The sequence below is a fragment of the Lithobates pipiens genome, unplaced genomic scaffold, assembly GCF_037356315.1.
Source record: "Lithobates pipiens isolate NorthernLeopardFrog02 unplaced genomic scaffold, aLitPip1_a1.2 Scaffold_13, whole genome shotgun sequence".
Classification (NCBI taxonomy): domain Eukaryota; kingdom Metazoa; phylum Chordata; class Amphibia; order Anura; family Ranidae; genus Lithobates; species Lithobates pipiens.
The window spans coordinates 82024903-82601618 of NW_027507718.1; the positions used below are offsets into that span (position 1 = coordinate 82024903).

Consider the following 576716-nt stretch of genomic DNA (forward strand, 5'->3'; position numbering starts at 1 on the left):
ACCAGGCTGTGCAAAAGTCCTACACACGTGGTATCGCCATACTCGGCAGGAGTAGCAGAATGTGTTTTGGGGTGTAATTTTTTCTATTTGTTAGAAATATCTTATAAATTGACAACTTTGTGTAAAAAAAATGTGTTTTAATTTTTTTCCACATTTTCCAAAAACTTCTGGAAAAAAATGAACTGTTCAAAAGACTCATTATGCCTCACAGATTATACGTTGGGGTGTTTGCTTTCCAAAATGGGGTAATTTTATGGGAAATTCCATTGTCCTGGTACTCCAGGGCCTTCAAAAGTGTAATAGGTGGTTGAGTAATGAGATGCGTCATTTTTGCTCGTAGAACGCCTGAAGGTACTACTTCCATGTTGGTGCTCTATATGTGACCAGGCTATGTAAAAGTCTCACACATGTGGAATCGCCATACTCGGGAAGAGTAGCATAATGTAATTTGGGGTGTAATTTGTTTTATGCATATGCTGTGTGTGAGAAATAACCTGATAATATGACAATTTTGTAAAAAAAAATAATAAAAAAATCTTCATTTTGCAAAGAATTGTGGGAAACAATGACAACTTAAAAAAACTCACCATGCTACTTACTTAATACCTTGGAATGTCTACTTTCTAAAAAGCGGTCATTTGGGGGGGATTTGCACTTTCCTGACTTGTTAGTGTCTCAAGAAATTAGATACACCTTATGTACTGAAGGCCTGATCAGATGTAATCAATTTTCAGTGACTGGCACCATGGTTTGTAGACTCTATAACTTTCACAAAGACCAAATAGTATACACTAATGTGGGTTATTTTTACCAAAGATATGTAGCACTATAAATTTTGGCCAACATTTATGAAGAAAAATTACTAATTAGCAAAAATGTATGACAGAAACAAAGAAAAAGCAATTTTTTTCACAAAATTTACATTTTATTTATAGCACAAAAAATAAAAAACCCACTAGTGATTAAATACCACTAAAAGAAAGCTCTATTTGTGTGGAAAAAAGGACTCAACTTTCATATGGGTACAGTGTTGCATGACTGAGTAACTGTCATTCAAACTGTGAGAGTGCTGAAAGCTGAAAATTGGTCTGGTCAGGAAGGGGGTGTAAGTGCACTGTATTGAGGTGGTTAAACAGGGGCTGAAAAATTGGGCCTTAGGCACTGGTGCCACAACACTGCAACACCTCACAGAAACTCTAGTTGGAGCGCAGGAATGAGCTCTGCTGCAAAGTATTGCATCAAAAATTGTAATTACACGCCCCTGTTAAATAGGGGCTGAAAAATTGGCACTGGTGCTGGTGCCACGACACTGCAACCACTCACAAATATTGTAGTTGAGCACAGCAACGAACCCTCCTGCAAAATATTGCATAAAAAATTGTAATTACACGCCCCTGTTAGTAGAAGTTAGTAGAAGTTTGGTGAGAGACGATTCGCGCTTTTCAGATTTGTGCTTCAGTTCGTTACTGCTCTTCAGTTTTTACTTGTCGGTGCATATCTGCTCATCAGTGCATGTAGTCAGTAAGCATTTGTTGCTCATTGTGGACTATATCTTGGTATAGTACGCTTTGATCCTCATTGCTTATTGTCTGCTTGTATCTGATTTTCAGGTCGTTCTTTCGCCATTGCTGTTTATCGGTGCTTTCTGTTGTCCGTTCTGACCAGCCGACCGTTTTAAGCCATGTTTCGTGTACGTACTCGTCGTTGAATTTGTGCTGTGCAGGTTCTTGCTGTTGTGTTTTTAGCTTTGACACAAGTCCGGTCCATGAACAGGGTGAGGAGGAGTTTGTGGACCAAGAATTGATTGCGCCAGCGTGACCAGTTCTCTCACATGCCTTTGCTTCGTGAGATCCGGGAGAATAGTCCTGATGATTTCAGGAATTATCTCCGGATGACGGACCCCGTTTTTCACCGTCTGCTGGCTTTGCTGTCCCCTTATATCAGCAGGCAGGATACCTGCATGCGGCAAGCCATCACTCTGGAGCAGAGGCTCATCGCCACGTTGCGTTACTTGGCGACAGGGAGAAGCCTTCAGGACCTCAAGTTCTCCACAGGCATCTCCCCCCAGGCTCTGGGGATCATTATTCCAGAGACCTGTTCTGCCATCATTCAGGTCCTGCAGAAGGACTATATGAAGTTTTGTCCTTTAACATCACATTCTATGTATTTAATGATTGTTAATGTATTGGATTTCTTTCCTCATTCTCTAATTACCATAATTGCAATATGCTCTAATTGATATGCTGTGCCCCTTTGTCCTCATGCATGCTGGAAGCTTTTCAAGTTCCTTTTTTGTCCTTCATGCATATTTGCCTTCACTAACTTCCCCAGCATGCTCTTCTGAACCAAAGAGGGGGACAAGACCCCCGAAGTCGGAAGAATAGGGCGGCGGAGAAGAAGAAAGCCGGGCTCCTCCGCCAGCAAAAGAGCTAGCAGAAGATAGCGGAGGAGTCCGGCGAGAAGACCCACGAAGACGGAAGAAGACCCCAGGAGCTGTGCAATAAACTATTTTAACCCTTGTGTGTTGTGTTTTTTTTTTTTACTTTTTTTCACAGGTGAATGGGTAGGGGTACATTGTACCCCATACTCATTCACATAGGGTGGGGGGCTGGGATCCGGGGGCTCCCTTTTTAAAGGGGGCTCACAGATTTCGATAAGCCCCCCGCTCGCAGACCCCGACAACCAACGGCCAGGGTTGTTGGGAAGAGGCCCTTGTCCTCATCAATATGGGGACAAGGTGCTTTGGGGTGGGGGGGGGCGCATGGCCCCCCTTCCCCAAGACACCCCCCATGTTGAGGGCACGCGGCCTGGTACGACTCAGGAGGGGGGGGGGGCGCTCGCTCGTTCCCACCCCCTTTCCTGGCCAGCCGGGTAGCGTGCTCGGATAAGGGTCTGATATGGAACTAGGGGGGACCCCCATGCTGTTTTTCGGCATAGGGATTCCCCTTTAAGTCCATACCTGGAGACACACTCAAAATGAGCGGACTTTCCTCCGCGTGTGTGGGCGAGTCCGTTCATTTCAAAAGTACGGCGGATAGTCTGGCGGACTTAGTACTCCGTATTAGTCCACCGCAAAAGTACCGTGTGTGGGCAGGTAGCTCGTTCGGAAAGTCCGGCGGAAAGTCCGCCAGACTAAGTCCGCCAGATAGTCTGCTACGTGTGTACATGGCATTTGAAGAGTTTGCACTGTCATTTTTTTAGTCTGCAAGTGTTTTTAAAATGCAGGATATGCAAAAGAAGTGTTTACATCAGGAGCTGGGATTTGTAAGGTGCCAGTAACCCAAATTCATAAGTTTTATTGTTAAAAATATATATACAGTATCTCACAAAAGTGAGTACACTCCTCATATTTTTGTAAATATTTTATTATATCTTTTCATGTGACAACACTAAAGAAATTACACGTTGCTACAATGTAAATTAGTATGTGTACAGCTTGTATAACAGTGTACATTTGCTGTCCCCTCAAAATAACTCAACACACAGCCATTAATGTCTAAACTGCTGGCAACAAAAGTGAGTACACCCCTAAGTGAAAATGTCCAAATTGGGTTATTTTGAGGGGGCAGCAAATTTACACTGTTATACAAGCTGTACACTCACTACTTTACATCATAGCAAAGTGTAATTTCTTCAGTGTTGTCACATGAAAAGATATAATAAAATATTTACAAAAATATGAGGGGTGTTTCGCCAATGGTTTAGGCTTTCTCAGGTGATATTTATTATCACACCTAAATAAATGAATTACAGTGTAGACATCAGTGTATAAGAATCTACATTGATTTAAATATCCATGACTTTATAATATAGGCATATTAACATATTCACTTTATGAATTGGCAACAGATTCATACGTCACAGTAGTATTTGTGAAGGATTGGTGGGGGGAATTTTACCAGTATGCAATGCTAGCACATGTAGCTATCCAAAATAGTTTGTAGTGACAATAGGGTCCAAGAATCCAGGTGCAAGTTTTAGCAAGGAAGGGAAGTACACGATTAAATGTAGGGTAAGGTACTTATGTGCTGGCTGCAGGGGGCAAATCAGGTCACTGACCACAAAGAATTATATATATATATATATATATATATATATATATATATATATATATATATATATATATATATATATAACATTTGTGTTATTCCCTGTTATTAAAAATAAATAAACCAATCAAAAAGGAAATCAGAAATAGAGAATATGAGAGGGGGAATTGATTTATTAGTAGTGATAAGAAACAATAGCTTAAAGTGATTGTAAAGCTTTGTGCTTTATTTATTTTAAAATAACAAACATATCATACTTACCTCCACTGTGCAGCTCGTTTTGCACAGAGTGGCCCCAATAATCCTCTTCTGGGGTCCCTCCGCGGCTCTTGTGGCTCTCCTCCTTGCATCAGATAACCCCCTAGGAGAATCGCTCTCTTGGGGGGTTACCTTGCGGGCGCGCTCCCAAGTCCAGTATTTGCGTCCATTGAAATGAATGCTGAATTGGCCCCGCCACCCTGGCACCTGCGTCATTGGATTTGATTGACAGCAGCGGGAGCCAATGGCTACGCTGCCATCGATCCATCCAATCAAGAGCCGGGATCCCGTGCAGAGAGGGAGAGCGTGTCTCCGCCGAGGGGATGAAGGGGCTCAGTTAAGTAAAATGGGGGGGTTGGGGGGCTGGTCACTGCCAGAAGTTTTTTCACCTTAATGCATAGGATGCATTAAGGGGAAAAAACACAAGGGTTTACAATCCCTTTGAATCCATCAAAAGCTGAGTATATACAGAGGAGTAGGATAGAGCAGATAAGAGGGTATCAACATTGACCAATGGATATCTGCAGTCGGCACACACAGACATGCATTTTAATTCAAGTGTATGAATTTGGGTTACGCGCACCTTAAAAATCCCAGCTCCTGATGTGAACACTTCTTTTGTGTATCCTGTTTCAAATTGATTGGATGCAGTGCCTATGAGTTTTCCTCTGACCACTTTTTCCTGTGTTTGTAAAATGCAATTACATATCTGTGTTTTGTATTTCCTTTTGTGTATATTTTAGACTATGGGGGTTATTTACGAAAGGCAAATCCACTTTGCACTACAAGGTGCACTCACTGTAGATCTGAGGGGGACATGCAAGGAAAAAAAAACCCAGCATTTTAGCTTGCACAGGATTGGATAATAAAATCAGCAGAGCTTCCCCTCATTTTAGATCTACTCCCTCAGATTTACAGCAAATGCATTTCCAAGTGCACTTTCAGTGCAATTTCAAATGCACTTTGCACTTGCACTTTGCACTTGTAGTTTGCACTTGTAGTGCAAAGTGGATTTTCCTTTCTTAAATAACCCCTTATGTGTTATTTGGTTTACTTTTCTTGTTGATTTTTGTCCAAAGGGTAATTTTAGAATATTGTTTTTTCTGAAAGGTATATATCTAGATATCTAGGTTAGATTTGCATGCACTGATTTATTAGATATGTAGCGGATGGCATTTTGGACAAAATGTCATACGCATGTAAATTTAGTTTTTGCCTCAGAACAATAGGGGTTCTGAGGGTTAATTACATAGGTTGGCCTTAGCATCAGTCTGGCCAGGCTGTGTTTGGAAGTTCTGCCTAGTCATGTGAACAGTGAGGTGCACATGACAGGCCAGAACCAGGCCTGGTTGGATGTTTAGGTATCAGCCTTCTCGGAACCAATCAGTGGGAGTGCCGGGGCCTGCTGAGGAGTCTGGGAAGGGGTACTTAAGATGTGTGGGTCACGTGTTTAAAGGGAGGAGTTTGTGAGGCCCGTGTGGTCTGTTCTGGTTCCAGGACCAGGGTAGCCCCGTGAGGGGTCCCTGTCATGGGGTGTTCGACATCCTGCAACATGTTCCTGTTAGAGGCCCCTAATAGACCTGCCTGGTCTGGGGTAGGGATCCGTCTGTTCCTGAGTCTCGGAACCTGCTGGTCCGAAGCGCAGTAACTGAGGGAGGATTCAAGGTATCCAGGTGTGCTCTCGGTTTGGAGAGGCACCACAGCCATGGAAGTGACCGAGGGAGGACTCTTCGGAGGAGGGCCGGCAAGTGGCATCCTGAGAAGTGCCTGGTTACTAAGTTGGGAAGGACATTGACGAATCCACGCTTTTCCAGTACCACTGAGGAGACAGAGAACATTCCAGGTACTGAGGAAAAAGGTTCCTGTTCACCCTTAGTTACAACTTGTACAACTTGTACACGTTCGTAGGATTGTTTCAAGTTTTGAGTCAACTCGCTGACTGCCATGATCTCTGGCTAGAGATCTGTTCAGCCTTGAAGTACCCAGTGGAATTAGAGACTTTGCTAGACTTGCAGTTCAAGGTGCCTGAGTTCTTCATCCGTGCCCTCTGTTCCCATGAGAGACTGTGTTATTAGATGTTACTACTGCAAAATAAAACCTTTTAAAAAGGACTTTATTCGTGTCAGTGTTCAAGTCGTTGAGTATCAACCCTGGGAACCCCTAGACGTGGAAGAGCAGGCCAAGAGAAGGTAACTGGTAAGCCCAATAAGTCAAGACTGCCCTGCAAGGGTTATGGCCGCTACAGATACCTAGAACTTTCCCATGCATTTGATCAATATACGTTTTTAAAGGGTTGGCCTTGTCAGACAATTTTGCTTTTTTTGGCATTTAGGTTATTTAGACTGTTGACAACTATGTTTGCTTAGGACCCAGGCCCACTACTATTGGACATTTTAACAAAATACTGTACTTGTAGATTAAATACCTTACATTTGAAATGATTTTAGCTTTCAGTTCAACCGTAGACTAGTGGAGTGGATCAAATTGTGACAATTAGCATGTGTCAATAAAATAAATGGATATAATTTGCTTGTCTTTTGATCTAACATTCCATTTACCCCGTCTCTATAAGATGAATTACCAGGACACTCGTCATAAAAAATAACGCTGTAACACATGTCCATAAACACTGCAAAGTCATCACTTGCTTTCCCTAATGTGAAACCTTGACTCTTTTATGGCTTGTTTGCACAGACTTCATCTTGTCTATAAGCATTGTGTACACAATAATTCCTGAAACATTTGTAAAGCTTTGGACAAGCCGCAAGCAATTTTGTATAAATCGTATAAATCTTTTAAATTAAACTTCAGGTCCAGTTAAAGAAGGATAAACATAAATCTAAACGTGACTGTTGCCTGTCACTTTATACAAGCTGATAACAGGCTTCAGCAGCCTTTAATCAAGTGTCAAGCACTGCTGTAGCTTAGTGAAGCATGCTAGCATTTGAGATTTTGAAAGTGACAGTCAGCAATCTCATTTAGTTCTGGGTCCTCAAACTAGATTTGTCTTTAAATCTAAATTAGTCTATATTTCTTAAAGCACCCTTGCCCAAAGTTTTGAGAATGGTTATTCCAAGGCTACTTTACACACTGCTCTCATATAGCTTTAGTCTTGTAGAGATAGATATACACATTTCATAAAATTATTGCTTTTTACATCAATATTGTGAAGGATATCTAAACCCAGAATCCAGTGATCCACTATTACTTCGTCCTTTGAGGGACACAGAACTTCAGGAATTATTAAAAAGTTTACTGTATTTGGGTTATACTGCCAGCTACATAATGTTGGGTCACAGGCCAACAAAAATATTAAAGCCAGCCCCCGTATAACTCAGTCCCTAATTGTACGTTTTTGTTTTTTTCAGCTTTGTTGAACAAATTTAAACTATAATTTTGCTAGAAATATTGTTATTAATATAATTTTTTTCTCTGCTGAGTTCATTTCAAATTTGCTGTTTGCAATACATATTTGTTCATTGGTGACTTTAGTCACAGCAGGTCTCCGAATAGTGTATCCTCAGGTACTGTATTGGAGGCCATACCCAGACTCTGCTGGACTGAAATATTGCAGGGATACCCTAAAATTTGACCTTCAGGCACTGGGCTCTGCATTATGGTGCTTTCCAGAACTTTATGTACAGTGTTGGTTAGTTGCAGAGTGCTATCTGAATCCAGAGTTGTAGCATACGCTCTGGTGTGACTCTGTCTCTGAAGACTCACTTCTGTGAGTAAGCCCAGTGAGACTGAAGCACTTGAAGCTATCTCACTGTGGTACACTTGCCCACTTTTAAACATTTCTACCATGGCTACTAGTTTCACCACGGTAAGGATTAAGGCTGGGGGACCCACGTGCTTCTATCAACAGCTAGGTGGAGTGTTACACATGCTCCATGCTCGTTCTCCACCGTTTACCTGTTTACCTGAGGGGAAGCACCATCCCACTGCTACTCCTGCTCCTGCTTTTTACATTTCAATATTTTCTTAATTAAAAAAAAAATCAGATGCTGCTCCTGCTTTTTTAGCACCATATGAATCATCTATCTTTTTATCTTGTTCCACTGCTTGCCTACATTGTCTAGGCAGCCTTTAGCTGCCTGTGACCCTCATCTGCAATTGGGTTTGTGAGTATGCAAAGTCTTGCCTCATTTTGGGCCTAGTTGTTTTACATTAGTGTACCAGAGACCCCTGTTATTATCTCAGATTCAGGGTCCTCACAGTCCACCTCTGGAGAGGCTATTTTTGAGCATGTACTACCCTGAATTCAGAGGATCAATTTGCTGGTCTAGGCTTAAAGTCTTTTAAGTTCCCACAGCTACAAAACCTTCCCACGTCATCTAGTTTGTGGTCTATTTCTCAATGAGAACTGGAAACAACCTGTAGGATCCTGGTCCTTTCTTGAGAATGAAATGGAGCTTTTTCCCTTTAAAAAGGGAATGGAATCTATTACTAGTTGGTCTCTGCTCACAACTGACACTAAAGTGATCCACCTTAACAAAAATACTGTTAGAAACACAGAAGAGTAATGCCAGAAAAAAAAAAACAAGTGGTTCATTAAGTCTGCCCATTTTTTTAAACTATAGATCTATGTTTGTCCCAAGTATGTTTGAATCAATTTCCTGTTTACTGAGCTACAATAAGCTACAATATAATACATGTTTGCTTTTGGGTCTAATACTGCCTTAAGTTCCTGAAGTCTCTTCTGATGCAATATATTGTAGCACTACCTCTGTAGGAGTTGCTGGTTAGGATGGGTCCTCTGTTCTTTTCCTTGACCTTCTCAGGAACCTCAAACCCTCTGACACACCAGGTTTAGTGTAAAAACATAAAATATCACAGAAATTCACTGAAAGTAATACTTAGTACCTAATAGTGGTGCTATAGCAAAAAAAAAAACAGCCATCAAACCAGTAGTAAAGGCAAACTTAATATATTATCACCCAATATGGTTGGTGACTAGGCAAGCATAAAGTGGATTAACAATGGTAATAATACGATCTTTCATACAAAGTGATTAAAGGATAAGTTTACCTTTTATCAAAAAATAATAAATGCACATTTTTTTCCTGTTATAAATGAATGAATGAATAACTTGTAAAGCGCTACAATGCGAACTGAATCGCCTCAAAATATAAAAATGTGCATTTACTATTTTTTATTTTGGGAGCCTTTAAAGCATTGCACCAGCAATCAGCAGATCACTGATGTCATGCAGGTCTCCTGCAGACCTGTAAGTGTATCTGTGTGCTTGCTCCTTGTACCTATATTTGTTGCAAATGACAGATATACAGTCAGTACTATATCAGTGATTTAGGCCCCGCTCAGATCATATATGCATAAAAACTGATGAAAAAAATGCACGGATTTGACTTGCATTGAATATTTTGTTTCACACCATGTGCATATGTCTAATATAGGTCTCCGCGATGTGTTTATTCAGACATAGAACCATGGCCAGGCCCCGCCCCTTTATCTTATAATTGGCTGACTGACCTTGATTAACAGCAGTAGGAGGCAATGGCACTCACACTGCTGTCTTAGCCAATGAGGAAGGGAGTCCTGGGTGACCGAGACATTCCTACAACATCACTGGATCCAGAGGGGGCTCAAGTAAGTATGGGGGCGGTTGAGGGGTGCTGCTGCACACAGAAGGCTTTTTATCTTAATGTATAGAGTGCATTAAGATAAAAAAAAAAAAAACTTCTGCCTTTACAATCACTTCAACTGCTAAAGGACAAGTGATATGCTTTCTTGCTCACATTTTTTTTTTCAGCAGAGACCCTAGAGAATAGAGTGGCAATCGTTACAATTTAAATGTAAAAAAGACAGCGCTGTTCACACAGGTGTATGTTAAACTAGTCGACTGAAAATTAAAGACATACAACTAAACATAATTCCTATAGTCTCTCCAATACTTCTTAATGTGAATCATATACTAGTGATAATTATATCTAAGCGGTGGAGGATATATCACTTGGTTCTCTTATTATGAAGAAATGTATTATCACATGTGGAAGATTTATTTAAATTTTGATTCTAATTGATACTAATTGACACTATATATATATTTTTGGGACATTTTATGAATCTTTTGTTTCTTTGTTTCATGTTTTGGTATATACTATATATATATATATATATATATATATATATATATATATATATATATATATATATATATATACACATACACACACACAGATTTTATTAGATGTGTATGTGGGTCTAATCACCCACTCTTTTATCACATGTTGATGTGGTCACACATCATACTTTATTCATTTTTTCTTTGTCACGTTTGTTAGAAATAATTATTATCTAGTATATTATTCACATTAGGAAGTATTGGAGAGAGATTATAGGAATTATATATGACTTTAAAGTAACTGTAATGCCCTGTACACACGAGCGGATTTTCCATCAGAAAAAACTTGGATGATTTTTCAGACGGAATTCCACTTAAGCTTGGCTTGCATACACACGGTCACACAAAAGTTCGACCGTCAAGAACGCGGTGACGTACAACACTACGTCAAGCCGAGAAAATGAAGTTCAATGGTTCCAAGCATGTGTCCAATTGTTTTCGAGAATGCGTAGGAATTTTGCACGTTGGAATTTGTACAGACGATCGGAATTTCCAATCTGAACTTTTTCCGACCAAAAAATTGAGAACCTGCTCTCAATCTTTTGCTGGCAGGAATTCAGCCAGCAAAAGTCCAATGGAGCATACACACGGTCGCATTTTCCGACCAAAAGCTCTCATCGGTCTTTTGCTAGCCGAATTTCCGATCGTGTGTACGGGGCATGAGGGTTTTAAAAAAAATAAAATAAACATATCATACTTACCTCCACTGTGCAGCTCATTTTGAAAAAATGTGGCCCCGAGCATCCTCTTCTGGGGTCCCACAGGCAGCTCACACGGCTCTTCCCCACAGCATTTGGCATCCATAGCCGCCAAATGTATGACTTGGCCCTGTCCCCCAGCGCCATAGTCATTGGATTTGATTGACAGCAGCTGGAGCCAATGGCTGTGCTGCTATCAATCTATCCAATCAAGAGCCAAGAACCCTAGGCAGAGAGACAGCGTGAACCTGCCGGGTGAAGTTCCAGGACTCAGGTAAGTAAAACATGGGGGGCTGGGGGGCCGGTCACTGCCAGTTGTTTTTCACCTTAATGCATAAGATGCATTATGGTGAAAAAACACAAAGGTTTACAACCCTTTTCATTTTGAGTTGACTAGTTTAACATACACCTGTGCACAGCTCTATTTTTTTTTTTAGGTGAGATTCCTCAATCAGATAGCAGCAGGACAGGATTATTAAATTGCTAATACTTTGGTGACATCTTACCCTATATTTTTCACCGATCGTTACAATTTGTTATGTCACCCGGTATTTGCGCAGCAATTTTTCAAACGCAATTTTTAGGGAAAAATACACTTTAATTAATTTTTTAAAAAACTTGATATTTACCCCAATTTTTTTGTATAATGTGAAAGATGATTTTATGACAAGTAAATAAATACTTAACATGTCACACTTTAAAATTACGCACACTCTTCAAATGGCGGCAAACTTCGGTACTTAAAAATCTCCATAGGCTAAGCTTAAAATTTTTTCACACATTATCAGTTTAGAGTTAGAGGTGGTCTTGTGCTAGAATTATTGCTAGAGAGAGTTGAGCTGGATGGACTTGTGTCTTTTTTCAACCTGACTAACTACGTATCGTGTGAAAAAATGTAAAGCTTAGCCTATGGAGATTTTTAAGTACTGAAGTTTGCCGCCATTCGAAGAGTGTGTCTAATGTTTGCGGCGATACCACAAATGTTTGCTTTTGCGTGTGAGCACAAGGGGATGTGGATGATTTAAATTGTTTTAACTTATTTTTTTATTTTTTTTTATTCTTGAACTGTCTCTTTCTTTTTTTATTTTTTTTATTACTTTTATTCTTGTTACAAGACATGTAAACATCCCTTGCAAAAGGAATAAGGCATGACAAATCCTCTTTATGGAGGCATCTTGGGTCAATACGACTCCAGGTATCTCCTCTACCCTAGAAAGCATAAGCTATAAAAACAAACACTGATCTCCACTTTACAGGAAAAAAAAACTGTCAGTGATACATCTGCTGTTTTGGGTAGGGATTAGGATACCTGGCTGATTTTTATTCTTGTCTCTGCTCCTGTTAGGGTGATCTACCTCTCTATTCATTCTTTTAACTGTTTTTACTAAAAGTGAAAGAAAATCCCAAATTTAGCATTGTTCCTAGAACAGGAATAGAAGGGAAATCTTCCAACACTAGATCTGGTGACCCTGGTGATAATAAGCAATTCCTTTACTTGATAGAGGTTATAGCCATGCCTTATTCTCTCCAAATGAAATAAGAAATGTTTTGTATTTAGTTCTGCTGTACTGTAAGTACTTTAGGATTTACACATTCTATTCTGCTCTCCCAGTGGAGAACTTGTCTCTATCTCTCTTGGCCCTCTGGCTGGGGTGAAACCAGACTCTTGTTCTTAATCACAATGGTTGAAAGTTTGAATACAAGAGTACCCAAAGATTTAACATTCCAAAAAGTGAAACCGGAAGTGTCCTGCAAGCAACAGGTGATGCATTATATCACTATTAAGAAGGATTTTTGAAAAGCTGTTAAAGAACCACAGAAATACAATAAAAAAAAATACAGTAGATGTCAAATAACTCTGATCTCTTTTAATGCGTTAGAACGTAGAAAGGGTATGTTTGCAGATGTAGTGTATTTGGAATTATTTTTGGGAAAATGCATTACAGATGCCTAGGATTTTATTCACTAAAGGTCAATGATTTCTTAATCTTTTTTGAACAATTTTTTTATTCTCATGCAAAAAAATTTGCATTACTGCACACTAATATACGTTTAATATACCTAAAAATCTTTACATGTTAAAGTAAGTTAGACATGGCCCAATAAAGCTTAGGGATATTTAAGGTATTAATTTGTGTTTTTTTATTAAACATGGAAAAACTGCAAGTACAATGTTTCTCCGTACAGCCTCATGGTCCCTTCCTAAAATATGTTGTATGTTTTCATATTTTCATATTATGTCCTGCTGCCTGGACACATCTCTCTGATCAACCTATAAGATATCCAAACTGTTCTGTAAGGGGTTGTTATGTATGATCTTTACCCCTTGTTCTGTAAAGATAAAAACCTAGAATTGCAAAGAAAGACTTCAGCTATAGTTATTATATATTTAATTAAAATTGAGCCAATATTATAGGTTACAAAACTGAAACAAAACTAGTCCTATAATAGGCAGAGCGTGGTGTGATTCTTCTAACAACATCTTATAAATATGCTACATGGTATTAAATATTTATTTTATGTACTTATATAGTGCAGTCAATTTATGCAGAACTTTAAATATACATTGTACATTCATTCACATCAGTCCTGCCCTCAAGGAGCTTAGAAACTAAGGTCCCTAACACACATTCATACATACTAGGGTCAATTTTTTAGACAGGATCTGATTAACCTACCAGCGTGTCTTTGAAGTGTGGGAGGAAACCAGAGTACCCAGAGAAAACCCACGCAGGCACAGAAAGAACATGCAAACGCTAGACAGATGGTGTTGTGGTCAGGATTCAAACCAATGACCCTTTTTGCCGCTAGATGAAAGTGCTAACCACTACACCACTGTGCTGCATAGTAATAACGTGGTAATAAAGGAAATTGTGGAATGTCTAGACAAATTCTACCCTCACCTTGCACAAGGATTTATTGTCTATTGTCAGCATTGCAATGGGGGTTATTTACTAAAGACAAATCCACTTTGCATTACAAGTGCACTGAAAGTGCACTTGAAAGTGCATTGCAAGTGCAATCGCCGTAGCTCTGAGGGGAAGATCTGAAATGAGGGGAAGTTCTGCTGATTTTATCATCTAATCATGTGAAAGCTAAAATGCAGTTTCTTTACAGTATTTTCCTTGCATGTCCCCCTCAGATCTACAGCGACTGCACTTCCAAGTGGATTTGCCTTTAGTAAATGACCCCCAAAGTTCCTAAGCATTTACGTTTGCAAATATGTCATTTAAAGTGAACTTGTACTTTATCCATATTGGAAAATAGATTTAATTTACTGTACAGCGTATGCAAAGTCTATAATTGCCTTTGCTCACACACTACCCTAATTTGTTGCATGCTCACCCATGAAATAGCCAGTACTTTTGAGTATGATTACATAATTAGCAGTAGAGACTCAGCTTAAAAGAAAAAATCACTACTCTAGTGGGTAATGCCTAGGCAAGGCTGAGGCTACATATATATATACAGATATATGTTTTTTCCAGCTGGGAGCAGTGTTTTTTTTAATCAGAGAAGACCAATCTAGTCATCATGTGCAACATGCAATATATTTACAAAAAAAATGCAATATTAAAACTGCACATAAGGTAGAGTTTATTGCAGACAATACCACATGTTTTTTTTTTCATTTTCATCCTTCAAAGTGGCACGAAATATTAACTATGAGACTTTGGTTAAACAAATCTCTGCCTCAATACATTTCTTCGGTGCCTTTCTGTCCCAGGAAGTGTTATTTTTATATTTGTTGCTCCGCCAAAACAGGGTCTGCTCTGTTCAGAGGGCTTATTTCTAGAGGTCCTATGTCCTGGGGGGGATCCAGGAGGCCTTCCTCCAGTTTGACAAAGAAGAATAAGATACCCATTTTGATGTTTTTTTAGCACACCCTGAAGTCCACATCTCCAGCCCCAGCTTGGCAATTTAAAATTTTTTAACTGTAATTACTGAAGACTCTTCACTACAATTTCTCTGTCTTCTTTGTAGCTGCAATTATTTCCAATTATTCTATTTTCTATCCAGTTGCATCAGCAGGCAAGGGGAGTTGTTGCATCCTGGCAGATGAGTGGGCTCTGTGAGACAGGCAGCAGTGTGACTTTAGGTCTGGTGAGTTTATAGTCCAAAAGGCTTTGAAGGCATTTTAGTGCCCAAAACCTCCAAAAATAAGCAGTCTTGTGGCCTCACCATTCCACTAGGTTCTGGACTTGTAAGGCTGTAGGTGAGAAGGCATGCAAAAGCATGTACATGAAATCAAATGGATATGTGTAACTGCAGTGCTCTAGGCAGGTCCGGAAAACTCTGGACTGAGCTGATTATGGAAGCACTGACAAACTTCTGGGTCAGACCATGCCTTTAATGTATGTGCTTGGCTTGTTATTACATAAATGTGACACTAGATGGGAAATCTAAATGGTCAATTATTCAGTTATAAATGGACATCTTTTATTTTCTTATATACCGTAATTGAAATGACCAGATCTGTCCCGTTGCTGCCATGGATTCTTCCTGTTGCATTCTCTGCTAAGAAAAAAATGCTAATCGGTGAGGTCCTCTTGTAATGGCAGACTTAGGTGCAGCAAGTCCAGCCACTGGAACCCATGAGAGATAAAGGGAGCTATAATCATTTTGGATAGGCTGACCTTTTAATCCTTAACAATCAAGTAATAGTCAACAGTATGTTATAGTGTCACGTTTTCTACAGAAGTAATAGTGAGAAAGAAACATTTAAGACCCCCTATGTGATGAGCCTTCTCAACAATACTAATATGGAACATAACAAACATAACCCACCAAATAATGCACTTCTGTTGTTCAGCCAGAACAAGTCCAAAAGCTTATACACTGTCTTAAATATTTTCTTCTTGACAGTACCTTTAATTTAGTTTTTAGCTGCTATGAAGAATGTCATCCAGTACTGTGCTAGTCTCTGAGCCATTGCGATTTCCTGCAGATTTGTATCAGATCAGCACAGATCAGATACACCAGCCTGTTCATCCATAATAGGACTCGCGTAGAGTTTATACTAATTTAAAAGAGAGAACGATAACACCATTCAGAATGAAGTTGACAGTGCTTCAGTGGATAGTACTCCTGGTATCAGATCATAGGCTTCTCTTTCAACTTCCTTAAAAATTCCAGAGGTGTCTGGGCTGATATTCTTTGTCGATGTTCCAGTCTTACCCTCAAGCCAGTAAGTTGTCATGTCTCCTTTGCCCTATGGAAAACAGAAGTAAATTAAATAAATTCAAAGTAACTGTACATTTAATGAACCTGCTGTTATAGAGTTCAGAGGTCCATGCACATCCAATTATAGGACCATATATTGGAATGAATGAACTCTAGATGGACTTTTTAGGCTCCACAATATGCACAATATTAAAATACTGTATAGTCATTTATTGATACAAAGTTGCTAGCAACATACGCTAGACAAACTACCACATAAGAACATACCCACCAATACTTATAGGCCATAATGTCACTCAACCTATAAACATAGGATCATGTATATCACTTAGAGGCCTGGTGTGGGTTGATGTCACAGGTAAAAGAGCTTGAAGGCTCTTTGAGCATTGATGTTCTTATGTGGTAGTTTGTGGTAGTTTGTCTAGCGTATGTTGCTAGCAACTTTAATTGCACTGTTGTCTGTTGGTTTTTTAACTTTGTATCAATTAATGACTATATTTTAATATTTTTTATATTGTGTTGCCTAAAAATTCCATCTAGAGTTTACTCATTCCACTATATTTCCAATTAGGGATGTGGCACTGTTGACCACTAGAGATGAGCCCGATGTTCGAGTCGAACGTACGTTCGACCCGAACATCGGATGTTCGCCTGTTCGCCGAACAGCAAACATTATGCGTGGTTCACTGCAAATTCAAAAGCCGTGGAACACCGTTAAAGTCTATGGGACATTAACATGAAAAATCAAAAGTGCTTATTACAAAGGCTTATATGCAATTTATTGCCATAAAAAGTGTTTGGGGACCTGGATCCTGTCCCAGGGGAGCACTGATTTTAATAATGCTTAAAGTTAAACAATAAAAATGAAATATTCCTTTAAATATCGTGCCTGGGGGGGGGGTGTCTATAGTATGCCTGTAAAGTGGCGCAGTTTTCCCGTGTTTAGAACAGTACCATTTCTAAAGGAAAAAATGTATTTAAAACTAATCATGGCTCTAACTAATAATGAATTGTCGTGTCTTGGCAATATAGATAAAACTCACTGAAAAAAACGGCATGGGTCTGGTATGAATATTAAGGGGAAGCCCAAGCCAAAAATTGAAAAAAATTGCGTGGGGGTCCCCCCAAAATCCATATCAGGCTATTCAGGTCTGGTCTATTTAGGGGAACCCTGCACCAAATAAAAAAAATGGCATAGAGGTCCCCACCAAAATCCATACCAGACCCTTTAGGTCTAGTATGGATTTTAAGGGGAACCCTATGCCAAAATGTAAAAAATAAATGGTCCGCCCCAAAATCCATACACGACTCTTATCCGAGAGTGCCCCCCCTCCTGAACCGTCCCAGGCAACATGCCCTCAACATAGGGAGGGTGCTTTGGAGTAGCCCCCCAAAGCAACCCGGAAGGCCGCAGGAAAAGAGAGGGGGTCGAGAGAGTGGCCCCCCTCCTGAACCGTACCAGGCAACATGCCCTTTAATAAGGGGACCCCCAGATCCCGCCCCCCATGTGAATTGGTCACGGGGTACATTGTACCCCTACCATTTCACAAAAAAGTAATTAATAGTAAAAAAAGACAGGAGACACTTTGGGACAAGTCCTTTATTAAAAAATAAAAATATAAAAATGTCCCACGATTGAAATCCATCTCACACACTGCAGACGAGCCGAAAAAAGAAAAAAAAAGCCACAACAGCTCCCCCTCCATGGAAGGCTCCCATTGAGTGACGCTTCTTCTCGGTAACAGCTGTTATATAGGTGAGGGTGGGGCCACACGTGATTTAAATGGGTGACCCTGCTTCCCACCACATAACGTCAGAGGAAGGCGGGGTCACCGTTTACGTCACTGAGTGGCCCAGCCTTCAGTTATATAACAGGATCAGAGGTGGGGGGTACAGAGATATGCTGGGGGTTGGTGGTGCACAGACAGCGGAGACCAGTCAGGTACAGGGGAATCTCTGGAGGGGGGCTGTCTGGCTCTGGGGACCCTGATGTAAGTGGCGGATCTCTGGGGACCCTGATATAAGTGTGCGATCTGCACTCAGATATGTAATGAATATATATATATATATATATATATATATATATATATATATATATATATATATATATATATATATATACACACACACACACATGTATATTAAATACATGTGTATGCCCACCTAAGTGTATGACTTTCTTTACTTCACTGCTATGGGTTCTAGCCCAAGATCTTTTGTAGACCCAGCAACGCCCCTGGTGGGGGCCCTTCATGGTTTCTTGCACTGGGGCCCTGAAGATTCTAGATAAGCCTCTCCACAGGCACGATATTTAAAGGAATATTTCATTTTTATTGTTTCACTTTAAGCTTAAAATCACTGCTCCCGAAAAAACTGCCGTTTTTAAATCTTTTTTTGCATTGATACATGTCCTCTGGGGCAGGACCCGGGTCCCCAAACACTTTTTATGACAATAACTTACATATAAACCTTTAAAATTATCACTCTTTTTCGTGTCCCATAGACTTTAACGATGTTCACATGTTCGTCCAAATTTTTTGCCTGTTTGCATGTTCTGGTGGCGATGCTTCTTTTTCTAATTCAATTAGAGGACCAGTTTAGATTCACTTATATAATTATTTCCCATGACTGATCAATGTGCTTTCAGCAATACAAAAAATGTGGTTCTCCGATCATGACACCTGCCAATGCATGCTACCATCTTACATTAATTTATATTGTTTGCTGTTTTGTTTTAGCTAAAGAAAACCTATACTGATATACATAAGGGAGAGATAAAACGTTTACGTACAATTAGAAAACAAAATAAAACAGAAGAAATGGGAAGAAGGGCATGTCATGAAAGTTAATGTGGTTATAAATGTTAGGAAAAAAAAAATTCAACCTTACTTATACATTTTATAATCTTTCTGTGCCTTTTTTTTTTAAATAGATTTTTTTTTTCCTTTCCTTTTGGAAAAACTATCCGTTGATCCTGGCAGTCACTCGGAATTCTTTCTTCTTGGTGGTAACACTTTGCAGACTCATTGAGCTTCTGCAGTGTTGGCATCACAACTACCCCTCTTTCTACAGTAATTAGGCCCTAATCCTCTTAGCCGCCCACTTCTGCACAGACCAGGTTGAAGGTGGGCTAAGTTGCAAGAAGCCACATTTTTGGTGACATTCCTTTTGCTTTTTCACACACTGTCCCATTTGGACAATATCTATACTTAAATAATATCTGATAGATAAATATCTGCAAATGTACTACTTTTATTTCCTGCTTCTAAGTGAGAGAGTTGCAGCATTCTCCCATAATTTCGGTGTCTGAAAGAGGACACAAGGCAATATCCTTCCACACTGATAAGTGGCAAAAGAGCTGAAGAGAATTCTTGGTGTCTGAATCCCATTTTGCCACATAAACATCTAAAGCTGGAATTGCACAGTATTCATATTACTGAGCTGTACAATATGCACATGTGTATGTCCATTCATTTGCTTTCAGTAGTATGCACCCAACCTACATCAACCACCATCAATCACATGTTGTGGTAAGTTTGGGCTTTAGAGTCACTACCTACCAATTGGGTGGGTTATTGTTTAGGAGGGGAGGAGTGGTCCTATGCTGGGTGGCGAGCTGCATGTGAAGTCAGTCATTTGATAGGCCCAGAACAAAGGAGGAAATGTCCTGCTGTGACATCTGCAGGGCTTGTCATATTCTGCAACTTAGCCCAGCCCACCTATCAGAGTGTAGGGTGTGGAGGAGCATGAGTAAGATCACTTGATCACACTACAGAGCCTACTGTAATGATGCAATCTATGGACAATTGTTTTAGTAGTCTTACACAATGCTTATATTCATGAAGTGGTTAAATTGAGTTTACATACATTTTATTTAGGGTTAATGAGGGAATATTAGGGATTAATAAGGATGTTAAATAGAAAAAAACGTTTAAAAAAAATAATAACAAGGCCACATTCCCACCTGTGTTTTGTCCCAACAGCATGTACTGAAAATGTGAGAACCCTAGCTGGAGGCCCCGGTGATTAGCTGTTGGGCACAGCCCCATTGAAAGCATTAGGCGGCTGCTGGCTGATGCAGCTAACTGCTTGTATGTAATTGGAGGCTGCTGGCTGATGCAGCTAACTGCTTGTATGTAATCGCTATGTGGTGCTTACCTTCGAGTGAATGGCCCTGGATGCAAACTGCATTGAATTTTAGTATATACATACAGGGAAGATAATTTGCTTATCTTACTACTTGCTTCATTAGATTGTGTGGTGGAGAAATGGGGACTGATGCCGCGTACACACGATTGAAAAAAGTTCTGATGGTTTTCCTGACGGAATTCAGCTCAAGCTGTCTTGCCTACACATGGTCACTTCAAATTCCGATTGATGTACAACACGTACGACGTGACTAGAAAAAGGAAGTTCAATAGCCAGTAGCCAATAGCTTCTGTCTCATAGTTGAATCTGAGCATGTGTGATTTTTGGCATGTCGGAATTGCATACACACGATCGGAATTACCGATAGAAAGTTTTTCCATCGGGAAAATTGAAAACATGCTATCAATTTTTGCCTGGCGGAAATTCGGACAGCTAAATTCCGATGGAGCATACACACGGTCACATTTTCCGCTGAAAAGCTCTCATCTGTCTTTTTCTGGCCGGAATTCCGATCGTGTGTACGCGACATGACAAGATTCGGTGCCTCCCCTCTCTTTTCCAGTACAGCAGCAGCCTCAGACAAGGTTCCCACCATGTGGTTGGTACAACTTTGCTAAAAACAAATGAAAAAAGGTAAGGAGTTCTGATTTCACTGGTGGCAATGTATGTTTTAAATCAGTGAAATAGTTTTGAAGATAGAGTTTCAGCATGGCAAACAATGATGGCAGTAACCAGGGACTTTTTGAGGAACATATAGATATGAGAGCACTGCATATATAAGAAACATACATTGTATTGGAACATTCAATAAAAACCAAACACAAGCTAAATGCTAAAATATTGAGTACAGAAGGGTTCATTTATTGTATGGATCCAGTACACTCCACACCACATGTGAATTTGACATGTTTCAATAGATAGATTTTCAGGAGTACAATCAGCACTTCAGGAGTGAACAATCAGCATGTTGAAACCCATAATACTCATTATGATAAAACCATGTATTCACTGGAATTATGAAATGTGTGTTGTCTATTTCCCATGCAGGGGGAGGAGGTTCTCATACGGTCAGATATATGCAAAGGGTACAGGAAGCCCTCAGTGGTCATCCATAATCCAATTAAATTGACAGAAAATAAAGTACATCATCATCCATGTTTCAAGCTGAGCCAAGAGGGCTTTGGACTTGTCCATGTCCTATAATCCAACCATTTTTGATGTCTGGGGGGTGGTCAGCCAAAAAATTAGCAGACATAAAATAGGTAGGGACCCATTTCCAGAATATTTTAGGATTAAAGTATCAACATCTGGCATTTTCAAAAGAAGGTCGTGATGCCTGTGCATTTTTTTTAGGATTGTTGTATAAACAGTAAAAATGTAAATGTTATGGCATCTGTGATTAAAACCTTACAGCCTACCTTAAAAGATCATAATATTTAGAAATAAACACATTTAAAAAAAAAATACCTTAATAGATAATGTCCCACGGCACACCAGAATATAACCTCCAATTTGTTTCAGTAGATCATATGCACTAGAGCTGCACTGAATTTTGAGAGCTGAGAAAAACAAAAAGGAATAAGTCTACTGAGAGAGGTTTTATATATACACACTCATTCACCATATTGTGTCATATATGCATATCTCAACAAGACCATCTACCTAAGGGAGTCCTGACCTGTCTGGCTTGGCAATTCTGGGAATACTGCACTCCCTAGAATTGAAGCAGTTTTGTCATTATCGAGGACCAGTTTGGTTCAAAACATACAGTAGTGTAAGCATTTTCACAGTAAAGTCTACTAAAGGCTAGACACTGCCATATGTAGAGCTAATCTAATGGAATGAAAGCACCAATAGCCACAGGCTAAGGATTTTGGGCAGTGACTTATCAGCATTTCTGTACATATACAATAATAGCATTTATCCACATACATCTTTATAGCTCCAACTGTAAACATACAGTTGATGAGAAAGCACAACTACATTATCCCTAAATTATATACTGGGATAAAACCATACAGTGTTAGATTTCTCCTATTTAAACTTAAAGAGTAACTCTACTTTTGTTGATAGAAAAAACATTCCCCTCTGGGTGATCTACCTGTATTTCCCTGAAAATAAGACCGGATCTTATATTCATTTTGGCTAAAAATAACACACTATGGCTTATTTTCAGGGGATGTCTTATTTATTTACGGTATGCACAAAAAAATTCCTCCCCTTGCTCTGAGCACTGCAGAGGGAGGGGTTGCTGACATCAGCTGGGAGGAGAAGACAAGAGCTCCAGTGAGTCATGTGTGTGCCCACGGAGCTGTAAATAAGGTATTTTCCACAATAAAATTACATAAGGAGACACACTACACATTATATAATCTTTTTACAGAATGGATTACATGATTTACATGGACTTTAACTAGGGCTAATTTTCGGAGTAGAGCACATATTGCAGCCACCCCAGAAACCCACGCTAGGTCTTATTTTTGGGGTAGGGCTTATTTTTGGGGAAACAGGGTATGGACATTAAAGGGATTTTAACAACCTTTGTTGCTGATTCCTACCTTTTGTTATTCTGAAGAAATCACTGTTTGTTCCTCTGTGCCAATTTAGTCTAATGGAAGTGCTTTCATAATTATATATTAGCTGTGCACCTGCAGGGCTATAATGAGGAAAGCTGCTGGGCCTGCATCCCTTTAGCTGTGATGTCCTATTGAAAGTATCTCACCAAAAATTACATTTTTGTTGCAGGGGATGCCTGAAATCGGACTTGTATCTTAGAGCAGACTTCTGAGAAAATCAGTGAGCCAATCACACAAGCTGGAAATTACATATCTGGGGGGGGGGGGGGGGGGGGGATATTCTGGAAGAGGGGCTGGGCCTAGAACTGGAGTGACAGGCAGCTTGTGTGGGAGCCTTGACCAATCCCCAATTGGTATTGGGAGGGGGCTGGCCTCCTATAAAAGCTGAGGTAACACGGGAGAGAGCTGTCGGCGGAGTGAAGTAAGGAATGGAATACTAGGCAGCAGCAGGAGGGCACCCCCATTCGGGGGGGGGGGGTGTACCGATCACAGAAGGAGGCTCAGGGAGAGCTGTGAGGGACTTTGCCTCTACACAGTCATTGGCAATGTCTTTATCACCACACGGTCGGTTGTAAGGAACTCCTGTAGCAGAGGGACAGGTAAAGCTGTCGGAACATATGGTCTGGTCAAGTTCCTCATCAAGGACTCAGGGCAGTGGAAGGTCAGTGAGTGTTACCACAGTGGAGGGCTGGATGTGCCAGGAAGTCTGTGAGGGAACTTTGCTTCTACACGGTCATTAGCAAAGTCTTCGTTCTTCACACAGTGAATGATGAGGAGTCCTGGATCAGAGACTGTGGGGATCTGTGTCAAATCAATGTAGCCTGAGGGCAAAGGATTTGCAAGTTAGGCTGGCTGGGAACAGTAGTCCACCATCCAAAGAATTGCTTTTAACCTACTGTGCCTCCGGGGAGAGGTACTGCAGGCCTGAGACCTAATAGCGGCGAACAACCAGAGCCTGTTTAGGGGCTTATTCAGAGTGAGTGCTTATTACTCAAATGAAGAAGATGTGACATTAATTTACCTCAGTAATCATACGTTTGTTCAGGAGGAGAGGAAGCTCTAAGACCATCACTTTTACATGGTCAAAGGTGATGTCTTCACCCTTCACACAGTGATGGATGGGGAATTCTTATAAGGAATACTCTGCGGAGGTTAAGCAGAGAAGGAGCAACAGTCTACATGGAGATGCAGGAGGAGATTCATACTCAGATTAAATGCACATCCAATCTTCTAGCTCTAACTGTGCTGTTGTGCTTAAATCTTAAAATATAATGGCAAATATATATATTCTCTGGGCATCCCATATCCCTTTTCCCATCCAAGTTGTACCCACTAATAAAACAACAAAAACAAAACCAGCAAAAGACTGTTCATTGTCTCTGCAAGTGATGTATGAAGTCTGGCAGCTGGGTGAATTGGTGAATTGTCTTTTACTAGGGGCAACTACATCACTACAAAAGATTCCTCCATTCACCCTAAGCAGCGTGGAAGAAGGAATCTGCATTGCTTGATTTTATCAGATGAACTGTCACTAAATTGAATCCGATGTCGTTACTGTTCTTAAATTCAGATAGCCACAGGTCCCGCAGCTGTCTGAATAACCAAAAAGTGACTGCATATGATTGGATATAGTCACTGTTCCTCTGATAATTTTTCACCTGGCTCAGGTCGATTTTAAATAGATTTTTGTCAATTCAAGTGGTGCTGACTTTTTTTCGTCCTTTTTTCATACAAATAGAGCTTTCTTTTGGTGGTATTTGATCACCTTTTGGTTTTTTATTTTTTGCGATATAAATGAAAAAAGACCGGAAATTTTGAAAAAAAAACAAATTTTTCTTAAATTCTGTGATAAAATTTAGCAAATTAGTAATTTTTCTTCATAAATTTTGGCCACAATTTATACTGCTATATATCTTTGGTAAAAATAACCCAAATTTGTGAAATTATTTGGTCTGTGTGAAAGTTTTAGGGTCTACAATCTATGGTGCAAATCATAAAAAAATGATCACATCTGATGTACTGGTGGCCTATCTCATTTCTTGAGACCCTCGCAAGCCATAAAAGTACAAATTACCCCCAAATAACCCCTTTTTGGAAAGTAGACATTTCAAGGTATTTAGTAAGAGGCATGGTGAGTTATTTAAAGTAATTTTTTCCCACAATTTTTTGCTAAATTAAGATTTTTATTTTTTCACAAAATTGTCAGTGTAATAGCTTATTTCTCTCACATGACATACTGCAAATGACACCCCAAAATACATTCTGCTACTCCTCCTGAGTATAGCAATACCACGTGTGGGACTTTTTCAATGCCTGGCCACATACAGAGGCCCAATATGCAGGGAGCATAAATAACACATCTCACCAGGACAATGGAAACATCCACAAAATAACCCCATTTTGGAAAGCTAACGCCCCAACAAATAATCTATGAGGCATAATGAGTCTTTTGAACGGTTCATTTTTTTCCAGAAGTTTTTGGAAAATGTGGGAAAAAAATGAAAACACTTTTTTTTACTCAAAGTTTAAGACATTTCCAACACATAGAATTTAGCAAAAATGACACCCCAAAATACATTCTGCTTCTCCTCCTGAGTATTATGATACCACATGTGTCGGACTTTTTTCACTGCCTGGACACATAGAGAGGCCCAACATGCAGGGAGCACCATCAGGTGTTCTAGGAGCATAAATTACACATCTCATTTCTCAACCACCTATTACACTTTTGAGGGCCCTGGAGCACCAGCACAATGGAAACACCCACAAAACACCCACAAAATGACCCCATTTTGGAAAGCTAACACCCCAACGTTGTCCGTTTATAAGATATCTCCAACACATAGCATTTAAATAGCAAAAATTACACCCCAAAATACATTCTGCTATTCCTAAATATGGCGATACAATATGTATGAGACTTCTACACAGCCTGACCACATACAGAGATCCAACATGCAAGGAACACCGTCAGATGTTCCAGGGGACACATAGCATACACATACCAAAAATGACACCCCAAAATACATTATACTGTGCACAGATGGACACTGATCACTGATGGCACATGTGGGCACAGGTTGGCATGGGTGGGCACAGATCCCAAATAGGCACTGAACTGATGGGGCACTGTATGGGCACTGTAATTTATGATGTTTTAACTCACTGAAGGCACAGATCGCTGTCAGATCCTCTCTCTCCTCACACGCGGTCTCTGTGTGAGGAGGGAGAGCTGGCAATGAGAGCTGATCATGCAGATCGCGTAGTAAATGGCCGCTGTGATTGGCCATTTACAGCGATCTGGGAGCCATCATTTGGCTATGGCCCGGATGTCAAGTGGTAAAAGAAGTACAAAAGCAAACAGTTTACCAATCATTAGATTTAGTGGCTGCATTTGTTTTATTTATTTATGTTTTATTTATTTTTTGCATTCTTTTTTTCACATTGTGATCCTGCCAGTAACTTACTCACTCTATTAGAGTGCCTACACTCTGGATGAAGGCGCAATGGATGAAGGAGCAGCAACTTTGGAACAGCAGCATTGTCAGTCTGTCAGACAAATTGAGACAAACTGCTGCTAATGCTTTTTAAAGTGGAACTCTTCCACCCTCCCCATCATACTTGGAATATTTTTGGCAGATGCCTCCCCCCACCTGCAACCTTCTGGGACAAGTCACAGGTCCCAGGAGGCTGCGGAATCATTCACAAGGTGCAGCGTGGCTCACACATGTGCTGTGAGAAGCTGGGTATGAAGCTGCAAGGAGCCACAGTCGGCTTCCCACAGTTAACATGCTGGCACCGGGGACCCAAAGAATGGTGAAAAACTGGTCAGGGTGAGGACAGTGATTGATCCCTGGACAGCTAAGTGTTTGTTTATTAAACGTTAACACATAAAAGAAGGTCAGGCGCCAATGGAAGTGTGTACTCTCTTAGAAAAAGGTTAAGGACAAACCAACTGCCCATAGCTGTGGGAGATCACCCTTGGGCGGGGAGAGAAATAGACAACACAAAAAATCTCCTGAAAATGGTTGGGGTATGGACTTTTTCCACAGTGTCAAAATGATAAACCACCTTTATTAAATTTGGCATTTATTTGCCAATATGCTATTTTCCCTTTTTTATTTTATATATTTTTTTTTATCTTTAATTGTTGTCCTGATTGTCAGTATCCAGGTAGGATAGTAGGGGGCTATGTAGCGTTTTTATCTTTTGGATGTGCACCACATTGGTTCATATTAATAAATTTTTGATTTTTTTATTACATTTTAATCTTTATTTAAGGTAATGAAGGGTTAGTAGTAGGATGGAGATGTCACAGACAATTGTGATGCTAGATTTGCATAATTAGGTCTCTGCCTCTTGTTTTGCCCCCTTCTCCCTTTAAATAGTCCATTATTATCATTGTCACGTGACTTGACAAGGCTCTCACGAGTGAAACGGGTTGTCATGGTGATGAAGGCCTGGTGTGCTCCCCCATCTCCTCCATCTCCTCCACTCTGTGCGGCTTCAGTGCTGGCAAGTGACGTCATTCAGAGGCGCTCACTCCAATGACTGGTTCCTGTTCCAGCCTCTTGCTGTCATTTCCCTCTGGTGCTGGCCGCCAACGTCATGTAGTCTTGCCAGCCTTGACAGCCATGTCCCCATTCAACCTCATTACAGCTTTTCTGGTACCCCTGCATAGATGCCAAGGAGGGACCTGGCATCGTCAGCTGAGGGCCACCTTCCCAAGCATCCAGTGTGGGATACAAAGCATTTCATATGGTGGGATTGACTGTCACATCTCCTGTCTAGCAAGTAGGCTGACACAGCCAATGGTATTATTTTTTAATACATGGAGCTGGTTCCTTTACATGATGTTGATGGAACTTACCAGGGCTAATTTTTATGAACTTATGGCTGTTGATTTTTTATAAGACCCTGCAGATCAAATAAGCTTTAATATCATAAATCACAATGACACATCATTATCTTCACTAATAGACATTGTGTTTTTTATCTTTTTATTGGTTTATAATTTTTGACACGGTGGACCCATACCCATAACCCAAGCGCTTTCAGGAGAATTTGTGTGTTTTTTACTAAAAGTTAGTAGCTACAGTTTTTGTAGCTGCTTACTTTTCATTTCTGGAAAACTGGCTGAAGCTGCTCTTTAAGCAGTTACAGCAACAGTTTTTTCGCCTTTTGGGATAAATGTGTAGCGCTACCCCCGGAAGAGCTGCTTAAGTATGTTTGGTTCCATACTCTGCCTCTCAACCCTAAGAACAGTCACAGCCCTTCTTATGTGCAATGACCAATGAGAAACACACACGTTATGATAAAAGACAGAAATTGTCTTTACTGCAATATTTCTTTGGAAAAGAATAACAAGCAGTAACAGTATATACCTGTATTTAAGTAATCCAATTGTAGAGCTATAACTAAGATTAAGAGCAATATAGCTCAATACCATATTCAGACTGCTGGGATTAAAAAACTGAGAATAATCCCAAGAGAAGAAGCAAACACTCTAATCAAAAAATCAAAATATGGCAATCTGTACCAGATTGGTTACCTTTACTCAGGTCAGCTCTATTAATCCAGGCAGAAGGAGAACAGAAGAATGACCCTCTTTGTGTTAGGCCTCTCTCTTCTGTGCCCTGACACCACAGGCCCAACTTTAACCACTTAAGCCCTCAGACTCAGCCCCAGAAGAATTTACCCCCTTCCTGATCAGAGCACATTTTGTGATTTGGCACTGCGTCGCTTTAACTGACAATTGCGTGGTCATGCGCTGTGGCTCCCAAACAAAATTAACATCATTTTTTTCCCACAAATAGAGCTTTCTTTTAGTGGTATTTGATCACCTCTGCAGTTTTTATTTTTTGTACTATAAACAAAAAAATAGCGTCACTTTTGAAAAAAACGCATTATTTTTAACTTTTTGCTATAATAAAGATTCCCAAAAATATATATAAAAAAATGTACAAAAATATATTTAAAAAATTTACAAAATAGGGGATAGTTTTATGGCATTTTTATTGATAATTTTTTTTACTAGTAATGGCGGTGATCAACCATTTTTATCATGACTGCGACATTATGGTGGACACATCGGACAATTTTGACACATTTTTGGGACCACTGGCATTAATACAAAGATTAATGCTAAACATTGCATTGATTACTGTAAAAATGTCACTGACAGTGAAGGAGTTAACCACTAGGTGGTACTGTAGGGGTTAAGTGTGTCCTAGGGAGTGATTCTAACTGTGGGGAGGAGGAACTGTGTGTGACAAATCACAGATCGCCGCTCCCGAATACAGGGAGCAGTGATCAGTGACAGTGTCATTAGGCAGAATGGGGAAATGCTTGTTAACATTAGCATCTCCCCATTCTTCCTCACTGTGAAATGATCAAGGGTATGCCCGCGGACATTGAGTCCATGGGACCCACGGTCGCGGAGCTCCCGGCGGGTGCCTCTTGAAAGGGCAACGTACAGGTACATTAATCTGCCTGTACGTGCCCTTCTGCCGCAGTAAATCTGCGTGAGGCGGTCAGGAAGCGGTTATACACTTTATTCAAATCAACATGTAATGGCTTAACTTCCTAGATAAACTGTCCCGCACACACCCACTGCATATCCAGAGCCCTGAATATGTGTGTGCGGGTCTGTATGGCACTAGTAGTTTCAGTCCTTTTGAAGAAAAGACATTGTGTCTTCAGCTAGCCACTTTCGTTGGTGCACTTAAACTTCTGAATAGCAAGGTGAAACAAAACAACTGGCCCGGATTATCAAGCGAGGAAGGTAGGATCTTTCTCAGCAAGGCAAAAGGACAATGGTGTCTTTATACCGTGTCCCTGGGAATGGATGACCTTATCCTTTAGCCTTGTGGCACTACATGTGTCAGCAAGATGACTAACAGCAATGATGTCTGTATACAGTGTCCATTTAACTTCTTCTGTGGTGCAGTGTTTCCGGTTCCTGCAAATGGGCAAAAGCTCCCTCACCCAATCCTGTGGTTAAAGCCCAAATGAACATCCTGGAACAAGCAGGCTCTCCTGGCAACCCGACTGGTCACCTCACACTGGCCCTCACACTGGACTGTTGGTGCAGGTGCACCTGGATGTGCACCTGGAATCACAGGAAGCAAGATGGAGTCTTTAGTTTCTCTTCTCCATGCTGCCAAATGCTGGCAAATGTTTTACATAAATAAATAAAAACTGATCATTGTAAGCACCCCTGTCAGTTTTAAAAGGTTCATCTTAACCCTTTAACTGCTACATCTGGAGGACATCTTGTTCCAGACTTCCTGGCAGGATCACCAGGTGAAAATAAAGGAAAGAAAGCTTAAAAAAGAAAGCCAATGCAGCCATCATATCTAAGAATTGGTAAGCTGCACTATAATGATGGACTCGGTGTGTTTGGATCGTACTCGACAGGAAGCTGTCACTGCACACCGCCAATTATAGGCAGCGTGTGTATGTGTAGCTGCGAGCCAGGAAATGCCTCACTGCCTATGATTGGCAGTGTGCAGTAACGTATTTTTGGCGAGTACAAGCCGAACACGCCAGAACCCATCCCTACTGCAATATAATACTTGCTTTTGGGTTTATTACCACTGCGGGGTAAGTAAAAGGAGGAATATATAGAGGGGGCTTTCTTTCTAATACAGTGATCAGTTAGAGGTGTAGGAAGAGGGGGTTGTTGGGGGGGGGGCTTTAAGTTTTGACACAAGCATAACTATATATTTTAGTTTTTGCCCATACATGCACATTAAAATCAGAAAAAAATGTACCCAGCTTTGTAAGAATTTAACTCATGTTTAGCATGTGATAAGGGTTGTGGTATTTCGGAGACTATACTCATGTGGTAGGTGCATTTTCAATGAGTTGCGCCATTCTGAACTGTATTTTAGGGCATGACAGCCCTTTCATTGAACAAACGGAAAGTTCCCATACATATCAGTTGCCCACGCACTGGTTTTTCCACACCAATTTGAACAAACAAAAATACAGAGTCACCTGGCTTCCTTATTGGCAGAATCACTATTCTTCTTACCAGTCCCTCTGACTGTGTTGTCCAGCTCTGCTGGTTCACTTAGCTGCAGCATCCTGCAGCATGGCCAATCCTGGCTGGATAGGAGTTCCTCTGACACCCCAATAGGAGCCCACCTGACTCCTGAAATGAGACCCCCTGTCCCCTGGCTGCTGGCTGGGGTACATCTGACACCTAGATGAAACCTCCTGGCTCCTGTCTGGGGCTTCCTCTGACCCCTGGTTGAGACCTCCTCTCTCTTAGCTCCAAGCTGGGCACCTGTGACCCCTGTATGAGACATTCTGTGTCCCAAATTGGGAGTTGCCGGAAAACTAGGAGCCCTGAGCCATCCCCAGGCTTATATGCATGCTATTGTCATAAAAAAAGTGTTTGGGGACCTGGATCCTGCCCCAGCGGACATGTATCAATGAAAAAAAAAGTTTTAAAAATTTAAGTTTTTTTTGGGAGCAGTGATTTTAATAATCCTTAAAGTGAAACAATAAAAGTGAAATATTCCTTTACATTTCGTACCTGGAGGTGTCTATAGTATGCAAAGTGGCACATTTTTCCCGTGTTTACAACAGTGCCTGACATTTCTAAAGGAAAAAAAGTAATTTAAAACCACTCTGATAATGAATTGTCAGGTCTCGGCAATACAGATAAAAGTCATTGAAAAAACCGGCATGGGGGTCCCCCCAAAAATCCATACCAGGCCTGTTGGGTGTGGTATGAATATTAAGGGGAACCTCAAACCAATTTTTTTTAAACAATTGCGTGGGGGTCCCCCCTCAAAATCCATACCTGATCCCCCTCTTATGTGATTGGATACCTAGAATTGACGCCCTGTGAATGAGGAATATGCAAATTAAGCTGCCCCTTGAAGGTTAACAAGTAAAAAAAAAAGTTGAAAAAAATATATGAGGTGACGCTAAGCATATACAAGTGAATATACAGTATATATCATGAAAAAACATATATTGCTGAACATATAGCAAGCTAAAAAGTTCATTAGTGATAGTGTTACCAACACCAAAAAAATGCTTTTAAATTAAGCTTCTAGTTCTTCCACCACAGGTGCTCAATGGAAAGGTGGCAACTGAATGCAACAAGTGTTTGACCACTTTTAAGGTAGGTCAAATTCCATATTTCGAATAGCAAATTGATTCCCACTGCCAACACCACTCCGCTCCAATGGACCCTCCGGATGAAGCTAGGGCATAAAAATGGACTCCACGGGAGATGAGAGAGAAAGTCTCATAGTGTAGTATATTTAATTAAATATAAAAGCAATGACAAAGTAGTAAGTTGCACTCACATGCAAAAGTGTCTGCCTGGCACTAGGTAAGACAGTATGTGCGGATCTGGCTGGTTCCTAACGCAGTAGCGTGCATTTCGCGTCACGCTCGTAGGGGTAAAGCCTGGTGTGGGGTGACAAATCAGGATCAGGAAGTGACGAATCCTCTGCTTTGACGTGCGTTTTTCCGTAAATGGCGTCTTCAGGAAGTCATCCAGAAGAGTCCATTGGAGGGGAGTGGTGTTGGCAGTGGGAATCAATTTGTTATCGCAAATGCACAATTTGACCTACCTTAACCACTTCAGCCCCAGACGATTTGGCTGCTCAATGACCAGGTAATTTTTTGCGATTCGGCACTGTGTCGCTTTAACTGACAATTGCGCTGTTGTGTGATACTGTACCCAAACAAAAACAATGTCTCTTTTTTTCCCACAAATAGAGCTTTCTTTTAATGGTATTTGATCATCTCTGCGGCACAACAATATATGTGTGTTTTTTTGCAGTGATATATGTTCATGATTTTGGTTCATGATATATTCTGTATATTCACTTGTATATGCTTAGCGCCACCTTTTATATATTTTTTCCAACATTGTACCCCTACCCATTCACAAAAAAAGTGTGAAAAAGTAAAAACTCCAACAGACAGTTTTTGACAATTTCTTTATTAACCTCCCTGGCGGTATGATTATTTCAGATTTTTTTGATCCTGAAAGCGGCATAATTATTTTGCATGGAAATTTGGCGTTTTATGTTGTAGGCCTGTAATTCTTAGGAATAACTCACTTAAATCTGTTCAAATCAGAGTCTAGTAGACATCCCAGGTATGATAAAGTTTGAAAAACGAAATCATAACTTATACTATAATAAATAACTATAAATAATTATAACAAATAATAATATAATAATAATAAAAACTATTCAATCATGTACTCAAATCAAAAACACAGAAATTTGCTCAGTTGCAGAATTGTCGCTGTCATTACTTTCAATGTTTGATGCCGGATTTCCCCACAAATCACTATCGCTCAATTCTGCAAGTGATTCCAATTTATTATCACTGTTTTCTAGCTGGTCTAAAACCATTTTTGATGTAAAGGGATGGTTTTGGTTGCTATGGACAATTTCCAGTTTCCAGGCAGAAAGAACAGTATATATAATATAAGACTGCATGCAGGGCACTGGAAAGACCACTAGGGACAAAAGGAATGTGAAATAAATTGATACAGTAATGTAATCTGTAAGATTACAGTGTACTGTATATGTATTGTGTGTTTTACTTTTTGAATTTGGCACCGTTCTCCGTCCCTGTTTGCGCAACGCTCGCAGGAAAGGAGCTCGGCTCCATGATGGATTGAACGGAGGATGGCTCGCACACAGTGAGGCGAGACATAGCAGGATCCTGGGGACAACCTCTTCCTGGATCCTGCAATGCAATCCCAAGTGTGGCTCGGGGTTACTGCTTTTGGTACTGAAAACCCACCCCGAGCCACACTCCGGAATACTGCCAGGGGGGTTAAAAAGGCATTAATGATTGAAGATGGATGGACACTTCTTCTTTTTTTCTTTAAAAAAAAGGAATTAAGGAATAAAGGAACTGTCAATAACTCTCTGTTGTGATTTTTAAGTTTTGGCACTTTTTATGGTGAATGTACCCGATACCCATTCATATGGGGCGCGGAATCTAGGGGTCCCCTTGTTAAAGGGGGGTTCCAGATTCTGATAAGCCCCTGCCTGCTGACCCCAACAACCAATGAACAGGGATGTTGGGAAGAGGCTCTTGTCCCCATCAACATGTTGAGGGCAAGCGGCCTGGTATGGTTCAGGAGGGGGGATGCTCGCTCGCTCCCCCTCTTTCGTGGCCTGTTAGGCTGCTTGCTCGACATAAGGGTCTGGTACAGATTTTGGGGGGGACCCTGTGCTAATTGTTTGAGTTCCTCTTAAAATCCATGCCAGACCTGAAGGAGCTGGTATCTATTTTGAGGGGACCCCACATTAGTTTCTTTCTTAATTCTTTCATAGAGTTCCCTTTAACCACTTGAATACACTGTATTATATACTCTGCTCTGCACTATATACCCTGCACTGTATTATATACACTACACTGACTGCGCAATATATTCTCCACTGTATTATATAGACTACACTGACTGCACAATATACTCTGCAATGTATTATATATACTAAACTGATTGCACTATATACTCTCCACTGTAATATATATCACTAAAGCGAGTACACTCCTCACATTTTTGTAAATAATTTATTATATGTAAAGTAGTGAGTGTACAGCTTGTATAACAGCGTAAATTTGCTATCCCCTCAAAATAACTCAACACACAGCCATTAATGTTTAAACCGCTGGCAACAAAAATGAGTACACCCCTAAGTGAAAATGTCCAAATTGAGCCCAATTAGCCATTTTCCCTCCCCCGTGTCACATGACTGGTTAGTGTTACCAGGTCTCAGGTGTGAATGGGAATCAGGTGTTTTAAATTTGGTGTTATCGCTCTCACTCTCTCATATTGGTCACTGGAAGTTCAACATGGCACCTCATTGCAAAGAACTCTCTGAGAATCTGAAAAAAAGAACTGTTGCTCTACATAAAGATGCATTAACAATTGAAGCCTCCACGGCTACCTCCTTCCCCGATTTCAAGCTCCCTGCAGTGGCTAACAGCAGAGGTGACCAAAATAAATATTCTTATATATATATATATATATTTTCTATATATATATATATTTTATATGTATGTATATTCTTCTATATATGTATATATATATATTTTATATATCTAGTGGTGACTTTTTATTTTTTTATTTTCTCTTATTTATATTTATATATATTATGGATATATCTGTTATAGTGTTAGCTTCCTCTAGTACCATCGTAATTGTATGTTTACTTTTGGGATGTTCCATAATGTGCTATCCTATTTTCTATATATATATAATTTATTTATTTTTTTTCATATAATTTTCATGTTTATTTTTATTTTTATTTATTTTTATTTTTATATTATGATTTTTATTTTGATTATTACTTTCATCTAAACCTTTATTTTCATTTTTATATTTATTTTTATTTTTATTCTTATTTTTATTTTTATTTTTTTATTTTTCATTATTATTTTAATCTTATGTAGAATTAATTCATTACTCTGTTATGGTCTATACACAGATATATACTGAAAGATAAAGATTCACTTTTAATAGTGACCATTACTATAGTAGTTTTAGAATATCTGTAATTACGAGTTTGTTTTAGTTTCCATGTTGCCCTTCCTGTTTGGTAGATGGGCTTGTCCCCTCCCCCAGATCTTAAGCTCCCTGTGATTGGCACTAGCGGGGAGGGTGGGGAGGGTGTCAGCGTATTTACATTGTAAACACACACTAGGGCGTCACCTGAAGAAGGAGGCCACGCCTCCGAAACATGTTGTCACGGAAACAGTCTGCTAGAGCCAGCGTTAGAGCCAGCACACACGCCAAAAGATCCGCCCCCCGCCGCGAGTGACGTCATCCACAGCCGGCAGGTCCGTGCGTGTGAGGCGTGGAGAGAGGGATAGCGTACCTGCAGCAAGCAGGCGAAGTGAGTGTCTGGTCACCTCTGCTGTTAGCCGCTGCAGGGAGCTTGAAATCGGGGAAGGAGGTAGCCGTGGAGGCTTCAATTGTTAATGCAACAACCAAATCGGCGGTTTGTGAGTGAAATACTTGGCTTTTTTATTCTTATACTAAGTCTAATAAACGTTAATGCACTAGGGCTGGTGTGCGCTCTTTCTCGCTCTTGTACTTTTTAGGATTGTCTGCCACCCAGTGGACCCCAGTAAGAGCAGCAACGCCCGGAGTGGATGTAACAAACATATATATTGTTTAGAAGTATTCTGGAGGAACTGGATAGGATGGGACAGCGCCGTGCTTGATATATTTACATTTTTGTATCTACATAAAGATGGCCTAGGCTATAAGAAGACCCTGCCAAGACCCTGAAACTGAGCTGCAGCAAGGTGGCCAAGACCATAGAGCGGTTTAACAGAACAGATTCCATTTAGAACAGTCCTCGCCATGGTCGACCAAAGTAGTTGAGTGCACGTACTCAGCGTCATATCCAGAGATTGTCTTTGGGAAATAGAGGAATGAGTGCTGCCAGCATTGCTGCAGAGGTTGAAGGGGTGGGGGTTAGCCTGTCAGTGCTCAGCAAGCTGCAGCAAATTGGTCTGCATGGCTGTCGTCCCAGAAGGAAGCCTCTTCTAAAGATTGTGCACAAGAAAGCCTGTAAACAGTTTGCTGAAGACAAGCAGCCTAAGGACATGGATTACTGGAATCATGTCCCGTGGTCTGATGAGACCAAGATAAACGTATTTGGTTCAGATGGTGTCAAGAGTGCAGCAACCAGGTGAGGAGTACAAAGACAAGTGTGTCTTGCCTACAGTCAAGCATGGTAGTGGGAGTGTCATGGTCTGGGGCTGCATGAGTTCTGCCGGCACTGGGGAGCTACAGTTTATTGAGGGAGCCATGAATGCCAACATGTACTGTGACATACTGAAGCAGAGCATGATCCGCTCCCTTCAGAGACTGGGTCGCAGGGCAGTATTCCAACATGATAACCCCAAACACACCTCCAAGACAACCACTGCCTTGCTAAAGAAGCTGAGGGTAAAGGTGATGGACTGGCCAAGCATGTCTCCAGACCTAAACCCTATTGAGCATCTTTGGGGTATTCTCAAACGGAATGTGGAGGAGCGCAAGGTCTCTAACATCCACCAGCTCTGTGATGTCATCATGGAGGAGTGGAAGAGGACTCCAGTGGCAACCTGTGAAGCTCTGGTGAACTCCCTGCCCAAGAGGGTTAAGGCAGTGCTGGAAAATAATGGTGGCCACACAAAATATTGACAATATTGACATATTGCCTCATTGGAGTTGTGCCTCCTCCTCACTTTCCTCCTATCTTCTCTCAGAGACCCAAGTACAGTAAGTGACCTCATCATCCCCTCCCTCCTCCTCACTGGAGAAAACATGGAAGTATGCTGCAGCTGGGGGAACATGACTGCTAGTTTCTTGTCCTTCTGGGGCACCCCCTCTCTCTAGGCTCACGTTACTCCCTTAACCTGGGAACCAACATCGAATCATTCAAATTGTTGCGCATCCTCCAGCAGCACCATGGTCGAATAACTCTGATGACTCTTTCGTGCATTATGGTGAGGCTACGGAAGGAGTAACTGTGGACAAGGATCTGGTGGAATAGTCTGCTTTGGCAGCTGCATTGGAAGGCAAACTAGTATGAGCATGGGTGACAGAGGATGAGGACGATGAAAAGGGCTTAGTCACCCACACCACCAACTCTTCTGTGGCTCAATAACATGGCAAGTAGCAGAAAAAAAAGGACAAGTATGCTCCGCTTGCAGAGGATGCACCATATCCGTGACCACCACTTTTCACTGTAGACACAGAGGCGGCTTGCCCTCTTTTAGTGGTCTGTGAGCATCTGCCTCTCCTTGGTGGCCTTCTGGACATGATGGGGATTTTTTTTCACACCGCACTACACTGTATTATATACTGTACACACCCTGCACTGTATTAAGTACTGTACACTGCCTGAAGTGTATTATATACTATACACCAACTGCATGCTATTATATACTGTACACACTGTATTATATACTGTGTACACCGCCTGCGCTGCTATATACTGTACACCGACTGCAGTGTATTATAAACTGTGCACTGCCTGCAATGTATTATATACTGTACACTGACTGCACTGTATTATATACTGCACACACTATATTATATACTCTGTACACTGCCTGCACTGTATTATATACTGTGTACACTGCCTGCACTGTATTATTTACTGTACACCGACTGCAATGTATTATATACTGTATGCCACCTGCATATCCTGTATCTTAGAACATATTTTTTTTAAATTCTACCCGTCTATGGTAAGGCATTAAATAATTGTGCATTTTCTTGAATTCTGACCTGCAGGCTTTCCTTGAGGACTACAGTTGTGCAAAAATAGTGAAGAATCCACAGAATGATGTAGTTGTTTCTAGAATGTGTTGGTGTGACTGGTGTTGGAGGCTCAGCTTTCAAAACAGACTGTCAACAGACACTTGTCACTTTTTTTCTCCACCAGTGATAACTTTGAAGTTATGTTTGGACAGATGGCATAAGAAATGTTGTCAGAGAAGAATAAAAGTACTTTATCTTTTCACCTTTGTTATACATAACAGTTTATGCTTACACAGAAATTCCAGCATTAAATCAAATAGTCGCATAAACATCACATTTGCATTTTGTAATATGCACCCATTCTGTTTCATAATTAATTACCATATATACTCGGTTACAAGGTGAGTTTTTCAGCACATTTTTTTTGCTGAAAACCCCCCTCTCGGCTTAGGCCGCGTACACACGGGCGGATTGTTTGTCCAACTTAGTCCGCTGAACAGTGTTTCAGCGGACAATCCGCTCGTGTGTGGGCTTCAGCGGACTTTTTCAGCGGACAATCTGACGAACAAAGTCTTACGGAATTTCCGTAAGACAGTCCGTTCAAACTTGGTTTTGTCCGTCCAAACTTGGTTTCAGCGGACAGTCCGCTCGTGTGTAGGCAAGTTGGACAGACTAAGTATGGCACATGCTCAGAAAGGGTTTACACGGCCGAAGGTTGCATTGCAGTGTATAGGACGTCGTTTTTCTAGTCCCGTCGTACGTGCTGTACACGTCATTACGCACGCTTTCAGCGGACTGTCTGCTCATCGTGTGTGGTCAAGTCCGTTCATTCAAATTTTGAACGGACTGTCTGTCGGATTGTCTGCCGAACTTAGTTGGGCAGACAATCCACCCGTGTGTACGCGGCCTTATACTCGAGTGATGGTGCCCATATGCAGCTGTACCTGTGATTATTAAAACAGCGGGTGTCTCCCACTGTGTCATGCAGTCTGTTCAGCGGCCGTCCATTGTAACAATGTCCCGTCTCCTACTGGTCCATGATAGACAGAACACTGATACAATGCTAGGAAACTGTATCAGTGTTCTGTCTATCACGGATGAGGAGGAGGCGGGGCATTGTTACAGTGAGAATATACATTTTAAAACAGATAATGAAAAAAGGTATGGGTTTATTTAACCACTTGCCGCCCGCCATATAGCAAAATGACGGTGGCAAAGTGGTTGTAATATCCTGACCGGACGTCATATAACGTGATCAGGATATTAAGCCGCTGCGTGCAACTATGATCTCGGTAAAGAGTCTCCGACGGAGACTCTTTACCACGCGATCAGCCGTGTCCAATCACGGCTGATCACAGTGTAAATAGGAAGAGCCGGTGATCGGCTTTTCCTCACTCGCGTCTGTCAGACGTGAGTAGAGGAGAGCCGATCGGCTGCTCCTCTGACAGGGGGGGGTCTGTGCTGATCGATTATCAGCACAGCCCCCCCAAGGATGCCCACACTGGACCACCAGGGACGCCACCAGACCACCAGGAAATGCCCAGCACCAGGTATGCTCCCTAGACCACCAGGGATGCCAGCCAGTGCCCATAATGAATGCCAATCAGTGCCCATAATGGATGCCAATCAGTGCCCACAATGGGCATCACTGATTGGCATGCATTATTGTTTGGCACTGATTGGCATCCATCCCTACAAAACTTAAAATTACAACGTCGCCTATCAGTGCCCATCCATGCCGCCTATCAGTGCCCATCCTAGCTGCCTATCAGTGCCCATCCTAGCCACCTATCAGTGCCCATCCATGCCCATCTGTGCCACCTATCCATGCCCATCTGTGCTGCCCATCCGTGCTGCCTATCCATGCCCATCTGTGCCGCCTATCCATGCCAATCCGTGCCGCCTATCCATGCCGCCCATCCATGCCAATCCATGCCACCTATCCATGACAATCCGTGCCACCTATGAGTGCCTATTTGTGCCACCTATCAGTGTCTATCTGTGTCGCATATCAGTGCCACCTATCAGTGCCGCCTATCAGTGCCACTTCATCGGTGCCACCTCATCGGTGCCCATCAGTGCCGCCTTATCAGTGCCCGTCACTGCAGCCCCGTCAGTGCCCATCAGTGAAGGAGAAAACTTACTTATTTACAAAGTTTTGTAACTGAAACAAAAAAAAACATGTTTTTTTTTCAAGATTTGGTCTTTTTTTTATTTGTTTAGCAGAAAATAAAAATCCCAGAGGCAATCAAATACCACCAAAAGAAAGCTCTATTTGTGGGAACAAAATGATAAAAATTTAGTTTGGGTACAGTGTAGCATGACCGCGCAATTGTCATTCAAAGTGCGACAGCGCTGAAAGCTCAAAATTGGTCTGGGCAGGAAGGTGTATAAGTGCCCTGTATTGAAGTGGTTAAAATAAACCTGTAATGACTTCTAAAAATATGGAGCTAGACAGTAGACTTTTAGGCCGGGTTCACACCGCTGCGATGCGGGAACGCCGCGAATCCGCGGCGTTTTCCCGCATCGCATTACTCCCGCCGGCAGTTCACACTGCCCTAAGCGGACGGCTGGGAGTGTCAATGTTATGTTAATGACACCCCCAGATCCGTCCGCATATCGCAGTGCGATCTGCTGACTCGCACAGGAATCGGATCGCATGGTGTGAACCCCCATGCGATCCGATTCTGTTGCGGACCAAAAAAAGGGTCCCGTGCGAGTTTGCTGCGGGAGCGATGCGAATTCAGCCATACTATCTGTATGGCTGAACTCGCATCGCTACGGAGATCGGATGTGATTTGCGGTGCGAATCACATCCGGATCTCCCCCCGCAGCAGTGTGAACCCAGCCTTAAGGTACTATGTTACACATTAACAGCATTCGCAACCTCCCCAGTGCACTGCTGGAGCCTCTAAAGATCTAGGCTTGGAATACCTGTGCATGTACTGTGATGACAGATTCCTTAGAACTGAGTATGAGATTTAAAGAGGGATTCCACCAAAAAAAAAAAAATTAAAAGCCAGCAGCTATAAATACTACAGCTGCTGACTTTTAATAAATGGACACTCACCTGTCCCGGGTTCCAGCGATGCCGGCAGCCGAGGCCGATTGATCGCTCGGCTCTCGGCTGCTGTCGCCACCATTCTAGGTGAGGGAATCAGGAAGTGAAGCGAATCGGCTTCACTTCCCGATTCCCTACTGCGCATGCGCGAGCCGCGCCGCGCAATAGGAAATCTCCGCGCTGTCACTGGGACCCGTGTGTGTTCCAGCAGACAGCGCGGCAGGGCAGGAAATGGCGTAGACTCCCACGGAGTCTATGCCCGGAAGTGGGTGAAAATACCTGTCTTTGACAGGTATCTCCACCCCCCTCCCCCCTGAAAGGTGTCAATTGTGACACCGGAGGGGGGAGGGATTCGATCAGCGGAGGTTCCACTTTAGGGTGGAATCCCGCTTTAAGTATACAAGGGCTTGTTTGGTGTAGAATGACTAGTAATTCTTCTTATTCTCTCTCCTGGATGGAATATGAAAAGATCTGGGCTTTGCCCTAGATTTTATATATGTTGCTTGTGTTAGGATATTTTGCAACCTTATATCCTTTATTAGCTGAACAGATGTAACATTTGCATCTGGGATAGATAGTTTTCCTGGACATAAGCTGTAGAAAAGAATAGATACACAGTGGTAGAGCACATGTTCTTAACAGTGGTGGCTGCAAGGGGGTCCTCTGGTATTTTGGCTGTGGGAGAGGAGAAGCTGGTCTGTGTATAACCAAAAAAGCAGTATATCAGAGCTCACTGTCCATGCAGCTCTACTTCTTCATAGCCAAACCCAGCCGCCAGCACACCTCTCAATGGGGCACCCGGGACATTGGCCCCAACACCCCTCCCCCCCAGATTTGGCCCTGGATACACCAATGCTGATGGACTTTTAACAGAGAACTTTTGTGGTCTGCGTTACTTCTTTAGCTTCTCTGGAGAGTATCTCAGACTAGAGTGACCTAGGTGAAATTTCAGCTTGATAGTAAAATTAATTCTACATCACTCTACTGGAGTTAGGTGTGCTATCTGAAACTCTCTCCCTTACCATGCCTTGCAAATGCAGTCTTGAGTTTGGCAATGATGGTTGGACGAATTTGGTAGTTTGAAAATTTATAACTGTATACGATAATTTAAACCAAGTCAATGACTGTGAATAATGTGCATCTTCACAAGCTAAGACATTAAGCTACATTTTCTGGTATCTCCAGAATGTCATATAACAAATTGATATTTTTTCTGGTGTGGTCTATTTTCGTGATGCACTTTTTTCTCTTTTTTTTTCACCACTTGTCCAAAGTCTTCAAATACACCAAGGCAACACATTATTGTTCTTGCCCTTGCTTTGTCCTTGCATTGGAGTACTGGCTGCTTTAATGAACTCCATGTATTCTCTATAGCACTTTAAATGTCCAAAATATTGGCATTGGTTGTTCCAGGTCAAGATTTACAGATTCTGTAGACTGCATTGACTGAAAACATTTTCTCATTTGAAAGTTTCTATTCACTTTTTTTTGTGTCTGCTGTTCTGGAAGGTCATTACCATCAGCTTTCCTGGGGTATATATCACAGCAGAATCATATTTCTGTATTTCCAGCAACATTCTCTGTAGTCTTCCAGGAGTCTCACCAAAGCGTCTTTACAGAAACATTTTCAGCGGTTTCTAGTCAGGGTGTCTTTACACTGGCTCCATAAATTAACTGATGGGGTTTTTTTGTTGTACATAAATTGCTAACAGTTCTATTTAAACCTGTGCCTAACTTTATTTTACACATTATAATGCCCTTGCAAAGGACATATTTTTAAGTTTTTTTATTAGACACTCTTTAAATCCATCTTTCTATGTATCAAGTTGTATTTCCAGTCTTTAAGAAAATAAAGCTCAGAAGAAGTCTGAGAGAAAGTGTTTCTCTCAGACTGGCTTCAGCTGACTCTGGGCTTTTTGCTGCTCTGGCTCCCAATGTCATGGGATGTTTTTTTTATTATGCAACATTCTCAAAGGTGCAGTTGAAGATGCTTCATGGAGAATATATTGCTCTAAGTCATTTGTCATGCCTAATGGGCCAATTAGTCACTTGTTTTCATGTGGAGAATGTTGTTCAAATCACTTTGATGTTGCTATCACCAGACTTCATACTCCTAAGCCCCTGTACACACGGTCAGAAATGCCGACGGAAAAGGTCAGATTGGACCATGTTGTCAGATAATCCGACTGTGTGTGGGCTATATTGGACTTTTTCCGTTGGAATGTCCGACCAACAAGTTTGAGAGCTGGATATAAAATTTTCCGACAACATGATCCGATCGGACTTTGTCCGATCGTTTGTAGAGAATTCTGATAGGACAATGTGCCATGCATGCTCAGATCAAATTATGAGACCAAAGCTATTGGCTACTAGCCTGAACGTAGTCCCATTGTAACGAGCTAATGTCATCATGTTCCAAACGATCAGATTTTCCGACAACTTTGTCCGACCGTGTGAATGCAACAGAGTTTCGGACAAAATCCGTCAGAAAAAATCAAACGGATTTTGTTGTCAGAATGTCCGACCGTGTGTACAAGGGCTAAAAGTTATGGTGTGCCCTATGTATTTCATTTATTTCACCACATAATGATCAGAATCATTGTGCTCCTGTTTGGTCAAGTTGGTTATGATCACATTATCTTCTATTATTTTAATGCCTGTAGGGTTTTCAAGTGCTTTTGATTTTTTTTTTATAACCATTTGCCTAAGATCTTTGTTTCCAAATACTAGAGGATTAAAGTATTAAACTTGTGTCATAGCCACAGAAACTGCTCCCCTTTAACTCACCAATGACCTACTAATGGCTAAAACCAACGGACACTATTCTGTACTACTTCCCCTGGACCTCTCTGCTGCCATTGATACAGTGGACCACCCCCTCCTCCTAAAAAAACTCCACTTCTTTGGTCTCTGTGAAGTTACTCTTCGCTCATTCTCATCCTACCTTTCCCACCACTCCTTTAGTGTCACTTACAACTTTACTTTCTCCTCTCCTCTTCCTTTCTCCGTTGGGGTCCCCCAAGGTTCTGTTCTTGGACCTCTCCTTTTCTCAATCTACACCTCCTCCCTGGGTCAGTTGATTACCTTCTATGGCTTTTTAATATCATCTCTATGCAGACGACACCAAAATCTACCTCTCCACCCCCAACTCTATCCATCTGTCTCCTCACGCATCGCCAACTTACTAACAGAAATATCAGCCTCAAACTCAACCTATCCAAAACTAAGATCCTGATATTTCCTCCCCCTTGTGCCACTTCCCCTGATTTTCCTGTCAAAATCAACGGCTCAACTTTCAACCTGTCCCCCCATGCCAAGGTCCTAGGTGTAATCCTGGATGGTCCCACATCTAATCACTGTCCAAAGCTTGCCACCTCAACCTCCGCAACATCTCCAAGATATGCCACTTCCTAACCAATGTCACCACAAAGCTTCTACTCCACTCCCTGGTCATCTCTCACCTCAACTATTGCAACTCCCTCCTCATTGGCTTACCTCTAAATAGGCTATCCCCCCTTCAGTCCATCATAAATGCTGTTGCCAGGCTCATCCACCTTACAAACTGCTCAGCGTCTACTACACCCCTCTGCAAGTCTCCATTGGCTGCCACTCAACCAACAAATCAAATTCAAGATACTAACAGTAGCTTACAAAGCCATCCACAACCTGGCCCCCAACTACATCTCTAACCTGGTCTCAAAATACCAACCAAATCGTCCTCTTAGCTCCTCCCAAGACCTCCTGCTCTCTAGCTCCCTTGTCATCTCATCCCATGTTCGCCTCAAAGACTTCTTCCGAGCCGCTCCCATTCTCTGGAATGCTCTACCTGAATCTGTCCAACTATCTCCTACTTTGGCTACTTTCAGACGATCCCTGAAAACTACTTTCTTCAGAGAAGCATATCTGACCCCCATCTAACAACTGTACATTTATTTTCTCCATCAGTTCATCCCCCACAGTTATTACCTCATGTATCTCTTAACCCTCCCTCTTAGATTGTAAGCTCTAATGAGCAGGGCTCTCTGATTCCTACTGTATTAAAGTGTATTGTATTTGCACTGTCTACCCTCAAGTTGTAAAGTGCTACATAAACTGTCGGCGCTATAAAAATCCTGTAAAATAATATTAAAGATGTGTTAAAATTATACAGACATGATGATGACTATTAGCCTAGATTGATAAGCCATTTGCCATCTTTTACTTCCCAGATGAATCTTCCCACAGCCATGTACAAATAGAATAAATATTTATTCACAGAATAGATATAGTAAATCCATGTACTGCAAAAATAGTAGCACAACTTTTCACCTTCACAATATAGAAACGCAGTCCGGATGCGTTGCAGATGCTTTTCTGCATGCACGTTTTTGATGTGTTCCAGTGCATTTTTGATGCATTTTTGGTGCGTTTTTGATGCATTCCAGTGCATTTTTTCCCCCCTCTTTTTTCTTAACCTTAAATAAGGACACATTTGTTCCAGTGCATTTAGGTGCATCCCAGTGCGTTTTTGATGCATTTTACAGCATTCCAGGACAGTTCAGTGCAGGAAAAATTCAGCATATTTTACTTTTTTTTCTGGAACTGGAACACAGTGGAACTGCAAGCACTGGTGTGAACTATGCCATTGAAAACCATATAATCTTCTTTCCATGCGTTTGTGACGCAGAAAAAAACGCACTGGACTGCATGTGGTGTGAACTGGCCCTAAATGTTAATACAGTCCTTACATTTGTTACATCTGTTTAGCATTATCAAATTTGCTTATTTTGTGCCTTCTGTTGCCTTCAAGACATGAATAAGCAAAGAATTTATATTTCTTGGCTTTGCCCTATTATGTTTTATTTTTTCAAGGTTTGCTTATTATTTTTTAACATGGTTTTGGTTAGAGTGTATACAATTATGGGGGGATCCCTCGCGCTATCACAGTGAACAATGAGTGAATATGTTTATAGTAAATAATAAATTGCTGCTAGACCTGAAAAGTGTATACAGTGCACTTAAAGAGTGATAAGTGAAACTTATTAACAGCTGTGTATATCTTAAAATTAATGTGTAAATATTGCTCTGTAAATATTGCTGTGCAAACAAATAACTATGTGCAGCTTCAATAAACAATGATGTACTAGTAATCCTGTATGGGTAAATATGCGTAAACGCAGTGCAATAACAAATCCTATATATAAGGTTAATAATTGCTATTCCCAATATATGAGTAATTAAATAATCAATTCCATATAATCAGATGAAAATAGCGATATAATAGTCTATTAGCTCTGAAATAAAGGTGCAAGAGTGCAAAAAGTGCTTATGTGCAACAAAGTATCAAACAGGTATATATAAATATACATAAACACAGTGTAATAGCAAATCCTATATATAAGGTAAATGATAGGCTATTCTCAATATATGAGTACTGAAATAATCAATTCCATACAATCAGATGATAATAGCGATATAATAGTCCATTAGCTCTGAAATAAAGGTACAAGAGTGCAAAAAGTATCAAACAAAAATATGTATATACGTAAACGCAGTGCAATAGCAAATCCTATATATAAGGTAAATATTGGGCTATTCTCAGTATATGAGTAATGAAATAATAAATTCCATATAATCAGATGATAATAGCAATATAATAGTCCATTAGATCTGAAAAATAATAATAAAGGTGCAAGAGTACAAAAAGTGCTTATGTGCAACAAAGTATCAAAATAAAGTCGGTGTAAAATAAAATGGGTGTTTTCCGATGTGCGATCTTCCTGTGCTCCACTTAGTGCTCTCTATATTCTTACCTCAATATGGGTAAAAAATGCCACAGAGATCACTGTAGTTTGGGGCCTCCCCTGGATCCAGCAACAAAGGATGATATCTCTCACGGCATTGCAGGCGCCTCTTTACGTCACTTCAGGTTTTCTCGTAGTCCGGTTACTTCCCTATGCATTGCGTCACAACACGTGACTTCATCAGCGTCTACAACGCAGTCGCTTTATATGATGGAACAGGAAATGCTCCGTCAACCATTTTGTTGGATAACTGTCTCCAACATGGACGCGGTCATTTTTGGTTGGTGAAAAAACAGAAATGATATTATATGGTGTTAGTATCGGCGGCCATATTGTTGATGGGTAAACAAATCAGATAGGGCATATCGATCTTTTAGTGATACAGCCGAAGATAAAAATATATAATTAAAAAGATATATGCGTGGGGTATATCTAATAAAGATACCTTATCCCCAGAATAAAGATAGATATATCTAAATATTTAACAATCCTACATTTTGTTTAAATTCATATGGGTGGATAATAATAAGTAAAAAATATATAGTTAAAAAAACGAAAAATGGTGTATAGAGGTGGTGAATATAAAAATGGTTTAAAAATTGCTTAAAAAACAATTAAGATCAAATTCCACATTGAGTCCATCTGGCACTAAAATATGTAAAGAATGTATCCATCTGGATTCCTTTTGACTAATTGATCTGATTTTATGGTACCCTCTCCATGGTTTCTTATATTTGTCTATGCCCCAGAATATTAATTGTGAGGCATCCTTATTATGTACCTCTGTAAAATGTCTACTTATGTCTACTTATATTATGTTTTGGAAAGCCTTTATATATGTTTTGAACATGTTCCCTCATTCTAACCATTAAGCCTTGTACACACGATCGGAGAATCCGTCGGAATGTGTCCTATCGGACCGTGTTGTCGGATAATCCGACTGTGTGTGGTATGCATCGGAATGTTTCAGTCGGAATATCCATCGGACCCAAATTTCCAACTTGTTGGAAATATTTCCCGACCAACTGGTTCGATCGGACATACTCATGTGTAGAGAATTTTGATCGGACCAAGTGCCACGCATGCTCAGATCAAATTCCTACATCAAAGCTATTGGCTACTAGCCTGAATGTAGTCCCATCGTAACGAAATTACGTCATCACGTTCTGAAAGATCGGATTTTTCGACAACTTAGTCCGACCGTGTGTATGCAACAGTTTCGGACAAGATCCAACGGACAAAATCCGACGGGCAAAATCCGACGGATTTGGTTGTCGAAATCTCCAACCGTGTGTACAGGGGCTTAGAGATCTTTTTGTTCTACCAACATACTGCAAATTGCAGCTACGTTGTATAACATACACCACCCCTTCCGTGTGGCAACTAATAAAATCTCAAATGGGATAATTCTGTCCAGTGTGAGTGGATGTAAATTTGTTTATTTTAAATAGCGTTTTTTTTCAAATGTTGACATGCAAAGGATTGTTTACAGGGATAAAATCCCTTCCCTGTGAAAAACGTATAACCGCTTCCTGGTGGAGGTTCCACAACATTTTTCACTATCATGTCTCTCAATGTCAGGGTTCTTTTATACACCACATTGGGTTTGTATGGTAAAATATGCTTCAAGTGTCTGTCGCTTTTCAGTATGTGCCAGTGTTTCTTTATTAATTTTTCCACTTCTTTGTGCTGTATATTAAAGTCTAAAACTATGGGCGGGGCATCTATATTTGATTTGGATTATAACCTTGTAGCATCTTTATTCTATCCATTGATTTTACAGTTTTAATTTGTTTATTATTAAAATCTTCTGGATAACCTTTACTTAAAAATCTATTTCCTAGGAAGGCTGCTTGAGAGTAATCTTCTTCATTCGTACAATTTCTTCTAATCCTGACCAATTGGCCTTTTCGGAATGTTCCATAGCCAAAGTTTAAAATGACAACTAGTCATTGATAGATAACTATTAGCGTCTATATTTGCATTTTTGTGATTATTTTATTTCTTTCCGGGGTGATATCCAAGTCCAGATAATTGATGTTCTTGTCACTAATATTCCAAACCAGTTTGATATTTTTATCATTATCATTAACTTGGCATAAGAAACTTTCCAATGTTTCTCTACTCCCGTTCCATACAATTATTAAATCATTTATGAACCTCTTGTAGAAGGTTAATTCTATTGGGGGATTGTCATAAATCAATCGCTCCTCCCACTGTGCCATAAATGCATTTGTTATGCTCGGAGAAAATTTTGCTTCCATTGCTATGCCTGTGATTTGTTTATAGAACGCTTGGGCATGCCAGAAAGTTATATTTTCAGCAAAATTCAACGCACTTCACAAAAAAATTCCTTTGTTTGCATATGAGGGTGGTGTATTCAATTAATAACCATTTTGTGGCATTACAGGCCTGGTGATGTTGTACAATAGTGTATAATGACTTAACATCGGCTGTGGCTATTAACGATCTGCCTTCAAGTACGGGGACTTCTTTTAAAAGTTGTAAAACGTGCTTGGTATCTTTAAGGTATTCCTTAGTTTGTTCTACGGCTGGTTGAATAAAGTTGTCCAGGTATTGTCCCATTCTTGAAGTGAAAGACTCGATCCCATTCACAATGGGCCTTCCTGTTGGATTTATTTTATCCTTATGTAGTTTCGGGACTGTGTATATCACAGGGATTCTGCACGATTCCAGAATTAGGAATTTGGATTATTTTTTACTCAAGATTTCCTTATTTGTTCCCAAATGGACTAAGTTTTCTAATTCTTTATTATACTGGGTTGTTGGATTGCCCAGCAACTTAACATATGTGGATTCATCCTGCAATTGTCGAATAATTTCTTTTTGATATTGTTCTTATGATTGAATTACCACTCCACCGCCTTTGTCTGCAAGGCCGTATTACTATATATTTTCTTTTTGTCAATGCTTGAATTCCTTTCTTGATATGTATTGGATCCGAGGTCTTTTTTGGTTTCAGTGTATCTAGATCTTGTAAAACAAATTTTTTAAAAACATCAATATGTTGGTTGTCACTAACCTGTGGATTATATACCGAATTATTGCGTAAAGTGCTATGTTCCACTTCATTTATTGTTCTGGATGTTTTTATACTTGATGTAAATGGATTACATAACATATATTTTTTGAAAAAAAAATATAGAAATTAAAAAAAATAAAAATAAAGAAACACTGGCACATGCGGAAAAGCAAAAAACAAAAAAACTGATAAATGCAGCGCTAAAAAATAATAATATACATAAAATGCAACGCCCCAATATGCACCAGAAATATATACCTGCTCCAATTCAATGTCATATGTCACATGTAATAAAAAAGCAATATATAGTGCTCTCCGTCTCAACGTATTTATTTATAAAAGTAATAAAATACAACTCACATGTATGGCACTATAAACCTAGTGCCTAGTTAAACAGTATGAAAAACCAATATAGCGGTGGCTGTGGGTAACGTCACCTCCGTTCCTCCGTATGCATTACGTCCTAATTGGACTTCATCAGCGGACTCCCATCATGCCTCTGCCTCTGGGTGTCATGCTTGTGGCTGTCAGAGTCTTGCTATGCCTCATTGGACTTGTAGTTCTGCAACAGCTGGAGGTCCGCTAATTGCATATGCCTGCTGTAAACAATGCTTTGCTGACATTTGAAAAAAACGCAAATTAAAAGAAATACATTTACATCCACTCACACTGGACAGAATTATCCCATTCGAGATTTTATTAGTTGCCACACGGAAAGGGGTGGTGTATGCTATACAATGTAGCTGCAATTTGCAGTATGTTGGTAGAACAAAAAGATCTCTAATGGTTAGAATGAGGGAACATGTTCTAAAAATATATAAAGGCTTCCCAAAACATAATATAAGTAGACATTTTACAGAGGTACATAATAAGGATCCCTCACAATTAATATTCTGGGGCATAGAAAATATAAGAAACCATGGAGAGGGTCCCATGAAATCAGACCAATTCGTCAAAAGGAATCCAGATGGATACATTGTTTACATACTTTAGTGGCAGATGGACTCAATGTGGAATTTGAGCTAATGGACTATTATATCGCTATTATCACCTGATTATATGGAATTGATTATTTCATTACTCATATATTGAGAATAGCAATTAATAACCTTATATATAGGATTTGTTATTGCACTGCGCTTACGCATATTTACCCATACAGGATTACTAGTACATCATTGTTTATTGAAGCTGCACATAGTTATTTGTTTACACAGCAATATTTACAGAGCAATATTTACATATTCATTTGGTTAGAGTGTGTCTCCACTTTGTTTTGACTTAGGTCGGCCATACATGATTCGAATTGTTAATGGGCGGGCTGAATGTACCAAGCTGATTGATCAATCAACTTGAGTAAACCAGCCTGCTGGATTTGCTTCCGATTATTACAAGCGGCTGCTATAGCCACTAGCTATGATCACTGTCTTCTCCCAGCGGGGATGGCTCCCCGCCCCTCTTGCTGAGAGAAGACAATTACTGATTCCCCTGTCAGCACTGTCTGTGTTGATGGGAAAATTGTGCGAGTTTCTTTCCTACAACTGGTGGTTGTAGGAAAGAAATGTGCACCGTGTATGGCCGGCCTTACGCTGAATTTCCACATGGTCCATGCTAACACTATATGTAAATGGCCAGTACTTTTTTTACTTTACTAAAATCTTTACAGATTTTACTGCTCATGCCATATGTTGTTTTCATATTCTTATACTAATATAGGATCTATGGAATATGAGGTTTGGTAAGCCAGGGCAGGATGAGACCCTGGTACTATTGTTAAATGTCACTCTGACACTTATTCACACCATATGCATTAGGCAGCCATGCCCAGCGAAGTCCCAATGCAATGACAAGGCAATTTGCCTTCAACTGTATAGGGGAGAACTGGTGCACTCTGAATCGGGTGCTACTGTGCATAGTAAGCAAACTTCTAACTTGTTAAATTAGGCCCCTTTGTCACTGAGGCAGTTTTCAGGCATTTTAGTGCTAAAAATAGCTCATGTAAAGCATCTGAAAACTGTCTCTCATGCCTCCCAAATGTGAAAGCTGAGTGCTTTCACACTGGGGAGGTGTGCTAGCGGGATGAGAAAAAAGCATCTTTGGGGCGGTGAAGGAGCGCTGTATACAGTGCTCATACACAGCCTCTGCTCATTGGAATGAATGGGCCTTTCTTCAGCTGCTAGCATGCGGTTATGCTGCGTACACACAACCGGACTTTTTGACAGCAAAGCTGCGACGGAACGAATCCGTTGGACAATTCTATTGTGTGTGGGCTCCATCGGACCTTTGCTGTCCAAAAATCTGACGGACTTTAGAAATAGAACATGTTTCAAAATTTTCCGCCGGAACTCCGCCGGACCCAGTTTATGGAGAAATCCTCTCGTCTGTATGCTAGTCCGACGGACGAAAACCGACACTAGGGCAGCTATTGGCTACTGGCTATGAACTTCCTTATTCTAGTCTGGTCGTACATCATCACGTTCAAATCCGTCCGAATTTGGTTTGATTGTGTGTGGCCAAGTCCGTTCATTCAGAAAGTCCGTCGGAACTCCGACGAAAGTCAGTCGGGAAGACCGCCGGACCTAGTCTGCCGGAAAGTCTGGTCGTGTGTACGTACCATTAAAAATGCCCGCTAGCGCCCGAAAAGCGCTAATAAAACAATGGTAAAGCGCCGCTAAAACTAGCAGCACTTTACTGCTAATGAACCTGCTGCCCCAGTGTGAAAGCAGCCTTAAAGATGAAGTAAAGCCTCTGAAAAAAAAAATATACCCTGCATGACAAAGGCATAATGAGCTAGTATGCATAGCATACTAGCTCATTATGAATTACTTACCTGAGGTCGAAGCCCCCGCATCAGCCCTCGTTCGCCTCCACCGACCCCGCTATCTATCCCGGAGCTGCGTTGACATCACTTCCGCGGATGCGCGCTGGTGCCGCCACTAACAGCATGATCGCCGTTAGAAACGGCATGATCAGTGCGCTTGCGCCCGATGTCTACGGCGCATGCACCGCAGACATCCGTACCACTATTTCTGCGAATATCTCCTAAAACTTTTAGGTTTGGGAGATATTTCTTGCACCTAAAGGCAAGCCTTAATCTAGGCTTACCTTTAGGTTAAAGTGGTTGTAAACCCTTTACAAGCTTCGACAATAAAACCTGGAAGCTGATTGTTTTCTATGCACCGTACAATGCTTTAGGACCACTTCTTTCACAGTGCATATCAGTGATTGTGGTAAAATATGCTCGCTGGTGTGAACAAGCCTTTGCACAGGGTACATTACTAAAAGAGAATAAAACACAAAAACATGCTGTTCAAACAATATTGTAGTAAATGCATACCGTTTCCCCTAAAATAAGACCTAGCGTGATTGTTGGTGTTGGCCGCAATATAAGCCCTACCACCCAAATAAGCCCTACTCTGTTTCCTCAAAAATAAGCCCTACCCTGAAAAGAAGACCTACAAGGACTTTAACTAGGGCTTATTTGGGGGTAGGGCTTTTATTGCAGCTATCACCGACAATCACACTAGGTCTTATTTTAGGGGAAACAGGGTACAATGTGACCCAGTACTGGTCTTAAAGTGGCAGCCCTATACAATACCAATATTTTACTGTAATGCAGGACAGGATTTGTAATTTTGTGATTCACTACAAACATAGTAACATTCATTGACATCCTATTCAGGCAAGAAGAAATAGGACTGATAAGAATGTTTACTGGAGTTGTTGCCAACGACAATCTTCCCCACTGAGAGTGTATGCCTGGATTCCTGGGTAACTTGCAGTAAGAGTATATGGCTTACCGTCTGACTATTGGCAACAATTAACCATTTAGAAAACTGAGTTGTAAAAGAAAAAAAAATACACAACATTAAACTGTCTATGATATTACAAAAGTTATCATTTTAAATAATCGGGTTGTTTTCATTTAAGACCAGAAGTAATGCCTACAGCAGGATAAGATATAAAATGCATGGCTTGTAGCCAAATTTACCTTCGCTTGTCGATTCCATCCTCGAAGCTGTGTTCACTGTGTCTCCAAACAAGCAGTACCGTGGCATTTTTGTCCCAACAACTCCAGCAACTACAGGTCCTGCAGGAAACATTTACATTACACTGGATAATTTGTTGTTTTGTAAAGGGACAAGAAAATAAAATAAAAGGTAGTAAAGGGATATATTTATCTCTGCCTCTGCCAAAACTTACCCCTTAAACAAGAACTCCTGTCAGGATAACACATCACCATTAAACTTACTAAAGAATAGGCTGCAGGTCATATAATGAGTTGATCGTAGACTTGAATATAAAAAGGATTCTTTCACAGGGATGATGAATAATTTCAAATAAAATGATAAAGGCACATTACATTTTCACCTCTAGGTATTGGTACCAAATTGTGAATTAGCTGAAATTCTTATTCAACCTCTCTTCTTATAACTTGAAGTTCCTCATTAGCACGATTACACAAATTTTGTTGGTAATACTGAATCTGTGCATATTAATTCGGCAGTGCTGAGTTTTCCCTATTTCACCTTACATAGAGTTGTGTGAGGCATTACCCACACAATTTATTCAGTTTAGCATGCAGCTGTTGGTCAGCTTACTAGCTTGCAATGTATCAGGGGTCAGGCTTGAAGACCAGTTGCTATAGCAGTGAGAAGCTCACACAGGAACCAGCGAGATATACACAGGCAGGTCATCCTGGCAGAAGACGTGAGCTCATCTGATGTGCGGAGTCTACAGTGCACTCGGAAAGTATTCATAGCACTTTTTCCACATTTTGTTATGTCACAGCCTTTTTCCAAAATGTATTGCATTCGTTATTTTCCCAAAAATTCTACAAACAATACCCCATAATGACAACTTGAAAGAAGTTTGTTTGAAATCTTTGCAAATTTATTAAAAATTCAAAACGAAAAAAAAAATCACATGTACATACAGTATCTCACAAAAGTGAGTACACCCCTCACTTTTGTGTACATATTTTATTATATCTTTTCATGTGACAACACTGACGAAATAACACTTTGCTAAAATGTAAAGCAGTGAGTCTACAGTTTGTATAACAGTGCAAATTTGCTGTCCCCTCAAAATAACTCAACACACAGCCATTAATGTCTAAACCGCTGGCAACAAAAGTGAGTACACCTCTAAGTGAAAATGTCCAAATTGGGCACAATTAGTCATTCTTCCTCCCCGGTGTCATGTGACTCATTACAGTTACAAGGTCTCAGGAGTAAATAGGGAGCAGATGTGTTAAATTTGGTGTTATCGCTCTTACTCTCTCATACTGGTCATTGGAAGTTCAACATTGCACCTCATGACAAAGAACTCTGAGGATCTGAAAAAAAGAATTGTTGCTCTACATAAAGATGGCCTAGCCTATAAGAAAATTGCAAAGACCCTGAAAATGAGCTGCAGCACGGTGGCCAAGACCATACAGTGCACATGCTCAGCGTCATATCCAAAGGTTGTCTTTGAGAAATAGATGTATTAGTGCTACCAGCATTGCTGCAGAGGTGAAGAGGTGGAGGGTCAGCCTGTCAGTGCTAAGACCATATGCCGCATACTGAATCAAATTGGTCTGCATGGCTGTTGTCCCAGAAGGAAGCCTCTTCTAAAGATGATGCAAAAGAAAGCCCGCAACCAGTTTGCTGAAGTCAAGCAGGCTAAAGACATGGATTACTGGAGCCATATCCTGTGATCTGATCAGACCAGGATAAACTTATTTGGTTCAGATGGTATCAAGCATGGCAGCAACCAGGTGAGGAGTACAAAGACATGTGTGTCTTGCCTACAGTCAAGCATGGTGGTGGGAATGACATGGTCTGGGGCTGCATGAGTGCTGCTGGAACTGGGGAGCTACAGTTCATTGAGGGAGCCATGAATGCCAACATGTACTGTGACATACTGAAGCAGAGCATGATCCCCGCCCTTCGGAAACTGGGCCACAGGGCAGTATTTCAACATAATAACGACCCCAAACACACCTCCAAGATGACCACTGCTTTAATAAAGAAGCTTAAGACCTAAACCCTATTGAGCATCTGTAGGGCATCCTCAAATGGAAGGTGGAGGAGTGCAAGGTCTCTAACATCCACCAGCTCTGTGATGTCATTATGGAGGAGAGAAAGAGGACTCCAGTGGCAAACTGTGAGGCTCTGGTGAACTCCTTGCCCAAGAGGGTTAAGGCAGTGCTGGAAAATAATGGTGGTTACACAAAATATTGACACTTTAAGTCCAATTTGGACATTTTCACTTAGGGGTGTACTCACTTTTGTTGCTAATGGTTTAGACATTAATGGCTGTGTGTTGAGTTATTTTGGGGAACATCAAATTTACACTGTTATACAAGCTGTACACTCATTACTTTACATTGTAGCAAAGTGTAATTTCTTCAGTGTTGTCACATGAAAAGGTATAATAAAATATTTACAAAGATGTGAGGGGTGTACTCACTTTTGTGAGATACTGTAAGTATTCACAGCCTTTGCTTAATACTTTGTTGAAGCACTTTTTGCACCAATTACAGCCTCAAGTCTTTTTTGAGTATGATGCTACAAGCTTGACACACCTATTTTTGGGCAGTTTCTCCTATTCTTCTTTGCAGAATCTCTCAAGCTTCATCAGGTTCATAATTTTTCTGATCTCTCCAGAGATTCACAGAGTTGTCTCATAGCCATTCCTTTGTTATCTTGGCGTGTGCTTGGGGTCGTTGTCCTTTTGAAAGATGAACCTTTGCCCCAGTCTGAGGTCCAGAGTGCTCTGGAGCAGGTTTTCATCAAGGATGTCTTTCCCTCAATCCTGACTGTACTCCCAGTTCCTGCCACTGAAAAACATCCCCACAGCATGATGCTGCCACCACCATGTTTCACTGTAGGGATGGTATTGGCCAGGTGATGAGAAGTGACTCATTTCCTCCAGACATGACACTTGCCATTCAAGCCAAAGAGTTCAATCTTTGCTTCATCAGAACAGAACATTTTTTGTCTCATGGTCTGGGAGTACTTCAGGTGCATTTTGGCAAACTTCAAGCGGACTGTCGTGTGCCTTTTACTAAAGAGTGGCTTCTGTCTGGCCACTCTACCATTCAGGCCTGATTGGTGGAGTGCTGCAGAGATGGTTGTTCTTCTGGAAGGTTCTTCTCTCTCCACAGAGAAACTCTGGAGCTCTATCAGAGTGACCATTGCGTTCTTACTTACCTCCCTGACTAAGGCCTTTCTCCCCATGATCGCTCAGATTGGCCAGGGCGGCCCTCTCTAGGAAGAGTCCTGGTGGATCCAAACTTCTTCCATTTATGGATGATGGAGAACATTTTCTGTCTTCCCCAGACCGGTTCCTCGATACAATCCTGTCTTGGAGGTCTGCAGACAATTCCTTTGACTTCATGGCTTAGTTTGTGCTCTGACATGCACTGTTAACTGTGGGACCTTATATAGACAGATTTGTGCCTTTCTAAATCATGTCCAATCCACCGAATTTACCACAGGTGGACTCCAGACAAGTTGTAGAAACATCTCAAGGATGACCAGTGGAAAGAGGCTGCACCTGAGCTCAGTTTTGAGTGTCATGGCAAATGTAATCCATTTTGGAATAAGGCTATAACATAACAAAATGTGGAAAAGGTGAAGTGCTGTAAGTACTATCCGGTGTTCACCAGAGCTCCTGGTGGTGGAGACTGATTTTTCTGCATGTTAACATCAGGTCATGATCCTCGGGATTGCCCCACCAGGAGGTCCAGTAGCCAGGGTCCAGAAGCGGATAAGCAGGTAGGGATCAAACAGAAGCATAGTCAGTAAATAAGCCAAAAGGTCAGTAATAGTTACATAGTAAGGTTGAATAAAGACACCAGTCCACCCTGAGTGAGGTGTCTACAATTGTCCCTATCCCGTTACATCAGTCCCTACCCTCAAGGAGCCCACAATCCAAGGTCCCCATTCATATACTAGGGCCAATTTTGGACAGAAGCCAATTAACTGCAATGTGAGTAGGAAACTCATGCAGGACACAGGGAGAACATGCAAACTCCAGGCAGGTAGTACCATGGTTGGGATATGAACCAGCAACACCTTTTTACTGCTAGGTGAGAGTGCTAACCACTACACCACTGTGTCACAATCAAGTAGTTACAGGTTGGGATCAGGCAGAAGCGTAGTCGAGGACCAAGCCAAGAGTCAATAACGAGTGGAAGCAAATATGGACAGCAGCAGGGAAGCCAGGAGTGGGATACTAGCTGGAGATAAGACAATAATATGGTAAACAGGAAGTGCAGAGACATGGCTGAAATCAGGAAGTTCATGGGAGGAGCAAAGAGTTCAAGGTTCAGCAACAAACAAGGCACGATTGTCCAATGGATCAGGCACCACAGGGTCCAGCATCTCAGGTAGCTCAGTGAGAAGAGTTACAGCCAGACACCCAAAGGTCCTGGGTTCAAATCCAGGCCTTAACACAACTGCTGTTGGAAGATTACTATTCCCTTCTCTCTTCACTTTTTGTAACATTTCTTTTGGACTATGAGGCCAAATCGCATGTTTCAGTGGCTAATACAGTTTAATTACACCAAACTTAGTCTTTAAGTTCAAATGTTCCAGCCCCAAAGATAACACCCTTAATATGCCTTTCATTTATTACAGAGGCACACTTTATAATTGTCCACACCACTAAGTGGAACTAAACCCTCCTATCTGTTACAGCTAAGGAAGATACCATCTCTGTAGTTGTTATGGTGCACATCAGTTATAATACCAACCATTTGAGAGCTTGATAGTTCAGTTGAGAGCTAATGCTAGTATCTTTAACAGTTATCATTCAACTGGTCTAGTTCTGTTTTAGGCTCAGGGCTTGAATTGTCTCTTATATTTAATGGAAAACATGTTAATGTTTACCCACCTCCTAAACATACATCTGTTAAGCTATTGGATTCTTAATTTTGGAAATAACATAGACAAGGAATGTAATGATAAAATACGACATGACAATAATTGACACTTCACCCTTTCTCTGTTTTTCTTATATACTTTGCTAAATAAAGGCCCAACAATATTAGTATCACTCCTTAGTGTCCCACTTTAATTGTTAATAGTAAGTGTCCATTCAGTATAGTAATCAATAAGTTTGGTGGAGTGGCATAACATACCAGAATGAATTCCAGCACGGATCCTAAGCTGAGTGGTTGGCTTATGAGGAATTCGAAATGTCTTGCATACAGCAACTAGATCTAGAGCCATGCTTGCAATTTCACTGGCGTGGTAAATACCATTCTCTTGAGGCACTCCAGAAACAACCATGTCTTAAAAGAAAACATATGAATTGTATATGTAAAACACAAAGATGGCATTCTAGAGAGAATAATAGTAGTATACAGTAAGCATAACTCTAATGTGCTCTCTAATGGCATAGCACAGCCTTTCTCAACATTTTCAACACAGGAACCCTTGACATAGTTCTCCGGTCTCAGGGAACCCCTGCTAAAAATTAGAAATCTACAACTCATGATACATGTGTGATGGTCATCTGGAAAAATGGTCCTTACACTTGTGGTCATTGGGAAGAATTACCTCCTTAGAGATGGCTAAAAAGATCAGTGGTGTTAGTGGGAACTGAGATGCAGAAATTGCCCAATGCTCAATTGGCTGGACAAGAGTGCTACAAGGAAATCAGATCTTACACACCTATTATATAGGAATATATGTGTTGTGCCTTCTTTTTTTTTTTCCTTTTTCAATAAATGATTTTTTTTAAGAGGCCTCATAAATATATGTTTCTTGACCATTTGGATTGTAAATTAAAATTGTTTGTAAGGACGGTGATGTTATAGAAAGCATGAATATAGTTTCTGTGGGTGATGTAGGCACATCCAACATTTTTTATACATGCAGTACAGTACCTTCTGAACTGTGGCACAGGTAAAAATAATTTTAAAATGGTTTTCGATGCAGCAACTACACAGAAAATGATCACATAGGATGGCTACAAAAACATTAGGGCATTCCAGCACTTACAGGCATCGCCTATCGTCTCCACTTTATAGACGTCATAGTTGTCAATAATGTCATCAAAGGTTGTGTAGAGTTTATTGAGGAAATCTACCACCTGGTACGGTGTACTGGTGCTGGACAAATGAGTGAACCCCACAATGTCACTAAGGAGGGAAACAAATGCAATAGATTTAGCAAATGCCTGCATACATTACATTTTGAATAGAGAAAAGATTCATAGTGTTTCACCTATGGGGGAAATGAGGAAAATATTCCTATCCAATATCAGTAGGTTGCTCTCAATTAAAGGTCAAATCTAGCTTTACCTTCAGTCTTGTGCAGTTGTGCAGGCTCCTCTCCTGTCTCAAAAAAAATGCTTAAACTGATCTTTCCCACACACTGTGAGCTTTTCACAGTGTGCATAGAGAGCTGCGGCAAGTCAGATTGGGCTTTATTTCCTGCCTAAAGATGTCTAAAATCATTCCTGTCCTTCTCCCCACCCTGATATCCCTGGCCCTCTCCTTTCATTCAAATCTTTCAATCACTGAGGTTCAGCATTACATTTGGTTGATACTTAGGGGAGTCTACATAGCAGAGTCTACATGCAAATACATTCTACCTAAGAATGCTTGCTCCTCCTGACTGACATCCACCCATTTTTGACTGCCAATTTTTTATTTGCATAACTCCTCCCAGGAGTCAGCCCATTGCTTGCATCAGGACTGAAGGCTCTTGAGAGGAGTACTTAGGCAGGGTGCTGGGATGTTTTCAGAAGCTATGTACAGCACCCTGCTAGCCCCTCCCACCAGTCATGATCTTCTTGCATTTCATAGGGAAGCACAAAGACCCAGTTTAATCACTGGGTCTAAAATAACACATGTAAGGAAAACAGAATGTCATTAGCATGTTGGTGAGGAGGGGGAAAGAAAAAACAGGATATGTAATATACTGTATTAGCAGATTAAATTTCAGCTTTAACATTGGTATATATGATTTTTATCATAGTTCTATTATTTTTATATGTTAAGTGTATATTTGTTTTCTTTATAGCAAATATATTCCCTCAAATAGTACATAATTAATTGAAGCACACAAAGTGTGATATCTCACAGAAACCAGTGTGCTATGTGCATGGCATACTAGCTCATTAGGAAATACTTACCTTGGAATGAAGCCCTCCAGTGGTGTGTTGTCACCGCCGAGAAGGCTCATGTCTGCCCTGGTCTTTCTTCCAGGTTCGTGGGCTCCATTGGTGTAAATGTCCGAAGTTGCGATGACGTCACTCCCGCACATGTGCGGGAGCACTCGGTTCCGGCACAAAGCTCTGAAGGTCTGGCACTGGTGACGTCACCGACTGCATTCAGGGTGAATATCTCCTAAATAGTGCATGTTTAGGAGATATTCATTTTACCTACAGGTAAGCCTTATTATAGGCTTACCTGTATGCAAAAATACCAAAGCAGGCTACCGCTTTAACACTATGTACTTGTAATTCTGAAGTGCACACCCTTAGCCGATGCCTTATGCCAGGATGAAACCTCCTTTGGCAATTTAGAGAATTCCCAAAATGTGTTGGATGTAAAGATATTTCACACTCACACCCATGTCTTTTGCTTAAATAATAGCTCTTTCACCTTATTTCACATAGAGGGTAGAATGAGGGCCGAAACGGAAAGAAAAGAAGAAAGTAGTGCAGGGCCGGGCATGACAGTGTGCAAGGAGAGACAACAAAGGGTTAACAAAATGGTGAAATTAGAAAATGTAACAGGAAGGGGTTGGAAGGGTTTGAGAAAGACTGAGGGGTGGAGCATTATTTAACCACTTAACAACCGCCCCATAGCCGAAAGACAGCTACAGGGCGGTTTCTTAACTCTGGGAGGCCGTCATATGACGTTCTCCCAGAATTCTGCTTTCGCGCGTCCCCTGGGGCGCGCACTCGAGAGCATCCGTGGCTCATCGCGGCTGTTTACCACGTGATCGCTCCGTCAAATGACGGAGTGATCACTTGCAAACAAACCGATCGGTACAGCGGAGGGGGAAGAGATCGGTGTCAGCAGTGCTGTGGGCTGCATCTGCAGTGCCCACATCGCTGCTCACCGAATTTAACCCCTCAATTCCCTGCCAATACTCTGCAATACCTGCCAATACTCTGCAATACCCAAATACCTGCCAATACTCTGCAAAACCCTGCCAATACTCTGCAATGCCAATACTCTGCAATACCCTACCAATACTCTGCAATACCAGCCAATACTCGGCAATACCCTACCAATACTCTGCAATACCAGCCAATACTCTGCAATACCAGCCAATACTCTGCAATACCCTACCAATACTCTGCAATACCCTGCCAATACTCTGCAATACTCTGCAATACCAGCCAATACTCTGCAATACCCTGCCAATACACTGCAATACCCTGCTAATACACTGCAATACCCTGCCAATACTCTGCAATACCCTACCAATACTCTGTAATACCAGCCAATACTCTGCAATACCCTACCAATACTCTGCAATACCAGCCAATACTCTGCAATACCCTACCAATACTCTGCAATACCCGCCTATACTCTGCAATACCCTGCCAATACTCTGCCATAAATTGCCATACCCAGCCATACTCTGAGATACCCAGCCATACTCGGCGATACCCTGCAATACCCAGCCATAGACGTCCCCCCCCCCCCCTCCCGCCGCCCTCCGGTGCTTCTACCGACTCGCCAATATGATCAAAGCCAGAATCTTCTTTTTTTATTTTTTTATTTCAGGCTTCCCAGCCTAGAGGTGAGATGTGGGGTCTTACTGACCCCATATCTCACTGTAAAGAGGACCTGTCATGCCATATTCCTATTACAAGGGATGTTTACATTCCTTGTAATAGGAATACAAGTGATCAAAACATTTATTTTTGGGGAAAAAAATATCAAACTAAAATAAATAAAGTAAAATGAACAATAAAAAAAAGATTTTTTTTAAAGCTCCCCTGTCCCCAAGTGCTCGCATGCAGAAGCGAACGCATATGTAAGTCCCGCCCACATATGAAAACGGTGTTCAAACCACACATGTGAGGTATCGCTGTGAACGTTAGAGCAAGAGCAATAATTCTAGCCCTAGACCTTCTCTGTAACTCAAAACATGTAACCAGTAAAAAAATTTAAAGTGTCGCCTATGCGTGCAATTTTGAATAGTGACATGTTAGGTATCTATTTACTTAGCATAACTTTATCTTTCATATTATGCAAAAATTGGGCTAACGTTACTGTTATTTTTTAAGCACGAAACTGTTTTTTTCCCCAAAAAAACGCATTCCAAAAATTGCTGCGCAAATACCGTGTGAGATAAAAAATTGTAACGACCACCATTGTGTTCTCTAGGGTCTTTGCTAAAAAAACATATATAATGTTTTGGGGTTCTATGTAATTTTCTAGCAAATAAATTATGATTTTTACATGTAGGAGAGAAATGTCAGAATTGTCCTGGGTGCTCCAGAACACCTGCTGGTGCTCCCTGCATGTTGGGCCTCTGTATGTGGCCACGCTGTGTAAAAGTCTCACATATGTGGTATTGCCATACTCGGGAGTAATAGCAGAATGTGTTTTGGGGTGTAATTTGTAGTATGCATATGCTGTGTGTGAGAAATAAACTGATAATATGAAAATTTTGTGGAAAAAAAAAAGTAAAAAAAATCTTGATTTTGCAAAGAATTGTGGGAAAAAATGACAACTTCAAAAAACTCATCATGCCTCTTACTAAATACCTTGGAATGTCTTCTTTCCAAAAAGGGGTCATTTGGGGGGTATTTGTACTTTTATAGCATGTTAGGGTCTCAAGAATTGAAATAGGCCGTCAGTACTTCAGGTGTGATCGATTTTCAGATATTGGCACCATAGCTTGTGGACGCTATAACTTTCACAAAGACCAAATAATATCCACCAATTTGTTTAAAATATTTTACCAAAGATATGTAGTAGTATAAATTTTGGCCAAAATGTATGAAGAAAAATTACTAATCTGCTAAATTTTATAACAGAAACGAAGAAAAATTCATTTTTTTACAGAATTTTCGGTCTGTTTTGTTTTATAGCACAAAAAATTAAAAACCCAGCGGTGATTAAATACCACCAAAAGAAAGCTCTATTTGTGTGAAAAAAAGGACAAAAATTTCATATGGGTACAGTGTTGCATGACTGAGTAATTGTCATTCAAAATGTGAGAGCACCGAAAGCTGAAAATTGGTCTGGTTATTAAGGGTGTTTAAGTGCCCAGTGCTCAAGTGGTTAAGGAGGAGGCGGGGACTTTCGGGCAGCAGAGGAAGGGACAGAGAGGAGGAAGCAGTTTCCCACCCTACCTCCCTGTGTTGTTGTCTTGTTCGTTTGTCTGTTTGTATTTCATTTCAGGTTCGGTTGAATCAGTTCGTCATAGCAGTGGAGTAACGGTGGTGCTTTTGGTCTTTGATGGTGTCAGAAACATACGAGTGGAAGTGTTGATGAATTTATCGGTAGTATGTGCCCCTCTGGTGTATTCCAGTAGAACGGTTAGCTGGAATACGGTAATGGTTGCACTGCGGGAAGGGGGTTGTCTCCAATCCGGTGGTACGGCTAGAGAGCTGTCATGGAAAAGGGTCCCACATTGTAGCGGCGGAAGAAGTGTGAAGTTCGGGGTGCCGTCAAAGACCAACAGACTGAGGGTGAAAAGTTGTTGTTACAGATGTTATGTTTTAAAGTTTTGAGTTATTGATATTTTGTTAATAAAGGGCTGCTATGGCCAGTTATACTCCAAATTCAGGTGTGGTCTCAGTAATTTAGAATGGTAAGAGGGTGCTGGTGGAGTATGAGTAGTTTGGCAGTCTAATGGCATCACTTATGCAATCACTGAGTTTTGTAGTTCCACAACATGGTGGCCTCATTTCAGCACCTCATTTGGGTAGCCACATCACGTACGTCAGCACGATTTGGTCAGGCCTGGCAGGGCTCGCGTAGCCTGGTGATTCCACTGTCTTTTTAGTTCTTTTTCTGACACATGTTCACCTTTCTTCTCCTGCCACTAAGTACATGTCACACTCTTTTCAGGTGGTTGTTCAGGTTTAGTTGTCAGCCACACCAGCTCCAATAGCCTCAGTCCTGGGAACTTCACTGGCATTACTCAGGCAGATTGCTGAGTCTTGTAGTCCCACAGCTTGGTGCCCAGGTTAACCATTTGGCTACCACTGTCATGGGCATTTAGCACCATGTCACATCTTACAGGCGGGTCGGGCCATGCATGATTTTCTGCCATTTTATTCAGTGCATACGTCATAAAGTTGTTTCAGGTGGATTCTACATTTTACATTCAGGAATGGCAAGGTGTGTTCTGTGTGTTTTTCAGTCAGGAGTCATAGCTAGTTGCATTATATACCAGGATCTGTCACATCTACAGATTCGTGCGGACTGAGGTTTCGTTTTAATGATTGTAATATTTGCAGTCTTCTTGCCTGTACATCATACGTCATATGTTTCTGCAGAGTATATAGTGCCTGGGCCCACATCATTAAAAAAAAAATATCCATTCCAGACCCATAGAGCCTAGTAATGGGCTGGGGGGGGGGGGGGCCCATGCCGTTTTTCTCAATGATTTTCATCTATATTGCCAGGACCCGACAATACATTACAGCTGTAAGCAGTGTTAAATTACTTATTTTCCTTTAGAAATGTAATTTTGCTGTGGTATTGTTCTAAACAGGGGGAAACTGCACCACTTTACAGGCATACTATAGACGCCACCTAGGCATGATATTTAAAGGAATATTTCATTTTTATTGTTTCACTTTAAGCATTCTTAAAATCACTGCTCCCAAAAAAAAATCAATTTTTAAAACTTCTTTTTGCATTGATACATGTCCCCTGGGACAGGACCTGGGTCCCCACACACTTTTTTATGGCAATAACTTGCATATAAGCCTTTAAAATGAGCACTTTTGATTTTTCACATTCGTGTCCCATAGACTTTAACGGTGTTCGTGTGTTCGAACAAACTTTTTGCAGATTTGCATGTTCTGCTCATCCCTATTAGAGAATTATTATCGATCATATGGGAGAAGTATGTTATTTGAGTTTGAATTGTCATGAGTTTTAAACCATTGCATAAAATATAATTACAAAACTAATAAGTGTGATATTTTAAATATATCCAATAACACCTGTTTCTGTTAAATATCATATGGAATGGTAGTAAGAAGGAAATAAGAAAAAGAAAGAAAATAAGGAGTAGGAAAGGTGAAGGGGAAAGAGGGCATGGGGTCAGGGCCGGTACATGGGGTGGGCGGAAGGGACAGATGCCCGGGGCAGAGCAATTTATTGTAGGAAGGGGGCGCAGTGCTGGCAGTGTGCTGTTAAACTTTCTGGGCAACAAGTGACTACCACCGACCGCCCCTACAACACTGCAGAGATGCACCTGCTTGTAAAGATGTCCTGAGTGCAGAGGCGTACTAACTGGGGGGTGGGCAGCCCCAGGTACCACACACTGGGGAGTGTCAGGCCGGCACCCCCTCCGCAATTGAAGCAGTGGCAGCACCGTGGGTTTAGGCACAATGACAGGCACAGAAATGCAAGCTATATTGTGATGCAAGAGGGGGTGCAGGGTGACACCGCTGACCTACCATCCCCTCCTCTCGCGACCGCGGTGCTGTCTGTCTGGGCAATCCCAGATGTCACACTTGCACAGCCGAACAGAGTGAAGCCGCCTTCCCCTCCTCTCTGTTTATGTGAAAACAGGGGGAGGGGATCTGCTGAGCATGCGCTACCGTGCTGATCTGAGGTACTGAATGGGGGGGTCTGGACACTGCACTGAACGGGGGCTACACTGAAGGGGGGTCTGCACTGAATGGGGGCTACACTGAAGGGGGGTCTGCACTGAACAGGGTCTGAACTGAACGGGGGCTACACTGAAGAGGGGTCTACACTGAACGGGTGGCTACACTGAAGGGGCGTCTGCACTGAATGGAGGGCTACATTGAAGGGACCATCTGCACTGAACAGGGGCTACACTGAAGGGGGGCGTTGGCACTGAACGGGGGGCTAGTGTGGGGGATCGCTAGACTCGAGGTTAGCAGGACTGGGGGAGATGGGGAGGGGGTCCAATGTAAGTTCACCTTACAGATTTTCTGTAAAGTGAACTTACAATTTAACCATTTGCCGACCCGCTGCAGTACATATACGTCGGCACTAAACAGGGGGGCTACACTGAATGGGGGTGTCTGCACTGAACAAGTGGCTACACTGAAGGGGGTCTGCACTGAACGGGCACTACACTGAATGGGGGCATCTGCACTGAATGGGGGGCTACACTGAAGGGGGTCTGCACTGAACGGGGGCTACACTGAAGGGGGTCTGCACTGAAGGGCGGGTCTGTGTAACATGCAGGGGTCCAGAGCTGCAGGGTGCTGTGTAATGTAAAGGAGCCCAGAGATGCAGGGTGCTGTGTAATGTAAAAGGGTCCAGAAATGCAGGATGATGTGTAATGTAAAGGGGCCCAGAGATGCAGGGTGATGTGTAATGTAAAGGGGCCCAGAGGTGCAGGGTGCTGTGTACTGTAAAGGGGTGCATAGAGCTGTGTAATGTAAAGGGGTCCAGAGGTGCAGGGTTCTGTGTAATGTAAAGAGGCTCAGAGGCGCAGGGGTCTGTGTAATGTAAAGAGGCCCAGAGGTGCAGGGGGCTGTGTAATGTAAAGGGGCCCAGAGATGCAGGGTGCTGTGTAATGTAAAGTGGTGAAGGGGGCTATGTAATGTAAAGAGGTCCAGAGGTGCAGGGGGCTGTGTAATGTAAAGGGGTCAGTGCGGGGGATCGCTGGACTCGAGGTTAGCAGGACTGGGGGAGATGGGGAGGGGGGTCCAATGTAAGTTCACCTTACAGATTTTCTGTAAAGTGAACTTACAATTTAACCATTTGCCGACCCGCTGCAGTACATATACTGAGACGGGGCTGCAGCTACAGTATTGTATTGTAGTTTTGTATTGTTTTAAGTGTTTTCTGGTTTTATAAGGACATTTCCACCTATGCCCTGGGCACCAGATGGTCTTGTCCCAGCACTGCCGCAGGCATAAGCTTTAGTATTGTCATTGTTATATGGAAAAGTGTCAATTACCATGTCAAGAGTACCTGATGTTCAAAGTTTGTAGGCAAACAACGTGTGATCCATGGTTTCCATAGAACTTCAAACCCCTTTAAAATTTTCTTTATCTAATGCCGCATACACACGACCGGACTTTCCGGTAGACTAGGTCCGACGGTCTACCTGACGGACTTTTGGCAAAGTTCCGACTGATTTTCCAAACAAACAGACTTGACCACACACGAACAGACTAAGTCCGGTGGAAAGTTTGTTCGTTTTGAACGTGATGACATAAGACGGGACTAAAAAAGGAAGTTCAATATCCAGTAGCCAATAGCTTCCCTTGCGTCGTATTTGGTCCGTCGGACCAGCATACAGACAAATGGTTTTCCCAATAGGAATTGAGTCCGTCGGACAGATTTTAAACATGTTCTATTTCTAGGTCCGTCTGATTTTTTTGATGAAAAATTATCGGGTTAGCCCACACACGATCGGATTGTCCGACGGACTGATTCTGTCGGATCTAGTCTGCCGGAAAGTCCGGTCGTGTGTACGCGGAATTAGGCTTCAATTTTTGCATGTAACAATGACCGATTCATTCTGTATTTGGTTTCTGCTATATTCAGTAAAGGTGTTTTCCATGATTTAGCTATCATCTGTTTCGCGGCAGTCATGAGTTGTATGAGTAGCTTGAATTGTTTACTAGTCATGAAATCAGGTTTTATATTTAAAAGGGCAATTTCTGGATATGGTGTTATTGTGCTTTCAAACATTTCTGAAGCAAGTAGAAAGACATTTTTCCCAAATTTTTGTATAACAGAACAATTCCACCATACGTGTATATATGTCCCTTGTTCAGAACAGCCATGAAAGCAGATGCCTGAATGATCAGGTGATAATTCTGCTATTGTAGCAGGAACCAAATACCAGCGTGAAAGTAACTTGTAAGCAGTTTCAGTATCTATTACATTAAGTGAAAAAGATTTGATATTAGACCAAATTGCAGACCATTCTGTTGATCAAGATATTTTTCCCATTTAACCACATAAGATGGTAATATAACATCTGATTTAACAAACAATAGGGAGTAGATTGTTGATAAAAGACTTATAGCATGAGGGTCTTTCATGCATATGTGTTCAAATTTAGAGAAATTGTCTATGGTTCCAGCAATGTTTAAGAAAGAAATACAAAAATTCTTAACTTGAAGGTAAAAAAAATATTTCTGATTGGGGGAGCCCAAACGATTTGCATAAGTCTGGAAAGGGACAAATTGTTGTAGTAATGATGTGATGTAAGCATGTTATACCTGAAGGGAATGTAGATTGTCTAGAGGTGGTTTAACCCTCAATGTCTGTTAAGGTGTGATTTTCAATCTCCACAGGCCTGTGAGATTAGCCCATTAAGACAATGACTCAAGACAACAAAGTCTCTCCGAGCAAATCTAATCTTTATTCTTTGGTGTGAATATATAAAGGGGGCTTTCAGAAAATACCGCCCTTTGAACGTGTCGTACCGATTATCCAATCATGTACAGTCTATGACAAAAGTGAAACTAGTGATTTCTCAAAAATCATGTCCTTCACAAGAAACTTAACAACTAAAGAAGTTAACAGTAACATGAAAAACGAAACTTGATTAGCAAGACTTGAGCATATCTAATCGTGAAGTGGATGTTAGAGAGACACAAATTGGAAACCGATTTCTTAAAGAATGAAAGTGGTTAAGCTGAATATCCCTTCAATACCTGCTTCATACCATGCCCGAAAAGATCTAGAATATATCCATGCTGGAGAAAAAGCTGTGTTTTTGGAGGAAAATTAGAAGTGGATTATGTTTAGCTTGCAGATCATGGGAAATTTTGAGTCTATCCCAAATAGATAAAGAATGTTTAGTGATTAGGTTCTTTAAAGTTTTACAATCTATGGGCCATAACCATAAAATATTGTGCTTGGAGAGAGGGTCACAATCTATTGCTTCGATTCACAGGGGAATCTCTACTTTGGAGTGATATTTTGTTAATTGTGCCAAATGAGCGGCTTTATCATATAATGAAAAGTTTGGAAATCCTAGGCCACCCAACATTTTGGGAAGGTATAAGGTTTCTTTAGGTATTGATGGTTTGAGTTTCCCCCCAAGTCAATTTTATTAATTTTTGTTGTATAATTATAAGGAAATAGGCAGGAATATGTATTGGAAGAACTCTAACTCTATTTCGGATGTATGGCCATTTTTATTATATTGATTTTCCCAACCCATGAAATTGGTATAAATTACCATTTTAAAAGCAAGTTTGTAGTTAATTTCAGTAAACTAGGATAATTGGTGGAAAATAAAAGTGATTGGCAGTGAGCTGGATACCTAAATAAAGGGGGCTATGTGTAGCCCATTTAGAGGGTAATGATTCTTGTACAACTAATGCTGTAGTATTTTAAATATTAACCGTAAGAACTGAAATGATCACATTTTTTTTATATATAATCACAAGGTTAGGAGCAGAAATTTGAGGTGCCCGCAAAGCTTCCCACAGAGTGAGTGGAGAAATGTTGGAGGTAGAGTTGTGTTCAATGTATACTTTCAGTGTAAGTTCAATATTAAGTTTATGTGTTGGATTTTTAAGCAAGTAATCTCTAAGAAGCCAGGTCAGATTGTGTGCTTTTGGGATAGTAGAGGCTATAACAATATATATTGCACTATGATCTGACCATGGGACTGGCAAAATTTTCGATGTTAGAATTTCAGGCACCATACCTATAGTTAAAAATATATGGTCTATTTGTGAGAATGAATGATGGGCATGTGAATAATGATTATATTGTCTTTTAGTTGGATTTAGTTCACTCCAGGAGTCTGCTAAATAAAATTTTGTATTAAGTTGTGAAAAAGAATGTCTGTTGGCATATTTGAATGAGATATAGGTGATTTGTCTAGAAAGGGAAAGAGAGTTTGATTAGAACCTCCAAATATAAGTAACGTACCTATTTTGTGTGATTTGATTACCTGCAAAAGGTGAGAAAGGAAAGAAGTAGGACTTTTATTAGGGGCATAATATGAAATGACTGTTATGGCAGTATCATGTAAATGTCCTGTTAAGCCGCGTACACACGGGCGGACTGTCTGGCCAACTTAGTCCGTCGAAACACATTTCAGCGGACAGTCCGCTCGTGTGTGGGCTTCAGCGGACTTTTTCAGCATGCAGTCTGGCGGACTAAGTATTTCGGAATTTCCGTAATATTGTCCGTCAGACTTTGGTTTCAGTGGACAATCCGCTCGTGAGTAGGCTAGTTCGACGGACTAAGTATGGCGCATGCTCAGAAAGGATTTACACGGCGAAAGGTTGCATTGCTGTGTATTGGACTTCCTATTTCTAGTCCCGTCGTACGTGCTGTACACGTCATCGCGCAAACTTTCGACGGACTGTTTTGCATCCGTGTGTGGTCAAGTCCGTTCATTCGAAAGTAGGACGGACTGTCCGTCGGATTGTCTGACGGACTAAGTTGGCCAGACAGTCCGCCCGTGTGTACGCGGCTTTAGAGTCAAATAACGTCTTTAATCTCTTTTAATAATGTAAATGGGTTATTGCAGTGGTTTGCAATAAGTACGCCTCACTGTTTGGTTAAAGCTGAGGCTGTATACACCTTACATTTTGCTGAAAAATGTAGGAGTGGATTGCAGTGTAAAGTGGGTTTCTTGAAGGCACAAGATATGTGCTTTTCTAGTGGCAAAGGAACAAAAGGATTTGGTGCGTTTTTGTGAGATGTTCAAGCCATGTACATAATATGTACATAATATGTTTATCGGAGCCATAGGGTTACGAATGCATAAGGTAGGTTTTCATGTATTCCAAAACATTGTGTGGATAGGTTTGCCCCTGGAGGGGGGGGGGGGGGGTGAGGTGAGGGAGTATAGAAAAGGACAGGGTAGAAGATCTATTAATAGAACACAAATTGTATTCATTTTGAATAGTAAATGAAACATATAATCTCATAACATATCCATTGGGTGGGGGGGGGGGGGCATAAAAAAACTCCCCCAAGGGTACATTGGCCACTGACAGTTGTTCATTATATCAATGAACAAGCCAAGAGTAGCAAAGAGGGAGTGCAAAGAACATCCCTGAAGGAACAGCAAAGCCTATTAGTAACAAGATTTCATAAGTATATATGGAACTAGAATTAGTTTGCCCAAGCAGGAACTGGGGGTTAAATAAAAGGAAAGAAACACAGCTACTGAAAAGTGATCCAAATTGACCATAAAGCCATTTATCATTGATCTGGAATTGACTTGTAGTTATAATATGTTATATTAAGAACTGTTACGATAACTAAAGTATCTCATTAAGGCGATTAATGACTAGAGAAAAGATAATAAAAATAATAGAACTGTTTAGCTGCCTTATTGATCTAGGGATAGATGAAAAATTAATCAAAAAGTATGGAGTTATAAAAATGGAAAAGACAATTCATTGTCATATTTACATAACCAAATGTGTCTAAATATGATAAAAATTAATTTGAGGACAAATGAAATAAACAATAAGAATTGGTGGACTTACCCAGTAAGTAGAAAGAGAAATATGAGTATATAGTATGGTCAGGTGAACAATATCGACCTCTTTTGTGTGAGCTCTGTTGCTCATTTCTCCTTGGCAACGTAGATGATTTATTTGAAGAAGATCATGTTGATCTTCATCATGTGGTTTCTTGATTTTGCATAGGGTTCAGCTGATACATGTCTTGTAGAGTAGTTTGGAAGTCGTTAGCAGAACGGCGTGTAAATTTGAAGCCTTGGAATGCGAAACGCACTTAGAACGGAAAACCCCATTGTTATGTAATTTGATTGCGTTCTAATACTTGTAGTAGGGGTTTTAAAGCCCTTCTTCTATTGATTGTAAGTTGGGACAAGTCTGCAAAAAGCTGGTAGTTATGTCCTTGGAAGTAAAGAGTTTCTTTATTTCTTGCTGAAAATCCACATGAATTACGGTCAAATCTGTCTTTGAAGGCTTATGGTGTCTGTCGAATGTATAAAGAAGATTCGACGGAGCTAGTATATAGCATACTTCGTGTGAACTTTAGAACCCTATTAAAGTCTATGGGACTCCAACGATCAAAATCTAAAGTGCTAATTTTAAATGCTAATTTGCAAGTTACTGTCCTAAAAAGTGTTTGGGGACTCGGGTCCTGCCCCAGGGGACATGTATCAATGCAAAAAAAAAAGTTTTAAAAACATCCGTTTTTTCGGGAGCAGTGATTTTAATAATGATTAAAGTGAAACAATAAAAGTGTAATATTCCTTTAAATTTCATAGGGGGGGGGGGGGTGTCTATAGTATGCCTGTGAAGGGGCGCATGTTTCTGGTGCTTAGAACTGTCCCTGCACAAAGTGTCATTTATGCAGGAAAAAAAAGTCCTTTAAAATCACTCGCAGCTATTATGAATTGTCGGCTCCGTAATACAGAGAACACTCATTGAAAGTCATTGATAAAAATAAATAAAAAAAAGTGTGGGGGTCCCCCAAATTCAATTACCAGGCTCTTCAGGTCTGGTATGGATATTAAGGGGAACCCCACGTCAAATAAAAAAAAATTTGACGTGGGGGTCCCCCTAAAAATCCATACGTCGTGATCAGGAGGGCCAATCTGGGTGACACAAGCACATCGGGATCGCGCCGCTGCGCGGGCACGCGCATGATCCCCCTCCTTCTGAAGGATGTTCCTTCACCCTCGGGCCTAAACAAAATGGGGCCGGCTCCTGGCTTTCCTAATCACTCAACACAGAAGTGGAAAACACCAAGAAGCAGCCCTCCTAAATGCCCACAATCTTCACCAGCTACACCATCCTCTGGGAGCCCAGAAAATGCGAGATTACGGATGGATGCCGCGGATGCAGATAATGAGGTGAGTTCTCTCTATGATTCTTCGGGGGAGCTGCCAGACTCCATAGATCTATTCCCCACTAATAACCAGCCTGTTTTAGACACTGTTGTAAAGGAGTTGCTAGTCTCCATGAGAAGCTCTCTCCATTCAGATATGATATCTTATGTAGACAAATTTAGCACATAATTATAGTCTGTTTCAGATAAAGTGTCACACATAGAGAATACGATGGGGGAATATGCAACCACAATCAATGACTTGGTAGATGCAAGTGAAAGTAAAGAGGATGACTTAGAGGTGATTAAAGCCAAAATGGCGGACATAGAGGACCGATCCAGAAGGAATAATCTGTAGATAAGGGGAATCCCAGAATCTGTCCAGCAGCAAGATCTGCGCAAATATGTCTCCCAGCTATTTAACACTGTATTGCCCAATATATCTGCCTTAGATTTCACAGTGGACAGAATACACTGTCTCCCTAAGCCCACTTATCTCTCTGACAAATACCTAGAGATGTCATACTGAGACTTCATTTTTACCATACTATGGAAAGGCTAATGGCAGCATCCCAACAGAGAGACCAGATCCCTCCACTATACTCTAACCTACAATTCTATGCCGACTTGTCTCGGTACAAAAGTACAGAAACCTGAATACTATCACAAAAGCCCTCGGGAATCACAAACTAAGTTACAAATGGGGATTCCCATTGAAGCTGATTGTTACCAAAGATAGCACAGCGCTGGGGTTTGGATTTGGTTGCTAAAGGCATGGCCTTGCTAAATGCATGGGGGATTGTTTCTGAACCTCAAACACATCCCCGTCAGAGTTGCAACTATACGAGCCCTGACCATGAATGGCACACAGTAAATCACAAGAACACCCGTTCTCATACCTAACCTGGGTAAGGGTAATGTTCAACCACAAAAATACCTGCTTCAGAGGATTTTCCTCTGATCCAAACAGTTTTTTTTGGTTCCTTTTTTTTCCTCCCTACTACATCTCTAAGTAGCTATGAGCCCCACCCAACTATCTTTTTTAGCTGTTTGGCTGTTAGCCACTGTTATATTATGTTATTGTTCAAGTAAACCTCACCTTTCTATTTTAACAGTCAGAAGCTATCTTCCATCTCTAAGGACAACTAGGAGCACCACCCAGATGACATTATGGAATTCAGAGCTTCATCAGATACGACCCCTCCTTCATATATGGGTCGTGACACCGCCAAAAGTAAGTGACTTATTTACAATATGCACCACCCAGCACTATCACACTCCTCACCTATGGCGGTAAATTTTCTTACTATCAAATCGAAAGGACTCAACCCTCTGGCCAAGTGAAGGTCTCTATGGAAGGAAGCCCTCCAACAAAAATGTGACATATTACGTGTCCAAGAGACACACTTTCATAACCTGTCACCTCCTAAGAGAACGCACCCTAAGTTCCCATTTATATACACTGCCAATGCAGAAGCAAAAAAGAAAGGAGTGATGGTAGCGTAAGAAACACAGTAGCCTTTCGGCTCCACAAGGTTATCACAGATCCACAGGGTCGCTTTATAATCCTGGTGTGTGACATTAATAACGCTACCTACACTGTGGCGAATATTTATGCCCCCAATACAAGACAGATGAGGTTCTTCCACAGGATTATGAAGAAAATTCATTCAATACAGAAGGGTATGTTGATGTTGTGCAGGGACTTCAACATCACTCCCAATCCATCCCTCGACTCCACCTCAAAACCAAAACGCTTTTCAACGTCACTAAAAGAACCTACGAATTGTATGACACCTGGAGATGCCTCAATGCTAACGAGAAAGACTATTCATTCTTCTCAAGCAGCCATAGGTCTTATAGCAGAATTGACTTATTCTTGGTAGACAAATGGTTGTTGTTTAAATGTAAATCTGCCAAAATCAATAATATCACTTGGTCCGACCATGCCTTGGTGAAGCTAGCAGCAGGGGACTGCACCCACCATTTATATGGAGATCCAACCCCCAACTTTTCCAGGATGCTCTGACCAAGTCTAAAATTGAACAACAGCTTAAGAAGTTTTTTGAAAATAATCAAGAATCGGTTACAGATCCATTTATTGTATGGAATGTTCATAAGGCATTTGTAAGAGGTATTCTGATACAACAAGGGGCGAGAATTAGGAGGAAGAGGCAGCAGCACACCATTGTGTTAATATAAAAAATTGACACTCTTGAAAAACAAAATATGTCTCATCCATCCCAACAACTGACAGAACAACTGACACAATTCCATAATGAACTTAGACTGCTCTTTCTGGATGACTTTGAAAAGGCCTCCAGGAGACTTAAACTGTCCTATTATACAAGTGGCAACAGAGCAGGGAAACTTTTGGCTAACCGGATTAGAGGCCATAGATACAAAACCCAAATCCCATACATAATACAACTCAATATACAAACAAAACAACAAGCAATAGCAGATACCTGCAGTCAATAGTATGGTTCACTTTATAATCTTAAGAATGACCCTACCATACCACAACCAACACCAACTATCATAGCAACATTCCTAGACAAAATTAAACTCCCCAAACTTACTCCTGAGCACCTCAATAACCTAAACTCCCCTATCACTGATTCGGAGGTATGACAGATCATACAATCTCTCCCAAATAACAAATCCCAGGGCCCATATGGCTTCACAGGGGAGTATTATAAATCCTTTCAAGATATTTTGACTCTACATCTGGTTGAGAGCTTTGGTTCTGCTGCTGCCTATTCCTCATTATCCCCAGAGATGCTTACAGCCATGATAGTGGCTCTTTCGAAACCGGGGGAAAGATCCAGACACTCCAAAAAATTTTAGGCCTATGTTGCTACTAAAAATGATCTAAAAATGTACGCAAAACTATTGGCTACCAGACTGGTGGACATCCTACTGTCTCTTATAGATGTGGATCAGTCTGGATTCACTAAGGGGCGGCTGACAGCTGATGATACCCAATGTCTAATAAAGGTGATCCATTTGGCCAATAAACACAAATCACCTTCTCTGCTCCTAGCATTGGATGCAGAGAAGGTGTTTGATGGGATACATTGGCAATTTTTAGTACAGGTGCTAACTCGATTTTGTTTTAGTGGCTCCATCTTTTTCAGCCATAATGGCACTCTACACCCACCTATCGGCCCAAGTTTACATCTCAGGGGCATTATCTACCCCATTTGATAAAAAACAGGGACACCACAGGGCTGCCTTCTCTCCCCACTGATTTTCAATTTGTTGATGTAGCCCCTGGCCTCCTACTTACGCTCACAACCACACATAACTGTATAAAAGTGGGCATAAGACACCACACCACAAGTCTATTCACTGATGACATAATACTGATGCTTACAAATGCAGACACTTCCTTGGCCTCAGTTCACCTAGCACTGAAAACCATGGTGTATCATACTATAAAATAAACAAGACTAAACCCTATATTTTAAACCAAGGCATCCCAGAAGAGACCAAACAAAATCTAGCGCAAACATTTCCATACATATGGAGAAAGGAGGGTATCAAATACTTGGGCATAACACTCCTAAAATCAAAGATCTTATATCAGCCAATTTCCCACCCTTCCTGAACTCATTAGGGGCCAAGTTGAACAAACTTGCTCAAACTGAACTATCATGGTTGGGCAGACTTGCAGCTTTTAAGATGCAGATATTGCCTCAATTATTATATCTCTTCAGGACTTTACCAATTCCATTACCAAATTCTTACTTTAATTCCCTACAACCAATACTGAATGAATACCTCTGGCAGGGGAAAAGGGCTAGATGCACATTTAGCTGGTTCATTAAACATAGGAAGGTGGGCCATGTGCACTTGCAAGACCATTATTTTGCAACAATACTAGCTCAACTCTAACACTGGATACTACCTAATTCCAAAGAATTATGGATGGAACTAGAGAAAGCTCAAATCCCAAAGGGGAACTTGCGTGGCTTTTTAATAACTGCTCCTTACAACACCTCTCTAGACAATAAACTAGCACCCCCTATTCTAGCATCATTAAGTGCATTGGTTCATCTCCTAAAATATCAACAATGGAGTAGTAAAGTAACAACTTTGAAACTCCCCAGTTTCTGCAATTACCCACATTATACCAGATATCAACCTTACTACATGGAAGGAAAAGGGAATTACTTACCTAGAAGATATCTTAGATGGCCTATCACTTAAGTTTAATACTTTACAAACTAGAATACAAGTTACCCCCCACAGAGCAATATAAACATACGCAGATAGCTCACCTATTAAAAAATAATTCTCAACTACTCACAGTACTCCCTACAAAAATAACCCAATACTATTAACAACTTCCAATCTTTCCCAAAGATATATCAATTATCTATTCATGCCTACAAGAGAAAGCTATCTGTATTAAGTCCCAATCAATGATAGCTTGGAAACAGGAAATAGGGATAGAGTACACAACTCAACAATGGGAAAAAACTTTACACCTCATGTATACTCCCACTAAAAGTACAAACCTCTGGGAAATGCAACAAAAGATAACACTTCGGTGGTACTTGACTCCCCACTGAATTTCAAAGATCTACCGCAATGCCTCCTCAAGATGTTAGAGGCTTTGTGGTTGCTCTGGTACATTAATTCATATTTTGTGATGCTGCTCAAAACTACACTTATTATGGTCCCAGGTTGAGAGACTTATATCTACTATCACAGATCTTAATCAATCATTATCTCTGGGTATGGAAATATTATCCCTTGAGTTGGACTCTATTATCCCTTTGCCCTATAGAACTGTAATATCCCATATATTATTGGCTACTCGTTTAACTATACTCAGGCACTGGAAGGAAACAACAGCTCCAAAAATTTCTGAAGTAATATATACAACCTACACCCACGGCACTTATGAGATTCTACATTTCTCAACCACAGGGAATTATGAAAAGGTGTCACAATATTGGGAACCTTGGTTCAAATGGCACTCAGAGGGAGCCGGTTTCCGATGTTCCAATAATAAGGGTTAGCTAACCTAGTAATATGTTAAATATTATGGGTTTCACTCTGACTGAGCTGTTTAGATTAAATTATGTTTGTTTCATGTTTGTTTTATGTTATATGTATGGTCATTATACTCCTAATGACAGTCACGCTGTTGGAACAATACTAGCAGGGAGCAAAATCCTAACATTAAGGATCATCCACACGAAAAAGAGAGATCGCATGTGACGGAATCAATAGCCAACTTCCTATATCAGGAAGAACGTTTACTATCCCTGTTGACATAAGGCTACATATCTAATATAACCAGAACTTGTCATGGATTCTATGTAACCGCAAAATACTTTAAAATGCATGTTCCTTTTTTTGTGTAAACCTTAAAATTCAATAATAACTATTGAAACTAAATTTAGAAATATATTAATAAATTAAAGGATAAATGCATTTCAATGCTTGGAAATGTTTAGCAATATTTCCAGCACATAATAACAGGCATCAACATTTTGGAGTCTATTTCTAAAAATCAAAAAAAAGGAAATGGGGAAAAAAGTAGGAATGTTTGCCATAGTAACCAGTAAGATTCCTTGTTTTATTTTCCGATGCAATAAAAAATTAGACCTAATTCATGACACCCATTTACAGAAACATTTAATACTGTACATACTAATTCAAGTAAAATCTTGGTTGACTTGTTCCTACCTAAAAAATACAGTTGCGCTGGTATAACTTTGAGCTTGTGTGTGTTTTCCTTGTCTCAAATCATCTGCAACCTGTTTTGGTAACATACCTTTGGATAAAAAATAGAAATCAACATTACAAAATGTTTAACAAGCTTATACTGTATATGCATCCATTTAATTTGTGGGGTTCTATTACCCCCATATTCTTATATATTTAGGTTTTTATATTTAAATTTTGCTTTTCGCCTGACAGGAGCACCACAAAAAACAGGATAAGTAAATCAAACTTCCTCGGGTTCAATCTGTATACAGGAGAGGTCTGGGCTCTGCAGTTTTGCAACCTAAGCCAACACTAGTAAGATATATTGGGCCGTTTACCCTGTGTGGACACACTTTACTATTCAGACCTCAGAGGGGAACCCGCACTCAACAGCTCATGGTGGCCATTACATAGCTACCGTCTCCCCATTCAGACCTGCAATCACAGCATCTGGCAAAATGAAGTCTTATGGCATCAACTTCCTAGGCTTAAATATGTAAAGTGACCAAATGCTGAGAACAAAGTAAGTGGATGTTGAAAGATGTAGAAAGGTGTGTCACAATAAACAATATCTTTTAGCCCTTGTACACACGGTCGGACATTCCGACAACAAAATCCGACGGATTTTGTCAGAAACTTGTGCTGCATACACAGGGTCGGACAAAGTTGTCAGAAAATCCGATCGTTCAGAACGTGGTGACGTTATTTCATTATGATGGGACTACGTTCAGGCTAGTAGCCAATAGTTTTGGTCTAGGAGTTTGATCTAAGCACTTTGTCCGATCTGAATTCTCTACAAACGATAGGACAAAGTCCCATCGGACCATGTTGTCGGAAAATTTTATAGCCCAGCTCTAAAACTTTGTCGGTCGGATATTCCGACAGAAACAGTCCGATGGAGCCCACACACGGTCAGATTATCCGACAACAAGGTCCAATCGGACATTTTGCATCGGAATGTCTGACCGTGTGTACAAGGGCTTAGAGATACCCTCCATTCACAATACCCATAAACCACAGTGGCATTGTGGCATATTTTGCATCATCCTTATTTTTTAGCACACAAACACCTGTTTTTATCAGGGCTACATGGTTTTGTTTGCCCACTAGGCCTAAGCTACTCCCAGCAATATTTTAAAATGTGATATATATATATATATATATATATATATATATATAGTTAGTATAATATACACACACATTTATTTTTTTGTCAAGTTGATATAAAATAATGCATATTAATATTGTCAGTCTTTTATCCAACCATTGGATGGAGCTTTAGTTTCTACATTATTATCAGGTCTACTGCTCAGTTGTGCTGCGAGTAGCCCATTGCTGGGATGAGTCATCAGAGTATTGACTCATTCCTTATCAGAGCTCTCAGTAGGAGGTTTCTACTAAAGAGATCTGCAAATAAAATAGCTCTGTTGTGCTGTCACTCAGCTAATTTAGTATAGTGCTCTTGAAATCCTTTGACATATATTAAATGTTTATTTGTAAATTGTAAGTTATACATAGAAAATAAAAAAAACACAAAAAAACAACAGTTTAAAAACATATCTTTAAAAAAAAAAAAATATGTAACTGTTTACATAGGTACTTTATTAGATCCACTGAGTGCTCTGGGAGGATATGAAGTCTCATTATAAAGGTATGCTGTGGTACTGTATGGTGTTTGCTCTACAATGTTATAATTAATTTATGTTACTTGCTCCAGTTTATATATATATATTTATATTTATATTGAATTGGACATTTTGTAGATAGGCAACTCCTATCCTCATACTGATTAGTGGTTCCAAATTAATAATAACTACTGCAGTAGGGAACAGACACAAAAGACACCATCTGGTCTGCTTCCATGTATGGCTACCTCAGAAAGATCCTGGAAGGCTGAAAACAGCCAATCAAATTAACTTGGCATGCTTGATTGGTTTACCTGCCAAAGTAAAAACAAACTTCTGGCCCTTCAAATGGAACCAAAAGTTCTCTATATCTCAACTATCTATAAAAATATATACTCTTTTTATAGCTCACAGGCTTTGCTAAATCATGGAGCTCTGCTTCTTGAGTTGGGGAAAAAGAATCCAATGACTCTGAATAGAAAGTATCCTTCTGGGTGATAAACTGCATACTCGGTATAAAACCAGGAATAACTCTACAAAAAATGAAATATCTGGGTCTTTAGGGAGTGTGTCCTGCACTGGGCTCAGAGCAGCTGATTCTTACACCATCAATTTAACACATGTGGTTTTTCTTTGTCTCCAGCCTCCTCCAATAGAGGAAATAAGGTGGCTGGATTTAAATGTACGTTTTCATTGTTAGATTTGTACATAAACAAACTCATATTTTGAACCTTTCATTAGACAAACATTTAGTTAGCTGTATATTTGCTGCGCAGAATATGGGACCATTAAAAATGTAATATTTGGCCAAAATAATGTCTGCAACTTTGTCTAATAGCACCTTTGCATAAAAGCTACAGCTCTGATATATGGTCATTACTGGGTCCAGCTTGCATAAATATATTACAATGGCTTGTTTTCTATCATGCTGTTTGTGTAAGAACTCCAGTTTCATGTTTCAAAAAGAAAACTTTTTCCTGGCAATATTATAATAAATGATAACAATACACTGCGGTCATGCAGAGATGTCCATCCAAAATATTCTTCTTCTTATACCCACTGCACTTACAAGGAAAAGGGGCACATCATTTCACAATCCACACATTCTGCTTTGGATTTCAAAAATAAAAATAAATAAAAACAAAAGCACCAACAATCTGGAAATGATGGACCAGAAAGCACTCGGCCACATCAAAAACTATAAAACAACTGGCTGCAGGTGGCATCTATCCTAACAGGGTGTGTTGACTTGAGGTGATAGGTCTGTTATATTTAAGTTTTATTTATTATGACTCTCACATCACGCACATCAAGTTATTATCAGACCTTTAGATTTCATTTTTGTACAAAAACTTCTTATGTATCCCATCCATCTTGGCTTTTTTAAATATTATGGCAGCTGTATTCCAATTAACAACCTCATCTTATTTTTTATTTTTTATCTCGATAAGGGCTTATTGTATAAATGTAAAATTACAAAATTGTTATCTTAATCTAAACTAATCCCATTCATTACAAATTTCCCCATTAACCTGGATTTCATTTCCAACCAAAGGTTGTCTAAACCAGTTTCAATATATTTATATTATTAATAAAAAAGTTAAACTCATATTACAAATTAATACTCAAATGATAATTTCAATATCACACACTAATATATATCCACAGATACATTTCCTTAAAGGGGGACATATTACTTAATTTCCTTTTTTTAAATGCACTGTTTACACTATCAAAGGATATTCAATTTGTTTAATACATTGTTAAATTTTACCTTCATTTTACCATGTTTGGAAAACAGATTCAAAAATAATTGTGATCACATTGTTTATCATTAGATTAATTAACCGGGCACATTTTATTATAAATGTTTTGTCTAAAAAACTGAATTTGGCATGGTGTCCTTCCAACTTATCACTGACCTCTCATCTCAGCCACATTCTTTCATGAGAGTGCAAAGGAGGGGGTCACATCTGCATACATGACACACAAGAGATAGAATTAAAGGCTCCGGCATTCACACACATACACGAATATCTCTCTAAACTCGTGTACATTTTTCCCATTTGTACACAACACATGCATATCATGCTCTCACCTTAACGCTTTTAATATTTCCTTGCTTAACTTCTGCTTTCCTTTTTTGTTCTGATATCCTTTGCATCCATTGCATCCAATGTATTGTAATTCCATACTTCACATACTGTACCTTCTATGATTCTATGATCAGATGGGCAGCCATAGTGCTCATCCCATCTTCCCTCTTTGACAACATATAAACTATTGTGTTTTAACTCTCATTACTCTGTTTTAATTTAACTAGTCATCCTTTTCTGTCTAGTATTAATTGCCACCCTTGATCCATCCTGCTAGATAGCTGCTTCTCTAGCTGTTTACTCTGCATGATTCTTAGTCCCTGTGGACTTTGGTGGTAACCCAGTTACTCATTGTGGATCCCTGTCCACTTTAACCGTTAATCTAGGGGCTCAGTATAGGCGGAACCCCACCTTCGGTTTATATATAGCACTCCTCTTGCGCTGGGCATTTTTGAGGGTCTCTTACTCTTCATTCCCTTACCTAATTTAATGCCCATAATGACTGGCCAGTCTTCTCTATGTGTGCCTATACCCTCTTGCCTCTAAGCTATTTTATTTAGCAGATGTACTACATATACCTGTGAACAGCACTATTCTTCCCTTTCTTATCTATAACACTCCGATGGACAGTAGACAGTGACAACATAACATATAACTACTAATCAATGCAGTTTGATTAAGGGGCGTAAAATTTTGTCCCGAAAATGCCTTACCGATTAAGGAAGTCTGATAACGTAAATGTAAGCAAAAGGCTTACATCAGCCAGCTGATTATCAGAAATTCCCAGATCGTCTCAAGCGCCTCGTTTCAGATACTCAGTGTCAACTGTAAATTCTCTCCTAGGTAAAGCTCACCACATGAGTTGGACATTTTGTATATAGGCAACTCCTATCCTCATATTGATTAGTGGTTCCAAATTAATAATAACTACTGCAGTAGGGAACAGACACAAAAGATACGCTCAGCATCTTTCCAAATAGCTGTTCTGCTTTATTATGACACAATTGAAGGTTTTTATACACATGATTATGTAGGTATCACATTAATATTACAATTGTACGTTCAAGGTAACAAGGGAGTGTTACATAGGCAGGCTAATTCTAATCAGGACTCGAAAGAATGCAAACATGTACTGAAAACATTATTAGTGCTGTATGCACAGTGAGGGCAATGTACAATAAATATAAAATAGAATACAATTATATGCAGAGCTTACAAATTTCCATTACAATATATATATATATATATATATATATATATATATATTTTTTTTTTTTTTTTTTTTTATTATTGTAATATCCTGGTGGCAGCAGGACATTTATGAACAATTTCTGTGAAAAAGAATTTCACCACTAAATAGTTTGTTCATTGCTTAAAGAAAATGTGTGATAGGACTATGGACAATCAAGTATTTGCATATTCTGAACAACCAGTGACCTCGGGCCTGGGGCTCAGGTACTGGAGGGATCCTCTACAACACACAGTGGAGTCCTGGATGCCACAGAGATGTAAGCTAAACACTGTACTTTGCTAAACAACCCAGGGGGCCAGGGTCCCTGCCTGTAAAGGGCTTTTGCTTCAAGATCTGACTGTTACCCTCTTTGTCAGATTAACTATCAGTGTGCCAGCTAGGATTTCTGTAAGCAAGTGTGCTGGAGGAAGCAGTGGAGTATATATATAGACTGTACATAGGAAAATTGTCCCTGAAGAGTTGTTCTAAGTCAACTGGGCATCCCATAATATTCCCTATCCAAGTTTTATCCCCTCACATAAAAATACAAAAACAAAGTACTGGACTGTTCACTGACTCAAGTCTGTCTGTGGAAATTCAGTGTCCCTGGCAGTGCAGGGTGGGGGGTCCCTATTCATCAGCGGCTTCTATGTGGGGTGTGCTACAGTAGTGTGATTCTCTATTCTTGACAATGCCTGACTATACCTAACATGCAAAATCCTAATGTTGGTATTTTTGCTTGTTCCCATTTCAACGCTCAGTCATTTCTATGTTCAATGTGCTTTGCTCAAAAAAAAAAAGAGCTTTTTTTTGTGCATAATCAGGTGTTTTTGGCCCCATAGACTTCAATGGAAGTACCTGTGGTGTAATGACTAAGCTCAGACAATAGCATGAGATGCATCTACCTGTTTTTTCCCTGCTCCATCTGTTAACCAACTGTCATTTTGGTCTTTTCATACAATTCAATTGGATTTTCAGAAGTGCAGCTGTCTGGAGCCTCTTCTTTCAAAGTACTTGTAATGGCGTGTACACATGGCCGGACTTTTCGACAGCAAAGGTCTGACGGAAGTAATCCATCGGACAATTCCACCGTGTGTGAGCTTCATTGGACCTTTGCTGTCAAAAAATCAGATGGACTTTAAATTTAGAACATGTTTTAAATCTTTCCGAAGGACTCAAGTCCGAAAGTCGAAAAATCAGTTCGTCTGTATACTAGTCCGATGGACGAAAACCAACGCTAGGGCAGCTATTGGCTACTGGTTATGAACTTCCTTATTCTAGTCCGATTGTACATCATCACAGTGGAATCCGTCGGACTTTGGTGTGATTGTGTGTGTCCAAGTCCGTTCGGAAAGTCCATCGGAACTCCACCGAAAGTCTGTCGGGAAGACCGTCGGACCTAGTCTGCCGGAAAGTCCGGTCGGGTGTACACGGCATTAGGATTCTCCTCCTGAAAAGCTCCTCTCCTCCTCTATATTCACCTTGAACAGCGAAGGAAACAAACACCTGAAGCTTAAAGAACGTGCAAAAAATGTTGCACGGAATACTTTAAGAACACCCAAAATGCTTAAAAAACACCAGGAATATGTTCTGCTCATGAGAGAATGACTAAGTCCTTCTTGCAGTAGCACACCTCTCCTTGCACCTCCCTCCCAGTAATGACTTTGCAACCTTCCAGTCCTCTTCTCTAAACACAGAGCAGGGGCACAGAATGAGTGGAGAACCGAGTGCTCAGACCTTACTTACATCACTGCATCTAAAGAAGTTGGTGAGACCTTGGTTAACAACTCATTTACAGCTTGTGAAGAATTTATAAATATTTTAAGGCCCATAGCGTGGACACAGACTCACTTTAACATCAAGCCAAATTGTGACATTATTGACCTATTATGGCCACATGGCCAAACCCATCACTATTGAAGAATTACCACATTCTCTGGTAAAATATTCACAGCAGAAGCTCCAATGGAACACTTGATAGCAGAAAAAAATGATAGAAGTGATAAACTCCCCTTACTTACTGTGTAATGTATATTTTTATGATGAGTAAACAAGGATGCTATACATTAATATTTTGTACAATATCTATGCATTTTCTATATGTGTCTTACTAACTCCAAGAAAATTTATGTTTTTTACCTCTACATTTTCATTATAGTTTACAAATAAAGTCTTACAAAACAAACAGCAGATGAATGCTATTAATCACTAATGAAGCCATAAAAACAACTGGGTAAGAAGAGAAGAAATACATTAACTTACTGTACAGTAATCTGTCTGTTTTTTGCTTTTCATGCATTAGATCTTGGGTACGTTCAGCAACTAACAGCTCCAGATGTTTACTATATTTTTCCATCTATGCGCAAAAAGAAATGAAAATGATTAATCATGTGTTAACATTAGCTAAATATGTTTCCAACTATACAGTATGGTAGAAATGTGTGAATCACAATACTGTCTAAAGAGAATAACTCTTTGCTTTTTCAATTGTAAAACAGTTCACATATATGTATTCCTACTGCATAGTTTAGTTGTTTGGTTCAAGTTCTGATATAAAGCTGCCCAGTTTGTAAATAAAACTTCCTGAAGATGATTGCCTATACACCGACATTAGAAATCCACCAGTGAAAGAAACTGTTTTGAAATACGGTGTTAGTGGGGAAAGTGAAAAGCCCTTTAAACGTAGACTTATTTATATGTGCATAATATCTCATTCATTATGGTGGCAAGAAAGCAATATCAGATTATGGCATTTAGCATTTGAAATGGAAACATAAAGCTTATTTAAGCAGTTCTAGTAAGCATAGAGGTCTAGAACCTGGCTATCGATCACTGTACACCTTGAACTAAGCAACATAACACAAACTAAGGAAGCAAATTAGACATATATTAAAACTGCACAGTAAGTAGTATTGCAGATATAAAGTGCATTAACAGAAAGACTTCAGCTCAGGTAAGCTTGTGATGAGAACACAACGTCGGCACAAATGTTTTATTCAGCATATAAGAAATTTGTTTTGCTATGTAAACAAATGGAATTTATATAATTATTTAGAATGATATGATGGTCAGACTTTCAAAATATGTAACCCATTAAATATCTAAAAGCTTTCATATAACTATAATGTTGAGGTCAGAGGCTTTTTGCTGTAGCCACTAGCTAAATCAAACTTCAGTGGGCATTAAAAAAAAAAAAAAAAAAAAGCAAGATGCGGGTACAGACCCCTTTAACTCCATTCCTATTCTTTCACCAGGGGGCAAAGACTTTGGCGCAGCTGAAGAGGGTGGTGTCAGTAGGGCAGGGATTGGTGGTAGTAGGGCAGTGAACAGTGCCAATACCTTTTAATTTTCCTTATTTTTTATTTATTTGTATTATTTTTTACAACTTTTATTATTTTTTACAATATTATTTTTTTGATCAAATTTCAGGGGTCTAAAAAGACCTCTGATGCCTCACTTTTAAGACTGAGAAAGGGACTGAGGACAGATAACCCAGTTTCTTCTGACTGATAGTTAGCTATGGTATATACATACTGTAGTTACATTGGTCTGAGCTGGAACAATGTAACTATGTATAATATAGCCTATGTCTGGAATTATTCTTTAAATTGACTATGGATGTACAGTGCTGCAGCCACCCCCACGGCTTGCTTTCTGGAACTTAAAGTAAGTAAGGACAAAGCCACTGCAGGACAGCTGTCAAGAAAATGGGACTGTTTTTCAGGCAGACCTTATTGGACCCTCCATTCACCCCTATAGACCGGCGTGTGTAAATTAACTTGTGTCCTTTTACATCTGTCTATCTACAAACCAAACCAGTCTGCTAAATAAAAAATGGAGGGGGACCTGTACCCATCCATCTATGCTGATGGGATTGGAGGGCAGTTAGGTGTAAACAGACAGCTGGTCTGCCCATAGAGTGGACACTCACAGAGACCTGAGTGGACACAGACCTGCCATGTGCCCACTCTGCTTCAATCGGTGGACAGATCTCCTAATGAGCAAAGCAGATTGCACCACATGTGGAAGGGGCCTGTCGAGACAGGTGGCAAGCAGCGGCGTGAGAGGCTGCTGTGGCGTTGGTGACTGCATCAGGGACCTGGAGCAATCTCCAGGGATTCAGGGCATGTTACTGCACATATCTATTATGTTTGTCATTAGGACATTAGGTTGCTATTGGAGATATCATCATTGGGATTTTGTTGGCAACCATATAAACACAGACACTGAATTTTAAATGTACAAATATAGATTGAATTATTCATTTTACGTCAGAAAATATTCAACACTTAAATCATTACATCCCAGCTAGCGGACAACTGGTCGTACCACTATCTGACAAGTATATTCCTGTATATGTAGACCCTCTGTTATCTTTTGTAAAGAATTACTGTTTTTAATAGATTTAAGTGGTGAATATTTTAAGATGTAATATGAATAAAGAAATTCAAATTTCTACTTTTTAAATGAAGTGTTTGTGTTTATATGGTTTCCGACAAAATCCCCAAAAAAGTGTAAATATTAAATGTTGATATTAGGGATGGTAGCAACCCACACTTACATTCAAAGGGATAGAATAACTTCTATCATAATGTGTATGAAGATGTGGAAAGTTTCTAAAATGATCATATGCTCTATGAATGCGCTTTAATGTTTATTTAATGTTAATGCAAAAGTCTGTGTTTGGATTTGTTATTATAGCTATTATAGACTATTAGGGATGAGCTTTCTGTTCGGGTCAAACATGAGTTAGACTCGAACATTGGCTGTTCACCCATTCGTCAAAAAACGAACATTATGGGCACTTTGCGCCAAATTAGAGAGGCGCGTAACGGCCCATAATACACTGCGAGAACGCAGTGCATTGCTATATGATGATTGGCCAAAGCATGTACCATGACCTACATGCTTTGGCCAATCCCAGCGCCCTCAGCTAAGAGAGCCATAATTGGCCAAAGGCAGGGCTCAGGGAGACTAAGTCCAGTTTAGCTATATCTGACTGTCTGACTGCAAGCCTTTCCTGGTGTACTTTTTTTAATATACTTCTGGCAGGCAGGTTGTTCAGTTAGCTGCAGTGTATTTAATATATATACAGACAGTCGTGTATATATCCACTGCATACAGTTTAGCTATATCTAATTGCAGGACATTCCTGGTGTACTGTACACCCATAGTGAAGTTGCTGCTACTTCCCATAGTGAAGTTGCTACTACTTTTCTGGTGGTGTACACAATACAGTACACCCATAGTTGTTGTTATTCTTTTGTTGGTGTACACAGTACCGTGCACCCCTAGTGCAGGTGCTACTACTTTTCTGGTGGTGTACACAGTACACAATATATACAGTACACCCATAGTTGTTATTACACTTCTGTTGGTGTACACAGTATTGTGCATCCGTAGTGTAGTTGCTAGTGCTACTACTTTTCTGGTGGTGTACACAATACAGTACACCCATTGTTGTTATTATACTTCTGTTTGTGTACACAGTACCATGCACCCATAGTGCAGTTGCTACTACTTTTTCTGGTGGTGTACACAGTACACAATACATACAGTGCCCCATAGTTGTTGTTAAACTTCTGTTGGTGTACACAGTACCTTGCACTACTACTTTTCTGGTGGTGTACACAGTACACAATACAGTGTAGTGTGGTTTTGCTAAACAAAATTTACAGCATGTCTGGAAGGTCACCAAGGAGAGGCCACTAAAAGAGGGTAAGCGGGCACTGTGTCTACAGTCGACAGTATTGGTTGTAGACACGGTGCATCCTCAGCACGTGGCTGTGGAGTACGGTTGTCCTTTTTTTTCTGCAGCTGGCCATGTTATTGAGCCACAACATGCTGAAGAGTTGGTGGAATTGATAACAAAGCCCTCCTCGTCCTCCTCATCCTCTGTCATCCAGGCTCAGAGTAGGTTGCCTGCCAATGCAGCTGCCAAAGTGGCCTATTCCATCAGCTCCATGTCAACAGTCACTCCTTCCTTAGGCACATCATCATGCACAGAGGAGTCCCCCAAACTATTTGACCACAGTGTCGGGTACATATTTCAGGAGGATGCGCAGCGATTTGAAGGCTCCGATGATGGTACCCAGGTTGAGGAAGGGAGTAACGTGAGCCTAGAGAGAAGGGATGCCCAAGAAGGTCAAGAAAATGGCAGTCATGTTCCCCGAGCTGCAGCATACTGTCAAGTTTGCTCCAGTGATGAGGAGGGAGGGGATGATAAGGTCATTGATGCTACTTGGGTGCCTGATAGAAGAGAGGTGGAGGAGGAGGAGGAAACTCATCTCCAACAAGGATGCCCTCCACGGGGCAGCATAAGGGCAGTCACCCTATTGCATCACACTGCAGAGCTGACTTCCCACATATTTTGAAAAGTTCTTTGGTGTGGGCCTTTTTTGACACGTGTGCAGCAGATCACAACATTGCTGTTTGCAACATATGTCTGAAGCGTATCAAGAGTGGCCAAAACAGCAGCCGCTTGGGCACCACATGCTTGACCAGACATATGACGACCTTCCATGCAGTCCGTTGGCAACAGCACTTAAAAGACCCACATAAAACAGCAAGGCGGACCTCTCCTTGCTCCTCATCAGCTGGAATCTCCAACCCCACTATACCTCCAGTCCTCTCAGAAACCTGCACTGAGAGGAATGAAGGTATATAAATAGGTGTCCCAAGTACTTGCGGCCAATATGCTAGCGGTACACCAACATCTGATTTTAGCAGGCAAATTTCCCTACCCCTGTTGCTAAACCATCAAAAGAAATTCGATCCCAGTCATCCACAGGCTCAGCGTCTGAATGCTAGCTTGGCCAAATTGCTAGCACTGCAACTGCTGCCTTTTAAGCTGGTAGACTCTGCCCCCTTTCGTGAATTTGCGGAATGTGCGGTACCTCAGTGGCAGGCTTCCAAATGCCATTTCTTTCCACGTTGAACAGGGTGGTCAGCAGTATATTACTGCTGATGGTCCAGCAGGCATAGACAGGGACATTACCTTTCTTTCACGGTGCACTGGTTAACTCTGCTGGCAGCTGGGAAAAATGCAGGAAAGGGTTCAGTATTGTTGGAGCTTGTTCCACCACCACACCTCCAAAATGCTAGTGGTGATTCTGCCACAGCTCTCTTCTCCGCCTCCTCCTCTTCTTCTTCCTCTATGGCCTCTTCCTCTACAGATTTCTCCTCTGAACCAGCGGTGCCCTGTAGGCGTTCAAGGGGCTATGCAAGTACTCAGGCAAAAAGATGCCATGTGGCACTTGAGTTGGTCTGCTTAGGGGACAGCAGTCACACTGGGGCAGAGATTCTGTCAGCTCTGCAGGGGCAGGCTCAGAGGTGGTGATGCCATGGCAGCTTCAGCCAGGAATAGTTGTATGCGACAATGGCACCAACCTCCTCTCCGCCCTCTGTCAGGGACACTTGACTCATGTTCCCTGTTTGGCTCACATCCTTAATTTGGTGGTGCAGCGGTTTTTGTGCAGGTACCCAGGCTTACAGGATCTCTTGAGGCAAGCCAGGAAAGTCTGTGGGCATTTCCGCCGCTCATTTAATGCCTGTGCTCGGCTGGCTGAGTTCCAAAAGGAGTTGAACCTGCCCAAGAACCGCCTTATGTGACATGCCCACCAGGTGGAACTCAACGTTGGCCATGCTGCAGCGGCTGCACACGCAGCAGAGGGCCATCAATGAGTACCTGTGCGACTACGGCACCAGGACAGGGTCAGGGGAGCTCGGTTTTTTCTCACCACGCCAGTGGGGCATGATCAGGGATGCATGCACTGTCCTGTCACTGTTTGAGGAGGCCACAAGGATGGTGAGCAGTGACAGTGCATGCATCAGTGACACTGTACCTCTTGTCCACCTCTTGGAGCCCTAGAACCGCCTCATTTGTGACATGCCCACCAGGTGGAACTCAATTTTGGCAATGCTGCAGTGGCTGCAAAAGCAGCAGAGGGCCATCAATGAGTACCTGTGTGAGTATGGCACCAGGACACGGTCAGGGCAGCTTGGCTATTTTTGCCACGCCAGTGGCTACTGATTAAGAATGCATGCACTGTCCTGTCACCATTTGAGGAGGCCATGAGGATGGTGAGCAGTGACAGTGCATGTGTCAGTGATACTCTCCTTCTTGTCTTCCTGTTGGAGCACAGGCTTTGTGGATTAATGGACAGGGCACTTGAGGCAAAACAGTGGGAGGAAGAGTAGGACTTCCTTACCTCTCAAGGCCCCCTTTATCCAGATACTAGTATTCCTGCAGGTCCGTCGATCACACAGGAAGAAGAAGAGGAGGAGGAGGATTGTGTCAGCATGGAGGTGGAGGATAACACTCAGCATCAGCAGCAATCTTCAAGGGTTTGTTTGCAGCCCCCAAAAACCCACAGAGTTGTACGTGGCTGGGAGGAGGTGGTTGAGGATCATGTGATCCTTAGTGACCCAGAGGACTCAGGATCAAATGCCTCTGAAAACTTACGCTGCATGGCCTCCCTGATCCTGCAAAGCCTGCGAAAAGACCCTAGGATTTGTGGTATCAAGGAGAGGGATCAATACTGGCTGACAACCCTTCTTGATTCACGTTACAAGGATAAGGTTGCAGAACTTATCCAGACATTGCAGTGGGAGCAGAGGATAAAACATCTTCAGGAGGCCTTGCAGAAAGGTTTGTGCAATGTGTTTCCAGAGCCTGGGAGGTTACAATTTCCTGGTGCTGAACAATGTGTTGCTGAGGCTTCGTTCAGTCACAGAAAGAGCGGTGGAAAAGGTGGCCGGCTGACCGATGCCTTCAGACAATTCTGCAGTCCTCAGTGCCCAGGTCTGATTGGTTCCAGCAACCATCACCAGCTTCTGAATTACATGGTGCAGGAATATCTAGGGGCAAGATCAGACTTAGAGACTTTTTCACCAGAACATCCACTGGGTTATTGGGTCTTGAGGATTGACCATTGGCCAGAGCTTGCTTAATATGCAATTACACAGTTGGTGAGGTTGAAAAAAGACACAAGTCCATGAAGTGCAACCTATGTGTGTGATTATATGTCAGTATTACATTGTATATCCCTGTATGTTGCGGTCGTTCAGGTGCTCATCTAATAGTTTCTTGAAACTATCAATGCCCCCCGCTGAGGCCACCGCCTGTGGAATGGAATTCCACATCTTTACAGTAAAGAACCCTTTATGTAGTTTAAGGTTAAACCTCTTTTCTTCTAATTTTAATGAGTGTCCACAAGTCTTGTTAAACTCCCTTCTGCGAAAAAGTTGTATCCCTATAGTATACCAGTATATTGAAATCATATCCCCTCTAAAGCATCTCGTCTCCAGAGAGAATACGTTCAGTGCTCGCAACCTTTCCTCATAACTAATATTCTCCAGACCCTTTATTAGCTTTGTTGGCCTTCTTTGTACTCGCTCCATTTCCAGTACATCCTTCCTGAGGACTGATGCCCAGAACTGGACAGCATACTGTAGAGCGGGAGAAGTATAGTTTTATCTCTGGAGTCAATCCCCTTTTTAATGCATGCCAATATTCTGTTTGCTTTGTTAGCAGCAGCTTGGCATCGCATTGCCATTACTGAGCCAATCATCTACTAGGACCCCCAGGTCCTTTTCCATCCTAGATTCCCCCAGAGGTCCTCCCTCCAGTGTATATATTCTATTCATATTTTTGCCACCAAATGCATTATTTTAAATTTTTCTACATTGAACCTCATTTGCCATGTAGTTGCCCACCCCATTAATTTGTTCAGATCTTTCTGCAAGGTTTCCACATCCTGTGGAGAAGTTATTGCCGTGCTTAGCTTAGTATCATCCGTAAATACAGAGATTGAACTTTTTACCCCATCCTCCAGGTCGTTTATGAACAAATTAAATAGAATTGGTCCCAGTACAGAACCCTGGGGGACCCCACTACCCAACCCTGACCATTCCGAGTACTCCCCATTTATCACCACCCTCTGAACTCGCCCTTGTAGCCAGTTTTCAATCCATGTAGTCACCCTATGGTCCATGCCAATGGACCTTATCTTGTACAGTAAACATTTATGGGGAACTGTCTCAAATGCTTTTGCAAAATCCAGCTACACCACGTCCATGGGCCTTCCTTTATCTAGATGGCAACTCACCTCCTCATAGAAAGTTAGTAGATTGGGTTGGCAAGAACGATTCTTCATTGCTGATTACTGCTAATGATACCATTCTCATTACTAAAATCTTGTATATAGTCCCTTATCATCTCCTCCAAGAGTTTACATACTATTGATGTTAGGCTAACTGGTCTGTAATTCCCAGGGATGTATTTTGGGCCCTTTTTAAATATTGGTGCTGCATTGGCTTTTCTCCAATCAGCTGGTACCATTCCAGTCAGTAGACTGTCAGTAAAAATTAGGAACAATGGTCTGTACCCTCGGGTGCAAGTCATTTGGTCCCGGTGATTTATTAATGTTAAGTTTCCCAAGCCTAATTTTAATTATGTCCTCTGTTAACCATGGAGGTGCGTCCTGTGATGTGCCATTAGGATAACTGCAGTTTTGGTTACTGAAGCCCCCCGATTCCCTCGTGAAGACTGAGGAGAAGAATAAATTCAATACCTTCACCATCTCCCCATGCTTTGTAACCAGATGTCCTTCCTCATTCTTTATGGGGCCAATATGGTCTGTCCTCCCTTTTTTTACAGTTTACATACTTAAAGAATTTCTTGGGATTTTTTTTTTGCTCTCCTCCGCTATGTGTCTTTCATGTTCTATCTTAGCCATCCTTATTGCACCCTTACATTTCTTGTTGCATTCTTTATAAAGTCTGAATGCTGATGATGATCCCTCAACCCTGTATTTTTTGAAGGCTTTCTCCTTTGCTTTTATATGCATTTTTACATTGGAGTTAAGCCATCAAGTACTTTTGTTCGCTATTTTAAATGTATTACCCAATGGGATGCATTGGCTAATGCCCTTATTAAATATGCTCTTAAAGCAAACCCATCTCTCCTCCGTGTCCTTTGTTCCTAATATTTTATCCCAATTTATGCCTTCTAGCAAGGTTCATAGTTTAGGAAAGTTGGCTCTTTTGATATTTAGTGTCTTTGTATGCCCTTTGTTTCCTATTTGTGTGATTTATACTGCTCGATGTACCGGTAGTATTCCTGAGAATACTACCTTGGAGGTCCTTTTCCTCAATTTAGCTCCTAAGTCCCAAAAATCGTTCTTTAGGACACTCCATCTGCCTCTGCCTCTTTTCTGTGGCCACACTAGATTCTTCAGCACTACATTGTGCTCCAGACAGAAGCCACTCACTCACTTCCTTCCATGCAAGCTTGTGCCTCCCCACTCTCTCTCTGGAAGGGAAAGATGCCCCGCCACTCTCCCCAGCAGCTGTGTCCTCCATGCAGAGATCTCACTGCAAGCACAGAGGTGAAGAGGGAGAAAGGGGAAAGAGGCTGTCGGCTGTAATAGCCTCTACATTTAAGTAAGGGAGACACACTCTGTTCCTGGGATGGAGCCCGACCCAAAAACATCCAGGGACAAACAGCAAACAAGGGGGCTGTTGACAGCTGAGCTTCCAGGGCTGAGCTGACAGTAGTGTCATTACTCCTGTCAATGGCAGTGCCCCTCCCAATGCAGCACCCAGGGCAGATGCCCCTCTGCCCCCTCTAGTTTCAGCCCTGACTCCACTTTTCACAACTCCCTGGTTTTCATGTCCAGGATGGAAGCGTCCCTGTGCTTCCATCCTTCAGCAACTCAAAGGGCTTCACCTAATGAGTCAGAGGTAGCTGGTCAAGTGATGTTCAGCTAGGTGGTCAGCTTTTCAATTTCAGAACTAGTTTGTGGGCCAAAGCCTAATAGGACTCAGCTTCTCCAAAAGACCCAGCTAATGTGGGGAGCCCCTGACCAATTGCTACCAGAGTACTCCAGCTCTAGTGGGATCACCTTTGTCCTTGGGCCTTGGATCCCTCCAGCTATTTACCTGTGTTACCAGCTACCCTGGACTTCACTGAAAGGTATGCTGTTTATAAGGATAATCACAAGTAGCTGTTTGGGTTCTGTACTGTTATACTGAAGTAGTGATTTTCTGATAGACACTCTCTTCAACATATGCTTGTTCTTTGCCATCTAAACTGTTTTAAACTGTTCTAACATTGCACCTGTGTAGGTACTTGCCAGTGATTTCAAGGCTTCACTGTCCTTGTAGGAACCCTTGCCCTCAGGAGTTGTTTTATGTGTTGCCAAGACCCTCACAGTAGTCTGGCAAGACATTGTGCTGGGTAGCATGCATAACACCAATACTTTTCCACTCCGACTGCTCCCTGGGATAGTAGTGACCCTAATCATGAATGCGACTGCTCCAAGGTGGGGAACATAGAGCTCCAAGAGTTTCTGCATTGCCGTTGCAAGGTAAAAGTTAATAGGACTCAATGGTTGGCAGGAATGAACCAAGAATGGGCAGGAGAGCAAAAACCAGTTCAACCTGTGTAGGTGCATGTGTGTCAGTGTCTATAATTATTTCCCATATCCCTGTATGTTGTGTTCTTTAAGATGCACATCCAAGAGTCTTTTAAAAATATCCATACTCCACGCTGACACCACCAATTGTGAAAGAGGGTTACACATCCTTATTGCCCTGACAGTGAAAAAACCCCTGCGCAGTAAAGGGGTAAACTGCTTCTCCTCCAATCTCATTGTGTGGCCCCATGTCCTCTGACACTCCTTGAGATTGAATAATTTTTTTCCTATGCTGGGATCACCATTGAGGTATTTGTAAATCGCTATCATCTCAAACATCGCTTCTCCAGCGAGAAAAAATGTAGTGATTGCAGGCGTCCAGTCCCCTTACTAATTTTGTTGAACGTCTTTGGACTCTCTCCAGTTCCAGCACATCCCTTCCAAAGACTGATGACCAGAACTAGATAGAGTACTCCAGATGTGGTCTAACCAGAGTTTTATATAGTGGCTGATTGTTAGCCCTTGTACACACGGTCGGAGATTCCGTCGGAATCTTTCCTATCTGACCGTTTTGTCAGATATTCCGTGGGTGGTCTGCATCGGACTGTTTCCGTCGGAATATCCGACGGACCAACTTTTCCAACTTGCCGGTAAAATTTTCCGACAAAATGCTCCGATCGGACATACTCCGATCATGTGTAGCCTACTCCGACGGACAAAGTGCCACGCATGCTCAGATCAAATTCCTAGACCAAAGCTATTGGCTACTAGCCTGAACGTAGTCCCGTCGTAACGAAATAACGTCATCACGTTATGTACAATCGGATTTTCTGACAACTTGGTCCGAACGTGTGTATGCAACATCACTTCCGCACCTCTTCCGAAATTAATCCGTCAGAATAACTCAGACGGATTTGGTTGTCTCCGACCATGTGTACAAGGGCTTATAGGAAAGGATTATTGTTTTATCTCTGGAGTATATCCCTTTTTTTATGAATGCTAATATTCTGCCGGCTTTGGTAGCTGCAGCGTGACATTGCATGCTATTACTTAATCTGTCATCTACTAGGACCCAAGATCTTTCTCCATCCTTGATTCCCCCAGCGGTTCTCCCCCTAGTGAGTAGTTTGCATTTATGTTTTTTGCCCCCAAGTGCATTACTTTACATTTTTCCACATTAAACCTCATTTGCCATGTAATTGCCCACTCCATTATTTTGTTCAGGTCTTTCTGTAAAATTTCTATATCCTGATGTGAAGTTATTGCTCTGCTTATTTTTCTGTCATCTGTAAAAACTGAGATTGAGCTATTTATCCCATTCCCATATCATTTATGAAAAAATTGAATAGAATTGGTCCCAAGACAGAACCAGTCTGAGTACATATTATTTATCACCACCCTTTGGACACGCCCCTGTAACCAGTTTTTTACCCAAGAACAAACCATATGGTCCATGCCTGCAGACCTCAGCTTGTAAATTAAGCGTTTATTGGGGACTGTATCAAATGCTTTTTGCAAAATACAGGTACACTAAATCCACAGGTCTTTCCCTGTATAGATGGCAGCTCACTTCCTCGTAGAATGTTAGCAGATCTGATAAGAATGACCTTTTGTAAACCCATGCTGATTACTACTAATGATATTTTTTTCTTCAGTAAACTTTTGGATATAGTCCCCTATCATCCCCTCCAATAATTTACCAACTATTGATGTTAGGCTGACTGGCCTGTAGTTTCCACAGATTTGTCTCTGCCCTTTTTTGAATATTGGTACCACATTGGCTTTTCTCCAATCAGCTGGTACAATTCCTTTCAGTATGCTGTCCACAAAGATTAGGAATAATGGTCTGGCTATAACCTGACTGAGTTCTCTGAGGACTCAGTCAGTCGGATGGGTGTAAGCCAACTAGTCCTGTTGATTTGTTTGTATTAAGTTTATTAAGCCTTTCCTTCACTCCGGCCTCTGTTAGCCACAGTGGTATGCCCTGTGATGTGTCACTAACATTGTTGTCATGGTCGATATACCCCTCCTTTTCCTGTGTAAAAACTGAGGAGAAGAAGGCATTTAGTATAGTTGCCTTCTCTGTGTCATCTGTAACCACCCTCCCATCCTTGTCTTTTATGTGGGCAATGACCTCTGATCTTGCGTTTTTACTGTTAATATATCTAAAAAACTTATTTGAATTTTGTTTTTACTCTCCTCCACTATGCATCTCTAGTAGTCTATTTTTGACCACCCTGATTGTGTTCTTACACTTCTTATTAGATTCCTTGTAGTTTTGGAATGCTGACGGTGAACCAGTCCCGTCCCAGCCCATCTGAGTACCCGAGTACCTGAGCACTTGTCCCAGCCCATCTGAGTACCAGAGTACCTGAGTACCTGACAGCCCATCTGAGTACCTGAGTACCTGTCAGTCCATCTGAATACCCGAGTACCTGTCAGCTCATCTGAGTACCCGAGTACCTGTCAGCCCATCTGAGTACTCGAGTACCTGTCACAGCCCATCTGAGTACCTGAGTACCTGTCACAGTCCATCTGAGTATCCGAGTACCTGAGCACCTGTCAGCCCATCTGAGTACCCGAGTACCTGTCCCAGCCCATCTGAGTACCCGAGTACCTGTCCCAGCCCACCTGAGTACCCGTCCCAGCCCATCTGAGTATCTGAGTACCTGTCCCAGCCCATCTGAGTACCCTGAGTACCTGTCCCAGCCCATCTGAGTACCCGAGTACCTGTCACAAACCATCTGAGTACCCGAGTACCTGAGTACCTGTCACAGCCCATCTGAGTACCTGAGTACCTGTCACAGTTCATCTGAGTACCCGAGTACCTGTCACAGTTCATCTGAGTACCCGAATGCCTGTCACCAGCCCATCGGAGTACCCAAGTACCTGTCACCAGCCCGTCAGGGTACCCAAGTACCTGTCACCAGCCCGTCAGAGTACCCGAGTACCTGTCACTAGCCTGTCAAAGTACCCGAGTACCTGTCACCAGCCTGTCAGAGTACCCGAGCACCTGTCACCAGCCCAGAGTACCCGAGTACCTGTCACCAGTCCATCTGAGTACCCAAATACCTGTCCCAGCCCATCTGAGTACCCGAGTACCTGAGCACCTGTCAGCCCATCTGAGTACCCGATTACCTGTCCCAGCCCATCTGAGTACCCGAGTACCTGTCCCAGCCCATCTGAGTATCTGCCCCAGCCCATCTGAGTACCCGAGTACCTGTCCCAGCCCATCTGAGTACCCGAGTATCTGTCCCAGCCCATCTGAGTACCCGAGTACCTGAGCACCTGTCCCAGCCCATCTGAGTACCCGAGTACCTGTCAGCCCATCTGAGTACCCGAGAACCTGTTAGCTCATCTGAGTACCCGAGTACTTGAGTACCTGTTAGCCCATCTGAGTACCTGAGTACCTGTCACAGCCCATCTGAGTACCTGAGTACCTGTCACAGTCCATCTGAGTATCCGAGTACCTGAGCACATGTCAGCCCATCTGAGTACCCGAGTACCTGTCCCAGCCCATCTGAGTACCCGAGTACCTGTCCCAGCCCATCTGAGTACCCGGGTACCTAAATACCTGTCCCAGCCACCCTGAGTACCTGTCCCAGCCCATCTGAGTACCTGAGTACCTGTCCCAGCCCATCTGAGTACCTGAGTACCTGTCACAGCCTATCTGAGTACCTAAGTACCTGTCACAGTCCATCTGAGTACCTGTCACAGTTCATCTGAGTACCCGAGTACCTGTCACAGTTCATCTGAGTACCTGAATGCCTGTCAATAGCCTGTCGGAGTACCCAAGTACCTTTCACCAGCACGTCGGAGTACCCGAGTACCTGTCACCAGCCCGTCGGAGTACCCGAGTACCTGTCACTAGCCCGTTGGAGTACCCGAGTACCTGTCACCAGCCCGTCGGAGTACCCGAGTACCTGTCATCAGCCCGGAGTACCCGAGTACCTGTCACCAGCCCGTTGAAGTACCCGATTACCTGTCCCAGCCCATCTGAGTACCCGAGTACCTGTCCCAGCCCATCTGAGTATCTGTCCCAGCCCATCTGAGTACCCGAGTACCTGTCCCAGCCCATCTGAGTACCCGAGTATCTGTCCCAGCCCATCTGAGTACCCGAGTACCTGAGCACCTGTCCCAGCCCATCTGAGTGCCCGAGTACCTGTCAGCCCATCTGAGTACCCGAGAACCTGTTAGCTCATCTGAGTACCCGAGTACTTGAGTACCTGTTAGCCCATCTGAGTACCTGAGTACCTGTCACAGCCCATCTGAGTACCTGAGTACCTGTCACAGTCCATCTGAGTATCCGAGTACCTGAGCACATGTCAGCCCATCTGAGTACCCGAGTACCTGTCCCAGCCCATCTGAGTACCCGAGTACCTGTCCCAGCCCATCTGAGTACCCGGGTACCTAAATACCTGTCCCAGCCACCCTGAGTACCTGTCCCAGCCCATCTGAGTACCTGAGTACCTGTCCCAGCCCATCTGAGTACCTGTCACAGCCCATCTGAGTACCTGAGTACCTGTCACAGCCCATCTGAGTACCTAAGTACCTGTCACAGTCCATCTGAGTACCTGTCACAGTCCATCTGTGTACCCGAGTACCTGAGTACCTGTCACAGCCCATCTGAGTACCTGAGTACCTGTCACAGTTCATCTGAGTACCCGAGTACCTGTCACAGTTCATCTGAGTACCTGAATGCCTGTCAATAGCCTGTCGGAGTACCCAAGTACCTTTCACCAGCACGTCGGAGTACCCGAGTACCTGTCACCAGCCCGTCGGAGTACCCGAGTACCTGTCACCAGCCCGTTGGAGTACCCGAGTACCTGTCACCAGCCCGTCGGAGTACCCGAGTACCTGTCATCAGCCCGGAGTACCCGAGTACCTATCACCAGCCCGTTGAAGTACCCGAGTACCTGTCACCAGCCCGTCGGAGTAACAGAGTACCTGTCACCAGCCGTCGGAGTAACAGAGTACCTGTCACCAGCCCGTCAGAGTACCCGAGTACCTATTTGCAGCCCATGCCTCATAGAATGCATATTGAGGTGTTTGCTTTCCAAAATGGGGTCATTTTGTGGGTGATTCTGTTGTCCTGGTGCTCCAGGACCTTCAAAAGTGTTATAGGTAGGAACGAAATGAGATGTGTAATTTATGCTCCTAGAACGTCTGAAGGTACCACTTCCATGTTGGACCTCTGTATATGGCCAGGCTGTGTAAAAGTCTCACACATGTGGTATCGCAATACTCAGGAGGAGCAGCAGAATGTGTTTTGGGGTGTCATTTTTGCTATATACATGCTATGTGTTAGAAATATCTTATAAATGGACAACTTTGTTTAAAAAGAAAAAAAGATTTTAATTTTCTTTCCACGTTTTCTGAAGACTTGTGTAAAAAAATGAACCGCTCAAAAGACTCATAATGCTTCATAGAATATACTTTGGGGTGTTTGTTTTCCAAAATGGGGTCATTTCGTGGGTAATTTCATTGTCCTGGTGCTCCAGGGCCTTCACAAATGTAATAGGTCGTTAGGAAATTAGAGGTGTCATTTATGCTCCTAGAACACCTGACGGCGCTCCCTGCATGTTGGGCCTTTGTATGTGGACACGCTGTGTAAAAAAGTCACACACATGTGGTATCGCCATACTCAGGATGAGTAGCAGAATGTATTTTGGGGTCTAATTTTTGCTATGTACATGCTTTGAGTTAGAAATATCTTATAAACTGACCACTTTGTGTAAAAAAAAAAAATATGTTTTCATTTTCTTTCCACGTTTTCCGAAGACTTGTGGAAAAAAATTAACTGTTCAAAAGACTCATTATGCCTCATAGAATATACGTTGGGGTGTTTGCTTTCCAAAATGGGGTCATTTTGTGGGTAATTCTACTGTCCTGGTGCTCCAGGGCCTTCACAAATGTAATAGGTCGTTAGGAAATTAGAGGTGTCATTTATGCTCCTAGAATCCCTTACGGTGCTCCCTGCATGTTGGACCTCTCTGTGTGGCCAGCCTGTGTAAAAGTCCCACACATGTGGTATTGTCATACTCGGGAAGAGTTGCAGAATGTATTTTGGGGTGTAATTGGAAGTATGCATATGCTGTGTATGAGAAATAACTTGTTATGACAATTTTGTAAAAAAACAAAACAAAAAAAAACATTCTTCTTTTTCCCAAGAATTGTTGGAAAAAATTACAACTTCAAAAACTCACCATGCTTCTTACTAAATACCTTGGACTGTCTACTTTTCAAAAAGGGGTCATTTGGGGGGTATTTTTACTTTCCTGACATTTCAGAGCCTCAAGAAATGAGAGTCAGTGCATCAGGTGTGATCAGATGTGATCAATTTTCAATGATTTGCACCATAGCTTGTAGACTCTATAACTTTCAAAGAGACTAAATAATACCCACTAATTTGGTTTATTTTTACCAAAGAGATGTAGCCATATAAATTTTGGCCCAAATTTATGAACAAAAATTACTTATTTGCAAAATTTTATCATAGAAACTAAAAAAAGTGTTTTTTTTTTTTCAAAATTTTTCATTTTTTCACTTATGCCGCAAAAAATAAAAAAATATATATAAAAAATATATATAATATAATATAATATATATAATATATATAATGAAAAATAAAAAACCCAGTGGTGATTAAATCCCACCAAAAGAAAGCTGTATTTGTATGAAAAAAATTATAAAAATGTTGTTTGGGTACAGTGTTGCATGACTGAGTAACTGGCATTCAGTGTAAGTGTAAGAGCGATGAAAGCTAAAAATTGGTCTGGTAAGGAAGCTGTATAAATGCCCTGTATTGAAGTGGTTAAAGGCCATTTTTTTTCTCTTTAATGAGGCTCTTTAAATTACAGTTTAGCCACCCAGGTTTAACCTTCGCTCTTCTATATTTATTGCCCATTGAAATGAACTGTGTGATACCTTTGTTTAATATGCTTTTTAAGCATTCCCATTTTTCTTCTGTGTCCAGTGTGTTTCTAAAATTTGGTCCCAATTGATGTCATGTAGTAATGACCGCAGTTCAGAAAAATTGGCTTGTTTGAAATTTCCTGTTCTTGTGCTACCTCTGTGCCTCCTTTTTCTATGATTTACGCTAAATGCAATCATCCTATGAGCACTAGGTCCCACCTTGTTCCATTTTGCCACATCTGAGATCATAATTGGATCTTTCGTGATTAATATATCTAGCAGGGCATTCTTTCTAGTTGGGGAATCCACCAACTGGGACATAACGTTGTCCTGTAAGACATTCATGAAATGACAGGCCTTTAATGAATGATTTGTCCCCTCTGTCCAGTCAATATCAGGATAATTGAAGTCCCCCCATTATGATGACATTTCCCTGTCTCACTGCTAGTGATGGACGAACTTCCGACGGGACGTTTCGCGAACGCGAAACGCGAACGGACACAAACGTTCGTGAAAACGACCGTTCGCCGCGGGCTCCATTGACTTCAATGGGAGGCGAATTTCGCAAACCTTTAGGTCGAATTTGCGGCCACGGGGTAATTATTAGGGGGTAGCACGTAGTCCCACCACCTGGACAATAGCATAATACATGTATGAGGTGAATTTGGGATCGATAACTACAAGCATTTTTTTTTTATTTGGGAAATTGTTCTGACAATTCAGGACTATGGAGCTAATGAAGGCAATGGAGGAGAGGGAAGGTCAGGGACCAGGGTAGGCAAACAAGAGGGTGCAGGAGATACAGAGCACTGACAGCAGCACCGTAATACAGAGCACTGACATCAGCACCGTGACATACAGCGCTGACAGCAGCTCCGTGACATACAGCGCTGACAGCAGCTCCGTGACATACAGCGCTGACAGCAGCTCCGTGACATACAGCGCTGACAGCAGCTCCGTGACATACAGCGCTGACAGCAGCTCCGTGACATACAGCGCTGACAGCAGCACCGTGACATACAGCGCTGACAGCAGCTCCGTGACATACAGCGCTGACAGCAGCTCCGTGACATACAGCGCTGACAGCAGCTCCGTGACATACAGCACTGACAGCAGCTCCGTGACATACAGCGCTGACAGCAGCTCCGTGACATACAGCGCTGACAGCAGCACCGTGACATACAGCGCTGACAGCAGCTCCGTGACATACAGCGCTGACAGCAGCTCCGTGACATACAGCGCTGACAGCAGCTCCGTGACATACAGCGCTGACAGCAGCTCCGTGACATACAGCGCTGACAGCAGCTCCGTGACATACAGCGCTGACAGCAGCTCCGTGACATACAGCGCTGACAGCAGCTCCGTGACATACAGCGCTGACAGCAGCTCCGTGACATACAGCGCTGACAGCAGCTCCGTGACATACAGCGCTGACAGCAGCTCCGTGACATACAGCGCTGACAGCAGCTCCGTGACATACAGCGCTGACAGCAGCTCCGTGACATACAGCGCTGACAGCAGCACCGTAAGCAGCCCCAGGAGGAAGTCAGCACAGCACAGGGATGGTGTGATCCCCTCATAATAAGAACCCCCAGGAGGAAGTCAGCACAGCACAGGGATGGTGGGAGCCCCTCATAATAAGAACACCCAGGAGGAAGTCAGCACAGCACAGGGATGGTGGGAACCCCTCATAATAAGCAGCCCCAGTAGAAATATGACACCGCTCAACCTCTTCAAAGAGGAGGGTAGGGGCATATAGTACGGTGTGCTTTTTTGGGTCAGGGAAGTGAGCCAAATGAATTAAGAAGGTCTGTGTGCTTGATTCCAAAAATTGTTTATAGACATATACATGGTCTACTGATCACATGTGTTGAATTCCTCCGAGATCCATGCCTCATTCATTTTTAGAAATGTGAGGTAGTTAACACTGTGGTGAGCTAGGCGAGTACGCTTATCGGTCACAATCCCCCCTGCTGCGCTGAACGTCCTTTCGGACAGGACACTGGATGAGGGGCAAGCCAACAGTTCGATTGCAAATTGGGCAAGCTCTGGCCAGAGGTCAAGCCTGCCCACCCAGTAGTCTAGGGGTTCATCACTCCTCAGAGCGTCCACATCGGCCGTTAACCCAATGTAGTCGGACACCTGACGGTCTAGGCGTTCCCTGATGCTGGATCCGGATGACACCTGTCGATGGGTCGGCTGAAAGAATGACCTCATATCCGAAGTCACCAACACATCTTCAAACCGGCCTCTTCTTGCAGGCGCTGTTGGATTGGTACCCGCAAATCCTTCTCTGGGAGTGGGAATTGCTCCTCTGCCAGCGCACGCAAAAGCAGAATGCAGCATTTCTCGAAGCAAGGCCTGGAAGTGCTGCATTCTGACAGCCCTCTGCGACGGCGGTAACATTTCCGCCATTTTGTGTTTGTACCGGGGGTCTAAGTACGTTGCCACCCAGTACTGGTCCTTGACCCTCATGCTTTTTATACGGGGGTCCCTATTAAAACACTGGAGCATGAAGGCCCCCATTTGCACTAAAGTGGAAGCGGTGTGGTGGCCTGGCTCCTGCTCATCATCCAGGATAATGTCGTCCTCTTCATTCTCCTCTCCCCATCCTCGCACAACAGGGATCCCAGAAAGGTTTAAAGCATGCTCTTCTTGCTCCTGCTCATCCGCCCCGGCACCATCCTCCTCTGACTCCTCATCAGACTCCTGTTGTTGACTTGTCTCAGATAGAGTAGCCCCCCCTGGGAATTCATCCAGCATTGCGACTTCCTCATCTTCCCGCTCCTGCTCCTCCACAGCCTGATCAATGACACGACGCAATGCACGCTCCAGAAAGAAGGCATAAGGTACCATGTCACTGATGGCGCCATGGCTGCGACTGACCAGTTTGGTGATCTCCTCAAATGGCCGCAGAAGTCTGCATGTGTCGCGCATGAGCAGCCACTGGCGCGGTGAAAAAAAACCCAGCTCCCCAGAACCGTTTCTTTCGCAGAGTTCATACAGGTAGACGTTAACTGCACGTTTCTGCTGGAGCAGCCTATCAAGCATATAGAAGGTTGAGTTCCATCGCGTCGGGCAATCGCAAATAAGACGTCTGACCGGCAGATGGTGTCGCCGCTGAATGTCAGCAAGGCGAGCCATGGCCGTGTAAGATCTTCTGAAATGGGCCGAGATTTTCCTTGCCTGCCGCAAGATGTCCTGGACCCCAGGGTATTTGACAAGGAATCGCTGCACGACCAAGTTTAAGACGTGTGCCATGCACGGCACGTGCGTGATTTTGCCCTGTTTCAATGCGCTAAGCAGATTGGCACCGTTGTCACACACCACTTTACCAACTGTCAAATTGAGCGGTGTTAGCCACTCATCTGCCTGTGAACGCAAAGCTGAAAGGAGTGCCGGGCCAGTGTGGCTCTTTGCTTCCAGGCACAACAGACGCAGCACGGCATGGCAACGTCTCACCTGGCATGTGGAATAGGTTCTGGGGAGCTTGGGCGGTGCAGTGGAAGAGACGCTAGCAGCGGAAAAGGAGGAGGCAGCTGAGGAGGAGAGGGAGGAGGATGGAGTAGGAGGAGGAGAAGAAGAGTCAGGCCTGCATGCAATCCGTGGCGGTAAAACCAAATCTACACGGGTGCCACGGGTTACATGCTTGACGGCCGTCAGAAGGTTCACCCAGTGGGCAGTAAAACTGATATACCTTCCCTGCCCGTGTTTGCTAGACCACGTGTCTGTGGTCAGATGTATCTTGGCACCGACACTGTGTGCCAGAGATACATTCACTTGCCGCTGAACATGGCCATATAGCTCTGGGATGCCCTTCTCTGAGAAATACTTCCTTCCTGGGACCTTCCATTGTGGTGTTCCAATGGCCACAAATTTGCGAAAGGCCTCCGAGTCCACCAGTTTATATGGCAGTAGTTGGCGGGCTATGAGTTCTGACAAGCCAGCCGCCAACCGTTGGGCAAGAGGGTTATCCGGCGTCATCATTTTTTTACGCTCAAACATTAGGCCCACGGAAGCCTGCCTTTTTGCAGAAAAATGTGAGCTTGGCGTGATGGAAGGTGGAGTGGAGGACAATTGTGAGGAGAGAGGAGAAGGAGAAGTAGAAGACGAGGCTGGACGGTGAGAGCCTGCAGTGTGGCTTTGTGTGTTCCGTTGCTCCCACTGGGCTCGGTGATGGCTGCTCATGTGCCTTCTTAAGGCGGTCGTCCCTAGGTGAGTATTGGGCTTACCGCGACTAACGCGTTGACTGCAAAGATTGCAGATGGCAACGCTATTGTCAGCAGCGGACACGTTAAAAAAAGCCCACACTGCGGAGCCATGTGCCGGTGTCCTGGGAGCGCCAGATGTGACCGTACATGGTCGATGACTCGCTCCTGATACATTTGCAGTCTGCTTTGTCCCTGCTGTGCAATGTAAGTCATTGCTGCTTCTCCTCCCTATCTGCTGGTCCATATCTCCCTCTGAACTCCCCTCCTCTTCCTCTCTTGTGGGCACCCACGTGACATCACTAGACACGTCATCATCAACGTCACCTTCCCCACCGCTATAAGTAGAGTAGGCAGCAACACCGGGGACCAACCTCCTCCTTGGGCTGATCTGGGTACTGGCGTCAGACTGCTGAGTAGCGCTTGTTGCTACCTCCTCTTCCTGATCCAATACCAAGAGTGGCTGCGCATCAGAAATGTCCTCTTGATATGGATCGGAAAATAATTCCAGTGACTCAAGCGGAAGGTATGTGGTGGTGGTGGTGGTGGTCGTGTTGTTGGTGGTAGTGTCTTTGGGGGTGCACATAGCAGAGAGTGAAGAAGAGGGTGCAGATCGAGAGGATGAGGAGGGTGCAGAAGAGTAAGGCTGAGCGAGCCACTCAACCAAGTCTGGTGCATCCTTTAAAGTAATTGAACGCACCTTCTGCAACTTCCCACTTTGGCTCAAGCCTGTTGCTCCTGCCCTACCCCTACCACCCCTGCGGAAGGGCCTGCCTCTTCCTCTGCATGTCATTTTTTAAATGACCCTGTGACAAAACTCTTAGTCCCTATACCGCTGAAGGACTGCTGCAGTATAGGTGAGCGGTCAGCAGTGGTGCACGTCAACCCTATCTATTGTGGACCTATAGCGGTCCTTACAGAACAGCAGACTGTACCGCACTCAAGCCTATGTACCGTAGCACCCTATACCAAGTTACCAGTCCTTATAAGAACTTTTGTGGACCAAGCAGGTTGTGTATTAGTGTTTAGCAGACTGTACGTCAGTCCCTATACCGCTGAAGGACTGCTGCAGTATAGGGCAGCGGTCAGCAGTGGTGCACGTCAACCCTATCTATTGTGGACCGATAGCGGTCCTTACAGAACAGCAGACTGTACCGCACTCAAGCCTATGTACCGTAGCACCCTATACCAAGTTACCAGTCCTTATAAGAACTTTTGTGGACCAAGCAGGTTGTGTATTAGTGTTTAGCAGACTGTACGTCAGTCCCTATACCGCTGAAGGACTGCTGCAGTATAGGGCAGCGGTCAGCAGTGGTGCACGTCAACCCTATCTATTGTGGACCGATAGCGGTCCTTACAGAACAGCAGACTGTACCGCACTCAAGCCTATGTACCGTAGCACCCTATACCAAGTTACCAGTCCTTATAAGAACTTTTGTGGACCAAGCAGGTTGTGTATTAGTGTTTAGCAGACTGTACGTCAGTCCCTATACCGCTGAAGGACTGCTGCAGTATAGGGCAGCGGTCAGCAGTGGTGCACGTCAACCCTATCTATTGTGGACCGATAGCGGTCCTTACAGAACAGCAGACTGTACCGCACTCAAGCCTATGTACCGTAGCACCCTATACCAAGTTACCAGTCCTTATAAGAACTTTTGTGGAACAAGCAGGTTGTGTGTTAGTGATTAGCAGACTGTACGTCAGTCCCTATACCGCTGAAGGACTGCTGCAGTATAGGGCAGCGGTCAGCAGTGGTGCACGTCAACCCTATCTATTGTGGACCGATAGCGGTCCTTACAGAACAGCAGACTGTACCGCACTCAAGCCTATGTACCGTAGCACCCTATACCAAGTTACCAGTCCTTATAAGAACTTTTGTGGAACAAGCAGGTTGTGTGTTAGTGATTAGCAGACTGTACGTCAGTCCCTATACCGCTGAAGGACTGCTGCAGTATAGGTGAGCGGTCAGCAGTGGTGCACGTCAACCCTATCTATTGTGGACCGATAGCGGTCCTTACAGAACAGCAGACTGTACCGCACTCAAGCCTATGTACCGTAGCACCCTATACCAAGTTACCAGTCCTTATAAGAACTTTTGTGGACCAAGCAGGTTGTGTATTAGTGTTTAGCAGACTGTACGTCAGTCCCTATACCGCTGAAGGACTGCTGCAGTATAGGGCAGCGGTCAGCAGTAGTGCACGGCAACCCTATGTATTGTGGACCGATAGCGGTCCTTACAGAACAGCAGACTGTAACGCACTCAGGCCTATGTACCGTAGCACCCTATACCAAGTTACCAGTCCTTATAAGAACTTTTGTGGACCAAGCAGGTTGTGTGTTAGTGATTAGCAGACTGTACGTCAGTCCCTATACCAATGAAGGACTGCTGCAGTATAGGGCAGCGGTCAGCAGTAGTGCACGGCAACCCTATGTATTGTGGACCGATAGCGGTCCTTACAGAACAGCAGACTGTAACGCACTCAGGCCTATGTACCGTAGCACCCTATACCAAGTTACCAGTCCTTATAAGAACTTTTGTGGAACAAGCAGGTTGTGTGTTAGTGATTAGCAGACTGTACGTCAGTCCCTATACCGCTGAAGGACTGCTGCAGTATAGGTGAGCGGTCAGCAGTGGTGCACGTCAACCCTATCTATTGTGGACCGATAGCGGTCCTTACAGAACAGCAGACTGTACCGCACTCAAGCCTATGTACCGTAGCACCCTATACCAAGTTACCAGTCCTTATAAGAACTTTTGTGGACCAAGCAGGTTGTGTATTAGTGTTTAGCAGACTGTACGTCAGTCCCTATACCGCTGAAGGACTGCTGCAGTATAGGGCAGCGGTCAGCAGTAGTGCACGGCAACCCTATGTATTGTGGACCGATAGCGGTCCTTACAGAACAGCAGACTGTAACGCACTCAGGCCTATGTACCGTAGCACCCTATACCAAGTTACCAGTCCTTATAAGAACTTTTGTGGACCAAGCAGGTTGTGTGTTAGTGATTAGCAGACTGTACGTCAGTCCCTATACCAATGAAGGACTGCTGCAGTATAGGGCAGCGGTCAGCAGTAGTGCACGGCAACCCTATGTATTGTGGACCGATAGCGGTCCTTACAGAACAGCAGACTGTACTGCACTCAGGCCTATGTACCGTAGCACCCTATACCAAGTTACCAGTCCTTATAAAAACTTTTGTGGACCAAGCAGGTTGTGTGTTAGTGTTTAGCAGACTGTGCGTCAGTCCCTATACCGCTGAAGGACTGCTGCAGTATAGGGCAGCGGTCAGCAGTAGTGCACGGCAACCCTATGTATTGTGGACCGATAGCGGTCCTTACAGAACAGCAGACTGTAACGCACTCAGGCCTATGTACCGTAGCACCCTATACCAAGTTACCAGTCCTTATAAGAACTTTTGTGGACCAAGCAGGTTGTGTGTTAGTGATTAGCAGACTGTACGTCAGTCCCTATACCAATGAAGGACTGCTGCAGTATAGGGCAGCGGTCAGCAGTAGTGCACGGCAACCCTATGTATTGTGGACCGATAGCGGTCCTTACAGAACAGCAGACTGTAACGCACTCAGGCCTATGTACCGTAGCACCCTATACCAAGTTACCAGTCCTTATAAGAACTTTTGTGGACCAAGCAGGTTGTGTGTTAGTGATTAGCAGACTGTACGTCAGTCCCTATACCAATGAAGGACTGCTGCAGTATAGGGCAGCGGTCAGCAGTAGTGCACGGCAACCCTATGTATTGTGGACCGATAGCGGTCCTTACAGAACAGCAGACTGTACTGCACTCAGGCCTATGTACCGTAGCACCCTATACCAAGTTACCAGTCCTTATAAAAACTTTTGTGGACCAAGCAGGTTGTGTGTTAGTGTTTAGCAGACTGTGCGTCAGTCCCTATACCGCTGAAGGACTGCTGCAGTATAGGGCAGCGGTCAGCAGTAGTGCACGGCAACCCTATGTATTGTGGACCGATAGCGGTCCTTACAGAACAGCAGACTGTAACGCACTCAGGCCTATGTACCGTAGCACCCTATACCAAGTTACCAGTCCTTATAAGAACTTTTGTGGACCAAGCAGGTTGTGTGTTAGTGATTAGCAGACTGTACGTCAGTCCCTATACCAATGAAGGACTGCTGCAGTATAGGGCAGCGGTCAGCAGTAGTGCACGGCAACCCTATGTATTGTGGACCGATAGCGGTCCTTACAGAACAGCAGACTGTACTGCACTCAGGCCTATGTACCGTAGCACCCTATACCAAGTTACCAGTCCTTATAAGAACTTTTGTGGACCAAGCAGGTTGTGTGTTAGTGATTAGCAGACTGTACGTCAGTCCCTATACCAATGAAGGACTGCTGCAGTATAGGGCAGCGGTCAGCAGTAGTGCACGGCAACCCTATGTATTGTGGACCGATAGCGGTCCTTACAGAACAGCAGACTGTACTGCACTCAGGCCTATGTACCGTAGCACCCTATACCAAGTTACCAGTCCTTATAAGAACTTTTGTGGACCAAGCAGGTTGTGTATTAGTGTTTAGCAGACTGTGCGTCAGTCCCTATACCGCTGAAGGACTGCTGCAGTATAGGGCAGCGGTCAGCAGTAGTGCACGGCAACCCTATGTATTGTGGACCGATAGCGGTCCTTACAGAACAGCAGACTGTACCGCACCCAAGCCTATGTACCGTAGCACCCTAGACAGACCAAGTTACCAGTCCTGATAAAGAGCTTTGTGGAACAAGTGAGTTGTGAATGATTAGCAGACTGCAGCAGAAGGGCAGCAGTCAAGTATAATATTCTTTCTATATTTGGAAGAAAGAATATTATACGTGTACAAGCCTATTACCGTACCACTGATACCAGTCCTGAAAAGAACCTTTGTGGAACTAATAGTAACAGCAAGTCTTTAAAATTATCCTCACTGCCTGACACACTGCTTCCTGCCTGTCCCTATACAAATTGGCAAAAAAGAGTAGGCTGGAACGATTAGCTGGAACAGCTCTTTTGTGGACCTGATAGTAACAGCTAATGATGATGATGATGATGATGATGAAGAAAGACTAATCTGGCTGAGCTGTCCCTAAAATAGCAGCATACAGCGCTCTGTCCCTTTATCTAAACTGACAAAAGAAACTCAGGCTGCTGACCTAACACCTATACCAGTCCTGAAAAGAACTTTTGTGTACCAAATAGCTAGCGTTTTCTCTGTCCCTACTCCACACAGGATCCTTTCCCTACAGTGACAGAAGAAAGAATGTAAAATGGCCACCGGATCGGGTGTATTTATAGGTTAGGGGGAATGTCCAAGTGTCCATGAGCTGTCATGTCTCAATTGGTTGTCCTGTAACACATGATAAACGTGTCACGAAAGGTTAAAGTTCTTGTATACATTAAACACGTAAGTCCGCCGGGGCGAACGACGGAAAAAGGCGTTCGAACCCGCGGACGGCGAAAGTCGGAAATTCGCCGCGAAACGACCGCCGGGCGAAACGTTCGTCCATCACTACTCACTGCCATTTCTAACTGTGATAGTAGGTCCAGCTCCTCCCTCTTCTTCATACCTATAACATACCCCTAGTATTAATTTCACATTTACTTCTTCTCTTTGAAGTTCTACCCACACTGATTCCACCTCCACCCTCATCCCATTCACAATGTCGCTCTTCTCTAACACCCTTGCATCAATTTTTTCATATAGACACACCCCACCCCCTCTTCTACCTTCCCTGTCCTTTCAATACAAGAAATACCCATGGATATTTGCCAGCCAATCGTGTGAGCTGTCTGAGCAAGTTATTTATTATTTATTTATTCCTACAAAGTCTAAGTCCTCCTCGGGTAATAGCAGCTCCAGTTCCCATATTTTGTTAGCTAGGCTCCTAGCATTTGTATATACGCCTCTGTGTTGTATGAGTGCATATTATTTCCTTCTTATGTTTCCTCTGGATTTGTTTTTGAATTGTCCACGCATTCACCCCAGGATTAGATGTTATGGCTGTATTTTCTCTGCTGTCTCCACTATTACCCTCTGTCCTTTGCTCACTGCCGGCTATTGCTTCCTCTGTCCCCTCCCCCCATACCTAGTTTAAAAGCCCCTCCAACTTCATGGTCATCTTTCTTCCCAATAGAGCTGCACTATCCCCATTAAAATGCAGCCGGTCCTTACTAAAGAGCCAGTAACCTACTGAGAAGTCAGCCAAGTTTTCCAGAAACCCAAACCCCTCTTTCCTATACCAGTTCCTCAGCCACTTGTTCAGTTCCCTAAGCTCCTGCTGCCTCTCTGGTGTGGCTCGAGGCACAGGTAGTATTTCTGAGAAAACTACCTTGGAGGTCCTTCTCCTCTATCTATTCCCTAAGTCCCTGAAATCATTTTTTAGGACACGCCATCTTCCTCTCACTTTGTCATTGATAACAACGTGTACCTCCCCAGCCCCGCCCAATAATCTGTCCACCCAAGACACAACATACCGTTCGGCGACCAGGATTTTTCTGACAGATTGTCCTCTCTGTCCTCCTAATGATTGAGTCCCCCCACTACCAGCACTTATCTAACCTTTCCTGTATCTCTGCCCCCCTCTGCACTTAGGAACTAAAAGCTACTCAGAAGCAGTAAGGCATCTAATGAAAAAGTGGTCAGAGGTGTTCTTACAGGAGAACTATGACTTGGGCTGTGGCAATGTGATTGAACACAAAATACTCACACAAGGGAATCCTTTCATATGGAAGATTTGCTGAAGCATACCTCTGCACCTCTACAAGGAGGTTAAAGAGGGATTCCACCTACAAAAAAAATATTAAAATCCAGCAGATATAAATACTACAGCTGCTGACTTTTAATAAATGGACACTCACCTGTCCCGGGTTCCAGCGATGCCGGCAGCCGAGGCTGCTGCCGCCACCATTCTAGGTGAGGGAATCAGGAAGTGAAGCGAATCAGCTTCACTTCCCGGTTCCCTACTGCGCATGCGCGAGTCGCGCAGCGCAATAGGAATTGTCCGCGCTGTCTCTGAGACCCGTGTGTGTCCCAGCAGACAGTGCGGCAGGACAGGAAATGGCGTAGACTCCCACGGGAGTCTATGCCCGGAAGTGGGTGTAAATACCTGTCTTTGACAGGTATCTCAACCCCCCTCCCCCTGAAAGGTGCCAATTGTGACACCGGAGGGGGGGAGGGTTCCGATCAGCGGAGGTTCCACTTTAGGGTGTAACCTCGCTTTAAGCTGATACTTGAACAGATGATGCAACAAGGGGAGATCAAAGAAAGTCAGAAGAGCAGGTCCCAAGTGGGGCTTCAATCGTCTTTATGAGGACGAACAGCACTCTTTGCTTTTGTGCGCACCATAGACAGCTAAATACTTTTACCATAAGGGATACCTATCCTCATCTATGGATTCCATGCTGCCCTAAAACAGACCAAATTGCTCGCCACACTTAATCTCGCTATGGGTATTGCCAGATAATTGTCACCAAGGTAGAAGCCATTTTCATTACTCCTAGGATGTTGCACTAGTTCAATGCTATGCAGCCAGATGTCACCTGATTGAGACGGTACTGTGAAGAGTCTATGTTTGTGCAACTTCCATAATCAGTTTTGTATTACTCTGCAGCGTATGCATTTTCTTTGCCATGTTGTACCTGTTTTGCATTATTTTTTCTAGATTTTCACCTGTTTAGTAAACTGAAAATGACAGTTACTCTTTGCCCCTGTACACACGGTCGGACATTCTGCCAACCAAATCCGTTGGATTTTTTCCGACGGATTGTGTCCGAAACTGTTGCATACACACGGTCGGACCAAGTTGTCGGAAAATCCGATTGTTCAGAACGTGATGACATTATTTCGTTACGACGGGACTACGTTCACGCTAGTAGCCAATAGCTTTGATGTAGGAATTTGATCTGAGCATGCGTGGCACTTTGTCCGATCAAAATTCTCTACACATGATCGGAGTATGTCCGTTCGGACCAGTTTGTCTGAAAATATTTCCAACAAGTTGGAAAATTGGGTCCGACGGAAGCAGTCCGATGCATACCACACACAGTCGGATTATCCGACAAAACGGTCCGATAGGACACATTCCGTCGGAATCTCCGATCGTGTGTACAAGGGCTAAGTCAGATCATTCCACCAACTTTCCCAAATTGGAAATTGTAATGTATTAGGATGAGCTGGGACAACGTGATGTTTGCAGAGGATTGCTGATTTTTCGAAGTATCAGTCCCTTCACTTCCTTGTTCTACAGACTCAGTCTGTCCTTTCAAGACTAGGCCCCCATGTGCATCCTCTTTTTCTGAAGCTAACAGCCAAGTGCATATTATCAATGTAACATCCACAGGGCATACTTTTTGACATTATTAAAATAACATCATTGCCAACCATATCGTCATTATAATATATTCTCACCCATTGGCTTATTTACATACTGAATAGGGGTCAATGAGTATAAGGGGTTCACATTTGTCTAAACTGCAGATTGTAAAGTGGAGTGCTAAATACAGAAATTTGGGGTTCATTTATCAAAGCTGGAGAGTGCAAAATCAGTCTTACTTCTGCAGAGAAACCGCTTCTAACCGCAGCTTGTTCAATTAAGATTTTGCAATAAAACCCGGAAGCTGATTGGTTTCTATGCAGAAGTGAGACTGATTATGCACTCTCCAGCTTTGAAACCCCCCCCCCCTGTCTGTTAAGGATCACAAAGCACCAGCTTACCAGTTCACCTAATGCTGGAGATCCATGGCGGAAAATCTGACTTGGAAAGCAGATGGCAGGTTCAAGTTCACCAAACTTGTAGAAAAGGGAACCTAAGCAGATTTGGTTATCACTAATGAAAACCGGTTTTTAATACTTGCTGTGCTCAAAATATAAACATCAACTTTTCATCCACACCACTGTAAGAGTAGGCTCCGTCATTAGTCATCTTTTATGACATCTTGGCAGTATAAGAACTGGAGCCTCCGGCTCCATGTCAGCCATACTGTAACTGTACAGGTACTGAATGGGCAGGTACCAAGCATGTAATTATTTCAATTTTCATTGACCTTGGTAGGATGAAAGGACAATTTACTATAACACTGTCTGCAAGGCAGTTTTATGTGATGATGGAAGTGCTTCTAGCAAGCACAATCACTCAGATCCTTTACACACATATTAATGCACAGCACCATTTATATTTGGCAGTTACATTTTGCCTTTAACTTCTCTACTCAAGTGTGAATACATCTAGCCACATAAATCTCCCCTAATAACTGACACCTTTCCTTCTGGTTTTTTTTCTTCTTTTTTTGTGCTTGTCTTTTCTGCTTTTAAGTTTTTAAAGTAGAACTATAGCAAAACTATATATTTTTTTTCATTATGGATAGAGTAAGGAACGGTTATAATCCCTGACGGTTTTTCTTTCTGTGTCTCTTTGGGGGGATTTCCCTTTACTTCCCGTTTCATAGGCAAATAGGGAGTGAAAGGCAATCCCCACAAATTAAGGGAATCTGTTGGGGTCCCCCAGGTCACCAGAACCAGAATACTCATTGGAAGATTTCGCCTTTTACTGTTCTGGGGAAACTCCAAAATTTGTAATTTTCTTTTACTTTCACCTTTAATGATAATGGTAAACAAGGCAAATAGGAAGGGTGATTCTCCCTAACAGGGGCAGGTGTTCTAATCTATCACCACTCTGTCCAAACACACATCCATTAAGGAAAGCCTAAGGCCGCGTACACAGGGGCGGATTGTCTGCCCAACTAAGTTCGTCAGACAATCCGACAGACAGTCCTTTCAACTTTTGAATGAACGGACTTGACCACACACGATGAGCAGACAGTCCGCCGAAAGCTTGCGCGATGACGTGTACAGCACGTACGACGGGACTAGAAATTCGACGTCCAATACACTGCAATGCAACCTTCGGCGTGTAAATCCTTTCTGAGCATGCGCCATACTTAGTCCGTCCAACTTGCCTACACACGAGCGGACTGTCCGCTGAAAACAAGTTTGGACGGACAAAATTACGGAAATTCCGAAAGACTTAGTCCGTCAGACTGTCCGCTGAAAAAGTCAGCTGAAGCCCACACACGAGCAGATTGTCAGCTGAAACACGGTTCAGCGGACTAAGTTGGGCAGACAATCCGCCCGTGTGTACGCGGCCTAAGGCTTACCATTGATGGATTGTTTCCTCAATGTACGCAATTGATGTGGATAGAGGAATCCTCCTCTGAGACATTGTATTCTGACAGCAGGAACTCTGAAGTGTCAGAATACACGGATCAGCGGCTGCAGCTTTTTGGCTGCAACTGCTGATTGAGAAAGATTTTCCAACAAGCCATTTAGTTAGCTGACTTCTGTCGAGCAGAAGTGGCCACACATGGATTGAAATTTGACTGGTCTTTGCTGAATCAGCTGAATTTCGATTAATCTATAGACCACCTAACACCCATTTTGGTACTACTGCGCACAATCACATGGGTGTAGTTGTGTGACGTTGAAATGTCAGGGGAGTGGCTGATGATCGCTGTGAGTAGAGGAGCTTGGGGCAGCTGTGCTGGGTGAATGGCGGAAAATCTTGTGCGTGTAGATGATCTGTAGTGTCTGGGATAAAGTTGGTGAATTGTCATCAGCCTCGTCATCATTATGTTTTCTACTTCTATGCCTTTCAGCCTTCATTGCTGCTAGTTATGACCACTCGGGGATACCGGCCTTAGGCAGGAGGTTTTGTTGCCATATCTGTTGATAACCCAAGGGATCCCTATGGCTTTCTACTAGCGAGATAAAACAGTGGATGATACACATAAGTCTGCTTTGATCTCCCGTATTAGGAGGTCTACGCTCTCTGGTAAGAACAAATCTATTCATGTGGTGGCAGTGAATCAGCACATGGTTTCAAGGTGGAGGGAGTTTGTTTTATTTTGGATACAAGATAGAGCTTATTTTTTTCCACTATTTAGTGACTCTTTATTTGTGTTATCTAATATACACTTGGACTTATTGTTTTGACTTCAGAGCAACACATTTTGTCTTAACTTGTTTGTTTGTGATCGCATCTCACATTAGTGGTGAAGCTTTAATTTGATAATTTAGCATTTTTATATCACCAGTACAGGTTTGCACAATCACATGACTCAGCAATACAGAGATGTACTTGTGTGAATTGGTATTTGATGTAAGTAACACAGACATAAAAATTACTAATGTAACCACTTGTCAACCGCTGCACGCTGATATACGTCTGCACAATGGCAGTGGTGTGCAAATGGGCGTACCTGTACGTCCCCTTTAAAAGCTGGGGCTAGCAGGTGCACTGCCAGAGGTGCGTGCCCGCCGTGTACAGCGTGACCGTGCCCGTGGGACCAGCAGATTTGAAGTCTGACGGTCTCCCGGCATTCGTGTCACGGAGGCGCAGAATGGAAAAATGCCTATATAAACAAGACATTTCCCCACTCTGCCTTGTGTAATGACAGATATCACTGCTCCTTGTCATTGGGAGCAGTGATCTCTATGATGTGAGTTGAAGCCCACCCCCCCCCCCACAGTTAGAATCACTCCCTAGGACACACTTAACCCCTTCTTCGCCCCCTAGTGGTTAACCCCTTCCCTGCCAGTGTAATTTACACAGTAGTCAGTGCATTTTATAGCACTGATCACTGTATACATGACAGTGGTCCCAAAATAGTGTAAAAAGTGTCCGATGTGTCTGCCATAATGTCGCAGTCCCCATAAAAATCGCAGATCGCTGCCATTAATAATAAAAAAAAAATCATATTAAAAATGCCATAAAACTATCCCCTATATTGTAGACGCTCCATCTTTTGCGCAAACCAATCAATAAACGCTTATTGCAATTTTTTTTACCAAAAATATGTAGAAGAATACATATCGGCCTAAATTGGGGAAAAAAAAAACTGTTTTTAAAATATATATTTGGGGGATATTTATTATAGAAAAAAGGAAAAATAGCTTTTTTCAAAATTGTCGCTTTTTTTGTTTATATCGCAAAAACAAACAAAAGCAGAGGTGATCAAATACCACAAAAGGAAAGCTCTATTTGTAGAAAAAAAGGACATTAATTTTGTTTGGGTGCAACGTTGCACGATCGCGTAATTGTCAATTAAAGTGATGCAGTGCTGAATCCCAAAAAGTGCTCTGGTCAGGAATATTCCTTTAAATATTCAAGTTGACGCACACTGGATAAGCTGACCATATTCACATATACAGTATATCTTTAAATTGTAAATAGGTTACTGATTTTCTTTTAAACAAATGGGGTATAGCAGGAGAGAGATTTTCCAGTATGAAGCTGACTTGCTTCTTGCTTTCAAGAAAAACTAACAAATGTAATGCAGTGGCATATTATATTGAGCAATAGCCTACACAGCAAAGTTACATAAATGCCAAATATCTCATTTTCTGTACAAATGTTTATACTTAGATACATAGCTCTGCATGTTATTAGGTGCTCATGAATATCTAATATACCACAGTTAAGATGACTTAAGCAATTCTGCTTAATATTTTCCTAATGTATATCTGTTAATTTAAGCCCTTATTCAATTATATTCCCTTAAAAGATTGAACACGGTATAAACATATTTTGTAAAAAATAATAAAAAATAGGTTGTTTCAGTAGTCAAAATATTGCTTCCTACTAATGAGCTTTATAGCCAAAAGTAAAGATATTTTTTCACTAATAACTGGAAGGGATCTACTGGTATTTAAAAAATGTTTTCACATAAGATTCACATAGCATTCATTCTGGATTTACATATTTTTTCTCGTTAAATGTGTTTATTAATTTTTAAATAAAGAATTGCATCAAAGCTAGCAACCATTGATTCATTTTGCAAGAGCAGCAATAAGGAGATCAATCAAAAAAATAAGTACCACCCAATATGAAAAGAAGGGTATAAATCAAAAAAGAGAAGAGGGTAGTAAAAAGGGGGGAAGGGAATGGAGGAAGGGTTTACAAGTGGTGAAGCAATCCCAAATGAATAGAAAGTATAGTCAAGGCAAATAGAGTAACTAAACAATGCTTAACCCAAGGAAACCAGAGTTTCTCAAATTGACAGATTCTATCTTTTTTGATTGCTTCTATTTTAGCATGAATAAGAGCTTTATTAGTTCTGTGTATGGTTTCAGTTAGAATTAAATATTGAGTTTTCCACGGCATAGTAATGGTTTGTTTTGTGGCTGTTAGGAGCAAAATTGATTCTGTGTGATCTCATCAAGTTTCAGGTTTAATAGGACTGTAGCAGGACTGGGCTGTATAGGTGTATCAAAGATTTTGGTGGCCAAAGACTGCCTTCCAGAATTTTTGGGCAATTGGGCAATCCCACCAAATATCCTGTGGAGAGATTTTACTCCTGGCCCACTTTGCACCCACCACGTGCACTGCGCTCGCTGTCTGAGTTGGTGAGTGTGTTTGGCTATAACCATCTATATGCATTAAATGTTTATTTACCCATATACTCTTATATATGGATAGTATGGTTCATTACTTTTCTATATACATTCCCTAGGAATTTATGGTCGCATCAGCTCTTGATGAGTGGAGAAACATCCAAGAAATGCGTCGAGCTTTGATTTGATGCCCCAGCTACATCTCATACGGAACCATGCTTATTTTATTATTATTTGATCTTTTCAATTATATATAATAAACTTCTCCCTACTTAGTGGATGCATATTTATCATGTGGGTACATTTGTCTATATCAGGCATGCTGTTATTGATACTATTACCTTGATACTATTATGCTATACTATTCAATCTATTTACTTTTAGAATCATGCGTTACTATATGTGTACTTTTTTACTACGCTTATGCTATGAGCACGTCCTTACATGCATATGAAATTAATATTTTTTATTGTCTGTATTTTTTACAATTAATAAACATTCCACGGTGAACCTTAAACATGGTCAAATTCACCTCCACTATCCAAGTGCTTCATTTAAAGTCCCAATCTCCCTATTGTACCTTTCAATATTCTAGCAACAACATTAGAAGAAGCAGACTTAGTGTCGGACCATATGCTCGACAATTCAGTAGCATTAAATGAGCGATTAAGGTCTAGTTCCCATTTGGAGACATATGAGAGGGGACCAGTGTTAGTACTAGCTAAAATTTGCTTATAGAGAAACAAAACAAGCCCTCTAGCATGAGGGTCAGAAATACATATGCGTACATATACGAGAGGGATAGTTGAGAGTTGGAATTGAGATAAGGTTGGAAATATTTGATTTGCAAATATCGGAACAGTTCCGATTGAGGAAGTCCAAATGTAGGAAAAGAATGTTTGGAGGAGGCAGATACCAAATTATATAAATGGGATAAATTAGCTGTATTCCATGCTTTGAAAGAATTAGGAGCGACCCAGGCACGGTAAAAAGCAGGATTTTTAGCAAAAGAAAGGAGCAGTAAATGAGGAGATTGAAGGCCAGGAGAAGTTTTGAATCCGTCCCAGATGGATAAAGAATGTTTTGTGATAGGATTGTGAATAAAAGTACGATCAGTTGGTCTTAACTAGGGATGAGCCGAACACCCCCCGGTTCGGTTTGCACCAGAACTTTCGAACGGACCCCAAATTCGTACGAACTTTAGAACCCCATTGAAGTCTATGGGACTCGAACATTCAAAATTAAAAGTGCTAATTTTAACGGCTAATATGCAAGATACTGTCCTAAAAAGGGTTTGAGGACCTGGCTCCTGCCCCAGGGGACATGGGTCAATGCCTAAAATGTTTTTAAAAATGGCTGTTTTGGCAAGAGCACTGATTTTAATGACGATTAAAGTGGAAAAAAAAGTGAAAAATTCCTTTAAATATGATGCCTGGGGGGTGTCTGTAGTATGCCTGTGAAGTGCCACGTGTTTCCCATGTTTAGAACAGTCCCTGCACAAAATGACATTAAACGTAAATAACTGCTTGTGGTTTTAATGTTATATCTGGTTCCTGCAATATGGTTGAAAATCATTGAGAAAAATGCCATGGGTAGCCCTTCCTGCCCATTACCAGCCCCTTTGGGTCTTGTACGCATATTAAGGGGAACCCCGTACACATATTAAAAAAAGGAAATGCGTGTGGCCCCCAGGCCCTATATACTCAGAACAGCAGTATACAGGCGGTGCAAACAAGACAGGGACTGTGTAGGTTTGTTGTGTTAAGTTGAATCTGTTTGTAATTTTCAACTGGTACATTTTTAAAGTGTAGCTAAAGTCAAAAAAATTATTTTTAAGCTTTTTGGAAAACATAGGGAAGGGTTATCACCCCTGTATAATTTGTTTTGTCGTCCATCTTTTTTCATCTCACTTGCTGTTGTCTCCTTCCGTTTGCAAGTAGGAGATGTTTGTAAGTTGGATGTTTGAAAGTAGGGGCCTGCCCTATATGCTCTGCAGAAATGGCGGAACAAGATGTTGGTTTTGCCACAACATTGTAAGCCCTCAAAGTGACTCTTTGTGGGCGCTGGAGCGCCCTGCTGTGAACGATTATATCAAGAATTGTAATTACATGCCATTGTTGAACAGTGGTAGAAAAATTGACCTTTGGTGGTTGTGGTGCTGGTGCCACAACACTATAAGTCCTCACATTTACTCTGGGTGGGCACAGGAACGGGCCCTCCTGTGAAATATTATATCAAGAATTGTAATTACATATCCCTGTTAAACAGGGACAGAAAAATTGGGCCTTAGGCACTGGTGCTGGTGCCACGACACTGCAACCTCTCCCATATACTCTAGTTTTATTGCAGGAATTAGCCCTGCTGCAAAGCATTGCATCAAAAATTGTACTTAAACGCCCCTGTTAAACAGGGGCAGAAAAATTGGGCCTTAGGCACTGGTGCTGGTGCCACCACACTGCAACCTCTCCCATATACTCTATTTTTATTGCAGGAATTAGCCCTGCTGCAAAGCATTGCATCAGAAATTGTAATTAAACGCCCCTGTTAAACAGGGGCAGAAAAATTGGGCCTTAGGCACTGGTGCTGGTGCCACCACACTGCAACCTCTCCCATATACTCTATTTTTATTGCAGGAATTAGCCCTGCTGCAAAGCATTGCATCAAAAATTGTAATTAAACGCCCCTGTTAAACAGGGGCAGAAAAATTGGGCTGATGGCATCACCCAGAACCAGAAATGTTCTTCCAACATATCAGCGGAGGAGGAAGAGGATAGACAATCAACATAACAGGACAGTCACTCAGCATCAGTCTTGAAGGGATGTGATATTTCAAAAAAATTATTCGGTTACATCAGCTTCAGGTGCTTGGTAGCTGTGGGTGATCCAAGACTGATTCATCTTGATGAAGGTCAGTCGATCAACTGATTCGGTGGACAGGCGCACCCTGTGATCGGTAACAAAGCCACCAGCAGCACTGAAGGTGCGTTCCGAGAGAACGCTGGATGCAGGACAGGCCAGTAGCTCAATTGCATACTGTGCAAGCTCTGGCCAGTGATCCATCCTCAAGACCCAGTAAGCCAGAGGATTTTCGGTGGGAAAGGTGTCCAAGTCTGACCTTGCCCCTAGGTATTCCTGCACCATGTAAATCAGACGCTGGCGATGGTTGCTGGAACCGATCATACCTTGGGGCTGCGGACTAAAAAATTGTCTGAAAGCATCAGTCAGACGGCCATCTTCTCCACCGCTCCTTCTGACCGATGCCTCAGCAACACGTTGTCCAGGACCAGGAGTTTGTAACCTCCCAGTCTCTGGGAACGCGTTGCACAGACCTTTCTGCAAGGCCTCCCGGAGATGTCTCATCCTCTGCTCCCTCTGCGATGACAAGATAAGGTCGGCAACCTTACCCTTGTACCGTGGATCAAGGAGAGTGGCCAGCCAGTAATGGTCCCTCTTCTTGATCCGAAGAATACGAGGATCCTTCCGCAGGCTTTGCAGGATCAGGGAGGCCATGCAGCGTAGATTAGCTGAGGCATTCAGTCCGGAGTCCTCTGGGTCACTAGGGGCCACATGATCCGCAGCTACCTCCTCCCAGCCACGTACAAGTCCACGTGTTTCTTGGGACTGTAAATCATCCCTACAAGACTGCTGCTGCTGATGCTGAGTGCCAGCCTCCACCTCCATGCTTACACAATCATCCTCCTCCTCCTCCTCATCCTCTTCCTGTGTGATGGGTGGCACAGCAGGAACACTGTCTGGATAAAGGGGGCCTTTAGAGGCAAGGAAGTCCTCCTCTTCCTGCCTCTGTTCTGCCTCAAGTGCCCTGTCCATTATTCCACGCAGCGTATGCTCCAAGAGGTGGACAAGAGGTACAGTGTCACTGATGCATGCACTGTCACTGCTCACCATCCTTGTGGCCTCCTCAAACGGTGACAGGACAGTGCATGCATCCCTGATCATGCCCCACTAGTGTGGTGAGAAAAAACCGAGCTCCCCTGACCCTGTCCTGGTGCCGTAGTCGCACAGGTACTCATTGATGGCCCTCTGCTGCGTGTGCAGCCGCTGCAGCATGGCCAACGTTGAGTTCCACCTGGTGGGCATATAATATAAGGCGGTTCTTGGGCAGGTTCAACTCCTTTTGGAGCTCAGCCAGCCGAGCACAGGCATTAAATGATCGGCGGAAATGCACACAGAATTTCCTGGCCTGCTTCAGGACATCCTGTAAGCCGGGGTACCTGCCCAAGAACCGCTGCACCACCAGGTTAAGGACGTGAGCTACACAGGGCACATGGGTCAGTGGTCCCTGTCGGAGGGCGGAGAGGAGGTTGGTGCCATTGTCACAAACCACCATTCCTGGCTTAAGCTGGCGTGGCGTCAACCACCTCTCGGCCTGCCCCTGCAGAGCTGACAAAACATCCGCCCCAGTGTGGCTCCTGTCCCCCAAACAAACCAGCGCAAGCGCGGCATGGCATAGTTTTGCCTGCGTACTTGCGTAGCCCCTGGAACGCCTACGGAGCACCGCTGGTTCTGAGGACAGAGCACTGGAAGAGGCTATGGAGGAAGAAGAAGAGGAGGGGGTGGAGGAGAGAGGTGTGTCACAACCAATAGTAGCATTTTGGAGGCGTGGTGGCGGAACAACCTCCAACACTACTGCACCTTGTCCTGCATCCTTCCCAGCTTCCAGAAGAGTGACCCAATGGGCCGTGAAAGACAGGTAAAGTCCCTGTCCATGCCTGCTGGACCATGAGTCAGCGGTAATATGCACCTTACCGCTGACCGCCCTGTCCAGCGAGGCAAGGACATTGCCTTCCACATGCCGGTAGAGAGCTGGAATCGCCTTCCGTGAGAAAAAGTGGCATTTGGGGACCTGCCACTGAGGAACCGCACATTGTACAAATTCACGGAAGGGGGCCGAGTCTACCAACTGAAAAGGCAGCAGTTGAAGTGCTAACAATTTAGCCAAGCTAGCATTCAACCGCTGGGCATGTGGATGGCTGGGAGTGAGCTTTTTTCGCCGGTCCAGCAGCTGGGGCAGGGACATTTGCCTGCAATAATCGGACGTGGGTGTACTGCTAGCAGAGTGCCCGGAAGCACTTGGCTGTGACACACTTAATTCTACACCTTCATTCCTCTCAGAGCAGGTTTCAGAGAGGACTGAAGGTCTAGTGGGGTTGGAGATGCCAGCTGATGAGGAGCAAGGAGAGGTCCGCTTTGTTCTTTGGTGTGGGTCTTTGAGGTACGCTTGCCAACGAGCTGCATGGCAGGTCAACATATGTCTGGTCAAGCATGTGGTGCCCAAGCGGCTGATGTTTTGGCCACGCGAGATACGCTTGAGACATATGTTGCAAATAGCAGCGGTGCGATCTGATGCACTCATCTCAAAAAAGGCCCACTCCAAAGAACTTTTAGAATAACGCGCAGAGGCAGCGCCCTGCACAGGCGGAGCTCTGCGGTGTGATTCAGTGGGTGTGCTGCCCCTAAGCTGGCCCCCGGAGGGCATCCTGCCTCGTTGGACATGTGCCTCCTCCTCCTCCTCTCTCCTACCAGGCACCCACGTGGAGTCAGTGCCCTCATCATCCCCTCCCTCTTCATCGCTGTAGCAAACCTGGCAATATGCTGCAGCTTTTGGAACATGACTGCCAGATTGCTGTCCTTCTTGAGCATCCCCTCTCTCTGCATTCATGCTACTGCCTTCCTCTAGCTGAGTGTCATCATCAGAGCCTACAAAACACTGGGCATCCTCCTGGAGCATGTACCCAACACTGTGCTCAAAGAGCTCAGGAGACTCCTCAGGAGGACGTGGTGGGTCTAGGGAAGGAGTCACTGATATTTGAGATGAGGGAAGACGATGCGTTGGCAGCTGCTTTGCTAGTACCCTGAGACTGGGTGAGAAAGGATGAGGAGGATGAAGAGGGCTTGGTCATCCACTCTACCAAGTCATTGGCATGTTGCGGTTCAACATGTCCAGCTTCCGAAAAGAAGGACAAGCGTGTCCCATGGCCACGTGCTGATGACAATGCACCGCGTCCACGACCAGCACTGTTGTCTCTAGACACAGAGCCTGCTTGCCCTCTTTTATCGGCTCGCACCTGTCTGCCTCTCCTTGCTGGCCTTCCAGACATGGTAATGGCCTGAAGGGAGTTGGGTAAAACAGCAGTTGGGTAGTGTATATTGTGCTGGAGGCACACAACACCCACTAACTCCTGCAGCTGCCTTTATTATAGAACACCAGAGATAAAGGGGTATACTGTAATGGAGTCACACAACACCCACTAAGCCCTGCAGATGGCTCTATTAGAGAACAGCAATAAAGGGTAGATACAGGTGTATATTGTGCTGGAGGCACACAACACCCACTAACTCCTGCAGATGCCTTTATTATAGAACACCAGAGATAAAGGGGTATATACAGATGTATACTGTGCTGTGCTGGAGGCACACACAACTTCCAATAACTCCTGCACATGGCAAGTGGGCTCAAATAGAGAAGAGCTATGTAGGTGGATATAGCGGTGTGTACTGGGTACAGAGCACGCAGACAGCACGCACAAGCTCCTAACACTACTGACTGCAAGCTCTATTATAAAAGATAGATCACTAAATATATAGGTGAGGTGAATATAGTGGTGTATACTGCGGTCAGGGCACGCAGACAACAACCACTACAGAAGAGCAAGATCGAAAATCGACCGATAACGATCGGTGTATACTGTGTTGAAGGTACACAGAACACCCACTAACTGCTTCAGACGCCAACACACTACACAAGGCCGCCGCGCTGGCGGCCTTATATAGTGTGGGGCGTGTACTACACAGCCTGAGCTATGATTGGCCACAGGCATCCTGCCTGTGGCCAATCATGGCTCTCCTCGCTGCTGGCGCTGTGATTGGCCAAGCATGCGGGGTCACAGTGCATGCTTGGCCAATCATGAGCCAGCAATGCACTGTGATGACGCAGTGCATTGTGGGCCGTGAGCGCCACACGAATTTGACGCGAACGGCCCATAACGTTCGGAATTCGCCGAACGGGCGAACAGCCGATGTTCGAGTCGAACGTATGTTCGACTCGAACACGAAGCTCATCCCTAGTCTTAACCATAACATGGTAAATACTGAAATATGGTCACAGTCAATAGACTCAATTGTTACGCATAAAGGAATTTCTTTGATTGCATGTTTTTTTCGTAAATTTGCAAGGTGTGCAGCATGACAGAAATCAGAAATATTTGGGAGACCTAAACCTCCGGAGCATTGTGGGAGACAGAGAGTGGATTTAGAGGTTCGAGTTTTCGTTTTACCCCAGATAAAGGAGATAATTCTGCGCTGTATGTAGTGGTGCATTGCTACTAGTAACTGACATCCACCATATCACCCTGCTGCCAGACCTCCATATATCGATTCTGAGACAATGAACAGTAATTTGCTTTGTTTGTTTTTTTTTGTTTATTCGGGGGATATAACATGGTTGGGGGAAAGGATATATGGGTTGCCCATAAATCGAATTACTTTGCCATCATATTTATAAATTAAAACTTTGTTTGAGCCTTGAAGAAATTATGCACATGTATAACATCTACAGTCTCTTCCCTGCATCCCCATGCAGATTATTGCTCCTCCTCTCCGTAACTCCTGCAGACTATTGCTCCCAGGAATCCTTCCCTCCTGCACAAATGTATTTTGTAGCACATTATGTTTCTTGACACATCCTCTTCTATATTAAGGATGAGCCGAACACCCCCCTGTTCGGTTCGCACCAGAACCTGCGAATAAACCTAAACTTCGTGTGAACTTTAGAACCCTATTAAAGTCTATGGGACTCGAACGTTCACAATCTAAAGTGCTAATTTTAAAGGCTAATATGCAAGTTACTGTCCTAAAAAGTGTTTGGGGACCTGGGTCCTGCCCCAGGGGACATGGATCAATGCAAAAAAAAGTTTTAAAAACGGTCATTTTTTCAGGAGCAATGATTTTAATAATGATTAAAGTGAAACAATAAAAGTGTAATATTCCTTTAAATTTTGTACCTGGGGGCTGTCTATAGTATGCCTGTGAAGGGGCGCATGTTTCCCGTGCTTAGAACTGTCCCTGCACAAAGTGTCATTTCGCAAGGAAAAAAAGTCTTTTAAAATCACTTGTGTTCTCTGTATTAGCCGACAATTCATTCATTGATAAAAAAATAAAAAATAAAAAAAATAAAAGCGTGGGGGTTCCCCTAAATTCAATTACTAGGCCCTTCAGGTCTGGTATGGATATTAAGGGGAACCCCGCATCAAATTAAAAAAAAAATTTGACTTGGGGGTCCCCCTAAAAATCCATACCAGACCCTTTATCTGAGCACGCAACCTGGCTACTACTTGGGCCGCATCAATTTGACACTGTTTCCCATAGTCTCTCCTCTGTTCCAGGACAGGACTTCATCCATGACCGTGTAAGGACATTTCTCTGCCCCGAGTCCATTATGGAGAACTTAACTGGACTGTATGTTTTCGACAGCTTCTCCTGCCCCTCTGCTCCAGGAACTCCTCATCAATGACCGTGTAAAGAAGAGGACTTCACCCATGACCGTGAAAGGGTGAAGTTCCCTCACAGTTCTCCCCAGCCGCCTCCCGCGATCAGTGATCCCCCCAGATGGGGTTGCCCTCCTGCTTGGTCAGGACTCCTCACATGAGCTGCATGCCACTCCAGTTCTAGGCCCTGCCCCTCTTCCAGAACATTCTTTCCTGGAAGCAGGGGAGGTACCCACGCACTGAAGCACAGGTGGTTACACCAACTGCTACACTAACCACTCCCTGCCCCCAGGTCAAAACAAACAGGCCTAGCCTGAACCATAGGCCTGCCTAAATTTACCTGTACTGACAGTTCCTTACCAAAAACAAATCATCACTCTAGCACTTACTTATGATAGAGGGTGCTACATATATAATCCGTAAAAAATTAGATGGAACTGAGATGGGCAAGACTTTAAAAAAATATAAAATATAGCCATCTTAATTACATTATTTTGTCTAACCAGGATAGAGGAATAGAGGACCATTGTGATAATAATTCAATAACCTGTTTTAGTAATGGAGGGAAGTTAGCTGATTATAAGTCAGTTATCTTAGGAGTGAGTTGTATTCCTAGGTATGGAATTCTATGAGGTGTCCAAGAGAAGGGAAGTGATTTTTTAGCAAGCTGAAGGTGTGAAGGAGTCAAGGAAATGCTGAGTGCAGTCAATTTTTGATAGTTAACTGTTAAGTCCAAAATGTGTGCAAAACGGTTTAGGACAGAGGGAAGATTAGGTGCTGTGATATGGGGAGATGTCATGAAGAGTAAGATGTCATCTGCAAAAAGACATTCTTTATAATGACATCCAGCTGATTCAATACATTTTATGTTTGGGTCAGATCTAATTAAAGGGGCCAAGGGTTCAATGAGGAGAGCAAATAGGAGGGGGGGGGGGGGGGTGAGGGGAGAGAAGACATCCCTAAAGGGTGCCTCTTCCAATAGACACATTTTCTGAAAACCAGCATATATGGTAAATTTATTCAGCTCGTCATATAAGGATGAAATCTACTTAAAAAAATGCAGTCGATTTTTGAAGAATATATTGTAAGTATGGCCATGAGACAGTGTCAAATGCTTTTCTTATATTGAGAAAAAAACATGCAGCAAGACCTCTGGATTTAGCGACATGGGAGAGTAAAGAAGCTCTACGAATATTATCACTTGCTTGGTGCAAGGGGATAAACCCAACTTGATCTCAATTAACACGATTGCCTATTACTTGATTCAAGAGCAAGTATTTTAGCTAAACGTTTAATGTCAATATTAAGAAGTGAAATAGGACGGTAATTTGTCCAAGATGTTGTATCAGATTTAGATTTGAGAAGCATGGAAATCATGGCCATTAAGGATTCTGAATGAAAAGAGTATCCCCTCAACAATGTATTGAATGCCTCAGTTAGGATAGGAGATAATATATCATACAATTTCTTGTAGTAGGAAGCAGAAAATCCATCTGAGCCAGGGTGTTTATTACATTTTAAAGCCTTAATAGCCAATGACTTCTGTTGCAGGGATGGGACACTCGAGTCATTCATGGTGGGTTTCTGAGAGTGTTAAAAGGTTAATTTGTGAAAAGAGGGAATCAGCAGCAGCATGGTCAAAATGATGGCTGGGCAAATATAATTTAGCAAAATTTGAGTGGAATGTGTGTAAAATTTTGACAGGGTTAGTTGTGCAGGAATCATGGTTTAGTCACACAGATGACGTATGTTTTTGCAGTGAACGTAGGGTTTGAGCTAATAGGGTATCTGTTTTTTTTTGCTTTGAGGTAATAAAGGTGTTGTGATTTAGGTATTAATTTATCTGCGGAGTCAGTGAGAAACAGGTCGAATTCTAAGCAGGCTCTATCAAGCTTAGCTTTAGTAGAAGGGGAGGGAGAATTTTGGAATGCATCGTGACACAGATTGAAGTCATTTTCAAATTTTTGGTGAAGGAGCTTACGCTCGCGTTTGAGAAACTATGCTTGCCGGATAAGAAGCGTAGCTCAAATTACAGGTTTATGGGCTTGCCAAAGAGTGAGAGGGGAAATATCTGCAGAAGTGTTATTAAGGATATAGTCATCGAGAGAATGTTTAATATCTAAACAATGGGATGGGGGAGTTAAAGTGTAATCATTAATGCACCAAGACGAATCCTGGGATCTTGGTATGGGGGAGGAGATAGTAGTACGAATTGCACTATGATCAGACCAAGTAAAGGGCGTAATAACCGATGATAGGATCTCTGGGGCCATGCCAACACTTGGGAAGATATGATCAAACCTAGAAAACAATTTATGTGGATGGAAGTAATATGTAAAACGTTTACAAGCTGGATTGAGCTCACGCCAAGAATCTAACATGTTATACTTAGGGATACGTTTCTGAAATTAAAGCATAGGGGAACAGGAACAGGGAGAAGAGGGAGATTTATCCCAGAAAGAAAAAGAACTTGGTTCAAGTCTCCACATAATATCACTGAACCTAACTTGTGTAATGGGAAATAAATGATAGAAAGTGAAAAGAACCTTGTGCTATGGAAATTATTGTAAATGGATTAAGTGATCATTTTGAATAGTGTTTGTAAGCAGCTCCCCTCAAAAGTGCAAAGTGCTAACTTGAACGGATTTGGAGTGTGTGGTAGTAGGGGGCTCTATAAATCTAATAACAATCTAGCTACAACAACATATTAAAGTGCATAGTGCTAATCAATTCATATAATATTCATGGCATATGGCATATGTGCTTAGAAAAAATAACAATAAAGTGAATATTTCATCAAAACAAAAGTCCAAAAGGATAATGGATGTTTATTAGAAGCATAATATGATACAATGGTTACAGCAACATCAGAAATGTGCCCAATAAGAATGAGGTAGCGGCCTTCAGGATCTTTAATTCCAAATGAAAGTACAAATTAGGTTGTACATTGAATAGCTATAAGAACACCTCATTGTTTAGTAGCTGCCAAGGCTGTATATAAGAGGAGCTGAAAAACTTAGGAGTAGATTGTTCAGTAAAGTGGGTCTCTTGTAGGCAAAGAATGTGGATTTTAGCTGTGGCAAATGAATGAAATGTTTTAATGCATTTTTGTTGTATATTAAGACCTTGGACATTTAGGGTCAAAATGTTTAAGGGGGGCATATTGGTAATATAAGAGGTTGCATAATAAAAACATTAAGTTCTGACAGTAGGATCGCAAACAGAACAGCGTACTGGGAGAACGACAATCGGTCCACCAGAGGCCAAACAGCTACCGTCAGAAGCCCACATAATAATGGGGATCAGAGGGTAGCAAACTGGAGGCACAAAAACACCACAAAACACCAATAAAAAGTAATACATAAATAGAAATGGTACCATTGTCCCATTGTACCTAAAAGTCCCATACTCATCAGTGTGTCATGAGAAAGCATATGAAGAGAGATGGAAGGGGTGGGGTAATGTACAAGTAACAAACAACATCACAGAAAACATATAAAAATAAAAATAATAGCTCGAGGCTATGTAAAGAAATATAGCGAACAACTCACTGCTGTCAGTAAAAACAATAATAAAAAAATAGACCAGCAGAAAAGTAAGGAGTTAAACAACAGAAAAAAGTGTGCATTGAATGAGTTCTAAACTGGTAAGAAAATAAATAAATAGTTTACCAAACATCTAGTTAGTTGGAAGTTAACCACTTCAGCCCCGGAATGATTTACCCCCTTAATGAGCAGGCCATTTTTTGCGATGCATTGCTGTGCTTAAACTGACACTTGCGCGGTCGTGTGACATGGTACCCAAACAACATTTATGTCCTTTTTTTTTACACAAATAGAGCTTTCTTTTGGTGGTATCTGATCACCTCTGCAAATTTTATTTTTTGTGCTATAAACAAAAAAAACTGTCAATTTTGAAAAAAATAAAAAAAATCTTACTTTTTGCTGTGATAAATATCCCCCAAAAAGTGTAGCAATGTGGACTACAATTGCAAAATACAGCATGTCTCCCGTAATTTCTATATATATTGTATTGTCCCTCTAGTGCCCAGTGTCACTATCTGACATCATATTTGTGAGTCAAAGCAAAGGGATTATGGGATTAGTAGTTCCTCTGAATGGACTACATATCCCAGGGATCTTTGCTTCCATCAGGAAGATTGCTGGGTAGAGCTATAAAAGAGACTGGAGGGCCGTCCCAAGGTCTCTTCATCCTGGGCCCTGTGTGTGACAGACCTCTTTGTACAGAGAGGGTAAGGTCGCTGCCTACCCCACGGTGTACAACATTCCAACCCAGCCGAGAAGGGCCTAGCACTGCATGCTGTTCATCAGACATCCAACCAGCACCAACTCGGCAGTCTGTCAACGCAGGCTTCGTGCTTCCCATCAGGTGATCTTCACAGCAAATCCGCTGCATGGACCTCTCTCTGGGAGACTCTGTCCAAAAGGCTTTAAATCGGCCTGGTCGTTGGTAAGAGGGCAATTGCCCACCTTTGCAAACCTTTCTTTGTTACTTCATTGGGACACTGTGTACAAACAGCTTTACCTTGGGAACTACTTTGGCGACACTTTACTGCACTTCTATTTGAACACTGTATAGACACCTTTAGCCTCAACCACTCCAAGAAATACTATTGCCTTGTTACTGCACCTTATTGGATACAGTTAATGAGCTCCGACTGTCGGTGAAGACCATCAAGCCTGCAACTAGGACATTGCTGTCATTACTGCTTAAAGGGACCTCATACCATTCTTGTTTTGCCTAATCTCTCATTAGGATTAAAGGTTAAATAGGCCAGCCTGGATTTCGCTTTAGAAGTATTGCCAGGATTAATGCTTAAGAGGTATTTCATTGTACATAAGTGTATATAATATTTTGTTATTGTCAAACTGCCTTAACTTGTATAATTTTAGAGGAATTCTTCTGCTGAGCTAGGACTGATATCCGAAGCCCAGTTGACCTATTACCTCCTCTGTGTAACAAGATCTTCTCTAAAGTAAACGTTAATGGAATATAAATGCATTCATTTGTTTGACTTATTACTTCAAGGTGGTGCAAAGATGTCTGAACCCAGAGTGTCAGGTGGGTTTGAATGCTTGCAGGGTAATGGTGATGCAACTGAGCAGGTGAATTCAAGCAGTCCTCAAGGGGGGTCGTGCTACAAAAGTAAAAAAACAAATTTCTCAGTTTAGGCCAATATGAATTCTTCTACATATTTTTGGTAAAAAAAAAAAAAAAAAATGCAATATGTGTATGTTGATTGGTTTGCACAAATGTTATAGCGTCGACAAAATATCGGACAGATTTATGACATTATTATTATTATTTTTTTTACTGGTAATGGCTGCGATTTTTAGCGGGACTACACCAGAACCAGCTGATTTTTGCAGGGAATGGATATCAATTTGTGTGTTGCTTTGGTTGGGAGGGCAATCTAGAAGCTGGATGTTTTGTAAAGACGATTGGAGTTCTTCAGCAGAACAGCAGACATATTTAGATCCTTGGAAAGTGACGCAAACCAAAAAAGGAAAGCTCCATTGATAGGTGATTTGATGTCGATGTAAAACTTGAAGAAGTGGTTTCAAAGCCCGGCGCTAAGTTATGGTGAGCAAAAAGTTGATAGGTATGTCCCTGGAAAATCAGTAAACCTTTTACTCTAGCTGCAGCTAGAAGTTGTTCCTTGGTACCGAAATAGTGAAATTTGGCAATAATATCGTGCGGTGGTTCATCAGCTTTATGAGGGCTCTATGAACCCTGTCCATCTCCATTCATTCGACTGGTATGGAAGGCTGTAGTTCTTGAAATAGGGATAGCATAGTGCCTTGCAAATCAGTGACAGATTCAGGTAGTCCACGTATACAGATATTGGAACGCTGAGCCCTATTTTCGTAATCTTCTATACAAGATTGAAGGACTAAGTTTTCCTTTTTTGAGGTTTTCAAATTCAACTGCATGAGTCTGGGTGTTATTTTAAAGTTCATCAACTTCAAGATTTGCAGTGCGTTGGCCTGCTTCTCTGATTTCCCTAGTCAGACTATCTGTAATATGATTTTGAGGTCTGTTTAAGGGCTTTGTGAAACATTTTTTCAAATTGTCTCAGAACAGAAGAATGAGCAGGGTCTTTAAAATATGTCATTTGTGAAGTTAGTATATCATATTCCCCCTGTGTTGCCACAGACAGAGCACTAAGTGGATTTCACTGAGAGTGAGGTAGACATGTGCGCCGTCAATAAATTTGTTTTGTTCCGTTCGGTTTTTGTATTAGCTGTTAATTTCATAATTTGTGTCTGAAATTCAATTTGGATTTGTACGAAATACGAATTTTCGTTAGGTCCATTAACTTTTCGTAACAATTAAGAATGTTCATTATGATGAATTAACCACTTAATAACCGCCCTATAGCCGAATGACGGCTTTAGGGCGGTTTCTTAACTGTGGGAGGCCGTCATATGACGTCCTCCCAGAATTCCGCTCTCGCGCGCCCCCTGGGGCGCGCACTCGAGAGCATCCGTGACCGCTGGGTCCACAGGACCCGGCGCATCACGGATCACGGTAAACGGCCGCTCGTCGCGGCCGTTTACCACGTGATCGCTCCGTCAAATGACGGAGTGATCACTTGTAAACAAACCGGTTCCTCCCTCCCCCTCTCTGTACCGATCGGAACAGCGGAGGGGGAGGAGATCGGTGTCAGCAGCGATGTGGGCTGCATCTGCAGTGCCCACATCGCTGCTCACCGAAAATTAACCCCTCAATTCCCTGCAAAAACTCTGCAATACCCTGCCATTACTCTGCATTACTCTGCAATACCCTGCATTACTCTGCATTACCCTGCATTACTCTGCATTACCCTGCATTACTCTGCATTACTCTGCATTACTCTGCATTACCCTGCATTACTCTGCATTACTCTGCAATACTCTGCAATAGTCTGCATTACACTGCAATACTCTGCAATACCCTGCCATTACTCTGCAATACCCTGCAACACTCTGCAATGCTCTGCAACACTCTGCAATGCTCTGCAACACTCTGCAATACCCTGCAACACTCTGCAATGCTCTGCAACACTCTGCAATGCTCTGCAACACCCACCAATACCCTGCAACACTCTGCAATGCTCTGCAACACCCGCCAATACCGTGCAACACTCTGCAATGCTCTGCAACACCCTCCAATATCCTGCAATGCTCTGCAACGCTCTGCAACACCCGCCAATACCCTGCAACACTCTGCAATGCTCTGCAACACTCTGCAATGCTCTGCAACACCCACCAATACCATGCAACACTCTGCAATGCTCTGCAACACCCTCCAATATCCTGCAATGCTCTGCAACGCTCTGCAACACCCGCCAATACCCTGCAACACTCTGCAATGCTCTGCAACACTCTGCAATGCTCTGCAACACCCGCCAATACCGTGCAACACTCTGCAATGCTCTGCAACACCCTCCAATATCCTGAAATGCTCTGCAACGCCATACTCTGAGATACCCAGCCATACTCTGATATACCCAGCCATACCCAGCCATAGTCGGTGATACCCTGCAATACCCAGCCATAGACACCCCCCCCCCCTCCCGCCGCCCTCCGGTGCTTCTACCGACTCGCCAATACTATCAAATCCAGAATCTTTTTTTTTTTTTTTTTTTTTCAGGCTTCCCAGCTTAGAGGTGAGATGCGGGGTCTTATTGACCCCACATCTCACTGTAAAGAGGACCTGTCATGCCATATTCCTATTACAAGGGATGTTTACATTCCTTGTAATAGGAATAAAAGTGATCAAAAAATTTATTTTTGGGGAAAAAAATGTCAAACTAAAATAAATAAAGTAAAATGAACAATAACATTTTTTATTTTTTTTTTAAAGCGCCCCTGTCCCCATGTGCTCGCATGCAGAAGCGAACGCATACGTAAGTCCCGCCCACATATGAAAACGGTGTTCAAACCACACATGTGAGGTATCGCTGCGTACGTTGGAGCGAGAGCAATAATTCTAGCCCTAGACCTCCTCTGTAACTCAAAACATATAACCAGTAAAAAAAAAATTAAATCGTCGCCTATGGGGATTTTTAAGTATTGACGTTTGGCGCCATTCCACGAGCCTGTGCAATTTTGAAGAGTGACATGTTAGGTATCGATTTACTCGGTGTAACTTCATCTTTCACATTATGCAAAAATTGGGCTAACTTTACTGTGGTTTTTTTTTTTTTTTAAGCACAAACAGTTTTTTTTCCAAAAAAAAGCATTCGAAAAATTGCTGCGCAAATACCGTGCGAGATAAAAAGTTGCAACGACCACCATTGTATTCTCCAGGGTGTTTGCTAAAAAAACATATATAATGTTTTGGGATTCGATGTAATTTTCTAGCAAATAAATGATGATTTTTACATGTAGGAGAGAAATGTCAGAATTGTCCTGGGTGCTCCAGAACGCCTGATGGCGCTCCATGCATGTTGGGCCTCTGTATGTGGCCGCACTGTGTAAAAGTCTCACACATGTGGTATCGCCGTACACGGGAGTAATAGCAGAATGTGTTTTGGGGTGTAATTTGTGGTATGCATATGCTGTGTGAGAAATAAACTGATAATATGACAATTTTGTGAAAAAAAAAAAAAAAGTAAAAAAAATCTTGATATTGCAAAGAATTTTGGGAAAAAATGACAACTTCAAAAAACTCATCATGCCTCTTACTAAATACCTTGGAATGTCTTCTTTCCAAAAAGGGGTCATTTGGGGGGTATTTGTACTTTTCTGGCATGTTAGGGTCTCAAGAATTGAAATAGGCCGTCAGTACTTCAGATGTGATCAATTTTCAGATATTGGCACCATAGCTTGTGGACTCTATAACTTTCACAAAGACCAAATAATATCCACCAATTTGTACTTATTTTTACCAAAGATATGTAGTGGTAAAAATTTTGGCCAAAATTTATGAAGAAAAAATTACTAATCTGCTAAATTTTATAACAGAAATGAAGAAAAATTAATTTTTTTACAGAATTTTCTGTATTTTTTCTTTTATAGCACAAAAAATAAAAAACCCAGCGGTGATTAAATACCACCAAAAGAAAGCTCCATTTGTGTGAAAAAAAGGACAAAAATTTCATATAGGTCCAGTGTTGCATTACTGAGTAATTGTCATTCAAAATGTGAGAGCACCGAAAGCTGAAAATTGGTCTGGTTATTAAGGGTGTTTAAGTGCCCAGTGGTCAAGTGGTTAAAAAAGCATAAAATACCTTTCTCAATATGGCAGTCATCGACTCATTATGCTCATTATGAGGGGCTCCCACCATTCCTGTGCTGTGCTGACTTCCTGGGTTTGTACCCCTGCTGTGCTCATTATGAGGGGCTTCCACCATGCCTGTGCTGTGCTAACATCCTCCTGGGGCTGTACCCCTGCTTTGCTCATTACGAGGGGCTCCCATCATCCCTGTGCTGTGTTTATTATGAGGTGCTACCACCATCCCTGTGCTGTGCTGACTTCCTCCTGGGGCTGTACCCCTGCTGTGCTCATTATGAGTTACCAGTCTCCCACTCCCATATTAAAAAAGGCAATTTTCCCAACCCTCACGCAGCAGCAGAAGAAAACCTCTGATTGGTCAACAAATCACCAGTGACGTTTTCGTTGTAACGGAATTTGGATATGAAATTCATCAACAAAATTTCCTATTTCATATACAATTCGGAAGCATAGAAATTCATATTTCAGATGTTTTTGAATGTACAAATTTTCAGAAATTCGTACGAATTTTTGGATTTGTACAAAATGAACCGCACATGTCTAGTGTGAGGTAACACGGGGAGGGGATGAAGCCAGTTCCATTCTGACTGAAACCTGAGACAGAGCTGCTTTGTTGTTTTTTGGCTTCATTTTCAGGCGAGAATTCCCAAGAACCATTACATTAATTGGCAGGGGTTATTAGCAGACGGAGCAACAATATTTACCAGGTGAAGCTGAGCTGGGACACGGTATACTACGGCAGAAACATCCCTTTAGGAGCAGGGCTCTAAGCTGGCATGTCTGCTCAGTCAGGCTCTGCCCATGCGCCCCCTGGATTTACATATTTTTCAACTGGATTTAAAAAAAGGTGAATCCTGGATGAAAGTTGGGTGACTCTCTTGTGAAAACATTTAGAAATAGACCCCCTGCAGGCTTTTAACTGCAATCCAAGGCTTTGGTAAAAAAATTTAGGCTGGGTTCACACTTGACAAATGCTCCGACATTGGGAGCTCATGTCACAAAATCAAAGTTTCCCTATAAGAGCTGTCTTAACTGGTCCGACACAAGTTGATCCAAGTTTGAAAATGCTCCCTGCACTACTTTGGTCCGATTTTGATCCTACTTTAGCCATTGATTATCACTGAAGTCGGATCAAAGTTGTATTGCGGTCTTAACTAATCCAACTTTGGCATGCGACTAGTGCTCTGATGATCTTGAAGGTGAACCCCATGCCAAAAAAAAAAAAAAAAGGCATGGGTTCCCCCTCCAGGTCCATACCAGGCCCTTCAGTCTGGTGTGGATGATAAGGGAAACCCCACGCCGAAACCCCACACTAGCCCCCCACCCTATGTGAATGAGTATCGGGTACATTGTTCCCCTGCTCATTCACCTAAAAAAAGGTGAAAAAATAAAACGCAGTACACAGGTTTTTAAAGTCATTTATTAAGGCAGCTCCAGCATCTCTTCTCATTTCTTCTCCTCTCTCCAGCTCATCTGCTTCCTCCACTGATGTCTTCTGCCTTTGCTGGTGGGACCTCTGGATGACATCACCCAGTGACTCGCCCCATGGCAATATAAGTAGTGGCACACCGGGCACCCAGCATTAGAGTGGGAAAAGAACAGACTGAAGAAGACCCAGCAAAAGAGCGAGAAGACAACGAAGACCCGGCAGAGGCAGAAGACAGCAGACAGAGGGAGAAGAACCGAAGAGGGCTAGAAGACATCAGCGGAGAGGGGAGAAGACCCAGAGAGAGGAGAAGAACCGGCAGAGGCAGAAGACATCAGTGGAGGAGGCAGAAGAGGTAGAAGAAATCGGAAGAGACACCGGGGCTTCCTTAATAAATTACTTTAAAAACCTGTGTACTGCGTTTTATTTTTGACACTTTTTTATGGGTAAATGTGTAGGGGTACAATGTACCCAATACTTATTCACATAGGGTGGGGGGCCAGGATCTGGGGGCCCCCTTGTGAAAGGGGGTTTCCAGATTCCGTAAGCCCCCCACCCTCAGACCCCGACAACCAAAGGCCAGGGTTGTCAGGAAGAGGCCCTTGTCCTCATCAACATTGGGACAAAGTGCTTTGGGGTGGGGGGAGAAGGGTGCCCTTAAAGCACCCCCCCTGTTGAGAGAATGCTGCCTGGTATGGTTCAGGAGGGGGAAGGGTCATCCAACCCCACCCCCTTTTCTGACCTGCCAGGCTGGGTGCTTGAATAAGTGTCTGGTATGGATTTTGGGGGGAATGCCCACGCCGTTTTTTCGGCGTGGGATTCCCCTTAAAATCCATACTAGGCCGAAGGGGGAACCCATGCTGTTTTTTTTCATTTGGCGCGGAGTTCCCTTTAAAGATTCATACCAGACATAAAGTGCCTGCATCGTGGGGATCAAAGTCAGACCCTCCGTTCATTGAAGTCGGACGGATGTCGGACTTCAAGACGCAGGGCAAAGTTGGATCCACAGTCATATGACTGTCGTGTCGTACCAGTGTGAACCTGGCCTTACTCTCACTTCCTATTTTTCTTTCCAATGAAGTCCTCAAGACATATTAGAAATTGTTAAATTGTTTAACTCTCCAGCATCTAACAAAAATGCAAATATTAGTGTATGGAAGACTAATTCTTTAACCACTTGCCAACCACACTATAGCCAAAAGACACCTACAGCGCGGTTGTCCAGTTCTGAGAGGGCGTCAATAGACATCCTCCCAAAACCCCACCCCCTGCGTGCCTCCTTTGGACACAGCTGATCACAGTTTGGGGTAAAGGGCAAATCACAGCTGATCACATGTACACAGACTTACCGGTTATCGGCAGTCCTTTCTTCCGAAACTGTGTCTGTGACAGGAAAGGAGAGCTGTTAACCAGCAAGCATGTCAGCACATCATTTAAACTGATAATCAGTGCCCTGATTATCAGTGCAGCCCCATTAGTGACAATCAGTGTTCATCAGTGCAGCATATCAGTGCAGCTTATCAGTGCCCATCAGTGTCACCTCATTAGTGTAGCCTCTTCAGTGCCCATCAGTGCTGCCTCATCAGTGCCCATCAGTGGCGCCTATCAGTGCTTCCTCATTAGGGATGAGCTCAGTGTTCGACTCGAATGCATGTTCGACTCAAACACGGGTCATTCGCCCGTTCGGCGAATTCAGAACTTTGTAGACCATTCGCACCATATTCGTGTAGTGCGAACAGCCCACAATGCACTACGCCATTGCAGTGCATTGCTGGCTCATGATTAGCCAAGCATGCACTGTGACCCCGCATGCTTGGTCAATCACAGTGCCGGCAGAGAGGAGAGCCATAATTGGCCACAGACAGGATGCCTGTGGTCAATTATAGCTCAGTGGAGTTTAGTACATGCCCCACACTATATAAGGCCGCCAGCGCGGCGGGCTTGTGTAGTGTGCTGCCGTGCAGGGAAAGAGCAAGATAGGCAGGGACAGTGTCTTTTTTCTTAGGAACCTAGCACTGTTACAGTGGGTGTTGTGTGCCTCCTGCACAGTATACACCTGAAGTTACCCCTTATTGCTGGTGTTGTTCTATTTCTGTAATACAGGCATCTGCAGCAGTTAAAGTGGGTGTTGTGTGCCTCCTGCACAGTATACACCTGAAGCTACCCCTTAATGCTGGTGTTGTTCTGTTTCTTTAAGACAGGCATCTGCAGCATTTACAGTGGGTGTTGTGTGCCTCCTACACAGTATACACCTGAAGCTACCCCTTTTTGCTGGTGTTGTTCTGCTTCCGTAATACAGGAATCTGCAGCATTTACAGTGGGTGTTGTGTGCCTCCTGCACAGTATACACCTGAAGCTACCCTTTATTACTGGTGTTCTGTTTCTGTAATACAGACATCTGCAGAAGTTATATAGTTACATAGTTACATACATAGTTACATAGTTAGTCAGGTTGAAAAAAAGACACAAGTCCATCCAGTTCAACCTTAAAAGTTAGAGTGGGTGTTGTGTGCCTCCTGCACAGTATACACCTGAAGCTACCCCTTATTGCTGGTGTTGTTCTGTTTCTGTAATACAGGAATCTGCAGCAGTTAAAGTGGATGTTGTGTGCTTCCTGCACAGTATACACCTGAAGCTACCCCTTATTGCTGGTGTTGTTCTGTTTCTGTAACACAGGCATCTGCAGCATTTACAGTGGGTGTTCTGTGCCTCCTGCACAGTATACACCTGAAGCTACCCTTTATTACTGGTGTTCTGTTTCTGTAATATAGACATCTGCAGAAATTAGAGTGGGTGTTGTGTGCCTCCTGCACAGTATACACCTGAAGCTACCCCTTATTGCTGGTGTTGTTCTGTTCCTGTAATACAGGAATCTGCGGCAGTTAAAGTGGGTGTTGTGTGCCTCCTGCACAGTATACACCTGAAGATACCCCTTATTGCTGGTGTTGTTCTGTTTCTGTAATACGGGCATCTGCAGCAGTTAAAGTGGGTGTTGTGTGCATCCTGCACAGTATACATCTGAAGATACCCCTTATTGCTGGTGTTGTTCTGTTTCTGTAATACAGGCATCTGCAGCAGTTAACATGGGTGTTGTGTGCCTCCTGCACAGTATACACCTGAAGCTACCCCTTATTGCTCATGTTGTTCAGTTTCTGTAACACAGGTAGGCAGCTGCAATGATTACAGTTGGTGTACTGTGTCATCTGCTCGGTGTGCACTTAAAGCTACCCCAATTGTGGGTTTTCCCATCTCTCTGCAAGCCATTACTAATGTCTGGAAGGCCAACAAGGAGAGGCAGACAGTCACGAGCCAATAAAAGAGGGCAAGCAGGCTCTGTGTCTAGAGACAACAGTGCTGGTCGTGGACGCGGTGCATCATCATCAGCACGTGGCCATGGAACACGCTTGTCTTTATTTTCTGCAGCTGGACGTGTTGAGCCGCATTATGCCAAAGACTTGGTAGAGTGGATGACCAAGCCCTCCTCATCCTCCTCATCCTCTCTCACCCAGGCTCAGGGTACTGGCAAAGCAGCTGCCAATGCGTCCTCTTCCCTCATCTCAATGTCATCAGTCACTCCTTCCCTAGACCCACCATGTCCCCCTGAGGAGTCCCCCGAACTGTTTGAGCACAGTGTTGGGTACATGCTCCAGGAGGATGCCCAGGGTTTTGAAGGCTCTGATAATGATATCCAGCTAGAGGAAGGTAGTAGCGTGAGTACAGAGAGAGGGGATGCTCAAGAAGGACAGCAATCTGGCAGTCATGTTCCACCAGCTGCAGCATACTGCCAGGTTTGCTCCAGTGATGAAGAGGGAGGGGATGATGAGGTCACTGACTCCACATGGGTGCCTGATAGGAAAGGGGTAGGAAGAGGCACATCTCCGATGAGGCAGGATGCCGTCCGGGGGCCAGCACACCGACTGAATCACACCGCAGAGCTCCGCCTATGCAGGGCACTGCCTCTGCGTGTTATGCCAAAAGTTCTTTGGTGTGGGCCTTTTTTGAGACGAGTGCATCAGATCACACCGCTGCTATTTGCAACATATGTCTCAAGCGTATCTCGTGTGGCCAAAACATCAGACGCTCGGGCACCACATGCTTGACCAGACATATGTTGACCTGCCATGCAACACGTTGGCCAGCGTACCTTAAATACCTACACCAAAGAACAAAGCGTACCTCTCCTTGTTCCTCATCAGCTGGGATCTCCAACCCCACTAGACCTTCAGTCCTCTCTGAAACCTGCACTGAGAGGAATGAATGTGTAGAATTAAGTGAGTCACAGCCAAGTACTTGCGGGCACTCTGCTAGCAGTACACCGACGTCCGATTGTAGCAGGCAAATTTCCCTGCACCAGCTGCTGGACCGTCGAAAGGAGTTCACTCCCAGCCATCCACATGCCCAGCGGTTGAATGCTAGCTTGGGTAAATTGCTAGCACTTCAACTGCTGCATTTTCAGTGGGTAGACTCGGCCCCCTTCCGTGAGTTTGTGCAATGTGCGGTTCTTCAGTGGCAGGTTCCCAAGGTGATTCCAGTTATCTACTGGCATGTGGAAGGCAATGTCCATGCTTTGCTGGACAAGGCAGTCAACGGTAAGGTGCATATTACCGCTGACTCATGGTCCAGCAGGCATGGACAGGGACGTTACCTATCTTTCAGGGCCCATTGGGTCACTCTTCTGGCAGTGGGGAAAGATGCAGGACAAGGTGCAGTAGTGTTGGAGGTTGTTCCGCCACCACGCCTCCAAAATGCTACTACTGGTTGTGACACGCCTCTCTCCTCCACCCTATCCTCTTCTGTTTCCTCCATGGCTTCTTCCAGTGCTTTGTCCTCGGAATCAGCGGTGCTCCGTAGGCGTACAAGGGGCTATGCAAGTACGTAGGCAAAAAGATGGCATGCCGTGCTTGCGCTGGTTTGTTTGGGGGACAGGAGCCACACTGTCCTGTCACCATTTGAGGAGGCCACAAGGATGGTGAGCAGTGACAGTGCATGCATCAGTGACACTGTACCTCTTGTCCTCCTGTTGGAGCATACACTGCGTGGAATAATGGACAGGGCACTTGAGGCAGAACAGAGGCAGGAAGAGGAGGACTTCCTTGCCTCTCAAGGCCCCCTTTATCCAGACAGTGTTCCTGCTGTCCTACCCATCACACAGGAAAAGTAAAAGGAGGAGGAGGAGGATTGTGCCAGCATGGAGGTGGAGCCTGACACTCAGCATCAGAATCAGCAGTCTTTTAGGGATGATTTACAGTCCCAAAAAACCCGTGGACTTGTACGTGGCAGGGAGGAGGTGGCTGCGTATCATGTCGTCCTTAGTGACCCAGAGGACTTAGGATCGAATGCCTCGGCTAACCTACACTGCATGGCCTCCCTGATCCTGCAAAGCCTGCGGAAGGATCCTCGTATTCTTCAGATCAAGGAGAGGGACCATTACTGGCTGGCCACTCTCCTTGATCCATGGTACAAGGGTAAGGTTACGGACCTTATCTTGCCGTCACACAGGGAGCAGAGGATGAGACGTCTCCGGGAGACCTTGCAGAAAGGTCTGTGCAACACGTTCCCAAAGACTGGGAGTTTACAAACTCCTGGTCCTGGACAACGTGTTGCTGAGGCTTCGGTCAGTCACAGAAAGAGCGGTGGAGAAGGTGGCCATCTGACCGATGCGTTCAGACAATTTTTTAGTCCGCAGCCCCAAGGGATGATCGGTTCCAGCAACCATCACCAGCGTCTTATTTACATGGTGCAGGAATACCTAGGGACAAGGTCAGACTTAGACACCTTCTCCACGAAAATCCTCTGGCTTACTGGGTCTTGAGGATGGATCACTGGCCAGAGCTTGCACAGTATGCGATTGAGCTACTGGCCTGTCCTGCATCCAGCATTCTTTCGGAACGCACATTCAGTGCTGCTGGAGGCTTTGTGATCAATCACAGGGTGCGCCTGTCCACTGACTCGGTTGATCGACTGACCTTCATAAAGATGAATCAGTCTTGGATCACCACCAGCTACCAAGCACCTGAAGCTGATGTAACCGAATAATTTTTTCTTAAATGTCACATCCCTTTTAAAACTATGCTGATGCTAAGTGACTGTCCTGTTATGTTGACTGACTATCCTCTTCCTCCTCAATGATCCTGCTGATAGCTTGGAAGAAAATTTTTGGTTCTGGGTGACGCCACCAGTGGCTAAGGCCCAATTTTTCAGCCCCTGTTTAGCAGGGGCATGTAATTACAATTTTTGATGCAATGTTTTGCAGCAGGGCTCATTCCTGCACTCCAACTAGAGTATCTGGGAGAGGTTGCAGTGTTGTGGCACCAGCACCTAAGGCCCAATTTTTCAGCCCCTGTTTAACAGGGGCGTGTAATTACAATTTTTGATGCAATGCTTTGCAGCAGGGCTCATTCCTGCACTCCAACTAGAGTATCTGGGAGAGGTTGCAGTGTCGTGGCACCAGCACCAGTGCCTAAGGCCCAATTTTTCAGCACCTGTTTAACAGGTGCATGTAATTACAATTCTTGATATAATATTTTACAGCAGGGCCTGTTCCTGCGCCCACCGAGAGTAACTGAGGACTTACAGTGTTGTGGCACCAGCACCACCACCACCACCACAACCACCAAAGGCCCAATTTTTCTACCACTTTTCAACAATGGCATGTAATTACAATTCTTGATATAATAGTTCACAGCAGGGCGCTCCAGCGTCCACCAATAGTCACTGTGAGGGCTTACAGTGTTAACTTGTGACAACACCACCACCTTAGGGCCAAATTTCTGCAGAGCATATAGGGCAGGCCCCTACTTTCAAACATCCAACTTACAAACGTCTCCTATTTGCAAATGGAAGGAGACAACAGCAAGTGAGATGAAAAAAGACGGACTGACAAAAAAATTATACAGGGGTGATAACCCTTCCCTATGTTTTCCAAAAAGCTTCAAAATTTATTTTTTGACTGGAGCTACACTTTAAAAATGTACCAGTTTTAAATTACAAACAGATGCTACTTAACACAACAAACCTACACAGTCCCTGTCTTGTTTGCACCTCCTGTATACTGCTGTTCTGAGTATATAGGGCCTGGGGGCCCCACGCCTTTCTTTTTTTTAATTTGGGTATGGGGTTCCCCTTAATATCCGTACAAGACCCAAAGGGGCTGGTAATGGGCAGGGGGGCTACCCACGCCATTTTTCTCAATGATTTTCATCCGTTTTGCCGGAACCAGACATTACATTAAAACCGCAAGCAGTTTTAAATGACTTTTTTCTGTTGAATGTCATTTTGTGTGGGGACTGTTCTAAACACGGGAAACAAGTGCCACTTCACAGGCATACTATAGACACCCCCCCGGCACAATGTTTAAAGGAACATTTCACTTTAATCGTCATTAAAATCAGTGCTCCCGAAAAAAACGGTAATTGTAAGAATTTTTTTTGCATTGATCCATGTTCCCTGGGGCAGGAGCCGGGTCCCCAAACCCTTTTTAGGACAATATCTTGCATATTATCCTTTAAAATTATCACTTTTGATTTCGAACGATCGAGTCCCATATACTTTAATGGGGTTCTAAAGTTCGTATGAATTTCCGGTCCGTTCGAAGGTTCTGGTGCGAACCGAACCCGGCGGGTGTTCGGCTCATCCCTACTCCTCATCAGTGCTGCCTCATTAGTGCCACCTCTTTAGTGCCAATCCATGTAGCCTATCAGTGCCCATCAGTGCAACCTCATCAGCGCATATCAATAAAGAAGAAAAATTACTTATTTGCAAAAAAATTTTTTTTTTTTTTTATCAAAAATTTCGGTCTGTTTTTGTTTAGCAAAAAATAAAAAACCCAGTGATGATTAAATACCACAAAAAAAAAGATCTATCGGTCTCAGAAAATTATAAAAAATGTGTTTGAGTATAGTGTTGCATGTCTGACTAATTGTCTTTCAAAGTGTGAGAGCACTAAAAGCTGAAAATTGGCCTGGGCAGGAAGAGGGCAAAAGTGCCCAGTAGGCAAGTGGTTAAATACTGACCTATTACAAGCATCATCAGCACAACAGGGGCATGAAATACTTGTGTTTCCCCTTCAAACCAACGGAACACATTTTCCAATATAAGAGGAAGCAATCAGTGTGGAGAAAATGAGCTACAAACATAGCAGGCAGCACTTGCATTAAATTTGGTAGACTGTACATATTCTAAAGGCTGCCAATGCAATAAAGCATTATCAATTGCCAATTAGCTAGCATACTGCAGTGGATATAATGTGTCTAGTAGTGGTATTTGAATGAATGAATGATTCGCCTCAGGCTAAAGTACTTTGGACTAAAGTATTTCTTTCAATTAATGAGTATGCCATTTTTCCTATAACCAGAGCATAGATGGAGACAGAGGTATATTAGTAGGCGTTTTTGGGCCTTAAAGTCAACCTTGGGACTGATATACGAAAGCTGTGCACCATCAGTAGAAGCGCACGGTGAGGCGCAACACACATTTTCATATTTACAAAATGGTGCACCAGGAACAGAGCGTGAATCTCCCATTTACTAAAGCGATCCTGGCGTACGGGAGAATGCACTATGAACATGGCGCACGGCATCTTCAATTCAATATTAACATAAGATGGGGGTGCCAATATTATGGGGTGATGTGGGATGATGTGAGGAAGTTTAGTAACAAAATGCCCAAGTAACAAATATGCCCAAAATAGAATGAGAAAGTAAATTTTTCAGAGAAAGCCCGCTGAACCCACAAGTACGTTTAGAACTGAGATCAATGTAAGCAGTGCGCTTGCGCAAGCAGTTCTTGCACTAGTTCAAATGTGTTTGTTCACTGAGCGGCCAAAATCTTAGTAAATGTTAAGCAGCCTACATACAATTGCGTGGGTTGAATGGGCGCACCTCTAAACTTGACTTCTTTTTTTTTACGCTTGTTCTCCTTTCATGTATTTTTTTTAAGGAGATTGTACCTTGTTAAAATGATGTAAAAAGACTCACTCCTCTAGCGCCTCCTAAAAGGGTATTTAACCTTCCCCCTCTAATGCATATGATTTCCTTGGGCTAGCTTTTGCTCTTAAAGGGGAACTCCACACTCCATTCTCCAATGCTCTTGTCTCCCCCCTCTAACCCCTATGATTTCCATGGGCTAACTTTTGCTTTTAAGGGGGAACTCCACAAGCCATTCTCCAATGCTCTTGTCTCCCCCCCCCTCTAATCCCTTGCATTTCCATGGGCTAACTTTTGCTTTTAAAGTGGAACTCCACACTCCACTCCATTCTCAAAAGGCTGTGAGCTGCCTTCACCAATCCAAACGACATCCTTTTTCAGAGCATACAACAGAGCCAGCTAGGAAAGGGGCAAGAAGAGCGATCGCCCAACCCCCTCCTGAACCATACAAGATGTTAGGACCTGGGCTTGAACCTGGGACCTCTGGTGTGTCTGGCAGTGGCTCTGCTTGCTGAGCCACCTGGAATGCTGGACAGCTCCTTGGACAGCTCCTTGGACAGCTCCTTTAGTGATCATGTCTTGAATCTTGTTTGCCTTGAACCTTGAACCCTTTGCTCCTCCCATGAACTTCCTATATAAGCCATGTCTCTGCACTTCCTCCTTGCCAGAATATTGTGCCATCTCCAGCCTGTATCTAGCTCCCGTCTTCTCTGCTGCCGCTTATATTTACTACTGCTTGTTATCGACCCTTGGCTTGTTCCACGACTACGCTTCTGCCTAATCCCAATCTGCAACGACTCGTTACTGACCTTTTTGGCTTGCTTACTGACCACGCTCTAGTTTGATCCTTAGTGCTTAGTGCTTAGACCCCGCACCTCAGGTGAACCCGTGCCATCAGCCAGGGTGACCTGTGTGAATACCTGCTCTGCTGCTATAGCTACTGGTCTCTGAGCCTGACCCCTGATCGTGACATAATATTCTGGCCAAAAACATGGAGGCCGCTATAGCAAATGCCGTGGCTCCGTTCAGGCAGCAAATTGCTGAGCTGCAGCAAGAAATCCGCTTGTTTAGAGGCACAGTACACCCAACCCCGGAACCGGTATTTCCAGAACCGTTTGTCTTGATGCCTGAGAAGTTTGATGGTAATCGTGCATCCTTCTTTTGTTTTAAGATGGATTGTGAGCTTTTGTTTTCCCTTAAGCCTAGAACCTATGCCACTGACTATATTAAGATTCGTGCTTCCATCAACCTGCTCACTGGACAATGCAAAACATGGGCTCATCAGCTTTTACAGGAAAGGAGTCCAGTCTTGGATAGCTGGGAGGCATTCATGTTTGCTCTGGACTCTTACATTCCTGTTTCTAAGAAAACCAGAGTTCCCAAGTCTGCTCTTTGCTCACGTGGCCTGCGGGCATCCAGGGACAGGAGTACCTGGTACAGATATGACTCCATGCCATCACAGTATGTTCCAAGCCATGAAGCTGAAGTCCTTACCCCACAAAGCCTAGACGCTCCTAATGTCACACGCACACCTTCACTGGGAGACGTGGAACCCATGGAGATCGGGGCCATCCGGCCCAAGCTATCTCAAGGTGAAAGAGAGCGGAGGAGAGACTGTGGTCTTTGTTTTTACTGTGGGGGGAGAGGGCATCTTATCTCTCTCTGTCCAATTCGCCCACCTCGGCCAAAGGTTCTCCAAGTGGGTACTTCTAGGATCCTTCCTGCTGTCCCTGAATCTCTGCCTGCTATCCAACTCGAAGTTCCAGTGTTGGTGTCCCCAGTCGAAGTTCCAGTGTTGGTGTCCCCAGTCGCAGTTCCAGTGTCGGTGTCCCCAGTCGCAGTTCCAGTGTCGGTGTCCCCAGTCGCAGTTCCAGTGTCGGTGTCCCCAGTCGCAGTTCCAGTGCCGGTGTCCCCAGTCGCAGTTCCAGTGCCGGTGTCCCCAGTCGCAGTTCCAGTGCCGGTGTCCCCAGTCGCAGTTCCAGTGCCGGTGTCCCCAGTCGCAGTTCCAGTGCCGGTGACCCCGCTTGAAGTTCCTGTGCCGGTGACCCCGCTTGAAGTTCCTGTGCCGGTGACCCCGCTTGAAGTTCCTGTGCCAGTGACCCCGCTTGAAGTTCCTGTGCCGGTGACCCCGCTACCTCCTGACTGTACCTATGCCTCAAATGGCACCATAGTCCGTAAGCAGGACCTGAAGACTTTCGAAAGAGCCTTGCGAGCGATGAAAGTATCAACAACTGGAACTTCTAAAACTAATAAAGCCCAAAGGAAATAGAATGTTAATGCACCTAGATTAACAAGAGAATTCCACCAGAGGTTCCCTCACAAACCGGGCCCAAAGACGTCCAGTGGACGTCTTGGGAGGAGGAGAGTACTGTTAGGACCTGGGCTTGAACCTGGGACCTCTGGTGTGTCTGGCAGTGGCTCTGCTTGCTGAGCCACCTGGAATGCTGGACAGCTCCTTGGACAGCTCCTTTAGTGATCATGTCTTGAATCTTGTTTGCCTTGAACCTTGAACCCTTTGCTCCTCCCATGAACTTCCTATATAAGCCATGTCTCTGCACTTCCTCCTTGCCAGAATATTGTGCCATCTCCAGCCTGTATCTAGCTCCCGTCTTCTCTGCTGCCGCTTATATTTACTACTGCTTGTTATCGACCCTTGGCTTGTTCCACGACTATGCTTCTGCCTAATCCCAATCTGCAACGACTCGTTACTGACCTTTTTGGCTTGCTTACTGACCACGCTCTAGTTTGATCCTTAGTGCTTAGTGCTTAGACCCCGCACCTCAGGTGAACCCGTGCCATCAGCCAGGGTGACCTGTGTGAATACCTGCTCTGCTGCTATAGCTACTGGTCTCTGAGCCTGACCCCTGATCGTGACACAAGACCACATGCACTCAACATAGCTGGCTGCCTTTGGAGCATGTTGTGCTTAGCCCAATACCAACCACAAAGCACCTTGTACCCACTAGTTTAAAGGGGCTTTCCACATTCTGTAAAAAGCCCCCTGTCTGCAGCCCCCCCAACCCCAGCCTAGGGTTGTGTGGAAGAGGCCATTGTCCCCCTGCAAATGGCAACAAGGTGGTTGACTTTTGGGGTGCCCGAGCCCCTCCTGTCCCCAAGCATCCCCCCCCCCCCTTTATGGACTGGCTTGCTGTGTGTGTTTGGCTAGGGGTTTGTTAGTGTGTGGGAGGGGCACAATATTTTTTTAGTTTGGAGTGGTATTTTTCATGTGGAGGTTCTCATTTTAAGCCTTAATAAAGCCAAATGGCCTTGTATGTATTATTGGGGGGGGGGGGGGGGTATTTTTTGTTTTGGGTAAAAATCTTGCAGATTTGTACATTTTCTCTAAAACAGTACATCTTTGAAGCAGAATTTTGGATACATGCTACAGATGCACCACTTTACAGGCAGAGTAAGCCCCCCCCCCCCCCAAGTTACTAGCTTTTAAGCAATTTTTCTTTTTTAATGGTACTTCTTATTTTTCGTTTTTGAGGTTGTCCAAATTGATGACATTGACCCATTTTAAGGCCAATAACTAGAATATAAGCCAGCCAAGTGGGGACTAGCAAAATTAACAAGTCAGTTCCCATAGACTGCAATGTTATTTATTGTATAACTTTTACCCATGTTAGGCTCTTTGTTTCCCCCCCTCTGGACCGGGGAATGTTTGTCCTATCTGTAATTTTGTAGCATGCTGGATGATGTGGACAGGTGGGTTGCTTATAATGTGCTAGCTGCATTTGGGTTGTTTTGGGCAAGCTCAGGGACTTTATTTTTTTTGCTGTGGCTTTTGGTGTGTGAAATGAATTTGGGTTGTTTTGGGCATTTTCAGGGACTTTGTTTTATTTGTGTGTGAACAGCTCTTGGATTTTTCTGGGCATGCTCAGAGAGTGTGTTTTTTGGGTTAGTAATTTTAGGACATCCTTAACAGGTGCACACACTTTGAAGTTGTGTCTCTACATTGGGTGAACTTGCATTTTTTGTGTTTCATGGACTGTGCATGTGTTTTCAATTGCCTCATTAGCACACAAATCTATCTTATATAAAGCTTACAGATAGCATTCTTTACCTTGCCCTGAAAAGAGGCAAGATTGCCCGAGTTTTCTTTGCTGAGCTCAATGGAGCAAAGGGGGATTCAGAACACCTTGCGGTTTCAGGTTATGCCTGGTCATTTGCATCAAGTGAGTTTGGCGTTCCTTATGCAGGGTTTGCTGGAGAAATCGGTTGGAGTGGAACGTGACACATCTATAGTATCCAGGACCATGCAGCACCAAGGTACTGTGATGTTTCTTTTGTGCATAGCAATTTTTACACAGGAGTTATTGAGAAGTAGGGATGAGCCGAACACCCCCGGTTCGGTTCGCACCAGAACTTTCGAACGGACCCCAAATTCGTACGAACGTTAGAACCCCATTGAAGTCTATGGGACTCCAACGTTCGAAATTAAAAGTGCTAATTTTAACGGCTAATATGCAAGTTACTGTCCTAAAAAGGGTTTGGGGACCTGGCTCCTGCCCCAGGGGACATGGGTCAATGCCTAAAATGTTTTTAAAAATGGCCGTTTTGGCGGGAGCACTGATTTTAATGACGATTAAAGTGAAAAAAAAAGTGCAATATTCCTTTATATATGGTGCCTGGGGGGTGTCTGTAGGATGCCTGTGAAGTGCCACGTGTTTCCCGTGTTTAGAACAGTCCCTGCACAAAATGACATTAAACGGAAATATCACCATTTAAAACTGCTTGCGGTTTTAATGTTATATCTGGTTCCTGCAATATGATTGAAAATCATTGAGAAAAATGGCATAGGTAGCCCTCCCTGCCCATTACCAGCCTATTTGGGTCTTGTACGCATATTAAGGGGAACCCTGTACCCATATTTAAAAAAAGGAAATGCGTGTGGCCCCCAGGCCCTATATACTCAGTGTAGGTTTGTTGTGTTAAGTTGAATCTGTTTGTAATTTTCAACTGGTACATTTTTAAAGTGTAGCTCCAGTCAAAAAAAACATTTTTAAGCTTTTTGGAAAACATAATTTGTTTTGTCGTCCATCTTTTTTCATCTCACTTGCTGTTGTCTCCTTCCATTTGCAAGTAGGAGATGTTTGTAAGTTGGATGTTTGAAAGTAGGGGCCTGCCCTATATGCTCTGCAGAAATGGCGGAACAAGGTGTTGGTTTTGCCACAACATTGTAAGCCCTCAAAGTGACTCTTGGTGGGCGCTGGAGCGCCCTGCTGTGAACGATTATATCAAGAATTGTAATTACATGCCATTGTTGAACAGTGGTAGAAAAATTGACCTTTGGTGGTTGTGGTGCTGGTGCCACAACACTATAAGTCCTCACCGTTACTCTGGGTGGGCACAGGAAGGGGCCCTCCTGTGAAATATTATATCAAGAATTGTAATTACATGTCCCTGTTAAACAGGGGCAGAAAAATTTGGCCTTAGGCACTGGTGCTGGTGCCACCACACTGCAACCTCTTCCATATACTCTAGTTTTATTGCAGGAATTAGCCCTGCTGCAAAGCATTGCATCAAAAATTTTAATTAAACTCCCCTGTTAAACAGGGGCAGAAAAATTGGGCCTTAGGCACTGGTGCTGGTGCCACCACACTGCAACCTCTGCCATATACTCTTGTTTGATTGCAGGAATTAGCCCTGCTGCAAAGCATTGCATCAAAAATTGTACTTAAACGCCCCTGTTAAACAGGGGCAGAAAAATTGGGCCTTAGGCACTGGTGCTGGTGCCACGACACTGCAACCTCTCCCATATACTCTTGTTTGATTGCAGGAATTAGCCCTGCTGCAAAGCATTGCATCAAAAATTGTAATTAAACGTCCCTGTTAAACAGGGGCAGAAAAATTTGGCCTTAGGCACTGGTGCTGGTGCCACCACACTGCAACCTCTCCCATATACTCTTGTTTGATTGCAGGAATTAGCCCTGCTGCAAAGCATTGCATCAAAAATTGTAATTAAACGCCCCTGTTAAACAGGGGCAGAAAAATTGGGCTTTAGGCACTGGTGCTGGTGCCACGACACTGCAACCTGCAACGTACAACACGTACAACGTGACTAGAAAAAGGAAGTTCAATAGCCAGTAGCCAACAGCTTCTGTCTCGTAGTTGAATCTGAGCAAGCGTGATTTTTGGCATGTCGGAATTGCATACACACGATCGGAATAACCGATAGAAAGTTATTACATTGGGAAAATTGAGAACCTGCTATAAATTTTTGGCTGGCGGAAATTCGGACAGCTAAATTTCGACGGAGCAATACACTAGCTATATAGGTGAGTTGAATATAGCGGTGTATACTGCGGTCAGGGCACGCAGACAACAACCACTACACAACAGCAAGATCGAAAATCGTCCGAAAACGATCGGTGTGTACTGTGTTGAAGGTACACAGAACACCCACTAACTCCTGCAGATGCCTTTATTATAGAACACCAGAGATAAAGGGGCATATACAGATGTATACTGTGCTGTGCTGGAGGCACACACAACTTCCAATAACTCAGATGGCAAGTGGGTTCAAATAGAGAACAGCTATGTAGGTGGATATAGCGGTATGTACTGGGTACAGAGCACGCAGACAGCACGCACAAACTCCTAACACTACTGACTGCAAGCTCTATTATAAATGATAGATCACTAGCTATATAGGTGAGGTGAATATAGCGCTGTATACTGCGGTCAGGGCACGCAGACAACAACCACTACACAACAGCAAGATCGAAAATCGGCCGAAAACGATCGGTGTGTACTGTGTTGAAGGTACACAGAACACCCACTGCTTCAGATGCCAACACACTACACAAGGCCGCCGCGCTGGCTGCCTTATATAGTGTGGGGCATGCACTACACAGCCTGAGCTATGATTGGCCACAGGCATCCTGCCTGTGGCCAATCATGGCTCTCCTCGCTGCTGGCGCTGCGATTGGCCAAGCATGCGGGGTCACAGTGCATGCTTGGCCAATCATGAGCCAGCAATGCACTGCGCCATCGCAGTGCATTGTGGGCCGTGAGCGCCACACGAATTTGGTGCGAACGGACCAAAATGTTCGGACTTCGCCGAACGGACGAACAGCCGATGTTCGAGTCGAACGTATGTTCGACTCGAACACGAAGCTCATCCCTATTGAGAAGTGTAAGGAATTGGAAAAATCGAACCATGAGTCTATAGGGCCTTTCATAGTGGAACCCTAGTATGCTATGGCGGAGAAGCTATTGGTTGTTCACCCATTTAACCCCTTCTCGGACATTGCCTTGGTAGTGGCCTTTTTGAAAAGATAATGCTCTTCAGTGAAGAGAGGCTTCAGGCTCACTAATCGCCTGGGGATCTTTAATGGCAAATTTAAGTTTTTGGTCAAACTGAAGGTGGATTCTGAAGGGATTGGTGGAGTGCGGCATCCACCAGGTAATTTTCAATAGCAGGAAATAGAGGGTTTCTCTACTATCCTGATCAACAACATACTACTGCAGGAGATGTCATAAGTTTGGGCATACCAGAGATGAATGTAATGTGGAGATGCACTGCCAGAACTGTGGGGATGAGGGATATGAGGCTGGGGCTTGCTTGGTTAAGTGGGCCTGTGATATAAGGATAGCGTGATCAAATAGTGAAGAACTGTCCAAAAGTAAGAAGGGCTTATGTCTCTTATGCTGAAGCTGCCAGGCACACTGCTGAGAGTGGAAGACCAGTGTCCACACAGTTGCTGTCAGACTCTCCTGAAAGACAGGGAGAGGAGGGGGAGGGGGAGATGAAAGAGGAAGAGGAAGAAAGAGGACACCAGGGTGTGGAGGAGAGAGTGGAGGAGAGAGTAGAAGTGCCACCCACCAGTGTGGAGCCATTAAAAGTGGACCCTGGAGCAGAGGGGGAGAGGGTGGTGGAGGAGGCTATGGGGAAGTTGGCAGAAGCCTTACAGTGGGAGCCGGAGGTGCAGGATGCCCAAGAAGAGGAGGTGGAAAAGATGGAGACACTGGGTGCCAAGACCGAGCCCTAAGAAGAAAAGAGCTGAGAAATTGAAAGTAGAGGCAGCTGGAATTGAAACAAGTAACCCCTTTGAGGTCCTGGCGGATGTCGGAGTGGAGGTAGAATCACCAGGACTAAGTCCGGGGACTCCAGGAATTTTTCAGCCGGCCACAATGTCACCTAGTCAGGAGTATCTGGATGATGAAAGCATTGTGGCCCTGAGGAATGTATGTCAGTTTTATGGCTTAAGTTATAGGATTGGGGGTGAATGATGCATATCTTCATGTGAATGAGCATCAAGTTGGTGTCCCTCAATGTGAGGGGTTTTGGGTCTCCTGCTAGAGAAAGTGCCATTTTTGGACTTGAATGTCAACGGAGGAGACATAACCTGTCTACAGGAATGTTTTTTTAATCGACCGCCCAAGCCTCCGGAGTGGGTGGTGGACTACATATGGTCGGCAGTTGGGGACAATAGGAATGCTGGGGTAGGTATTATCATTACAAATAGAAATATTCGCATTATGTCACATGTTGTGTTAGTGCCAGGAAGATTAATTATGGTAGGTTTAGTTTTGTTTAACCAGAAGTTTAGGCTTTTTCATTTATATGCTCCTGTGAATAGACAGGAACATCTTGAGTTTTTTGAAGCTTTGAAGTTACATGCAGTGGGAAGAAGACCTAGTGTGATCATGGGTGATTATAATACAATCCATTTAGTTAAAGATCGGATAGGAGTAGCAGAGACTAAGTTAGCACCATTCTGAATGGGGTAATTCAGGACTTACATCTCAATGATGCTCATATTGTTCTGGGTTTGGTGGATCCGTATTTCACTTTTTTTTTTGCAGAGGGGGCGCACCAAATCCAGAATTGATTTATGTTTGTTTTCTGATGCGTTCAAATGTGCTAATGTTAACCACAGGTCGGTAATTTTTCCAGACCATGTAGAAGTATATGTTGATTTGAGTATGGGGGATAGTATTAAGTTTGGTTTAGGGGTATGGAGGTTAAATAGTTTATTGTTGCAGGACGAGCATGCCAAAGCCCATTTTAGTAATGTATATAGTAGATGGGTTAATAGGAAAAAAGATTTCAGTAATATTTTGGGGTGGTGGGATTGGGTCAAAAGGAAAAATTTTATAATTTTTTCAAAAAAGAGTAGGGATAAAAGTAGCAGTGAGAAAAGGAGATATTCTAGGTTACAAGTCAGGTTGGCTACATTAAATTCATTTAGGAATATGGGCTTTGGCATGGCCGATGAAATAGACCATGTTAGGAAGAGGATTAAAGAGGTATTCACTGAAAGAGGAAAACAAATTATTTTTCAAGCGAGAGTAAAACATCTGGAGCAGGATAAAAAATGCTCTAGATTTTTTTTCAAGAAGGTTTGTAAGGAAAAAGGAATGTTTGAGGTTGTGTATGATGAAGAAGGGAGGGAATGTAAGGGAGAGAATGTGCTGGAATGCGTGACTAAATTTTAGGAACGGTTGTATGAAGGAGTGTGTGGATGAGTCAGATACTAGAATTATTGATATGGTAGAGGATAATTCAGATGAGGATTATAAGGTTTTTTTGCAGAAAGAGGTGAACGAGGAGGAGGTGTGGGAAGCTGTGACAAGCATGGGGGCTAATAAAACCCCAGGAGGGGATGGCTTCCCAAGTGAGTTTTTTATTAAATTGTTTTGGGATATTATTAAGGAGAAAGCAGTTGAGTTATTTAGTTACATGATGAGGGAAGGTATTATATCCAAATCTATGAGAGAAGGGGTAGTGATATTAATTTATAAGGGGATAGGAAGGATATTCAAAATTGGAGGCCTATCTCCTTGTTAAATTCAGACTACAAGGTATTTGCAAAAATGGTGACGAGGAGATTATCTAAGGTCCTTAGTAGGATGGTTAGCGAGATGCAGACCTGTGCAGTGTCGGGTCCAATGATCTCAGAGAATTTAATTTTAGTTAGGGATATAATTTATTTTTGTAAAGGTAGGAATAGTTTGATTATCCTGACATCATCTGACCTAGAGAATACATACAATAAAGCGAATCATAGGTTTTTGTGGGAGGTTTTGAAGCAGATGGGTATACCACAGCAGCTCATTAATGTAATAAAAGAGCTGTATTGGGGGATCAGTAGTCGGGTTCTGGTTAATTGGAGTTTGGGGCAGGCTTTTTTCGTTAAATCTAGGGGGAGACAGGGGTGTCCCCTATTCTCTTTATTTTTTTTATTGATCCGCTGTTAAGGATGATACAGAGGGATAAGGTGGTGAGGGGCTTTTTGGTGCCTGGGAGTGGGGGGAAAATTGTGAAATGTTTAGATTATATGGATGACGTGGTGGGGCAGTATGTCAGTCGGTAGTGGGCGTAAGAAGGGTGAAGTTACTTTTGTCTATTTTTTTGTGTATGTGCGGGAATGAGTGTGAATTGAAATAACTGTAGTTTGGGTGTATATGGGAGACAAGTGGAATGTGTGGATGATCAGATTGGGAAAGTTGAGGATGGAGTGAGGATTTTGGTTATTGTGTTTGACCATGGAATGAAAGTGGAAGCGTACGGTAATGAAGTGGGAGCAAAGATAGCCAAGAAGTTGAGGTTTTGATGTCTGCCGCATACACACAAGCGGAATGTCTGACAGAAAAAGTCTGACAAGAGCTTTTCATAGTATATTCCAATCATGTGTATGCCCCATCGGACTTTTCACTTCGAAAATTTTGACGGAGCTAGAAATGTAACATATTCTAAATATTTCCGACAGAACCAATTCCTATCGGGAAAACCGCTCGCCCGTATGCTGTTCCGATGGACCAAAAACAACGAATGCTCTGAAGCAAGTGCGAAGACGGAAGCTATTGGCTACTGGCTATTGAACTTTGTTTTTCTAGTCCCGTCGTACATGTTTTATGTCACCGCTTTATTGACAGTGGGACTTTGGTGTGATCGTGTGTACGCAAGACAGTTTCAGCGGAATTCCGTCGGAACTCTGTCGGAAAAACCTTCAGAGTTTATTCCTCCGGGAAAACCGGTCGTGTGTACAGGGCATGAGAAAATTGTTGATTTATGGGAAAGTTTTAGTAGTCAAGGCAGTAATCATACCTTTAATTTTGTATGCAAGCAATATCTTCCCTCCTGGGGAGATAAGATTGAGGAAAATTAATAAGTTATTGTTTACTTTTTTATGGGGGTTGAAAATGGAAAGAGTCAAGACAGAATATATGTGTAGACGTGAATGTAATGGTGGGTTGGCTTTTCCGAATGTGAGAGTGTTTTTGTTAATGCATTATTGGTTTTGCGTGGTGAAAATTCTGAGGAATGGCGAAGTGTGTGGTAGGATGATATCTTTTTCGGGTGGGTGGTGGTTTAGGAGATGGGGGTGGGTGGGAAGGGATTCAAGCATACCGGTGGCCTACGTGGTGGCACTCCACTACTAGGTATTAGAAAAGTTTAGGGTAGAGTTTAGGTTGGCAGATTTAGGAGAAGGGGAGAGGGATAAAGTGAAGGTGAGAAAGTGGTTGATAGAGAAGGAGTATGTGTGTAACCTTAAGGAAGTTAATTTGTCAGTGGCTGGGGAAGTATGGAAGACAATGAGTGCATATGGGGTGACAAATGTGCAGAGGCAGATAGTATGGATGAGTTTGCATGAATGTCTGCAAGGCTATTTATGAAAATGATATATTTGTGTGTGTCTGATATTTGTCCAAGAATGAATTGTGGGGGTGTATAAGACAGAGAGAATGTTTTCTGGGGGTGTGGTGTAGTGAAAGATGTGATCAATAAGAGTCAAGATCCGGTGAAAGAAATAACAGGAGTGAAGGTGAGTGAGTGGAAAATGATGATGTATGGCTTGGGGAACTGGAAAAAGATAAACAGTGAGTATTGTGGTTAGCGTTATGTGCATTAAAGGAAGTGTTGTGGGATGCATGCAACTTGTATGTATATAAAAAGGTTTCATTAGACAGTAAACAATGTATAGGATAATGGCTAAGCAAGCTATACTTCTTTTTTGTGTTGGATAAAAAGAAGGGTGTGGATGCCTAAGGCATCTGGAAGTTTAAAAAATGGAGGATGTTGATTAAAAATTAAGTCTCTTCCACGATGATTTAAGATCTGGTTGGAGACAGTGAATGAGCGTCAAGCTGAATAGTTACTCAATTGAGTTTTCTGAAGTAGAAAAAAAGAGAGTACATTTGGGTGTCCTTATAGAGTTTTTAACAAATGTATTTTCTCTTTGTATTTTGTTTATGTCTTTGCAAAACAGATGTGTTTTAGAGCAAGTATTTTTTTTCCTTTTTTTGGGGGGGGGGGGGGGGGATATGTTTCACTGAAATATTTTTGATGTTGTCAATCTGTGTTTGTTATGATGTGTACACGTGATTGGACTTTATAATGAATGGACTTGACCACACACGGACGCTCTGTAAGTCCGACGATTTCTAACGCGATGAAGTACAGCACGTACGACGGGACTAGAAAAATGAAGTTCAATAGCCAGTAGCCAATAGCCTTCGTCTTGTACTTGCTTCAGAGTATGCATCATTCTTAGTCCGCTGGACTAGCACACTGAGGAACGTGTTGTCCTCTGAAAGCCAAGTCCAGGCGGACAAATTTTGAGTCAAAACTACTTTCTAAGTCCGCCGGACTTTACGATGAAAAAGTCAGCTGGAGCCCACACACGATAGAATTGTCTGGCGTACTGTGGTCCGGCGGACTCGATCGTGTGTATGAGGCATTAGTTTCACTTTGATTTAATTGTTTGTGCTGCATTATTTTGCAAAATCTTCCTCAAGCTGTTGTGACTACTAAATATTTAAATCCTTAAGAGACTGTTCATTTGTGGGCACAGTCCTTTTAACTCTTGTTAATTTCCTTTGCAAAATGGTTAGACCTCAAAACCATATTCTGTTATGGTCTCAATTAACATACATGTGGTTGTTGCTTTCCTTGCTCTTTCCCAAGTCCTGTTTTGTTGACCAATACAATGTGTAGCAAATTTTGTATGTTTTATTTGTTTAGTTAATTTGTTTTGTAGATGCATTCTCAATCCAAGTAATGCATTTTACACTCCCCCCCCCCCCCCTCCCCAATTTACATGCAACAGATTTCCCAACTGCAGCTTAACTAGGCTGGTATGGCAAAACAAAAAAAGGTGTCATTTGTCTAAAATCTACTTTCCTGATGCCTTCATGGTAGCATGGATTGTGCATATGCTACCTTGAATAGGCACCAGCAAAGGAAAATTATGGTTCCACATAACCAAACAGGAAGTGAGGGTAAAACCACCCTACCAATGTCTTTCCTTGGGGACACACAGGTCAATCTAACTAGTGTCCCTGTTAGGTAAATTGCACTCTAGCACTTTGTTGGGTTCACCCCAAATTATTAGGCATTTGGGGCTTTATTAAAGGCAAATTCACTCTGAAATAGAAGTGTACAGTACTTGCTGTAAATCTGAGGGGAAGCACTGGTGACTTTATCCTCCAATCATGTAGAAGCAAAGATGCTGTTTTTTTTTATTTTCATTGCATGTCTCCCTCGAATCTCCAGCAACTGCACTTCCAAGTGCAAAGTGGATTTGCCTTTAATAAATAAACTCCAAAGTCCAAGATACCTAATAATTTGGCTCGTACAGAGCAAAATACTAGAGTGCAATTTCCCTAGTAGGGAAAATATTTAGATTGACCTGTGTGTGCCCAAGGAAAGATGTTGTTAGGGTTTTACCCTCACTTCATGTTTGGCTATGTGACGGGAATAGAAACTGGCAAAATTTGGGATCTCCAAGCAAAAATAAGAAAGGATTTCATTTAGTTTAGCTTTGAAAAGAAACGTTCCTAAGTTCAACTGTGATTCATGTCAATGGCCCATTTATAGCTTGTTTAATAGAAAACAACAGTTTCTATTCACTATAATTGTTAGTCCAGTCATGGAAATCTGCATCTGCTTTACTATTACCGTATATACTCGAGTATAGGCCGACCCGAATATAAGCCGAGGCCCCCAATTTACCCCCAAAAAAACTGGCAAACTTATTGACTCGTGTATAAGCCGAGGGTGAGACATGCCTGTCCATCCCTGTGTGTGTGTCCGTCCGTCCCTGTGTGTCCGTCCGTCCCTGTGTGTCCGTCCATCCCTGTGTGTCCGTCCATCCATCCCTGTGTGTGTCCATCCATCCATCCATCCCTGTGTGTGTGTGTCTCCATCCATCCATCCATCCATCCCTGTGTGTGTGTGTCTCCATCCATCCATCCATCCATCCCTGTGTGTGTGTCTCCATCCATCCATCCATCCCTGTGTGTGTGTGTGTCTCCATCCATCCATCCATCCATCCCTGTGTGTGTGTGTCTCCATCCATCCATCCCTGTGTGTGTGTGTGTATCCATCCATCCATGTGTGTGTGTGTGTGTGTGTGTGTGTGTGTGTGTGTGTGTGTGTGTGTGTCCAGCCTACCTGTGTCCCGAGCCTTTGTCCCGAGCCTCCGTCCCGTGTCGTGCCTTGCCTTCGTCCCGTCCCGTCCCGTCCCGTCCCGTGCCGTGCCGTGCCTTGCCTTGCCTCCGTCCCGTGCCCTCTTCGTCGGCGGCCATTGTAAAATTCAAAAGCCACGCCTCCTCCTTCGCCTGTGATAGGCGGAACACTGAATTTCCCAGCAGCCTGTGTTCCGCCTATCACAGACGTCGTATCATCCTCGTCCGTAGTACGAGGATGATACGACGTCCGTGATAGGCGGAACACAGGCTGCTGGGAAATTCAGTGTTCCGCCTATCACAGGCGAAGGCGGAGCCGGAGGCGCGGCTTTTGAATCAGAATGGCCGCTGTCTGTCTGCTCGACACGCTGATCGAGCGGGCAGACAGCGATGACTCGAGTATAAGCCGAGGGGGGCACTTTCAGCCTCAAAAAAGAGGCTGAAAATCTCGGCTTATACTCGAGTATATACGGTAATTTCCATAAATATTATGTTCCTGCAGCTAGATGCATGACCGCCATGTATGTGAGATGCGCAACTCCTGTGTGTGAGGAACTATGTACCCGTGGTGCATATCTGGTTCCAGGAAGTGGTGGCCAGAACACAGGAATGACATCATGTCCCTCTAGGAAGTTGCTTGTTCTGCTGCTAATTTCTTCCCACCACGCTCACTGTTCTCTGAGAAAGAGATGATCCTTATTTGCAAATTAAGATAATTTTTTATATATTTTTACATGGGGTGGTGTTTGTCTGAGTCATGTGTGTATGTCTAAATGATTTGGCCTGAAAACACACACCTACAACTTTTGTACAGATTCACTTCTGGGACAATGTATATTGCTTCCTGCTTCAGTGTGTGTGTGTGTGTGTGTGTGTGTGTGTGTGTGTGTGTATATAGATATATCTATAGACAGGGCAGGACTTAGGGTGGTGAGGGCCCTTGGGCTTGAGTCACTTTCAGGCCCTACCTTCTATACATTACCGTATTTATCGGCGTATAACACGTACCCCAAGCTTAGGAGGGAATTTTAAGGGAAAAAAAAATTTAATTGAAATGCCAATCAATGCAGCCTTATCAGTGTCCATCTGCAGCCTTGTCAGTGTCATTTGCAGCCTTGTCATTGCAGTCTTGAAGTTTAAAAATGGTGCCGCCGAGATACAGAGTCCTGTGCATCTCAGAGGCTATTGGGTCCTCTCAGTGGCTCTAGTGTCCTCTCGGAGGCTCTTGGCGGCTCTCTGGTCCTCCGGGAGGCTCTTGGCGGCTCTCGGGTGCTCTCGGCGGCTCTCGGGTCCTCTCTGAGGCAGTTGGCGGCTCTCAGGTCCTCTCTGTGTCTCTCAGGTCCTCTTGGCAGCTCTCGAGTACTCTCAGTCTCTCGCAGTCCCGAACGGAGCTGAGTGTAGCTGAGTGTACTTTGCTCGGCTCACAGTTACACCTAGTCCCCGTGTTATGTCCATCATAGGGCAGGACTGGGCGTGACTGTGGGCGGAGCCGAGTACACTCAGCTATGTGTCTCGGCGGGGTCCACGGGGCCCCTATTTGGTGGGGCCCATGGGCTTGAGTCCAGTCAAGCCCAATGGTAAGTCCTGCCCTGTCTATAGATGTAAGTTCTTGTGTCCACCAGCAGAGAGAAGTTGGGTAGATGCCACACTCTCAATTCTGGAGGCATAATAATGGTCTAGCACAGGGGTCTTCAAACTACTGCCTTCCAGTTGTTCAGAAACTACAATTCCCATCATGCCTAGTAATGTCTGTGAATGTTACAATGCCTTATGGGATGTGTAGATCCGAAACAGCTGGAGAGCCGTAGTTTGAAGATTCTTGATCACTCTAGCATGTCTTGAAAAAAGGTGGTTTTTCATGTGCCTTGTATAATGCCCAAGAAATATCGTTAGGAAAATACAAGTGGATCATGGCACATCTACATTCCAAATTTGGCACTTAAGATGGTCATGCACTATTCAAATCTAATTGACCAATCTCTGTACAACTTGATATTTAGGCAAAATACAGTAGGTAATAGGAAGATGCGCTTGAACAATTAATTCAAAATATAGGAAATCAAATAGGCTATTGCAATAAATCAAATTTATTTAAGATCTAACTGATTGCAGTGTATGGTCACCTTTACAGATCAAGATCTGAAAATATTAATTTATTGGGTTTAGAAACACTTCTCTGTTCTTTTTACTATATTGAAAGATTTGGGTAAAGAAAGGAAAAACTAATTTCAAAGATATATTAGAAGTGATAGGAATGAGACTAGCATCAAAGGGGTTAATTAACTGAGAACACCTACTAATTGTCTAACAAGACACATCCAATGATATTAAATTAATTAATTGTATTGGGCGTTCACTATTATCAATGAGAAAACCACAATTACCCTAGCACCAGTTGCAGTTCACATATGTGGGTATTTATTATGGTTGTTTGTGCTTCAATGTGTGCCGGTTCGCACGTTCAGTTAATGACTTTTCTGGTGCACCAATTAATGTATTAACTGACGCAGTGCCTTCTTCTTAGTAAATCACCCCCCTTGTGTTTCTAACAGAGTCTTAAAAAAATGAAGCTTTGCAATTTATACCCTACCATCTGTTTTTCCCACATTTCATCAGTGTCATAAATACTACATTATTTCTCGTCTATAAATGCCACAAAACAATCAACACCATCTGTGCTGTAACATTCTTTGTAAATATTGTACTGTGCGTCTTTCGAACTGCCACTGAAAATATATTACTTGAGAGAATACTCAAAGCCCAAATTAGCCATTAAATTACACAGTTAGGATATTATGCTTTAAACTGTTTGAATTGAATATCAGCTCAGTTTTATCTGCTAGTTAATAACTTAACTATAGGTAATAGTATATTGCAAAACATATTATCATTTCATATAACAAGTGCATAAAGAAAGATTTCTTATGTATTAAACGCCAATAAAGTTGCCATTAAAGTATATCTAAAGCTAAAGCCTTTTTTAAAGCTTTGAATAAAGCAGAGATGGTTAAAACCCCTGGCAAGTTTTTTTTTTTTTTTTAGGTTCCAATATGGAGATATACTTTCAATCCCTGTCTCAGACATAGAATCAGAATTAGAATAAGAAAATGTATTATCATTTTACAATAACATTCATAAAAGTGAACAATAACATTCATAAAAGTTGTAGCTCCCTCACAATAAGGTTCCATTCCCACTTGTGTGACTTGTCATGTCATGTCATTTGAACATCAAAGTTGCAGCCCATTCTTTTAAATGGCACCCATTCAAATTGGAGTTGCAGCAACTTTGAAAAGGTGCCTGAACTACTTTGGTGCGACTTTTCATGTGACTTAGATCCATTGAGTGTAAAGTCGGATCAAAGTCGCACTGGAAATTGTGCGACTATGGAGTTGCGCTAGTGTGAATGTAGCCAAAAAGAATTCCACACCTAACATTAAAACTGAACACAATACTCATACCATAATAAATACATAACCCCCCCAGTTTATTCCAAAACACTTCTAGCATTCAAAAGCCACATGGATCGAGGAGAGAAGCTATTCCGCAACCTGGCAGTACCGGAGAAAATACTTTTTTTTCCTCTACAGTCCTCCGCTCTACCAACTGAGCTATCGAAGGAATTATGGAGAAAATACTTTTATACCGTCTACCACAAGGTAGCAAGTTATTCAGAACATTACCAGGATGTGAAATATTCTCTAAAATAATAATTGCTCTCTGAAGGCACCTCCCCTCCCCCAATTCCTCAAAGCTTGGTAAGCTGCAGTAATTGTATGTGCTGTTTTTATTACCCTCTGTGAGACATTTCTGTCATGCCCCATGTAGAATCCTGTGAGAAATGTGATAAGTTAACACACTTTCAATTGCAGCTTTATAAAAGTTAATGAGGCCCTGCTCTGAAAAGCCTGCCCTCCATAGCGTCCTCAAAAAATATCGTCCCTGATGAGCCTTGCCCACCAGACAATGGCGAGCACCAGAGTCCACCTCTAAGCAAGAGACACAAGTAATGCCCTGTACACACGGTCAGACTTTCCGACGGAACATGTGGGATCGGACTGTGTTGTCAGAAATTCCGATCGTGTGTGGGCTCCATCTGACTTTTTCCATAGGAATTTCTGACATACGAAGTTTGAGATCTGGATCTAAAATTTCCTGACAACAAAATCCGATCCTTTAAATTCTGATTGTGTGTAGACAATTCCGACGCACAAAGTGCCACGCATGCTCAGAATAAATTACGAGACGAAAGCTATTGGCTACTGGCCTCTTTATAGTCCCGTTATACGTAATTTACGTCACCTCGTTCTGAACGATCGTTTTTTCCGAAAACTTTGTGCAACCACGTGTATGCAAGACAAGTTTGGGCCAAAATCCGTCTGAAAAAATTGGACGGATTTTGTCGTCGGAATGTCCGGCCGTGTGTACAGGGCATTAGTGTCATAAGTGTATAAAATAAACAAAAAGGGGCTGCGGTATCTTTGTATTAAGGGACTTGAAATACAAAACCCTGTTTACAAAAGGTTGAGCTCAGTCCCCCAAAAATTTAGCTAAATTAGCAACAAGTTTCATTGGCAAAACTGTATTAAATCCATAACATCCTCTGGAGATCTACTGTATGTTATCTAAAAGCAAACTGGTAGCTATCCAGCCTTGGGGAACTACACTGTTTAGTATTAGTTAAGATTCATTTCTCAAAACATTTAACTACAATAGAAGTCAAAACCACGTGACAATAATCGTTAAGGCAAGAAATACTAGACTTCTTTGGGATTGGAAATTTTTTGACGATTTCAAGCAAGAAAGCACCACCTTTTGCTATTAAAGAAATCCACAACAGACATCTGCCAGTTGAAAGGCACATTTCGTTACTATGCCTGTCCCTGCAGATTTTCTCTTATTAACCCCTAACAGACCTAAACGCATGTCCTGAGCAACATGAGGCTTATCCCCCACTAATATAGGGAGCCTTCTAATTTTATAATTATTTTGTTGATTAACCACTTACCAACCACCTCACGCATATATACTGTGGCAGAATGGCACAGGCAGGCAGAGTGGGTATGTTACTCACCTCCCACGGGGTGGGGGGTGCATTACGCCCCCCCGGTGCCCGAGGCGGTCGGCATTGCTGCAGGAGTGATCCGTGCTGAGGGGGAGGCCACTGATTCATTGCCACCCCCTCGCGATCGCTCCCGGCAAATGGAATGCTTCCTCTGCTTCTGTAATGTAAACAGAAGCAGAGGAAGTGAAGCCATCACTCCTCGTGAAGCCATCCAAGTGAGTCTGCACCAACACTACACTTACAGTAGAACACGCAGGCACACTAATCACCCCCCAATCACCCCCCTGCACCCCCTGTCACAGTGACACCAATAGCAGTTTTTTTTTTTTACTGATTACTGCATTGGTGTAATTTGTGACTGTTATAAGTGGTAGGGCAGTTAGTGGTAGGCCCCTTTAGGTTTAAGGTACCCCCCTAACCCCCCTAATAAAGGTTTAACCCCTTGATCACCCCCTGTCACCAGTGTCACTAAGCAATCTTTTTTCTGATCGCCGTATTAGTGTCACAGGTGATGCTAGGTAGCCAGGTAAGTATTTAGGTTCGCCGTCAGCTTTTTATAGCATCAGGTATCCCCATATACTGCCTGATGAAGGTTTTAACCCTCTGATTGCCCCCTAGTTAACCCTTTCACCAGTGATCACCGTATAACTGTTACGGGTGACGCTGATTAGTTAGTTTGTTTGTGTCAGGGCACCTGTCGTTTATTACCTAATAAAGTTTTTATCCCCTGCCCCACGCCCACAGCATACACCTCCCTTAGTGTTATAGTATCTGAACGGATCAATATCTGATCTAATCAGATCTATACTAGCGTCCCTAGCAGTTTAGGGTTCCCTAAAATGCAGTGTTAGTGGGATCAGCCCTTCTAGCATCTGCGTTTTGCCCCTCTATCAAGCCCAGCCCACCCAAGTGCAGTATCGATCGATCACTGTCACTTACAAAACACAACACACATAACTGCAGTGTTCGCAGAGTCAGGCCTGATCCCTGCAATCTCTAACAGTTTTTTTGGTAGCGTTTGAATCAGTCGCCAACAGTCAGGAGCTTTTTTACCTGTGAGTCTCACTAGTGTACCAATAAATTTAGAGCCCAAAATGGCAAATCGAAGGTACACTAGTGAAGAGGCCTACACGTTTCTGAGCATGACAGATAGTGAAGAGGAAGTCAGAGACAGGCTTTACATGTAGTTTTATGGTTTACGAGGGAAAAGATAGCCACGTAGAGCCGCCAAACTACATAGGGAGCACTGGCAAGATTGTGTGGGACTTGGTGTCACCCTTATTCGGAAAGAGGTACCACTTGTACGTGGACAATTATTACACGAGCGTGACACTTTTTAGTCACTAGTTTGATCATCAGATTGGAGCATGTGGCACCATGCGATCTAATCGCAGGGGCTTTCCCCAGCGGCTTGTAGATTCCTGAGAGAGCCTGCTTCAAGTGTAATAATTTGCTCGCTGTGAAGTGGAGGGTTAATAAGAATGTTTTCGTTCTGTCCTCCCTTCATGCAGAAACAACGGTCCAAATTACTACGATGACTGGTGTTGTGGAGAAACCCCTCTGTGTCCACAAATATAACCAAAATATTGGAGGGTCGGACCTCAACAACCAGTTGTTGGCGCCATACCTAGTTCCCCGTAAGGCCAGATGCTGTTACAAAAAAGTGTCTGTTTATTTATTTCAATTGACTTTGCTGAGCGCTCATGTGCTATACAGAGCTTCAGGATGGACTGAATCCTTCCTTAAATTCCAGGAAGAAATCGTCAGAGCCCAAATGCAGTAAGCTGGCTGCAAGAGAGGCATTTTCCTCCCGAGTACCCCTACCCAACGAGCCCCCCAAGATGTTGTGTCTGCAGCAAGCGCGGATATAGGTGTGACACCCGCTATTATTGTCCCTCTTGTCCTGACAATCCTGGTCTTTGCATTGGTGAATATTTTGAACGCTACCATACACTAGTTGATTATTGGCATAGGGTACAGCACTGCACAGACTAGGCACACTTTCACAAGGTCTCCCATGTATGCCCATCATTAGAAGTATTCTAATGTTGGGCATACCCACCAATCAATATTTTTTTCGTTCAGCCCACAGGCTGCATGAAAATAAAGATTACAATATATGCCTAACAAGTACTGGCATGTTGCTGGACTTTGAGTGGTTATACCAGAATGGTGCCTGCAGGTTTAGGTAGCATTCTTTTCATCCAGCGGTCGGCTTTCATGTAAAAGCAATCCTAGCAGCTAATTAGCATCTAGACTGCTTTTATAAGCAGTGGGAGGGAATTCCCCACCGTCTTCCATTAATTTCTCTGGCTCTCCTGTCCCAACAGGGAACCTGAGAATGCATCCGGCGGTTCCGCCAGCTGACCATAGAGCTGATCAGAGATCAGAATCCAATCATCTCTATGGCCTAAGAAACCGGAAGCTACAAGCATTTCATGACTTAGATTTCGCCGGATGTAAACAGCGCCATTGGGAAATTGGGAAAGCATTTTATCACACTGATCTTGGTGTGGTCATATGCTTTGAGGGCAGAGGAGAGATCTAGGGTCTAATAGACCCTAATTTTTTCAAAAATGAGTACCTGTCACTACCTATTGCTATCATAGGGGATATTTACATTGGCTGAGATAACAATAAAAATGATACAAAAGCAAAAAATGAAAGGAACAGTTTAAAAAAATAAAAATAAAAATAAAAAGTACCCCTGTAACCCCCAAATGACCCAATTTTGGAAAGTAGGCAACCCAAGCTATTTACTGAGAGGCATGTCGAGTCCTTGGAATATTTTATATTTTGACACAAGTTGCTGGAAAAATACACTTTTATTTTTTGCACAAAGTTGTCACTAAATGATATATTGCTCACACATGCTATGGGCATATGTGGAATTACGCCCCATAATTCACTCTGTTGCTTCTCCAGAGTATGGGGATACCACATGTGTGGGACTTTTTGGGAGCCTAGCCATGTACGGGACCCCGAAACCCAAGCACCGCCTTCAGGCTTTCTAAGGCTGGATTCACACCTATGCAGTTTTAGTGCTTTTTGCATTTTGCAGATTTGCACTAAAGTCCATTTAACATGGTTTCCTATGGAACACATTCTGTAGAGCAAATCTGCAAAATGCAAAAAGCACAAAAAAATGCATAGCTGTGAATCAAGCCTAAGGGTGTAAATTTTTTATTTCACTCCTCACTGCCTATCACAGTTTCGGAGGCCATGGAATGCCCAGATGGCACAAAACCCCCATTTTGGAAAGTAGACAACCCAAGCTATTTGCTGTGAGGTATGGCGAGTATTTTGCAGATCTTGCTGTTTCTTTTCTTTCTTCATTTTCAAAAACAAATGAGAGCTGAAAAATACTCACCATGCCTCTCAGCAAATAGCTTCGGGTGTCTACTTTCCAAAAAGAGGTAATTTGGGGGGATTTTGTGCTATCTTGGCATTTTATGGCCTTCGAAAACTGATAGTGCGGTAGTGAGGAGTGAAATCAAAAATGTATGCCCTTATGCCACGTACACACGATCAAACAATCCGGTGGAAAAGTCCGGGAAACTCAAGTCCGCCAAACAACCCCCCCGTGTGTAGCCTCCGGCATACTTTTTTGACCCGAAAGTACGGCGGACTTAGAATGCCGTGTTGCACACCAATCTGCCCGCCGTACTCACATTTCGGCGGACAATCCGGCCGTGTGTGTGCCAGTCCGCCGTACTTTTGAAATGAGCGGACTTTTCCCGCCCGGAGAAAAGTCCGCTCATTTCGAGCGGGTCTCCAGGTAGGCGAGGGCCCGCGAAGGAGACGTTGCTGGCCCCGCCGCCTGGTATGGACTTAAAGGGGAACCCCAACGCCAAAAAAAATCGGCGTGGGGGTCCCCCCAAAGTCCACAACAGACCCTTGTCCGAGCACGCTACCCGGCCGGCCAGGAAAGGAGGGGCGAGCGAGCGCCCCCCCCTCCTGAGCCGTACCAGGCCGCGTGCCCTCAACATGGGGGGTGCCTTGGGGAAGGGGGGGCCGTGCGGCCCCCCACCCCAAGGCACCTTGTCCCCATGTTGATGAGGACAAGGGCCTCTTCCCGACAACCCTGGCCGTTGGTTGTCGGGGTCTGCGGGCGGGGGGTTATCGGAATCCGGGAGCCCCCTTTAATAAGGGGGTCCCCGGATACCGGCCCCCCACCCTATGTGAATGAGTATGGGGTACAATGTACCCCTACCCATTCACCTGTAAAATAAAGTACAAAAAAAACACAACACACGAGATAAAATACTTTATTGCACAGCTCCGGGGTTCTTCCGTCTTCGGGGGTCTTCTCGCCGGACTCCTCCGCTATCTTCTTGTAGCTCTTTTGCTAGCGGAGGAGTCCGGCTTTCTTCCTCGCCGCCGGCCTCTTCTCCCGACTTCGGGGGTCTTGTCCCCCTCTTCGGTTCTTCTGCCGGGCCACCGCGCCTTCTTCTAGCTCTTTACAGGCGGTGGCCCGGTCTTCTGTCGCCGCCGCCGCCTTCCGTTCTTCTTCTTCTTCTTCTTTTCCTTCTTCTCCTGGAGATGTTGACTCGACGCTCTCTCCGGCCACAATGCCAGGGACGCGCTGCGCGGCCACTTATATAGGGACAAGGGGCGGTGTCACATGGCTTTATGTCACATGGGCTGGTGTCACATGGTGACCCCGCCCCCCTTACGATGTCACAGTCCCCATGTGACCCATGTGACCAACCCATGTGACATAAAGCCATGTGACACCGCCCCTTGTCCCTATATAAGTGGCAGCGCAGGGCGTCCCTGGCATTGCGGCCGGAGAGATCGTCGAGTCAACAACTCCAGGAGAAGAAGAAGAATGGAAGGCGGCGGCGGCGACAGAAGACCGGGCCACCGCCTGTAAAAGAGCTAGAAGAAGGCGCGGTGGCCCGGCAGAAGAACCGAAGAGGGGGACAAGACCCCCGAAGTCGGGAGAAGAGGCCGGCGGCGAGGAAGAAAGCCGGACTCCTCCGCTAGCAAAAGAGCTACAAGAAGATAGCGGAGGAGTCCGGCGAGAAGACCCCCGAAGACGGAAGACCCCCGGAGCTGTGCAATAAAGTATTTTATCTCGTGTGTTGTGTTTTTTTTGTACTTTATTTTACAGGTGAATGGGTAGGGGTACATTGTACCCCATACTCATTCACATAGGGTGGGGGGCCGGTATCCGGGGGCCCCCTTATTAAAGGGGGCTCCTGGATTCCGATAAGCCCCCCGCCCGCAGACCCCGACAACCAACGGCCAGGGTTGTCGGGAAGAGGCCCTTGTCCTCATCAACATGGGGACAAGGTGCTTTGGGGTGGGGGGGTGCGCGGCCCCCCCTTCCCCAAGGCACCCCCATGTTGAGGGCATGCGGCCTGGTACGGCTCAGGAGGGGGGGGTGCTCGCTCGCCCCTCCTTTCCTGGCCGGCCGGGTAGCGTGCTCGGACAAGGGTCTGTTGTGGACTTTGGGGGGACCCCCACGCTGATTTTTTTCGGCGTTGGGGTTCCCCTTTAAGTCCATACCAGGTGGCGGGGCCAGCGGCGTCTCCTTCGCGGGCCCCGCCTACCTGGAGACGCGCTCGAAATGAGCGGACTTTCCTCCGTGTGTGTGGGAGAGTCCGTTCATTTCGAAAGTACGGCGGACTTAGTACGCCGTATTAGTCTGCTGAAAAAGTGCCGTGTGTGGGCAAGTAGCCCGTTCGGAAATTTCGACGGACAGTCTGGCGGACGTCCGCCAGACTAAGTACGTTGGACAGACGGCTACGTGTGTACGCGGCTTTAGAAATCCTGAAGGCAGTGATTGGTTTTCGGGGCCCCGTACGCGGCTAGGCTCCAAAAAAGTCCCACACATGTTGTATCCCCATACTCAGGAGAAGCAGCAGAATGTATCTTTGGGTGTAATTGCACATATGCCCTTGCCATGTTTGAGCAATATATCATTTAGTGTCAACTTTGTCCAAAAAAAATATAAAAAGTTTGTCATTTTCATGCAACTTGTGGCAAAATATAAAATATTCCATGGACTCAACTTGCCTCTCAGCAAATAGCTTGAGGTGTCTACTTTCCAAAATGGGGTCATTTGGGGGGAGGGTTTATGCCATCTTGGCATTTTATGGCCTTCAAACCTGTGATAGGTAGTGAGGAATGAAATCAAAAATTTACACCTTTAGAAATCCTGTGGTGCTTGGTTTTCGGGGCACCGTACGTGGCTAAGCTCCCAAAAAGTCCTACACATGTGGTATTCCCGTACTCAGGAGAAGTAACAAAATATATTTTGGGGTGCAATTCCACATATAACTATGGCATGTGTGAGCAATATATCATTTAGTGACAACTTTTTGTAATTTTTTTTTGTCATTATTCAATCTGTTGGGACAAAAAAATGTAATATTCAATGGGCTCAACATGCCTCTCAGCACTTTCCTTGGGGTATCTACTTTCCAAAATGGGGTTATTTGGGGGTATTTGTACTGCCCTGCCATTTTAGCACCGCAAGAAATGAGATAGGTGGTCATAAACTAAAAGCTGTGTAAATTCCAGAAAATGTACCCTAGTTTGTAGATGCTATAACTTTTGCGCAAACCAATAAATATACATTCATTGACATTTTTTTTTACCAAAGACGCGGCTGAATACATTTTGGCCTAAATGTATGACTAAAATTGAGTTTATTGGATTTTTCTTATAACAAAAGGTAGAAAATATCATTTTTTTTTTTAATTAAAGAAAGTTCTATTTTTGGGAAAAAAAAGGACACAAATTTTGTTTGGGTACAGCATTGCATGATGGCGCAATTACCAGTTAAAGCAGCACAGTGCCAAATTGTAAAAAGTTCTCTCATCTTTAGGCAGCTTAATGCCGCGTACACACGTGTAGCCAACTATCCGGCGGACTTAGTCTGGCGGCCTTCCCGCCGGACTGTCCGCCGGACTTTTCCGAACGGGCTACTTGCCCACACACGGCACTTTTTCAGCGGACTAATGCGGCGTACTATGTCTGCCGGACTATCCGCCGTACCTTTGAAATGAACGGACTCACCCACACACGCGGAGGAAAGTCCGCTCATTTTGAGAGAGTCTCCAGGTTCTTTTGTCGCCGCCGTCACCGCTGTCGACGTCTTCTGTTCTTCTCTTCTTCTCTTCAGATGTTGCCTCGTCGCTCTCTCTGCTCACAATGATGGGGACACGGCGCTTGGCGACTTATATAGGGACATCACCGGATGATGTCCCCCCCCCCAGTATGATGTCACAGTCCCAGAGGATGCTGGGACTGTGACATCATACTGGGCGGGGACATCATCCGGTGATGTCCCTATATAAGTCGCCGCACGCCGTGTCCCCGTCATTGGGAGCAGAGAGAGCGACGGGGCAACATCTGAAGAGAAGAAGAGAAGAACAGAAGAACAGAAGACGGCGACGACAGAAGACCGGGCCACCGCCTGTAAAAGAGCTAAAAGAAGGTGCGGTGGCCCGGCAAGAAGAACCGAAGAGGGGGACAAGACCCCCGAAGTCGGAAGAAGAGGGAGGCGGCGAAGAAGAAAGCCGGGCTCCTCCGCTAGCAAAAGAGCTAGCAGAAGATAGCGGAGGAGTCCGGCGAGAAGACCCCCGAAGACCCCCGGAGCTGTGCAATAAACTATTTTAACCCTTGTGTGTTGTGTTTTTTTTTTTACTTTTATTTACAGGTGAATGGGTAGGGGTACATTGTACCCCATACTCATTCACATAGGGTGGGGGGCCGGTATCCGGGGGCCCCCTTATTAAAGGGGGCTCCCGGATTCCGATAAGCCCCCCGCCCACAGACCCCGACAACCAACGGCCAGGGTTGTCAGGAAGAGGCCCTTGTCCTCATAAACATGGGGACAAGGTGCTTTGGGGTGGGCACCCCCCATGTTGAGGGCACGCGGCCTGGCACGGCTCAGGAGGGGGGGCCGCTCGCTCATCCCCCCTTTCCTGGCCGGCCGGGTAGCGGGCTGTGGACCTGTACACACAATCGGATTTTCTGACAAAAAAAATGTGGATTTTCTTCAGAAGGATGTTGGCTCAAACTTCTCTTGAATACACACGGTCAAACAAATGTTGGCCAAAAATTCTGAACGTGAGAACGTGGTTAGGTACAACACGTACGACGAGCCGAGAAAAAGGAAGTTCAATAGCCAGTGCGGCTCCTTCTGCTTGATTCAGAGAATGCATGAACTTTTGTGCGACGGACTTGTGTACACACGATCTGACTTTCCGACAACAAGTTTTGTTGTCTGAAAATTTGAGAACCTTCTCTCAAACATTTGTGTGTGGAAAATTTCCGACAGCAAATGTTCGATGGAGCATACACACGGTCGGACTTTCCGACAACAAGCTCATATCGAACATTTCCCGAACCTGTGTACGCAGCTTAAAAGTTATGTAAGGCCCCATTTACACCTGAGCAATTTTTTGCTTAACACTTGAAGCTCTAGAACATTTATCAAGGCAAATCCCATTCATTTCAGGAGCCCCTGTTCACATCTGAGTGTTCTGTCGTCTAAAACAAAATGCCTGTCACTCAAAAAAGTACTAAAAGGGCTTCTTTTTTGGCAGATTGGAGGCAGATTGGGCCCCATAGACTTGAATAGGAATACCCAAAACATAGCAACATAAGTGTTTTTTGAGCATTTTGTCACTCTTAACAGTTTTCACATCCCCACCAGTAAACTGTTGTATAAAAAATAAAAAAAAACTCTGACACTGAGATTATGGATTCCTATTGGTCTTTGCATGCTTGAATTGATTGATGGTATACCCACAACCCTAAAGGGGTGCAAAGCTATTTTTGCAGAACATTAGGGTGTGAGGGAAAAAGTGTCGGTGAGTGTACATTGGGGAAGTGGAGACACGTTTTCTATCACATGGTGTGGTATCAAGTCACTCAATCCACTAACCTTTATCAAGGATTTTTTATCTATTATTGGACATTTTTTATTATGGACTATTTTTTTTTATGTTCATTTTCCACGCACTACTATTCACTGGGTGTGTAATCTATATGTGTATTGTTCACATTATTGTGTGTTCATCACCACTATTTACCTTGAGGTTATTTTACACCGTAACCCTATAGAGGTACTCTTGATAATGGCAAGAATTGGCCCTGCTATCAAAAATAGCCATGATATGCAACTGTCAGTTTTAAGATAAGTATAGGACCATTTCAAGGACTTTAACGGTACCAGAAAATGAACATTACATAGTCTTATAAAATAGTAGTGATCCTTCTCCTTGATGCCACGTAATCTCTGATGCTTTTGCAGGCTCACTAAGCCTTACAGTATCTGGAACTGCTTTCTCCCAGCCACCTACTATTCTCAAGGGTTCTGGGGATGGAAAACCGTCTGTTAAGGGTTTGGTGTATGTCTTGCTCTGCCTCAATGCCTCCAAAGCTGCGAGAATCCTCCTCCCTCTCCTCTTGTGTGTTCTGTGGCATTGCAAGAATGGTGTCTGCATAAAGCGGACTTTGAGAGGAAAAGAAGTCCTCCTCTTTCTCCAGCTGCTCTGCCTTGAGTGCCCCATCCATAATGTCATGCAGAGAACACAACAGGGATTGTGTCACTGATGCATGCATGTGGGTGGCAGTGACTGTATTATTATTTTTTGCTGCAGCAGATGGGGCAGAGAAATTTGCCTGCTGTAGTCTACAGCTGGTGGTGTGCTACTGGCAGATGTGCTGGAAGGACCTGGGACACCCTGCACTATACCATCACCCCTGCCAGTGGAGGCTGCTGAGGGGTCATGAGGTATGGGGGGGGAGGGGAGACCGGAAAGGTGAGGAGTGAGGAGGAGCAGAATTGCATTCCTTTTGTGTGGCTTCCAGGTGCTCTTGCCAAGCCCAATGGTTGGTGTTTTTGCCACGCTTGAGGTGCTTCAGGTGCTTGAGGCAAAGTTTGACATTTTAAACAGTGTAATCAGCTCCTTATGTGTTACAAGGGCGGCAATTGGTTATTTCTTTTTTTCATTTGCTTACTTTTTTTACTTTATTGCTGTCACCAGGGGGTGATAAGGGCCTTGTGAACAGTGTATAACAATTATGACAGATACTTTTTGGAGAAATATCAGGGGTTAAACCCCTGATGTTTCTCCTTTGTGACACAAAAGTATTGAGGACACAGAGTTCTCAATCTTCTCCTCTACTGTTCAGCACTCATTAACACTGAACACAGAATTGCTCCACATTGAGCTCTGCAATGTTCATTCACAAAATAAAGAGATGCTCAAAAATGAGAGTCTAGTTTACTGACCTCCCCACTTATCATCCTGAACATGAGATGGAAATGAACCCAGGGCCTTGATCTCATCACCTTTGAGGACATGGGGGGGGGGGGTGCATCAGCACTACAGGAGGAGGACACACGGGCTGGGGAAGAACAGGAGACTGTCAAGGAGCAATCACACATTTTTTTTTTTTTTTATGAATGACACATGATTGACAGCTTGTCAGATGCTGATGACAGCTATTCATGAATTACCAGAGGCTGGGGGGCCACTCATCATAGCAATTCACTACTAGCAGTTTTGATATCGCAACTGAGCTAAAAAGTGCCCATGTAGCTTAAGACTTATTTTGTTCTACTTAAAGTGGACCTTTAACCCACTTTACAAGTCTGCATGAATACATTCTTAACCTTATTTTAAAAAGTTATAGTATTTATCTTAAAAAAAAGCAGTCCCTGAAATACAGTCAGTGATGATGGCAACAGTCTACTGCAGGCAGGAGAAAGCATTTCCTCAATCTCCCCCAACGAAAAAACTCAACTTTTAAACTAGTTTGATTAACAGGTATGTGTATGCCATTTTGTGAACACAGCCAAGAGCTGCATAGGCACCAGGATTACATGAGTGGGCCTGAGCCAGCATTCCAGTCCAGGAAGTAGAGGATGGCTCTTAAACTCTTTCTAGAGATAAAATCAGATGAAGGGAGTTGTAGGGGGAGTACTGCAATAGGTAATAAATATCTGTATGTGTTACGTACTGTACACATAACTTAGGATGCATACACATACCATAAAAATGGATCATGCACAAATAGGAACAACATTTCTACTGTACTAGACCATACATAACAGTTATTACAGGCATTTGATAAACATAATCTGTTAAATATATGTTTTCTAACGTTACAGAATAGAAATATGCCTTAGCTCTGTATATAAAGTTTTTTAGTTTTTTTTTTAACATGGGAGCTCTTGTTTAGCTCTGTAACAAAGTATATGATATATGATGAAATATGATATTGAAATACATACTTACCAGTGTCATCATCATATCCACAGGACTGACTTTGTTCGGATTCATCTTATAGAGCAGTTTCTTAATTTGCTCAAATGTAGGCCTTTGCACAATGTTTTGGCTTCTACACCTCCTGATCAGCTGTAGTAGAAATTAGAGAAAGTAGAAATCCAGGGTATTTTTGATGTCAGATCTGGATCAGTCGCAGTAGCACATAGATACATTGCAGTCTTCATGTGTAGTGAAAAGCCTCTGCTGTGATATCACTGAGACAGGTCACCTTGGATTAACTTAATACATTGGCATAAAGTGATCTAGGTATTAGACACAGCACAAGTGCTTCTCAATTGATAACAGCAGTCTTTTGTTTGCAATATTGAGGCCTGTATTTTCACATTTTTCTAAAACTGATTTGAATTAACTGTTCTTGTTTTTAAAACGGCACAACGTCTTTGGTCGATCTTTCAGGATTTTTTTGAGCACTTGTATAGCCATTTTTGCAGATGTTTTTGCTTCAGCACAATTTTAATTATTTCTAGCCAATGGAAAAAATGTGTGATACACAGGTTTTTTCCTTTTTTTTTGGAGGTTTCATTGCGGTGAAAATTGCTTGACGTTTGAAGCTTGTAGCTCAAAAGGAGTACTTTCTTTATATACAAGCTTCAAGTGACACAATGGGGGTTATTTACTAAAGGAAAATCTAATTTTCACTGCAAGGGCACTTGGAAATAAAGTTGCTGTAGATCCGAGGGGACATGCAAGGAAAATAAAAAACAGCATTTTAGCTTGCACATGATTGGATGATAAAATCAGCAGAGCTTCCCCTCATTGCAGATCTACCCCTTATGCCGCGTACACACGACCAGACTTTTCGAGGGACTAAGTCTGACAGACTTTCGACGGAGTTCTGACGGAGTTCTGACAGAGTTCTGACGGACTTTCCGAATGAACGGACTTGGCCACACACAATCACACCAAAGTCCGACGGATTTGAACGTGATGACGTACGACTGGACTAGAATAAGGAAGTTCATAGCCAGTAGCCAATAGCTGCCCTCGCGTCGGTTTTAGTCCGTCAGACTAGCACACACATGAGTGGATTTCTCAGTAGGAACTGGGTCCGGCAGAGTTCCATGTTCCAAACATGTTCCATTTCTAAAGTCTGTCAGACTTTTGAAAATCAAAAGTCCGCTGCAGCCCACACACGTTCGAATAGTCTGCCGGAATCATTCCGTCAGACTTTTGATGTTGAAAAGTCTGGTCGTGTGTACGGGACATTAGATATAGAGTGACTACACTTCCAAGTGCACTTGCAGTGCAAAGTGGATTTGCCTTTCGTAAATAACCCCCTATGCTTCGATGAGAACAGGTACAACTGAAAAGTATGAGATTTTGGATGTTGAAAGTTTTGGAGCTTCAGGCTTTGAGCTACAAAATACTTACAGGTGGAATGAAGCCTTAGTGCTATGCTCTTGAAAAGAGGCTATAGTTTTCTTCCATTACAGCTATGAGAAATTTGGTATAGTTCAGCAAATGAATGTAGAACACAAGTGGTACTGTAACGATGAGCTCATTGCTTAGTGCAAAGTTCAGACCGAACACTGCATACTGAAACATTTGCCTGAACACAGAATGTTTATAGGAATCATTGTGAACAAATGTGACAGCTTCCAGCTGCCAAGAGTTGCTATGGAAGCAGCGGATGCTTAACAACCACTGACAACCCCCGGTCCATTTACTTACATGGTCAGGAATCTCTAGCTACGTAAATAAGTACATGGGCTGGAGTTGGTTACAGCAATGCCTAAATATGGCCAAGGCCATATCCACTCAAGTCCAGGCTTGATTCACCCCATCAGCATTGTCAGTGTTGATGGGAAAATGCCTTCTGTGGAGCTATTGTGTTCTACAGGCGCAGGGAGCCATCTCTTCCAGGAGAACACACAGTAATTATTGCTAGTGGCTACAGTTGCTGGCAATAATCACATGAAAAATTTGACATGCTGGTTGTACCCAAGTTGATCGATCAACTTGGGAACAATCATCCTGCCCATAATGTTTTGAATTTCAACTGATGCCTGCTGAACCAGCTGTGATTCACATCATCTATGGCCATTTTAGGTATACAGATTTTTTTAACTTTAACTTATTCTTAACAAGCTGTAAATGACTAGCTTTGTATGCACCTGTTGCAAAGTTTGAAGATGTATTTCTCCTAAAAGCTTATGAAATACAGAATGCAGAAATGAAGAAAGGCTTGTGTAAAAGTGCATACATAGATTTACTTTACCTAATCCTTAACTGGTTTAATGGTGGCGTTTATATCTTCTTTAAATAGCAATCAAAAATATAAATGCATACATGACCATGTAAAAGTTACTTCTTTTGCTTAGTGTTGCAGTAACTCACCTCCACATATTCTGATGGGCATGGACAGGTATTATCTGATTTGACCTTTATTAACTCTGGTAATGGAAGGCAGCAGTACTCTGCTGAATTTGTGTCTCCTTTCTAAGCAATAAAGACAGAAGTGAACAATTAAAAAAAGAAAAAATCAAAAATGTTATTTATGAGCCAATAAACAAAAGTGAATAAATTCCAATTAAATTCCGAAGACTGGAATCCCCAGGGAAAATACTATAAAATACTATAAGCCTTCTGTGTGGTCTATTGTGGTATGCTTTATTTTCTCTGAAAGCTTGTCAATAGTTTATCCTCTTCTGAATGCTGAGTGATCATGATTACGCATTATGTATATGCGGTTTCATCTTTGCATCCTGAATGTTACCTAAGCATCTCATTAAATCCTCTTAATCCTGCTGCTTCAAATGCTTCCTGGAGACCATATGTCATGACAAATAATTTAAATTATTTACATTTTTGTTTCTAGCTCTGTTTATCCTTGTATTTCCCTTGTTCTATTGAGTGTCCTCATCCAGTCCCAGCTATCTGATCTTTATTGTGCAACCTTCCATGCAGATACCAGTAATTTTCTTTCATCTCTAACACATAGTAGATTATTCCCTGGCTCAAGTTGTGTGCACCCTTTCCATCCTTTAGACCTTATGCACACTGGATGTTTTTGTCCTTTGCTCTTGGCTTGAAAAAACGCTTGATGTTTGTAAATGTAGGTAAGGCATTTTGGCGTGATAAGCGCTTGGACATTAATTCATTTCAGTGGCCAGAATAATAACATATTGTGGCCACTGAAATTAATTAAGGCTCAAGGTCTAATCGCACCTAGTGTTAATGCACATTTAGATGTCAAAATCCCGCTGCTCCTGGCAGTGTTTTTTTTCTGCTTCTAAACTCCTAAACTCTCTAAATGCCTATGTGTGCATAGACACATGGGCTAACATGCAGGGGCATTTAGAGGGACAAAAAAAGATGCCAGATGCCCCTAAGAGCCATGTTAAAAATGTCCAGTGTGCATGAGACCCTAAACTGGAAATTGTTTTAAGGTCCTCCCGTTTAGTTAAAGTGCACCTGTGTTTTTTTTAGGACAAACAATGCCACAAGGAGGGCATCAACGTTTTTGTCCTTATGTTTTCCAGCCCTGGACGTTTTAGTGTATTTAGAGCAATGTTACCCCCTGCCACCAAAAGTTACAGTGCCTTGAAAAAGTATTAATACCCCTTGACATTTTCCACATTTTGTGATGTTACAACCAAAAACGTAAATGCATTTTATTGGGATTTTATGTGATAGACCAACATTAAGTGGAAAGAAAATAATAAATGTTTTTTTTACAAATAAATATCTGAAAAGTGTGGCGTGCATTTGTAATCAGCCCCCTCTACTCTAATATCCCTAACTAAAATCTAGTGGAGCCAAATGACTTCAGAAGTCACCTAATTCGTGAATAGAGTCCACCTGTGTGTCATTTAATCTCAGTATTTTCTTTACAGCTGTTGCCAGTTGTGCCCCCATAGGTTTGTTAGAGAACCTTAGTGACCAAAAAGTTTCATGAAGGCAAAGGAACCCACCAGACAGGTCAGGGATAAAGTTATGGAGAAGTTTAAGGCTGGGTTCACACTGCAGAATGCTCCAGCTCACAGCAGAAATCCGGTATGTCCTCATTCACTGTTTCAGGTCTGATTTCAGCCCGATTTTTTTGCGGAATTCCGTCCTGAAATGGACCAAAAGACACACAGGACTCCTGTGAAATTCACACTGTAGCCGCTGTGGAGATGAGTGAGCCGGCTCCATCTCTTGCTTCGCGATTTGAATGCGGGGAAATCCGGATCCAATTTGCACTGGTGTGAACCCAGCCTAAAGCAGGGTTAGGTTATAAAAAAAATTCCAAGCTTTGAACATCTCAGGAAGCACTGTTCAATCTATCATCTGAAAACTGAAAGAGTATGGCACAATGGCAAACCTACCAAGACCTGGCTGTCCACCTAAACTGACAGGCCAAGCAAGGAGAGCAATAATCAGAGAAGCAGCCAAGAGTAACTCTGGAGGAGCTGCAGAGATCCACAGCTCAGGTGAGAGAATCTGTCCACAGGACAACTTTTAGTTGTGCACTAACCAATATCTTGTCTTTATGGAAAAGTGGCAAGAAAAAAGTCATTGTTGAAAAAATCCATAAGTTCATTTTGCAGTTTGCGAGAAGCCATGTGGGGGACACAGCAAACATGTGGAAGAAGGTGCTCTGGTCAGATGAGACCTAAATTGAACTTTTTGGCCCAAAAGCAAAACGCTATGTGTGGTGGAAAACTAACACTGCACATTACCCTGAACACACCATCCCCACTGTGAAACATGGTGGGGGCAGCATCATATTGTGGGGATGCTTTTCTTCAGCAGTTACAGAGGCTGACACAGGCTGCTCAGAGTTGATGGGAAGATGGAAGGAGACAAATGTACAAATAATGGCAGTCTTGGAAGAAAATCTGTTAAAGTCTGCAAAAGACTTGAGACTGGGGCAGAGGTTCACCTTCCAGCAGGATAATGACCCCTACCCTAAACATACAGTCAGAGCTACAATGGAATGATTTAGATTAAAGCATATTCATGTGTTAGAATGGTCCAGTCAAAGTCCAGACCTAAATACAATTCAGAATATGTGACAAGACTCCACTTATTTATTTGTAAAAATGTTTTAAAACAATTAATCATTTTCCTTTCACTTCATAATTATGTGCCACTTTGTGGTGGTCTATGTCATAGAATTGCAATAAATTACATTTACATTTTTAGTTGTAATATGACAAAATGTGGAAAATTTCAAGGGGTATGAATACTTTTTCAAGGCACTGTAAGTTTAACTACAGTACATTCTATAGGAGGCACGGATGTGGAGAAATTAGCTCATGCCATGTTTCAATTTGTACTATTTGACTTTTAATTTACATTAACTTTTAATGTTATTTCTCTAATATATTCTTTATGGATTTATTTATGAAATAGACCTGTCTTATTTTGCCTGGCTAACAATTTCTCTATGTAGTCTAAGTATATAAACAAGTTTGGAAAATATATATTTTAACTGCTATTCATTTAAATTTTACAAATCAAATTCCTATTTTCTTATCTGTAGCGTACAGAACACAGATACTTTAGTCTTAACTATGGCAGTCCAACTGAGGGTGGACAACACAAAAAAATAAAAATGCCAATAAGCCCACAGAAAAGGAAGAGCAACCTGAAGCACCTTGCACCTAAAACTTGCATCAAATAGAGCCTGAACATCCACGTTGTAAAACATTTCAAATAGAAATGAGGTGGCAAATCTGAGCAAATGCTGCTAAAAAAACTAAAAATAAATGAGCAACCCCCTATTGGATGTGGTAGAATGTGCCTTTACAGGGAACAGAGAAATTCTATTTGTTTAGACTATAGGTTCGAATGATGACTTGCCTATTCCACCCAGCAATGGTGAAACGAGAAGCATTGAGCCCCCTACAGGAACCTTCAGGAAGAAGGAAAAGGGATTTGAGTAGTCGACTTGCATTGTGTACTACATCAGGACAGCGAGGAGAAATTTCCTTGCAATGTTATCGAAGAGGACAAGAAAAAGGAAAAAAAACAAGTAAAAAAGGGGGGGGGGGATATCCTAATATATTGTGTATAATTGGAGGAACATTTTAATTCTTCCCAGTAATACCATTTCTTAGTCTGACCTGCAGACTTACTGTACTTGCTGTGGTAAGGTCTTCCATGGTCTGAATATCCAATACCCCAAATTTAGCCAAATACAGCCAAGTTTTTACTGGCATTTCCAAAAGTTACAACATTATAGTTCTAAGTGCAAATTTCAGTATTTAGGCTAGAAACAAGTACAATATGCACTTAGTAATGTGATTTAAGGTAGATATTAAGGCAAAAAACATATGTCCTATTTTTTTTCTCTCGATATAGTAAGTAAGTAGCTCAGCAAAAGGACAGGGCAAGAAATTAGAAAGGGCAGGCACACACATAAAATTGACTCTCACAGTGACACAACATTGACAGCAGTGTGCAGCAGTACAGGTGATGATAACACCTCACTGACAAAACATGTCCCCTCCTGAATGACAGTCTCTCTCCACACCAGGTGGTCCCTTCAGTCCACTCTAGTCCAAACAGCACTGACAGTCCCACTCTCGGCTTGCCCCCCCCCCCCCCCCACACGCAGAAACGTGCACAAGGCTTCAGCCGCTCAACACGGCTCCCTTGCACCATGACATGACCATCACACGACACGCTCAGGCACTGCCTTTGCCAGACCCACCTCCCGCCGGTGACACCAGAACCCAGGGAGCATCATAGCTGTATTTTTAACTGACAACCTTTCCCTGTCATTAGCATTTACTGGCAGCCAGTAAAAATACTGACAGTTGGCAACACTGGCAACATTTAGTAAATAAATTAACAGGTTAAAATGTTAAAATGTCACAGGGAAATGCACAGGAGGAGCAATATGCAACTTGTTGCACAAAGGTCTTAAATGAGGAATGAGAGTCCAGCAGTCTTTGAAACAGAATGGGCCAAGATTTACCCCATGATGGTATTCTGGTCTAGATGCTGGTACAGACCAGACTGGAAAAAAGAGAGAATGCATCCCACAGAGTACTTACTAGGATGGATTTTCCTAGCCTTGCAACACACAAAATAGGCCTTCCTGGTGTAGTGGTAGACTTTGCAAGAAGCCAAATTCCTATCTTTTTAAAGTGTAGGGATGACTGAATCTGATAGGCCCCTGTCCCTTAGAACTTGGATTTCAACAACCATGCCAGTAAAGCCAGTGACCAAAAACATGATGGTGGGACAGAGGGTCTGGACAATCCAGAAGGGCCCACAGAGAGTTTGCCAGGTTCAAATACCATATCCTCCTGGTCCATTTTGGTGCAATAAGGATCACCAGAATGCCCTCAATCTCAATCAGAATCAATCATAAGACCAGGTTGAACTGATTTCACTGAGTCACCAGAGAATCTACTGCCTGAGAGTCCCTGGGCCTAATGAAAAATCTGTTCAATTTGTTGCTGGACCTGGGTGTCAGAAGATCGACTTCTAGCATCCCCCAGTTTTGACAAAGTACTTGGAGCATCCCTAGGTGGAAAGACCAGTCCCCAGGATCCAGACACTGATAAAATTAACTTGCCAATTGTTCTCGCCTGCAATTTAGATGGCAGACAAGACCAGAACAAGAATTTCCATCTACTTCTTGCCCTGACTTCTGGTGCCTGTATGTAGGATGTAGGCCACTGCCAAGGCACTGTGCAAATGAATTCTGGTCAGGTATCCTCACAGCTGAGAGGTGCAGCATTGAAGGGACAACTGAAATGCCCTGGATTGAAGAATGTTGATGGGAAGTTGAGTTTTCTTCTATGACCAAGTCTTCTGTACTGAGAGACCATCCAAGACTCCTCCCCAACCTTACACGCTGGCATCCATTGTGGGAACTTTTCATGTCTTTGAGGAGAGCGAGTTTTCTAGAGTCCAGTGCCAGTTTGGAAATCCACCACATTAGGAAAAATCTGGCCTTGCAGGACAGATGCATGGGGTGGTCTACAAACCAATTATGGTTGTCCCGCACTGCCAGAATGTTGAGTTGCAATGGTCTGGAGTGAAATTGGATGTACTATACCATCAAATCAAGAACCCTCATGCAAGCATGAATTGATAGCTGGCTCTGGGACCAAAGGGCTCAAGCATGTGAGTGAAGAGACAGGAGTTTGTCCCTGGGCAGAAAGATCCTGGATAGAGCTGTATACAATATCAGGCCATGGTACTCCAAGCTAAGAGTCAAGTCCAGTAATGACTTCTGGGTATTGTATTCAGTCTGCGCTGTCTGGTGGACATTAGATAGCAGGTTGTGGCGGACAAATCTTTTAACAGGAGATCATCCAGATATCTTCAAATGTGGATATTCCAACCGGAAAGCAGAGCTAAGATCAGGGCAAGCACCTTGGTGAAGATCCATGGTATGGTGGACAGGTCAAAAGGAAGGGCAACAACCTGGTAATGCTGTATTCCCACAGTAAAATGCAAATAGTGTTGATGAGGTGGAAAGATGGGGATGGGGTAGGCAACCCTGATCTCCACAGAGGCCAGAAGGTCAGTAGAGAGGAGCAAAATGACAGACCCATCAGATTCCAGGAAGAATTTTTGGATCCACAGGAACAAGTTGGAAGTCTTAACATCCAGAATGGGATGAGTGCCTCCACTTGCCTTGGGGACAGTGAATGGGTTATTATACAGGATTTATATAGCGCCAATAGTTTATGCAATGCTTTACAATAGATTCAAAGATAAATCCTGAAATCGTCCCTCATCCATACCAGAGGTAATAATAGCTGGCAAATAGCAGCATGTAGATCTACTTGTTTTTCAGGGAAGATGGCAAATGTGAGAGCATGAAATGGAGAAGAGTCCAAAACTCTAGTTTGTAGACCCTGGATGTCAAGCTCTGGACCCAAAAGTCTCTGACACAACTTCAATGGATTTTGAAGTTCATGTCTTCCAATAGAAGTGTGCCCCAGGTTTAGAATTAAAGCTTGTGGCTTGAGGGGGAAAAATAACTCTTCCTAGACTCAGGAGCCAAAGGTCTACAGGGTGAAGCAGGAGTTTTCTTTGGCAAGAGAAAACTCTTACCCCTAGTTATTTCCTTGATGTACTGTATGTGTCCATAGGGGTACAAAATAGGCATTGAAGGACATTTTTTAGGACACTTCTTATGTTTGGGAGGTCTATCAACCAGCAGTTGAGCCAGAGAAGGCTCATCTTGGATATCTGGTTAATTGTATGCGGTAAAGGTTACAGGCAAATTGTATGCAGTAAATGTAAATAGCATCTTCCACAAGAGCCTTCAAGGTTTTATCAAGGCAAGAAATGACTGGGTCAAGCACAGAGACTATCCATTTCTTAATGAAACCCTCCTTGATGGGGAATTTCTAAGCAAAACATAAAAAAAAAGCCTTTCAGTATGAGGCCAGTCACCAACAAGACAGGCTCTAAGAGCAAGTGAACTGGGAAGGTCTTTGCAGATTTTAGGCAGAAGCCTTAGGGCAGGCAGACTCAGGCTGCTCTAATGCCAGGCTTGAGTGCACGCATAAATAAGAGTAGCAATGGCATCTTTATCTTTGAACATATCTCAGCAGCAAGCATCCCATCCTGAGCCAATTTCCTCAGAGACAGAGGGCAAATCTTCCTTATCAACCTACTCATCATGTAGCGCTGCATCTATGACAGCCTATACCTTCCAAGGCAGATGTCTTAGTTGATTGGAGAATCCTTTTAGGACAAACTCCATCCTGGCTTCAATCTCCTTTGATATGCATACGTATGCATATGAAGGTGTCTTCAGGGACAGGGCTCTACTTGCTGATGGACCATGGCTAATCCAACATGATTAGCTGCATGCTAAGGTCAGTGCCCACACAAGATCCAGTGTCCGTAGTGATGTTACAGGCTGGCCCGGCATCCTATTCCAGGCAGCGTTTGGGTACAGTCCCCCAAGGCTCAGTACAAAACTGAGGCTTGCTGAGAGTAGGAGGTGCTATATAGGGAATGTTCTTGCATCTTTTTTTGTCAGTGTCCCATTACCTAATCACAGCTGCATATTACCCAGCCATCCTGTACTGTGCAGTTAAGAAATATTATATTCCTTTTGTTTGACTAAACATAAAAGCAAATAAAACTTTGAATCTGTGAAGATAAAAGGAATAAATAACTTACCGATGCAGGGTCATTTCTGATTGCTATCTCCAGTAAAATAACAGCGTAGCTGAAAAGCACAATTTATTGTCCAGGACAGTTATTCACAAAATAAACTGTAAACTGTGCATTCTTTCTAAGCATTAATGTAACAAAAAATTAGACTGTTTTTTAAAATCAAACCTCAAAGTTATTAATTATTGTAATTGAATTACATATATTTTAATTCATTAAAGTATATAATTATAATTAAATAATACATAATTTTATTTGTATTAACCACAAAGCTACATATTCTTGCCATATCATACTACTAAATGTGTGTATGTGTGCAGCCTGAGACCAGGTTATATGTTGAAGAATGCTCCACTGACATGTAGATCCCATATGTCTTGTTTACGTTGTATAAACAAGGATGGTAAACCTACACAATAGTATATAAAATTAAATATTCAACTCGGTAAGGCTGACAAGCGGTGCCTTGGTGCAACACCTTGCCCTTTGATCAGACATAAAATGGTAGATCAGTCATTAGTATTGATATTGAAGAGATTTCTTGTCTTCTCACCCAGGGGTCTCCAAACTTTCTAAACAAAGGGCCAGTTTACCATCCTTCAGACTTCATGGGGGCCAGGCTGTGGCCATTGGAAGTAGAGTCCTGCTATCAGTGAGAGTAAACAATGCCCTATTTTTGGTGTCAGTGAAAGGTATTGTGCCCCATCATTGGTGTCATTGGGTGGGAAGAATCGTGCCCCATTGTTTGTGCCACTGAGAATTGTGCCTTGTCATCGGGGAGGAATTGTGCCCTTTCATTGGTGTCATAAAAACGTGCTCTCTAGACAAAGATGTACCGAATGCTTGCACATTTAAACATATTTTTAGTACCTATTAATATCAGCTTCTGCAGATTTCCCCTGGCTGGACATGGACTGAACTTCCAGTGGTATGTATGCTTGACCTGGAGTGTTTTGGTACGTATCATATTCACCTACAGAAACTGCTTTGCGGAAATTGTCCAAACCATAATCTAAAACAATGCAAAGAATGATAATAACATATTAACTGAGTGAATTCAGAATTTGTGATACCAGAGTTTTGATAACTAGCCAGTAATATTTTTTTATAAATGTGCTGCAGCACCTAATTATAAATGTATCTACTTGGAATTCCTTTAACCACTTCCCGACCGGCGCACGACGATGCACGTTAGCAGAATGGCACGGGCAGGCAAATTGGCGTACAGGTACGTCCATTTGTATTTGCCGCCCTGCTATCGCGCGCGAGTGCCGGTCGGGACCCCCATGAGTCCGGTCGTGGCTCCCGCAGACTCGATTGCCGCGGGGATACCCGCGATCGTCTCACGGGGAGGCTGAACGGGGAGATGCCGATGTAAACAGCATCTCCCCGTTCTGCCTAGCAACAAGTGACACTGATCTCTGCTCCATGTGATTGGAGCAGAGATCAGTGTTCATTAACACACAGCCCAGCCCCCCACAGTTAGTAACACGCCCCTAGGACACACTTAACCCCTACACTGCCACCCCTGGTTAACCCCTTCACTGCCAGTGTCATTTACACAGGAATCAGTGCATTTGTATAGCACTGATTTCTGTATAAATGTCAATGGTCCCAAAAATGTGTCAAAAATGTCAGATGTGTCCGCCATAATGTCGCAGTCACAATAAAAATCGCTGATCGCCGCCATTACTAGTAAAAAAAATATTATTAATAAAAATGCCTTAAAACTATCCCCTATTTTGTAAACGTTATAAATTTTGCGCAAACCAATCAATAATCGCTTATTGCGATTTTTTTACGAAAAATATGTAGAACAATACGTATCGGCTTAACCACTTCCCGACCAGCGCACGGCGATGTACGTCGACAGAATGGCACGGGCAGGCATATTGGCGTACATGTACGTCCAATATTCGTTGCCGCCGTGCCATCGGGAGCGCGCCGCCGGCGGCGCGCACACGCGCTGGTCGGGACCCCCGTGAGTCCGGTCACGGGACCCGCGGACTCGATCGCCGCGGGCATCCCCGCGATCGTCTCACGGAGCGGCCGAATGGAGGAAATGCTGTATAAACAACATTTTCCCATTCTGCCTAGCAACTAGTGACGCTGATCTCTGCTCCATGTGATTGGAGCAGAGATCAGTGTACACTAAATGACAGCCCAACCCCCCCACAGTTAGTAACACACCCCTAGGAACACTTAACCCCTACACTGCCACCCACTGGTTAACCCTTTCACTGCCAGTGTCATTTACACAGGAATCACTGCATTTATATAGCAGTGATTACTGTATAAATGACAATGGTCCCAAAAATGTGTCAAAAATGTCCGATGGGTCCCCCACAATGTCGCAGTCACAATAAAAATCGCAGATCGCCGCCATTACTAGTAAAAAAAAAAATAATAAAAAATTATTAATAAAAATGCTATAAAACTATCCCTATTTTGTAAACGCTATAACTTTTGCGCAAACCAATCAATAATCGCTTATTGCGATTTTTTTTTACCAAAAATATGTAGAAGAATACGTATCGGCCTAAACTGAGGGAAAAAAATGTTTTTTTATATATTTTTGGGGGATATTTATTATTACAAAAAGTAAAAAATAATGCGTTTTTTTCAAAATTATCGCTCTATTTTTGTTTATAGCGCAAAAAATAAAAACCGCAGGGGTGATCAAATACCACCAAAAGAAAGCTCTATTTGTGGGAAAAAAAGGACGTTAATTTTGTTTGGGAGCCACGTCGCACGACCGCGCAATTGTCAGTTAAAGCGACGCAGTGCCGAATCGCAAAAAGTGGTCTGGTCTTTGACCAGCAAATTGGTCCGGTCTGAAAGTGGTTAAACTGAAGAAAAAAAATGTTTTTTTATATGTTTTTCAGGGATATTTATTATAGCAAAAAGTATAAAATAATGTGTTTTTTTTTTTCAAAATTCTTGCTCTATTTTTGTTTATAGCGCAAAAAATAAAAACCGTAAGGGTGAGCAAATGCCACCAAAAGAAAGCTCTATTTGTGGGAAAAAAAGGACGTCAATTTTGTTTGGGAGCCACGTTGCATGACCGCGCAATTGTCACTTAAAGCGATGCTGTCCTGAATCGCAAAAAGTGGTCTGGTCTTAACCCAGCAAAATGGTCCGGTCTGAAAGTGGTTAAAGTGTTACTAAACCCACATCAACACAATTCTAATCTTTTTGGCTCTATACACCACCACATGAGTAATATGTGCTTTAACTGCAGACTTTCAGCTTTAATTTGAGGGTATTTACATCCAAATCAGCTGAACGGTGTAGGAATTACAACAGTTTGTATATATACCTCCCACTTTTTAAGGGACCAAAAGTAATGGGACAGATTAACAATCATCTAGAAAACTTGCACTTTTTAATACTTGGTTGCAAATTCTTTGCAGTCAATTACAGCCTGAAGTCTAGAACGCATAGATATCACTAGACACTGGGTTTCATCCCTGGTGATGCTCTGCCAGGCCTCTACTGCAACTGTCTTCAGTTCCTGCTTGTTCTTGGGGAATTTTCCCTTCAGTTTTGTCTTCAGCAAGTGAAATGCATGCTCAATGGGATTCAGGTCAGGTGATTGACTTGGCCATTGCATAACATTCCACTTATTTCTCTTAATAAAAACTTTGGTTGCTTTCGCAGTATGCTTCGGGTTATTGTCCATGTGCATTGTGAAGCGCCGTCCAATGAGTTCTGAAGCATTTTGCAGAATATGAGCAGATAATATTGCCCGAAACACTTCAGAATTCATCCTTCTACTTTTGTCAGCAGTCACATCATCAATAAATACAAGAGAACCAGTTCCATTGGCAGCCATACATGCCTACACCATGACACTACCACCGCCATGCTTCACTGATGAGGTGGTATGCTTTGGATCATGAGCAGTTCCTTTCCTTCACCATACACTTCTCTTCCCATCACTCTGGTACAAATTGATCTTGGTCTCACCTGTCCATAGGATGTTGTTCCAGAACTGTGAAGGCTTTTTTAGATGTTTGGCAAACTCTAATCTAGCCTTCCTGTTTACATCTTGTGGTGAACCCTCTGTATTCACTCTGGTGAAGTCTTCTCTTGATTATTGACTTTGACACACATACACCTACCTCCTGGAGAGTGTTCTTGATCTGGCCAACTATTGTGAAGGGTGTTTTCTTCACCCAGGAAAGAATTGTTCGGTCATCCACCACAGTTCTTTTCCATGGTCTTCCTGGTCTTTTGGTGCTGCTCAGCTCACCAGTGAGTTCTTTCTTTTTAAGGATGTTCCAATCAGTTGATTTGGCCACACCTAATGTTTTTTCTATCTCTCTGATGGGTTTGTTTTATTTTTTCAGCCTAATGATGGCTTGCTTCACTGATAGTGACAGCTCTTTGGATCTCATATTGAAAGTTAACAGCAACAGATTCCAAATGCAAATAGCACACTTGAAATTAACTCTGGATCTTTTATCTGCTCCTTGTAAATGGGATAATGAGGGAATAACACACACCTGGCCATGGAACAGCTGAACAGCCAATTGACCCATTACTTTTGGTCCCTTAAAAAGTGGGAAGCACATATACAAACTGTTGTAATTCCTACACCGTTCACCGGATTTGGATGTAAATACTCTCAAATTAAAGCTGAAAGTCTGCAGTTAAAGCACATCTTGTTTGTTTCATTTTAAATCAATTGTGGTGGTGTATAGAGCCAAAAAGATTAGAATTGTGTCAATGTCCCAATATTTATGGACCTGACTGTATATGCATGCTTGTTATACTTACTGTGGAACCTAAGGGGTTACTCCCGAGTACGCACAGATCCTCCCCTTCTTAGATTGTCTCCAAAACATGTCTGGTGGATAAGACAGTTACTGGAGTCAGGCTGCACATGCTCAGTTTGGTGTGTATTGCTAGAGAGTTTTTTTTTTCTTGGGAGGGCATGTGATCAGCACAGGGACAATTAGCACTGTCCAGACAGAGGGTCAGGGGTCCTGCATCCTGATAGGACAGCCAGTGTAGTATGAAAACTCCTCCTACAAACTTTAACCAGGCGCTGATAGAAGTCACAAGAGGGCTATATGCTCATGAAAAAAGGTATTCAGCAGTTTATATTTACTAAAATAATTTCCATGTTCTGTATAGTTTAGGAGATTAGATTTAGTGAACACAGGGTCCTGGGTTTAGTAACACTTTAAGTCCACCTAATCCAACTTCCTGTGATAATGGGGCAACAATGCTGCACTGCTCCAGAATTCAGAGCATGCAGGCTGTGCCTCTTTGCACTACAGTGCGCTGAAAAAATGTCACAGTGGTTGTGTCTATCAGCATTGTCACTGCTGATTCACAAGCCTGCAGGTTATTAATCAGCACCTGTCCATACTTCCTGCCCACTGCTTTCTAGATTGCCAACACTGCCAGTTTTGCTTAAACTCCCCCACAGTAGACTGCACATATGTTAAAGCCTAGTAAACACTACTCATTTTTTATTCGTTCAACCCAGCAGGGCTGAATGAAAAAAAAAACTTGGAGCCGCTGTACTAACTATCCAACATTAGTGCAGCGATCTCCCCTGCTGTGCTATTGTGTTCTGACAGGGGACGGCCCTCTGCCAGAACACTCTGGTCAGTACTCTTAGCCATTGGCTGAGAGCGCTGATCAGGATCCGATATGCAGACCTTTTTTCAGTCATGCCCCTTTGACAGAGCTGCAGTATACACAGGCCAAATGTCAGCCAATTTCTGTTGAACCAGCTGATTTTGCCTGACATTCAGTCCGTGTGTACTAGGCTTTAGGAAGGAAGCACTTGAGTGATAAATGAAGACATTTTTAATATGTATATCACATAATAACTTGTTTTTGGTCTTGTTTAGACTGTCATACAGGAGCCCAAATGATAGCATTCTAATTACAAGCTCTTCAGAGTTTTTCAGTCAGCCACAGAATTTTTTAAACTACCATGATATCTGAGGACTAATATATACTCTGTGACCACTTCATTAGGCATACCCACTAGGTAAAGAATATCGAGTCCCAAATTTCTATTTAATATAGTAAGGGAGTTTCCCATCTGTGTCCCATTTGGGAAATTTCACTTCCATTCCTATACTGTAGACATAACTGGAAGTGAGAGGAAATCTCTCTAAAATGAAAGTATCAAGAACAACTCTATTCCTGTACGCATGACATCTTAGTATTTTCGATGATCTATTTGCGCATTGAGCGAGTGTCAGAAATGGCAGTCACCATAACCAGCTGATTTGGGAGAAATGTATCTTATGTCTGTAGGTACCTTTTAGCCCTAGAGGGCCCCATGCTAAATGCTAATGACACCTACTATCTGCCAGTTTCCATACTCTGCTTGAAAATATCTTAATAGAGGCAAAAACTACCAAACATTTAGCAAATTAAAACATAAAACATTTCTTCACACTATACAAGTGATTGCTTACTTATTTTATTCTTTCTAAATAAAAAAAAAGAAAAACGCTTTACTCACCTGTAATTTTACAAACCCATCGATCATCAATGACACAGTTTGTGGATTTAAGCCGAGGATGAAATATTTTATGCTGATGTAGATATGCCATTCCATTTGCTATGTCATTAGCAAACGAAAACCTGAACACAGCAGAAAATACTTTCCATGTTATGTAGTTTAACAGGTAAGAATAAGCATAATATTCACCAACACCAATAAAACAGAAGTGATCAACTTGAGGCATTAAATACAAAGAAGGTGTATGTATGCATGCCCCAGGAAGACGTCAGATTAGTGAGGAAACACATTGGGAGGAGCGACGTGCTGACATCACTGCTTTATACGTCCCGCTTGCAGGGGCATTTGTATTGTTGCCGGCCAGCCGCATGTTTTTATTGGAACTTTTTATTGAATCTGTATACACTTTGTAAGCAACACTGTTTTTTTATTTTTTTGAATAAATAATCATCTGGTTTTACCCATGGTGATTTTCCCTGCTTTGTTTTTGAGCTGCCATCGCCTCATCGCTACTTGACCCATGTATGGGTCCATAAGCTGTAGCACCAATTACGTTCCTGACTAAAATGGCTTACTATGTCTGACCAGACCAAACATCTGCAGTCTTTGGAGGAAAAAGCCCTGGCTGGGTATTAGCCACAAGTGCGTAAACTTGTACAGCTGGTAAGCGTGCACTTTGCATGGTGGTGGATTCACCGTGTTCACATTATAAAGTCACAAGATTTTCACTGAACCTGTGGCTGCTGGTTCATCCTTCACTGAAGGAACCATCAGAATCTTCAATAGATATGGGAGGACTCTACATAAGTCACATGTTTCACTGTTTGGGACTTCCTTAATATTTTCAATCACTTTTTATTTTTCATCCTTTTTGTTTTGTGTTCAGTTATTTGGTTAATATGTCACTTTAAGGCTCCATGCATACTGAAGCTCATAAACGGCCATTTTTGGGAGTTTGGTAGTTTTTTTTTAACAGCTCATAAACTCCCCTCTATGTTCTCCTATGTGTCCATGCACACAAGGACGTTTTTGGATGTTTATCAGCAGTGAAGTTTATGGGCTGTTTTCTGAACGCCAAAAAATCCCATTCAGGAGTCGTTTTTCTGAAACGAAAAACAGCAAACGCTAAAAAACGCTAATAAACGCTATTGCAAAAACATTTTTAAAAAAACTTTGAAAGACTCACTGCAACAGCTACCGGCATTTTTAGAACGTTATTCCAGTCCAGTGTCCAAGAGCGCAGCTTACTTTTTATCCGTTGTATGTATGCATATGTGTGTGTGTGTGTGTGTGTGTATATATATATATATATATATATATATATATATATATATATATATATTAAAAAAGTAATACAAACAATTCATCAAGGTAAATCTGAGAATGTCCGCATTAAAACAGCGCTTTGTAGAAAGTCCTTTATAGAAGTAACAATGTACGAGCAATCACTAGAAAGGTCTTAATGTGCAGATAAGGTGTCTATAGTGATCTAATCAGAGTTGCAAGGTGATCAAAGTGCTGTCAACCTTTCTTCCACCACAAACCGGGAGTGCTTCCCCACATGCGATGCGTACCCCCTAGGGGGTTAAACTCACCAGACACTGCTGAAAACACAAGCCTTAAGGAGTAGTCACTTCCTTGAGTATGGTAATATATCACCTTAGCGTTGCAGTTCCAAACAGTCCTCCAAGTTTGTCATAAAAATAAAACAAAGTGTGCACATAGCATAATACTGTTTTATTTTTTAAAAGGTTCGCACAAAACAATAGAATCACCCATTTACATATCTGCGTACATTGTCTAAAACATCATCAGCATTTCAAAAGTGTGTACTTCACCGATTATTCAGATCTCAGAGCCATCCACAAGTGTTCCACTGTGTACACTGTGCTTCACTTCCTGGTCTGTGGTCAGCGGTGGAGCGCACACCTCACTTCCGGTAGCGTCGTGTAGGCCACGCCCTGACGCGTTTCGTCACTTCCGACTTCAACAGAGGGCGTGGCTACACGACGCTGACGGCCAATATATATTCAACAGTCTCACACCCTGTCAGCCAATCACGCAGCACTGCAATATCCGGCCCACATGACGCTGCACATCGTCATGGAAACCGGACACGGTCAGCTCGGTTCTCAATACAGGGGAGAGATGATTAGATCAACACAAACGATCGCCGAACTACTGGCGACCTCCTCAGCAAAACAAGCAAAATGAACATTACGCTAAAAACAATACATGAAAGATAGAAATATAGACCTACAAATTAAAATTAGCCTCAATATACAAATAAATAAAAATACAAATATAAAATTAGATAATAAAGGAAGATAGTGACCTAAACATTAGATCCTCACATGATCCATGTATGTTTGTGTAATATGCGAGCAAGGACCTATATATACATACAAGGTCCATAAGCTGTCTCTCTAAAAGATACATCCTATTTAGAAAAAACTAGTATGTATGTCATGTGCGTCATCCAAAATATACATATACTTATACATGTATATATCTCTAATGCCTACACTAGATGCACCCCATATATCACTGGAATTATCGTTGCAGTGAGCAAAGAGTGGTAAATATGTAATACATATCCACCACCTCCAAGATTTTTATCTCTATGAGGTGTCATTTAAGTTGAAGGGAGCTTCTTACTGACTAATTAATAAAATCTCAGGCGGGAACCAACGCATAAACCTAAAAATATTTAAAATATTCCAAATATTAAAAATATTCAAAATATTCAAAAATACCGTAAATATTATGAGTCAACACATATTTGAACATGATCATTCTATAATAGCCATAATAATCATATTAGTCAACTCATGTCAAAAATTTAATAATTCATTATATATCAGCCATAGAGTAATTGTAGTTACCAAAACTCTATATGTCCATGGTATTTATATATAAAATTGGTATAGATATGTAATGGTGCAAACGTAAAAGACCGTACCGTGAATGTCTTCATTAATCCATACACTATATATCCTACCCAAGCATCCAGCTGGATACTGCTTAAAGGATTACTACCTTAAAAATTAAAATATTTAAATATTAAGAGGAAGGGATCGTAAACCAGAAAATTTAATAATCACTGATGAAACAATTAATATCTAGGTCCACATTTAACCCTTTTGGTGTTAAAGTGTCAATCAAATATATCCATTCCGTTTCACGTTTGGATAACTCTCGTACCATATTTGACCCTCTCCAGGAGGGTTTCATATGTTCTACACCCCAAAATCTGAGTCCAGATGGATCCTGATTATGATAAAGCTTAAAGTGTAGGGATACATTATGGTCCTTAAAACCAAGTTTAATATTAGCCACATGTTCCGCTATTCTTATCCTTAGAAGTCTTTTAGTCCGGCCTATATAGATCAACCCACATGGGCATTGTAAAGCATACACAACATACGATGTATTACAGGTAATAAACCCTTTGATTGTAAATTCTTTATTATTCTCTGCTGCTAAAAAGTGTTCCATTGCTCTTATTGGTGTGTTTACTTCTTTACAAGCCCTGCAACGTCTACAAGCAAAAAACCCATCTTTTTCCCAAAAAGTGGGAGGATGGGTAGGCGGGTCAATCACTTTTTTAACTATCTTATCGGCATAGTTGGGAGCTCTTCTATATATAAACCCGGGTTTTGCAGGTAGCACTGGTTGTAATGTTTTATCCATCAAAAGGATGTGCCAGTGTGATAAAAATATATTCTCCACCTCCCTATATTGTGAATGGTACCCTGATATAAAATTCCATTCGTGACTATTGGAAGTGTGATTGCCCTTATTATTACTCAAGAGATTATCTCTTGATGTGGATGCTACTCCTTCAATCACTTTGTCCAGTTGCTTATCACAATAGCCCTTTTCCAGGAATTTTTCTTTAATCCTATTCGCCTGGGAGAAGAAATCATTATCATTGGAACAGTTTCTTCTGATCCTGGTCACTTGACCTTTAGGAATATTCTTTAACCAGACCGGGTGATGCCCACTCTGTATCGGTAGATAACTATTTGCGTCTGTAGGTTTGAAATAAGCCTTGGTACCGAGTCTTTCTCCATGTCTGTAGATGTTAACATCCAAAAAATTGATGCTTTCAGTGCTTATTTCACTAGTCAGTTTAATGTGACTAGTATTATTATTCAATTCGGCAAGGAAATCAGTGAGGGAAGATCTTGTTCCAGACCAAATAAAGATCAGGTCATCTATATAACGTCTGTATATCAATAACTCTTGTCTCTTAACAGAAAAGATTTTCTTGTCTTCCCACTCTCCCATAAACAGGTTCGCTATGCTAGGTGCGAACTTGGCGCCCATTGCGACGCCGCGTTTTTGGGAGTAGAATTTTCCGCCATACCAGAAATAGTTATGACCTAAACAGAAATCGAGAGCATTTCTCAAAAATACTTTTTGATTATGTTTCAGATCATCTCTCCGACTCAGCGCCCAATTAAGGGCCAAAATAGCATCATCGTGTTGGATGATAGTATATAAAGACGCAACATCCGCTGTGACTAAGTATACCTCTTCTTTGCCAACTAAGTCCACTTCTTCCAATATTTGTAAAAGATTTTTAGTATCCTGCAAATATGCTTTTGTCTGTATCACACTTTTTTGTAGATATAGGTCAAGATACTGGCCCATTCTAGAAGTAATGGATCCTATCCCATTAACAATTGGTCTGCCAGGGGGACATTTTATATTCTTGTGGATTTTCGGCAAAGTATAGATAGTAGGAATCCTACTACTACTAGGGGTTAAATACCTCATTTCTTTGTTAGTTAGGACCCCAGTTGAAACACCGAAATTCACTAAAGCCTTCAGCTCATACTCATATTGTTTAGTAGGGTCTTTATCCAATTTCTTATACGTATCTTCTTCCATCAACATTTCTATTAGTTGGTTGTGATAAAATTCTTTTGTCAGTAAAACAACACCGCCCCCTTTATCAGCGGGTCTTATGATCAGCTCCTTTCTTTTTTCCAAACTCTTAATGCCTTCCTGAATATATCGTGGATTAGCATTTTTTTGGGGGATGAGAGTTTCCAAATCACGTAACACCAGATTCTTAAAAACGTCTATTTGTTGATTAGCACTATTAGCGGGGTTAAATAGTGACTTATTCCGTAACCCGCTATCAGTCTGCACTGATGAGGTCGCAGTGACACGTTGGGAATTTTTATTCAAAAAATACTTTTTCATATTAATTTTCCTCATATATTTATGTACATCTATAAATACATTAAATTTGTTTAGTGGTCTCTTCAGGCCACATTTTAATCCCAAATTCAATATATTGATTTCTTTATGTGTCAAGGAGGCTTCTGCTAAGTTAAAAATCCCCCCTAGTCCTTTTCGCGTCTTCTTTTCCTGGACCCTTCGTCCTGCTCTGCAGCCTCTCGTTCGTTTCTCCTGAGGTCTGGGGAATAGATTTGATTCCTCTCCCATTGCGTCTGTTCCCTCCAATGGGGGTCTTGTGATGGATAGGCCTGCATCGGAGGTCTCCCCCTTCTGGGGTACCCCCGACTTCGTCCTCGCTTCTGCCATCCCCTTCCTCTCCCTAAAAAAGGACGTGGTGACTGTTGATATTCACCATTTTCATATTGTAATGGATTATACCTGTTATAAACAGGGACCTGGTAATGGTTACCCTGTGGATTCAGGGGTCTTTGTGGATTCAGGGATTTTCCTCTTACGTTCTGACCTCTCACATTGCTATTTACCTTCCTAACTGGCGTAGATTGATATACCGGTTGATACACCGGTCCACCGTTAGTCGGGCGAGTTCTAGTAGTGTGGTCGTTATTATCCACGTGTTGTAATTCAATCTGTGGATCATCGTCCTGTCTAATTATTTCTTTATTTTCCTCAAATGGACTTCCACTCGTCTGTTGCCATACATAGATGGAATTTGTCTGAAAATCCCCCAAATCCCTATGAAATTTCTTAGTTTTCTTTCTTTGTGTGAGACCTCCGATGCAGGCCTATCCATCACAAGACCCCCATTGGAGGGAACAGACGCAATGGGAGAGGAATCAAATCTATTCCCCAGACCTCAGGAGAAACGAACGAGAGGCTGCAGAGCAGGACGAAGGGTCCAGGAAAAGAAGACGCGAAAAGGACTAGGGGGGATTTTTAACTTAGCAGAAGCCTCCTTGACACATAAAGAAATCAATATATTGAATTTGGGATTAAAATGTGGCCTGAAGAGACCACTAAACAAATTTAATGTATTTATAGATGTACATAAATATATGAGGAAAATTAATATGAAAAAGTATTTTTTGAATAAAAATTCCCAACCTGTCACTGCGACCTCATCAGTGCAGACTGATAGCGGGTTACGGAATAAGTCACTATTTAACCCCGCTAATAGTGCTAATCAACAAATAGACGTTTTTAAGAATCTGGTGTTACGTGATTTGGAAACTCTCATCCCCCAAAAAAATGCTAATCCACGATATATTCAGGAAGGCATTAAGAGTTTGGAAAAAAGAAAGGAGCTGATCATAAGACCCGCTGATAAAGGGGGCGGTGTTGTTTTACTGACAAAAGAATTTTATCACAACCAACTAATAGAAATGTTGATGGAAGAAGATACGTATAAGAAATTGGATAAAGACCCTACTAAACAATATGAGTATGAGCTGAAGGCTTTAGTGAATTTCGGTGTTTCAACTGGGGTCCTAACTAACAAAGAAATGAGGTATTTAACCCCTAGTAGTAGTAGGATTCCTACTATCTATACTTTGCCGAAAATCCACAAGAATATAAAATGTCCACCTGGCAGACCAATTGTTAATGGGATAGGATCCATTACTTCTAGAATGGGCCAGTATCTTGACCTATATCTACAAAAAAGTGTGATACAGACAAAAGCATATTTGCAGGATACTAAAAATCTTTTACAAATATTGGAAGAAGTGGACTTAGTTGGCAAAGAAGAGGTATACTTAGTCACAGCGGATGTTGCGTCTTTATATACTATCATCCAACACGATGATGCTATTTTGGCCCTTAATTGGGCGCTGAGTCGGAGAGATGATCTGAAACATAATCAAAAAGTATTTTTGAGAAATGCTCTCGATTTCTGTTTAGGTCATAACTATTTCTGGTATGGCGGAAAATTCTACTCCCAAAAACGCGGCGTCGCAATGGGCGCCAAGTTCGCACCTAGCATAGCGAACCTGTTTATGGGAGAGTGGGAAGACAAGAAAATCTTTTCTGTTAAGAGACAAGAGTTATTGATATACAGACGTTATATAGATGACCTGATCTTTATTTGGTCTGGAACAAGATCTTCCCTCACTGATTTCCTTGCCGAATTGAATAATAATACTAGTCACATTAAACTGACTAGTGAAATAAGCACTGAAAGCATCAATTTTTTGGATGTTAACATCTACAGACATGGAGAAAGACTCGGTACCAAGGCTTATTTCAAACCTACAGACGCAAATAGTTATCTACCAATACAGAGTGGGCATCACCTGGTCTGGTTAAAGAATATTCCTAAAGGTCAAGTGACCAGGATCAGAAGAAACTGTTCCAATGATAATGATTTCTTCTCCCAGGCGAATAGGATTAAAGAAAAATTCCTGGAAAAGGGCTATTGTGATAAGCAACTGGACAAAGTGATTGAAGGAGTAGCATCCACATCAAGAGATAATCTCTTGAGTAATAATAAGGGCAATCACACTTCCAATAGTCACGAATGGAATTTTATATCAGGGTACCATTCACAATATAGGGAGGTGGAGAATATATTTTTATCACACTGGCACATCCTTTTGATGGATAAAACATTACAACCAGTGCTACCTGCAAAACCCGGGTTTATATATAGAAGAGCTCCCAACTATGCCGATAAGATAGTTAAAAAAGTGATTGACCCGCCTACCCATCCTCCCACTTTTTGGGAAAAAGATGGGTTTTTTGCTTGTAGACGTTGCAGGGCTTGTAAAGAAGTAAACACACCAATAAGAGCAATGGAACGCTTTTTAGCAGCAGGGAATAATAAAGAATTTACAATCAAAGGGTTTATTACCTGTAATACATCGTATGTTGTGTATGCTTTACAATGCCCATGTGGGTTGATCTATATAGGCCGGACTAAAAGACTTCTAAGGATAAGAATAGCGGAACATGTGGCTAATATTAAACTTGGTTTTAAGGACCATAATGTATCCCTACACTTTAAGCTTTATCATAATCAGGATCCATCTGGACTCAGATTTTGGGGTGTAGAACATATGAAACCCTCCTGGAGAGGGTCAAATATGGTACGAGAGTTATCCAAACGTGAAACGGAATGGATATATTTGATTGACACTTTAACACCAAAAGGGTTAAATGTGGACCTAGATATTAATTGTTTCATCAGTGATTATTAAATTTTCTGGTTTACGATCCCTTCCTCTTAATATTTAAATATTTTAATTTTTAAGGTAGTAATCCTTTAAGCAGTATCCAGCTGGATGCTTGGGTAGGATATATAGTGTATGGATTAATGAAGACATTCACGGTACGGTCTTTTACGTTTGCACCATTACATATCTATACCAATTTTATATATAAATACCATGGACATATAGAGTTTTGGTAACTACAATTACTCTATGGCTGATATATAATGAATTATTAAATTTTTGACATGAGTTGACTAATATGATTATTATGGCTATTATAGAATGATCATGTTCAAATATGTGTTGACTCATAATATTTACGGTATTTTTGAATATTTTGAATATTTTTAATATTTGGAATATTTTAAATATTTTTAGGTTTATGCGTTGGTTCCCGCCTGAGATTTTATTAATTAGTCAGTAAGAAGCTCCCTTCAACTTAAATGACACCTCATAGAGATAAAAATCTTGGAGGTGGTGGATATGTATTACATATTTACCACTCTTTGCTCACTGCAACGATAATTCCAGTGATATATGGGGTGCATCTAGTGTAGGCATTAGAGATATATACATGTATAAGTATATGTATATTTTGGATGACGCACATGACATACATACTAGTTTTTTCTAAATAGGATGTATCTTTTAGAGAGACAGCTTATGGACCTTGTATGTATATATAGGTCCTTGCTCGCATATTACACAAACATACATGGATCATGTGAGGATCTAATGTTTAGGTCACTATCTTCCTTTATTATCTAATTTTATATTTGTATTTTTATTTATTTGTATATTGAGGCTAATTTTAATTTGTAGGTCTATATTTCTATCTTTCATGTATTGTTTTTAGCGTAATGTTCATTTTGCTTGTTTTGCTGAGGAGGTCGCCAGTAGTTCGGCGATCGTTTGTGTTGATCTAATCATCTCTCCCCTGTATTGAGAACCGAGCTGACCGTGTCCGGTTTCCATGACGATGTGCAGCGTCATGTGGGCCGGATATTGCAGTGCTGCGTGATTGGCTGACAGGGTGTGAGACTGTTGAATATATATTGGCCGTCAGCGTCGTGTAGCCACGCCCTCTGTTGAAGTCGGAAGTGACGAAACGCGTCAGGGCGTGGCCTACACGACGCTACCGGAAGTGAGGTGTGCGCTCCACCACTGACCACAGACCAGGAAGTGAAGCACAGTGTACACAGTGGAACACTTGTGGATGGCTCTGAGATCTGAATAATCGGTGAAGTACACACTTTTGAAATGCTGATGATGTTTTAGACAATGTACGCAGATATGTAAATGGGTGATTCTATTGTTTTGTGCGAACCTTTTAAAAAATAAAACAGTATTATGCTATGTGCACACTTTGTTTTATTTTTATGACAAACTTGGAGGACTGTTTGGAACTGCAACGCTAAGGTGATATATTACCATACTCAAGGAAGTGACTACTCCTTAAGGCTTGTGTTTTCAGCAGTGTCTGGTGAGTTTAACCCCCTAGGGGGTACGCATCGCATGTGGGGAAGCACTCCCGGTTTGTGGTGGAAGAAAGGTTGACAGCACTTTGATCACCTTGCAACTCTGATTAGATCACTATAGACACCTTATCTGCACATTAAGAACTTTCTAGTGATTGCTCGTACATTGTTACTTCTATAAAGGACTTTCTACAAAGCGCTGTTTTAATGCGGACATTCTCAGATTTACCTTGATGAATTGTTTGTATTACTTTTTTAATGTATTTGTACGATAACTTTTTAACGGCTGCTATGTTTGTCCGTATTGCTAGGTTTTAATACACTTAGCAGTTATTATTTAGTTTGCTGTGGTTTTATAATTATTATTATTGCAGGCATCTGCATATAAAAAAATCTTTTTCTTTATATATGTGGGTGCGCCATATAGGTTGGTACATATACATATATATATAAATTTAGGGAGTGTGTGAAGGTCCCAGTTTGGCGCAGAGAGGTATATGATAGGCCGGCTTTAAAATATACCTTTTTTTTGGTTCATATATATATATATATATATATATATATATATATATATATATATATATATATATATATATATATATATATATATATATATATATATATATATATATATATATATATATATATATATGTATGTATGTATGTATGTATATATATATATATATATATATATATATATATGTATGTATGTATATATATATATATATATATATATATATATATATATATATATATATATATATATATATATATATATATATGTATATGTATATGTATATATTCATGTATAAGCTCACCCACACAAATATACAAGCAAAAAAGTTAACAATATATAGCTGTAAAGATTTGCACACCTTTTGCTATGCAAAGCATTACTGTATGGCTCCCTTTGAAGCACAGGTCATTAATGGATCCCTAAGTAAGCAACTGCAGGCTCTCTGTAGAGACAGAGGGGTGATGTGTCAACACAAAGTGCAAGGACAAGTATGTCTTGATGTATTACTTCTTTTGCTCACCTTGCTTTAGTATTTGCTTCTTATTTTTAATTTACCAGGCAGATGTTCACATGCAACTTATTTATTACAGTATTTTGCTAAACCTACATTACAATAAAAGTGATACTATGAACACTAAAAAGCCACATTGTATTTTAACAGTTTTTGCTTCCTGCCATCACTTGATATTGTTTTCTTATTTTGCACCGTTGCAATTTTCTGCTACAATTAGCAAGCCTGCTGAAGGGAGGCCACAGGGGGCTGCCATTTTGCTTGATTTCATTTGATACAGCTCATAACTTAGAAATTTTGATGAGACCTGCAAAAGTTTGTGTTAGGTATAGGTAAAATAAAAAGTAATGTTAATTAAAATGAATTTAGTTACCTCGGATAACTATTGTATAACTACTGTATATACTATATAGTACACACTAGATATCATAGTATAACCTATGGGCACGGAAACCAGCTTGAAACAAATTTGCCATTTGAAGACTAACATTAAATATGAACTTTTTTGTCCTAAAGGATCAATCCACCCAAATGAAAACTTTTCATTATACATTGAGTTTCTGGATTTGCCTCTTTCTCTACTAGAGTCTCACACTACTTTGCTGCCTTCTCCACAATGTAAAATGAATAGGGAACCCAGTATCCCTTTCACAAGGATCTGAGAACTGGCATGTAATGGTCTCATTATTGGATTCCCAAAAAAAATGATTAAATCAGCAGGTGATGTACTTTGATCATTTTGATCCCAAAAAAAATTATTATGCGATCTGTAGGCAAGCATATATACAATAAGCTTGTCAAAACATTTAGAAAATATGACAGAATAGCTGGATTTCATAAATACTGGATATAGAAGCAACAGGGACACATTTGGACAGCAGAATTGTCAGTCTGTAAGATGCACTAGATTAAGATATAGATGCATTAAACAAATTAAAATCAAACTCCAGATAACATTTATAAGCAATTCCAACAGTTATTTTTTTTTACATAAATAAATAAAACCTGATAATTGTAAGCAGCCCTTTCAGTGTTAAATGGTTTGCCTCAACACTCTTAACTACTACGCCTGCAGAACAGCTTGTTCTTTTGAAAAACAACAGACTTACTTGCAAGATCACCATGTAAAAATAAAAAAAATAAAAAAACGATTGCGGCCACCACATCTAAGAATTGGTAAGCTGTAATACAATAAATGTGTACTTTTCAGTTTAATATTGCTTTAACCCCTTGCTTACTGGCCCAATACTGACACTTCTCTCATATATGTAAAAATCTGTTTTTTCTTTGCTAGAAAATTACTTAGAACCCCCAAACATTTTATATATATATATTTTTAACAGAGGCCCTAGAGCAGTGATGGCGAACCTTGGCACCCCAGATGTTCTGGAACTACATTTCCCACAATGCTCAACTACACTGCAGAGTGCATGATCATCATGCGAAATGTAGTTTCAAAACATCTAGGGTGCCAAGGTTCGACATCACTGCCCTAGAGAATAAAATAGCTGTCACTTCAATCTGACCACTTTTATCAGTTAGCGAGTTGCCGGATGAAAAAAACAATACAGGGGTTATGGCATATTGTTGCAGCAATAACCCTGGTATTCCACGTCTGATCGAGAATGTCATTTGTCTATGGTCTGGTCGGGAAGTGGTAGAACTGAAAAATAAAAATACGCTTTATTTTATATAGGGGCCTTTAAAGGATGTTTCTCAAAGCACTTTACAAAGACAAAAGAAACAGAAACACAAAAAAATACACAGTTTAAAACAGAGGAAAAGGGGCACAATTACGTGAAAGCTTGTCTAAAGAAATACGTTTTTAGATTTGATTTGAACGAGTTTAGAGAAGATGATTACCTGCCAGTAGTATTTATCTTATGAAACCGATTGGTATTTTATCACATGGTGTCATATCCAGTGGGATGGATACAGTTGAGAGTGGAGCGACAGAAGCAAAGAAGAACAGGACATACTACAGATGTCCAGTGTTCATAACTCGCTTCATATCATAGTTTGGAATGTCTTAAATCTACATAGAAAGTTTCAGAGCAGTAAGACCTACTTCTTTAGGCCTCGTTCATACTGCAACTCTACTAAATTCCTTTATCATGGCAGGAAAAAGCTGAATTAAAAATGTGGCTAAAGCCACATATTATTTTATTTTTTTAAGTGTTTAGATGCATTCATGCATGGCAAACGCTATGATGTTCATTCATTTAATTGGCCAGAATATTAATTCATTCTGACCACTGAAATTAATAAAGGCTCCTAGTGCTTAAGCATGTTTAGACGCGTTTGCACGTGTGTAGATGCATGGGATTTTTTGCAGCAAAACGCTCCTGAACGCACTGGCCCTGAATTTTTTTTTTTATCTGACGCTGAACGTCCCAGGCTCCCAATGCCTGTAAACTCCTATCAGTTCGTGGACACCCAAGCTAACACGGGGGGGGGGGGGGGGGGGGGATGGTATTAATGCTACTCTTTTTTTCATCTACACGTGATGGATATATCCAAAACCAAAAGAACATAAATAAGTAATGAATATATTAAAGAAATAAAATGTTTGATACAAATATCATTTAAGTAAAATGTGCCAGTGCCTGAATTAAAGTACAATCTGTGACTCCATAAAAATAATATTCATTAAACAATCAAACAAGAAAGTGTGATAAGTGTGCCGCTCAGGCTCGTGTGCTAGTTGCTGCTCGCCCCTACTTGTACGGGTTTTGTCTCTCAAATAGATATCATCAGGAGGCCACAAACACAGAGAGGCATTTAGGGGCAGAAAAAAATGTCAACTGCCCTTTAAAAAGTTTTTGACACCCAGTGTGCATGAGGCGTTAAAAATTTACTTTTTGGCTTACAATCTGTCATTTAACGTAAGGGGGTGGGGGGGCAGCATAGACACACTTTACACACAACTGATTACCTGAAACCCCAGTTAAGTGGGACATCTTCACTCTCAAGTACATCATGCAAACTTCCTTTAGGGCAATATTCTGTGATAATAGCCACATTTGGAACTTCAGCACAACCACCAATAAATTTGCAAAGATTAGGATGATCAAGATCCCTACAAAAGATGAGAGGTGATGAAATCTAAACTATAAAAAAAGCCAGAGTTATGTTAGATATATCAAAATATACAATATATTACACTTTTTGTATTGAGCATCTTTTTTGATTATAGCTTTCTGCCAAATCCCAGCTGTAGTTGGCCACTAAGCAGCACAGACAATTTTCACTTTCACATTTTTTAGTGCATAAAAACCCACTGTAATGACTGTTTCATCCAGCCTGATAAAAAGGTCTTCTATTAACTTGAGGGCAATCTTCAGTGTAGCACTGCCCCCTTAGGGATTGATGTGTGTTGACTTCCCTGGGCTTTTCCCCTTCTTATCTCACAGCCAGTTACTAAGGGTTTTCACACAAACGTCTGTACTCTCACACACTCGTTTCCAATAATCAAACCAGGGGTTTGGTTTTTTTATCATTTATCGTGGGAACTTGGATAGGGGAATGTATTAGTGGGATACTTCAACTGGAACTAATTACAACTGAGGACAACTCTCACTCGGCCTCACAGGTTACATGTGGTAAAAGACTTGCTGTTTTACCATACGACACTTGCATGGGAAGAATAATACCTTTGCCTGCTCTGGCAGCAGACTTGATGAAACTGTTTATCTTCAGGACACTCACTAGAATCCCCTTTGACTAATACCCGTCCACTGACTTTATTAGCTGAAGGGGTAGCCCTCACAGGACAAGCCCCATAATACAGATCTGTACTCACTGTAGGCCAAAACAGATCCTTCCTGGCATGTATCCCTTCCAGTCAGCTCTGCAGGACATCTGGGTTGCAGCTATTCTCAGATTAAGGCTCTCAGGTTAGCAACCTAAAGCTGCATGATAGCTTCTACAGAGGAGGGGCAGCCGCCCCCTCCCTCCAGGACCGCGCTCCCCAGCTGAAGACCCTGAGCACATATGCCCTTGCATATTTACAGTCACCCAGCATGCACTGAGGCACTATGCCTGTGCTCTCATTTGTCAGGTTTCCTCCCACTGTCCAGTATGCCTCCCTTTTGTACCAGTGTGAAACATTCAGACAACATGAGCAGCACCTGAACACCATGAGTAGACCCTATCAGTGGATCCTTGCTCCCTGGTAGGCAGAGAGAATATAAATTTACCTGGCAATCTTTCTGATAAGCAGAAAGACCCACAAATGATACTCTCTTCTAGCACCTACCTAGGAGGTTGCTACATTCAGTATTATGTTAAAGTAACAAAAAAATATCTGCACGCACAAAACACAGAATTACATAACACATCTAAACTATTTCTATTCTAGCACTGGAACACGGCATACATTTACCGAATTTGCTTTACTTCCTTCCGTATAGTTTTGGAAAGGGTAAATGTCTTCTTTGGGATTTTCTTAATAGCCACTATCCTGCCATCACTAGAGAAAGGAGAATAGTGTTTTTCATTGTTTTGTTTCCTCTTACTGAGTTTTTCAGTTATACAAGCACTCAGCAGTACATTTCTTGTAGCAACTGCCAAACAATCTCACTGCAGTCTACCATCAGATTACCTAGAGAAATGTAACTTTTATCTTTATAAAGCTAGGATGATTTTTGCTTATCTTTTAACTCTTTTTTCTCTGGTTAAAAAGGTATATTGTTAAGACACAAAAGCCTAGAAAATGTGTAACACTTTAGCATAGATATGTGACAGTCTTCACTAATACACAGGTTCTATTTATTTTATTCCCTTTTATTCTCTCTGATAGATTTTTCCACCCGTCTCCTCTGTAAATCAGTTCAGCCTTTATTTAATTTTCATTCTAATTACCAGCACCCAGGTTATTCCCCTGTGGTTTCTGTAAACTCCAGCCGAAGAATTGAATAAAGTATTTATGACAATGTTTTTGGCAGTAGGTCCCAAAAAGTGGTTGTAAACCTCAGACATGAAATATGAACACATCATAGCCTTTTATAGCGTGTGGTTGTCTCAAGAGCACTAATGCTGCATACACACGATCAGACTATCCGGACTTTGCAACAGAGGTCCGCCAGACTTTGCGAACGAGCAGACATGCCCACACATGACTTTTCTGGTGGACTAGGTCTGGTGGAAAATCCACCGGATTATGGCGGGTTCCGCCGGACTTTTGAAATTAACGAACTTGCCCATACACAGAGTAAAGTCCGTTCATTTTGAACGTGGCTCCAGGTAGAGGGAACTAGCGAAGGAAGTCAATCTTGCTGCCTCTATCGGCAAGATTGACACCTCGCTAGCCCCGTCACCTGGTATGGATTTAAAGGGGAACCCCTACGCTGAAAAAACAGAGTGGGGGTCCCCCCAAAGTCCATAGCAGACCCTTATCCGAACATGCAAAGGGGTCAGGAAAGGTCAGGAAAGGGGGTGGGGACGAGCGAGCACTCCCCCCTCCCCTGGGCTGTACCAGGCCACGTGCCCTCAACATGGGGGGTGCTTTGGGGAAGGGGGGCCCTGCGGCTCCCCCACCCCAAAGCACCTTGTCTCCATGTTGATGAGTACGGCTCAGGAGGGCGGGGCGCTCAGGAGGGTTGCATGCTCACCAGGTGATGGGGCTAGCGAGGTGTCAATCTCGCCGATGGAGGTGGCAACATTGACTTCCTTCTCTGGTTCCGTCTACCTGGAGCCACGTTCAAAATGAACAGAATTTACTCCGTGTGTGGGCAAGTCCATTCATTTCAAAAGGCCGGCTGACCTCCGCCATAGTCCGGCGGATTGTCCGCCGGAAAGGTCCGGTCATGTGTGGACAAGTCCGCTTATTTGGAAAGTCCGGCGGACAATTTTGAGTCAAGACTTCTTTCAAAGTCGGACTTTTGGGAAGAAAAAGTCCTTTAGTATAGAGGATAGAGCCCTGTGCAGAAAGCTACCACATTTATGACCGCTTCCCAACATAGACATGCCCAACTATGATTATTATCCTTTCTCTGAATGCATTAGTTACTGCCATGCAAACTGGTGGTAATTCTTTAAAAATCTGCAGCAGGCATAGTGACAGATTCCTAACGTGGCAGTAGTAGGAAATAACAGAATTTTTTAGCATGTATTAGTATTATTACAGAAACTGGCGCAAATGCCTGCCTGAAATAAGTGCAGGTAGATTCAAAATGGTTGTAAACCCCGTGATACATAGACATAAAACAAATCCCCCTAAATAAGTTGGACCTGTTTATCTGCAGTCTTCTCTTCTTTACATCAGTACAAAGTCCAGAGGGTGCCAAGCTGAAGTTACACTCTTCAGAGTTTAGTAAGTAGAGCTATGAGGGCTCATTGGAGGGAAGGGACACCTGCCCCCCTCCCCCTTCACACAGCACACAGGAGCAAAGTCAAGGCCTTCAATCAGCTGGAGGTCCCTCTTTTGTCACCATTTTTTCTTGGTGTCAGGAAAACCTGTCCAAAGAGATTCAGCAGACAAAAATAACACTTATACCACATACACACGATCGGAATATCCGGCAGACTTGGTCCTGTGGACCAGAGTCCGCCGGACTATGCGCCCCTGTGTGGGTCCAGGTAGACGGAACTAGCGAAAGAAGTCAATGTTGCTGCCTCTATGGGCAAGATTGACACCTGGCTAGCCCCATCACCTGGTATAGATTTAAAGGGGAACCCCTATGCTGAAAAAACAGATTGGGGGTCCCCCCAAAGTCCATAGCAGACCCTTATCCAAACACACAACCTGGCCGGTCAGGGAAGGGGGTGGGGACGAGCGAGCGCCCCCCCCCCCTCCTGAGCTGTACCAGGCCGCGTGCCCTCAACATGGGGGGTGCTTTGGGGAAGGGGGGCCCTGTGGCTCCCCCACCCCAAAGCACCTTGTCCCCATGTGATGTATCCGAATGTCCGAATAAGAAAATAATGAATCTCAACTAATATGACAGAAATTATAGCGGATATAACGAATGAATTTGACATGATTTGGTAATTCGTTAAAGATCTAATGAAACAAAAGGTCAACTCAAATCTTAATTTACTTGATTAATTTTGTGCTGGAGGTTGGATTACTGGCAAAGTGCATTCCTGAGAATTGTGTGAGAAGGGTGTTGTATTGTATTTGAGCAGAGAAGAAGAGATATTGTCATTGTCTGTGTTAATAGATTCAATAACAAACAACTTTCCAAACTACGAATCATTATTACGACTCAATATACATACATAAATATCAAATTTCAACTAATTCGAAAGAAATTACAGTAGATATAACGAATGAATTCAACATGATTTGAGATTCAGTATAACGAATATTGACACTCTACAGAAATAACGAATTATCTGAAAACTAATCAACGTGACATAACGAATATGGCAGAATGAAAATATTGTTTCCTGTTTGTGTGATTGGCTCACTAAATGTCTGCACTAAGTTACAAATAACATTTTAGGCTTTTTTTTCCCCCATTAGGAGACATTGTTTTTTTTTATTTTATTTTCTTATAAATCATTTGTCAAAAAACTGTGTCTATGTGTTTTTTTTTCTTTTTCACACTTTTTTGGTGAATGAGTAAGCTCCCCACAACCACCACCCAGAGTTGTGGGGAAGAGGCCCTTGTCCCCATCAGCAGAGCCCCCTCATTCATCCCCTCCCCTTCCTGACCTGCTGGGCTGCTTGCTCGAATAAGTGTCTGGTATGGATTTGGGGGATCCTACACCATTTTTTTTTTATTGTGGCATGGGGTTCTCCTCCAAATCCATACCAGACCCAAAGAGCCTGGTATGGATTTGGGGGGACGCCACTCCATTTTTTTCCCAATTATTTTTGCCTGGAATTCTTTATTTTTTTTACATTCAGCTGTCAGCAGGGAACCCCGCTCATTGGTTGTTAAGGACACGATCAAAAATCACAACAAAAACGCAACACTTACGTTTCTGGTGCAACTTCATTGAAGTTTATTACACACAAAACGCAATCTGCTGTGGGAAAAAAAGTGCTTGACCTTTTTCAAAAAATTCCAGTGCCACAAAATGCTCATGTGAACTACATCCATAGGAAACCATGTTAAATGGACTGTACTGCATTTCTGCAAAACACACCAAAAAATGCACAGGTGTGAACGTAGGCTAAGTCTAAGTTTGCAGACACTCTTATTCTCCCTCATTAGTATACTGAAAGCGCAATTGTCTGGAAAGAACACAATAGAACACATAGCTTTTTGTTCAAAACAATAAAAGGTAGGGCTCATCTACAAAAAATGTTGATTCTTGTACATACATTATGCAGGGGGGATTGCTTTTTTCTCAACAAAAGTGGTGTTATACTTTATACATCTTTAGGCTTTATTGCTTTGAGAGATTTACTTCCATTGTCTTCACACTAGTAGATTGTTCCTTTAACACTGTAATTTTTATATATAACTTCACTTTTTCAAACAATCTGAGAATAGCTTGCATTAACCTGATATTGAGTGGAAAGTGAACAAGCAGTAATAAAACAAAAGTGATCCTAAAATGAATGTACGTGTGATACTTTTTAGGTATGCTGTGCATGTAAAAGAGATCAATTTCTACTATAACAATTAAAAAAGGTGAAAGTACAACCATTTAAAAAAGAGTCACACCAAAAATGTTATAATGGGCAGCAGATGACTTGCCTAATTTTGTTAGCTGGGCAAACCGCATTGGTTTGCCCAGCAGACAAAAGCACATTGCTGGAGCGAGATCAGGCTCAGGTAGGTATTAGGGGGGCTGCGGGAAGAACTGCAGACTGAAGGTTTTTACCTTCATACATAGAATGCATGAAGGTAAAAAAACCTTCAGGGGGGCATGGCTGGCAGCCGAGGAGAATGGCCACGTTGTAAGGGAGCTCCGTCCACCGCGAGTTACCGGAGCTTACAACGACATACCTGGGCGGTAGATCTCGGCGGTTTTTCCCTCAACAAGGTCGGGCAGAAGTGGAGGACATGTCCCGGAAGGAAGCTAAACGGCTAATTAGAATGACGGATTTCTACCGACAGCCTCGCAGCGTGCAGGCCCAAGATGGCGCTGGTAAGAGACACGACAGGGAGCCTGGCGGGCACACAGACAGACATTCCCCTAATATCGACCGCAAGTTTCCCCGGTCAGGTTCTTCCCCAGAGAACAAGCTCCTGTCTCCCACAGCGTCCTCCACCTCTAGTCCTGTGAAGGCTAAGCAGCCACATCTGCAAGGGGGAGAGGAGGCAGACCTCAGCAATGCCTCTCTAAACGATACCAGAGAGCTCCAGGACTCCATTCTGGAATTCCCCACCAGCAACCAGCCAGTGATTGATACTACTCTAAAGGACATGCTGGTGTCCCTCCGCAGCACGTTGCATGCTGATATAATGTCACTTGCCAATAACTTTAAAGAAGAAGTCAAAGCGGTGAGGGACAGAGTTTCTCATATAGAACATAAAATGAGCGAGTTCGCAGGCACCATTAATGAAGTCATTGATGCGCATAATGAAAGAGACGATGAGGTATCTTTCATGAAAGAAAAATTAGCAGACCTTGAAGACCGCTCGCGGAGAAATAATATAAAGATCAGAGGGATTCCAGAATCGGTCAAAACTCCAGATTTACAAGTTTACTTTCAGAAAATCATGCAGGATGCTTTGCCTGACACCTCGGAAAACGATCTTGTTATTGACCGGATCCATAGACTGCCTAAACCTAGGCACATCCCTGACCATTTGCCGAGAGACACTATAGTGCGGATTCATTTTTTCCAAACCAAAGAAAAGTTCCTTCTCCAGATGAAGAATTCGGAAAACATACCTGAGTCAGCTCATAACTTGTCCTTCTTCCCCGATTTATCGGCATTCACGATGCAAAGGAGAAGGAGCATGGCGACTATTACGAAACCTTTGAGGAATCATCGTATCCCCTACAAGTGGGCATACCCAGCTAAACTTCTGGTTTCTAAAGAAGGGAGAACAACCACCATCAAAACAGTGGAAGAAGGTATCCGCCTTCTGCGTGACTGGAGAATTCTTGCCGGGGAAGAAAATGCGCACTCCTCGGATTCATCTCCGCTCCCAGGTTCCCCTACCTGGCCGAGACCCATTTCAGAATGACTGCCCAGGTAGTCATTACATTGCTTACTCTTAGAGCTCCGGGACATGGTGGAACATGCTTTGCTCTCTTTAAGCCCTCCATTGTTTAAGGGTCAATTCCCTACAGATTCTTTTGAATCGCCTGTTTTTACGATTTTTTACTCTCTTCGTGTTTTGTTTTTGTTTCCTGTTTTTGGCTCTCTTTTGTTGCGCACTCCCACGTGCACAGTATTGATCCCCACTAAGAAGAGCATCGATAGGGGACGGACAATCTACTCACACAGGTCTATCGGGCACAACCAGTGGAGTCCAGATTAATCGGTTGACTGTTTTTTTTTCTCTTTTTTTTTGACTTTTTATTTTGTTTCTGTTTGATACCGCATTGGTATTTTCCTGTCCACAATTGCAACGGTGTAAGTAGACTGGTCTTGATATTTCTAGCCTCAAAGCAGATCTATTGGACAGTACTCTATCCTAGTGACTTGTAAAATGGGTTTTAAAATTACCTCATTTAATGTTAGAGGGCTGAATAGCCCGCAAAAGCGTGGTCTTCTCTTTAAGGAAGCGAAAAAATTGCAAAGTGACATCTTATGTCTACAAGAAACTCATCTTTGTGCTTCTAAACATCCTCAACTACAGAATAGCCATTTCCCTACTGTTTATTATTCAAACGCACAGAAGAAGCATGGAGGAGTGGCTATTTTGATTGGGAAGTCGATCTCATTTAAATGCATTCATGTTGAAAATGATCAGGCAGGAAGGTTTATTATTCTGGTAGGGGAAATCAATAACACTGTATACACCTTTGTAAATCTTTACTTGCCTAATACTAAGCAACTTTCTTTTTTGCATAAGCTGTGGAAGAGGGTCGTTGCGGTGCGCAGGGGGTACCTGGTACTGTGTGGCGATTTTAATGCCATACCTAACCAATCCTTAGACGTATCACCGAGTCCTACTGCATTCAGGGACAGGGTCACCCTTGCGCGCTTCATGTCCTCTGAAAATTTGTTCGACGTGTGGAGATGTCAACACTCCACAGAATGTGACTACTCATACTATTCGAAAGTGCACAATTCCTACTCGAGAATTGATGTTTTTCTAACTGATAAATTCCTGCTTCAAAAAATCAGCTCTTCAGTTATTCATAACATATCATGGTCAGACCATGCACCAATTTCCATCGTGGTGGAGGGGTGGCGCACGGAAACTAGGGCCAATCGATGGAAAAACGACACTTTTCTTTTTTCAAACCCGAAATTTAGTAAAGAAGTTGCCTCTGAATTGAAAGGTTTTTTTGAGATTAATGCCCGTTCTGTGTCAGACCCCTTCACCCTTTGGAACTCCCATAAAGCTTTTGTACGAGGCATTCTTATTAAAATGAGTAGCTTGGCTAGAAAACAGTCTACATTGAAGATTCAAACGCTTCTTTCCCAAATAGATCAGTTAGAGTCAGCGAATAAAGCATTACCCAATCCTGCCACGAGTTCTGAGCTTGACAACTTGCGTCATGAACTGCGTTTATTACTGATATCACAACAAGGAAAGCTCGCCTTTACTACCAGGGGAATCGTGCGGGAAAACTTCTAGCCAGACAAATAAAGGAAAGATCTGTCCAACAGAAAATTCCCTTTGTTTATCATCCAATTACGGGCTCTAAATTGTCCAACCCTAGAGATATCGCTAATGCCTTCCGGGATTATTATAGTGCCCTTTACAATTTAAAAGACGACTCAAATACCTCACAACCGTCTTCAGATGCGATTCGCTCATTCTTGGAGAGGATCTCCCTCCCCAAGATCTCCCAAGACCAATTGGACACCTTAAATGATCCTATTTCCTTAAGGGAACTGTCTAAAACAATATTAGCTATGCCGTTGAACAAATCACCTGGTCCTGACGGTTTCTCTGTGGAATATTACCGAGCATTTTACCCAATTCTAGGTCAATACCTCCTTGCAACCTTTAACAAAGCCACAGCAGACTCTTCTTTTCCAGCTGAAATGCTAGCTGCCACAATAGTTACACTACCAAAGCCAGGCAAACCTCCAGACAGACCGCAGAACTTCAGGCCTATCTCGTTACTGAACGTAGACCTGAAGGTTTTTCCAAAAATTCTGGCTAACAGATTGTCGAAAGTTATGTCCTCCTTGGTCGGAAACGACCAAGTGAGATTTATACCGGGGCGTCAAGCACCCGATGCAACTAGGAGGATTATAAATCTGATTCACGCGGCAGAAGTATGTGGGGAGCCTTCTCTGCTTCTCACGTTAGATGCAGAGAAGGCTTTTGATAGGGTCCATTGGGGATACCTGGATCAGGTGCTTGCCAAATTCGGTCTCTTGGGGACCATTAATTCGGCCATTTCAGCTCTATATTCCAATCCCACGGCTATGGTTTATACTGACGGTATGTTCTCTGACTCATTTCGCATCACCAATGGCACTCGTCAGGGGTGCCCGATGTCACCCCTGATTTTTGCTCTCCTCATGGAACCTCTGGCAGAAACGATCCGCACCCACCCTCGCATTTCCGGCATTTCGACGCCTAAACATTCACACTCCATTACACTATTTGCAGATGACGTTATTTTAACCTTAAAAAACCCTACCTCTTCCTTACAAGCAGTGCACGACACCCTTGGCGAGTTCAATAAAATTTCATACATTTTAGCAATTAAAGTTTCCGATTTCCCTACCCTTGGTCTGACAAACCCATCCAATATTTAGGAATCTTTTTGGCTTCTCCAAGCTCTAATATCTTCAAAATCAATTTTTTGCCCCTTCTATCCTCGCTACAAAAGGAACTTAATAGGCTGTCAAAGTTTTATTTGTCTTGGATGGGCAGATTGGCAGCATACAAAATGCTAATTCTTCCAAAGTTGTTATACCACTTTAGGGCCTTACCTATTCATATCCCTATGTCATTTTTTAAATCTGCCCAAGCACAGTTAAATAGGTTTGTGTGGGGGGATAAAAAACCCAGATGCTCTCATTCATATTTATTTAGAAAGAAGGACATAGGTGGCATGGGTCTTCCTATTCTTAAAGACTACTATGTGGCGAGTTTGTTGGATCAAATGAAATATTGGATAAATCCTCCAGTGGAGAAGCAGTGGGCTCTAATTGAGAGCTCTTGGCTTCTGCCTGGTACGCCACTTTCCACCTTATTAGCCGCGACCTTTGTCAATCAGACCTCTAAAACAGACTTTCCTATCATACAGCTCGTACTAGATACTTGGAGATATTTCTTAAATAGTGTCGAAGTGTCACGTCACTCTATTGACATAGATATCCCACTTACTTCTATAAGTACTTGTATTCAGGACCTGGATTTGGAACTTTGGGTGGAGAAGGGAATTTTAACGGTCTCCAGCATAGTGGAGAACGGGAGACTTATTTCATTTGCGTCGATAGTGGATAAATTTGGTGTCCCTAGTTCGGAATACTTCACTTATCTGAGAATTCGGTCCTTTTTATCTCAGTATAGGGGTACTTCTGTGGCAATCCCTCAACAAGCATGGGCGTTCTGGTCGGACAACTCGAAAATCAAAGGGGGAATTTCGCTCTTCTACAGCCTTTTACAAAGCAAAAATGTATTCAAGAAACTTCCCCCCCTGCACAAGTGGGAGACTGAACTGTGTATTCGGTTTTCAGATATACAATGGGGAAAGGCCATCAGAAACAACAGTAGATATATCAGATCAGTTACACATTGGGAAGTTTCCCAAAAAATATTACTTAGATGGTACTACACGCCCTTTATCACAGCAAAATTTGCCCAAGGTAGTTCCAATACATGCTGGAGAGGTTGTGGAAGAGTTGGGACACTTCTTCACATGATATGGGAATGCCCTCACCTCAGGAGTTTCTGGCGGGGGGTATTTGCCCTGATTGCTAGGGTTACTGGCATTCTTAGAACAGGTTCACCTGCAATGGCAATTTTAAATTTAGACATAGATCAGTACCCGCCCCACTTTAGAATGATAGTGGTTCAGATACTATCCACAGCCAGGCTTTTGGTAGCTAAACATTGGAAATCTTCTTGTACCCCCAATGTAGGAGAATTAGTCAGAAGAGTTGATGAGATATTCAAATACGAGCAAATTATGGCCAACATGGAAGGTAAATACTTGCGTTTCTGTGCACAGTGGGCCCCATGGACAGACATCAGGAAAATATTTTAAGTTGTTTTTCATACATTCTGTTCTTGTTCTGATACGGTGTAATTGACATCACCGTTAACTGTTTGTTTTCGTTTATTATATTCATTTTTTGCAACTGTATTAATATAGGTAAAATGTGAGGCTTGCAAACCCTCTGGTTCTCAGTGGATTGATTTATGTACTCTTACTAACTAGTTGGAGACTATAAGTTGTAAAGGAACTACTTGTGAATGTTGTTTGACTGTCAGTTTCTTCTGTGTACCATGCCAGCCTTTCAATAAAAAAATATTCTTAAAAAAAAAACCTTCAACCTTCATAACCACTACTTTAAAGACCTAGCCTGAACTTTTTAGTGACGGAGGTAGAAGTAAAGGGTTAGAAACTGTTTGTGTATCTGTTGGAGATTTGCCTTCATTTTATGTCCTTGTAATGCCCAATTACCCCCGATAAACAGAGTATAAGGTAGGGGAGATCTACCCTACACAGAGAAATGTACACTAGTAAAAACTTTACAAAGGATCATTCATCTCACTCTACTAAAAATGTGATTTATTACTTTTTGTGTCTCTATTGGACCGTTATGTCATGTTCCAGTGGCAAGATGTACTCCAGGTTAAGTAATTAAGATGAACTAACATGCACTAGGGACTACTCTTAAAATATGTCTATTTAATAAATGCCATATAGCAGCTAAGAAAGACTGAACCATAATAACCTGGGTTAGTTATAGCGCCGTCAATCTATCGGGGGGTCTCAAACTGGTGGTTCTCCAGCTAATGCAGAACTACAAGTCCCATCATGCCTTTGCCTGAAGGAGTCATGCTTGTAAGGCCTCATGGGACTTGTCATTTCGCAACACCTGGAGGGCCACCAGTTTGAGACACCTGCAGAGTAGATAATTGTCTGTAAGGAAATGGACATCTCTCTCCCCGCTGATTTAAATCCTGTTTTATTGTGTATTTGGCATGGCAGTATAGGATAAAGAAGGTGAACCAAATGTTAAGGATGAAAACAATAAGCAGTTATTTCAGAGATATGTATTTTGTATGGGTTTGTGTGCTGGAGCCAAGTCCTACATGCTAAACGATTGTACTTGTGCTAGATTTTTAATAATGAATGATGACTTGGTATAAACAGAAGTGAAAGGTGTGGACGTTAGTAGGTGCAGAGATATCATGTTATTATATAATTCTACTGACATAAATAATGGCTTAGAGGGCATGTGAACAGTAGAACAACATGTCAGCTGTGGAAGGTGGTGATGTATTGTATGAGGCATGCAGTAAATCAATTCTGCAGACTTTTTTGTACTTGCACTCTACCCTATACTTCAGCATTGCACCATCTACTTCAGTTTTTCAGCTGCATACATTTCTATCCTACTTTAGATTTGCTACTAGAAATGCAAACAAGAATCTCCAATAGGTATATAAGTGGCAGTTTGGGAAATACTTCCAGAATGATCATCATGATGAATGATCTACATTTCAATATATTGCCTTTTTTCAGATGCAAGGTAAACGTTGTTTGGTATAATGGCACCTAATACAGTGTATTAATACCATAACCTTTAGTAAAAGCATCCTTAGCTCATAAAATGTTTGCTATCTGTAGCTAAAAAGAGCAGATGCTAGTTTCCTGGCTATATTGCTGACCTCCTTGCTTCAATACTTTCAGTCAGTGATGTAAAAAAAAGTATGTAGAGAAGGTTTTCTTTCAGACTTGTTTTGTTCGTGATCATTTAATCAAGCATATGATAATACACGTATATTATATAGGGCCTAAAATAATAATTTTAGTGGACAGAGCTAGGGGAGATACAGTAAATGATAACGAAATTCTGGTTACTTTAAACACACCTAATGAGCAATGCAAAAGCCGTGCTCATTATTACAAGTATAGCATTGATACTTATATATACTGCAACAATAAATATAACAAAGTAAAAATGTAGCTCATTTTAAATTATATACATCTGGTATTATAAATCCAAATTCATATTTGATCCAGTGCATTTTATCTTTCTGTGTGCCAAACAACATTGTTTCCTGGTGTATGCAATTATTTACATTTAAATGACTAAAAACGTCAGGATAATTCTGTATGGAAACAAAGGTATATCAGATTTAACAAAACAAATAACTGAGCAAAAAGGAAAGAGATTTCAGTTGAATTTCTGTAGAGAACTGGAGAGAGAAAAAAAAAAGATTGATAAGGACATACTATCTGCCAGTCTTGGTGAAGAATTGCTGTCTGGAAGTGCTGACAGCCCCTGTGCAGGAACTCAGTGTAGTGATACAACTGCCATTAGAGGCGCTGGCAGCTTGGAGTGTACTTCCTGTAGGATTCCGAGCTGTCGAATGATCTGAAGATAGGAAATACTGTTTTCAGATTAGCATCCCAAGAAAAGCACTTACAAAAGTCAGACAGTTTTTTCCACAACACACACACACATTATATATATCTATATTTATATACATATATATATATATATATATATATATATATATATACACAGTACAGACCAAAAGTTTGGACACACCTTCTCATTCAAAGAGATTTCTTTATTTTCATGACTATGAAAATTGTAGATTCACACTGAAGGCATCAAAACTATGAATTAACACATGTGGAATTATATACTGAACAAAAAAGTGTGAAACAACTGAAAATATGTCTTATATTCTATATTCTTCAAAGTAGCCACCTTTTGCTTTGATTACTGCTCCGCACACTCTTGGCATTCTGTTGATAAGCTTCAAGAGGTAGTCACCTGAAATGGCTTTCCAACAGTCTTGAAGGAGTTCCCAGAGATGCTTAGCACTTGTTGGCCCTTTTGCCTTCACTCTGTGGTCCAGCTCACCCCAAACCATCTCGATTGGGTTCAGGTCTGGTGACTGTGGACCCTATCACTCTCCTTCTTGGTCAAATAGCCCTTACACAGCTTGGAGGTGTGTTTGGGGTCATTGTCCTGTTGAAAAATAAATGATGGTCCAACTAAACGCAAACCGGATGGAATAGCATGCCGCTGCAAGATGCTGTGGTAGCCATGCTGGTTCAATATGCCTTAAATTTTGAATAAATCCCCAACAGTGTCACCAGCAAAGCACCCCCACACCATCACACCTCCTCCTCCATGCTTCACGGTGGGAACCAGGCATGTAGAGTCCATCCGTTCACCTCTTCTGCGTTGCACACAGACACAGTGGTTGGAACCAAAGATCTCAAACTTGGACTCATCAGACCAAAGCACAGATTTCCACTGGTCTAATGTCCATTCCTTGTGTTCTTTAGCCCAAACAAGTCTCTTCTGCTTGTTGCCTGTCCTCAGCAGTCGTTTCCTAGCAGCTATTTTACCATGAAGGCCTGATTCCACAGTCTCCTCTTAACAGTTGTCCTAGAGATGTGTCTGCTGCTAGAACTCTGTGTGGCATTGACCTGTTCTCTAATCTGAGCTGCTGTTAACCTGCGATTTCTGAGGCTGGTGACTCGGACGAACTTATCGTCCGCAGCAGAGGTGACTCTTGGTCTTCCTTTCCTGGGGCGGTCCTCATATGAGCCAGTTTCTTTGTAGCGCTTGATGGTTTTTGCCACTGCACTTTAAAAGTTTTCCCAATTGTTCGGACTGACTGGCCTTCATTTCTTAAAGTAATGATGGCCACTCGTTTTTCTTTACTTAGCTGCTTTTTTCTTGCCATAATACAAATTCTAACAGTCTATTCGGTAGGACTATCAACTGTGTGCTGTATCCACCTCCTGCACAACACAACTGATGGTCCCAACCCTATTTATAAGGCTTGAAATCCCACTTATTAAACCTGACAGGGCACACCTGTGAAGTGAAAACCATTTCAGGTGACTACCTCTTTAAGCTCATCAACAGAATGCCAAGAGTGTGCGGAGCAGTAATCAAAGCAAAAGGTGGCTACTTTGAAGACCCTAGAATATAAGGCCGCGTACACACGGGCGGACTGTCTGTCCAACTTAGTCCGCTGAAACACATTTCAGCGGACAGTCCGCTCGTGTGTGGGCTTCAGCAGACTTTTTCAGCGGACAGTCTGGCGGACTAAGTCTTTCCGAATGTTGGAAATACTGTCCGCTGGACTCGCATTTCGGCGGACAATCCGCCCGTGTGTGTGCCAGTCCGCCGTACTTTTGAAATGAGCGGACTTTTCCCGCCCGGAGAAAAGTCCGCTCATTTCGAGCGGGTATCCAGGTAGGCGGGGCCCGCGACGGAGACGTTGCTGGCCCCGCCGCCTGGTATGGACTTAAAGGGGAACCCCAACGCCGAAAAAAATCGGCGTGGGGCTCCACCCCAAGTCCACAACAGACCCTTGTCCGAGCACGCTACCCAGCCGGCCAGGAAAGGGGGGCGAGCGAGCGCCCCCCTCCTGAGCCGTACCAGGCCGCGTGCCCTCAACATGGGGGGGTGCCTTGGGGAAGGGGGGGCCGCGCGGCCCCACCACCCCAAAGCACCTTGTCCCCATGTTGATGAGGACAAGGGCCTCTTCCCGACAACCCTGGCCGTTGGTTGTCGGGGTCTGCGGGCGGGGGGCTTATCGGAATCCGGGAGCCCCCTTTAATAAGGGGGCCCCCGGATACCGGCCCCCCACCCTATGTGAATGAGTATGGGGTACAATGTACCCCTACCCATTCACCTGTGAAAAAAAGGACAAAAAAAACACAACACAGGGTTAAAATATTTTATTGCACAGCTCCGGGGGTCTTCCGTCTTCGGGGGTCTTCTCGCCGGACTCCTCCGCTATCTTCTTGTAGCTCTTTTGCTAGCGGAGGAGTCCGGCTTTCTTCCCTGCCACCGGCCTCTTCTCCCGACTTCGGGGGTCTTGTCCCCCTCTTCGGTTCTTCTGCCGGGCCACCGCGCCTTCTTATAGCTCTTTTACAGGCGGTGGCCCGGTCTTCTGTCGCCGCCGTCACCGCCGCCTTCCGTTCTTCTTCTTCTTCTTCTTCTTCTTCCCCAGGAGATGTTGCCTCGACGATCTCTCTGGCCGGAATGCCAGAGCCGCGCTGCGCGGCCACTTATATAGTGACAATGGGGCGGTGTCACATGGCTTTATGTCACATGGATTGGTCACATGGGTTGATGTCACATGGGGACTATGACATCGTAAGGGGGCGGGGTCACCATGTGACACCAACCCATGTGACATAAAGCCATGTGACACCGCCCCATTGTCACTATATAAGTGGCCGCGCAGCGCGGCTCTGGCATTCCGGCCGGAGAGATCGTCGAGGCAACATCTCCTGGGGAAGAAGAAGAAGAAGAAGAAGAAGAACGGAAGGCGGCGGCGATGGCGGTGACAGAAGACCGGGCCACCGCCTGTAAAAGAGCTATAAAAAGGCGCGATGGCCCGGCAGAAGAACCGAAGAGGGGGACAAGACCCCCGAAGTCGGGAGAAGAGGCCGGCGGCGGGGAAGAAAGCCGGACTCCTCCGCTAGCAAAAGAGCTACAAGAAGATAGCGGAGGAGTCCGGCGAGAAGACCCCCGAAGACGGAAGACCCCCGGAGCTGTGCAATAAAATATTTTAACCCTGTGTTGTGTTTTTTTTGTCCTTTTTTTCACAGGTGAATGGGTAAGGGTACATTGTACCCCATACTCATTCACATAGGGTGGGGGGCCGGTATCCGGGGGCCCCCTTATTAAAGGGGGCTCCCGGATTCCGATAAGCCCCCCGCCCGCAGACCCCGACAACCAACGGCCAGGGTTGTCGGGAAGAGGCCCTTGTCCTCATCAACATGGGGACAAGGTGCTTTGGGGTGGGGGGGCCGCGCGGCCCCCCCTTCCCCAAGGCACCCCCCCATGTTGAGGGCACGCGGCCTGGTACGGCTCAGGAGGGGGGGCGCTCGCTCGCCCCCCTTTCCTGGCCGGCCGGGTAGCGCGCTCGGACAAGGGTCTGTTGTGGACTTGGGGGGGACCCCCATGCCGATTTTTTTCGGCATTGGGGTTCCCCTTTAAGTCCATACCAGGCGGCGGGGCCAGCGACGTCTCCGTCGCGGGCCCCGCCTACCTGGATACCCGCTCGAAATGAGCGGACTTTCCTCCGCGTGTGTGGGCGAGTCCGTTCATTTCAAAAGTAGGGCGGATAGTATGGCGGACTTAGTCTGCCGTATTAGTCCGCTCAAAAAGTGCCGTGTGTGGGCAAGTCCGTTCATTCGAAAGTATGACGGACTGTCCGTCGGATTGTCTGACGGACTAAGTTGGCCAGACAGTCCGCCACGTGTGTACGCGGCCTTAGACATATTTTCAGTTGTTTCACACTTTTTTGTTCAGTATATAATTCCACATGTGTTAATTCATAGTTTTGATGCCTTCAGTGTGAATCTACAATTTTCATAGTCATGAAAATAAAGAAAACTCTTTGAATGAGAAGGTGTGTCCAAACTTTTGGTCTGTACTGTATATATATATATATATATATATATATATATATATATATATATATAATATAACAATTACTATACAGGAGTTCTATAGAGCTGACAGTTTGCACAGCATTTTACATTATAAAGGGAGATAGTACAACTACAATACAGAAGGAATAGGAAGGCCCTGCTCATGAAGTTTACAATCTAAAGTAAGGAGGAGGTGGGACAAAAAATAATAGCTGCAGGGGATGATCTGATGGAGGTGGCAGAAGTACAGTTTTTCGGTGGAAGTGGGATAGGCTTCCCTGAATAAATGAGTTTTCAAAGATCGCCAAGGGTAGACAGGGTGGGAGCTAACTAAACATAGTGAGGTACGGAGATCCAGAGGAAGGGAGGGGTCTTGGAGGCAAGCATGGGAGGAGGTAACAAGGGAGCTAGAGAGTAAGATGTCTTGGGTAATGCAGAGAGGATGATTTGGGCAATATCTGCAGATGAGGTTGGCACAGTTGCTGGGGGCAGTGTTGAGGGATGGCTTTGTATGTTGTGGTTTGTATTTATAATTTTATATGTTGGGCTAGTGGAAACCAGTGAAGGGATTGGCAGAGAGGAACAGCAGCTATGGATCGGTTAGTGAGGTGTGAGTTAGGGCCCCCCCGATACCACTTTCTCCTCATGTGAATGAATAATGCCGTGTACACACGACCGGACTTTCCGGCAGACTAGGTCCGTAGGAATCAGTCCATTGGACAAAATCCGATCGTGTGTGGGCTAATCTAATCGGTTTTCATAAAAAAATCCGATGGACCTAGAAATAGAACATGTTTCCAATCTGTCCTTATCGGGAAAACCGTTCATCTGTATTCTGGTCCGACAGACCAAATACCACGCAAGGGAAGCTATTGGCTACTGGCTATTGAACTTCCTTTTTTTAGTCCTGTCTTACGTCATCACATTCAAAATGAACAGACTTTGGAACGGACTTAGTCCCTTCATGTGTGACAAAGTCCATTCGTTAGGAAGACCGTCGGACCTAGTCTGCCAGAAAGTCCGGTCGTGTCTACGTGGCATAACAGTAAGAAAACACTAAGAAAAAATAAAAATAAAATAAAATTTCCCTCCTTTTATTAATAATTAACAAAAAAGCAAAATAATAAAAAAAATGTCTATCAATGTACATCTATCTCTCAATCATGTCGCCCACTAATGTAGATTTACATCAATCACAATGACTGACACCCACTGAAAGAAGAAAAGCTAGCCAACACAATCTTACCCCAATGACTGGTTTGTCAATTCTGACATTTGTGGATGAGAGTGACATCCTTGACCAAATATGACAAGCATCATGATTGATATGGATATACATAGCTGGATGATGTGATTGACAATTTTTTCTAACTTAATAAGAGTAATGTCAAAAACGTTTTTTTTTCTTTAATATTTGTTTAGATTTTTTTTTTTTTTTTTACTATGTACCCTTTATTCATTCACAAGAGAGAGTGGTATCAGTGGGACACCTGTATTGTTAAAGGGGGCTTCCAATAAGCTCTCCCCCAGCCTGGCTGGCAGACCTCCACAGCCACTGGACCAGGGTTGTGGGGAAGAGGCCCTTGTTCTCATCAACATGGCGACATGGTGCTTTTTCAAGGGATGTGGCCTTTTTATGGTTCTTTTTTCATCCTTATTTTGAATGGGGTGCCCCCTTACACTCACACCAGACCCAAAGGGAGTGGTAGGGAATTTGGAGAAGACCTCACACATCGTTGAGTTTTTTTTCTTTTTGTGTGGGGTCCCCTGTAATTTTTCTGGCAATTTAGACAATATGTGTTCTCGGTTAATGTCAGTGTTTCTGTAGTAGTGTGTAGTAGAACTAGAATTGCTATTCCGAACAAAAACTGTTTTAAAAAAAAAATTGCATTGGTACATGCACCCCAGGGCAGGGTTCAACCCCCCCCCCCCCCGTACTATTTGTTTGACAATCCCTTGCCTATTAGCCTAGTAAAAAGCCAAATCTTATTTTTATTATTTGGCTACCATTGACTTCAACAAGGGTTCTGATTCGACACCAGACTTTACCTGAGCCCTGAAGTGTTTGGATCATCACTACTGTAAGCTTTTATTTTCCACTCAAATTCTCATCCACACTACTCTTCTATATCTTTCCCCCATCTGCATTCTCCAAGATTATCCAAGCCGCTAACACTCGGGTAACAGGTTCCTTGTCTAATTGCAAGAGAAACATTAGACCACCTTTTATGCATCTATACCTATATTACATCTACCCCGTAACTTTTCCCCATCAGCTCATTTTATTCTCCCTTCCTTTATTTCACTCACTTGCTCACAGTAAGCCAAACCCACTTTTCTCCCTTTGCATTCTGCTTGTAGATGTTCCCTCACTCTCATTTCTTCTGGTGGGCTCTAGATACTGTACCTTATTCCAGAACTGACAGCAGCAATGGATGTAGTTGAGCTATCCGGACAGGTGAACATCATGTGCAATGTACCTCAATTGCTTATATGTGACTCTGGAGCGCTCATCCAGGGGTTTAAGAGGATGGATTGGCTTCTACAGAGTACATATTGCAATAAATGCTTTTTACTATAAAGGTTAGAGAGATCAAATAGGTCATCAATATGTCATGGTTATTTATGTATGATTTTTTGAAGCAATACATTTGACACCTCGGATTTGATGAGCATGCTACTACAAAAACCATTAACAGCATTAGCATGAGCTACCACAACATGATTTTGATGACATGTCATTGTAATTCCTATGGCCTGCTTCTCCTCATAAAAGGCAAGGATGTTGATGTGTGTGCAAGTGCATTATCAATGAAAACAGATACAGGCTGCTGTGCTGACTAAGATCATTTATGGAGATATAAAAGGTCACATGCAAACGACAGTATTACATATAAAGAATGCATTTAAAATCGGGGCAAAGAAATGTCAAAGGGGCAAAGAAGTATTAGCATGTTCTGACTTCATACCTTGTTTTATATCATTGTACTTGATGATCCAACTTTCATCCCAAAACATTTTTTGCCTTTGGTAATGAAACCACTATATAACGTAAGCAATATGAAGAGAATAAAAAGTGTTATATTAAATGAAAGCAGAGAAACTAATCTTAATCATACTTTTTCCAATTTCATTGTTGTTCTTATAAGTTTAGGAGCACAAAATATTTTGTTTAGCAAGATCCCAAAATACATTTTATCTAGACAATCTAATTGCCAGTTGGGTCTATCAAGGACATAACTGCTGTTAATACCTCCGATCCCCAAACACATGTATCACTACTAACATCTACAGCATACACATTTGTTAACATACTGTATACAAAGAGCACGACTGACTATTTTAGCTAATAAATGAGTTATTGTGGGCCATTGCATCACCAGTTCACCTAAATATAGTGTGTCTGGTCTTCATTGGAAGGCATTGGTTGGGCTGCTTCTGAAGTGTTTCTGAAATCAAGTTTTCTCTTTCACTTTTGGATAGAGTAGTGAGGAGTGAGAACTACTGTCAGGCTTCCCTGGTGAACATTGTGGCTTGACCTAAAAAGGGGGAAAAACTAATATTTTGAGGGGAAATGCTTCAATAGGGACACCTGATCCACTGACAACTGAAGAAATATCCTGTCACTTCCTGATGGCTCTACGGGAGAGTTAGTGAATGGATCATACAATACCCCCATCCCAACCATCCCAGATTCCATGAGACTGTTCTGGGGTTGAACTCTCGGCTCTAGCATGTGCACTTACTGGGTGAACAAGTGAAATCCCCTCTGATACTATGTACAAAGTTCTAGCACTGACATCCTCACATGTTTTAATCCCTGGATGTGCCGCTACCTTTCTCTTTTTCCACGGGCTACTTTGGCTGCGGACCAGGCAAGCACCCTGGGTTTTTACAGTGGTATGTGAGATCTCGCAGGCTGCTTAGAAGCGGTGTGTACCCAGTTCTTTCTACCAATGGATTGTTCTCCTGCCCACCACTATGCAAAATTCCAAAGGTGACGTAACAAAATAATCTTAAGCCTCAGTAACCCTACATTGTGCACTCATTCTTGTAGATAGCAAGGTGTAAGTACCACTGACAACCAATAACTAGTGGATAATTTTTGATAATTTTTGAAGGCTACGTACAATTATTTATGGGAATGTTTTTAAAAGGTCACTGATCATTGGTGAATTAGGGGAGTTTTTTTTAAAGGTTTTTAACAACAATGGAGGGATTTTTTTCTTTCTTTAATGCATTTTTATTCCATGCATTTTGCAAGGTACAAAAATACAAACATTACCTTACGGATGCCGAAAGATGGATGTGCCCTCAAGCATTGTCATGGGCCAGCTCGTCTCAGTTAAGTTATATATAGACAGTAAAAGAGCCACTCCTGACAGGCAGGCCCTGCCAAGTAGAACAATACCTTTCCAAAGGTGTAAAGCTCAGTAATTATAATTACCAAGTTACAACACTCGTGACTTGACTACCCTGCTATACTGAAAGGTGGGGTGCTATAGTGTCATATAATGTTCCCTATTGCTGCTATGGCCTCCACATTGGCATCCATGTTAAAATGAAAATAAGAAAAAGGGAAACATAGAGGGAAGATAGAAAAAGGGAGAAAAAAAGACGATGGGTCCCCTCAACCCAGGCTGACAGAATATTTTTTTTATTTTTTTGGGCATAGTCACTCAAGGCATAACTCTGAACAGTCCCTTTTAACAGTCCGGAAAACATCACATGACATAAAGCTACATGGGTAGTCTTGAAATGGACTCCCTCAGTGTGCTCTGAACTTCCACACTGGTCTGAGATCTAAAGGGATTACGAAGAGGGGAGGTGATGATCTGAAGTGGGGCTAATCTGAAGCCATAAGTAGGGGTGATCTGGGGTCTGAAGTAAAGTTTAAGTGGCACTGGTCTGAAGAGAATTTTAAATGGAGTGCTGATCCTGGTGCATGGTAGTTTAAGGAGGGTGGGAGAAATTTTACATGTAGAGGTTTAAAGGGGCTGATCTGAGGTCTTAAAAGGACTTTAAGGGGGGCTGCACTCTATATGCTGCCCTGTATGCTACATACTTCTGACCAGAGTATTTATTTCCTCTGCAGTTACTAAGTAGCCCTTAAGTGTATTATTTAGGTTTCTCTTTAGGGCAGGATCAGACAGAAAATCCTATGTAATGGAAGAGTTTTTATAAATTAAATTTTGTCCTGAGGTTTATTTGTATCTGTAAGACTTGGCACAGTAATTATAGAACATTTTGTGGATACAAGGACTGTGGCAGCTTTTTGCATTATCCCTTCTCCAGCTTGTGCCTCAATATGAAAGTCTAAAGTTTGGAGGTATGGCATCAGGGGTCAAGTCCTGGGGAAAAAAGTGTGGGAACTCCCACCCAAGATCCACTCCCCCACCAAAAAAAAAAAAAAAAAAGATACGCTCATATGCATATATATATTTCACATAAAATACAGTGACTGCAAATGCGACATGCTACAAGAGATGACCAGACTGCGAATGTGACTACAGGAGATGACCAGACTGCGAATGCGACTACAGGAGATGACCAGACTGCGAATGCGACATAGTACAGGAGATGACTAGACTGCGAATGTGACTACAGGAGATGACCAGACTGCGAATGCGACTACAGGAGATGACCAGACTGCGAATGTGACTACAGGAGATGACCAGACTGCGAATGCGACTACAGGAGATGACCAGACTGCGAATGCGACTACAGGAGATGACCAGACTGCGAATGCGACTACAGGAGATGACCAGACTGCGAATGCGACATAGTACAGGAGATGACCAGACCGGGAATGAGACTACAGGAGATGATCAGACTGCGAATGCGACTACAGGAGATGACCAGACTGCGAATGCGACATAGTACAGGAGATGACTAGACTGCGAATGTGACTACAGGAAATGACCAGACTGCGAATGCGACTACAGGAGATGACCAGACTGCGAATGCGACTACAGGAGATGACCAGACTGCGAATGCGACTACAGGAGATGACCAGACTGCGAATGCGACATAGTACAGGAGATGACCAGACCGGGAATGAGACTACAGTAGATGACCAGACCGCGAATGTGACTACAGGAGATGATCAGACTGCGAATGCGACTACAGGAGATGACCAGAGTGTGAATGCGACTACAGGAGATGACCAGACTGTGAATGCGACTACAGGAGATGACCAGAGTGCGAATGCGACTACAGGAGATGACCAGACTGCGAATGCGACTACAGGAGATGATCAGACTGCGAATGCGACTACAGGAGATGACCAGACTGCGAATGCGACATAGTACAGGAGATGACCAGACCGGGAATGAGACTACAGGAGATGATCAGACTGCGAATGCGACTACAGGAGATGACCAGACTGCGAATGCGACTACAGGAGATGATCAGACTGCGAATGCGACTACAGGAGATGATCAGACTGTGAATGCGACTACAGGAGATGATCAGACTGCGAATGCGACTACAGGAGATGCCCAGACTGCGAATGCGACTACAGGAGATGATCAGACTGCGAATGCGACTACAGGAGATGACCAGACTGCGAATGCGACTACAGGAGATGACCAGACTGTGAATGCGACATACTACAGGAGATGACCAGACTGCGAATGCGACTACAGGAGATGACCAGACTGTGAATGCGACATACTACAGGAGATGATCAGACTGCGAATGCGACATAGTACGGAAGATGACCAAGTAGCTAGTTTTAAAATTGAAACCTGTCCTCAGCCCCTTTATGGCACCTCCTTTACATTCCTGTCCTCACCCCCTTTGTAGAACCCCCCTTCACATTCCTGCCCTGCCTCCCTTTTATATCACCTCTCCTCATTCCTTTCAGTTTCTGATACTTTCCCCCTCCCTCCTTCATAACAGTGCCCTCTTCCCTGTCTTACCTTACACAGGACACAGCAGATGACATTGGAAGTGCAGCAAAGGGATGGACAGAGGGCGGGACCTGCCCCAGTTAACTGATTGGTTGATAGAATGCAGAGCAGTTCTATTAACCAATCAGTTAACTGAGCCAGCCCCTGCCCTCCGTGCATCACTGTGCTGCTCTTCCGATGTCAGCTCTGTGAAGACAACGCAGCTAGCAGACTGTGTTAGAGCCTCGGGCGGCTCTGGTCCTGCAAAGGGAACGGCGTTCCTGCTGTGAAAAAAGTGCGGGGACGCCGTTCCCACGCGTTCCCGCAGGACTCGAGCCCTGTATGGCATGAATACCTTCCTAATGAAAGACATGGCAAAAAACTGACAGAGGTTTTGACCACTCCCTACTCTTTATAAAGCAAACAAATATATATATTTGTCTTGAGATTTACCTTATTGCTATCACATGGTCATACTCAGGTTTTCCCCAATGGTGACAGCCAACTTTCAGACAGAAGACCAAAGCAAAATACTGAGCTTACAGGCAAAACCTTAATTTAGAGTATTTTGAGTTCAGGGTTATAGCCCAGATAAGTACAATTTAGAAGCAGACAATAAGGAACAATTTTCAAAAAATATTTAATTCAACAGTCTGCAGTTAAATCAATTCAATAGGCACACTGCATCAGAACCAGTGTGACCATCAATAAATTGTTCAATTACCATACCACTACGGTGACATGGTGTCAGGGCTGGGCTCAGCCCTTCCTTCTCAAAGCTGGCCGCTCAGCTGTCAGCTAATTGCCAGCTTCCTTCACTGCACAGTGACTCACCTGTTGATGATATCCTGCTCGTCAGTCCTGCCTACTTAAGCCACCCAACCCAGATGACCTCTGCCTTCGCCTTGGTCACATCTCTAGAGACGCTTTCCTGTGCTCCTGTTAAAGACTTGCTTGGCTGACATTCCTTCTGGCTCCAGATCTTGCTTGCTGTTCTGCTACGCTCATCTCTGGCTCCTTGACGTTTTGGCTTGTCTGACTATCCGTTCCAGTTCCTGAACTCTGGTTATGGTTTGATTACATTTACTTTACCTTATTATTATTATTATTATTATTATTAATAAACACGTGTGATTTAACTGTACTTCTGTCTCAGTCAGATTCATGGTTTCTGATACACAGTCCCTTTTGCTCAGACCCTATTTCAGTCCACTTTGTAGAATATATAGAATTAAGCATTTAGTGACAACATATAAGACTATACACCTACAGCATACCTCTGCTATACTTTAAGCCACTAGAAAAATCTGATTTTCAACTTTATACCCAGCCAAAAGGGGAAAAACAGCAGCAGAAACATGGCTCAGAACACATAGTACTTGCCAGTATTGGTACATGAGATTCTTACAGCAAAAACATAGTTCATAACTATAGCACAGCTAAAGTAAAACTTAGTAACAGCAGTCAATCGGAAACAGTATTAAAAAAAATTTATATTTTGATAGTTGGCAAATGCAGATATGCTGTAGGAGATTGGACTTGGCACATGCTTGAGGAGTCAAAAAACTGGAAACATAATTAAGTCTGCTAGAAATCATTGTCATAACAGAGTTTAGCACCCTCTACTCTAGGTAGGTGCTAGAGTCAGGATTTTTTGGAGAGAAGGAAAGTTTAGGCGGGCCTAGCTTGTTTTCATTCTGGGCAGGGAGTGGCTCAGGATAGCAGCTGGTGACCCACAGGCAGCATCACTGAGACCTCCCTCTTCATTCTAGAGCTTGCTAGAAAGATCTGGAAAGAGAGGAGTAGAAGAGAGGCGGAGCTTTCTGGGTATTCTAAGAAGCCCTGACCAATCCCCAACCTGGATTGGCAGGGGACAGGCCTCCCTAAATACTCAGGGGTCAGCCCAGCGGGGGAGGATTTGTCGGGTGGAGCAATGGAAGTGCTGGTGGAGTAACAGTATACGGCAAGTGAAGTGCTGGAGGAGAGAAGGATAAGAGTTCTTAAGCAAGAAGTTTGTGCTGGAGAGAAGACTGGAGTGTATATACTGGAGTGCATATACAGTAGAAGTCCCAAGCAATTTTCACTGAATATTCCTGGGCATCTCATAATTCCCTATTTCATATGCAAGTTCAATCTATTCAATAAAAAACAAAAAACAAAGCTTATGAACTGTTCCATGTCTCTGAGTGACTGAGAGATGGATGTCTGGCTGGGCAGGGTGACAGGTGAACCACTACATTTATTCCCCTACAGGGGGGTGGCTACAAGAACAATAGCCAAAAGAGAGGCACCAACAAGGACAATAAGTGGTGTCTACTGCCTTGGAGAAGGCACTGGTAAATGATGGTTCCTTACAACATATATATATATATATATATATATATATATATATATATATATATATATATATATATATATATATATTTATATACAACATATACAACTATACAACTTGATGAACTCATGGGAACAGTGGATGAGATGAGCTTTGGACTTGGGGTGAAAGATGGGCCACTTCCACTTCTATTGCTATCCTACTAATTAAATTACAAGATAAACAGTAACATTGAACTATCTACATTTGTGTTGCAAACCTTATATTTAATTAAGAATATAACTGACTTATTAACGATTAAATAAAGAATATGGATTTACCATAGCAGATAAAATGAAGCCTGCAGTAATGACTGCCACCGGAATAGCAATGGCCATTCGAACATCATGTGGGAGTGAACATTCCCCGCAGTCTGCCGGACATGTAGCACAAAGCTCTTCCTCTTCACAAAAACCATTTCCACACACTTGAAAAGAAAAGACCAGAAAAAAATGATATGATATTAATGCAATCATATTGAGTAACTGTGCTATATAAGGTATTTGAAATAAGTGGGACTGTTTAAAATTCAGGATTATAAACTGATCCATATCCAAAGAACTTAGTGAACATAGTGACGTTAGTGACATGGAATTCAAACTGATTATATAAACAAAGATTGAGCCATTTAGTTAATGTGTAGACAGATATAAAAGTCTTCATTTAATCGAATTATGTATTTCCAAACAAAAATACTTAAAGGTCTCCTTTTCATATTGCATAAACTATCTCTTTGCGTTCTTCAGTCTCTTTTGTTTGCTTACTATTGCCACTTTTCTCAGAGTAAACCAGTCTCAAAGTATCTCCCATCAGTACTGCAGAAGGGCAATCATTTGCAGTAAATAAGAAAAGTCATCATAACTCCTTTCTTTTGGCAGGGTGACTGGTTGTGTGGCGATTTGTGTATCTGCCCTTTTGGTTTTCACAGGGGGTTATTTCCCTAGTCTGTCCCACCCACAAATGCTTATTCACTTTGATGGACGGTTCATGTAAATCAGTGATGGTGAATCTAGCACTGCTGGGAAATGTTTTGTGAAGCACACCGTTTATCTATGGGATATAATGTTACACAGCAAAGATTGTGCCCTCTTGCTACCAGACAATGTCTTTTTTTTTGGCGAAAAGGAAATAATGTGAATACATTTATCTTTTTTGGCTATAAGAGGAAGTAATATAAACAATTTATTTTGATTGTGGCTGTATTGCAAGATGAAGGTTGGGGTGAAAAGAGAAATGATCCTAGAGTTCAGCTTTAAATGTATTTTAACCACTTGCTTACTGGGCACTTAAAGAGGAAGTAAACCCCTTCAAACCACTTTGACCTACAGGTAAGCCTAGATTAAGGCTTACCTGTAGGTCCAAGCAATATCTCCTAAACCTATATGGTTTAGAAGATATTTGCCCGAAAATGGGCACCGCTGTCTACGGCGCATGCGCCGTAGACAGCGGCGCGCAGGCGCACTAAATGCGGCAAGTCCAAGAATGGATTTGCCTAATTTGTCGACTCCCGTGCGCATGCGCGGGAGTGACGTCAGCGGCGGAGCTGCGAGACGCGACTCCCGTGCGCATGCGCGGGAGTGACGTCATCGCGGCTTCGCCGCTGTCATTGGTCGGAGCTGCGAGACGCCACCAGCAAGATGGATGCGGCGGACTACAGGGATCAGTGGCGACTTCGCTGGCTCCTGTGTCAGGTAAGTGACACATAATGAGCTACTATGCGATGCATAGTAGTCCATTATGCTTTACCTTTGCAGGGAAAAAAAGAGGAAGTAAACCCATCAGGGTTTACTTCCTCTTTAAAGCACAATTTTCACCTTTCAGTGTCGCAGTTTGAATGACAATTGCGCGGTCATACAACACTATATCCAAATTTAATTTTTTTATTTTTTTTCCCACAAATAGAGCTTCCTTTTGGGGTATTTGATCACCTCTGCGGTTTTTATTTTTTGTTAAAATTTTTTAAAAAGACCGAATTAAAAAAAAATGTTTTATATATTTTTATATTTTTTTATAAAATTTTGCAAACAGGTAATTTTTCTCCTTCATTGATGTACGCTGATGAGACTGCACTGATAGGTACCAATGGGCTGCACTGATGGCAACAATGGGCTCCACTGATAGGCACTGATAGGGCGGCACTGGTGTGCACTGAGAGGTGGCACTGATGGGTGGCACTGAAGGGCATTGATAGGTGGCATTGGTGGGCATTGAGAAGTGGCACTAATAGGTGGCACTGATAGGTAGCACTGATAGCTGGCAGCGATGGGCACTGATGGGTGGCAGTGATGGGCACTGATCGGCACTGTTAGGTTACACTGATGAGGCACTGATCGGCACCACTGGTGGACATTGATAGGTGGCACTTGTGGGCATTGATAGGTGGCACTCATGGGCATTGATAGGTGGCACTGGTGGGCACTTTGGGCACTGGCAGGGGGCACTGGCAGGGGGTACTGATTGGCACAGAGGAGACAGAGGAGGAGGCAGATGTACCTCCTTCCTCTTCGGGACCGATGTCCTTTGAACATAAGCTGGTGATCAGCTTTATTTTTCCTCAGCGTGAGGGAAAAAAAACGATTACCGATCTTTTGTTTACACACGGGATCAGCTGTCATTGGCTGACAGCTGATCACATGGTAAGGGGGAGGGATTGGCCCCTTACTCGGATCGGTGATCACCCAAGTCTCAGTGACTTATGTGTCGCACGCAAAGGGGAAGATGTCCTGTGATGGCCTCCTGGAAATTCAGGTTCCGTCAAGTCCATCAGGAGCAGACGTCAAGTGGTTAAAGGCTAAGTTCACCTGAGTGTTTCTGTCCATTTCCTCCTATGTACTTGTATAAAGATGGCCATACACTATGCAATCTGATTGTGTATTTAGTGAGAAGGATGATCACTGATTGATTGCATTTCTTTTAAAAAAACATGCAGTTGGGAATGGGAGGGTGACTGATGCACGGGGTGTGCTAATGAGGTCATTTGGTCAATTCCTTCCTGTGTCATGACCTAAAGTCTGTAAGGACGTAAGATAGAAGCAATAGATACATTTGGAATCATGGATGGAGGACAGTAAGGTACGTGTCTGTAGATTTTATGGAAAACTTTGATATTTTTGCAAAAAAAGTACATGAATGCTATATTGGTGCATAGGGGAGCTGGAATTTAGAAAAAAATGTGAACTTAGCCTTTAAACAGTGCCTTGGTCTTATTACTACCCTTCTGTAATCCTCTGTAGATCAGCCTTCAGACTGGGAGAGAACAGGGCAACATTGTAAGCCAATCAGGCTTTCCTGCATTGCACACTGCTGTGAACCTAACAAATGAGCTTGCTGTTTGGAGGCGAGAACACTGATAGCCAAGCTATATTACTTTAACTACAGAGGATATAAGTAATTGGTCAGCACCTTGCAGGGTATCTGGATTGGGAGAAGGACTTTACAAAATTCCAAAAAAGTTTTTGTTGGACAAGACAGTTCACAGATTTGTATTTCTGTGTTATATTTACCTTTTCACCTACATTTATACTCTAATATTAACTCTGTGCTTTAATAATTATGCACATGTAGCAATAATTATTCAGGAAAACTGTCAGTTGGCACATTTTTCATTTGCCATTGAGGTATATTTGTAAAAATTACTGTGACATTGCGGCAGGCAGCTCGGACACTTTTGACACTATTTTGGGACCATTCACATTTATAAAGCGATCAGTGCTATAAAAAATGCACTGATTACTGTATAAATGTGACCAGCAGGGAAGGGGTTAACACTAGGGGGCGCTGCAGGGGTTAAATCTGTGTCCTAGTGAGTGATTCTAAATACAGGGGAGGGGACTGATGAGGGGAAGAGACCGATCGGTGTTCCTCAGTACAGGGAACTTACGATCAGTTCTCTCCTCTGACAGGACGTGGATCTGTGTGTTTACACACATAGATCCATGTCCCTGCTCTGTGATGAGCAATCACAGGTGCCCAGCCGCTGGGCACGCGCATCGGGTCCCCATTGATACGGTGAGGGCGCGTGCCCTCTCCACAATGCCAGGAAGCCAAGGACGCCCACCTGGAGGGAGGAACGGTCCCTGATGCTGTCCTTTTACAAAACGGCGATAGGGAACTGGTTGAAGACATTAGATCCATGACGTTTGATTCTCTGTAGACTTGAGAAATCTGGATATAATATTGAGGAAATCAAACTTTTCAGTTTGTTGTGTTTGCAAAGCAATTTCTCACCTAAGGCCTAGGTTCACATTGGAGCAATTTGTCATGCAATTTGAGATATCAAATTGCATGACAAGTCGCAGTCTATTGGTAGTAATGGCACTGTTCCAGCACTACTTTTGCAGATTTCAGGTGCGACTTCAATAGACATCTGTGTATGAAGCCACACAGATGTCTATCAAGTAGCACCTGAAATCGCGCTGACCTTGCTACTTTGAAATTGCACAAACTTGCAAGCAGCATCATTGGAGCTGTGAAGAAGCAGTGTATATGCTCCTTCACCGCTCCTGACCATTGAAATAAATTTAACCCTTTATTCGGCCGCTCCTCCACTGCTCCTGCCCATTGAAATTAATTTAACCCTTTCTTTGGCCACTAGCGGGAGTTAAATGTGCCCCGGTAGCGGCCGAATATCGCTGTTAAAATGACAGTAAAGCGCCGCTAAAACTAGTGGCATTTTACTGTCAACGCCCGCCCTCCCGAGTGTAAAAGAGGTCTTCGTTTTTTTAGAAGGTTAAAACATAAACACTTCTATATCAACACAAAAAAAAGCAGCATGGCTTGCATACTTATAGGATAGTTTTTATCCTATTGGATACCCAGAATCAGTTTTGCAATATAATGATTGGTATGGGCCACAAAATGAATTTATTTTGTAATCCTGCTGTTATTAAACCTAGTGGGGTTTAGTACCAAATTCATGAAACCATGCAACATTGTCATTGCAATATTTTTTTTTTACTGCATGGCTCTATTGTTGCAACAAATTCATACATAATAAGACACCTTCCATGCTTGGGGTAAATTGCGTCATGAGTGAAATCCTGCTGGAACAAAATAATTTTGGGACAATTCTGTAACACATTACTGTATACTGAACGGACTCGTACACAGTCACAAGTTGATCCATTTGTTGCACTACCATTAGACAGAATGAATATCACAGAATGTCTTATCTATGGCCAACAATAAAATGGAATTCATATTTATAACATACCTACTACAGGTAATACCAAAGTCTTAGCCTCCAATGCAACTTGCATGTTTCCAACCCTAATATGAGCAATTATGGATGTTACACCAGGGTGAATTAAGACAACCTGAAAAAAAAAAAAAAAGAGAAGCTAAAGATAACAAAAACTATTAATAAATAAATAATAAAATATATATATATATATATATATATATATATATATATATATATATATATCTCAATCAAAAAATTGAAAGGATCACTTTGTAAAGACATCAGATCTCGATGGAGAAAAATATGCTGGATATCTATACTGATTTAGATTGGGTAATGTGTTTTAAGATCAGGAATGAAAGGATACCACATTGTTTGATGGCAATGAAAATTATCAACCTACAGAGGGCTGAATTCAAAGACATCCTGAAAATCAAAGTGAAAAAATTATGCAGCAGGCTAGTCTGTTTTGCTGAAATTTCATTGTAGCAACTCAAAATGGTACTCTGTAGTTTGTATGGCCCCCATGTGCTTGTATGCATGCCTTTTAACATTGGGGCCTGCTCCTAATGAGACAATGAATGGTGTCCTGAGGTATTTCCTCCCAGATCTGGACCAGGGCATCATTGAGCTCCTGAACAGACTGAGGTGCATCCTGGCGGCATCAGATAGACTTAAACATAATGTCCCAGAGGTGTTCTATTGGATTTAGGTCAGGCAAGCGTGGGGGCCATTCAGTGGTATCAATTTCTTCATCCCCTAGGAAATAGCTCAATACTCTCACCACATAAGGCTGGGCATTGTCTTGCACCAGGAGGAACCCAGGACTCACTTCACCAGAGTAGGGTCTAACAATGGGTCCAAGGATTTCATCCTGATACCTTACAGTAGGGATGAGCTTCGTGTTCAAGTCGTACATACGTTCGACTCGAACATAGACTGTTCGCCGTTCGGCGAATTCCGAACGTTATGGCCGTTTGCGCCAAATTCGTGTGGCGCTCACGGCCCACAATGCACTGCGATGGCGCAGTGCATTGCTAGCTCATGATTGGCCAAGCATGCACTGTGACCCCGCATGCTTGGCCAATCACAGCGCCGGCAGCGAGGAGAGCCATGATTGGCCACAGGCAGGATGCCTGTGGCCAATCATAGCTCAGGCTGTGTAGTACATGCCCCACACTATATAAGGCTGCCAGCGCGGCGGCTTTGTGTAGTGTGTTGGCGTCTGAAGCAGTTAGTGGGTGTTCTGTGTACCTTCAACACAGTATACACCGATCGTTATCGGGCGATTTTTCGTTCTTGCTCTTCTGTAGTGGTTGTTGTCTGCGTGCCCTGACCGCAGTATACACCGATATATTCACCTATATAGCTAGCGATATATCTATCTTTTATAATAGAGCTTTCAGTCAGTGTTAGGAGATTGTGCGTGCTGTCTGCGTGCTCTGAACCCAGTCTACACCGCTATATCCACCTATATAGCCAACTATCTTGCTCGTTTTAAATAGAGCTTTCAGTCAGTGTTAGGAGATTGTGCGTGCTGTCTGCGGGCTCTGAACGCAGTATACACCGCTATATCCGCCTATATAGCTAACTATCTTGCTTGTTTTAAATAGAGCTTTCAGTCAGTGTTAGGAGATTGTGCGTGCTGTCTGCGTGCTCTGAACACAGTATACACTGCTATATCCACCTATATAGCTAACTATCTTGCTCGTTTTAAATAGAGCTTTCAGTCAGTGTTAGGAGATTGTGCGTGCTGTCTGCGTGCTCTGAACGCAGTATACACCGCTATATCCACCTATATAGCCAACTATCTTGCTCGTTTTAAATAGAGCTTTCAGTCAGTGTTAGGAGATTGTGCGTGCTGTCTGCGTGCTCTGAACGCAGTATACACCGCTATATCCACCGCTATATCCACCTATATAGCCAACTATCTTGCTCGTTTTAAATAGAGCTTTCAGTCAGTGTTAGGAGCTTGTGTGTGCTGGCTGCGTGCTCTGACCTGTGAGAACTTCCAGAGTGGTGGAGGAGGAGGGGGAGCTGATGGCATCGGTCAGCCCAGGCCAGGAGCCTGTTTCTCGGCCTGAGGAAAAGCGTGGAGCCCTAAAGCTCCTGGAGTTCGTTAAGGAGGAGAGGCTGTACTTAGAAAACCAGCTTGACTTGGTTGACTGGTCTCTGAGACAGCCAGGAGAGGACGTAGAGAAATCTGCGGAGAGGAAAAGGAAAGCCAAGAGCTTAATAGTAAAGGCTTCTCGCTGTTACTGCGAAAAAATGAAAGTTTTGGCCGAACTGAGAAATAGACGCGACAGATCAGGTATCAGGAAGAGAACAGAATTCAAACCTGTCATAGATGGACTGAAAAAGCAGTGTAACATGCTTGGTGAGCTTTTATCAAATCTAATTGAAAGTGCCTCAAGCGAAAAGGACTTTCTGTTGAGTGTAGAAAAAGTTATGAGAGTGGCGTGCGATGAGGGCTCTCAAGCAGTAAGACGCCGTAAGCAGCGTTTAACCCCAACTACAGCACCAGAAGGAGAGATGGAAGGTCTCTCTATGGAGGACACCCATGGAGAAACAGAAGTGGAGGAAAAGAGGCCGGTAACCCCAATATTGGTGGAGGCTCCAGCTGCAGCTACAACCCCGGCCAGGAAAGAGACATCCCCGGTAAATGGGAGTGTGGAGGAGAGTGGTGATGGGAGAAGAAACCCCAAGGCAAAGAATGCTGTTCCCGGTGGTACTGCGGAGGGGCCAGGCAAGCCCAAGGGTAACCAGCCTGTGTGTGAGGCTGTGACCCCAGGTGGCGTTTCAGGTCCCAGTGAAGCAGGAGGGAAAAAGCAACAGAAAGATAAGAGAGACTCTAAAAAGGAGAAGATTCCTGTGATACAGCTAACAAGTTTAGAAGACAAACAAAAGTTGGACTTACCGAAGCAATCCCCAGTGATCCCAGCCGGTAGTTGTAAGCAGGGCATGCCGTCAGCGGAGTTGTCGGCTGCCGCTGCTGCAAGCCGGTCTCAGGGTAAGGGGAAAGGTGTTAGAATGTGTGAAGGTGATGTGAAGAGCCAGGCCAGCTTGGCCGCCGCTGTGGGGAGGGATACAGTGGCAGCCGGCGGCAAGGCTCCTGGTAGTGCGGTAATGGCGGCTGTTGGTAATAGAACGCCGTCTTTTCGCGGGCAAAGGGGCGTGTCTGCCGGGCGTGAGCCCAAAGAGAAAGTAGTGGGGGCGGGTGACGCATTTCCGGTGGGCGGATCGGCTTCTAACGAGGTTGATTTGGGGCCGGAAGTGACGTCCGCGGGAGCGGAAGTTGGCCGTGGAGAGCATTTCCGGCCGGTGGTTAACGCAACTTCCGGTCCTGCGTTCCAGGAAAATATTGATGAAATTATTAATAATGTGGAAATGTCAAATAATCTAGAACCTGGCCAAGTTTCTGCATGGGGGGACTGTCCAATGGGTGAACTAGATGAAGGTAACCCAGCAATGGAGTATATTAAAGGCTTGGAGGGGTCCCAACGTGAATGGGGACAGGTGCATGTGGATTCTTGCGGGGCCCACATGGAAGTGGAATGTCAGGAGTCCTGGAATACGTTATTTTACAGTTCGGGGGATGAGGCTCCCCAGGTAGGTCAGTCTGGTGTAGGTGGGGTGGGGGGTGGGGGCCTTCGTGCTGAGGGGGCCGGGGCTTCACCCTCTGCTGCCCCCCCTGTCTCTGGGGTGGGGGCTCCTCCTCCTGAACCTATACTGAGGGGTACACCAGAGGTGAAGTTGTTAACGGCCCTAGGTGAAAGGCGGTCCTATGCCAACGTGGTGGGGTCAAGCGTGGCTCTGGGCCACCTTTATCATCAATTTGGGGCCAGTAATTTTCGGGTGCCCCCGGCTGATCAGTCCTCCGGGGCCAACTCTTGGTCTAGGGGGACAGGTGGCCCAGAGCGCAAATGCAGGAACGTAATTCAGTTAAGGTGGGAGGGGAGTGGCCAATGCCCTACTAGGGGACAAGTGGTGGATATGATCTTGTCACTGGGGATTAAAGTGGGGGAATTGTTTGCGGTGATTCACCCATCAGGTTCCCCTGATTTTGATGTGAGTTTCACGAATGCAGTGGTTATGGAGCGATTCATTACTGCTTTCGGATTAATCAGGGGGGCTGATCCATGGAGGGGTTTCCGCATGATCTCCCTAAGCAGGCAGGAGGACGTTAAAAACATCACAATACTAGTCAGGAATGAGAGTCTGCCCCCAGAGGACATCGCGACTTGGTTGGGGAGGCACGGCCAGTTGCAGTGTCCCCTAAGTAAGTGCCTTGATGAGCGCGGGGTGTGGACTGGGGCATGGAGCACTAGGATCAAGTTGAGAAGAGCTGGTAATACAGTTGCACATGTCCCGGGCAGTGCCTTTTTGGGGAGGGACAGGATCCTAGTGTTCTACCCAGGCCAGCCCCGCCGTTGTTTTAGATGCGGGTGCCCAACCCACTTGAGTGCTGACTGCACTGTAGTTCGGTGCATCAGGTGTAATAAGTTTGGGCACTCGGGGGAAACTTGTGGCCTGATTTGCTGCAACCTCTGCGGTCAGATGGGGCATCCATTTAGCAGATGCCCCAGGGCTTACAAGGGGGAAGCAGCAACAGACAGTAGGCCAAATGAAAATAGTGCCCCACCCCCTGCTGGGCGGAGCTCTGGGGGTAAGGGACAAGGTGATGTTCCTGAGGAAGGGTTGCGGGGGGAGCCCCAAGCTCAGGGGGCAGGTAAGGCATCCCAGAGGGAGAGGGTGGTTCGATCTGTTCCTGTTGTTGAAGTTCAGGAGCCTGTAAACAGGACTGGGGTGGAAGAGGTAGCTGGGCCCCTTCTTTCCAGGGGGGTGGTGGCTCAGGTCTCCAGTCCTCAGGTTTCTGATCCCCCTCCCCCCCTCGTAGGCGTCAGCCTGGTGGTCGGCTGGCTGCCGTCTCTTCGTCTGACTCCTCAGCAGGGGAGAGCCAGACTGGGGAGGAGGAGATGGAGGTCTCGATGAAAGGTACCCAGAAACGTCCCAAAGAATTATCTGATGAGGAGGGTGAAGTGACTTGGGTAACAGTTAAAAAAAAGCATGGGAAGAAAAAGAGAGCCCCACCTCCTGAGGCAGAGCCAAGGTCCCCGCCAGGGCCTAATAATAGGGGTGTGGCTTCACTTATAGACTTCTCCTCGGGGGAAGAGTACAGTGGGGAGGATATATAAGAGTTAATTTCTCTCTTTGTTTAAGGTTTGAGGTTTTCTTGAATAGTAGGAGTGTATTATAATTGTAAAGTGGATATAAACTGATGTTTAATTTGTATATGTAAAGTTTTGTTATTTTTGTATGATTGGTAGCAGTATAAAATAAAAAAAAATATCCACCTATATAGCTAACTATCTTGCTCGTTTTAAATAGAGCTTTCAGTTAGTGTTAGAAGATTGTGCGCGCTGTCTGCGTGCTCTGAACGCAGTATACACCGCTATATCCACCTATATAGCTAACTATCTTGCTCGTTTTAAATAGAGCTTTCAGTCAGTGTTAGAAGATTGTGCGCGCTGACTGCGTGCTCTGAACGCAGTATACACTGCTATATCCACCTATATAGCAAACTATCTTGCTCGTTTTAAATAGAGCTTGCAGTCAGCGGTAGGAGATTGTGCATGCTGTCTGCGTGCTCTGAACCCAGTATACACCACTATATCCACCTATATAGCTAACTATCTTGCTCGTTTTAAATAGAGCTTGCAGTCAGCGTTGAATAATGGACAGGGCACTTGAGGCAGAACAGAGGCAGGAAGAGGAGGACTTCCTTGCCTCTCAAGGCCCCCTTTATCCAGGCAGTGTTCCTGCTGTGCCACCCATCACACAGGAAGAGGATGAGGAGGAGGAGGAGGATGATTGTGTCAGCATGGAGGTGGAGGCTGGCACTCAGCAGCAGCAGCAGTCTTGTAGGGATGATTTACAGTCCCAAGAAACCCGTGGACTTGTACGTGGCTGGGAGGAGGTAGCTGCGGATCATGTTGTCCTTAGTGACCCAGAGGACTCCGGACCGAATGCCTCAGCTAACCTACGCTGAATGGCTTCCCTGATCCTACAAAGCCTGCGGAAGGATCCTCGTATTCTTCGGATCAAGGAGAGGGACCATTACTGGCTGGCCACTCTCCGTGATCCACGGTACAAGGGTAAGGTTGCCGACCTTATCTTGCCATCGCAGAGGGAGCAGAGGATGAGACATCTCCGGGAGGCCTTGCAGAAAGGTCTGTGAAACGCGTTCCCAGAGACTGGGAGGTTACAAACTCCTGGTCCTGGACAACGTGTTGCTGAGGCATCGGTCAGAAGGAGCGGTGGAGAAGGTGACCGTCTGACCGATGCTTTCAGACAATTTTTTAGTCCGCAGCCCCAAGGTATGATCGGTTCGAGCAACCATTGCCAGCGTCTGATTTACATGGTGCAGGAATACCTAGGGGCAAGGTCAGACAACTTTCCCACCGAAAATCCTCTGGCTTACTGGGTCTTGAGGATGGATCACTGGCCAGAGCTTGCACAGTATGCAATCGAGCTACTGTCCTGCATCCAGCGTTCTTTCGGAACGCACCTTCAGTGCTGCTGGTGGCTTTGTTACCGATCACAGGGTGCGCCTGTCCACCGAACCAGTTGATCGACTGACCTTCATCAAGATGAATCAGTGTTGGATCACCCACAGCTACCAAGCACCTGAAGCTGATGTAACCGAATAATTTTTTTTGAAATATCACATCCCTTCAAGACTGCCTATGCTGATGCTGAGTGACTGTCCTGTTATGTTGATTGTCTATCCTCTTCCTCCTCCGCTGATATGTTGGAAGAACATTTCTGGTTCTGGGTGATGCCATCAGCCCAATTTTTCTGCCCCTGTTTAACAGGGGCATTTAATTACAATTTCTGGTGCAATGCTTTGCAGCAGGGCTAATTCCTGCACTACAACTAGAGTATATGGGAGAGGTTGCAGTGTAGTGGCACCAGCACCAGTGCCTAAGGCCCAATTTTTCTGCCCCTGTTTAACAGGGGCGTTTAATTACAATTTTTGATGCAATGCTTCGCAGCAGGGCTAATTTCTGCACTAAAACTAGACTATATGGGAGAGGTTGCAGTGTCGTGGCACCAGCACCAGTGCCTAAGGCCCAATTTTTCTGCCCCTGTTTAACAGGGGCGTTTAATTACAATTTTTGATGCAATGCTTCGCAGCAGGGCTAATTTCTGCACTAAAACTAGAGTATATGGGAGAGGTTGCAGGGTCGTGGCACCAGCACCAGTGCCTAAGGCCCAATTTTTCTGCCCCTGTTTAACAGGGGCATTTAATTACAATTTGTGATGCAATGCTTTGCAGCAGGGCTAATTTCTGCACTAAAACTAGAATATATGGGAGAGGTTGCAGTGTCGTGGCACCAGCACTAGTGCCTAAGGCCCAATTTTTCTGCCCCTGTTTAACAGGGACATGTAATTACAATTCTTGATATAATATTTCACAGGAGGGCCCGCTCCTGTGCCCACCCAGAGTAACTGTGAGGACTTATAGTGTTGTGGCACCAGCACCACAACCACCAAAGGTCAATTTTTCTACCACTGTTCAACAATGGCATGTAATTACAATTCTTGATATAATCGTTCACAGCAGGGCGCTCCAGCGTCCACCAAGAGTCACTTTGAGGGCTTACAATGTTGTGGCAAAACCAACACCTTGTTCCGCCATTTCTGCAGAGCATATAGGGCAGGCCCCTACTTTCAAACATCCAACTTACAAACATCTCCTACTTGCAAACGGAAGGAGACAACAGCAAGTGAGATGAAAAAAGACGGACGGTGAAACAAATTATACAGGGGTGATAACCCTTCCCTATGTTTTCCAAAAAGCTTAAAAATTGTTTTTTTGACTGGAGCTACACTTTAAAAATGTACCAGTTGAAAATTACAAACAGATTCAACTTAACACAACAAACCTACACAGTCCCTGTCTTGTTTGAACCGCCTGTATACTGCTGTTCTGAGTATATAGGGCCTGGGGGCCACATGTATTTCCTTTTTTTAATATGGGTACGGGGTTCCCCTTAATATGCGTACAAGACCCAAAGGGGCTGGTAATGGCCAGGGAGGGCTACCTATGCCATTTTTCTCAATGATTTTCAACCATATTGCAGGAACCAGATATAACATTAAAACCGCAAGCAGTTTTAAATGACGTTTTTTCCGTTAAATGTCATTTTGTGCAGGGACTGTTATAAACACGGGAAACACGTGTCACTTCACAGGCATACTACAGATACCCCCCCAGGCACGATATTTAAAGGAATATTTCACTTTTTTTTTCTTCACTTTAATCGTCATTAAAATCAGTGCTCCCGCCAAAACGGCCATTTTTAAAACTTTTTTTTGCATTGACCCATGTCCTCTGGGGCAGGAGCCAGGTCCCCGAACCCTTTTTAGGACAGTATCTTGCATATTAGCCATTAAAATTAGCACTTTTAATTTCAAACGTTCGAGTCCCATAGACTTCAATGGGGTTCTAACGTTCGTACGAATTTGGGGTCCGTTCGAAAGTTCTGGTGCGAACCGAACCGGGGGTGTTTGGCTCATCCCTACCTTACAGCACTCAGGGTGCCATTGTCTTGCCTGTGCCACCATGGATATGCCTCCCCAGACCATTACTGACCCACCACCAAACCGGTCATGCTGAACGATGGTACATGCAGCATAACGTTCTCCATGGCTTCTCCAGACCCTTTCATGTTTCATAAATGAAACATAGTGTAGTGCAACCAATAAAACAATAAGGTAAAGTCCAAATGTGAAAATTCCTCAGTTGTGCAACTCTAGGTGACAGTTAATGGAATTGTTAATTCAGATTATCCAGTGACCTCAGTAACCACCACCTCTAGCTGGAATGCCTGCTCACCTCCAGATAATGACCCCATTACAGAGTCATATTCATTTGCTATTATGTCTCTCAGGATGCCATGGGAAAAAGAATCCTCCTCTTAGTGTCCCTGGACAATGCTGACCTCCTCCTGGGATGTTAATCGTGTGCTGCCATAAAATAACAAAGGCAAACCATAGTGTTCTCTACTGCAAATATTTATTAAAACTATACACAGAGATTAAAATAATCACACAGATAAGTGAAAAACATGAATATCATCAACACAATGATATAAAAACGGAAAACGTCTTGAATGGCGGCACCTCACACCTGCACGCTTTACGCTCTCTGATTAGCTTCACATGTCACATGTGCTCAGGGTGAACCTGCTCTCCTTTGTGAAAAGCACAGGGTACCCACCAGTGGTGGACCTGCCAATTCTATCCTAGCCTAATTCGGAGGAAGAGGGTGCGCCTCTGAAATGCGTTAGCTGTACCCTATATTCTGTGCACGTCCATACATTATTTTTATGGCCTTTTGTCAGTTGCATTTTGTGAGTACCTACTTTTATATAAAACATTTTTATTATTAAATTATCTTTGGTAATACACTAGGTGAGCGTGCCTTCCATTTCTGTTTTTCTTGTAGTTCCTTTCGGATAAACCCATCTGAAGAAGGCAGCATCCACCCAGTTTTGGATACCATATATACCTTTCACACCACTATTTTATCTGACATCTGTTGCTCCACACCTTGAAAGACCTATTAGTGCTAGAAGTGACTGTGTTTTTTGTATCTCCTAGAGTAACTGCCTCTCTCCTGGAATCTCCTCCATGCTCTTGAGACTGCTAGGAGACACAGAAAACCTTCTGGCAATGGCACGTTTTGATGTGCCATCCTGGAGGAGATGGACTGCTTGTGCAACCTCCATAGGGTCCAGGTATTGCCTCATGCTAGCAGTAGTGACACTGATCCTAGCCAAATGCAAAACTAGTGAACAACAGTCAGAAACGATGAGTCTCTGAATTAAGGCCTCTGGAGGTTGATAATTTGCTTTTCCATCAAACTATGTGGCATCCTTTCGTTCCTAACACATTAGCCAATCCATATGAGTGTAGATATCCAGTATGAAATTTTTCCACATTGAAATCTGATGTGTTTTCAAAGTGTTCCTTAAATTTTTTTATATATATATATACACACACACACACACACACACACACACACACACACACACACACACTTACACACACACACACACACACACACACACACATATACTATCTCACAAAAGTGAGTACACCCCTCACATTTTTGTAAATATTTTATTATATCTTTTCATGTGACAACACCGAAGAAATGACACTTTGCTACAATGTAAAGTAGTCAGTCTACAGCTTGTATAACAGTGTAAATTTGCTACCCCCTCAAAATAACCCAGTACATATCCATTAATGTCTAAACTGCTGGCAACAAAAGTAAGCACTCTCCTGAGTTGGGCCCAATTAGCCATTTTCTCTCCCTGGTGTCATTGACTCCAGTGTGTCTTGTCTACAGTCAAGCATGGTGATGGGAGTTTCACGGTCTGGGGCTGCATGAGTGCTGCCGACACTGGGGAGCTACAGTTCATTGAGGGAACCACAAATGCCAACATGTACTGTGACATACTGAAGCACAGCATGATCCCCTCCCTTCAGAGCCTGGCCCGCAGGGCAGTATTCCAACATGAGAACAACCCCAAACACACCTCCAAGAAGACCAATGCCTTGCTAAAGAAGCTGAGGGTAAAGGTGATGGACTGGCCAAGCATGTCTCCAGACCTAAACCCTTTGAGCATTTGTGGGGCATCCTCAAAACCAAAAGTGGAGGAGCGGAAGGTCTCTAACATCACCAGCTCCGTGATGTCTTCATGGAGGAGTGAAAGAGGACTCAGTGGCAACCTGTGAAGCTCTAATGAACTCCATACCCAAGAGGGATAAGGCAGTGCTGGAAATAATGTTGGCCACACAAAATATTGACACCTTGGGGCCAATTTGGACATTTTAACTTAGGGATGTACTCACTTTTGTTGTCAGCGGTTTAGACATTAATGGCTGTATGTTGAGTTATTTTGAGGGGACAGCAAATTTACACTGTAAGCCCTTGTACACACGGTCAGAGATTCCGACAACCAAAGTTGGAAAATCCGACGTGATGCCGTTATTTCGTTACGACGGGACTATGTTCACGCTAGTAGCCAATAGCTTTGGTGTAGGAATTTGATCTGAGCATGCGTGGCACTTTGTCCGATCGGAATTCTCTACACATGATCGGAGTATGTCCGATCGGAGCATTTTGTCGGAAAATATTTCCGGCAAGTTGGAAAAGTTGGTCCAACGGATATTCCGACGGAAACAGTCCGATGCAGACCACACACAGTCGGAAATATCCGACAAAACACTCCGATCGTGTGTACAAGGGCTTATACAAGCTGTACACTCACTACTTTACATTGTAGCAAAGTGTAATTTCTTTAATGTTGTCATATGAAAAGATGTAATAAAATATTCACAAAAATGTGAGGGGTGTACTCACTTTTGTGAAATACTGTGTGTGTATATATATATATATATATATATATAGATAGATAGATAGATAGATAGATAGATAGATAGATAGATAGATAGATAGATAGATAGATATAGATATACAGTAGATATAGATAGATATAAATCTATATATATATATCGAGAGAGAGAGAATACATAGATACATAGATACCAGTATATATTGTAAAATGCTGCTGGCTGAGTTATTTATGCAGTATGAATGTGTGTAGAAATGGGTTTATATACAAGTGCTCTCATGATCCAATTTTGCGGTTTGTCAAATGCTGCATTACAACAATATCACTAATCTTAGAACTCAGTGGTACAGCTCTGAAAAATGTAATGAAATTCAGGACAGTGACATGATTAATTTAGTTTGTGAAATGTTTTACCAGACCTATTTTTATGCTTGTAGAAGAATTCTGTAATGCTACTAGATTTGCCCTGGGTCAGATGTTACGTTTTGTTGATGACATGGGTAAACATGGACAACTGATATTAAATTTGTGACAACATTACAAGTATGGTTTTCAGTGAGGATATGTGTTGAAAGCCTTTCGATGAGCAGCCTTCCCATAAGTTAACATATTTTAGGCCTTTGTTTTAACTGTAAAAGCCTCCCTACATAGACATTCAAAAGCCCTGAAACTGCTGCTGGGCACTGCCATCTTGGATGTGATGTCAGCAGTCTCAGTGCTGTCACTTAAAATGACACTCTTTAGTATTCCCCTTCTCTCCTCTGTAGGGAGGTGAAGGAAAGGCAAAACGCTGAGCCAGCACAGACCATAATTACAAACTCCCTGAAAAGGAGAGGGCTCTGACATGGAAGGAGGAATGCTAGGGAATTGACTAGTCAAAATTTCTTAGGAAATTCAGATACACATTACAAGTTAACAAAAAAATAAATAAAAAAAGGTTTATTAAACAGTAAAACGCCAACTTGTAATTTTGCCTGACATTTTCATGTTTGTAAAAAAGGCAAAAGAAACCTATAGCTTCAAGAGCTTGCGCGCATATGAAAAAAAAAAAAGTAATACACACTACCATAAAAAAAAAAACTATATCATTGTCCAGCCTAATATCATGATGATGATCAGACAGTTGCCTAACAATTATTAAGTGTATAATGGAAAAGTATACTCGAGACAGTGTTTCGGTTTTTCTCTCTTGCTTACAGATCCCAAGCAGTTTATCTATGCTAGGAATTGAGGTAAAACCTTGTGCAGTAAGTGTTATATCAAAGTAATGGGGTGCACAGCTAATCTGGCAGTTTGTGCTAAATGATTAATGTGACCCTGTCACTACGATTAAAAAAATGAAAGAGAGCCAGTCTGTAAAAAAAGAAAATGAATGCTTACCTTTAAGGACAGGAATGTCACATTAAGAATTCATTTTACCAGTAGACAACTAAAAGGAATTCATTTTAGACTTCTTCACAAGCTCCAAAGAATTCCAAGATTAGATTTTTGTAATGTATGTCAAGTCAAAAGCGTTTTATTTTGGATAGAGTAGGGAAGGAAATAGACCTCCTGTAAGATCTAACTGCTATTTAGTGCTCCATTACAGAGCTTTCCCTGCCACTTCATGACCCTTCTAGAGTTGCCCTACGTTGCTAAAGAAAAGTTGATGGACAGTTCTCTTCGGGATCGATGCCAGTATCTTAACTACTTCAGCCCCGGAAGAATTTACCCCCTTCCTGACCAGACCACTTTTTGCGATTCAGCACTGCGTTGCTTTAACTAGACAATTGCACGATCATGCGACGTAGCTCCCAAACAAAATTGATGTCCTTTTTTCCCACAAATACAGCTTTCTTTTGGTGGTATTTGATCACCCCTGCAGTGTTTATTTTTTGCGCTATAAACAAAAAAAGAACCTCAATTTTGAAAAAAACACATTCTTTTTTACTTTTCGCTATAATAAATACCCCCAAAAAATATATAAAAAAACAATTTTTTTCCTCAGTTTAGGCTGATATGTATTCTTCTATATATTTTTGGTAAAAAAAAATCGCAATAAGCGATTATTGATTGGTTTGTGCAAAATGTATAGCGTTTACAAAATAGGGGATAGTTTTATGGCATTTTTATTAACAATTTTTTTTTTTACTAGTAATGGCAGCGATCAGCGATTTTTATTGTGACTGCGACATTATGGCGGACATATCGGACATTTTTGACACATTTTTGGGACTATTTTCATTTATACAGCAATCAGTGCTATACAAATGCACTGATTCCTGTGTAAATGACACTGGCAGTGAAGGGGTTAACCACCAGGTGGCAGTGTAGGGGTTAAGTGTGTCCTAGGGGTATGCTGCTAACTGTGGGGGGTGTGGCTGTGTTTTACAGATCACTGATCTCTGCTCCAATAACAGGGAGCAGAGATCAGTGTCACTGTTGCTAGGCAGAACAGGGAGATGCTTGTTTACTTTAGCATCTCCCGGTCCTTCCTCTCCGTGAGGCGATCGCGGGTATCCCCCCCGCAATCGAGTCCACGGGACTCGCGACCGGACTCACAGAGCTTCCCGCGGGCGGGCGTGCGTGTGTGCCCCTGCCGCCTCTTAAAGGGCAACGTACAGGTACGTGATTCTGCCTGTGCGTGCCCTTCTGCCGACGTATATGGGCGCGAGGTGGTCAGGAAGCGGTTAAAGTGAAATTCTAGATATACAGTGCATTGAAAAAACATTCATATCCCTTGAAATTTCACACATTTTGTCATGTGACAACCAAAAACTTAAATTTTATTGGGATTTTATGTGATGGACCAACACAAAGTGGCACATAATTGTTAAGTGGAAGGAAAATGATAAACGGTTTTCAACATTTTTTACAAATAAATATGTGAAAAGTGTGGGGTGCATTTGTATTCAGCCCCCTGAGTGAATACTTTGTAAAACCACCTTTCACTGGAATAAAGGCCTGCATCACACTAGTTCGATGCCAGACATTGCATGTGATTCGCACCACATTGCTGTGCACATCACATGTCTGCGAAATGCGATCTCAGCCATACATACAAACTATATGGCTAAAATTGCATTGCATTCGCACCAAAATGGTGCAGGACCCCTTTTTTGGTCTTCAATGGAATCGGATTGCATGGGTGTTCACATGCATGGGTGTTCACAGACACCCCCCCTGCACAACCATTCACTAGGAAGCTCAGTGTGCTGCTGCTTCTCCTCTCCCCAGCTGTTATGCAGCGAAGAACAGGGGGAATGTGATCACTTATAAAAAAAGAAAAAAGGTATTTATATATTTTTTTTACATCTATACAAATATATTTTGCCTTTCATTTCTATTTTCAAATGAATGGGCTGCTTTACAATAACTTTAAGCACTACTAAAATCCCTGACATTTGGCTCCTATTGACTTCATTGGGGTTTACTCATATTTGTGCAACCCTGGTCAAACCAAACCAAACCTAGCTGTTTTGGCTCATTACTAGCAGCTACCTTCTCCCACTCTTTTTTTCCCCTTGAAACAACACATGAATTAGCAGAATGCCCTTGTGTGCCGAGCCATTTTGGCCTGTGCTTATTGATGGGGATCACTAATTGTTTGCAGGCATCAGTCTTCAGTGAAGTGAAGAGACTGACTTGTACAGATTGACTTGCTCATCCTTACCCTCATCCATAACTGATGTTCACATGGGAAAAATTTGTATAAAATATTTAGTTATACCTTGGCAGTCCAGTTCCCTTGGGTCATTTTTCCTGTGGTGGATAGGGTGTGTGTAAATATCTGACCATCATCTGGTATCCAAGGACCACATATTCCACCTTTTCCCTAAGGTAATTAAACAGAAACAAGTAAGGAATGAATACTAAAGCTTGATTAGAAAAATACCAGCATCCTAAAAAAAAAGTGTACGCTCCTCTAAATGATTTTGAAGAAAATAAAAGCTATCAATCGTAAAAAGCTCATGTCAGCATGTTTTAAAAACACTTGGCATTTAAGTCCTATGTACAGTTGTCATATTATGAGTGATACATAAAGTGGTTTTAAAGGCTACAGCAAAATACATACACACATATATACATACTGTATCTATCTATCTATCTATCTATCTATCTATCTATCTATCTATCTATCTATCTATCTATCTATCTCTCTATCTCTCTATCTATCTATCTATCTATATATATATATATATATATATATATATATATATATATATATATATATATATATAGATATACAAACACAGTTGTGCACAGTTGTGCTCATAAGTTTACATACCCCAGCAGAATTTATGATTTCCTGGCCATTTTCAGAGAATATGAATGATAACACAAAAACATTTTTTTCACTCATGGTTAGTGTTTGGCTGAAGCCATTTATTATCAATAAACTGTGTTTACTCTTTTTAAATCATAATGGCAACAAAAAAAACGACCTAAATGTCCCTGATCAAAAGTTTATATACCCCAGTTCTAAATACTGTGTATTGCCCCTTTAACATCAAAGTGGTATTTGCTCTTTATCTTCTCAGATAGTAAAGCTACCCATTCCTGTTGGCAAAAAGCCTCCAGTTCCTGTAAATTCTGGGCTGTCTTACATGAACTGCACGTCTGAGATCTCCCCAGAGTGGCTCAATGATATTGAAGTCAGAAGACTGAGATGGCCACTCCAGAAGCTTCACTTTATTCAGCTGTAGCCAGGTTCACTTGGCCTTGTGTTTTGGATCATTTTCATGTTGGAATGCCCAAGTATGTCTCATGTGTAGCTTCCTGGCTGATGAATACAAATGTTCCTCCAGTATTTTTTCATAACATACTGCATTCATCTTGTCATCAATTTTGACCAAATTCCCCTGTGCCTTTGTAGCTCACATATCCCCAAAACATCAGCGATCCACCTCCGTGTTTCACAGTAAGAATGGTGTACCTTTCATCATAGGCCTTGTTGACTCCTCTCCAAATATAGTGTTTATAGCTGTGGCCAAAAAGCTCAGGTTTGGTCTCATCACTCCAAATGACTTTGTGCCAGAAGGCTGTGTCTCTGTGCTGTTTGGCATATTGTAAGTGGGATACTTTGTGGCATTTGCATAGTTATGACTTTCTTCTGGCGACTCAACCATGCAGCCCATCTTTCTTGAAGTGCCTCCTTTTTGTGCATCTTGAAACAGCCACACTGCATGTTTTCAGAGAGTTCTGTATTTCACCTGCTGTTATTTGTGGTTCTTTCTTTGCATCCCGAATACTTTTCGTGGCAGTTGTGGCTGAAATTTTAGTTGGTCTACCTGACCTTGGTTTGGTTTCAACAGAACCCCTTATTTTCCACTTCTTGATTAGAGTTTGAACACTGCTGATTGGCATTCTCAATTCCTAGGATATCTTTTGTATATGCCTTTCCTTTTTTATACAGTTCAACTACCTTTTCCCACAGATCCTTTGACAATTTTTTTTTTTTTTGTTGTGCTGTGAATTGACTTTCTGTTAGAGGGTGGCTACATTTGTTCTCAATGCTCCCACTGCATGTAGAAATGTAGTCACCCTCTTTTGTTCGATCTCGAGGTGGACTGTGAACTATGGGATTATTAGTTTGCATAGAGCAGTATACATAACCACACCTAATGTACACTGCTCATTCCAACCAAACAACAGTGAGGGTAAAAAGGAGAGATTCAGAAGCTCACAAAGAATGTTACAAGGCAGAAAAACACAGTGACCAATTTCATGAAAAATAGATTACAGGGTCTAATGGCCCTGTTCACACTGGCATTAGAAACAGGCATTTGGGATGCATATGTGCTGCTGTCATGAACAATTAGCAAAGTAGCCTACGATGAATAATATGGACAATGGACAGAGCTGCTCACATTTTAAAAACATGTAGTGTTTGTGACACTTTGCGTTGCTGTGCAACAAAAACAAAGCTCTGATGACACGTGGCACTGATGACAGATGGCACTAATATATGGCACTGATGAAAAGTGGCTCTAATACATGGCACTGATGACAGGTGGCACTAATACGTGGCACTGATGGCATGTGACACTGACAGGTGGCATTGGTGACACTGATACATGGCACTGATGACATGTGACACTGATGACATATGGCACTAATATGTGGCACTGATGACACGTGGCACTAATATGAGACACTGATGACATGTGACACTAATATGTGGCACTGATGACAGATGGCACTAATACGTGGCACTGATGACAGATGGCACTAATACGTGGCACTGATCACAGATGGCACTAATACGTGGCACTGATGACACTTGACACTGATGACAGATGGCACTTATATGTGGCACTGGGGACAGGTGACACTGGGGACAGATAGCACTGGGGACAGATGGCAATGGCAGGTACCGTTGCCACTTTATTTTCACTTTTTTTTTCTTTCACTTACTCTGCAGCTGTTCGCTCTTCCTCCTCACACGTGGTTTCTGTGTGAGGAGGGAGAGCCGGCAATGGGAGATGATCTCATGTGTTTACGTATGAGATCATCTGTCATTGGACACTCAGATCGAGTGCTAAATGGCCGCTGTGATTGGCCATTTAGCAAGATCTGTGATTGGCTGTGTCCAAAGGACACAGCCAACACAGAATTTCCCTGATGCGTGCCCGCGGCGGCGAGCAGAGGGGAAACAAAAAAGAAGACGTCCAGGGACGCCCTCCTGGCAATTGAAGTCCGCTCTGTAGCCTTCTTTTGCTATAGCGTGGACGCCTAGTGGTTAAACACCTCAAAATCAATAGTACACACGATCGGACTGGTGGATTTTTGTTTGAAGGTTGTTGGCTCCAACTTGTCTTGCATACACACGGTCACACAAATGTTGGCCAACAATTACAAACGTAGTGACATACAAGACGTTCATGATATCTCCATTGCGAACGCTAGTTTTACAAGACCGAGCACTTCGTACTTGATTCTGAGAATGCGTGAACCTTTGTGTGTCGGACTTGTGTACACCCGATCGGAAAGTCCAACAACAAAGTTTTGTTGGCAGAAATTTTGAGAACCTGCTAGCCAACATTTGTTGGCAGAAAGTCTGACAACAAATGTCCGATGGAGCATACACACGGTTGGACTTTCAGCCAACAAGCTCATATCCAACATTTCCCGTTGGAAAATCAGATCGTGTGTACGCGGCATTAGTGTCCACATTAGGAGTGTGAACGTAGCCTTGAGTAGTGTATGTGTATGGATTATTCTTGGAGAATAAGAACCATTTAGTATTATTAGATATTTGAGATGTGTGAGCTTTATAGATATGGTAATACGGATTTGGTTTACACTACACTATATTTTGGAATCAAAAACCATATTGTTAATCTCTAGTCCAACTCTTATTTGTAGGGGATTCCTATAGCTATTGTACATCTTGATGGGCAACAAATGGTAAGGTTGACTATTCTTAGATATCTCTATTGACAGTTTTTTTTCTATCTGTGACCAACTGGGGACGTTTTCTTTAACTTCTGTCCCTGTGATGTCAGTAAAAAAAGAAGACAATGGCTGTCACTAGAACAAGGAGATACAAACAGCTGTAAAAACATTGTCAGAGGTTACATATAATTACATAGTAGGTAAGGCTGAAAAAAGACAATACTCCATCCAGTTCAACCTGTGTGGGTGCATGTGTAGCAGTGTCTATAATGCTTTCTCATTTCCTTAACATGTGCATCTAAAAGTATTTTAAAAATATCCATACTCCCCACAGCCACCACCAATTGTGGGAGAGAGTTCCATATCCTGATTGCCCTGACAATGAAAAACACACCTTCACGCTATTAAAATGTTTTTGATTTATTTGTGTTTCCAATCAAAGGTCCCTACTTTACATACAATAGATGTATACACATACTAGGCAAGGCTGTTTTTAAGGCAGGGCAAAATGGGCAGCTGCCCTGGGCCCTGTCATGGTTGTGGGGCCCAAAGCAGATGCCTCATACTTGCCAACTATCCTGGTTTAAATTCCCTTGTCCCTTGAGGTTTTAGTCCTGTGCTATGTCCCAATATCTCAGTGTGAAGTGCTGCAACTAACGCTGCCCAGCTCTGCCCTATCATTGTGTAAAGATGACTCACCTGCAGACTCTGAGTCTAGCTGCTATTTATTGTGTGTCTCAGAGCAGGTGGAGAGCAAAACTGCATGGGGGGGGGGGGGGGGGGGGGGAATTTTTTTTCCCAGGGTACAATCAATATTAAAGATGGTCCTAATACTAGGGCCAATTTAGACAGTAGCCAGTTAAAGTGTTACTAAACCCACAACAGTAAAATCAGTCTGTATATGCAGTAAAGTATGATTTTTATACTCACTGTGGAACCTAAGTTGTTAATCCTCTGCATTGTGTAAAAAGGTTGTTTGATCTTGTCTGCTCTAATCCTCTCCTTCTTCCACTGTCCCCAATCTATGTCCTGATAAGACAGAGCTTTGGGGCACTCTGCACATGCTCAGTTTGGGGTGTATTGCTAGAGAGTTGTGTTTTTTTTTTTTGGAGGGTGCATGTGATCGGCACAGACAGAGGGTCAGGGTTTGTGCAGCCTCATAGGACAGTCAGAGTGGAATGATAACTCCTCCTACAAGCTTTAAACAATACTCGGCCGGACAATGGTAGAAGTCACAAGACTGCTATATACTGCTGATGAGAAAAGGTATTTAGCAGTTTATATTTACTAAAATAATTGCATTTCCATGTTCTGTGTACTGTGGGAGGCCAGATATAGTGATTATAGGTTTAGTAACACCTTAACCTACTAACAGAGTTGGGAGTGTGGTTGGAAACCCATGCACAAGGAGAACATGCAAACTCCATGCAAATAGTGCCCTAGCTGGGATTCAAATGGAGTACCCTAGTGCTACAATGCAGACGTGTTTTTTTTGTTTGTTTGTTTTTTTAATACAGTTACAAATTATTTGGCAGATGAAGCAATTCCCATATATGTATTTTAACTGAGTATTTAGCTATTTGGAGTTCAAATATAAATTATACACATTAATACAGCTCCCTATCCATTAATAACTTAATAAAGCTGAACACCAGACAGATATAAAAGACACAAATGAATGCAGCTATTATTTTATATTAAATCCAAGCTGTAAAGGTAAGACGACCTTACATCTGCCTCTTGCAGTGCCTGTACAGCAGAGCTCACAGAGAGAGTGGGAGAAGCAGCAAAAGGAGCGAGCCAGTTCATGTGCGCATAAGAAGATGCTGATAGACAGAAAAAGCAGAGTGACAAAGAGGTGAGCTCATCACTTTGCTGCTTCAGCTTTCATCGTCCAGTCCCAGACTGGGCCAATCCACGATGACCAGGGCTCAGAGGAAGTGGGTTGAATGATGCTGCCCATCAGATTGAGAATATCTAGCAGCAGAATAAAAGTAGGGGAGGGAGAAGCAGCACAAGGAGCCAATCAAATGTTCAGTGCAAGTCTGATGCTTCTCATTTCACTGCCCATTCATTGGCCGGGGGAAGAAATCTGTAAGTGCTTGTTCGTTGAACTGTATTTATCTGCACCCCACCACACATGTATAGTGAGAACAGGGCATATGGAAAACAACTGTTTTCTATGTTCGCTGTTAATGCCATACATCTGCAATAGTATGCAGACAATGCAGCTGAATAGACATGGTGTGAACAAGTCCTAAAGAGTATTTACTGCTACAGAGAAAAATCTGGTTTCTTCTCTGCCAGACAGGGTTATGCTGTGTGGCAGAGCTGTGTAAATCTCAGCATTGGGTAGACAAGTAAACCAGCTCTCTTATATGTATTTTATATGTGTACTTAGCTGTTTGACTGAAATTCAGTTTTAGCATGAATCAGTTTTAGCATGAATCTATCCATTTTCGGGCGCCGGACTCCTGAATGACAGCGGCAGGGGGGCTTTTGAAGCACCCGATTAGAGCCATAGGCTCTAATAGACTCAAAAAAGGTTCACCCAGGTGTGTTAGAAAAGCCAATGAATATTCGTTTTCCTTACACTGAACCACCCCTCCGCCAATCAGGTGCTCGGGTCTGTTACCCGTCACCTGATTGGCTGAAACAACAGGCGCTGTGATCAGGCGTCCAATCATAGGAGAGGACAGAAGCAGAGGATGGGAGAAGAAGACATCAAGGACATGGAGGAGCATGGAGGAACATGGAGGGAGCAGGTGGGCAGGGGGGTCACAGTGACACCATTTGATGGGCACAGTGGGAGCATTTAATGGCACAATGGTAGCGTTTGGTGGGCACAATGGTAGCGCTTGATGGGCACAGTGGTAGTGTTTGATGGGCACAGTGGCAGCGTTTGATGGGCACATTGGTAGCGTTTGATGGGCACAGTGGCAGCATTTTATGGCACAGTGGCAGCATTTGATGGCACAGTGGCAGCGTTTGGCACAGTGGCAGCATTTGATTGGCACAGTGGCCGCATTTGATGGCACAGTGGCTGCATTTTATGGGCACAGTGGCAGCGTTTGATGGACACAGTGGCAGTGTTTGATTGGCACAGTGGCAGCGTTTGATGCGCACAGCGGTAGCATTTGATGGGCACAGTGGCAGCAATTGATGGGCACAGTGGCAGCAATTGATGGGCACAGTGGTAGTATTTGATGGGCACAGTGGTGGTGTTTGATGGGCACAGTGGTGGTGTTTGATGGGCACAGTGGCAGCGTTTGATGGGCACAGTGACTGCGTTTTATGGGCACAGTGGCTGCGTTTGATGGCACAGTGGCAGCGTTTGATGGGCACAGTGGCAGCGTTTGATGGGCACAGTGGCTGCATTTGAAAGGCACAGTGGCGGCAATTGATGGGCACAGTGGCTGCGTTTGATGGCACCGTGGCTGCATTTGATGGGCACAGTGAGGCTGTAATTTATGTTTTTTTTTCAGAATTGTTCAGTTTGTTTGCGCCCCTCCCCCAAAATTTGGGCACCAGTCACCACTGATTCCCACTACAGCAGAACTCAAACTAGGAAAGGGAGAAACACCACTGGAACCTTATCTGTTGAGCTGCATGTGCATATGCTGGAAAAGAACATGCTGATAGGATGAGGGAGCAGATTAACTCAGGTGTGATCTTGTCGTCAGTCTCCTTCTGCTCATTCACTAACCACTCAGCAGTGCGGTGTCAGCATTGTATTCTAGAGAAGGTGGAGCCATCTGTTTGGCTGTGCTGTGTGACGTGCTGTGTAAACCTACTGAATACTGAATGGGCACAAATACAAATTGGAAGGTAAAGGTAAAACGGTTCCCATAAATGTATGTTAATGGGTTATTTTAGTGGTGGCTCATCCATTAGGGGCGCAGGGGCACCTCTCCGCTAATCCATGCACCCGGCCCCTAATCTACATGCAAGGCACAGGATGCATGGATTGTAATGTTTTTTTTTTTTTTTTAAGCAAGTCTGAGGCTCTAATTGGCTTCAAAAAAGGGTGGTCTTGGGGCGCAGAGCCCATCCACTTATGATTATTATTCACTAATGTCTTCCTGCCTCTCTACCCGAACAATCAGGAAGCGGGTCCCAGTATTAGGAGGAGAAGCAACGCTTGTTCGGCTGGGAGGAGAAGCAATGGCCCAGCTCTTTCCTCAGCAAGCTGGAGCGAGGAGAAGCATTAGTAAGGCCACTGATCACCGTCATCCATTTTCACGTGAGGGGGGGACCCGATCGCTGCCGCCCGGGGGGAGGGGGGGTAGGTTTATTTGCCCCCTAAATATTGAGCCCCAGCCGCCACTGGGTATTTTGCTGTTTGGAGTTCAGTTTAAAAAGGTTAGTTGAAAAAAAAAAAAAAAAACTGCCTATGTAGATATAGAGCCTCTGTTAATAAAAACAAACTATGTAACTGTAGCAGGCATGTTGTAATGCAATTTCTCCTTTTGGCCACAAGCTGGAGGCAGAGAGATGCTGACTTGTCCTTCCAGAAAAATCAGAGACACACACTCAGAGCACACTGAGAAAAAGGGGAGTTTCAGGAAGTGCTGAGGTAAATGAGCACTACAGAGAGACCTCCATGTTCCTGATTGGGTGAAGGGCAGAACCAATGACAGGAGGAAGAGAGAAAAGCCTGGGAAAGGAGACATGTGAGGAGAGTAAGAGAAAAAAAATGTGAGAGGGATTTTTGGAGCGGGGAGAGAGACACACTGACACCAGAGAGTGTGTGACCTATTAAAAAGGAGGGGGAGCTGTCTGAGGAGAGCAGGCTGAGGTACCAGCATCAGGCTAAAGGAGAGAGAGATGCACACTGACACCAGAGAGTCTGTGACCTATTATAAAGGAGGGGGAGCTGTCTGAGGAGAGCGGGCTGAGGTACTAGCATCAGGCCAAAGGAGAGAGAGATGCACACTGACACCAGAGAGTCTGTGACCTATTATAGAGAGAGGAAGCCAAGCCTTTCCAGAGACTGCCGGGAGAGAGGGTGTGGTGAGGTGACCAGACTGTGTGTGGTGGAACTCCACCAGAGAAAGAGAGAGAGAGATACCTTTTTCCTGTGAGAGCGCTGCAAGAAGATAAAGGGAAGCCAGGATCGGTGTTACTCACACGTTCCACCACCGTTAAGCTCAGGAACCCTGATCAGTGACCAAAGCAACACGCCCCACGACCCACGCCATTTCAGGGATCACAATATCCATCCAGATATCAGGTCGGCTGCTGCCTCTTCACCTTGCAAGTTTTGCTACCAGTCAACCTGATTGGCCCTCAGAAGGGGATCCAGTGCCTTACAACATCGCTAGGAGCATCAGAAGCCTGAACCAGCACCTGGGATTATTGTTGTGTCATTGCACAGAGGATTGTTGAGAGAGTGCAAACCCAACATCCTTCTTGACACCATACTGACACTCCATGCAGACACCAATTTCCCATTTTAGTGTCACGGGATGCTTGTTTGGAGCTGCCATCTCTAGTAGTTTGCCCTTTTAAACCTCTACCTAACGGAACATTTTAAAGGATTACTGCTTCATGCAAGCTTGTTTAAACCTACTCTTTTAAAACAAGGGCCCCACTCTTTGCTAGCAGAATACACTAGTATTCTTTACCTCAGGACCTGCAACATTACAGAACTGTGCTTACTGTTTAACCCTTTTTTTTCTCAAAGGGGGTGTTTACGACCCAGAAGGAGCTGAGAAGTTGACAAGTCTTCTCTCCTCCCTCTCAGCGCCTGTGTTAGGGGCATATAGATTACTGCCCTTTTCTAAATTTACAGTTGCTAAGTATTGAAGGTTGTCTTTTTCTAATGTATTAATTATTTTCAGAAAGGTTTAGACAGTGTTGTAAGCTTCCATATGCTTTAAACCGTGATAATATATTCAATTTTTTGATAATCCACAGCCAGGATAACAGTATTTTCCACATGTGTCTTTAAATATATTTGCAGCAATTTAATTTAACCAGGTGTGCCAGAGGGGCTGAGGTAATTCTTGAGGTTGAGGTAAAGATTAGAGAACCCAAATTTACCAAGCAGCTCCTTCAGGGGTGGTGCTACATAACCTTAACCAAAGTTGAATATTGGCCTTGCTATAGGCACAGGTCATTTATGTACCTACTGAAACCTAGCTGGAAAACTCCTAGGACATTGCTAAGGATGTTGTTAGGAGATGCCTAGTTTTTACTGTTCACCATCACAGAAGTGAGCTCTCAAAAAGCTGAGCTCAGAGCTAATGCATTAGGGTAGAGAAAGCGCATATGAGGGGGCTGGAATCAGGGAAGGAACATACTTCTGTGATGGTGAAGGCGAACACTAACAGCTGGGCCTCTCTTAGTAAATAATTTCCTAGGGGTTTTTCAGTCAGGCTTCATGAGAAACATACAGTAAATGGCCTACACCTGTAGAAAGGGTATAATTCAAATTGGATCAAAGCCACACAGTTTGTTTTATTTACAGATATCCTCTGTATAGGCTGTTTTTGATAAAGAAAAAAAAAAAAAAAACATGCCTTTAAGGAATTTCCCATGGAGGCTGGGCCAGGTACATGTTACATAATCAGAAAACCTACAATCTGGCTTTTGGAAAAAAAAAAAAACCTTGGGAATGCTATTTTATATTAAATTACATAAAGAATAAATGATCATAATGATGTGACATAGCTTTCCATACCATCTCGTTGTACATAACACTATAGGTTATAAATAAACTGTTTATGTACCTCTGCACTTCCAGCATACTGCTACGCCAGGTGTTGGCCTATTTTTCCTAAAGCACTCTATCATGTAGCAAGGCTTGTGTACTTACCATGAAGGAAAGGGGACAGGAGTGGATGTTAGCATGATGGACACAGCAGTTTTCTCCATTCGCGTCTTTCCAGTTGGCCGGACACTCTTGTTCCTCACAGAACCTTTTAGCAGACTCAGCATCTCTTCAGTATGCACATAAAGAAATCATACACATGATCACCTCATTATACTGTGCACTTCTACCATTATTTCATTCATTCTACATTTCTGCATATAAAAATACAGGAAATCTTTCATTGGAAACAAAACAAAGCCCCCTGAGATTTATTTTTACTTGCATCGACATTATTTTAATCAAGAGTGGGTTACTAATAAAAGTTATATCGATACAAAATTATATTCTGAATCACGCCTGAGGAAGAAAGCCAATGTTCTTACATTTCCACTCTACTGAGTCGCCAATAAATGGTATTATTTTAACTGTTCCTTTATTGTTTTAACATTTTTTTTCCAGAACATTATTTTATAACTTTTGATTTATAAGTTAATGTTCTCTCTGATGCTGAAGGGGACCTTTTAGTAATTTTATAAATCTGTATGACTAGATCCCTGACGTGTCAAATTATACAACAGTATTATTTTTCAAAAAAGCTCCAGCTTCGTTCATTAAAAACAGTCCTTGGACTTTCGGAAAATGACTGCCTAGACTGAGATGGTACTATCAATCTGCTGCAGACAGGAAGAAACATTTTCTCAGTCCCCACCCCCACCCCAACCACTTTAGTAATCGTACTGCAATACTGTAACTTTGTAACAAGGTGAAAAGCTGTAGGTGGGATTGATCTGTGTCTGCCAAGGACTGCAAAGGATCCAGGATTTACATGACTGTGCCATCTATCAGCCTGTAAACAGGTTCCCTTTTGAGGTCTTATAGTGTTGATTTTATTTAGTATTTCTGTGATATTAAAGTCTTCTTTAGTTTTTTTTGTTTTTGTTTAAAACATGTTATACTTACCTGCTCTGTGTAATGGTTTTGCGCAGAGCAGCCCAGATCCTCCTCTTCCGTGGTCCCTCGCTGGTGCTCCTAGTCCCTACCTCCTGCCGAGTGCCCCCACAGCAAGCAGCTTCAGAGCTGCTGCTCTGTGTGTCCATTCAGATACAGAGCCACGGCTCCGCCCTGATCCCTCTCTCTCCCCATTGGCTCACAGACTTTGACAGCAGCAAGAGCCAATGGTGCCCACTGCTGTGTCTCAGTCAATGAGGAGGGAGAGTCCCAGATAGTCGAGACCCTGGTGCAACATCGCTGGATCACGATGGGGCTTAGGTAAGTATTAGGGGGGCTGAGGGGTGGGCTGCTGCACACAGAAGGTTTTTTATCATAATGCATAACTGCCCAATTTCAGTATATTTTGTCATATATTATTTGCACTACTTAGTTAAGGCTTCCCAGCAGAAGTGATGCTGCCTGAAAAGCCAGGGTTAACTCTGCTAGGCAGAATTTCCCGGGCTTTTCTGCAGAGCCCTGCCCCCTGCTGGGGAAACATGTAACATGAGATCTGCTTGTGCAAGAGAGGGAGCTCCAGCATAGGGACATAGAGGCAGGAGTGCTGCACCATGTGAAGCTGTACTGAGCAAGTGGCACCCTTTTTTGGGGATATCGGATATGGTCTCTGATGAAGGAGATTTTTTTTATCTGGCCTAAGTTATGATAAACTAGATCTGTGTATGGAAGGATCTTTGAGAGACTGTGTCACAATAACCTTATAATTTGCAAGAAAAATGTCTTAAAGTTACCAAATGCCTGGTCTGAAGTTCCTACAAAGATGTGCATGTATAGCACATGTGCAAGTGTATTCAATGAACAGGGCTTGTACTAAAAGGGGAGAAGAGAAATGGCCACCACCAATGGTTAATTGTGCAGGGGAGCTGGTGAGGGATGCAGCCATATCGCTGTTAACCAGTGGGGTGGTGCGGAACATTATAGCAGGCAGCCAGCTGGATGTAGTGCTTTGACATGGTAGACGGTAACCTGGTAGCACAGCAGGGAAAAGAAACAGTAAAAAGCAGCACATAATACACATATTACACATGGTTAGGCACACAATTAACCCCTTTTTCCTGGATATACACACGTCAGCACACAATGGGTTAATGTCTCATCTGGCACCCACAGGACCTCCTCTTACTAGCTAAATAAAACACAGCCCCTCCCTCACTAAGGTGTTTTTTTTTTTGTTTGTTCATACTCCAGGCCACCTGAGGATTGCAGTTGGTAAGTTCTTTGGTTGCTACAAGGATATCCCCACTACCGCACCGCCGCTCATGGAGTTGGAAGACCCAGAATGTTGGGGCGTAAACTCTCCTGAAACTGGGTTTCCCTTGTGCTGGGGAACGGGCAATGGTGCTTAGATTGCACAAATATTCTACAGGTGTGGTATCAGTAAGCTCTGCAATGTCACCATTGGCCTCTTCCTTGCGTTTTTTTGCTGTCTTGTATAGGCATCATGTTGCTCTCCTGGCTTTGTTTTCAGTCTGAGAGCCACGAGTGATGATTTCACAGAGGGCAGGGAGACGGGCGGCATGGGTTAGTGACCGCCAGTCACCAAGCAGCAACTAAACAGTCTTAAGGCCAGCTGAGGAACTGATTTCTCTCCATCTCTCTGCAGTCCGGCCAGTTTTCTACCGTGAGGTAAAGACTTGTTTCTGTTTGCTACCCTGCTGTGCTGTGTTCCCAGGAGTTAGACAGTCTGACTGGTTTTTGTCTCAGATTCTGTGTCTCCTGTCTGCTTTTGGAAGGCTACCTGACCTCACCTGCTGCTGCTTCTGAAATAAGTAGATGAAAGCACATGGGTCTTAAAGTGACAAGGTACCTGTTTTTTCTTGGTGTAATAATGTTTTTTTCTATTTTAGATATGAGCTCAATACACCTGTCAGTGGCACAGAAGAACTCGCAAAGGTACGAGGGGGCGGCGTGGGACATATTTTAAAAATAGTGCCCAAGAAATGCTCAAGGAATGCAAAGTATAGTGTTTAGCATTATTTTAGGAGCAGAAGCCCTAAACGCAAACACTCCAGAAAACATAAGTCATCCCCTCACCAGGACCATATGCATTCCTCACATTCCCGCACAGGGTGGTTTTCATGTTCCTCAAGCAGCTTACATGACAATGGCTCACATGCGTTTAAATCAGCACATTAGAAAATGCTTTGCCTTGCCCAGCCCTGCATGCATATTAGCCATTAAATGGCATGGATTGCCTCAAATGCCAATGAATAACGAAGCAGATGCCCACATTTCAAAGCCTAGAGGTTGTAGCGGAAAGTATGCAACAGATATCCATGCCACAGGCAAGACGCAGGCCCAACCATCACAAACGCACACAGATGTTTCCAAATGTGAAAAAGGAAGGACTTCTTTTCCCATAATGACAGATTTAAAAGCTCATTGATGAAGAATGGGAGAAATGTGATAAGAAGACAAATTTACAGTAAAAGGTCTCCGAGCTTTATGCAATGAAGCTGACTGATGCATGTTTAAGCAACGCACTTCCAGGCGTGTATGGGGCCTGCCAGCGTCTGGTGCGCAAATGTGTTTGCCTTTCAATACCTTTAGGGATTCTACGAGTTGAAAAGTGTTTTTATTTGAGTCAAAAATGCATGAACAATGTTTACCATGGATTCCAATGGCCTACATCACACCAGCGTAATGTGTTCCAATACAGTTAACTAAGACCCCTTTCACACCAGGGTGTTTTGCAGGTGCTATAGCGTTAGAAATAGCGCCTGCAATCCGCCCTAAAAAAGCTGCATCATTGTTTGTAGTGTGAAAGCCCGAGGGCTTTCACACTATAGCGGTGCGGTACGCTAGCAGGACGTCAGGGAAAAGTCCTGCCAGCAGCTTCTTTGGAGTGGTGAAGGAGCGGTGAAATCGATGGGGCAGCGCTGTGATACCGCATTAGCAGCGTTTTGCCGGCAGTTTTAACCCTTTCTCGGCCACTAGCGGGGGTAAAAGCACCCCACTAGCGGCCAAAAATGCGCCACAAATCCGCCACTAAAAATAGCAGCGTTTTACCGCCCATGCTATGGGCGGTGTGGTGGGAAAGGGATCTAAAGGAGAACATGTTTTTTCTCCATGGAACGCATCTGTAACATGGCAAAACGCATTGAAAAAGCACCTAAAAAATGTGCATGCGGCAAGAACTCTTCAACTCAGAAATTCTGGTGAATGTGCCTGCAGACTTTCAGAAAATCTATACTGTGGCAGTTTTTTTTTTAACTGTTGACTAACAACAGCGTTAACTGTGATGTTAAAGCATTATGAAATTAATTCAAGTGGAACCTGCTAAAGTGGACAATCTTTTAATTTCACCGTCAGGTTCTTTTTTTTTTTTGTCATTGTAGTTTTTTTGTATTATTTCAATAAACAACAGAAATAACATTGGTACATCACAAAGTGTCTAACATGGTATTAATGAGGTACATAAGCAATCACAGCTTAGAAACATAAAACCAAAAACAGAAATGTTTTTTATCCTTACATACTACCCATAAAGATCAAGCAGGTACATAAGGGCAAAGGCACAGGTTACAAGGTGTACAAAGGTGAGCAGCATCTCACAATGAAGGGATCTACCCTGTTTCCCCTAAAATAAGACCTAGCCCGATTGTCGGTGTTGGCTGCAATATAAGCCCAACCACCCAAATAAGCCCTACCCTGTTTCCTCAAAAATAAGCCCTACCCTGAAAAGAAGACCTACAAGGACTTTAACTAGGGCTTATTTGGGGGGTAGGGCTTTTATTGCAGCTATCACCGACAATCACACTAGGTCTTATTTTAGGGAAAACAGGGTACCTATGGGTAGCAAAAGGGGGGAAGAAGAGGGTGCTATTAGAAAAATATATTTCAATCCTCAGAATGTACTCAGTTGACACAGTCAACGTATTTGGATTGGTCCCAGGGTTCCCAAATATTATTAAACCGAGAGATTGTGTCATGTACCGTAGCTGTAAGATTCCATTCTTATGACTTCTGCTACAAGTTGTAGGAATTGTGAATGGGAAGGAGGAGTGTTGGATAGCCAGCATAATGGTATAGCTCTTTTAGCAGCTAGGAGTATATAGGATATCAATCTTTTAGTTGGTTTAGAGATGCCCGAAAAAGGAAGCCCAAGTAAATAATGACCAGGATCTAAGGGGAGTCACCGTCAGGTTCTTGAGTCATCTTCTATTGGTTTACCAGGGTGATTAGATTGGCATGCATGGAGTAGGCCTTTCTGCTCAGGAACAGGTGCAAGCTCCTTCGACCAGAGGGGTGGCAGCCTTTGGGACAGTTATGCCAGGATTTCAGTGGAAGATATATGTGAGAAAGCTAGCTTTTCACTTGACTTTACAGGCATGCAGTCAGTTTATATAATAAAAAATAAAACACCCAATGGTCAAATGCCACCAAAAGAAAGCTCTATTTATTTCTGTGAAAAAAAAATATATATACCGTAAATATAATTTGGGTACAGTGTTGAATGTCTGTGCAATTGTTAAATAGCACAGTTCCGAATAGCAAAAAATGGCCTGGTCATGAAGGGGTAAAATCTTCCAGTGCTAAAGTGGTTAAATACTGGTACTCAGTGTACTACTTTTACTAGCCCTGTTTGAAACAACAAGTCTGAATATATGAAGCTTAACAACATATAGATAAATGGTGGCTGCCCTTTCTTTTGAACTTTCTTTTAGAATATAAAGTTTTTCATTTACAAAAGTTTTATTTGACAGCTGGAACATACAAATATAATGCAATAGATGAAGTTTAAATCTAGTACAATGTGGCATATAAATGAAATATGGATGGTACAATACACAAATGAAATAGATTTGGTGTTACCGTTGAAGGATTTGCGAATATAACGTTTTTTAAAAGGGTGAGTGTGGTTAGACCACAATTTAGGGTGACCAGAAAGTATAGAGATGATTGATTATAGAGTTGAATTACACAAATGTTTTCCTTACAGTCATACAAAAATCGCTGTGGATGGTAAGCTGAAAAGGAACGCTGAGTTAGAACGCTGGGTTTTTATTGTTAACTTAGTTAAACACCCAGCACTCCTTAAACACTATGTGGCCCATTTAATACAAAATTGTATAGCCATTTGTCCAGCGAGTTTGCATGTACATTTGTTCTGTTAATTTGGCAAAAAATTAATGTTCTTTAGTCTACTTGTCTCCTTAATAAATGTTATTTTATTATGAGCAGTAAAAAAACTAGAGCATTAGGGTCACTGGATGGAGCTGACGAGCATAGGACAGACATACTTCATACAATGTAACAATTTTAGAGAAACTCGAGGGCTTCCACATTACTAGAGTGTGGCTTCCACATAGATTTCAAAATATATGCTACTAATATGTCTGCTTTTAACACTTGGGGGGCATTTATAAATCCTGTTACAAAGCAATGTTAAAGGGGAGCATTGAGATACATCATAAGACAGATTTATTACAATGTTGCACTCTCAAAATCCTTCTTTTTGCTGCTTTAAGGCCCGAGTCACAGCAACCTTTGTGGGACAAATGTGCCAAAGTAACACCTGCCTCTTTTTTTTTTTTTGCAGTAAGCTTAATGCATTTTTGCGTGACCGCTACCCGTGTTTGGGATGCCATTGAGAAATCATGGCCCTACAGGTGAGTTTTGGTAAGTCTTTCATGCATTTTCAGGAACGCGAAAAAAAATGCATGTTTCTGCACAGCTACGTTGGTATAAATGGACCCCAAATCACTTGTGATTGAATGAAATTTTATCCTAACCAATTAATTGTCTTGTTTGGAGTGGAAGTCTGTCTTGGCTTCTGTAATAAATCTGTGTTAGGAACTTTGCAAACTGTCACACTTGGCTACGCAAGAAAACAGACACACTGGTCTGTAATTCTGTAAACCAGATGCAGCCTAATTTGCTATTTGAATTTGTGTCATTAATTTGTTTGATTAATGTCCCCCTATGTATTAAAAGTAGGAGGTGTTAGTAGCATACATTTGCAAATCTGTGTTAAAACCACACTGCCTTGTGAAGGCCTCCATCATTTCTCAGTAGTAGAGATGGGCCAAATGAACCCCTGTTCAGTTTGCGCCAGAACTCGCGAACTTTGCAAAAATTTGGAGTCAAATAACGAACCCCATTAAAGTCTATGGGACCCAAACTGGAAAAAGTGCCAATTTTGAGGGCATAGATGCAAGTTTTAAGAGCATACAAAGCATATGGGGGTCCGGCTACTGCCCTGGGGGACATGTATCAATGAAAAATAAGTTTGTAAAAAACGTCTATTTCAAATGAGCAGTGATTTGCTGATGCTTAAAGTGAAATAATAAAAATGAAAAATCCCTTTAACCACTTGCTTACTGGGCACTTAAACCCCCCTCAGTCCCAGAGCAATTTTCAGCTTTCATCGCTGATGCACTTTGAATGACAATTGCGCGGTCATACAACACTGTACCCAAATGAAATTTTTATCATTTTTTTCCCACAAATAGAGCTTTCTTTTGGTGGTATTTAGTTACAGCTCGGAGTTTTATTTTTTGCTAAACAAACAAAAAAAGATGCAAAAAAAAAAAAAAAAATCATGTTTTAATAGTTTGTTATAAAATTTTGCAAACGGGTCATTTTTCTCCTTCATTGAAGTGCGCTGATTAGGCGGCACTGATGGGCTGCATTGGTGGGCACTGATGGGCTGCATTGGTGGGCACTGATGGGCTGCATTGGTGGGCACTGATAGGCTGCACTGGTGGGCACTGATAGGCATAGTTAAGGCGGCACTAATAGGCACAGATAAGGCGGCACTGATGGGCACAGATAAGGCGGCACTGATGGGCAAAGATGGGCACAGATAAGATGGCATGGATGGGTGGCACGGATAAGTGGCACGGATGGGTGGCACGGATGGGCACTGATAGGTACCACTGATAGATGGGACTGATGGGCACTGATAGGTGGCACTGATAGGTGGCTCTGATAGGTGGCACTGCTGGGCACTGATGGGCGGCACTGCTGGGCACTGATGGGCGGCACTGGGTCGCAGCACCTTTGAGGCAGATTGTGGGCACTGTGGGTGGCACTGTTGGTGGCACTGCTGGATGGCACTGTGGGTGGCATTGTGGGTGGCACTGTAGGTGGCACTGTGGGCACTATGAGCACTGATGGGGGGCACTGATGGGGGCACTTACTTTTATTCAGGATGGCACGGCGGTGGGCAGGTGGGCACTGGCAGGGGGCAGGTGGTCAGCTGTATTGCTGGCCGTGATCGGGACTGATGTCCCGATCACGGCCGCCGGTGATCGGCTTTTTTTTTCTCTCCTCGCGCTGTCAGCGCGAGGAGGAATAATAGCCGATTACCGGCTCCGTTCTATCACATGATCAGCTGTCATTGGCTGACAGCTGATCACGTGATAAGGGGTCGGGATCGACCCCTTGCACGGATCGGTGATCAGGCGAGTCTCACGGACTCGCCGATCACAGAGCGCGCCGCGCGCGCCCCTCAGGGGGCGCGCAGGCCGCTCGTATCCGGGACGACGTCAATAGACGTAGTCCCGGAAATGTAGGTCCGCGCTAATGCCGTCATTTGGCAATAGCGCGGATCTGTAGTGGTTAAATATAGTGCTTGGGAGGTCCTCTAATGCCCCATACACACTATCAGATTTCCTGATGATTTTTTCCTTCAGGTTTACCAAAACCATGTATTGCAAGGGACTGCCTGATTGCATACACATTGAAACTCCTAAGGTTTGACCTCATATTACCGTATATACTCGAGTATAAGCCGAGATTTTCAGCCTCTTTTTTGAGGCTGAAAGTGCCCCCCTCGGCTTATACTCGAGTCATCGCTGTCTGCCTGCTCGATCAGCGTGTCGAGCAGACAGACAGCGGCCATTCTATAATTCAAAAGCCGCGCCTCCGGCTCCGCCTTCGCCTGTGATAGGCGGAACACTGAATTTCCCAGCAGCCTGTGTTCCGCCTATCACGGACATCGTCTCATCCTCGTACTACGGACGAGGATGAGACGATGTCCGTGATAGGCGGAACACAGGCTGCTGGGAAATTGTGTTCCGCCTATCACAGACAGGGAGGCGCGGCATTTGAACAGGGGAATGGGCGCCGACGAAGAGCGGTGATCCTGGGACGGGACCGGACGGAGGCTCGGCTCGGGACGGGACGGGACCGGACGGAGTCTCGGGACGGGACGGGACCGGACGGAGGCTCGGGACGGGACCGGACGGAGGCTCGGGACGGGACCGGACGGAGGCTCGGGACGGGACGGGACCGGACGGAGGCTCGGGACGGGACCGGACGGAGGCTCGGGACCGGACGGAGGCTCGGGACACAGGTAGGCTGGACACACAAGGCCACACACACACACACACACACACACACACACACACACACACACACACACACACACGGATGGACACACACACACACAGGGATGGATGGATGGATGGACACACACACAGGGATGGATGGATGGATGGACACACACACACACAGGGATGGATGGATGGATGGACACACACACAGGGATGGATGGATGGATGGACACACACACACACACAGGGATGGATGGACACACACACACACAGGGATGGATGGATGGATGGACACACACACACAGGGATGGACAGGCATATCTCACCCTCGGCTTATACACGAGTCAATAGGTTTCCCAGTTTTTGGGGGTAAATTGGGGGCCTCGGCTTATACTCGGGTCGGCCTATACTCGAGTATATACGGTATATGGTTTTGGTAAATCTGAAAGGAAAAACTCAGCAGAAAAACTGATAGTGTGTATGGGGCTTTAGTCTGCCTGTAAAGTGGCGTATCTGTACGGTGTACAGGATCTACTACAGCAAAAAAATAACATTTATAAAGGCCAAAAGACATTTTCCCTGCAAGCTTTCTTTATTTTATAAACAATGGCTTGGGGAGCCAGTCTGTATGATGAGGCCACAATTTAGTGCAATTTATTTGTAACATTTTTGGATAAATTCTGGTGTCTTTTTCGACTTTGGATAGAAGTAACAGGGGGTGGTGCCTTCACACCGTAACACTATAAACCTGGCCTTGCTGTCAAAAATTTAAATGATATGCACCTGTCAAACAGGTGTGGGAAGGTCCTTGGGTGTTAACCTCCGTGGCGGTATGATTATTTCAGATTTTTGGTGCTGGAAGCAGTACAATTATTTTGCATGGAAATTTGGCATTTTATATTGTAGGCCTGTAATTCTTAGGAATAACTCATTTAATTCTGTCCAGACTAGAGCCTAGGAGACATCCTGGTTATGATAAAGTTTGAAAAATGAATCATAAATTATAATATAATAAATAACTATAAATAATTATAACAAATAATAATATAATAATAATAAAAATTATTCAATAATGCAATCAAATCAAAAACACTGAAATGTGCTCAGTTGCAGAATTGTCGCTGTCATTAGATTTAGTGTTTGATGACAAATTTCCCAACAAATCACAATTCTGCAAGTGATTCTAAAACCACGTTTGACATAAAGGGACACTTTTTGGTTGCTATGGACAATCTCCAAATTCCAGGAAGAAAAAACAGTATTTATAATATAAATGTGCATGCAGGGCACTGGACAGACCACTAGGGACAAAGGGGATGTGTATTTTTTTTATACAATACTGCAATCTGTAAGATTACAGTGTACTGTATATGTACTGTGTTTTTACTTTTTTGAATTTGGCACCGTTTTCCATCCCTGTGCATTGCAACGCTCGCAGGAAATGGAGCCTGGTGGAATTCGGCACTGTATGAATTGAGCAAGGAGACAGCTTGCACCCACAGCAGGGAAACATCACAGGATCCAGGGGACAAGGTTAGTAACTTTCCCTGTATCCTGCGATGCGATCCAGAGTCTGGCTTGGGGTTACCGCTAATGGTACTGAAATTCCACCCGAGCCAGACTTGGGAATACCACCAGGGAGGTTAATTGTGCCCATAAAACCTATACCAAAATGTTTCTTCACAATAAAATCAACACCCACAGAGCTAGGCAGCCTTGACAGTCTTGCACAGATTCCACATTCCAAAATCAGCAACATTGGCATCAGGGACTTGATAGCTGCTGCTTATCCAGCAGAAAACCATGCCTCAGGCCTGGTTCACACCTATGCATTTTTTAGTAAGTTTTCCAGTTGGCAGAAACACACTACAGTCCATGTAATATTGTTTCCCATGAGCCATGTTCATATCTGTGCATTTTATGGAAAGGGCCAGGGACTTTTTTCTGTTTTTTGGTTCCAAAGATTTCAATGGATCAAAAATATGTGTAAAAAATGTGAAAAATGCAACGTGCACCTGGAATATGCAAACTGCAACCTGCATAGGTGTGAATCAGGCCTTAAGGTTTGACGTACATCTTCCTCTGATTCAATGCTTCCAGAACTGCCATAATTCTTCTCCTCCACCTCTTGTGTGTTCTGTGGCATCGCTAGAATGGTGTCTGCATAAAGCGGTCCTTGAGAGGAAAGGAAGTCCTCCTCCTACTCCCGCTGTTCTGCTGCGAGTGCCCTGTCCATAATGCCACACAGAGTCTGCTCCAGCATGAACACAACAGGAATTGTGTCACTGATGCATGCATTGTCATAGCTCACCATCCTTGTCGCCTCCTAAAATGGTGACAGTACAGTGCATGCATCCTTTATTAGAGCCATTGGTGGGGGGGGGGGATAAAAAGCCACGCTGGCCTGAGCCTGTCTTTGTACTATTTTTATACAGGTACTCATTGATGGCTCTCTGCTGCATGTACATCCGCTGAAGCATTGCCAAAGTTGAGTTCTACCTGGTAGGCATTTCACAAATCGGGCAGTTTACAAGCAGATGAAATTCCCGCTGAATTTTAGCCAACCGAACATTGGCTATATATGACCGCCTGAAATGGCTACAGACTCTTCTGGCCTGCTTTAGCAGATCTTCCAACCCTGGATACCAGCTTAAGAAATGCTACAGCACCAAATTGAGGACATGTGCCAGGCATGGTACATGTCTCAACTTTCCCTGTTTAAGGGCGAACGGGAGGTTAGAGTCATTATCATACACCACCATTCCTGGCCCCAGCTGGCACGGCGTGAACTACCTCTGTGCCTGCCCCTGCAGAGCTGAAAGAATCTCGGCTCCTGTCCCCTAGACAGACCAGCTGAAGCACTGCAAGGCATCTTTAAGCTTGAATAATTGAATAGCCCCTTGAACGCTTAGGGGGTACTGGTGGTTTACAGGACAATTCAGCAGAGGAGGACATGGAGGAGGAGGAAGAGGAGGGGGTGGGGCTAACAAAACTCGCATCATCACCACCAGCTGAATGGAGACATGGCAGCAAAACAAGCTGCAGCACTGAGCCTTGTCCTGCATCCTTCTGAGTGTAGCCATGGTGTTGCAGCTAGTAACAAACAATCCACCAAATCACCCCACTGCCAGACTTCATACATCACTTACAGAGACAATGAACAGACTTTTGCGAGTCTTGTTTTTGTTGTTTTATTGGGGGGTACTACATGGATAGGGATTGGAATATGGGATGCCCATATGATTAATTATTGCCATCATATTTATAATTGAAGCACAAAATCACAAAGATAGAGCCAGAAGATTACATGCACATGGGCATTAAATATAAATCTCCTCCTGCATCTCCATGCAGACTGTTGCTCCTCCTCTGCTCTCCTCCCGTAGACTATTTGCTTCCAAGGATTCCTCATTCAATACTGTGTTAGAGAATGAGGACACCACTTCTGACCATGTAGAAATTATGTTCTCAGAAACTTCTTGCCTCCGGCACAAAGCTTGGTTCTTTCTAACCACACTGGTTTCCTCCTGCATACTTAATTTCAGTAAGTACACAGTATGTCACATCTTCTTCTATTGGGTAATAGCGGCCCACTCTGAATAAGTCCCTTTACTGGTTCTGACTGCTCGTTACTACTAGTCCTGAGGCCTGCAGAACCTTTCCTCTAAGGCCTAATAGGTTAAAAGCATGACTTTAGGTAATGGACTACTGTTCCCAGCCAGGCCAACTTGGAAATCATGTGCCCTCAGGGCACATCGACTTGACACAGATCCCCGCAGTCTCTTTTCTGATCCAGGACTCCCCATCATTCACCATTTGTTTGATGAAGACTCTGCCATTGACCATGTAAAAGCAGAGTTCCCTCACAGACTTCCTGGCTCCTCCAGCCCTCCACTGTGGTAACTAGGGATGAGCTTCGAGTTTGAGACGAACTCATGTTTGATTCGAACATTGCCTGTTCGCCTGTTCAGTGAACAGTGAACAATTTGGGCTGTTCGCAGCAAATTCGAAAAGCCGGAACACCCTATACAAGTCTATGGGAGAAATCTAAAGTGCTCATTTTAAAGGGTAATATGCAGGTTACTGTCCTAAAAAGTGTTTGGGGACCAGGGTCCTGCCCGGGGGGACATGGATCAATGCAAAAAAAAGTTTTAAAAACTGCAGTTTTTTCAGGAGCAGTGATTTTAATAATGATTAAAGTGAAAAAATAAAAGTGTCATATTCCTTTAATTTTCGTAGCTGGGGGGTATCTATAGTATGCCTGTGAAGGGGCGCATGTTTCTGGTGCTTAGAACTGTCCCTGCACAAAGTGGCATTTGTGCAGGAAAAAAAGTCTTTTAAAATCACTTGCGGCTAAATTGTCGGGTCTCCGTAATACAGAGAACACTCAATGAGTGTTCTCTGTATTAGCCGACAATTCATTCATTCATTGATTAAAAAAAAAAAAAAAAAGCGTGGGGGTTCCCCTAAATTCAATTACCAGGCCCTTCAGGTCTGACATGGATATTAAGGGGAACCCCGTGTCAAATTTTAAAATAAAATTGACGTGGGGGTCCCCCTAAATATCCATACCAGACCCTTCAGGTCTGATATGGATATTAAGGGGAACCCCGCATCAAATAAAAAAAAAAATTGACGTGGGGGTCCCCCTAAAAATCCATATCAGACCCTTTATCCGAGCACGCAACCTGACAGGCCGCAGGAAAAGAGGGGGGGACGAGAGAGCGGCCCCCCCTCCCTCCTGAACCATACCAGGCCACATACCCTCAACATTGGGAGGATGCTTTGGGGGTCTGTGACCCCTCAAAGCACCTTGTCCCCATGTTGATGAGGACAAGGGCCTCATCCTCACAACCCTGGCCATTGGTTGTGAGGGTCTGCGGGCGGGGGGCTTATCAGAATCTGGAAGCCCCCTTTAACAAGGGGACCCCCAGATCCCGGCCCCCCCCCTGTTTGAAATGGTAAGGGGGTACAAAAGTACCCCTACCATTTCACAAAGAAAGTGTCAAAATGGTTAAATAAGACAAACACACTTTTGAAAAATTCCTTTATTAAAAATGAAAAAAATAAAAAAAGATTCCAGCGGTGCTAATCCACTCTTGCTATCCAGCGACAAATCTCCGGGGTCCAGCGATGGATGATCATATCCAGCGACGGGGGATCTCTCAGTCCAGCGCTGTCCATACATCCTTCTTCTGTCTCCACTCCGGAGACACTGCAGAGAGCCCAGCACTGACGTTTCTTATATTAGGAGGGCCGGGCCACCCGTCACCTGACCCCGCCCCCTCTGACGCTGGTGAAGGGAGCCAGGGATTCCCCAGTGACGTATGGGTGACCCCGCCCCCTCTGATGTAACGGAAACCTGCGTTACATCAGAGGGGGCGGGGTCACCCACACGTCACTGGGGAACCCCTGGCTTCCCTCTCCAGCGTCAGAGGGGCAGGGTCAGGTGACGGGTGGCCCCGCCCTCCTAATATAAGAAACGTCAGCGCTGGGATCTCTGCAGTGTCTTCGGAGTGGAGACAGAAGAAGGATGTATGGACAGCGCTGGACTGAGAGATCCCCCGTCGCTGGATATGATCATCCATCGCTGGACCCCGGAGATCTGTCGCTGGATAGCAAGAATGGATTAGCACCGCTGGAATCTTTTTTTTTATTTTTTTCATTTTTAATAAAAGAATTTTTCAAAAGTGTGTTTGTCTTATTTAACCATTTTGACACTTTCTTTGTGAAATGGTAGGTACCCCCTTACCATTTCAAACAGGGGGGGGGGCGGGATCTGGGAGTCCCCTTGTTAAAGGGGGCTTCCAGATTCTGATAAGCCCCCAGCCCGCAGACCCTCACAACCAACGGCCAGGGTTGTGAGGATGAGGCCCTTGTCCTCATCAACATGGGGACAAGGTGCTTTGAGGGGTCACAGACCCCCAAAGCATCCTCCCAATGTTGAGGGTATGTGGCCTGGTACGGTTCAGGAGGGAGGGGGGGGCTCTCTCGTCCCCCCTCTTTTCCTGCGGCCTGCCAGGTTGCGTGCTCGGATAAAGGGTCTGATATGGATTTTTAGGGGGACCCCCACGTCAATTTTTTTTTAACATTTGATGCGGGGTTCCCCTTAATATCCATATCAGACCTGAAGGGTCTGGTATGGATATTTAGGGGGACCCCCACGTCAATTTGTTTTTTAAATTTGACACGGGGTTCCCCTTAATATCCATGTCAGACCTGAAGGGCCTGGTAATTGAATTTAGGGGAACACCCACACTTTTTTTTTTATCAATGAATGAATGAATTGTCGGCTAATACAGAGAACACTCATTGAGTGTTCTCTGTATTACGGGGAGCCGACAATTTAGCCGCAAGTGATTTTAAAAGACTTTTTTTCCTGCACAAATGACACTTTGTGCAGGGACAGTTCTAAGCCCCAGAAACATGCGCCCCTTCACAGGCATACTATAGATACCCCCCAGCTACGAAAATTTAAAGGAATATTACACTTTTATTGTTTCACTTTAATCATTATTAAAATCACTGCTCCTGAAAAAACGGCCGTTTTTAAAACTTCTTTTTGCATTGATCCATGTCCCCTGGGGCAGGACCCAGGTCCCCAAACACTTTTTAGGACAGTAACCTGCATATTACCCTTTAAAATTAGCACTTTAGTTTGTGAACGTTGGAGTCCCATAGACTTTAATACGGTTCTAAAGTTCACACGAAGTTTAGGTCTGTTCGCAGGTTCTGGTGCGAACCAAACAGGGGGGTGTTCGGCTCATCCCTAGTGGTAACACTTACCGACCTTCCACAGCCCTGAGTCCTTGATGAGGAACTTTACTGGACCATGCGTTCCAACAGCTTCACCTGTCCCTCTGCTCCAGGAGTTCTCTACCATCCGACCGTGCGGTGGTAGAGACATTGCCAATGAATGTGTAGAGGCAATGTTCCCTCCCAGTTCTCCCCGGGGCCTCCTCCTGCTATCGGCGCACCCCCCCAGATGGGAATGGCTTCCTGCTGCTGCCTAGCATTCCATTCCTCACTTCACTCAGCTGACTTCTCCCCCCCAGTGACATATCACCTCAGCTTATATATGAGGCCCGTCCCCTGCCAATACCGATTGGCGATTGGTCAGGGCTTACACACAAGCTGCCTGCCACTCCAGTTCCAGGCCCAGTCCCTCCTCCAGAATCTTCTCTCTGGAAGCAGGGGAGGCGCCCCAGAGCTAGAGCATAGGTGGTCACATCCATTACTACTCTGACCACTCCCAGCCCCCAGATCAAAACAGACAGGCCTAGCTTGCCGCATAGGCCTGCCTAAATTTTTCTGTGCTGACTGTCACTAGTAAAAAACCTATACTAGCACCTACCTACTGGTAGAGGGTGCTACATGAGTTACAAGCAGAGTTACCCAGCGTGCTGTGAATGAAATATAGCGACCCTGACCATGCTTGCTGGACCACATGTCAGCAGTAACGTGGACCTTGCGGATGACTGCTTTGCTCAACGATACCACAACATTGCCTTTCACCTGATGATATAGAGCTGGAATGGCCTTACATGCAAAGAAATGTCAAATGGGAACCTGCCATTGTGGTACAGCATATTCTGCAAATTCACGGAAGAGGGCAGAATCCACCAGACAGAAAAGCAGGAGTTCTAAAGCCAACAATTTTGACAAGCTGGAATTTAGACGCTGGGCATGTGGGTGGCAGGGAGTGTATTTTTCTTTTGCGCTGCAGCAGCTGGGGCAGAGACATTTGCCAGCTATACTCTACAGCTAGTGGTGTGCTGTGGACAGAAGTGCTGCAAAGACCTGTGACACCATTAGTTAATATTAGTTAGGGAACATTAGTTAAAGTGGCAACTGTCTAAAATGGAATTCCCCCTAACTTTGAGGCTGGGTTCACACTATCCTCATATGTGGCTCACAGCAGGGGTTCAGTGCATCCCCATTCACTATTTCAGGTCCAATTTCAGCCCGAATGTTTGGCTGAATCCGGACGTGAAATGGACCAAAAGACGCACAGGGCTCCTGTGCAAATTCACACCAGAGCCGCAGTGGAGATGTAGAGGGCGGGTCAAAATCTCCTGCTATTGCAAATTGAATGCAGCAATTCGCAATAGTGTGAACCCAGCCTGAAGAGATTTTCTGTTGTTCTTGCTGTTTCTGGAACAGTAAGTGAGAGAACAAAAAAAAAAGGGGGGGGGGGGATGTTAACATCAATGCATAAGGAATACAGTGAGTAAATCCTTTAACCTTAGTCCTATCAAACAGTAATAAAATGTTCTGGCCTGAAATATAATTTAAGATCTAATCATTCATTTCATGGCCTATTTGAGACCAGGCGGTTGCTCAGTTAGGGTACATGAACACCAAATCAATATACAGTGCATCTGGAAAGTATTCAGAGAGCGCTTAACTTTTTCCACATCTTGTTATGTTACAGCCTTATTCCAAAATGGATTAAATTCATTATTTTTCTCAAAATTCTACAAACAATACCCCATAATGACAACGTGAAATAAGTTTGTTTGAAATCTTTGCAAATTTATACAAAATAAAAAAATCACATGTACATATGTATTCACAGCCTTTGTTCAATACTTTTGTTGAAGCAACTTTTGTACCAATTACAACTTGGCACACATATTTTTGAGCAGCTTCTCCCATCCTTCATTGCAGGACATCTCAAGCTCCATCAGGTTGGATGGGGGGTGTCGGTGTACAGCCATTTTCATATCTTTTTAGTGATGTTCAATCAGGTTCAAGCCTGGACTCTGGCTGGGCCACTCAAGTACATTCACAGAGTTGTCCCGTAGCCATGCCTTTGTTATCTTGGCTGTGTGCTTTAGGGTCATGCCCTGTTGGAAGGTGAACCTTCACCCCAGTCTGAAATTTAGAGAACTCTGGAGCAGGTGGAGCATGATGCTGCCACTGCCATGCTTCACTGTAGAGATGGTATTGTCCAGGTGATGAGCGGGCCTGGTTTCCTCCAGACATGACACTTGCCATTCAGGCCAAAGTGTTCAATCTTTGTTTCATCAGACCAGAGAATTTTGTTTCTCATGGTCTGAGAGTCCTTCAGGTGCAAATTCCAGGCAGACTGTAATGTGCCTTTTACTAAGGAGTGGCTTCTCTCTGGCCACTCTACCATACAGGCCTGATTGGTGGAGAGCTGCAGAGATGGTTGTCCTTCTGGAAGGTTCTCCTCTCTCTACAGAGAAATGCTGGAGCTCTGTCAGAGTGACCAATCGGGTTCTTGGACACCTCCCTGACTAAGGCCCCTTTCCCCCCGTTCGCTCAGTTTGGCTGGGCAGCCCGCTCTAAGAAGAGTTCTTGTGGTTCCAAACATCTTCCATTTACAGATGATGGAGGCCATTGGGCTCATTGGGACGTCCAATGTTGCAGACATTTTTCTGTACCCTTTCCCTGATCTGTGCCTCGATACAATCCTGTCTCGGAGGTCTACAGACAATTCCTTGGACTTCATGGTTTGGTTTGGGCTCTGACATGCACTGCTAACTGTGGGACCTTATATAGACCGGTGTGTACCTTTCCAAATCATGTCCAATCAACTGAATTTACCACAGGTGGACTCCAATTAAGTTGTAGAAACATCTCAGGGCTGATCAGTGGAAACAGGATGCACCTGAGCTCAATTTTGAGTGCCCTGGCAAAGTGAATACTTATGTAAATTATTTTTATTTTTTTATAAATTTGCAAAGATTTTAAACAAACTTCTTTCACGTCATCATTATGGGGTTTTGTTTGAAGAAGTTTAAAGAAAATAATGAATTTAATCCATTTTGGAATAAGGCTGTAACATAAAATGTGGAAAAGTGAAGTTCTGTGAATACTGCCGGATGCACTGTAGACCATTGTTTAGTAATACACTTCTACATCTCTAATCATCACTCATATCAAACAGTTGATTAAAATAGGAATACCTGTGTGGCAGAATTCCCTTTGTTACAGCAAACTGATAAAATCCATCAGATGCCGAAAGAGAGTAGATGACCTCAAAGGACTGTCCACTGTATGCCCTTCCAGGAGGCCTGCGAACCCATGCCATCTCCAGACCTAAAGGAAATTATACATAAGTTTAACATACTTTTAAAAGTAAGTATAACTAAAGGCATTTTTTTTTTATAGAGACGGGAGAGATTAGAACACCTGTCAGCTTTTATTGTTGTCTGTGTCCCCATTAGGGAGAGATTTGTCCTGTTTACTATTATTATTAAAATTGAAGGTAAAAGAAAATCCCACATTTTGGGTTGTCCCCAGAAAAGTAATAGAGGGGAAATCTTCCAATGGGGACACTAGTTCTGGTGACCTTACATTTCCTTAATTTACAGGGATTTCCTCTCACTTCCTGTTTTGGCTATGGGATAGGAAGTAACGGTAAATCTCCCCAATGGGGCAAAGATGGCAAAAATAAACCTTATAGGGGTTATAACCCTCCCTTACTCTCGAATAGACAAAACATTTTTGTTCCAAAATTTCTATCTTAGTTTATATAACAGCCCATTAGTGCACATGGTCAGTACAATAAAGTGTGGATCTACACCCTAAATGGATGACTTTTTTTTTTGTTATTGCGCTGTCTGTACACATGCACATACTGTAAGGGGTTGTCTGCACATCATTGGTTCTGGACTGGTTGCCTGACAGTGATGATGCTGGAACATGTCTAAGAAGTGTGGGACAGGTCAGCTGCCTATAGTATCCACCAGGGCAAATATGACAAGGCGATGGCGCAGGACCACAATTGGGAGAAAGTTATTATTCCATAATGGGAAAAGCATGAACAAGGACATCATCATCAGGACAATGGAAATAATAAACAACTTTTGAAATTACATTAACATGTTTCAGATTATTCAGAATTTAAGTGATTAAAAAAATTAATTATTTAATGTAATAGTCCAATTTTTTACGGTGATTGCTGTCTTCCAGGTATTGTGCTGAACAGCTGCCCTTCTGCATAGTAACTACCGGGGGTCACTCACTTAGCTCTTCCTCCACCATTCAGTAATTGCCTTGTTTTTTTCTCAATGAATGCAAAGCCATCTCTTCTTGGATGAAGTGAAGTCTGTGATGTCGTTGCCCCTCCTCTCCACCTTGTCCACTCAAGGACCGCTTTGCATCCATTGAGAAAAATGGTGTTGAGCAAAAGGGCAGCTACTTGATACAGCACCCATAAGGCTGTGGATATTATAGCTTCCATAGAGGCTGATCCGGTATACTATGTGCCTAGTTACATTGTGCCAAACAGGAAAAATTAGCATGAATGCATTTCCTTTGAAGTTGTTTTTTTTTTTTTACTTGTCAAATGACAGTGTCTCTAAAAACTGAAAATTTCCTATCTAATACTCACCGTAATTTTCCTTTTATGATAGACTCCATGGCACCTTATGTGAGGGTTAGCCCCTCCTCCATAACTACCCTATAGGACCCCTCTCCCATAAATATTTATTTATTATTATCAGGAAAGGAAAATTACGGTAAGTATTTGATAAGAAATTTTAAATTTTCCCGAAAGATTCCATCTCAGCATACGTGTGGGAAATAACTTGCCATACACACCCGTGTGGGCCAATGCTGAGCAAAGAAAATTTATTTAACACCGTCAAACGAATGTTCTTGTAAACAAAAATTGACAGAAGTTAAGGCAGCTGGTTCAACACAGTAATGGGACATAAACGTGTTGATTGAAGACCAGGACGCCACCCTACAGATTACTTCGGGAGCAACATGACGTGAAGCTGCCCAAGATGTTGAAATGTTCCAGGTTGAATGCACCGTCACTGTTTCCAGGGGAAGTCCTTCAATTTATAAGCCCATTGAATCGCCTGAATGATCCATGCAGAAATGGATCTGACTGATGTGCGCATTCGTCTGTTCTTCCCATGGAGGAGGATGAAGAGAAAGTCCATTTGACGAAAGGGAGCCGTGGCGTCCAGATATTGCTTTAGAGTGTACCCCACATCAAGGGGATGGATATTCAGATTATCAGCTGATCCTAAGGTGGAAAGCACAATCTCTTAATTTTCATGGAAAATGGTGAACACTTTAGGGTTCAACCCCAACATGGCGATTAGTGCCACTCAATCTGGAAAGAAAGTTAGAAAAAGCTCTTTTGAACCCAGGCCCCTGATTTTGGATACTCTTTTCGCTGAAGTGACAGCTACTAAAAAGATGGTTTTGAGTGTAAGTTCTCTAATTGAGAGTGGTTTTTCAGAAACTGATCTGGGCTGGGAGAGAAACTCTAGAACAATAGGGAGATCCCATTTGGGGAACCTCGGCTTCCTCTTGAGTCTGATAGCCCCCTTGAAGAATTGGCAGATAAGGGAGTGTTTGGCCAAGATACTCCTGGGAATACTGAGATGGCCGATACCTGCACCCGGAGGGAGCTGACCAATAGGGACAGGTCTAGCCCTGATTGGAGGAAGCTTAGAATGTCCTGGATTGCAGGAGCACTACACAGGTTGGACTTGGAAGATATGTGTCCCGAGAATCTGGCCCAAATTCGCTCATAGATTCTATTGGTACTTCTTCTCCTAGTATTCAAGAGGGTAGGAATGACCTCTTCCGGACAGCCTAGAGCCTCTAGCATTCCCCTTTCAAGAACCAAGCCCTGAAATGCAGGTGCGATGGATAGGGGTGTAGATCCACGCCCTGAGACAGTAAATCTGGCCTGAGTGGCAGGGGAACTGGGTCCTGATAGCTGAGTAGTGTCAAGAGAGGAAACCACGGCCTGTTGGGCAGAAAGAGATTATTGCTACCACTTTTACCTTTTCTGTTCTGCGTCTCTGTAGGAACTGGAGAATCACAGGCACTCGAGGAAAAGCATAGGCCCTGTGGAACCTCCATTGATCTGTGAGGGCATCTATCCCGTAGGATTGGAGGTCCCGGAACCTCGAGTAGTACTACGCCAACTTGTTGTTTAACGGAGAGGCAAAGAGGTTGACTTCTGGTGAAACCCCCAGGGTCAAGAGCCACTTGAACACCTCTTTGGGGAGAGCCCACTCGTTGTTGTTCATCCGAACTCTGGAGAGGAAATTTGCCTGAACAATCTGGATCCCATATATATAGACTGCTGAAATAATGGATAAGTTCTTCTGAGCCAAGCTCATGATTGGCTCTACCTCCCGTAGCAGGCACCCGCTGTGGGTTCCACCCCGTCTCCTTATGTAGGCCACCTCGGTTGTATTGACCAACCTGAGCATCACAGAATCTTTCCTCGTCAGATGATGAAAGGCTAGTTGCGCTTGGAACGTGGCCCAAAGTTCCAGAATGTTGGACACTATCACCCGAGACGGGGATTGCCATCTGCCCTGTGCCACTTCCAGGCAATGAGCACCCCAGACCTTGTTGCTCACCTCTGATGTTATAGTGACCCAACTGAGGGGAATGATTGAGTGGCAGTTGTATAGATTTTCCTGTTGTAGCCCCCAAGGTAGGGACACCCTCATAGCCGGAGTAAGATAGATGGTTCTTGGTGTCTGATCTCCATTGTTGGAGAAAACCTTTCTGGAAAGGCTGCATCCACCACTGTGCCCACTTCACAATGGAAATTGTGGATGGCATAGTGCCAATCACCTTCAGACACTGGAGGGCAGGGAGATGGAATGAAGAGAGTACTAGGCGAATTGGACCACGGAAACCTTCTCATTGGGAAGAGAGATGTGCCCCTCACTATGTTGAAGTGGGCACCAAGAAAAACAAGGGACTGTGAGGGCTCCAGGTGACTTTTTTTCTAGATTCAGAAGCCACCCAAAATCTTGTGGAGATGACCAGGCCTCTGTGTCCTAGAAGTTGATTCTTGTCTTGCCAGGAGAAGGAGATCGTCCAAATAGTGATGATGAAGACGAATCTCCGTGACCCACAACAGAGCCACGACAGCCAACAAGACCTTGTAGAAGACACGAGGGGATGTCGCTAGTCCAAATGGGAGACAGGTGAACTGTAATTGCAGCTGACCTATAGCAAACCGGAGATACTGTTGAAAGTCCCCTGCTACCAGAACATGGAAATAAGCATCCTTCAGATCGATAGACACTAGCCAATCTCCCACTTGGACCGACTGCTGGATCGTGTTTAGGGACTCCATCTTGAATTTTTCTTTCTTGATAAAGTGATTGAGATAAGTCAAATCTAAAACCGGCCTCTATGTGTCGTTCTTCTTCTGGACCATGAACAGGGGAGAATACATGCCCTGGCATCGCTTGTCGTCCGGAACAGGAATAGCTGCGCCTTGTTCAAAGAGTTTATGTAAGCTAATAAGGTCTGCTTTTTTTCTTTTGAGGGGGTAAGAGATGTAGGGATGAATCTGAGCCTGGGAGCCCTGCTGAAGGCCCAAATATGGCCTGAGAAGCCGGTCCAGAAGTCCTTGATTGAGGTCGCCCAGACACGCTGGAAGCAGAGAAGTCCCCGCCTGGCCTGCCTGAGCGGGCCCCATCTCAAAAAACTTTGCGGGCTCCCAGCTGTTGGTGGAACTGCCTTTAGCAGGTTTATTGAATGATGACTGCCTGGCTTTCTGGGATCTCATGAATTCCTGGCCAGGCTTGTAGCTGCACACCTCTCTGGCCTGGTTAACATTTTATTTCCTTGGAAAGGCCCGTTTTTTGTACTGTAAGCACCGATCCTGAGGGAGGAACCCCCGACTTGCCACCTGTGGCCTGGGATATGGCGCTATTTTGTTTCTTGCCAAAGAGGGAGGGACCCTCAAAGGGAATCCGGCACCAAGCCTGCTTAGAAGCAGGATCAGCCAGTCATGGCCGGAGCCATAGGGCATGCTTGGCGGTAATCGTCACTGGAGATGCCTCTGAGAGTCTCATCGACACTGTCCGCCCAGACCTCCATGGCTTTAGACACTGCGGCTAAGGCTAAGGCATGTTTGCAGGCCATGCCTGCCGTTAGGTAAATCAGTTTCAAGCAAGAACTCGATTCATCTTTCTAAGGGCTCCTTGAAGGAGACTGTTTCCTCCATAGGAAGAGTTACATATCTGACCAGCCTCATCAGCACTGCATCCACCGAAGGTGCTGACTCCAGGTTCTTGACCGCTTCCTCTTTAAAGGGATAAAGCTTTAGAATTTTAGGTAGCAAAAAGCTTTTCTTCTCCACCTTGCTCCATTCATCGGAGATGATTTCACCCAGTTCGGTGAGAACGGGAAAATACTGACGCTCCTTACTTAAATATTTTTTCTGTTAAAGGCATCTATTACCGCCTACACTTGTGAGGGAACTAGGGCATACTCGAACCCCATCCCAGGGTCTTCCATGTCTGACTCGCTGTCTGAGGCAGCTTCGGATGGATGGCTTGGCTGGGAAGATTCCCATACATCGCGTACTTACCCCTCCCCATTGGTGAGCATAATGGCTCTGGCGGGGTTACATGAGACTGATGGGCCTCTCTTTTCTGCAGAGATTCCCTCACAACCCTTTTTTCTAGGGACTTCAGGTGCTGGTCTGCACCCTCCCTCTCATCTGCTGCTGCAGGGACTTGGACCTACATCCCCAGCAAGATCTCTTAAGTCCCCTGTTGGGCCAGGATGAGGGGGGGCGGGTCTTTTCTGCGATGCCTTGAGCTAGAGGGAGATCCGTGGTGCCTGGATCTGGAGGAAGAATGGCGGCGATGTGACTTAGAAGAACCGCTTCTTTTGCGGGAACTGTGCTGAGGATCAGACCTGGAAGGGCTGAAAAGAAGGATAGAGAGAGAGAAAGAGAGACACACAGACATAAAATAAGAATCAGTGCCACTGTACCCCCTGCTCCCCTCCCCTTCAGCAAGGTAATACCAAGGGGAATAGCCCAGCAAACAATACCTGTTAGAGGGCTGGCCACCAGGGGGCAGTAGGGCATCCATAATCCACAAGGAGTAGGAGACTGCAGAGAAAAAGAGGAAGGTCAGCACACAGGCAGGGTCCATTTATGCCCCTACAGAGCATATACCCATCTGGGGACCTGAATTGAAAGCCTGGGGAAATTGTTGCATGTGCCCTCAAGCATTCCCAAGGCTTGCAGTGTCGGCCGGAACATTTGTGTGTATGCACGAACCAACCCTTATTCTCGTTCCGTGACTGCACATGCGCAGAACGGCCATGGGGACAACCCAGAAGAGTGAGAGCGGCGGCTGGAATGCAACGGAAACCAGCCGCCATGCCTGGGGAAGCCGACACCAGGAAAAAGGAGAAAAAATTGAAATACTGGACAGACAAGGTACACACACAAATATATACACTGCTGCTTTATTTAGTTGATGATCCAATCTTACTGGTCCCTTACCACAATCGCGCCAGGCCCAGATATACATACACGCACACGCCAGACTTGTACTGAATAGGGACCGCCTGCTAACAGCTAGGCTATCTGCCCAGTGCCTGCTTGCCTGCCAATGTTCAGGCTACCAGCTCTTCAGCACTACTCTGCCCTACACTCCATACCCCACTAACAGCTAGGGATTATCGGAGAGATGCAACAAATCTGGTCGTTCGGCCGGGCTTGATTGTAGGGGGAAATGTCTTCAGGTAGGAGAACTATTGACTTAGCCCTACGGATGAGGACAAAAAAGGAACACGGCAAAGATTTATGGGAGAGGGGTCCTATATGGTGGTTATGGAGCCGGGGCTAACCCACACGTATGCTGCCATAGAATCTGTCAGCAAAGGTTTTTTTTCCCCTCCTGTTTGATCCAGAAAGAATCAACATACAATGCTGTGTTTTTTGTTCTGTACGTTCTTCCTCCCCAAACAAGACTTCTCTTCTAAAAACACCTGGAGCTTTACATGGTGGGTGTGAAAACCTGCAGTAAGGTCTTCTACATAAAAAAATAACACAGCCAGGTTGGCACATAGACTTTAACCATCACACCCACGTTTCAGGCATCTATCACAATAAAAATACTTTTTTTTTTTAAATCTTTAGCACACGTTGTTAATATTATTTATATCAAGTCTATTATATAGTAAATATCTGAAAAGACCGTACATTCCCTTAAGTTGTTATACAACAAGGCATTCTACTGCTATTAGTGTATACCTCCAGTTTTGTATCTCAGTCGAAGAGTGTGAATTTCCATAACTTGAGCGTGAATTTCCAGAACTTGATCAAAATATCTCTTAAGACTTGAAACAATAAAAATCAATAGAAACTGTAAAAGAATGTTTACCTGCAGTAACCATTTATCGTCTTCTTCCAAATGTGTATTGCAAAATCAATTAATCTATAGGACATAGCTAAGTATGCACTATTAAATACATACGCACACACACATCTTTCTAGATGTGATTTATTAACAATATGGCTGTTTATATTGGTCACACTTATCACTTAAAGAAGCAATTCATTCATCAGATGAAGTCGTTTTTCTCCCAACACTTGTATACATGTGTCTCTTTTGCGTTGGCTATAAATAGAATGGTACTGGCCTTTTTACCGATAACAGAGTCAAAAGGAGAATAGGATTAATTCCCATCCGGTTTGAATTGTTGTCTATTGTGCCATCATAAGCTTATCTACTGTAATGTTTTCCTGCTGCTATCAGGATAATATAAAAGCATAAGCATATTTACAATATGTAGGGCCCACTGAGGAGGGAGAGCATCACTATGTAATACGCACAACTTAAATAAGTATAGGGATCTTGCAATTATCAATTTAACTTCATTATCTTTTTCTCGAGAGGAATTAGATCTACTTTGTTTTGGCCCCGAATTTCTGCTAAAAATTTGGAAAATTGTTTTTATTTTTTTTTGGTAAAGACATTAAATAATATGTTAACCCAACCTTTCATATTCCTGATATTTCCCTGCTGTACAATGTACTTAAATGAAAAAGTATCTTGTTCTCTTTGTAGTGCTCCATTTGTGTATACTGTATAGCATTGAGATGCCTGCCTTTACATGAATTTTAATGGAATCCCAGTCTTAGTCCGTGGGGTTCAATATTGAGTTAGCCCACCCTTTGCAGCTATAACAGCTTCAACTCTTCTAGGAAGGCTGTCCACAAGGTGTGTCTATGAGGATGTTTGACAATTCTTCCAGAAGCACATTTGTGGGGTCAGGTACTAATGTGGACAAGAAGGTCTGGCTCTCAGTCCCTGCTCTAATTCATCCCAAAGGTGTTCTATCGGGTTGAGGTCAGGACTCTGTGCAGGTTAGTCAAGTTCCTCTACCCCAAAACTCGCTCATCTATGTCTTTATGACCCTTGCTTTGTGCACTGATCCAAATCATTTGGTGACAGTGGGATCATGGTGTGGAGTTGTTTTTCAGGGGTTGAGTTTGGCCCCTTAGTTCCAGTGAAGGAAACTCTTAAGGCATCAGCATACCAAGACATTTTGGACAATTTTATGCTCGCAACTTTGTGGGAACAGTTTGGGGATGGCCCCTACCTGTTCCAACATGACTGCACACCGGTACAAGATCCATAAAGACATGGATGAGCGCGATTGGGGTAGAGGATCTTGACTGGCCTGCACAGAGTCCTGTCCTTAACCTGAGAGAACACCTTTGGGATGAATTTGAGTGGAGACTGCAAGCCAGACCTTCTCATCCACATCAGTGCCTGACCTCACAAATGCGCTTCTGGAAGAATGGTCAAACATCCCAATGGACACACTCTTATACCGTGGGTATAGAAAGGAATCCCCCCCCCCCCCCCCTTAAAATAATCACATTTTGTTGCTTTGCCACCTGAAATAAATACGGGCAGAGTTTTTGTTTTATCTATCTGTATTTACTCAGCTTATAACATCCAAGTGAAAGATATAACACCAACGTGTCAGAAAAAATATATATTCAAAAACAGAACTACTGAGTTGAATAAAGAATCAGTATTTTGTTGAACCACCTTTTGCTTGAATTACAACCTTTAGTCTGTTGGGATATGTCTCCACTAAATTTGCGCATCTAGACTTTGCAATATTTGCCCACTCTTCTTTGCAGAACTGCTTAGGTTCAGTTAAATTGATGGTAACCATTTGTGGACTGCAGTCTTCAAGTCATTCCACAGATTTTCAATGGGGTTTAAGTCTGGACTCTGACTAGGCCAAGGACATTTACCTTTTTCACCTTCAACCACTGTGTGGTCATTTTTGCTGTGTGCTTTGGGTCATTATCATGTTGGAAGGTAAACCTCCTTGCCATTGACAACTTTCTGGCAGAGGGCAGCAGATTTTCCTAAGGATTTGATGGTATTTTGCCCTATCCATTTTCTATCTATCCTGACAAGTTCTCCAGTCCCCGCTGCAGAGAAACAGTCAGTGGCGGCCCATCAATTAGGGGTGCATGGGGGCCACCCCCCCATCCATGAATTCAGCCCCCTAATCTACATGCAGGGAAATGGACGCCAATATTCCAATGTTTTTTTCAAAGCACGTGATTAGAGCCAGAGGCTCTAATTGGCTTAAAAAAAAGTGTGGGCTCCGAGCACAGAGCACTGCACCCTGAGCTTGCCCAGTTGTGTGACAATAGCGAATGAATATTCTCTGTTGTCACACTGATCCTCCCTCCACCATTCAGGAAGCAGGCCCTGAGAGACCCATCACCCAATTTGCTGACAGGACAGGTGGAGGGAGGAGACTTACAGCAGAAGCCGCCATGATGCAGAGGAGGAGGAGACACAATATAGGCCGCCGCTTGTAGGAGCGCTGTCCACCCAGGACCTAGATGGGGTAAGTGCGGGCTGCATGACCGACAGTGCAGGGGAGGGGGTGCGGGGCTGGATGACCAAACTATCGCTGCCAAATAATTACATTTTAGACCATAACAGATTTTCCATGTGGCATCAGAATCTTCAAGGTGCGTTTTATTTTGGCAAAACTCAGTCATGACTGTATGTGGCCTTTCTTGGGGAGTGGCTTTTTTTCTTGCAACCCTCCCATACAAGCCACATTTGTGGAGAATTTGTGATATTGATGTCACATGCACACAATGACCACTCTTTGTCATACATTCCCACAGCTGCTTTAGAGTTGCTGTAGGCCTCTTGTTGGCCTCTCTGACCAGTTTTCTCCTGGCTCTTTCATCTTGTTTGGAGCAAAGGAGGGTCTGTGTTGTACCCAGCTCCTGATTTGTGAATGTCCACAACATTATCCTGGAGATCGTTTGACAGTGTCTTGCCATGCATAGTTGATTGTTTGTTTCTGTTGCACTAGCAGTGACTAAAATGCTCAAGGAAAGGGCTTTTCATGCTGAGCTAATCAAAATGATAACAGCTGATCACAGTTGAAAGTCAAATGGTTTGTATGCAATTTAGAAGATGATTCCCTAAGAGCTGGTTCACACAGGGGCAACAGAAATTCCAACACGACTTTTGGAGGCAACTTGCACACGACTTATCAACACGACTTAAAGTTGTGTTGTAAGTCGCCCCAGGCCAGGCGACTTTTGCCATGGCCAATCAGAGAATGAGCTCTCAAGGGCGAACTCCACTCCAAATAAAAAAAAAATGGGTTCCACCTCCAGGAGCATACCAGGCCCTTAGGTCTGGTATGGATTTTAAGGGGAACACCCTGCACCGAAAAACGATGTGGGGGTCCCCCCAAGATCCATACCAGACCCTTATCCGAGCACGCTACCCGGCCGGCCAGGAAAGGGGGTGGGGACGAGTGAGCGCCCCCCCCCGAGCCATACCAGGCCGTGTGCCCTCAACATGGGGGTGCCTTGGGGAAGGGGGGCCACGCGGCCCCCCACCCCAAAGCACTTTGTCCCCATGTTGATGAGGACAACGGCCTCTTCCCGACAACCCTGGCCGTTGGTTGTTGGGGTCTGCGAGCGGGGGGGCTTATTGGAATCTGTGAGCCCCTTTAATAAGGGGGCCCCCAGATCCTGGCCCCCCACCCTATGTGAATGAGTATGGGGTACAATGTACCCCTACCCATTCACCTGTGAAAAAAATGTAAAAAAAAAAAAAAAAACGCACAAGGGTTAAAATAGTTTATTGCACAGTTCCGGAGTCTTCTTCCGTCGACAGAAGACCGGGCCACCACTTGTAAAAGAGCTAGAAAAAGGCGCGGTGGCCCAGCAAGAAGAACCGAAGAGGGGGACAATACCCCTGAAGAGGGGGACAAGACCCCTGAAGTCGGAAGAAGAGGGCGGCGGCGAAGAAGAAAGCCAGGCTCCTCTGCTAGTAAAAGAGCTAGCAGAAGAAAGCAGAGGAGTCCAGCGAGAAGACCCCCGAAGATGGAAGAAGACCCCCGGAGCTGTGCAATAAACTATTTTACCCTTGTGTGTTGTGTTTTTTTTTTTCACAGGTGAATGGGTAGGGGTACTTTGTACCCCATACTCATTCACATAGGGTGGGGGGCTGGGATCCGGGGGCCCCCTTATTAAAGGGGGCTCACGGATTCCGATAAGCCCCCCGCCCACAGGCCCCAACAACCAACGGCCAGGGTTGTCGGGAAGAGGCCCTTGTCCTCATCAACATGGGGACAAGGTGCTTTGGGGTGGGGGGGCCGTGCACCCCACCCCCCCAAGGCACCCCCCATGTTGAGGGCATGCGGCCTGGTACGGCTCAGGAGGGGGGGCGCTCGCACGTCCCCACCCCCTTTCCTGGCCCGGCCGGGTAGTGTGCTCAGATAAGGGTCTTGTATGGATGTGGGGAACACCCCCACGCCGTTTTTTCGCCGTAAGGGGTTCCCCTTAAAATCCATACCAGACCTAAGGGCCTGTTATGTTCTCGGAGGGGAAACCCACGCCAAATTTTTTAAATTAATTTGGCGTGGAGTTCCCTTTTGAGAGCTGATAATTCTGTTAGAGTTTCCTCCGTATAGACGGAGATTCGACTTGGAGGCGACCTCCATTGAAATCAATGGGTACCAGTCACCTACAAGTCTGATAGAAGTAGTACAGGAACCTTTTCTGAAGTTGGAGCGACTTCAGTAGTGTGCATTAAGACGGCTCTCATTCACTTACATTGATTTTTACATGTAGCGCGACTTAAGGCGACTAGGGGCAACCTGAAGTCGGATCTGAGTCGCCCCTGTGTGAACCGGCTCTCAACCTAGTAGAGTTTACAAGTCATTTTTAGGAGGTGATCCTTTATCCAACTCAATGATTCTGTTTTTTTTTTTTTCTGACATGTTGGTTTTCTACCTTTCACTTGGATGTTTCATTGATGATTCTTTTCTATACCCATTATATATATACAGTATAAAACCCTCCTAAGGCAGTGGTCATCAACCCTCTCCTCAGGGCCCACTAACAGGCCATATTTTAAGTATTACCTTGGGGAGATGCAGACTAGAATACTGCCATCACTGAGCAGCAAATTATATCACCTGTGATGTATTTCAGTTATCCTGCAAACCTGGCCTGTTAGTGGGCCCTGAGGACAAGGTTGATGACCACTGTCCTAAGGGACCACAACACGACTGAACAACATGAGCAGCTCTTTGCCAATGTTTTTAGCGGTGTGTAAGGGAACTCCTTCGGGGTAACGTGCCAGTAAAATCTGCATAACACCCTTTCAGTGGTTCTCTCAACCTCTAAATGACCTTCTAGCAAGTGGCCATTGGCAAGTTCCAATAGCACCCATCTGTATGGCTTAGGGGCCACCAACTGTTCCACAATTTTCTCATTCTTTTTATATTCACAAAACAGTAAATCCTCATTGCTGCTGAAATAGGGAAAACAGGGCCTGTCCCCTGGTTCAACAGGCACATCATTAATCGCTACTACATTTTCCCAGACCCTGGCAAGGGTAGGGTCTTTTCTCTGCTCGGTTCCTGACAACGGAAACACCTGATGTTGCCCCAGTTTGGTTTGCTGGCAGTCAGTGGCTTCCCTTGTTTGGGATGCCAAACTTCAGTCCTGGCACCAAAAATCCTCCCCCTGTCTCTTTGCCATGCTTATCAACCACTTCCCCCTGGAACAGTCTTACGCGGTTTCCTGGGGAGACCGTGGCTTTGGGTGGAAAGTCAGTGCGGCTGTAGGGGTGGTAACAAGGCCCTCTGCAGCAAAGTACCTTTCAAAAAGCTCCACAAGGTTGTCTGTGGGTCTCCTAGACTCACCCACTTCTGCAGGGGAATTGGTATTGACCTCAAGAATCGGTCCATGACCACACGCTACATTATTTGTGGCCCAGACAGGGACTCCGGCTGTAGCCATTTCTGCACCAGGTGGATAAGGTCAAACATCTGTGATCTTGGGGGCCTCTCATCTCAGAAGGACCAGCTGTAGACCCACTGTGCTCAAATGACCAAGGTGAAACCAAGTCATGCCAGGATTTCCTGTTTGACTTTCTCATATTCTCCCGCTTCTACCAACTCCAGATCAGAGTAGACCTTCTGAGATTCTCCAGAAAGTAAGGGGGTGACCATCCCTGCCCACTGGGTTTTAGGCCAACTTTCCCTCTCAGTCCATTCAAACATCAGCAGAAAGGCCTCTGGATCATCATCTGCAGTCATCTTGGAAAGAAAATGACCCTCGTGGATGGCTGAGGGCTTTTCTCCAACATCCTTGAATTTTAGCAGGTGACCACTGTGCTAGCGTCTCCACAACTTCAGTCAGGGTTTTCCTATCTGCATTTGCAGCAGTGGCTAGCTGTTCAAACAGCCTCTGCAATTGATCCTGCACAGCACCAACCTGTTGGCACAGTGCCTTTGTTTACTCCTGTGCAATAGCGTTGGCTATTAGACTATTAGCCATGTTAAGGAGGTAGGTTAGTGGGGTGGTAGTAACCATGTTCCCTTCCTTGTTGGGAACCAAGCAAGGGTGAAAAAAGAGGCCTAATCCAGGGTGGGTTCTTCTGCGCTACACTAGGCACTTTGGAGAAGAACAGTGCCTTACACATGGGGTAACTCTACCTGAACAGATGACTAAACTCTAGTCAACTTCCTTGCTGTTAATATTAACACAGTCAGTGTTGCATTTAACAGGAACACGCAGAGCCAATGCCCTCTCCAACTGTTCAGCATATCACTGCTACCTCACTCCCAGTAACAGTACACTCAACATTACATTCACCTATATGTTCTCATAACATAGTGCTCCATATATCGTTGTAACTGGGCTAAATGGATAAAAAGCACTTTATAATGTACTCGACCTTGGGGTAAGTAGGCATCTGGTGGCCGAAGGTACTTGTGCTCATTTCAGTCCACAAAGCCAGGATCTGATGTAGGTGATACTTGTGCCGTGATAATGTACGTGAAATGGACCAAAAGACACAAAGGGCTCCTGTGCAATTTTGCACCTGAGCCGCATCAGAGATACGTGAACTGGCTCCATTGTGAATTGGATGTGGCAATCCCGTATCCAATTTGCAATGGAGCCGGTTCACATATCTCTGATGCGGCTCCGGTGCAAATTTGCATAGGAGCCCTGTGCGTCTTTTGGTCCATTTCAGGCACTAATTCAGCCCAAAATTTTTGCTGAAATCGGACCTGAAATGATGAACCAGGACGCACAGTACCCCTTCTGGGAGCTGCATTGGCATCCAGTGTGAACCAAACCTTAGAGTTAATATAGTGTGAAGATACAATTTGCAATAGTGTGAACCTGGCCTTAGACTTCATATCCCAATGTGCTTAGCTGACCCCTGACATGTAAATATATGTGTGCCAGTTACTTGCATTACACCCCTTGAGTAGTTTCAAACCAGGCCAAGGCAAAGTTTCAAAAGCTTTACTTGAATGACTTGGCATGACAGTCAAACAAAGGCAACCGTCTTTCCCTAAACAAGTCCCTAACTCATGCTTGTAGCTGCCCCAGCATACCAGCCAGGGGAAGAAGGTGGCCAGCCATAAGACCAGCCATTGAATGATTCATTGGTTGTAGTTGTAGTTGTTAGGTTATAGGCAAAAAGTTGGTCATTTGTATGCATGGTGGTATGTTTTTTTTTCTTTGTAGGCTTTCTCCTCTCTCTTGGCTTACATTACTCCTCTTTACTAGGTGGTGATGGAATTGTAATTTATTTTAGGAGTCCATTATGGGTATATTTTTTTAACTATATCATTGTTTTTAGTAATATGGATCTATTTAATATCTGTATTCACAGGAAAGCACTCTGTTCAGTCCTGAAGAAGCTGGATTCCTGGCTTACTGTGGCTTTAAAATATATGTTTGCTATTGGTAATAATAAGATCCTAGTTATTAATTTCTATGTACTTGATGATAATTTAATACACAATAAAAGAGCAATTCTTTTAAATGATATTAACTGCAATTTTGATCAAGAAAAAATTCCTGGGGAACATAATTAAAGTCTTTTATATACCATGTTTCTTTACCATTGTCTCAACTGTGATGATGCCCTTATGGATATATTTCACTGATATATTTTGATTTGACCTCATGCTTCTGTGATAATCTTTAATGACTTCTATACATTAAAGCAGCTTTCCTTAAACTGTAAGGTACACATAATGACATGTGCAATGTAAGGTAAACTAATCCAAGACTTGTTCTCACAGACAGTCAAACACTGTTTGACAGAGTTAACCAAGAACTGATTCCTGTGGTAAATTGGGTCCTGACTGAGCTCTAGTGCTGAAATAATTCTGACAGTTGGTCACCTATTTGTGGAGATGTGCATCACTGGTAGAAGGATAGAGGTTAGACAGAAGCAACCAGAAATCCATAGGACAAGTAGGAAAATGACAGATAATTTGGTCAGTAGTTACAAAAGGACTAGATGAGCAAAAGGTAAAAATAAGTGGTGTAGACCCTCGCACCCTAAATGTACAAAGTGATCAAAAATAATTTAGACAGAGTGGGCAGAAGGTGGAAGTAGTATGGAACATAGGGAGAGTGGACAAAGTGGGTATGAGATAGATGGAGTTCACAGTGGGGTGAAGGTGGTTTACACACTGAACTTAAGCTAACATAGAAATTAAATTGAGGTTACAGTGAGGTTAAACTGGTGTATAGGGGAGGACAATGTGACGAAGTTGCAATTATTACCGAGTATGAAAGTATACGTCATAAATAGATATCATGAAACGCTGAATTCTGGCAAGGTGAGTATTCGTTGTTTTGTTTTTTTTCATATACTTGTCAAAGTTTTCTATGCATCTTCAGAGTTAACATACAATCAAGCAAATATTATTAGTCAAAGATCTTAACTGTTTCCAATGCTACATGTATATATACTTTAAGGCTCAATGTATCTGGCCATGCATTTGCTTAGCAATGTGTGTGCTTGCCTTGATGTAGTAATGTTGGAGTCTTTCTGGTTACACAAATCTGAATGCCCAATGTGCATCAAATTAGCTACAAAAGGCTTCCTCTCGAAATGCTCTACTGAGAAGTACCCTCTTGTGCTGTTTGCTGCTGATCTGACCTTCACTGTGACATTGGGGGTTATTTACAAAAGGCAAATCTACTTTGCACTGCAAGTGCACTTGAAAGTGCACGGAAAGTACACTTGGAAGTCCGGTCGCTCTAAATCTAAGGGGTAGATTTGAAATGAGTGGAAGCTCTGCTGATTTTATCATCCAATCATGTGCAAGCTAAAATTATGTTTTTTATTCTCCTTGCATGTCCCCCTCAGATCTACAGCGACTGCACTTCCAAGTGCACTTACAGTGTACTTTCAAGTGCACTTGCAGTGCAAAGTGGATTTTCCTTTAGTAAATAACCCCCATTGTGTTTCATCCTACTCCCACTTTTCATCTCATCCACTTTACTAAGCTTCTATCTTCTCATCAATTCTAAATTGTGTATAAAAAAGTGAGTATCTCCCTAATTACCCCTTTCCCATTGGGCTGACTTGGCACTATCTTGGACTTTGCACTTCAGGGCTTTTGTGCCTCCTACTTACCACTTGTTCCATTGCCATTACAAGGTCAATGAATACTTGATGCACTCTCTTTGCTGTAAAATAAACGTATAAATTGACAATCCCCACAAGCCCCACTCAGAGCGATTGCAGCAGGTGGATGACTAGAGTCTCTAATATATAGAGTATATGATTCAACTCACACATTTACCCAACACTCATTATGATACAATTTTGTTAAACAGAATACTATATAAGGAGTATGGGTTTGTCGAGCCAAGAAATTGCAGAACACAGAGAAAGGCAGATGTGCTCAAGGAGCGAGACAGATGGACAAAAAGAGAATGGTGCTAGAAAACATGGAGTAAAAGGGGGAAAGAGACAAAGAAAGTGAGGGCAAATAGAAGGGAGACGAATGAAGTGCAAAATAAGAAGAATGGGAGTCCAACAGATATACAGAAAGAGACAGAGAGACCTGTTTACAGGACTGTAAGTTAGGGAAAATAAAGTAATTTTACTTCTTCTTTTAATATACTTTATATATAAGAGGTCATATAATTGTTAATAATGGTACAAACACATGTTAGAGTTTGAAAACCTTTATATAGTTTGAATAAATGTATGTACAATAGGACAGTTATATTTGCATATTACAAATGCAGGCTCTGGTTCTTGCTTAGTAATGTCGGACCGTATTTGTTCCTTGTAGATCCTCTCCATCTTATTGCAGCTTTTGGGGGCAAAACCTATTTAATTGAACACAGCAGCCTCTAGGTAGTCTATTTGGAATACTCGCAATACTCCCAGTGGGCAGAGACCATGCAAGCCTTTGCCTAGCCTTCTGGGCACAGAAGGAGGCTCAAGGCAATAAGGAGATATGTTTTGTTCCCCAAATAATAATAATAATACTCCCTATTTATGTAAGTGCTAATTTTAATGATTAATGTCTATTTGTTCCCTCTTTAGGGTTCTGAGCCATAACTTATCAGAACTGATCTTTGAATGTGGTAGGCAGATATAGGGGTTGATTTACCAAAACTGGAGAGTGCAAAATCTGGTGCAGCCAACTTCAACTTGTTAAATTAAGCTTTGCCAAACAAACAAACAAAAAAAACCCCACTAGACTCGGATTGGTTTCTATGTAGAGCTGCACCAGATTTTGCACTCTCCAGTTTTAGTAAATCAACCCCATAGTAACAGAGAATGTAACGTGTCAACATGCAATTACACTACAGATTATTTAACCGCTTAAGGACCGCCTCACGCGGATGTAGGTCGGCAGAATGGCACGGCTGGGCACAATTACGTACCTGTATGTTCCATTTAAGTGCCCAGCCATGGGTCGCGCGCGCGCGCCGCCGGCGGTGCACTCGCGACCCGGTCCTGAGCTCCGTGGCCACGGGACTCGCGGACCCGATCGCCGCTGGTGATAGACGATCAGTGACGTCAGACGCCAACAGTTAAAAAAACACACACACTTAACCCCTACACTGCCCCCTAGTGGTTAACCCCTTCACTGCCAGTGAAATTTCTACGGTAATCAGTGCATTTTTAATTGCACTGATTGCTGTATTAATGCCAATGGGCCCAAAAATGTGTCCAAATTGTCCGACATTTCCACCATAATGTCGCAGTTACAATAAAAATCGCTGATCGCTGCCATTACTAGTAAAAAAAATAATTATTAATAAAAATGCCATAAAACTATCCCTTACTTTGTAGACGCTATAACTTTTGCGCAAACCAATCAATAAATGCTTATTGTGATTTTTCTTACCAAAAATATGTAGAACAATACGTATCGGCTTAAACTGAGGAAAAAAAAGTGTTTTTTATATATTTTTGGGGGATATTTATTATAGCAAAAAGTAAAAAATATTGCCTTTTTTTCAAATTTGTCGCTCTATTTTTGTAAAAAATAAAAACCGCAGACGTGATCAAATACCACCAAAAGAAAGCTCTATTTGTGGGAAAAAAAGGACGCCAATTTTTTTTGGGAGCCACGTCGCAAATGTCAGTTAAAGCGACGCAGTGCCAAATCGCAAAAAGGGCTTGGTCCTTTAGCTGGAAAATGGTCCAGGGCTTAAGTGGTTAAGAATAATGACTATTTGTAATATATACATAAAGATAACCAATAAAACTTGGTGCATATTGTAACATCTCTGTTTTATTAGAGAGCAGATCATGTGCTCTGCCTAGCTTCATAGTGCAGCATCAGCATCTCTTGCTCCAGCGTGCTTATTGCAGCCTTACCTCCACAATCTATCATATTTACTTCATCAGGCTTCTCCAGAGGCCAGCAGTCATACTCTGTGTTATCCAAGTCATGCCAGCTTTCAGTTACTTCTAACGTAAGGAGCTAAAACGGAAATAAATGCATCCATTAAATCAGAATAAAAATCTAGACAAAATATGTTTCTGTGAAAATAATTCACATATTAAACATTTGCAGATATAGCAGATTTCAGTGTTCCCTTAGGTGTTTTTCACTGAAATCAAGTTCTAGAAAAACTGTTACATTTCACATTAAATTATTATTTGGGGGCAATCTATCAGCATATTGGTAGATTGCTTTATGTGAAAACTCAGTCTGCCAGGTGAACAGCAATACTGAAAAGTTTGCGACATGGCAAATAAGAAAGCTAAAAGGAATGAAATCATGTGTGTGTGTGTATGTATATACATATATATATGTATATATATATAACATTTGGATACATCGAACAACTTAAAAAAGTTTTTCAAATTAAATTTATATTTATCTTTATATAAAAACATTTATACATACATACAGACAGCAGGTAGTGCACAGAACAATAATATGTATATATACCTACCATTAAACTGCCAATTAGATGCAACAGAAAAATAAATGATTTGAAGCCTTTCATAGCAGAGCAGATTATTACATCCCAGATTCTAGATATTTACTTTGGGATCCTGGGGGAGCTCTTTAGTAATGATGCTGTGCCCGAGATACACAGCCAGATGTGATGCTGTTCTTGCTCTTGCTGCTCTAATTTCTCCCTTAGGACTAGCTATTGGATGGTACAAAAAGAAAGTTGAATGTGCTCAGCTGTAAAATCAATTACTTTCAAAGAAGTAGATTTCATTTTACCATTCAACATGAGCGCCATCTAGTGGATATAAGTATAAACGCAGTGTTTATTGAACCTTCCGACTTTGTTTTATTAGTTTTGAGCAGAGAAGGGACATGTAAGAACTATCAGATTTTTATTGCTGTTCACTCCAGTGGGGAGATGACCTTTGTGATAACAGGACAAAAAAATTAGGGGAATAAAGTCTTCAAAACAGGAGAACACACAGCAATAAAATCTGACTGAGGTTCTATCCCTTTCCTGTTAGAAATTAGATTTTGTCCATGCATCAGAAAGTGAGAGTAAATGTTTGCAGTGGGGACTCAGGTAGTAATAATTTTTAGCCCTACACCACTGTACAACAAAATTAAAAGGTTTTATACTTGAGTTGGGCTTCCAAAGTTTCAATCTCCTGAGCTGTCATCCTTGTCCTTGCCTCTATACTATATGGTCTATTTTTTTTTTTTTATTGCTTTGAAAATGTGACAAACATCTGCAACAAAAAACTGCCATATTTTGTCTAATATGATTATTTCCGATCACCAGGACCATCTAGTGGTCATAATGTGGCATTTTCTTTATCGTACATCATAGGACACAGAGTCTTAAGTAATTAATTGGTGGGTTATAGGCCTACCTTCAGGTGTTGGCACTGGTATAACCAATACAGGAAGTTGACTCCCCTATATAACCCCTCCTCCTTCCAGGAGCACTCAGTTTTTTCGCCAGTGTCTAAGGTGTTGGTCACGAGTGAAGATGTGCTCTTCGGAGCTCCAGGAGGGATCCATGCTGGATTTAAAGAAACCTCCACAATCAGATCCATCTTCGCCACTGAGGCCATAGGATGGTACCTGGACCTCGATGCAAGAACAAGGTTTTGCCTGTAATGCTTCTCTTTGAGAGCTGGACCCTAGGAACCAGGACGCTTTTTGGTCTTGCTACATTTCCTAAAGTTGTCCTACAGGGGTGCTATACAAGGCTCAAAGGAGCAGAACCCCTTTTAAAAGGGCCCCAGTCTTTGAGCGTGTTTAAATGCAGCCCGTCGTGATGGGTGAAAGTTGGTTCTGTCTGTTAAATCAGCAGTATCCTGCAGCGAGGACAAGGTAAGGGAAGAAGCTTTGCTTTTTCCTTCAATATACCTTATATGCCTTATAAATGTCTCCTCTATAAGAAGTAACTTACACTACCTATGTATGTGTCTTAGTGCAGCTCTGTCTCAGAACATGTGTGGTCCCAGCGGCAGAGGGGGTTCTTACTTAAATAGATCTTGTGGGATTTGGTAAAAAATACAGCAGTTGCTATACAGAGATGTGTATAAATTTCTATATGGCCGGTGGCTGATTGGTTGACGCAGCTGCTTTAGCTGCATGGTTTAATTACAACCCAGCACTTCCACCTAGTAACATTGGGAAACGCCCTATGCTTCTGTGGTTTTAAAAAAACTATAAATCTGCTGACAGAACCCCCCCTCCCCTTCCCTTCTTCCCCTCCCCCCTTGTAGAGGTGTATAGTATGTTCACCTTACTTTGTGTTGGCCATTCGGGTCCCTAGCAGGGCCTGAGAATGCAGAGGGGCATGTCCGCAAGGTCACGTTGTGTTGTGTATGGATGTAACGTCCACACACACAGCACTCGCCGCATAGCGGAGGGGAAGCGCTGAGGATGCCAATCAGGTTCCACCTGAGGCTTTATATCACAGACACTCTCATTTCAGAAAGACTTTTTAACTGAAGAGAGGCAGTCTGTCACACTAAGAGACACCAGAGCGCTGGGCACGTAAGGGTGTAAACAGGCATTTCCAGACAGGAAAAACTATTGTTACTTAGTAGCAAAAGAACTGTTATTTTGTGTGTACCTCTGCTTGTGCTTTGCACTATGTCTTCCAGACCTACCGTAAAGGTAGATAAGGTGTCACCCCCCAGGCGCTGGGAATCCCAGTTATGCCTCCATACTGTCATCCTCTTCGGAGAGATCAGACATGGAATGCCAGGGTGAGTCATTGGAAGCTAGCGGTGGTGCAACTGCTTCACACGCTTCAGCCCCTGTAGAGGTGACTGAAGATGCATTTTCCTCTGCCTTGCAAGGCTTAGAAGGAAGATTAGCGGCTTTAATCGCATCCTCCATCCAGTGTATAGGAAGCATCCTAGAACCCCCTCCCCCACCTTAGACTCTTTACAGTCAGTGGAGGGCCCAATTATGGGGACAGGATGGGGTATTGCCCTCAGATGATCGGGAGGAAAGACATGCGATTATTTCTCTGCAGAGGAAACAATACTTGAAGTTCCCAAGGATCCCTACTTCACAATCTGAAGTACAGAGGCTTGCAAATATGGTTTGCTCTACTTGCAAAGGAGTTCAATGTCGCCGCCTCCATTGGCGAGATTGACATCTTGCTGGCCCCATCACCTGGTATGGACTTAAAGGGGAAGCCCTACGCCAAAAAAACGGCGTGGGGGTCCCCCTCAAAATCCATATCAGACCCTTATCCGAGCACGCAGCCCGACCAGTCAGGAAAGGGGGTGGGGACAAGCTGTACCCGGCTTCATGCCCTCAACATGGGGGAGTGCTTTGGGGAAGGGGGGTGCCTGTGGCCCCCCCACCCCAAAGCACCTTGTCCCCATGTTGATGAGGACAAGGGCCTCTTTCCGACAACCCTGGCCGTTGGTTGTTGGGGTCTGCGGGCGGGGGCTTATCGGAATCCAGGAGCCCCCTTTAATAAGGGGGCCCCCAGATACTGGCCCCCCACCCTATGTGAACGAGTATTTGGGTACCATGTACCCCTACCCATTCACCTGGTGAAAAAAAGTATAAAGAAAAAAACACAACACATGTTTTTAAAATAATTTATTGCACAGCTCCGGTGGTCTTCTGTCTTGGAGACTCTTCTCGCCGGACTCCTCCACTATCTTCTGCTAGCTCTTTTACTAGCGGAGGAGCCCGGCTTTCTTGGGTAGGGGTACATGGTACCCCAATAATCATTCACATAGGGTGGGGGGGCCAGTATCTGGGGCCCCCTTATTAAAGGGGGCTCCCAGATTCCGATAAGCCTCCCGTCCGCAGACCATGACAACCAACGACCAGGGTTGTCGGGAAGAGGCCCTTGTCCTCATCAACATGGGGACAAGGTGCTTTGGGGTGGGAGGGTTGCAGGGCCCCCCTTCCCCAAAGCACCCCCCATGTTGAGGGCACGCGGCCTGGTACGGCTCAGGAGGGGGGTGCTCGCTTGTCCCCACCTCCTTTCCTGACCGGCCGGGCTTCCCCTTTAAGTCCATACCAGGTGACGGGGCCAGCGAGGTGTCAATCTCGCCGATGGAGGCAGCGACATTGACTTCCTTCGCTAGTCCCGTCTACCTGGAGCCACAATACAAAAAATCAATTTCCACAGCTGTGTAGATGGCTTCTCAATGGCACTTATTGACATAGTTTACCAGGTGCTGTACCACATTGAATAAATCACATTCTCATTGCCAATTTGTAGACCGGAATATACTCACCAATCTCACAAAAGTGGAACATGCCTCTCTTTTAAAGTATACAAGGAATTGTGAATTGCCACTAAGCATCTAACTATGGCAAACTATAGCAGAGGTGTTTTGTAGTCCAAAGGGAAAACTGGGAGACCGCTGTCAAAACATGAAAAACAAACTAAACAGAAATGGATGTAAAGAAAAAAGTGACACCCGTTCCGTTCGGCTACGATTCAGCAGGTATGGTGTAAAGTAGCTGTATGCAAGCCTGCACATTCTGGGCATTCTGGGAACTCAAGCAGAAATGCGTGTTTTGGAATCACGTGAAAATTGTGAATCACACTTGTGGTGCTATTAATTGTTAATGGAACTCCAAATGTGGCCAGCAAACACGCAAAGCTCAACACTGGAAAAGGTCCCAGAGCTTCTTCTTGAGTGTTTGGCACGTGTTGCTGTCACACAAAAAAACATGCAACAAATGCTGAAGTGTGAACGGGGCCTTAAAGTAGTTGTAAACCCTCACATATACTCAGTGAAGTGACTAGCCTCAGGTCATACTCAGAGTTGAAACATATCCTCCTACTCAAGTTGTATTTGTTTATCCGCAGCTTTCAATTCACTACAGCTGCTCACAGTACACCTTTTGCACAGCATCTCTCAGCAGGGATTAGAAGTTTTGCACTGCAGAGCTCTGAGCCCTGATTGGAGGGAAGGGACACCCCCCCCCCCCCCCACACACACACACACACACACACACACAGTACACAAAGAACATGCACAGCTGAGGCTGTAAACCACAGGTTCTTTGCTGAAGCTCTACCTGTCACCTTTTTTTTCTCTTGGTATTCTGAAAAGCTGTCAAAAGTGACTTATGCAAATAACAGAGGAATGAGGCAGCAGAGAGAAATCACGCACTGTGCTTTAGATAGAGATGAGTATACAGTATAGAAGGATGTTCTTTGTTCAGATTTCCTCTGAGGTTTACAATCACTTTAAGGTCTGCAAAGTAGCATAGCCATGCAGGTTAAGGTAAAGACAGAAGGAGAGCAACGCCATCTATGCACAGCATTATTAAGACATTTTCTGCCATAAAATACAATTGGTTACTCACAAGATGTATGAGATCTTAGCGCATGTGGGATTAATAATGTGGTTCATCCACTCATGGGGAAGATGATCTTCTCACTGGTGAAGAGGCAGCCGATAGGTCCAGGAACTCCGATGGTTCCTAGCGCTTCCAGACACTCAGGACAGCTCACAGACAGCGGTGCTCAATTTTATTGAGGTAAAATTAAGTAAAATTTGCAGAGACCTAGATGACTACAACACCAAACACACATATTGCTGGAAGAGAAATTCCTCCTCTCTACCCCCCTAGTCAGATACAGTTGTGCCTCCTCACTTCCCCAGTCTCACAGACTACAGGAGACTAGACATGTGCAATTTGTTTAGTTCCAAATTTGTTTTTTAATGAATTTTGACAAATTTGTTAATTACGAAATTTCCGAATTGCCGAATTTTTGAATTTCTGAAATGTTAGAATTTCTGAAAATTCGAAATTTCGGGAAATTCAGAATTTCGGAATTTCTGGAATTCAGAAATTCTGGAATTCGGAAATTGTAAAATTTCAAATTTAGAAATTCGAAATTTCGTAAATTTCTAAATTCAAAATTCAGAATTTCATAAATTTGAAAATTTCAGAAATAATTTGAAAATTTCAGAAATAATTTGAAAATTTCAGAAATAATTTGAAAATTTCGAAAATACGAAAATGTGAAATTTCAGAAATTCGAAAATGTGAAATTTCAGAAATTCGAAAATGTGAAATTTCAGAAATTCAAAAATTTTGAAAATTCTAAAATTCAAAGATTCGAATTCGGAAATTAGAAATTTTGGAAGTTCGGAAATTTGAAAATTAGAAATGAGGAAATTCAAAAATTCGGAAATTCTGAATTTCGGAAATTCGGAATTTTGGAAATTTGAAAATTTGGAAATTTGAAAATGCGAAAATAAGAATGAAAATCTGAAAATTCTAAAGAATAAAAATCCAAAAACTTGAAAATCTGAAATAACTAACTAATAATAACTATTAAGTTATAGGCATTGGAATTTCCTTTCAAATTTGGCTGTTAGTGAACGTAAAGAGTACAAATTTATCCAAAGTTAAAATTATCTGAAATAATGAATGCCATATCTAAAATAATGGAACGTAACGATCTAATAATAATAAATAACAATAATAATAATAATAATAAAACCTTTTTATTATTATTATTATTTATTATTAATTTGTTCCATTCCATTTGTTTAGATGTGGCATTCATTATTTTGGATAATTCGTAACTTCAAATAAATTTGTATTCATTACATTCATAAACAGCCACATTTAAAAGGACATTCCAATATCTATAATTTAATAGGTAAAAATAGAAAGCATATGCCATGCTAATAGTGGAAAATAATTGAAAAAAAATATTCAATAAAGAAAAAAGCTACGATACATAAACATGCAATAACCATGCAAGGAAAAATAGTGTAAAAGGAAATAGTCACGCTAATTAGAAAAATATCAAATTTACTAAACCAATTGCAGATTAATGTATATATACAAAATCCAATGTGCAAAAATATTTTGAAAATGTCACGTGTGACGAAACATGTCAGGGTTAAGCTACACACTGACGTCACTACGCTATATGTGACCCCAGAAGCACGGGCAATCGCTGTATATTTTTATTGCTGGCAAAATTTCCCTCCTGTTTTAAAATTTTTGTATGAAACTTTTTTTGAATAAATCAAACAGTGGATAACACACTATTGGAGTTCCCTCCTTTTTTGTTCCCTCCTATGTGGCCTGTTCTGGCGCTGGGTGAGTGTCTTGGCTTCCTGTATTAGCAAGTGGGTTCTCTCTGTGCAGCCGACGGAAGTTCTGGCATTGCGAGGAGCAGTTATCTGAAGGACGGACATCCCGGATTGATGCAAAGACCCCACAGAGGGTTATATCTGCAGGCGCTAATGACCTTCCTAAGAATAGGAGGTCCATTCCATCTGGTAAGGATCCTTAATTTGTTCTTTGGTGTGCATTCTAAGCATAGATTCACCCTTTACCCTCTTGATGGTGGCGGAATATTCTTTCAACTTGCTCAGTTGAATTTCCATTCATTCCTTCAGACTGTGGAATGGGATTCAACACACACCATATGTGGACTTTGCACTTTATGATTAATTTAGTTTAATTATTAAGTACACTATAAGTGGACTTTGCACTTAATAATTATTGCCATTTTTATTTATCTGTACTATATGAATTTATATGGATAATTCTTTTAACTATATTGTTGTCTAATGTATAAAATGACATATTTTATATTTATTTAACACATATTTAAGGTGCATTTTTTTTGCACATTGGATTTTGTATATATACATTAATCTGTGATTGGTTTAGGAAATGTGATACTTTTCTAATTAGTGCAATTATTTCCCTATAATTTAATAGTTAATTATTATTAGTTTGTTATTATTTCCAATTTTACTGATTTTCTTTCTTTTTTCAGATTTTTGAATTTTTGAATTTCCGAATTTTAAAATTTTCGAAACTTGAAAATTTGGAATTTGAACATTTGGAAGTTCAAAAATTCGGAAATTCAAAAAATCAAAATCCGAAAATTCAAAAATTCGGAAATTCGAAATTCATAAATTCGAAAATCCGAAAATTCGAAATTTGAAAGTTCATAAATTCGAAAATCCGAATTTGCGGATTTCTGAATTCCAAATTTTCGAATTTCCAAAAAAAGCAAAAAAACAAATGAAATGAGAACGAACACATTTTTTGTCAGTGCACATGTCTACAGGAGACTTTCTGCACCCCCCACCCAAACCTATGCCACTTCTTTCCCTATGTCTCAATATCCGAGGCTCTAGAGATCCTCTCTTGTCATCGCATTATGGTCCACGTAGGTCCCATCCCACTAATCCTCCCATTCCACTTCACCCCTCCAATCGTTCTACATTTCAACCTAAACATCAAAGACCCAACTCACGTCTTAGGTGCAACTCATCATCAAATAATTGCCTCAAGGTTCTGGTTCCACATGGAACCTCCACAGTGGCAACAACCTCATGCCCCATTGGTACCCAGGTTTTTAACACCCATTCTCCATCCCCTACCCCTACAGAACTCCCATCCACTCACAGTCTCCTAAAATTCCTCCTTCCTTACCCAATACTGCAGCCCACATGTGTATGGAGGTCCACTCACCTGTCCATAAGCCTGCATTGCCTCTCCTACTCTGAAATTTCCTTACTCGGCAGAGGCCTTACTTTTGCTCCTTCAGTAGCCCCAAATTCATGTCAACTTTTTATAGATCTAAATAGATTCACCAGAAATCTCACGGTTAAACGTTAATATACCATGAATGTTCTTAAACAGGACAACAACCCAGAGGCCATCCTGGAGTCAAATCCAGTCCAGGATGGTACATTGAATTACACCATTTCAGACTATACATTCCAATCTCTTCTAGAACAATTATACACTGAAGGTGAAGAACAATATAGTGATCTTCTTACTCAACATGTACCCACCTCCCCACCCATTCAACATACTACCTTTCGCCCCGAGTCTGTCTTTAATCCCACCTTTGCCAAAGGACCATTCATCCAAACCTTCTACCAGGTTGTCTATGCAGACATACGCCGACTGAGCTAACACAGTCCCCACACTCCTTAAACATTGTCAAACCTTTCTCCCTCTGAACGCACTGCCCTTAATGACCCTAACAAAAACTAAATTTAATCATCAAAATGGCAGATAAAGGTGGTGGCTTAGTAGTTCAAAACATGTCTGACTATATTAAAACAATTATTACGATTACTTTCTGACACTAATACTTATGCCAAATTATCCAAAGATCTCCTCCCAACCTTCATCATAGAAGCACATGAAATAATAGATAGGGCTTCCACAGATGGAATCATAGATAAACCTGAAAAAGCTTTCCTTAAACATCAATTCAACCACAGACCTTACTTTTCCCAATGGCTCAAAACTCATAAAGTCCCCACAAACACACCTGGTAGACCTATAATGGCTGCCATGGAGAGCATCACTAGCAATTTCTCCACATATATTGATAATTTCCTACAGCCATTAGCTCAAAGTTTACCTTTATACATCAAATACAGCAAACATATTTTACTAACTCTCAAAAATTACACCTAGGAACCATCTTACATATGGTTCTCCCTAGATGTAGTCTCACTGTACCACAATTGTCACCACCCTCGTTGGATCAAGAACAGGCAATACTGCCACCTCAAACATACAGTATCACAAAAGTGAGTACACCTCTGACATTTTTGTAAATATTTTATTATATCTTTTCATGTGACAACACTGAAAAAATGACACTTTGCTACAATGTGAAGTAGTGAGTGTACAGCTTGTAGTGTAGATTTGCCGTCCCCTCAAAATAACACAAAACACAGCCATTAATGTCTAAACCATTGGCAACAAAAGTGAGTACACCCCTAAGTGAAAATGTCCAAATTGAGCCAAAAGTGTCAATATTTTGAGTGGCCACTATTATTTTCAATCACTGCCTTAACCCTGTTGGGCAGGAGTTTGCCAGAGCTTCACAGGTTGCCACTGGAGGAGTCCTCTTCCACTCCTCCATGATGACATCATGGAGCTGGTGGATGTTAGAGACTAGGGATGAGCTTCGTGTTCGAGTCAAACATACGTTCGACTCGAACATCGGCTGTTCGCACGTTTGGCGAATACCGAACGTTATGGGCCGTTCGCGCCAAATTTGTGTGGCGTTCACGGCCGCAATGCACTGCGCCATCGCAGTGCATTGCTGGCTCATGATTGGCCAAGCATGCACTGTGACCCCGCATGCTTGGCCAATCACGGCGCCGGCAGCGAGGAGAGCCATGATTGGCCACAGGCAGGATGCCTGTGGCCAATAATAGCTCAGGCTGTGTAGTACACGCCCCACACTATATAAGGCCACCAGCACGGCAGCCTTGTGTAGTGTGTTGCCGTCTGTAGGAGTTAGTGGGTGTTCTCTGTGTACTACAGTATACACCGTTCGTTATTGGCCGATTTTGCGTTCTTGCTCTTCTGTAATTGAGCTGATAGCAATCTGCAGGAGTTTGTGGGTGTTGTCTGCGTGCCCTGACCGCAGTATATACCATTATATCCACCTATATAACTAGCTATATTGCTCTTTTGTAATAGAGCTTGCAGTCAGTTGTAGGAGATTGTGCCGGTTGTCTGCGTGCCCTGACCGCAGTATACACCATTATATCCACCTATATAGTTAGCTATATTGCTCTTTTGTAATAGAGCTTGCAGTCAGTTGTAGGAGATTGTGCCTGTTGTCTGCGTGCCCTGACTGCACTATACACCGTGATTTCCACCTATATAACTAGCTATATTGCTCTTCTGTAATAGAGCTTGCAGTCTGTTGTAGGAGATTGTGCGTGTTGTCTGGGTGCCCTGACCGCACTATACACCGTTATATCCACCTATATAGCTAGCTATATTGCTCTTCTGTAATAGAGCTTGCAGTCAGGTGTAAGAGATTGTGCGTGTTGTCTGCGTGCCCTGACCGCACTATACACCATTATATCCACCTATATAGCTAGCTATATTGCTCTTCTGTAATAGAGCTTGCAGTCAGTTGTAGGAGATTGTGCGTGTTGTCTGCGTGCCCTGACCGCACTATACACCATTATATCCGCCTATGTAGCTAGCTATATTTCTCTTCTATAATAGAGCTTGCAGTCAGTTGTAGGAGATTGTGCGTGTTGTCTGCGTGCCCTGAGCGCACTAGACACCGTTATATCCACCTATATAGCTAGCTATATTGCTCTTCTGTAATAGAGCTTGCAGTCTGTTGTAGGAGATTGTGCGTGTTGTCTGGGTGCCCTGACCGCACTATACACCGTTATATCCACCTATATAGCTAGCTATATTGCTCTTCTGTAATAGAGCTTGCAGTCAGTTGTAGGAGATTGTGCGTGTTGTCTGCGTGCCCTGACTGCAGTATACACCATTATATCCACCTTTATAGCTAGCTATATTGCTCTTCTGTAATATAGCTTGCAGTCAGTTGTAGGAGATTGTGGGTGTTGTCTGCGTGCCCTGACTGCACTATACACCTTGATTTCCACCTATATAGCTAGCTATATTACTCTTCTGTAATAGAGCTTGCAGTCTGTTGTAGGAGATTGTGCGTGTTGTCTGGGTGCCCTGACCGCACTATACACTGTTATATCCACCTATATAGCTAGCTATATTGCTCTTCTGTAATAGAGCTTGCAGTCAGGTGTAAGAGATTGTGCGTGTTGTCTGCGTGCCCTGACCGCACTATACACCATTATATCCACCTATATAGCTAGCTATATTGCTCTTCTGTAATAGAGCTTGCAGTCAGTTGTAGGAGATTGTGCGTGTTGTCTGCGTGCCCTGACCGCACTATACACCATTATATCCGCCTATGTAGCTAGCTATATTTCTCTTCTATAATAGAGCTTGCAGTCAGTTGTAGGAGATTGTGCGTGTTGTCTGCGTGCCCTGAGCGCACTAGACACCGTTATATCCACCTATATAGCTAGCTATATTGCTCTTCTGTAATAGAGCTTGCAGTCTGTTGTAGTAGATTGTGCGTGTTGTCTGCGTGCCCTGACCGCACTATACACCGTTATATCCACCAATATAGCTAGCTATATTGCTCTTCTGTAATAGAGCTTGCAGTCTGTTGTAGGAGATTGTGCGTGTTGTCTGCGTGCCCTGACCGCACTATACACCGTTATATCCACCTATATAGCTAGCTATATTGCTCTTCTGTAATAGAGCTTGCAGTCAGTTGTAGTAGATTGTGCGTGTTGTCTGCGTGCCCTGACCGCACTATACACCGTTATATCCACCTATATAGCTAGCTATATTGCTCTTCTGTAATAGAGCTTGCAGTCAGTTGTAGGAGATTGTGCGTGCTGGCTGCGTGCTCTGATCTCTGAGGACTTCCAGAGTGGTGGAGAAAGAGAGGGAGCTGATGACTTCAGTCAGCCCAGGCCAGGTGCCTGTTTCTCAGCCTAATGAAGGACGTGGAGCCCCTAAGCTCCTGGAGCTCGTCAAGGAGGAGAGGTTGTTTTTGGAGAACCAGCTGGATCTTGCAGATTGGTCTCTGAGACAGCCAGGAGAGTATGTGGAGAAATCTGCAGACAGAAGAAAGAAAGCTAAAAGCTTAATTGTAAAGGCTTCCCGCAGCTACTGCGAGAAAATGAAGGTCCTGGCGGAGCTAAGGAACCGGAGAGACAGATCAGGCGTTGTAAAGAGACAGGAGTATAAGACGGTGATAGACGGATTGAAGAAGCAGTGCAACATATTGGGTGAGCTGTTATCCAACCTGATTGACAGTGCTTCTGGTGAGAAAGACTTTCTATCTAACGTGGACAAAGCGATGAGAATTGCGTGTGACGAGGGGACCCAGGCAGGGAGACGCCGTAGACTGTATCCAGCCCCGAACACAACGCAGGAGGAGGAAATGGCGGGTCCCTCTGTGGAAGCCAGCCATGAAGAAAAGGAAAGTGCGGTGGAAAGAAAGGTGGCCAGTGACAAACCAGAGGGAAAGACTGTGGTGGAAAGAAAGCCAGCGGTGTGTAAAGAAACAGTTTTGGAGAGAGAGAGTGCTGTGAAGGCTGAAAATGTGAAGAGCATTCCTGGTGAAAAGACTGCTAGCCCTGCTAACTCCACTAATCCTGCAGAGGGGTCAGGTAAGCCTAAGGGTTGCCAGCCTATGAATGAGGCTGTGTCCCCAGAGGGCAGGTTAGACCCCGGTGAAGTGGGAAGGAGGCAGCAAAAGGACATTAAAGACAGGAGTGTTGTTAAGAAGATACCAGTGGTGCAGCTTGCTAGGATAGTAAGCAAAGGAAAAATGGACTTACCTGTACAGTCCCCAGTGATCCCAGCCGGTGGTTGCAAGCAGGGCACGCCGTCAGTTGCGTTGTCGGCTGCCACTGCTGCAAGCCGGTCTCAGGGTAAGGGGACTAGGGTATATGAGAGTCAAGCCAGCTTGGCTGCCGCTGTGGGCAGCGGTGCAGTGTCGGCCGGCGGCATGGCATCTGACAGTTCGGGAATGGCGGCCGTGAATAAGAGAACGCCGTCTTCCCGCGGGAGGAGGGGTGGTGCTACTGACCGCGAGGCCAATAGTAGCGCGGGAAGGGGTGATGACGCACTTCCGGTGCGCGAGCTGGTTCATGGCGAGAATAGCCCGCGGCCTGAAGTGACGGTGGCGGGTCCGGAAGTTGACCCCGAGGGTCGTTTTCAAAGGACTTCCGGTCTGCTTTCTGGTCAAGAGAGTGTAAACAGTAACAGTAACAGTAATGTTGAAATGTCTAATTGTATAGTGCCAGAACAAGCTACGGCCTGGGGTGACTGCCCAATGGGCGAGCTTGATGGTGAGAACCCTGCAATGACGTTCATTCGCGGCTTGGAGGGTTCTCAATCAGGGCCGAGCCAAGTGTCAGTGGATTCCTGCGGGGCCCATATGGAGGTGGAGTGGCAGGAAGCCTGGGAGGCTTTGCTTTATAGCTCTGAGGATGAGACCTATCCTAAAGTTCAGGCTGGGGTAAACGATGTGGGGAGTGTGACTTCCCATGCCGTGAGTGGGGGGGCTGCTTCTCATGTTGTACCCCCAGTGTCTGTGGCAGAGGCTCCTCCTCCGGGACCCGTACTAAGGGGGACACCGGAGGTAAAGTTGCTGACGGCACTTGGTGAAAGGCGTTCCTACGCCAATGTGGCTGGGTCCAGTGTGCCTCTGGACCACCTGTACCACCAGTTTGGGGCCAGTAACTTTCGGGTACCCCCGGCTGGTCAGACCCCTGGGGCCAGTACTTGGTCTAGGGGGACAGGTGGTCCGGAGCGCAAGCGTAGGAATGTGGTCCAGCTGAGATGGGAGGGTGAAGGTCAGTGCCCCACGAGGGGCCAAGTGGTTGACATGGTCCTGGCGTTGGGGTTCAGGGTGGCTGAGCTATTTGCTGTGATCCACCCAGCTGGCACCCCTGACTTTGATGTCAGTTTCACCAACGCTGTGACTATGGAGCGTTTTATAACCGCTTTTGGGTTGGTTAAAGGGGCTGATCCCTGGAAAGGGTTCCGCCTGATTCCTTTGAGTAGGCAGGAGGAGATTAAAAACCTGACGGTGTTAGTAAGGAACGAGAGCCTGCCCCCGGAGGACATAGCAACTTGGCTGGGGAGACACGGCCAGTTGCAGTGTCCTCTAAATAAATGCTTAGACGAGCGTGGGGTATGGACTGGAGCATGGAACACCAGGATTCGTTTGAGAAGATCTGGCAACACGGTTGCACATGTCCCAGGAAGTGCTTTCCTGGGACGAGATAGAATCCTGGTGTTCTACCCAGGCCAGCCCCGTAGGTGTTTCAGGTGTGGGTGTCCAACCCACATGAGTGCAGATTGCACAGTTGTGCGCTGCACTAAGTGCAATAAGTTTGGACACTCAGGTGACACGTGTGGGTTGATCTGCTGCAACCTTTGCGGTCAAATGGGGCATCCCTTTAGCAGATGCCCCAGAGCCTACAGGGGTGAAGCTGCAGCAGGTGGTGGGCCAGGAGGGGATAGTGCACCTCCTCCTGCTGGGCAGAGTTCTGGAGGGGAAAGGCAGGGAAGCGCTCCTACGGCGGAGCCACAGGGTGCACCTCGAACCCAAAAGGCAAGTAGGGTCCCTCAAAGAGAAAAGGGGGTACGGCATGCAGATGTTGCCCAGGCCCCTGTCACTGAAGTTCAGGTGCCCGGTCCAGATATTGGTCAGGTGGAGGTAGTTGGGCCTCCCTTTTTGGATAAGGGGGGGGCACAGGGTTCTGTTTCCCAGGTTACTGCTCCCACTCCCCTTCCTCGGAGATGTAGGCCGGGCAGACGTCTGGTCACTGTCTCCTCATCCGATTCTTCGGCTGGGGATGACAGGTCTGGGGAGGAGGAGATGGAAGTCTCGGTTAAGGGGGCTCAGAAACGCCCAAAAGAAGTATCGGATGAGGAAGGTGAAGTGGCTTGGGTCACGATTAGGAAAAAGCAGGGGAAGAAGAAGAAAAAAGGGCCCCGTTACCTGAGGTGGATCCTGGGCCACCAGAAGGGCCTAGCAGTAGGGGTGATGCTCTACTTATAAATTTTTCTTCTGGGGAGGAGGAGGGGGAAGATGACATGTAAGTTGTTTTTTCCCTTTTGTTTGTATAGTTTATTATCTGTTAAATTGCAAAGTGTATGTTAACTGATATTTGATTTGCAATGAAAAATTTGTATGTTCGGTAGCAGATAACCATTAAAAAAATATCCACCTATATAGCTAGCTATATTGCTCTTCTGTAATAGAGCTTGCAGTCTGTTGTAGGAGATTGTGCGTGTTGTCTGGGTGCCCTGACCGCACTATACACTGTTATATCCACCTATATAGCTAGCTATATTGCTCTTCTGTAATAGAGCTTGCAGTCAGGTGTAAGAGATTGTGCGTGTTGTCTGCGTGCCCTGACCGCACTATACACCATTATATCCACCTATATAGCTAGCTATATTGCTCTTCTGTAATAGAGCTTGCAGTCAGTTGTAGGAGATTGTGCGTGTTGTCTGCGTGCCCTGACCGCACTATACACCATTATATCCGCCTATGTAGCTAGCTATATTTCTCTTCTATAATAGAGCTTGCAGTCAGTTGTAGGAGATTGTGCGTGTTGTCTGCGTGCCCTGAGCGCACTAGACACCGTTATATCCACCTATATAGCTAGCTATATTGCTCTTCTGTAATAGAGCTTGCAGTCTGTTGTAGTAGATTGTGCGTGTTGTCTGCGTGCCCTGACCGCACTATACACCGTTATATCCACCTATATAGCTAGCTATATTGCTCTTCTGTAATAGAGCTTGCAGTCAGTTGTAGGAGCTTGTGCGTGCTGTCTGCGTGCTCTGATCTCTGAGGACTTCCAGAGAGGTGGAGGAGGACAGGGAGCTGATGGCGTCGGTCAGCCCAGGCCAGGAGCCTGTTTCTCGGCCTGAGGAAAAGCGTGGAGCCCTGAAGCTCCTGGAGTTCGTTGAGGAGGAGAGGCTGTACTTAGAAAACCAGCTTGACTTGGTTGACTGGTCCCTGAGACAGCCAGGAGAAGACGTGGAGAAATCTGCGGAGAGGAAAAGAAAAGCCCAGAGCTTAATGGTAAAGGCTTCTCGCTGTTACTGCGAAAAAATGAAAGTTTTGGCCGAGCTGAGGAATAGACGCGACAGATCAGGTATCAAGAAGAGAACAGAATTCAAGCCTGTCATAGATGGACTGAAAGAGCAGTGTAACATGCTTGGTGAGCTTTTATCAAATCTAATTGAAAGTGCCTCAAGCGAAAAGGACTTTCTGTTGAGAATAGAAAAAGTTATGAGAGTGGCGTGCGATGAGGGCTCTCAAGCGGTAAGACGCCGCAACCAGCGTCTATCACAGGCGGCGGAGCCCATGAGAGAGGCGGAGGAACCCACAAGTGAGAGTGCACAGACAGATGGAGGAGAAAAGCAGAAGGTTGTGTCCCCGGAAAAGATAAGGACCAAGGCAAAGACAGAAGGTGACATGAGAGACTCTATCCCAGTGACTAAGGGCTTAGGTAGCGCTACAGTGGGTCCCGGCAAGCCTAGTGGTTCTCAGCCTGTTGCCAGGGCTGCAGACCCGGTGGTAGCTGTGGACGCCAGTGGTGCAGTGCCAAGCCAAGGTCAGAGAGGAAAGCAGAGTTTAGTGGTACAGCTGGAAAGACTGATGGAGACTAAAAAAGCCACGGACTTACCTTGTAAATCCCCAGTGAACCCAGCCGGTGTTTGCGGGCAGGGCATGCCGTCAGCTGAGTTGTCGGCTGCCACTGCTGCAACCCGGTCACAGGGTAAGGGGAAGGAGCTCCAGGGTAAAGGTGGACAAAAGACTCAGGTCAGCCTGGCTACCTCTGTAGTAAACACAGCGGTGTCCAGTAGTGAAGCAATGGCGGGACAGCATGGAGGGACGCCGTCTTCCCATGCTGACACTAACAATCGTTTGGCGGGAGAATTTGGCGGGGTTTCTGTAAGGAGGAAAGCTGCGGTCGCGCCGGAAGTGACGCCAGGGCCGGAAGCGGAAGTTGGCCGCGTGAAGAACGTCCGGTCGGCAGCTTCCGGTATAGCATCCGAACGGGAGAACGTTCGTTCGGTCCGAACGGGAGGAAGTTCGGTAGCATCCGAACGGGAGGAAGTGAAAGTTGGCCGTGTGAAGAACGTTCGGTCGGCAGCTTTTGTAGTATCCGAACGGGAGGAAAATGAGTGTATGGAAATCTCGGACAATCTACCCCCTAGACAAGTGTTAGCATGGGGTGATTGTCCCATGGGGGATGTAGATGAGGCTGACGATCCAGCATTGGTGTTTATTAAAGGCTTGGAAGGGTCACAAAATGTACAAGTGGACTCATGTGGGGCTCATGAGACTGCAGAGGAGTCGGATGGCCTGGATGCCCTTCTCCGTGACCAATCGCTAAGTGGTCTGGTGGAGGGTCTCCCGGAGGTCCAGCAAGGAGGTATGGAGTTGGAGGAAGGTATTCGGGGCTTGGAAGCTGGGGTGGCTCATCCGGATCCTAAAGAAGGGGTTTCTGCCCCAGGATCTGTTTTGAGGGGTTCACCGGAGGCCAGGCTCCTGAATGCCTTGGGAGAAAGGCGTTCTTACGCAAATGTCACAGGGGCGAATGTGTCTCTGGGCCACCTGTATGACCAGTTTGGGGCTGGTAATTTCCGTGCTCCCCCGGCTGGTCAACCTTCTGGGGCCAATTCGTGGTCTCGGGGTGCGGGTGGCCCGGAGCGCAAGCGCCGTAATGTAGTACAGTTAAGGTGGGAGGGGGAAGGTCAGTGCCCTAGTAGGGGCCAGGTGGTTGACATGATTTTATCACTGGGAATTAAAGTTTGTGAAATTTTTGCAGTCATCCACCCTGCAGGGTCTCATGATTTTGATTTGAGTTTCACAAACCTAGTGGTGATGGAGATTTTTATCACCTCTTTTGGGTTGATCAAGGGGACTGATCCCTGGAAGGGTTTCAGGATCATCCCCTTGAGTCGGCAAGAAGATGTGAAAACCCTCACTATTCTGGTGAGGAATGAAAGCCTGCCCCCGGAGGACATCTCAACTTGGCTGAGTAGGCACGGCCAATTGCAGTGTCCCCTAAATAAGTGCCTGGATGAGCGGGGAGTTTGGACCGGGGCTTGGAACACCAGGATTCGGTTACGGAGAGCCGGTAATACGGTGGCGCATGTTCCCGGTAGTGCATTTATCGGGAGGGACCGAATCCTGGTGTTCTATCCAGGACAACCCCGGAGATGTTTTAAGTGTGGGTGTCCAACCCACCTAAGCGCAGATTGCACAGTTGTTAGGTGCATAAAGTGCAACAAATTTGGCCACTCAAGCGATGCATGTGGCCTTATCTGTTGTAATCTGTGTGGCCAAATGGGTCACCCATTTAGCAGGTGCCCTAAGGCCTACAGAGGTGATGTTCCACCTGGTGGTCAACCCAGGGGGGAGGGACCTCCCCCTGGGCCCACAGGGGGAAATGCTCAGGGTAATCAAAATGTGGTGGGGAAAACCAAGGAAGCACCCCCTAGGGGAACTGATTCTGAGGTGACCCCCGATGCTAGCAAAGTACCCAGGGGTCAAGGCCCGTCTGTTAACGAAGCCCCAATGGAAGGTGTAGTCGGTCCCACTAATGAAGGTCCCTTAGGGAAGAGTCTTCCTGCTACTTCTCCTCGTGCTGGGGGTGCTCCATGTAGCAGAGCGTCTCGTCGTGGGCTAAGCCCGGCGGAGGAGAAAAGAGGGAGAGTGGTGAGGAGGAGGTCAGCAAGGAGGAAACCGGAACGGGTAAGCTCCTCGCGGAGTAGGAGTCCTCTCAGATCCCCCAGTCCGGTTCCTTCCTCTCCATGTCGCCTTTCGGGTAAGGGAGTTGAGTCTTCGGCCTCCTCGGTGTCTGGAGACGAACATGGGTACAGTAAAGTAGTGAGTAGGTCTGTTGAAACGGCTCAAGGGGAAGTGGCGCAAGAAGTCCCGGGGGATGATGGTGGTCCTGATCCTAATAGTGGTGGTAAAGTTCTTGTTAGGAAGAAAAAGAAAAAGAAAGAACGTTATGAGTGGGACAAGGTTCTTGACAGGATGTCAGATGACCAAGTACGTGATTTGGTTATGTCCCCCCTGTGTAGGCAAAGTGTTGCTAAATAATTAAGTTGTAGTATTGTTTGGTTTGTTTGTAAAGTGATTTGTAAAGTTTGTTTGTAATATGTTATATTGGTAGCAGTCATTATCAATAAAAAATATCCACCAATATAGCTAGCTATATTGCTCTTCTGTAATAGAGCTTGCAGTCTGTTGTAGGAGATTGTGCGTGTTGTCTGCGTGCCCTGACCGCACTATACACCGTTATATCCACCTATATAGCTAGCTATATTGCTCTTCTGTAATAGAGCTTGCAGTCAGTTGTAGTAGATTGTGCGTGTTGTCTGCGTGCCCTGACCGCACTATACACCGTTATATCCACCTATATAGCTAGCTATATTGCTCTTCTGTAATAGAGCTTGCAGTCAGTTGTAGGAGATTGTGCGTGCTGGCTGCGTGCTCTGATCTCTGAGGACTTCCAGAGTGGTGGAGAAAGAGAGGGAGCTGATGACTTCAGTCAGCCCAGGCCAGGTGCCTGTTTCTCAGCCTAATGAAGGACGTGGAGCCCCTAAGCTCCTGGAGCTCGTCAAGGAGGAGAGGTTGTTTTTGGAGAACCAGCTGGATCTTGCAGATTGGTCTCTGAGACAGCCAGGAGAGTATGTGGAGAAATCTGCAGACAGAAGAAAGAAAGCTAAAAGCTTAATTGTAAAGGCTTCCCGCAGCTACTGCGAGAAAATGAAGGTCCTGGCGGAGCTAAGGAACCGGAGAGACAGATCAGGCGTTGTAAAGAGACAGGAGTATAAGACGGTGATAGACAGATTGAAGAAGCAGTGCAACATATTGGGTGAGCTGTTATCCAACCTGATTGACAGTGCTTCTGGTGAGAAAGACTTTCTATCTAACGTGGACAAAGCGATGAGAATTGCGTGTGACGAGGGGACCCAGGCAGGGAGACGCCGTAGACTGTATCCAGCCCCGAACACAACGCAGGAGGAGGAAATGGCGGGTCCCTCTGTGGAAGCCAGCCATGAAGAAAAGGAAAGTGCGGTGGAAAGAAAGGTGGCCAGTGACAAACCAGAGGGAAAGACTGTGGTGGAAAGAAAGCCAGCGGTGTGTAAAGAAACAGTTTTGGAGAGAGAGAGTGCTGTGAAGGCTGAAAATGTGAAGAGCATTCCTGGTGAAAAGACTGCTAGCCCTGCTAACTCCACTAATCCTGCAGAGGGGTCAGGTAAGCCTAAGGGTTGCCAGCCTATGAATGAGGCTGTGTCCCCAGAGGGCAGGTTAGACCCCGGTGAAGTGGGAAGGAGGCAGCAAAAGGACATTAAAGACAGGAGTGTTGTTAAGAAGATACCAGTGGTGCAGCTTGCTAGGATAGTAAGCAAAGGAAAAATGGACTTACCTGTACAGTCCCCACTGATCCCAGCCGGTGGTTGCAAGCAGGGCACGCCGTCAGTTGCGTTGTCGGCTGCCACTGCTGCAAGCCGGTCTCAGGGTAAGGGGACTAGGGTATATGAGAGTCAAGCCAGCTTGGCTGCCGCTGTGGGCAGCGGTGCAGTGTCGGCCGGCGGCATGGCATCTGACAGTTCGGGAATGGCGGCCGTGAATAAGAGAACGCCGTCTTCCCGCGGGAGGAGGGGTGGTGCTACTGACCGCGAGGCCAATAGTAGCGCGGGAAGGGGTGATGACGCACTTCCGGTGCGCGAGCTGGTTCATGGCGAGAATAGCCCGCGGCCTGAAGTGACGGTGGCGGGTCCGGAAGTTGACCCCGAGGGTCGTTTTCAAAGGACTTCCGGTCTGCTTTCTGGTCAAGAGAGTGTAAACAGTAACAGTAACAGTAATGTTGAAATGTCTAATTGTATAGTGCCAGAACAAGCTACGGCCTGGGGTGACTGCCCAATGGGCGAGCTTGATGGTGAGAACCCTGCAATGACGTTCATTCGCGGCTTGGAGGGTTCTCAATCAGGGCCGAGCCAAGTGTCAGTGGATTCCTGCGGGGCCCATATGGAGGTGGAGTGGCAGGAAGCCTGGGAGGCTTTGCTTTATAGCTCTGAGGATGAGACCTATCCTAAAGTTCAGGCTGGGGTAAACGATGTGGGGAGTGTGACTTCCCATGCCGTGAGTGGGGGGGCTGCTTCTCATGTTGTACCCCCAGTGTCTGTGGCAGAGGCTCCTCCTCCGGGACCCGTACTAAGGGGGACACCGGAGGTAAAGTTGCTGACGGCACTTGGTGAAAGGCGTTCCTACGCCAATGTGGCTGGGTCCAGTGTGCCTCTGGACCACCTGTACCACCAGTTTGGGGCCAGTAACTTTTGGGTACCCCCGGCTGGTCAGACCCCTGGGGCCAGTACTTGGTCTAGGGGGACAGGTGGTCCGGAGCGCAAGCGTAGGAATGTGGTCCAGCTGAGATGGGAGGGTGAAGGTCAGTGCCCCACGAGGGGCCAAGTGGTTGACATGGTCCTGGCCTTGGGGTTCAGGGTGGCTGAGCTATTTGCTGTGATCCACCCAGCTGGCACCCCTGACTTTGATGTCAGTTTCACCAACGCTGTGACTATGGAGCGTTTTATAACCGCTTTTGGGTTGGTTAAAGGGGCTGATCCCTGGAAAGGGTTCCGCCTGATTCCTTTGAGTAGGCAGGAGGAGATTAAAAACCTGACGGTGTTAGTAAGGAACGAGAGCCTGCCCCCGGAGGACATAGCAACTTGGCTGGGGAGACACGGCCAGTTGCAGTGTCCTCTAAATAAATGCTTAGACGAGCGTGGGGTATGGACTGGAGCATGGAACACCAGGATTCGTTTGAGAAGATCTGGCAACACGGTTGCACATGTCCCAGGAAGTGCTTTCCTGGGACGAGATAGAATCCTGGTGTTCTACCCAGGCCAGCCCCGTAGGTGTTTCAGGTGTGGGTGTCCAACCCACATGAGTGCAGATTGCACAGTTGTGCGCTGCACTAAGTGCAATAAGTTTGGACACTCAGGTGACACGTGTGGGTTGATCTGCTGCAACCTTTGCGGTCAAATGGGGCATCCCTTTAGCAGATGCCCCAGAGCCTACAGGGGTGAAGCTGCAGCAGGTGGTGGGCCAGGAGGGGATAGTGCACCTCCTCCTGCTGGGCAGAGTTCTGGAGGGGAAAGGCAGGGAAGCGCTCCTACGGCGGAGCCACAGGGTGCACCTCGAACCCAAAAGGCAAGTAGGGTCCCTCAAAGAGAAAAGGGGGTACGGCATGCAGATGTTGCCCAGGCCCCTGTCACTGAAGTTCAGGTGCCCGGTCCAGATATTGGTCAGGTGGAGGTAGTTGGGCCTCCCTTTTTGGATAAGGGGGGGGCACAGGGTTCTGTTTCCCAGGTTACTGCTCCCACTCCCCTTCCTCGGAGATGTAGGCCGGGCAGACGTCTGGTCACTGTCTCCTCATCCGATTCTTCGGCTGGGGATGACAGGTCTGGGGAGGAGGAGATGGAAGTCTCGGTTAAGGGGGCTCAGAAACGCCCAAAAGAAGTATCGGATGAGGAAGGTGAAGTGGCTTGGGTCACGATTAGGAAAAAGCAGGGGAAGAAGAAGAAAAAAAGGGCCCCGTTACCTGAGGTGGATCCTGGGCCACCAGAAGGGCCTAGCAGTAGGGGTGATGCTCTACTTATAAATTTTTCTTCTGGGGAGGAGGAGGGGGAAGATGACATGTAAGTTGTTTTTTCCCTTTTGTTTGTATAGTTTATTATCTGTTAAATTGCAAAGTGTATGTTAACTGATATTTGATTTGTAATGAAAAATTTGTATGTTCGGTAGCAGATAACCATTAAAAAAATATCCACCTATATAGCTAGCTATATTGCTCTTCTGTAATAGAGCTTGCAGTCAGTTGTAGGAGATTGTGCGTGCTGGCTGCGTGCTCTGATCTCTGAGGACTTCCAGAGTGGTGGAGGAGGAGAGGGAGCTGATGGCGTCGGTCAGCCCAGGCCAGGAGCCTGTTCCTCGGCCTGAGGAAAAGCGTGGAGCCTTGAAGCTCCTGGAGTTCGTTGAGGAGGAGAGGCTGTACTTGGAAAACCAGCTTGACTTGGTTGACTGGTCTCTGAGACAGCCAGGAGAAGACGTGGAGAAATCTGCGGAGAGGAAAAGAAAAGCCAAGGGCTTAATGGTAAAGGCTTCTCGCTGTTACTGCGAAAGAATGAAAGTTTTGGCCGAGCTGAGGAATAGACGCGACAGATCAGGTATCAAGAAGAGAACAGAATTCAAACCTGTCATAGATGGACTGAAAAAGCAGTGTAATATGCTTGGTGAGCTTTTATCAAAACTAATTGAAAGTGCCACAAGCGAAAAGGACTTTCTGTTGAATATAGGAAAAGTTATGAGAGTGGCGTGCGATAAAGGCTCTCAAGCGGTAAGACGCCGCAACCAGCGTCTATCAAAGGCGGCGGAGCCCATGAGAGAGGCGGAGGAACCCACAAGTGAGAGTGCACAGACAGTGCAAGGAACCATGGCTGGTCTCATTGACAAAGGAAAGAAAGAGAGGGATTTTCTGCAGGGTATTGTGGAAACCCTTCGAGTGGCTAACGAGGAAGGCTCCCAAGCTGTAAGGAGGCGAAATCTCTCTCAAACAGCGGAGAATAAAGCCAAGATGGCGGACCCAACCACAGAGAAGGGAACGCAGGAGACCGTGTCAGCGTCAGCGGTCAACCCAGCAAGTGAGCATAAGACAGTGGAGAAGAAGGTGGATGTGGCGATGGAAGTAGAGACTTCAGAGATGGACGGTGAGGTGGGGAATTCTAAAGGGGATGTTGTGGAGGGTGCCCCTGTTACATCTAAGTCCTTACCCACATGTGGGGGGGATGGTGCGAGTAAAGGGGGTTCACCTAAGGATACGGCACATGACCCGGTACAGAAAACCCCATCCGTGAAAAACCCCAAGGCTCAAGAAGTAAAGAAAACAAAGAAGAAAACGGACTTACCTGTGCAGGACTTCCCGGTGAACCTTGGCAGAGACTGTGTGCAAGATGAGCCGTCAGCAGTGTCGGCCATCGTTGCTGTAAAGCAGCCCCAGGGTGAGGGGAAAGTTAGGGTTGAACAACCCAAAGTGGACAGTGTAATGGCGTCCAAGTCTCCAGCAATGGAGGGAGGTGGGAGTGGCACGCTGTCTTCCCGGAAGGCAGAGGGAGTTACAAGTCGAGCCCAACCCAATCAGAAAGCGGCCGCCGGGAATGGCGCGAAAAAAGGGGGAGGAGTAGCGGGTGACGCGGCTGCGCGTCACTTCCGGATCGCGGCTCCCGCGACTTCTGGGAATGGCGCAGTGTGTGAGGACGGAGTTCCGGCGGAAGCGGCAGTACGTCACTTCCGGTCCGCGACCTCCGAGGTTTCCAGTCCTCAGGTTCCTACCGCAGAGGGTAATGATTCGGTTTCAATGACGGATGAATCCTTGTGCCCAGGGCAGAAGATGGAGTGGGGTGACTGCCCCATGAGTCCGTTAGGTGAGGATGACCCCGCTCTTGCATTTATTAAGGGATTAGAGGGTTCACAGTTGGATGGGTCCATGAGTGCTCTCATGGATATGGGTGAAGGCTGGTCTGAGGACTGGGATGCGCTCCTGGCTCAGAGTGCATCTGCCAGGGGACCCCCGGTCTCTCAGGCCCAACCCAAAGAGGTAAATAAAACGGTCCAGAGTAAAAATATTGCTGGGGAAGTTTCTGCGGGGACCACTGCGGGGTCTGTTCCGGGGTCTCCCCCGGGACGGGTTTTGCAGGGGTCTCCGGAGGTGAGACTCTTAACTGCCTTGGGCGAGCGGCGCTCGTACGCCAATGTGGTGGGGTCTGCGGCGCCGCTTGACCCGATATATAGGCAGTTTGGCACGGGGAATTTCCGAGTGCCTCCGGCGGATCAGTCCTCAGGGGCTAATACATGGTCCAGGGGGACTGGTGGGCCGGAAAGAAGGCGCCGGAATGTGATACAATTAAGGTGGGAGGGTGAGGGTCAGTGCCCCAGTAGAGGGCAGGTGGTGGACATGGTGCTTTCTCTAGGCATCAAAGTTGCGGAGATCTTTGCGGTAATTCACCCTGCTGGATCCCGTGACTTTGATGTCAGTTTTACTAGTGCTGTCATAATGGAATTGTTCCTTACTACTTTCGGGCTTATTAAAAATACAGAGCCCTGGAAGGGATTTAGGGTTATCCCTATCAGTAGGCAGGAGGAGGTTAAAAATGTTACCATCCTGGTGCGGAATGAGAGCCTACCGCCAGAGGACATAAGTACCTGGTTGTGTAGGCATGGCCAGTTGCAGGGCCCTCTGAGGAAAGGGTTGGATGAGCGCGGGGTGTGGACCGGGGCTTGGAATGCCAGGATTAAGTTGCGGAGGCAGGGTAACTCTGTTGCCCATATCCCAGGTAGTACCTTCTTGGGCAGAGACCGCATACTGGTATTCTACCCCGGTCAGCCCCGCCGCTGCTTCCGGTGTGGATGTCCAACCCACCTCAGTGCGGACTGCACAGTGGTTCGTTGTGCTAAGTGCAACAAATTTGGTCATATGAGTGACTCTTGTGGTCTCATCCAATGCAACCTGTGTGGGCAGATGGGACACCCGTTCAGCAGGTGTCCCAGGGCTCACAGGGAAAAGTCAGGGGATCCTACTGGTGCCCCTCCCTCAGAAGGGGCTCAGGACCCAGGTGGAAATTTGTCCACTGACACTAGGCCAAGTGCTGAGGCCGTGTTGGTGGAGAAGGAGGTGTGTTCTAGGGTGGAGGTTCCTGGCGGTGGGGTCCCTCCTCCTGCAGTACCTGAGAATGGGGAGCCTCCTTCCGTCGCTCCTTCTGCCGGTGATGCCCCTGGGAGGGTGGTGGCGCCCCGTAGGGGGTTGAGTCCGGTGGAGGGGAGGCGGAGGAGGGTCTCTAAAAGGAGGAGTACAAGGCAGAGGCCAGAGCGGGTGAGTTCTTCTCGCAGTAGGAGTCCTATTAGGTCTCCTGATCCTGTGCCTCCCTCTATGCCACCTGGACCTTCAGTGGTGGCGAGAGAGTCAGTAGGCTCATCTATGTCAGATGATGAGCAGGATACTGACGCAGAGGAGGGAAGAGTACCTGGGGGGGTTTGGGTGGTAAGGTATCTGAGGTGGTGCCAGAAGTAGTGAGGAGCCCGGTGTCAAGTGGCAGAGGTGGCATCGGGAAGAAAAACAGTAAGAAAAAGAAAAAAGACAGGGAAAAGTGGGACAAGCTTTTAGATAGCTTGACCCCTGCTCAATTTCTCAGGCTTTGTGCTCCCTACTCTTCGGGAACAGAATCCTGAATGTAAAATTTGTGTTTAGTTGTGTAGTAGTATTATTTTGTATTATTTTGTCTGTATTTTGAAAAAGTAATGGTTTGAAATGTAAAGTATTGTATATATGGTAGCAGTATACTGGAATAAAAAATATCCACCTATATAGCTAGCTATATTGCTCTTCTGTAATAGAGCTTGCAGTCAGTTGTAGGAGATTGTGCGTGTTGTCTGTGTGCCCTGACCGCACTATACACCGTTATATCCACCTATATAGCTAGCTATATTGCTCTTCTGTAATAGAGCTTGCAGTCAGTTGTAGGAGATTGTGTGTGTTGTCTGCGTGCCCTGACCGCACTATACACCGTTTTATCCACCTATATAGCTCTTCTCTAATTGAGCCATCTGCCATCTCCAGGAGTTAGTGGGTGTTGTGTGCCTCCAGCACAATATACACTACCCAATTGCTGGTTTTCCCATCTCCCTTCAGGCCATTACCATGTCTGGAAGGCCAACAAGGAGAGGCAGACAGGCGAGAGCCAATAAAAGAGGGCAAGCAGGCTCTGTGTCTAGAGACAACAGTGCTGGTCGTGGACGTGGTGCATCGTCATCATCAGCGCGTGGCCATGGAACACGCTTGTCCTTCTTTTCGGCAGCTAGACATGTTGAACCGCATCATGCCGAAGACTTGGTAGAGTGGATGACCAAGCCCTCTTCATCCTCCTCATCCTCTCTCACCCAGGATCAGGGTACTAGCAAAGCAGATGCCAACGCATCGTCTTCCCTCCTCTCAATGTCATTATCAGTGACTCCTTCCCTAGACCCACCACGTCCTCCTGAGGAGTCCCCTGAACTCTTTTTTGATGCAATGCTTTGCAGCAGGGCTCATTCCTGCACAACTAGAGTATATGGGAGAGGTTGGAGTGTCGTGGCACCAGCACCAGTGCCTAAGACCCAATTTTTCAGCCCCTGTTTAACAGGGGCATTTAATTACAATTTTTGATGCAATGCTTTGCAGCAGGGCTTATTCCTGCACCACAACTAGAGTATATGGGAGAGGTTGCAGTGTCATGGCACCAGCACCAGTGCCTAAGGCCCAATTTTTCTGCCTCTGTTTAACAGGGGCGTTTAATTAGAATTTTTTCTGCAATGCTTTGCAGCAGGGCTCATTCCTGCACCACAACTAGAGTATATGGGAGAGGTTGCAGTGTCGTGGCACCAGTACCAGTGCCTAAGGCCCAATTTTTCAGCCCCTGTTTAACAGGGGCATTTAATTACAATTTTTTTATGCAATGCTTTGCAGCAGGGCTCATTCCTGCACCACAACTAGAGTATATGGGAGAGGTTGCAGTGTCGTGGCACCTGCACCAGTGCCTAAGGCCCAATTTTTCAGCCCCTGTTTAACAGGGGCATGTAATTACAATTCTTGATATAATATTTCACAGCAGGGCCCGTTCCTGTGCCCACCCAGAGTAACTGTGAGGATTTATAGTGTTGTGGCACCAGCACCACAACCACCAAAGGTCAATTTTTCTACCACTGTTCAACAATGGCATGTAATTACAATTCTTGATATAATCGTTCATAGCAGGGTGCTCCAGCGCCCACCAAGAGTCACTTTGAGGGCTTACAATGTTGTGGCGAAACCAACACCTTGTTCCGCCATTTCTGCAGAGCATATAGGGCAGGCCCCTACTTTCAAACATCCAACTTACAAACGTCTCATACTGGCAAACGGAAAGAGACAACAGAAAGTGAGATGAAAAAAGACGGACGGCAAAACAAATTATACAGGGGTGATAACCCTTCCCTATGTTTTCCAAAAAGCTTAAAAATAGATTTTTTGACTGGAGCTACACTTTAAAAATGTACCAGTTCAAAATTACACACAGATTCTACTTAACACAACAAATCTACACAGTCCCTGTCTTGTTTGCACCGCCTGTATACTGCTGTTCTGAGTATATAGGGCCTGGGGGCCCCACATCTTTCCTTTTTTTAATATGGGTACGGGGTTCCCCTTAATATCCGTACAAGACCCAAAGGGGCTGGTAATGGGCAGGGGGGGCTACACATGCCATTTTTCTCAATGATTTTCATCCATATTGCCGGAACCAGATATTACATTAAAAACGCAAGCAGTTTGAAATGACTTTTTTTCCGTTAAATGTCATTTTGTGCAGGGAATGTTCTAAACACGGGAAAAACGTGGCACTTCACAGGCATACTATAGACACCCCCTAGGCACGATATTTAAAGGAATATTTCACTTTTTTTCACTTTAATCGTCATTAAAATCTGTGCTCCCGCCAAAACGGCCATTTTTAAAAACATTTTAGGCATTGACCCATGTCCCCGGGGGCAGGAGCCAGGTCTCCAAACCCTTTTTAGGACAGTATCTTGCATATTAACCATTAAAATTAGCACTTTTTATTTCGAACGTTCGAGTCCCATAGACTTCAATGGGGTTCTAACGTTCGTATGAATTTGCGGTCCGTTCGAAAGTTCTGGTGCGAACCGAACCGGGGGGTGTTCGGCTCATCCCTATTAGAGACCTTACGCTCCTCCACCTTCCATTTGAGGATACTCAATGGAGTTTAAGTATGGAGTCATGCTTGGCCAGTCCATCACCTTTACCCTCAGCTTCTTGAACAAGACAGTAGTCGTCTTGGAGGTGTGTTTGGGGTCGTTATTATGTTGGAATACTGCCCTGCCGCCCAGTCTCTGAAGGGAGGGGATAATGCTCTGATTCATTATGTCACAGTACATGTTGACATTCTTGGTTCCCTCAATGAACTGTACCCCTGTGCCAGCAGTTTGACTGTAGGCAAGACATACTTGTCTTTGTACTCCTCACCTGGTTGCAGCCACACACGCTTGACACCATTTGAACCAAATAAGTTTATCTTGGTCTCATCAGACCACAGGACATGGTTCCGGTAATCCATGTCCTTAGTCTGCTTGTCTTTAGCAAACTGTTTGCGGGCTTTCTTTTGCATCATCTTTAGAAAGGCTTCCTTCTGGGATGACAGCCATGCAAACTAATTTGATGGAGTGTGCGGCGTATGGTCTGAGCACTGACAGGTTGACCCCCCATCCATTTAACCTCTGCACAATGCTGGCAGCACTCATGCGTCTATTTCCCAGAGAAAACCTCTGGATATGACGCCGAGCACGTGCACTCAACTTTTTTGGCTGATCATGGTGAGGCTTGTTCTGAGTGAAACTTGTCCTGTTAAACCGCTGTATGGTCGTGGCCACCATGCTGAAGCTCAGTTTCAGGGTCTTGGTAATCTTCTTAAAGCCTAGGACATCTTTATGTAGAGCAAAAATTCTTTTTTTCAGATCCTCAGAGAGTTCTTTGCCATGAGGTGTCATGTTGAACCAGTGACCAGTATGAGAGAGTGAGAGCGATAACACAAAATTTAACACACATGCTCCCCATTCACACCTGAGGCCTTGTAACACTAACAAGTCAAATGAAAATTGCTAATTGGGCCCAATTTGGACATTTTCACTTAGAGGTGTACTCACTTTTGTTGCCAGCGGTTTAAACACTAATGGCTGTGTGTTTTTTGTATTTTGAGGGGACAGCGAATTTACACTGTTATACAAGCTGTACACTCACTAATTTACATTGTAGCAAAGTGTCATTTCTTCAGTGTTGTCACATGAAATGATACTAAAACTGATCAGACACGGTGCACAAATTAAAAGGGAGCGAGAAAAACAATTAACTATGCTTTTTAACAAAATAGACAAGCTGGAATCAAAGCACAAACAAAAGCCTACTCCACCACTGGAGAAGGAAAGATTGTCCCGTTGGCAGCAATTACAGAGCTAAAGCGGCATTGCAGTTTTGCCACAAACTCTGTTATGAATCCGGAAACAAATGCGGGAGACTATTAGCTAAATCAGTCAGAGACCACAAATCTAGCACATACATACCTTAAATTATATCCTCCTCGGGACACAAGGCAATCCTCCCAAGTGAGATAGCAAAAGAATTTAAAGACTACTATTCGACTCTATACAATCTCCCACAGGGAACGGCAACTCCGGCGGCAATAGCTGAATACATTGCTTCATCTCAGATGCCATAAATTCCTGCAGGTATCATAGACGAATTAGAAGCCCCCATTACGATAGAGGAATTACAGAGAGCAGTAGGTGGGATGAAACCTGGGAAACCCCCCGGGAACCGATGGCTTTACAATACTATCAAAACCTATTCCCACATTTCAGTCAACATATGGTAAGGATGTTTAATGCTCTTAGCGCAGACACAAATTTCCCCACAGATACCCTGAGGGCCCATGTCTCCGTCATACCTAAAGAAGGGAAAGATCCAGCCGCTTGTGGTAGCTATAGGCCTATGTCCCTTCTTAAAGTCAATTTCAAACTATTTACAAAGATCCTGGCCACTCGTCTTGCACAACACATACAAGACATAGTTCACTTCGACCAAGTAGGTTTTATAACGACAAGGGAGGCCAGGGACAACACCACCAAAGCCCTTAACCTAATTCATGTCACCTCTGTAACCCATACTCCTAGCATATTTTTCAGTGCGGATGCTGAAAAAGCATTTGACTGCGTTAACTGGGCTTACATGTCCTCAGTACTCCAACATATCGGCCTAGAAAATAATATGCTCACATGGGTCAATAAGACCTATTCCTCCCCTACTGCTCAGGTCAAGGCTAATGGTATTTTATTGGAACCCTTTTCCATCACTAATGAAACATGACAGGGATGCTCCCTTTCCCCTCTTCTCTTCGCCATATTTCTAGAGCCCTTCCTTTGCAAAATCTGTCAAAACCCGGATATCTCATGCAAAAGTATAGGCAACGCCCAATATAAGACCTCAGTATATGCTGATGATCTCCTCTTTTCACTAACCAACCCTATACTATTAAATATTTTTTCTTATTATAATTACTCAACCTCCTAGAGGAATTAGAAAATTATGGTCTGCTATCAAACTTAAAAATTAACTTTGAAAAATCGACAGCGATGGGTGTCGGCACAACTCCTACACTTTTAGCACCATTTAAAGTGAATTACAAATTCAAATGGACAGACTGTGCTCTTAAATATCTAGGTGCCTTTATTTCCAAAGACCTGCCCTGCACCTATGAGCTAAATTTCCCTCCTCTACTGGCCGTGATCCGCGTCTTCCTTGGCAACTGGCGTAAAGGATTACATTCATGGTTCGGTAGATATAACCTTATTAAAATGAGTTTACTCCCAAAACTCCTCTACCTGTTCCAAACCCTACCGATACAAATACCATCATATTTTTTCAATCAAGTACACTCTCTTTTTACCAAATTCACGTGGGCACACTCAAAACCCCGTCTCCCTAGAAGATATCTTACATTACCCAAACAATACGGGGGACTGGCCCTCCCGGATGTGAAGAAGTACTTCCTTGCAGTACACTTGGGGAGAATCTTAGATTGGAACTGACACAAAGCACATAAAATGTGCGTACAGCTAGAACAGGCACAGACGGTTGTCCCTTTGAAGGGAATTGTGGGGTGCTCTACCGATCTTCCTAACACATTGAAATCCCATCCTCTAATACGGCTAGAGTCAAAAACTATCATTTCAAATCTACTCTCCACCACAGAATCCCCACTGTTCCCTATTTTAGGCAACCCAACATTCCCTCCGGGAGTTGGTAGGTTGGAATTCCTATCACTCTCCCAGGCAGATCGAGATGGCGCCTCCCCTTGCTATCCAAGACTTATGCGCTACTCAATAACCCACCTGAACAACCACAATTGTCCTTTTTACAGAAATGGGAAACAGATCTGAACCGCACCATTACAGTGGTGGAACGACAATCTATTCTTACAATCTCAGTGGCATTGAATTATCAACCAATGAAATTTTAACATTGATAGGGGTTTAAAATTTGCGCCCAAACGGAATTTAAACAAATTTGACATGTATGTAGATATCCAAAAATTTACGAGGAGATTAAATATGAAAAAGTACATGCTGAATCAGAAGAAAACTGGTGGATTGAACGGAAGTGTAACACCGGGACGAATGAAATATAGCAATCTGAGGAATAAGTCTATTTTTAATCCTCCAGTTTCTAACAATGAACATGTTGAAGTATTTAACTGGATGGTTACAGAAGATTTGGATAAATTGAAAGTGAAAAAAGTATTTGATCCTATGTTTCTCAAAAGGGGAATAAAAGAGATAGAAGAAAATAAAGAAATAATAATCTGACCCGCTGATAAGGGAAGAGCAATTGTGGTGATCTCCAAGGAGTATTACACCAATGAATTACAGGAACAACTTAATGATATAAGTACGTATATCAGACTTAAAGGAAACCCAACAAAGGAGTACAGAAACGAACTGGCCGATCTGATTGAGAGGGGAAAAGAGAAAAACATTTTATCAAAAAAGGAAGCTAGATATCTAATTCCAGACACGTGCAGGGTCCCTGTTATTTATATGGTCCCAAAAATACACAAGAACCCAATACAACCACCAGGAAGGCCCATAATTAATGGGATCCAGTCCATAAATTCTAGGATAGGTCAATATGTGGACAACTTCATGCAACCTTTGGTACCGCAAACTCGTGCATACTTAAGAGACACAAAACATCTGATCCAAATATTGAATACAGTACAATTGAACCCAGAAAGTAATTATTTAATGGCAACTGCAGATGTCGCATCACTGTATACAGTAATAAATCATGAGGAAGCAATAGAATCTGCGAAATGGGCCATGGAAGAATATAGTGATTTAATATCAAAACAAAGAAGGTTCATTCTGAGATGGTTGGCCTATGGGTTACAACATAACTATTTTTGGAACAATGAAGACTACTACAGACAGTTAAATGGGATTGGGATGGGTGCCAAATACGCACCAAGTGTGGCTAATATATTTATGGCCAGATGGGAGAAACAAGTGATTTTCACTAACCACCCAGAGGATTTCATTTTGTACAGATGCTTCATAGATGACTGCATTCTCATTTGGAAAGGCAGTGAGGATAGTCTAAAATAATTTTTTAAGAAATTGAATGGTAACCAAAAAAATATCAAACTAACATACGAGATAAATAGTAGTATGATTCAAATTCTGGATTTACAAATTATATTGGAAAATGAAGATATAGCTACCAAAACTTTCTTTAAACCAGTGGAGCGCAACAGTTATATACCGGTTGACAGTTGCCACCATGAACCATGGTTAATCAATATACCCAAGGGTCAGATGGTACGTTTAAGAAGAAACTGCACGAGTGAAGCAACATACTTAGAACAGGCAATGGTAATAGGAGAAAGGTTCATATCTAAGGGATATGGTGAAGCTTTCATTGAGAATCAAATTAAGGAAGTTCTACAGATGCCAAGGGACCAACTGATAAAGGATAAAATGAAAGATAAAGGAAAGCTTGATGAAGTCCCCCTTATAATGAATTACAACAATCAACACAAGGAGGTTGAACATATCATTAAGAAGCATTGGGCAATACTGAGAGGAGACAGACAATTGGCCTTGGTATTAAAACAGGCTTTATCGATAGACGTGCACCAACATTACGTGATATAGTGGTCAAAAATGTTCCAGATCCCCCTAAGAAAAAAGGGGAGCTAAGGTTTTTTTACAGGGAAAGGTTTCTTTCCTTGTAAGAGGTGTTTTGCATGCAAAAATACAAATTTTAATGGTCAGAAATGCACTAGTTTTTCCTCTACAAGCACAAATCATGAATACGATATTAAAGATTTTATATCCTGTAGAACTGAAGGAGTAATATACTTATTGGAATGCACTTGTGCCTTTCAATATGTGGGACGCACAAAATGATCATTGTGGAAACGAATAAGGTAACACATACAAAACATTAAGAGTGGTTTCCCTAAACACAGCGTATCACACCATTTTGCGACACATCACAATAAGGATCCCACACACCTCAAGTTTTGGGCAATAGCAAAATACAAACCCCACTGGAGAGGTAGCAACAAAGTGAGGGAATTGAGTAAAAGTGAATCAAGGTGGATATTCCAGTTGGCCACATTCTTCCGTAAAGGTTTGAACATTGAATTCGACCTTAATTGTTTTATTACAGATTTTTAATGATAATTCTTAACAATAATTTGTAATTTGCATTATTTTCAAGAGCAATGGATGGGATAAGTGATTTTATGGTGATAACAAAATAATTTTTTATTCATGGATATAAAGATTTTTTTATAGATTTTTCTATAGTTTTTTTGTATAGGATTACCTTTATATATAATTTTTTATATACACTCTTTGATTACCATGTTTGCATTTTGGATGTAGAATGTTTTTTCCATCAGTAGAAGATATATTAATACTGTGATTATACCATCCACTAGATGGCGATAGTATAGGTAATATAATATTATTATTATTCAGGATTTATATAGCGCCAACAGTTTGCGCAGTGCTTTACAATATGAGGGCAGACAGTACACTTACAATACAAATCAATACAGGAGGGATCAGAGGGCCCTGCTCGTTAGAGCTTACAATCTAGAAGGGAGGGTCAAGTTGAAACAAAAAGGTAATAACTGTGGGTGATGAGCTGATGGAGAAAATGAAAATACAGTTAGGTGTGGGTGGGGTAGGCTTCTCTGAAGAGAAGTGTTTTCAGAGATCGTCTAAAAGCTAATAAAGTAGGAGATAGGCGGACAGATTGGGGTAGGGCATTCCATAGGATTGGAGAGGCTTTGGAAAAGTCCTGGAGGCGAGTATGGGAGGAGGTGATGAGGGAGCTAGAGAGCAGGAGGTCTTGGGAGGAACGAAGAGAACGAGTAGGTTGGTATTTAGAGACCAAGCTAGTGATGTAGCTGGGGGCAGAGTTGTGAATGGCTTTGTACGTAGTTGTTAGTATTTTGAATTTAATTCTTTGGCTGAGCGGAAGCCAGTGGAGGGATTGACAGAGAGGAGTAGCATCTACAGATATACCATCATTGGGATGTTAAAAGAAGTTTGAACCTTGATTAACACTATACTATTTGTGGTGGTGATCCTGGTGTGTATTTTCTCAATATACAATTGTTTAATTTTTTATTAGTTTTGTATGGTTGATGTATTAAATAAATTTGATTTTAAAATTGATTGAGCACTGAACAAAATGATGCTAAAGCTGATGAGGTCTAAGTCACTATGGCAACCGGCATGCTGTTTTTGTGGTATATAAACAGCAGAAACGATCGCAAGGCTATCCCTTGATAAAGTCATGTGACATATGATGAAACGCGTCGGGTGGAGCCAGTGACGTTACGTTCGGAGTCCTCTGAGAATCCAGCAAGGTGACTTGTCTGGGAAACGCCTCCAACCGTATCCAGCTGATTGTTTTCAAGCGCTACCTATCGGCTTGGGTTATGTGAGTGCAATTGGTGTAGATAAAGTCTGCAGAGCTTATAATCACTGCGCAATGAAAGTTTGTGTTTTACTTAGTGCCAAGATCGGATCGAATCTGAAGGTATATGATCTGCCAAGATCGGATCGAATCTGAAGGCATACGATCGTGTGTGTTGATGTCCTGGAAAGTTTTTTCCTCTTCGCTCTACAGCGGGAAACGTTCGTCAACTATACTATCTCATGATAGTGAAGGGACTGTGTTTCCTTTATGTATTAGAGCAGGGATCCTCAAACTACGGCCCTCCAGCTGTTGCAAAACTACACATCCCACGAGGCATTGAAAAATTCTGACAGTCACAGACATGATTAGGCATGATGGGAATTGTAGTTCCTGAACAACTGGAGGGCCATAGTTTGAAGACCCATGTGTTAGAGACTGCACTCTATAAGTGATATCAGTATTCAGCATATGTAGTGATATTTATTACTATCCTGTGTTTGCAGTATGCTGAGTAGGAGTTATTTAAAACAACAATAGCTTATATATACATATAATTTTTTTCTTTAGGATATTTTCTGTGATTATTACATACTAACTCTCATCTGAGTGTTTTTATATGTTGTTGCTACATGTTTGCTACATGTCCCTGGCACCTGTTTGAATCTTTGGGGTGTTCGGCAAACAAGCTGAAAGCCAAGAAGTACAATAGCACTTTTATTTTATTTTTTCTATTTATTGCTTATTTGCACATCTTTGCGAAAAGTGCACAATTGTGGGCTTGCACTTTGTTAAATTGATTACACTAAATCCTTTATGCACTTTAAACTACTCAATTTTATATGACACTATTAGAATTTTGCACAATACTCTTCCCCTGAAGTAGTTTCGGGATTGGGAGCTTTGCTGTTCATAAACTAGGTGGAATAGCAATTAGCCCAAATATCACTTTGTATTGGATGTGAAGGAGGTTTGTTGCTTTGTTTGTTGAGTATTTTTCGTATCTTTTGGTTAGTTCACATATATTTGTTAGCACTTTATATAACTTATAACAACTTTTTTATTGTTCACATACTATTAATGCAATTTTGCACGGCTGGTGTTCAGCGTATATCCTCTGTAGTAGTCTCAGGACCAGTATCCCTGTTTTTTCCATTGTTTATTGTGTAAAAGGAAGTTGACCAGAGCGCACCATTATACACAAATCTATTCTTAGCCCTTGTACACACGGTCGGAGATTCCGACGGAATGTTTCCTATCGGAGCGTTTTGTCGAATATTCCGACTGTGTGTGGTCTCCATCGGACTGTTTCCGGCGGGAATATCCGACGGACCAACTTTTCCAACTTGCCGGTAAAATTTTCCGACCAAATTTTCTGATCGGACATACTCCGATCATGTGTAACCTACTCCGACGGACAAAGTTCCACGCATGCTCACAATCCAATTCGGACACGGAAGCACTCACTCAGGTAAAACTCCTGCTCGTAATCGATATAGCACATTCGTCACGCTGCAATGTTAAAAATTCTTTCATGAAGTGCATTCTCTTGTTCTTTACAATGCTGCAAGAAGGAACTTTTTTTGATGCTCATAGTCACACACACTTCTCCCAAACGTATTTCCTGACTCTTTTTTACTCATTTCAGCAATACAATTTTTGAATTCGTCACATCTACACAATTTAATTTTTGGTTTATTGTTTCTTGGGTGAATTTTGTGTTTGTTTTTTTTTCAGAAACATTTCCTTTTTTGACAGTTTGCTCATCTTTCCATTTTTTGGGGTGTGTTTTGTATGTAAACTTACCACAACAACATTATTATATGTTTTCTATTTTGTTGTTTTTTTAATCTACAGGAGGCTGTTTAGTGTTGGTACCCCTTGTTATTCATTTCACTTTGTATTTTTGAAATGTACCTGCCTGCTCACAAATAAACTGGCCTTTTTGAAGTAAAACACATACGCAAGTATTTTTCAAACAAAAATTTTTTTTATTTAGGTGTCAGTAACAGATAAAGAGGGAGGCAGCGATGGAGAAACTGGGGAGATTAGTGAAGCCTTTGGCCCCCAGGGCACACATCAACGATTTAAACGTAAAACTTGGTGGCCTGAGGAGTACATGTCTGAGGGAGAGAAGTCTGGTCCTGAAGTCCAAGAAACACGGAACAGCAGGAGATGACATCTATGTTCCCAGGCTGTGGTACTACAACAGGCTGCATCTTCTGTCAGACCAGACTGAACCCAGGTCATCACACTCTGGTCTTCCTTCCACGCTTCCTTCCAGGCTGTGGCTGTGGTGCTGGAGGTGTGGCAGAAGGAAGAGGAGGAGGAGGGGCATGGGCCAAATCACACAAGTGTGTTGTGTGTGTCATTTGGCCCAACAGACCCTTGTTCAGGGTGTGTATAATTACCTCCTCACACAAGAGCTGTTGCCCCTCCTCCATTTTCTCCAGTTTGCACGCAGCCATGGCGGCAAAGGCTTCTTCATAGGTGGGTTTGGCTTGGAGAGCCGCTGATGCCTCCCCAATCAACCTCAGAGCCGACTCCTCCACATTCCCCCCCTTTCTCGGCCTTTTGCGTGGAATAGAAAAGACTATCATTCTGAGCCCAGCATTTTTCTTTCTAGTCCCAAAGGTTTTGGCCACTACTGTCTATTGATATGTGAACCACTTTCTAAAATCAGCAATTAGTGAGCAAAAATCAAGTTAACATCATTAATTTGTACTCCAAAAATATGTACAACAATACTATACCTGGCTCAAGCTGGGCTCCCCCAGTTCTTCTTGAGTGAAAGACCCAGGTTGGGCGTCGGAAGACTCAGCAGGTGTGGAATGTAGCATAGGACGCATGGAAGGAAGAGTAGAGAGTGATTCTCTGGCCTCAGCCTGATCTGACAGAAACTGCATCCTGTTATAATACCACAGCCTGGGGACATAAACGTCATCTGCTGAAGCTCCAAATTGCATGGACTTCAGCACCTTCTTCCTCTCCTTCAGATAAGTACTCCTTAGGCCACCGATTTTCACTTTTAAATAGTTGACGTCTGCCTTGGGGACCACCGGCTTAACAAACCAATTTCTCCATTGCTGCCTGCCTCTTTTGTCTGTTACTATACTGAGGGTGTGTCACTTGCCACAGGCAGGGCATCTCCCTGTATTTATCGATGAACAGAGGGAGGAAGCTATGATCATTGAACCCGTCCATAATGTCTACAAGACACAACACAAAACAAACCCTAATGTCAGGCTAAACTCCACTAATGCAGGCCAAAAATCTAGAAGCAGTATAGCCTAGTGATGTACCAAGTTCAAAATTTTACCTTCGTTTGCACGATTGTCGCATCAGCTTCTCCCTCTGTTCACAGATCGTACGTACGACACACACGTGTTGCGTTTTATATACAGTGCGCATGCGTGAAACTCCGCCCGCCCCTGATGTTCTTTCTAGACTATTCCCCGCCCCTTCGCTTTTGGCGCAGTGGGGAGAGCACATGGCAGAGAGAACGCAGGTGCGCAATCAGAGTTCCACTAACGAGGGGGAGGGTGAGGAAAGCCCGGAGCCTGAAACGTCCCGATTCAGGAAGAGAAAATTTAAGGCCTCAAATATGTCTTTTGTAGAGATGTTGGAGATGGTGGACATATTGAACAGGAGCGACTATGATGGGAAGTATGAACCTTACCCAAACCCAAATATCAGAAAGGCCAAGATCATGAATAAAGTTGTGAAGAGTCTTGAGAAGAATTTTGGGGTACGCCGATCCATGGATCAACTGAGAAAACGCTGATCAGACCTGAAACTGAGGGAGCACGAGCAGTACAGAAGGATCAAGCGTGTTCTTGAAAAAAGTAAGTAGTTGTCGTGTGTTCATATGATTATTCTTGCTTGCATACATGCTCCATGTGCTTTGATTTCATGTTGTGCATTTTAAAATGACCACTTTCAAGTTCATGGTTTCATTCATTCGTAAGAAACATTGTTCCATCTTAACAAAGTGTCCACAATAATGTTCTCACCTTTGAACTCGGACAAAAAACACAATTGTACAACAAGCAATGTTTCATATTCCTATTTCTGCCCTCTGTGTGCTAATTATTCTTTTTTAACATTCTCATAGGGGAGAGAAGACTCGGCAAGTATGAGGACACCAGGGACCCCACCCCTCCCAAAGAAGGCAAAATTCCGAAATCAGAAGCAGAGGAGCAGGAGGAGGAGGAAGGAGAGATATTTGAAGTTGGACAAATTGTCACCACAACAGGTGAGTGTCGGAGAACACAGCTTCCGGTAAGCTCATCAATGAATGTCACCATATTTATAATACATGGTGTGGTTTTTTTTGCTTTGTTTTGTAGGTGATGTGGAAGAAGAATCCCTTTTTGCCAGTGAAAGTGCCCAGATCCTGATTGGGGAGATAATGGTGTGCAATCAGAATTTAGAAAATATACAGCAAAACATCAATGATGTTAAAAATAAAATGAAGAACATCATTGATGTTTTGGGGAGAGTGTGAAACAGCCCAAACTAGCTAGGGTTTTATTTTTTGGCTTTTAAACCACAACTTTTGTATTTTATAAAAATCCAGATTTGGAAGATGCACACAGTGTGTCAATATGCGCTATCTCCCATCATGGGGGATCAATGTACGTGTTTTGTGGAAAGTGGCTGAGATGAAGGGGTTGCAGCCCCAAAACATTTACATTGATCCCCCATGATGGGAGATAGCACATGTTGACACACTCTGTGCATCTTCCAAATTTGGATTTTCCAGGGGTGACACCCCATGTGATGAAGGCAATATCAGCCCAGTTTGTACATACTCATGTCTGATATTGTCTTCACTTTTCAAAGTTGAACTTTGTAAGTTCCTGTGTTCTGTATGTTACGCTTTGATACATGCCTGTTTACACAAAAACACAAAGTTAAAAAAAAAATTACCTGAAAGAATGTTTTTGATACACCCAATTTGTTGGTTTGTTGTAAAACCCTTTTCTAAACGCACATGTGAATGTGCTTTGATTAAAAAGTTAAATTATCAACAATGTGTAGCTTCCTTTTTCATTGCGCAAAAGATGTATTTGGAGTAAAATTGCTGATTTCGGTGACAATGGGTGTTATTTACTAAAGGTAACTCCACTTTGCACTCCAAGTGCAGTTTCAGGTGTACTTTTGCAGTGCACTTGTAGTGCATAGTGGATGTGCCTTTAGTAAATAACACCCACAGTGATGTGTTAATTTTCACAATCATGCCATTTTCTTGCCATGGTGCTGAAAATGAGCACGATTTAGGTCAGTAATGCACTACATACATTAGTTACCAAAAACAAGGTGTGTGTGTAGCAGACCCACAACATAATAAGATTATCTGAAGAAGAGACTGTCCCCTCATCTCGCTCAGAACTTGGGTTTGCACTGTCGTTGAAAAAGGCACAACAAGAAAAAACATAATTTTACCTAAGAGACACCTAAAACCAAGCCAAGCAGTAAATGAAAACAAATATTGGAGTTTCAAAGAAAAATGTATTCCTAAAATGTCGCTCAGACATTGTCTGACATATCAATGGCCCCCCCTACCCCCAAAGTAGTCCATGTATTGGGTTCTGACCTCACGGGCGCTTTGGGGGGGCAAGCCAGGATGAGCAGCTTCAAGGCCCGTGAGGTTCTCATTTTCTAGCAAGTCTGCTTCTTGGCCAACTGAGACCGCATAGTTTGCAGGATGTCTTTTTAGGAAATTGTGAAGAACACAGCACGCCAGCACAATGTGATTGATTTTGTATTCCGCCATGTGGATAGGCGTTAAAAAAAGGCGGAACCGGCTGGCCGGTATTCCAAAGGTGTTCTCCACCACTCTTCGGGCTCTGGACAGGCGGAAATTAAAAATCCTCTGGTCCGGGGTGAGGGTCCTTATTGGGAAAAGCCTGCATCAGATGGTTTGCCAGGGCAAACGCCTCATCCGCGACGAAGACGAACGGGAGTCCTTCCTGATTCTCTTCTGAGGGTGGCAAGCCCAGACTGCCACTCTGGAGACGCCAGTAGAACTCCGTCCGTGCGAACACTCCACCATCCGACATCCGCCCATCCATTTTGCCCCATGTCCACATACAAGAATTCATAGGTCGCAGACACCACCGCCAACATCACAATATTATTAAACTCCTTGTAGTTAAAATAGTACGACCCTGAGTTGGGTGGTGGGACGATGCGGACATGCTTTCCATCAATTGCACCTCCACAATTGGGGAAGTTGAATGATGGCAGAACAGGTCTCTGGAATAATGATCCCCAGAGCCTGGGGGGAGATGCCTGTGGAGAACTTCAGGTCCTGAAGGCTTCTCCCTGTCGCCAAGTAGCGCAACGTGGCGATGAGCCTCTGCTCCGGAGTGATGGCTTGCCTCATGCAGGTATCCTGCCTGGTGATAAGCCAGCAGACGGTGAAAAAACGGGGTCCGTCATCCGGAGATAATTCCTGAAATCATCAGGATTATTCTCGCGGATCTCACGGAGCAAATGCATGTGTGAGAACTGGTCATGCTGACACAACCAATTCTTGGTCCACAAAGGCCTTCCCTCCCTGTTCATGGACTGGGCTTGTGTCAAAGTAAGAACCCCAACATGAAGCCCCTGCACAGCACAAACTCTACGACGAGCACGTAGACGAAACATGGTTTGAAAACGATCGGCTGGTCAGAACGGACAACAGAAAGCACTGATAAACAGCAATGCCTGAAAGAACGAACTGAATAGCAGAAGCAAGCAGACAATAAGCAATGCATATCAAAGCGTACTATACCAAGATATAGTCCACAATGAGAAACAAATACTTACTGACTACACGTACTGATTATCAGATACGCAAAGACAAGCAGAAACTGAAGAGCAGTAGCAAACTGAATCACAAATCTGAAAAGCGCGAATCGTCTCTCACCAAACTTCTACTAACACGCGATAGACACGAGATCAGCAGAAGAAGCCCAAAGGGTGCCGGGCGTGGTGCTGAACTTCCCTTTTCTAGTCCCACCGTACGCGGCTTACGTCTCCTTTTCCCATTAAAGTAGACCACAACTTATTGGAGTAATTAGTGGCCGTAGCAGTCCCTTTATTAATAACCAATCAATTTAACATATAACAATAAAACATCTGTTGACTGAAACTGATCGCGTTGGTCTTCTGCAGGACATACCCCCCATCCCATTAACGTAAACAATCAACCATACACTGCGGTCCTATTAACTGCAAACTAGGCCTCAAGCTGACATACTAGTTCAAAGACAACCAACTATTGACCGCAGTGCACCCTTTCACCAGATTCCATATAAATCATTATTATGTGGAATATCACCAACGAGCCCATATCTCCAATTGGTCCCGCATCACCTTTTCTGTGGGGAGGTTCCTTCACCTGTAATGACCAACACCCGCCATAGCAAATAAGGGTAAAACCTTATCCTTGAGCGCACCTCCACACCCTCAATGCTCTCTCAATGCCGTCCTGTATGCCTATGGTCCACATACCTATCCCCACTGCATTAAGGTGGACACCGTCATCTCGCAGGTAACGCCAGGTGTCCACTTCCAGCTCCATATGTCTGACGGCCAACCCCCCATTCTTTACCACAAGCCTGCTGACTTTCTGGTTGACTTTCCTCCTTGCCTTATTGATCCTGTCAGCCGACCTTGCCAAACGCCATGTGGTCCTGGCAATCATGTCCGACCACACTATTAACATATGGGGGAACACTGAACGAAGAAGTAGGAAATCATACACCAGTAAAGCCGGGGGCCTGTCTAAACCGGCACCACCCTGCTCGAAAGCATCCCAGGGAACCCCAACCATTTAATGTATGCCTCTCTTCTAGAAATGCCAAGTTGCCTTCCATCAGGCCTGATATCAACCCTCCTAGCACCCCAACAGACATACAAGTGCCCCATTATCCAGACCAGCCCCGGTGAGGCACCTGAAAGAAGAGAAAAACAAGAAATTGCACACTATAAGAACCGGGCACATCGGAGAATGTGGAAGACCCCCACCTCCTTGCCTCTGCCTTCCTGATCCGTCTTTGACCTTTGCACCTGCATAGCCAACCTATCTTCACCACAGCTAACCTCCTCAAACCCTAATCCCCCTTTTCTTTTCTTAGAAGGACTAACCAGTTCCCCAATCCTGAATGCCCCAAAAAATGCCAATGCAAAAGCAGTTTGAAATAAAATCCTCTCGTATGGTAATATGCAAACCACCCGTTATTGCTCAAAAAGTGTTCTCAGGAGCTCAAATGACACCGGCCGTCTGTCGTCCTTGACCTGCATATATCTCCTATAGCCCTTAACCGCCTGCTTCACCCAAAAATCCTTTGTGAAATCCTGCTCACCACGCAATTTAAACCAAAAGGCCAGGCCGGCCAACTTCTTTCCCAGCCCTGAAACCAATATCCCTGTTTCCAGGTTCCGAGATACAAAATAGATCACCATCAGTCTATGATCTGACAGGATCGTCGATACTTGTGTCCCTAAAGATTCCCATTCTGCCCATACTTTCCTGTATGACATCCAAGTAGCCTCACTCACCGACCGTCTAATCCAGCCGGAGACACGTCCAAGGCAATCTTCCACAGTCCCGATGGACAGGGGACCCCGTGCGTTTCCGCAGGTGCCAATTCCCGGAACTTGTCCCTCTGAAAGCGAGACAGTGCGTCAGCAATAACGGTTGCTAACTTCGGTATGCAAAGTTCAACTTTCCTAAAACCGATTGGAGGGTCCTGAGTTGCACCTTGCGTAGCCCCAACGTCCCCCGAATTTCTGCCTTCAAAGCCTCCAGCTTGTTCCCTTATGAGCGGCACTCCATCGCCTCCGAATCTAAGACATTGCCTAAGAAGCTGATCACCGTCATCGGCCCTTCCGTCTTGTCCAGTGCCAGTGGAATCCCGCTACATGTTCCAATGTTGTCAGTAGCACTGCACAAACCTCTGATGAGGCCGGGCCTACACACAAAAAGTCATCCACATAGTGGATGATGGAATTCAATCCCGCGACATCCCGAACCACCCATTCCACGATTGAACTGAAGCGTTCGAACAGCGCACATAAGATGGAGCATCCCATGGGCAAACACTTATCCATGTAATAAACATCCTGCCAATGGCAGCCCAGTAGATGGAAACTATCAGGGTTGATGGGAAGGAGACGGAATGCTGCCTCAAAGTCAAAACGCTGCATCAAAAGATGTTTATGAAACCGCACACATCCGTGGATCAATGGCGTCATTAACCGACCCTCCTTTTGGGTAAGAAAGGTGGTGAATCAACCGATAATTGAGTGTTTTCTTCATTGGTACTGCCCCCAAAGGCGAAACTAGGGGTGTGGAATTGAATCTCTGCATCGATGCATCACGATTCGGGGGTCCCCGATGCGACATCGATGCATGTGACCCGAAAAATCAATGTTGGGTGACATCATCCCGACTTACCCCGCCCCTCCCGGAAGAGCGATCCGTCAAAATGCCTTTTGTCGTTCAAAATTTTTTATTTTATGTTAAAATAAATTACATGTACAGAATATAAGACAAATTATGTGATACCAGAAATAAAAAGTAGACATATTGAAGTACGGATGATACAAAGCAAAGAAGAATTTCAAGATATTCTCGTGGGAATGACAATAAATGGCCTTTATATATTTTAGAATTTGAAAACATTCTTATAGCTGAGTTTTAAACATTTTAATCCCAAGAAAATATAAATATGTCTAAAATAAAATATATGATTTTAAAGTTTTGACCATAACTTCTAAAGTATGTTTATAGTAAGTATTATATAGTAAGGGAAGAACATAAAAGGTATATAGGAGGGGAAGGGGAGGGAATAATTCTCTGGAGGAGGTTTTATATATCATCTAATGTTGTAATTCTATAAAAAATCTTAATCACCATAACAATAAAACTCGGTTGTCAATATTATCTGACGTATAATATTTAATCCAGGGTTTCCATATGATATCAAACTTTGTCATCTGGTTTTTATCTATAGCGTCCATTTTAGCATGGATGAAAGATTGATTCATTCTACGTTTGGTTTCTGCAATATTCACCACATCTGTTTTCCACGCATTGGCTATAGTCTGCTTGGCGGCTATCAGGAGTGTAAGAACTAATTTGAATTGTTTCTGATTCAGAAAGGCTGGTTTTAAATTAAGGAGAGCTATAATTGGGTCTGGAAAAATTGGACAATGCCTTTTGTTAATGAATACAATGATCATCCATTAAGTGGTCACCTCTGTATGTGTTTTTTAAAAATATATGCAGCTTTAAACCTCGTTTTTTAGTGTGTGTGTATATAACTGTATACACCGCTCATGTGACTGCTCGGTCCGGCCAGCCCCTCTCCTCTCACGTCTCTCCTGACGTCAGCCCTCCTCTCTTCTAATCTGATAGCTACAGTTGGTGGGCGGGGCTGAGAACACCCACTGACCTGACGAGAGACATAAGCCGGAGAGACAAGAGAGGCGGGCCAGAACTAGGAGAGCAGAGAGCAGTCACATGAGCAGCTTATACAGTTATACACACACACACTAAGAAACGAGGTATGAAAAGCGGCATATATTTTAAAATGCACATACAACGGTGGGCACTTAATGGATTATAATTGCATTTATCACCAGTCTCACCACACAGGTATTTTTTAGCAGCAGTATGTAGAGTACAAGTATGTTTGCACTCTACATACACTGGCTCCTACAAGTGCTCTGTGATGACATTTACCCGGCCCCCCTCGTTTGCACATTCCACTGTGTTAACTCCTAGTGTGCTGTAAGGTACAAGCGAGGGGGGGGGGCGAGTAAATGTCATCACAGAGACAGTACAGGGAACTTCACAGGGCTGTTTGTCAGTTGTGGATTTGGATTCTAATCCCTCCTGACCTCCCAGCAGCCTAGTGTGTGTGAATTCCTGTACCCTGTAGTGCACCAGATTAGTGCACTTAGTAAATCGGAATTCCACCCCTTTTTTAGTTTATTAAAAGTCAGCAGCTACAAAGTGTAGCTGCTGACTTTTAATAATCGCATTCACCTGTCCCACGGTCCATCGATGTGGCTGCACATAGCATTGCTCCTCTCCCTCTCCTCTCCTCAGTGCCATCATATCTACTGTGGGCAGTGACACACACACCTGACAGCTTACGGCCGGGTGTGCACTGCGCTCTGCCATTGGCCAGCCAATGGTGCCAGAAGATTGCTGGTAGAGAGGGGCCGCCTAGTAATTTTTTTGTTTATTAAAAGTCAGCAGCTACAAAAAAAGTGTATCTTTTGACTTTTAATAAAAAGACACTCACCTGTCCCACAGTCCAGCAATGTGGCCACCCGAACCCTTCATTCTCTCCCCTGCCTGTCCACGGTGCTGGCAATACTACTGTGGGCATCCAGGTGTGACATCTTGCAGCTTCACAGCCAGGTGTGCATGTCCTGCACAGCCGGGCAATCTTCTGGGACCTGTGATGTGTCCTAGAAGATTGCAGAGAGGAAGGGCCGCCTCGGTGGCCCAAGCGGAAGTGGGAGCGTGTCAGTAATCACGATGCATCGTGGTGCATCGCGAAATCGAATCGAATTGAATCATTGACCAGATAATCGTAATCAAATCGAATCGTGAGACCAGTGAAGATGCGCACCCCTAGGCGAAACCACTAAATCTGGCATTGGCTTCTCAGCAAACGGGCCCGCCATGCGCCCCAATGCCACCTCATTCTGCAGTTTCTCCAAAACCATGTCCGTATGCTGCAATGCGGATCTCAGGTTCATTGACATAGGAGGGGAAACCCCTAGGACTGCTAGTATCTGGAACCCCTCTGTAAACCCCCGCCCCTGTATCTGCGCTGCCTACCTATCAGGGTATCTATCCAGAAAAGGACGCATCCTTTCCACCCTCACTGGCGTCGTCCCTTTTGTTCGCAGACTCTCCAGTCCTACCTTTTCCCTGCTTGAAGCACCGAGACACTGGGTGAGCTCCCCCACAACCGGAACACTCGTGCTTCTACTTGCAATTTCCCCCAAATTTACAACTTAACAACTTCCTTCATTATATTGCCAACAGACTCCCTTCTTCCTTGCGACCGATTGTCCAGAAGCCCCTGATCCACCGCTCACCCCCTGAAAAAACTGTCTCGGTGCCCTCACAGATGACATCAAGCGCATCCACAGGCTAATGTCTTTGTGATCCCTCCGTTGACAAAATTGCTTGTCGTATCTCAGCTATGCTACTCCCCCGTATACTCTGTGTGCTTCCCCTATTGTGTCCAAATAGCAGAAAAGCGCAGAGCAATGCTCCGGATTCTATAGGGGATTTTCCCCTATTACACTAGCCAGAATCACGAACGCTTGCAACCAATTCTGGAACATCTGCGGTATCAGCCTGTATCTCCTCTTCTCCTCACCCTCCTTCTTGTTGTCCTCTGACTTAACTCTGTCTAAATTAAACTTCTCATTGGGTAGCAGTGAAAATACCTCTATATATTCCCCCTTCCAAATCTTCTCCCTGACCTCCTGCTTCAAATGAGCGCCCAGCGGCCCCTTGAAGCACACATAGACTCCGCCCTCGCTGCATCTGCTAATCGGATCAAATCCTCCCCTGTCATCCCTGTTTTCTCCCCTTCAGTCACAGGGGTCACTGTGGGCGTTGTAGCCACCACCATGTCCCTCGCACCTGTTCATTCATTTGGCTGAAAAGTTCCTCCCTGGATCACAGCACATTGGTGTAGTGGTTAGCACTCTCACCTAGCAGTAAGAAGGGTTGCTGGTTCAAATCCCAACCATGACACTACCTGCCTGAAGTTTGCATGTTCTCCTTGTCCCTGCATGGGCTTCTTCTGGGTACTCCAGTTTCCTCCCACACTCCAAAGACATGCAGATAGGTTAATTGGCTTCTGTCCAAAATTGGCCCTAGTATATAAATGGGGACCTTGGATTGTGGGCTCCTTGAGGGTAGGGACTGATGTGAGTGTGCAATTTACAGGGATAGGGACAATTGTAGACACTCACTCAGGTTGAACTGGATGGACTGGTGTCTTTATTCAATCTTACTAACTATGAAACTATGGATGCGGCCATGCTGCTCAATCTGACTCCTCTTCCGGCTGGGGCGGGATACGCCGTTGCTTTACCCGCTCCAGGCTCCTCCCCCCTCTCTGACTCAGCCAATCCACACCATTGCATTAAACCTGAACCCCTGTTAACTCATTCATGCCAGCCCTTCGTCCATTTTTTTCTGTCTGTTTCCTACGGGCTGTTCTTTCCCCGAAGCTTGTAGATGGCATGTGTGGTTGTGCATTGAATTAATGTGTGTTCTATTTGCTTGATGGATAGTTATTAAGAGGTCTTATGGTCTAGATTATTAATAGTCTTGTGTTCAACTTGATACTTATTCATTAGAGGGAAACCAGTGCCATAACAAGTTCCCTCTTTCTCTGAAGAGTCATGGAAAAGAAAACTAGGCCTGCACATCACTACAGTCCTATACCCTAAGTATAAACCTATTTAACCTAAGTTTCTACACTTTGCACTTTACATTTCACAGACATTGTACAGAATGGGCAAACTGGACTTACCTACCTGTTTTGAATGTCTGACAATGACCGGTAACTATCTCCACAGTATCTGCAATTATCCTAACTTTAAACCCTTATATTCTCAACTTAAGAAAATATACAGAATGAAAAAAAAATGTTTTGTTTCAGATCCAAAAATATCAAAGGAAAAGAAAATGATATCCAATTTGAATCCACTCCAATCACCAATGTGACATGAAATGCAAAGTGTGAATCCTCCACCCTTATAGATAAGCCTCTCATCTAACTGCTGTGACCCCTGTATTACCAGAAGGTCTCACCAAATGTTTTTCCATCTCTGGGGATGAAAACCAACTGCTGCCGCTTCAAATGCATCTTATGCCGCGTACACACGATCAGAACTGAAGTGGTGGACAAGACCCCCGAAGAGGGGGACAAGACCCTCGAAGTAATTTTTTTCACAGGTGAATGAATAGGGGTACATTGTACCCCATACTCATTCACATAGGGTGGGGGGCCGGGATCCGGGGGCCCCCTTATTAAAGGGGGCTCACAGATTCCGATAAGCCCCCCGCCCACAGACCCCGACAACCAACGGCCAGGGTTGTCGGGAAGAGGCCCTTGTCCTCATCAACATGGGGACAAGGTGCTTTGAGGGCATGTTGAGGGCACGCGGCTTGGTACGGCTCAGGAGGGGGGGCGCTCGTCCCCACCCCCTTTCCTGGCTGGCCGGGTAGCGTGCTCGGATAAGGGTCTGATACCCCCACGCCATTTTTTCGGTGTAGGAATTCCCCTTTAAGTCCATACCAGGTGAAGGGGCCAGCGACGCTTCCTTCACTGGTCCCGGCTACCTGGAGCCGTGCTCAAAATGAGCGGACTTTCCTCCGTGTGTGTGGGCGAGTCCGTTAATTTCAAAAGTACGGCGGATAGTCCGGCGGATAGTCCGGCGGACTTAGTCCGCCGCAAAAGTACCGTGAGTGGGCAGGTAGCACGTTCGGACAGTCCACCAGGCTAGGTCCGCCGGATAGTCTGATACGTGTGTACGCGCCATTACTCAGATGGATGGAATAATAGATTTACAATCCCCATATGACTTTCCGTATAAAACTTTACATTTAATCAAATAAAGGTAATGTATTGCACTTACAAAAATTGCACTATAGGCAGTGCTAACTATGAATCACGTGTCTGTCATATACAATCACAGGATCCTTAGCTGTAGATATGATCGCAGGGTGAGGCTATATACGTGAAACCTCGTCCTACAATTCTACTCTATTCTATTCTTTTATCTTCTATTCCTTTATTTTATTTTCTATTCTATTTTTTCCTATTCTTTTATTTTCTATTCTATTCTGTTTTACTCTATTCTTTTCTATTCTATTCTGTTTGACTCTATTCTTTTATTTTAGACATTTAGAAGACAGCTATATTCTTTCTATTCTATTATTTTCTAGTATTTTCTTTTATTTTCTATTATATTCTAGTTTTATTCTTTTCTGTTTCATTATTTTTTTCTAATATATTCTATTCTGTTTTACTCTAATCTTTTCTATTCTAATCTATTCTGCTTTACCTTATTATTTTCCAAATTTGGAAGAAGGCTATATTCTTTCTATTCTATTCTAATTTTTTTTAATCTATTCTTTTTTTTATTCTATGCTTTTATTGTCTATTATATTCTATTCTTTTTTATTTCTATTCTATTTTTTTATTCTATTCTTCTATTTTCTTATATATTCTATTCTGTTTTATTCTATTCTTTTATATTCTATTCTATTCTTTTCAAAATTCTAATTTCTGAAGATGACAATATTCTAACACTAATACACATAGGGGGTTATTTACGAAAGGCAAATCCACTTTGCACTGCAAGTGCACTTGAAAGTGCATTGAAAGAGCACTTGGAAGTGCAGTTGCTCTTTTTTTTTTTAAGAATGTAAACTGGAAAAAATGTAAACCCCCCTGACCTAATCCAGTTAGAAATAATTAACAATCAAATATATCCCCTGTACAAACTGACTTGTACATCTAAAGTATGCTTCCAGCAGAAATATTAAAAGATGTGGTCCATTTTAGACAGCTACAATATATATAATTACAGATGTATAATGTACACTACTTTTGAGGCTTGCATGGGATTTTGTCATAATGGACAACTATGCTCACCCTATTTGCACATTTATGGCACTTTCTTTGTAAAAAGTCCCTTTTTTCATTGCCGCAACATTCACAATGCCTTTTGTCTTCCATCTTTCTCTGGACTAAGCAGTCTTCAGCAGTGGCGGCTGGTGCTCAAAATTTTTTGGGGGGCACAAACAAACTGAAGAATACTGACACTCCCCCCCCCCCATCAATTACATCCTCACTGTGCCCATCAAATGCAGCCACTGTGCCCGTAAAATGCAGCCACTTGTGCCCAGTAAATGCAGCCACTCGTGCCCAGTAAATGCAGCCACTTGTGTCCATCAAATGCAGCCACTTGTGCCCAGCGAAGGCAGCCACTTGTGCCAGTGAATGTAGCCATCACTATACTAAAGCCCCCCCCCATGGCCAGTCCAGCGGCACTTACTGCTCCTCTCCTGGAGTGATCCTCGGCGGCTCAGCGGCTCACCTCCTTGGTGGCTCTCTTGCACAGCAGCTCTTCTCCTCGGCGGCTCTCTTCCTCCGCCATGTGTCCTCTTCCGCCAAAGTGTTAGCCATCCAATTGGATCGCTAATGGTTTGGCCAATCGGGAGACAGGTCTCACTGGCCTGCCTGCTGATTGGCAGGGAGGAACGTTGGTGTGAAAATAGGGAAAATGTATTGGCTGTGACACACAACAGGGTGGGATCGGGACGCAGTGTTCTGTGCCCCAAGGCCATCCTATTTTGAAGCCTATTAGAGCCTCTGGCTCTAATGGCATGCTTCAAAATACACACGTGCGCATATCCTCGCCATAGTATTTCATGTGTGTCCGGCGTCCTGAAAGGGACCGGGCACATGAATAGGGAGGGCGGCAGAGGTGTCAGGGGGGTGGCGCTTGTGCGCCCACAATGCACTGGCTGCCACTGGACTCTTCAGCCATCTCGATGGCTAGACCAGGACAACATGTGCATGCCCAGCACTTGTTCCTGGGTTGTACACTGAACTGCGAGTGTACCACTGTAAGTGCATATTTTGCAAAAAAAGGTAATGGGCAGTAGGAAAGATTTTATGGCAGAAAAGAGAGACGTAATCTACTATGAATATTTATCCACTACTTTTTTGTTTTGTTTTTTACATTACAAGTTTAGTTCTGCTTTAAAGTAGAACTGAGTGCATTGTGAAACTTGTCAGTTTAAATCCCTCCAAAATAAGGGAATCCCTGGTTGTCACCAGAACCAGTGTCCCCATTGGAAGAGTTTCCTTGTCTGGTGACAACCCAAAATTTGGGATTTTCCTTCACTCTCAGTGATTATGGTAAACAGGCAGGGGCGTACTGATAACTGATGGGGCCCCTGGGCAATAGGAGACTATGGGCCCCCCAGGCAATCAGAGATTATGGGGCCACACAGTATACAATCACACAGTATACATAGACATGTACACACAGTATACACAGACATGTACACACAGTATACACAGACATGTTTCTATTGGCTGAGAAGGTACTGGAGAGGTGGGGCAGCTATAAAAGATGTAAAAAAAACACAGATTTTTACATACTGTCCCTGGTTTTACTGAGGCTGGCAACCCTGATGGGGCCCCCTAGTGGCCCGGGGCCCTCGGGCAGTGCCCGAGTAGCCAAATGGTCAGTCCACCCCTGTAAACAGGACAAATACAGAGCGTGAATCTTCCTAACAGGGCCACAGACACAGACAGCAATAAAAAACAGGTGTTCTAATCCCTTCCCCAGAACTGAAAAACATCTTTCCTTTATAATTTTAGAATCCTCTAATGGGAAATATGATGAAGTGAAGGAAAACGACACACTGGACTGCTGTTATAAAGGTTTATTATTATAACAAATGTGTGATGCAAACATACAAACAAAATTATTATACTTTGAATTACATATTTTTATCATTGGGTACTTGGGTGTATGGTTTTGTTGTGATATGTTTTATGATTTCCTACGATTGTACCAGCATGATTTTATTTCCGATTTGTAATATAATATACCTTTTAACAAAAGTTATAATTTTACATACACTTTATTAACTTTACACATTGGGTTCATAGAAAGGGAGAAGTGCTGTAGGAGTTTTCACAATGCAGTGGCCGTTGTAAAGCTGCCACAATACAAATGACATTCACAGTAGACTGCAAACTTGGTATGAGTCAGCATTCTAGTAGTTCAAAGGTTACAAAGAAATCGCACAACCAGTGTTCTGACTTGTTTAGTGAATTGCTTCACTTCTGAAGGAATGTGCAGAATGAGAAAAGTCATTGTGTCACGCAACAAACATATTTTATTAAATTTATATATCTACCAATCCTTTAGAAATGTTTGTTCTTATAAATATTTATAGATTTCAATAGATAGTTCTTCTGCCTGTTAAATTTATATTAATATAGTTAATATTTTAGCATGTGTACAGCTGAATTCAAGGTATGGTTGGTATTGCATAGTTACATTGTTCCAGCTTGGATGAATGTACAGTAAGTATACATATTCCAAACCTGGTCAATGCCTTGCGCCAAGTGACTGTCCTTCTGCATAGTAACCACGGAGGATTGTTCAGTCAACTTGCTCCCCATTCACAAAACCTTTTGTATTTCTCTCAGTCAATACAAGGCATGCTCTGAATGGACAAGGAATGGATGTCACAACCTCACATCACTACCTCGTCCAATTAGAGAATGTCTTGTATTCATAAAAAAAATAAAAAATACAAGGTTCTTTGAATGGGGGCGGTGATAAGTGAAAGACAGCCCCCCCCACCCCACCCCTGTGTTCACTATGTAGAAGGGCAGCAGCTCTGTACAGGATCCAGAAGACCTCAGTGATCACTGTAATATTGGTGACTACTGCTGTCTAATTCCATAGTTGATTCTATAGGTATGGATTAGGGATGAGCTTGGTGTTCGAGTCGAACGCATGTTCGACTCGAACACCGGCTGTTCGGCCGTTCGGCTAATACCGAACCTTATGGGCCATTCACGCCAAATTCGTGTGGCAATCATGGTCCACAATGCACTGCGCCATGGCATGATTGGCCAAGCATGCACTGTGAGGCCGCATGCTTGGCCAATCACAGCGCCGACAGTGAGGAGAGCCATAAATGGCCACAGGCAGGATGCACACAATGCATCTGCAGTAGTTAGTGTGTGTTGTGTGCCTCCAGCACAGCACAGTATACACCTATATCTACCCTTTATTGCTGGTGTTCTCTAATACAGGCATCTGCAGTAGTTAGTGGCTGTTGTGTGCCTCCAGCACCGCAAAATATACACCTGTATCTACTGTTTATTGCTGGTGTTCTATAATAAAGGCATCTGCAGGAGTTAAAGTGGGTGTTGTCTGCCTCCAGCACAGTATACACCTGTATCTATCGTTTATTGCTGGTGTTCTATAATAAAGGCATCTGCAGGAGTTAGTGGGTGTTGTGTACCTCCAGCACAGCACAGTATACGCCTGTATCTACCCTTTATTACTCGTGTTCTCTAATACAGGCAGCTGCAGGAGTTAGTGGATGTTGTGTTCCTCCAGCACAAAATACACCTGTATCTACCCTTTATTGCTGGTGTTCTATAATAAAGCCATCTGTATTAGTTAGTGTGTGTTGTGTGCCTCCAGCACAGCACAGTATACACCTATATCTACCCTTTATTGCTGGTGTTCTCTAATACAGGCATCTGCAGTAGCTAGTGGCTGCTGTGTGCCTCCAGCACAGCAAAATATACACCCGTATCTACTGTTTATTGCTGGTGTTCTATAATAAAGGCATCTGCAGGAGTTAAAGTGGGTGTTGTCTGCCTCCAGCACAGTATACACCTGTATCTACCGTTTATTGCTGGTGTTCTATAATAAAGGCATCTGCAGGAGTTAGTGGGTGTTGTGTACCTCCAGCACAGCACAGTATACGCCTGTATCTACCCTTTATTACTCGTGTTCTCTAATACAGGCAGCTGCAGGAGTTAGTGGATGTTGTGTTCCTCCAGCACAAAATACACCTGTATCTACCCTTTATTGCTGGTGTTCTATAATAAAGCCATCTGTATTAGTTAGTGTGTGTTGTGTGCCTCCAGCACAGCACAGTATACACCTATATCTACCCTTTATTGCTGGTGTTCTCTAATACAGGCATCTGCAGTAGCTAGTGGCTGCTGTGTGCCTCCAGCACAGCAAAATATACACCCGTATCTACTGTTTATTGCTGGTGTTCTATAATAAAGGCATCTGCAGGAGTTAAAGTGGGTGTTGTCTGCCTCCAGCACAGTATACACCTGTATCTACCGTTTATTGCTGGTGTTCTATAATAAAGGCATCTGCAGGAGTTAGTGGGTGTTGTGTACCTCCAGCACAGCACAGTATACGCCTGTATCTACCCTTTATTACTGGTGTTCTCTAATACAGGCATCTGCAGGAGTTAGTGGATGTTGTGTTCCTCCAGCACAAAATACACCTGTATCTACCCTTTATTGCTGGTGTTCTATAATAAAGCCATCTGTATTAGTTAGTGTGTGTTGTGTGCCTCCAGCACAGCACAGTATACACCTATATCTACCCTTTATTGCTGGTGTTCTCTAATACAGGCATCTGCAGTAGCTAGTGGCTGCTGTGTGCCTCCAGCACAGCAAAATATACACCCGTATCTACTGTTTATTGCTGGTGTTCTATAATAAAGGCATCTGCAGGAGTTAGTGGGTGTTGTGTGCCTCCAGCACAGCACAGTATACGCCTGTATCTACCCTTTATTACTGGTGTTCTCTAATACAGGCATCTGCAGGAGTTAGTGGGTGTTGTGTTCCTCCAGCACAGTATACACCTGTATCTACCGTTTATTGCTGGTGTTCTATAATAAAGGCATCTGCAGGAGTTAGTGGGTGTTGTGTACCTCCAGCACAGCACAGTATACACCTATATCTACCCTTTATTGCTGGTGTTCTCTAATACAGGCATCTGCAGTAGCTCGTGGCTGCTGTGTGCCTCCAGCACAGCAAAATATACACCCGTATCTACCGTTTATTGCTGGTGTTCTATAATAAAGGCATCTGCAGGAGTTAGTGGGTGTTGTGTGCCTCCAGCACAGCACAGTATACGCCTGTATCTACCCTTTATTACTGGTGTTCTCTAATACAGACATCTGCAGGAGTTAGTGGGTGTTGTGTTTCTCCAGCACAGTATACACCTGTATCTACCGTTTATTGCTGGTGTTCTATAATAAAGGCATCTGCAGGAGTTAGTGGGTGTTGTGTACCTCCAGCACAGCACAATATACGCCTGTATCTACCCTTTATTACTGGTGTTCTCTAATACAGGCATCTGCAGGAGTTAGTGGATGTTGTGTTCCTCTAGCACAAAATACACCTGTATCTACACTTTATTGCTGGTGTTCTATAATAAAGCCATCTGTAGTAGTTAGTGTGTGTTGTGTGCCTCCAGCACAGCACAGTATACACCTATATCTACCCTTTATTGCTGGTGTTCTCTAATACAGGCATCTTCAGTAGCTAGTGGCTGCTGTGTGCCTCCAGCACAGCAAAATATACACCCGTATCTACCGTTTATTGCTGGTGTTCTATAATAAAGGCATCTGCAGGAGTTAGTGAGTGTTGTGTGCCTCCAGCACAGCACAGTATACGCCTGTATCTACCCTTTATTACTGGTGTTCTCTAATACAGGCATCTGCAGGAGTTAGTGGGTGTTGTGTTCCTCCAGCACAGTATACACCTGTATCTACCGTTTATTGCTGGTGTTCTATTATACAGCCATCTGCAGGAGTTAGTGGGTGTTGTGTGCCTCCAGCACAGTATACACCTGTATCTACCCTTTTTTGCTGGTGTTCTCTAATACAGGCATCTGCAGTAGTTAGTGGCTTTTGTGTTCCTCCAGCACAGCACAGTATACACCTGTATCTACCGTTTATTGCTGGAGTTCTATAATAAAGGCATCTACAGGAGTTAAAGTGGGTGTTGTGTGCCTCCAGCATAATATACACCTGTATCTACCCTTTATTGCTGGTGTTCTATAATAAAGGCATCTGCAGGAGTTAGTGGGTGTTGTGTGCCTCCAGCACAGCACTGTATACACCTGTTTATACCCTTTATTACTGGTGTTCTCTAATACAGCCATCTGCAGGAGTTAAAGTGGGTGTTGTGTGCCTCTAGCACAGTATACACCTGTATCTACCCTTTATTGCTGATTTTCTCTAATACAGCCATCTGCAGCCTTTACAGTGGATGTTATGTGCCTCCAGCACAATATACACAACCCAATTGCTGGTTTTCCCATCTCCCTGCAGGCCATTACTATGTCTGGAAGGCCAACAAGCAGAGGGCAAGCAGGCTCTGTGTCTAGGGACAACAGTGCTGGTTGTGGACGCGGTGCATCATCATCAGCATGTGGCCATGGGACACGCTTGCCCTTATTTTCGGCAGCTGGACGTGTTGAGCCGTGTCATGCTGAAGACTTGGTAGAGTGGATGACCAAGCCCTCTTCATCCTCCTCATCCTCTCTCACCCAGGCCCAGACTACTAGCAAAGCAGCTGTCAACGTGTCCTCTTCCCTCTTCTCACTGTCATCAGTCACTCCTTTCCTAGACCCACCATGTCCTCCTGAGGGGTCCCCCAAACTGTTTGAGCACAGTGTTGGGTACATGCTCCAGGAGGATGCCCATCGTTTTGAAGGCTCTGATGATGATACCCAGCTAGAGGAAGGCAGTAGCGTGAGCGCAGAAAGAGGGGATGCTCAAGAAGGAAAGCAATCTGGCAGTCATGTTTCACCAGCTGCAGCATACTGCCAGGTTTGCTCCAGTGAGGAAGAGGGTGATTAGGTCACTGACTCCACGCAGGTGCCTGATAGGAGAGAGGAGGAGGAGGCACAATGCCCTCTGGGGGACAGCTTAAGGGCAGCACACCGACTGAATCACACAGCAGAGCTCCACCTGTGCAGGACGCTGCCTCTGCGCGTTATTCCAAAAGTTCTTTGGTGTGTTGCTTTTTTGAGATGAGTGCATCAGATCACACCACTGCTATTTTCAACATATTTCTCTAGCGTATCTTGCGTGGCCAAATCATCAGTCGCTTGGGCACCACATGCTTGACCAGACATATGTTGACCTGCCATGCAGCTCGTTGGCAAGCGTACCTTATAGACCCTCACCAAAGAACAAAGCGGACCTCTCCTTGCTCCTCATCAGCTGGGATCTCCAACCCCACTATACATTCAGTCCTCTCTGAAACCTGCACTGAGAGGAATAAAAGTGTAGAATTAGGTGTGTCACAGCCAAGTACTTGCAGGCACTCTGCTAGCAGTACACCAACATCCGATTGTAGCAGGAAAATTTCCCTGCCCCAGCTGGAAGAAGTTCACTCCCAGCCATCCACATGCCCAGCGGTTGAATGCTAGCTTGGCTAAATTGCTAGCACTTCAACTGCTGCCTTTTCAGTTGGTAGACTCAGCCCCCTTCCGTGAGTTTGTGCAATGTGCAGTTCCTCAGTGGCAGGTTCCCAAACGCCACTTTTTCTCACAGAAGGCGATTCCGGCTCTCTACCGGCATGTGGAAGGCAATGTCCATGCCTCTCTGGACAGGGAGGTCAGCGTTAAGGTGCATATTACCGCTGAGGCTACCTATCTTTCACGGCCCATTGGGTCACTCTTCTGGCAGCTGGGAAGGATGCAGGACAAGGTGCAGTAGTGTTGGAGGTTGTTCCGCCACCACGGCTCCAAAATGCTACTACTGGTTGTGACACACCACTCTCATCCACCCCCTCATCTTCTTCTTCCTCCATGGCCTCTTCCTGTGCTTTGTCTTCGTAACCAGCGGTGCTCCATAGGCGTTCAAGGGGCTACGCAAGTACGCAGGCAAAAAGATGCCATACCGTGCTTGCGCTGGGTTGTTTGGGGGACAGGAGCCACACTGGGGCAGATATTTTGTCAGTTTTGAAGGGGCAGGCCGAGAGGTGGTTGACGCCACCCCAGCTTAAGCCAGGAATGGTGGTTTGCGACAATGACACCAACCTCCTCTCCACCCTCCGACAGGGACAACTGACCCATGTGCCCTGTGTGGCTCACGTCCTTAACCTGGTGGTGCAGCGGTTCCTGGGCAGGTACCCAGCTTACAGGATGTCCTGAGGCAGGCCAGGAAAGTCTGTGTGCATTTCCACCGATCAGATAATGCCAGTGCTCGTCTGGCTGAGCTCCAAAAGGAGTTGAACCTGCCCAAGAACCGCCTTATATGTGACATGCCTTCCAGGTGGAACTCAACGTTGGCCATGAGGCAGTGGCTGCACGTGCAGCAGAGGGCCATCAATGAGTACCTGTGCGACTACGCACCAGGACAGGGTCAGGGGAGCTCAGTTTTTTTTCACCACGCCATTGGGGCATGATCAGGGATCCATGCACTGTCCTGTCACCTTTTGAGGAGGCCACGAGGATGGTGAGCAGTGACAGTGCATGCACTAGTGACACTGTACCTCTTGTCCACCTGTTGGAGCATACGCTGCGTGGAATAATGGACAGGGCACTTGAGGCAGAACAGGGGCAGAAAGAGGAGGACTTCCTTGCCTCTCAAGGCCCCCTTTATCCAGACAGTGTTCTTGCTCTCCCACCCATCACACAGGAAGAGGAGGAGAAGGAGGAAGAGGATTGTGTCAGCATGGAGGTGGAGCCTGGCACTCAGCTTCAGCAGCAGCAGTCTTGTAGGGATCAATTACAGTCCCAAGAAACCCCGTGGACTTGTATGTGGCTGGGAGGAGGTGGCTGCAGATCATGTTGTCCTTAGTGACCCAGAGGACTCCGGACCGAATGCCTCAGCTAACCTACGCTGCATGGCCTCCCTGATCCTGCAAAGCCTGCGGAAGGATCCTCGTATTCTTATCTTGCTGTCGCAGAGGGAGCAGAGGATGGGACATCTCTGGGAAGCCTTGCGGAAAGGTCTGTGCAACGCATTCCCAGAGACTGGGAGGTTACAATCTCCTGGTCCGAGACAACGTGTTGCTGAGGCTTCGGTCAGTCACAGAAGGAGCGGTGGAGAAGGTAGCCGTCTGACCGATGCATTCAGACAATTTTTTAGTCCGCAGCCCCAAGGTATGATCGGTTCCAGCAACCATCGCCAGTCTGATTTACATGGTGCAGGAATACCTAGGGGCAAGGTCAGACTTGGACACCTTTCCCACCGAAAATCCTCTGGCTTACTGGGTCTTGAGGATGAATCACTGGCCAGAGCTTGCACAGTATGCAATTGAGCTACTGGCCTGTCCTGCATCCAGCGTTCTTTTGGAACGCACCTTCAGTGCTGCTGGAGGCTTTGTAACCAATCACAGGGTGCGCCTGTCCACTGACTCTGTTGATTGACTGACCTTCATAAAGATGAATCAGTCTTGGATCACCCACAGCTACCAGGCACCTAAAGCTGATGTAACCGAATAATTTTTTTTTAAATGTCACATCCCGTCAAGACTGCCTATGCTGATGCTGAGTGACTGTCCTGTTATGTTGACTGACTATCCTCTTCCTCCTCAATGATCCTGCTGAAAGCTTGGAAGAAAATTTTTGGTTCTGGGTGATGCCACCAGTGGCTAAGGCCCAATTTTTCAGCCCCATTTAACAGGCGCGTGTAATAACAATTTTTGATGCAATGCTTTGCAGCAGGGCTCATTCCTGCACTCCAACTAGAGTATCTGGGAGAGTTTACAGTGTCATGGCACCAGCACCAGTGCCTAAGGCCCAATTTTTCAGCCCTTGTCTAACAGGGGCATGTAATTACAATTTTTGATGCAATGCTTTGCAGCAGGGCTCATTCCTGCACTCCAACTAGAGTATCTGGGAGAGGTTGCAGTGTTGTGGCACCAGCACCAGTGCCTAAGGCCCAATTTTTCAGCACCTGTTTAACAGGTGCATGTATTTACAATTCTTGATATAATATTTCACAGCAGGACCCGTTCCTGCGCCCACCGAGAGTAACTGTGAGGACTTACAGTGTTGTGGCACCAGCACCACCACAACCACCAAAGGCCCAATTTTTATACCACTGTTCAACAATGGCATGTAATTATAATTCTTGATATAATTGTTCACAGCAGGGCGCTCCAGCGCCCACTAAGAGTCACTTTAAGGGCTTACAGTGTTGTGGCAACACCAACACCTTATGCCCAAATTTCTGCAGCGCACCTACTTTCAAACATCCAACTTACAAACGTCTCCTACTTGCAAACGGAAGGAGACAACAGGAAGGGAGATGAAAAAAGACGGCACAAACAAAATTATACAGGGGTCATAACCCTTCCCTATGTTTTCCAAAAAGCTTAAAAAAATTTTTTTTTCTCCCTTCCTCCGCTCTCACCTGGAGCAATTCCCCTCCATGGAACCTCTGATCACTGACTTCATTAGTAATAGCATGCTGCAACAGGAGGATACGGTGGTTGTGAGAGAACCCCCCCCGCCTTCCCCCTTTTCCTCTCTCATGACGGAACGGCATCTCAACTAAAGGCTGCCAGTACTAGTATGAGAAATCCTCTCTGAACTTCTATCGCAGCTCCATGCGCTGGAGGAGAAGGATGAAGGACAGCTCATCCCCCTTGCTTTGAAACTTTCTGGATATCAGTGCTATGGCTGGGTTTTTTTTCTTTGCTCCTGCCCCCCACACCTTTCTTTATACTCTGGCATGAAGCCAGAGAGCTGGACTGAGAGGGGTAGCTTCCTTTCATTTTTTTCAGTGAAGTGGATTGCCCCCCTCTCCCTCTCCTTTTTGTTTCATTTTTGTTTCAGCTGGGCTCGTCTGGACTGAGCTAATTTGCTGGTGATGCTGAAAATTGAATGTGCTGAAGGTGAAACACTAAGGCCCCTTTCACACTGAGGCGCTTTGCAGGCGCTAGAGTGCTAAAAATAGCGCCTGCAAAGCACCCTCAAACAGCCGCTGCTGTCTCTCCCATGTGAAAGCCCGAGGGCTTTCACACTGGAGCGGTGCTCTTGCAGGATGCTGAAAAATGTCCTGGAAGTCGCATCTTTGGAGTGCTATAGGAGCGGTGTATTTTCTGCTCCTAAAACGTCCCTTCCCATTGAAAACAATGGGGCAGCGCTCCAAACCCACCTGCAAAGCAGCCGAAAAGTGCAGCTAAAACGACGGTAAAGTGCCGCTAAATATAGCGCCGCTTTACCACCAGCGCGCCCAGCACCTCAATGTAAAAGTAGCCTTACTTTGTTTTTGTATCAACTATCAGGCACCGAACTATCCCCAAAAAACTGTGTGAGAAACTGCTAAGGGGTTGTTTACTGAGACAAATACATTATAATACAAACATCACAGTGAGCCAAGACTCAGAGGATTAACCCCTGCAATACTGGCTGATACCTGGATAATCCTCTCCCTAGTTGCCTGTTATTACTGGTGTATTACCAACTGGTGGTTATATAAACTTTATACCTAAAATACAGAACCAGCTCTATAATAAGTGTGGGAGATTGAAAGAGAGCTGAGCTATGGGACAGTGTGTTGTGTGCTGATATATCCCAAGTGAATTCTTGCTTAAAGTGTTGCTATACTACCCGGACTTTTAGATCTATAGGGTGTCTGGTGGTCTCACAGGCTTTGGAGGGGGTAAACAGTATGACTAGAAAGAAGGGAGAGGAGCAAGCACAGCAAGAGAACACGGGATCGCTGGCAACACGCTCAGTAAAGGAAAAAGAAAAAACAAACCAGGCTGCAGCAGCTGCTAAATTGGCGAGGTTTGCCCATACGCCCGGAAAGTCATTTAATAAAGGACCCCCACAGTCAGGGGAAAAAGTTAAACCAGGACCCTCACAGGATAGAAAGAGCCAAGGGCAGGGTCAGAAGGCTACGGTAGCTCCCGGCACAAAGATGGCAGGCAACAGGGGGGCAGAGAGTGAGAATATGTCACTCCCTGCTGAACCATTACTTCACACAGTAGCAGTATTACAGGAAGAACCAGAACCAACACTGAAGGCTACACTTATGGCAGTAAACGCATGTATATATTCATTGAATAGTATCTCTGAACAAATGGGGTGTATTGAGGAAGAGCTGTTGGATGATGGGTTAGGACTTGAAGAAAGTTGGGGAAAGAACAAGTGCCTTAGAGCAGTGGTCCCCAACCTTTTTGGCACCGGGGACCGGCTGTGTGGATGAAAATTGTGCCAAGGCCCGGGGGGCGGCGATTTTTCACGGGCAATGGCTGGTGTTAGTGATTGAATCATCACGGCACCATGCTTGATATGGTGTCAGGGTGATTGAACCGTATTATTTCTATTATTACATTGCAGTAATAAATGAAATAGTTCAACTCGCCATACTGTAGAATCAGTGGGAGCCTTGAGTGTGTCACTTACTACTGTCGCCTGCTACTAGATGTGCATAGTCACTTGCCACGCTGCCTGCCACTAGAAGCGGAATGTCACTTGCCACACTGCCTGCCACAAGATGTGGATTGCCACCTGCCACGTTGCCTGTCACCAGATGCGGAGTGAGTGGAGCGCCCCTTGTGGTATGTCAGGCAGACAGCTGAGGGGGTGAACTACAGGTCCCAGCACACCTCACCTGTACTCCCACACACAGCTCACCTGTCATTGATGATGTCACATCTCTGTGGGATCGCTCCTATGGATGTTGCAGGGTGTCTCTCTCCTCATGCTGCAGCTGGTCTCATCTGGCAGAGGGGGGGTCCGTGACTCCTTCGGCTCTCAGTCTCTGGCTCCACCCTTCTGCCACCCCTGATTAGCTGTCTGGGGGGCAGGCAATCTGCGCAGCTGAACAAGGGATCAGCATAAGTTTTCACACACGAGGAGCTGGGGGAGAGCGGCGATGCGGGCAGGCAGTATGAGATGATGTCATCTCTCTGCTCCCCGCTGCACCTCCGACACAGACTGGCTTTGAGGGCGGACGACAGGTGATGCAGAGGGGGCGGAGAGAGAGATCATCTCTGCTTGCCCGGCTCGCTCGCTTCTTCCATCCACCACTTTAATACCCGTAGCCCAGCATGTGTCTTGCGGCCGCCCGCACCCGCGGCCCACCTGCAGAAGGGCCACGGCCCGGTAGTGGGCCGGGGACCGGGGGTTGATGACCCCTGCCCTAGAGGAAAGATTGAGTCTAATTGAAGATGATTTTTTTCCCTTTAAAACAGGAAATCAAGGTAATGAGAGAACTAATGGACCCCCAGGCCTCAAAACTGGATGAATTTGAGAACAGGGCACGAAGGAGTAATGTGCGAGTGGTAGGACTCCCAGAGATGGTTAAAGGCCCCCAGCTGGTCAAGTTCCTAGAGAAATGTCTCAAGGAGACATTTGGGGAAGATACATTCTCACCACAGTTTTCAATAGAGCGAGCCCATAGAGTCCCCGCCAGGGCACCGCCATCAGGCAGGCATCCCCGGTCAATCCTTTTAAAACTTCTTAACTACAAGGATAAGGAGATCCTCCTAAAAAGAGCCAGGGAGATGGGGAACATTTTCTTTAAAGGCGTTAGGACATAATTTTTTACAGAATACTCTCCAACATTGCAAAGAAGAAGAGCAGAATTTATTGAGATTGATCTTTGCAGAAACACAAAATTAAGTATGGCCTATGGTATCCCACACGTTTGAGAATTACGGTAGCAGGTGGAACTCAGTTTTTTGATACATCAACAGAGGTGGCAAGATGGTTTGAAGAAAACAAAATAAATTTATAGACTGATGGGCCAAAAGCCTAACAGTGATGGACTGGGGGGTTATGAGGGGAAGGAGGGGAGAGGTATATGTAGAGATACGACAGCAGGCCTGTATGGTGGGAAATTTTGTTTTCAATACCATTCAGTGCATACCTCGTATTCTAAATTGGCAGAATTTCTCAAAGAGGATATACCGGTTATAGTGGTGGGGGATTTCAATGAAGTTATGGATAAGAGTAAAGATCGATTTCCCCCGGGGAAACAATCTGATAAAGTTTCTGACGGACGGTTAGCCTAATGTATGGAAGAGCTGGGATTGTGTGATGTCTGGAGAACCCGGAACCCAGCGAGGCAGCAATATTCATGTTATTCTAGCTCATATGCAACATTGTCAAGAATAGACATGGCCTTTAAAAACAGGGACATGGTGAAGTTGGTTAAAAGCATAATATATGCTATCAGGGGAGTGTCTGACAATTCACCATTAATAATTTTTCAGTTGGAAGGTCAGAACCTCCCTGGAGCATGGAGTATAAGCCCATTTTGGTTGGAGTTAATGAGGGAAACAACAGAATTAACTTTAAAATTAAAGGAATTTGTAACATTGAATAAGGGCTCCGCAAGTGCAGGGATAGTGTGGGATACCCTGAAGGCTTTCCTCCGTGGGTTAATAATACAACAAGTAGCAAAGATCAAAAGGAGGTCCAGGGAATGGGAGGAGGTAACTGGGAGGGAAGTGGTGAAGTCGGAAAATCAATATGTGGTAGACCCAATCCCAGAAAAAAAGAGAGGTGGCTTAAAAGTCAACAAAAATATCATAACATCATTACGAGAAAGGCAGAAAACAAGCGCCTTTTTCAGACCCAATGCACTTTTGCTGAGGGGGAGTGTGCAATGGGCTTTTGCTGAGGGGGAGCGTACAGGCCGTTTTTTGGCCCGGTTGGTGAAAACTAATAACTCCCCATCAGTAATTGCAGCAATTAGGATGCCAGGGGGTGAAATTACTTCCCGGACCCCTGAAATACTGGATGCATTCTGACAATACTACGCAAATTTATATAAATCTAGGGTGGGAGGACTGGCAAGAGAAATGGATTGATTTTTTAGGGGGATCCAGGTACCAGCTCTCTTAGAACAGGAAAAAAACGTGCTAGAAGCCCCCATCGAGGAACTGCAAAGCGTAGTGGCTTAGATGGCTAACCAGAATTCCCCCGGCCCAGATGGTCTTCCTATAGAAATTTATAAGCAGTATGGTGAGGTGATGCTTCCAAAGTTACTGAGGATGTTAGGGGAAGTAGTCGCGGGAGGGAGGATGCCCTCCTCAATAGCAGAAGCCACAATAGTGGTTATTCCAAGAGAGGGGAAAGATCAAATGGATACCTCGTCCTATAGGCCAATATCTTTATTATGTGCAGATGCAAAAATACTGGAGAAAGTGCTTGCCACCCGGTTGAACAAATATATACAAAAGCTTATACACCCAGATCAATCTGGGTTTATTCCCAATAGAGCCACTAACATCAATGTAAGGTGGGTATACTTGAACCTTCAGATTCTGATGCTGAATGGGAGCTCACAAGCTGTTGTCTCTCTGGATGCTGCCAAAGCTTTCGATAGCCTGGAGTGGGACTATTTGTGGCGGGCTCTGGAGGTGTTCGGGTTTGGACCCACCTTTATAGGTTGGGTAAAAGCATTTTATAACACACCAAGCGCTAAGATTAGGATTAACAATGCATACTCTGACTCAATCGAGCTGGAGAGGGGAACCCGGCAGGGATGCCCCCTGTCACCTCTGTTGTTTGCTTTAGCAATATAGCCATTAGCAATTGCGATAAGAACAGCAAGGGGGATACAGGGATTTCAAAGAGAGATGGGGGAAAAAAGGATTGCATTATATGCAGATGACATGTTGTTCTTCCTCTGAGATATAGACTCATCCTTGGTGGTGGCTATGAACATTGTGGAGAATTTTGGAAAGATATCAGGTCTAGTAATTAAGTGGGAGAAATCGGCTTTGATGCCAGTAGACCCAATGAATCCCCTCCCATCCTCAGTGGGGCAATTAAGGGTGGTAGATAGGATGAGGTATCTAGGAGTATGGTTAACAAGTACCCAAGATCAGTATATTGGGCATAATCTCGCCCCCTTTTGCTTAAATTCAAGCGGAAATGCAATATTTGGAGCCATCCATCTCCCCCTGTCAGCTGCCGGAATCAACCTCATTAAAATGATCTGGATGCCCCAGCTTCTGTACCAGCTACATAATTCCCCAGTTTGGATCAGAATGGGATGGTTCAAGAAAATTGAAACACTGTTTCGGGAACTAATCTGGAAGAAGAGGCAGGCTCGTATTAGTTTACAGATATTGCAGCTACCAATAAAAGAGGGAGGAGCAGCAGTGCCACATCCGCACAGCTGTTTTTTGGCTGCCCAGCTACAGCATCTTAGGGGATGTAACATACAAGGGGAGAGCAATAAAAATGTTCGAATGATGTTGCAAGGAGCCCCGCACAGTAGCTTGCTGGAAGCTCTGGAAGCAGATTCCCTATCTCCCAGTCCCCCACATTAAAATTAGTAACAAAAGTCTGGTAGGCGGTTAGGGTAGTAATGGGCTATATGGGGTTAACAGAATATACTCCAATCTGGGACAACAAATATTTTCCAGATTTGATTCCCATGGGTAAAATAAATGAGTGGGAGGCTTGCGGTATTGGAAAACTCGTGCAACTATATGAAGAGAGTACCCTGAAGTCATTTGAAGAACTGAGGGGATGTATGGTATCCCAAGCCAATCCTTCTACTGATATCTTCAAATTAGACACGCCCTCAGCACCCATTTCAAAACACAAGGGGTGGAATGGTGTGAAGTACCTCTTATACAAAAAATTGACAGGATCTTCCAAGGGTTTAATATCAGAGATATACGAACAGATATGTAGCAAATTTATCAACGGGGAAAGATTGGCCAAAAATAAAAAGGGATGGGAAGAGGACCTGGGGGAAATAATAACAGAACAACAGTGGAAAAGGATATTAAATCTGAGTTCCCAGGTGTCAGTTTCTCCCTCACAGAAAATGTCGCAACTATTCTTGTTACACAGAGCTTACTATACCCTAAAGAAACTTTTTCGGTACGGATATAGACCCGATGACAAAAGGCCCAAGGTGTCAAGGAACAGGTGACTTGATCCACATGATGTAGAGATGTCCACAATTATTTAGGTATTGGAAAGAGATACTTGTGGACATTAATCGTACCTTTGGGCTCAAACTGGCCCTGAACGGTACTATATGTTTGTTGGGGAATAGGGATGAGCCGAACACCCCCCGGTTCGGTTCGCACCAGAACTTTCGAACGGACCCCAAATTCGTACGAACGTTAGAACCCCATTGAAGTCTATGGGACTCGAACGTTTGAAATTAAAAGTGCTAATTTTAACGGATAATATGCAAGATACTGTCCTAAAAAGGGTTTGGGGACCTAGTTCCTGCCCCAGGGGACATGGGTCAATGCAAAAAAAAGTTTTAAAAACTGCCATTTTGGCGGGAGCACTGATTTTAATGATGATTAAAGAGAAAAAAAAGTGAAATATTCCTTTAAATATCGTGCCTGGGGGGTGTCTGTAGTATGCCTGTGAAGTGCCACGTGTTTCCCGTGTTTAGAACAGTCCCTGCACAAAATGACATTTAACGTAAATAACGTCATTTAAAACTGCTTGCGGTTTTAATGTTATATCTGGTTCCTGCAATATGGTTGAAAATCATTGAGAAAAATGGTATGGGTAGCCCTCCCTGCCCATTACCAGCCCCTTTGGGTCTTGTACGCATATTAAGGGGAACCCCGTAACCATATTAAAAAAAGGAAATGCGTGTGGCCCCCAGGCCTTATATACTCAGAACAGCAGTATACAGGCGGTGCAAACAAGACAGGGACTGTGTAGGTTTGTTGTGTTAAGTTGAATCTGTTTGTAATTTTGAACTGGTACATTTTTAAAGTGTAGCTCCAATCAAAAAAACTATTTTTAAGCTTTTTGGAAAACATAGGGAAGGGTTATCACCCCTGTATAATTTGTTTTGTCGTCCGTCTTTTTTCATCTTACTTGCTGTTGTCTCCTTCCGTTTGCAAGTAGGAGATGTTTGTAAGTTGGATGTTTGAAAGTAGGGGCCTGCCCTATATGCTCTGCAGAAATGGCGGAACAAGGTGTTGGTTTTGCCACAACATTGTAAGCCCTCAAAGTGACTCTTGGTGGGCGCTGGAGCGCCCTGCTGTGAACGATTATATCAAGAATTGTAATTACATGCCATTGTTGAACAGTGGTAGAAAAATTGACCTTTGGTGGTTGTGGTGCTGGTGCCACAACACTATAAGTCCTCACAGTTACTCTGGGTGGGCACAGGAACGGGCCCTCCTGTGAAATATTATATCAAGAATTGTAATTACATGTCCCTGTTAAACAGGGGCAGAAAAATTGGGCCTTAGGCATGGGTGCTGGTGCCACGACACTGCAACCTCTCCCATATACTCTAGTTTTAGTGCAGGAATTAGCCCTGCTGCAAAGCATTGCATCAAAAATTGTAATTAAACGCCCCTGTTAAACAGGGGCAGAAAAATTGGGCCTTAGGCACTGGTTAGCTATATAGGTGGATATAGCGGTGTATACTGGGTTCAGAGCACACAGACAGCACACACAATCTCCTACCGCTGACTGCAAGCTCTATTTAAAACGAGCAAGATAGTTAGCTATATAGGTGGATATAGCAGTGTATACTGGGTTCAGAGCACCCAGACAGCACGCACAATCTCCTACCACTGACTGCAAGCTCTATTTAAAACGAGCAAGATAGTTAGCTATATAGGTGGATATAGCAGTGTATACTGGGTTCAGAGTACGCAGACAGCACGCACAATCTCCTACTGCTGACTGCAAGCTCTATTTAAAACGAGCAAGATAGTTTGCTATATAGGTGGATATAGCGGTGTATACTGGGTTCAGAGCACGCAGACAGCACGCACAATCTCCTACCGCTGACTGAAAGCTCTATTTAAAACGAGCAAGATAGTTAGCTATATAGGTGGATATAGCGGTGTATACTGGGTTCAGAGCACGCAGAAAGCACGCACAATCTCATAACACTGACTGCAAGCTCTATTATAAAAGATAGATATATCGCTAGCTATATAGGTGAATATAGCAGTGTATACTGTGGTCAGGGCACGCAGACAGCAACCACTACAGAAGAGCAAGAACGAAAAATCGGCCGATAACGATCGGTGTATACTGTGTTGAAGGTACACAGAACACCCACTAACTGCTACAGACGCTAACGCACTACACAAGGCCGCCGCGCTGGCGGCCTTATAGAGTGTGGGGCGTGTACTACACAGCCTGAGCTGTGATTGGCCACAGGCATCCTGCCTGTGGCCAATCATGGCTCTCCTTGCTGCCGGCGCTGTGATTGGCCAAGCATGCGGGGTCACAGTGCATGCTTGGCCAATCATGAGCCAGCAATGCACTGCGCCATCGCAGTGCATTGTGGGCCGTGAGCGCCACACGAATTTGGAGCGAACGGCCCATAACGTTCGGCGAATTCGCCGAACGGGCGAACAGCCGATGTTCGAGTCCAACGTATGTTCGACTCGAACATGAAGCTCATCCCTATTGGGGAAGATAGAGGACAACAGTGTGTCAGTAAATAGTAAAACCGCAGCAATCAGAGGCCTATTCCAAGCACGAAAGATAATAGCCCAAAATTGGCAATCAGTGAGACCTCCAACTTTAGAAGAATGGAAAAAAGTGATGGACGCTACAGTATAGAGGGAAAAGGTGACATTTATTAGACGGTGGAACCTGGATAAAGTTCTTAAAAATCTGGAAGCCCTGGTTAGATAGGAGATACTAGGGGGGGAGACCATACCCCCCAGGCACGATATTTAAAGGAATACTTCACTTTTCTTTTCACTTTAATCGTCATTAAAATCAGTGCTCCCGAAAAAACGTCAGTTTTAAAAAAAAAATTTGGCATTGATCCATGTCCCCTGGGGCAGGAGCTGGGTCCCCAAACCCTTTTTAGGACAATATCTTGCATATTAGCAAATTAGCACTTTTGATTTCGAACGTTCAAATCCCATAGACTTTAATGGGGTTCTAAAGTTCATACGAATTTTCGGTCTGTTCGAAGGTCCTGGTGCGAACCGAACCAGGGGGTGTTCGGCTCATCCCTAGTCGGCACATTTATGCAGACAAGGTTGTTGTTTGCAGGCCAGATAAAGACAGTGCTGTGTACTTCATCACTACTGTGGATGAGCATGGAAGAGACTTTTGTTTGATTTTACTGGTGAAACGTTCTTTGATTGCAAGAAGAGTATCTCTACCTCTTTGTTGCACTGTTCTTGAAAGTGTAAGGACTGTGGATATTTAGGCAGGTCAGTTGCTAGAGAGCTGCGTGTCAAGATTACCACATGGGTCACAGTACTTACTTTCAGGGAAGGACTTGCAGTTACAGCATCTCTGGCCGCTAGGTGGCATGGATCGGAGCAAAACACAGTGGTTCTTATGTTTTATAGAAAAAAAAAGGGTTTTAGAGATATTGAGTCTCGGATAGAATTCTGCTTTCTAACAAACAGTGTAATATGTGTTTGTATTGCTGTTGTGTTTCTTTTCAGGATGCACCGAGATCATCTGTCAAGCTTCCAGAGAATGGGTGGTGTAGATAGATAGGATTGGGTGGTATGTGTACAAGCCTATTGATGTGAACTGTTTTATGTGACAAATCTTAAATATGTTGCTATTCCTTTTCCTTTCCCTATCCCAACACCTCAAAAAGCTCAGGTACTAAAAAAACTTTTTGTAGTGTTAGGAGGTTTTTTTAGCGAGACAATGAGGACATCGTCTAAATGACCGGAAGGAGTGTGTAGCATCGGTACTCCTGATGAGTATGCGCTATGTCTGAAAATTTAGTTTTTTACCAAAACTGAAGTTGAGTTTTGGGGTTAATTGTTCTAAATTATGTTTTGGCATCAGTTTGGCTGGGCTGTATTGAGGATCTGCTTGGTCATAGGTGGGGTTTGCACCTGTGAGAGGCATTAGAACGCAGTCTGGTTGGAGCATTGGGTACCAATCTCTCTCTCTGAGCCAATCAGTGGGCGTGTTGTCTCACTGGGTATTCCGGGAGGGGGTACTTAAGGTGCTGAAGTCACGTGATTCTGGGTTCCGGTCCAGAAGTTGTTGCTGACTCTGTGGTCCTGGTCCTCCTGACCAGCCCCCAGAGGCCCTCATGGCCTGGGGTGCGGATCCATCCATTTTCGAGCCTCGGAACTGGCTAGTTCGAGGCGCAATAACTGGAAGGAGGATTCTAAGATGTTCCGGTGCCATCTAGGGTTTGGAGAGGCCTAGCAGCTCTACATGCAACCAGGGGAGTACTCTTCAGTAAGAGGGCCACGCATGAGGCTGGCTGCTTGGTAGGAGCCTGGAAGCTGAGCTGTTATGGACACTAATGGAATCCACATTTATTACGGTATCGCCGGACTGGCTGCAAGATACTGGTACAATAAGAAAAGTTCCTACCTCTATTCTTCCATTTGCAACCAAGTTTTCTCAACTAAGTCTGAAAGAGAGACTTTGTAAAGCTAGAATCACTTGTTGACTGCTAAATCCAGGGTCAAGGATTTATCCAAAAGTTAAAGAATCCAGTTGTGAGTGGCTATTCCCTGGATTAGGTACAGAGAAACTTTTATTGAAGTAAGCAGTTCCAAGTGCCTGAGCAAAACTTCATCCTTATACCCTCTATTCCCAACCAAGAGACTGAGTTTTGTTCAACTGCTTTAAGCAAATAAAAATCCTAAAAAAAGTAATTCAAGTGTTGGTCTCTACAGTTACTGGGCCATCAGCCCTGGGAACCCCTAGACAAGAACAACGAGTTTCGAGCTGGTGGAGGTAATCGGTAAGCCCAGAAAAATTCAGGAGCTCCTTCGGGGGTCAGTGCTACATTAATAATTTTTTTTACTAGTAATGGTGGCAATCAGCGATTTTTATTGTGACTGCGTCATTATGGCGGACACGTCGGACAATTTTGACACATTTTTGGGACCATTGGCATTAATACAGCAATCGGTTAAAAATGTATTGATTACTGTAAAAATTTAACTGGCAGTGAATGGGGTTAACACTAGAGGGCAGGGGAGGGGTAAAGTGTGACTTAATTTGTGTTTCTTACTGTAGGGGGATGTGGCTTGGCATGTGACATCACTGATCGTCGTTCCCTATGACGCGCGCGACCCATGGCTGGGCTCTTAAAGGGCATGCCATTCTGCCGATATATATCTGCGTGAGGCGGCCCCTAAGTGGTTAAAGATGATATTTTGTTGCTAAATATAAAAGGGGAATACACTGTATCTTATGAGTTGGTGACAGTTCGGGGTTGATTTACTAAAACTGGAGAGTGCAAAATCTAGTGCAGCTTCTAATCAGCTTCTAACTTCAGCTTGTTCAATTAGGTTTTGACAAAAAACCTTGAAGGTGATAGGTTTCTATGCAGAGATGCACCAGATTTTGCACCATCCAGTTTTAGTAAATCTCTCCCACTGTGTTGTCCTTATATTTGGTAATTTTGGAAGCCTCAAATATATATATTTTAACATGATTAAGTTAAACAAATTGGTCAAAGGCAATCTGACACCCAAAGTTTTCAAAAACCAAATGATGGAATGTTAAGTTAGAAATCAAGTGAAAACGTTTAACCAGCAATTGTGGTATTTTTGTTTGCTGGTTCTTTGAAACAGGATAGACTATGGAAAAATTGGGTATCAAATTGCTATGGGTATCGATTCTAAAGTGCCAAGTTTATAGACTGCATTGGAATATTGATACACATGAGATTTTAATTACTTATGATCATGACACTTCCAACGTCTGGGTGATAGCTACTTTTACTTTTAAAAAGGACCTCCAATGTGGATGTTGTGCCCATAAAGATGAGCAGGAAGCAAAAGGATAGCAACCAGAATTGCCTGTAGGTGCCATGGAGTTGATCTTTTCCTATTACTGACTTGCCACTGTGTCTCTCTTGGTAGAGGTGAGGGCTTTGCTTTCTTATGTCAGAGCTGCCTCCCTAATGACTAGTGATCTGATGACTGGGGAAGGGGGGAAGGTATTTACTGGAAGCTGCATGAGAGGTGAAGGAAACACTTATCCACCAAAATAATGAAGAAGCAAGGAGATCCTTGCACTGCACATCCTCAGGTACAACTTTCTTTTTAGCAGGGAGAACAGTGAGTGTCACAATAGTAACATCCCCAAATCTCATGAAACTAGTCAGAGGCAGCAAATCCATAAATTATCTCCCACTGCAGATGTACAGCTAGCAGGTTACGGAACAAGAGTGTTTAGACCCAAGAAGGAATTTGAGACACAAAGTACATTTTTCAGGGAACAGCATAGGTACATTTCCCATTTCTAAATGCTTTCCTAAATGATAGAAAATAATTTCTTAAGTTTCAGTTGATTTAAGACCATTCTCAATGAGAGTTAAAGCTCTTGCTAGGAGGCAGTTATAGTTTCTGTAACTCCTAACTACAGTTCATAATCATGAATGCTCTTTGCAGAATTCTAATCAACGCTACCATGGATATCTAAGTAATAAGTACAATGTCCATTTCCAAAGCTATTACCCCCAATTCCAGTTTATAACCTTCCTTTAAATATAGGGAGTGGCATTCATCTTATAAGCTACATATATATTAAATTAGTACCTTTATTAAATAATCAATTATAGAAGCCATATTTCAGCAAAAACACCTTTGTCCATGTGTAATTATAGAACTATAAATTGCATTCAAGTTTTTTCCAAATCTGCTTTGGTGTTTCACACAAAGGCTGGGTCGATTTTTTTTTACCTCACCTTTCTTTACCTCTATCCCACATATTTGCATCTTTGTTTAACTCCTAAGAGAAGATCGATATGTAAAGGAGGGGGAGGGTAGACAGTTGAGTGACAGGTGAGTATTAGTGTAGGGTGTGAACACACTGAAGCAAAGTCTCATGCTGAAGAGCACAGGAATATATCTACCTAGCAAAAAGAAATCTACCATTAAGGTAAATATTGTCCTACATTGTACAATATAAATCCAAGCTTTAACATGATAAAGAATTGCTGCTTGAGCATTATTGCAGGCAAAATCTTGATTAACATCTTACATGCATATATCAATATGGAAATGTACAATTTTGGCTTATTTGCAAAAACAAAAAATGTTTCCATTTTGTTTTGTTTTTTTAAACAGCATTTACATAATTGCACATTAGCTATTGAAGGAAAACTTTTATAATATGCATATAATATGCATTTGCGCAGCCTTTGAGTAACATGATCCGTCATCGGAGATGCAGGAGGTACCATTGAGTTTTGTTTCCTTTTACCAGCAACTTTACAGTGCTAAGTCAATTTACACAACTGATAAACAATCAAATAAGCAATTAAAACTTAAGGAAAAAAACAGGCTGAGGTGCCCAAGAGGAACTGGGGTTTAAGCTCATGTAAATTCCAGCAAAAATATGTATTTGATAATCACATTTGTACAAGTACCTGAGTATTTTTTAATTTAATAAATGTATATCCAATACTTGTATGGTGCTACATTTACTGTAATATTTACAAAGTACAGCAACAGGGAACTTATAAGACAAAAACTACACTGTATCTGTTTTTCTTGGTATCCCTGGTTGACCTTATGGTATATGAGAAAAGAAAACGCTTTCATATTTAAACTGCTCCAAGAATACTGTTAGGTAGATTTACTTAAGGATTTGAGAATATTCCCTCAAAAGATTATGTGAATTTTCACTTTCATTATTCAATAATGTACAAAAAAAAAAAAAAAACACATCGGTAGATATGTGTACTTAACCACTTCAGCCCCTTCCTGACCAGAGCATTTTTTGTGATTCTGTACTGCGTCGCTTTAGCTGACAATTGTGAGGGCATGAAGTTGTATCCAAACAAAATTGATGTCCTTTTTTTTCCCACAAATAGAGCTTTCTTTTGGTTGTATCTGATTACCTCTGCGGTTTTTATTTTTTGGGCTATAAACAAAAAAGAGCGATAATTTTGAAAAAAAGCAAATTTTTTTTACTTTTGCTATAATAAATATCCCCAAAAAATATATAAAAAACAATTTTTTTCCACAGTTTAGGAATTATGTGTATTCTTCTACATATTTTTGGTAAAAAAACAAAACAAATTGCAATAAGTGTATACTGTGCAAAATTTAAAGCGTCTACAAAATAGTGGATAGATTTATGGCATTTTTATTATAATTTTTTTTTTGTTTACTAGTAATGGCAGGAATCTGCAAATTTTATCATGACTGCGACATTGCGGAGGACAGATCGGACACTTTTGACACTATTTTGGGACCATTCACATTTATACAGCGATCAGAGCTAAAAATAGCCACAGATTACTGTATAAATGTCACTGGCAGGAAAGGGGTTAAACACTAGGGGGCTATCAAGGGGTTAAGGTTATTCCCTCAGTGTGTTCTAACTGTGGGGGGATGGGCTCACTACAACAAAACAAAGATCACAGCTCTTGATGACAGGGGACAGTAGATCATGTTGCTAGGCAGAACAGGGAAATGCCTTGTTTACATCTCCCCATCCTGCCTCTCCTCACCGCAATCGCGGCCCGCCGGTGAACATTGAGTTTGCAAAATCCACTGGCGCGCACCCACAGCACGCGGCGGGCACGTGTGCATGCTAGGCGGGAATTTCAAAGGGACGTACGGGTACGCCCTTTTGCCTGCCCATGCCATTCTGCCGATGTAAATTGGCATGCAGCGGTCAGCATGTGATTAAAATGAACTGGGATTTACTTTTCACGTTATGGGATAAGTAAAAATGTACACACTTTAGTCAATCAGCCCCTGCTTGTAAACACCAGGGGAGGCTGCGCGAACCCTGTGCTGGATGCCAACAGAGTTTATGCTTTTAGGATACCTCTTTAATTTGTGAAATATCTACAACCATGGGGGGATTTATGAAATTGATGTCATATGTGATTCAAAATATGTGGATCTGAATCCTGACCCTACATGCTATCTATGTCTGCTGTCTGGAGAGTTGAAACTAGAGTAAGTGAAGAGCTATTTTACTCTGACATCTATACAAGTAAGGACTACACAATTCTGTGAATTATTTTCTAATAATTATCTAATAATTGTCTAATAATTGAGGCAACGCAGTCCGCCTCGTGAGACAAGCGTGCAGATACGTGATATTGTACATCTTTTCTGATGAAGCAGACTAGGAGAAATCTGTCATGCAGCTATCACAATTCCACTTGTGTTAAGCTCCACATTTTTGGAAGGAAAAGACTTGCTTCTAACAAATGGTTTAAAGATTGTCAGTATGGACAATATCTGTATGTTGATAATTCTATACACAGTTTGGGATATGTATTTGAAATTTGGTTTTTCATTTTGTAAAATAAAGGTGATGTGTTTTATGATGCAATGTGAAGTCATCATGATTTTGAAACTCCTTAAAAGTCCTTGCTTGCGAATACATTATAATTTTCTTGTACAATTTTCCTTTGGATTTACCAAAACCATATGATATGAGGTCAAACCTAAGCACTTTCACTTTGTATGCAATCGGGCATGCCCTTGCTTTATATAGTTTAAGGTAAATTTAAAGGAAATTGAATAAGAAAATTGTATAATATATGGACAGCTTTAACTGGCAACAAGTAGAGTGATTACCAGAACATAACCAGCTAACATCTGTCACTGTTGACTAGTCTTTCCTGCTTTTGTAAGGCCACTAAAGTTTCTTCCTATACTTTCCTTCAAGTTTCAGATTACTAAGACCCCTTTCACACCACATCGCCCATAGCGTTGGCGGTAAAATGCCGCTATTTTTAGTGACGTTTTACTGCCGCATTTGTGGCAGATTTGCGACGCATTTCGGCCGCTAGCGGGGCGCTTTTACCCCCGCTAGCGCCCCAGAAAGGGTTAAAACCGCCGGCAAAACGCTGCAATAGCGGCGTTTTGCCGGCGGTATTACAGCGTTGCGCCATTGATTTCAATGGGGAGCAGCGGTGGAGGAGCGGTAAGCACACCGCTCCTTCACCGCTCCTGACGTCCTGCCAGCACACCGCTGTAGTCTGAAAGCCCGAGCGCTTTCACACTACAGACAATGGTGCATCTTTTTTAGGGCGGATTGCAGGCGCCATTTCTAACGCTATAGCACCTGCAAAATGCCCTGGTGTGAACGGGGTCTCAATGTTCTTGTCTGGTTTTTCTGCATTATACAGATAACTACATATGTAATGTAAATAGATACTTTTTTTCTACCTTCCAAAACAAACTGGATTTGGTGCTTTTTACTATAGTCATTTTAGTGCTGACATGACATGGGCAAAAAACAATGTTGTGTTCTTGGAAATTTAATATGCTGAAGGTGAAACACTTATTTTGTTTCTTTTTGTATCAACTATCAGGCACTGAACTATCCCAAAAAACTGTGTGAGAGACTGCTAAGGGGTTGTTTACTGAGACAAATACATTATAATACAAACATCACAGTGAGCCAAGACTCAGAGGATTAACCCCTGCAATACTGGCTGATACCTGGATAATCTTTCTCTCCCTAGTTGCCTGTTATTTCTGGTGTATTACCAACTGGTGGTTATAAAAACGTAATACCTAAAATACAGAACCAGCTCTGTAATAAGTGTTTTGGTACCATCCTAATGAATTACATAGCTCTGAGGAAACCCTCTGAGAGACTTTTCTACATTTAAATACATGTGTGTGTAAACCACTCACATCCAGAGACCCCCTGATGCCTGAACTCAGGCCCGGACTGGCCATAGGGCAGACCGGGCATTTGCCCGGTGGGCCGGGGCTGTCCTTGGCCTGTTGATCAGACCACACAGCGGGAGGTAAGCGGCGATCGCGGCCTGAACATGGGCAACACAGCCCGCGGCCGCCGCTCGCCTGCCGCTAAACGGCCGTGCCTGTGTCATCTCCGGCGGCTGCATGGGCTGTGCTGTGTGTCTTTCTCACACACAGCTCAGCCTCAGAGCCGCGCTGACAGTTCCGCTCTCCTCCTCCAGCCGCGGGCGTCCGCACGGTTGGGGAGAGCTGCAGGCTGCTGTCAGGATATTCCCCCTTCGCTCCCCCTCCCCTTCTCATGTTGGCAGCAGGGGAAGAGAAGGCTTTCTTGTCTGTCCGTTTTTCTCTCCCTATTGGCTACAAAAGAGGGCCAATCAAAAGAAGCTAAAGGGGCATCATGGGAAATGTAGACCCAGAGATAGGTGGCCCAATTGTTATCAGCAGGGAGCAGACTACAGTCCCCAGCAAGCACTCTGCTGGGGGGAAAAGAAAACCAGGAAACAAGCTGAGGAGTGCTTGTAGCAGCTACTAAAGGAGACATGGAAAATGAAAGAGAGGACTGTGCTGGGGAACTAATATTCCCAGCACCACCAGAGAGAGTCACATTGTACCGCACCACCAGAGAGTCACACTGTACTGCACCACCAGAGAGAGAGCAACGCTGTACCCGCACCACCAAAGAGTCACACTGTACCGTACCACCAGAGAGAGCCACGCTGTACCCGCACCACCAGAGAGAAAGCCACGCTGTACCCGCACCACCAGAGAGAAAGCCACGCTGTACCCTCACCACCAGAGAGTCACACTGTACCGTAACACCAGAGAGACAGCCACGCTGTACCCGCACCACCAGAGAGAAAGCCACGCTGTACCCGCACCACCAGAGAGTCACACTGTACCGTACCACCAGAGAGAGAGCCACGCTGTACCCGCACCACCAGAGAGAAAGCCACGCTGTACCCGCACCACCATAGAGTCACACTGTACCGTACCACCAGAGAGAGAGCCACGCTGTACCTGCACCACCAGAGAGAAAGCCACACTGTACCCGCACCACCAGAGAGAGAGCCACACTGTACCCGCACCACCAGAGAGAGAGTCACACTGTACCCACACCACCAGAGAGAGAGTCATGCTGTACCTGCACCACCAGAGAGAGCCATGCTGTACCCACACCACCAGAGAGAGAGCCACACTGTACCCGCACCACCAGAGAGAGCCACACTGTACCCGCACCACCAGAAAGAGAGCAGGTCAGTGTCACTGGGCCGTGTGGGCACAATAGGAGACAGACGTATATGGCCACAAAAGGACTTGGACACTGTAATATAAAGGGGACTGCACTGTAATCATTGCAGTGCCCCGTTATAGTGCAGTTCCCTTTATATCACCAGCCACCCCTACGAATGTCTAATGACCCCCCCCCCCCCCTCCGGTCCCTGGAAAAGTTTGCTGCTCAGTCTAAAATGCCCGGGCCTATATTTTGTCCCAGTCCGGGCCTGCCTGAACTACTTCCACTTGAAGAATTTATCTTAGATTGAAGTAGGATACTTTGAGACCGGGTGTCTGGCTGTGCCTAGGGCATGATATAGAAGCTTTATAAGCCATAACAGTACGGGGAAGTGCAGAGGCAAAAAGGAAAACAATATATATTTTTTTTATTATTATTTTTTTTTGGGGGGGGGGGGTTTCCCCAGCACTGCGTACTAACCCCGAAGGCATTGCTTACACTTACATATCCCTAGCGGGGAAAACTATATACAGTGTGTTGTGTGCTGATATATCCCAAGTGAATTCTTGCTTAAATTGTTGCTATACTATCCGGACTTTTAGATCTATAGGGTGCCTTGTGGTCTCACAGGCTTTGGAGGGGGTAAACAGTAGGGATGAGCCGAACACCCCCCCGGTTCTGTTGGCACCAGAACTTTTGAACGGACCAAAAATTCGTACGAACTTTAGAACCCCATTGAAGTCTATGGGACTCGAACGTTCAAAATAAAAAGTGCTAATTTTAATGGCTAATATGCAAGATACTGTCCTAAAAAGGGTTTGGGTACCTGACTCCTGCCCCAGGGGACATGGGTCAATGCCTAAAATGTTTTTAAAAATGTCCGTTTTGGCGGGAGCACTGATTTTAATGATGATTAAAGTGAAAAAAAAGTTCCTTTAAATATCGTGCCTGGGGGTGTCTATAGTATGCCTGTGAAGTGCCACATGTTTCCCATGTTTAGAACAGTCCCTGCACAAAATGACATTTAACGGAAAAAAAGTCATTTCAAACTGCTTGCATTTTTAATGTAATATCTGGTTCCGGCAATATGGATGAAAATCATTGAGAAAAATGGCATGGGTAGCCCCCCCTGCCCATTACCAGCCCCTTCGGGTCTTGTACGGATATTAAGGGGAACCCCGTACCCATATTAAAAAAAGGAAAGACGTTTGGCCCCCAGACCCTATATACTCAGAACAGCAGTATACAGGTGGTGCAAACAAGACAGGGACTGTGTAGATTTGTTGTGTTAAGTAGAATCTGTTTGTAATTTTGAAGTGGTACATTTTTAAAGTGTAGCTTCAGTCAAAAAATCTATTTTTAAGCTTTTTGGAAAACATAGGGAAGGGTTATCACCCCTGTATAATTTGTTTTACCGTCCGTCTTATTTCATCTCACTTCCTGTGGTCTCCTTCCATTTGCAAGTAGGAGACGTTTGTAAGTTGGATGTTTGAAAGTAGGGGCCTGCCCTATATGCTCTGCAGAAATGGCGGAACAAGGTGTTGGTGTTGCCACAACATTGTAAGCCCTCAAAGTGACTCTTGGTGGGCGCTGGAGCGCCCTGCTGTGAACGATTATATCAAGAATTGTAATTACATGCCATTGTTGAACAGTGTAGAAAAATTGACCTTTGGTGGTTGTGGTGGTGGTGCTGGTGCCACAACACTTTAGGTCCTCACAGTTACTCTGGGTGGGCACAGGAACGGGCCCTGCTGTGAAATATTATATCAAGAATTGTAATTACATGCCCCTGTTAAACAGGGGCAGAAAAATTGGGCCTTAGGCACTGGTGCTGGTGCCACGACACTGCAACTTCTCCCATATACTCTAGTTGTTGTGCAGGAATAAGCCCTGCTGCAAAGCATTGCTTCAAAAATTGTAATTAAACGCCCCTGTTAAACAGGGGCTGAAAAATTGGGCCTTAGGCACTGGTGCTGGTGCCACGATACTGCAACCTCTCCCATATACACTAGTTGTAGTGCAGGAATGAGCCCGGCTGCAAAGCATTGCATCAAAAATTGTAATTAAAAGCCCCTGTTAAACAGGGGCTGAAAAATTGGGCTGCTGGCACTGGTGCTGGTGCCACGACACTGCAACCTCTCCCAAAAACTCTAGTTGTAGTGCAGGAATGAGCCCGGCTGCAAAGCATTGCATCAAAAATTTTAATTAAACGCCCCTGTTAAACAGGGGCTTAAAAATTGGGCTGTTGGGATCACCCAGAACCAAAAATGTTCTTCCAACATATCAGAGGAGGAGGAAGAGGATAGACAATCAACATAACAGGACAGTCACTCAGCATAGGCAGTCTTGAAGGGATGTGATATTTCAAAAAAAATTATTCGGTTACATCAGCTTCAGGTGCTTGGTAGCTGTGGGTGATCCAAGACTGATTCATCTTTATGAAGGTCAGTCGATCAACTGAGTCGGTGGACTGGCGCACCCTGTGATCGGTAACAAAGCCACCAGCAGCACTGAAGGTGCGTTCCGAAAGAACGCTGGATGCAGGACAGACCAGTAGCTCAATTGCATACTGTGCAAGCTCTGGCCAGTGATCCATCCTCAAGACCCAGTAAGCCAGAGGATTTTCGGTGGGAAAGGTGTCCAAGTCTGACCTTGCCCCTAGGTATTCCTGCACCATGTAAATCAGACGCTGGCGATGGTTGCTGGAACCGATCATACCTTGGGGCTGCAGAAAAATTGTCTGAACGCATCGGTCAGACGGCCACCTTCTCCACCGCTCCTTCTGACCGATGCCTCAGCAACACATTGTCCAGGACCAGGAGTTTGTAACCTCCCAGTCTCTGGGAACGCGTTGCACAGACCTTTCTGCAAGGCCTCCCGGAGATGTCTCATCCTCTGCGATGGCAAGATAAGGTCGGCAACCTTACCCTTGTACTGTGGATCAAGGAGAGTGGCCAGCCAGTAATGGTCCCTCTCCTTGATCTAAAGAATACGAGGATCCTTCCGCAGGCTTTGCAGGATCAGGGACGCCATGCAGCGTAGGTTAGCTGAGGCATTTGGCCCGGAGTCCTCGGGGTCACTAAGGACAACATGATCCGCAGCTACCTCCTCCCAGCCACGTACAAGTCCACGGGTTTCTTGGGACTGTAAATCATCCCTACAAGACTGCTGCTGCTGCTGATGCTGAGTGCCAGCCTCCACCTCCATGCTGACACAATCTTCCTCCTCTTCCTCCTCCTCCTCCTCGTCCTCTTCCTGTGTGATGGGTGGGACAGCAGGAACACTGTCTGGATAAAGGGGACCTTGAGAGGCAAGGAAGTCCTCCTCTTCCTGCCTCTGTTCTGCCTCAAGTGCCCTGTCCATTATTCTACGCAGCGTATGCTCCAACAGGTGGACAAGAGGTACAGTGTCACTGATGCATGCACTGTCACTGCTCACCCTCTTTGTGGCCTCCTCAAATGGTGACAGGACAGTGCATGCATCCCTGATCATGCCCCGGAGCTCTGCACAGGCGGAGCTCTGCGGTGTGATTCAGTCGGTGTGCTGCCCCTAAGCTGGCCCCCGGAGGGCATCCTGCCTCGTTGGACATGTACCTCCTCCTCCTCCTCCTCCTCTCTCCTACCAGGCACCCACGTGGAGTCAGTGCCCTCATCATCCCCTCCCTCTTCATCGCTGGAGCAAACCTGGCAGTATGCTGCAGCTTGTGGAACATGACTGCCAGATTGCTGTCCTTCTTGAGCATCCCCTCTCTCTGCGCTCACGCTACTGCCTTCCTATAGCTGAGTATCATCATCAGAGCCTACAAAACACTGGGCATCCTCCTGGAGCATGTACCCAACACTGAGCTCAAAGAGTTCAGGGGACTCCTCAGGAGGACGTGGTGGGTCTAGGAAAGGAGTCACTGATGATGACATTGAGACGAGGGAAGACGATGCGTTGGCAGCTGCTTTTCTAGTACCCTGAGCCTGGGTGAGAGAGGATGAGGAGGATGAAGAGGGCTTGGTCATTCACTGTACCAAGTCTTCGGCATGATGCGACTCAACACATCCAGTTGTCGAAAAGAAGGACAAGCGTGTCCCATGGCCACGTGCTGATGATGACGATGCACCGCGTCCACGACCAGCACTGTTGTCTCTAGACACAGAGCCTGCTTGCCCTCTTTTATCGGCTCGCGCCTGTCTGCCTCTCCTTGTTGGCCTTCCAGACATGGTAATGGCCTGAAGTGAGGTCAGGCCACACAGACAACACGCACAATCTTCTACAACTGACTGCAAGCTCTATTACAGAAGAGCAATATAGCAAGCTATATAGGTGGATATAATGGTGTATAGTGTGGTCAGGGCACGCAGACAACACGTGCAATCTCCTACAACTGACTGCAAGCTCTATTACAGAAGAGCAATATAGCTAGCTATATAGGTGGATATAATGGTGTTTAGTGCGGTCGAGCACGCAGACAACACGTACAACCTCCTACAACTGACTGCAAGCTCTATTACAGAAGAGCAATATAGCTAGCTATATAGGTGGATATAATGGTGTATAGTGCGGTCAGGGCACGCAGACAACACGCACAATCTCCTACAACTGACTGCAAGCTCTATTACAGAAGAGCAATATAGCTAGCTATATAGGTGGATATAATGGTGTATAGTGCGGTCAGGGCACGCAGACAACACGCACAATCTCCTACAACTGACTGCAAGCTCTATTACAGAAGAGCAATATAGCTAGCTATATAGGTGGATATCTAGGTGGATATAATGGTGTTTAGTGCGGTCGAGCACGCAGACAACACGTACAACCTCCTACAACTGACTGCAAGCTCTATTACAGAAGAGCAATATAGCTAGCTATATAGGTGGATATAATGGTGTATAGTGCGGTCAGGGCACGCAGACAACACGCACAATCTCCTACAACTGACTGCAAGCTCTATTACAGAAGAGCAATATAGCTAGCTATATAGGTGGATATAATGGTGTATAGTGCGGTCAGGGCACGCAGACAACACGCACAATCTCCTACAACTGACTGCAAGCTCTATTACAGAAGAGCAATATAGCTAGCTATATAGGTGGATATAATGGTGTATAGTGCGGTCAGGGCACGCAGACAACACCCACAAACTCCTGCAGATTGCTAACAGCTCAATTACAGAAGAGCAAGAATGCAAAATCGGCCAATAACGAACGGTGTATACTGTGTTGAAGGTACACAGAGAACACCCACTAACTCCTACAGATGCCAACACACTACACAAGGCCGCCGCGCTGATATAGTGTGCTGATATAGTGTGGGGCGTGTACTACAGCCTGAGCTATGATTGGCCATCCTGCCTGTGGCCAATCATGGGGCTGCCGGCGCTGTGATTGGCCAAGCATGCGGGTCACAGTGCATGCTTGGCCAATCATGAGCCAGCAATGCACTGCGATGGCGCAGTGCATTGTGGGCCGTGAGCGCCACACGAATTTGGCGCGAACGGCCCATAACGTTCGGTATTCGCCGAACGTGCGAACAGCTGATGTTCGAGTCGAACGTATGTTCGACTCAAACACGAAGCTCATCCCTACTAAACAGTATGACTAGAAAGAAGGGAGAGGAGCAGGCACAGCAAGAGAACACAGGATCGCTGGCAACACGCTCAGTAAAGGAAAAGGAAAAAACAAACCAGACTGCAGCAGCTGCTAAAGTGGAGAGGTTTGCCCATACGCCCGGAAAGTCACCTAATAAAGGACCCCCACAGTCAGGGGCAAAAGTTAAACCAGGACCCTCACAGGATAGAAAGAGCCAAGGACAGGGTCAGAAGGCTACGGTAGCTCCCGGCACAAAGATGACAGGCAACAGGGGGCAGAGAGTGAGAATATGTCACTCCCTGCTGAACCATTACTTCACACAGTAGCAGTATTACAGGAAGAACCAGAATCAACACTGAAGGATACAATTATGGCAGTAAACGCATGTAAATATTCATTGAATAGTATCTCTGAACAAATGGGGGGTATTAAGGAAGAGCTGTTGGATGATAGGTTAGGACTTGAAGAATGTTGAAGAAAGAACCATTGCCCTAGAGGAAAGATTGAGTCTAATTGAAGATGATTTTTTCCCTTTAAAACGGGAAATCAAGGTAATGAGAGAACCAATGAACTCCCAGGCCTCAAAACTGGATGAATTTGAGAACAGGGCACGAAGGAGTAATGTGCGAGTGGTAGGACTCTCAGAGATGGTTGAAGGCCCCCAACCGGTCGAGTTCCTAGAGAAATGGTTCAAGGAGACATTTGAGGAAGATACATTCTCACCACAGTTTTTAATAGAGCGAGCCCATAGAGTCCCCGCCAGGACACCGCCATCGGCCAGGCGTTCCCGGTCAATCCTTTTAAGACTTCTTAACTAAAAGGATAAGGAGATCCTCCTAAAAAGAGCCAGGGAGATGGGGAACATTTTCTTTAAAGTCGTTAAGACATAATTTTATCCAGATTACTCTCCAACATTGCAAAGAAGAACAGCAGAGTTTATTGAGATTGCTCTTTGCAGAAACACAAAATTAAGTATGGCCTATTGTACCCCGCACGTTTGAGAATTACGGTAGCCAGTGGAACTCAGTTTTTTGATTCACCAACAGAGGCGGCAAGATGGTTTGAAGAAAATAAAAGGAATTTATAGACTGATGGGCCATAAGTCTAAGCCCACGTACACACGGTCGGAGATTTTGCCAACCAAATCCGTCGGATTTTGCCCGTCGGATTTAGTCCGACGGATTGTATCCGAAACTGTTGCATACACACGGTCGGGCCAAGTTGGTGAAAAATCCGATCTTTCAGAACGTGATGACGTAATTTTGTTACGATGGGACTACATTCAGGCTAGTAGCCAATAGCTTTGATGTAGGAATTTGATCTGAGCATGCGTGGCACTTGGTCCGATGAAAATGCTCCACACATGATCGTATTAGGTCCGTCCGGCCCAGTTGGTCGGGAAATCTTTCCAACATGTTGGAAAATTGGGTCGGACGGAGATTTGGACGGAATCAGTCCGATGCACCGTGTGTACAAGGGCTAACAGTGATGGACTGGGGGGTTATGAGGGGAGGGAGGGGAGAGGTATATGTAGGAAAGTACCACTGCATTAATGGGGATTTTTCATTTATTTTTTATTTATTCTTATGGTTTTGTTGGGAGCAGGGTAGAGGGAGAGGGATAACGCTACAACACAACAATATACTATAGGGGGGTGATATGAGTGGGTGGAAGGGGGAGAAGATTGGAAAATGGTCATGCACAAAACCCCAGGGGTTGGCCTAGGTTAGCCTAGGTAGGCCAGGACAAGGGGGGTGGGAGGGGGGATTGAGAGTGGGGTGGGGGGGTGGAGGGAAGGGAGGACTGGAGGCAGATAGGGGGATGGGAGGGTGGAGAAGGGAGGGCGGAGAAGGGAGGGGCGGGAGGGAGAGGTGGAGAGGGACAGGGGGAAGGGAGGTGGATGGGGAAGGGAGGTATATCACTATTCACTTAAAAAGATACACATCGAATTGGGTTAAAGATATAAAGAATAAGCACAAACACACAAAGAAAATATGTTGTGCAGTCACACAAATTGAGTCAAGTATTATAATATATTTGTTTTTTTAAGATAGATGTATTGGTAAATGATAATGATCTAGGCATAGAGCTTTGCTGTGCTCTCTCTTTCTCTGTCTCCCACCCACGCCCCCTACCATTCCAGGAATATGAAATAAACCCCAGTGATGCAACCTAGTACTCTAATGCCGCGTACACACGATCAAACAATCCGGTGGAAAAGTCAAGTCCGCCAGACAATCCGCCTGTGTGTAGCCTCCGGCTGACTTTTTTTACCCAAAAGTCCAGCGGACTAAGAAAGTATTTTTACACTCCAATTTGTCTGCCGGACTCGCTTTTTGGCGGACAGTATGGGCGTGTGTGTGCTAGTCCGCCGTACTTTTGAAATGAGCGGACTTTTCCCGCGCGGAGAAAAGTCCGCTCATTTTTTTTTTATTTTTTTTTTAATTAGTTTTTATTAAAGAAAAGGAGCACATACAACTCATTACAGACAAATGATCAGAGGAGTAGTGTAAACAGCAATGCCATAAACAAAAGTAGAGTAAACAGCAGACAAGGTCTCGGTGGCCCACCTCACAAAGGGGGGGGGGGGGGGTATCCATAGCCACAAGGCACTAAGTACCTCAGAGATTCTCCTGAACATCAGCAGTAACCACCCTTAATGCACTTAGACTCCAATATTAACATTTCAAAAAGTGCACATAACTCCTTCCACTTTTATCTATAAGATTCTAGTGAGCTCTGAGAGGAGAACAAGCTCAGAAAAAGAGAGAAGAAAAGTCTAGAAAGTAGAAAGAAAGCGGGGGGGGGGGGAGGGGGGGGTTGGCCATTGGCCTCAGCAGAGTCTAATTACTGCCCCAACTATCAGATTGAAAATTAGAGATTAAAACAGGCTTCTTTTACTAAGACACGGTTATATTACATCACACAGGTTGGGATACAATATCCGCATATACAGAGGTGTACTTGAAGGCGACCCAGCAGGCCCATATTTTTTTGGCGAGGTCAGACTTGCCTCTCAGAGAGAGTGTCAAGTCTTCCATGTAATATAGCTGATCGACCCTGAGCAGCCAGCAGCGGAGCGTAGGGATCCTCCTCTGCTTCCAATACCTCGGGATAAGAGTTTTCGCAGCATTGAGGAGATGGGGTGTAATAGAGCGTTTATATGAGCCTGCTGGCTCACCCGAACAATGAAACAAAACATACCATGGATCATTAGGGACCTCCCGACCCTGAATGTGCTGAATCCAATACAGGACTGCGAGCCAGAATGGGCGTATTCCTGGACAAAACCACCAGATGTGAGCGTGAGAGGCTCGCTCACCACACTCTCTCCAGCAGAGCGGGGAGGTTTGGGGGAAAAACTGATGTAGCGTCACAGGCGTGTAGTGCCACCTGGTTAACAGCTTGTAAGTCATCTCAGATGTTTTGGAGGAGCCTGAAGCAGTGTGCGCCATGGTAAGAATGTTAGACACTTGGGTAGGGGTGAGTTCTTTATCCAGATCCAGCTCCCAGTTTCGGATAAAAGTAGGGGTCTTGTGAGACTCCAGGGATAGCAACGCGTGATAAAAATAAGAGACAGGTTTCTCCACAGGCAAGGCTTCTGAGAAAGCAGATTCTAGAGGCGTAAGGTCATTTATGGAACGTAGAGGTTAAGGAAGGGAGCGAACAAAGGCCGTCAGTTGACAGTATTTCCAGCGGTCCATGAATGAGATAGGTAACTCTCCCATGATGGCAGAGAGTGGGAGAACACCGGAGGGGCCAGTGAACTGATGGAGGAGAGTTTTATCCCCGAGACTCCAAGAAAAGCGTGAGCGAGGGCCCATATTACCAGGCGGAAAGTAGTTATGGCCCGACAATGACAGCAAAGGTGAACTGTAGGGCCAGTTCCGTTTTTTGCACAGGGAGTCCCATACTGCAAGAGAAGAGGTCGTTAGTGGTGAGGAGTTGGCACACAGAGCCCTATATTTCCTTGGAAGCCACATAAGGTTAGAAAGATCAGTCTCACCTAGCATTATTTCTAGTTCGACCCACAGCTTAGTATTTGTACAATATTTCCAATCTGACAGTCTGGCCAGCACAATGGCTCGGAAGTAGAGTCGGAAATCCGGTACTGCCAGGCCCCCAGCGCTCCGTGGTCGCTGAAGTAGGGACCGTGGGAGTCTGGGTTTCCTCTTATTCCATATATACCTATATACCATCGAGTTTAATATAGTAAAGAAACCCACTGGCACCCCAAATGGGATCATTTGCAGCATGAAGAGAACTCTGGGCAGCAGGTTCATCTTTACCACCCCAATTCTCCCCAGCCAGGAATGACCTTACTGGGACCATTTCTGAAGGTCCGATCTAAGTGTGTTGAGGAGCGGTAGAAAATTGGTACGGAAGAGTACGAGTGGGTTGGGCGTTAAATAGATACCTAAATATTTCATGTGCCGTGTCTGCCAGGTAAAGGGGAAAGACTGTTTAATGTGTGTTGCGTCGAGTGGGGGGACCGTTACGTTTAAGATTTCGGATTTGGACATGTTTATTTTGAAATTAGATACCCTGCCATAAGCTGAAAATTCAGATATGAGGTTAGGGAGAGAAATCAGGGGCTGTTGCACGTAAAACAAAATATCATCTGCATAGGCAGCGTATTTGTGTTCCGTTCTGCCAACTGTAATACCATGTATGTTCGGGTTACGTCGGACAATGGACAGGAAGGGCTCCAACGATATTGCGAATAGTATGGGTGAGAGCGGGCAGCCCTGGCGCGTGCCATTATGTAAAGTAAAGGGGTCACTAAGAGTGCCGTTAACCCTCAGTTGGGCCGTGGGATGACGATAAAGAGCTAAAATTTGTGACCTAAGGGCAGGGCCAACACCGAGGTGGGATAACGTCGCCATAAGAAACTCCCAGTCCACCCTGTCAAAGGCTTTTTCAGCATCTGTGGAAAGCAACAGGGTGGGCTGGGAGAGCCGCCGTACAAACGACATCAGGGTGAAGGTGCGTAAGGAATTGTCGTGAGCCTTTCTCCCCGGTATAAAGCCAGTTTGGTCCCGTGTTATCCATTGCGGGACTAGAGGCAATAATCTATTTGCAATCGCTTTAGCGTAGATTTTGGCGTCTATGTTAAGCAACGAGATAGGGCGATAGCTTGCACAGTCGGCCGGGTCCTTCATGTCCTTAGGTATAACCGTAACATGGGCATGAGTAGTTTCCGGGCGGAGAGCTCCGCCGGTTAAGGTCACATTGGCATATTTAGACAGGTGGGGGAGTAGCTTATCTGCATAGGAGCGATAATAGGACACTGGGAGGCCATCAGGGCAAGGTGCCTTGCCCTTCGCCATAGCTCGTAGAGCTCTCAATAACTCCGTTGAGGTAAATTCCCCTTCCAGAGCGGCCAGGGCCTCAGAGGAAAGCTGAGGAAGGGCAGCTCGGGCCAGGTACTCCTGGATAAGCCTCTGCCTATCATCTCCGCCAACATCATTTTGTCGGACATGATAAAGATGCTGGTAGAACTCCCTGAATTCTCTAGCTATCTGTGGAGTGGTGAAGGCCATGGACCCCCCAGCGGTTCTAATTTTAGGTATGAACGCAGCGGTTTTCCGTTGTCTAATAGAATTAGCTAACAATCTACTGGGTCTATCCCCCCACTCGTAAAAGCGCTGGGCCACCAGCCTCGATCTAGACTTCTGATCCAAGTGTAGGAGGGTCTTCAGGGATTCACGTTTTTCGGTGAGGGTGTGTAAAATGGACATAGAGAGGCTCCGTTTATGAATCCTCTCTAGGCTCTTAATCTCCTCAATCAACATAAGTTGTTGTGCCAGCCGCTCCCTTTTCTTTCTGGCGCCCAGTTCAATGAGTTTACCTCTAATAAAGACCTTGTGCGCTTCCCACAACACGCCCGGGGAGATCTCGGCACTCGCATTAATCTGGAAGTAGAAATCTAACTCCTCACCTAAGACTTTCCTGTCCGCTTCCTCGGATATGAGGGTTTCGTTCAGTCGCCAATTGGCAGCCTTGAGGGGCAAAGAATCAACTTTAAGGGTGAACAAAGTTGGAGCATGATCCGACAGGGGAGATGTTTCTATGCCGACCGTACTAGGAGTGGCAGATGCTGGTGGTCAAGAAAACAGAGGTCTATTCTCGAATATGTACGGTGTACCGTGGAGTAATATGTAAAATCACGGTCGCGAGGGTGCGTGATCCTCCAGGTGTCCATCAACTGCAGCTCGTGGAGTTTTGTGCGGATATATTTCAACTTCTTATATGACAAGGGCGAGCTCCCTCTGGAAGTGTCCAGAGAGGGTTCCAGAGCTGCATTGAAATCGCCTGTCAGGACCACACAGCCCCTGGCGAAGTCCCCTAGTTTAGAGAGTGTCGAAGCAATAAATTACGCTTGGTTTCTATTGGGAGAGTAAAGAGTAGCCAAAGTGCATGGCATGCTGCCCAGAGTGCCTCGTAGGAAAAGAAAACGGCCAGTCGGATCACTCAACATAGATTCTAGCTTGAACGCGGTGCCCCTCCAAAACCCAATGGCTACGCCCTTGGCCTTAGAAATATCTGAAAGGCTGTAATACCAAGTAGGGTATTTGGGGGAGTATAATTTAACCGAAGTGGTGTGGGTGAGGTGGGTCTCCTGCAGAAAAACCACATCTCCGCGGAGACGGTTCAGTTCTCGGAACAATTGATGTCTCTTCCCAGAGGCGTGAAGGCCCCTAACATTGAATGAGATAAGGTTCACCGTAGCCATCGGGTCTCAGAACGGGGAATCTCCTCCCATGCCCCTACATTACAGAAGAACCGAGGCAAATAGGACCCCCCCCCCCCCCACCAAGGGGACGAGAGTGGGTGAGGGCAGGGACGGGGAAGAAGAGGACAACCAGGGGGGAGAAAGAGAGAGAGAGAGGAGTACAGGGGGAAAAATAGAACAGCAAAGACCAGAGTAAGAAAGAAAGCAGCATAGCAATAGATCTAACCGCACGCAGAGAACTGCAGTGCAAGGGCGGGCCGCACGCCCAGCCCGGGATCCCCACACCCCCCCCCCCCCCGCGGAGCAGGGCAAGGGCATCGGGACCCCGTGCAAGGCGGCCCCCGCCAAAAAAGGGGGGCGGCGGAAACCGGACAGCCGGGCACTAACCGTGCCATCGGGGGGTCAGGGTCACGCCACGGCAGTCCGGCACCGGCACCTCAAATAATCTCACTACTAAAACATTCCCAGCAAAAGATAAACGTAGAAAAACAAAACATTAAACCGTAAATAAAACAGTGGTCCAAACGGGATCAATGAACTATAACCGAGTCCAAGTAACAACTGACGACGGGGTTAGGATAAGAGTGAGTAGGCCCAAGGATGTGATACCACGGGGGCGCACAGGTTCGCCACAGGATAAGGCAATAACTCAGACGTCCAGCAAGGTGCACCTGTGTATAGCGCCATAGCTCGGGCACATGTAAGAGTCTAGGACATCAGAGACTGTCCTGTCCCGGCAAAACATGGATATCAAGGGGGGGGGGGGGACACCCTGAGGCCAATAAACAAGGCAAAAGCAAATAACAGGGAAACAACAGTATACTTGCAGGATCCAAGATTTTTCCGCGTCAACTGTAGAAATAGAGCAGGACAGATAGCAATGTCCACACAGCGCGTCCCTCAGGGGTGCACCTGGGATTCCTGAGCCGCAACGTGGTGTTTCCGTCCCACTCTTTGCCATTGACGGTCGGGGATCTTTGGTGGTGGCGGGATGACATCAGTCCAGCCCGGTAACTCCGGCGCGGTGACATTCAGGTCAGCACAAAATCGTGGTAAGTCTTCAGGAAATCTGAGGACGGAGGTTTTGCCATTGGCAGAGGCAATTAATGCTGCAGGGAATCCCCATCTATATCTGATAGAAGCCGCCTGCAGAAGTTCTGTGAGGGGGCGCAAGGCTCTACGCCTATCCAATGTCTCCTTAGCCAGGTCAGGGAATAGGGTAAGAGAGGCGGTCATAAAAATCAAACGGCGTGGCATCTCTGGCCTTCTTCATGATCAGCTCCTTGTCCGGATAATGATGGACTCTGCAGATAATGTCACGCGGGACCTCTGTGGTTAGGGAACGAGGTCAGAGGGCCCTGTGGACCCAATCGATCTTCAAAGGAGCGTCCGCTGCTCGGCCTAGAAGGCTGTTAAAAATGCCCCTAACCGAAGGCAGAAGGTCGTCATCACCGGTTGCCTCCGGAAGGCCACGGATCCGAACGTTGTTGCGCCTATTCCGGTTCTCCTGGTCCTCGATCTTATATAGAGCCGTTCGGTGAGCGATCGTAAGCTGGCGGGTAGTCATCTGAAGAGATCGTATGGCGGACGCATGTCTGTCTAAGCGTTGTTCCATCTCTTCTACACGTACCAAAACCTGAGATAGGTCCGAACGAACCGCCGAGACCTCCTTTCGAATCGCTCGTTCAAGGTTCAGCAGCATCGAAGCTAAGTCAGCCTTAGTCGGGAGATCACTCACCCTAGTAGCTACCCCGGTGGGTCCGGCCAGGTCTCCCTCGTCCTCCGATTCGGCCGAGGTGTCAGGCGAGCGTGGTCTGTGCTCCGGCCTAGCTGAAGAGGCGGGACTGTGCGCTATCAGCGTGCTGTGCGGCGAGCGGCCTAGTCCATCCTGGTCTGCAACATCCTCGGCCTCCGTGGATAAAAAGCGTTTGATAGTGCCTGTAGCTGTACCCTTCTTAGGTAGGGACTTGCCGTTTTTATCCCCATGCTTGGGGTGAGCAACAGTGAGAGTATCACGATGTAAAAGATCAAAATATCTGTGCCGATGCCGGAGCTCCCGCAAAGCACGTCTGCTCTAGTGCATCGCTAGGCCATGCCCCCAAGTCCGCTCATTTTGAGCGCGTCTCCAGGTAGACTGGGCCAGCGAAGGAGGCGTCGCTGGCCCTGTCACCTGGTATGAACTTAAAGGGGAACCCCTATGCCGAAAAAACGGCGTGGGTGTCCCCCCCTAGGTCCACATCAGACCCTTGTCCGAGCACGCTATCCGGCCGGCCAGGAAAGGGGGTGGGGATGAGCGAGCGCCCCCCCTCCCCAAAGCACATTGTCCCCATGTTGATGAGGACAAGGGCCTCTTCCCGACAACCCTGGCCGTTGGTTGTCGGAGTCTGCGGGCAGGGGGCTTATTGGAATCCGTGAACCCCCTTTAATAAGGGGGCTCTGGATACCGGCCCCCCCACCCTATGTGAATGAGTATGGGGTACAATGTACCCCTACCCATTCACCTGTAAAAAAAAAGTTAAAAAAAACACAACACACAAGGGTTAAAATAGTTTATTGCACAGCTCCGGGGGTCTTCCATCTTCGGGGGTCTTCTCGCCGGACTCCTCTGCTATCTTCTGCTAGCTCTTTTATTAGCGGAGGAGCCCGGCTTTTTTCTTCGCCGCCGCACTCTTCTTCCGAATTCGGGGGTCTTGTCCCCCTCTTCGGGGGTCCTGTCCCCCTCTTCGGTTCTTCTTGCCGGGCCACCGCGCCTTCTTCTAGCTCTTTTACAGGCGGTGGCCCGGTCTTCTGTCGCCGCTTTTGCCATCTTCTGTTCTTCTGTTCTCTTCTTCTCTTCTTTTCTTCTCTTCAGATGTTGCCTCGTCGATGTCTCTGCTCACAATGATGGGGACGTGGTGCGCGGCGACTTATATAGGGACATCACCGGATGATGTCTCCGCCCATTATGATGTCACAGTCCCAGATGAGATAGTCCGGTGGACTTAGTACGCCGTATTAGTCCGCTGAAAAAGTGACGTGTGTGGGCAAGTAGCTCGTTCGAAATGTCAGGTGGACAGTCCGGCGGGAAGTCCTTCAGACTAATGCCCTGTACACACGACCGGACTTTTCGAGGGACTAGGTCCAACAGACTTTCGACTGAGTTCTGACGGAGTTCTGACAGAGTTCTGACGGACTTTATGAATGAACGGACTTGGCCACACACAATCACACCAAAGTCCGACGGATTCGAACGTGATGACGTACGACTGGACTAGAATAAGGAAGTTCATAGCCAGTAGCCAATAGCTGCCCTAGCGTCGGTTTTTGTCCGTCGGACTAGCATACACACGAGCGGATTTTTCGGTAGGAACTGGGTCCGGCGGAGTTCTGGCGGAAAAATTTGAAACATGTTCCATTTCTAAAGTTTGTCAGACTTTTGCAAATCAAAAGTCTGCTGCAGCCCACACACGATCGATTGGTCTGCCGGAATCATTCCGTCAGACTTTTGATGTTGAAAAGTCCGGTCGTGTGTACGCGGCATTAGCCCTTGTACACACGATCGGCGATTCAGACGGAATGTGTCCGATCGGAGCGTTTTGTCGGATATTCTGACTGTGTGTGGTCTGCATCGGACTGTTTCCGTCGGACCAAATTTTCCAACTTGCCGGAAATATTTTCCGACAAAATGCTCAGATCGGACATACTCCAATCATGTGTAGAGAATTCCGATCGGACAAAGTGCCACGAATGCTCAGATCAAATTCCTAGACCAAAGCTATTGGCTACTAGCCTGAACGTAGTCCCGTTGTAACGAAATAACGTCATCACGTTCTGAATGATCGGATTTTCCGACAACTTCGTCCGACCGTGTGTATACAACAGTTTCAGGCAAAATCCGTCGGACAAAATCCGACGGATTTGGTTGTCGGAATCTCCGACCGTGTGTACAAGGGCTAAGTCCATCGGATAGTTGGCTACGTGTGTACGCGGCATTAATGTAGCTTCCTGGAATGTTAGGGGCCTTGGGATTAAAAGGTTAAAAGGACAGCAGTTCTCTTCACACTTGAGAGGGGTCGGATTGATTTGGTCTGCTTGCAGGAGACGCACCTAACAAGAGATACGACAGCAGGCCTGTATGGTGGGAAATTTTGTTTTCAATATCATTCAGTGCATACCTCGTATTCTAGGGGTGTAAGTATAATCGTTAGAACCGGGGTGCGCTTCTCCTGCAGGGAAAGCAAGATAGATACAGAGAGATGGTATGTGTTCCTGTACTGTCAGATAGCAAACAAACCATATATTGTGGCCAATCTTTATGTTCCACCTACTTTTAAAATGGAGGTTCTATATAAATTGGCAGAATTTCTCAAAGAGGATATACCGGTTATAGTGGTGGGGGATTTCAATGAAGTTATGGATAAGAGTAAAGATCGATTTCCCCCGGGGAAACAATCTGATAAAGTTTCTGACAGACGGTTAGCCCAATTTATGGAAGAGCTGGGATTGTGTGATGTCTGGAGAACCCAGAACCCAGCGAGGCAGCAATATTCATGTTATTCTAGCTCATATGCAACATTGTCAAGAATAGACATGGCCTTTGGAAATGGGGACATGGTGAAGCTGGTTAAAAGCATAATATGTGCTACCAGGAGAGTGTCTGACCATTCACCATTAATAATTATTCAGTTGGAAGGTCAGAACTTCCCAGGAGCATGGAGCATAAGCCCATTTTGGTTGGAGTTAATGAGGGAAACAACAGAATTAACATTAAAATTAAAGGAATTTGTAACATTGAATAAGGGCTACGCAAGTGCAGGGATAGTGTGGGATACCCTGAAGGCTTTTTTCCGTGGGTTAATAATACAACAAGTAGCAAAGATCCAAAGGAGGTCCAAGGAATGGGAGGAGGTAACTGGGAGGGAAGTGGTGGAGTTGGAAAATCAATATGTGGTAGACCCAACCCCAGAAAAAAAAGAGAGGTGGCTTAAAAGTCAACAAAAATATCATAACATCATTACCAGAAAGGCAGAAAACAAGCGTCTTTTTCAGACCCAATGCGCTTTTGCTGAGGGGGAGTGTGCAATGCGCTTTTGCTAAGGGGGAGTGTGCAGGCAGTTTTTTTGGCCCGGTTGGTGAAAACCAATAACTCCCCATCAGTAACTGCAGTAATTAGGATGCCGGGGGGAGAAATTACTTCCCGGACCCCTGAAATACTGGATGCATTCAGACAATACTACGCAAATTTATACAAATCCAGGGTGGGGGAGTGGCAAGAGAAATGGATAATTTTTTTAGGGGGATGCAGGTACCAGCTCTCTTAGAACAGGAAAAAAAACATGCTAGAAGCCCCATAACCATCGAGGAACTGCAAAGCGTAGTGGCTCAGATGGCTAACCAGAAGTTCCCCGGCCCAGACGGTCTTCCTATAGAAATTTATAAGCAGTATGGTGAGGTGATGCTTCCAGAGTTACTGAAGATGTTAGGGAAAGTGGTCGCGGGAGGGAGGATGCCCTCCTCAATGGCAGAAGCCACAATAATGGTTATTCCAAAAGAGGGGAAAGATCAAATGGATACCTCGTCCTATAGGCCAATATCTTTATTACATGCAGATGCAAAAATACTGGTGAAAGTACTTGCTGCCCTGGTGAACAAATATATACAAAAGCTTATACACCCAGATCAATTTGGGTTTATTACCAATAGAGCCACTAACATCAATATAAGGCAGGTATACTTGAATCTTCAGATTCCGACGCTGAATGGGGGCTCATGTGTTGCCGTCTCTCTGGATGCTGCCAAAGCTTTCAATAGCCTGGAGTGGGACTATTTGTGGTGGGCTCTGGAGGTGTTCGGGTTTGGACCCACCTTTATACGTTGGGTAAAAGCATTTTATAACACACCAAGCGCTAAGATTAGGATTAACAATGCAGGGATGCCCCCTGTCACCTCTGTTGTTTGCTTTAGCAATAGAGCCATTAGCAATTGTGATAAGAACAGCAAGGGGGATACAGGGATTTAAAAGAGAGATGGGGGAAGAAAGGATTGCATTATATGCAGATGACATTGTGTTCTTCCTCAGAGATATAGACTCATCCTTGGCGGTGGCTATGAACATTGTGGAGGATTTTTGGAAAATATCAGGCCTGGTAATTAACTGTGAAAAATCGGCTTTGATGCCTGTAGACCCAATGAATGCCCTCCCATCCTCAGTGGGGCAATTAAGGGTGGTAGATAGGATGAGTTATCTAGGAGTATGGTTAACAAGGAACCATTATCAGTATATTGAGGATAATCTCGCCCCCTTTTGCTTAAATTCAAGCGGAAATGCGACATTTGGAGCCATCTCCCCCTGACAGTTGCTGGAAGAATCAACCTTTTTAAAATCCCCAGTTTGGATCGGAATGGGATGGTTCAAGAAAATTGAAACACTGTTCCGGGAACTAATCTGGAAGAAGTGGCAGGCTTGTATTAGTTTACAGATATTGCAGCTACCAATAAGAGAGGGAGGAGCAGCAGTGCCACATCCGCACAGCTATTTTTTGGCTGCCCAGCTGCAGCATCTTAGGGGATGTAACATACAAGGGGAGAGCAATAAAAATGTTCGAATGATGTTGCAAGGAGCCCGGCACAGTAGCTTGCTGGAAGCTCTGGAAGCAGATTCCCTACCCCCCAGTCCCCCCACATTAAAATTAGTAACAAAAGTGTGGCAGGCGGTTAGGGTAGTAATGGGCTATATGGGGTTAACAGAATATACTCCAATCTGGGACAACAAATATTTTCCAGATTTGATTCCCATGGGTAAAATAAATGAGTGGGAGGCTTGCGGTATTGGAAAACTCATGCAACTATATGAAGAGAGTAGTCTGTTTAATTTGAAGAACTGAGGGGATGTATAGTATCCCAAGCCAATCATTCTACTGATATCTTCGAATTAGACACGCCCTCAGCACCCATTTTAAAACACAAGGGGTGGAATGGTGTGAAGTACCTCTTACAGAAAAAATCGCCATGACAGGATCTTCCAAGGGTTTAATATCAGAGATATACGAACAGATATGTAGCAAATTTATCAATGGGGGAAGATTGGGCAAAATTAAAAAGGGATGGGAAGAGGACCTGGGAGAAATAATAACAGAAGAACAGTGGAAAAGGATATTAAATCTGAGTTCCCAGGTGTCAGTTTCTCCCTCACAGAAAATGTTGCAACTATTCTTGCTACACAGAGCTTACTATACCCCAAAGAAACTTTTTCGGTACGGATATAGACCTGATGACAAATGCCCAAGGTGTCAAGGAACAGATGATCCACATGATGTGGAGATGTCCAAAATTATTTAGGTATCGGAAAGAGATACTTGAGGACATTAATCGTACCTTTGGGCTCAAACTGGCCTGAACGGTACTATATGTTTGTTGGGGAAGATAGAGGACAACAGTGTGTCAGTAAATAGTAAAACCGCAGCAATCAGAGGCCTATTACAAGCACAAAAGATAATCTTTGAGACCTCCGACTTTAGAAGAATGGAATAAAGTGATGGACGCTACAGTATAGAGGGAAAAGGTGACATTTATTAGACGGTGGAACCTGGATAAAGTTCTTAAAAATCTGGAAGCCCTGGTTAGATAAAATGGGATGTCCTCCTTAAAGGAGATACTAGGGGGGAGACCATGCCCAAAGACTAGGTGGATACAATCAGGGAATAATAGGGGGGAGCGGAGAGGGGGACCGGAAGTGGTAAATGAGAGAGAAATAAGTTAGGAATAAGAATATATACTACACTATTAGTAAATAGATATGGTGTATCATTGTGATGCTCAGCACTTTATTACAAGGGAGATTCTGGGGGAGGTGGGGGGAGGGATGGACCATAAAAAGGTTAGTGGGGTTAAAAAAAAGAAAAAAAAAATTTTTTTGACTGGAGCTACACTTTAAAAATGTATCAGTTCAAAATTACAAACAGATTCTACTTAACACAACAAACCTACACAGTCCCTGCCTGTATACTGCTGTTCTAAGTATATAGGGCCTGGGGACCCCACGCCTTTCTTTTTTTAATATGGGTACGGGGTTCCCCTTAATATCCGTACAAGACCCAAAGGGGCTGGTAATGGGCGCGGGGGGGCTACCCATGCCATTTTCTCAATGATTTTCATCCATGTTGCCGGAACTAGACATTACATTAAAACCGCAAGCAGTTTTAAATTACTTTTTTTTCGTTCAATTTCATTTTGTACAGGTAGTGTTCTAAATATGGGAAACACGTGCCACTTCACAGGCATACTATAGACACCCTCCAGGCACGATATTTAAAGGAATATTTCACCTTTTTTTTTTCACTTTAATCATCATTAAAATCAGTCAATCCATGTCGCCTGGGGCAGGAGCTGGGTCCCCAAACCCTTTTTAGGACAATATCTTGCATATTAGCCTTTAAAATCGAGTCGCATAGACTTTAATAGGGTTCTAAAGTTCAAGCAAATTTTCGGTCCGTTCGAAGGTTCTGGTGTGAACCGAACCAGGGGGTGTTCGGTTCATCCCTAGTCGGCACATCTACGCGGACAAGGTTGTTGTTTGCAGGCCAGATAAAGACAGTGCTGTGTACTTCATCACTACTGTGCAAAACTCGGGCAGTCACCTGCGGAGTCCCTTAAGGCTCTCCTTTGTCACCCGTTCTCTTCAACATTTACATTCGCCCACTCCTTCAAATCATCAGATGCTCAGATCTCTGCTTCCACTCTTACGCTGACGACACGCAACTTTATTTCCGGATCAATGGAAAAAAAGATCACCAACAACAACTTGAAAACTGCCTCAAATCAATAGAGGACTGGATGACCACCAACTCCCTCCAGCTGAACGAATCAAAGACAGAGCTTCTTATCTTACACCCAAATCATAAGCCCGCAACCAAAACCTCCTGGTCTCCACCAACCGTCTTTGGGCAGACTATCTCCCCAAAGACCAAAGCGAAGAGTCTCGGGGTTATTTTAGACGCACAAATGTCAATGGATGCGCAAATAGGATCTGTAGTCAGTCGATCTCACCATCTGCTGCGCATGCTTCGCAGACTCATCCCTTTTATCCCAAAGAATGACAAAGCAGTGGTAGTTGGAACAATCATTAATTCACGACTGGACTACGCAAACTCGCTTTACATAGGATTACCACAATATCAACTTGCGCGATTACAACTGATCCAAAACACGGCGGCAAGGCTGATAACAGGAAAAAAACCCTGGGAATCCATCTCTCCTTCACTGAGGAGCTTACATTGGCTAACCGTAAAAAATCGAATCACGTTCAAGACCCTTTGCCTCAACCACAAATGCGTGCATAGAGAAGCTCCGCAATACCTAATGGAGAAAATAAATCATTACACACCAAACCGCAGTCTTCGATCAGCCAACAAAAACCTCCTCCTCGTGCCCAAAGCCCGGTATAAATCCAAGGGTGATCGGAGATTCGCTGTCCAAGGGCCTCGGCTATGGAATGCTCTACCAATCAACATCCGCCTGGAAGAAAATCACCTGGCTTTTAGGAAAAAACTCAAGACCTTCCTCTTTTAGCAGATGATCAAAGCTCGTCACAGCGCCTAGAGGCGATTCAGTTCGCATTGTGCGCTATACAAGTATTTCATTCATTAATTTATTCATACTGTGGATGAAAATGGAAGAGACTTTGTTTTGCCAGATCCCCGATTTTACTGGTGAACCGCTCTTTGAACTGAGTCTTTGATTGCAAGAAGTGTTTCTCTACCTTTTTGTTGCACTGTTCTTGAAAGTGTAAGGACTGTGGGTATTTAGGCAGGTCAGTTGCTAGAGAGCTGCGTGTCAAGATTACCACATGGGTCACAGTACTTACTTTCAGGGAAGGACTTGCAGTTACAGCGGCTCTGGCCACTAGGTGGCATGGGTCGGCGCAAAACACAGTGGTTCTTATGTTTTATAGAAAAAAAAAAGGGTTTTAGACTTAGAAGAGAGAATTCTATTGAGTCTGGGATAGAATTCTGCTTTATAACAAACAATCTAATATGTGTTTGTATTGCTGTTGTGTTTCTTTTCAGGATGCACCTAGATCATCTGTCAAGCTGCCAGAGAAGGGGTGGTGTAGATAGATAGGATTGGTTGGTATGTGTACAAGCCTATTGATGTGAACTGTTTTATGTGACAAATCTTAAACATGTTGTTATTCCTTTTCCTTTCCCTATCCCAACACTTCAAAAAGCTCAGGTACTTAAAACATTTTTTGTAGTGTTAAGACTTTTTTTTATCGAGATGATGAGGACATCGTCTAAATGACCGGAGGGAGTGTGTAGAACCGGTACTCCTGATGAGTACGTGCTATGTCTGAAAATGTCGTTTTTTCCCAAAACTGTAGTTGAGTTTTGGGGTTAATTGTTCTAAATTATGCTTTGGCATCAGTTTGGCTGGGCTTTATTGAGGTTCTGCCTGGTCATAGGTGGGGTTTGCACCCGTGAGAGGCATTAGAACACAGTCTGGTTGGACGCATTGGGTACCAATCTCTCTCTCTGAGCCAATCAATGGGCATGTTGTCTCACTGGGTATTCCAGGAGGGGGTACTTAAGGTGCTGAGGTCACATGATTCTGGGTTCCGGTCCATAAGTTGTTGCTGACTCCGTGGTCCTGGTCCTCCTGACCAGCCCCCAGAGGCCCTCATGGCCTGGGGTGCGGATCCATCCGTTTCCAAGCCTCGGAACTGGCTAGTTCGAAGTGCAGTAACTGGAAGGAGGATGCTAAGGTGTTGATCTGTATCCTCCACAGGGTTCCAACATCTCCAAAGTTCCAGTAGGATGGACAGAAGAGATTCAACTCCAACCACAAGCCAGAATGATGAGCAAGGGCAAGCCCATGTAGAGGATCGCATGAGGAACAAAAAAGAAAAACAGCTGCAGTCCCCTGAGAATCCAGATCCACTGCCACCATAATGCAGCTCATGTGTCACAGTTTGGAGACGTTGGAACCCTGTGGAGGATACAGATCATTCCTCCTCTGATTGGAAGACCTACAGTAATTTTTACGGCCGTTAGACCCGTGGGGATCTGTCCATTCCTTGATGCCCGTATGACCTCATGGTTTTGATAAGAGTACCCATCCTGTTCTTCTTCACCTAGAACTCACTGCTTTGAGACGTCCTCAAGATCTCTTTGTTGTTTTCACCTCGTGTGATACACCACATTTCACATCCTGAGTGGACTTTAATGACTTTTTGCATATATTTACTATTAGGACTTTATTGATTTTCTTTTCAATACTTGACACGTATGTTCACCACACTTTTATAGCGCTACATTTATTGTTTATTACAACCTTCTTTTTAGCAGGGAGAACAGTGAGTGTCACAATAGTGACATCCCCAAATCTCATGAAACTAGTCAGAGGCAGCAAATACATAAATTATCTTCCACTGCAGATGTACAGCTAGCAGGTTCCGGAACAAGAGTGTTTAGACCCAAGAAGGAATTTGAGATAAAAAGCACATTTTTCAGGGAACTGCATATGTACATTTCCCATTTCTAAATGCTTTCCTAAATGATAGAAAATAATTTCTTAAGTTTCAATTGATTCAAGACCATTCTCAACAAGAGTTAAAGCTCTTGCTAGGAAGCAGTTATAGTTTCTGTAGCTCCTGCCTACAGTTCATAATCATGAATGTTCTTTGCAGAATTCTAATCAACGCTACCATGGATATCTGAGTAATAAGTACAATGTCCATTTCCAAAGCTATTACCCACAATTCCAGTTTATAACCTTCCTTTAAACATAGGGAGGGACATTCATCTTATAAGCTACATATATATATTAAATTAGTACCTTTATTAAATAATCAATTATAGAAGCCATGTTTAATTTTTTTTGGCCCAGCAAAAACACCTTTGTCCATTTGTAATTACAGAACTATAAATTGCATTCAAGTTTTTTCCAACTCTGCTTTGGTTTTTCACACAAAGGCTGAGTCAATTTTTTTGACCTCACCTTTCTTTACCTCTATCCCACATATTTACATCTTTGTTTAGCTCCTAAGAGAAGACAGATATGTAAAGGAGGGGGAGGGTAGACAGTTGAGTGACAGGTGAGTATTAGTGTAGGGTGTGAACACGCTGAAGCAAAGTCTCATGCTGAAGAGCACAGGAATATATCTACCTAGCAAAAAGAAATCTCCCATTAAGGTAAATATTGTCCTACATTGTACAATATAAATCCAAACTTTAACATGATAAAGAATTGCTGATTGAGCATTATTGCAGGCAAAATCTTGATTAACATCTTACATGCATATATCAATATGGAAATGTACAATTTTGGCTTATTTGCAAAAACAAAAAATGTTTCCATTTTGTTTTTTTGTGCACATTTTCTAACAGCATTTACATAATTGCACATTAGCTATTGAAGGAAAACTTTTATAATAAGCAAATAATATGCATTTGCGCAGCCATGGAGTAACATGATCCGTCGTCGGAGGTGCAGGAGGTACCATTGAGTTTTGTCTCCTTTTACCAGCAACTTTACAGTGCTAAGTCCATTTACACAACTGATAAACAATCAAATAAGCAATTAAAACATAGGGAAAAAACAGGCTGAGGTGCCCAAGAGCAACTGGGGTTTAAGCTTATGTAAATTCCAGCAAAAATATGTATTTGATAATCACATTTGTGCAAGTACCTGAGTCATTTTTTAATTTAATAAATGTATTTCCAATACTTGTATGGTGCTACATTTACTGTAATATCTAAAAAGTATAGCAACAGGGAACTTGTCCCAACTTATCAGACAAAAACTACACTGCATCTGTTTTTCTTGGTATCACTGGTTGACCTTATGGTATATGAGAATAGAAAACGCTTTCATATTTAAACTGCTCCAAGAATACTGTTAGGCAGATTTACTTAAGGAGAATATTTCCTCAAAAGATTATGTGAATTTTCACTTTCATTATTTAATAATGTACAAGAAAAAAAAAAAAAACACATTGGTAGATATGTGTACTTAACCACTTCAGCCCCCTTCCCGACCAGAGCATTTTTTGCAATTCTGTACTGCGTTGTTTTAACTGAAAATTGCACTGTCGCTTGACATTGTACCCAAACAAAATTGAAGTCCTTTTTTCCCCACGAATGGAGCTTTCTTTTGGTGGTATTCGATCACCTCTGCGGTTTTTATTTTTTGCGCTATAAACAAAAAAGTGCGACAATTTTGAAAAAAAAACATTTTTTTTTTTACTTTTTGCTATAATAGATATCTCCAAAAAATATATAAAAATGTATGTATGTATACTGATTGGTTTGCGCAAAAGTTATAGCATCTACAAAATAGGGGATGGATTTATGGCATTTTTATTATAATTTTTTTTTACTAGTAATGGCGGCAATCTGTGAATTTTATCATCACTGCAACATTGCAGCGGACAGATCGGATACTTTTGACACTATTTTGGGACCATTGACAATTATACAATGATCAGAGCTAAAAATAGTCACCGATTACTATATAAATGTCACTGGCAGGGAAAGGCTTAAACAACTCAGCATGTTCTAACTGTGGGGGGATGGGCTCACTACAACATGACAAAGATCACTGCTCCCGATGATAGGGGACAGTAGATCCCTCTCATGTTGCTAGGCAGAACAGGGAAATGCCTTGTTTACATAGGCATCTCCCCATCCTGCCTCTCCTCACCTCAATCGCAGGCCGCCGGTGAACATTGAGTTTGCAAATCCGCTGGCACGCACCCACAGTGTTCGGGGGGCACGTGTGCAAGCTAGGCTGGAGTTTCAAAGGGACGTACGGGTAGGTCCTTTTGCCTGCCCATGCCATTCTGCCGATGTAAATTGGCATGTGGCGGTCAGCATGTGGTTAAAGTGAACTGGGATTTACTTTTAGCGTTATGGGATAAGTAAAAATGTACACACTTTAGTCAATCAGCCCCTGTTTGTAAACACCAGGGGAGGCTGTGTGATCCCTGTGCTGGATGCCTACAGAGTTTATGCTTTTAGGATACCTCTTTAATTTGTGAAATATCTATAACCATGGGGGAATTTATGAATTGGATGCCATATGTGATTCAATATATGTGGATTTGAATCCTGACCCTACATGCTATCTATGTCTGCTGTCTGGAGAGTTGAAATTAGAGCGAGTGAAAACCTCTGACATCTATACAAGTAAGGACTACACAATTATGCAAATTATTGTCTAAAACACTGGCTGAGGCAACGCAGTATGCTTGGAGAGACAAGCGCACAGATACGTGATATTATACACCTTTTCTGATGAAGCAGATTAGGAGAAATCTGTCAAGCAGCTACTACAATTCCACTTGTGATCAGCTCCACATTTTTGGAAGCAAAATAGTTGCTTCTAGCGAATGGTTTAAAGATTGTCAGTATGGACAATATCTGTATGTTGATAATTCTATACACAGTTTGGGATATGTATTTTAAATTTGTTTTTTCATTTTGTAAAATAAAGGTGATGTGTTTTATGATGCAATTTGAAGTCATCATGATCTCGCAACTCCTTAAATGTCCTTTCTTGTGAATACATTATACAATTTTCTTGTACAATTTTCCTTTGGATTTACCAAAGCCATATGATATGAGGTCAAACCTAAGCACTTTCAATTTGTATGCAATCGGGCAGGCCCTTGCTTTATATAGTTGAAGGTAAATCTAAAGGAAATTGAATAAGAAAATTGTATAATATATGGCCAGCTTTAACTGGCAACAAGTAGAGTGATTACCAGAACATAACCAGCTAACATCTGTCACTGTTGACTAGTCTTTCCTGCTTTTGTAAGGTCACTGGAGTTTCTTCCTATATTTTCCTTCAAGTTTCAGATTACTAAATGTTCTTGTCTGGTTTTTCTGCATTATACAAATAACTACATATGTAATGTAAATAGATACTTTTTTTTCTAACTTCCAAAACAAACTGGATTTGATGCTTTTTACTATAGTCATTTTAGTGCTAAATTACATGGGCAATAACAATGTTGTGTTCTTGATTGAATTAAACTTTAGTTCATTCTAGGGAATAAAGTATGGAGTTATTCCTGTAATGAGAGAATTTAGTATGCAAATTCCTTTTATTATTTCACATGCCTTTATTTCATTTTTTGTTAACATTCACATGCAGATTAAGCTGTCTAGCAAAAGTGACAGTTGCACGGCGGGATACACATAAAACAATAGTGGTTATTAGGATTCATACAAAAGATATAGAAGCATGTTCCTGTAATCAACAGGTAATATAACTGTGTTATAGGGGAGACTCAGAAAAACAAAAACTGCTGGGTTGACAGACTGTATCATATAGCTAGGAATTACCTTTATTTGCTGTCTATATTTACAAGTGGTGAGACTACAGCCACGATGAACTTGGGTTTGGTCTTTCATTTGGTCTGAACCCAAGTTTATCTGAACTCGGAAGTTAGCCCTGATTGTTGAGCCAATAATGAGCTCCAAACAAGAGATTCCTTACCCCACAGCTGACGTACACAAGGGATGAGGATGCTTGTGACATCAAGATATGACCATGATGATGTAATTGATCTATATGGCAATGTGGTCATATTAGGTAAATAATGTCACATAGAAGGAGGGTGTGGGGCCAGCGACATATGATGTTGTACCAGCTGTTGATTCCTGGTGTGATGCGTTTTGCCTGTGTTACTCTGTAACGTTTGTGATTATGTAACACCCTCCTAGAAAGGTACTAGAATTAGATAAATTGATTTAGTGCTGGCTCACCATGTTCTTTGGAGCTGTGTTTTTGATAATTAAATTTAGCATGTCGCACTGTAACCAGTGTGGCTGCAATTGCTGGGTCAGGTTAAATGAGCTGGCTCACTGTATTCAGTGCAGATGTGGGTCTGATTAGTTACGTCTGCTCAGTGTTTCAGTTGCTGCTGGGGTTGATTATTTCCTCTGCTATGCAGAAGGTTGGAGAACTCCCTGGAAGATAGGAGTGAAGGAATGCAAATAGCTGCATGGATTTTATACAGTTCCAGCCAATCCCAAGGAGCTGGGCCCTAATGGCTTGTTGGGTAACTGTATATATTCTCTGAGCATGCTGAACTCAAAGTCTTTTCCTGCAGATGATCAGTCCAGCCTGGAGAGACTGTAAGAGACTGCATACATGTGGGGGGGGGGGGGGGTGACAGACAAAGACAGGGGGGTGACAGAGAAAAGGGAGGTGACAGAGAGAGGGGGTGACAGAGAGACACAGAGGGGGGTGAAAAAGACAGAGGGGTGACAGAGAGAGAGAGGGGGTGACAGAGAGGGATGATGGGGGTCAGAGAGAGGGACATAAGAGATCTGACAATCAAACCCTCAAAAAGAAAGGGAATATGGAAGACCATCAAACAATTAGAAAAGAAAAAAGATATAGTCATCAGACCGGCGGATAAGGGAGGAGGACTGGTTATATTAAATAAAGCGGACTACGAAGAAGAGATGGCTAATCTCCTCAATATACCAGATACTTATAAACAACTGAAGAAAAATCCAAAAGAAGAATACAATAAAAAATGAAAAAATTATGTCAATAAGGGTCTAACTAAAGAGATACTTAATAAAAAGGAAGCGAGGTACTTAATACCTAATGCACCGAAAACCCCAGTGATATATTACGTCCCAAAGATCCATAAAAGCCAAACACATCCCCCAGGAAGACCTATAGTAAGTGGGATAGACTCTTTATTTTCAAGACTGGGTGCTTACGTTGATGGATTTCTACAACCATTAGTAGCTGAAGGTAAATCATATTTGAAAGATAGTAGACAGCTCCTGAAGGAACTTCAAGATATTAATATAGAAGAAAAGGACATATTAGTAACAATTGACGTAAATTCCTTATACACGAATATTAAACAGAAAGACGGACTGAATGGGGTTAAGTGGGCCCTTCACAAAAAGTCTAAACTGAAACAAGAACAAATTGATTATATATTAGAAGGATTGGATTTAGCAATGTCCCACAACCACTTCTGGTATAAAGGCAAATACTATGTCCAAACAAAAGGAGTAGCCATGGGGGCAAAGTATGCACCCAGCGTGGCAAACCTTTTTCTGGATCACTGGGAGGAAGAACAGATCTATGGAGTACCTAGGAAAAATCTTAAGATGTACAAAAGGTACATAGATGATATTTTAATTATCTGGGGAGGCACACACTCAGAACTACAGTCCTTTCTAGAGGAGATCAACCAGAACATTTATGGAATCACTTTTACAGGAAGTTGGGATGACCAGAGCATAGATTATTTGGACTTACAGATTTTTAAATCAGAGGGGTCTTTAGGCACTAGAACCTTTTTTAAAACTACCGATCGAAATGGATACATACCTACCTCAAGCTGCCACCATCTATGATGGATTGGCAATATACCCAAAGGGCAACTCCTGAGATTGTACAGGAATTGCACCAAAAAAGAAGACTTTGATAAACAGGCGGAAGCCATTATCAGAAGGTTCATAAACAAAGGATACAAAGAATCTTATTTACGGGTTCTTAAAGAAAGCGTAACAAAAATGGACAGAAAACAACTGCTAGAAAATAGAACAACCATCAAAAAGATTAAAGACATAGAAACTGCCTTTTTCACGGGCTTCAATAGGCAGCATAAGGAAATTGAAAGGATCATAAAAAAACGTTGGCCTATCTTAAAAAAAGATGAGCTACTGAAACAAATACTGCCCAACAACCCCTCTTTTATTTATAAAAAAGCTCCCAACCTAAGAAATAAACTAGTCAAAAATACAATTGACCTCCCACGAGACATTAAGATTGCTAAACATCTAAAAGGATTTTTCAAATGTGGCCAATGCCTTCCCTGCCGCCAAAGCAAGAAAACTAATAGAAAAATTACTAAATTTACCACAACCACCAATGGAAGAGAATTTTGCATTAAGGAACTCATATCCTGTAAGAGTACCCACGTGACATACGTCATAGAATGTCCCTGTCATAAACAATACGTGGGAAGAACCACACGTGAATTGCATGAGAGAATCAGGGAACATATTAAAAATATCAAAAAAGGATATGACAAACATAGTGTCTCACGGCATTTCAGAGATTTCCATAACCAAGACCCTAAGCAAATGACTTTTTACGCAATTGATAAAATCAAAGGACATTGGAGAGGAGAAGACAAGACTATAAAAGTTTCACAGAATGAAACCAGATGGATTTTCAATATGGAGACTTTGCACCCCGCCGGAATGAATATTGACTTGGACCTTAATTGCTTTTTAACCAATTTTTAACCAAAACATTTAATGTTTTTTATATAAATAACAGATTTAGGTCGAATGTAATGCATTCAACAGATACCAATATTTTTATTGGTAAATAGATGAAAAAGTAAATATACTTCTGAGATTAAGCAAACGTCAAAGACACTCTTATAAACTAATTTTTTATATATATAAATTTTAACACATTTTATATTTTCCTAAGGCCCTTATTTATTTTATCTATAGAAGTAGAAATATGGGAGTAGGACAATTATTACTCCCTTTATGTTCCTTTTTCTACATTTCATATTTTATTCACACATTTTTTATTTTTTTATATATACTTTTAAGGACGAATGTTATTCATTCATAGTTTTCAAATAATATATAAGACATCCCCTTCCATCAATGACAGACACAAACTATTTTCTATATATTCCCCTCTGAATAATTAATATTTCTAAAAATAAAAATATTTTTATAAAAAAGTTAATATATTACAAATGAGTTCATTATAAATAAAAACTTGCTGAAAACCTTCCCTTTCCCTCAAATAATATTGGTATAAATGCAATAATAATATCCTTAACCTGTTAAATCTGTGACATTAAACATTATAGCTGGCACTTTTAATCACACATCTATAATTTATAATTTATAATTTTTAATTTATTCCGTCACCAGTTCTGGTAATAATCTTTAATTCTGCAAGTCCTAGGAACTTCTATTAGAATGAATAAATAGATAATATTACTTTGTACCCCATAGTTTAATCTTGATATTCCCTACATTTTTATATATCCAAAAAACCCATATATACCCAATCAGTTTTTTCTTCTGTTTTTTTTCTTCCGTTATTCCCCTCTACTTTCGAAGTTCTCTTACCTGTTTTTATTTTATTTTTATTTTTATTTTTAATTTTATTTCCATATTTACATTTATATTTTTATTCATTTGCATTTAGTTTCCATAATCAATAGTGGTTTTACGGTGTAGTCCCAGATATAGAGGAGTAATGTCCAATCCTTGTTCGGACAACAAATCAATTGGCTCAACGCAGGCGCAATACTAAACCTCCTGTGCAGCCCTGTATTAGTTGTATTTACGCTAAATGAGGGCATTCCCCTAATAAATATGGCGGCGAAGTTCCGCGCATGCGCGATTGGTACATTACACCCTATATAAACAAAAAGGTGTATGAAGATGGCCGCTCCGGATGACGTCTGTATGACGAAACGCGTAGGGCGTGGCCAGACAGCGTACACCTTTAGCTTAGACGGCGAGGAAGCCGAGCGGGACATTTAAAAGCATACAGCAAAACAAACGTGATTACATTTGATTGCTTGTGAGTAGTTTTTAGCTTATTCAAATAAAATTCATATTTTAAACGTATTACACCATGGATATGCCTCTTCCTTGTTATATATAAACGAGGCACACTACACCCACGGAGGAACGAGGGACTCCCCAGCACCACAGCAGAGGCAAGCCAGAGAGCGACACAGTGGCTTATACTGTGAAGGCTGATCCACCCCGGATGGGGTCATACCTCTGGTGAGAGCAAATTTCATAAGTGGTCACCGAGCACTGGGAGCAGCAATTGAAGTCACCCCCTCCACCCCTCCCCCACATATAGAAGATTTTTTCACCTTTTTCTGTCATTTTTGTCATTATTTTTATTTTTATTTTTACTTTTATTTTTAATTAATTTTATTTTTATTCCCATATTCATATTTTTATTTTTACAATTTTTTTTACTAATTTTTATATCAATCTCTTTCATTAATTTTATAATCAAGTTTTTATTATATTTGTTCCACTATTTTGTTCACCTGTGTTATTGACATACACATTTTTATTTTTATTTTTATTTTTTCACGGACTTCTTACCACATGATATTTTTTATATGCGCATATGGAGATATAATATGATTGGACACTTATTTTGTTTTTTGTGCATTTAAATAACGGCACATGTTTTTGTCACTGGCACTTGCACTTTAATATTGGAATTTAAGGAATAGCATGCTTGAATAACTATTTATGGTTTATATATTTTGTATGGATTATTGATATTTATTGACAAGTCTATATATAGGAACAATTATTGTAGAGTTCTGCACCTACACATTTTTATTTTTATTTTTCATTTCTATTTCTATTTTTACTATTTTTATTACTTACCAGCACGCTGAAAAATGTATGTAAATTATCTTTATCTATTTATTTAGTTTGAGTTAGAAATGGTATAGCGCCAAATCTATTTTCTTCCCTTATTTCAGAGAGAGGGACACCCTAGCCCTGTCTGTAGTCCCTCAAGTGCCCCTATGTCCCAGTGGTGTGTGTAATGCTCAATACGGTGCCTTGCATGCTAGTAGGATGCCCATGGTGGCCAGCACTTGGTAAGACCCATTTTCATTCTGGCTGAGGACAGGAGGTGCTCTGTTCCTTCCATCGGATCTATGATGTGACATGGAGCGGTCCCTGGCTGCTTGCATTTCCTGCCTGTCCTTGTTCTCTGAACCCCCTGTCAGTCTGTCCTCCAGGTCTGGGAGCAGTGAGGAGGTTTAAGGAGTCCAGGGGTTCCAGGCTCTGGGAGGCACCGGGGACATTGTCCCCGCTGTTCCTGGCTTCTTGCTGCTCTCCTGTCCCGTGGATTCCATCTCTTGGGCCACTTGCTCACACTATGTAGACCGGGCGATGTCATCCTGCCCACCCCTTGAGGCCTTCGCTGTCCCGCTACTCGTACCAGCTGTCACCGGCCCTGCTAAACTGTGTACAGGTGCAGGCAAGGCCAGCCACCAACGCTAGGATAAAGACAGAGTGGGGAACTCCTGATCCGATCCCTGATTCCAGGGAGGGGGCACTTGCGACCCCCTTGCCCCTACCTGCAGACACCCATGTAGCTTTGGGCTTTTGGGAAGGGATGTGTAGGTTTGTCTGTTTGCCTTTATTCACAATCTATTGCCAGTTTATAGTTTAATACAGTGGTTTCAAAAATGCGGCCCGGGGGCTGGATATGGCCTTTTGCTTGCGTTTATCTGGCCTTTGGGGCACTACCTTGCTTTATAAACAAAAAAAAGAGTGAACATTTTGAAAAATAAACACAATATTTTGTATTTTTTGCTATAATAAATATCCCCATTTTTTTTTTTAAAAAAGCTAATTTTTTCTCAGTTTAGGCTGATTTGTATTCTGCTACATATCTTTGGTAATAAAAAATCACAATAAGCGTATATTGTTTGGTTTGCACAAAATTTATAACATCTACAAAATAGATTTATATCATTTTTATATATTTTACATATATATATTTTTTTGTAACAGGATTGTAACATTAACACATCAGACACTTTCGACACATATTTGGGACCATTGGCATTTATACAGCGATCAGTGCTATAAAAATGCACTGATTACTGTAAAAATGTCACTGGCAGGGAAGGGGTTAATACTAGGGAGGCGATCAAGGGGTTAACTGTGTTCTCTGTGTGTTTCTAACTGTGGGGGGAGGGGACTGACCTAGAGGAAATGACAGATCGTGATTCCTAGTTATTAGGAACTCACAATCTGTCTCTCCTCACAGAACAGGGATGTGTGTGTGTTTACACACACACATCCCTGTTCTGCCTCTCGTGCCCATGATCACTCGTGCCGACCTGCTGCAGTATAAAGCGGTTAAACGATACCAGCCAATAAAATTTAGGTTTACTACAGTGAGTTACCAGTTGGTTGCCATGGATTTTTGCATCTTGTACATCCTTGTTACTCTTTGCACTATAATAAAGAATGAAAACCGTTGATGTCTAATAGACATATATTTTGGTTCGAAACATTTTAAACATAACTGAAGCCTCAATATGTGTAAATATATACAAATCAGTGCAAATAGTGTAACACTGGAGAGACACTTTATGGTGGTGGACTGACTGGAATCCTGTTTTACCAGTGTGGTAAGCTTTAGTCTTTGCCATATTGTTCAGGTATATATTAATACCAGGATACCGTAATAGTTATTTATTTTATTGCAGTGATTAAAGATGGTTGTGTCAAAATCATGGACTATGGTGAGACATTTTGAAGGTGTTCCAAAACTGGAAGACTTCAAGCTAATTGAGAATGAGTTGCCACCACTTAATGATGGAGGTAAGAGATCATTATTCTTTTGAAAAATATGTCTTAAGAAAATGTGTTGACACAAAATGGTAAGGATATACCTAAATTATACATGGATGTGCTTTAATAAATACAGGGAAATAAAAGCCTTTACAAACACTTTAATATAACTTTCTATGTTCATATTGCTACAGTCATGTATTGCTATTTGCTACACAATGTTTGAGACAGGGAGTGAAGAACAACAAACTGATCTGAATGAATGAATGAATGACTTGTATAGCGCTACCTATACGAACTGAATCGCCTCAGGGCGCTTTTTCTTGCCACCGGTGTTCATCTGCAGCTATTTGTGTGGTCCTTTAACCTGTGTCCCGACACACTTACAACATTGACATACACATACACATATTATGGCCAATTTTTTTGGACAGGGTCTAATTAACCTACCAGCATGTCTTTGGAGTGTGGGAGGAAACCGGAGTACCCGGAGGAAACCCACGCAGGCACAGGGAGAACATGCAAACTCCAGGCAGATAGTGTCGTGGTCGGGATTTGAACCAGCAACCCTATTGCTGCTAGGTGAAAGTGCTAACCACTACACCACTGTGCTGCCATTTGATCTGTATGGGGTTAGGTCAATTTATATTCATCAATAGGAGTGACCTATTTATTTTGTGTTATTTTCCGGAAGACTGGTGCACTCAGCAAATCCAAATGTTTTATTCAATTAAATATATGCATGGACATTTGTCTGATTTGAGATCTGATGGAGAATCTAACAATTCGTTATTTCATTCATCAGAATTCATGGGCAGAAGCATTGTTGCTTCTGAATTTCTGTGCATTTGCCAGTTTGTGTGAATGCACACCTCTATCTACAAATATCTGCATGCATTTTCTAATTTTCTCAAATTCCTTTTAGAAACCAGTGAGTAATATGGGAGTTTATATGTACATTCTAGGGTCAATTAGACACAGAAAATGAAGATATATAAAAAATATAACAAACATCAGTTAAAAAATGAATTTTAAAAACATATTCACGGATTGAACAGCCACATCTTGGCCTTGGGATCCGATTGATTAGCCAACGCGTTTTTGAGGGTAAGACCTGCTTCATCAGGGCCTCAGATCCTCTAAAAAGTACTATAATTATAAACAAAACAGATATACATAAGACATTTGTTAGTTAAATGGTATCATGTCATGAAATGGTGTGGTATCATCATGACACATTTAATATAAATTTTTATAAAGTCAACATACAATGTAAGGAGGTATTATATCTACCATGAAAGAAAGGGAGGGGGAAGGATGGATCAAAAGCTTGCATTGTCTAATCAATAATTTAATAGAAATGTAAATTTGTGAAATGTAACTCAATCTTTATTTAATATGGAAAAGCAGTTCGCAATTCATCATAATTAGCTGTAAGAGTGCAGTGCTGGTAATAGATAGACTGCCAGGGCTGTGGAGAACAACACCAAAGCCTCCAACGCTACCTTATACCCAGGAATAGAAGATATAGACATTGGCATATCATGTTCAATTAGGGATATAATATTTTGTAAATATTGAGAAGGGAAGAAGGGGGATCCCCTATATGGGCCTTATATAACTTTTTATAATATATTGACACCTTACTATATTTATAACTTTTTTTCCTTTATAAGGACACCTCTACCATTCACTTTAGCTCCAGTCCACAGGATATACACCTCCTTGTAGCAACACAATTCGGTTTGGTACTGTTTTTTCCTCCCTTCTATGGAGCATAATAACTTTTTCAATCTTGATATACCAAAGTTATGGTAAGAATATCTCTACTGTGTATGAACAGCGATCTGTCATCTCACCTACACAGTCCCATCCCGCCTTCAGTTAGAACACAAACTAGGGAACACATTAATACTTTTTTTTTTAGTAATTACCATTGAAACATTATTTACAAATGAAATACATTTTTTATGCTTTTTTTAATGCTTATTTTTTTTGTTTATAGCGTAAAAAATAAAAACAACAGAGGTGATCAAATACCACCAAAACAAAGCTCTATTTGTGGGTGAAAAAGGGCGTCAATTTTGTTTGGGTGCAACGTCGCATGACTGCGCAATTGTCAGTTAAACCAACGCAGTGCCGAATCGCAAAAAGTGCTCTGCTCAGAAAGGGGGTAAAATCTTCCAGGGCTGAAGCGGTTAATGATTTGAACATTTGGCTCATATTTTGTTTGCCTGACGTGCTTTTTTTGTGCTTTCAGAGCTCCTACTGCAATCAGAATTTTGGAGTGTTGATCCATACATGAGGTAATTTTAGAAAATTTAGCAGCAGTTTGTAGTGAGTTTAATATTGAAATAAATGATTAAAAAAAACCTGACTACTTTAGACTGGATGTTGGCAGACACTTTCACAGATGGGTTCTTAAATCCATCCACTGATACCAATCACACTGCACAAATAAATACAGACATACCCCACTTTTAAGTACACAATGGGGTTTATTTACTATTAAGCTGGAAAGTGCAAAATCAGGCTCACTTCTGCATAGAAACCAATCAGCTTCTAACCTCGGCTTGTTCAATTAAAGAGGAGCTGCACCTAAAAAAAAAATATTAAAAGCCAGCAGCTACTAATATTGCAGCTGCTGACTTTTAATAAAATCACACTTACCTGTCCCAGGTTCCAGCGATGTCGGCGGCAGATGACGAGCGATCGCTCGTCTCGCTGCTGCCACCGCCGCCATCCTCTGTCAGGGAATCGGGAAGTGAAGCATGACAGCTTCACTGCCCCGTTCCCTAGTGTGCATGCGCGAATCGCGCTGCGCGTCTCTTATGGTCCCCCGCTGTGTCTCTGGGAACTGTGTGTTTCCCAGAACACAACGGTGGGGGGGGGGGTGGGGCGTCTGCGGGGGTTCTGCGGCGGTCTGGCCGGAAGTGTGTGCAGTTACCTGGATTATCCAGGTAACTGCACCCCCCTCCCCCCTGAAAGGTGCCGATTGTGGCACCGGAGGGGGGGGCGGGATCAGAATAGCGGAACTTCCCCTTTAGGGTGAAGAACCGCTTTAAGCTTTGGCAATAAAACCTGGAAGCTCATTGGTTTCTATGCAGAAGTGAGCCTGATTTTGCACTTTCCAGCTTTAGTAAATAAACCCCATTGTGTGCTTAAAAGTGGGGTATGACTGTAATACATTCAAAAAGCTACCATTGACATTTGGTTTTGGATTTAATAAGAAATGATGATACTATTAAATCAAAATTGTAATTTTTGTATGCATTATACCTATTCCATTGAAACTGTTCTGTCATGGATTGATCTATCAAATGTAGTTTGACTTTTCTATCTGTCCTATTTTTACCAATGTTCTTGTATCATAAAACACTGACATTTGATATCTTTCAGGCCATACAGTGTGCAAGCACTAAAGGATGGGGATGTTATGATGGGAACCCAGGTTGCCAGGTATCACGTTCATTTTCTTTTGATATACATTATATCTCAGAGACTGTGCAAAGGATTATATTACAAAGCACAGCAAAATCGTTTTTTTCAAATGAAATGAAGGCATTTTTTTTTTTACACTTTTTTTTTTCAAATGTAAAAAAAAATGTTAAAGGATAAGTTCACCTTTTAACAAAAAATAATAAATGCACATTTTGTTGCAGGTTAAAAACAAATGTGCATTTATTATTTTTTGTTTCTGGAGCATCTAAAGCATTGCACAAATGTTCAGAAGATTGCTAGTGCCACGCAGGTCTCCTGCAGATCTGTCAGTGTATCTGGGTGCCCATACATTGTACATGCAAGCAGATACACATAGCTCCCAACTGTCCCTGATTTCGAGGGACTGTCTGATTTGATGCAATGTCCCTCTGTCCCTCTTTCCCCCTCATTTGTCCCTCATTTTGGTCTGATCTATATAGTTGTATATAATGTGCACTTTTTATCTTTCAAAAAGTGTTTCCCAGTGCTAAAATTTTCACACAAATTCTAAATGGCTGCATTTGTAAAAAAAAATTATTTTAATGAATTCTCCTTTACGGGGGTGTGGCAGGAGGTGTGTCCTATGCCTACATACATTTGCTAGTAGGTGTCCCTCATTCCCATCTCAAAATGTTGGGAGGTATGGATACAATCTGACAGGAAGACTCAATGAACTATAACAGCGATGTGGTAGTTCATTGAAAACTACAATCTGACAGCTGCAAAGGTTGTGGGGGCTTGTAGTTTGCCATTTACAGAGGACTGTGAATGAGTGACGTTCCTGGGCAGGTGAAGCAGCCCCCGTCTGCCATTTTTTAAATTAATTGTGACAGCCAGCTGGGGGGGATAGGAGCCACACTAGCTGTCACAGCAGGGGATCGCGGGGGGGGGGGGTTTGGGAGGGTTGCAGTTTGTTAGCAACATGTTACATGTTACACCCTGCATATGGGCATGACATGTAGAATAAGGTGAAATTATCCTTTAAATATTTATGGAAGTACTAGCCATTATTTTGCTGCTGATTTTTTCCATCTCTAAAGCTGGTAGTACATGGATTGTACCCCAATGACCAATTATTTTTAATTAATTTATAAATGATATAGAGGTTGGTATAAATAGCTCAATCTCAGTTTTTGCGGAAGAAGCAAACTACTCACTAGGGGGAGAACCTCTGGGGGAATCAAGAATGGAGAAAGATCTGGGGTTCTGGTAGAAGGCAGACTGAGCAATAGCATGTCAAGCTTCTGCAAGCAAAGTCAACAGGCTATTAGCTTGCATTAAAATCAGGGCCGGTGCTACCACTAGGCAAACTACGCAGCTGCCTAGGGCGTACTGCTGCCTAGGGGCGCCCGGCCACTGGTGTTACTACTCTGTTCTCTTTGCAACAAGCATCTGGGCACTGGTGAGGCTGCATTGATGGTCACTGGTGAAGCTGCATTGATGGGCACTGGTGAAGCTGCTTTGATGAGCACTGGTGAGGCTGCATTGATGGGCACTGGTGAGGTGGCTTTGATGGGCGCTGCTGAGGCTGCATTTGATGGGCGCTGCTGAGGCTGCATTTGATGGGCTGCATTTGATGGGTGCTTCATTAAAAAGGTGGGGTATACATGGGCAGGACAAAGGGGGTGAAGACAGGGGTGGAGCTGGGGGGGGGAGGGTGTCAAAATGAGGTTTCACCTAGGGTGTCAAAAATCCTTGCGCCAGCCCTGATTAAAATATGAATTTACTCCAGAGACACAACTATAATCCTGCCACGTTATAAAACGATGGTTTGGCCACATCTGGAGTATGAAGGATGTGCTGGAGCTGGAGAGAGTCCAGAGAAGGGAAACAAAATGAATAAGGGGACTGGAGGACTTCAATTACGAGAATTGGCTACAAGCACTAAATGTATTTTCCCTGGAGAAGAGACGCTTGAGAGGAGATATTATAGCGATATACAAATACCTCTTCTATGCATTAAGGTGAAAAAACATCTGACAATACCGGTCCCCCCAGCCTCCCCGTTTTACTTACCTGTGCCCGTTGCCCCTGCTGCGCTCGTCCTCGTTCTCCTCTTCGCCGCTGAGCCTGGCTGTTGATTGGCTAGAGTGGATGGATTGAAAGCAGCGCAGCCATTGGCTTGCACTATTGTCAATCACATCAAATGACGCGGTGGGCCAGGGGGCGTGGCTGAGTGATACAGTGAGCGGCTATTGCCATTGGCTGTATCACGGGAGCGCGCCCGTGAGAACTATCCACCTTGCGAGAGAGCTTGCATGAAGGTGCTTAGTACTTATGGGGAGGAGCCGAGACAGCCGCCGAGGGACCCCAGAAGAGGATGTTCGGGCCACTCTGTGCAAAACAAGCTGCACAGTGGCGATAAGTATAACATGTTTGTTATTTAAAAAAAAAAATTGCCTTTACAATAAGGTGACCAGATTTTTTAAATTAAATTGGGGACATATTTATTTTTATACTAGTAATGGCGGCAATTAGCGACTCTCTACCCGTCACCACCGCCGCCCGCCTCACAGCCTGTCAAGTCTTACTCTCTGGGCCCCGGCTACTACTTGGTGGGGAGCGGAGGAAGAACACTCGGCCAGGGAAGGCAAGGAGATGGGCAGGTGGCTGGCTGGGACTTGAGCCAAGGCAGAGGAACATGCGAGCAGGTGCGGAACGGGCATGCACCCAAAACTGAAGAAATATTCTCTCCGCTCTGACCAGCACATGATCATCAGAAAGGGGCACAGATAATGAAAAAAATACACCCCACCCCCTAAGCTCGTAGGAGCGGCAGAGTGGGGAGGGTGTAATTCAGATTTTTATTTTTTTTATTCTGCACTGATTATTCTGTCTTTGAAATTGCCCCAGCCCCTGTTCTAATGCAATCCGGGGACAAAACCGGGGACAGACTTGGTTCGGGGACAGTGTCCTCAATCCGGGCACTGCCCCCGGAAACCGGGGATGTCTGGTCACCCTACTTTAAAACCCCTTTAAGCTGCGTAGGGAGTTTTTCACTTTCAGGGTGATAAGGATGTGGAACTCTCTTCCACAATTGGTACTAAAGGGTTCCCTTCGTTTTCATCCCAGACTGGTGAGAGGAAAGATTCAGTCAAGTTAGAATGATTTTGATGGATGAGTTTGTCTACTTGCCTACAACAACCATCACTGTTTATGATGACACAGTAAAACATTTAATGCAAAATTCTGGAACTGAGCTTTTTTTTTTTTGTTGTTTTTTTTACTCAGGGTTGTGGAAAGTAAGAATCCTGCCTTTGCAGTAGGTGATTATTATGTAGCACGTGCAGGCTGGACAACACACTTCATATCAGATGGTAAAGAATTGCGCGCCTTACCATCCAACTGGCCCGAATCACTGTCACGTTCATTGGCACTTGGATCTGTTGGAATGCCAGGGTAAACTACTTTTAACACCTAAATATGCTTTCAGGCTCTAATTATTGGATTATTACCGCAACAGTTATATTCCGAAACCTCTGCACCTCACATATTTACATATGTATATTTTATAAGAGTAATGATATCTTATCACCTTCATTGGGCTACATTCACATGAAAGAAAAACATTAGTGAATGTTGACAATTCACCATTATGAATGATGTATGAATAACTGATTACTTTTAATGTTGGAGACCTTTACAAGCCTGTTAGGTGCTCCAAAATCATATTTATGACAAGGTTGCCTTTGTGAGTTTCAGAGTTGACTAGCATACCTCCCAACTGTCCCTGATTTCGAGGGACTGTCCCCGATTTGGAGCAATGTCCCTATGTCCCTCATTCCTCCTCATTTGTCCCTCATTTTGGTCTGATCTATATAATTGTATATAAAATGCACTTTTTATTTTCAAAAAGTGTTTCCCATTGCTAAACCTTCCAGCCAATTAATAAAAGAACTTTTGCAGTTGCCAAAAAATTGTGCATGCATTTATTGGTGATTTCTTTTACTGGAGTTCTCCTACAGATTGGGGGAGATTTACTAAAACTGTGCACACAGAATTTGGTGCAGGTGTGCATAATCAATCCCAGGTTATAACTTCAGATTGTTCAATTAGGCTTTGACAATAAAACCTAGAAGCTGATTGGTTTATATGCAGAGCTGCACTAGATTCTGTGTGCACAAGTTTTAGTAAATTGTGAAATACTGTGTTTTAAGGTGTCAACAAATAACAATGATAACTCTGCGCCACAGGCATAAACAAAATAAAAACACAGATGAATATGATTATGGCTGCTGCAGTCTTCAAAATGTGTCTAACTTCCACATTCATGAACCCTATATACACTATATTGTCAAAAGTATTGGGACACCTGCTTTTACATGAACTTTAATGGCATCCCAGTCTTAGTCTGTAGGGTTCAATATTGAGTTGGCCCACCCTTTACAGCTATAACATCTTCAACTCTTCTGGGAAGGCTGTCCACAAGGTTTTGAAGTGTGTCTATGGGAATGCTTGACCATTGTTTCAGAAGTGCATTTCCGCTTTATTCTCCTATATACATGTATAGTGCCATGACAAGTCCTCTTTATTCTCCTATATGCATGTGTAGTGCCATGACAGGTCCTCTCTATTCTCCTATATACATGTATAGAGCCATGACAGGTCCTCTTTATTCTCCTATATACATGCATAGTGCCATGACAGGTCCTCTTTATATTCCTATACATGTAGACCGCCATGACCGGTCCCCTTTAGTTATCACGATATAAAATAATGAATGTGGGGGCCGTTTGGTGAGCGTGATTTTTTGGGGGGGGGGGGGCAGCATTTAATTCTTGGTCCCAGGCAGCACAATGTCTGGCCCCTATGACATCACTTCCGATTTTATATTCTGTCGTATGAGAATTTTTATCACTTTAGTAACCACTCCATTTTCGATATGCGACTAGCATGCAAAAAAAAAAACTGTTTGGGATCGTGTGTTTGGGCCATAAGACTGGGATGCCCTTAACCACTTATCAACCGCCCCATAGCCGAATGACGGCTCCCGGGCGGTTTCTTAACTCTGGGAGGCCATCATATGACATCCTTCCAGAATTCTGCTCTCGTGCGCCCCCCTGGGGCGCGCACTCGAGAGCATCCGTGTGGACCCGGCGCATCACGGATCACGGCGGCTCATCGCGGCCGTTTACCACGTGATCGCTCCGTCAAATGACGGAGCGATCACTTGTAAACAAACCGGTGCCATGTTATGACGCCGGTTCCTTCCTCCCTTCTCTTTACCGATCGGTACAGTGAGAGGGGAGAGATCGTGTCAGCAGCGCTGTGAGCTGCATCTGCATTACCCACATCGCTGCTCACCAAATTAAACCCCTCAATTCCCTGCCAATACTCTGCAATACCTGCCAATACTCTGCAATACCCAATACCCTGCAAAATCCTGCCAATACTCTGCAATACCCAATACCCTGCAAATCCCTGCCAATACTCTGCAATACCCACCAATACTCTGCAATACCCAATACCCTGCAAAACCCTGCCAATACTCTGCAATACCCAATACCCTGCAAAACCCTGCCAATTCTCTGCAATACCCGCCAATACTCTGCAATACCAGCCAATACTCTGCAATACCAGCCAATACTCTGCCAATACTCTGCAATACCCAATATCCTGCAAAACCCTGCAAATACTCTGCAATACCAGCCAATACTCTGCAATACCCTGCAATACCCTGCCAATACTTTGCAATACCCGCCAATACTCTGCAATACCAGCCAATACTCTGCCAATACTCTGCACTACCCAATACCCTGCAAAACCCTGCAAATACTCTGCAATACCAGCCAATACTCTGCAATACCCTGCAAAACCCTGCCAATACTTTGCAATACCCGCCAATACTCTGCAATACCAGCCAATACTCTGCATTACCAGCCAATACTCTGCCAATACTCCGCAATATCCAATACCCTGCAAAACCCTGCCAATACTCTGCAATACCAGCCAATACTCTGCAATACCAGCCAATACTCTGCAATACCCGCCAATACTCTGCAATACCAGCCAATACTCTTGCAATAACCTGCCAATACTCTGCAATAACCTGCCAATACTCTGCAATACCCTGCCAATATACTGCCATAAATTGCCATACCCAGCCATACTCAGAGATACCCAGCCTTACTCGGAGATACCCTGCAATACCCAGCCATAGACGTCCCCGTCCCCCCTCCTTCCGCCCTCCGGTGCTTCTACCGACTCGCCAATACAATCAAAGCCAGAATCTTTTTTTTTTTATTTCAGGCTTCCCAGCCTAGAGGTGAGGTGTAGGGTCTTATTGATCCCATATCTCACTGTAAAGAGGACCTGTCATGCCATATTCCTATTATAAGGGATGTTTACATTCCTTGTAATAGGAATAAAAGTGATCAAAAAATTTATTTTTGGGGGAAAAAATCCGACGGATTTTGTCTGACGGATTGTGTCCGAAACTGTTGCATACACACGGTCGGACCCAGTTGTCGGATTTTGCCTTTGCCAAGAACGCGGTGACGTAAGCCGTGTACGGCGGGACTAGAAAAGGGAAGTTCAGCACCACGTCCGGCACCCTTTGGGCTCCTTCTGCTGATCTCGTGTCTATCGCGTGTTAGTAGAAGTTTGGTGAGAGACAATTCGCGCTTTTCAGATTTGTGATTCAGATCGCTACTGCTCTTCGGTTTGTGCTTGTCTTTGCGTATCTGATAATCAGTGCGTGCAGTCAGTAAGTATTTGTTGATCATTGTGGACTATATCTTGGTATAGTACGCTTTGAAAGGCATTTTTTATTGTCTGCTTGCTTCTGCTATTCAGGTCCGTTCTTTCAGGCCTTGCTGTTTATCGGTGCTTTCTGGTGTCCGTTCTCACGAGCCGACCGTTTTCAAACCATGTTTTGTCTACGTACTCATCGTAGAGTTTGTGCTGTGCAGGGGCTTTGTGTTGGGGTTGTTACTTTGAAACAAGCCCGGTCCATGAACAGGGAGGGGAGGCGTTTGTGGATCAAGAATTGGTTGCGCCAGCGTGACCAGTTCTCGCACATGCCTTTGTTCCATGAGATCCGGGAGAATAATCCTGATGATTTCAGGAATTATCTCCGGATGACGGACCCCTTTTTTCACCATCTGCTGGCTTTGCTGACCCCTTATATCACCAGGCAGGATACCTGCATGCGGCAAGCCATCACTCCGGAGCAGAGGCTCATCGCCACGTTGCGCTACTTGGCGACTGGGAGAAGCCTTCAGGACCTCAAGTTCTCTACAGGCATCTCCCCCCAGGCTCTGGGGATTATTATTCCAGAGACCTGTTCTGCCATCATTCAGGTCCTGCAGAAGGACTATATGAAGGTAAGTTTTATCCTTTAACATCACATTCTATGTATTTCATGCTCGCTAATGTCTTGCATTTCTTTCCTCATTCCCTAATTACCATCATTGCAATATGCTCTAATTCATATACTCTGCCCCTTTGTCCTCATGCATATTTGCCTCACTAACTTCCCCACCATGCTCTTCTTGGCCCATAAAACTATAGTCTAGTCACTTACTAATGTCTTTTGTCAGCTCCATAGTATTGCTTTCGCCTAAACACCCCCTAAAATGTTTACAAATGTGATGTGTGTGCTTCAATTCATTTTGTTTTTTGGGGTTGTGCCAAACTCATTAGTAACCCCCCTCCCCCCAACTGCTAGCTCAGCTGATAGCAATCCTCTATCTGCTAACTTTACCAAACCCAATACACACTATATCTACCTTTTTGATGCTCACATTTATGGATGAATTCACCTAAGCATGTAGTGCAAGGGCCTGCCTCAATACGTTCAAATGCTATTATTTGATTTTTTAACCGATTAATTATCTGGATATGTAATAGCAGAATGTCGAAAAGTGCTTTCATTTTGTTTTCTTTTTGTTATTATGACACTTCCGGTGGGCTGCCAATAGTGTAACTAAGGAGGGGCTTCCCAAAGTAGCACACATTATTTAGCCATTCAGCTCTCAATCAAGTGGAGAGGGGTACCTGTCCAAAACATTCCCCCCTCATTTTTTAGCAAGGGCCCATCAGATGGGGGGATATGGGGGTGGGGGAGGGATGGGGGGGTGATGACTCTCATAAGGGGACATTAGACTTTAGGCTTTAAATACTCAGTTCCCAAAATGTTTGACTAATTTTGACCAAAAATGTTGGTGTCTAATCTGCTTGCAATGTTGATTTGTCAAATTACTAATTTTTGTTCTTGTTTCACTCCACAGTGTCCTTCAACGCCACAGGAATGACAGACTGTGGCTTCCCACTTTGCCAGTCGTTGGGACTTTCCCAATTGTGGAGGAGCAATAGATGGGAAGCACGTCTCCATCGTCCCACCACCCAACTCGGGGTCGTACTATTATAATTATAAGGGGTTTCATAGTATCGTGATGTTGGCGGTGGTGTCTGTGACTTTTGTATGTGGACGTGGGACAAAATGGACGGATGTCGGATGGTGGAGTCTTTGCACGGACAGAGTTCTACTGGCGTCTCCAGAGTGGCAGTCTGGGCTTGCCACCCTCAGAGGAGAATCAGGAAGGACTCCCATGTGTCTTCGTCGCGGATGAGGCGTTTGCCCTGGCGAACCATCTGATGCGGCCTTTCCCGATGAGGACCCTCACCCCAGAGCATAGGATTTTTAATTTCCGCCTGTCCAGAGCCCGAAGAGTGGTGGATAACACTTTTGGTATACTGGCTAGCCGGTTCTGCCTTTTTCTTATGCCTATTCACATGGCGGAATACAAACTGAATCACATAGTGCTGGCATGCTGTGTTCTGCACAATTTTATGAAAAAAGTTTCTATGAACTATGCGGTCTCAGTTGGCCAACAAGAAGCAGACTTGCTGGAAAATGAAGATAACCTCACGGGCCTTGAACATGCTCATCCTGGCTTGCCCCCCCCAAAGCGCTCATGAGGTTAGAACACAATACATGGACTACTTTGTGGGTAGGGGGGGCATTGATATGCCAGACAATGTCTGAGCGGCATTTTAAGAATACATTTTTATCTGAAACGCCTTCATTTACTGCTTGGCTTGGTTTTAGGTATCTCCTAGGTATAATTAGGTTTTTTCAAGTTGTGCCTTTTTCACCAACAGTGCAAACCCAAGTTCAGAGCGAGATGAGGGGACAGTCTCTTCATCAGATAATGTTATTATGTTGTGGGTCTGCTACACACACACCTTGTTTTTGTAATTAATGTATGTAGTACATTACTGACCAAAATTGTGCTCATTTTCTGCACCATGGCAGGAAAATGGCATGATTGTCAAAATGTACACCTCACTGTGGGTGTTTTTTACTAAAGGCACATCCACTATGCACTACAAGTGCACTGCAAAAGTACACCTGAAACTGCACTTGGAGTGCAAAGTGGAGTTGCCTTTAGTAAATCACACTCCTTCTCAGCACAAACTTAAATTTTACTCCAAATACATTTTTGGTGCAATGAAAAAGGAAGCCACACATTGTTGATAATTAAACTTTTTAATCCAAGCACATTCACATGTGCGTTTTGAAAAGGTTTTTACAACAAACCAAGAAATTGTGTGTTTCAAAAACAGAGTTTAATCAAAATTTGGTTTACTTGGTGTTTTTGTGTAAACAGGCATGTATCAAACCGTAAAATACAGAACACATGAACTTACAAAGTTCAACTTTGAAAAGTGAAGACAATATCAGACATGAGTATGTAAAACTGGGCTGATATTGCCTTCATCACATGGGGTGTCACCCCTGAAAAAAACAAATTTGGAAGATGCACACAGTGTGTCAACATGTGCTATCTCCCATCATGGGGGATCAATGTACATGCTTTGGGGCTGCAACCCCTTCATCTCAGACACTTTACACAAAACACGTACATTGATCCCCCATGAAGGGAGATAGCACATGTTGACACACTGTGTGCATCTTCCAAATTTGTAATTTCGAGAAATACAACATTTTGTTTTTAAAATAGCAAAAATAAAACTCTATCTAGTTTTTGGTGTTTCACACTCTCCCCAAAACATCAATGATGTTCTTATTTTTATTTTTAACATCATTGATGTTTTGCAGGATATTTTCCAAATACCGATTGCACCCCCATTATCTCCCCAATCTGGATCTGGGCACTTTCACTGGTAAAACGGGAATCTTCTTCCACATCACCTACAAAACAAAGCAAAAAAAACACACCATGTAATAAAAATATGGTGACATACATTGATGAGCTTACCGGAAGCTGTGTTCTCCGACACTCACCTGTTGTGGTGACAATTTGCCCAACCTCCACGATCTCTCCTTCCTCCTCCTCCTCCTGCTCCTCTGTTTCTGCTTTTGGAAGTTGCCCTTCTTTGGGAGGGGTGTGGTCCCTGGTGTCCTCATACTTGCCGAGTCTTCTCTCCCCTATGAGAATGGAAAAAAATAAAGAATTAGCACACAGAGGGCAGAATTAACAATATGAAACATTGTTTGGAAGTGTTGTCCAATTGTTTATTTTGTCCGAGCTTCAAGGTCATAACATTATTGGGAACACTGTGTTCAGCTGGAATACTTACCGGAAGAACGATGTTTCCTACGAACGAATGAAACCATGAACTTGAAAGTGGCCATTTTAAAATGCACAACATGAAATCAAAGCACATGGAGCAGTATGCAAGCAATAATAATCATATGAACACACGACAACTACTTACTTTTGTCAAGAACACGCTTGATCCTTATGTACTGCTCGTGCTCCCTCAGTTTCAGGTCTGACTAGCGTTTTTCAGTTGATCCATGGATCGGTGTACCCCAAAATTCTTCTGAAGACTCTTCACAACTTTATTCATGATCTTGGCCTTTCTTATATTTGAGTTTGGGTAAGGTCCATACTTCCCATCATAGTCGGTCCTGTTCATGTCGACCAGCTCCAACATCTCTCCAAAAGACATATTTGAGGCCTTAAATCTTATCTTCCTGGATCGTGACGTTTCAGGCTCCGGGCTTTCCTCACCCTCCTCCTCATTAGTGGAACTATTATTAGTGCGCACCTGTGTTCTCTCCGCCATGTGCTCTCCCCATCGCGCTGGAAGCGAAGGGGCGGGGAATAGTCTGGAAAGAACATCAGGGGCGGGCAGAGTTTCCCGCATGCACACTGTATATAAAACGCAACACGTGTGTGTCGTCCGTATGATCGGTGAACAGAGGGAGAAGCTGACGCGACGAACGTGCAAACAAAGGTAAAATTTGGAACTTGGTACATCACTAGGCTACACTGCTTCTAGATTGAGGCCTGCATTAGTGGAGTTTAGACTGACATTAGGGTTTGTCTTGTGTTGTGTCTTGCAGACATTATGGACGGCTTCAATGACCATAGCTTCCTCCTTCTGTTCATCGATAAATACAGAGACATGCCCATCCTGTGGCAACCAACACACCCACTATATAGTAACAGACAAAAGAGGCAGGCAGCAATGTTGCAACTGGTTGAGTTTGTGAAGCCGGTGGTCCCCAGGGCAGACGTCAAATATTTAAAAAAGAAAATTGGTAGCCTCAGGAGTACATATATGAGGGAGAGGACCAAGGTGCTGAAGTCCATGCAATCTGGAGCTTCAGCAGATGACGTTTATGTCCCCACCCTGTGGTATTATGACAGGATGCATTTTCTGGCAGACCAGGCTGATGTCAGAGAATCCCTCTCTACCCTTCCTTCCGCGTGTCCTTCTATGCTCCATTCCACACCCGATGAGTCTTCCGACGCCCAACCTGGGCCTTCCACTCAGGAAGAACTGTGGAAGCCCAGCTTGAACCAGGTATAGTTTTGTTGTACATATTTGTGGAGTCAAAATGAATGATGTTAACTTGATTTTTGCTCACTAATTGCTGATTTTTGAAAGTGTTTCACATATCAATAGACAGTAGTGGCCAAAACCTTTGGGACAAGGAAGAAAAATGCTGGGCTCAGAATGATAATCTTTTCTATTGGTTAACAATTTGCAACAGTGTTGATGTGAAAATTGTGTGTGTTTGATGAACCAAAAACTCAAACTATGTCCCTTTTTCATACACAGGAAGAACTCAGCCAGGACCAGGAGGGTGTGGAATGCAGCAGCCAGGAGGTGGCTGTGGAAAGTGGCAGCCAGGAGGAGGTGGGGGTAAGCGGCAGCCAGGCGGTGGGCAGCCAAAGGAGCCTCACTGAATGCCTGGTCCTTCCCCTCCGCCTACCACGCAAAAGGGCAAGAAAGGGGGGAAAATGTTGAGGAGTCAGCCCTGAGGCTGATTGGTGAGGCTTCTGCGGCACTCCAAGCAAAACCCACCTACCAAGAGGCCTTTGCCGCCATGGTTGCGTGCAAGCTTGATAAAATGGAGCAGGGGCAACAGATCTTGTGTGAGGAGGTTATTCTCCACACCCTCAACAAGGGTCTGTTGGGCCAAATGACACAAGAAACACACTTGTGTAGTTTGGCCCATGCCCCTGCTCCTCCTCCTCCTTCTGCCACACCTCCAGCACCACAGCCACAGCCCGGAAGGAAGCGTGGAAGGAAGACCAGAGAGTGATGACCTGGGTTCAGTCTGGTCTGACAGAAGATGCAGCCTGTTGTAGTACCACAGTCTGGGAACATAGATGTCATCTGCTGCTGTTCGGGGTTTCATGGACTTCAGGACCAGACTTCTCTCCCTCAGACATGTATTCCTCAGGCCACCAATTTTTGCGTTTAAATAGTTGATGTGTGCCCTGGGGGCCAAAGGCTTCACTAATCTCCCCAGTTTCAACATTGCTGCCTCCCTCTTTATCTGTTACTGACACCGAAATAAAGGTATTTTTTTGTTTGAAGAAATACTTGTGTATGTGTTTTCCTTCCAAAAGGCCAGTTTATTTGTGAGCAGGCAGGTACATTTCAAAAAAACTAAGTGAAATAAATAACAAGGGGTAACAACACTAAACAACCTCCTGTAGATTAAAAAATAAAAACAAAATATCAAAAATAGAATAAAGTTGTTGAAAGTTTACACACCAAAAAAAAAAAAAGGAGAAATGAGCAAACTGTCTTTAAAGGAGATTTTTAGGAAATCCAAAAAAAAAAACATCCAAAAAAGAATAAACCAAATCTAAAATTGTGTAGATGTGGCGCAAACTAAAATTGTATTGCTGAAATGGTTAAAAAAGAGTAATGAAATACGTTCAGGAGAAGTGTGTGTGACTATGAGCATCAAAAGAAGTTCTTTCTTGCAGCATTGTAAAGAACAAGAGAATGCGCTTGATGAAATAATTTTTAACATTGCAGCATGACGAATGTGCTATATCGCTTACGAGCAGTAGTTTTACCTGAACGAGCGCTTCCGTGTCGGAATTTTAATGTGTGCATGCGTGGCACCTTGTCCGTCGGAGTAGGCTACACATGATCAGAGTATGTCCGATCGGACCAGTTGGTCGGAAAATATTTCCAACATGTTGGAAAATTTGGTCCGACGGATATTCCAACGGAATCAGTCCGATGCATACCACACACAGTCGGATTATCCGACAACACAGTCCGATAGGACACATTCCGACGGATTCTCCGACCGTGTGTACAAGGGCTTAGTGTTTTAAAACTACAGAACTCTTCTCTTCCCTTCTCCATAACATAGGGGCAGATATTCTGTAAGTGCACAGAGAGAACAGTGCTAACTGATATCAGTGCTGCAAGGGTAATGGGAGTATACAAAAAATGATCAGCTGGCTTGATTTCTGGCAAAATCCATAAGATGTTTTTTTACAGTTATCAAACAAATATAGCTAAACTCTTTAAAATATATTTAAAGAAAATAAGGATTTTGGAAGTGGACCATAGCGGTGCTTAACCACCTTCAGACCGGACCATTTTGCTGGTAAATGACCAGAGGTCTTTTTACAATTTGGCACTGCGCTGCTTTAACTGGTAATTGCGCAGTCATGCAATGTTGTACCCAAACAAAATTTGCGTCCTTTTCTTCCCACAGATAGAGCTTTCTTTTGATGGTATTTGATCGCCTCTGCGATTTTTATTTTTTGCGATATAAACGTAAAAAGACCGCAAATTTTGAAAAAAAATGATATTTTCTACTTTTTGTTATTAGAAAAATCCAATAAACTCAATTTTAGTCATACATTTAGGCCAAAATGTATTCAGCCACATGTCTTTGGTAAAAAAAAGTCAATAATTGTATATTTATTGGTTTGCGCAAAAGTTGTCACATCTACAAACTAAGGTACATTTTCTGGAATTTACGCAGCTTTTAGTTTACGACTGCCTATCTCATTTCTTGAGGTGCTAAAATGGCAGGGCAGTACAAAACCCCCCCAAATGACCCCATTTTGGAAAGTAGACCCCCTAAGGAAATTGATAAGTGGCATGTTGAGCCCATTGAATATTTTATTTTTTTGCCTCAAGCGATTGAATGACAAAAAAAATTTTTTTTACACAAAGTTGTCACTAAATGATATATTGCTCACACATGCTATGGGCATATGTGAAATGACACCCCAAAATAAATTCTGCTGCTTCTCCTGAGTACGAGGATACCACATATGTGGGACTTTTTGGGAGCCTAGCCGCGTACGGGGCCCCGAAAACCAAGCACCGCCTTCAGGCTTTCTAAGGGCGTAAATTTTTGATTTCACTTCTCACTACCTATTACAGTTTTGAAGGCCATAAAATGCCAAGATGGCACAAAACCCCCACAAATGACCCCATTTTAGAAAGTAGACACCCCAAGCTATTTGCTGAGAGGCATTTTGAGTCCATGGAATATTTTATATTTTGCCACAAGTTGCGGGAAAATTACAAACTTTAATTTTTTTTTTTTTTTTTTCACAAAGTTGTCACTAAATGATATATTGCTCACACATGCTATGGGCATATGTGAAATGACACCCCAAAATAAATTCTGCTGCTTCTCCTGAGTACGGGGATACCACATATGTGGGACTTTTTGGGAGCCTAGCCGCGTACGGGGCCCCGAAAACCAAGAACCGCCTTCAGGTTTTCTAAGGGCGTAAATATTTGACTTCACTCCTCACTACCTATTACAGTTTTGAAGGCCATAAAATGCCAAGATGGCACAAAACCCCCACAAATGACCCCATTTTAGAAAGTAGACACCCCAAGCTATTTGCTGAGAGGCATGTTGAGTCCATGGAATATTTTATATTTTGCCACAAGTTGCGGGAAAATTACAAACTTTTTTTTTTTTCACAAAGTTGTCACTAAATGATATATTGCTCACGCATGCCATGGGCATATGTGAAATGACACCCCAAAATAAATTCTGCTGCTTCTCCTGAGTACGGGGATACCACATATGTGGGACTTTTTGGGAGCCTAGCCGCGTACGGGGCCCCGAAAACCAAGCACCGCCTTCAGGCTTTCTAAGGGCGTTACAGTTTTGAAGGCCATAAAATGCCAAGATGGCACAAACCCCCCCCAAATGACCCCATTTTGGAAAGTAGACACCCCTAAATTTAGGGGTACACTAGTGAGACTAGGTAATAAATGGCGGGTGCCCTGAAACTATAAAAAAAATAACTAACCAACCAGCGTCACCTGTAACAGTTATATGGTGATCACTGGTGAAAGGGTTAACTAGGGGGCAATCAGGGGGCTTTATGCGGTAGTATATGGGGGTCCCTGGCGCTATAAAAAGCTGCGGCGAACCTAAATACCTACCTGCCTAACTAGCGTCACCTGTGACACTAATACAGTGATCAGAAAAACGATCGCTTATTAGGCTGGGTTCACACTGGAGCGATGCGGGAACGCCACGAATCCGCGGCGGGTTCCCGCATCACATGCCTCCCGGCGGCAGTTCACACTGCCCTATGCGAACTGCTGGGAGTGTCAGTGAAATGTTAATGACACCCCCAGATCAGTTCGCATATCGCAGTGCGATCTGCAAACTCGGATCGCATGGTGTGAACACCCATGCGATCCGATTCTGCTGCGGACCAAAAAAAGGGTCCCGTGCGAGTTTGCGGCGGGTGCGGCGGGTGCGACACGAATTCAGCCATACTATCTGTATGGCTGAACTCGAATCGCACAGAGATCGGATGTGATTTGCACTGCAGTGCGGTGCGAATCACATCCGTTCTCATAAACCGCTGCAATGTGAACCCAGCCTTAGTGACACTGGCGACGGGGGGTGATCACGGGGTTAAACCTTTATTGGGGGGGTTAGGGGGGTACCTTAGAACTAAAGGGGGCTAACCCTAACAGCCCTAACAGTTATTACAGTCACAAATGACACCCGCCGGGTGATCAGGGGGTTAAACCTTTATTAGGTAATAAATGGCGGGTGCCCTGAAACTATAAAAAAATAACTAACCAACCAGCGTCACCTGTAACAGTTATATGGTGATCACTGGTGAAAGGGTTAACTAGGGGGCAATCAGGGGGCTTTATGCGGTAGTATATGGGGATCCCTGGCGCTATAAAAAGCTGCGGCGAACCTAAATACCTACCTGCCTAACTAGCGTCACCTGTGACACTAATACAGCGATCAGAAAAACTATCGCTTATTAGGCTGGGTTCACACTGGAGCGATGCGGGTACGCCATGAATCCGCGGCGGGTTCCCGCATCGCATGCCTCCCAGCGGCAGTTCACACTGCCCTATGCGAACTGCTGGGAGTGTCAGTGAAATGTTAATGACACCCCCAGATCAGTTCGCATATGGCAGTGCGATCTGCAAACTCGGATCGCATGGTGTGAACACCCATGCGATCCGATTCTGCTGCGGGCCAAAAAAAGGGTCCCGTGCGAGTTTGCGGCGGGTGCGGCGGGTGCGACACGAATTCAGCCATACTATCTGTATGGCTGAACTCGAATCGCACAGAGATCGGATGTGATTTGCACTGCAGTGCGGTGCGAATCACATCCGTTCTCATAAACCGCTGCAATGTGAACCCAGCCTTAGTGACACTGGCGACGGGGGGTGATCACGGGGTTAAACCTTTATTGGGGGGGTTAGGGGGGTACCTTAGAACTAAAGGGGGCTAACCCTAACAGCCCTAACAGTTATTACAGTCACAAATGACACCCGCCGGGTGATCAGGGGGTTAAACCTTTATTAGGTAATAAATGGCGGGTGCCCTGAAACTATAAAAAAATAACTAACCAACCAGCGTCACCTGTAACAGTTATATGGTGATCACTGGTGAAAGGGTTAACTAGGGGGCAATCAGGGGGCTTTATGCGGTAGTATATGGGGATCCCTGGCGCTATAAAAAGCTGCGGCGAACCTAAATACCTACCTGCCTAACTAGCGTCACCTGTGACACTAATACAGCGATCAGAAAAACTATCGCTTATTAGGCTGGGTTCACACTGGAGCGATGCGGGTACGCCATGAATCCGCGGCGGGTTCCCGCATCGCATGCCTCCCAGCGGCAGTTCACACTGCCCTATGCGAACTGCTGGGAGTGTCAGTGAAATGTTAATGACACCCCCAGATCAGTTCGCATATGGCAGTGCGATCTGCAAACTCGGATCGCATGGTGTGAACACCCATGCGATCCGATTCTGCTGCGGGCCAAAAAAAGGGTCCCGTGCGAATTTGCGGCGGGTGCGGCAGGTGCGGCGGGTGCGACACGAATTCAGCCATACTATCTGTATGGCTGAACTCGAATCGCACAGAGATCGGATGTGATTTGCACTGCAGTGCGGTGCGAATCACATTCGTTCTCATAAACCGCTGCAATGTGAACCCAGCCTTAGTGACACTGGCGACGGGGGGTGATCACGGGGTTAAACCTTTATTGGGGGGGTTAGGGGGGCACATTAGAACTAAAGGGGGCTAACCCTAACTGCCCTAACAGTTATTACAGTCACAAATGACACCAATGCAAAAAAAAAAAAAAAAAAGCAATTGGTGTCACTGTGACTGGGGGGGCAGGGGTAATTGGGGGGTGATCGGGGGTAAAGGGGGGGTGTGAGTGTGCCTGGCATGTTCTACTGTATGTGTGGTGTGTTGGTGCAACTCACCGAACCTCTCTCCTCGGTGCCGGAACGAAAAATACCGACACGGAGGAGAGAATACATCACTTCCTCTCCTGTGTTTACATTACAGGAGAGGAAATGATGTCACGGGACATTTTCATTGGTCGGGAGCGATCGCGAGGGGGTGGCCATGAATGAATGGCCGTCCCCTCGTCCGGGATCGCTCCCGAACGAATACCGACCGCCGCAGGCACCGGGCGGGGGCCCGATCGGGCCCCCGACCGGCGGGCAGGCAAGGACGTACATGTAAGCCCTTATGCCTGCCCGTGCCATTCTGTCGACGTACATCGTCGTGCGGCGGTCGGGAAGTGGTTAAACAAATAATAATGAGCAACCAAATATATAAAAATACTAAATATGTTTTATTTAAGCAAAGATTAAAACAAATAGCAAATCCATTCGATCGTTGAATATCACAAAACATCTCCAATTATGATGGTTTCAACTTTTTCTTAAAGGAAATTTTATAAAGATTGCATGATCGTATATTGTCCCGACATGTTTCGCCTCACGGCTTCATCAGGGTACATACGCATCAACCGTAGACTAGCGAACAGGCTATACAAAAACAAAAAACATATATATGTAGCATAGGAAAAATGTGACAACAAATATATACAAGAAATATTAACCATCAAGAGCCATTTTGCCACAATTCAACAAGAGACAGAGAGAAACTCACCACCTCAGCTCAGCACACCAAGAGCCAGGGTCCGGTTCTCTGAGGGGAGAACAGACAGATCGTCTGTTTATACAGAGTATGGACAGCGATCTGTCATCTCCCCTTCACAGTCCCCTCCCCCCTTCAGTGGGAACACATTAACCCCTTGATCGCCCCCTAGTGTTAACTCCTTCACTGCCAGTGACATTTTTACAGTAATCAATGCATTTTCATAGCACTGATTGCTGTATTAATGCCAATGGTCCCAAAAATGTGTCAAAATTGTCTGACGTGTCCGCCATAATGTCACAGTCCTGATAAAAATTGCAGATCGCTGCCATTACTAGTAAAAAAAAAATGTAATATTAAAAATGCCATAAAAATATCCCCTATTTTGTAGATGCTATAACTTTTGCGCAAACCAATCAATATACGCTTATTGCGATTTTTTTTAGCAAAAGCATGCAGAAGAATACATATCTTCCTAAACTGAGGAAAAAAAAAAGCTCTATTTGCGGGAAGAAAAGGACGTCAATTTTGTTTAGGTGCAACGTCGGATGACCGCGCAATTGTCAGTTAAAGCGACGCAATGCTAAATCGCAAAAAGTGTTCTGGTCAGGAAGCGGGTAAAATCTTCCGGGGCTGAAGAGGTTAAATAAAACATTTTGTATTTTTTATATTTTTTGGGAGTTTCTAATTTTTATTTGTTTAAGCCCCGCTATAGTCCCCTTCCAAAATCCTTCTTTTCTTTGAAAAATTTATATTCTGGGATGAGGTGCATATTTTCTGGTGTCTACCCTTAAGCCGCGTACACACGATCAAATAATCCGGTGGAAAAGTCTGGCGGACTCAAGTCCGCTGGACAATCCGCCCGTGTGGGGGCTCTGGCGGACTTTTTTTACCCAAAAGTCCGGCGGACTAAGAAAGTAGTTTTGCACATCAATCTGTCCGCCGGACTCGCATTTCGGCGGACAATATGGCCGTGTGTGTGCTAGTCCGCTGTACTTTTGAAATGAACAGACTTTTCCCTCCCGGAGAAAAGTCCGCTCATTTTGAGCGCGGCTCCAGGTAGCCGGGGCCAGCGGAGGAGGTGTCGCTGGCCCCGTCACCTTCCCGACAACCCTGGCCATTGGTTGTCAGGGTCTGCGGGCCAGAGGCTTATCGGAATCCGTGAGCCCCCTTTAATAAGGGGGCCCCCGGATCCCGGCCCCCCACCCTATGTGAATGTGTATGGGGTACCCCTACCCATTCACCTGTGAAAAAAAATGTAAAAAAACACAGCACACAAGGGTTATAATAGTTTATTGCACAGCTCTGGGGGTCTTCTTCCGTCTTCGGGGGTCTTCTCGTCGGACTCCTCCGCTATCTTCTGCTAGCTCTTTTACTAGCGGAGAAGCCCGGATGATGTCCCCACCCATTATGATGTCACAGTCCCAGCATCCTCTTGGACTGTGATATCATAATGGGTGGGGACATCATCCGGCGATGTTCCTATATAAGTCGCCACACACCGCGTGCCTGTCATTGTGACCAGAGACAGCGATGAGGCAACAGCTCAAGAAAAGAAGAAGAGAAGAACAGAACAGAAGAACAGAAGGCGGTGGCGACAGAAGACCGGGCCACCTCTTGTAAAAGAGCTAGAAGAAGGCGTGGTGACCCCACAAGAAGAACCAAAGAGGGGGACAAGACCCCCAAAGTCGGAAGAAGAGGGCAGCGGCGAAGAATAAAGCCGGGCTCCTCCACTAGTAAAAGAGCTAGTAGAAGATAGCGGAGGAGTCCGGCGAGAAGACCCCCGAAGACGGAAGAAGACCCCCGGAGCTGTGCAATAAACTATTTTAACCCTTGTGTGTTGTGTTTTTTTTTTTTCACAGGTGAATGGGTAGGGGTACATTGTACCCCATACTCATTCACATAGGGTGGGGGGCCGGGATCCGGGGGCCCCCTTATTAAAGGAGGCTCACGGATTCTGATAAGCCTCCCGCCCGCAGACCCTGACAACCAACGGCCAGGGTTGTCAGGAAGAGGCCCTTGTCCTTATCAACATGGGGACAAGGTGCTTTGGGGTGGGGGGGCCGCGTGGCCCCCCTTCCCCAAAACACCCCCCCATGTTGAGGACACGTGGCGTGGTACGTCTCAGGAGGGGGGGCGCTCACTCATCCCCACTCCCTTACCTGGCCGGCCGGGTAGCGTGCTCGGATAAGGGTCTGATATGGACCCGGGGGGGGACCCCCACGCCATTTTTTTGGCATAGGTATTCCCCTTTAAATCCATACCAGGTGACAGGGCCAGCGACGCCTCCTTCGCTGGTCCCTGCTACCTGGAGCCGCGCTCAAAATGAACGGACTTTCCTCCGTGTGTGTGGGCGAGTCCGTTCTTTTTAAAAGTATGGCGGATAGTCTGGGGGTACGGCGGCTAGTCCGCCTCAAAAGTGCCGTGTGTGGGCAGGTAGCTCATTCGGAAAGTCCGGCGGACAGTCTGGCGGTTTGTCCACCAGACCAAGTCCGCTGGATAGTCTGATACGTGTGTACTCGGCATTAGCCAGACAAAAACTCTATCTTTCAAATATATATTTAGCATATCAAAAGGGAACAAATAATAGAAGTTTATTTAATATCTGCAATGACCATTTTTCTTTCAGTGTCACAGCATACATTGGTCTTAAGCAAATCTGTGATCCAAAGCCAGGTGAAGTGCTTCTTGTCAACTCAGCGGCAGGTGCTGTTGGTACTATTGTTGGCCAAATTGCCAAGATAAAGGTAAATAACGAGACATTACTCATTTTGTACACCAGACCATATTGCAGTATGAGAATACAGTATGGCGGTCCTAACATTCAGCATTGAATGATGCTACTTTGATAACCTGAATCTGCAGATAATAAGTATTTATACCAATATATATATATATATATATATATATATATATATATATATATATATACACACACACACAGCTTCTGCTCAGGATAAATGAGAACACTCCAACAGATTTGTCAAAAAACCTTTACTTTCATTTCAGAATCAACATTTTCTATGGGACACTATACTACAAAATACTCCCACAAATAGGTAGGGTAATTGGCTTCTGTCCAAAATTGGCCCTAGTATATGAATGTAAGTTGGGGACCTTGGATTGTGGGCTCCTTGAGGGTAAGGACTGATGTGAGTTTGTGATGTATGTGTAATCTGATGGCGCTATATGGGTACCTTGAATAAATAATAATATAATAGATGAGCATCTTAATGAGATGCAATGTACAGGGATAGGGATAATTGTAGACACGCACACTCACTCAAGTTGAACTGGAAGAACTGGGGTCTTTATTCAACCTTACTAACTATGTAACTATGTAACTATGTAAAAGTGATACAAAAATTTAACAAAGATGGAACAACAACCATCTCACAGAGACATCCAGGCCATCCACGGAAGTTAACACCTCAACAAGAGTGTCTTTTGATGAGAAGGGTTGAAGAAAACCGCCATGCAATTTCACTGCAGTTAGCCAAAAAAGTAGAAAGCCAAACTGGGGTGATTGTTTCCCATGACACAATATGGCATATACTGCACAGGAATGGCATGCATGGTTGTCATCCACGAAGGGAGCCTCTCTTAAAGCCTATGCACAAAAAACCCACGTAGAATTTGCCAGGACCATGCTGAAAAACAAGAGGACTGCTGAGACTCTTTATACTTGAGTGATAAGACCAAGATAAATGTTGGAACTGATGGCTTCAAAGCTGTATGGCGTTGCAAAGGGTAGGAGTACAAAGAAAAATGCATGGTGCCTACAGTGAAGCATGGGGGTAGCAGTGTCCTTCTGTAGGGCTACATGAGTGCTGCAAGTGTCGGGAGCTGCATTGATGATATCAAATTCACAGATGTACTGCTCTATATTGAAAGAGAAGATGCTGCCATCACTCCGTGCCCTTGGTTGTCGTGCACTTTTCCAATATGACAACGTTTTAAAACACACATCTAAGGCCACTGTTGTATTTCTGAAGATCAGGGTGAAAGTGGTTCAGTGGCCAAGTATGTCTCCTGATCTGAACCCAATCAAACACCTATGGGGAATTCTGAATAGACAAGTTGAGCATTACTCTCCATCCAGCATCCAGGTGCTAAAAGAGGTAGTTCTTGAAGAATGGAAAAAGATAGATGTTGCAATATGTCGCCAACTTGTTCATTCCATGCCTAGAAGTCTTGGTGGTGTCCTTACAAATCATGGAGGTCATACAAAATACTAGATGTAGTAGTTTTTGTTCTGAGGTGTTCATTGCATCAACTAATTTGAATAAAACTGAAGATTTTGTAATCTAAGTTATATTAGTAACCTTACTTTAATGTAATGGGCTAAACAAATGTTCTATAAAACTCAGGTTTGTCAAAATGTTGGAAATTGTTCTTGAGTTCATTGAGATATTGATTAAAATCTTACTTTTTAAAAGGGGTGTACTCATTTATTCTGAGCACTGTTTATATACATTATCCACAGTGAGCATTTTTTGGCTTTCTATAAAGAAAGGTCCATAATTAATTGATAATATGCAGTACATTCTTCTATTATAAATTCGTTTTTCACTGAATTTTTTACTGACATTATTTTCAAGGTTTTACACGTTTTTGCTTTTATTGAACAGGGATGTAAAGTGGTTGGATCTGCTGGCTCAGATGAAAAAGTTGCGTATTTAAAGGAAATTGGTTTTGATGAAGCATTCAACTATAAGACTGTAAGTTCTTTGGAGGAAGCACTGAAGGCAGCATCTCCAGAGGGCTACGATTGTTACTTTGAGAATGTAAGTAACTGTGAGTGTGTGGCTAATTTCAACAAAGAGTTTCAGTTATCTATGTTAAGTTTATTTGCACATGGATACATATTTGACTTCTGGGAAAAGTGAAGTAGCTTGGGTACAGACAGTTAAAAAGCACAAATCTTTGTGTACTAGAACTTTAATTGGCAGAGTTGGAGGATTTTGGGCCAATAGACCAGTTACAAGACAGAGCTCCCCCTAAATGCATATGTAGAGTTTGCCTAACATGCAATAAACAACCAATATTTTGGATCTGTAAGGCATTTTTGTTTACATTTTTCTTGGTGGAAGGCAGTATATATGCTCAATTTGGAACTATCCTCAAGTCAGTAGTGTGCTGCTGGGAATAGAAGTAGGACTTAGTTAAGAATTTGTTAATAGACTCCCAAAAGTCCTCTTCCTGGCAATATCTGGCTATTTATCTTGGTACCTTTTATTATTTTTTATTGAATTGTTAATGGGTGTTAAATAAAAGGCTGCTGAGGCCAACTTAAAACCCACGTCAAGCATTTGGAATCAATATTTAGGCGGTCAGATGTCAGGGACGGAACTGAAATACCCATCAGTAAAAGGTATATTTGTATAAAAATTAGCAATTATGCACACAGTTCTACAGAGCCGGCAATATAACTATTTTCTAAAGTGAATGTTTTTTTTTACTTATGTTTTGCATATATAGGTTGGAGGAAAGTTTGCTGATGTAGCTCTTCAACAAATGAAGAATTTTGGAAGAATTGCAGTGTGTGGTTGCATCTCTACGTACAATGATTCTGTTCCACAAACAGGTAATAACTCTTTGTTTATTATCACAGGAATGAAACCACATAAAACAGAAGTTTTACTATTTAAGTGGCTAAACCATCTGCAAAGGCATTCGTTAATACTTCCAACCAGTGGCGGCTGGTGCTCCAAATTTTTTTTGGGGGGGGGGGGGGGGGGGTGCAAACAAACTGAAAAATTCTGAAAAATACTGGAAAAAAAAGAATCAATTGCAGCCTCACTGTGCCCGTGAAATGCAGCTGCTGTGCCCGTCTAATGCAGCTGCTGTGCCCATCAAATGCAGCTGTTGTGCCCATCAAATGCAGCTACTGTGCCCATCAAATGCAGCTACTGTGCCATCAAATGCAGCCGTTGTGCCCATCAAATGCAGCCACTGTGACCCTAGCACTCCCCCGGCCGCTCGTTCGCAGTCTGAATACTGAAAAAAAAACATCAATTGCAACCTCACTGTGCCCATCAAATGCATCTACTGCGGCATCAAATGCAGCCACTGTGCCCATCAAATGCAGCCACTGTGTCCATCAAATACAGCCGCTGTGCCCATCAAATGCAGCCACTGTGACCATCAAATGCAGCCGCTGTGCCCATCAAATGCAGCTGCTGTGCCCGTCAAAGGCAGCCACTCTGCCATCAAAGGCAGCCTCACTGTGCCCATCAAATGCAGCCGCTGTGCCCATCAAATGCACAAATTCCCCCCCCCCACACATGCCCACTCATTCGCTGTCTGACCGGCACTTAGCCTATCTTGGTGGCGGGTCAGGCAGCGAGTGACAGGTGCAAGCTGTGGGACGGGCAGCGGGTCAGGTGGCAGCTCCTGTGTCCTACATGTTTCCTCCATGCTTTTCCTCATGCTAGGCATCCAATAGGAACTCCATGTTGGGAGGCAGCTGAGGCTGCTCCGATCCGAAATGAATGTCCAGAGGACTGACGGGAGTTGAAGCCCAAGTTGCTTAGGATGCTTGATAGACTGGCTGCCACTTTCTAACCAGCTCAGGGGGCTGGTTAGAAAGGGTAGCAACGAGCTACCATCAGATTGGCTGGGTAGATGGGACAGTAGCGTCACTGAGCACCAGGCATTGTTAGTTTGAAACAGGTTGATGTCAATCCCAGGCCGGTTTGTTGCGTTTTGTAGACTAGACTGTGAGATGAAGGGTGTAATGTTTTGGAAAGTCAGGTGGAGTCGGAGCAGTGTCTGACTGGCGGAGCCACTGATGGCAAATTCACTAGGTCGTAGGAAACCATAGAAGGCCTGGTAGACGGCAGCTTGGATGACTAGGCTGAGCAAAGCCCCAAATGGAGAATGAGTAAGGATTTCAGACATGTCCCTGAAAAGGGCACTCATGATAGGTAGGCGTTTGCCACAGACTATGAGTTGGTGCTTCTGTATGCCCTGTAGGAGAGGTTTGACTGCATGAGCTGAGAATACTGACGGTTTACTGTGGTCTTTTTTATTTTTTTTTCTTGTATGAGTGAGAGGTTGCTGAGATGATATCACATTTTGAAAAGGTCTCAACAAGAGTGTCAAGCTGCTAAGATGATTTTGTATGGATGCGAGGGTCTCAATGATGGAGAGTTGGTTTACTGGGAAAAGGATAGAAATGGTTTATTTGGCGGCTTACCATACCCCTAAGCGAGCAGTATAAAGGGATAAGGACAACGTCAGTTTGATTCGTAGGTTCCATAGGGTTAACTAGGGTTAACTAATGAACGATATGGGAGACAACGAATGGTAACGAATTGATAGGACATAAAGAATTTGGTAACAAAGCTTACTTGCGACAGTGGGCCATGCGAGTAACTTTGCGGCTGACTGTGGCTGGAGTGCAACATATCAGGAAGGTGTGGCGTGATGCCATGCTTGAGGAAAAAACAACAAGGTTTGGTGTAGGAAATAGAATGCGAGAAGTGCGTACGAATAATTCGTAAGTTCCACTGCAGGAACCAAACACATGGTATGGGCGACCCCGCAAGTGGCTGCAAAATTTTGACATGACAAACACGGTAACGAATCCTACCTGCAGCAGTGACCGTGCGACAGGGTTTGCATTGGACTGGAGCGGGTGTGCAACACACCCGAAGAGTGTGGTGTGGCGCTGTGCATGACGCACAGAAAATAACTTTGGTTTGGTAAATAAATGAGATAAGAACCGTGTACAAACGATTCGTAAGTTCTGCTGTGGGAACTAAAACACATGGCATGGGGGAAACAACTAATGGCAATGGTAGACAGTATGCAATGTATCTGATACGAAACGTTTGTAAAGAGAAATTACTCTGATACGAATCGGTTGTAAAATATATGAATTGAATCTGATACGAATCGGTAGTAAGGAGTATTAAATTAATCTGATACAAATTGGTTGTAGAGTGTATGCCACCCCTTGCTCTGAAACCGAACACATACCAACCACCCAGCACTCATCAAAGTGCAAACAAGGCACCAGGTGGGTCTATTTACCACCTCCAATCAGCCACAGAACCCATACAAACAATACATGCTCATCTGCAAATGGATGAGATGGCAACCCCATGGACCATGAATCTTATAAACAGTGAAGCCTATGGCGAGTGATATTGGACAACGACCGACAGCAGCTTGGAGGCTTGGATTTACAAATTAATCGTGTTTGACAGAAGGAACTTACAAATGTTCTGTGCTGAATGATGTTGAGACTTGAACGACAACAACTCGGAGGCAGGTTTTTTACGAAAGGGATGCAGGATAGGAAGCCTAATGAATCGCAAGATTGCACATGATATGAAAAGGTTTGAATACTACCTGCAACAGTCAGCGGGAACCGCGGACGAAGACCACGAATGGATAAGCCGCAATGCACAGACTCACGAACATGAGGTGAGCTGGGAAGATTTGTCCCAGTGACGTGTAGTATGGCGCACTGAACCAACAAAGAGCATGGGCGAGTGGGCTGCTTAAATACCCTCTGGGCTCCTCCCATAAAAATTCAGCCCACCATACGGGCCTTCTTATATATACACACTGTGTATATATAGCCTCGAGTAAAATAGGCCTGTATTTGCAGCGCCCAGGAGCCACAACTGCTGTATAATTCTGCCCATAGACATGCATTACAGAAAACACTGTACACAATTATAAAGCTTAACTGCTGGTACTTGCACATGCGTTTGGACATATACCTCGAAATGCAAATGTTGCCCGTATGCGCGCATGTGTACAAGCAGGTACCAGCATTTATGCGCATACAGCCGCGTACAGCATATTCTGTAATGCATGTCAGTGACGGAACCGATCCCACACTCCGATTGAGTGCTTCCCTCTATATACCGTTTCCTAAGTCCTGGAACACAAGTCCAATGGATCTGGCTATAGGAACCCCCAAGCACTAGACGACACCAGTCTTAAGAGTACATCAGGAATTACCTTTATTTGAGATCTCACACAAAATATATATACAGCGGGGTGACTAAAACCTAACCTAATTAGCATGAGCTAATTATCTAATCAACACTCAGACTAGTTTGACTGAAGGGATAAGACTTTTCGGCTCCTTGCTCACAATTCAATAAACATTACTATAAACATAAACACAGGGTTAATTAGCACAAACAACAATATGTGAATACTCAATACTCAGACTAGACACATTTACACAACATTATACAAGACAGTCAGGATGGCTGGAGGTGATGATATTAGCATCTAAGAGTTTGTGTCCCAATAGTGTGATTTAGTCTATTGATAACATGGCATTTACATATCCAGAGTCTGTGTGTCTTGGGGGGGGGCACAGACCTGAATCCAAGTAACACCACCTCAGGGGTCCCCAGGCATACAGCTCACAATTGCACCGTTCCCCCAAATGCGAGGGCCCATAATCACAAGGCAAGAGGCTCGCATTCTGTCCCCTCCAAGAACCTCGGTCCCAGCTAGGTCTGTCACAATGTATATGACCAGAATTATGCAGCAACAACACATTACAAAATAATACATAACAAAACATACTGTCACGTATCAGATAAGACCAGAACTGTGTGGACTGCAACAGAGGAAACCCAAACGTGTATAAGTGAAATATGATTTATTAAAGAAAGTGAATAATATGAATACAACCACACAGTGCAATAAACCAACCAACAAAGACCCCCAAACAACAACAGACAGATATGTACAATAAATGGGAAATGCAAGTACCGTAAACGATAGGCAGGCCAGGGTCATACACAGAGGATCAGCAAATAAACAAGGGCAGTCCAGAATCAGAGTCACAAGCCAGGCCAAGGTCATACACGGGGAGATCAGCAAATGGGGTAAGGAACACAGGACAGGGAGAGGATGGATGGATCAGACTTCAGGACAGGAATAATGGTAACAGGTGGGACAGGGTTGGGACCAGGACAGGGAAACAGGATCAGAGCCACGGGTCACAGGTTCAGGGTACAGGGTACAGGAACAGGTTCAGGATCGCAAGCAGCAGGTCAGGGCACAAGGAACAATACCGAGGCAAACATATGACTGCTTGCCAGCTATTTATAGGCCTGTGATTGGCCTCAAGTGACACCTGATTGCAGGAGGTGCTGCCTGCTCCATACTGCCAGGATCCATCCGCTGGTGGACGCCAGTACTGCGGCCCAAAGATGATCTAGCATCAGCAGGGAAAAGCTCTCCTGACAGCTCAAAACTGACAGGAGACACCTGCTGGTGGACCTCAGTACTGCACGCCAAGAGACAGATATTATCAGCGGATGGAACATTTCCTGACAGTACCCCCCCTCAAAGGAGCGGCCTCCGGACGCTCCAACTAGCTGCTGCTGGGACAAGTCCATGGCATCAAGCTGGGCAACAGGCAGAGTCATAACAGGTTTAGCAGCAGGCACATCAAGCGAGGCAGCGGGTACATCAAGCTGGGCAGAGGGCACAGGCACTTCAAGCTGGTGAAATGGGCACCGCAGGCTGGACAGCGGGCACCGGCACTTCAGGCTGGACAGCGGGCACTGGCACTTCAGGCTGGACAGCGGGCAGGAACACCTCAGGCCGGGAGGCAGGCACATCAGACCGGGAGGCTGCAGGGCAGGCACCGGGACGGCAGGCTGGAAGGCATCGGACTGGCAGGCCGGGACATCAGACTGGAAGGCATCAGACTGGCAGGCCGGGACATCAGACTGGAAGGCATCAGACTGGCAGGCCGGGACATCAGACTGGAAGGCATCAGACTGGCAGGCCGGGACATCAGACTGGAAGGCATCAGACTGGCAGGCCGGGACATCAGACTGGAAGGCATCAGACTGGCAGGCCGGGACATCAGACTGGAAGGCATCAGACTGGCAGGCCGGGACATCAGACTGGAAGGCATCAGACTGGCAGGCCGGGAAATCAGACTGGAAGGCATCAGACTGGCAGGCCGGGACATCAGACTGGAAGGCATCAGACTGGCAGGCCGGGACATCAGACTGGAAGGCATCAGACTGGCAGGCCGGGACATCAGACTGGAAGGCATCAGACTGGCAGGCCGGGACATCAGACTGGAAGGCATCAGACTGGCAGGCCGGGACATCAGACTGGAAGGCATCAGACTGGCAGGCCGGGACATCAGACTGGAAGGCATCAGACTGGCAGGCCGGGACATCAGACTGGAAGGCATCAGACTGGCAGGCCGGGACATCAGACTGGAAGGCATCAAACTGGCAGGCCGGGACATTAGACTGGAAGGCATCAGACTGGCAGGCCAGGACATCAGACTGGAAGGCATCAGACTGGCAGGCATCAGACTGGCAGGCCGGGAGATCAGACTGGCAGGCATCAGACTGGCAGGCCGGGACATCAGACTGGAAGGCATCAGACTGGCAGGCCAGGACATCAGACTGGAAGGCATCAGACTGGCAGGCATCAGACTGGCAGGCCGGGAGATCAGACTGGCAGGCATCAGACTGGCAGGCCGGGACATCAGACTGGAAGGCATCAGACTGGCAGGCCGGGACATCAGACTGGAAGGCATCAGACTGGCAGGCCGGGACATCAGACTGGAAGGCATCAGACTGGCAGGCCGGGACATCAGACTGGAAGGCATCAGACTGGCAGGCCGGGACATCAGACTGGAAGGCATCAGACTGGCAGGCCGGGACATCAGACTGGAAGGCATCAGGCTGGAAGGCCGGGACATCAGACTGCAAGGCATCAGACTGGAAGGCCGGGACATCAGACTGCAAGGCGTCAGGCTGGAAGGCGTCAGGCTGGAAGGCCGGGACATCAGGCTGGAAGTCGTCAGGCTGGAAGGCCGGGACATCAGGCTGGAAGTCGTCAGGCTGGAAGGCCAGGACATCAGGCTGGAAGTCGTCAGGCTGGAAGGCCGGGACATCAGGCTGCAAGGCGTCAGGCTGCAAGGCGTCAGGCTGCAAGGCCGGGACGTCAGGCTGCAAGGCCGGGACATCAGGCTGCAAGGCCGGGACATCAGGCTGCAAGGCCGGGACATCAGGCTGCAAGGCGTCAGGCTGGAAGGCCGGGACATCAGGCTGCAAGGCGTCAGGCTGGATAGCAGGCAGATGATTGGCAGAATCAGGAGGGTGATCAGGTTCGGCTGGCATGCAGGCAGACTGGAGCAGGTTGGTTGGTGCGGAGGCAGGTTGCGTTACTGGCAGGATCAAATGGGTAGGAAAGAACTTCCGTCTCTTTTTAGATTTAGCTACTGAAGGCCTGTAGGTAGCTGCAGATCTATAGGTAGGGGATGAAGCAGACTGGAGAGAAGGGTTGGAATATGGCAGGGAAGAGGTAACAGTGGCTGGGGGAAGTTCTTGAGGGATAGTGGGCCGTAGTAAAGAGGCTGTTGGATTAAAGGCAGGATATGTGCAGCAGGAAGAAACAGGGTATTGATATTTGGTGGGAAGTAGAGTATATTGGGCTGAAACTGAGGTTGCCATAGGTGATGGAGGAAGAGACTCTTGGGCAGGCGGGTGTTTGGTAGCAGAGAGGGTAAGTTGTGGGCTGGCTGTGGCCGATTGAAAAATACCAGACCATGCTAAAAGTAGTGGTTGTACAAACTGCGGGTTACAGACTGCCTGTCTAACAAGGGATTGTACGGAATCAACACATTCTATTATCCTCTGTTGGGAACAGGCTGTGTAATGCTCAAAAAAGTAAGGGGAATCATCTTCCAGAAGCCATACCAGTGATGCGACTTGATTAATACTGAAGGGGGGAGAAAAATCATCCTGGCCCTCTGGGATGCAGGGCAGGGCCAGCTCTGTGCAGATTTTAATTAACGGCTGAACATCCCCAAACAACATACAGCCCTGATCAACCCAGGAGTGAGCTAAACGAATGGTTTCCAACAGCTGATCACTGGTCCACCCTTTCAGTGTCTGGCGGAGATAGTCACCACTCTCAGACGCCAACAAAGCATAATAACGGATTACCTCTAAATTCATTTCAGTAAGCAACCTGAACCAAGATGGTTCCTCTGTGTAGCCACTTCTGGTCAGGGATGACCTCGGTATTCTGTCACGTATCAGATAAGACCAGAACTGTGTGGACTTCAACAGAGGAAACCCAAAACGTGTATAAGTGAAATATGATTTATTAAAGAAAGTGAATAATATGAATACAACCACACAGTGCAATAAACCAACCAACAAAGACCCCCAAACAACAACAGACAGATATGTACAATAAATGGGAAATGCAAGTACCGTAAACGATAGGCAGGCCAGGGTCATACACAGAGGATCAGCAAATAAACAAGGGCAGTCCAGAATCAGAGTCACAAGCCAGGCCAAGGTCATACACGGGGAGATCAGCAAATGGGGTAAGGAACACAGGACAGGGAGAGGATGGATGGATCAGACTTCAGGACAGGAATAATGGTAACAGGTGGGACAGGGTTGGGACCAGGACAGGGAAACAGGACCAGAGCCACGGGTCACAGGTTCAGGGTACAGGGTACAGGGTACAGGGTACAGGGTACAGGGTACAGGGTACAGGGTACAGGGTACAGGGTACAGGGTACAGGAACAGGTTCAGGATCGCAAGCAGCAGGTCAGGGCACAAGGAACAATACCGAGGCAAACATATGACTGCTTGCCAGCTATTTATAGGCCTGTGATTGGCCTCAAGTGACACCTGATTGCAGGAGGTGCTGCCTGCTCCATACTGCCAGGATCCATCCGCTGGTGGACGCCAGTACTGCGGCCCAAAGATGATCTAGCATCAGCAGGGAAAAGCTCTCCTGACAGCTCAAAACTGACAGGAGACACCTGCTGGTGGACCTCAGTACTGCACGCCAAGAGACAGATATTATCAGCGGATGGAACATTTCCTGACACATACAAAACAAAAAAGATGGAGTGTAAATAAAAACTGCCCCATGAGCTAATACAGAATTGATTTTGATTTAGATTTTTTTCACCTACAGGGCCATATGCTCAGTTAGTAATTCTCTTTAAACAACTTCGTATAGAAGGGTTTCTGATATTCAGTTATGAGGACAAGCCCATCTATGAGGAAGGACAGAAGCAGCTGTTAGAATGGATTTTAGAGGTAAGTTATGGACTGCAATTTATATTACAGTGCTATCAAAGATTACATTATTTGTTTAAAAAGTAACAAACATCTTATACTTACCTGCTTTTTGCAATGGTTTTTGTACACAGCAGCCATAATTCTTCCTTTTCTCAGGTCCCCCGCCAGCACCTCTGGATCCTCTGTGGGGGCACTCGTGCATGATTGCTCCCGAGCCCTGCTCTGTACCCCACTTCTTCCTCACTGGCTGTGATTGAAAACAGAGGGAGTTAATGGCCAGCCAATCCCTTTAGAGGGTGGGCCACGGTCATAAGAATCAGGTGTAGCCATCATATTAAATCTGAATTTCCATTACATTTTTTGTTGAGGAAAGTTTAAAGTGTGTGTTACCCATAAAAAATAAAAATAAAAAAGCATCCTGTTCCTTTAAAGCATGTTATACAGTGCTTGTGCTGTGTAATTTAGCCCCTTGTATCACCTGAAATACCTGGCTGATCCTGCCTGGTTCTGCCTTCCCCCTGTAAACTGATCACAGTTTATTATGGCTGCTGAGCCCTGACACTCTGACATGCCTCCGTCTTCCCCAGCCCTGCTCTGTCCTCCTCTGTCCCCCTCTCCACACTCACTCCCTGCCTGTCAGCGCTATCTCAGCCCCCCCCCCCCCCCACTGCTATAAAAACTACAATCTACTCATGCCATCCCCTCTGTTAAATAACAATATGTGTCCCAATGCTATATAAAAAAGATGCCGATTTGTAGTTTGAATCAGAGCGTCTCCTGGCGCTCACGTGACTGCTTGGCTCTCTCTCCTCTCCTCCCAAGCTGATGTCTCACCTCTCTCCTCCTCTGCTCACCGGCTGACATCAGTGGGAGTTTTTGACCCCTCCCGCTGTATCTGTCAGACTGGGAAAGGAGAGAGCCGAGGAGTCACGTGAGCACCGGGAGACGGTCTGATATAAGGTACAAATCGGCATCCTTTTATAGAACACAGGCACTGGGACACTTAGGGAGTTATTTACGAAAGGCAAATCCACTTTGCACTATAAGTGCAAAGTGTACTTGAAATTGCACTGAAAGTGCACTTGGAAGTGCAGTCTCTGTAAATCTAAGGGGTAGATCTGAAATGAAGGGAAGCTCTGCTGATTTTATTATCCAATCATGTGCAAGCTAAAATGCTGTTTTTTTATTTTTCTTGCATGCCCCCCTCGGATCTACAGCGACTGCACTTCCAAGTGCACTTTAGTGCAATTTCAAGGGCACTTTGCACTTGTAGTTTGCACTTGGATTTGCCTTTAGTAAATAACCCCCATATTGTTAAACAGAGGGGATGTCATGAATTATAGTGGCTTAAAAACCACTTTGAGGGTGCCATTTGGAGCAGTTATTTAAGTACAGTTATTTATTAAATTAATATAAATGGTTGCAGATGAAAAATGTACAGAAAATATATATATACAACTTTTTAATACATATTAATTTTTTCAGGGCAAGTTGAAGTATAATGAACATATCACCAATGGGTTTGAAAACATGCCGTCAGGATTCATTGGAATGCTCAATGGAGAAAACACTGGAAAAGCAATTATCAAAGCGTGAAATTTGAATAAATACATTTGTACATGCTGGTGTCCTTTAGTGTTTGGTGGAAAAATCAGTTTTAGAATTCAAATCTACTACTTGGCTGTGAAATAATATTTTTTCAAATGCCATAAGCATACATAAATAAATATCATATATTTCTAAATATTGACTGCTAGTAACCTCATGTTACCATCTTTCACCCTGCTTACAGCCCTGGGTCTGCACATAGTAGAAAGTTCTATCGTGGAGTTTACCTTTTGTTTTACACTAAATGGCAGGGCATAGATGCGAACCAGCCAGAGAGAAAGAAATAGGATTTCTACCTAATATGCATTTTCTTTTCAGTTAAATTTTAATCATTTTTTCAAAGGGTTACCCCCCCGCTCACAATGGCGTGACTGGCGTCAAATCGCACGACAAGTCCCGCCCTATTGACCACAAAGGAACTGTTCAAATCATAGCGATGCAGACTTTGTGGTGCCGCACCAGTTTAAAAAAGAAGTTCCTGCACTACTTTTGGTGATTTTGTGTGCTACTTACATAGGCATATGCGCATGAAGTTGCACAGATGTCAGCCAAATCTCACCTGAAGTCACACTGACATGCAGCTTTGAAATAGTAAGATTTCAAGTGAAGTCGCACAATTTCAAAGCCTCTTTCAGTGTGAACATAGACCTAAGGTACATTCCAGACATAAAACGAGTGCATAGTGAAACACAAAAATCTTGCAGTATAAAAAAACAAAAGTAATGCTAAGCAGTACACAATTTTCCAAGTTTTTGTATGAAGGTCGCTGGAAAAAGTCCAAAGGTAATTTTATAGCAAGGGTGAGTAGAGTGGGATCAGGAAAAGGGGTGGAAGGGTAGATTCAATCATGACTGTTCTTGGGAGATCTGTGGTTTGCATACGCAATATGCAATGGATGCTGAAGACCTAAAGCGTATTATTATTTAGTTTCATTTCATTTAAAGACTCTGTGGGTAATGCAAAAGAAGGAGGTAGAGGTATGGGAGAAAGGATTCATACCAGCAGAAGCACAAGAATTTAAGTGCAAATCCAGGCTATCACTAACTAAGCTTAAAACTGCTCCCACCCCCTTCTAAATCATATACTAACCATCATGTAGTTACCTTGTACCTACTACTGATCCAGTCTGCGATGTGATCTCCCCAGCAAACAGCTTTAAGGGAGAGAGCAGCGACAATGGTTGCATTGCCTGGGCAGTGACGTCACTTATAGACTGGAATGCTGTGAGAATAGATAAGTATATGCATCTTCCTTCCACATGGTAGCATAGGTTTTAGAAATGGGTTGGAGGCAAATTTAAGCTTAGTTAGTAATACTTGCACTTCCACTTTAGGAAAAAATAATGTTTAGATGAGGGAAGAAGAGAAGGTAAAGGGAAAGGGTGGGGTAAGAGTTGAGGGGACCTGGTCAAAAGATTGCTGCTAATGGGGCCTGGTTATTTATCAGAGTGAGAGTAGAGTATTATTAATATTCAGGTTGCTATTGTACACTAGCCACGGGGACCAATTTTTGTTTTTTAGCTTTTGGGTGAGTATCATTCAATATAGAGGTAAGATTCTCATGGATCATTGTGTCCATATTTCATTGCTTTACCTCCACAAAGCTTAAAGCGGAGTTCGCTTTTTAGTTTCTTAAAAGTCAGCAGCTACAAAAAGCATAGCTGCCGACTTTTAATAAACCAACATTTATCTGCCCCACGGTCCAGCGATGTGGCCGTCCGGAGGCTAGCTGTGCTGCCCCAACAGGGCACAGAAATGATATAGATTGTTTTGCAAATCATTTTCTATGGACTTTTATATTTAGTTCACATGCTGCCATCTAGTGACCTTTTGTGGTAATTCACTTGTTTTCTTATGTTATTTTTCTCTGGTGATATGACACACTTCCTTTGTATGTAAAGCTCCACCCTTCTTCCTGAGATTGTATTTCCTGTGTCATGGATGCAGTTAACAAGCCACATGTAGCAGGGCACATGTATTCTGCATAGTAAGATACAGACAATATCATCTTTTGACGGCATAAATACCACAACCTATTCACCTGTTTGAATCCTGTCATCTGCTGTAACCTGATGTTCAAAATAAAAGCACCTTTGTGGATGGAATCGGTATTTGGTGAGTTCAAGCTATCTGATGAAGATTGTCCTCAATGATTATGTCTTATAGAGGCCAGGCATAGAGGTCTCACATACCACTTCACAACAATTGGAGTCAGAATAGTCAAAAGATGTATAGAATTCCCACAGCCTGCTGTGTATGTGTGTGCCTGATGTGCAATCAAGCTCAATGCCATCCTCCATCTTTTGAAGCTCATGGTCGTACGAGTTTACAGCACCTCATGTGAATATTAAAAACTGTTTCTCTTTCATTAACCGGTACATACATAAGAATCAAGTGGGGTTTATCCTAGCAAGACAAGGTCCTGATCACATTAGGAGAGCCATAGATGTGGTCTCCATTCTACAAACAATTTGGCCAGGGGGTACCAAAAAAAAAATCAGGCATGCTTCTATCACTAGACCTCCAAAAGGCCTTTAACTCGGTCTCTTGGCTGTACATCTTTGCGATCCTTGAGCGCTGGGATTTTGGCGGCAGATTTATTGGCTTGATGCAATCTCTTTACTCAAGCCCTAAAGCCTACATCAAGCTTCAAGGACACTACTCAAAACCAATATCCATAGCTAAAGGCACCACCTTTATCGCCGCTAATTTTTGCAATAGTGATAGAGACACTTGACATTTCCATTCACCAAAATCCCAGCATACAGGGAATTAAATGTGGGTCTCGGGTCCACAAATGTGGCCTCTTTGCTGATGACATACTCCTGTTCCTCACCTCCCCCATAACCTCCTACCCAATCTGTGCCAATCCTTAGATGAATTCTCTAAGATCTCTGGCCTCCAGGTTAATTATTCCAAGTCACAAGCCCTCAATATCTCCCTTCACCCTGACACTGTTAACCTCCTATGAAATAACTATAAATTCCAGTGGAGTACTTTATCCATTAGCTACCTGGGTATTAATCTCACAGCGAAAACCGAAAATCTATATGACAGCAATAACCCCCCCATGTACCGGAAACCGGAGCTGGATCTCACAGCATGGTCCAAACACAACCTATCGTGGCTTGAGAGGGTCAATTCCGTAAAGATGACGTTACTCCCGAGACTTCTCTACCTGTTTAGATCACTTCCAATCCCTATTCAAAAAGACCACATTAAATTATTTCAAAGCAAAACTCTCACATACACTTGGGGTAACCCTGTATCTCCACAGAAAAAAAAGGGGCCTAGGGTTACCCCCCCTGCACAAATATTACTTAGCAGCCAGGATTGCCCAACTATCAGTGATTTATTCTATATATGAGAAACCGGACTGAGTCCAAATAGAAAAGCAGGCAGTACCTCATTTCACCCTGGACTACCTTCTCTGGTCTAACCCGAAAACACGGCCCCTGATCATGGCCCCCACCCTTTCCCACATGCACGCCCTCTGGGATACACTGCGTTTCAAATCCCACTTCAGTATCATCATTATACAAACCTTTGACTCGCATCTTCAATAACCCAGCATTTCCCCCAGGTGAAAGCATACAAGCATTTACTTTCAATAATTTTTATTAAATTGTACAAAAACATAGTGCAAAAAGAAATGTACATTACATAAACAATGTTAACAATGCAGTTTGTGATACAGGTGTATCAATCCGAGTATAAGCACGATGTTACCATCTATCGGAACTGTGGTACAGGATTATCATAGTAGGATCCAAATGTTCGGGGGGTGTTCCCCCACTCCAGGCACCCCGAATGGGAACACACTGTACCCAAGAGTGCGGAAACCACCCCCGAATTTGAGTAATCTTTACTGCCGTTACTGTAAGATCCCTGACATTTGCTACACACATTTATGCAAAAAGCAACGGTGTGAAAGTGGATAACAGGAAACAATGGAATCGAAATCGGAGGGATTTTATAAAACTGGTTAAACAGTAACAAGTAACAAATCCTCAGCTAAGAAGTGGATTTCATCTCAGGGGGAAAAGGAAAAAAAAATGGGGGGGGGGGGGGGGAGACAGGTGGGAACATGCTCGAATTTTGCTTTTCCTTTTCCCTTTCTCAAATAAATATGGGTTTGCTTGTTGTAAACCATTCTAACCAGGCCTCCCAGCGGTGTGTTACCTGAAGTAGGGAACCCATCGCTGAAGCATACATGCGTTCGTATAGGCCATGAAGATGTGTTGCTCTTATAACTTCTGTGTGGGACGGTAGATCGTGAGATTTCCAGCTACGTGCTATGGTCAGTCTAGCTGCCAGACATATATGGGTTACTATACATTGGAGATTATGCGGGTATTGTTCAATGCCAATGTTAAGGAGCGCTAGTTCCGGGGCTGGTGGAGATGCAATGTGTGTGACTCCTGTGATGATGTTAAAAATAGCTGACCAGAATGGGGTTATTTTAGGGCAGGTCCAGAGGATGTGGTACAGGGTACCTGGAAGGCCACAAAGCCTCCAACAGGAGGCGTCTGTGCTAGGGCTAAATCTGTGGATCTGTGTAGGTGTGGTGTACCAGCGAAGGTTCAGTTTGTACGTAATTTCCCAAAGGTTGGCTGATTTGGTTGCCTTGTGAGTGGCTGTGGCGCATGGTGCCATTGTTGTGGTGAGTAAGAGGTGCCTATATCATGTCCCCATTTTATCATAGGAGGTAGTTTCTCGAAGGTGTTTTTACCTCGTAACAAGGCGTAGAAGAGTGAGATCCCTTTAGCTGAGGTCTTACTGCCTGACAAGTATTGCCAAGCTGCCTTCTAAAGTTTGCGGCGGAGAGATAGAGTACAAAGTAGGCAATTAGATATTTGAGCATACTTAAAATAATCTGTAATAGGTAGCGAAAATTTGCACTGTAAGGAGGTGAAGGGGATTATGTATTCATTAGTATATAAGTCAGCAATGTGAGTAATGCCCTTTGCTTTCCAAGAGGAGAGTTGTATGTCTCGAATCAAAAGAGACAGCGTTTCTATGGGGAGAGGGATTTCATCGGTAAGATCCCTGGTAAGTGAGTGCGAGAACAGGTAAGGCCTCCGATGTCGCTGTTATAGTTGGAGATAGGTGTTGACAGTTTTTCGTAATTTTGGATGTAGATAGTAGCCAATTTTTGAGGTTGTTACCTAGGACTAAGGGAGGCTTCTATGTGACTCCAGTGGTTGAGTTCATCAGGAGTGAACCATGCTTTAAGTTGGGCTAGGATGGCTGCATTGTAGTAGTCTCTAATATTAACATACCCCATGCCACCCACTCTTCTATGTTTCATGAGGAGATGTTGTGCTATTCTACTTTTTTTTACCTTGCCATATGAAATTCCTAATCATGGATTGGACACATGTAAAAAAGGATGCCGGAATAGGTATGGGTATAGCTCTAAAAAGGTATAGCAGCTGGGAAAGTTTAAGCATCTTAAAAGCTGCAAGTCTGCCCGAACTGGAGAGCGTAATTTTGGAGATATGTTGATTTGTATAGAGCTGTGGTGGTATCAGTGAGGGTAATACCTAGGTAGGTGAGGGAATTTGTGGACCATGCATATTTACAATGGTTACGTATGTGTTGCTGTTGTTGATGTGACATCGCTATAGGTAGTATATAAGATTTGTTCACATTAATCTTATAATAGGATACACGCTAAATTCATCTAATAACGACTATACCGAAGCCAGGGAAGAAGAAGGTTCGGACAAGGAGAATATTACATCATCAGCAAATAGACTGATTTTGTGCTCCCTACCTCCAATCTTGAAGCCTGAAATGAGCGCTTGGGATCTAACCTTAGCAGCTAGAGGTTCGATTAGTAGATCAAAGATTAGGGGTGAAAGGGGGCAGCCCTGTCGCGTACCATTTGTAATATTAAACTCAGTAGAGAGCATGGACGAGCAATAAACTTGAGCTGAAGGGGAGGAATATAATGCTAAGATTGCTGATAGAATATGACCTTGGATACCAAATTTTACTAGGGTATGTTTTAGATAATGCCAGTGAACCCTGTCAAATGCCTTCTCCGCATCCAAAGAGAGAAGCAGAGAAGGCATTCGACGGGCCGCTGCATGATGAATGATGTTAATCATTCTGCGAGTCGCATCAGAGGTCTGGCGACCTTTAATAAAGCCTGATTGATCAGGATGAATCAGTTTCGGCATTAAGTCGGTCAGTCTATTTGTGAGTACTTTGGCATAACGTTTTACATCATGGTTGATTAGTGAAATGGGACGGAAATTTTGCGGTAGGATGGGCTCCTTCCCTGGCTTCGGCAACGTAATAATCAAGGCCTTCAACATTTCCCGGGGGAAGGAAGCCGAGGAGGCAGCAGAATTGAACAACGGGGTAATATGTTTGATGAGTATGTGGCTAAATTGTTTGTAGTATTCGCCCACAAAACCATCAGGGCCTGGTGCTTTGTTGTTGGGCAGTGAATGTATGGCGCAGCTAATTTCTTCCTCTGTGAAAGGTGCATTAAGTTCATCTAGTTATAGGGGAGTCAAGCTAGGTAGATTAATCGATTCCGAAGAATGTCTTAATTTGCATGGGTGTGGGTTGGGATTGAGCTGGGTCCTCTCTTAAATTATAGAGAGTACTGTAGTAAGCACTAAATGCATTGGCAATGTCTTGCGGATTAGTTAATTTAGTATTAGACTTTGGATGATATATGTAGGGGATGGGGGATTTAGAAGCATGACCATTGATTCAGTGCGAAAGTAATTTACCTGGTTTATTGTCTTCAGCATAGAACCTCATTCTCATCCGTTTCTGATATTTATCATGGGTTTTTAATATCAAAGCTCTGAGGTCTAGTCTAAGTGCTATTAATTTTGATTTACGCGATTGAGTAGGGTGTTGTTTGTTAAGTGTGTCAGTGGATTGGATATCTGCTAAGAGCTGGTCCATTCGCTGCCTCCTTTGGCATCTATCTCTGGCCTCCAGTTGTATAAAGAGTCCACGCATAAAAGCTTTATGCGCAGACCATAGAACATTCGGGTCTTCAACTGAGTCCTTGTTTTCGAAGTACGACTGAAGATTGTCCTGTAATGTCTGGGCATATGGCAAGGATTGTAGTATTCTGGTATTTAAACGCCAGAGGTAATTCGGAGCATTGCGATGATTGTCTTCTATGGTTATACTCACGGGAGAATGATCAGACCAAGAGGTTAGATGAATAGTAGAGGAGGAGATTCTTTGTAAAGTCCACTGGTCCGTTAGGAAAAGATCAATGCGTGAATATGAGTTGTGACATGGAGAAAAAAAAGTAAAATCCTTTTCATCTGCATGTGTACATCTCCAAACATCGTACAGACCCAAATTGTGTAGGAGGGGGTTTAGTTCAGGGCGTCCGCGTTTGGTACGGGAGGACGAGTCTAGGTCCGGGTCAGGGGTACAATTGAAGTCGCCACACCAGACAACTGTACCATGTTGTAGCTTTGTAACCTTCTTGTGAAGTTTCCTAAGGAACCGGAGCTGGTGATTGTTTGGTACATATACATTGATAATGGTATAAGGGGCATTATTGAGATGGCATTTTAAGATTATATAGCGTCCATCCGGATCCGAGATGCAGTCAGCAAGTTAAAAGGGCAAGGAGTTTTTAACAGCAATTAGGACCCCCTTTTTTTTCTGGGTCGCATTGGCTGTGAAGACAGTGTTAAAGTGTTTGTTAGCACAGGAGGGAGGGTTACTAGCAAGGAAGTGCGTTTCTTGTGCGCAGATGATGTCACATTTGGTCTGTCTGGCCAATGCCCATAAAGAGGCCCTTTTCGCATGGTGGTTCAGGCCCTTAATATTGATGGTAACAAGTTTTATAGTCATAATGGATTTATGAATGATAGTAGAAGCAAAGTCAGTTACCTTCGGCTCCGACTAGGAGGTAGGTGGTAATGGTGTGCTTGGTGACTTGGTGGCCTTTTAGGTGGTAGGAGTTGCCTGGAAGAGGGTATCCTCTGTTCTTTGCACAGTGCACCGTGGATGCTGAGGGGACAGAGTCCGGTTGAAAACTGCGCAGCAGGTGATGGTACCTATACGAGATAGAGGGGAGGAAAGAAGACAAAACAAAACAAAAAAAAGATGTGCTCCCAAGTCGAAGCTGCTATCCCAACAGGGATATTTCTACGTAGTCGGGTGGGAGAAGGGAACACAAAAAAAAAACTATAGTAGAACCGAGACGGCTCGTAGGGTCTGTCCACGACACAATAGTGTCTACAGGCCCTAGACGGGGGTAAGAGTCTATTGAGACCGAGTGTGAGCAGGAAACACAATCACACGGCTATTAACACGGAGGTGCCCCAGCCATTCAGGTATGCGGGGTAATCCTGTTGCTCCTCGGTGGATGTGGACGTGTCAAAATGTTGCCAGTGGTTCTTTGATCCATAGGTGACACTTCATTGCTGGATGGAATAATATTCCATTCCTGCAGCAATTGCAGACCCTGCTGAATGGATGACACCACATGTTTCGAACCGGCATAAGTGATGGAAATTTTGGCGGGTGCAATCCACTGATATTGAATTTGGTTGTTTCGTAGGGTTTTAGTTATGGTATTAAGCTGTCTGCGTCCGCTCAAGGTATGTTGAGATAAATCAGCAAATTTCTGGAGGTGAGCATAGGGGTCAGGAAGTGCTGTCATAGCCCTCACCTTTTGCATGAACTGTTCTTTGATGTGAAAAAAATGTACCCTGAGAATAACATCTCTGGGTACAGAGTCAGGCAAAAACGCGGGCTTCGGTAGTCGGTGTATGCGATCTACAAGTAGCTCCATGTTCTTTGCTTCAGGGAGAACTGATTTGATTAGGCATTTTGCAAATTTGTAATTATTATGTAATAATTTTTGTAATTCATTGTTTTGCACAGTTTCTGGCACCCCTCTAATTTTAAAATTGTTGTGTCTAGCTCTGTCCTCCAAATTTGCCAGTTTGTCAGTAAGCCATTTAGTTTCCTGGGCCTGTGCTTCTTGTGTGTCAATTATATCATTGATAGTGCTGGCCAGAGTACCTGCATTAGATTCCAAATGAGCGATTTTGTCATCCATCACCCCTATTTTGGTGCCAAAGCCTTGCATAAAGGAGAGCATATCTGACTGTAAGGAGCTCCTGAGGGACATGAGCATTTCTTTGAGAGTAGTATCTATAACAGCCTGCCCTATGGTGGGGAAAGAGGCTATAGCATCAGGCTGAGGGCTTTGTTGTGGTAAGACATAAGGCGCCCCCCCTGTGTTTTCTCTCTCCCTGCTTGTCCCTGTGTCATCAAGCCTCATCTTGCTTTTCGCTGGGCTGTGAGTAGTTGGCTTCCCGGGGGGGAGTGAAGATGATCCCCAGAATTATAGGCGCTTACCAGTGTAGTGTCCGACAAGCAGGAGAGTCCCTCTCCATGTGAAGAAGCTGCGGCCTCCGCCTGTGTAACATGTTTGTTCGTTCCGGCACCATTTTGGCTGTGGCACGCGGACGGCTGATACATAAAGGCCGTTAGTTTGCGGGGTAGCCTGGTGTCCTTTCGTTTCAGGGACATTGCCCTAAGGTGTAGCGGACGAAAGCACCGATCGGTAGGGGTTCGTTGGCGGCTGGGTTGTGCTGACAGACGCTGAAGTAAGCTGAGGATGTGAGGAGCTCAGAGCCTAAGCGGCCATTCCAGTCACGTGCCGGCCACGCCCCCCAGCATACAAGCATTTAAATGGTGGTTGGACAAGGGGCTATACCGAATCAGACACTTCTTCACAGCAACAGGCCCTATCACCCTCTCCTACTGTAACAAAAGATTAGAACTACCAAACTTAGAAAAGTTCAGACTTGGACAGATCTCTCACTTTCTACACAAACTCTGGAAGGACAAACCCCTTCCTACACAATTCACCGAATACGAACTATGGTGTGGTCAGGCCATGGACCAAAAGGGGGGGTTGTCGATAGTCTACTCGTCACTTACCTCTCCATCTACTAAATCTTCCTATATGGAATCCTGGGAGTCGGACTTCCAATTTCACTGGGATATGGGGGTATGGCAGAAAGCAAGCTTAAATCCTTTAAAAGCATCCTAAATAGGACACTTATAGAAGCAAGCCATAAATCATCTCTAGATGGTACTACACCTCCTCACAGCTTGCCTCATTCTATCCTGCGGTAGATCCTTTATGTTTCAGAGGCTGTAAACTCAATGGTACAATTTCCCACATTTGGTTGGAATGCCCTAGAATACATTCATTCTGCAAAAAAGTATTCAACCTGATTGATAAGCTTGTGGGTAGCCAGATTCCCAGAACCCCACTAGTTGCACTTCTTAAAGCACACATCCCAAAAATTTCCAAAGCCTCCTGTAGGCTAATTCATTTCATTCTTCTGGGAGCTAAACTTACTGTGGCAAAAGCGTGGAAAAACCCTAAAATTTCCTTCCCAGCGGTAATTAGAAAAGTCTCCTGGATAACGTTGCAGGAAAAGTTATCAAACATTCTATCAGACACAGTCAGTAAATTTGAATCTACCTTTGAACCATGGGTCACTCATGTAGGAGCCCCACTTACCACTAATTCAATACCAGCATAACTTAATCTGACCACCAAAATTGATGTTCCTTTCTTTCACTGCCTCTCCTCTACTTTCTACCCCCTTTTCTTTCCTTTCCCTGCTCTCTACTTCTTAGTTTACTCTCCATATTTAAATAAGCATATTTGAAAAGCGACAGATGTCTGCATACTGAAGCCTCACTAGGTAGGAATTTTTTTTCTTTTTTCATTTTTTTTTTCTGTTCTTCAAAAAAAGTGGCACATGGTAATTTCCATCTTTCTCCATGCATTCCACCCTGGGGGTTGCTGGAGGGGTTCCTCCTATCGGGCACAGATAGATCCCATTTGGGGTGCCGGGTGGTGAGGTGCCCCACTATCCAACCACTGGGAAACCTACCCCATGTCATATTGCTCCCATGTTGTCATTAGTGGATTACCATACTTTCTTCCTACTGATTCTAGCTCCAATGATATGGCTACTGTGTTTTCTTTATGTGATATGTCAACGTTGTTATATGAAATGTCATTTTCAGTTTTATTCTCTATATTTCACAAAATAAAATACTTTGAAATAAAGTAAAAAAAAAAAAAAAAAAAATTGTTTCTCTACATTGAACTGCATTATCCCAGCTGTCTAAGCTGCTGTTCGTCTTCTTAAAGAGTCTGTACCATTTCTTGCAAAAACGTGAAAAATGTCTAGACAAGACTCTGAGCTGAACCAACACAGATTCATCTTGCCTCTGTACCTGCAGACATACAGGGAGCAGATTCTGCAGATATTGCCAAACAGAGTGGAAGACCCAAACGCACAATAAAACCTACACAGGAACTCACAGAAAACTATGAAACCACTAGAGATGAGTTCTCCAGCAATCTGTCAGACTTATGGGACAGAACTTCACACTGCATGTCCGTTTTGTCATACTTTAATGATCAACCAGCTGAATTAAGCGACTCTAAAGATCTCTTATCTGCCACGTACGAAAACTATCAACGGCTGTTTGCAAAATACACAGCTTTCTTAGCCCTTGTACACACGGTCGGAGAATCTGACGCAATGAGTCTTATCGGACCGTGTCGTCAGATAATCCGACTGTGTGTGGTATGCATTGGACTGATTCCGTCTGAATCTCCGTCTGACCCAATTTTCCAACATGTTGGAAAGATTTCCCGGCCAACTGGGCCAGACGGACCTAATCCGATCATGTGTAGAGCATTTTCATCGGACCAAGTGCCACGCATGCTCAGATCAAATTCCTACATCAAAGCTATTGGCTACTAGCCTGAATGTAGTCCCATCGTAACGAAATTACGTCATCACGTTCTGAAAGATCGATTTTTCGCCAACTTGGCCCGACCGTGTGTATGCAACAGTTTCGGACACAATCCATCGGACTAAATCCGACGGGCAAAATCCGACGGATTTGGTTGCTGAAAATCTCCGACCGTGTGTACGTGGGCTTACAGGACTGTAATATGGAGGACTCTTCAACAGAATTGACCAGGGTTGATGCACTAAACCAGGGATATGCAATTAGCAGACCTCCAGCTGTTGCAGAACTACAAGTCCCATGAGGCATAGCATGACTCTGACAGCCACAAGCATGACACCCAGAGGCAGAGGCATGATGGGACTTGTAGTGTTGCAACATCTGGAGGTCCACTAATTGCATATCCCTGCACTAAACCAACAAAGGGATCTCTTAGTGCAAAATGGCCAGTGTAAGGCAGAACTCCGCATTGCTCAACCGCAGGAGACCAGATCTCACAGATCCACATCAACCAAGCACACTGCACATTCTTTTAGATCCTCTCACTCCAGATGTTCAACATTAAGCAATAAGATAATAGAGGCCTGTGCTGATGCGGAATCAAAAAAAGTGGAAAGCTCCTTTACCAGAAGGGAAGCAGAAATAGAAATACAAAAGGCAAAAGTGCAAAGCTCCTTTACAAAGATCAACAAGCAGAGGCAGATTCCCAATTAAAGATTCTGCAAATGGAAAGGGAGGAAGCAGCTGCCCTAGCAAGGCTGAGAGTCCTTGAACAAGCAATGGGAGAAAGTGCTAACTCAGACTGGTCCATCCCAGCAGAACTGCAAGACCCAGTTGAACGCATCAGTGAATATGTACTAAAGCATAACGTTTGCAATGATACAGTTATCTCCTGTACGTCTTACTAACAACACTGTTCTGACTCTCAACACAGAGACCTCTTAGCTCCAAATGCCTGAGCCTCTTCAAGTCTACAACACAAGTGCATCTATGCAGCAAACCGCATCACCTCTTGCTGACAACAAGGTGACTTCCAGTGACAAGCCACAGCTCAAGCCACAGCCCAAGCCACAGCCAGTACAAGCCTTAGGGACTACACCACAGTTAAACGCTCTTGCAACATCATTTCATCCTGGTAAACCTCACCCTCACCAGAGAACTTTAACACCGAGGGGTTCCACAAGTTACTTTGGCACTGAAGAGTGAGAGATCAGGCTTGAATGACTTCGCCAGATATATGGTACGCCATAAGCTCATTAAAACTACCCTCTCAAGGTTTGGCGACTGTCCGGAGAACTACAGGGCCTGGAGATCAACCTTCAGAATCTGTAGATCATGTTAAAAAACTGAGAACAGTGCATGTTGACCACCCAGATGCAGGTCTTGTTGCTGCATGGGCAAGACTTGAGCAAGCCTATGGTAGCTCTGAAGCCATAAAAAGTGCTCTATTCAAGAGACTGCAAAACTTCCCAAAAATAGGGAACAAAGACTATTGCAAGCTCCAAGATCTGAGCGATCTTCTCATGGAGCTGGAGTTGGCAAAGACAGACCCACATCTACCTGAACTAAGCTTCCTGGACACTGCTCACGGTGTCAATCCAGTAGTGTCTAAACTGCCATATGGTTCGGCAAGAGAAATGGGCACAACAAGGCTCCAGGTACAAAAGAGACTATAACGTTTTCCTCCGTTCGCATATTTTTGCAGATTCATCAGTGATCAAGCCTGGATGAGAAACAATCCCAGCTTCAGCTTCAGTAAATCCAACTTGCCTGCTTCATCATCATCATCAAGGTATGATAACATAGCAGCTAAACTTAGAGACTGTAATAGAGCAATATCTGTTAAAAGGACAGACATCTCACCACCTGTATCCTCTCCTGCTCACCAGAGCATTTCGGGTGACAGTGATAAAGACCCTAATCGCCAGTGACCTATTCACAAGAAGCCACACCCCCTAAAGAAATGTTGTGGGCTTAGGGCAAAGGCGTTTCAAGAGTGCAGTGAGATTCTTCAGAAACTTGGAATATGCTACAGGTGCTGTGCTTATTATGGACATTTTGCTAAAGACTGTAAAGTTGTCATCAAGTGCACAGAATGCAGTAGCGACAGACACGTTACAGCTATGCACCCGGGCCCACCCTCAGACAATTCACAGCAGCCTCCTTCCTCCAGCCCTGTCTCAAGTCATGGTGGGGAGCAACAAGGTCATGCTCCAACCACAGCTAACTTTTCTTCTTTATGCACAGAAGTCTGCGGAGAAAGCTTAGTTCACAAATGCTGTGCTAAGATATGCCTAGTCAAGATATACCCAAAGGGTCAACCTGAGGAAGCTATTAGGATGTATGCCATAATAGATGAACAGAACAACAGATCCCTGGTTAAGCCTAAACTCTTTAGGGCGTGGCCTTGGAGGACATGTGAGCGGACATCTTTCTGTGCAGCTCCGACATCTCCTGCATTAATCCTGCTCAATCCTGGGTTGATATCGCCCGTAACGCCGCACAAAGGACACCGCTGGAACCGGAGAATGGCCCTGCATCATCGGATGGTAGAATTGGCGGATGGGCAAGTGGAGAAGACAGCCGCCGGCGTGAATGAATGTCAACACACGGTCAGGCCAAGATGGCCACCGTACTACCACCACAGCGCTATGTGTCTCTCCTACCTCCATGCCGGATCTCTTTGGGGATGCCTCAGGTGCCTCTCCGCCATCCTCTCCGAGACTGCCTGACCCTCCGATCCTGATGTCACAAACCTTGGCAGGAGAGGAAGTGGTGGAGGACGAGAAGGAGCCTATGCTGGCAGAGGTGCTGCAGACCATTAAGGTAAATCATGCTGCTTTAATGGGGACAGTGGCAGCAATAAGAAGTGACTTTACATTACTAAGGCAGGATGTTCAAAAACTGCGTGGATGGGTCACTGAAACTGAAAAACGGATTAGTGATATGGAGGACACAGTTAACCCCTTACTACACAAGCTCAATGCTGCGGGCGGGAAAATAGCCACCTTAGAGGACAAGGTGGACGACCTTGATAACCGTCTCAGAAGAAACAACCTGAGGCTTGTTGGTCTCCCTGCCGGGTGGAGGGGTCTGGCCCGGTTGCCTTTTTGGAGAGCTGGCTGGAGCAGGAGTTTGGCCGCGATCTCTGCCTCAACCCCCTTCGTGAACCTGCCTGACAGATGCCTGCCCTGATGGATGACGGCCCTTTCTTCATTTGCCCCCTGCCTATGTTTTGTGTGGTGAATCCTACACCGCTTTTGCTGAGTACAACGGGATCAAACACAACTACCTCTTTTGCGGGAAACCTTTCACTCCTCTTTGGATGAGTATTTGGGGGCTGCCTTAGGAGAACGATGTTAGTCCACTCAGTGGTGGTGTTGACTTGTTGCAGTTAAACACATGGGTATCAGGCCATGCGCCCCATGCATGGCCCTAGTTCTGGGTACAAGCCCGATCCGATTCCGTGGGAGCAGGGCAGGGTTGTTGCTGCCTGTTGGCTTTTTGTTCTATGTATATAGTTTAGTAATGGTATGTAAGGTGTGTGAATGGATGAATGTGTGTGTGTCACTTTGTCCCACTGATGATGCCCCCCCATGTTCTTTGCCTACAAGAGACCAACCTTGTGGGCTCGAAAATCCTTGCACTTAAAAAGTGCTGGGTAGCTCACAATTTTCACTCCACATACTCCAATTATGCCCGTGGGGTGGCCATCTTGATTCGTAAGGGACTCCTCTTTGAGTGTCACCATCTGATCTCAGATCCTAAGGGCCAGTATCTGGTGTTACATGCTACTGTGCAGAGAACGCCTGTCATTCTGGTCACGATATATGTTCCCCCGCCAGCCACGGCCACAGTGTTTTCTGAGCTGAGTGTTAAATTATCACTTTTACCTGTTTGTCCTACGTTTATTGTCTGGGATTTTAACTCAGTGTTGCAGCCCAAGATGGATGGACTAAAGCCTCAAGTAACTGAGTCCAAACTGTTTAGTAAATGGTGTGAAACATATGGATATGTAGATATTTGGTGTTGGAAGTTTCCTAATGAAGAACCAGACACACGCTAAATCCATCGTCTGTGACTCGAGGGAAACTAACCAATGCCCATAAGACCTTACAACTACATATAGTGGTCATCAACAACTATACCAGACGGTGAAAATAGACGAACATGGAGGGAAAAATGGGAGAATGTTTGCCTTTCTTGCACATACAGAATATTTAGACAGCTCAATCTCCGCCATACAATTAGCTGACGGCTCTACCACTACAGATCCCTTAGCTATTAATCAGGAATTCGCATCATATTACAGTAAATTATATGACGATCCGGCGCCCCCCTCGGAGACCACCTTTAGGGGGTTTCTTCTCTTCACTCGTTTTCCCCGTACTGGAAGACACTCAGCGGGACCTATTAGAGCAGGAGATTGCTGTAGAGGAAGTGGAAGCGGCAATAGGTTCCCTATCATCCTCAAAGACCCCGGGCCTAGATGGTATCCCTTCAGCATGGTATCAAACATACACTGAGTTGATAGCTCCCAAACTTTTGCTTACTTATCATGCATCCTTGAACCAGGGGATCTTTAATGATTTATGCCTGGGCGTAGCACGTTTGATAATATACGAAGATTATATCTACATATCCATAGGGCATGCAAAGATAAAAACAGTAGATTGGTTTTATCATTAGGTGTGTTAAAGTGGTTGTAAACCCTTACAAACCACTTTGGCCTACAGGTAAGCCTAGATTAAGGCTTACCTGTAGGTCCAAGCAATATCTCCTAAACCTATATGGTTTAGGAGATATTTGCCCGAAAACGGGCACCGCTGTCTACGCACTGAGCGCGGCATTTCCAAGAATGGAGCTGCCGCGCGTGTCGACTCCCGTGCGCATGCGCGGGAGTGACGTCATCGCGGCTTCGCCGAATGACAGCGGTGGAGCTGCGAGACGCCACCAGCAAGATGGATGTGGCGGACTACAGGGGACAGCGGCGACTTCGCTGGCTCCTGTGTCAGGTAAGTGACACATAATGGGCTACTATGCGATGCATAGTAGTACATTATGCTTTGCCTTTGCAGGGAATGAAAGAGGAAGTAAACTCATCAGGGTTTACTTCCTCTTTAAAGGCTTTTGACATGGTTCGTTGGTCATTCCTGTGGGAAACTATGTCAAGCATGGGGTTTGGCCCGCAGTATACAAAATGGGTTTGCCTACTTTATGCAAATCTAAGAGCAAGGGTCCGAACTGATAGAGATGTCTCTTCACCATTCTCATTGCAGAGGGGGACTAGGCAGGGGTGCCCCCTCTCTCCGCTCCTGTTCGCTCTTGCCATCAAGCCATTGGGACTGGTGGTGCAGCAGGCCTCCGGGATAGGGGGCATCCGGCTGGGGGCGCTGGAGGAAAATATATCTTTATATGCAGACGATGCGTTGATTTACTTAGACAGCAAGGAAAGCTCTTTTAGGAGTCTTATGCAGCTGGTGGAGGAGTTTGGGCAAGTGTCTGGTCTGAGGGTTAGATGGGATAAATCTATAGCCTTTCCTATTGCCCCCCCACCGTTCGTATGATTATTTGAAAAGCTCCAATCTCCAGACAACTCAATCCTTTAAATATCTGGGTATTCAGATCCACAACGAACTCCCACAATATCTAAACATCACCCCCATCACTAAGCAGATGGTGGACAAACTCCAAACATGGTCAACGCTCCCTCTTAACGACTTGCCGCCCGCCCTATTACAAATTGACGGCGGCAAAGTGGTTTCATTATCCTAACCGGACGTCATATGACGTGATTAGGATAATGAGCCGCTGCGCGCCCCGCGGCGATCGTTGTTGCGGGGTGTCAGTCTGACACCCGGCAACTACGATCTCGGTAAAGAGTCTCCGACGGAGACTCTTTACCATGTGATCAGCCGTGTCCAATCACGGCTGATCACAGTGTAAATGGGAAGAGCCGGTGATCGGCTTTCCCTCACTCGCGTCTGTCAGACGCGAGTAGAGGAGAGCCGATCGGCTGCTCCTCTGACAGGGGGGGTCTGTGCTGATCGATTATCAGCACAGCCCCCCCGAGGATGCCCACACTGGACCACCAGGGACACCACTAGACCACCAGGGAAAAGGTAATAAAAATCCTTAATCCTCCCTAGACCACCAGGGTGCCAGTCAGCACAATGGGTGCCAATCAGTTCCCATAATGGATGCCAATCAGTGGCCACAATGGGCATCACTGATTGGCATGCATTTTTGTTTGGCACTGATTGGCATCCATTACTATAACACCGATGCCGCCTATGAGTGCCCACCTGTGCCACCTATGAGTGCCCACCTGTGCCGCCTGAGTGCCCACCTGTGCCGCCTATGAGTGCCCACCTGTGCCGCCTATGAGTGCCCACCTGTGCCGCCTATGAGTGCCCACCTGTGCCGCCTATCTATGCCAACCTGTGCCGCCTATCCATGCCCACCTGTGCCGCCTATCCATGCCCATCCGTGCCAGCTATCAGTGCCAATTTGTGCCACCTATCAGTGTCCGTCCGTGTCGCCCATCCGTGTCGCCCATCCGTGTCGCCCATCCGTGTCGCCCATCCGTGTCGCTCATCAGTGCCGCCTATCAGTGCCACTTCATTGGTGCCACATTGGTGCCCATCAGTGCCACCTTATCAGTGCCCATCAGTGTAGCCCCATCAGTGCCCATCAGTGAAGGAGAAAACATACTTATTTACAAAGTTTTGAAACTGAAACAAAAAAAAACATTTTTTTTTTCAAAATTTTCGGTATTTTTTTATTTGTAGCGCAAAAAATAAAAACCGTAGAGGTGATCAAATACCACCAAAAGAAAGCTCTATTTGTGGGAAAAAAATGATAAAAATTTCATTTGGGTACAGTGTAGCATGACCGCGCAATTGTCATTCAAAGTGCGACAGCGCTGAAAGCTCAAAATTGGTCTGGGCAGGAAGGTGTTTAAGTGCCCTGTATTGAAGTGGTTAAATTAATAGGATGCATAAATATTTTCAAAATGATTTTCCTCACAAAATTTTTATATTGCTTTAGGGCTGCCCCAGTTTATCTCCCCAAGAAGTTATTTCTGAAAATTGAATCCACTTTGTCCTCCTTTAAATGGCAAAATACCCACCCGCAGATAGCTAAGGCATCCTTACAGTCCTCCAAACAAAAAGGAGGCCTGGCCCACCCAAATTTGTACAATTACTTTATTGCTTCCCAACTTACCTATGTCTATGGATGTCTGCACTCCAACCTTCAGACCCCTTCCACTACTCTTCTGTCATCTTTTTATGTACCGTTTACTACAGCTAATGATGTGCTGCATAGGGCACTTAACTCTAAGTACATTTTAGTCGACTAAAATGTACTGGAGATTTAGTTGACTAAATACGACTAAAACTAAAACAATTGCAGAAGCCTAAAATGGGACTAAAACTAAAATTAACACTGTTGTGCATCATCTTTAGAAGAGGCTTCTTTCTGGGACAACAGCCATGCAGGCCAATTTGATGTAGTGTGCAGCGTATGATCTGAGCACTGACAGGCTGATCCCCCACCCCTTCAACCTCTGCAGCAATGCTGGAAGCACTCATACATCTATTTCCTAAGGACAACCTCTGGATATGACGCTGAGCATGTGCACGCAACCTCTTTGGTCGACCATGGCGAGGCCTGTTCTGAGTGGAACCTGTCCTGTTAAACTGCTGTATGGTCTTGGCCACGCTGCTGCAGCTAAGTTTCAGGGTCTTGGCAATCCTCTTATAGCCTAGGCCTTCTTTATATAGAGCATCAATTCTTTTTTTCAAGCACCTCAGAGAGTTCTTTGCCATGTGGTGCCATGCTGAACTTCCAGTGACCAATATGAAAGAGTGAGAGCGATAACACCAAATTTAACACACCTGCTCCCCATTCACACCTGAGACCTTGTAACTGTAGCGGGGATATAATGGTGTATTAATGCAATTAATGTGAAATACAATGTAAATCTATAGACAATGTATTCACTAGTATTGGATGCCATCTAGTGACCAAAAACCGGAACTGGACCTTAGCTATTTTTCTTTTCTATGGTGTTGAAAGATAATAGGAAGTGACTGTCTTTACTTTGGTCAGTTGACCTCATCTACCCAGGAGTCTGTGTGACTTACCCATGAACACTCTGATATGCAGTGCATGCTGGGTAGGGTATAAAAGGGACTGCAGCGGCCATATTTGGTTTCTTAGATCCACGTTGCCTGCCTGTGCGGAACTGTGTGTAAGGTTGTCGGACGCATCCGTAGATAGTCACCATGGAGTGCAAACCGGACTGTTTGCCGCGTGACTGGATGGAGCCAAGAGCTGGTGATCAGACCGACGGGGATCGGAGACGCTTGTTGGAGCAGCGGAGAGCCGTATCCAGTCGGTGGAGTGACACGTAGCATCTGGCCTAGTCAGCGGAAGCAAGCTGCAACTGTAGGATGCAAGCCATCACTCAGAACTGTGATCCGATTGGTGAGCGGGTTGTGGCCCACCGTTTAATCTATTACATGTACTTAGACTTACTAATAGGCCTTACTGGAACCTGTTGTTCCACGTTAGTACCTAAGTGTGATTATAAGTTTCTGGAGTTACACCTGGAGTATTCTAAGTTAACTTTATCTACTTACCCCTTTGGATTACAATTATTTGAGAAACTATTTAAGCGAGTGAAGAAAGAAGATAAAGAAGGAAATACGTTAAGTGAGGCCTCACGTTAGACTTTAAATAAGGGGAGCTCCCAGGTCTAGATAGTAACATACTTGCATGTTATTTATTGTATTTGCCTGTTGACTTATGCTGTGCTGACATCCTACGTTGGAACAACAGTGCAAACTCTGTAACCACCTTTTTGCTATATTTTCAGTAAAACTATTCCTGTTTAAGAGTACAAGTGTGTGGCTTACTGTCTTTCCCCACCAGGTGGAGCCAGAGGATCCTGAGGGATAAACACAGGTGCATTATATTGTTTACACTGTATTGTATTATTATTGCACCACAGCTGCGCCAAGGGGACAGAGTCATTCACAAGGGGGGTTTCTAAGTAGAGTGCAGGCCCAATTCAAATCAGTAGCTCATTCGGGGGTCAGTGCTACACGTGGGAGCTCATCCGGGATACTGTCACCTGCCTGCCCCCTTGGTGCTAGTATAGACCCCACCACAGTGGTCCAGTGGTCCAGTGGTGCGAAGCAGAAGGTGCACGCTGAGAAGCGAGCGTGCCAATTGAGCTCCCTGGTGAGGCCTGGGATGAAGAGGAGGTCAGTAGAGTTGTAAAGTTACCAGACAGAAAAGCATGGGTGATTGCCATCAAGCAAGATATTGAGACTTCTCACACTCATGCATTGAGTGGAAGAAGGGAGTACCCGAAAGCTTCAGAGGCAAAAGTGTACAACTAGGAAACAAATCCAAGTTTTACATAGTACACCCAAGAGTCCTACAAGAGGGCCCCTTCAGTATTGATCAGGTAGAGCCAACCAGAGAAACCGTCACCTCCTCATCACCTCTGACCATGATAGGGCCAGAGCTCCTTATAGCTCTGGGGGACTTCATATCAAAGTGCCAGAAAAGGAACACAGTGTGTGTGGAGACTGGGTACAGTAAGTTGAGGATCTTCTCAGGAAAGCAGCCTGTGGCGGCTGGGGAGGAGGAATTTGATGTCTGGATAGAGCAGGCCATGCAGGCTCTGGAAGAATGGGAACTACCAGAGGCCCAAAAGAAACAGCGTATAAGTGAGAGCCTGGGAGGAGCTGCCACAGAAGCTGTCAGGAAATTGAGGTTCAGCAATGCCACCTTCACAGCCTATGATTACCTAGTCATGCTGCAAGAAGAGTTCGGGCGGTTAGAAAAGGCGGGTGATTTAATCTACCAGTTTGAACACACCCTTCAGCATCAAGGAGAGTGTCTCTCCGAATACATCAGGCGTCTGAATAAGATGTTATATCAGATCGTGCTAAAGAAAGGAATGACGCCCCCTGCCATAGACCAAGCCAGGATACAGCAGGTCTTAAGAGGGGCTCTGCGCTCTGACTCAGTCTGGCTTCATTTGAAAACCTCTGTGGGTGTCATGTCATTAAGATACCCTGACCTTATCCGAGTGGTGAGAGATGAAGAAGCGCTGCTAGATGACCAGCAGGCAACTGCTCAAACAGCCCTTACCTCTTTAGTTGGAGTCAGACCCACGAGGACAGTGGAGCAGGACTCCGACATAGCCACGTTAAAGTCCCAAATGGTACAAGTGATGGAAATGCTGACTTCACTGCTGGCAAAGGTCTCTCAAACAGTTGAAGAGGGAGAAACGGCGACAGAAGTAATTCAAGCCGCACCCGCTCCCTCAACTCAGAGGATGATGAGTGACCAACTTTGTTTCAATTGTGGAGGAATTGGACATTGTCGGTGAGTGTGCCCAAGTCCAGTGAAGTCTGAGATAAAACACCAAAAGCCGGTGGAAAACTACAGAGGGCCCGGTGAAGGAGTTAACCGGGTGCCCTGTAGTGTCAGCTAACTCCAAAAAACGTAACTACATGAAGAAAGCCCAAAAGGAGGGATCAAGACCCATAGAGAAAACCCCTGACGCTGTCTCAGAATGACCCAGCATCCCAGCCTCCCCGGCTCAGACCAAGAGGCGTCGGCAACCCAATGCATGCCAGACTCACAGGGTATAGAAACAGAAAACCAAACAAAACTCAAGCCCCTACAAGAAGGGAGTATAGGTCCGCTCCAACAAGCAGGTTAAACCAGCCACCTTCTCCAAAGTACCTCCCAAATTAGTGAGACCTTCCCCAGATGTCCCCTTCCAGGTGGAGGGGATCTACACAAAGGGCCTTCTGGATACGGGAGCCCAAGTGACAATACTTTATAGGGACTTCTATGATAAGCACCTCCAACATCTGCCACTCCAAGAACTAGAGGAACTGAAGATCTGGGGAACTGGGACTCAAAATTTCCCCTATCATGGGTACTTGTCGATCAAACTAAATTTTGACCCCTGTGTAGCCGGGAAAGCAGAAACATTTGATACTCTAGCAGTGGTTTGTCATCACCCTCCAGGTGCTGGAATGAACTCTATCATTATTGGAACCAATACTGACCTAGTTCGGAGATTACTTATGCCACTGGTACAGGAGAAGAGCACCTTTTCCACCGAAAATGCACCCCATGCTAACGCAGGTGTTCCAGAATGTTTTACAGGAGCAGAAGGCCCCATCAGGAGTGGGAAAGATCTGGCGTCTGGACAGAAGTGAAAAGCTGGTACAACCGGGTGAGGTGGTCTGTCTACAGGCCTTCATCAAGCTGAGTTGGAAACAGCCTGGTCCCTTCCTTGTCCTTAAGATGGACAGGACAGAGGAAGATAAAGGCCTGGAGGTTATCCCCGGGTTGTTGACAATGAAGGCACTGAAGAGAAGTAGGGGAAGAATCTCAGTCAGTGTTTGCAACACGACAGCCTTGCCCATGAGGACGCCTGCCAGAGTGTGGTTGGGGTAGGTCAATCAAGCAACCCCAGTCTCACCGTGTGATATTATGGGAAACCAAGATAGAGAGATTCCCCTGGAGGAAGAAGAACACACCTCTCCCATCTGCTTGGATGGAGAGAGCAAAGGCTCAGCTCCTGAGATGGTAGGCCGCTTTCTCCAAAAGTAAGTTCGACATGGGGCTGGCAAAGAGTGCAGCACACCGAATTCGGCTGAAAGGGGACAAACCCTTTTGGGAAAGAGTCAGACGGATCCCACTGGGAGATCTCGAAGACTTGAGAAAGCAGCTGGCCGAGCTCAAAAGAACGGGAATTATCAGAGAGTCCCGGAGTCCTTGCGCCTCTCCAATAGTGGTGGTAAGGAAGAAAAACACAGCTGTACATCGACTATAGAATCCTGAACAGAAGGACCATTCCCGATCAGTACACCACCCCTCGGATAGAGGATGCCTTACAGAGTCTATCGGCGGCCCAGTGGTTCAGTGTGTTGGACCTGAAGAGCGGGTATTATCAGATCCCAATGTGCCCTGAAGATAGGGAAAAGACTGCCTTCATCACCCCAGTGGGGTTCTTCAAGTTTAACCGGATGCCTCAAGGGTTATCTGGGGCCCCAGCAACTTTCCAAAGGCTTATGGAGGAGACAGTGGGCGACATGAACTTGATAGAAGTGCTAGTTTACCTGGATGACATAATAGTCTTTGGGAGAACGCTGGAAGAGCATGAGGCATGTCTGGAAAAAGTTCTGAAGAGACTCCACGAAGAGGGTTTGAAGCTTTCCATGGAGAAGTGTCAATTCTACCAACCCTCAGTGACTTACTTGGGACATGTCATGTCCAAAGAGGGCATAGCAACTGACCCGAAGAAGCTAGAAGCTGTCACTTCTTGGCCCAGGCCCTCCAATGTGACTGAACTCAGGTCATTCCTGGGATTCTGCTCATACTACAGAAGGTTTGTGGAAGGGTTTGCAAAAATAGCCAGCCCCCTCATTGAGCTCTTGAAGAACCAGGAAGAGGCTGGTGAAGACTCACAACGGCCTGGGAAGCCGAAAGAGGGACCCAGGAAGAACAAAGAGCCCATCCAAAGTCAATGGACCTCAGAGTGTGAAGAGGCCTTCAGACGGCTGAAGTGGAGCCTCACCACTGCTCCGGTGTTGGCGTATGCAGACCCAACCAAGCCCAACGAGCTCCATGTGGACGCCATTTGAGATGGACTGGGGGGAGTACTCTACCAAGAACACAAATGGTCTTTGTGACCTGTCGCCTATGTGAGTCGAAGCCTGATTCCTGCAGAAAAGAGCTATCCGACTCATAAGCTGGAGTTCCTGGCCCTGAAGTGGGCAGTGGTAGACAAGCTTAAAGAATACCTTTACGGGGCTGAGTTTGTAACAACCCCCTCACCTACCTGCTCACTACTGCCAAGCTGGATGTCACTGGCCACAGGTGGTTTGCAGCCCTTTCGGCTTTTAACTTTAGCCTGAAATACAGACCAGGAGTTGGCAACTGTGATGCGGACGCTCTATCCAGAAGACTGGACTCAACCCACTGTAGAAGGAGTCAGAGCCCTGTGTGAGGGGACAAGTCACTGGGAAAGGAGGGGCAAGAGCCGAAGTTGTGGGAGTGTCTGCAGCAGGAGTCCCCAGATGTTATTGTAATGTCTCTCAAGTGGTGCAAGAAGGCCTTCCCAAGCTGTCCAGGAAGGATCTTAGAAAGGATCAGGAAGAAGACCCATTGTGTGGACTGGTGAAGAAGGCACTGGAATGTCAACAGCCCAACGTCCTTCAGAAGAGTCCTTGCAAGGAAGAGAAGCTGCTGCTGAAGGAATGGGATCGGTTGCGGCTGCAACAGGGAGTGGTCTACCGAAGGGGCCCTTCCGACGATTTAGAAGAAAAGTGGCAGTTGCTCCTGCCGGAGCAACACAGAGAGAGGGTACTAATTACTCTACATGACCACCATGGTCACCTGGGAGACGAAAGGACTTTGCAGTTAGCGAAAGACAGATTTTACTGGCCTCAGATGAGGGGAGAGGTAGAGAGTTACTGTCATTCCTGCCTCAGGTGTATACAACGGAAGACGCTGCCACATTGGGCGGCCCCAATGGGCCATCTGGAAAGTCAGGACCCAATGTACCTGGTCTGCATAGACTTTCTCTGTGTGGAAAACGACTTGAGTGGAGTAGGGGACTTCTTAGTGGTGACAGACCATTTCACCCGGTATGCCCAGGCTTTTCCCACTAGAGATCAACAAACAATCACAGTGGCAAAGACGCTTGCTGAAAAGTTCTTCGTCCATTATGGATTACCCCAAAGGATAAACTCAGACCAGGGAAGAGACTTTGAAAGTAGACTAATAAAAGAAATACTGGGGTTATTAGGCATACAGAAGTCGAGGACCACACCCTATCACCCACAAGGGGATCCTCAGCCAGAAAGGTTCAACCGGACCCTCCTGAATATGCTGGGTATGTTGACTGCAGAACAGAAACCCCACTGGAGTAGACACATCGCTGCATTAGTCCATGCCTATAACAGCACCAAATGCGATGCCACGGGTTACATGCCCTACCAATTAATGTTCGGTCAACAAGCCCGGCTACCAGTGGATCTGGCTTTTGGAACCTCTCTGGATCACACTTCAGAGTCTTCCCACAAAGGATATGTGAACAGACTGAGAAAGAACTTGCAAATTGCCTACAAGCAGGCCCAAGCTACTTCCAGATCTAGGGAGAGCAGAAATAAAAAGAACTTTGACTTGAGAGTGAAGATTCAAGATCTTCAAATAGGTGACTGGCTACTGCTGAGAAATTTGGGCATTCCAGGGAAACATAAGCTGGCCGATCGCTGGAAGTCGCAGCCTTATGTTGTGTGTGGAAAACTCCCAGGCATCCCCGTATACGAAATCAAACCAGAGGGGAGCACTGGACCTGTGAAAACCTGGCACTGATACCACCTGTTTGTTGCCCCTTACAGAGGCGGTTCAGAGAAGTATGGAGAAGGAACTCCCATCCACCTCCAGTGAAGTCAGTAGGCCGACAACCAGATCTCAGTCAAAGTCCTTGGAGGAAGGAGATGAAGACAGGGATGAGTTGGCTGTGGCCCACGGAGGCTCCGAAAATTTATATGGAGGTCCTCCCTGAAACTCTTAGGCCGCGTACACACGGGCGGACTGTCTGTCCAACTTAGTCCGCCGAAACACATTTCAGCGGACAGTCCGCTCGTGTGTGGGCTTCAGCTGACTTTTTCAGCGTGCAGTCTGGCGGACTAAGTATTTCGGAATTTCCGTAATATTGTCCGTCAGACTTTGGTTTCAGCGGACAATCCGCTCGTGAGTAGGCTAGTTGGACGGACTAAGTATGGCGCATGCTCAGAAAGGATTTACACGGCGAAAGGTTGCATTGCTGTGCAATGGACGTCCTATTTCTAGTCCCGTCGTACGTGCTGTACACGTCATCGCGCAAGCTTTCAGCGGACTGTTTGTTCATCGTGTGTGGTCAAGTCCGTTCATTCGAAAGTATGACGGACTGTCCGTCGGATTGTCTGACGGACTAAGTTGGCCAGACAGTCCGCCCGTGTGTACGCGGCTTTAGAGCAGAGGCCCCAGAGTTTGTGCCAGCAGTTGACCCTATTGAAGAGCTGGATACTCCTAGTTACTCTCCACTGGTTGAGACTGAAAAAAGGGGTTAGAGATACCTGTCAGTTGGAAATGGAAACCCCAAAATTTCCAAGAGAAAAGAGAGACATTCACCCACCCCGCAGACTGACTTATGACACATTGGACGAATGTTCTGAGTCATCGCAGTCCGTTAGTAAAAGAAACTCTGAACTGCCTGGTCCCTCTACTACTGATTCAGTAGTGGATAACCCACCTCACCCCTTGGCACATCTGCACCTAACATGGTAATCTCAGCTGTGAGTGCACAGGACAGCTCCCCACCATACGACAACTGGTGGGAGACTCCTCTGTCCGTTTTATATAGTCAAATAGATGATAAAGTGCAAAGCCTCTTTGGGGACCAAAGAGTTCAAGTGGGGGGAGTGTGTAGCGGAGATATAATGGTGTATTAATGCAATTAATGTGAAATACAATGTAAATCTATGGACAATGTATTCACTAGTATTGGATGCCATCTAGTTACCAAAAACAGGAACTGGACCTTAGCTATTTTTCTTTTCTATGGTGTTGAAAGATAACAGGAAGTGACTGTGTTTACTTTGGTCAGTTGACCTCATCTACCCATTAGTCTGTGTGACCTACCCATGAACACTCTGATATGCAGTGCATGCTGGGTAGGGTATAAAAGGGACTGCAGTGGCCATATTTGGTCTCTTGGATCCATGTTGCCTGCCTGTGCGGAACTGTGTGTAAGGTTCTCGGATGCATCGGTAGATAGTTACTGCAGAGTGTTTGCTGGGTGACTGGACGGAGCCAAGAGCTAGTGATCAGACCGACGGGGATCGGAGACACTTGTTGGAGCAGCGGAAAGCCGCATCCAGTCGGTGGAGTGACACGGAGCATCTGGCCTAGTCAGCGGAAGAAAGCTGCAACTGTAGGACTCAAGCCATCACTCAGAACTCTGATCCGATTGGTGAACGGGTTGCGGCCCACCGTTCAATCTATTACACATACTTAGACTTACTAATAGGCCTTGCTGGAACCTTTTGTTCCACGGAAGTGCGACTGAGCAACTGACATTTAGTAGGCTCAAGACCTGTTATACTTTAGTACCTAAGTGTGATTATAAGTTTCTGGAGTTACCCCTGGGGTGTTCTAAGTTAACTTTCTCTACTTACCCCTTTGAATTACAATTATTTGAGAAACTATTTAAGCTAGTGAAGAAAGAAGATAAAGGAGGAAATACCTTAAGCGAGGCCTCATGTTAGACTTTAAATAAGGGGAGCTCCCAGGGCTTGATAGTAACATACTTGCATGTTATTTATTGCATTTGCCTGTTGACTTATGCTGTGCTGACGTTCTACATTGGAACAACAGTGCAAACTCTGTAACCATCTTTTTGCTATATTTTCAGTAAAACTATTCCTGTTTAAGAGTACAAGTGTGTGGTTTACTGTCTTTCCCCACCAGGTGGAGCCAGAGGATCCTGAGGGATAAACACAGGTACATTATATTGTTTACACTGTATTGTATTATTATTGCACCACAGCTGTGCCAAGGGGACATAGTCATTCACAAGGGGGGTTTCTAAGTAGAGTGCAAGCCCAATTAAAATCAGCAGCTCCTTCAGGGGTCAGTGCTACATAACATTAACCAGTCACATGACACCGGGAGGGAAAATGGCTAATTGGGCACAGTTTGGATATTTTCAAATAGGGGTGTACTGACTTTTGTTGCCAGCGGTTTTGACATTAATGGGTGTGTGTTGAGTTATTTTGAAGGGACAGCAAATTTACACTGTTATACAAGCTGTGCACTTACTTCTTTATATTGTAGCAAAGTGTCATTTATTCAGTGTTGTCACATGAAAAGATAGAATAAAGTATTAACAAAATGTGAGGGGTGTGAGATACTGTATTTATATTTAAGGGGCGCCCCCCTTCCCCAAAGCACCAACTCCCCCATGTTGAGCGCACGCGGCCTGGTACAGTCCGGGGGGGGGGGGGCGCTTGCAAGTTCCCATCCCCTTCCTGACCGGCCAGGCTTCGTGCTCGGATAAGGGTCTGGTATGGACCTTGGGGGGGACCCCCACGCCGTTTTTCCGGCGTAGGGGGGTTCCCCTTAAAATCCATACCAGACCTAAGGGCCTGGTATGCTCCCGGAGGGGGAACCCATGGCGTTTTTTTTTTTTAATTTGGCATGGAGTTGCCCCTTGAGAGCTCATTCTCTGATTGGCCACGGCCAAAGTCACCTGGCCTGGGGCGACTTTAAGTCGTGTTGTAAGTCACCCCAAGTCGTGTTGACAAGTCGTGTCCAAGTGTTGCCCCTGTGTGAACCGGCTTTAAGGATTAGCTCGGGCGTGTTCGCACACTCCACGTGCAGAGCCTGCCAGGAAGTCGGCACGGCGCTGTGATAATTACAGGTAGTGAGACATTTTCCGGATGTGCAGCTGCAGAGATCGGGAAATGTCTCACTGCCTGTGATTAGCGCAGCGCCGTGCCGACTTCCTGGCGGGCTTTGCACATGGAGTGTGCGAACACGCCCGAGCTCATTCCTAAGGCTGGATTCACACCTATGCAGTTTAAGGCCGGGTTCACACCGCTGCGGGGGGAGAACCGGATGTGATTCGCACAGCAAATCACATCCGATCTCCGTAGCACTGCGAGTTCAGCCATACAGATAGTATGGCTGAACTCGCAGCTGTCCCGCAGCAAACTCGCACAGGACCCTTTTTTGGGTCCGCAACGGAATCGGATCGCATGGGGGTTCACACCATGCGATCCGATTCCTGTGCGAGTCGGCAGATCGCACTGCGATATGCGGACGGATCTGGGGGTGTCATTAACATAACATTGACACCCCCAGCCGTCCGCATAGGGCAGTGTGAACTGCCGGCGGGAGGTGAGCGATGCGGGAAAACGCCGCGGATTCGCGGCGTTCCCGCATCGCAATAGTGTGAACCTAGCCTAAGGCTCGATTCACACTAGCACGTTTTTTGATGCATTTTGCATTTTGCAGAAATGCAAGGAAATTTTTTAACATGGGTTCCTATGGAACATGTTCACATCAATGCATTTTTGTGCCTCTGCGTTTTTGGAAAGGGTCGGGGACTTTTTTTCATGCAAAATGCAGCGTTTTGCATGTAATAGAAGTCAATGGACCTGCATCAAAAACGCAAGTACCGCGTTTTTACCGCGATTTTGCCGCGATTTGCGTTTTTTTTTCTTCATTTTTTTCACTGTATATATCTGGTTGCTAAGCAACCACAGTGTAAAAAAAAAAAAGAAAAAAAAAACGCAGCAAAATCGCGGTAAAAGCGTGTGTCCAAAAACGTGGCAAGCACCGCAAAAAGCACTGCAAAAACGCTCAAAAGCAACATGCATAGATGTGAATCGAGCCTAAAGGTAAATAGTCTGTGCAAGTGCAATTGTTCTAGATCTGAGGGGAACATGCAAGGAAAATCAAAAAGCATTTTTGCTTGCACATGATTGGATGATAGAAATCAGCAGAGCTTCCCTTCTGATCTAGAACAACTGCACATGCAGTGCGCAGTATATTTGCCTTAAAACCTGGCTCACACCTATGCAGGTTGCAGTTTACATATTCCAAGTTTTTCAAAACACATTTTTGATCCGTTGGAGTCTATGGAACTAAAATCCAGAAAAAAGTCCCTGGCCCTTTCCATAAAATGCACAGAACTACATCCATAGGCACCCATGTTAAATGGGCTGTAGTGTGTTTCTGCAAAACGGAAAACATGCTAAAAAATGCATAGGTGTGAACCAAGCCTTAGTAAATCAACCTTTGCATGTTATATCTACACCAAAAGAGCAGAAAGTGGTTAATAAGTAAACATGTCATTCTAGTAATGGATAGAAGGCGGCCTCCATGCTCTGTGTGAGCTTGTCAGAGGAGGGGATAGAGGAGGGGAGTGAATACTGATAACTGAATGAGAAAGGGTGGGAGGGCTTGTATAATAGCGGGCTAAACCCTCACTTCTGCATTCTTACTTGCTCACTGACCAACCAGGAAATCTGTTCACCATACAGAAGCTGCCAGCAAGTAAGTGTCATGACCTCCTTACTGGAAAGCTGCCATTGCCGAGAACACTGTGCTTGCTACCTCTCTGCTGTGCAATCATGAGAACTTAATCCTTCTTAGCTGCTAAATGCCTCTCGTTTCTAGGGACGCTGCCTGATAATGAGAAATCTTTCCCTGAAAATGTTTTGTTTTTGTCCCTCTTAACAGCTTATAATAGTAGCTTTAAAGCTTTGTCTCCCTGCAAAGGTAAAGCATAATGGATGTCACCGCTGACCCCTGTAGTCCGGAGCATCCATCTTCTTCTGGGTATCGCTGCTCCGGCCACTCACAGTGCCAGAGCAGCGATGACGTCACTCCTGCGCATGGGAGCCGCCACTAATGGCATATCACCGTTAGCAGCGGCATGCTGCTAACGGCGATAGTGCGCCTGCGTGCTGCGCCGTAGACAGCTGTCGCTGTCTTTTAGTAAATATTAATAATATAGTAGATATTTCTTGGACCTACAGGTAAGCTTTAATCTAGGCTTACCTGTAGGTCAAAGTGGTTTGTAAGGGTTTACAACCACTTTAAAGAATTGTATGCAGACTGCATGTACTTTCTAATCCAGGCTCACCTTCATGGCAGGAGGTAATTGCAATCTGAGATGTGATCGTGACAATCTAATTGTACAACTTCACACACAAAAAAAAAAAAAAGAAACTTGTTTAATTGTTGGCAGCCCTAAAGTCCCATATACGATTATAGCTGGGGGGGGGGGGGGGGGGGGAATAAAACTAGGTATTAGGCTTGATTCACGCTAATGCGTTTATTTTTTTATTTTATTTTTTTTATGCATTTTGCAGAAATGCAGGGACATTTTTTTTTAAATGGGTTCCTATGGAACATGTTCACATCAATGCGTTTTTGTGCCTCTGAGTTTTTGGAAAGGGTCGGGGACTTTTTTCATGCAAAATGCAGTGTTCTGCATGTAATAGAAGTCAATGGCCCTGCATCCAAAACATAAGCTTTTGCCACGATTTGCGTGTGTGTGTGCGCGTGTGTGTGTTTTTGTTTTTTATTTTTATTTTTTTACACTGTATATAACTATAACAACCACACTGTAAAAAAAAAAAAAAAAAAAAAAAAAAAAGCAAAACGTGGCAAGCACCGCAAAAAGCAGAAACGCTCAAAAGCAACATGCATAGATGTGTATCGAGCCTAAGGCTGGATTCACACCTATGCATTTTTAGTGCTTTTTGCAGATTTGCACTACATTCCATTTAACATGGTTTCCTATGGAACACATTCTGTAGTGCAAAAAGCACTAAAAATGCAAATGTTTGTGTGTTTGTTTTTTTTTTTATTTTTTTATTTTTTTTGCCTTCTTAACCTTACATGCTGCAGCTGTGATGCTTACAGCCCGTTCACACCTGAACGTTTTGTAGCCCTATGCCTGAAGCTACAAAACGCTGGAGGGGAAAAAATCCATTATTCTCAATGGAGATGGTTCACATCTCCACTCCATGTCGCCTGAAGCCCTACGCCTGAAGCTCAAACAAGTTCCGGACCCTTTTTTGTCGCGCGAATTGGGCTGACTTGGGCGTTTTCATCCCCATAGAAACTAATGGAAACGCTCGATTCGAGCGTTTAGCGCGACAACGAGCGTTTCTACGGGCATTTTGACGCTGTATCTGCTCAAGAAAAAATAAGCAGATGAAAAATATTTTTCCTATTGGCTGAAAAAAAACGCCGAAGTTAAAAAACGCTCGTTGTCGCGCGTTGTAGTGTGACAAAACGCCGGTAAAAACGTTCAAACACGCTACGCTCAGGTGCGAATGCAGCCTTAGCTTTACGGTTGTGTCAAAAAAAAAAAAATTCCTTATGGTGTGTGTGTGATGCACATGATTGTTCTTTCACCAAATTAACGTCTCTCTGAAAAGAGATCTGCTGCAGATCACTTTATGAGCACTAAAGTGGTTTTCTGCAATTAAGATAAAAATGTCAGCGAGTTCTAAGTAGTAAATGCAACCAATTTTGCATAAAGATAACCTGTACTTGCATACGAATGCAAGATAACGTGTATTGTAATTGTGCTTATACTTTTCGTCTGTGCTGCAGCATTGTATGAAATCCCGTACCTCAACAGGTGGATTGCATTTGCTGTTAGTATTCTGCTGGGACATGTTAGCGTGCACCTGCTATTGTGGATTGGAATGACACCTGCATTGAACAGGTCATGTAATTGCTGTAAACAGTTGTAGCGCACAACCCACAGGAACTGCTAGTTTGGTAATGCCTCAGGTGTTATCCTGCTTTAACTTAATTGAGTGATGTAATACCTCGACCACTCCCTTTTTTAGGCTGCTTTCACACGGGCTTTCCGATCAGAGACGCCTGTCAGTTTTTCAGACAGACCTGATCGGACCATCCCTAGCTCTATGGAGCAGCGGGTGTCAGCGGACATGTGTCCACTGACACCCACCAGCATCTGATCCAATCCTGTCTGCCAAAAACCTTGGCTCAGATGGAAACAGACAGGCAGATCGTTTCCATCTGACAACCCAATAGAGAACAGTAGGGCTGTGTGCGTTCTGCATACCGGAGCAGACACAGACCTTTCTTCTAGACATGTGCGATTAGTTTCCGAAATACAAATTTTTATGCATACAAATTCCGTATGAAATTTAGTTTACGAATTTCAGATCCAAATTCATAACCTTTCGTAACAATTACGAATTTTCGTTAACGACCCTAAAAGTTAAAAACCCAGGAAGTCAGCACAGCACAGGGATGGTGGGAACCCCTCATAATGATAAATTCATCATAACGAAAATTCGGAATTGTTACGAAAAGTTAATGAAGTTAAAAGTTAAAACCCCAGGAAGTCATCACAGGGATGGTGGGAACCCTATGGGGAATTTCTATGCCTACGAATTTCATACGAAATTTTGTTAATGAATTTCGGATCCAAATTAACAGAATTGTGACTGGTGTTCACCAATCAGAGGAAGTCAGCACAGCACAGGGATGGTGGGAACCCCTCATAATGGGCACAGCGGGTGTACACTCAGAAATGGGAACTCAGCACAGGGATGGTGGGAACCCCTCATAATGGGCACAGTGGGTGTACACTCAGAAATGGGAACTCAGCACAGGGATGGTGGGAACCCCTAATAACGGACACGCAGTAGGTGTACAGACCTGGGAACTCGGCACAGGGATGGTGGGAACCCTATGGGAATTTCTATGGTTACGAATTTCGGATCCAAATTAACAGAATTGCAACTGGTGTTTTGTTCACCAATCAGAGGAAGTTGGCACAGGGATGGTGGGAATCCTTCATAATGGGCACAGTGGGTGTACACTCAGACCAAGGAACTCAGCACAGGGATGGTGGGGACCCCTCATAATGATAAATTCATCATAACGAACTTTCATATGTTTACGAATTTAACAAATTCGTATTTCGTACGAATCCGAATTGAATTTCGTACACAAAATACGTTATTGTTTTTTTTTTTTTTTTCCGTACTAAACAAAACACATTTTTTGATGGTGCCCATGTCTACTGTCTTCCACCTGCTCAGCAGGGAGATCCCCTGCTGGGCAGGCATATGCAAACTATGAACAAAGCCTGTGTGAAACCAGCCTTACAAGCCTTACACAAAAAATCCGCACCAGTTAAAAATGACCTGTCAGTGCTTGGACCATACACAGCATGCTGAATCAAATTGGTCTGCATGGCTGTCGTCCCATAAGGAAGCCTCTTCTAAAGATGATACACTGGAAAGCCTGCAAACAGTTTGCTGAAGTCAAGCAGACTAAGGACATGGATTACTGGAACCATGTTCTGGTCTGATGAGTCCAAGTTTTAACTTATTTTCTTCAGATGGTTTCAAGCGTGTGTGGCGGAAACCAGGTGAGGAGTACAAAGACAAGTGTGTCTTGCCTACAGTAAAGCATGGTAGTGGGAGTGTCATGGTCTGGGGCTGCATGAGTTCTGCCGGCACTGGGGAGCTACAGTTCATTGAGGGAACCATGAATGCCAACATGTACTGTGACATACTGAAGCAGAGCATGATTTACCCCCGCCCCCTTCAGATTGGGCCGCAGGGCAGTATTTAAACAGAATGACCTCCAAGATGACCACTGCCTTGCTAAAGAAGCTGAGGGTAAAGGTGATTGACTGGCCAACCATGTCTCCAGCAGGCTTATAGCAATGACTTCAATTCATATAAGCAAACATTTTAATGAATGAAATCGATTGATTCAGTTTTTGTTGTGATTGGCCCAGTCTGTACCATGTGCTCACTGTGTCTCATGGGTCTACACTAATTTGTCCACTGTATCTATGGAGGGAGACATTGCTTTCTCACAGGCTGGACTTTTTGGGTTTATATATGCTTTGACCACGTCCTAATGCTTACAGATTAGAAATGGTGTTGTCATTAGGATCATTGTTGTCAGATTCACTGACATGTCTCATTTGAATAATCTATCTTGTATGACAGGTCAGTAATCATGGTTGTATCAAAGTCCTGGACAATGGTAAAGCACTTTGATGGTGCCCCAAAACCTGAAGACTTCAAGCTGGTTGAAAAGGAACTTCCGGCACTCAAAGATGGAGGTAAGAGTGTTCATTTCATCTATAACAATTAATTGCTTGTGACTATGCATAGAAAAATACTATTGATACATTAGTACATTGTTACATTTTTGTCATAAATGTGTTTTCCATGAGATGCATTCTATTTCATGCACCATCCAAAACTGTGCCTCCAATAAGGAAACTCGCATTTTTCTCTAACTCCCTATTGCCCACTGGGTTGTCCAACATTTTCAAGAACCAGAGAGAAAGAAAAATGTTGGTTTTAGGGCTCCAGGGGTGTTTTGAGAAGCTGTATGTAAAATAATTGCGTGCAGGCATCTGATGGCAGCAGAGGCATAACTAGAAACCTCAGGGCCCCGATGCAAGAAATCAGGAAGGGCCCCCCCGAAAAGCATGATTTTGATACTATATTTTTCCACTGTAGAACAAAGTAAAACATTTCTGTGCAGCCTGTGTCCCGAGTGAAACCTGTGTCACCAGTGCAGTGGTCCTGGAGGGGGATGGTGGTCCTGGAGGTGGGTGGCGGTGGTGGTACTGGACGGGGATGGTGGCCCTGGAGAGGGGTGGCAGTGGTACTGGAGGTGGGTGGTGGTACTGGAGGGGGATAGTGGTCCTGGAGAGGGGTGGCGGTGGTACTGGAGGGGGATGGTGGTCCTAGAGAGTGGCGGCGGTGGTACTGAAGGGGGGTGGCGGTCCTGGAGAGGGGTGGCGGTGGTACTGGAGGGTGGGTGGTGGTACTGGAGGAGGGTGGCGATGGTACTGAAGGGGGGTGGCGGTGGTACTGGAGGGTGGGTGGTGGTACTGGAGAGGGGGTGGCGGTGGTACTGGAGGTGGGTGGCGGTGGTGGTACTGAAGGGGGGTTGCGGTCCTGGAAAGGGGTGGCGGTGGTACTGGAAGAGGGTGGCGGTGGTACTGGAGGAGGGTGGCGATGGTACTGGAGGTGGGTGGCGGTGGTGGTACTGAAGGGGGGTGGCGGTCCTGGAAAGGGGTGGCGGTGGTAACGGACGTGGGTGGCCGTGGTACTGGAGGAGGGTGGCGATGGTACTGGAGAGGCATGGTGGTCCTGGAGAGGGGTGGCGGTGGTACTGGAGGTGGGTGGCATGGTGGTGGTACTGGAGAGGGGGTGGTACTGGAGAGGGGGTGGCGGTGGTACTGAAGGTGGGGGGCGTGGTGGTGGTCCTGAAGGTGGGTGGCACGGTGGCGGTGGTGGTATTGAAGGGGGGTGGCGGTGGTACTGGAGGTGGGTGGCATGGCGGTGGTACTGGAGGGGGGGTGGCGGTGGTACTGGAGGGGGGGTGGCGGTGGTACTGGAGGGGGGGTGGCGTGGTGGTGGTACTGGAGGAGGGGTGGCGGTGGTACTGGACATCAGGGTTCACAGAGGGCCCCCTTGCTTTAGGATCCCCAGATACCCCCCCCCTTACATCAGGGTCCCCAGAGAGCCCCCCTTACTTTAGGGTCCCTAAACAGTCACCCCCCCTTAAAGAGGTTTCTCTGTACCTTGCTGGACTCCGATGTGCACCTTGGCCCCAGCAGATTTCTGTAACCCCCCCGCACCTGGGGGGGGGGGGGCGCAACGATCAGCAGCTCTATGGATGTTGATGGGCGGCGGGATCTTCCTGAGTCTCTGCACACACTGGAGAGGGGTCAGCACGGCTGTGAGTGGAGAGCGTGTCTGTCATTTAACAGCAGCGCAGAGCCAGAGACACCGGGACTGACGTTTAATTTTCCCTCGTTTTCTCTCCCAGGGAACACTGGCACAGCTGATCTGCTCCCCCTTCGGCCCCCCCTCCCCTCCTCTCCTCTCCTGTGTTCAATGCGGGAAATGTGAGCTTGTTAGTTTCGCACCTGAATGCCCGCGGAGAACACAGGAGAGGAGGGGAGGGGGGCCGAAGGGGGAGCAGATCAGCTGTGCCAGTGTTCCCTGGGAGAGAGAATGAGGGGAAATTAAATGTCAGTCCCGGTGTCTCTGGCTCTGCGCTGCTGTTAAATGACAGACACGCTCTCCACTCACAGCCCCGTGGATAGCAACCATGCCGGGCCCCCCCCACAGTGATGGAATTCCAGGGCCCAGTCGCAACTGCGACTGTTGCGACCCTGATAATTCCGCCACTGGGTGGCAGGATTCTTTTTAAGGAGTGTGAATGGTGTGAAACTCAAATGCTAATAGGCTAGATCAAATGGCTACCAGGTTATTCATTTTGAATTAGGGGTGCAACGGATCAAAAAACTCACGGATTGGATCGTTCCTCGGATCTGAGTCATGGATCGGATCATTTTTCGGATCAGCAAATAATAATTTAATTTGCAAAAACCTGTGAATTCCACAATCTGCCCCACTGTAATATTGGCTGGGTATTGCTAGAGTATTGGGCTATTGCTAGGTATGGAGGGATGGCTGCTTCCATCTCAGGATCTCTCCCCTCCACTGTACAGGTTAGTACAGAGAGGGGAGAGAGGCGCGATCAGTGTAAACAGCCTGGGTGTAGAAAGATGGCCGCTGCTTCGGAGCTAGGCTGAAGCCGCGGCCTTTCCTAAGGCTGAGACCACGGAGCGCTCCGCGGATCACGGCATGTGCCGATCCCAGCGGGGTGACCCGTTCAGATCACAGATCGGTGACAATCTGTTGCGCCCCTATTTTGAATGAACTGACTGTTCATTCAAAATGAATTGGCTGCTTTGACACAGTATGGCATAAGACGTTTGCAACACATCTCCATCTAGTGGCCATAATGTAGTATTTCCCTGTGTCACACTATTATTGCACTGTACACACGGTCGGAAATTCAGACGGAAAAGGTCCGTTCGGATTATATTGTCGGAAAATCAGATCGTATGTGGGCTCTATCAGACTTTTTCAAAAAATTTGAGAGCAGGATCTAAAACTTTCCGACAAAAAAAAATCCTATCTGACTTTTTCCGATCGTTTGTAGAAAATTCAGACGGACAAAGTGTCACGCATGCTCAGATCAAATTAGTCAAATTACGAGACCATAGCTATTGGCTACTAGCCTACGTAGTCCCGTCGTACGAAACAAACATCACCACCTTCTGAACGATCTGATTTTCTGACAACTTTGTCCGACTGTGTGCGTGCAACACCAGTTTCGGAAAAAATCCAACGGATTTTGTGGTTCGGAATGTCCGACTGTGTTTACAAGGCATTAGTGTTACTAAACCCACAACCATAACATCAGTCTGTATATGCAGTAAAGCATGCTTGTTATACTCCTTGTGGAACTTAAGGGGTTAATCTTCCAGTGTGTAAAGGCTGTATGATTTTGTCTTCTCTGATCTTCCTCTTTAACTGACTCGATCCCATCTCATGATAGAACAGAGCATTAGGAGTCAGGCTACACATGCTCAGTTTGGTGTGTATTGCTAGAGTTGTGTGGGGTATTTATTAATTTTTTTGGGAGAGTGAACACTCAACCAATAAGCACTGCCCACACAGAGGATTGAGGGGAATGACAACTTTCTCCTACAAGCTTTAAGCAGAGACTGATAAAAGTCACAAGACTGCTTTATACTGCTAATGAAAAGTTTTATATTTACTAAAACAATTGTGTTTCATTGTACTGTGGGAGACCAGATATAGTGAATGCAGGCTTCTGGGTTTAGTAGCACTTTAATGAAGAACATCTAGGTCAGATGTTCTTCATTAAAAAGAATAGCAAGAATCTGGAAAATACTGCATTACAGCCACTAGATGGGGATGTGTTGTGATCTAGCTATGCTCTGCTGTGTTAAAGTAGCTCGTTCATGCTGAATTAACTACCAGTGCACCTTTACACACAAGAAAATGTAGCTGCACTGATTTTGGTAATGCAGTGCATTACAAAACAGGTTAGCTGAGAAATTTAATAAAGGCTTTGGCAACATTACCAACACAGATGACAAATTCAGGTTGTTCTAAATACCACCACTTCCCCAGTTAAAAGTTAACGTTGTTGTAAATCTCAAACATGAAATAAGAACAAAGCATATCCCTCTAAAGCGTGTACTTGTCTCAATCCAGAGCACTGTCTTCTTCTTTTTTTTTTTTTTTTTTTTGTCTGCTGTTTTGGGTTGCTCCTATCAGCCCTTCCCATCTCTGAGCTTTCCTCACTGAGCTCTGCAGAGTGTACCTTCAGCTCTTTGCACCCCATTATTTTTTTTTTATTATATTTATTTATTTTTCTGATAGTTTAGACAAGTTTTGATCAGCTGTAGTGTGGAGAAGGCTGCAGATACACAGGTACTACTTGTGTAGGAGGATTTGTTTCATAGCTGTGTATCACCTGAGGCCAGTCACTTCACTGGAGGTGTGTGTGTGTGTGGTTTTTACAACCACTTTTTATTTAACCACTTGCCGCCCGCCCTATTACAAATTGACAGCGGCAAAGTGGTTTCATAATCCTAACCGGACGTCATATGGCGTGATTAGGATTATGAGCCGCATCGCGGCGATCGTTGTTGCGGGGTGTCAGTCTGACACCCGGCAACTACGATCTTGGTAAACAGTCTCCGACGGAGACTCTTTACCATGTGATCAGCCGTGTCCAATCACGGCTGATCACAGTGTAAATGGGGAAGAGCCGGTGATCGGCCTTCCCTCACTCGCGTCTGTCAGACGCGAGTAGAGGAGAGTCGATCGGCTGCTCCTCTGACAGGGGGGGTCTGTGCTGATCGATTATCAGCACAGCCCCCCCGAGGATGCCCACACTGGACCACCAGGGACACCACTAGACCACCAGGGAAAAGGTAATAAAAATCCATAATCCTCCCTAGACCACCAGGGTGCCAGTCAGCACAATGGGTGCCAATCAGTGCCCATAATGGATGCCAATCAGTGGCCACAATGGGCATCACTGATTGGCATGCATTATTGTTTGGCACTGATTGGCATCCATTACTATAACACCTGTGCCGCCTATGAGTGCCCACCTGTGCCGCCTATGAGTGCCCACCTGTGCCGCCTATGAGTGCCCACCTGTGCCGCCTATGAGTGCCCACCTGTGCCGCCTATGAGTGCCCACCTGTGCCGCCTATGAGTGCCCACCTGTGCCACCTATGAGTGCCCACCTGTGCCGCCTATGAGTGCCCACCTGTGCCGCCTATGAGTGCCCACCCGTGCCGCCCATCCGTGCCACTTCATTGGTGCCACATTGGTGCCCATCAGTGCCACCTTATCAGTGCCCATCAGTGTAGCCCCATCAGTGCCCATCAGTGAAGGAGAAAACGTACTTATTTACAAAGTTTTGAAACTGAAACAAAAAAAACATTTTTTTTTTTATTTGTAGCGCAAAAAATAAAAACCGTAGAGGTGATCAAATACCACCAAAAGAAAGCTCTATTTGTGGGAAAAAAAATGATAAAAACTTCATTTGGGTACAGTGTAGCATGACCGCGCAATTGTCATTCAAAGTGCGACAGCGCTGAAAGCTCAAAATTGGTCTGGGCAGGAAGGTGTTTAAGTGCCCAGTATTGAAGTGGTTAAACAAAGAAGGGTAGGCGATGTTGGGAAATGTCTGGCGTCACAGGGATTATTAAATGCAAATTGAAACTCCTAAGGTTTGACCTCCCCATATTATATGGTTTTTGTAAATCTGAAGGAAAGAATCAGCAGAAAATCTGATAGTGTGAAGGGGGCATAAATTTCAATAGAAGCCGATTTAATTACAAAAGCTGTGTTTTGTGAACCATAATCTTATTCCCTGCTTTTGTATATCGGTAACTATAATCTATTTAATTTTTTTTTTTTTTTTTTTTCTTTACATTTTTAGAATTGTTGTTGGAATCGCTATATTTGAGTGTGGACCCATACATGAGGTAAATTAAATCAACAGACAAAGTTTTGTGTGCTGTGTGTTTTTTCCCATTACTATGATCCACATGAAAAACCTAAGCAGGCCTCTTTATAAAGTTGGATTATCACTAACCTTATGTTAACTAGGTTTGTCAGTCTGATATATCAGATGTTTTATAACTTTGTAGCCATTCAGTAGTACAGGGTTCTCCAAACTTTCTAAACAAAGGGCCAGTTTACTGTCCTTAAGGCTTTAAGGGGTCCAGGCTGTGGCCAGTGGGAGTAACTAGTGCCCCTTTGTTGGTGCCCGTAGATGAAATCGCACCTGATCGTTGGTATTCAAGGGAGGAATAGCACCCACACTGTTGTCAGTGGGAGGATTAGTGTCCCCTCATTGGCGCCAATGGAAGGAATGCTGTTACATAATTGGTGTCAGTGAGATGATTAGTGCACCGTCAGTGGCGTCAGCAGGGCCAGATAAAGGTAAATAAAGGGCCCTATATGGCCTGTGGGCCACAGTTTGAGACCACTGTTGTAGTAGAACTGGAAGGTGGTCAGCTTCTACAGAGCGATGAGATTATTTTCTCTGAACATATATGAGGGCTGATAACTTATTCCATATCGGTTGTAGAATTGACGTACAAATATTTTTAATTTCTACCTACAAGCCGCCTCCCCCTCCCCCCACATATATTCATTCTTTAAAAATAAATATATTATAACATTTTACATCTTTGGTTCGGGGTTTAACCAGTTCCTGCCTGGCAAATAGTCTGGGAAAAAAATTCAGATGGGTACAGTGTTACTTGAATGTACACTTGCCATTCAAAGTGCAACTGCGTTGAAATCTGAACTGGGCAGGAAGGGGGAGAAAGCACCCTGTATTGTATTGAAGTTAAACACCCAAATTAATGTATAAGGATGAACGGGTAATATCACATTTCTTATTTTTATTGAGGTACAAAAAACCTTTTACATATGTGCCATGGCTGCTTTAATTGCATTGTAGGTGTACTAATCCTTGAAGTGGAAGCTGGCAGGATGTTGTTGCTTGCACCTCTCTGAAACCTTAGCCAAAGATTGCTCAGGTTCTGCTACAATGGGGGATGAGATGGAATCTATGTAAGTTTTTATTGCTGTCTGCAGTCTTGTTAGGGGGACGTACCGTCGCTCCTAATCCAAAAAGCATCACACATGGTCATCTCACATAATATGGCTTTCTGCTCCCTTGCCTCTCTATTGGCCCTTAAGGTCACCCATCACAATATGTGGGTGTCTGGAGGAGCAGGATGGGAAGATCGCAGCATGACATAACAAAATTGCTTGCTGTTTTTTGCATTCTAAAGCAACCCAGGTTTTTTTGGTTTTCATGCTACAGATTAGGTAACTGCTGGTAGGTGCCTACAGAAAGATCCTGCTCCCCCTATGACCCTGTGGGAGGATATAGGTTTGTCTTCATTAACAAAGTCTTCCAATGTTAATGTGAATAAATGAATTTTTCTTTTTTGGGACATGCCCCATTCGGCTAGTCTGGCCAAACTGGGCATGACCAAAAAAAAAAAAACTGCTGACCGAAGTCGGAGCACAACAGCACAGAAGATTGCTTTGTTAGTACAGTGGCCCCGACCTGAGCTGTCGGGTGGTGTTTTTTATTTTATTTTTATTTTTTTCAGCCCACTGGGTTGAACGTAAAAAAAAAAAAAAAATATTGTACAAGGCATTATAGTGGATTTTGTGAATAAAGATCATAATCGATACTTCCGTTGACATTTTGTGTACTTTGGATTTTATTGTTAGAAACAAAGAGTGATTTCATTGTATGTCATGTGCCTTGTTTTACATCTTACAGACCATACAGTAGACGAATTATGAAGGAAGGGGACGTCATGATAGGGAGCCAGGTTGCCAGGTAAATTTCCACCTCCATGCAAGAAAAAAAATCTGATTTTTATATCTTTTTAAAGTGGATACAGGAATTGAGACCCTTTTTGTGCTACTACATATTGAAGTTTTGAAATTGGGGCCCCTGCTTTCCTTGCTTGGCTTCTGTTCATTTTCTGGGTTTTTGCAAACCATTGACCAAGGAATATGTAATGAAGAACGTGTCTTGCCAGTGCTGAGGAAATAAAAATCATCTGATAGTTTTCTAGCCTGGGAAGGCTTGATTACATCTTCATCTTCTGAGCTTACTGTGTGTGGTGAACCAGCAGGCTTCAAGTGGTTTTAGATCCCCCTGACACTCTAGCTAAGGCATTTTTTTTAAAGGTGACAAAATAAAGGCTACAATTAAAGTGGTTGTAAACCTTCCTTATACCCCATGAAGTGACTGGCCTCAGCTGATACAGTGATGAAACCTATGCTATTACATAAGTTGTACCTGTTTATTTGTAGTCTTCTCCTCTCTAATAATATATTTTTAAATTGTCCTGCAAATTGGATGCTGTATAAGCTGCATCTAAATCGCATAGGTGTGAACCGGGCCTTAAGTAGAAATATATGTATTAGCTTGGCCTGCACAATTCTGACAGCTGAATATTTTAGATTTCTGAGTAAGCCCAGCAAAATTGAATAATGAGGCTGCACTCCACAGATGTACCAATGTACCACTGGTACGTTTATTGTGTATAGTTGACACAGTTCCTGCCCTAAGAGCCAGTTCACACAAGGGCAGCGCGACTCTGTAAGGCGGCTTGCAAAATTACTTCTGTATAGAAGTCAATGCATGTCACCCTGAAGTCGTCCCCAAGTAGTACAGGAACCTTTTTCTAAGTCGGCGTGTCTTGAGTCGTTCCTATTAGAACAGTTCCATACTACAGGGAGCAGCCCTGTGACATGTTTGGTTTCTCCATCGGGATTAATTATAGAGGTCATTAACTCTGATTAACTTCAAACTTCTTCAGTAATTTGTCCGTTAAGCAAAGCCACCTGCTTTAGTAGCGTTTTAGAAAATCTTGTAAATTGCCTCCAAAAATAATAAAATATATATTATTCTTGGAGGCAATTTACAAGATTTTACAAAACTGTACTAAAGCAGGTGGCTTTGCTTAACGGACAAATTACTGAAGAAGTTTGCAGTTATAACTTCAAACCAGTAATTTCTCATGTGCACTGCTGAATATTTTTTATTTTTTTTTATTTTTTTTATATATCTATTTAAATTTTTTAAATTCCAATACCTATAATTTTAATAGTTAAATTATTTTGAATTTTCCTTCTTATTTTCTGAAAAATTTGGATATTTCAGAATTAACAAATTTTGTCTAAATTCGTTGAATGAATTGCACAAAATATATGTATGTTTTAGCAGACGCCCTACTGAATAAATGGTGGCCATTGCAACTTTTTATGTTGCACGGTATTTGTGCAGCAATTTTTTAAACCCATTACTTATTTATCTTTATTTTAGGAAAAAAATAAATAAATAAATAAAAAAACTAAAGTTGGCTAGAGCTGTGGCCTAGATGAGGGGACTGCCAACAACCAGCTATACACAAAAATCTTTCCAGTGGGATGTCTGTGGAGTGTGGCCTGGTTCTTCCCCCCTCTACACATTACCGTATATACTCGAGTATAGGTCAATCCGAATATAAGCCGAGGCCCCTAATTTACCACAAAAAAACTGGGAAAACTTATTGACTCGTGTATAAGCCGAGGGTGAGACATGCAGCAGCTACTGTTACAGCTTAAAAGAGTGGAAAAGAGGGTCAACAATACCCATCTGCAGCTGCGTCCCTCCCTGTGTCGCGTCCCTCCCTGTGTCGCGTCCCTCCCTGTGTCGTGTCCCTCCCTGTGTCGCGTCCCTCCCTGTGTCGCGTCCCTCCCTGTGTCGCGTCCCTCCCTGTGTCGCGTCCCTCCCTGTGTCGCGTCCCTCCCTGTGTCGCGTCCCTCCCTGTGTCGCGTCCCTCCCTGTGTCGCGTCCCTCCCTGTGTCGCGTCCCTCCCTGTGTCGCGTCCCTCCCTGTGTCGCGTCCCTCCCTGTGTCGCGTCCCTCCCTGTGTCGCGTCCCTCCCTGTGTCCATTGCAGCCTCTTTGCCTTCTGCAGCCTCTTTGCCTTCTGCAGCCTCTTTGCCTTCTGCAGCCTCTGTGTGCCATGCCGCGCATCTCTGACTGTGATAGGCGGAACACTCAATTTCCCAGCAGTCAGTGTTCCGCCTATCACGGACATCCTCTCATCCTCTCATCCTCGTCCGTAGTATGAGAATGAGCGGATGTCCGTGATAGGCGGAACACTGACTGCTGGGAAATTGAGTGTTCCGCCTATCACAGACAGGGAGGCGCGGCTTTTGAATAGTGGAATGGCCGCCGTCTGCCTACCTGATCTGCGTGACTCGAGTATAACCCGAGGGGGGCACTTTCAGCCTAAAAAAAAAAGGGGCTGAAAATCTCGGCTTATACTCAAGTATATACGGTAATTAGATCTGCTATTCACAGGCACACACAGAGCTCACGGATGCAGCTAGAAGATATATTTTATTGCATTATCACTCCCACATTTGTGATATAACACAGAACAGATGGCAGTGCAGGCATTGGACGTTGCGTGGCCCAGAATGGAAAGTTGTCTTGTCTCCTTTGGTGAATAGGGACAGGCTAAGGGCTCATTTGCACTTCAGCTTCAACACGCATTAAAGTGCCTACTGCTTCAACATGCTTTTATGATGTGTTTTTGATGCTTTGTTGAAGCTTGACAGAGGCCCTGTGTGTGGCTATCTCATACCTGCAATTTCTCCAAAGCAAAGCTGAACTGAAGCACCCGCAGCTTGTGAGAGGCTTTAAGAGAGCTTTGCCATAGACTTCTTTGAAGCACCACTAAAGTGACATGGGGTATACAGCAAAAGCAAGGTGTAAACAGGACTGTAAGCTAACCATTTTATTTAGTGACAGAAGCTTTGGCTAGCATTCAGAGAGCTTTAACAAAGCCAGTCTGTTACAGTTAGCGCTAGTTTATACTTTCTTCCAAACTATGGACATGGGGGAATTGATCAGCAATGAGACTAGAAACTGCAGACACACGTGCATACCTCCCAACTTTTGAAATTCAGAATGAGGGGACGCTTAAGGCAAGAGGTGATCTGCGGGGCGCATGGCAAAATGTGGGTTTGACTGAAGTCTTACCAGTGGGAGGGACTTGAGGGACGTGGTTAAACAAAACCAAGCTTCCTTGTACCTATAAAATACGAAGGGTTCAAGAGTACCTTACATCCAGAGTGCAGTGTTAAGGGGTGTGCTACATCCAGAGTGCAGTGTTAAGGGGTGTGCTACATCCAGAGTGCATGGTGTACAAACAGCATGCAGGGTTGAAGAGTGCTACATAGCAGCACACAGCTCTCTTCCTGTCAGAAATCCTTGCCCAAAAAAAGCATATGGGTGGGTCTGCTGCAAAAGAGCAGCTACAACTTATCTGGAGGATTGCAGGAAGTGGTTGATTGAAAGGATTGCTGGAAACGGTTGTAGCCATAAAGATACAGCCAACCTCCTGGGAGTCCTCACTCACTGCTGTCTCTAGAAATTGCAGGGAATAAAGCCAAAACTATCCAGCAGGAGAACGCTTTGTGAGGGGAAAACGCCAGTGTGGCTGCTGCAAAAGGGCAGCTACAACTTGAATCATCTGTGCAGTCCGGGTTTCTAGAGGAGCTTCTGCCATAGAGCTAACAGTGGCCCCGCCCCTCCCTTCTCTGATCTGCCTCTGCTCTCCTATATTGGGGGGGGGGGGGGGGGGTTTCTGTGTGGCCAAAGGCAGAGTAGAGCTGTCAGTTGTAAAAACAGGGAGAAGTAAGCATCGCCAGGGGGGGGCAGAAATTTCCAGCTAAAGACCTGCTGATGCCCGTGTGCCCCTGCCAGGAAAGTCAATGAGCCAAGTACTGAAACTTGTTCTGGCACTGGGCTCCTCTCCGGGACATCCTGAGACGGTACCGGTAAATCCAGGATGGTTGGGAGGTATGCAGCCCATCATTACAATGTAACGCCAACCACACAGGGAATATTTTTTAAATCCGAATTCCAGGCATTTTTTACATGGCTACACTGGCTCAATTTGGACCATTACAGTATATACCATACCTGGCAGATGCCCCTGAAAGCCGAAAATCGCTGAAGCAGACACCACTACTCCAGGGAGCTCGACTTACTTCCAAGTCCTATGCTGAGCAGCTGGCCTGATGCATTGTGAGCATAGGAGGTCAGCCACTCTGCACTGGTGGCATTTAGGGAATGCTTTTTCTGGATGAGGTGGTGATCATAGTCCCCTGTGTTCAGAATGCAGGCTAGCCACTCAGCATGGGACCCTTAAGCAAGTGGAGATCATTGGAGTCTATTATAGACTTCCAGCTTCCAGGGGCATCAGCCAGGTATGGTATATACATAGTTACATTTGGTTCATGCTGTACGTATGTAAAGATGTATACATCATTTTTATTTTTTCCAAGCACTAGTGTGAGTCACATGCTCTTCCATACCCTGGAATAATGTCTTGTCTGTTTAGCAGATCAAATATCTATGGGGGAGGGGGGGGGGCACTAAAGCAAACTTGTTTCTTTACTCTGAACTGACTGACAGCACACAGGTTTGCATTACGTGTTGACTAATATTATTTTTGCTGTGCTTCCTTCAATATGCACTGTACACTTCTCTCAGCATTGCTTTCTGCTCTGTAGGGTAACGGAGAGCAAAAATCCTAATTTCCCAGTGGGAGGAGTCTATGTTGCAAGTGTTGGATGGACAACACATTTCATATCCGACGGCAAAGGACTACATGCATTACCCTCAAGCTGGCCTGAATCTCTGCCTAAATCACTGGCACTTGGAGCCGTTGGCATGCCTGGGTAAGTTGTACAGAACACTACTTTAAAAATGCTTTCTATTATCTGTTACTTTTTTCCTCAAATGTGTCATGGTGTCTTAAAGCGGGAGTCCACCGGGACTCCGCGTTTTTTTTTTTTTTTTTTTTTTTTTTTTTAAAAGCCAGCAGCTACAAATACTGCAGCTGCTGACTTTTAAAATAGTGACACTTACCTGTCCAGCGCGCCCGCGATGTCGGCACCCGAAGCCGATCGCTAGGTCGTCTGTCGGGTCCTGCCGCCGCCATCTTGGGTATGGGAATCAGGAAATGGAGCCTTTCGGCTTCATTTCCCGGTTCCCTACTGCGCATGCACGAGCCGCGCGGCGCAATCCGGACGGTCCCCGCTGCCTCTGGGAACTGTGTGTTTCCCAGCAGGCAGCGGGGCACTTGCGCAAAGGGGCGGGCAGTTGCGGAAAGGGGCGTAATCTACGCCCCTTTCCGCAGACGGCTATCCCGGAAGTGGGTGCAGTTACCTGGATTATCCAAGTAACTGCACCCCCCTCCCCCCTGAAAGGTGCCAATTGTGGCGCCGGAGGGGGGGGTGGATTCCGATGAGCGGAGGTCCATTTTAGGGTGGACCTCCGCTTTAACACCTCCTGCTGATTCCACTGCTTCTGCAAAGGAGTTCCACATTCTTACCTTTCGGACAGTAAAAACCCTATACACAGTTTAAGGTTAAACAGATTTTCTTCCAGTCACTTTACATTTGTCCCTAGTGCATCAGAAACTGGCCAAGCCCATAGATTGCCATCTAATGTCTATGGATACCTTAAAGTGGAACTTTAGTCAGAAAATGAAGTCCTGCTAGATGTCTTCAGGCTGGCCCCTTTTACAGGTATAGCTATGTAAAACATAAAAAAATAAGTGTTTATACTATTTAAAAGCCAGTAATAAACTGTCTCTCCTCGCTCTGCACATGCTCAGTTGCTCTCCGTTGTTTTTAGGCTCTGAGTTTGTAGAGGCTGATCTGCTGACTGCCTTAAAACGGAAAATTGTATACTCACCTTTCCGTAATTTTCCTTTCCTGACGCATCCCATGGCAGCACACACAGTGGGTTGTGACTCCGCCTCCACAACCTGATAGGACTGGTTAGCTATAAGGTTTGAAGAGGAGTCCACCGTTGCATTCTCAGTAACTATCACCTTAGAGGGGTGGGATCCTGTGTGCTGCCATGGGATGCGTCAGGAAAGGAAAATTACGGAAAGGTGAGTATACAATTTTCCGTTTTCCTGACGCATCATGGCAGCACACACAGTGGGAAATAACTCGCTACATGGGAGGGTGCGTTTTAGAAGTTTTCTTTATTTACTCAAGTACAGGATATAGATGAGTTTGATTGAATAATTGATCTCCCGAACTCAACCGTGGTTAATTGAGCCGGATCTATTCTATAGTGAGACATGAATGTGGTTTTTGATGACCAAGTTGCTGCCTTGCAAATAGTCTCTGGTGATACTCTGCTGTATGCTGCCCATGAGGTCGCCATCGCTCTCGTCGAATGCGCTTTCAGGCTTTCCGGTATTGGAAGATGTTGAACTAGATACGCTTTTTTGATGGCTTTAATCAACCATGAGGATATTGTTCTTGAGGAAGCCGCTTGACCTTTTTTGGCGCCATGCGGAATGACTAGGAGGTTTTCTGACTTCCTGAATGGAGCGGTAGCCTCCAGGTAGGCGGATATTGCAGACTTCACGTCCAGAGGGTGTGGATTTCCATCTGTGTTGAGAAATACGGGAAGATTGATCTCCGGATTAAAGTGGAAGCTAGAAGCTACCTTTGGCACAAACCGTTCCGAAGGTCTGAGTACGACCCTGTCTGGGAAGAAAACTAGGTGTGGTTCTTTGATTAGTAGAGCTTGCAGCTCAGAGACCCTCTTGGCCGATGTGATTGCAACTAGAAACGATAGCTTTAGTGTCAAGTCCCATAGGGATATTGATCCCCCCGTCGAGAAAGGTTCTTTGGTTAAAGCTTCCAGGACAATCGATAGGTCCCAGGTCGGAAAAATTGGTTTTCTAGGAGGCCTTATTTTTAGGCATGCTTTCTGAAATTGGATGATGAGGGGATTTAAGGCCCACTTGATTCCTGTCATTGCGGATATGGCAGAGACATGAACTTTTAAAGTGCTTGATCTTAAGCCTTTCTCTAGGCCTAGTTGTAGGAATTCTAACACCTGAGAGACTGAAGGAGAAAGGGGATTCCAGGACTGTAGCTGGGCTATTGCAGAAAATCTTTTCCAAATCTTATTATATATGTCGTTTGTCGACTTCTTCCTTGCTTGTTGTAAGGTGGATATTACTCTTAATGAACAACCCTGATCTAGTAACCTTTCCCTTTCAGTTTCCAAGCCGTCAGGTGTAGTCGTTCTGGTGACGGGTGTAGAAATTTCCCCTGTGAGAGCAAGTCTGGGAACAGTGGAAGTGGGAGAGGCTCTTCTGTGCTCAATTGCAGGATGGCCGGAAACCACGGTCTTCTGGGCCAGAAGGGCAACACTGCTATTACCGTGGAAGACGAAGTCCTCAGTCTGGCCAGAAACCTGGCTATCAAGGGCACCGGAGGGAATATGTAACCAAGGCGAAACTCCCAAGGATGGTGGAGACAGTCGATCCCTGTTGCTGCTGGATAGGCGGTCCTTGCTAAGAAGCGAGTGCATTTGCGATTCGCTGGAGTCGCTGCCAGATCTATGTCGGGAACACCCCATTTGTGTGTCAGAAGAGTAAAGGCCTTGTGACTGAGAGACCACTCGTTGTTTGAAATAAATATTCGACTTAGATCGTCCGCGAGTTGGTTGTGAATTGCAGGTACGTATACTGCCTTCAGATCCGTCAGGTAGACTTGGGCCCACTCGATTATAGGTCGTACTTCCCGCATTAGGACTTTGCTTCTTGTGCCCCCTTGCCTGTGGACATAATTCACAGCCACTGTGTTGTCCATACGCAGGAGGACATTCTTCCCTGAAAGGAGAGGACTGAAAGTTAGAAGTGCTTGCCATGCAGCCCTGAGTTCCAGAACATTCGAGACTATCCCCTGTGGACAGAAGGGCCAGCGGCCCTGTGCTCCCCGATCTAGATGATACGCACCCCAGCCAAGGTAACTGGCATCTGACGTTACTATTTCTGGGAGTGGATGAACGATAGGACGACGGCGAGTTAGATTGTTGGTTTGAGTCCACCAACGTACTGACTCCTTGACTGCTCTGGTGATTATTTGTTGTGACATGGACACCCCGTTCCATTGTTTTAGGAACGAATTCTGAAATACCCTGGAGTTCCATTGAGACCACTGAACCATTAGAAAGGTTGATGACATTGAGCCCAGAATACTTAAGCATTTTCTTGCAGATAGGTGTTCTACTGATAGTAGCTTTCTCACTTTGCGGATAAGAGGACGAATTTTCTCCTGGGGAAGCCCTACCGTGTTGGATCTGGTGTCCAATTCGGCTCCTAGGAAGACCATCTTCTGCACTGGGACCAGGTTGCTCTTCCTCCAATTCACTATCCACCCGAATTGCTGGAGTGTGGAAATCAGAATTGAACGATGTCGTAGAAGTATTTCTCGGCTGTCTGCTAGAAGAAGAATATCGTCGAGGTAGTGTAGGACTCTTAGACCTCTTTCTCTCAGTAGTGCTATAACCGGAAGTAACACCTTTGTGAAGGTCCTGGGTGCCGTTGATATCCCAAATGGGAGGCTTTTGAATTGAAAGTGTTGTTTGCCTATCGCAAAGCGTAGATACTTTTGAAAGGTTTGATGCACTGGAATGTGTAGATAAGCGTCGGATAAATCGACCGAGAGCATCCAATCTTTCTCCCCTATTGCTAGTAATATTGATTGGAGACTCTCCATCTTGAATGATTCGACTAGAATCATTTGGTTTAACTTCTTTAAATCCAACACGGGCCTCAGGTCGCCTGTTTTCTTTGACACCAAGAGAAAGGGGGGAGTAGAACCCCTCTCCTCTCTGCTCCTGTGGAACTTCTATAATTGCTTGCTTCTGGAGCAACTCCATAATGTATCTGACTAAAAGCTTTCGCTTCAGGCGCGAAAAGGGTAGCTTGGTAGATTTGTAGTGGTTTTTTGGCGGTTTTTGCTTGAATTTCCACCTGTGACCTTGCTGAATGGTGGATATCGCCCAGGGTTCTTCTATTTTGTCTACCCAAGTTTGGGCAAATAGCCTCAGCCTCGCACCAACTATTGCGGGCTGGGCATGCGTGGCATCAAAAAGATTTTTGTTGGTCTCCCGGCGCGGTTGTCTTCGATTTTTGGACTCTTACAAAAGAGGGTTGTGTGCTTCGCCAATTCCGTTTGAATTCTTTGCCGGGTCTATAGGACCTTACGTCCCGGTACCTTTCCGGAAGGTGACGTCTGAAAGGCGGATTTTTCTGCTGCTTGGATCTTCTGTCCGATGGTATTAGACCCGATTTTCCCCCCGTGACCTTTGATATTGCGGAATCTAATTTTGAGCCAAAAAGGTTAGTGCCATCATAAGGGATCTTACACCAGCTGGATTTGGAAGTCGCATCAGCAACCCAAGGTTTTAGCCAGAGAGCCCTTCTGGAAGTTACTGAGGCCAGCATTGCTCTTGCTGATGACCGAATAACGTCCACCGCCGCCTCCGCTACGAAATCACCCGCAAGGCTAAGTTCCTGCAGAGCTGAAATAATTTTGTCTTGGTCCGCCGCTTCTGCGATTAATTTTTCAACTCCAGATGTCCAGGAGGTGATGGCTCTACCGACCGCTGCTAGGGCGATTGCGGGCCTACAGGCCCCCCCCGCTGCTGAGTAGGCTTTCTTAAGGTCGAGATCGATTTTGCGATCCATCACATCTCTAAAGGTTACGGCGTCCTCTATTGGTAGGGTTACATGGCGCGCTAAGCGCATCAGTGAGGAGTCTACCACGGGAGCAGAGATAAGAGGATTCACTGCTGGCTCTTTTAGGGGATAGAGCTTCGCTAATCTGTTATTTAAGCCGGATTTCTTTTCTGGTTTTTGCCATTCATCTCTTATGAGCTCCTCTAGCTCTTCGATAAAGGGGAAGACCTCAGGGTCTTTTTTTAGGTTAGGGAAGTATTTCCTTAACTTAGGCGGAACGTCTCTCTCTTCCTCCCAACCGATCGCCTCCTTAACCGATTTCGCAAAGGGGTTTATTAACGCAAAGTCAAAAACTGTAGGAGTCAGAGGATCCTCATCCTCTGGGGAGTCATCTGGATCCTGAGGAGAATGAGAGGTTGAGGCTGAGTTAGATGACCTGATTGGGTCATAAGCTGTCACCTGCAGGATCGTTTCCTTAACTGAGTCTCTTATAATATTGGAGGCTTCTCTAGCGTCCGCTTCCTTGTCCCGGGTTGCTTCCTCCAGACAGACTTGGCAGACAAGCTTACTAGGTAATGCTTGCGCTCCGCAGACCCAGCAGGTATTAACCGCAGGACGGGTATGGTGTTCCTCTCGATGTGAGGATGGCGATTCTCTGCGATGACGGGAAGACCTTGACCGACTTCGCCGAGAGTGAGAGTGTCTTGAGGGGGAACGTTCCTTTCTTTTAGAATGGGATGACCCCGAAGACCTGCCAGAGCTACCAAAATGAAAGGTATTAGTGGCAGAGCTCTCTTTTTCTCCTCTTCGCTACTTACCAATCCATACGCCCCCTTACCTTATGGTTCTAGGATGGTCTACTAAGGCAGCGGTCTCCATGAGGAAGAATAGAGTACACCTGTGACCAGAGGTTTTCAGTATAAGAGCCAATGCAGAGTATGGGCAGAAGGTGCAGCAAATAAATGAATGGCAAAGTGCATAAGGATGAAAGAAAAGCAGCTTACCAGAGTTCAGGAGGACTTGTCTTGCAAGGCAGCAGGCTGTGTGCAGAGATCAGGCTGGTAGATGGCGTGGAAGGCACAAGCAGCACTTCAAAACGAAAATGACATTTTTTAAATAGCCCGCCGTCGCTGGAGGAATGACGTCACCGCCGCGCATGCGCACTGGCCGCCTGCGCCGCCCTGCGCCATCTTGGATGCTGGCAAACGCAGAGGGCAAGGGAGAGTGTCACTTCCTGAGCGCCGAACATCCAGACGGAACCGCCATGATGGAAGGGACACAGCGCCGTGGGACTACAGGGCTCAGCATGCCCAGAGTGGGAAAAGGAAGGAAAAAAAAAGGAAAAAAGAAGGAAGGAAACTGAGGACTGAAACAGAAGGTAGGCAGAGAACGGAGACATGTTGGGGAGCTCAACAGATAGGAAAAGGGGGGAGACCGCTGCAGTTATTACAACCTTTTTAAGGTTGTTGTTGTTTTTTCTTAAAAAGGCTTGCTGCTTAGTAATTTTTTGCCCCTGAGACCACCAGAGTGGGGCTCCCTGCGTTATGGCTCATTTAGAGACCGTACGGACAGGGACTTCCAAGTAGGAGAGGCTGAACCTAGCTGGGGTGGTGCGGTAAGGGGTTCCTTGCTAACCGAACTCGAACGTAATGTCCCATACAGGTGAGGAAAAAAAGGAGAATGCAACGGTGGACTCCTCTTCAAACCTTATAGCTAACCAGTCCTATCAGGTTGTGGAGGCGGAGTCACAACCCACTGTGTGTGCTGCCATGATGCGTCAGGAAAGCAGTATTAAACCCTCCTATCCTTTACAGCCAAGAAAGCTGTTTGATCTGCAACTGCCATGGTGCTGCACATGTGCTCAGATTCGACACCAGCCATTTGATGGTTTGACAGTTTGATGACACAGTCAAATCAGTATTTTATTTATTTTAAACCATTAAATCACGCTTTAGTGCTGGGGCTTTTTTGGGCTTCAGCAAAATGGCAGCTTCTAGCAAGAAGAAACCGGAGAAATGCTGGAGGCAATTTAAAGCACACCATTTTGGTAGCATTATGCATGTAGAATGTATGTTCCTTGATAAACAACAGTAGGGTGGTCGTCCTCACCCCCAAGTTGTTATGGGTAAAGTTCAGCTTTAATGGCAATATAGCACCCACCTACATATAAACTGGCCTATTGAGTAAGGACTTTACATATGGGCTGTAGCTTGCATAAAACGTTATGTACAGCAAGTTTCTACAAAGCACCTTTTTGTTAAAGCACCCATCAACTCCATTTTGGAGGTTAAAGTTCGATCTTAATAGGAGTGCTGGCTATTGCGCTTTAAGCTACTTTTAAGCTTTAGTAAGCTTCAGCATTCCTTGACGCTTGGTAAAAGACTGCTAGAAGCTTGTTCAATGTGACATTCAGCACTCCCATTTGGGATTTATGTTCAACATCTTCTTACTAGAACTGGCGATTGCTTTAAAGGCCTTAGCAAGCTGATTGCAAACCTTTTTTTTTTCAAAAAAACGTAGTAAATGCTTGCCATATACACTTGTCTAAGCCCGTGTTTACAGGGACTTTGGTAAATGGCCATGTGAAGAATGAAGTCATCAGTCAGAATGCACCTGACTTAGGGTTGCCACCTGTCCAGGATTCACCCGGACAGTTCGGGTTTGGAATCATGTGTTCGGGTTTCAGACCACCTGAAACCCGGACACATCATATAGACTGGACTATGGCTTCCCAGCAGGGTTGCTGGCTGCAGTTGTCTAAGTAAGCTGAGAGTGTCTGTTACACTCTTTCACACTGCCCAAAACCAGCACTAACAATTCCCCCCCCAACACACACAGATTGGAGAGGAGAGAGGGCTCGACCTGCACCTCTTCCCCCCCCCCCCCCCACCCCTCTGTGTCTGCCCACACTCCAATCCCTGCCACTGTGCCACAGAAAAGGTAAGTTGGGTCCGGAAATTTGAATCCGGCAGCCTCAGATACATCTGGATGAGAGGTCCTGACTGCCAAGGGGTGAGTGAGCTCACCATCCATCCCTGTCTGTGACTGAAGTCTCCCCTCTTCTCTCTCCTGCCTCTGAGTGAGTACACTAAGGTAAATCAGGGTTTTCAGAGCACCCCCTTACATCAGAGTTCCCCTTTACACCAGAGGCCAGTGTTTCCCCTTACATCAGGGTTCCCAGAGGATGTGGGAATTATGTTAGAGTCCTCAGAGCTCTCCCTTACATCAGAGTCTGCAGAGTCCCCCCCCTTACTTTGAAAGGGAGCTCTGCAAGTTCAGATGTAAAATGTGAACTCTGTGGACTCCGATGTAAAGGGGGACTCTTGTTATTAACTTCATATGATTAGAAATGTTATTTAATAGCAAAATATATGTATAGCTTATACTATATAAAAAAAATATATAAAAATCATGCGCTCGACAGCGGCTGCGTCCGCTGATGCCCAATGGTATTTCTTAACCTGACCATTTGCTGTTGTTTATAAGCTGTTTGGCTTGCTTGTACTGACTCATATTCTTCAATAAAAATTGTTATTAATAAAAAAAAAAAAAAAAAAAAAAAAAAAAAAAATCATGCGCTGCTAAAGTGTTCGGGTTTGACTTGAAGAAAAGGTGGCAACCCTAACCTGACTTCAGTTAAGTAATCTATACTACTTTCTTGATTTTTCTTATCTGCCTCATTAAATATTAGTAAAGATATCTCAACAATTCAAACCTTTAGGCTGGGTTCACACTGTTGTGCTGCATTAAAACATGTGTTGCTGGCACTGCGGCTCAACAGTGTGACCTCAGCCAGCCCTAAAGATGTCTTGCTTGTTGATCATACTAGTAGGACAAGCTCACTATCGATTGTGAATTTCAGAGTTGGGCTATGCATCTGTTCTGCACAACGTTCTTATAAAAGCGTGATTGAAAATGTACAAAGCATCGTTTTTACCCTGTTCTGTGACCAGAGGTGTTTTTTGGTTTTTGCTCCGCATTTGAAAAGTTTTTTTTTTTTTTTTTTTTTTAAGGTGGAACCACAGGCAACTTTAGGATTTCTAAAAGGGGGGGGGGGTGCCCCTAGGTGTGTGTGTGTGTGTGTGTGTGTGTGTGTGTGTATGTAGCACTGACCCCCGAAGGAGCGGCTGAATTTTTCTATGCTTACCTCAAACTCAGTCTCTTTGTTGGGAATAGAGGGTATAAGGATAAAGTTTAGCTCAGGTGCTTGGAACTGCTGACTTCAATAAAAGTCTCTCTGTATGCAATCCAGGGAATAGCCACTCGCAACTGGATTCTTTTTAATTATTGGATAAATCCTTGACCTTGGGTCTAGCAGCCAACAAGTAATTATAGCCTTGCAAAGTCTCTCACACAGACTTGGTTGAAAACTTGGTTACAAACGGAAGGATAGAGGTAAGAACATTTCTTAGTGTATCAGAATCTTGCAGCCGGCCCGGCGATGCCGTGAGAAATGTGGATTCAATCAATGTCCATGGCAGCTCAGCTTCCAGGCTCTTACTGAGCAGCCAGCCTCGTGCGTGGCCCTCTTACTGAAGAGTCCTCCCCTGGTTGCATGTAGAGTTGCTGGGCCTTTCCAAACTCGATATGGCACCGGAACACCTTAGAATCCTCCTTTCAGTTACTGCGCCTCGAACTAGCCAGTTCCGAGGCTCGGAAACAGATGGATCTGCACCCCCAGGCCATAAGGGCTTCTGGGGGCTGGTCAGGAGGACCAGGACCACGGAGTCAGCAACAACTTTGGGACCGGAACCAATAACCACGTGACTTCAGCACCTTTTTAAAGAAGGATTTCACTGTTAATTTTTTATTTTTTTTTTATTATTAAAAGCCAGCAGCTACAAATACTGCAGCTGGTGACTTTTAATAAATGGACACTCACCTGTCCCTGGATCCAGCAATGTCAGCAGCCGAGGCCGATCTATCTTTCAGCTGCTGCCGCCGCCATTCTGGGTGAGGGAATCGGGAAGTGAAGCATTGCAGCTTCACTTCCCGGTTCCCTACTGAGCATGCGCTGGTCCGCGCTGTCTCTGGGACCCGTGTGTGTCCCAGCAGACAGCGTGCTGGGACAAGAAGAGTCATAGACTCCCGTGGGAGTCTATGCCTGGAAGTGGTTACAAATACCTGTCTTAGACAGGTATCCGCACCCCCCCCCCGATGAGCGGAAGTTCCACTTTAGGGTTGAACCCCGCTTTTAAGTACCCTCTCCCAGAATTCACAGCGGAACAAATGCGCCCACTGGTTGGTACCCAACCCAATGTGTAACCAGACTGAGTTCTAATGCCACTTACAGATGCAAACCCCACCTATGACCAGACAGAACCTCAATACAGCCCAGACAAACTAATGCCAGAGCATAATTTATAACAATTAACCCCAAAACAGTTCAGGGAAAAACTAAATTTACGGATATAGCACAAACTCATATACCGGCGCTATAGATAACTACAGTATTAATAATATTATTACTACTACTGTTTACTACAGATAGTTCTGTACTTCTGGCCAGCTGCAGCTATGAAAGTTACAGCTCACATACATGAAAACAGGGCTGCGGACAAGAAGGTATCGGTCCTCGTATGTCAAGCCTGGCCCTATCAATTTGGCAAGGGGGGCCATGAGGCAGAGAAGGAACTCCCAAATTCAGGGCACCAAGGTACTGTAGTAATCCCTGCTCTGCAGCTAGCATTACGTTAAAGTCCTGGCCTTTTCTTGATCAGTATGCCAGGACTTTAATGTAATTGTCAGGAAACAGTGGCAGATTACACTGCTTGAACCCCAATGTGAATACATGGCCCTCCTTTCTGCCCCTCGTTCCCCTTGCATCTGGACTAGGTTGACCAGATGGTTTAAATTTCTCATATCGTCTTCCAGGACAGCCTCTGAGATATAGGGCTCCTCCCTCCGGGACAGGAAACACGTCAACCCAATCAAATAAAAGATGTGGTCCTCCAGGCCCTCCTCAGTTTTGTGTTTCCTGCCGGACGGGAAGGAGCACGTCGGAACTAGTAAGGGGAGCTCCTTCTTCTCAGGGGTTTGTCCTGGGGGAGCACCTGGTGGACCTGACCCTTAGCACCCCTCGGTCCGTTCGGAGGGAGGAGAGGGTAGCTATCAGTCCCCGCTGCCATTTAACGTTCGGAGAGAACGGGACCCCGATGGGCGGCAATCTCCCCCCTCTGTAACGCTAACCGCTCGTACCTGGTCCGTTGGATGGCGGGCGAGAGACGTTCGTTTTATCGGCTGGCGTTCGGGTACTGTGAGCGGTGCGTTCGTAAGGTACGCACGGCGTTGGGGGCGGAGTCTTTGCGTTCCGGCATCCGGAAGTGGGAGAGACGCACTTCCGCCGGATTTGCGTCATCTGGGGGCGCCGCAGGACCTGTTCCAGTCCTTTGGGCGCAGCGGTGTGACTACAGGGTTGCCTGGAGCGGTGTGAAGGCTCAGAGACTGAGTAAGACACTGGAACCATGGAGGGCGCAGTTGTGCAGGTGGACTCCGGTTCAACAGGCTCCAGTACCTCTCAGGTAAGCTTGGTGAGGGCAGACCGGGACTTACACTGGGGGGTGGAGGGGTCACTCTGACCTTAGTACCCTCCCAGGGTGGAGAACCTACTGGTGAGGGGGGGGGCACTTCCTAGGCAGACCCTAGAAGCACAGTGGTGTGGTCAGGGGTGGTATTTTAATGGGACCCTGTTTTTCTTTGTTTTTAGGTTACAGGACAGAGCCCAGATACCTTTGCCCAGAAGGAAATGTGCCGTGTGCGGGGCTAAGTTAGGCACTGGTTGGGAGAAGCCGCTTTGCCCGGATTGTGTCAGTAGCCTGGTGAAAGGGGACTCGTGGCAGCTTGCCACAAGGTTTTGACGTCCGTAAAGGATGAGATGGCATCCACCTTCCAGTCATTCAAGAGCATGATGGATAGGATGCAGGGTCCTTCTGTCTCTTTACCCAGGGCCGTGAGTATGCCCTCCTTGTCTGAACCAAGTCAGGAGGAGGAGGTGGATAAGGAGAGGTTACCTAGGTCATTGGCCTCCTCTAGGACAGAATCTACTTCTGAGTCAGAGGGGGAGGAAGAATCCATTAGATCAGCCAGATACAAGCTGTCTTTGGACGATGTGGGTGACCTCCTCAAGGCAATATATGACACTTTGGAGATCAGGGAAGAACAGGTCCAGCTTTCAAAACACGACATGATGTATCAGGGGTCGAGTGTGCTGAAAGACAGGGTATTCCCCGTCCATAAATCGCTGGTTGAGGCGATTCTGCTGGAGTGGGAACAACCGGAAAAAAGGCCATTTTTTTTTTTCAGGTAGCCTTAAAAGGAGGTTCCCTTTTGAGACGGATGCGGTGCATCCCTGGAACAGGGTTCCCAAATTGGATGCTCCCTTGGCTAAAGTCTCTAAAAAGACGGATTTGGCCTTTGATGATATGGGTTCACTCAGGGATCCTATGGATAAGAGGGGAGACGTGCTGCTTAAGAGGGCCTGGGATGCCTCTTCCATTGGGCTTAAACCAGCCTTAGCAGCTACCTGTGTGGCCAGAAACTTAGAGTGTTGGCTTACACAGTTACAATCGCATATTTCAGCGGGCACTTCCAGGCAACAGCTGTTGAAGTCCTTTCCGCTACTGTTCAGGGCAGTGGGGTTTTTGGCCGATGCCTCTGCAGAATCAGTCAAATTGGCTGCTAGATCTGCAACACTAGTGAACGCTGCCAGAAGGGCCGTTTGGCTTAAAACCTGGTCAGGTGACGCAGCTTCGAAATTGAAGCTATGTGGATTACCGTTTTCAGGGGACCATTTGTTTGGGCCTGGCCTGCAAGAGGCGTTAGAGCGCACGCAGGATAGGAAGAAAGCTTTCCCAGAAAAGAAAAAGAAACCTGAAGGGAAGCGCCTTTTTCGAGGCTCTAGGCAGCAGAACCTGCAGGAAAGGGAGGTTCGCCCCAAAAAACATTTAACGGGTCACAAGGGAAGGGGCAGAGGAGGAATCTTATTCAACCCTCCACTAAAACCCAGTGACTCCTGCGTCCTGGTGGGAGGAAGACTGGGGAAGTTCCTTCCACAATGGGATACTTCAACCGAAAGTCCGTTCATTCGAGATGTAATAAGGAACGGCTACAGGTTGGAGTTTGGTTCAGTTCCCCTCCCAAATTTTCAGGTAACTAGGTTACCAAGGGACCAAGAGAAGGCAAAGGCTCTGGGTCTTCTCCTGGGGGATCTGGTGGACCAAGAAGTACTGGTGCAGGTGCCTCCGTAGGAGCGAGGCTTGGGGGTTTACTCCCACATATTCGTGGTAAAGAAACCTTCGGGAAAATTCAGGCTAATGCTGAATCTCCGCCCCCTGAACAGGTTCATAAAATACAAGCGGTTCCGTATGGAGTAAATCTTCTCGGTAACCAAGTTTCTGTTTCAGGGCTGTCACATGGCCACCATGGATCTCAGGGATGCATATTTGCATATCCCGATTCATCTGGAGTCCCAGAGGTTTCTCAGGTTGGCGGTGAGGTTAAATACGGGTGTGTTACACCTCCAGTTTCGAGCTCTCCCTTTTCGGGCTTTCAGCCTCACCAAGGATCTTTACAAAGGTTCTGGCAGAGGCACTGGCCCCGTTAAGGCTCAAGGCTATAACAGTGATTCCATATCTGGACGATCTACTGTTCATAGCCCAGTCAGCACAACAGCTGCAGAAGGATGTGCAGGAGGCCTTGGGTTTCCTGCACTCACTGGGGTGGCTAATAAACCAGGAAAAATCCCAGTTGACCCCCTCACAGGAAGTCCTGTATTTAGGATACAGGATTTCTTCGGTGGAGATGAGGGTATTTCTTCCTGCGGAGAAGATTAACAAGCTAGAGCAGGCGGTAGCCCAGCTTCAATCAGGTCGGGAAGCCCAGATCAGGGAGGTTATGAGAGTCCTGGGGTTGATGACATCATGCTTTCCAGCGGTGGCCTGGGCAAGGCATCATCAGCGCCCTTTGCAGAGACTTGTGCTCCGTTATTGGGATGGCAGGGAGCAGAGCTTGGATCAGGTTATGCCCCTATCCTCGGCCGTCAGGAGGTCTCTGTGGTGGTGGCGGGCCCAGGTCAACCTAGACAAGGGTCTTCCCTGGTCCCCAGAAGCTACGGTGGTGGTCACGACCGATGCCAGTGCACTGGGTTGGGGTGCCCACCTAGAGGGAATCTTAGCCCAAGGTACCTGGTCGAAGCTAGAGGCAGGTCGTTCCTCAAACCAGAAGGAGCTTCTGGCAGTTTGGAAGGCTATAGAAACCTTCCAGTTACAGGGCAGGGATCTACAGGTTCGGTCAGACAATGTGGCAGCAGTAGCCTACCTGAACAAGCAAGGGGGAACCAGAAGCCCCGCGCTGCAGGTGATTGCGGACAGAATCTTCTGCTGGGCAGAGAACTTGTCCTCAATATCAGCCATTCATCTGAAGGGAACTCAGAATTTGCTGGCCGACTTTCTCAGTCGCCAGAAGATAGGTCAGGACGAGTGGTCCCTCAACAAGGAAGTGTTCGAGGAGATTGTGTCATGCTGGGGAAGGCCAGAAGTAGACCTATTTGCAACAGGAAGGTGACACAATTTTTTTCAGTTCACCCACAGGATCGGGCCAGGGGGATAGATGCCCTTGCCAATCCATGGCTGTTCGGCCTGTGTTATGCCTTCCCTCCTGTAAGGATGGTGGCGGAGGTTCTGCAGAAGTTCCGATCGGAAGCTACAGGCCTCATTTTAGTGGCTCCTTTTTGGCCAAGGAGACCCTGGTTTGCCAGCATAAAGAGATTGGCTGTTCATCCTCCGATGTTTCTACCAGTCAGGGAGGATTTGCTTTCCCAGGGGCCGATCCTGTATCCTCAGATAGAGACTCAAGCTTGCGGCCTGGTATCTGAGGAACAGATCTTAAGATCACAGGGTTTTTCAGAGAGAGTGGTTAAGACCTTGTTAGAATGCCGTAAACCAGTAACTAGCGCAATTTACGCCAAGATGGGAAAGAGGTTTAATTCCTGGTTGTGAGAACAGGGGATTGCAAGTCCCGGGGTCCCGGCAGTCCTAGATTTTCTGCAAGCAGGGGTAGAGCTGGGCCTATCTATCGGCACTCTAAAGGTACAGGTGGCGGTCTTAAGTGTTTTCCTTCAGTCCTCCCTCCAGCAGAATCCTTTTGTCAGGAACTTCTTCAAGGCTTTAGCTAGATCCAGGCCTGTGAGAATGAAGACCTGTCCTACTTGGGATTTGTCCTTGGTTCTTAGGGCTTTGACCCAAGATCCATTAGAGACAGCATCACTTAAGTGGATGGTACTAAAAACTGTTTTTCCCAAGGCGTCTTTCAGGACAGCACCTGAGAGATAGCGACTCCACCCTCCTCGTTAGGAAACACCTTCTTCCTCCAGACTTTAAAGGGAGGCGCCTCCCTACCACACATCAGTTTTTGTGTTTCCTCCGGCCCGGAGGGAACACCTTTTGGGAGGGAGTCTGTTTCTCTTAGGTGTTCCTGAGGGACTAGGCTTCTTTCCCTTTTTTTTCCTCCTTTTGAGACCCGCTGTCCTCCCGACCTACCCACGCCTTGTCAGCGGTAGCAAGCGGGCTCCTCTTCCCCTCTTGTGCTCGGAGAGAGCCGAAGATTCGGTGGCCCGCACGTTCGTAGGCGCGGCGGCGCGCGTGTGCCGCCGCCATATTTTTTTTCGGCGGTCGCGCCGGAAGTGACAGAGCGGGTCATCGGGTCAGCTGAAACGTCGTTTCCGGCGTGGACGCAGGGGGGAGGAGGGAGGACAGGTGCTGGTGCCTATTTCCGCTTCCGGTCCGGTGCAGCTGCACGGCGTGACTCCGGAGGCGGCGTTTAGCCACAAGTGGATCTCTGCACAGCTGTTATGGAAGATTCAGCGTCTGCAGCGGTGGGGACAGGCACAGGCACCAGCAAAGCCCAGGTAAGAGGCAGCAGTTAAAGTCTGCCTTTCTTTTTTCGATTTCCTGGCGTTTGGTCTCGCTCTTCTCCCTTTTTCCCCCCTGGTGGCAAGGGGCCTGTCTGGGCACTAGAAGCTGACTGGTTTCTTCTCAGTGCACCTGTGTGGTGATCCCTATCAAAGCTGAGACTGGGTCTCACTAAGGGTTCCCTGTTTTTTTCCCTTTTTTGTCTTTTTCTTCATAGGCTAAGAGCTCTGACCCAAAGAAAAGGTGTCCTTCTTGCAGGGCCAAGCTGGGAGAAAATTGGAAGAAAACCTTATGCAGTCCCTGCATTACTTCTTTAGTTAAGGAGGAATCTGCCTCTGTATGTGAGGATCTGGTGGCCTCTGTAAAGAAGGAGCTGTACGCCACGATCCAGAATTTTCGTGACTCACTAGCTAACCCGGCTGCTAGTCAGCCTTCCACTTCAGAGTCTTCCCAGGGATCTCTCTCAATCCCGGTGTTAGAATCTCTGCCTGAAGACCCTTCAGATAGGGAAAAGCAGTCCACTACTCTTTCCGTTAAAGATTCGGAAGAGGAGTTGGAGGATTCTGAGGTAGCCCCCTCTAAATTCAAACTGTCCCTTGAAGAGGTCGATGGGCTCCTTAAAGCCATTCATGCTACGCTTGGTTTAAGTGAGGAGAAAAAGGAATTATCACTCCATGACCGCATGTATGCTGGGTTGGATGAGCCTAGGGGCCGAACATTCCCAGTTCATCCGGTCATCTCTGAGGCCATTAGGAAAGAATGGCAGGATCCAGAGAAAAAGCCCTTTTTCTCAAAAGCCCACAAAAGGCGTTTTCCTTTCGAGGAGGACCCTGCAGCAGTATGGAACAAGGTGCCCAGACTGGATGCCGCCTTTTCCCAGGTTTTAAGGTCCACAGACCTGTCCTTTGAGGACATGGGAGTTTTGAAGGATCCGATGGATAAACGGATGGATCTTTTGCTCAAGAGATCATGGCAATCAGTTATGAGCAATTTAAAACCAGCAATGGCCACAACGTGTGTAGCCAGAAATTTAGAATACTGGATTAACCAGTTAAAGTCACATATAGCTGCAGATTCCCCTAAACAGGAAATCTTAGATTCTTTTCCTACCCTGATTACGGCAGTGGCCTATGTTGCAGATGCCTCAGCTGAGGCAATTAAGATATCGGCCAGGTCAGCAGCTTTAACTAATGCTGCAAGAAGAGCTTTATGGCTTAAAACCTGGCCGGGTGACTCGGCTTCAAAGAATAAGCTGTGTGGGTTACCCTTTTCCGGAGACTTGCTCTTCGGCTCTGACCTCGATAATATTCTTGACAGGACAGCCGATAAAAAGAGATCCTTTCCGGTCAAAAAGAAAAAGCAGGTACCAAAACGTCTTTTTCGACCTCAAAACTCAGGATCAGGACAGCAAGTTGCAGGGGAGAAGGAAAAGTTGGTCCGCCCCGAAGCCGAAGGGTAGAGGCGGAATTCTTTTCCGTCCTCCTACACAGGCCGAAAAATCGCAATGACTCGTCTCTGCGGGTGGGCGGAAGACTACAAAAATTTCTTCCGCAGTGGTCAGGGATAACTTCAAATCAGTTTATCCTGACCACTCTCGCGCAGGGTTACTCACTCGAGTTTGTCAACAACCCCCCAAAAAGGTTCCTGATTACCAACACCCCGCGGGACCCAGTAAGGGCCCTGGCCATGAAGTCCTCTCTAGAGGAACTGATGCAACAGGGCGTAGTAGTACAGGTACCCCTGCAAGAACAGCAGGAGGGGTTTTATTCCCATGTTTTCCTAGTAAAGAAACCGACAGGGAAATTTCGGTTGATTCTCAACCTAAAACCTTTAAACGAGTCCATAAGGTACAGGAAGTTCAAAATGGACTCAATTTTTTCGGTCAGAAATCTGTTGACGCCAGGATGTTTTATGGCGTCAGTAGATTTAAAAGACGCATACCTACATGTTCCGATCTCTCCCCAGTCTCAGAAGTTTCTCAGGCTGGCGGTGAGGTTGGGGGGTGTGGTTCATCATCTCCAGTTCAGGGCCCTACCCTTCGGCCTGTCATCATCTCCCCGAATTTTTACCAAAATAATGGCAGAAGCTTTAGCGCCACTGCGTCTTCAGGGAATCGCAGTTATTCCTTATTTAGACGATCTGCTGTTTTTCGCCCCATCCAGCGAGGAATTGCAGACCAATCTAGGCAAAGCTCGCAGCCATCTGGAGGCGTTGGGTTGGATTTTGAACCTCCAAAAGTCGTCCCTAAACCCATCTCGGGAGATTCGGTTTTTAGGGTTTCTGATAAATTTGACGGAGCAAAAAATCTTCCTTCCTTTAGACAAAAAGGACAGGATTTCCGGTGCAGTGTCTTTATTACAGACCAGCCAAAATCTGACAGTAAGACAGGTTATGTCAGCTTTGGGGGTTCTGACTTCAGCAATGCCAGCAGTCCAGTGGGCAAGAATGCATTTCAGGTGTCTGCAGGCTTTCCTTCTAAAATCTTGGGATCACACAGTGGCATCCCTAGAGGCAGAGGTGAGAGTGTCAACCCAGGTAAAAAGGTCCCTATGGTGGTGGAAAAGACAGGATGTCTTATCGGAAGGGTTAGTCTGGGCTTTTCCAGTCGGGAAAAGACTAACAACCGACGCCAGTTCCTGGGGGTGGGGAGCCCATCTAGGAACACGGTTCACTCAGGGGTCCTGGGCCAAAGAGGAGACAATAAGGTCCTCAAACTGGAGGGAGCTCAAGGCGATTGCCTTAGCTCTGGAGTTGTTTGTTCAGGAGCTTCAGTCCCATCACGTCCAGGTCCTAACAGACAATGCCACGGCAGTGGCTTATTTAAACAGACAGGGGGGTACAAGAAGCAGGTCGCTTCAGGTACTGGCCATGGAGATTCTTCGGTGGGCGGAAAAACATTTGTTATCCCTATCAGCAGTCCACCTAAAAGGGGATCTAAACAGGGTAGAGGACTTCCTAAGCAGAAACGCTATTCGGGAAGCAGAATGGTCTCTAAACCCGGAGGTATTCACAATGATTGCCGGAAAAGGGGGTTTACCAGAAGTAGACCTGTTCGCCTCAAGGGTGAACGCCCAGGTTCCCCAGTTCTTTTCCCTGGACAGTCGCGATGGCTCGCTGGGCACAGATGCGCTAGCTTATCCATGGGAATTTCGTCTTTGCTATGCTTTCCCCCCATTTCAGTTAATCCCGTTAATTTTAAGAAAAATTCAGAGGGAGAAGGTACCAGTTATTCTAATCACGCCCTTTTGGCCAAAAAGGGCTTGGTTTTCGACAGTTCTAGGCCTGGCAATCAAGCCTTGTTGGCGTCTGCCCCTCAGACACGATCTGTTGTTGCAGGGCCCAGTGAACCATCCAGGAGTGGCCAGCCTGGCTCTCACGGCCTGGTTTCTGAAAGGCAGCTCCTTAGGAGCAAGGGGTTTTCCAACCGTTTGATCTCGACCCTTTTAGCAAGTAGGAAAAGGGTTACGAGGGCCATTTATTCTAAGGTCTGGAAGCGTTATAAAGCTTGGTGTTTGTCAGCCGCCCAGGTGCCAGGGAGCCTTGTCTCCATCTTGGAGTTTTTACAAGATGGTGCAGACAAGGGACTGGCAGTTAGTACCCTGAAGGTGCAGGTAGCAGCCCTGACAGTGTTCTTAGAAAAATCTGTGGCCTCAGATCCGCTGGTGATCAGGTTCTTTAGAGCTCTTAAAAGATCTAGGCCAGCTCCTGTTAAGGTTTTTCCTAGATGGGATTTGTCGGTAGTCCTACAGTCTCTAACAAAAGGGCCTTTTGAGCCTCTTGTGGAGGCTTCCCTTAGGTTTCTCACATTAAAAACCGTGTTTCTGATTGCCATTGTCTCTGCACGTAGGATCAGTGAGCTAAATGCTCTGTCAATTAAAGAACCATATCTTTCCATTTTTTCTGATAGAGTTATTCTTAGAACAGATGCAAAATTCTTACCGAAGGTAGCTTCAGTTCAGAACCGTATACAGGACATAGTACTGCCAACGTTTTGTGTTAACCCCAAAGGAAATAAGGAGACTTCTTTCCATACTTTGGACGTCAGAAGGACTCTGCTGAGTTATTTAGAAAGGACGGAGTCCTTCGGGCGTTCAGATTCACTGTTTGTACTCTTCTCAGGAAGAAAAAAGGGTTTTCAGGCTTCTAAAGTTACTTTAGCTAGATGGCTGAAATTAGCTATCTCAGAGGCATATTCCCAGGCAGGGTTATCTCCTCCAGCAGGAATTTGTGCACACTCAACCAGAGCTCTGGCGTCTACGTGGGCAGAGAGAGCTGGTGCCACCCCTGAGCAGATCTGCAAGGCGGCGACGTGGTCGAGTTTTCACACATTTGTGAAACATTATAGACTGGATCTCACTTCTGCCAGCGATCAGGCGTTTGGCAGAAAGGTCCTGCAAGCTGTTGTCCCGCCCTAAGGGGTAAGTCTCTGTTATCCTCTCAGGTGCTGTCCTGAAAGACGCCTTGGGAAAGACCAAGTTAGACTTACCGGTAACTTGTTTTCCAGAAGTCTTTCAGGACAGCAAGCATCCCGCCCTATGGTATTATATTATGCTACGCTGTGACTAACGTATGTGTTTGTGTTCCAGCCGGGGCCGGAGGTTCTCTTCTACAACTGATGTGTGGTAGGGAGGCGCCTCCCTTTAAAGTCTGGAGGAAGAAGGTGTTTCCTAACGAGGAGGGTGGAGTCGCTATCTCTCAGATGCTGTCCTGAAAGACTTCTGGAAAACAAGTTACCGGTAAGTCTAACTTGGTCTTTTTGATAGCGATCGCGTCAGCTAGACGGGTCAGTGATCTGCAGGTGCTCTCGGTCAGAGAGCCATTTTTGTTAATTTTAGAGCAGGGGTGTCCAAACTTTTTTCAAAGAGGGCCAGATTTGATGAAGTGAACATGCTCGAGGGCCGACCATTTTGCTTGACATTCTTTAAACCATTAAAATTCAGTCTAAGTGTGTTCATCCGAGCACTAATACACAGCCCAACAAGAATTCTCTTGCCTTTGTGCTGTGTGTGGTGAACAGATGAACTCGGGTGTGTTATTTGGATATACTGTATTTAATCGGCTTATACCACACACCTTAACTGTAACCACTTGCCGACCGCCGCACGACGATATACGTCGGCAGAATGGCACGGGCAGGCATAAGGGCGTATATATAAGTCCCTGCCTTCCCGCGGGTGGGGGGCCCGATCGGGCCCCCCCCCGGTGCCTGCGGCGGTCGGCATTCGTTCGGGAGCGATCCCGGACGAGGGGACGGCCATTCATTCATGGCCACCCCCTCGCGATCGCTCCCGACGAATGGAAATCCTTTGTGACATCACTTCCTCTCCTGTAATGTAAACACAGGAGAGGAAGTGATGTATTCTCTCCTCCGTGTCGGTATTTTTCGTTCCGGCACCGAGGAGAGAGCATCGGTGAGTTGCACCAACACACCACACATACAGTAGAACATGCCAGGCACACTCACACCCCCCCCTTTACCCCCCGATCACCCCCCCAATTACCCCTGCCCCCCCAGTCACAGTGACACCAATTGCATTTTTTTTTTTTTTTTGCATTGGTGTCATTTGTGACTGTAATAACTGTTAGGGCAGTTAGGGTTAGCCCCCTTTAGTTCTAATGTACCCCCCTAACCCCCCCAATAAAGGTTTAACCCCGTGATCACCCCCCGTCGCCAGTGTCACTAAGGCTGGGTTCACATTGCAGCGGTTTGAGAACGGATGTGATTCGCACCGCACTGCAGTGCAAATCACATCCGATCTCTGTGCGATTTGAGTTCAGCCATACAGATAGTATGGCTGAATTCGTGTCGCACCCGCCGCACCCGCCGCAAACTCGCACGGGACCCTTTTTTTGGTCCGCAGCAGAATCGGATCGCATGGGTGTTCACACCATGCGATCCGAGTTTGCAGATCGCACTGCGATATGCGAACTGATCTGGGGGTGTCATTAACATTTCACTGACACTCCCAGCAGTTCGCATAGGGCAGTGTGAACTGCCGCCGGGAGGCATGCGATGCGGGAACCCGCCGCGGATTCGTGGCGTTCCTGCATCGCTCCAGTGTGAACCCAGCCTAATAAGCGATCATTTTTCTGATCGCTGTATTAGTGTCACAGGTGATGCTAGTTAGGCAGGTAGGTATTTAGGTTCGCCGCAGCTTTTTATAGCGCCAGGGACCCCCATATACTACCGCATAAAGCCCCCTGATTGCCCCCTAGTTAACCCTTTCACCAGTGATCACCATATAACGGTTACAGGTGACGCTGGTTGGTTAGTTATTTTTTTTATAGTTTCAGGGCACCCGCCATTTATTACCTAGTCTCACTAGTGTACCCCTAAATTTAGGGGTGTCTACTTTCCAAAATGGGGTCATTTGGGGGGGGTTTGTGCCATCTTGGCATTTTATGGCCTTCAAAACTGTAACGCCCTTAGAAAGCCTGAAGGCGGTGCTTGGTTTTCGGGGCCCCGTATGCAGCTAGGCTCCCAAAAAGTCCCACATATGTGGTATCCCCGTACTCAGGAGAAGCAGCAGAATTTATTTTGGGGTGTCATTTCACATATGCCCATGGCATGTGTGAGCAATATATCATTTAGTGACAACTTTGTGAAAAAAATAAATAAAAAAAAAAAAGTTTGTAATTTTCCCGCAACTTGTGGCAAAATATAAAATATTCCATGGACTCAACATGCCTCTCAGCAAATAGCTTGGGGTGTCTACTTTCTAAAATGGGGTCATTTGTGGGGGTTTTGTGCCATCTTGGCATTTTATGGCCTTCAAAACTGTAATAGGTAGTGAGGAGTGAAGTCAAATATTTACGCCCTTAGAAAACCTGAAGGCGGTTCTTGGCTTTCGGGGCCCCGTAAGCGGCTAGGCTCCCAAAAAATCCCACACATGTGGTATCCCCGTACTCAGGAGAAGCAGCAGAATTTATTTTGGGGTGTCATTTCACATATGCCCATGGCAATATATATATATATATGTGAGCAATATATCATTTAGTGACAACTTTGTGTAAAAAAAAAAATAATAATTTTTTTTTGTGATTATTCAATCGCTTGAGGCAAAAAAATAAAATATTCAATGGGCTCAACATGCCACTTATCAATTTCCTTAGGGGGTCTACTTTCCAAAATGGGGTCATTTGGGGGGGTTTTGTACTGCCCTGCCATTTTAGCACCTCAAGAAATGAGATAGGCAGTCGTAAACTAAAAGCTGCGTAAATTCCAGAAAACGTACCTTAGTTTGTAGATGTGTCAACTTTTGCGCAAACCAATAAATATACAGTTATTGACTTTTTTTTTTACCAAAGACATGTGGCTGAATACATTTTGGCCTAAATGTATGACTAAAATTGAGTTTATTGGATTTTTCTAATAACAAAAAGTAGAAAATATCATTTTTTTTCAAAATTTGCGGTCTTTTTCCATTTATATCGCAAAAAATAAAAATCGCAGAGGCAATCAAATACCATCAAAAGAAAGCTCTATTTGTGGGAAGAAAAGGACGCAAATTTTGTTTGGGTACAACATTGCATAACCGCGCAATTACCAGTTAAAGCAGCGCAGTGCCAAATTGTAAAAAGACCTCTGGTCATTTACCAGCAAAATGGTCCGGTCTGAAAGTGGTTAAAAAGGAAGTCTCAGGAAAAAAAATAAAAAATCTTACATTTTAAATAAAGATATGTGAAGCAAAATAAGGGTCAGTGCCCATCTGCAGCCCCCAGCGTATTGCCATGAATTCAGCCCCCAGCGTATTGCCATGAATTCAGCCCCCAGCGTATTGCCATGAATTCAGCCCCCAGCGTATTGCCATGAATTCAGCCCCCAGCGTATTGCCATGAATTCAGCCCCCAGCATATTGCCATGAATGCAGCCCCCAGCGTATTGCCATGAATGCAGCCCCCAGCGTATTGCCATGAATGCAGCCCCCAGCGTATTGCCATGAATGCAGCCCCCAGCGTATTGCCATGAATGCAGCCCCCAGCGTATTGCCATGAATGCAGCCCCCAGCGTATTGCCATGAATGCAGCCCCCAGCGTATTGCCATGAATGCAGCCCCCAGCGTATTGCCATGAATGCAGCCCCCAGCGTATTGCCATGAATGCAAACTCACCATTGCCATCAGTGCAGCCTGATTCATGTCCCTCTGCAGCGTTGGAGGAGACAGGGAGGGGGGCGGGACGAGCACCGACAGACATACAGGAGAAACTCCTGTTTCTATGACGGCCTCTTTAATTGAAAGTCCCGCCTCCTGTGATGGACAAAACGGTTGTCCAATGGCAGCACAGGACGGGACTTCCTTTTACACAGGACGCTGTCCTGTATTCACGGCACTCGTCCTGCCCCCTCCATGGCAGCCAGCATATCTATCTTTTGTGGCCCCCGGCGATCGGGGATTCGTTGGGGGCCACAAAAGATAGATATGTGAACATGACCAGACGGGCCGTCCGGAACGCGGGCCGCGATTGGCCCGCGGGCCCGACTTTGGACATGCCTGTTTTAGAGGACAGGGTAGTACTTACGACTGACCCTAGTTTTCTTCCTAAGGTTGTGTCCACTTTTCATAGGACACAGGATATTATTTTATCAACATTTTTCTCAGCCTCAGGAGAGGATGAGGCGAGATCTTTAAGTTAGATGTCAGGAGAAGTCTATTAATTTTTTTTTTAGAGGCCACTAAGGTCTTCAGGAAGTTGTTAATTTTTCGGGCGCCCGCAAGGGCTGCAAGGTGTCCAAATCGTCTATCGCCAGGTGGAAACTAATGGCGATAGTTAAAGCCTATGAATTAGAGGGGAAGCAGGCACCCTTAGTTAAGGCACACTCTACCAGGGCGGTTTCTGCATCATGGGCAGAGAGGGCTGGAGCCTCTCCGGAGGAGATCTGCAAGGCAGCAACGTGGTCCAGCTACTCTACGTCTGCAAGGCATTACCGTCTGGATTTATGGTCTGATAAAGAGCAGACTTTTGGACGTAAGGTCCTCCTAGAAAAAGAGTTACCGGTAAGTCTAACTTTTCAGCTCTTTTTCATTTGTAGTCAAGTCAGGCTGCACAGTGTTCTTAAACCCAGTTGCCCTCCCACATATCCAAACGATTGTGGATGGTATCTTTGACTCAACCAAACACATTGGAAGCTATCATTTTTTTTTTTTTTTTTTCCCTGCTGTATTTTCTGTCGTACAGCTTTATTTTAGATAAGCCTCTTTAAGTAACATTTGATGCTGCAGCTATACCCTGGACATGTTTGTCCGACACATCTCGGGGCATTATTAAGGTGGATTAGTGTACATTTGTCACCCTCTGAAGAGTGGATCAGTTTTCATAGAGTGTTTGACAGGCAGTGAAGAAGCGTTATGTTGTCTCCTCACCGACTGATTTAATCCCTAAACGTGCATCGCCTCTCTGCAAGTGTTTTCATTGAACACAGCTGTGAGGTGGCCCCATTCAATGAAATGGGTTGCATTCCGCCCCCGAACACGACAGTGGGGGTTAATTTTTGTATGCTCCCATTTGCTGCAATCTGTATGTTACATACTGAAGACCCCTGCATTCTATGTATTACCCACTCCAGGCCCCTGAATTATTTATATTACCCACTTGTGATTCGTGAACTCTGTATGGTACTCAGTCCTTAACTATGCACATTACCCATTCCTGACCCCTGTACATTAAACCTTCCTAACCTCTGGAATGATATACATACTCCTGCACACCGTACGGTACATACTCCTGAAACTGCACTGTGTAAATTGCATACTATTGACCCCTGCACTCCGTACATTGTATATTCTTGACACCTGAATTTTGTAGATTCTATACATACACCTGATACTTGTACTCTTTACACAGGTCACGCTGCTTCCTTCTGCGCTGTATGCCTGCGGGCTAGTGGGAGGAATGGTCTGGTTCAAGCCCCTTCCCTGTCAGTTATACCTCACAGGGTCCCATGGTGTCTAACAGCTGCTCTGCATGAAAGCCTTAGGGTTCTATATTTGGCCCACTTCTCACCTTGGTTATTCACAGAACACTTTACATTCTGTGAACTAATAACAAAAGACCAGGCATTCTCTGAAGAGGGGGGGGGGGGGGGGGGGGAAGCGGGTGAATGACACTAGAGCTTCTGTGTATGAGAGCTGCAAAGTACAGCGTTGGCTCTAGTGTAAAGAAAATGTATGAATTGTATAGCACAGCCCTTTTTTTTTTTTTTTTTTTTTTTTTTTTTTTTTTTACACTGGACTAGAGTTTTGTGTGTTTGGTGGAGGGGGTTTACACTTGTGTTTCAGAAAATGTAAAATGACCTGTGCCTGGAGTTCCTGTTTAATGGCAGTAGATGGCATTGTTGTCATGTTTATGCCCTTTGCACTTTTCTGCTATGGTGAATTAACTTGCATCCATATTGTACTGTCTTTTCTGGTCTCTGGGTGGCACTAAATCAAATTTGACATCATCATTTTAAGTTTTATTATTGCAGTATTTATTTTCATATCCTTTTGTGACATCCACATTACTAAGTGCTTTGTTTACAATATTCTGGTTAGTCTAAAGCCTCATACACACGATTGGACTTTATACAAACTTTACCGTGGCCATTTGTACAAAGGGTGTTGGCCCTGAACTTGTTAAGCATGCACACAATCTGACTTTTTTAGCCAACTTTCACCAAATCGCTTGGTTTTTGCTGCTCTTTACCGCCACCTTTGGTCAACTTCTGTATTGTTTGATCTTTTGCATTGGTTCTGAGCATGTGTGTTTGTAAAGTCAGATGGTTTTCTGTACACACAATCTGACTTTTGTTGCCAGAAAGTTTGTCCGTTCGCACAGCCAACAAAAGTCCAATGAAAACCAGAAAAGTTTGTCCAATGGAGTATACACACAGTCGGATGTTGCCTTTAAAACAGCTAATTTGCATGTTTGTTGTCCAAAATCCGATTGAAATAAGACATCAGCCACACATTGTTTTCAATGAGTCATGAACTTGCATTGTGAGAAGGGAGGTAAATCCCGCACGTTATTTTCGTATTGTAATACACAAAGCAGAATCTCACCATGTAATTTAAAACGCACAATATTATTATATATATATTTTTTTTCATGTATATCTTAAACCTTTGACTGCCAATGACATGTACCCCCACTTTTCAAAGTGTGTGTGTAATACAATTCGATACATTTAATAATTGTTTTTTAAAGGGTCCATTACCACCAAATCCTGGATAATGATGAGTTCATGAAAATAAGCTATAAACATGGTGAAAAGGCGTATTCCATTCCCGCTAGAATAACTTACTAGGCAAACTAGCCTGGAGGAGGACACCTGGGAAACTGAGGTATTGGAAAGATCCCAGATTCTTTCGAACTGTAGGGTCTTGTCGGCTAAGATGCTGGCCAATTTTTCTTGGGTCATTATCCAAGATACTTTTTCTTCTGACCTCCGACATGAAGGGCCTAGGTTTCTTCCAGCTTTTAGCTATTGTAAGCTTGACTCCTGTGATTATGAAGTGGATTAATTTTTGTGTGTATTTGGGGATGAGAGGTATATGGGCATCTTAGAAGAGCTACAGGAATGTACCTAGGAATCTCCTTTTAAATATCATGTTAAAGACTTTGTTCCAAAATGGACGGATCCTAGCACATCCCCCCCCACCAAATGAGAACCCTTGTCCCCAGTAGTTGACAACCTCTGAAACAAGTTTGGATCTGCAGTTGGGTATATGGTTGCATGTTTAGTGGGGGTTAAATACCTCCTGGTTAGAACCCTTAATGTTGGCTTCCATCAGGGAAACATTAAGAATTCCCCTGAAGGATTTTGAGCAGGCAGTATACCAGGTTTCTAAGCCCCCAACTGCATTGGAGATCATTTTCCCAGGCCTCCATATAGGAGGATTTAGCTGTAGGGTGAGTGAGATGCAGGTAAATCACAGAAATTCCTCCCTTTTTTGTTCCATGGCTTCTTCACACCAGATCTCCATTTTTTTTATTTTTTATTTTTTTTTTTTGTGTGAATTGGAGCAGAAGCTGTTTATCCTTACAAATTTGGTGTAAGAATTTTATAAATGAGATCAAAACGGAGCCTTTCAGTGTATTGATGCAATAGTTAAGGGTTATGGGCTTCCTAGATCTAAAGAAATGTCCTATACGATATAGTCCCTTGTCCACCCACCATTGGAATGTTTTTCTATCTAAGCCTGGAGAAAAGTCCAGGTTATTGAATAAGTGTGATAGGGGACGTCCTGTGGAAATGAGGGTCGGGTGACTTCTGAGGCTATCCCAGAGTGCGCACGATTGGGACATAGGGGGGAGAGTTTTGTTGCGAATAGTGACCCTATCTTGTTTGTATGTAAATTAAAATGTATTACTACTCCTATCTTATCAACTTTTCTGCTTGCATAGTGAGGGCTAGGTTGAGATCCAGTCTAGTTTTATCTAATAGCGAAGTAGAAGCCGAGGATGGATCTTGTTTGTGACAAGCTCTGAGGGCAGCGAACTCTGTTTCTATACCCTCTATTTCAGCTCTTTGTTCTCTTTTTGGTTTGGGTAGAAATTTGAATAATTTTACCCCGAATGAAGGCCTTGTGGGCAGCCCATAGGATTTCAGATAAGTCCTTAAAAGAGAAATAATTTTTAAGTGCTTTATCGATTATCTCTACATTGTGTGGGTTAGATAGAATGGACTTATTTCGTTTCCAATGACCTCGTTTCCAACTTAGTAGGGGTGCAACCGATCGGCACCGATCCGGATCGGCACACGCTGCGCTCCGGTCTCGGCTTTAGGAAAGGCCGCGGCTTTGACCTAGTTCCCGAGCGGCGGTCATCTTGGTACATCCGTCGGCGTTTACAATGTGATCGCTTCGTGACGGAGCGATCACCTGTAAATAAACCGGCGTTATGATGACGCCGGTTCCTCTCTCCCCTCTCTGTACTCATCTGTACAGTGGAGGGGAGAAATCGGATGGCAGCCACAGCCATCCCAGCAATACCCTGCCAATACTTATCCTGCCAATATTCTGCAATACCCTGCCATACCCATCCATGCTCAGCCAATATTACATTGGGGGAGATGACATGGATATTGCAGTGAGAACTATATGGTGGTGGCATTTTCCACAGGTTTTTGCAAATTCAATTATTTGCTGATCCGATCCGTGAGTGTTTTTTTTTTGACCCGTTGCACCCCTACTACTTAGCATACTAGTACATGTTATGATAACCACCGAACGAACCCATAGGTCTGTGTCTTTTAATGTGTATTGATGGCATTTTGGTATGTGGGAGTCACAATATGGTCTATTCTAGCGTAAGCATTATGAAGGATTAATGTGTGGAGTCGCGCTTAGTGGGGTTTAGTTCCCTCCAGTCATCAGCTAAGCCATGAGTAGAAATGTTATGACTTTCTTTAGTTCAGTGCATTAATTGATCCTTTTTAAGGGTTTAGATTGATCAGAAATCTGATCGAATGCTACATTCGAATCTCCCCCAAAAAATGACTTTGCTCGCAAGCATGGGGTTCAATGTGTCCAGCATAGTTTTAAAAAAGATAGCTTATCTTCTATTGGGAGCATAACAAGACACTATAGCGTAAAGGTGTCCTTCTATTGTGCCCTGTACCAAGAGCATTCTCCCTTCAAGTTCGATGTACGCTATTCCTTTCAAATTTACACAATTTTTGAAAAATTTATAGCTACCCCTTTTTAGTTTTATTTTCAGCACTGGCTAGGTGAAATTGAGGGGGAGTGTGGGTGTATAAATTTGGGACTATACCGTACAGGAAAATGCGTCTCTTGAAGTAGGAGGATATCTATGTTGAGGGATTTGTGGTAGTCCATAATTTTTTCTTTTGATTGGTGCGTTTAAGCCTTGAACATTGTGAGTAGCTGTTTTAAGGAGGATCTGTGTTTATCGGGCATGGGTGTCAGTAAAGAGGTACTTGTGAATCAAGTCCTCACTCACCCTTGGAAGTCTTCTGATCAAAAGCGTTACAATGACCTCATCCAATAGAGGAGTTTGGGTGGTGATATTCATTGTTAATTTGAGAGTGTGGATTTCTGTAACATAATGAGAGGTTAGACACGTATCAAGAGAGGGAAAGAGAACAGGAAGATAAAAGAGGAGAAAGGAAAGAGAAAAGTCTATCGTACAGAACCAGGGTACAGAAGGGAGGAAAAAATAAATAGTCTGACCTGTGGGGTACAGACTACCTAGTCCATAGAGACCCGCGGGTTTCCAAGGAATAGGTGGATGCACATGTAGACCAACCCCGCACAGGGTGCCTGCAACAGAATTTTTTTTAACAAAAATAGCACGAGGTCCTAGACATCTATGACAGATGTATGCTGTTACTGTATAATTGGAACGTATAGACTAAAAGATAAGTCTATGGGATTGTGAACAACTATAGAACAGGTAAGGGGAATAGAAGAAAAAATGGAGGGTAGAAACCCCTAAGAAGTGTCATGTCTGTGAGCAGACTGTAAGGCCCCTTTCATATGGGGGGGATCCGTGATGATCTGCCCTGTGAAAATCCGCTTGCTCAGCGGGGATCGCTCCGTTTTATCCCCGCTGAGCCGGCAGATGACAGGGCAGTCCCTGCACACTGTGCAGGGACTACCCTGTCAGATCTCTGCTCTCCTCTATGGGGGATTGGCTGAACACAGACCATCTGTCCGTGTTCATCCGATCCACTCTGCAGATGGATAGAAAAATAGGATTTTCCTCCGTCTGCAGAATCGGACCATAGCGGAGACAGACGATATTGGGTTCATCCACTGACACCCGCTATCCCATAGGGATGCATGTATGTCCATATTTCATCTGAAAACGGCTGGATGAAATACGGACATACTGTCCACATGTGTGAAAGGCGCCAGCGTCCAATTTAAGAGACAAGGAACAAGAGTGGTGTAAGAATCATTGATCAGGTGGATCCATCATCCTTGCTTTTTTTTTTTTTTTTTTTCGCACTTTGTTCCAAAGGGGGCCTTGTGGTCTCGTCGGGCTGGAACAGGCAATGGCAGTATCCATTTTTGCTTCTTGCGAGATGAATTTGAGTTGTAGCAGCAATCTCTCCCCTTCCTGGAAGTTGGAAAATGAGTATGACATCCCCTTGTCAGTAAACTTGACTGTGAATGGGAAGGCTCATCTGTTTTTGTTTTTGTTTTTGTTTTTGTTTTTGTTTTTTGTTTTTATTTCTTTCTGTGTGAGGATCAGTAAAAGTGATGTCAGTGCCCTCCTGCGTTGAATCGTAGAGGGGTATAGATCAGAGAAAAGCTAAATCGGGTGGCCATGACAGATTATTTGAGGAGTAGATCTGGTCTGTTTCATGACCTCTTCTTCTTTCATGGCATAAAAATGGGGCTTGGCGATTAATCTCTGGGTTTTCCATCCTTTCTAGGAGGCCCTAGAGCTCTGTGGGCTTTATCCAGTTCTAGACGGTACTGGGGGATTTTAGGAATCGTGTTTCTGTTAATTTCCTGGACTGCTGATGGTATGTCCAAAACAGATTCAGGTAGCCCCCTGATCCTAATATTATACCTGCGGGACCTGTTTTCCAGGACGTTGATTCTGGAAATAGCGAAATCTAGTTGTTCCTGGACAGTGTAGAAGTGTTTTGCATTTTGGTTTGATACAGCCACTGTTTCTTCCAATTTTTGTGTTCTATAGCGTTAACGCTTGTTCCTAGATTTTTTTTTTAAGTCTGCTTTCAGCTCTCCGATAATTTTAGCCACTGTATGTGCTAGTCCTCTGTCAGTTCTGAAAACCTTTTGAAATGGGTCCATCATGACTGCTCCCTGGAGAGAGCCTCTGAGGGGACTGAGATAATCTGAGAGGGAAAATTTAGCTCTGAGGGGACTATGGAATGGTCAGGTATTAAGTGGCTATTTAAGGGCTCGGTGTATGCCAGTGTGGGTATGAGTACCTGAGGGGGGCTTGTCTGAAGCCCTGAAGTAAAGGTCAATGTCTCAGGAGAATACTTGTGTTTGCTCTGTGAGGCTGAGTGCGCTGGGTTCTGTATTCTGAATAGCGACGACCAGCTTGGATTTTTTTTTCCTCACAAACCACGGACTTAAATTGGGTCGGGAGTCCTTCCTAAATGAAGTTTGGCTATTGGTGGGTGCTCCTGGGTTAATGGGGAGTCTGCCTGTAAAATTTTATGTCTGTGCGTCTGCCTGCCACGGCCACCGTTATGCCAGGCTAGAGCGGAGCTCTTGGCTCAGACTGCCATCCTCGGAGCTCCGTGCATGCGCACCTTCTTGTTTTGTTTTTTACAGGCAGATAGAATTAATGGCCACCAGATGTGTAATTTTAAAGGTTGACATGTTTGGTATCCCACTACTCAACATATCTACTGGTGTATATACTCGTCTTATCTTTTAGATTTTCCATAAAATTGGGACATTTATGAAAAATTTGTAGATATTTTCAACTATTTTTTTTTTTTTTTTTTTTATATATATTTTACAGGGCTTCTGCTTTCATAAAGTGTGTGTGTGTGTGTGTGTGTTCTGCCTCTCTGAACTAAGCACTGCAAGTGTGATCTGTAGAACTGATTCAGTCGTGGCAAGGAAGCTGTAACTTATGGTCTCAGAAGTGCGAGCAGAAAGTGACTCCATCCAAATGGCATCCTGCGGATTGTAGTAAGCTTTGTAATCCAAAACCTTGTGCAGATCATAACGGATAAGCATCAGGATGGTCAAAAATTATAGTATGTCTAGCTCCAGCAGAATACAATACAATACATGTGCTGAATGGAGACTAAAGCAGGTAGAAGGGTGGGACTAACTACACAGAGCCCCCCCCCCCCCCGCTACAGAGTGAGGAAGGGGCAAAATTATTTAAAAGCAAACTATGCATGTCTAACATGATGGTGTATAGCCAGGCATTTCCCAAATATACCCCCCCCCCCCCCCAAATCTCGCTCTCCTACTCTAGAACATGTCTCAGCATACAGTCATTTTGTTGACTCCCTGTGACACCAAACTTGGTTATTGAAGCCAAGTATTAATGAAGTTTTTAATAGTTTTGCTGGGCCAATCAAACCTTTTACTTCATTAACAGCTGCCGTAGCTGTGTGCACTGTATAAACTGTATGTAGCCTCAGTTCTGTGTTTGCGGCAGTGAGATGGAGACTTCCCATCTTGCTCCATAACAAAATAGAGTTGGGCTGAGCTCTGCTCAGTCATTTTACGGGAAACTTTGTATTTTATGCGCTAATACAGGGCTTCCTCTGGCTGAGATGGAGCAGCGGGCAGATTACATCATGAGCTCCACCTCATTCATTCAATACAAAGCTTCCTGTGAATGGCTGAACAGTGCAACACACTGGTGAAGATTTACTAAAGCTGCAGTGTGCATAATCTGGTGCAGTTTGGCATAGACGCGAATCAGCTTCCATGGTTTTTATTGTCAAAACTTAATTGAACATGTTAAAGTTAGAAGCTGGCTACCATGCAGCACTGCCTCAGAGTCTGTGTAAAAGCTGAGATCACCTCTGTATAGGGTTCCTTTTTAAACAGTAACTGAGGAATCTGGCTCCTTTCAGAAACATGCAGACTTGACATCCAAGGTGAGTTTTTTTCTGATATTGGTGTCTGTGTAATAAAACCGTTAAGTTGAATTCTAATTGCCTGTTCTGGTTAATAGTGCAAAATTCTGTAACTTACTATGTGATTAAACCAAAGCCACCACAACTGTGATCTAATATGTGCTTTCATTTTAACAGTCTGACCGCATACTTTGGCTTGTTGGAAGTCTGCAGTGCCAAGGAAGGAGACGTGGTTCTTGTTAACAGTGCTGCTGGTGCTGTGGGCTCTGTAGTGGGACAGATTGCAAAGATTAAAGTAAGTTTACCTTTTTTAAAATGCTGATCCCCTTTGTAATGTATTCCCCCCCCCCCCCCCCCCCACCAAAAGAAGCGTGTTCTGTCATTGCTCACCTTCCTTTGGACATGCTACTTGCCTGGCTCTCATGCAGGTCACATGGCTTCCGTACTTTGAGGCACTAGCCCAGAATAAGTTTGCTGCAAGAGAAGTTCGTAATTGGCATACTTATTGCAAGTCAGTGGTTCAGAGGCCAGAAGAATACTGTGTAAGCCAGGCAATTATTTTCAGAAGGTTAGTAGGGGATGCCTTGCAGATTTCTTTCAGAGACAAACTCCAAACAAAAGATACACTTGGCATAAAAAGTGCTAATGCTTTCTAGGTACATTGCCCACATTATAAATCCAGAGGCAACCCAGCTTATTTCTAATCCTAGAACCCTACAAGGGCTGCTTATTTATATATTTCAATGTGGTACTGCCTGTCAAAGTATATGCTGTGCAACTTCCAAATTATTCTTTGTGTGTGTGCTTCCAACACCTGCGGTCTTTGCAGCTGTGATCAATCTCCTTTTCAAGGTCATTCAGCAAAAGAAGATATTGGTCTCTCCAGACAACTGTAACCTGGACTCCCAGACTGCCAGGCTCCTGAGTATTTATTGGTTGTTTCCCCACCTTCTGGACCTCACCTCCCAGGGGTTGATGGAAACGCCATGAATATTCAGGCTGTAGCCTCTGTTACTCCATCCTCTAAGTTCCACAACTATCCAGAGAGTTCTAGAAGCCAAGGGGAGGCAACAGAGTGCCACGGCCTTTTGAAGCGCTGCACAGTCAAAAAACAAAATAATCCTGCTCCCTTGCCTAGAGAAGGGCCAGACTAAGTTTTGCCTATGCTAGCGGCTAGGAGGTTGCTACATAACTATTGTGGTTTAAGCACTGTAACTATAGCAATTTACATAGTACTGTGCATATGACACCTCCCAGGATGAAAATTACATTGATCAGGTAGGCTGTTTCCCCTGAGACTATATGTTGCAAAAAATGACTTCATGTTTAGGGCCATTGGAACTGTGCTTGATCTGCACAGACCCAAGACAAGGCAACTTTGCCCTGGTTACAATCGGCTCCGTTCACAACACTGATGTGGGTTATGTATGCTGAAAAGTACAATGCCATACTTTTATTTTTATTTATTTTTTCACCACCAGATGCTGCAATATTATCCAATGCATTGCACTGCTCTGCAGCCAATAGCACTGCAGTAAATGTCACTGAAAATCCAGTGCTCTCTATTAAGCAGTGGATGTCAGCAGACAAGTGTCTGCTGGCAACCGCAAGCATTTGATCCGATCCACTAAAAACCGACAGATGGGTATCCATTCCCTTATCCGTCTGGCAGATTGGATGACAACTATCGTCCACCTGCTCAGTGGAGAGATCCCCTGCTGAGTGGGCAGATCTGCTGGCAGACTCCTCCAGTGTGCAAGGGGTCTTTTATTTTATTTTTTTTAAGGGAAATCGAGCCAAAGCTCGTTTGGCGCTACTTTTTCCTATGGATCACAAGAGTGTAAACTTTTTTTATTTTTTTCTGTGACCTGTTTTCAGCAGAGAGCGGGCTGAAGTCCGCTTTCTGCTGACGTCACCGATTGGCAGTCCAGGCACCATGTCATTGCACCACTCAGTTCTCAGTGTAGAGGCATCGGGGGGACAGATTCAGCATTGGACTGATGCTGCATCCACCTAGGTAAGTATGAATGCTGAAGGGGGAATCCTTTTTCACTTTTTTTTCTTTTAAAGTATCTATGTACAATTGCCATCAGCCCCCAATCAAAAACTCAGTGAAGAGGACTATGACCTGAAATGAGTAAAAAAGTGTGGCTTTGTTTGTTTTTTTTGTCTCATCAGGGCTGTAAAGTAGTGGGATCTGCTGGCTCAGATGAAAAAGTTGAGTATTTAAAGGAAATTGGTTTTGATGAAGCTTTCAACTATAAGACAGTGGGCTCTTTAGAGGAAACACTGAAGACAGCATCTCCAGAGGGCTATGACTGTTACTTTGAGAATGTAAGTTCACTTGAGTGTTTTATATGTATTTGTAATAATTAAAAAAAAAAAAAAAAGTACTTTGCTTTTAACTGAAACTTTTTTACTATGACCTGCTTTGGGTTACTAAATGTTTGCATTACATAATTGGCCTCTTGGCAAAGTATTTACATGTCTATGCAGTAACATGTACAAATATGCACAGTCATGGTGACAGCAACAATGTTTCCTTTTGATCTCCAGTGAGTTGTATCACTGTTCATTATACCTTTTCTTGGGCATGTGAAACTTCCAGGAGCGGGACCATTATGGAAGCAGCAGATCTCAGTTCTATCAGGGCAGTTTTATTTATGGAAGCATGTCTAAAGGATACTTAGACATGTCTGAAACACAAACCTATTTTATCCTTACAATTTCAAACCCATGGTAGAAATAATGATCTTGGGTTGGGGGGCATGATCAGTTGTAGAGTGGGATGGACACCTGAGAGGAGCTTCATGCTAATCCTGTATTCTCCTGCTCTCCTTTGCCCGATATTATTATTATTATTATTATTATTATTATTATTATTATTATTTATATTTTTTTCTGGCTATTGGTCTAGCCGACTCGCCCAACTTTCCCACTGGTCCCAGAGGATCCTGTGATGCTATCAAATAGCCTCTCAGCCGCTCCTACTCTGAAAAAGAAACTGGAAACTCCAGCCATCTTGGCTCACAATCTGCATGCACTCCTGACGGGGAAGGCTCTCACAAGCAAACAAGAGTGCGGTACAGCTCCCACTGCTCAATCTCTGGGTGCTGACACCACGTTAATCCTGCAGGCTATAGAACTGGGCAAAACCTCCTAACCAGGGAGGATTGACCATCTTGCAGAGAAATGCAATCTGATCTGCAATGAGTTGGATAAAATCAGGGGCAGACTCGCTGAAACTGAGTCCCGCATCACAGCCACGGAGGACACCACCTGTAAGAACTAATGGAATACATCTGGCTCACACACGTGTGCGTGCATGCACATATAAGCGACTGCAGATTCCTATATGCGCCAATGCCCATGTGCGACAGACTGGGCACAAGCATGGGAGCATGTCCCTAACCCCAATTGGTGCCAGGCGGCCTATTTAAAGGGTGCCCTGACTCCTGATCAATGCTGACTGGTCTTCAGCTGTTTCCTGATGCCCTGAATCCTGCTTGATGCCTATTACTGAACTTTGCTTTCCTTGACCAGGCTTACCTTGGCTACCTTGCTACTGCCCCTAATGTCTTAGTTCCTAGCTGTATTCAGCAGTAGGCGGACAGCAATCCTAGTGACCTTGCTCCTCTTCCCTGCTTGGCTCAACACCTTCTCTGAGTGCCTGTGCTGGCTGCCCTCCATCCTAGCTCATTGGTCCAGTGTACTTCTGCCTCCAGACTACAGGAAGTTTCGGAAAGCCACGTATCCTGAACCTGCAAGCCCATTGGAGTTCCCCTTTAACCTCGGCTGATTTTATCCAGCATTCCAGTTCCTGACAGTTGGCTCCTGGCTCTTCTGACCACACCGGTGTTCTGGTGTGGAAGTAGCAGCTGCCAGGGCGTGTGCATCAGGCATGCGCCTGAAGGCAGCCACACTCTTGGAGAGGCTGCAGGCATGCATGCAGCTCTCCACATAGGAAATGGTTTTAAAATCGCATGTGGACGAACAGTATTTCTGTGAGGTGGCCAGATGAGAAACAAAGGGTTACACAGCAGTCTTCGGCTGGGCACGTAAGTGACTGGGTAGGTGGGGGACACAGGATTGCAGGCACTGTGAACTGGGTACTGACTGAGCTGTGGTAGGGGCTATGCTGGGACACAGCACTACTGTGGGATGGTTTGCCCAAGGGTATTTTAACTCAAATTTAACATGTCTAGTAGGCCAGAACAACCTTATATAATTTTGTACTAATCTTTCTGCTATCGGCATATCTGCAATTTACTATACACTGCCATTGTCCATCTTGCTCAAGCAATGTCGCACAGGAATGGTCCTGTATAAGTTTAACTTGCCTCCACTAGAGGTTTCAGGGGCTTCTTTTCCTTGTTGGGCTCATTAAAATCTTCTCCGGTATTCCTTTTGCACCCGCTATTGGAGGAGCGGGTAGTTTATGCCAATGGTGGACACCCTGACATGATTTTTGTACCAACGCCCCCCCCCCCCCCCCCCCTTTTTTTTTTTATTTTTTTTTTTATTTTATTTTTTATATCCCATGAAGGAAACCTTTTTTTTAATAAGGAACTTAAACATGCCATTAGTTGCTGCAGCTGTTTCTTCTGTAAACAGAAATTGGACCTGCCCAGTTAATGCACAGGTGTTCAAAGATCCGGCAGATAAAAAGTTGGAATCTTTGCTAAAAGCCTGTTTTGTTATTGCATGTTCCGCAAAGCTGTATCGGTAATGGTAGTTTTTCAATCCTTAAAATCACCTTAAGAGTGATTTAAGACTCTACCTGCTAAACAATTGGTGGATGTGCTTTGCAGTACATGCCATAAAGGACTCAATACAGCAGGTCTCACTTTTTTTTTTTTTTTTTTTTTTTTTTTTTTTTTTTTCTCTGAGGTCAGTGCACATGTGGAGAATCCTGTGATTGCAGAATTGATCGGCAAAACTGCTGTGCAAAGAATTCTGTCTGATTTTCCTTTTTCATGGGGAGTGTCTTTTGGGGAAGACCTGGATAAATATATCCAAAAGATTTCAGGGGGCACTCTTACCAGTTAAAGGAGTAAGCGTCCATCTTTTTAACATTCCTAGCACCTCTGTACCTAATCCCTCTACTTCCAGACAGCTTTGGTGATCTCAGCCATCTGCGGTTAGGAGCAAGAAATCCCTGGGGCCTGCCAAGTCTGTTTGTTTGTTTTTCTTTTTTTCCCGTGACAGGAACTGGGAGACTAGTCATGTTCAAGGGAAAGATGAATGCAACAATTTACAGAGACATTCTTGATGAAAACCGGCTCCAGAGCTCTCTGGACCTCCAGACTAGGGCGAGGGTTCATCTTCCCACAAGACTATGGCCCAAAGCACACAGCCAAGAGATAGGAGTGGCTACAGGACAGCTCTGTGAATGTCCTTGAGTGGCCCAGCTAGAGCTCAGACCTGAACCCAATTTGAACATCTCTAGAGACCTGAAAATGGCTGTGCACTGACGCTCCCCATCCAACCTGATAAAGCTTGAGTCCTGCAAAGAGAGAAACTGCCCAAAAATTGGTGTGCCAAGTTTGTAGCATCATACCCAAAAGGATGAGGCTGTAATTGGTGCCAAAGGTGCTTCAACAAAGTATTGAGCAAAGGCTGTGAATACTTATGTACAGTGCCTTGAAAAAGTATTCACACCCTCCTTGAAATTTTCCACCTTTTGTGTAAATGTTTGTTATTGGGATTTTATGTTGTAGACCAACAGTGGCACATGATTGTGAAGTGGAAGGAAAAGAAAAAATATGTGTATGTGTATAATATATTTACACTACCGTTCAAAAGTTTGGGGTCACCCAAACAATTTTGTGTTTTCCATGAAAAGTCCCACTTATTCACCACCATACGTTGTGAAATGAATAGAAAATAGAGTCAAGACATTGACAAGGTTAGAAATAATGATTTGTATTTGAAATAACATTGTTTTTACATCAAACTTTGCTTTCGTCAAAGAATCCTCCTTTTGCAGCAATTACAGCATTGCACACCTTTGGCGTTCTAGCTGTTAATTTATTGAGGTAAGCTGGAGAAATTGCACCCCACGCTTCTAGAAGCAGCTCCCACAAGTTGGATTGGTTGGATGGGCACTTCTGGCGTACCATACGGTCAAGCTGCTCCCACAACAGCTCAATGGGGTTCAGATCTGGTGACTGTGCTGGCCACTCCATTACCGATAGAATACCAGCTGCCTGCTTCTGCTGTAAATAGTTCTTGCACAATTTGGAGGTGTGTTTAGGGTCATTGTCCTGTTGTAGGATGAAATTGGCTCCAATCAAGCGCTGTCCACTGGGTATGGCATGGCGTTGCAAAATGGAGTGATAGCCTTCCTTATTCAGAATCCCTTTTACCCTGTACAAAGCTCCCACCTTACCAGCACCAAAGCAACCCCAGACCATCACATTACCTCCACCATGCTTAACAGATGGCGTCAGGCATTCTTCCAGCATCTTTTCATTTGTTCTGCGTCTCACAAACGTTCTTCTTTGTGATCCAAACACCTCAAACTTGGATTCATCCGTCCACAACACTTTTTTCCAGTCTTCCTCTGTCCAATGTCTGTGTTCTTTTGCCCATCTTAATCTTTTTCTTTTATTGGCCAGTCTCAGATATGGCTTTTTCTTTGCCACTCTGCCCTGAAGCCCAAAATCCCGCAGCCGCCTCTTCACTGTAGATGTTGACACTGGTGTTTTGCGGGTACTATTTAATGAAGATGCCAGTTGGGGACCTGTGAGGCGTCTGTTTCTCAAACTAGAGACTCTAATGTGCTTATCTTCTTGCTTAGTTGTGCAACGCGGCCTCCCACTTCTTTTTCTACTCTGGTTAGAGCCTGTTTGTGCTGTCGTCTGAAGGGAGTAGTACACACCGTTGTAGGAAATCTTCAATTTCTTTGCAATTTCTCGCATGGAATAGCCTTCATTTCTAAGAACAAGAATAGACTGTTGAGTTTCAGATGAAAGTTCTCTTTTTCTGGCCATTTTGAGCGTTTAATTGACCCCACAAATGTGATGCTCCAGAAACTCAATCTGCTCACAGGAAGGTCAGTTTTGTAGCTTCTGGAAGGAGCTAGACTGTTTTTAGATGTGTGAACATGATTGCACAAGGGTTTGCTAATCGTCAATTAGCCTTCTGAGCCAATGAGCAAACACATTGTACCATTAGAACACTGGAGTGATAGTTGCTGGAAATGGGCCTCTATACACCTATGTAGATCTTGCACCAAAAACTAGACATTTGCAGTTAGAATAGTCATTTACCACATTAGCAATGTATAGAGTATATTTGTTTAAAGTTAGGACTAGTTTAAAGTTAGCTTCATTGAAAAGTACAGTGCTTTTCCTTCAAAAATAAGGACATTTCAATGTGACCCCAAACTTTTGAACGGTAGTGTATATAAAAAAAATTTAATCTAGCCCAAGCTTTTGAAAATGGAAAGTGCATGGCCCAGCTGCAAACCTACCAAGACATGGCTGTCCACCTAAACTGACAGGCTGGGCAAGGAAAGCATTAATCAGAGAAGCAGCCAAGAGGCCCATAGTAACACTGGAGGAGCTGCAGAGATCCACAGCTCAGGCAGGTGAATCTGTCCACAGGACAACTATTAGTCGTGCACTCCACAAATCTGGCCTTTTATGGAAGGGTGGTAAAAAGAAAGAAAGCATTGTTGAAAGAGAGCCATAAGAAGTCCCGTTTATAGTTTGTGAGAAGCCATGTGGGGGACACAGCAAACATGTGGAAGAAGGTGCTCTGGTCAGATTAGACCACAATTAAAACATTTTTATGGCCTAAAAGCAAAACTCTGTGGCAAAAAACCAACACTGCACATCACCCTAAACACACCATGCCCCCTGTGAAACATGGTGGTGGGATGCTTTTCTTCAGCAGGGACAGGGAAGCTGGTCAGAGTTTATGGGAAGATGGATGGAGCCAAATACAGGGCAGTCTTAAAAGAAACCTGTTAGTCTGCAAAAGACTTGTAACTGGGGCAGAGGTTCACCTTCCAGCTGGACAACAACCCTAAACATACTGCCAGGGCTACAATGGAATGGTTTACATCAAAGCATATTCATGTGTTTAGACTGGCCCAGTCAAAGTCCAGACCTAAATCCAATTAAGGGTCTGTGGCAAGACTTGACAATTGCTGTTCAGACACTCCATCCAGTCTGACAGAGCTTGAGCTGTTTTGCAAAGAATGGACAAAAATTTCACTCTGCTAGATGTGTAAAGCTGGTAGATACATACCCAAAAAGACTTGCAGCTGTAAATGCAGCAAAAGGTGGTTCTACAAAGTACTGTCTCAATGGGGCTGAATACAAATGCACGCCACACTTTTTTAACATTTTCAATCTTTTTAAAATGTAAACTATTTATCATATGGTAAATGGTTATATATCGCTTTTTCCTTCCACTTCACAATTGTGTGCCAATTTGTGTTGATCTATCACTAGAATCCCAATAAAATTTAATTTAGGTTTTTGGTTGTAAAGCCGTAATAATGTTCTGGCAAAGGAAAGTACATCACAAAGATTCCCATAAATGGTCCCTCACCCCTTTGTGGCTTAACCCACTCTTCCATAAGTTCCAATCTATCCCAGATCCAGCGCTATGGGCAGCTTAGGGTATTAAAACAATCCTATCTGTGTGTATGGCACTTTTTTTTTTTTTGAGGAGTCTGGTCTTCCCACAAAAATTTAAGTCGCAGCTACAAATACTGCAGATGTGATGTCGGCACCTCAGCTAATCTTCGGATCGGCTGTTTGGTATAGCTGCTGCCATTCCTGGTAAGGGAAACTGTCAGTGAAGCTGCTTGGCATCTCACAGCTGATTCCCTACTGCGCATGTGCAAAGCACGCAGCGCATTCTATCTGCAACTTCGCCATGCATTTGCTACTCCATTTATTTCTCAACCTGTGCGCCTCTCAGTCCAACCTGGAATCTTTTTTGTTTTGAAGAACGACCATCAGGTTAAAGCTACTTCCAACTTATATAAAGCACTTATGCCCTCGGGTCATTTTGGATTGGAGGGCCTGTTTTCTAAGTGACAGAATGATGTCCCGAACATGGATGCAGAGGACTGGGAAGATGCTTGGGAATACCCTTTTTTGTAATTGTTTAGAAGGCGAAAGGAGGTTATATTTGGGACTCTGAGTATACCTCTATGTTCACTAATCTCTTAAAAGGATAGAAACAGAAATTCTCTAAACTTTCTTTCAAGACTTATTTATTTATTTTTCCATAAAGGTATACTCAAAGACCCAAATATACCCTTGTTTTGCCTTCTATGTCACATGTATCATTAGAATTATACTCGCCGACGAGCAACCGACTTATAAGCCTATTGCTGTTCTATGCAAGGAAAGCTATAAATTCTAAAATGGAAGCAACCTGAAGTACCCTCCTTAATTCTGCCATTCCATTATACAAAGCCACATTTCACTCCAGGGGATGCTCAGCCAAATTTAACAAAATATGGAATATTTGAATCGCACGCAACTAATGCCACCCAGTTACCATGACGCCAGTTGACCTTTTTGTTGATTTCTACTGGTGCTTAAAAGCCTCCCAGATTTTTTTGATTCATGATTATCCTTTATTGTCCGACCCAGTACACATTACACCTTTCCATTTACTGTCCTAAGAATTGCGTTTGTTAAATTTGATATGCCATACTAATTTAGTGGATATGAGCAGGTTATGTGTGTATTTTTTATTTTTATTTTTTTTTCTGTAGAATATCCTTTTTCTTGTATTCACATTCTGCAGAATTGTATTGTAGCTGATCATTTCTTCTGCTTTAGGTGGGAGGAAAGTTTGCAGATGTTGCCTTGCAACAAATGAAAACATTTGGAAGAATTGCTGTATGTGGTGTTATCTCCATGTACAACGACGCAGTGCCTCCTTCAGGTAGAGTAATATTTTTCTTCCAAAATATTTCAAATTGCGCAATACTGCAGTGAAATACATGCATGACTTATTTTGCAAGTAGAATTCTATTTTTAGCATACAACTGTTACTGTGATAATAGGAATATATTGAATCTATAAAGGTTGACTCTGGACTTTGTGTGTATGTATGTGTAATGTGATGGGGAATAATTTGTTTGGATCAGCTTGGTCCAAACTATTTTTAAAGTCACTCTAAGGCTCGGTTCACACAGGGGGCAACACGACTTGCCGCTCCGCGACCTCAGCGGCGACTTGCAAACGACTTCTGTATAGAAGTCAATGCAAGTTGCCCGAGGTCGCCGCCAAAGTAGTACAGGAACCTTTTTTCTAAGTCGGAGCGACTCGAGTCGCTCCTCTTAGAACGGTTCCGTAGTACAGAACGGGGGCGACTTGTCAGGTCGTGGCGCGTCGCCCCCTGTGTGAACCGAGCCTAAACCTGGAGTAAGACTTGGCATTTTCCTGTGTTTTGGGAGGATTTTTTTTTTTTTTTTTTTCTTGAACCTGTGGTTCAAGCTTTCTATGGTATATTTATCAGACCAAAAGGTAGCAAATGAGGCCTTTTTCGTGTACACTCAGGACTGAAACTGTAGGATTAAGGTAATGGAGACTTGGGCTATATTTTTACTTTAATATGGGTACATGGATATGGCCACACACAGAAAATATTCCAAAATCCTTTCATTTGTTGCAAGGCAGCAAATGAGCCACTGTACAAGCGCCAGTTTAAAAGCCAAGTACAAATCAGTCCTTAGGATAATTCCTAAATATGTGAAGAAAGTCCTTCATGATTACTAAAAGACTTCTGTGCATGACCATCATAGGACATATATTTATCTTCTTTTATAGTTCTATTTCAATATTTTTCCATTTGTTAATGTTGATGCTTGTTCATTAAAGGACCTTCCATACAGCCAACTATCCTGTTTAAACAACTCCGAATGGAAGGGTTCATTGTGAGTCGCTGGGAGAACCGTTTTGAGGAAGGTGGGAAGCAGCTCCTGCAGTGGGTTTTAGAGGTAAGACTATTACTCCGGGTATTTGCACTTAGCATTCATTAGAGAACCAACTGAACAAGGCATTACTGCAAACAAGTTTTATGAGCCAAAGTACAGTGTGTGCTGAATTATCTCTGGTTCAGGAGGTAGTCTAGAATCTGATCCGAAAAGAATATTTAACCTTACAATGGATTTGGTCTGAAGTTCACATATTTAATTGATTTGCTATGGAATTTCCACGATTTTCATATATAGGTGACCAAAATGTCCTGTAGTAGATGTCTGTATGCCAGAAGACTGATTTAATGTGTACTTATTATTTCATTAACACACACGCAAACACACTTTCAAATGGACCTTGAAACCGGACGTTCCCCTTTTATTGAAGGCAACAATCCCACCTCCTACCCCAGGTTCAAAACGACTGCAAAAGTTAAATAAAAATAAAGCTTTTACTAGAAAAGAGGAAAAAAGTCTTGCCTTGCCCCCTGCTAGGGGCTAGAGTGGGTTCTTGTGATATTTTGAGCTCCCAGCTATCCCAGGAGGCAACAGTGAGACATGATGATGCTCCCTATACTTCCTGGAAGTGTCAGATGACGGGACTGAGGTAAGGATTTTTTATTTTATTTTTTTCTCAGTAGAGTCGACCTTCCCTTTTCATAAAAGTTCACTTTTAACATGTATATTTTAAAGTATATGTCAGGGCAAATGGTAAAGAAAATACAGTATATCTCACAAGTGAGGACACCCCTCACATTTTTGTAAATATTTTCTTATCTTTTCATGTGACAACACTGAAGAAATGACACTTTGCTACAATGTAAAGTAGTGAGTGTACAGCTTGAATAACGGTGTAAATTTGCTATCCCCTCAAAATAACTCAACACACAGCCATTAATGTCTAAACTGCTGGCAACAAAAGTGAGTACAACCCTAAGTGAAAATGTCCAATTTGGGCCCAATTAGCTGTTTTCCCTCCCAGGGTCATGTGGCTCGTTAGTGTTACATGGTCTCAGATGTGAATGGGGAGCAGGTGTGTTTAAATTTTGGTGTTATCACTCTCTCATACTGGTCGCTGGAAGCTCAACATGGTACCTCATGACAAAGCACTCTGAGGATCTTTAAAAATAATTGTTCCTCTACAGAAAGATGGCATAGGCTATAAGAAGATTGCCAAGACCCTGAAACTGAGCTGCAGCATGGTGGTCAAGACCATACAGCAGTTTAACAGGACAGGTTCCACTCAGAACAGGCCTTGTCATGGTCGACCAATGAAGTTGAGTGCACATGCTTGGCGTCATATCCAGAGGTTGTCTTTGGGAAATAGATGTATGAGTGCTGCCAGCTTTGTTGCAGAGGTTGAAGGTGTGGGGGGGTCAGCCTGTCAGTGCTCAGACCATACGCCGCACACTGCATCAAATTGGTCTGCGGGGCTGTCATCCCAGAAGGAAACCTCTTCTAAAGATGATGCACCAGAAAGCCTGCAAACAGTCTGCTGAAGACAAGCAGACTAAAGACATGGATTACTGGAGCCATGTCCTGTGGTCTGATGAGACCAATATAAACTTATAAACTTCTGGTTCAGATGTTGTGAAGCATGTGTGGCAGCAGTCAGGTGAGGAGTACAAAGACTTGTGTCTTGCCTACAGTCAAGCATGGTGGTGGGAGTTTCATGGTCAGAGCTACAGTTCATTGAGGGAACCATGAATGCCAACATGTACTGTGACCTACTGAAGCAGAGCATTATTTCCCCCCCCCCCTCTTTGGAGACTAGGCCGCAGGGAAATATTCCAACATAACGACACCAAACACCCCTCCAAGATGATCACTGCCTTCCTAAAGGGGCTGAGGGTAAAAGTGATCAGCAGCCAAGCATGTCTCCAGACCTAAAACCTATTGAGCATCTGTGGGGCATCCTCAAATGCAAGGAAATGGGTCCAATTTGGACATTTTGACTTAGGGGTGTACTCAATTTTGTTGCGAGTGGTTTAGACCTTAATGGCTGTGAGTTATTTTGAGAGGACAACAAATTTACACTGATATACCAGCTGTAAATTCAATACTTTACATTGTAGCAAAGTCATTTCTTCAGTGTTGTCGCATGAAAAGCTATAATAAAATATTTACAAAAATGTGAGGGGTGTACTCACTTTTGTGAGATACTGTACATTGTTACAATAATATGCACATTTCTTGTGTTTTTATGCCTTTTACTGACTCTGCAAGCACAGAAAAATCATCTGCCTGAAAATGCATGCAGCTCCTAGTTTAAGTCTGTAGTGAACTGATAAAACACAGCATCTTTGTGGAGTGAATGGCGTCACTACACTACACTACCCTACCCAGTTGTCTTTTTGCTAAACTACTTAAATCATTTCCCTAATAAAAATATAATATATATTCTCTATATCTCTCATTATTCACAACGTGGCTACTGATCATACTGTAGTCCCAAGATGGGAACTGGCAAGGCCAACTCTTTGAGATAACACCGGACATGTGCACAGAACAGCTCTGAATGTTTGACACAACACAGGTTTTTCTTCTCCATTCTCTGTTAAGGGATACAGCTTTGGTGATGAGCAACAAAGGGTTATACTGCCACCCAGAGACGAAATCGGCACTGAAAACATAGAAAACCGAAGAGTCTAACAATATTGTATCTGAAGGTTAATGTTATTGTAAATGATCACCTTTTTAAAACCACTCATTCAGTTTAAAAAAAAATAAATCAAATTCCCCTTTCACACGAGCTTTCCGATCAAGTCCACCTATCAGTTTTTCAGGTGAACCTGACCGGAGCCTCCGCTGTCCCATAGGAGTGAACGGATGTCAGCGAGGACCTGTCTGCTGACACCCACTGCTATTCAATCCTGCCTGTGAAATCCAGACAGATGGAGACCCTATTTTCCATCTGTCTGGTGGATCAGATGACAAGCGGTCAGTTTTCCTCCGATCTCCCCATAGTGGAGGGTGTGGCTCCCCGCTGACGTCAGTCAGGAGGAGAGAGGCACCCCCGAGCGCTGCATCTGTCGGGCTGAGAGAGGAGATGGGTGGCAGGTCAATGAGTACAGATCAGCTCTCTGTAAACAAGGTATATACAGCACAGTCACAGGGGGCCATTACAGTAAAAAAAACTATTACAAATGAACATTAATTTTAGCAGCAGGACGGGAGGGGGTAGCGTGGACATGGAGCTTACAAGCAGAGGAGGGAGAGGACACAGGAGACATGGAGCAGGCTGCGGCTGATGGAGGCATGCATGTTGACAACGGTGTCAGGGCTCAGCAGCCCTGATATATCATGGTCAACGTACAGGGGCCATGGGCTCCAATGTGTCTATCACAATGCTGATCTTGGACTACAGATGAATCCTGAACTTTGAGCAATCGACGTTCAATTTCATCGCTCTTCTACTTCTACTTCTACTTCTACTTCTACTTCTACTTCTACTTCTACTTCTACTTCTACTTCTACTTCTACTTCTACTTCTACTTCTACTTCTACTTCTACTTCTACTTCTTCTTCTACTTCTTCTTCTACTTCTTCTTCTACTTCTTCTTCTACTTCTTCTTCTACTTCTTCTTCTACTTCTTCTTCTTCTACTTCTTCTTCTTCCCTTCATGGTTGAAGCAAGGTTCTTGATTGTCTGTTTAGAGATGTTGGTTTCTGGGGGAATCCAAAACTTCCAATCAGTATCATGGAGTTTCTAGTGATTCATTTCTTTACGTCCTCCAATCTGGGTTCAGTGGGACAATGCCACAGCTTGCAAAAATCACCAGCGGGGCATCAGAAGTGCTGCATCAGGGGAATCGGGAGGTACAATCTTATCTTTCCTGGGTGGAGGTTTTTTTTTTTTTTTTTTTTTTTTTTTTTTTTGTTCTGTGTGTTTATCTGAACTCATCTGAGAAACTGAGTCAAATGGGATTGGTTTCATAACTGTCAACCAACTGTGGCACTTGCAGGACACCAAAGCTACTGGGCCTGCATCCCTTTAGACATACTTCCTATTGGAAGTATCCTATTTGTTGCAGGGGATGCCTGAAATCTGACTTGTATCTTAGTGCAGACTGAGAAAATCTGTGAGCCAATCACACAAGCAGGAAATCTTTCTGGGGGACATTCTGTAAACATTTTGTGTACAGAATACCTCCATATTACATTGCATTTTCAGAAATTTACAGTGGCTGCAGATTGAAAAGGAAAGGTAATTTTTTTAATAACCTCCTCCAATTACAATATAAATTGTGTCGCAATTGTATACGCTATATTATTTATTTATTTTTTCTCCACGAAAGTGGACTTGCCCTTTTAAGCACATGGAACCCACCATGTTTCCCTGCCGAAGTTTATACTTTTGTCTACTTCAAACAATCGATAGGGAGAGCATTTTATCTTTTTATAGCTCTGGATTGGCCTCAAAGAGCATGGTCTGCAAATCTCGTGTATTTGGTCAGATGGGTTACTGGGATCACAGCCCTGACATATCTTCTCATTCGCTGGCTTTGATGGCCTGGCTATCGAAAGCCAGGTTCTGGGAAACGACAGCATTGCAAACTAAATTATTTCATCCTTGCCTAAAGTTCATTAATATGCTTCTTGCAATATTTATTATTGCACTTGGGTGGCTTATTTTCCCTGTTGGTTTTTCTCACATGCCTTTTTAGTGGATTGTTTTTTCTTCCTTTCCTTGTGTTGGGGGTAGATCAACATTTAGCCCTTGGCACCATCAGTCAGTTATCTTTCAACGTTCTCTTGCTAATAGTTTACTGGTTCATACCCATCTGGACCTATTAAGAACATTTTCTTGGCTTTGTTATTCTGTATAGTGGACTTTCTTTTAGCCATCACTTTGGCTAGAAGGGTCTCTGACTCATTAGCATTGTCCTGTAAGGAGCCCCATTATGATTTTGAGACCAAGGACCTCCTTTTTGCCCAAAGTGATCTCTGCTTTTCACCATGAAGATATTGTGTTATCCTTGTGTCCAAAATCAGTTCACCCTAAGGTTGTCTTTCTCCATTGTCTGGATGTGGTAGAGACCTTCTGGGTTTATCGATTGGCCACTGCTTATTTTAGCAAATAGATTCCCTGTTGTCCAAGAATGACCTAAAAGGTTATCTAGCTTCTAGGACAACTATTTCTAACTAGCTTTAACAGATTGTTGTGTAGGCTTATGGGTTGTGAGATAAAGTGCTTCTTTTTCATGTTAAAACCCACTCCCACTAGATCAATGAGTACTGCTTGGATTTTTTTGTAATCCAGTGTCTTTGAGGACATGTGACCAGCCAGTTCTCAGCCTTACAGATGGAAGTTCTACAAGATTGATGTATCTGCCCTTTGAGGATGGCAATTTCAGCCAAAATTTTTCACAAGTGGCTATTTCCTTTTTTTTGTTTTGGTCTTGTTTACCTATGGGTTTTAGGTGCCTGCCCCCAAGCTTGAACCGCTTTTGGACTTCCTTATCAAAGTTGTGGTGCTCACTGGATAATATAGAAAACAGGATTTTTGTATTTGCCATAAACTACTTTTTCTCAGAGTCCATTGTTGGACACAGCACCCCTCCCCTCATATGCTATAGTTTTCTAGCTGGGCTGCTTGCTACAATGGAGCAGATGTGAGGTATGTATGTTTATAGCCTCAAGGGGGCTTCAGTTTTCTTTGTGCACAATGTCCATCTTTTCTGTAGTTGGGATTAAAACCCTAGGTCACTTATCAAAATGGTGTCCCTCAATGACCTAAAAAAAAAAAAATATAAAAAAAAAAGATTTTACGGGGAGTCCAAAAATCATATTTTTTTGGCAGTTTATTGAACAGACCTAAACAAAATGCTACCAGTGGCATATTCAACATACCAAAAGATGGTAATATAGACTTATTTTGTTATTGAAAAAAAATTGTTTTTCTCTGACTTCCACATGATTTCATACTTTAATTTTATTTTTTTCAGGGCAAATTAAAATATCATGAGCACATCACCAATGGATTTGAAAACATGCCAGCAGGATTCATGGGAATGCTCAAGGGAGAGAACATTGGAAAAGCAATTATCAAAGTGTAGATTTTCATTAATGGGGTAAAGAAGAAAATCTGTTTTGCTGACTACTCTGGAGGCCACATCCTTATCCTCCCTTTCTTATTGGGCCAGTCACTGACCTACAAAGCAGGTGTTATAGCACTTCAATGGCTGCATGCTTCTTCTAAGGATGACCGTCCTGAAATATGTGCCTTTAAAAACAAATCTGCAGTGACATTCACCTTTATTCTGGCGTGTCAGATTACCTTCACCAAACAAAACGTTAAAAAAAAAAAAAGAATTGATAATAAACAACCTGAACCTCATGTGTGCCTAAGCTTTTGTATTAGAATAACTGTCCATTAAAAGGTCTGTGATCACATTTATTGTATCCTGTTTGGCATCATATCGTCATGGGGTTTTGTTTTTTTGTTTTCTGTAGGGTTATATATTATAGCTCCGTAATTTGTAAGAAGTGAGACAAATAATTGCTTACATATTTGTGTATAAGGGTCACCTTTTCCTTTTTATAGGGGGAACTTTGTGACAGCATTTTTGGTCCTGTGTGCAGGACTTTCTCTTCCACTGTAAATCCTCATGAACTTATCACAAATTTATAAGGATTGAAATAAGTAATTGTTTTTTTTCTTTCATAATCAGCTACATACTTTTCTTTTCCTAATATTGTGGTATATATTGATTTTTAAAATTCTAGGTAATTGACTTGCTCTACATTACTTCAAGGTTTGTTTCACTGCACCTATATGTCACATCTAAAAACCCTACTAATGCTAATTTAACTATAAGAGTAGAAGCTAGCTGAAATTTCTCATCTCCAATTATTAGAATGTTATAATGATCTATGTAAATTGGGTGATATTTTGTGTTTTAAGCCACCCTTCTTTTTCCCTTTTTTGTTAAAAAAAGTTGGCACTTGTAGCAAAGTGTTGATTAAAAATTTACATCGGGGGGGGGGGAAATGTACACTACTTTCACACTGGGGTGCACCCACGGGGGGGAGTTGGCGATGAAGCGCTTTGCAGGTGCTCCCACACCGCCCTAAAGATGCCACTTGCAGGACTGCAGCACTCAGGCTTTCACACTAGGGCTGCAGTGGAAGCATTTTTCAGGCGCTTTACAGGGGCTATTTGTGGCCGAAAAACACCCCAGTTTAAAAGGGGTTTTACTGTACATGGAGTGCACAAAACGGCAGAGGCGCCTAACTATAGAGGTAATTGAGATCAAACGGGCATTACGGGGGAAATCTTTGAGTGTATAATGGAAGCTTTACAAAGGTTATAATTACTATTCTGATAACTCTGCAAATTGTGTAACATTTTAAAGAAGTACCTGTAAATGGTAGTTATTGCATATGTAGTTTAAACATTGCCAAAATGATATAGAATCGGAATCAGTATGATGCAGCATTTCTCTAACTCGTTTTCTCTTGTGTGCTCTCATTTTAGCGCCACCTGCAGGAGTAGGATGCTGGGCACAAAACAAATAAAATGACCTAGGTTGACCTCTGCTGGTGGTCAACTCGCCCTTCCCCACCTGCTAGCAGTGCCTTCATTTCTTGCATCGTGTCAGAAAATAGGACCTCCAGAATCCCATACTATTTTTGACATATTTTTTTTTAATTTTCTGGTTATTTGTGGATTCTTCAGTCAGTTGCTAGGTGGGTGACAAGCTGGATATGTCTAGATCCTTGTAGCCCAACCCCCAGTTGGGCCACTAAGCACATGTATTTCCATGCCAGTCAGTGCCCACATACCAGATGGCACTCTGTTGGCAACTAGAGGAGACCTGCCATTACACTAAAGGTCCTAGATAACGGCATAGAAGAGATTGGACAATAATGGCGGGGGTCGTCAGTACTCTCTGCCTTACATCAGGTGTCTACAAGCTGCAGGGCACATCTCCAGAGTTCCTCTGCCCTCTCCCCACCTCTGGTGTTGGTTAGTACTCTCAGCCCTTGACACTATGTGAGGCCATGACTTTGTAACCTACTCAGGCCAGAACCTGTGGCTGGCATGTTAACTTTGGGCTGTAAGTATTCCTTTGATGTGCCTTCCACTAGCCTGCTAACAGCCTTGGATATATCACCTGTTAATGCTGTCTGCCTGAGATGACTGGGAGGGAGGCTGGCTCCTCCTGGAGGGCCTTAGGGACAAGGTTTTCTCACTGGTGTGAGGGTTTTGAGCTTACTTGCAAGTAATCCTTATGTCGCGTACACACGATCGGAAATTTGGCTAGCAAAAGACCGATGAGAGCTTTTGGTCAAAAAATGCGATCATGCGTATGTTCCATTGGACTTTTTTTGCTGGCCAAATTTCGGACAGCAAGATTGCGAGCATATTCTCAATTTTTCAGTCGGAAAAAGCTCCTGTTTGAAAATGCGTTCATGTGTATGCAATTTCGACGCACAAAAACTCACGCATGCTCAGATTCAACTACGAGACGGAAGCTATTGGCTATTGAACTTCCCTTTTCTAGTCCCGTCATACGTGTTGTACGTCACCGCGTTCTTGACGGTCAGAATTTTGGTGTGACCGTGTGTATGCAAGACGGCTCGAGCTAAATCCCATTGGAATTCTGTCGGGAAAACCATCAAAGCTTTTTCCGATCGTGTGTATGCTGCATTACATGCTGAAATTTTTACAACTTGCAAGACTGCCTCTGTCAGTCATATATCCTGTCCTCAGGACCCCCTCTCTTTGGAGCCTTAAGGGGCTGCCAGTAATGCCCCCCCTTTTTTTTTTTTTTTTTTTTTTTTTTTTTTTTTTTTTTGTCTTTTTTTTTTTTTTTCAGCCTTTACCTCCCCCACATGTGGCTTTGTTTTGCGTATATATGCATGTGCTGCTTCAGAAATCCTGTAAAAGTTGCCCATTCCTTTTTTCACTCTCCTGGCTCTTTTAAAGGGTCAGATGAAAGGCCCTGCTGCAGTGCAGGACCAACCTACTTCAGGATGTTTTTGTCTGTCCTATCCAGTAGTGAAGATAAGGTGTCCACTTCACTTCTGTTATGCTTTAGGAAAACAAGCTGGCATTAAAGCCATCCAGGAAATCTTAATTTCAAGGATGCCCCTGGCAGCTCTTGGTTACCTCAATTTCCATTTGGTACCCACAAACCTAAGTGTTTTGCTAAGGTCTTTCCATATATCTCCTACTTTTGATGACCTTCATCTACAAAAAGTGGTAGCTTCCACGTTTTCTAAGACTGGTTTCACATGGGTGTTATCAATAATGCGCATCCGCCTGCTCAGCAGGGGATATCTCCACTGATCTCTGGATGACAGGTAATCTATGGGGCTGTGAGATAAAAAACGGACCGCCTGTCCATTCCCATCCCACTGTCATCTGATCTGCTGGACAGATGGGAATTTGATCCCTAGCCGTCTGGTTTTGGTGGACAGGATCGAATGCCAGTGAGACATCGGCTGCTCCGTAAACAGCCATGGCTGGTCTGTTTTGGGTCCGGCTGAAGAACTGACAGGTGGACCTGGTCAGACTGCCCATGTGATACAAGCCTATATGTTTCTTGATTCGCTATCCTATTAACTCCTTCACAAGAACACTATAGCCAAATGTGATGGCTACAGCACAGCCACACTCTACCGTGAGGCTGCCATGACCTCCTCCTGTGCTCATACTGCCTGCATAGCCGCTGCAGCGCACAACGTAAACAGGATTTGCCTGTTATTGAAAATCCACCCCTCATGCTAAACACGTGTCAGCAGAGGAGAGCCAAAAACCAGCAAATCCACACAGGGGACAGCTGCTCTGACAATCGGGGAACTGATTATTTGTGTCCTCATTATCAGTGCAGCCTCACCAGCACACATCAGTGAAGAAGAAAAATTACTTATTTACAAAATTTTATAACGGGAAAAACTTTTTTCAAAATTGTCTGTCAGGTTTTTTTTTTTTTGTTTAGCTAAAAATAAAAACAGTGGTGATCAAATACCACCAAAAGAAAGCTATAGCTGTCTCACTAAAGTGAGAAAAAAAAAAAAAATTAGTTTGGGTACAGTGTTGCATGACCGTGCACTAGTCAGCCAAAGTGTGACGGCACTGAAAGCTGAAACTCATTTTCTTTCAAAGGTTCCAAACACAAGGAGGAAGTTGCAGCGAGAACGATCCTATGCCATCGCTAGAGTAATAAGACTACAGGTTTCAAATATGGAGCATAAGATTGCTGCTTATGCAAATTACCTTTTATTCTTCCTTACCAACCCAGAGGTTTTGTTACCATCTTTACTCCAATATTTAAATCAGTACAAGTATCTGTCTAATTTTTCTATAAACTACGCTAAATGTGAAGCAGTGAGCATTCTACTCTCCACGGAGAGTATCACTAAGTTACAAGACAATAAATCGGTTTAATTGGGTTCAGTCATTTATGAAATATCTGGGGGGTTAAATTGACTCCGAACACTGCCCTATTATACAAGATGCATTCCCATTTTGGATAACAATGGACTTAATCTTCAGTTCTGGCAAACTCTTACGTGGTTCGGGAGATGCAGTGCATTTAAGATGACCATGCTCCCCCATTTGTTTTTTACTTAATGCAAGCAATACTGATTAAATTACCTCAAGCCGTCTTCCTCTCATGCCGAACAATGCTGACTCTTTTTTTTTTTTATTGGAATAATAATGCTGCGTACACACGACCAGTCTTTACGTCAGAAAAGGTCATACGGAATAATTTCATTAGATATTCCAATTGTGTGCGGGCTTCATCGGAATTTTTTTTTCTTCAAAAATTCTGATAGACCTAGAAATAGAACGTGTTTTAAATCTTTCAAACAGAATCAATTCCTATTGGGGAACACCGTTCATCTGTACTGTGTGCTATTGTGACGGACCAAATACGACGCAAGGGTCGGCTACTGGCTATTGAACTTCCTTTTCAAGTCCTGTTGTACATCATCGCGTTCTAAACTAATGGACTTTTGGTGTGATTGTGTGTAGGCAAGTCTGTTTTCAGCCTCTGTTTCAACTCCCGTCGGAAAGACCGTCGGTTTATTCTATGATGGTGCTGCTGCCTAAATCCATGGGGGGGATTGGACTGCCTCATCTAATATCGTATTACAGAGCCGTACATTTGTCCACAGTGGTATCATGGTGTATTTCCCTGCAGACTAAACTTTGGTGCAATTCAAACAGGCATCACTGATTGTTCTGTCGGCTCTTCCTTGGGTTGCCCATAAAAGCTTTTGTGGATTGAAGTTGCAGCTACAATAGCAGCTCTCACTCAAACGTTCCCTATAAAAGGCCTTTCTCCCTACCCATCTCCATTAACTCCGGTGATTCATAACCCAGATTTCCCGCCAGGGGTTAGATAATAAACAACTCTGGGGGGTTGGCAGGGTTAGGTATATCTTGGTATATGCACTTTGTTACCTCACAGGGTTGCATGGCCACACAAGATCTACCCAGCCTCATACAGCCCCCTTTTTGAAGTTGTATTTATTTATTTTTTTCCGTGTGAGCTATTATCAGATGTAGGTTGACGGCTAGATCCACCTCCTATTCTAATCTGTTACTCCTTCCTTTTATTTTTATTTTTTATTGCTTTATATGTTTTGTAAATAACAAGTGAATAAAAAGTTATATATTAAAAATAATTTAAGAATAACAAGCATGTTTTATACTTGCTTGATGCAATGGTTTTGCCCCAATCCTCTTGCTTGGGTCCCCCACTGGCACACTTGGCTCCTCCCCTTTTCTCCAAGTTCCCACATACAAGTGCCCTCATAGCAAGCATCTTGCTGTGTTCTTGCTCCCAAGCCTCACTCTGTGTGTCCATTAGGACATGCTCTATCCTCATTGGCGGTGATTGACAGCAGTGGGAGCCAATGTCTCCCGCTGCTGTCTCTCAGCCAATAAGGAGGCAGAGACCCGGGAGAGCAGCCACTGTTGTGCACATGACTGGAGTGGGCTCGGGTAAGTATTGGGGGGGCTGGGGGGAGCTGCATACTAAAGTTTTTTGTTTTACTTTCATCATGTATAGAATACATGAAGGTAAAAAAACTTTCAGCCTATGGAACCACTTTAATTTGACAAGTTTTGGCTTCTGCTTTGGTCTCTCAGACATTAAATAAGCCAACCTCTTTGGGAGGCGAGCTGGAATTCTGGTCAACGTGGGTGCTGTGCAGGTGCTGGAAGCATGCAGCTGATGTAGTGTTCACACGTTGTATGTGTGGATTTGCCCAAAGGGCAGGCAAGGCCAAAATGAGCATGGTTGAAAGTAAATGTTTCTTCTGGTGTGTAGCTCGTAGCGTTTCACCTTTCCTGCTCACTAAAGAGATTGTGGAAAAATATAAGCTCCATTTGGACCAGCAATGAGAGCCCCCCAACAAGTGTTGGGGCCAGTAATCATAACTCCCAGCAAATGTCAGGGCCAGAAATAACCCCTAGCAAGGTGTCAGGGCAAGCATTAACCTCAAGTCGGTAGCGTGGTTAAAGAGTAAGTAAACCCTCTCTAAAAAAAAAACACCCTGTAGAACAAAGGCATAATGAGCTAGTATGAATAGCATACTAGCTCACTATGAATTACTTACCTGAGATCGAAGCCCCCAAAGTGACCCTCATCCACGTTCCGTCGTGATACCCGGAGTGACTTCTGGGTATCGCTGCTCCGGCGCTGTGACTGGCCGAAACAGTGATGATGTCACTCCGGAACATGGGCGGGAGCTGTCGTGACGGCATGATCACCTTCACTAACGGCACGCTCGGTGTGCCTGCGCCATTGTCTACAGTGCGCATGCACCGTAGACAGCCGTACCTGTTTTTAGGGAAATATCTCCTTAACCATGTAGGTTAAGGAGATATTTCTTGCACCTACAGGTAAGCCTTAAACCACTTTAAGTATAGTAATGCAACAGTCACCAAGAAGCCAGGTAACCCTCTAAAGACTTAGGGGGTTATTAACTAAAACTGAAGAGTGCAATATCTAGTCCAGCTCTGCATATAAACCAATCAGCTTCCAGGTTTTATGGTCAAAGCTTAATTGAACAAGCTGAGTTTAGAAGCTGATTGGCTACCATGTACAGCATTAACAGATTGTGCACTCTCTGGTTTTAGTAAATCAACCCCTTAGTCACACACTGAAAACAGGCCATGCAGTCAAGCACTGTGTCCCATGCCGACGACACAAGCTCTTCTAGACCACTTCCCATTAACCACCTAGTAGTACCTTCAGACGTTCTATGAGCAAAAATGACGCATCTCATTTCACAGCCACCTGTTACACTTTTGAAGGCCCTGGAGTACCAGGACAATGGAATTTCCCATAAAATTACCCCATTTTGGAAAGCAAACACTCCAACGTATAATCTGTGAGGCATAATGAGTCTTTTGAATGGTTCCTTTTTTTTTTCCAGAAGTTTTTGGAATATCTGGAAAAAAATGAAAACGCATTTTTTATTTTTACACAAAGTTGTCAATTTATAAGATATTTCTAACACATAGCATGTATATAGCAAAAATTAGACCCCAAAACACATTCTGCTACTCCTCCCGAGTATGGCGATACCACATGTGTAGGACTTTTACACAGCCTGGTCACATAGAGAGGCCGGACATTGAAGTAGTACCTTCAGGCGTTCTAGGAGCATAAATGACACATCTCATTTCGTTCCTACCCATCACATTTTTGAAGGTCCTGGAGCACCAGGACAGTGGAATTACCCACAAAATGACCCCATTTTGGAAAGAAAACACCCCAACGTATATTCTATGAAGCATAGACTGCAAATGGGTACTCGGGTACTCTGATGGCCTGGTGACGGGTACTTGGGTAATCTGATGGCCTGGTGACAGGTTCTCTGATTGCCTGGTGACTGGTATTTGGGTACTCTGAAGGGTCGGTGATAGGTACTCAGATGGACTGTGACAGGTACTCGGGTACGCAGATGAACTATAACAGGTACTCAGATGGGCTGTGACAGGTACTTGGGTACTCTGATGGGCCGTGACAGGTACGAGGGTACTCTGATGGGCCGTGACAGGTACGAGGGGACTCGGATGGACTGTGACAGGTACTCTGATGGACTGTGAATGACATGTACTATGAGGGGTGGTGACAGGTCCTCTTTATTGGGGGGGGGGGGCAATCAGTGTTATTAGTGTACACTGTAAGCGGTAACGAGATGTTACCGCAATATCCTCCTCACACACGATCGATGTGTGAGGAGGAGAACCCGGTAACATCTCGTTACCGTGGTTTGTTTACATTTTAGTGATCGGCTGTGAAATGATCACAGCCGATCACATGGGTAAACAGCTGGCCAATGGCCATTTACCAGCGTTGGTGATGAGCAGTGCTCCCGGGGAATGCGCCGCCACCTACGTGCACGCGCAGCGTGATCGTGCGCATGCGCCGTGCACAGTGGGGGTGTGACCATCTGTGATCGGCCGTGATGAAGATCTTGTGGTAAACAGCCATGCGCAATGGCTGTTCACCCGCTTCGGTGGCGAGCAGTGTCTACGTGACACGCCGCCACCGAAGAAACAGGGATGTGCGCGCACAATCAGGAGGATGTCATGTGACTCCCTCCCACCACAATAGGTCCGCCGCCTGGCCGTCATTTGACAGCCGGCGGTTGGAAAGTAGTTAAGCAAAGGCTCTTCTCATATCAGTCTGCAAACAGTGGCAGTACTGGCACCCCTGAGTTCCAGCAGCTGGCCCATTTAATTAAAGGGGGCCATGCCACAGGCGCTTTTCAACTTGCATTTGTGGTTGTGAAATGGTGTGTGTGTGTGCGCGTTGTTCCTTTCCACTTATATTGGTAGCTGGCATGTCGCTATTGATGGGCAGTATGCTCCTCCACCACAAATGGTATAGTATGCTAGCTTCAGCCCAATCCACAGCATACTTACATTATAATTAGGCGGGTAGCCCTGCCCCCTCTGACACCCTGTGATAGCCATGGAGAAGTCCCTGTGTGTGTCAGAGGGGGGCGGGGTCACCGGTAACGTCATCATGTGGCCCCGCCCTCGGTTATAAAATAACTCACCTGCGAGGACGTGCCATACGGCGGGTGCCTCCCATGGATGCGGGTTGGTCGCAGCTTTGTTTTTAGTTGTTTTTTAGTCCAGCCGAGCGAGAGAAGATGATGAATGGACATCGTGGGACATTTTTAATTTTTAAATAAAGGACATGTTTCAAGTTGTGTCTTGTGTTTTGTACCTTTTTGCCACTTTTTTGGTGAAATGGTAGGGGTACATTTGTACCCCGTTACCATTTCACACAGGGGGCAAGGCCGGGATCTGGGCGTTTCCTTGTTAAAGGGGGCTCCCAGATTCCGATAAGCCCCCACCCGCAGACCCCCCTAACCACTGGGCAAGGGTTGTGGGGATGAGGCCCTTGTCCCCATCCCCATGTTGAGGGCATGTGGCCTGGTATGGTTCAGGAGGGGGGGTGCTCTCTCATCCCTCCTCTTTTCCTGCGGCCTGCCAGGTTGCATGCTGGGATAAGGGTCTGGTATGGATTTTTGGGGGGACCCCCACACCATTTTTTTTACATTTTGGCATGGGGTTCCCTTAATAATCATATCAGACCTGAAGGGCCTGGTATGGAATTTGGGGGGACCCCCCCCCCACAAAATATATATATTTTTAGTTCGGGGTTCCCCTTAATATTGATACCAGACCCAAAGGGCCTGGTAATGAACTGGGGATATCCCATGCTGTTTTTTTTTTCAATTACATTTATCTGTATTGCTGGGACCGACAATTCATTATAGCCGTGAGTACTTTTAAATTACTTTTTTTTGCATTGATACATGTCTCCTGGGGCAGGACCCGGGTCCCCAAGCACTTTTTATGACAATAACTTGCATATAAGCCTTTAAAATGAACACTTTTGATTTTTCATGTTAATGTTCCATAGACTTTAACGGTGTTCCAGCAGCTTTGGAATTTGTCCCGAACACCGCATATTGTTCTGCAGAACACCCGAACAACCAAAGTTCGGCCATCCCTATTAGCATGACAATGCAAACTTCAAACACCAATCCAGTTAACAAATACAAGTGATCTTAATTAACCAGTAATACAATTAAGCAAACTTATAACATCCCATAATAGTTTGCTAACAAAGGGGAGTGCACGGGGGTGGAGCACCATGACGTAGGCACGTGCTGAGGACGGCTCCCTCCTCCCTCTAACCTCCAGGATCCCCGCATCACATCGTAGCCCATGACGAGCGGCGGTGAGCGTAGCCGACCCCGAGATCGAGACCGAGGCCGAGACGCTCGGAAGGACCCAGTAGCAGCGCACCCGGCAGTGGAAAAGTTCAATAGAGCCTGAACCAGCAACAGCGTCCCCTGATCCACTGGCTGGTGGAAGGGGGCGGAGAGTGCGGAACAGCCTGGCAGACGGGGAAGGAGCGAGAGGCAGCGGAGTCAGCCGCCCGGAGAATGGAGTGAACACTGCACCTACATGGCAGCCCACAACTTGCGGCAGCATAAAATAAATAGGGAGAGACACCTGTGGGGTAACAAGTCAAGTAAGTGGTTAGCTAGAAGAGTAAAAGAGCAGAAAAACAGGACCTACATACCGAAGCTCAGAGATAAAGAGGGGGAGATGAAGTTTGCAACACCGGATATTGCAGAGAACTTCCATCTATATTATAGCGCCCTATACAACATAGGCACTAGAAGGGAGGAAGGGGGGAAAAGGAAAGAAGCTATCAGGGAATATCTAGAGAAGCTCGACTGTTTAAAAGTTATACGTGACGAGATGCAGGAATTAGAGACCCCTATCTCAGTTATGGAAGTGGAAAGGGCAATTAAAGAAACAGCTCTTGGGGGAAGCCCTGGCCCAGATGGCTATTCTATTTTATATTACAAAAAATTTCAACGTTTTTTGGCACCCAAACTATGTGAATATTTCAATGAGGTGGGGGACGGGGGGGCCTTTCGTGAAGAGGCCCTGCTCGCTCACATCACATTGATCTTAAAGGAAGGTAAGGACCCTGCAGCAATGGAGAGTTATAGGCCGATCTCATTGTTGAATACGGACATGAAGATCTATGCGAAAATCCTGGCCGAGCGATTGAAAACACTCCTCCCCGAGTGGATCCATACCGACCAGGTGGGATTCGTGCGGGGACGAGAGGGGAGGGATAATTCTTTGAAGTCAATTATGTTGATACAGGAAGCATCTAGAAGAGAGACTCCCACACTGCTCTTGTCGGTGGATGCCGAGAAGGCCTTTGATAGAGCAGATTGGGAGTTCATAAATGGGACTTTAGAATATATTGGCTTAGGCGAGAGAATGATGAAGTGGGTAAAAGCGTTATACAATAAACCGACAGCTAGGATCAAGGTGAACGGCTCCCTGTCTCGCCCCCTTGAATTGCTCAACGGGACGAGACAGGGATGCCCCTTATCCCCGATCCTCTTCGTGATTGCCTTGGAGCCGTTGCTGGCAGCGATCCGGGGTAACCAGGATCTGCGAGGAATTGGAGTAGGAGGTAGAGAGTATAAGGTCTCTGCATTTGCTGATGATCTGCTACTATATATTACACACCCCAGAATATCGATCCCGGCGACAGTGAAGGAAATGGAACAGTACGGTCGACTATCAAACTTTAAAATCAATCTATCCAAAACAGAAATATTACATTTGAACTTATCTGAAGAGGATCAGAGAGATTTAGCCGCCAGCCTACCTTTTAGATGGAGTGGAGGGGAACTGAGCTACCTGGGGATAAAATTAACGGCAAAAAGGGCGAATTTGTACGAAGCTAATTATATGCCTCTGCTCAATAAAATCAAATCCCAAATGGAAAATATGAAACATAAAGGAATATCTTGGATGGGCAGAGTGAACACAATAAAAATGTTTATACTACCGACGGTATTATATACATTTCAAATGGTCCCTATCCCCCTGTCGGGAAGTTTCTTCAGAAAATTAAAATCTCTAGTCCTTGCATTTATATGGCACCCAAAAAAACCGCGCATTGCACATAGGGTCCTCGTAAAGGAAAAGGAAAAAGGAGGAGTGGGTCTCCCAGACTTCAAAAAATATTATGAAGCCATAATACTATCCAGGATAGCAGATTGGATACATAACTTAAAGGGGAAGAGTTGGGCGGAGCTGGAAACTAGATTAACCTCCTCGCGCCCGCCCTATAGCCGAATTACGGCCGTAGAGCAGGCGCGTTCGTTTGGGCGGTCGTCCCTGGACGGCCTGATGTTTACTTCCGCAATGCGCGCCGCCGCGGGCGCGCATCGCGGAAGTTCTGTGTTCGCCGTGTCCCCCGGGGACAGGCAAACACAGATCGCTGTAAACGGCCAATCACAGCGGCCGTTTACAGCGTGATCGGCGTGTCCAATGGGAGATGATCTCATATGTAAACATATGAGATCATCTCGCAGCGCCGCTCTCCTTCCTCGCACAGACAGTGCGAGAGGGGAGAGATGAACGGCTGCAGCGGCAGCCGTTCTGATTCCGGAAAAAAAAAAAAAAAAAAAAATGAAATAAAAAGTGCCATCCGCCCCCAGCAGTGCCATCCGCCCCCAGCAGTGCCATCCGCCCCCAGCAGTGCTATCTGCCCCAGTGCCATCCACCCCAGTGCTACCTGCCCCCAGTGCTATCCACCCCAGTGCTACCTGCCCCCAGTGCCATCCACCCCAGTGCTACCTGCCCCTAGTGCCATCCACCCCAGTGCTACCTGCCCCCAGTGCCATCCACCCCAGTGCTACCTGCCCCCAGTGCCATCCACCCCAGTGCTACCTGCCCCCAGTGCCATCCACCCCAGTGCTACCTGCCCCCAGTGCCATCCACCCCAGTGCCACCTGCCGTCAGTGCCACCTGCCCCCAGTGCCACCTGCCCCCAGTGCCACCTGCCGTCAGTGCCACCTGCCGTCAGTGCCACCTGCCGTCAGTGCCACGTGTCATCAGTGCCACATAGTGCCATCTGTCATCAGTGCCACGTATCAGTGCCATTTGTCATCAGTGCCACCTGTCAGTGTCACGTGCCATCTGTTGTCAGTGTCACGTGTCATCAATGCCACTTATCAGTGCCATCTGTCATCAGTGTCACGCGTCATCGGTGGCATGTATTAGTGCCATCTGTCATCGGTGGCACATATTAGTGCCACGTATTAGTGCCATCTGTCATCGGTGCCACGTTTCAGTGCCACGTGTCATCAGTGCCACGTATTAGTGCCACGTGTCATCAGTGCCACGCGTCATCAGTGCCACATATTAGTGCCATCTGTCATCAGTGCCACATATTAGTGCCATCTGTCATCAGTGCCACCTGTCATCATTGCCACGTATCAGTGCCATCTGTCATCAGTGTCACGTGTCATTGTCCTGGTGCTTCAAAAGTGTAATAAATAGTCAACAAGTTAGATGTGTAACTTATGTTCCTAGAACACATGATGGCGCTACCTGCATGTTGGGCCTCTCTATGTGGCCAGGCTGTGAAAAAGTCCCACACATGTGGTATTGTAATACTCAGGAGGAGTAGCAGAATTTTTTGGGGGGTGTCATTTGTGGTATACACATGCCATGTGAGAGAAATAACCTATTACAATGACAATTTTGTGGAGAAAAAAAAAAAAAATGAAAAATCTTAATTTTGCAAAGAATTGTGGGAAAAAAATGACAACATCAAAAAGCTCACTATACCTCTTACTAAATACCTTGGAATGTCTACTTTCCAAAAAGGGGTCATTTGGGGGGTATTTGTACTTTCCTGACTTGTTCGGGTCACAAGAAGCGAGATAGGTCACCAGTACATCAGATGTGATCAATTTTGTGCGATTCGCACCACAGCTTGTAGACTCTCTAACTTTCACAAAGACCAAATAATATCCACTAATTTGGGTTATTTTTACCAAAGACATGTAGCAGTATAAATTGTGACCAAAATTTATGAAGACAAATTAATAATTTGCATAATTCTGTCACAGAAACAAAGAAATATGCGTTTTTTTTCAAAATTTTCGGTCTTTTTTCATTTATAGCGCAAAAAATAAAAACCCCAGAGGTGATCAAATACCACCAAAAGAAAGCTCTATTTGTGGGAAAAAAAGGACAAAAAATTCATTTGGGTACAGTGTTGCATGACTGAGTAATTGTCATTCAAAGTGTGAGAGCACCGAAAGCTGAAAATTGGTCTGGGCAGGAAGGTGTTTAAGTGCCCTGTAAGCAAGTGGTTAAGCGGGACGGAATTAGCAAAAATGATTTGGATACCGGCCCAGGTACGGAACTTAGGAACAGGCACTAGTATAATCACAAGACACACATTTAGAATATGGGATAAAATAAATAAGCTTCACAATTGGACATGTAACTCCCCATTAATGTCACTACTAGACACAAAATATTTTTTGCCAGGAATGGAAGAGCGGCTGTATTATAGTAGATGGACACAGAAGGCAGAAGTAACACTAGGAGAGGTGATTAAAGGGGATAAGATTTTAACGTATAGGGAAATCACTCAAGAATGGGGACACAGACCATTAGATAAATGGAGACATAACCAATTACTACACTTCACACAAGGGCTTCCACAGCCCCTACGAGGAATGAATGAGTTAAGGCCACTAGAAAAATTATTTAAGGATTAGTGAAAAGGGTCTCTAAATTATATAAAATATTAAGAGGTGAGGGAGAGGGGGAATTACCTGTATATTTAGGGAAATGGGAAGGGGAATTGGGGACACTTAGAAACGACGAGCACAGAAGGAAACTATTAATAATGACATATGCACTAGCGAAAGATTCACGAACATATGAAATGGCATACAAATTAATAGCGAGGTGGTACATGACGCCCACAAGAATGCAGAAGCTAAGAGGTGGAGAGGAATTGATGTGTTGGAGGGAATGCAAGGAACAAGGGTCGTTTAAACACATATGGTGGGAGTGCCCAAAAATAAGACCTTTTTGGGATAAGATAATTGAAAACATATTCTTGATAACCGGAAGGAGGATTAGGAAATGCCCATGGGCCTGCCTGTTTCACGATACAGACATGGGAGTTAGGCAGTACAAAGCTACGCTCGTCCCTTATCTTCTGAATGCAGCCAAAGCCTTAATCCCAAATCATTGGGGAGACCCTCAGGGGCCGACAATTCTTGAGTGGGTGAAGAGGGTGGAGCAGAGCAGGCTGATTGAAGATTCGATCAATAAAACCCAGGAGATAGAAAGTGAAATCCAAGGGAAATGGCAAAAATGGCTGACATTTTTAGAGAGTGGGAACTGCCATGTCTGATCAGTAGGGGAAGGGAGCAGGGAGGAGGACGAAGGACACGGGAGGAGATGGGGGGGTATATCTCCGCCAAATTTTTTTTGTTTGTTTTGTTTGTTTGTTTGCCCAAGGGGGGGGAGGGAGGTGGGGTTTTTTAAATGTATTTTGTAAGATGAGAGGTGTAAGGAGTCTTTTGGTCTGCGTGATATACTGTACGACTCCACTCTCAAGAATTGTATAAACATGTTTGAATATTGCATTAAAAAAGAAAAATAAAGAATATATAAAAAAACAAAACAAAGGGGAGTGCACACAATACTAGCAGACCGAAAGAAACAGTAGGTGACCCAATTAACAATGGGAGAGACACAAACTTGTATATTCTGTCCACTAGAAAATTCATCAGAATACAATGTCCCAGCAGTCTGATACAGTGGAATTAAAGGGATTGTAAAGGTATTTTTTTTTTCTTAAAATAACAAACATGTTATACTTACCTCCACTGTGCAGCTCGTTTTGCACAGAGTGGCCCCGAACCTGCTCTTCTGGGGTCCCTCGGCGGCTGTCTCTGCTTCTTCCCGCAGGTACTTCTCACGTTAATGCGAGCTCCCTCGAATGGTGAGAAACACCTGTGGGCGCGCTCCTGTGATACAGCCGGGGGTTATAGCCACTCGCTGTATCACACGGCCCCGCCCCCTGGCGCGCCGCGTCATTGGATGTGATTGACAGCAGTGTGAGCCAATGGCTGCACTGCCTTCAATCCATCCACTCCAGCCAATCAGCGGCCAGGCTGAGTGGTGAAGAGGAAGTTGGGGGCGAGCGCGGGACTTTCAAGGGGTGAGGTAAGTAAAACGGGGGGCTGGGGGGGCCGGCACTGTCAGATGTTTTTTCACCTTAATGCATAGAATGCATTAAGGTGAAAAAACATTTACCTTTACAACCCCTTTAATATATTTTAATAGATCTCTTGAGGATTATGGTTAATAAATATTTCTGTCCCAAGTGAAGGAGCCTCTCCAACTCAGTCTGCAGGGGGTTCACCATATTTCCTCTGACCATTAGCCTGTACAAGATTAACATTACACCTTTCCATCCACTCTAGACGGGAAGCTTTATTGACCTTATTCAGAGAATTAATCCAAGCCACCCTCTCAGCGTCCATTAAGTGGTTGTCCATCATTATAGAATGATCTGCTTTCTCCGTGAGCCATAATCAGTGGGTAGAAGGCTTTCCCCTAGTCCTCTGTAAAATTCCTTGTTCTGAGTGGGGCTGCCACATACATATAATGGGAATGTGGAGCTTTCAGAAGCAAAACCATCATGAGATTCTCAGGTCCATGGGGACCATTTTATTAAATAAAGTCTGTCCAAGAAGGACTCCGTAAAATATAAAAATTATTCAAATGTAACGGTTACTTAGACATTTTACCTAAAGTAGCCTTTCACAACAAGGGTGCTGCCTGAGGTCGTTAAGGGTGATACAGCATCCTGGTTGAGAAAATGGGTGGATCAAGTGCTTAGTGTGCCTATGTGTAGATTTTCGGCTCTGCTGGTCTCAGCCCTGTATAAATAGACCGACAGAGCTCTGAATTCTACAAATGCACACTGGGAGCTTGATCAGGAAAATCTACAGTGAAGCAGAACAGTGAAAGGAAGAGGTGTCTTCCTGAGTCCTGATTTCTCCACCTCACCCTGACAGGCAGCAGTGCAAACGAACCATTCACCCGATAATACAAGTGCAGGCAAAGTCTGAATTTGGCATAAAGGCTATGTGTGTGCATGTATGTATACAGAAGTTTATGTGTAGGCAGGTTGTCTACGGTTTTATAGCTAGACAGTGGCTGACCCAGGCTGGACTACTACCTTTATGGAGGTATTCCTGGGCAGTCTGCTAGAGATACTGTAGTTAGGGACATTTTAAGGACATGTTCATGTTGGACTGTACTGTTCTGATAACGCAAGTAAAAATTGCATCAACTGTTCTAAGCCTGGTCTCAAGTCATTTACAGGTATGCATATTAGTGCATCGACTGTTCGAAGCCTGGTCTAAAGGTTTTTAAAGGGGTGCATATTGGTTCCTGGCATATCAAATGAACTAGGGACAGTAAAGCAGATATGGGGTATGAAGCAAAGCCATTACAAGGGTCTACTCAGCAAGCTAAGCAGGAAGAGTATAGAGTATTTAATTTGCTATGGGTAACCAAGGGCTACTGCAAGGTAAACGTCATCAAGCGTGGTACCTGGTGTAGGTGCTCTGGTAGGGAGGGGGTCGGTGATTTGGTTCCCTCCCTTGCAGTTTCCAGTAGCAACCGGAACTGAATCAATCTTTTTGAAGACCCATAGTCCAGTCAATTGATATGGAAGAGTAACAGTTAATTATGTGCATGGCAGCACTCCATTCTGTCACTGGGAGTGAGGTGCCAAGGTATGCTGGACTGGTGGAGATGGCTTGGTCTCAGCAATGTCCTCCCCAAATGCTATATTTAGCAGGAGAAATGCGTGTAGTGACTCGATTCTCACATGACCGCAGTCCCCACCTGGTTCTGGACACTAATGAGTGCATACACTGTGAAAAGTACCCCCACAGCTGTTAGCCTGTGACTTGTATGGCTGGGCAACCACATGATGGAGAAAACAGAAGGGGTAGCTCATGGAGTGTTGGTTCTAACTTTAAGGATGCTTAGTTGCTCCGTATAACAGGGTCAGAGATGCCAGTACTGAAGACCAGTGAGTTTCAGATGAGAAAAGCCATACATAAGTCACAGAGACATAGAAAGATGAGAAGAATTTCATAGCTCATACTGATATATTGCAATTACACACATTTCTTTCCCAATTACTGTGGTATTAACAACTGAATATTCGATTGTAAGTGACTAATTTGCTCTAAATTGCTTCATTATTTGTTTTTCTGCACCTTATGTCACACCTTAAAAATCCTGCCAATGCTAAC

General features: G+C 44.1%; 3 protein-coding genes across 4 annotated transcripts; 2 read left to right on the forward strand and 1 right to left on the reverse strand.

Annotated features, from left to right (window-relative positions):
• Nucleotides 1-13605: 13605 nt before the first annotated feature.
• Nucleotides 13606-307902, reverse strand: LOC143975852 (atrial natriuretic peptide receptor 1-like). The gene is made up of 23 exons (XM_077478411.1): nt 307723-307902; nt 307139-307244; nt 288110-288242; nt 268888-269011; nt 258400-258504; nt 243289-243391; nt 238358-238503; nt 231779-231851; nt 224622-224763; nt 212548-212634; nt 211099-211242; nt 197235-197356; nt 191609-191750; nt 190745-190793; nt 182990-183091; nt 180602-180721; nt 87082-87175; nt 79847-79934; nt 60207-60346; nt 59342-59494; nt 54200-54298; nt 21951-22042; nt 13606-16362 (listed from the first exon to the last, which is right to left on the reverse strand). Exons 1-23 carry the CDS (start codon nt 307774-307776, stop codon nt 16201-16203), a joined length of 2580 nt encoding a protein of 859 aa, XP_077334537.1. The 5' UTR covers nt 307777-307902; the 3' UTR covers nt 13606-16200.
• Nucleotides 307903-382587: 74685 nt separating this feature from the next.
• On the forward strand, nt 382588-460315 carry LOC143974141 (prostaglandin reductase 1-like). 2 transcript variants are annotated; one of them, XM_077475254.1, is made up of 10 exons: nt 382588-382663; nt 422280-422394; nt 424625-424670; nt 425764-425823; nt 429076-429243; nt 447131-447248; nt 449133-449288; nt 449983-450088; nt 458465-458589; nt 460057-460315. In XM_077475254.1, the coding sequence occupies exons 2-10, from the start codon at nt 422289-422291 to the stop codon at nt 460165-460167; spliced, it is 996 nt and encodes a 331-aa protein (XP_077331380.1). In that variant the 5' UTR covers nt 382588-382663; nt 422280-422288; the 3' UTR covers nt 460168-460315. The 2 variants fall into 2 exon arrangements, with proteins under 2 accessions (XP_077331380.1, XP_077331379.1); XM_077475253.1 differs by lacking the exon at nt 382588-382663 and adding an exon at nt 412020-412176.
• A 30679-nt stretch (nt 460316-490994) lies between these two features.
• On the forward strand, nt 490995-558920 carry LOC143974142 (prostaglandin reductase 1-like). The gene is made up of 10 exons (XM_077475256.1): nt 490995-491132; nt 495602-495717; nt 501462-501507; nt 503334-503393; nt 508137-508304; nt 541745-541862; nt 543746-543901; nt 551383-551488; nt 552427-552545; nt 558473-558920. Exons 2-10 carry the CDS (start codon nt 495612-495614, stop codon nt 558581-558583), a joined length of 990 nt encoding a protein of 329 aa, XP_077331382.1. The 5' UTR covers nt 490995-491132; nt 495602-495611; the 3' UTR covers nt 558584-558920.
• Nucleotides 558921-576716: the final 17796 nt, after the last annotated feature.

Bases quoted from the DNA above. Each gene is read 5' to 3' on its own strand.
- LOC143975852 (XM_077478411.1), bottom strand. From the start codon at position 307,776: ATGAAAGGCTTCAAATCATTTATTTTTCTGTTGCATCTAATTGGCAGT. The intron at 231,852-238,357 runs GTAAATCCATAT...TACGTTATATAG, and splicing joins GCTTCATTTTATCTGCTATG to TGGTTTCATTACCAAAGGCA. The intron at 197,357-211,098 runs GTAATCAGTTGT...TGCTGTGTTCAG, and splicing joins CCACTTAACTGGGGTTTCAG to GTTTTCGTTTGCTAATGACA.
- LOC143974141 (XM_077475254.1), top strand. From the start codon at position 422,289: ATGGTTGTGTCAAAATCATGGACTATGGTGAGACATTTTGAAGGTGTT. The intron at 429,244-447,130 runs GTAAACTACTTT...TTTTTCTTTCAG, and splicing joins GGATCTGTTGGAATGCCAGG to TGTCACAGCATACATTGGTC. The intron at 450,089-458,464 runs GTAATAACTCTT...TTTCACCTACAG, and splicing joins TGATTCTGTTCCACAAACAG to GGCCATATGCTCAGTTAGTA.
- LOC143974142 (XM_077475256.1), top strand. From the start codon at position 495,612: ATGGTTGTATCAAAGTCCTGGACAATGGTAAAGCACTTTGATGGTGCC. The intron at 495,718-501,461 runs GTAAGAGTGTTC...TTACATTTTTAG, and splicing joins TCCGGCACTCAAAGATGGAG to AATTGTTGTTGGAATCGCTA. The intron at 503,394-508,136 runs GTAAATTTCCAC...TCTGCTCTGTAG, and splicing joins ATAGGGAGCCAGGTTGCCAG to GGTAACGGAGAGCAAAAATC.